Source organism: Glycine max, chromosome 3 (assembly GCF_000004515.6).
Source record: "Glycine max cultivar Williams 82 chromosome 3, Glycine_max_v4.0, whole genome shotgun sequence".
Classification (NCBI taxonomy): domain Eukaryota; kingdom Viridiplantae; phylum Streptophyta; class Magnoliopsida; order Fabales; family Fabaceae; genus Glycine; species Glycine max.
In genome coordinates, this window is record NC_016090.4 from 45,028,976 (window position 1) to 45,594,901 (window position 565,926).

Below are 565,926 nucleotides of genomic sequence, written 5' to 3' on the forward strand. Positions count from 1 at the left end.
CATAATCTAAGAAACAAAAACCCATTTTGTAAACTATTAGTCTGTTATTTTTTTAAAATCAGGAAAATAGTCTGATAATTTGACCCATCTCTAAAAATGTAACTACTCAAAGTGGATCTATTCGGCCCAACTGAATATGACAAGCGTTTTCCTTTCGGGCTAACTTGTGACTCAGCCCAAACTATTAGGTTTGCCCAACTTAATGTCTAAAACTTACACTTTACGCTGGAAGCTTAAATATTTTATCGAATGAATTCTATGCCTAAGGCTAGTATTTCACCGGAAAGAGGTTAAATCACACTTTCTTCCCAATTTAATAAATACAAAATACTTATAAATTTAGGTATGTTTTTCCTCTTCTATTGTTACCCTGTTAAAAAAATTTATTTTCGGATAATCACACTTTTGACTGATGATTAATAGAATAAAATAGAACAAATTTGAGTGTGTGATGAAAAAAATAGATCAACACAATAACAAATTCAATAATAGATTAATAGGTAGTAAGAATAAATTTTCTCAAACTTACAATAATTAACATCAATAAAATATAAAACGTAAAATAAAAATTAAGAAAAACAACATACAAGAGAAGGGCATGCCTAACATGTACAACAATGATACAAATGAATTGAAGGTCTTTATAAGCATGTCTAACACCCGTACCACCATGTCATCATATGCACAAGCCACGACCAAATTAACTGCAGATAATTTAATTAATATATAGTGCCAAACTAATATCTGGATAGTTACGATTAGTTAATGTAATTATGGTATATATCGATGTAGATTCATTTATTTTGAGTTTGAATCTATAATGTTTGAACTGTACGTATGCAGCCACGTCTGACTTTTCACTTACACGAACAATTTGCAGCTAGATATATAGAACCATTCAGAAATATATGCAACTTATATAGGAGTTGGTTCCCTAATTAACTTCCCTTAATTAGTTGATCTTCTTGTCATGACAATCACCAGAGTTTGGTTGGAACTTAAGAATATTGTTGATACTCCTAAGCAATACATATAATCTAACTCTGTATATATATATATATATATATATATATATTATTTTTTAATTTAAGTTAAATACCCTTAATTGAAGTTAATGTTTTCAGCGTCAACTTTATTATATGCATGGGACGCTAAAAAATAAACATGCAAGATAAATGAATGGACATGAATGTCGAAAAAGCGTCCTCTAGACCACTTCTATTTAGCTCCTATGCAATTTGGAATTTTGTTTAGGTTCAAAGCAATAATTATCATCATAATCGTGATAAGATATTAAGAAATAGAAATTACCTAAATTATGTTAGATTATTGGCAAATAAGGTGTCTAGATTTCAACCCATTGATTTATTTTGTCATTTCTTATTAGTTAAAAAACTTGATCCTCTATATAATAGTACTAGTTATTTTTTGATAAATTTATTTATTTTTGTATTGGGTGACAAAGTTTTGATTCACTCTGAATGATAATATATTTATTTAAATAACTTATAACAATTTTCAGATATTAATTATAAATAATGCTTTAATTTTTTAACTTCTATAGGTTGTAATAATTTGTCCTTTTTTTCACCGTTAAAATATTTATCATTTTTTTATTTTTTATTTTACATGCTTTATTATTAAAAATATTTTGATATTAAATAAGTTTAATAGCACACAAAAGTATTTTAAGATGTTATATAAGATTAATAGTATGAATGCGTGTATGCTCACACACACTCACATTATAAAAAACATATTATATGAGTATGATCTTTTTTAGTGATAATAAAAGTAATAAATAATTAATTATAACCACTAAACTAAAATGTTGTGTTAAATTATATTAAAATATTCAAAGAATTAAAGAAATTTAGATTTGGTGTAATCATCAAACCTTTAAAAGATTTACATACATAAAAAATTAATATGTAAAATATTTCATTCATCACATCCTATCAAATCTTAATTATATGTCACTCTTTATCAATATTTGCATTAGCTTATTATCGATTATGATCATTATTTATTATTATTATGATTATTATTATGTCTTTTTTCATCATTTTTTTTACAATTATTAGTATAAACATTCTTTTAATCGATATTGTCATCATTATATTGTCAACAATAATGATGATGATAAGATGAGATGTCATGCTAATTGTGGGATATGTAAAATCATGACATTGTTGCCAATGTCATCAGTTAATGGTGACTTTTAACTGAAGGAAACAAAAATGATAACCAACTAAAATATTAGAGACTAAAACTAGTTAGTTTTTTGTTCAAATAAAAATTTAAAAAGTTGAAAAACAAAAAATAATTGACCTATTTGAAAAAATGTATTATTTCTGGATGGTATAGTTCTCATATAATTTGAAACATGATGTGAATGATCAATCTCATTGTCAAACTCAGGGAAAGTGTGAACGTGTTTGTTTGTCTTGTTTGTCAGAAATCGGACGTGGAAACCACTTTCAACTTTGGGAAGGTGGTTTTTCATTGGGAGCCGTTGTTTTGATGGCTACTATACCCTTGCTGCGAGGGTGCTGTGTAGTACTGTAGTGTGATGTATGGTGCAGTTGCGTCACAGAGGAGACACATGTATGACCCAGATGAATCCTCATTTGGGTGCCATTCCAAATGCATCATGACAAATGTCCTTTATGTCCAATCCAACAGCCTAGAGGAATCGAAATCAGGTAAAGATATCTTTGTCCTCAATAAATGCTCAAACACTGCCACTAGCCCGAATACATACACACGTATGCATGTAAGTTGTAACCTTTGTTTAAATCGTGCTTGCATATTCTAGGGTTTTGGGTCTTTATGTTGCTTGGTTGTTTATCAATATTGTATATATCATCATGCACATATATGGGAAAATTTTACTTCTAAACACGACGGCGCACGTATGTAATATGGCACACACGGCAATAAATATATATTCATTAGCACAAATATAATTAAGATGGACAAGAGAAACTGTCGCCCTTGCTCACGTGGGTGTGTTCAATGAAGAATTATCTTAGTTTTTTTTTTTTTTTTTTTTTCCATTTGTGATTTCAATTTGTTCTCTTCCCTCTCTCAAATTTGGTCGACTTTTAGAACACACACACATTTATATAGTTCCCTATGTTTAGGTGAGGTAAGTGAAAACCAACAAAAAACTACCTACCAACAAGCTGTTTTTTTGTTTATGTGGCAACGTGTGCTCACAGTGTGATCGATATGGATCTTCATATAATGACAGAGCTTAATTAATTATAGTCTTAACACGAATTGACGATAATTCATTTATGAATAATTACGCCTTAGAAAACTGGAGAAAGGTTCCTTTCACCTGGAGATCACCAAAAAGGGCCTTGAGAAGAATTTGATTGGAGCTGAATGAACTTTCACTGTGAGAATCATAATAATTATGCAAAGGCATTTTGGATGGTGACGTAAAGAAGGGTAGGTGAGGATTGTGGGCGGTCCAAGAAATTGAAATGGATTTTGTTTCAACTACATTAGGCTATACATTTTTGGTAGAAGATTTTACCATTTGCTATTGATTTCCTCGCTGAATTGGCTTTTAAAATCGACTCTTGTGGCTCTGGTTCATTGGCAGCTGAACTCATGATTTATTTATTAATTTATCATATGTTTGTGAAACTGTGGGTTGAAAACAAACACACACATATAAACAGGAGCCAGCAAGTGATAAAAGAACAATGCCATGAATTCCCTTGGTAAAATTATATTATTATGAGTCTTAATTTGTGCTTTATATTATATTTTATTCGATCTATGCATTAATATTGACAGCCAGCTATAAGACAAAATGGAGTTGGCTTTAATACTCCACTGATTAACTAAATTACAAAGCAACATGGAAATTCAATTAATTAGGATAACAATACAATGCATGTCCGTGCTTCACTTGCATGTGCGTTCTTTATTATTTTAATTTGTTAAAACAGAGGCTAACGACGTTTATACAAGGGAGAATCACACTACAAAAAATGGCATAGTATATTTTAGCAACTTATAAATATTAAATTTGTTTTTATAGGTATAACTTTTGTTTAATAAAAGTTAAATTGTTTATTATATATAAACCTACACTAAGATAAGACATTTTTAAAACAGAATTTCATTCGTATACAAATTAATACTCTTAATATACATTTTTTTATCTCATATACATATCAGTACTAATGTATCATACTAGCTATTAATATAAATTTATAGTCAACAAAAACCGTTTAATTTCTATTAAATAAAATTATACTAGCTAATAGAGACATTTTTAATGCCTAACACTTCTTTTTTATTTATTACTATTATATATAACATTGTTTTGTAATGAAACATCTTCAGTTTATATGTTGGTTAATTCAAAAACTTATAAAATTATTTATTTTATTTTTAGTAAATTAAATATAATTTTAATAATCATGAAGTAGTTCCGTCCCTAAATAGAATAATACTATATACTAGTTACATGATTCATGACATCAATATTGTTTCAACTAGATCCTAAACTCTTGGAACATTTACTATATAAGCCTGTTGTTTGTAAAGTAATGATCGACTGAACTTATTATTATTTAGTTATAAAGACTTTTTGATATATTATGCGAAAGATTGATTAATGACTTAAGCGGTTATTATTACTAACCCAATATTATATGTCTATTTAGTCATACAGGTTTAACCCTACAAGTAAAGCTTTTCAATGACGATATTATTAGTTAATATAATTAATCTCACATGAAACATTCATGGAGATTCATATGAAAGTGAGCTGTTATACACTTGGGTAAACTTATATAGATCATTCACGATTCATGAACATGCATGTTAATTTGAATATCTATATGTATAGGATGTCATTCATAAGGGACAAGGCTGGTACTAGACCTGCTGGCTGCGTGTGTGTTTCGTCATTCTTGGGGCTACAACAAAATCTAAATCCTTGAAATTAAATTTGTTTCCGTCCCATATACGTAGCCGGATATTGACAATTTTTTTCTCTCGTTGTTGTCTTTAGCAACATAAGTAGATTAGTGAATTCATCAAACCACTCATCAAATTCGGTCTTCGATCAACTTTACCTATACGCGCTGAGACTTGACTTTAATCAACTAAGTCGGTCACTTTGATTATCTTACCGAATCCCTTTTTTCGAGATGCGGAGAATGGATTTGATATATTGTTAGTTTAAGAATAACGCATATTACATTACTCATACTAAGTTTTGATTATTTTTCAAATAAGTATAATTATATTATGCATAACAAAAAATAACTTCTTAATGAAGCCATGGTTTTAGCATTAGAACTGGCCAACATGCATAAGACGTCTATATCTATATACGTAAACCTAACTGGTTGCGCCTTACCAATATAATTAAGATATAATGATTATAATAAGTAATTAATCTTAATTATTAAATCTCAAAAAAATAAATGATAAAAAATGAAAAATAAGTCTAAAAGTGTTACTTTTCGACTAAGTGAATCCATCTTCTTAATTTATATTGCATGTCCACTCTATATATACATACTCCATGCTCTTAATTTTCTTCATACACGATAAATTATTACATTTTACAATGTAATGTCACTATCAGGAACGTTGCAAGCGGGTGCCGACCGGAGGTCTGGGCAGCTGGTCCACGGTGGTTTAGGCGCTGTTGGTTTGGCAGTTTCCCGCAACAATGAGATGTTGAAGAAGCGAAAAGAAGAAGAAAATTGACCTGTTAGTAATTAGATGATAGTGTGATTTTATTTATAAATATATATTATTGATCTTATTTGTATAATAAAAAAATAATGGTCAGATAATGCTATAAGATATTAGAAAAATAATGACTGTATGACGTTACTTTTTTTTTTTTTGGTTTTAAAAAAACTCTCTATTTAAGCAAAAAAATAAAAATTGTACATGTGTAAATATTCTCTTCATTATTGCGGGTTTGACTTCTGTAAATTATTCTTTTTTCACTGAGATGAACCAGCCGGCCTAATTCCAAAACAATGTGGTAGCCCTAATCACGTCCACTCCTAATTAATAATGATTGTAAATTGTGTGGCTTTACCTACTCAATATCTTAGGTATTTGAACGTCGCTGTTGGTTAGGCTTCACAGATCACAGCATTAGAAGAGAAATAAGGTGAATAAAAAAGAGAGTAAAAGTAGGTTCCAAAAATAGAATAGAAATTAAATATGTTTGATTAAACAGAAATATATATATATATATATATATATATATATAAAAAGAAGATGATGAGAAATAGAAATATGAGTGGACGTACATATATATGTGAAAAATAATACATACAATTGATCCTATCATTTTTAAATTATTTCTCCTCTTACGAAACAATCCAACTAATTTATATCTCTTCCCCTCCTCTCACTTTCTTCTCTACTAAACAAATCATTATTTTTGTTTTTCACATTTCTGCATATTAAGGTTAGGAGTGAAAAAAAAAGAATTATACCTACGAATATATACTTGCCGATAAAATAATTTCTCACAAATAGAAATCCGAATATCTAAATAGGTATCCACGGTAATTTAATCGAGTTTTTTCTCTACCTATTTATACTACTTGTACTTGTAGGTGTTTGCCATTCATTAATGTACATTTACTTGAATGTCTTATTTTAATAGAGGTGTGCCTGTAAAAAAATTATGCTGTAGAGTGTAGTTTTATTTGAATTAATACTTTCAAGAGAGTAATTTTTAGATAATTTAAATAATTTTATGTTTGTACAACATGACAAATCTCATACACTTATATTTCGGAAGAAAACAAACATAAAAAATGGTTAAAGTGATTTATTTTTTAAGAGGTAGTCATGGATATCCATAAATATCTGCGTACAAATGGATACTCAACAAATAACAAGACGGATACGAACCAGGTTTTTATTCGCATAGGCGGGTAGTAACTACCCGTGTCTATCTTGTTGCCATTCTTAATCATGTTTCATTGCACCTCATCTCCCTAAACAAACACTGAAATAAACATATAAACTATAACCTCATGTCTAACAGTTACAGCTCACAATATATAATTAGGAATTGAGGCGAAAGATTATCAAGGAAAACATTTGCAATGGTGAAACTTCGAAGAATTTAAACCCCTGCTAATTAGTCTGTTACTTCATAATTTAATTATACATAAATAGACTGTTCGACTAAGTGGTAAATTAGAGTAAGTGCTTTCATCCTTTAATTTAGACCCTAAGGAACTATAGACCATCTAAGTTACTAAACTACTAACGAAATTTTGTATGGTCAATCTACTAATGTTACCTTGTATGAACAATATCTATCCATGAATCAACATATCACCATTTTGTTCTTCACGTTATATATTGTGTATCTGGCACATAGAATCACAACAAAAACATCTCAGAGTTTGATTTTTTATTCTGCCCCATTGAGTTTTAATATGTTTTTTTCAGAGGCTATGACGAAGAGCAAGTTGGTGTCTTTGAATGAGAAGTTGAATGTGTCAAAGCGTAGGTTGGAATTGCTTGAAGTTCAAGTGGGAAATGCTTCGACCAACTCTTCTGTATTTGCAACTTTGGAGTAAGAAAATCCTATATGGCTCTTAAGCACAAGTTGTTGCAATGCAGAGTTTTATACCATGTTTGACAAATATCCACACTGCCCCTTTGATCATCTTCTCTAATTTTCCTTCAATTCTTTTTTTCTGCTTCTTTAAGATGAAATTCTGGAAACTAGAATCTGGGATGAAGAACACGTACGTCTGCAAATCGATTACAAATATCTCTAAAACGTATATGGAAACTGGAGTCGGGGATCTAGAAATTGGAAGCTGTCCTTACGTCGGTTCTAAAAAACTGATGTAGAAAGAAAAATTTTACCGATTTCAAATACAACTAATGTAGGAAAAAAAAAACATTTTTACAACGCGAGGATCTACGTCACTGAATAACTAATGTCAATTATAATTTTTAACTGTAATATATGTTTTACTTAGTGTAGTATTAGAGTTAGCATGGAACAGACTACTGTTAAATGCATCGATATTAAATTAATTACCGGCTAACATTAAATGTAAGCAAACACAAGTATTAATCTTTATTATTGTTGTCATTTAAACCTTTTACATTTTTTTTAAAGAAACATTTTAATTTACATAAAACCTAATTAACATCAACCTGATCCTCAAAAAAAAAATTAACATTAACCTAATATTAATATTGGTATCCACTTAACTGATGCAAAACACTACTCTACAACCATTTAGCGTTCACATTTTGGTGTTGATTTGGCTTAAAAAAATTATTTTGAAGTATAAAAATAATTTAATTGACATTATGTTTTTTATAAGCATTTAACTGACACTATGTTAACAAAAATAGTGACGATGGCATACTGATGCTAAATTTTACAATCATTTCACTACTTTCTTGTAATGTATATTACTCACTTCATCTCATTTTGTTTGACATTTAAGGTTTTGATACTAGAATTAAGAAATAAATTTAAAGTTTTATATTAACTTCATAAAAGTTATATCAAGCAAATTCGTAATATATTTCTTACCTTTCATATTAATTAGGTTAATTTTCTCATTAACATTTACGTTTTTCTTTTATTTTATCACTCCACAATAAATAGTTAGGACTACAATAAGAAAAAAATAATATTTCATCGATATTTTAAAAATGAGAATAACAATAAAACTTTCTTTTCGTTATAAAGTCAAAAAAATAAAATAGAGCAACTAAATGCTTAGATAATAGTCATAATATTCTCGGAACATAAGCACTAGCTCTCTCACGTGTAAATAAACACAAATACATGTATTTTTTACTGGTCAACTACGAATACTAAAAACAACAAAACTTTTCTTTCAAATAACACAACTGGAATTCCTTTTTTTTTTTAAAAAAAAAAACTATCACAACGGATTTCTAGGATTAATAGAACTCTGTTCCAATGAATATATATGAGTAATTTTTTAGAATTATGAGGAGTAATTTTTTAGAATTATTTTTTATCTCCACTGTTGATTTATTTAAGATTTAATACTTATAATAAATAATTAATCTTAATCGATTTCAAAAAAAAAGTAAATGATAAGGATGAGAAATAAATTTAAGAAAATTACTCTTAAAATAAATAAATCTTCTTTATATATATATATATATATATATATATATATATATATATATATACACGATAAGCCATGGAGTTCTAATTAATGATAGTTAATTATATCTGCCAATTAAAAGTAATTATCAAATGTACAATAAATTAAAAAGAGTAATGAAGAGGCCCCCACTTAAAATGACGAAGAGGACATGGGTTGCGTAATTTCTTGTTCTCTACAGCACCCAGTGTTAGAAGCATCTCGACTACATTATCAATATAATTATGATGATCGACATCTGACAAGATGCTTATACATATAATGTTAAATTATTGATGCAATAGTAATTACAATCATCATTGTATGGGACAATTCCTTTAGTTTATCCAATGAAATTAGTTGATAATCAGAAAGGCTTCTGTACAATGTATCTAACTCTGAATCATTCAATTGGGTACGTTCGAGTTGGGTCTAACAATTTTCTTATTGGTTCTATATGATGACCAATTATTAGGCTAATTAATTAACTCTCTCTTGAGGTAAAAATAAAATAAAAAATTAAGTCTCTCTTCCATTTTATTTTGAAAGAACTCTCTCTTACATTTTGAATGACGCGTTTTAGATAAGAAAAAGAAAAAAACGAAAAAAGTTGTTTTATTTTGATTGTTTCTGTATTTTACAATGTGAATTATTAAATTTTTTTATTATATTCTTATTTTTTATATTTATGACATTCACGTAAAATATTCACTAACTTGCTGATAATTCAACTCTATTGAAAAATCTTATATTTTTTTTATTATATCCTTGATCATTTATTTATTGTGAAGTGAGAAATTAATTAAAAAAGGAGTGCTGATAAGAAATAATCAAATTGATATAAAAAACAAGAAATATATTTAAAAATCATATAATTTCTTTAATGAAATTTAAAATATTATTTTTATTTCTTAAATTTTGTGGCATAATCTTAAAGATCAAGATATAATATAATGACTATAATTATGTTTAAGAAAATATTTGAGTTAATTTAAAAAAATATTAGTAACTGAAAAATATGTTTGACCATTTGATAAATAAGTTTTTTTTAGTAGTTTTTAACTTTTAATTTTTATATTTTATTTTGTTTTTATCCTTCAAATATTTATTAAATTTTTCTCATTAACATTTTTAAATAAAATATTATTTTTTAATAAAAATATCATATAAATATGTCATTTTTGGTATTTTATGTTTTTTAACTAGTTTAACACACAATTTTATCAAATATTTATAATTTAATAAGTTAGCTTAAAAGTTTTCATGACCAACTTTCATATACTAACTAATTTTAAAGTTAATTTTGTCAAACATTATCTATATATTATTCTATTATAATCAATTATTTAATGTATCATCCATCTTAAGTAAGTATATTTCTTATCCAACAAAGAGAAACTAGTTAAAAAATATAAAAGAGAATAGACTCTCTCTATATTATATATAAAGGGAGAGAGAAATTTGTGTTTAGATAGTATTATCTTACAGAAGCGTTATCAATATATTATCTAATACACTTTTTGACTATATTCTTCTTTATTTATTGAAAATCAATTTTTTTTTGAGTCTCACGTTATAGTTAATGAATATTTTTTCATAAATCTCAACCAATAAAAAAAAGTATATTCCTAACATTCCTCATTATATTATATAACATTGACATGCAAATTTAAAAGATATAGTTAAAATGCTAAAAATTAAAAAATTGTTATTCAAATGCTTTTAAAAAAAATATTTGAATAAAAATTGTAACCTTAAAAATCTGATATAATTTTTTTATTAATTTTATGAAAAGAAACTGCATAAATAAAAAAAATGTATAATTTAGTAAAAAATTAAATAAAATTATACTTATTATCTAGCGTGTATTAAACATTATAGGATTAAATTTGAGAAAATTCTATTCTTATCATGCTTTCATTTTGTCGGGTTTTGGATTCAAAGAAAGGCGCTAAAATGTACAAATTTTTGTTTCATTTGTCTAAGTGAAGAGGTGTTAAATTAGGGTTAAGAAATTAATTTTTGATTGAGAATTACAACCATTAGAGAGAAGATAGAAAATTCAACTCATGCACTCTCTTGACAACCATCATCCAATTGTAGCTAGAAATTGTATTTGGAACAACTGAAAGTGGAATAGTGAAAGTGAAACACCACTAAAACGAAAGTGGGTAACTATATTGTTTGGAATAGATGAAATAGAAATGAAAGTGGTTGGGATCCATTGAAAAAAAATTCACCTAAAAAATGAGGTGAAAGACAGCATAATTAATTAATAGTAATGACACTTTTTATTGTTGTTTTAAAAAAGTCCTTCCTTTCTTTTTTTATTGTCTCTCTCATGATAGCCTCAATGAGCTCTCGATTAATGCATGTATTTGAGAATGTCATATAAATCGATTATGGTGTGTGAAATTGATTATTAGCGTGTTTGGATTTACATCCACATAACTCAAACATGAATCATAAAAGCAACTTTTAATTGCTTTAGGTGCATCTTGACATTAAAATTTGATCAAAAATCAATCACGGATGCTAATCTAGACACGCACTATGTCAATTTCCTTGAGTCCAATTTGCATGTGTTTAGGCCAAGCATAATTGATTATACTTACATGCATAATAGATTATGCTTACAACTTACTTTTTAATTTCAGGATTGAGATAAAACAAAAATATTTTATTTTTTCTTATCTATCTAATCATTTTAATTTAAACGCTTCATCTTCTTTTAAGCCTTTTCATCTAAATCAAACAAATCTCACATTTAAGTTTCTATTATTTTTTATTTCCCTTCCCTCTGCTATATAGTTTGTTTGTTGACGTTAGTTTTGAAGGCAGGCAGGCACATGGATTCTCTGACGATGGAAGTGTGCTCTCTGGAAAGCTTTGCAAGAATCTCTCTCTTTCTCTTTTTGTCTTTCACATTCTTCCCATAAACTTGAGGCTCAAAAACGCTCTTTGACCAACACGCGCACCCTTTAATCATCTTCTATTGTTAGCCATCAGGACCAGATTAAATCAAAACCTATATTTTCTAAGGGAGGCATTAGAACCTACTACTTGCTTACTCACCCTCCATTCCCAGTTTCTTTCATTTCTTTTAATTAACTTTATCAATTCTTAATAATTCCATTTCTTTATCAACAACAACAACAAGAAAAGATAACGTGTGGTATAACAGTAGGGGAAAACCAATTGACTAATCATTAATATATAAACTTTTAACTAAATTTTACATTTATATGCATAATTATATATTTTAGGATTAATTTAATTAATTTGCATAATAGGATAAAATAATTCCACACTAATATTCATCATATTTATAATGTCTGAAAACTCGTTCATAATAAAATAATTATCATGATGTGAAAATTATAACTATTAACTTTTATATATCACATTTGGGATGTTATATAAAAATACACATGAAATATGAAATCAAACATGTTAATAATTAGATACAATTTTTCTGTTTAATTAGTGTTTCCTTTCATTTACTGTTTAGTTTTTTTAATATAAAAAACTTCAATTTTAAAATAGAAATATATTATACTGACAAAATTTATTCAAGAACTAGGATTTCATGCAGTGATAAATTTTTTTATAAAACTAAAAAAAAAAATAACTTCAAAATAAATTTATCCAAACAAACTAAGTTCATCGATTTATTTTTTAAAATACACATATATAAAAACAAACACGTGCTAAATTCATGAATTTCATTTTTTCTTTTTCTGTATAATATAATGATAGTTCACTCATATCAATCAATTGATAAATGGAGTTAATAGGATGATTATTATAATTTAACTAGATTCCCCCTTTAATTTGTTTTTTGTTTAGTGAAATAATTATAATCTTGCCATAAAATAACTAGATGTCTGTCTCTGTCCTGTTGGGGAGTCAATGCCCTGAATAGTAACAAGTAAGTATGCGGCGTTCTTGTGAACATTTTTCTACATTGGATTCTTGGATTCTAAATGCTAATTAAGACACATGAGTGTATTCTAAATTCTAATTTAGTTTTTCATTTGAACATAAAAAATCGACATCTACATAATTATCTCTTTTTTTTTTTTACTTACAATTAGAGAATTAGTTTTATATTATTTGTCTCTCATTTATTTTGATGTTTTGACAATTTGTTTTTCATTCTATTTTGATTGTCATTTTATAATATCAATAAAATGTTAAATATTTTTTCCTATTATATCTTTAGCCATTTATTATTAAGTAAGAAAAGTAAAGAAATATATATGATAAAATCCAATTAATATAAATAATAATAAAAGACTCAAGACATAAAAAAAACTTAATTATACATTTTCCTTCTTATTTTTTACAATTTTACGAATGCCATCTAATTATTTTACTAACACATTTTGTGACACATTTTAAAATTTTGTATATTTTTCATGTCATTAGTTGGTCGGCTAACGTGTTAAATTATTGTTGATGTTAACATAATAACTAATGGGATGCTTGATGTGACAAGAGAGTTAAATTACACATTTTGTTTTTTATGTTTATTTATTTTTTCATATTTTATCACCTAATTGTTTTCGCTCTTCTTCCCATTCACTTTCAAAATTCTACAAATGGTGCTATGTGTGTATCTAAACAAATGGTGAGAAAATTCACAAGTGTCAATTTGAGTTTTTCCGTGTATTTTTTTCATCAGTAAAAATTAAAGAGAGATAATTTTTTTACAATAATTCGCAGATCTTCCACAATCAATTAAGTTTGATCCTTATAGTTTTTTTTTTGTCATGAAGGCTAAATTAACATTGATATTGCAGTGCCCTTCGGGTTCCTCTCCAAGGTACCATGCAATGCTTTCACGATTTAAAATATGTTACTATTGAGTCTAACCCCCTAGAGCCTAGAAGCATTTGTTTTATGATACCGTGCGACTCGTGAGGAGCATCATTTTCGTCCCTGTAATTTGGACCATCCTTTTGGATAGAGAATTTAATTCATCAACGTTTTGTCTTTTTGGAAGAAAACTTATAAATAACTTGGTATAGAGAATTTAATTCATCAACTAATTGTCTTGCCAAAATGTGTTCAAATTGCATTGAGAAAATGAACAAAGGAGAAGTAATTTGGTATGTATTTATAAATAATAGGTGCTTTGACTGTTTCTTTTTTGTTACAATACCATTAAAAAGAATTGAATCTAAAATCTTATAAAAATTATTCAGGACTCTCTCACGTCTTTGACAACCCATTAATTAGTGTGTGATTTGTTGTATGCAAAAATTATTTTCAATATAGTGTGTGATCGGATGTCTAAACAATAACAGGTGTACATTTTAATGTTAAAAGAATCGAAGGATTAACGTTATATAAACAATTTTTTTTAATGTATATATCTTCATCTTGTAATCGGAGAGCAAATTTTCTGATATAATATAGGAGTCTTTGAACTCAAGTTGTATAAACTATAATCCTTATTGTTCTTATTCATCTTCATATTTGTTTGTTCCTGAATACATAAGGTAGGATGAGCATGGATGTTTGTTGTTTATACTTCAAAGTTAAAGTCCAACAAGGTTGATTTCGATGGTAAAAATAAGATTTATATCTCCCAAAGACATGAGTTCAAATTCTTTTGTTGATACGAGAATTTTTTTAATAGATATTTTATAAGTATTTTTATAAATGATTTTAAGTTTTAGAGCATGTTTGGTTCCTAGTCAATGATTCACATTTTATAACAAATTTAAGTCCAAATTTGACAAATAAGTAGAAGCCAGTATTTTTAGCTTCAAAGTTGATGCACACGTCAAGTGAATTGAACGTCTAATCAAATACTATATTTTTTTTAAAGTTAATGTAAGATCTATAAAGGATGTGTATGCATCTCAATTATATATGTTGGCACCCATACAAATCCACCAAGAGATTACATCAAATAACATAAAAAAGAGTAAAAAAGGATGAACAAATTAGAGGGAAGACTAGGTCAAAACCCAAGAACCAAACACGCTATTAAAGTTAATCCTAACCTTAGTAAATTCCAAATATTCAAACCATCTAAATTTTTTTTATAAAAATAAAATAAATTCAAAGCCAAAGAATTATTTATGCGTTCTCTTATTTTATTTCTTTTTTGTTTTTTTGGCTGCAATAAAATAAAATCCTAATACATACGTTCCACTTTAGTTCAGAGACTTTTACGAAAAGGATGCAAATTTTTTTTCAATTTTTTGATATGGGTCGATTTCAAATGATTATGGAAGATGGGATAAGTTTATTACAACAGTGATAAAATTTGTTATGACTTATTTTTTTATTTTTTTTAACTGAAGTCATATTCAGTTAAATTTTTTTTATTTACAATTTTAAAATTGTAGTTTTACTTTCAATTTTTTTAAAAAAATTTCAAATAATTTTATTTATTTAATTATTAAATAAATATTTTTAATTTTACTTGTTATGAATTTTATTTAATATCTTGTATATATTTTTATATGGTTTTATTTAATATGTAATATATATTTTAAATATTTTTTATTTAAAATATTTTATATAGTTTTTTAATATTATTTTATTTAATATATTTTGTTTATTTAAAATTTAGATAATTTTTAATAATATTATTGAATTTGATTTGTAAAAACTAACATAATGTTATTTAATATATTTTTTATTTTAAAAAGTAAAATTTTAAAAAAAATATTAAAATATTTTATTACTAGTATTAACTTATACTTTATGAAATAATATTATTTATTTTGTATAAAAGAATTTACAATTAATAATATCTAATAATTTAGTAATAAAATAGTTGTTAAATTAAAAATAACATAATACATTAATATAAAATGAAAAATACAAATTAAAGAGAAATATAAAAAGAAAAAACTATATTATATTTATTTAATAATTAAATAAATAAATTTATTTTCAATTTTAAAAAAAAATGAGCAAAACAAAAAAAATACAAATAAATAAAAAATTCTAAAACAAAAAAAATTTAAAGGTAAAAAAATAAATAAATTATTTACAATTTCAAAGTTGTAAGATAAAAAAAATATATAACTTTAATGTATTTACAATTTATAATTAAAAAAATAATAACACCTGTTAAAAAAATTATAATCATAAAAAAATTTACAATTTTAATTAAAAAAACGATAAATTGTAATAAATATTATAACTTGTGGCTCAAAAGTTATAACATCCATTACAACTAATTTTATTTTCAATAATAATTTAAAATTCAACCGAAATTAAATTTACACCTTTTTTTAAAATTCCCCCTATTTCACGTGCAAAGCACTGTCCATTTTGTATCTTCCTTCACCCCTCAAACTCAAAGGGCCTTTAAAAGCTCAAAAATACTCCTCAATAGCATGCAACTTGGCATTTTTCGGGGCACCCACATAAAAATATTTTGCATGTGTTTGCCTGAGGGAGAGAGAGGCATGGCACTAGAAGCAGTAGTGTATCCCCAACCACAGGACCCGTTTGGCCATGGAATCAAAGACCCTTCTTACAACTACAACAACTTGTTAGAAGGTGGTGGAGGCAATTGGGGCTATGCAGATTTCAACCTTGAAAAAGAAGACCGAACTTGTGTCCCTTTTCTTGCGAACCAAACAGAGAATTATCCTTATGGAGAATGGAACTGTTCTCCTTCTCCACCATCCATGTTGCCTCAATTGAATATTGCATCAAATCCTCAATCTTCAGAAACCAGCAACACACAGAACAACTTAGATAGTTCAGTTTCCACCCCTGCTCGTCCCAAAAGGCGCAGGACCAAAAGCAGAAAGAATAAGGAAGAGATTGAGAACCAGAGAATGACTCACATTGCTGTAGAGCGCAACAGAAGGAAGCAAATGAACGAGTATCTCTCTGTTCTTCGCTCTCTAATGCCTGAATCTTACGTCCAAAGGGTACTTCAATTTTACATTTCCTCCACCAAAACATGCTTCTAATTTCACTTTCTTCAAAGGGAAATCTGCAATTTAATGTCTTCGGGTTTCTATCATGTGTAATTTATTCATGTTGTGTAAAAAAAAATGCATATTTCACTCTCTAATGTTACTTAAAATAAGTAAAATTACTTTTCCATAACTAATTTGCAGCTAATTAGTTAAGAATTAGTCAAACAAATTAGGATCCAAATACCCCTCTTAAACATCATTGCTAAATTACATGTGGCACAAACTTGAAGCTACTAATTTGCATTATTTTTTACTTCTTGAAACGGGTTTAATTTTTCTAAAAAAAAAGAGAAAGAAACGGGTATAATTGATTGTTTTCTAATTTAATTCTTTGAGGAATGCAGGGTGATCAAGCATCTATAATTGGTGGTGCTATCAACTTTGTTAAGGAGCTTGAGCAGAGGCTGCAATTTCTTGGTGCTCAGAAAGAGAAAGAAGCGAAATCTGATGTCCTCTTTTCTGAGTTCTTCTCCTTTCCACAGTACTCAACAAGTGCCAGTGGTGGCTGTGACAATTCTACAGCCATGAGTGAGCAAAAGAGTGAGGCTCAGTCGGGCATTGCTGACATAGAAGTGACAATGGTTGAGAGCCATGCAAATCTCAAAATAAGATCCAAGAAACGGCCAAAGCAGCTCTTGAAAATTGTCTCCAGTTTGCATGGCATGCGTCTCACAATCTTGCACCTAAATGTTACCACAACAGGGGAAATTGTCCTCTATTCTCTTAGCGTTAAGGTTTGTGTTACCTTAACTTTCTCTTGTTCTTTTCTTTCCCCATATACATTAAGGTTTTAAATTGTGGTCGAGTTGCCTTTACAATTTTGATGCAATTCTTGATATCGTGAGAAATTACGACAAGATCAAAATAATTCTATAAACATTGATGTTATAATCAAAATCGTGATCGCCAACTGTTTTCTAAAACCTAAGTATAATACATGTCTTTGTAAGCAATGAAAAGTGTATATAGTTTGAAATTTTTCTTTTAGGTGGAAGAAGATTGCAAGCTAGGATCAGTGGATGAAATAGCTGCAGCGGTGTACCAAATTCTGGATAGGATTCAACAAGAGACAATCTCGAATTAAGATCTGAAGTTGAGCTAATTTGGCCCAATTTTTTTAACCTGATCAAGAAGACCTTATTATATTTCTTTCTCTTTTTTTCAAGTTGTACCTAATTATTGAAACGGCTGTGGATCCTGTTGTTATAATCTACTGAAGCGCCTTGATCGATGTGGGGGTCCTTGGAGGCAGTTTTTGGTTTATTCCTTCTTACATTGTCTTTCTAGCTACCTCTATTTTTTATCCCTCTCTCTCTCTCTCTCTCTGTACTTTGGGTGGAGAAGGTTGTAGTGTATATTGTATTGTGCTTGAGACACATTCAAGTGCTCTCAGCCAATTCTGTCTACCTTGCTTTAACAGTGGTAGGCCATTTCAATCTCAAACACTAGCCAATTTGTCAAGCCAAAATGCAGAATATCTCAAAGTCACTTTGAGTGAAAAAGATAGCCAAAGATATCAGGAGATTCACACATACTGTTAACTGTTTAGTCCATATTATTTTTCTCCCTTTTCTTTGGTTGTTACAAATTTTACTGCTAACCACTACCAGTTAAAATGAAAAAAAAATATATTACATAAAGAAAAACCGAATCTTATATTTGTTATTATCTCTTCATGGACAATAGCTGGAATAAGATAAACATCAATTAAGATTCATTAATAAGAGATCTGCTTCTCTTTTATTGCAAGGAATAAAATAGACATACGATTCCGATTTCTGAAGATTCTACAAAATTCCTAATGTTATCTAATTATAATCTGCTATGCGAAATGTTATCATTTATCAGAGTTTCTATTCTGAATTTATGATGATTTGACTCAAACATTATATTATATTGCTCTAGTAGATTCTGTAAAATTGATTAAATGAAAAACAATTGTGCATTGATTATATTATGGAGAAGAAAAACTGTTATGGACTTGCAGCGAAAGGAAGAAGACCCGTGTGCTCTACATGTGGAACTGTGTATTAGATGGGAACGTTACGTTGCGTTGCGGACCACAGGTTAAGAGCTAAATTTTCTCTGCATGCGTCGATTTTTTCATGTTTCACACTGAACGAAGAACGGTCCATCCTTATCATCATTAGGAAGCTGACTAAACTGATGAATCCAGGAATCTACAGATAAATTCATGCATCTATATTTCAATATTAAATAATTGAGATCAATTACATTTTATTTTTATTTGTTATATGTCTTTAAAATGTAGTATTATCCAAATAAAAGAAATAACTATTGTTGTTTTACTTTTGTTATATATAAGCAAAATATTTTCCTTTTATCATTTAAAGAATGTTAACCAAGAGTCTTTTAGGAAATTATTAAGAAATCAAACAGTTTTTTTTTTTTTTTTATAAAACATGTTTACCAATATAATTTTACGTTATTGAAATTATTTCAACTTACTGGTATTGAATTCTAACTTTAAAACATGTAACCGAGTTAAATGATCTTATTCATATTATGCAAAATTGTGCCTTGATACTTGTGAACTCGTATCAAAACAATATAATTTTACCTTAATTTTTAACCTATTATTTTTTATAATAGAATATCTTATATATATATATAATTATTGATTCCTTAATCTTTTATTTTTTTTATAATGACAACAAGATTAAAATCTAGAATATCTATATACTACCCAATCCTTACCATTAATTAAACTACCTAGTGGTTCAAATTTCAACTAATTAAACTACTTATATCATTTTTTAAGTAATATTCTCAGCACAATTAAATGGTGATTAGAAAGTGAGAGCAAAGTTATGACATCCGGTGTGGTGAGTGACTTAGTTGAGGTAGTAAGTTAGTAGTGTTATGAATTTTATAATTAATTAATATGAGTTATATATTATATTATAATATTTATATTAATTATTTATATTTAGATGAGTCTAATATAAAGTGATTTAATTCAATGAGTCTATTAGACTGCCAACAAAAAATTGATATGATTTTTATGAGTGAAAATCAGTTTGGCTCATTAGAGGATAATGAGAATCCCAATAGATTAAAACCTAAGGTATGATTATGGTCCCCAATACATCAAATCAATAAACAGTTTTTTCTCTCCCCGTATGAAGAAAAAAGAATGTCCCATAAGGAAGAAGGTGATTTGGTTGAGGAATGTCATTAAACCAATTGTTCGTGACCACTGTAAGATTCTGTTGCATGTTGATCACAAGCTCTATGGATCCAGGTATTCCTTAAAACCTCTTGATAATCTAACGTAATGTGTTTTTGTGTTCATTTGGTATTTTATAACGCTTATTAAAAATTTCAACAAGTGGTATCAGAACCACCATTACTGTTAGATTATTGGGATTTAAAGTTGTTTGATATGTATTATATCTGAATCGTTTTAGTTATATGAACCCTAATTTTATTTTGGGGAGAAACTATTTTGATCAATAAAATTGTAAAACCCGTAAATTTATGTGTTATGGTTGTAAAGTTTTCCTTTTTTTCAAATGAATAAAAGACCTCTGCATTGGATTTACGGGTTTGTACACAGTTTTGTTTGTGTCGCGTGTGCTTACATAATTTGGGATAAAGGTTCTACGTATCCGACATTGATTTTCTTAAACAATATATATTTCGTGAGCAACAATTTTTTTTTTCTTTATACATATAAGGTTTTTGAAAACTCTTTACGTCAAATACAAAGTTGGTATTTTGTACGTGTCCGGCGTTAGTATTTTATACGTGTTCGACGTTGGTATTTTGTATGTGACACAATTTCATGTATATATATATATATATATATATATATATATATATATATATATATATATCTTGTTTATATGAATCAGTAATAAGACAATGGTCTTTTGTCTTATATGAATAATTTATTATTTTTTTTGTCAACTGTTTTTTCTTCATGAATCAGTGATAGTCTGATAATTTATGATATTCATGTGGTTGATATAAATTTGTGATAGTACCATGATATGCTCATAATAGAATGATGTTTATCATTCTATTTTGAGCTTGTTTTGTGTGCAATATTTGTATTACACTTTGGATTGATCTTTATAGAGAATAAAATTTGGACTATTTGGAAATAAACATGATTAAAATCACATTGTATGCAATTTTCATGCCGCTTATCCATATTTGATCTATGTCATCGAGTATGAGTAACAGTGGTGATCATTATGACTTAGTCACACTGAATTGTGATAAAAACTGTAATGATTTCCTTTTGCTATATGAGATGGACCAAATTGTATAAAAGGAGTCTAAAAGTAAATAACATATTATTGCGCGCCTAAAGAATTTTGTGATATAAATGTCTAAGGTTAATATGAAGCCCAAGTAGGAGATTGTTATGAATTTTATAATTCCTAATTAATTAATATGGGCTACATATTATATTAGTTATTTACATTTAGATGAGTTCAATATAAAGTGATATAATTCAATGAACCCATTAGACTACCAACAGAAAATTGATATGGGCTTAATGAGCGGAAACCAGTTTGGCTCATTAGGGGATAATGAGAACCCTAATAGATTAAAACCTAAAGCATGGTTATGGTCCTCAATACATCAAATCAAGAAATAGTTTTTCCTCTCCCCATCTGAAGAGAAAACGAAGGTCCCATATGGAAGAAGGTGATTTGATTGAGGAAGGTCACTAAACTAATTGTTCGTGACTGCGGTAAGATTCTGCTGCGTGTTGATCACAAGTTCTATAGATCCAAATATTCCTTAAAACCTGTTGATAATATGATGTAATGTGTTTTGATACTCATTTGATATTTTATAAGGTTTATTAAAAATTCCAACAAGTAGGTCAGTGATCCAACTGGTGGGCCAGTAATTGGCCCAGAATATACTAAAAAAATTCAAAATTATATATGTATCTATTATATATAAGTATATAACTAACATTATTTAATTAAAAAAATTTATTCATACTTCAAAATTCAAAATAACAATTGAAGTATTAAAGTTGATAACACAAATCCACAAATAATAATTTAATAACATAACTACACAAGTCTCGGGTTTTTTTGGAGCATTTTTTCTATCTTTTTTACGCGAAACGAGTTTTAAAAATTGGTCCAGGTCGACGAATTTATCCCAAATCAGTCATGACCACATGCATGACCGGTCCAATAACTAAACTGATCCAGTTATACCACCTGATCCCGATTGGAACAATGTGATCTGGCCGGATCGGACCCGATTTTGGAACTATGAGTGAGCGTGTTGCTTCTTTATTTATTTTTAGGGTACATTATCAATAAGGATCGAGATTCAACTTAAGATCTCGTGCGTCTACTCTAACGTGATTAATAGGTTGTCTCAAATGGGATATTGTTCTTCTTTAAGCAATTTTTTTTATTGATAAATATTAATGGCTAATTTGTTAATTTTTATTAGTTGAATCTTTAAACAGCTAGTATGTTAAGTAGCTCAAAATTTTATATAAGGTATTTTTTTCTTATACCAACGTATATAAGGTAATGTTATTCATAATATATATATATATATATATATATATATATATATTGTAAATATTACTCTCACTTTTTTCTTTATTTCATTTCATGACATTACTTATACATTTCTCAATTTCTCTCTTCTATAAATTCACTATAAAAAATATTAATATTATATAAATGATATTCTCTCTATTTTTTTTTATAAAAAACAAATGATAGTGATTTACAAGAGAGTGCAACTCAAAATATTTGCAGGGATAGGAGTCTTCTTATTCTTGTTCACATAATTCTCAGAAGCAAAACATGATCATGACAGCTGTTGACGGGGAGGGCAAGAGAGAGTGAGAAAAGAAAAAGAAATAGGAGGGCAGTGATTAATGGTGGCTGTTGCGGAAAAGTAGGTGAGTTATATTATAGGGATCATTCTTCATTGTTTTTCTTTTTCACTTTCTGAGTCTACAATATTTTTAATAACTAATGAAAAATGCAAATGATTAGGGCATTGAAGGTAAAAACAAAATAATGGCCCCATCAAGTAGTACGATATTCGTAGTCGAATTCCTAGGCGAAAAAATAAAAGAAAGTTGTGTTGCGGTGGGGCCATCGAATATCTTCAAGAGCAGAATGAAAAGGATAAAGTTACAAATACATTTTAAACTATTGTTAAAAAGCGAGCGAAGACCTTTTTGTGGTTAATATTTTCATTGAGTGATTTGAGTTAGCACAAAGCAAATGTGATTTGAGTCAACAAAAACAGTAACTTGTCTAGGTAAAAGAGTTTTCCCTTCGTTGATTTCTTCCATTCAGTACTCAAAACCTTTTGCATGAATATATTGAAGGTTTGAGGTATGATTTGTTCTTGAATGTTGGACATGATTATTGGCTTCTTATTAAGAAATGGCCCTTCAACTATGATCTCCTTCTATTCGGTTTTTTCAATTTTAAGACCTTGTTCTATTCCTTCACTTGGTTAAGTGAGAATTCCCTTCTTCATTCAAATCCAAAATAATAATGACACACTACATTAATATTTCCAATTTTATTATAAGGATCTTGTAGTTCAACTACCTGTTTTTCCAATTTTATAAGAGGATGTTCTGGATCAAGTATCTGTCAGTGAGTCATCATGGTATAAGCTCCATTGCATAAACTCATCATGATAGTTCCATCCGACAGACTCAATTAGCATGATAACATCAGTACAAAAACGTAAAAATTCAACACCATGGACAAGTTACTTGCTTATATTCACTTTGAAGGATAAAATATTTTTACCATTAGAGAAAAATCAAAAGATTTTTTATTTTTATTTTTTTGAAAAGACTTAATTGGCACGCTGAGAACTCATTTGTACACCTTATTTAATTGAAACCAGGAAAAAGTCTATCACTTGTTCTTTATGTTTGTCAATAGCATTAAGATGCTATTAAGTTGAAATGAAGATAATAGATTATTTCTCATTACTGGTTGTCAAAATAAAAAAAAGTACAGGGAGCTATTTATAGCTTTACAAATCTATCTCATCAAACATTAATCTTCAAACAAGCTTCTTTACCTCCCAGAATCTTCAGAGCCTTCAAATTATAAAATAAACAATTGTTTGTTTTTTTTTTTTTATAGAATCAAGATATAGTAGTCAATTTCCCGTCACATGAAGTCTAATTCATTCACATTTGAACTTTGTGCATAAAGTAGTGTCAGATGAAAATGATTATTATTATCTTCATAGGAAAATTAAATAAAAAATAGTGATAAGTATAGCACGGTAAAAAGATAAGAGGATGATAGTGCGATTTATGTCCTTTGCAGATTTTACTGTCCTTTACAATATATGTTAGGTCCCGTCCCCTATTTTCAAATGTCAGATTCTAAATGTAAGGTACAAGGGCCTTAGCGTCTGTTTGTGAACTCCAGCAAAATATTTAATAATAATAATTCATTGGTTGTTGATGAAGCTCCAGGGTTGTCTTTTAGAAGATTCCAACTATAACACCCATTTGTCTGCATCTTCCTGTTCTCTTGCGCGGAACATTGCGTACATAGATTCCAACCCAAATTTCTCTCTTTCTCTCGTGCTATTTGAAGAGAAAATTTTAATTAACAATAAAGAAACTATGTAAAAAAAAGTGTGATGGAAATAACATTACTACAAGCGTTTCTCTTACTTGCAATGTGTTTGGTATTCTTGAAGCCAGAAAGAGTTATTTCTGCATATTTCAGCTCTCGGACATGGAGAGAGAGCGTCCGATCCGCACAAAATAATCGTTTCCAAACATGTACTTAAAAGTTTGTTCAAGGAAAATAAAGTAGATAAAGCAAAAGGGTTGTTAACTTTTTTTTTGCTTTGTTTTTATTTTGTGATCGATCGAAAAAGTGTTGTTAACTTAAGTACCGTTTATACCAAGACATAAGGAATAGGGTTGGGTTGCAGCTGGGAAATAGAAAACATACGAAAAGAAGAGATAGGTGCCTTGCAGCATAGAACAGTTGAATTGAAGTTAAGCTATAAAGAAATACTAGCACGGAGACACAAGATAGTGACTTTCTTGCTTTCTTTGATAGAAAAATATAATAAAGTAAAAAGACATAAAGCAATTTATTAGAACGATGACAATCACCCCATAACGGGAAAGGACATAAAAGTAGAGAAATAAACTAATAATTGAAGGGGACGAAGTGAATGCGATTCTACACTGAATTGGTCCACATGAAACAGTTGAATGGCTTTTGAGATTAATGTCGAAGTTGAATTCATCATGAAGTTGTTAACTATAGCAAAATAAAAGTGACCCCTTTTTCTTTGGAATTGAAACAATATGAAGAATAATCCATACCAATAATATAAAATACTAAAATGGACAAAGAGCAAGGGAACAGAAGATCGGGTCAAAGAGGAGTTGATTACTTAGTTCTGGCTAAATGCTGTGCAGGCATGACATACATCATCTCCTTCATTCCCATGACAATCAACGCCAAAAGAGAAAGAGAATCAAATTAACTGAGGCTGGCCCAAACACACCCTTTCTTGCTGTGTCATAATGAGGCTTTTCAGAAAAGTTCAATTATTGTAGCCCAAATTCTGTTGGGCCCAAAAGACGAATTCGCTGACGGGACAGCATTATTAAATGGATGAAAAACACTCCAATGGTGTACACCAAGAAAAAAACACACGATTACTAGTTGCTTCTCACTCAGTTAAGTTAGTGAAAATCAGAGTGGGATCATTTATAAGACACTGATGAAATTATAATTTTTAGTTACATACACAAGTTATTCATATCAATCTTAGCTTAATTTATTTAAATAATTTAACTTAAATCCAAAATATAAACCTATTTGTGAGGCTAAGAAAACTAACTTGATTAAACATTTAACAAATTAAACTGAAAATAATTTATGAATAACTTATTTCATTTAAACTCATACTCCTCACTCTATAAAGCTGCGAAGGACAAGGTTATAGGATTTTGTTCCTTTCATTTTGATCCTTGTACTATCGGCAGGCAATGCAGATAGAGCAATGCCTTTTCTACTTTATATATATTATATTATATATATATATATATATATATATATATATATATATATATATATTCTTTAACTTTATCTTATATTCAATATTAATTCTACATTAGATTATAGCAAGTTAATGAATATCATTAAAATACTTATCAATGATTTAAAATAAAAGGTATCAAATAAAACATTCTCCGGAGCAAACACTATTCTCCAGTTTATTTCTTAGAAAAGTAAAACCTGACCTAAGCTTAATATAAGTTAGGTCATTAACCATTGTGCAGGGCCGTCAGCATATCTCAAGTAATATAAGAAAAATGTCAAAATTTTCATACAACTTTCTCCACTATCAAATAAAGAAAGCGTTAAATTTGTATAAATTTTATGTGAGGAAGTTTTCAGAGTTTTTAAACATTCTAAGGATAAATAAATAATTTTAATATTCGAGGATAAAGGAACAAAAATCTTGTAAGTTCAAACATCAAATTTTTGAGTTTTCTTTTTCTTAAAAAGAAAAATTGAGTGAAAAAATTTACTGAAAATTCTTTAAAAATTAGTAATTTAAATTTTTTATAAAGGAAATGGAAAATCGATATTTTGAGTAAGATGGTTGATTTTTTAGAAAGAAAAAAAAAAGTTAACTTCTCTTCTCTCTGCCATGTTCTCCTCTTCCTCTTTGTTATTTCATTTCTCAAGAATCATTCCTTTTAAATTAAGAGAAATAGAGAATGTAAAATAATTTCTATTTTATTTTTAAATTTTAATTATAAAGTAACATTTAAGCAAAAAAGAAAAACAAACATAAATGAAATTGCATATAAAAAGAATTGTATATATTAATAAAATAATTTTTGCTACTAAACAATTCTTTTAATAGTATCAACATTATGTTGATTTGAATAAAATTGGGTTTGAATCCCTCAAAGGATGGAAAAATATTTTTTTCCTATCCACTACTCGTACAGTTTTAGAAATCGAACAGAATTCTCTATCATAATTCACAAGTCACAACACATATCCCCGTTATCTACTTTTCGCTTGCATCTCTGAAATACAGCGCATGAGAATTGATATTTATTGTCGAAAAGTTGCAAAACGTGAGACGATGATAAAATTTGTACTAAATTACATTTTTAAACTTGCAAATTGTACTATATTTATTTAGATATACCCCCTTCCCCCCAAAAAAACTGAGAGAAAAAGGTCTTCTTCACTATTTTATTAATTAATACGAGAGGGAAAAATGCTTCCATATATGTAGCTTTTAGTAATGTACAGCAGCAATTTCCTCTCACTTCCAACTGCAGTCTGGAAGAGATGAAAAGAAAATAGGTATTATGGAAAACATTAAGACCAAAAAAGTGTGGTGTGGTAAAGTCTAAAAATGTTTGCATTAGCTTAAAAGCAGAAGAGAAAATTGTTAGTGCTACCTTTCAAGTCTTAAGATAGGTTGGTATAGGTACACCAGACTGTTCTGTCAACTTTTTATAAGCAGCTTGCAACCTTCTAGTGACTGGTCCTACTTCTCCATTGCCAATTATGCGACCATCAACCTTCACTACCTAAATAGGATATCCAATGAAGTTTAATTTAATCTCATACCATCTAACTACTATTATCTAAAAGACACTATGCAGAGTTAGTCAGTTTAACCAATGTTCTTACTGCTTGTCCTATCCTTGCTAATTAATCTGCTCTTGCCAGTAACACAAATAAATCATAATCCAAGAGTTGATTGGACACAAAGTTGATAATCAACATCGTAGTAATATATAACAATCAACATTCTTTTCAGGTTTGACAATCATTTGATTATGAAAGGAATCAGCCCAACAGGTGAAGTATTCTAGATGCATACCCGGCAGCACATTCACACAATATATAATAAGATTCAATTGATAAGGTATAATAAGGCACTTACGGGGCTTAGTTCTCCCATTGTTCCAGTCGTCCATACCTTCAAGACAGGTCTTCTAGTTATAACAACATAAATTGGACCAAATATATAAGGAGAGATCAACTAACACTGCCATAAATTACACCAACCCGACTATGGACTATAACTATATAATACCTTGATTGTTTAAGAGTTCGTGTAACTTCAGTAAAAAAAAGTTAGTGTAACTTGTAACAGTGTGTGTGTGTGTATATATATATATATATATATATAGTGAGAGAGAGAGAAGATATATATTTGAAATTGTATATGTGAACCTCATCTGCAGTATGCACTTCTGACAAGCTGATTCGGCGCTCCTCTAAGATTAATTGTTCTTTCACCACAAGATCCATTACCTAAAATTGTGAAGCAGAAGAGTTCCATCAATCCTGGAGTACACTTCATTGATAAACATAATTTACAATATTAAGGAGGGAAAACTCTTTTGGCATTTATTTACTGAAATTATAAACCTAACCTTTTCTATTCATCTACTTCATTTCCAACAACAAAAATAACTTTTCTTTGCCAACACAATGACACTAGTATATAAAATAATAGTGTGTTAGGTTCCACATCCCAGACGAGAAAATAAGAAGCTAATAATTATAAATACCACATCCCAAATGTGATGTTTTTACTTCTCAACGGGTTTCCAAACACACTATAGGATGCTTCATAAAAGTACTACGTACAGATGAAATTGGCATTCAGGTTTTATCTTATAATTGCATTGCGTCTCAACATAAATGATAATGTATCTACAAAAATTGGTTTAAAAACAATTGGGTGAGTGTACACACTTACAGTTGCACGAGTAATGCCAGGAAGACAGTAATCAGCATGAGGGGTCAAAACACGGCCCTTTTTAACAACAAACTGCAGAAAGAAGGGCAATAAATAAGTTTAAGTAATTCAAATCATTCTATTCTGTACCATTCTATGCTGCAAGTGAACCTTGTTGCCAAAAGAATAGTGATCCTTCAGAAATAGGGAGACTTGCCAAGAGATGATTTCACATTTTTTTAGCCATGCATTATTGAGTTGGTTGTTTTGTCATCAGCTCAAAGTTATCCTTAATGAGTTGTTTTTTCTTTCAAAAAAAAAAAATAGTTGTTTATATCAGTTTTCCAGAGCTTGGACTCCAAGAAACATCTCCTGCTACCTAGAAAGCCCTAGCAGATAATCAGCAAAACAATAAAGACCCTCCTTACAGTTAGGGCAAATTTGAGGACATACAATGTTAGTTGCATTGGTTTCTGATAAATAACCATCTTGGTCGAGCATGATTGCATCATCTGCTTTTGCATTATTGCCTTCAATCTGCACTAGGCCAATAATAATATTTTAGTAATGTAGTAAGATATGTCATTGAGACTGGATATTAGCATGACAAAGGAGTGTTAACAACACACTCTTTTTTAACACATTCTCTACTATTAGTTAAAATTTATTAAAATCTACAAACTAAGGAGAGAGACTCTCTAAATAAGGAGGACTAAAAAATTTGTGATTTTAAATAAATTTCAACCAACAGTAGAAAAAGTATTCAAAAGAGTTATTGTATTGCTAGCATTTCTCTAGTAAGACAAGGTGCAATAAAATTATGAGTTCTATCATGCTTGTAACAGTCAATTGAATTATAATATGCTGTAACTGAAGCTGTGGCAATTAATTGTCCACTGTCTCTTTGCATACAATAAATCATAATAGCAGAGGTAAATAAACATAAACTGCATTTTCTTTTCCCAATACAATATTATTCACAATACTCTACATTGAAATTACTCGAAGGATTAGCCTGTCAAATTAACTCAACAACCATCACTGTTACAATAGAAATCATCCACTTCCAATCACAGTATTTAACACATTTTGGTTGATTAGTACACGTAAATATGTCGAGGAGAATAGGAAAATACCTTTGCAAGTATGTTATTGAGAAGGTTATTGTGATGAATCTTCGAATCCAAATTCTGGTAAAGAAAACAACAAAAGGGGATGGGACAAAGTCTATTGATCAAACTAAAGGTGCATGCCAATCAAATAGATACTTTGTTGGTTTGAACAAATCTCGTTCTTTTACTACTGTATGATAAGCTATCACTAGCAACTTTAAATTATTATTATAATGACAATAAGTTCTTCAACTAAATAGCATTAAATACTTTATAAATCTTTCTTTTGTCAACTCAAACCAGGACAGGACAATGAATTTGGTTATAGAATCATTACACCACTACACATCTTTATATTTTCTATTTGGTTTGAATTTCTTTCAGCCTCTTTCTGTACTCCTCCCATTTTCCATATGACTGACTATAACTTTTTTTAGGCACCTCTCTTTTTTACTCCCTATCTCCATTATCCATATGATTACAATTTATGGGGGAAAGAACAAACGCAAGTTGTTGCATATATGTTAAGATTCTGGTATCAAACTAACTGAAGGAAAAACCATGTCAATCAAATGCTTCCGAATGTATAAAATGCAAGAACATCAAGATAACTAGGAGCCTAATATGATGTTTGATTTGATATAGTCAAGAGACATTGACTTTCATCAAGTTTGACCATTGTATTCTGGAGATTTCAACTTCGCACCATTGCTAACTCAAATAATACCTTTCTTTCTTCTTTTATATATCCATACCCAAACTCTGATTCTAAAACAGTGATGCCACTTAAGGTGATAATAATAGAAAAGCTTGGATGTTTACTATTAGTTCATATTTAATATAGAACTAAAAAATTAGTAGTAACCCAAACATATACATATATTTTTTTTAAAAAGTATACAAATCAGAAACTTACATTTGGTGAATTACGGCGTGTTGTAGCAGTTACAAGAACTATACCACGTGTATTATCATATACTGGGGGCTTCCATTCAGCAAGCACTGCATATTGAAAGAAGAATCAATTTAGTATCAATTGTCTATCCATTTGAATATCAGTGATAATCAAGGTAACTTACACATTATGAAAACACATGAAAACGCCATCTTGTATTTCTCCACAAATGACACTCTTCCAGAACCACAATGTTTTCACATTATATAGGGTTAAGCAACCAAATTTTAGCTCATATGAATTATCGTGTCCAGTCCAATTAACAGATCAACATGTTAGCCCAAGGTATCCAACATGGAATTTCATCAACGGATGATTCCAAACATTTTAATATTCTTAGCACTACATGCTTTTGCTTGATCTTAGTTTAAAGACAAGTGTGAAAATTTATCAAAGATTAAAAGAACATATCAATTTTTGAAGATTAAAAATGAATACATTTTAACAACAGATATGCTAATTGTTACGAATGAAATTTCGTAAAATTCACATGAAATGTGATTTTGAAAAATTTCACCTTATGTATATATTTTTAAACTTTTTTAATCAACTGTGGTTCAAAAGAATTCTATCCGTCCATGTCCAGGTTCATGCAATTCATGTGGAAATTTTTCGTAACAAATAGCACTACTTATTTAATAATATTAGTGTGTCTCTATCAATATGGAAGTGTCAACTTAAATGATCTGACAAAAAATGATTTTTTAATTAGACACTTAATAAGAAATGTCAAACACATGTCAGACAAGTGTTGGTGTCGGAAACTTGTCTGACACTGACACTTCAAAATAGGATAGGTGGTCGTGCTTCATAGGTGGTCAGTTCATTGACCATTCTCCTATTCTTCTATCAGGGGTGGTGAAGCAGAGAGAAGCAGCCCTCGTCCCAAAGGAGCCTAAAGCAGAATAGAAGGCTAAGGAAAAATGAAAAGAAAGATGAAATGAAGAGATTCATTTGTGATTTTGTTGGATTTTTATTTGTAACTCTATAGTGAGCTTATATCCCCAAAATTATATCTAAACAAAAAGTAATTTCCTAGTTATGTCCACAAAATCACTGTCATCACAGATTTAATGCAACAGTAGGGTGGTGGTGTTTCTTCTTTTGATATCATTAAATATAGTCACGCGTGCAATCAATGTATGATCATTTCCAAGAAGAAACAGAAATCATATAACAAATCTTGCTGGGCCAATTTGAAAACTTCAATTGCTCAATAATGCCAAAATTGGTATACAAAAATTCTTATAGGAATATAACGACTTTGATACTAGCATGAATGTTACTTATTTGGAAAAGGGATAGGAAGTTACCAATTAATGTACACCCATAAAGATTGAAAGCTGGACTCATCCCAGAAGAAACCTAGAGAAACAGAATATTCCTTTACATTAGTTAAAACACAATTGCTCCATGGAATTACATATGTTTAATGGTTTCATAACTTCTTTTGCAAATGGTATAAAATAAAGCTACTACTCACGAAACAGACTTTAATTCAGTTTATTTCATATTTACACTAGGTTCATTGAATAATCAAACCAGCAGACCCCCTTTGCATCTTTCTATTATGATTGAGATTTCTGGTCAATATAATAATCAGGACACTGCATAATATCAAGAAGCAGGTTGAGAGTCCTTTTTGTGCATATAGTCTATAATATATTATTAAAACTATGAAGCAGCCACCATATAATGCTGAGCATTGTTATGTGACTGATAGATGGAACAGAATTTGATGAATTATTAGCTTTGGAGAAATTACTTAGCTGAAATGATAAATGAGAGAGAGAAAAACCTTTTTTCCTCGTGTTAGAGAAAGCCGGATGTGTGAATTGTCAAACATGCCATTCCTAATTAGAGTTCTGAAAATTGCTTCCTTAATCTGCAATTTTTTTTAACAACATTCATTATGATGATAGCCTAAACAAGACTGAAGACATTAGCATTTAGTACTTTGCTTTTTACTGAAAACAGTACCATATGACAAACAGCCTATTGGGATGACAAATGGTGTTTTAAGTGACACATGATAGATGAACTAAATGCATCTTAGACTCACCTCATCTTGAGTAGGAACATTTTCAAAAGCTAAAGCTTTTGCTGAATCAAATAACCTAATAAGAAGCAAAAAATGTAAGAGGGCATTAGGTCAACAACATTGATGATGAGCAGATGTTTTAGAAATAAAACACATTGATGATGAGCAGATGTTTTTTTTTCTTTCTTATAGTTGTCAGTTTCTTTCTCTTTTTTTTTGCCAAAATGTTATCTAAATTTAATATGAAAAACACAACACTGGCCAGCCATTAATATCACCGAAGCTCACCATACTGGTATCGCACTGTCTGGAAAAGATTGAGTGCTGCAGTTCCAACAATCATGGATAAGCAACTGTGGTTTTCAACACAAATTGATTTGGTGCAGTATGCTATTTCAGATGAAATAGCACTACTCATTGAAAAATGCAACCAAGCATATTTTTGGTACCTTGTGCAATGATTTATTGGAGATGACGCAAGATGTGTATGTGCCTTGTGAGATGATATGAAAGACTCACAGGAGTAAAAAGAAAAATAATATAATCACGATGTTAAAAGGTAAGGATGCTCTACGGGAAAAGAGAAGTAAATCCTGCAGGCATATCACATATTGCATGTCTAAAATGAATGTAGAAAAGACTGAGACTACACATGCAAATGAAGAAGAAACAAGAGTCTAACTTCAAATTGCAAAAGCTGGCAAATATCAGTGATACTTATAGCTTTATTGTAGTTCATGATTTACTTATGCTCATTTAATTTAATTTATTACATTACTAGTTCAATTTATGCATTTCAACTAATCAGCTAGACCATTATTGGAATAAAGTGACAGCATTACGCATAAACAATTCAACTTGTTAGTTTTTGAGACATCACCTGTCTAGATGCTCCTCAAGCTTAAATATCTTTCCATTATATACTCGAAGTCCTTCCCAAACTGAGTCACCTCCTTGGACAACAGAATCAAACACAGAAACCTGATAGATCACAGGGTAATAATTTCAAACCATGAGAATCTGTATAACTCTGAAGCTTTGTTATATCAAAGCATACAGAAGAATTTTAAGTGTCATACAATTAATTACCTTTGCACTATCACGTGTCACAATCTCATCACCAACCCAAGCAAGCAATTTCTCGTTTGCAGGAACAGGAAGATCAGGATTAGGTAAAGGAGGGCTCAGAAGAGATGACTTTTTCTTCACATGGCGTCGTAGCATATTATACAGGGGTAGACTTTGCTCCAACAAATCATAAAGAGAAAAAGGAAATGGCTGAAAACAAGAGAAATTTACAGTTTGACTTTAGTCAGATTTTTTGTCGCCTGTGTTTGGTATACCCCAAATTGTTATGTGAAGAGCAAACATGGGTTCATAACAATCACGCAATTTTGCATCCAATTGCTATTAGATCAAACAATAATAGTAATACCGTAATAAGCAATGGAGCAAATAATGTCAAAATACTATAATAACTCAAACAAAATAACAGCCTGGATTCTCCATAAAAGAAACTAAATTGGAACCATGCCATGATAAAAACAACCACTTACCTGGGGATACTTTCTTGGTTTCTCAAAACCAGTAGATTTATGTACAGACTTATACCACCAAGGGGCCCACAAGCCATCTATTGGCTTTGGACCTGCTTCCCACCTGGAAAGTCATTGAATTGTCAACTCATTATGTATGTTTGCAAAATAATTGTTGAAAATGTAGAAAATTAAGTCACTATTATTAACAGCACATTGGAGCATGAAAGCAAGGAAGACAAATTTTGATCATACATAGATCATCCATCTACAAGCATTGTGTTTTTCACTTTGTACAGGTGCACGAATTTTGCTTTAATAATAAACTCATTTTTGTTCCTCCCTCCCCTCTTTGTTTTTAATTGGGGTGGGGGAATTTCAACTTTGTAAAGGGACATAAAAAAATCTGCATACTTGAGCATTGCAGATTGAAAAGGAATCTCCAAATCATTACAGAGACTGCGTAGAGTAGCCTGCAAATCAACAAGATCATAATATTGATGCAAGATAATTAAAAAATTTATTTAAAGTGTTATTTTAAATTATTTTCACAATATTATTACTAGGTCGGGCTCAATACAAATATAATGACAATAATATCCATGATGAAGACAATGGCAGCAACTGTGGGGGTTGGGATGGAAGTGGGTTGGTGTTGGCCAGGAAGTTATGGCAGCAATGGAAGCAATATGGTGGTGGTAAGGTAAGTGTGAAACTGTGGAAGTGTGGATGCAACAGCAAGTAGTGGTGATGATAATGATGGTGCAAAGGTGATGGTGTGGATGAGGTGATAGAGGTATTTTTTTTAATTTCTATTAAATACAAGGGAAAATTGTAATTCAGATAACTATGGACATAATGGAATTATGATTCCCTCCATTTTGGAGGGAATGACCATTCCCTTTTCATAGTGACTGCCAAACAAACTTTCAGTTCATTCTATCTCGTCTTATTTCAACTAAACAAAAGTGATTTTGTATTTATGGTTTGTTCACTGATAATAATCAAGCTTACTCAAAAAGCCCCAGATAATACCTCAGGATCTTGTTGAAGTTCTGCGGCATCAATAACAGGTGGTGCCTTTCCAATTTCACGAAGCTCGTTGTATATACAAACCAGCTCTGCCAAACCCAACTCATAGAAAGATGGAGGGACAACCTTATCAAAGGATGGCTGGACATACACAATTAGGTGAGGTAGACAAGAATAATCAGGCAGTAACCAGAGAAATAGATAACCACCCAATATCACAAAAATTAATGAAATATTTGCAGCACCTTATATACATTACTTAAACATGATGCTCATAGGCTTTTCACAAGCCAACCTTTTTTGATGTAGATAGATGATAGATCTGTATGTTTTTGGACCAATACCACATGTGCAGATGTGAAACAACGTGCCAAACTGGCTTGTTGATTTAGTGACAGATAAACAATCAATGAAAGACATTTTACCAATATATCAAGAGGATTTCTTATCAGAATGAAGTGCTTTCCTTTCTTCATCAGATCATCTGTCAAACCTTGTAACCGTTGCTTTGATATATGCTGTAAACAGAAAAGTAATGATAAATAATGAAGTTAGAAGAAAACAAAGTTGGTTTTGATAACACATTGCAAAATCTCAAGATAAACTAATTAGTAGTAGTTTTTTTTTGGAACAGTTCAACGGTTTCCTTTTGCCTCCTCCTGGGTACCCCTGTGAAAATTACTTTGGGACCATGTCAGTGATGGGCCACTGTGCCCTTTCCTAGACCAAAAACAACTTCTAACCAGCTAAACTACTAGCATAATTTTGAAAAAAAACAGTATATGATGTTATTTTTGTGCCAATTGAAGCTTCTCACTTTAGTTTCTTTGGCTTACAGCAGAGCTACTGCATCACAAAATTAGCATGAGATAAACTGAATATAAACTTTTTTTACCTCTATGAAAAGTCAATGGTATAATATCTCCTGTCATTGAAGTAAATGCTCTTTTTTTTTATAGAAAAATGATCATAATGTTCCTCTATATATACATTATGTGAGAAAATGAATATCTCAATAGAGATTTCTTTACCTTACAGAATCTATATTTCTTCTTTCCTGGAGCAAAAATTATGTCATTAGTGACCTTATCTCCATCAGCTTCCTGTCACATTTAAAAAACCAACATTTTTCAATATGAAGCATAGGAAGAGGATACTACAATAGACAAGGACAATGTCTAGAACTTTCAAAAGACACAATCTTCAGAATTCTCTAGTAAAAAAGAATGGACCAGCCAGATTACTAAATCAATTGAAGAATTTTAAGAAAATACTGAATTTTCTGAGACATACCATTTTGGAGAGTAGCTCCTCCCTGTAGGGTCTATCAAGACCAGTTACTCTAAGGAAATTTGCATAGAGGGGCTCATCAAGCACTTCTATGTCATCCCTCTGTGTAGCACACGGATATAAGCATGGAAATGGAAACACCATTATCAGAAACAGGATTTTCAGGTAATCGCGTCAATAACAAAGCTCGATTTCAATTAATTGATGGATGGAATCATTAATTACTACTCTATCAGCTGAAGACTAGGTAATCATTTGTTGACCAAACTAACAATCATTACTCAAAGAATGCAATATTGTTAGTTCCTTGTGTTGCATGCAGCGCAAGAGAATACATTGGCATGAAAAAGATGAGGGTGAGAGGTACAATACCTGAGAAAAAGAATACATGAGACTAGTACTGAGGGATCTTGGAGCAGACCAAGAATGAATCACCTCCACTTCACTCTCCGCCATCTCTCACTCACTCACTGAGTTCACCACGCTAAGCTCTGATTCAGTTTGATTTCTAGAATATGGAATCGATTGGGATTGCCACTTTTCAAAGTGAGAATCCCAATAAAACAGAATATAAAAAGAAGGGTCAAAATCTCAAAACAGGAACCAACAAATCCCGAGGAATCTCAAAAGATTAAACAAGTTTTTTTTTTTTTTAAATCCTATGAAAGGCAACAGAAAGTCAGAAACATGGTAAGCCAGTAAGTAACTACTGAAGTACTACGGTCTAGTAATTAATTCAAAGTAAGTTAGATGATGATAACACGTGATGCATTTACAGTTTGCCTTTTTGTCTTGTAGTTGCAACCACTTATTAACACTTACAATTGCATAAACATAAACGGTGTTTTTGATTAAAAAAAGGACAGAGAATGGATCAAAGGGTTAATTAGGTGGTTAACAGTTAAGTAAGATGAAATTGGCTTATCTGCTTTTCCTTTTCAAATTATCCTGTGTTGTTTCTTTAAAATTATATAATTTTTATTATTTTTATAGAGTGAGTCCACAATCAAATATTAACCTAACCCAATGTTGTTTAGAACGAAAGTATAAGAACAACTGAAAAAGAGAAAACAGAAAAATTGAACCCTAATTAAGATAGAATGGTGAGAAAAGCTTTACTAATTACTAATTACTATTACGAGGCCTTCGTCTTCGTCGTGTGCTGGAACCATATCTTCTTGACAACTGTCACGTAGAATCCGATGTATTATCCAATTATTATTCTTGTAATGTAAAGTCTACAGCTATATATCTTCATAGAAGGCAATTCGCATTGAACAATTCTAAATCTTATCACAATGTCTTAAAGTTGGATAAGTGTTGAATGATTTTATGTTTTCCAATTCATCTTCTTAATTGCTTTATTCGGTAAGTATCAAGTGTGTTTCACCTAGTTTATCATTATTATTATTTAAAAAGAATCACTTCGTACCTTTATTAATATTATTTAATAATTAAAGAAAATAGTAATAATAATTTTCTTTAAAAGAAATGGCAACAGTTATATTTGAAGGTTCATAAAAAAATTACAATTTTATATTAAAGAATAGTTTAAAAATAAAAAAATATGTACACTGAAAATAATTATCTTTATTAATAGTTATAGATTAATAGTTATACATTATATTTTTTTAGTTTATCCTCTCTTTGAAAAAAAAAAACTTACTAAGTTAGGCTAAACACAGGTGGAACTTCTTGATTTTTTTCTTTAAAATTATATGTATAATTATTTAGTTTTTTTACATCATTTAGTTTCAGAAAGTATACATGAAAAGTAAATATTACCGTACAAGTATATATAAATAGTGCACATAAATCAACTAATATATAAAGATGTCAAAATGAACTCAAACTTGTACACCAATTTGAAATAATAAAAAAATTGAAGATTTTCAATAAAATAACTAAATGCTAAATTATTTTGGCTTATTTAATCCTATTTAACTATGAAGCAAAACAAATTACATTTAGGCATTGGAAAAAAATTAAGTTGCACATTAATTAAAAATAGTGCTTAAAAATATAAGTAAGGAGACAATCCTTACTATATAAATTAACTTTTAATTTTAAGTGTTAAAATCTAAATTTTAAGATGATAATTTTAGTATGGGATCACCACAATATTATCTATACATCAAACCTATAAAATAAGAAAGAATATAATATTAAGTAGAAGAGAAATATCAATGCTTATATGCTTTTACTCTAAATCAAAGAGGCTTGTCTTTCATAATCCTCATTTCCTAGTAGTTTACAAAATGACATTGTAAAGTAATGTAAATAGATTTTTAGGTCATATCAAACCTTTAAAATAGTTTCTTCTTGTTAATACAATTGTGACTTGTAATTTTAAAAAACATGCCATAATTTGTGTTTATATAAAACCTTTTAGAATTGACGAGAACTTCAAACATGACATACTAAATCTTAAAATTAGCTTGTAACAAGACAACAAACGACTAGCATGTTTCCATCCCAGAATGCTTATTTCATATTTAGTTTATATTAATATTTTTTTTTGGAAGATAGATGTAGTGTTTGGGATTTTGTGAAAAGGAATCCTCCTCCAAAAGTTGTGATAAGGAAATTGCCTTGACACATAGTTCATATTCAATTTTATAAAATTAATATCCGTTTAAATCAAACACTACTATTTCCCATTCAGAAAAATAAATAAACACTGCTATTTTTTGTTAATGATGCAAGGCACCAAACAATAAAATTTCCTTGCCACAACTTTTGGAGTACGATGTCTTTTCTCAAAATCACTACCTGTAAAGAAACGCACATCACTTAGTTCGTTGCGGACACGTGTTATCTACTGTCTGTGCCCAATTATCGTTCCCCAAACTTGTCCTTACCTTCTTTTAATTTTTATCAACAAATATCATTCAAATAGTCTTTAGTGAACATGTTAAAACGGAACAGAACATAAAAATTAAAAAAGTCATATAAATTCTATTTGTGTTCAGTGTTTTTTTTTATAAAAAAATCAAACGGAACAAAATATGAGGCTATAAAGTGATGCATTTTAATTCCACTACAAGTTATGAAAAAAAGGCACAACTTCCATTTTGTTCCGTCTGCTTACTATCACAGATAATATCATTCTAAAAACCCAATACAAATCCTGTACAGTAGTTACTATTGTCAAATGCTTTTACACTAATTGAGTATATAAGTAGTGCCAGAATATGCACACATCATAATTATTAGTCTTTATTATCAACCGAAAAAGAAACGCAAAAAAAAATATGAAAGGACACGCTTTACGATATATATATATATATATATATATATATATATATATATATATATAATAATGACACTCAAATTTAAACCTAATGCATATTATCTTAAGAGTGTTGTTAGATGCACCTAACATTATTGTTGATGCACCTAATATTCTTTGAAAATGGCCAAATTACCCCTACCTTCTTTCTCCCTTTACGGATCAACTTGATCCGTAAGAAACTTGTGGATCAAATTTATCCGTAAGTCTTTTATGGATCAACTTGATCCGTAAGTTTTAAATATCAACTTGCGGATCAACTTGATCCGTAAGTTAAAAGACTTACGAATCAACTTGATTCATAAGTCACTTGCGGATCATCAACTTAATTCGTAAGAAGCTTGCAGATCATCTATATCAACTGCGGATCAACTAAAACCTATGCAGATCAACTCATTGCATATGCGGATCAACCTGAATTAGCTGAGTGCACAAAAACATTTTAAAAATATACAAAGATATTTTTATCTTTTCACGTTAAGTGCTGGGTGCACCTAGCAACACCCTTATCTTAAATCCCTATCACTAAGCTATGCCGACCCTAGTAGTTGGCTTTTATGATATGCTAATACTTGAGTTTGTGCAATAAACTAAATAATGTTTATTTTTATATAATTAAAAATGCTTAATTTTTATATATTATCAGTGTGATAAAAATTTAGATTATCAATTAATGTAAAAAAGTGCATACACAATGATCTGCTAGTGTAAAAAAGCTTTCTATATGTTGTCAATATACTTAAATTAAATTCTGATTAAAATTTATAATAAATAAATATTTATGAATACATGAATTATATTTTAAATTTATAATTCATTGAAGAATTGATATAATATTATTTTTAACTAATGAGTTTTTTTTTTCACAATATAAAATTTAGTTTAGAGGTAATGATAAAAGATGGAAGAATGGAAAAGAGAAACAGTTAAAATAAAATCAAGTATATACATAAAGATAAAATGACGATAGTCTGAATTTGTTATGAGAGAATTTTTTTTAGCAAATATGTGAAATAATGTTGGAGTGGATAGGTTAAGAGCAAAACCAAAGTATAATTTAAAATCTTTAGTTTCCATCTTTAGCAAGTCTGACTAAATATTTATATCTAGGCATATATTTCTCTATCACTTCACCATATCTTAGGACCTTGCAAGTTAAAAAGGAAAAGATAACATGTGAAAGTAAGTCAAATGATCGTTATTGTATATTACTGCTGGTGATACGCAATAGTCTTACAGTGGCTTGATTGTATGATTTCATGCAGCAGAGGAGATTTACCGGCTTCAATGAATCAGTAAGGTCCCCAATATCAAGGTTAGCCTGTATGCCTAGGGAGAGAAAATAGTTGAAAGTTTCAATATTCCGGATAACATATGCAATATAAGCCACCGGTGCTTCCTTTGACAGGCTATTACTACCATCATTATAAATCGCTTTGCATCCACCATCAGATTTGTTAATAGCATCTTCATGATTATGTTCACCATTCTCATGTTCAATGTTTGGAGAGTGGCCCTTGCAACTTGCATGCTGTCTGCAGGAGCCCAAATTCGTCTGATTCATCAAAACCATGGCAAGTACTCTAACAAGATGTGGCAGGCAAACTGGATCATATATCACATCTGCACCTAAACTGAAAATAATAATATAATAAGAAATTAAGTCTCAGAGGTTAAATAAAAACTTAATTGAATTCTCACACAACATCTGGCATGATATCTTGTAGTTGACTTTCTGATGCAGATTCCCAAGGCAGATACAAGCATTTTACCTGAGAAACATGGATCAGTGCATAACACAGAACCTTAGCACATAGTGACATACAATGCAGTTTAGCAAAAAGCTCAGTATCATATGCAAAACCTGAGAGAAGAATGCAGAGGGGATTACATTATCCATATATGAAAGAAAAATCCAATGCACACAGTCTATGCAAATTCAGACTCACCGTGTTTGGATTTTTGTTTCTTTGCGGCATGTCATTGTCATCTTCAACGTTCAGGTGGTTCAACTCCAAATTAAACTACATGTTAGCTAAAGTTGATAGGTCACCATCACTTAAAATCACCTGTTGATAGACAGTAGCCAAAACTTCGAGTTGACTAAATTCAACTACAATAATATAACCTAAATTAGCTATTTTTTCTAGTTTAAATTTCACTTTGTTTTAACTAAAACATCATACTTCAGTAGAACAAATGTCATCATTGAAAATGTAAATGCATGAGTCATCAAGTATAGATGGTCATACCTTGGAAGCATTCACATGGGCTAACTAAGCCAACTCCTGAACCAATCTATTTCAAATTTTAAGTCAAGGCATAATAAGAACAGCTGAAAGATAATCTTAAAGCAAGAAATGAAATGACAAAAATTTATAAACAGCACACAAAAATTTCAAACATTGTAAGGGCACAAATATATCACGGAGCCTCTCTGATAAGTGAAGATGATCACAAAATTGTCACATGAAAGGTCACTTATGATAGGATAACATTAAAATTGCTCCTAGATTCAACAAACTCTTAAACATATAACTGACCTCGAAGCATGATTTATTTGAAAATAATTCTGGATGAGAAAGTATTAACTCAGATAGAAACAGACTTGATGGCCATACTGAGCACCTGCACAACCAAACCAATACCAACATTAAGAATTTAATGCAGGTTCCACATACACATGGCAAATTGAGGGAAGAAATATTAGACGCTGCAGAAAATTGATAGATCCAACAAATGCCCAAATCAGTGGAATTACTGAATTCAATACAAGTTGTATTCTCAAGGAGCAAAAGCAGCAAGAGTACGGTTATAATCGAGAAGCAACTGTTGTATGCAAGTTTAACTCACAACACCATATTAACAAGAACAATTCTAAATCACCCTACTATATTCTCCTACCAATCCTCCTACTTACTAATCCTTTGTATGGTAAGTACAAATGTGTTTTATATTTTCAAGACATTAAATGCAATTACTTTTTCATTTAATAACTTCTTACAAGGTATTAGGGGGAGGATTGGTAGGAGAACATAACATTATTCTATTGACAAACAACTAACAAGACTACCCACAGACCAAAGTCAGCATCAAGCCAACAAGGCATAACAACCTTGAAATGTTTTATTCTATATGCGGAGATTTTTGAGATATCAAACATGAGCATACCCAGTATCACCTTCAAGCATGTTCAGAGAACACTGCAACGAAAAGACCAGCACCCTCGAGTCCGGAGAACTTAGGAGTTCAGAACAACCTAGCCATACCAGTTTACCAACCAAAGGTAAGATAAATGAAACAACATAAAAATGAAAGGAGAAACATCACCAAAATAACGATTTAGCATCAGAAAAAAGAAACGAAATCCTTTTGCAGATTCTAGCATCTCTCTTCCCTGAACTATCATCCTAACAAACAAAAAAATAAGAAAAGAAAATCCTGAAAAAAAAAACTGAAACGAACTAGAAAAACAACGGAAGCATGGAGAAAGTTGTTGATAGAAGAAAACCTTAAATGATGTGATGTAGTGAGCATAGAGTTGGTACAAGTGATCCAACACACAGCCACCTTGGAACTCAACTTGAGAAAATTCTTCAAGTAAGGAGCATTTAGCATTCTATAGAATGAATGCAATCATAAGGGAGTGGAAAGGCAATGGTCGGAGATGAATCTACTTTGATCGAAACCTGGCGTGGGAGATTAAGTAGGGTGTTTGGTTTGGTTGTTTTCTGTTTTCATTTTCACTGAAAATAAAAAACGGTGATGAAAATGTGTTTGGTTGGATTTCTAAAAACATTTTCAGTAAAAATGAATATAGGAAACAACCAAAAAATGAAAATAATAAATTCTCGTTTTCAGTGTTTTCAGTCGAAAACAGAAACTCATTTCGAGTAAAATGAAATTGCGGTGATAATGAATGTAATTTTAAGCAAATATAAAAATTTAAAAAGACAAGAAGTCAATATATCATAAATTTTCAGTATTTTTCATAAAAACAGAAAACAAGAAGTCAAATCAAACATATTTTCAGAATTTTAATCTTTTGAAAATGAAAATAATTTTCAAAAAATAAAAACAGAAAATAGAAACAAAAAATAAAAATACAAACCAAACACATCCTAAGATTGCAGAAAGGACATATTGCTCTTGTTGCATGGACACATTCTGCCTTATGTCCTAACAAAAATATGGGCCTCACACCCCTAACTGGGCCATTGCTTCTTGCAACCCACAATTTACTTTCTGCACCGCCTAATCTTTTATATTTCCAACTTGCCCTTCCCTTTTTTTTGTAAGTTATAACCTCCTCTCTCACCTCCTTTCCACTGTCGAGGCACTCCTTCACCAATGCATATCTTCAATTTGTGAATTCCTCAACAAATTGAAACCACAAATCTTAAATATGTACCTGCATTAAATAAATTTATTATATATATAAAATTTTAAATTAATTATTATAAAGTTAATGAATTTATTATATATATATATATATATATATATATATATATATAGATTTTATCTAACTCAAACATGATTTTCTCACTTGTAGCTAAAATAAGGGTGAATTCTGTTTTTGCTCCCCAACTTTTCAACTTTTATAGTTTTGATCCTTTAATTTTTTTGGAGATTGATTTTCGTCCTGAAATTGTTTTCTCTTCCAACGGTATGGTTCTTTTCGTCCAATTTTCTTAACAATTTTAAAAGTTCCCAATTGAGAAGCCTAAATTCGTAATTTACTCCCCCACCAATTTTTCTTTTCATTAGAAAACCTATTTGTTAGGTTCTTTGGATAGTCTTTGCTTATGGCATAAACCTTCATCTACATCTGGTTGACTTTTACTCATTTTGAATGCATACAATCAACATGATTGAGACTCTGCAGGTTTGTAAGAGTATTTTCCATAAAAAGAATCTGTAATCAGTAGTAATCTAAGTCAATAAAAGTGAGTCCCTCAGGAGCCAGTCCTATCTTTTAAGGGGCATGAAACTACCAATTCCCTGATTAAGTATCTGGTTTGTGCAGTGTTGGCTACCGATGAGAAGTACAATGAAGCCATTTTTAGCACAGCCAAAAGGCTAGTTGCTGCCATTGATGGGCTTCCTGACCCTGGTGACCCAGGGAAGAGACAGATGAGAAGCGTGGACAATTCACTCTTGTAGTTGGATGCCTTTGTTGTTCCTATGGCACAATATTAGCAACACACTCTAACACAGCTTTTTGAACAACTCTTAGCTATTGGATGTAATTTATTAGAAAACACAAATTTGATGGGTCTCACTTCTTATTTAATGATCCTCTCTCTTTTTTATTTTGTAAATTTCAAAAAGTGTGTTAAAAAGATTGTGTTACTAGTATTCCTCTTATATAATTGGACTTGTCTTCGAAATCATCACTCTTTAAATTCTGATGTATAATGTGCAGTTATAACCGATGTCATGTTACAATTGAGCTTCAGAAAGTTGTAGAATAAGATCAGTGTTTTGGCCAGCCTGCAATTACAAATTTAATGCATTGGACTACCATATAAATTTCTGTGTATACTTGCTGCTTACATTCATTTCAGAGTGTTGCGTTATCATCATACTGCAATATTATTAGCATTAACCGTGTATAAAACTGAAATTTAAAAAAGAAAATGTAGAGCATATACCAAATGTATGTATCCCAAAAGGCCCTTTTATATAGTATATAGCATACAAATGAACCATGAAGTCTGAATGTGTTCAATTACCAATCCTTGAACATTATCACACAGACCATGTTACCATGTCAATGGGACCAATCTTTAAAACATATTCATTAGTAAGAGCTTGACTGTCATTCAAAGTTACAATCAGCTATAGCTTTCACGATACCATAAAGAATCAAATAATAGTAACAATAAATATAATGGGGTATTTAGAACTTGAGCTTAAGTAGGAATGGCATTTTGTCTGAGAAAGGAGGGTCCGAGTACTTTCCAGTGAGAATTTGTGATGCTACATATTGATTTGCAGTCTCAGTGTAATGAATCCCATCCCAACTTATGTACTCACTGGTATCATTACAAGCTTTTGCTGTAATTGTGGTCCCGTTAAAGGTCTTGGTTTCCCCACAGGAAACTCGACTGTCATAGTTTAGTGGTGGACCTCCGTATCCACAACAAGCCATAATAGGTTGTTCAAACCCTGCAAACATTTAATCACACAAATTAACTGCATTTCCTCCCCACAAATACTGTTATGATAGATCATATAATAGAACTAAATTGGTTATTATGGCTGATAGCCTGCTACAGAGTTCTTAATTAGCCAATAAATTGGACACGCTTCTAGCATTTCTTATTACTGTAAAGTATATTTGCTACAATCACAGGTGGAAAAGGTAGGAGGCTCGTAAGAAAAAAAAGCAACAGAGATCAACAAAGATAAATTTCCAGGAACAGTTATACAATATGCAAGGAAATCAGTCTTAGATATTGTTGCATTGTCAGATGATGAGTCATATGGACTGTGAAAAGTTAAGTTGTATCTATAAAACAGGCGTTGCACGATCCACATCACAAGTGACAATTGATGACAAAGCCATCTGAGATATTTTTAATTTACGGATTTTAACATCTAAAACTCTTGGAAACGGAAATTGTAACATAACAAATAAATAAAAATTAATCGAGATACTAACCGTATCTAGAAAAGTTTGAAATGAGGTTTGATTTTATAGTGAAGATATCAACGTATGTGACATTTGAATCTGGATATTGGCCCTGCAATTTAGTACAGAGAGCATGTAGCTGTAGGTTAAAGGTTTTAGCAGCTTGGTTGTGTGAACTAACACACCCTAGTTCGTCAAGCTTTGATGAATCAGTTCCAAATTTGGCAATATTCTGAGGCAAGCATCCGAGAGGACCTGTATTGTGTATCCAGAAATATCTAGCCCCCTGGTCATAGAGATTCTAGTGAACAAATAACAAAGAGTTAGAACTCACTATTGTTAATCTCAGTAAAACTGTGTATGTAACCTATGGAATTCATTAATTCAAGAAATTTTTGGAATAAAATTTCCCAAACGTAATATAAAAACAGAAGCAGATAATTTGACACCAACCTTAATTCCCTTTTCAAGCTCTAAAAGAATTGTGGGGATTGAGGCAAGTATTTGGTCTAATGTTTTGGAATAAAATGCTCCAGCAAGATCATTCTGGCCAATATCAAACATGTACAATCCCTTCTCAAAAACATTTTCATCAGGGACGTACTTATCAAATTTCCTGCCTGAAACATTGTGATAATTTTTTTGAACATGAATGAATGAGTCATGAGACAGACAGCAAACTAGTCCTCTGAAGTAGTAATGAGAGTTTGAAAACATTAATTAGATAGATTTAGCAGAATATAAAACTTAGATGCAGTTTCATAAGCTACTTTAATGTTGTTCTTCAATCAGAATTAGAATTGCATCTCACTAATCCGTATAATAAAGGTTTTCATTAAAGATCAACATAGATTAGGGAGGTGAAATTTCAATTCTAACGGAAGAAAAACACTATGGAACTGCATGTAATTTGGTCCTTAAGAAGAGACCTTTAGCGATCAATTCAAGGGCCCGAGCTTTGAATCGGAGGAACTGAGACACCTGAACCCCAAAGGAGAAGGGGCAGAGGGATGATGCAGTGGCTGGAAGTATAGTTGCAGCTGCTGCGGCAAAGTTGCATCCCTTCCTAAAATTTGGCAAACCTAACGAATCAAGATAGGCATTTAGGAATGGCAAGTCCATAGCATCCACTGCAATAAAAAAGCAAGAGGATATAAGTTCAAAGGTTGTTTATATGGGAGAGGGAGACATAATCATCTACGTGGGCAGTGACAAAAAGAGGTTATGGAGATTTATTACTAAGGAAATCGATGGTGAGACGGCCATCAGAGTATCTCCCTGATGGTTTTTGGAAGTAAGTTTGTCCATTTGGTGGGTAAAGGCTCTCAAAAGCAGCGGCAATAAGAGCACCAGTATCAGAATTTGAATCACCAAAGTTAAAAACTGCTGGAAAATCCAAGTGGAAGGATTTGGCACGAGGTATGCAGATGGCAATGACGGTAAGAATTCGAATGATACATGTGTTGGAGGCCATGGCTATCCACTATTACTGTTAGGAGGGGTTTTAAGCCTTCTGGGCTTTGCTTGTGTTTTAAACATCTGCAAATACTTAGTTTTCCATTTCGTTTGGTGCGTATAACTTGTAGTAGAAGTAAGTCATCCTTTTATTCAATCTAATAATAAATATCAGGTGGATGGTAAAAATACTGTAAAAAAAAAGGTGGAGGGTAAAAATATAACATTACTTAAAGAGTTTAATTTCAATACCCTGTCACGTTACCCAATTAAAAAATAATGTTAAATATAATATAATTTTTACCGTAACTATTATAAAATTAATAATTTTTAATTATATAACTTCATAATTACATACTGTATAATAATATAAAAAACTTTTATACTATCAATGTATTCTAATTAATTTTTAAATTAAATCCCTACGTAGCATTTTATTTCAATCAATAAAATGTGGATATTTTTCTTATAAACTTAACTCATTTTAAATAAATGCAGTAAAAAAAAACTCTGTTAAAATAAATAATTAATACATATTTTTTGCTTTAAGAGAGTCAAGTTTAACTCTTTTACACTACTATTTAATTTTGCATTGATATATTATTTAAACAATTAATTTCTCATATAATTATGAGAATGTGGCAGAAAATTGGAGAGGAAGCAGATGTTAAGATGAATCAATCCCCTAAAAGTATGATGCTACATGTTAGGAGTCTTCCTAATTTGTTCGCTATGAAAAATAAAGATGCCGGTAACTATTTATGCTCTAGCACTTTAGCTTGTTTCTTCTTAGCGCGTGATATTATAATTATTTTGCCTATTTATTTATATTTATATTCGTGCTTTAAAGTTTAAAGCTTGCTGAGTAATGATTATGGCAATAACTATTAATAATATAATTTCAAGGGATAATTAAAAATTACTTAGGAAGTCCACTATGAGACGGCCATCGCAGAACCTCCCAGAAGGAATTTTGAAGTAGTCCTGTCCATTAGGTGGAGCGACCAGAAAGCCCAACCCTGCAGCAAGTTCTCCTGTGTCCGAATTTGAATCACCAAAGTTGAAAACTGCGGGATATTTGAACTCGACCGAATTTGCCATAGCCAAACAGATGGTAAATAAGATAAATTGAAAAATTACATTCTTGGAAGCCATGCCACGTAGTTTTCACTTGTGTCCAATGGAACCAACTACCAACTAGGTAGGCTGATACCAATTATAGCTCCGGATACACTGTCATAATGGAAAATGATTCCGTGCCTTTTATATATGCACGCCCAATTGGTTGCTTCTAATAGCTAACGTGAAGTCTTACCTAAAAAACAATAAAACTCTTGCTTTAGATGGTGGAAAAGCAACTGAAAGCCAAAAGGAAAACGTCCCTTGAGTTTGAATTACCATGTTATTCTTATATTATTACTGTCAACCGCTATTATATTAACTGATTAACGCAAGCCGGTGAGTGCAAGTCCAAAGTACTTCCCTTTTTAGAGACCTAAACCCATACTAATCACTTGCCCCGGAAAGTTTTGTACTGAAAAAATAAAATAAAGATCTGTCCAGGAGAGGGAAAACGAAAGAAAAAGTCACGGAAACTTGAGAAAGCATTAATACAAAAGCAAGGAGATGGTTTATTCTTGACGGATTTCGCGCTTGTGGCTTGACTTGCATCTCCACGGGAGTGTGTTGCTTCACCTCGTAATCTTCTGGTACCCACCGTGAACATTAATGCCTAATGGCAGTTGTTTCCCTTCTGTTCAAACATTTCTGCATAGTTTATAACGCATATTACAGCGCCCGGATCCACCGCAGTCCAAATAACGAAGAACCTTAGATCTACATTTATCTATCGAAGGATCATGTTACACGTTATTGATTGAATGTTGTGTCTTATAACGAATCCAGTTTCAGATTACATTGCATATAGACTATAGTGCCACAAGTCACGGCCAGGGAATCCAGTGCCTCTCTCTTATCTTACGATTAAGCTGTACGGTTATTACGTAGGAAAGTAAAAATCAAGACGCATTAAAGTAGTCCAAATGGTTTGTGTCATGCTAAGCTATCCAGGCCTATTTTTTTAACTACTCGTGAATTTGTGGATCTAGTGCCAAAACGACGACATTGTGATCATGGTGGAATTAAATCATGCCAATTATTATTCATATAAAACTACAAGTAGAGCCTCACGAACTATTCTTTTGATTGTGATCAATGGCCCGAGTGCGTTAAGTTTAGAAATCAGCCTTGTCAGCATATATTATGCTATTAGCCAGCCCCAAAATGTCCCAACAATAAGTCAATTAGCCAGTCTTTTGATGGTATTTAAATGCCGGCAAGGCATGATACTTTTTTTAATCCTCAAGACAAGGCATGGACCGCATGGTATATGAATGAACAGTTACTGCAATTGTCTTGGAGAAGTGTAACCCAACCTGTTAAAGAAAGTCAGGATACCTGAAATCATATTTTGAAAAATCAATCTATTGTCTGCTCCCTTGTATAACAGAGACTCCGTGCAGGAATCAACTTTGGCCTTGAGAATGCTATTCTCCCTTTAGATTGATTTTAGTTTATTTTTGAGAAAAAATCATCTTCAACCTTAACCAGATTAATTCAATAAAGTTATCATTAGTTTACCTAAATTAATAATGTTTCGTCAATTTGACCTCAAATAGTCAAATGCTTTCACGGATGACATACCTGGAACCGAAACGAAGAGTGAACAGACTCTCGGATGCATTAAAAGCCCTGGGTGAGCAACAACAGAGCAATGCAGTTCTAGCATTTCCTCCATGCGAATAAGAAATACCACGTTTGGGATACCGATTTGGTGAACAATGGGTATGATCACGATAAGGGATATGGCTTGCTTTTCCTCGCAAACCACACGTAAGAGAATTTGTTACATTTCCCAGAGCAGACAAGGATTTGTTTATGGCCTTAGCTTCCTCTAGTACTCTCCCCTCAGCACCTGTTTTCTCTACTTTCTCTGACTGAGCCAAGTCTACTAGAATTAATTTAACGGACCTCATCCTGTTCAAAGTCTCGGTGTTTAAGAATGATGCATAAGTAGTACCACATATTTTGGAAGAAGCGTGACCTTTGTTGTCTCTGGAAAATTCTTGCTGAATTGTGAATACATAAATGCAGTGACTTCTGCTGCTGGCCGCGTTCATTTCTGCATGTTTTGTTTAGGATGGTTGCAGAAAGCAAGTGACCTTCCTAGCTCCTACCACTACTTTTCCTCCCTCAAGAAAACAGGGAATTTACCCAAATCTATTATGTAGTTTAACTATATAATAAAAATACTGAACGGTGGCCTACGGAGTCAAAGCAGGATACTGGTCTCACCAACTGCGCGGTTAGCTATCCCCCTCTACATATTTGAGATCAGAATTGGAAGCCAAAATACATTTTAAAATCAAACCAAAAATGCTATTCAACCAGTTTATTCTTACAGATAGGTTTTGCAATGCTTCAGCAGGGTCCAGTACAGTGATCTGAAGGAAAAACTCAAAAGGTCCTGTTAGTACTAAATGTCAATATCTGAATAAGATAAGAATCACCAATTTTATTTTTTTGGTGAAACAAATGTGAGACCTTACCTAATTTGACTTAAAGCACACGTGTATGCATGTACATAAGCTTATTCTACACCTACTATTGGATTGGCCAAGGCCCAAAAGTTATAACAGAAAGGGTACAACTTATTCTACACCTACACGTGTATGCATGTACTTAAGCTTATTCTACACCTACCAGTTTATTCTTAAATGTTTTCTAAAATAACATCAAGCTTAAAGGGGTTAAAAGCCAACACCTATATTTTTTAATGTCAGGATACAAGTTTCAAAACTAAAATTTTACATCTTATCTTAGTCTTGTAAAAAAAGACCATATATTTAATTCTGAACAGCAAAGTAACTTCAGATAGAAAAAGAATAATCGGAATGAAATGAGATATAAGGTTCTCATAAAAACAGCTCACCTCTGTAACACCAGGCAGCATTATTCCTCGTCATTTAATCTCCTTAATTTGTATATTATCTTTTGATAAATCAAATAGGTCCCTATATAAGAGGATAGAGTTATTTTGAAGACTTCAAAAATCCAAATTCAAAACTACTTTTTTCAAATTTTAACGTGTGAGGTAAAGTCTCACATCGTATAAGAATAAAAAGGCTAAATATTATATGAGTGAAGGAAAGACTCAAACTTGAATTTTAGGATTTTAGGGTTAAAATGTGGTGTCAAATTCACTTGTGTGGTTGCTTATAATTTATAGCTCATTGGTATAAATCTCCGTGGTGTTTACCATTGACAATTTAATTGAATATGTTTTCTCTTCATCCAAAGAATTTAAGAAATCAAAAAGTCCTTTTACAACTCTTGGAAGCAGCCCCTTCTTCTGTTCATCACATTCAAATATACCAGATCCCTGCTTCACAGAAGTAGTTATTTACATTGTTGTATTTTAAAGTTTTACAAGGTCATTTTAGGCTACTTTTAAGGTGATAATTTTCCACCTCCATACCATATGTCTTCCCAGCTCCAGTCTGCAATTGATAGGGGCATTTCTTAGCTAATGCTGAGGATCATATTCAGCGAAGCTCCTATGATGCAGTATCTCTTGTAATTTTTCAGTTTTCAAAACTCCCGACACACACGTAGCTGCATGTTTGAGGAGAAAAACCACATATGTCCTCGCATGCATGATTTGAAACTTTAACAAAAAGAAGCAAAAAGCGAATGGCAAGTTAGGGACACCTTATGATATCTTACCTGGCCATAAGTGATAATTGTCCCATTGATTGCATCAACAGCATCTGTTTCATTTATGGGAAGACATACATAAATGTAAAGCGAGATATCAATAAAAAGTAAATCTATAGTTAAGGCAAGTGCCATTTTCCCCATTTTCATTGTTAAGAAACATTCCAATTTTTTTGGAATTTGAATGTAGGACCGTGCAGTCGTGCAGACATGTATTAGCATTAAACAAACTATAAGGATAAAAAAATTCAATAACCGAAGTTGATGCACTATTTGGCAGCAATGAGGCTGCCATTTTATAAGGAAGCAAAAGCCATTCAAATTAAGGAAGATTTCAATCTTTGCATTGCATTATTGACTCATTGGCATATAAATTTGTAGTGAGAACTCTGTAGTTTGTACCTCTAATCAAGGGAAGAGCTAGGAACTGATAGACATCAGCTTACTCAGCCTGTTCGTAGAACACTCAATCGGAGCTAAACATGAATTCTTCATCCTTTTCGTCCTGACCAAAATTAATTCAAAATTATGAGGCTATTCATCGTAATGTGTGATGCACTCTTAGTTTTATAGTGACGAATTTCACAGCTCTAGAGTAAAAAATGAACAAAGAGAAGAACTAATAGACGCTTAATCTGACATATGAAAACCTTGAAAATGAAAGTTTCGGTGTCTATGCACCGAATGCAGAAAGAGTCATGGTCATTTTGCTTCTCTTTTGGGTTCAAAGGCCTAAAGCGCGCGCATACTGTAATATTTGACATGATGTTTGACCGCAAACAGTACTTCGCCGCAATTGCTAATTAAACCAGTCGATGGAAGAGATATTTATACATAAAATAAGAAACCGGAGGATGACTTAGAAGCTCGCTGAAAATTTGAAACAGATCTAAGTTGTTTTCTACATAACATCGATCTGATGTTAGATTTCTCGATTAGCTGAAGAAAAATGAAAATCAAGACGAGAAAATTTGAAGCCATCAAGTTTTCCAATAAACAAGAGTATCTACTCCATGAGTCGGTCATTTTTCATCAGGCATTTTTTCACATTTTCAATTCAAATTCATTGCATTAGAAGAGAGCACATGACCGTAGTGGAGTTTCTCGAAGCTTGCTAGTTCCTAAATAGCGTTTTCGGATGCAATCAGAAATAAATTTGAAAACACATTAACAGATAAAGTTGTTCGGAAGTTGAATAATCGCGGTTAAGCATGTGCATGAGGCAATCTTCTATCAAACGCAACGTCAATGATAATCTCGCATTGTTAGGCTTATAAGCTTTTTTCTTCTTGCACTTTCTCGGCAACAAAATAGCATACAGTAAGAAAATCGATTCGAAAGGAACAATGAACATCATTTATCGAAGGGAAAGGGACAGAGACCCGCCTTACCGAATGCGATAAAAGGAGAGCTTGCTCGTAGTGAAATGAAGTTTGCGTGATTTTGATGGCAGTCTGAGACTTGGAAGTGTAGGATAGAATTAATGGCACCCCAACTATGGCAGTTACTTTCTGCACCTCACAAATTGCTTTCTGCACCAACGCGTAAAAAGGGTGAAAGAAATCACTAATTTTGTGGAAATTTAGTTGGATGAAGTTGAGAAAAGAACCAATAACTATCTTTTTTTTTTATCCATATTTATTAGTTAATTGCAGATAACATGTCCCCCAAAAAATTATATTTAGAGCATTTAATATACTATTTGAATTTTTAACTATACAAATTATTAGTATGCCAAACTCTCGTGTTGTAATTCTCAATTTGATCCCTGTATAAAAATTATTAAATTAAATTTTATACGTGCAAATTTGGTTTGGTCCTATTGTTATAAAGTTGTTTCTAAAGATCTTATGTATTGATAATCTTTTACGTATTTTTTATTTGGTCCTTTATATATGTTGTGCATTCTTAATTTAGTCCATATCAAAATTAAGAATGTATCATAGTAAGGATAAGTGTCAATAAAAATTGATTTAGTTGATAAGGATTAAATTTATATCTTACAAGAGTGTCAGATTTGAATTTCATTTATTATGTGAGAATTTTATTGATCCATATATAAGTACATTTTTAAGGGGACATACCTTAATCTTAATGGGTCCTCAAAATTAAACTCAGTTAAACTTTTTAATTACTACTAACAAAACCATACTAAAATATAAATAAGGAATTAACTATTAAGGTAAGATTGTTAAAGACAAGTTACGATGACATGGACCAAATCAATACATATATAGGAAGTAGTTTGTCAAGATATTTACGTAATCGGAACGCAAGACTAAATCATGTGTTTATCCTTCTATGTAAACGGGATCACCCTTGGAAAGGTGTTTTTCGTATTTGAAACGCTTGCCCCTGCCACGCAATAGCATGGGGAGAGATGAAGACAATCTTACCAAGTAACGCCTCGCATTCTTGCGTTTAAGTTTCACATTAAAAATCGCCCAACTTTATAAAAAAGATTGCAAAATTTTGGGGCCAACATACATCCCTTGAAAGAAAAGCAAAGAATCTCTTCCAAAGGTTTCAGTACGAGTTTCGGTTACTTGCAAGTTAAAACTTGTGCATATTCTTAGCACAGGGGGACATTGATTAATCTATCTATATCCCTTCTACTCATTGGCACAAGACATTAGAAGATGGACCAAAGAGAACTTAATCTGGGCATCTGCTATAGGCTCTATAATTTCATCATGAAAACTTTGGCTTCGCAAGCGATGAAGACGGTAACTTTAGGGAGATCTTCACATTACAGTTCAAGCTCAACTGAGGTCGAGATTACACAAAGAGGGTTTGGAACTAATACAGAAAAAATGGTGCTGGCAGAGACACCATGTGAAGAGAAGAATATTCCATGCAGGAACAATAACATTGATGAGAAAGTGTTGATGGTGGGAGATTTACCTCATGCTCCAAAGAAAATGGTTAGCATCAATGACAACGTGGAGGAGATCATTTTACCAAGTAAGAAAAGGAGCAAGACCTTCCAAGAGTCTAACTCTCTGGATCAGCAAGAGCATCCGAAGCCTCTGCGATCAATTCTGAAAGTTGGTGCTAAGCTCAATTACAAAACAAACTGATTAACTGAATATGTTAATTAATTTCTTTTGAAAATGTTGATGTTATCAAACTAGTTTTTCTTTTATTGTTTGTATACATGTACATATACCTCTCGTTGTATTTTTTAAGTATACTTAAATGAGTGTACTAATTGCTTTGCAAGCTAGTAGTTTTATTGTTCTACCTAACCTAACAAACTTCTCTTCCTCCCCTTGCAACTAGATAGGCATGCAATGTTCTGAACTTGGTATCATCTCACTTCCTCAGCATCTCTACATGGAGGATTTTTAGCTTCCATTCAGGTCTCTCGATTTTTACTCTGCCTCCTCCCCTCCATTCCAAACAGACACGCTTTAATTAATGAATGAGTACCTTAACGGTTAAAACATTTTCAAATAAGTAGTGCCTGCATCTTCATCTGGAAATATCGGATTATATGTTGCTTAATTTAATGAATATTTTTTAAATATGTATTAACAGTAGTTTATGACAAAATACATAAAGGATAGATATTATATGTTATCATTTGTTAAATAATATTTTTTTAATAGTTTATAGTATTTTATAAAGGATTCTTAAAAATTGAAACATTAGTTTTTAATTTTTTATATTTTATTTTTTTATTCTTAAAATATTTATTTAATTTTTAAATATATTATTTATGTTATTTTAATTTTTTTTAACTATTTTAATGATTAATTTTATTAAATATTTATGATTTAATAAATCAAATTAAGAACTTTTTAACTACAAACTTTTAATTTTTTTTTCATTTTCAGTTAAGTCTATTCTCTCCGTATCTTTGACTTCTCTGAAAACTCATCATTGGATGTCAATCAATCTTTTTCCTCATGTTGAACTATTTTTAAGATGTCTTGTTCAAATGATCGAGGATCGAACTACATTATCAATCCAAATATTAATAACTATTTTTTTTTCACATTATATTTTGCTGACAAATAAATTATAACGGCACCGTGATGTAAGAGGTCACACCAAGTTCACATGGGTCACTATTTATTTAGTGAAAAAAAATGTTCAATCATTTTTTATATATAATTTTCTTAAATCATGCATCACGATAAAAATTAATATTTAATTCAGTATATAAAAAAACAACAAAATAACAGTAATATTTGACTCAAGAAAAAAAAAAACGCATGTTCGAGTGCATTGTTTGAATATGTCAAAACAGAAAGAAAAAAAATTCAGAGTGACAGAGTAAAGATGCAGGTTGGGAAATAATAACTGGCGGATTTAATCCATGTTAAAGCTGGAGCACTATGTGTGGCTGTATTGCTGATTGCAATATATAGTAATATATAATAAGAATGAAAATGGGTAGTAGATCTGGCGGCTTGGTTTGTTCTACTTGTTCTTACACTGGGATTAGGACGAGACGTTTCTACACTAACAATAATACCTTTCCCTCTTTCTCCTTTACCTTCCCCCACCAACCTCAATCATTCTCTTTCCCTAAACCTCTCAGACTCATGTCTCAGCCTTTGACCACCAACTCTGCTGATGGTGATTCCTCCGTCGCCGCACCTCCCATCCTCTTCGATTATCATCTTATCGACCAAAAACTTCTCCAAAACATAGTCTACGATGCTCTTGTCTGGAGCACCCTCAACTGCCTCCTTGTTGGTGACAAATCAGTTCAGGTTAAACTCTGTTACTATTCTCTGTATATATTCCTTTCGCTTTATTAAACTATCTCTCTTGTCGCTTATCACGACGCCCTAAACTCATCTAAACCTCCTGTACGCACTTTCCTTACTTTAACCTCTTTACTGTTTTAGTAGAATACAACTCATAAAGAGCAAATTATATTAACACTCTTACACGAACCCAATGCTTTTTTTTTTTTTTTCACCATGTTTGGGTACATGCATGTTGTAATGTGTATTATTTATAGAGAACGATACAATTTAGGGGCTGGTGCATGTAAAAAAGCGAGGAATATCAGACGGAATCTCACGAGACTTCTTGTTGAAGTGTGAGTGTGGTTACTCGATAATAAAAGTTAGTGGCTGAAAAATAAGTGTAATTATTTAGACAATATGACAAGGATTAGTTCCATGCTTCATTTAACATACTTTGTTCTTAATTTTTCTTTTTGAAAGGAAAAAAAATTACTCCTTGAAGCTAAATTTACTTCTAACCGAATTCTATTTTGGAGTAATACATGGAATTATATATGCGGAGTAGTTTAATCCTTAAAATTATAAAAAAATGTCTTTTTAATCTTGAAATCACTAAACATCAATCATTTTAATCTTTTATATTTATGAATACAAATAATAATCTTTATATTTATGGTTTTAAGAAGTGAAGTAATAATTTGGTAATTTTAGAAACTAAAATGATAATTTGTTGTTGATGATCAATGTTTCCAATCATAGAGATCAGGAACAGTTCCTGGTGTTGGCCTGGTGCATCTCCCGCTTTCTTTATTACCTGGGCCATTTCCTGAAAATCATTGGAAGCAAGCGTGCGAATTAGCTCCTATATTTAATGAACTTGTTGATCGGGTGAGTTTGGATGGGAAATTTCTCCAGGAATCTCTCTCCAGGTAATATTTTCGTGCTGTTATATTATTATGCATCAAGTGGGTCTGTTAAACATTGACTCTGTTACTTGTAGGACCAAATTTTATTGCCCACAAAGACCCATTTCTCTCAATAAGCTGTAATTGTTAACTTACATAACTTTTAGAGGCTCTTCACACGAGCACTGTGGGACTTGTTCCTTTTGAGATACTTCAGTGTAGTTTACTATAACTATTGGTTCTTGAATCCATTTTTCAACTTCAGCTTTCAACAATTGCTTGCATTTGATGCCATGAGCGCGTACACTTGCTTGGAATCTTTTGTTCTGTCATTTACATTTTTTAATTAACTATAACTGCCTAGATTTTTTCTTATTCAACTCAGTGTAGTTTATGCCTTTAATTAGATCCAATATTTCTATCTTCATCTCAATGCAGAACTAAGAATGCGGACGAATTTACCTCAAGACTTTTAGATATTCATTCTAAGATGCTACAGATTAACAAAAAAGAGGTAAGTGTATACTAGTAGGGCCATTTGTACCTCCAAGAGTAATAAGAGAGGATCAGCATTAGTGCCTACTCTAGTTGTTATTCGTTTTAAATATCATTTCATAAGGACTCTTTATGCTTGCATTTTAGTTGCGAGGGACAGAGTGGAAATATTTAAGAACATGACTTCATGTTTGTTTTTAGAGAAACATTACATAGAAAACAGAAATCCTATATAAAAAAAAAATCCTTATTCCAGAAAAAGATTGAGCATAAAGATTTAAAGTTTTCCATATCTTCATATTCTTCTTTTCTGATAAAGTGAGTCAAAGGAATTTTTACCGGTATTGATTTTTCTCTGGCCATAATTTTAATAGGACATACGCATGGGAATAGTTCGTTCAGATTATATGATTGATGAGAAGACTAAATCACTTTTGCAAATAGAGATGAACACGATTTCCACTTCATTTGCTTTGATTGGTTGCCTTATGACTGGACTTCATAAGTAAGTGCTGCAGTAAATTTCACATATTGTGCTGTCATCTCTAGTATCGTGATATTATTTGGTCCTTTTCAGGAGCTTACTTTCTCAATATGGAAAGTTCCTTGGACTAGATTCCAATAGGGTTCCTGCCAATAATGCTGTTGATCAGTCTGCAGAGGCCTTGGCTAAAGCTTGGAGTGAATATAACAATCCCAGGTTAGTTTGGGGGAAAAAGTTACCTTTTCATTTTCTTTTTCGGTTCTGCAACTACTTTTGGATCCATGCCATATTTCTGAATGGATCTGTACAGGGCTGCAATTCTGGTCGTGGTTCAGGTTGAAGAAAGAAACATGTACGAGCAGCATTATATTTCTGCACTTCTAAGAGAAAAATATCCTTTTCTTATTAGTTATAGTTATGATACAAAAGGAACAATCTAGCAGAGCAGACTCTGATTTGTATTATGAGGGCTATCCAACGTGACATCAAAGGATATAAAGGGATGTTTTTATGTAAGGAAAACTACTGTAGTTTTTATATTCAGTACATATTTGGGTTGAAAGAGTTATTATCCTCAGCTTTATAATACACATCATATTAGAAGCATACGCAAAACATTGACAGAAATAGATCAGGAAGGAGAAATTCTGCCAGATGGAACACTTTCTGTGTATGTAACCTCTATCTTGAAAATCTGACTTTCTCCTCTAGGTCGATAGCTTAATTACATTTTGTTTCTGACAGTAGAGAAATATAATTTGTTGGTACTTGCAGGGACGGACAAGAAATTTCAGTTGTTTACTTCCGGGCTGGCTACACACCAAAGGACTATCCTTCAGAATCAGTGAGCTACTTCAATTCAGTTTTTTTGCTGCTCATAAAAACTGACATTCCAACATAGAAACATCTCTTTTGTTCCTTTTGACTTAACTCCTTTTTGAAGTAAAGGCTAACCCACTGAACCCAGTATAACCTCTGTGCTTAAAGGAACATCTCACTACTGTTAGGAAATGGCATTGTATTGGCAACTAATATTTGATTCCCCTATCTGGTAACTAAACTTCTTTTAATATTCTGAAGAGAAGTAATATTGAATACTTGGGCCCTAAAATTTTGTGTTTTAAAAGCAAAATTCATTGAAGATTTGTGAGTATTAACATGGCTTTTTGTTTTCTTCATTACATCACTATCTATAGGCTCTCTCTATGTTTTAGTGTGTACATATAGCTCAACTATTTCTAAACCTTCAAGATCTGATTTACTTTTCTTCTTACCTACACTGTCCTTTCTATTCCATGGATTGTCATCTACCATGCCATTGTCTTCAACAATGATATGTTTCCTCTTAAGTTTCATTATTTTTTAATATTAATGAGCCTTCTATCTTGATAATGAGTTCTCATGGTTTGGGTATATCTTGCTCGATGTGTAGGAATGGAGAGCTAGGCTACTGATGGAACAATCTTCTGCTATCAAATGCCCTACTATATCTTATCATTTGGTTGGCACCAAAAAGATTCAACAGGAACTTGCAAAGCCTGGTGTTCTTGAGAGGTATCTTCTAACTAATATTCTTATATATTCGAAGTTTATTTCATTCTTTATGCTTCTAAGCAGTTGGTCAATTCAGAGATACTATGTCTAAAGGAAAAGTGTAAAATGGACAATTGTGAGTGAGTTATTGTGTTAAGATTTTATCCTTCAGGGTGCTCTCCAGTCCACGCCTTGCTTATTTGGTTAATCATGATATGATTGTACCCTCTAGGCCAATATGTTTTTGCTATACATGTGGTGGAACTCCATTCCTTAGTAAAGGGTTGGCCAATATTGACCAACTGAAAGAATGTTAGATTAATGATTAGGAATGAGATGTTTGTGAAAAAATCAAAGTTAGTTTAGGGGAATGTTGGGACTTGGAAAGCTTGGGATCATGGAGTATTTGTTATCAGAAGCTTGTGTTATCTAAAGGCATAAAAACTTCGTACCCCATTGCCCAGAGGCTCTTCGCTATGCGAAGGTATGGGGGAGGGATATTGTACGCAGCCTTACCCTTGCATATGCAAAGAGGCTGTTTCCGGATTCGAACCCATGACCAACAAGTCACCAAGGCACAACTTTACCGCTGCACCAGGGCTCGCCCTCCTTGTGTTATCTAAAGGCATAAGTCAATAAATTCCAGGAGGTATTGATTAAAGAGGAAACAGCTGCAATAAGTCATTGATTCAATTTGCCAAGGAAATAGATCTAAATTAAAAAAAGCTTTATTTAGTGGCTGTGAGAAACATTATATTTTGACCTGGGAGATTAAGTTAACAGAGGAAATTAGCATACAGATGTTTTAGTTTATGTGCTTTCATTGTTCTTTTTTTTTTTTACTTTTATGTTCAATTTTTTTAATGCCTCTTTAAGGATAATATCTTATCATCTGCTCTTGTACTTCTTTCATTTTTTCTTCATATAATATTCTTCTTTTATCCCTAATAAAAGGAGAGGACAAAAAGAATATAGGGTTGATGTCTCAGAAACAAAAAGTTCTGGATGGTGGATGAAAATGCATTATGTGCCCTCAGAATTACACTCATACTTTCTTTTTTGGTTTAAGTAAATAGAAGTTTATCATATGTACTAAAACACGATTGGAAGCAAAAGTATAACTAATCTCCCTTGCATTTTTATCTTAGGAAATAAGTTGTTGTATGACTAATTTCTTCATTTTCTCTAATCATAGTTTGTTTCTATGGTTGATATCTCTTCCTAAATCATTGATTCAAAACTGTAAACAGGTTTGTAGAAAACAAAGACCACATTGCCAAATTGCGTGCATGCTTTGCAGGATTGTGGAGTTTGGAAGACTCGGATATTGCTAAAAAAGCAATTGAAAATCCAGAGTTATTTGTGATGAAGCCTCAAAGAGAAGGAGGAGGTCTTATACCACTTAAAACTTTGACTCAACACTTTGTTGGAAAAAAAGTCTGGGAGAGAAACTTACACAATGAGCTGTAATTACTTTTCAGGAAACAATATTTATGGTGATGAGTTGAGGGAAACCCTCCTTAAATTACAGGAAGCAGGTTCTGAAGAAGATGCAGCATACATCCTTATGCAGAGGATATTTCCAGCCACTTCTCCAGCAATTTTGGTGCGTGATGGTAATTGGGATATGGGTCATGTCATTTCAGAAGCTGGAGTATTTGGTACTTATTTAAGGTACATTGCTTGGCTACACATCTGTCACAGTTACATGCTTAAATTTTCAATACCCTTGACATCCATGAACTGGAATTTGCAGGAATAAGGATAAGGTTATCATTAATAACGAAAGTGGCTATATGGTGCGTACAAAAATATCATCATCTTATGAAGGTGGAGTTTTGCCTGGTTTTGGAGTGGTAGATACTGTATACCTAACTTGATGGGAGCCAACCCCCAAGTTATCAAAGCAATTCAAAACATTATGTATGGTTTATATATTACCACTCAAGTCTCCTGACTCCTGATTTTGTTTGTATATCTCCGAAACCAGTGAAAGAAGAAAAGAGGCATTGTTGTTTCTTTTAATTGTTCCTATGGGATGGTGTCTGTACTCAACGACCTGTTTGATTCTAACCAATAAAAATTGATGAACTGTTCTTCTAACCTGTCCCCGTCAATGAGCTCTGTCTGTGCTCTCCCCCTTACTTCTTCCATCCCCACGCTGCACTTTTCTGCCTCTTTTTGGTAATGAGAAAAGGAATTGTTGTTTGAGATACCTATTTGGTTGCATTTTGTGTAAAATGTGATTGAGATTAATTTAGGCATATATTCACATTCAACAGATGTATTTATAAACAAACCCATTGAATCAGTAATCTCATGGAGTCATGGTACTGATGATTAACGAGTTTGTTGTGGATGGTACATTAATTTTTTGACAAGGATGGGTGAAGCAAAAAGAGCAATAAATAAGCTCTCGTTTTTTCAAGGCACGCCCAGGTCCACAACAAAATCAAACATGACTTTCCTTGTGGAAATTCCGGAGTTTCTTAATTCTTAATCATTAAATCCTTTTAACTATCAATAAGTTGTTGGTATAAATAGAACGGGGTTTAGTCTCCTTAAATAAAATCTCTATTCGAAACTTGTGTTAGAAAAATTGTGGTCGTAAGGAAAGACTAGATCATCTAGGATAACTAGTTATTGATAAAGATAGTAGAAATTTTATACTAATAAATATAAAAATATTTTTAACTCATGGCACTGATATTGAATGAGTTTTATTGAGAATCGGCGTTACCTTAAAAATTCTTTTGTTGTTTCTACATACGGAGGGATGTATGCTTTCAAGCTGATTTTGTGAAACGTTTCAATAATTAGAAATGTAAAAGAAATAAACTTATCAGCACAATATACCTAGTCTCTTAGTATCGAAATATATATATATATATATATATAGAGAGAGAGAGAGAGAGAGAGAGTCTCTTAGTACAACATAGTAGTTTTAATTTTGGAGTGATACTGATTTATTTAATTATCTATTTTTTAGGAATTTTAAACTAATTGTTATAAATTTTAACTCATCTGGTCTTCAAATAACTGAATTTTAGAATATTAGAACAGAAGATGTTATATGTTTTTTTTACTTACAAAAGGTGTTATGTGTTTCGTTTTTTAAAATTTTGATTAGGATTTTTCTCTCTCTTCTCTCTTCACCTCCAAACCAACTTTATAATGAGTTTCTTGTTAGTTTATAAGATGTAATAAAAAACACACACTATTTTTTTTTTCTTCTTACATAAAAGATATATATCATCCATGAATATATTGTGAGGAATACTGAAAAAGTGAGTTCACGATCTCGATGTGCAGTTTGCCATGTGAGATTCACTTTATCCAAAAATTCTTGTGAATGTAAAAAAAGAAATCACACTTTATTTTAAATGTAAAAACATTATATTGTTAATAAATTAAAAATCACCACAAATATGATTTTTGAAGCAAACATTCTAGAATTTAAATGATTTTAATTATATATTCCCCATGTTCCTTTATAATAATCGTTTGATGATTTTGCACTCCAACCAACAAAATCAATTGTTCTTATGTTTTCCTATTAAATTTGCAAGCATTTTTCCAACTGGGTCCTTCTTGCTTTGAAACAAATCACTTATCTTATTCTACATTGCTCTCTCCCTAATTAATTATCACTTTCTCTCTCTCTCTCTCTCCTGTAACTTACCTGATTTTCTTGGTTGACCTATTTCTATATCCCTAAAACAAAACACGCATTTTCCTATTGGTTGACTTGTTTCTCTCTCCAAGACAATTTTTTTATTTTATGTTCTCTATTGAAACATTTTTTTCCTTTATTATTCAATTTTATTAAAGTATGTAAAATAATTAATGAGAATAAGGATATAATAGATAGAAAAATTAAAATGATCTTAAACTTTAAAAACAACAGATACATTTGAACAAATTTTTATTAAAAATTTGACACTTAAAAAAGAGCAGAAAGAAAGAGTAACAGTTTATGATTAAATAATAATGTGAAAAAACTACATTATAAATGTATTTTAATTAAATTCTTTACACAAAAATTTAATTTTGGTAAAACTTTTTAGCTGTTAAATGAGTTTTTTAAGAGAGAGTTGTTAAATTACTTTTAAACTTTAAAGTGTTATAAAAGTCAACATTATTTTAACTACATACCAATCCATTATTAAAAAGCTTGAAATTGTCAGTATATATATCCTATTTAAATTCTTAGTTTGCTTTTAATACACTTCAAGATTCTTAATTATATTCTTACCCTAAAAAAAGATTCTTATATTCTTAACCAATTAAAAATTTTACTTTCAGTGTAATAATCTTAAGCTGTATTAAAAAATTATTAATATTAAGCATTTTTTTTTATTAGAAAAGAAGAAAAGAAATGGAGTTTGGCATCGATCCACATTCCACAACAAATTAACAAGAGGGTTTCAAGTGAAGTTGTAATGTGGACTTTATAAAATAGCTTTGCTTTCAATTTTGAAGAACCCTTGGGGCACCACAGGAACCAGCGTGAACGTGAAGACTGAGGAGTCTGAGAAATGCCAGTCACTAACCTCTGCATCTGCATAAAAGCCATTTCTTTCCTTTAAAACGAAAAAGAAAAGCAAGACATGTTCAATGCCGCTTATGTTTCTTTTTATTAAAATCCAAGTTATAAAAAACTGTAACTGATCAAGCTCGCGTATTCTATTTAAAATAAAAAATGTTATACGATATTGTATTTTTTTTCTTCACTTTTTTGGAAATGAGTTGCGTTTGATATGTATGAAATATGACCTGTCATCTTTTTCGTATTCCTAGCTCGTCTAGAACTTGGTATGTTCAGATAAATTTTTCCAAAAAGATAGAAGCACTTTTAGGAAAAAATATATATATAAAAAAATTCTCTGTAAGTTAAAATTTACTTAAGTATAGGTTCAAAATAAACTTTTGTGAAACTAATATGATTTTTTTTTATAAATTAATTTACACGTAAGTTAATTTTAATTTATAAAAAAAAATTCCTTCTTATTCTCTTTTCTTGTAAGTGTTTATGAAAAGTATATTAAAATATATGCTAGATCGCTAATATTTTTATTCTTGGTCAATTCAGGAATTTCTAAAACAAATTATAGGACTTAAAAGCCCAAGTACGAGGTTTACTTAAAACCATTTTACATTTATATTTAAGATTGTGACATTTATATGCTGCACTCTCATCTCCCATTATATTTTGATAAACTCGTTCCAAAATATAAATTTATATTTTAGAATGTACTTTCTCAATGCAATAACTAAGGTGTAGATACAATAACAGGGAGCTTTTGTTAGTCAGTCGTTATTGTGCAGATTCTTCACGTTTAGAAGGTGTCATCTTATGAATAAATATTTCACGAAAATACTTATTCAAAAAAAAGTCACCTAAATGAAAATGAAGCTTATAAATAAATAATTAAGGAGAGTTAAATGTAGGGCTGTGCAATGTATATGGTTTGATTCTTTTAAAAATCAAATCAAAGCAAATTAAACCACGTAGTGTATTGATTTTTAATCCAAATCAATTTATTATTAAGTAAATGTTCTGATCGTCTCCAAATAAATAAATGTTCTGGTTTATGGTGAATCGGTTCTAAACTGATCTGAAGCAGTTAAATGCAAAATGAATTTTGAAGCGGTTTAGGAATCAGAATTAATTTATTTATTAATTTTGTTGATGATTAATTTATGAAAATTTTGACTTGGTCAATCAATCATTTTTAGTATATATCTTTTTCCAATTACATTTTTTTCATTTACAAAATCAAGAGTCTAAAACTTTATTTAAAATTGAATCCAATTTCACTCAAACTGCACATTTAAGGTTGTCTAACATGCGTCAACCAGAAGCTAAAATTTGTAGGTTCCTGCATAGTTAAACTAGTTTAGACCACTTTTTCAATCTAGTTAAGCTTTTGGACTTTAAAAAACTCTCATCCCACGTAATATTAAATTGTTGTCTACACATTTAGACTTGGAGTTGGCTTTTGGCCTACATTAAACAACTGTTTTATTGTAGTGGCTACAATGCGACTAAAGTGGTTGACCTTGGACTTTAATTTGTTTATTTTTACCTACATAAGGTTATTTTCATTAAATTTAATAAATCGTATTTAATAAATATCATATTTATTATATTATAGGTCCAATTGATTGCCAATTAATAATATTAAATATAAATACTATAGCGGTAATCAAATATTATTGTAACACCTCAAACAAATATCCAAAATCTCACTAATATGTTAATTTAATTGATTGAGCGTGTGAGTTATTATAAAACACTGATTTTGATTTCCATGGATTAAAAAAAATCTCACCAGTATTATATAATCTATCTTTAAACATAATTTTGGAGTTTAATTATATATAAAAATAAATATATAGATAGATATCGCAACATAAAAAACCTTTAAACAAAGCAAACTAGCTCAAGTGAGTCGAATTGGAAATATTCAATTCACTTTTTCTATATATTTTTTAAGTTTATATAATTTTCCTTTATTTTTTATTTTTTTTCTTTCTATTTTTTGAAGTTTTGGTAAGCCAACATACTACTTGTATACTGTTCATAAATAGAACGAACTATTTTTTATCCACCTACACCTACCTACCCAAAGTAGACCAATCCTCTACCAACAATCGATCCCAATTTTTTCAACAACAGCCATATTGTGAGAAAAATTAGTTTATGATGCAGTGAATTAAAAGACACTTGCAATATTTGATCTAAAATATAAAAAAATCAATTTAATACTTAGAGAAATAAATAAATAGAAAAAATAGTGATAAATTTTTAGGGAGAATGATATAGAGAAGAAAAAAAAAGTATATCAAATATGTATTCATCGTAAAAAGAGTGTCCATGTATATCAGTTGCGAGCCAACGCAAAAATATACATACTGCGGACTGGAAAAATAGGGTATACTTTAGGTTATCTCATATTTGTGCTCAATTATTTGGCATAAATATGCTAGCTAACCTGCAATAATTTATTTTTAGTGTCCGAAAAGGTATTTAAAATATGTATTTGTGTATTATTGTTCATAAATTAAATATAGAGGGTGACTGAAAATCCTAACTCAATCTTATCTTTCTGTTTGCTAGCAACAAAATAAAGAAGAAGTTGAAAAGCTAAAGAAAAAAAGAAAGAAAGAAAAGAAAAGTGAGTATTTGGTATAATTAAAATAAAAAATACAAGGGATTTGTATCTTTATAATTACTTTTCGGTTGAATGATTAAATATTATGAATATAAAATATTTCATACCAACGATCAATCACACAAATTATTATTATTAGGACTTTCAAAATAATTATATAACTTTTTAAAAAAATATTATATATAATAATTTATAATTAAAAACATTTATTTTATAATTAAATGATAAAATACAAATTTATATTATTTATTTATTATTTTCAAAAAATGAAAATGAATATTAATACACTAGTTATATGTTTCATATGTAATATGTCTCACATATGGTGTCAAGCTAGAAATTGTTAAAATTAACATTTTCAAAACAGTGTGAGATGTATACAAAAACAATAAATTTGTTAAAAATCAATTGTATACAAAAAAAATTTATTCCTATTTGTTTTTGTTTTTTCTTTAAAACTAAACAGTAAAAAATCTATTATATTTCTAGCTTATTATTATTTTTCATCTATGGAATCAAATTGTTTCTCTTCCTTCAAGTTCCACCGTCACTCATGGCTCTCATTCTTCTCCTCTTCGCCATGGCTCTAAGCGAACCTCTCACCCTCACCCCCGTCCAAGACTCTCCCCTCTTCGATTGCCATCGCCTCGATCAACAATTCCTCCACACTCTCGCTTACGATGCCCTAGTTTGGAGCCCTCTCCACGGCCTCCTTGTCGGCGACAAATCCGTTCAGGTCACTCACTCTCCCATTTATTCACTGTATTGTTGCGTTCCCTTTCTTATTTTTTATTTATCACACCCTAAATTGGTGGCTAATGGTGATGATAATTTAAATTTGGTGTTGACGATGGATGGATGTATGTGTTTCGGATTGCAGAGATCGGGAAGCGTTCCTGGGGTTGGTTTGGTGCATGCGCCGCTTGCCTTGTTACCCACGCCATTTCCGGAAAAGCAGTGTAGAGAAGCGACTGAGTTGGATGCAAAGTTTCTGCAGGAATCGCTCTCAAGGTTAATTACCTGGTTGTTTCTCAATGCTGAACTAAAAACACGGATGAGTACAAAAGTAAGAGGTGAACTCATCCCCGTTCTTAATTTTGCATTGAGAAACAAATAGAAGCAAAAAAGAAGTTAGTGAAGTGTGTATTATTAGTCGGACTTTTGTAACGTAACACCAAGAGGATTAGTGTTTTTGTTTTAAATATTATTTCAAAAGAACTCTTTTATACTCATATTCTCGTTGCCAGAGATAAAGTGAGATTCTTTTAGAAATTAGAACATGACTACATGTTTGTTTGTGGCAAAATGTTATATAGAAAACAAAAATCTTACATATAGATCCAGTTAAAATAAAATTTTCTGTTAGTACTTATAACAGAAAGAAAAAATATACATATATATAAAGGGAAAATGAATTAAAGTTTTCTCATAAACTTATGTGTACTTTAACTTTCATAGAGGATATATGAATATATCTTCTAACTTCTCCAAAAACTGAAGCGTATAATAAGCAGATTTTAACTTGTAGAAATTTTTTTATTCATTTTACTTTTTATTTTCTTCTATGAATGCTTTATGAAAAAGTTTATCCAAAAGATTGAGGGTACGTATAGTAGGATGCAGATATGAAGTTTTCCTCCTCTTTTTTACTTTTCTTGATGATGTGAAACAAAGAGATTTACTGATATTATTTTTGCTCCACCAAAATTTTAATAGGAAATACGATTGGGGTTACATCGTTCAGATTATATGCTTGATGAAAAGACTAAATCACTTTTGCAAATAGAACTGAACACTATTTCCTCTTCATTTGCCGGTCTTAGTAGTCTTGTGACTGAACTTCATAGGTAAGTGGTGCTGCAAATTACACGTACTATGCTATCATCTAATGTTTTGACTTTTGAGAGGTCTTTGTTTCATTGCAGCAACGGGTTTGTTTAAGCTAAATACCTGAACTCTCATTATTGATATATACAGATGTTTATATCTTTTTTGGTACATTTGAGAGGACTTTCTTGTGCGTTTTCTTTTTTCTGAAAACATTAAGGGTTTGAAGCCCCGAACCTTTGTTTTGATCGAGCTCCTAACGTCCGATCCTCTGACCCACTGTTCATTGACGTCCTATGCTAACCTGTTCACCCATGCAGCTCATTATTGATTCTGTCCACTGTACAGTCAGAGGTCTTTCTTCCTTTTGTTTATGACTTAATTGTAACTTTCATCTCCTTAGTTTAATTAAAAACAAGTTTACTAACATTTCATTTGTCATTGGTCCGTGTAAAACTGATCTCGATTTGGTAGTGGAAAAAAAAACACTTCTAAAAGTGATAATAATTTTTTTTAATTAAAATTAATCATTAATTGATAAATACTATTCCTAATTTTTCTTATTTCTTGTTGTTTATATAAAATGATAAGATGTAGTTTTCTATCGCCAGAAAAAGAAATAAATTTGCATGATGTTCAAAACAAAATAAAAAAATGTATAGAGATAAAAGATAGAATATTGGAAAAAGAAAAAAAAATAGTCACTGAAGTAATATAAATAGACAATGACCCAAAAAAGTTACAAGCCATTCTAGTCAAGTTTTTTCACATTTAATTTTCTCGATTTTTAAAAGTAAGCAAACTGGGCCCTTTAATGATTTTATTCTACATAAAATCGTCAAATTCTTGTTTTTTATTCAAATGCATTGGGTTAATATAAATTTAAGATATGAAGTAATTTTAAAGTTATGAAGTCACGTTTAGTAAAATATTTTTGAAGGATTTTGTACCATGTGAGATCAAGGTTTGAATATGAAAAAAATCCGATTTTTATTTTGGGATAAATTTAATATTTTGGGTGGTTAGTTTAGAGCAAAACAAAGTCTAAAACACTTTAAGTTATTCAGTTTGCAAAATGATTTAAGTCAGGTCCCACTTTTTAATCTTCTCACTCCCATTTTTTATGTCAAATTCTTATTCTACCCCTCTTTACACCTCCCCTTCCCAGTCCCCTTCCAGGCACCCCTTTTTCTTTTGTGTATTGCTGATATGACACAAACTAGTTTTAATTATATGAAAGTACACAAGTGAGTGACAAAAATTTGTCAAGATACATAATAGAAATTAATTTCCGTCAAAGGTATTTTTTTCAAAAAATAAAAATAAAAAAGTGGGAGGTGGGAAGATCAAAAAGGGGAGAGATAATCATGGGCTCAGTATAATATGGATTCTCCATGAAATCACTATGTAAAGACTCTATCGTTTTACATTTTTTATGTATTTAGTTTTTTTTTTTTCTAAAAATAACAGTCCAATTTACTTATTCTCTTATCTACCTCCTTATTTCTATTCTATGGATAATTTACTACCGTAATATTGTTTCCTGCTACGCCTATATTCTCATGTAATATGATTGAGCCTTCTAGCTTGACTATGAGTTGATTGAGTTCTTATGGTTTTGGTATATATGTTGCTCAATGCGTAGGAATGGAGAGCTAGGCTACTAATGGAACAATCTTCTGCTGTCAAATGTCCTTCAATATCCTATCATTTGCTTGGCACCAAAATGATTCAACAGGAACTTGCAAAGCCTGGTGTTCTTGAGAGGTATCTTTTAATTCACAGATACTTTATATCTTCCAAGCTTATGCATTGAAAGTGGTTTTGATCAATTTCACAGATACTTTATTTAAAAGAAAAGCGTATGATGAACAATTTTGAGTTACAGTATCACGTAAACTAAGATTATCATTCAGGATCTGTTTTCTCATCCATGCCTTGCACAGTTGGTTGGTCATGACTCATGATATGATTGTACCTTTTAGGAATGATAGGTTTTTGATATAAATGGCCGGTAAGACTCCCTTAGTGAATTGAAAAAGTTATCTGATCCAGTGGCATCGTTCAGAATGTGTTTACAACCATTGGTTGCCAATGATGGCAAGAAATAACAATGCATGGTTAATGATTGGGATTTTTGGATGCTTGAAAGCTTACAATCATATTGAAGTTTGCAACTGTGAGGTTTTTTTTTATTAAGATGTAAGTGGATTGGATGGAGGGAGTATGCTATCAAAAGCTCAAATTGTCTATAGAGTAGGTCCTAATTCGAGGTTTTGATGAAAGAGTAGACTAGTTGGAAGAAGTCATGGATTCAGTTCTCTAATGATAGAGATGTAAATTCAAATTTTTTCCTAGAGTGACTGCAGGAAAGAGTATGGAATTTTCCATGACCTAATGTCCATCTTGAAACGAGTTGAGCTCATATTATTATGCAATTGGTTGCAAGGAAAATTAACATGATCAAATGCATTTGTAACTAAATTGCAAGCAACATGCTTTTTTAACATACTTTCTCTGTTGGAGGATACTTCTCATGTTGATCTTATTTAATAACCTGGGTCCATTCTTTATTAGTGGGACCAATATTAAATAAATTCATCAATAAAAAAAGGCAGTATTTCTAGTATCATTTTCGTGACTTTAAGGTGGCCAGTGAAGCATCCACCGACCCCCATAATACCTGAACTGAATGCAGTAAGCAATGCACTGTTTTTCACCAGTGAAGCATTGGCAATGTTGGTATTTAATTGCGCTTGTGTTATTAGTGGTCAATTTATTTAACAAAAGTGAGGTAGTGCCAGTAGTTTGGTTATAAAATGCGGCAAATGTATTAGGAAAACAGGGATCAATTCATTATGTGTGAAGTAGTGAAGCACAAAACTTGTTTCAATAGAATTGTTAACCTGGTTGAAATCATCACAAGAGATCTGTGTATTGGCTATAAAAGCTATGATACAATTAAGGGGTAACATAACATAATGTAGCAATGGTTAACTAAACTCCTTCAGTGTGTTCTTCAGTCATTCCACCCACCCATATTCACTTGCACGATTTTCCCATAATGTTGTCAGCTTGTGTTCTTCAATGAGCTCTGCCTCTGCCCTCTCCCTTGCTTCTTCACAAGTTTCCACCCCAATGTTGCACTTTTCTGCTTCCTTCTGGTAATGTGAAAAGGTTTTCCTGGCATCCATTATTAACTGTTTGGTGTGTTCCATGGTCTCGTTGGCCACAATTTTCTGCAAATTTAGCTCCTCAGATAGCATTGTCAGTAGACCCTTGTTCATTTCCTCATTCAAAATCGGATCATGTTTACCACAATCTGCACTTACAATACAAAGAAAAAAGTCTTTCCTGTCATGATTGCAAACAATTGGACAACATGCAGAAGAACTGTTATCAGCAGTTTCATCATGCGGATGAGCCAAGTCTGATATTAAAACTTAAACCCTTAATGCATCAAAATATAGAGCGAACTTACTGGAAATTGAGCTGTTGACCAGTCCTGCAAAATATGGTTGACAAATAAACCAATGAGTCAAAATATCATACACACTTATATAATATAGAGGACGGACAAGGTTTTGCAATTTGCAAATATGATTAGCTAAATAAACAAAACTATCAAATGCAAAGGTTTTAAAAGAAAAAAAAAATCCTCAATTTTATGTCAAGGACAGCTAAAACTGGAAACTAATCCTTATACTTGTAACCTTCTTAATCCCACCATGTCTAAAATATATGGCAACAAAATATACAGCCATCTCAGTTGGCTAAATATCAGGTAAAATGAATGCCCCGACTTCCCGTGAATTCTTCTGATTATTTTATTTTTCCAAAAAAGAAGACTACAAAGTGCAGAAGTCAATTACTCTGCAACTTGTTGCAGATGTGGCAAGTAGCGCAGCACAGGCAACAAATGCTAACTAATTGCGAGAACTCTTTTCTATGCACATACCATTATCCATTTTCAAGCACACAAAAGGGTTACTTTTGTCCTTTTCTTATCATCGCATCCAATCAAGCTTGTGTCTTTTTTTCACTTCAAGACCAAAAATGTTACTACATTGCAGAGAAACCAAAAAAAGAAACTTACCTAGAGGATCGAGGAGATATTCAGCTGAAGAGCAGAAACAATCACATGGAGGACAAGAAAGTTGAGAAGATACACTCTTCCTCACCCTCGAGCGAGACGGTGGACCAACCGTGAACACAAGAAAACAAACACTCATCCAAACCAAAACCCACCTCAAAACACCATTTGGACAAAGCTTTTGCTCTTGTGGGTGAACCCTCCACACCCTCATTTACAAAATAAACTAAAAACAGTTACTTGAACAATGTTTGATGGGTGACTCATGCAATGATGCTACAACACTCACATTTGAAGATCTGAGTCATTGAACAGAACAAGTAAGGAACACTTTGTTGGATGCTGAAGTAAATAAAGGGTGTGACTTGTGACTTGTGAGTGAGAAACCAACTTTAACAAGCGGAAATTTTTTTGAAATGAGATCTTAGACGCTGAATTTGACTGTAAAAGACAATGATTGAGGAAGAACACTTCAGTTTCACAGAACACAGACCACAAAGTTTCTCTCTCTCACTCTCTTTTTTGAAGTGAGTGGAAGACAATGTCTACTTTGTCTTGGGGAAAAATAAAAGGAGACACAGATCCCGGTAAAGTATAAAGATGATATGCCTTTATGGGGTTTGCAAATGAGAATTTGTTGCTGCAGAGTGGGGAAGAATTTGCATTATTATGAGAAAGAAAAAGAGTGATTGCTTGCGCTGCGGCTTTAGGATAATCAAGAAGGTTGCTTTAGTGATTGGGTGGGTTTGTTTATTGGTTTAAGTGAGAACGGTAATCTTTGACATTTTGCCGTAACATTGGGTTATGTTATGTCCCGTTTGGTTACTACTTATGACTTCAAAATTGTGTTACTATCATCTTCCGTGATTAAACAACAACAACAACAACAACCGTTTGTATGTGCCCTGTAATTTAGGAACGGTTCAACACAGAGAGAGATTCTTTGTTGCCACACAGATACCTTCCACATGGCCAATGGTGCACGTGCAGATGCTGCTGAATTTTCAGGGTGTTACGATAAAGACAAAAGCAAATGGAACGTTATTCGACAATACCATGTCTATTAGTGAATTAAACTTTGAAGGGATCATTATTAACATGGAATGGAGTAACGAAATTTGTATCTCGTGCATTACAATTTTTGAAAATTAAAAGTAAATAAAATAGTAAATGAAACATGTATAATTAATTTTGAAAGAAATAAAATATTGTGTAAAATATGTATAATCAACTTAAATGAATTTATCAAGATCAAAATACTTTTCTCGAACATGTAATTAAATATTGATTAAAAGGAATTTACTTATTACCGTAGTAGTACTAGTATTTAAGAGATCGACAATGAAACAACTAATCTGTTCATGTTCTTTATTATTCTGTCAAATAATCGACGCTCATTACTTCAAGATACCAACACTGGAACAACTAATTAATTTGTGTCCTTAAATTTAATAATGACTTGATTTAAGAATCAAATTTAATGGTAGATCGGGACACCCACATCAAGAAACCCATTTACTATGGGACACCGCTCATCATTTTTTCCAACCCCAATACATGTGAAGAGACGAGGCAATTAATTTTTACTTACTCTATTTGGAATTTCCATCGGAGTCAACCGGCCAAATTTATTTATTTAATTTTTTTAGTAAGTTTATTTAAATGTTACACTACTACTTTCTGTCTTTAGCATCAGTTTACTTTTAAAAGTAAATTCTATTTTCATGAAAAGTGTGATGTCCTTAGTGGAGATAGGTTGAGACGCTGAGGTCTTATAGTCTTCTGTGACTCGTTTGTTACCGTGGAAGTGGATCAAGTACAAGATAGAAAGAGTAGCTTTCTCATCATTTCTCATTTTGGACATGAAAAATACTAGTTAAGCGCTTATCAAAATTGAAATCAAAGACACACTTACTGCATGTTTGGTCACGCATCCATGATACTCTTTTTCACGTCCAACCTGAAAATTGAATAAGAAAGGATATTCTTAAATACAATGAATTAATGTTTTCTTAGCCCGAACGAAGTGATCAGTGGTGTACTGTAAAGGACACTAAATGAAATGGTAGTGTTTATGTTGTGCAAGTGTCACAAACTCACTCACTTGAATAGCTTTCTATCTCTCTCATCTCATGTTTGATTTGGAGGATGAAAATAGAGAGAATGAAAATAAAAGATAAATATTTGATTAAGTAGAATGTAAACGATGTGAAACTCACATAAAACCAACATTATTTCTCTCTTCCTCCCCTAAAACAAACACAGCTTTAGTCACACTATATACTTGTTGTACTTGCAATCCTCTGTTTTCTTGTCAAATAGCTTCTTGGTGTCTACCAAACATTTTCTATTTTTTACACCCCCCTTCTTCTCCACATCGTTTCTAGAGTATATCCAACATAAAAAAAGTACAAATTCAGAAGAAAATTCCACATCAATGATCTAGAATGAACTCCGATATTCACAAACATCAAGGATCACAAATCGAGTACAAACACGAGAAACACTCTGTATATTCGGGCTCTTCTAAATTCTGTCATGATGTAGGGTACAGGATGCATGAATTAAGCATCACACAAAGCACCCATTCCCTACAATTAAATTCCAATCTTATGATGATGAATGAATGGTTAGAACAGCTAACTAGCAAGGGACAACCTTTTATCACCTTATCCTTTTCCTTCCTTATTTTCCTCTGTTTAGGAAATGAAATTGTATTTTTTCAAAAAAGAAAGAAAGCAAGGAAAAAAAAACAACCTACTTTCTAGTAAATGTTAACTATGAATCCCAAACCCAGAAGCTAGCTTGACACACTATGAACATTCACTCAAAGAATCTGTCTCGTCATGTTTGTCCACATTCTCATCATCAGAGTCAGGAAGGTGATAAAAAAAAGCATCAAGGTACCAGGAATATTGATCATTCCAGTCACCCTTGCCGGCACTGGCTCGCCGTTTCTGATCAGCTACCATATCAGGAGAGAGCCCCCATTCAAGCAGTTCTTCGTCCGTGTGATGAACTGCCAAGCTGTATTCTCCAATCTCCACCACTCCCAACTGTATCACCCGGAACTCACCATTTCCAAAATTGTTCAGAAGCTCAAACTGTTCAACTGTCCACTTGAACCACTTCATAAGGAAAACACGAGATGCCAGCCCATGTGACACAATTATCAAATCCAGATCATCAGAAGGATGATGGTTAAGCCTGTTCATGTCAACGTCCCTCCACAGAGATTCAAGGAAACCTGCAAAACAAAACAAGACGTCTTAAATTAACAGCACAGAGATAAATAAAAATTTAACATAAATTAGTCAAATTTGCCAACATTAAATAAGCTAAAGCAGTGAAGAGAGAATCATTAGCAACACCAACTCATTCTATTAGCAATTCTAGCTAAAACCTCTGGTTTAATATTTTTGCTAGTTTAAACTCAAGTCCATTTGGTCAAGGATAGAAAGTAACTTTTCACAAGAGACATCCCTCTCCGAGTCAGACATATTACAGCATAATAAAGCTAAATGTTCTTGAGTTTTTTTCTTTTTAATACAGTGTTTGAACTTTGAACCAAAATTTTACTTAAGAAAATTTAGTCACAATCTGAACTAACAACACTATGTTAGTTTAAAATTTAATCTACAACAAATAAACATATAGCAGTCTTTTAAAATATGCATTATATTAGTAAAATTATTCAGTGAGTGAGGCACAACAACTCCAGACCAACTCATCTGTTACATTGTTTGGATTGATAAAATGGAGATGAAATACTTTCTTATTCCATTGTTTACCTTCAATTTTATTTTCCAATAATTTGAGTGCATCAAGAATATGATTCCATTTCATCTTAACAAAGAACTGAATTGGGTTATGTTCTAGGAGTAAATAGTCTATGTACTCAGAGTCTCAGACTGTCATCCAACATGGTTAAGTTAATAGACTTTTACATGCCTATCTTATAAGTCATACCTACCAACCATGATTTGATTTCTACACTAACGATTTACAGAAATTAAACTCATGTTCGTTCTATTCCAATCCATTTCATCTCTTTGAACACTAACTATTGCAATAATTGAAGGAAACGGAAAGAAAGCGCGTACTGGAAACGCGATCGAAGACGTCGGCGAAAGAAGAATCTTCCGAAGCGTTGGCGAGTTTCGTTGATGACCTGGAAATTGCACAAGTCCTGCTCTCGAATGCGGCACTCTTCCCTGACCCCAATTATCATAGCCAACTCAGGTGGGGTTTATCATATCATATTTATTAATTTATTATTATGCTTTGCTTTCCCACTCACATCTCTCTCTAATCTAATTACTAATTACTCATACATACGCAGAGCTGAGGCATCTTATTATATTGAACTCAATCAGAAATATTTTTGTATTCTGCATTCTGCAACTTCCCTCGAAGAAGAAGAAGAACTTATTCTACGAAGCAACAAAAATACTTAAGAAAAGTACAATCTTTAATATATTTGTTTTTACCAAGAGGCGGAGCCATATGGCCACTCTTGGCTTGGTGAAAAAATGAAAACTGGAGACGCGGGGAATCGAACCCCGTGCCTCTCGCATGCGAAGCGAGCGCTCTACCATATGAGCTACGTCCCCATGATGTTTGTGCTACGAAGATAACATATTACTATTTTAAATTATAAAGGCAGGATCTCAAACCCTACGACTGAGAGTATTTAGCTGTCAAAATTTTAAACCTTTTTTAATAATCAATCAAATTCGAAAAATATGGTTGAAACTAATTACTTATTATATTTTAAAACTTTACGTTTGCTTCAAGAAAGGTAAGTTATAAGAAGAATTTATAAGAAACTCTACACCAAAGAAAAATAAATAAGCACACGTTTCTTAGTTAACACATTTTATTCAGACTTAAGAATGAGTTTGATTGTGAAAAAATAGGAGAATAAGGAAGATAATTTTTAAAAAATATGTTACTTCCACACTTCTGTTACACTACTTTAATTTAAATAATTTTTCTCGTTTTATTATATTCTTTTCCATTCTACCAAATCAATTTTAAAAGTATTTTAAAACTGATTTTGATTTCGAATTCCTGAACATGTATTTACATTAAACAATTGAAGACAAAATTTAATTGTTATAATAAATTTATCTTTTTGAGCATAATTATCTTTAATAAAAATACACATGATCTCTAAAAAATAGTGTTTTGAAGTAATTTTACCTACAAGATATCTTTAGGTACACTTTCTAAGGCTCCTTTGTAAAATCCATGGCTTTAAAATTTATGCTCTCGATAAAAGCTTGTGGAAAATTGGTTTGAAGCTATAATAATCGATTATTTTATCTCATAATCAATTGTTTTGAACCAATCTGGTTTCTAGCATCCTCTGCCAAAGTTAATTTATCATTTTGTTGATAAAATATTCACCTGACTTTGAGTTAATCACGTTAACACAACTTGAAATTAAATTCATCTTGAACTTCAAACTTAACTAAATAATAATTAGTCGTTGAATCAAATTTTATTCATTTTCAATCCTAATAAACAATATTCTTGATAAAAAAAAGCTAAAAATTATTAAAAAACTTATTTATCGAATAGTTAAACAAAATTTTTAGTTATTAAAAAAACTAAAAATTACCTAAAACGACTTATCTAACATAAGTTTAGTCTCTTTTAAAATAAACAATAAGAATTAAAAGCAAATTATTCACATACTGTAAGAACAAAAATAAAAAATGAGTATATTATAATTAAAGATTAAACTAAAATAATAAGAAAAAAATAAATAAAAATAGAAATTTTACTAGAAATATTTTGGAAAAAAATTATAAGGACCCAAACAAAAAATGATAAATTTGAGTGATAAAAAATGCATTTAGGCCGTAAAATAAATTTAAAAAAAAAAGATAGATTAATATGTCATAACCCGCGAATTAAGTTATTCAGGTGCAGATAACCTGAAAAAAACGAGCCAACATTTTTATAACTTATCTAACTCGTGAGCCAAATTTGGCACAATCTAACTTGGAAAACAAATTTCTTGGAAGAAGGCAATTAGTGCGCAGACTATCTCTGTAAATTGGATCCTAATTTAGGAAGAATTAATACTCATTATCATGCAACATGTACATGATATTAGTGACTCATCCAAAAATTTTAGGTTGGATTTTTTTTCTTCCTTTATAATTATTCAAATATCTAATTTTTAATAAATAATAATTTTTTTAAATTATTATTTTTACACATAAAATTTAAACTAATTTTTATATTAAATGATAATAACCTTAATTGTTATTATACAAACACATAATTAATTTTAAGCTAATTATTACTTTAATAATTATAATAAAACAACAAACACCAAGGATCAACGATTTGGAAATGATGCCACAAACGCGTGCTTTGAAGCAATAAGTCGTGCGTAAATATTACTACACGAAAATCCTCTTATAGAAAGAAATATAAATAATTTTCTCAAGTGTAATGTATCTGACATATTTATTTTCGGAATTACACATCAGGCTAGCACATGGAATAATGAACTGGGCAAAACAGTTATATTTGAAGATGATTTTTTCAATATTTTCCCAGTGGACATTGAGATTAATATCATAAATAACAAGGTTTATGCTAATTTCGGTAATGGTATAAATAGTTTGAAGGCTTTCTACAACATTGAAGTTGCAGCAATGGTCCACTTAAAATACAGTGGAATAGGTACATTTAGAATGAAGTATAGAAATATATCTACTCCTCAAATGGCATTCAAGATTTTCCATTTTATCAAAATATCTAAAGAAGAACAAGTCTTTTACATTAAAGAAAATGCACCTTGATAATCACTCTTCAGTACGCTCTCTCTAAACACTCTTGATTAACTCCCAAACTCACATCCTAATATATTTGAAAATATAATAACAAACATTTTATGCTCAAGAAAACTCACTTTGACAATCATGTCCAGACACCTCTACCTATATCTGTCATATCAAACCTTCAACAGATCAATCACCCTTAAATACAAAGAAAAATTCATAAGCACTACTTGCACATGCTAATACTAGTAAAGTAAAAAAAAAATCATTAATAAAAAATTAATAATTAAAATTGTGATTATATATATTTATATCAATTATTAATTTTGTAAAAAGTTTATTTATGTTTAAATCTTAACTATTTCTTTTCTTGTAATATCTCAATCATTACTTTTTAAATTAATAATTGCAATTCTTTTTCTTCTAAAATGAACTCTTACTAAAACAAACAGAAAACCATAGTTATAACCGTGAACATGACAGAGATTATATAAAACAATTACTTACTTGACGTAAAAATAAATAATCACTTACGTTTTGCAAATGTATGCCACTAACTATAAGAAGACAATGAACAGCGGCCAATAGCACTATGCAGATTTTCAGTGGCCAAGGCTGAAGGGACACATTGGAGTAAACTGATTATAAATTTTAATTAATAAATGGAATGTAAATTTACCAACAAAGTCGATATGTCCGAGTGGTTAAGGAGACAGACTTGAAATCTGTTGGGCTTCGCCCGCGCAGGTTCGAACCCTGCTGTCGACGTTTTTACTGAAAACCACAAAGATTCTTCTTTTAATTTTTGCACTTTAATCGGGGATTGTGACGTTGTTGTTGTTGTTGTTGTTGTAAAAGAATAAAGCAATGTCTTGACATGCTTAATTCCTCAAGTTCTCGAAAATTTTCTTAGGTTGAGTCAGAGCGCACCCTTCTCTTGAAAAGATTTATAGTTACTGGAATCCCAATATCTTCTAATTGAGCAATCTATTAACTGATCCTTCATACTCATTTGATTTTTTTTTTCAGCTTTTCTTGCAAATGAAACAATTGATTCAACATTTCTTTTAAACATCTTTAGGGACAATCCTACAAGCTCCGACATCTTTGGTTGCAGTTGCAGACTCCAGCAACTTTGGTTGTTCCTGCCCTTTTCTTGTGAACATCCTCTCACAGTATTTAATTGCACTTGATTTTTCTTGCTTACCCATCAACTGAAACACGGTGTGTGTTTCCATGATACATCAATCACTTTTTTTCAACATTTTTAGGAATTTTAGGCGACGCATCCATTTGCTCCACTCATTGCACCTTCAGTTCCTGTTCTCCAATTGAAGCCATTTTTCTTCATATGAACATCAATCCGACACACGGTTGTGAGTGAACAATGCAAATTAGTCAAGTCAAAGAACAATCTAAATCGGAGATGAAAAAAATAAATAATCAATTCAAATCGTAGAGACTGAGAGGATTATGAGAAAACGTAGACTAGACTGAGAGGAGAGGTAAAGATTGGGAGTTTACAAATTAGAGAAGAGAACAACCTTTAGTTCACATGCATCGTCATCCCAAGATAGTAGTGGCAGTGCAACACGAAGGTTCAACGGTTGCAAATAAAGGAGAAATTATTAGTGAAAGGGAAGAAAAGATTTGCAACTGGAGAGACAAGTGTTTTTCGAACATGAAGAAAATAGGTCAAAAGGTTTCGGCCCGCTTTGTCGTGCTAGGGATTAATGATCTCATGATTGCGTGTGGAATATCGCTATTCAACTTCAATCTTAATTGGTAAGGATCCTAGGCAGACTTTGATTCATAGTATCATGATTCCACACGGTAAACCATGATCTTGATGATAATAATACTAGTATTAAGAGAATAAGAAAACTTTGAAAATATAAGATTGATGAAGTCCTTAATAGAAAAAAAAAGTGTGAGTTTGATCTCCATCTCATAAAAACTAACAAATTAATATTTAATTTTTATCCATAAAAAAATATTGAGAGAAATTTAGCTAATTTTAATAATCTTAAAAATTTGATGAAATCCAGGACATAGTAGTATATATAATATAATATGTTCTTGATGTCTAACGTAAAACTTCAAAACTTGGTAAATACAAATCTCTCATTCTTCACTTCCGCCGCACAACCTCTCTCTATCTAGCTCTCTATTCACACGTACTGCTTAAGAATACAAAAACGCAGTAAAATAGTTACATGTCGTTTTCCCGTAAGGAAACAACACCGCATGCAGCCATGCACGGTGGGTGCATGCAGTGCAGTGCAGCGCAGCGCAGCATCCTCAAACCTTTGTTCTGTTCTGTTCTGCCAAAATTAGCATTTGGCAGTGCAACATTTCACATTAGTTTCACACGTACGAATCCAGACAACAGAGAAGGCACAATTTTCCAACGTTGAAATCATTCATTCATGCATGTCCCTTTCCGTTCAAAACCTGGCCGCCACGTGTCCCTCCCACTCACACAATGCTAATTCCACACATTCGCAGGTTTCCATGAACATTATGATGGTGATGTTGCTTCACCATTTCGTGACACCTCTTTAACCCTTCACTCCCTCCCACACCACGCAACTTCCACTCCTCAACCCTCTTTTCTTCTTCTTCTTCTTCTACTTCTTCTTCTTCTTCTTCTTCTTCTTCTAGATCTGGCACCAGGTGCAATGTCAAGCGTCCGTTATGCCTCGAAGCATGCAGAATCTCTGATCGCTGTATTCTCACTTCCGTCAACTGTAACCTCCCGTCTCTCCTCACCGGCCGGAGATAAAAACTCGGTTTACCGTTCCGGTTCAACGACGACAGCGGCGGCGGAGGAAACGACTGCACTTTCCCTCTCCCCTCCGCCTTCATCGTCCTCCTCCGCCAAATCTCATCGTCGTAATTATCTTTCTGGTCGCTGCAATTATTATCGTTGTTGTTGTGAATTTCGTCGGAGCTTTCAAAGCCTAGACTCTCGGTGCAAGACGCCAACCCAGTAACGACGTTGTGGAGTGATCCAGTATTATTCACTCTCTTCCAGCTCGGTGGAGGAGTGTTGAGCCTCAACATGGCGGATTCCAGAACATTGGGAGGCCTACAGGCCTCCCTGGTGGCAAGGCCCAGGCCCAAGACGGGGTGGTGGTGGTAACGGTGGTGGTGACACTTGTCAGTGTTGGTGGTGTTCCTCTTGAACAATTTGATCATTGCAGGGAGGACTATTGAGAAAAGAAAAGGTTGATATAAAGAGAAGATGGTAGCTGTTGTGCTTGTCATGAAATAATAATAATTTTGAAAGGAAGAGAAGAAGAGAAGGGAAGGTATTTATGCGAGAGTGCCAACGAAACAAAAACCAAAAGGGGTTTGAGACTATGAGCTGGAGTCCCTCATGGAGCAAACGGTGCCGGGTCCCACGATGGACCCCGCTCAATTAGCTTTTTTATTTGTGGGTTTAATTTGCTTTCTTATATGCACAATGCTACCATGGCATGACTCCACATACTACAGTTTCAGGATCAAGATATTAATTATGCGTTGACCGGATATTATCAAATGGATAAACGTTGGTTTTAATGGGGATTTTTATCTTTTTCTTCTTCTTCATTCATTTGTTTCCCTATTTTTATGATCTTTAATTATCTACACGTTTTAATCAAATTTATTGAATTTTAAGAAATTCTTTTAAAATAGCAATAATAATTAAGAACACACATTTCATGATTCTTTCTCAATCAAAACCTCTTTCTATATTAATAAGATAATCTTAGTAGTTCTTCACATGCAAAAGATAAAAAATCAAATATAACGACTGAATATATTAGAGATTATAATCTATTTATAATTTGATAAACTAATAGGGTTCTCATTATCTTCTAATGTTAAATTCATATCATTTGATTTAAATATTTAATAAACTCACTTAATTTAATCACATAAAATAAAAACACACTAATGATAAATAACTAATATAATTATATTATAATATTAGTCCATGTTAAATCCATATCATTTGATTTAAATATCTAATAAACTCACTTAATTTAATCACATAAAATAAAAACACACTAATAATAAATAACTAATATAATTATATTATAATATTAGTCCACATTAATTATTAGAATATAAAATTCTAACAAAATTAAGATGGAATAGATGCTTGAAGATTTTGACCCGGGGTTAAAACAAAAATGAAAATGGAGTTTTATTTTGGATATTCTCGTGTCATTCTTTGACCATCCATAACAAAAATAGAGGGAAAAACTGATTTTCAAGTTGACCACAGTTTAATTTTAGAAATTAGTGGATGAGGTGCACTTATATTAAGCATGCCTCTTCCAATACATGTTTGCGCACGTTTTTCTTACTCCCAGTTCAGCGGAATGGATAAACAAGGAGGTAATTATAATTGATTAGTTTTACTTTTACAGGGGAAACGGAAAAGTTAGTAGTATTTTTTATTTTTTTAACAAAGTTATATTATTTCTACCCAAAAAGATGCTACGAGCAGAGACACCTGGATCCATTAAATAGTGTTTTATATATTTATTAAATAAGATAGATTATAAAAGTTTGATTAAATTTATAGTAGTCGTTATGCATTACAATCATTTCCATTTTCCAGCGCAGTTCTTATTTGAAAAAATAGTTTACAAATCACACTTATAAAAAAGATGTGATAACATGATATGTTCATCCGATGTATATAATAGAAAATGACTTAAATGATTGCATTATAATTCTGCCTTTATAATTATTCTGCACATCTAATACTATGCCTTTTATTGGGATTGCTTGTGCTGGAATTAAGATCGAGATATCGTGAATACTATAAAGAATGATTTTGAGAGGAATCAAGGAAAACTTTCAAAAAGGATGTATTTCTGCACGTAAGGGTAAAGGATGTGCCAACTAGCGCATTGCACACATGTATTGCTCTCGTGACGAAATTCATCGCTCACAAGCAATTTCTGGCAATTCAGTTTTTAATCAATATAAATTGTCCAAATTCCCCCTTCCAATTTAATTTATTTTTAGCAACTACATCAAGGAACTGATATTGAAATGCTCTTGAATGAGGGACCATAATGATCAAATCTAGGAGCACAGGTTCAACTAAACACATTCTGCATCATAAACGCGATCAATCTTGTTCCGTAAAATCTTTAATTCATCATCCATCATCTGGCACTTAGGAATTTGTTAATGGATTAATTATTCATGCAATTCTGCTACAGGATCATGCCAATTTCATGTCTTTGTTGAATATGGATTCAGAGATGCTTGAACTTCTTCTAGAGTTCGCCCCTTCGTCTCTGGTACTAGTTTTGCCACGAATAGAATGGTGAAGCCACATATGCTAGAGAATATGAAAAAGGTTCCTGGCCAAACATAAATGAATTTTTGTTTTCTTCATTTTTTGTCCTTTTTGCCTTCTTTTTTGAGGGAGGAGTAAGTATTATCACAAGGAGTTGAGACTTGAGAGTAAATGCGAACCTACCCGCGGAACTCCAACTCATGAGGAAGTTAAAAGCATATGATACAATCCAAGAACACAACCAGCTAACCAAAGTCACAAGACTTCCAGCAGAGCCCTTCACATTAATGGGAAATATCTGGGGGGAAAAAACCATAATTCAGTCAAACCAAGGACTTCTTATGATCCAATTTTTATTTCATATATATGTTCAGAAACTACCTCAGACATTATAACCCAGGGGATTCCCCCCATGCCAAGAGAGAATGATCCTGTATATACCTGATCGTCACAAAAACTGATGAAATTAGTTCTCAGATCAAACAGCTATATGTGATTTTTTTTTCAATATTTTGAATATTCTTCATTAAAAATATAATGCTAATTAGGAAGGAAAAAAAAATGTCATTAAGAGTATATGACAATTGACAGTGAAGGACTAAAGAACTAGATATAAATTTTATCCTTATCTCATTTGTATGTTAATTGGTTTGAATGACAACATGAATCAAATCTTATCATAAACCTTTTAACTTCATAGGCACCATGCAAATCCTAAAACCAAATCTATCTCATAAAAGTAAATATAAGTTTAATGAAGTGAAAAGATCAGATGTTCTAAAAAGAATTTAAGAACTTTGTTATCTACTCTAGAAGTACTTGATCTTCTGTGATCTTATTATTAACTAGGCAATTGAGGCAAAAAATAAGGTAATAGTTGACCATCCCTCTTTCGAATTCATAAAACAAAGTACTGAATTTGAATATATGTTTTGTTATTATCCAATTAAATGCACATGATTGCACTCTGTAGTCAAAGATTCAAATAATGGTGCATTATTGCATAAGCATTGCCATTGCAAAATCGTTACCAGTACACCAGCAAGCGCGAGAATGGGACTTCCTTCCTTCCATTTATGTAGGTCCTGCATAAGGCAAGCTCAATTAATTGATTAATTAGAAATAACTAATGTGAAAGAAAAAATCCGTAGTGGAGCAGATTTTGTTATGCAAAGAACCTGTAAGGTGAATGATAGGGCTGCAAGGAAGCATCCTAAGCATGTTCCCGATGCAGAGATCTGCATAAAAGTGAACATTTTGGATTCAGATTTTATTGAACAGCACAAGAAAGAAGAAGCAAAAGCTTAACCTTTTTACCAGCAGAAGTGGTCGTCTCCCAGATTTATCCATCAAAAGTACTCCCAAAGCTGTCATTGGGATCTATAAAGACAGAAATGACTGAATAGAAGTGAAGAGAAGACTCGCCAAAAAAAGTGGCATCTATCTCATTTTATACAACATTAAGAAGACGGAAGCAAATAAATTGTATGAAGAACCTGAACAGCAACCATTGCTATCATTCCAATACTTCCCGAAAACCCTGTGATGGATAAGAATTTTTTGCCTCTAAGACAATCGTGTTATAAATTTAACATTCAGGTAGTCATCTTCCTTATGTGCCATATGTTAAAAGCATAAAAAAATCTGCATGTACCAGCAGAGATGAATATAGAACTTGCATAAAAAGCAATGCCGTTAACCCCTCCAAACTGTTGTAGTATCATCAGACCAACTCCTACCTAACAAAGTAATTAAATACCATAAGAATCTGTCAAAGAATATTATAGGCTGCATGAAAGGGGATATCTTAGAAAGCTCACAGTAAGTGACTTCAAATACTGCAATTGAAATAAGCCAATAATGCTTTCTGTTTCCCTCTGAAGGGCTTCTGTAAAATCCTAAAAAAAAAGTACAACATAAAATACAGATTCACTCCTTTCCACAAGTTAACCTTCTAATGAAAAAACTATATATATATACTCTAATTTCAGTGGCCTCTTGAGAAACATCAGCATTTTTTCCTCTAAGGCGCTGTAATACAGATTCACTCCTTTCCCAGTGACCAAATTTTGCCTGCAGAAGATTGCCACTATCACTTGTGATATGTTTGTCTAATGACATGTCTTGATTCCAATTATTTGAAAAAAGTGATGAAAAATCTCAGTTGCTTGTGTGAATTGTGTCCAACAGACCAACACAAAATATCCCAAAAAATAAACCTACAGCAGCCATGGACAACTCACCAGCCACCTAGGAGACTCAGGAATGAAGAATAGACCCAAAAGTTGCACAATACATGGAATAATTCCTGTGATAAAAAAAAAAAGACGTGAGTGACGCAACTTTCTTTTAATTTCATTTTGTTTGGAGAATACCCGAAAGAAGAACATTACCTAATAGAGCCAAAATCCGCCAATTCAAGAATGCTCCAACAAGATAAGTTAATGATACCCCGCAACAAATCATTAACTGTCAAAGTAAACTCCAAATAGGGATTTAAAATGAACCTATTCGTGAAATATGTAAATCGACATAAGTGGTACATGCAATGAGAGTAAAACGATACTCAGAACACATCATTGGTTTACCTGATGAACCGTGGTGAATCCCCCTCGAAGATTCTTGGGTGTTATTTCAGCTATATAAATAGGTACCTATTATGGAATTAAAGAGAAGACAACTAGGCATTTGTATTTCTTTCGAGTGACTGAATATCTTTGGAACTACAATTATAAGAAACTAAGAATCACAGCAATTACCACATAGGATAGAAGGCCCATCCCACATCCCACAAACAATCTTCCAACATAAAGCCACCAACCAACCTTCAATTCAAACAAGCACCAAGTGTCAAATATCAGCTACTAAACTCCATTCAGTCGAAGAAGTAGTAAACCTTTGCGAATGCTATGGCAAGCCATCCCAAGATGCAGAATACTTCAGAGAACCCCATAGCCTGCTTTCCAAAATGCACCATAATCGAAGATTGAAATAATAAGAAAGGAAATTTTCATTTCAAAATACACAAAATTGGATAAACTTACTGTTCGTCGACCTGCATAATCCGCTATTCTACCACTTATAATGGCACCTATCATTGCTCCAATTGTCAGTATTGATCCAAAAAGTGAATACTGCATAAAACAAGGCCAATAGAAAAGCCTCAAATGCTTCTCTCATTAGTTCAATGTTTAATACATGACAAAGGTTGTGTTTCAAAGTTCAAACCTCGGCCACACCAACATTGAGATCATCCATGATTCCAGTCTGAGCAGGAGATGAATATCCCACCTGCAAAAATCACACAGTTCTAGTGGTGATTCTGAATTCTGATAAACAAATATGCTAGCAACACACTATCTAACACAATCTTTATTATTAGTCGAAATTTATTAGAAATCACAAAAAAGTTTAGATCTCACTTCTTATTTAATGAGTCTCACTTATGATTTTGTAGTTTCTAATAAATTTTAACTAATAATAGAGTGAGTTAGAAGAAGTGTATTATAGAGTGTTTTGTTGGAACATCTAAACCAAAACATGTGAGAACTTACAGCCGACCCAAAAACGTAAGAACCAGAGACAGCAACAAGAGTGGTAAGTATAAGAATAGGTGGTACCGACCAAGTTTCTTTCTGCCTCTTTTCCTCATAGTCATTGCCATGGTTGCCACCATACCCTTGTGCTCCTATGGGAAGCAGAGGACTTGAAAATTCACTTGGTTCTGTGCTTTTAGTTTCGTCCATGATTACCCCGCAAGTAGAACAAGGAGCCACACAGTTTTTTAAGATTGTGTATGAGAGTTAATGGATCTATAAAGAGTATTGCGATGTGTTGTACAAATATGACAAGTGAGGACGATAGTGTTGGAGACAAGTCATGTGTCTTGCTGACTTTAGATACTGAGTTTGTTGTTTTGAACTTGGATTCAATGAAGATACCGTGAGATGGTTTTTGTTACTGGGTGGGCATGCGTAATCTGAAACGATTGGCATAAATTTTTTTAGGATGTGTCATCATAAGCTTGCACAAAAGGCCAAGAGCTCCAACCTGTGGCAGTGGCATCATGAAGGGTGGACAACGACAACTTGGCACTTGGCAGTATTATACGTTTTCTTGCATGTGATGAATGATGAAGTAACTTAGGATATTTTTGTCTATACCACTGGAATTCTCCAATGGAGATAAACCCGATTAATTCATGTATAATGGACGGCAAAACTCTTCTTTTAAGTATTTAAGAACTCCAATCAAAACCTTTAGTTAAGTTAACAATCTCAAATCTCACCTCAGTTGATCTAGATACTTGATAGTTGTGTGGTGCTATTTAATTATTTTCAACCCAATGTACCATTGCATTATTTCTTTTCCACGGTATTAAAATGTTACTTTAATTCTATTTCTACTATTGTATAATTTTTTTGTTGAACCCGAAAGAGAGAGTCAAGGACTAATCTTTCCTAACATATTTTCATACACTTAAATATGGAAATGAAACTCTTAACCACATACTTAAAACAAGATTATTTATTAATTACACCAAGTTATTATACTATTATAAATAATTAATACAATACATTTCATAATATATCAAAAAAAATCTAAAAAGCACTTTATGATTGAGAAATCATATTCAATAAGATTGTACAATTTTTATTGCAATCATCGAAATAGGAAGAAAGTATAAGAGAAATGTAAAGATAAGATGAGAGATAAATAAAATAATGTTGTAAAAATGTAAAAAAATAATATATATATATATATATATATATATATATATATATATATATATATATATATATACCATTCTTATGCATACAATTAGGGGTGAGAATAGGCTAGACCGGCCTATAGGGACCTACGACCTGGTCTACATAAAGTCTGGCATGGCCTGGCTTATTTAATTAAAAGGCTAGGCTCAGACTTTTTTAAAAGCCTATTAAATTAAATAGGTAAGATGAGAGATAAATAAAATAATGTTGTAAAAATGTAAAAAAATAATATATATATATATATATATATATATATATATATATATATATATATATATATATATATATTATTTTTTGGGTATAATTAATATTATTTTTTAAAAAAAACTAGCAGATTCCATTCCTATAATTAAGTAAAATTTTAGTTACAAGGTGTGAGTCTCTTTATATTTCTCATTATTTTTATTAGTTTTCTTATTTCTGTTAATAATTCATTTTTCTATTCCTATTAGGTTTCCTTTTTCTTTTATTACGTTACTATATTCTAGAGCAAATAAAAATCATATCCTACGTTCCTATACAAAAATCATATCTTATCATATCCTATTACGTACCTATACAAAAATCATATCTTATCTTATCCTATTACGTTCATATACAAAAATCATATCCTATCATATCTTATCTTATGGTGAATATGGAGAAGCTAATGATGAAATGACGTTACTATTAATTTTATTGCTAGATATTTTATGCACTGATCAAATAGAATGAAGATGTAGGCTTTATTTTTTTGTTGTAATAATTAATATGTTGGTTTCATAGACTTGGATGATACTACCTCAAGTATGAGGTTTTCTTTTGTTTTAGATTATTTTATATCATTTGGTGATTTCTGTTTATATTATTAATATATTTTTAGGATTACCAACTAAATTAACGTTAGATTAAAAATTAAGGCAAATTATATATTAAGGCCTTGTTTAGCCTATTATAGAAGGTGTGTTATTTTTTTTTGGTAAAAATAACTAGGAATATTAAAGATTTAATGTGAAGAAGATTTTTAAATAGGTTACCAGGCCAAGCTAGACTTTTAAAAAGGTCAAGCCGAGCCAAAATAAAAGCCTTTGATAGGTTATAGGCTAGGCTCAGGCCTCAAAAATTAATCGTAGGCTAGACTCAGGCCTATTCCCACCACTACATACAATACAATAACTACTGTTGCTTGTTGATTGTTATTTCCTTTCAGATTTGCGTATTCGAAGCACGCCCTTGTTCTGAATAACTGGGTTAGGCTTTAAAAGATCTGAGCTTAGCCTACAATGAATTTTTGAGACTTGAGTCTGTCTTATAACCTATCAAAGGTTTTTATTATAGTTTGGTGTCACCTTTTTAAAAGTCTGCATGATCGTCTTTTTAAAAGCCTTCGACATATGACTCACACCTAAATTATAATTAAAGTCTTACAGGAATGGAAGTTATGGAGCAGAAATGTGTAATCAAAGTCTTAGTTTAAAAAAAATAATTAATTGTAACCAAAAAATAATATAAGTATATATTGGTACCAAAAAATAATATAATTATATATACATATATAGGCCGGTCTATCAGGCTTATAAGACTTATTAATAAGCCTAAGCCTGATCTATTTAATTCAATAGACTTTTAAAAAAGTCTGAGTCTAACATTTTAATTAAATAGGTTAGTCCAGGTCAGACTTTATGTAGATCAGGTCGTAGGCTCCTGTAGGCCGACTTGACCTATTCTCACCCCTATCAACAACGGAACAAGACCTTAAAGATCTGAGGGATAATTATTGAGAGAAGTTTTATTGTTTTAAGTAGAAGGAACTAGGGGTAACTATGAGTAGGTCTTGGTGGAGTATTCTCCGTACCTAAATTTGAAGAAAAAAAAAATACTTGTATCTGGTTGTCAACTTCAATACTCATTCATGTATTTACTTAAACTTTAAATCAATAAAATGTAGTATTAATTAAAAAATTACAACAACTAAATAACTAAAAAATTATCCAAACATCACCTTATAACATTAGTAATATAATCATTCTTAAAGTTGTTGAGTATATATATGTGTGTTTTAATTAATTAAGGAATTTGTTAATTTATATTCACTTATTTTTTATAATAAGTAAATTATTAAATCATAATTATAAATTTTCTTAAAATATACTTAATGTGATTTATTTCTTCTAAAAAATAAGGTGTATGTTAGCAAGTATATATAGAGTTTGTTAACTTACATCTATTTAATTCGTACAAAGAGTAAGTTAACGAGTTATAATAATAAATTTTCTTAAAATATATTATGGTATAACTTATTATTTAAAGATGAGTGAGTGTAACTTTAATAAACTCTTTTAATTAGACAATTATATATATATGCCTCTATGAGACAAGGTGAGTACTTATTCAAGGGGATTTGGCACCATCAAATGTGGTGGACACATGAGGTGGTTGAGTGATCCAATGCAAGCAACAAAACCTAAAAATATAAGTAAAAACACTCCAATGCTTAAGGTAAAAAGCATAGGAAACGAATAATGAGGCTTAGAAATGTACATGTAGGCATGAAATGCATTACATAACAATAAATGACTAGTAAGGCATTAAGTAGTTACTGACGGGCCCTGCCATGTGGTCAGACCGAGTTATAATAATAAATTTTCTTAAAATATATTATGGTATAACTTATTATTTAAAGATGAGTGAGTGTAACTTTAATAAACTCTTTTAATTAGACAATTATATATATATGCCTCTATGAGACAAGGTGAGTACTTATTCAAGGGGATTTGGCACCATCAAATGTGGTGGACACATGAGGTGGTTGAGTGATCCAATGCAAGCAACAAAACCTAAAAATATAAGTAAAAACACTCCAATGCTTAAGGTAAAAAGCATAGGAAACGAATAATGAGGCTTAGAAATGTACATGTAGGCATGAAATGCATTACATAACAATAAATGGCTAGTAAGGCATTAAGTAGTTACTGACGGGCCCTGCCATGTGGTCAGACCGAAAATGGTCAAGAATAGTTGCCCCAAAAGTTGGTGACTGGTGTTAATATGAACACCGGCTAGTTACTAAATCAGTTTGGAGATGTTCAAAATGTTGTCGCAGTTGATATCCATTACCAAGTTTGAGTTGTCCACCTGTGATACGTTAGTTAAAAAGTAAAACAATACAGGCCAATGTCACTGACAAGGCTCGTGAATGTATAATCCCAAAACAATGTTTCTTGTTGAACCTCAGATGACAGAGTGCCTCTAGAGTGAGAGAACGTTAGACGCTCAACGAGCCAGGTCGAGCAAAAGACACTCAAGCATACTCTAATTTCTTTTGTTAGCATTTTTTAGTAAAATAATAATAATCAAGATCGTTAATATTGAACTGATGCCCTTTAAAATCCAATTTTTTTTTTGCATCAATAAACTTTTGATCATCTATAGATTAATACACTTTTTTATTTAATCCTCTCTTTTAAAAAAATATTATTGAATTTCAAATAAAAAAGTCAAAAGTGATTTTATATTCTAAAATATGTTCAAAAGAAAATAAATTGACTTAATATATGTATGCCAAATAATTAAAACAAAAATAATTATATTTTTGTAAGAATCAAAAGAGATAATCTTCAACTGAATGGGTGATTTATCAATGACTATTTTAATATGATATAATTCCAAATACATGTGACATCATCAATATTTAACATTGTTTTACCATATAAATGGTTTATCGTAAATTTAAAGTATATTTTTTTGTTTAAAAATACTTTTTACTATAAAATCCAGTTTATAAAAATAAACATTTATATAGTATATTTTAGAAACTAAAATACTAATGATTTAGATTTGTTATAAATTTATTTATAATATAGTTTTTATAGTAAAATTTTAATTATTATTAAATTTCTATCTTATCAATTAAACTATTACAAATACTAAAAGTCTAAAATACTAATATTTATATTTTTGGTTATATTAGAGACCAAGTCCGTGCCTACTCACCAGTGAGCCCAAGCCCAACTCTAATAGTATAACTTGAAAATTAGACGAAGAAAAAAAAAGGGTAAAATCTGGGGTCGTTGTGCATATATATTTCAGTAAATAAAAAAGGTTTAGGGTTAACTATGTAAATTTCAGTTCACCACTCTGCAAAACCCTAATCCCACCTGGTAGATATAAAAACGAAACGGTGCCGCCATTCCTCACTCTGCAGCAGCAACTTTAAACGCCGAAGAAAGTTCATCCAATCTCCGAAGCCCTTCACCGCATTGCAACCATGGTACGTAGATCTTCGTAAAATCAATCAAATAGACTTTTCCCTTTTCACTCGAACCCTAGAATTTTCTGACTCGGTGGTGTGTGTTTGAGAACGCAAGAGGGCAATTCTGATAGGGTTTTTGTTTTGTTGTTGTTGTGCAGTCGAGAAGAAAGGTTAGAGAGCCAAAAGAAGAAAACGTGACTCTGGGCCCAGCTGTTAGAGATGGCGAACATGTCTTTGGCGTCGCTCGCATCTTTGCCTCCTTCAATGATACCTTCATTGTAAGTATTTGCATTTCTTTTATTTCTCACTTTCAATTATCAATTGCTGAAGTTTCGTGGTTGATTTTTATGATTGCAGCATGTCACTGATCTGTCCGGGAGGGAAACACTTGTACGCATCACAGGTATGATTGCTTCTCTTCTTATTACAGAAAATGCTGATTATTCTTTAGCTGCTACTATGTTTTCTTCTTCTTCCTCTTCCAGTTTTTAGTAAATTCTCACATGTTATATAATATTGATATTGATATTGAAATAGCCAATATCTAATTTCAGTGTATTTTATTGTATTGGCTTCTTGTTAATTTATATCCTCCTTGTGAGATCCTTATGTTGGCACATAGGTACCCATGTGATTGGGCCTACTCTTTTTAAAATGTTTGTTTTGCTTTGTCTATATACAGAACATTGGGTCCATTTTGTGTATTACCAAGCTAACATTTTTCACCATTAAATAAATTTTGGTTTAGTCTTTTCCACTTTGGTTATATAGGAAAACTGCTGTGATTTACCTATGCCATTGTTTTCTAACTTCAGGTGGAATGAAGGTTAAGGCTGACAGGGATGAATCGTCTCCCTATGCTGCTATGCTTGCTGCACAGGACGTTGCTGCCAGATGCAAGGTCAGTGGTCTTCTCATTAACATAGCTATTTTTCTGTTAACCATATTAAGTTTTGATATTTTCATATGCTCTGCTTTCTTCTTTATGAATTTGATAAGATACTGATTTGATCATCCTATTTGTTAACCAGTATCACTGGTCAATTGTTCTGATTAGCTGTTTCAGTGATTTTGTTCAGGTCATGCTATGTGAAATCATTGTAGTATATGTTGTTATTTTCTGTGAAGTTGTCAAGCTTAATGCACTGTTTCAAATTATTGTGGAGCAGGAACTGGGCATAACTGCTCTTCATATCAAGCTCCGTGCGACGGGTGGAAACAAGACAAAAACACCTGGTCCTGGTGCTCAATCAGCTCTTCGTGCCCTTGCTCGCTCTGGAATGAAAATTGGCCGCATAGGTATCTGCCTTTTTAAGAAAACCATAATTCAATTTTTTTGCCTCTTACTCAAATGCCTTGTTATTCTCCTTTTATTTTGTGTTTATATACATCCATTTTTTTGCCTCTTACACATTATAGTGTGTTGTTTATCTTGTTTACTCTGAATGGCTGTTTTATTTCTATATTCGTTGTATTTCCCCGTTTTGTTTTCTTATTGATTTCATTTGTATGTTTATTGCTAAATGTTAATTATTGTTTCTTGATTTTTCAGAGGATGTGACCCCCATTCCTTCCGATAGCACACGTAGAAAGAGTGGTAGAAGGGGTAGAAGGCTTTAAGGTTCTCGTGGTATTTTAATTTCCATGTCAAACAGAATTGTGGCATTTTGAAATTTTGCTTAAGTTAATATAAGAACTTCTATTGTATTTCTTGAGGTTTTGAACAGAATTTAGTTGGTACATTTAGGCATTATTGTCAGAGATTGTTGAAAGTTTTGCATGTTGCTTCGTGGCTTGGAAAGGATTGGAGTACTTGATAGAATGTTTTTCTTTGGAGATAAGTCAACAAGACACATGTTGGAGATAAGTCACGTGTCTTGTTGACTTGAGATAAGGTGTTTTATTATTTTAAAATTCGATTACCGTGAGATATTTTTGTTACTGGCCATGCGTAACTGTAGCGATTGGCAAAAATTTTGTTTAGAATGTGTCATCATAAAGAGTTCCAATCTGTTGCATTATGAAGTGTTCAACGACATCGACGTCTAAGTTGGTAAGTATCAAACGTTTTCTTGCATGTGATGAATGATGAAGTACTAACTTAAGATATTTGGGTGCGGCTATTTTTTTTCAACCCAACACATACCATTGCATTATTTTTTCACAATGGTATTTATTTCCACACTATGATATTTGTACAGTTTTTTTTATTACTAAATAGTAACAGAAAATTAAATGAGAAATGTAAGATGAGACATAAAATAATATTGAAAAAAAAACATACAATACAATAACTACTGTTACTTGCTGAATATTATTTCCCTTCAGACCTGCGAATGCGAAGCACTCCTTTGTTTTGAATAACTGGGTGTGTTTATTATGCATGAATTCTGTAGCTGGGGAATACCAAATTCATCTCTTAATACGAATTCAAAGAAGCTTGAATTCTTTTTAGATTGTACGGAATGTATTGCTTATAGAGGGAACCAGGGATTAAGAGTATGCTTACCTTCCGAACTCCAACTCACGAGAAAGTTAAAAGCATATGAAACAATCCAAGAGCACGACCAGTTAACCAAGGTTACTAAACTTCAAGCAGAGCCCTTCGCATTAATGGAAAATATCTGAAAAATAAAATATAACAATTCATCCTGTTGAGAACTTATTATATTTCAATTTTTATTTCATGATTTAAATCACAGTTGGACAAAGCTACCTCAGACATTATTACCCACGGAATTCCTGCCAAGCCTAGCGAGAAAGATCCCATATACACCTGCTCATTAACAAATTTATAAGCCGAATTGCTTCTTTTTTTTTCTATCAATCATACAATCCTTAAGTAAATCAGTCTCTATGCAACATGAACTGAATTTTTATCATTTCTTAAACTCAATTCTACTACTATTCACTAAGACAACATACAAGGCCAACAAAAAATGAGAGAAAATGGGGAACATCATAAAAATTCGAGCAAGAAATCAAGAACTTACGTGCAAGAAATACTAATCTACGAAATTTTACTCTTAATTGTGATAAAGATGCACAAAAGATTATTAGGTAAGATTTTGACATAACTCTTTTATGGTCACAAACCAGAGAAATGATTGAATCCATTTAAGTTAGATACCTAGAGCTAAAATTTAAGTTTAAGAGATTTCATGGCATAGTCGAAGATACATGTACGTGCATAATCATATAAGCATTACCACTACACCAACAAGCGCCATAATGGGACTGATTCCATTCCATTTATGTAAATCCTGTATCAGGCAAGCCTAATTATTCTTGGAAATAATTCAAATACAACTTATTAAGAAAAGATCTTCTATTAAAACTAAAAGAACCTTTAAGAAGAATGATAGAGCTGTGAGGAAGCTTCCTAAGCATGTTCCAATTGCAGACGCCCGTGTTAAGAGTCAAAAATCAAAATTTTCCAATCAGAAATAAAAGTACATGGAAAAAATAAATTTTTTAATAAAACCTCAACCATTTTACCAGTAAAAGTGGCCGTCTTCCACATTTATCCATCAAAAGCACTCCTAAAGTTGTCAATGGGACCTATAAATACAAATAATGGGACTGAGTGTGAAGAGAAGACTCAGGATTGAAAGGTACAACGTACACACATAAAAAATGGCACCAAACTCATCTTATATAGAATTAAGCAAATAGAAATGATGAAATTGTGTAAACAGAATTAAGAACCTTAACAGCAACCGTTGCTATCGTTCCAAGACTATCCCAAAAGCCTGTCATAGAGAAGAATTTTTGCTTTCTTATGAATCTGACACAAATCTAATATTCTCACATTTGTTTTTTCTTATGTATGCATTATACGACAGAAGCTCAGAAAAGGACCTTCACATACCTGCGGAGATAAATATGGAATTTGTATAGAAAAGAAAGCCACTAACCCCTCCAAATTGTTGCAGTATCATCAAGCCTACTCCAACCTAACCAAGTAACTAATTTCCATAAGAGCCTGCAAAAGGTTAAGATAGGCTGCACGAATGGGGTTAATTTAGAAATTAGAATGCTCACAGTAAGTGTTTTTAAATACTGTGATTGAAATAAGCCAATAATGCTAGCTTCTGTCTGGTGCTGAAGGGCTTCTGTATAATCCTACAAATGAAGTTACAGTATAAGAAATGATAGATATCAAGGGATCATAAGATTCATAATCAAAGTATAAAATTCTAATAAACATAAACTTGTTATATACTTTGATTTCAGTGGCCTCTTGATAAATCAGCATGCTTTCCTCTGAGTTACTGTAAAGCATAATCACTCTCTTTCAAGCGACCAACCTTAGCCAGCAGAAGATTACATTTATCACTTGTGCTAGGTTTATCTAATGAGATGTGCTGACTCTAATCATTTGACCAAAGTGAGGAAAAAATTCAGTTGCTTGTATGATCTGTGTCCAGCATGCATATAGTTCCCAAACAACAAAATTCCAGAAGCTATGAACAACTCTCATACTCACCAGCCACCTGGGAGAATCAGGGATAAAGGGGAGAGTCAGAAGCTGAAAAAGACACGAGATAGTTCCCGAGATAAATACAAAAAATGATGTGAGTTACACGGAACCCTTTTTAAGTTTGTTTTGTGAAAAGAGCGACAAAAAGAATAATATTACCAATCAAAGCCAAAATCCTCCAATTCAAAAATGCTCCAATAAGGTAACTTAATGACAACCCACAACAACCCATGAACTGTCAAAACCCAAAACAGTATCAAATAGACATTTGAAATAAGCCTTTAGCTGATACGTATAAAACATAAGTGGCATGATACACAAAATAAGGCTAAAATGATATCAAGAATATCATGCATTATCATTATATAATATATATTGCTTTACCTGATGAACTTCAGTAAATGCTCCTAGAAAAATCTTGGGTGCTTATTTCTGCTATATAGACTGGAATCTAATATGCAAAGGGAACTATTAATTTGTATTTCTTGATTGACTGAATAACATTAATTTGAACTGCAGTCATAACATTAAACGTCAAAGCAATTACCTCATAAGAAATCAGGCCAATCCCACACCCTATCAACAGTCTTCCAATGTAAAGCCATCAAGCATCCTTCAAACACGAAATGTTTGATATCAAAGACTGAATTTAAGGAAATTAACCCCAAAATTAACAAATTAACGCTATACTGTAGTTACTAAAAAGTTAATTAACCACATTTAATTGTACTGATCTCAATTAAAAACTAAAATTTTCCAAACTTACCCTTCATTAGATCCTCATATCAGAGATAAAAAAAAAAAAATCTCAATTAAATGAAGGATATTTTAGAGATAATAGCATTAAATGTGATAGAATTAGTTAAAAATTTTCAAGAATTTTATTTTTTTTCTTTTTTATATTTGAGACCGAAGAGAAAAATATTTTTCTTTGTCTGATAACAAGCCTCATATATAGTTAATTCCTTGACATGCCTGCAATTCAAGCAAGAGAAATCTGGGAAGAAATTAATGGCAAACCTCTGAGAAACCCATGGTCTGCACATCAGAATGCAAAGTAACCAATGGTAAACAACAGAAACATTGAAATTAAAATTAAGTGTAGCCTGGCTTTAACTTACAACTCGGCGACCTGCATAATCTGCTATTTTACCGCTTACAATGGAGCCGGTCATTGCCCCAACGGTCACTATTGAACCAAAAGTTGAGTACTATAAAAGTGCAAAGAGTTTAACTTAATTATAAGGATGTGAACACGGTCAAATAAACTATAAGGTGTAAATGATAGGTGAAAACTTAATGCAGTTTCTTGGGTGTTTCTTTGGTGCTATTTTCTAATCAGGATCAGAGTTTCATCTGAGAAAACTATGTCTGAAATTTAATATAAACATTTATTATGCAAATTATCGAAATAAATTTCCAATTCTAATTAGAAAAGAACACATAAAATACTTAATTAACTGCATCTAAGTTTTATAAGGAGTATTTCCAATCATATTCTACTATTGCTACCAATGTGAGACATTTTAAGAGAGGTTGAAAAAAAAGGTTGTGAGTTGTGACTGGAGGTTGAAACCAGGGCGAGAGAGAGATGGAGATCATGCATGATTCCAGTTTGAGCAGAGGATGAATATCCGATCTGCAATATGAATTGTTATTGTTATGTGACAGCACAGTGATGAACATGAACCAAAATGTGAAAAGGATATTTTTTTTCCCCACATGTCTTTGGTATCCGATCGGCGACACTAAATGTGTAAAGGATAATTAACTTACCGCAAAACCCACCACCGTAAGAACCAAAAACAGCAGTAAGGGTGCTGAGGATGAGAGTAAGTGATATTGGAGAAGCTTCACGTTGCCTATTTCCCTGGAAGTCAACGCCACCATTGTTTGTGGAAAGCAAAGGAGTTGAAAATTCACTGCCTTTGGTGTCCATGAATGAACGGTTTGTGAAAACTACTCTCTCAATGAGTCATTTAATTGTTTATGCTGACAGAACAAGAGAGCTTGGAAGATCAATGGTGGTGTCAACCCAACAAAACCAAAAGTTGGAGGGTCGGACACTGCATGAGATTGCGAGGGATATGGATGCTCATTTTTGAAAAATATATTTTATACTTTTTATTATGTCTATTTAATTCTCCTGTGTACCACTCCGATCATACACTCATACTAATTTCAACTAAATAAAATGTATTTCTACAAAGTTCAATACTTTCTCACTAATTAAATCAGGTGCTGAAACATTTTTTATAATCAATGTGTCACACATGTTAAATATGTGGGGTAAATATTTATTAAATAAATAAAATGACCCATTTGGTCCTTTGTCATTCTGAAATGAAGAAAAACTTAAATAAGTCTTAAAATTAACCCATTTCTCTTATTTTGATCTCTGTCCAGGACTTAATCGCTAAGAATAAAATGAGGAAAAAAAATAATTTCAAGGACTTAATGAAGTTTTAAAATATTTTAAATATATATTTTAATTTTTCTTAGTTTTAAAGACTAGACCATGAGATATAAATTTAGGATTAAATTGATAATTTATTTTTATTAAATATCATGATAATTTTTATAGACTTAATATTTTTTTTGTAACTATAAAATTGGAGTGTTTTGATTTTGGTCCCTCTTAAAGCAATATTTTTTTATCTTTATTTTCATACTTAATTTTCTTAATCATTTATATCTTTCAATATATGATTTTAATCTTAATTTTTAAATTGAATTTTAATATTTTTATAACAAAATATTAATAGTTAAAAACAGATTTTAATACAACTTTAGTTCCTTTATAGTGTATTTGGTTTAGAAAATAAATATAAAAAAGATAAAAAAAAGAAAAAGAATTTTTCTAAATTAAAGTAGAGCAGAAGAGTGTAAGAATCATATAATTTTTTTTTCTCTATTTCTCTCCTTTCTTCCTCAACCAAACACCTTTAAATTCAAATTTTTTTATTGAATCGGATTTAATTTTAAAAATCAATCAAATCCTATTCAAGCTGCTGAATTTGTATATTAGTTCACAAATTTATAATATCACTCATATTTTTATTTTTATTTATTATATATTTATAAAATCCATATATTTTATATTGATTTATAAAAAATATATTTAATTAGATATTTTTTTTATTAATTATTTCACTTAAGATGCATAGTATATTATTATTAGTTGTATAATGACATTTAAATGAAATATTTGATATTTTAAGTTATTTTTTATTATAATTATTATATATCTTACCTTTGAGTTGATATTTTCTAAAAAAAATGAAATGAAAAGATTAAAATCAATTTACATCAAGTGGAATTAAAATTCTAGACTAAATTGATTAGACGATAAACTAATAAAACCAAAATAATTGGATCATATTTTTTTTTCCCTCTTTAAAATCAGACTGAAAGTTCAGTAAATAAAAAAATTGAGGGGTAACATTGCAAATTCCAGTTTTTCACTCTGCAAAACCCTAGTCTGACTTAGATATAAAAACGAAACAAACGGTGCCTCCATTCTTCAGTTTGCAGAATCAGCTTTGAACGCCGAAGAAGGTTCATCCAATCCCCGAAGCCCTTCACCGCATTGCAACCATGGTGCGTAGATCTTCGTAAAATCAATCTAATAGACTTTTCCATTTTCACTCGAACCCTAGCTAGCTTTTCAGACTCAGCGGTGTGTTTGGGAGCGCAAGAGGGCAATACTGATAGGGTTTTGTTGTTGTTGTTGTTGTTGTTACGCAGTCGAGGAGAAAGGTCAGAGAGCCAAAGGAAGAAAACGTGACTCTGGGCCCAGCTGTTAGAGATGGTGAACATGTCTTTGGCGTCGCTCGCATCTTTGCCTCCTTCAATGATACCTTCATTGTAAGTATTTGCATTTCTTTTATTTCTCACTTTTAATTATCAATTTCTGAAGTTTCGTGGTTGATTTTTATGATTGCAGCATGTCACTGATTTGTCTGGGAGGGAAACGCTTGTCCGCATCACTGGTATATGACTGGTTCTCTTTACAATACGTAAAATTACTTACTATTATGGCATGAATTAAATGTTAGTTGTTATTTAGCTTTAATCGTTTCCAATTTCAGTGGATTTTATTGGGTTAGATAGAGTTAATTTGTATACTCTTTGTAAGATCCTTGTGTTGGCACTTAGGTATACCCATATCCCATGATGAAGGGAGCTTTGTTATTAAATTTTCACTTATATTTTGTAATATTGATATTGATACTGAAATAGCCTATATTTCAGTGGATTTAATTGTGTTAGAGTCAATATATGTTCTTTTTTCTTATCCCCTGTTCCCTGTTAGCTTTTCTGTAATTTATAGTTTTTATGTTCTTTGTGAGATTCTTATGTTGGAACTTAGGTATCCCCATACCCCATGATGGAGCGAGCTTAGTGATTGGGCTTGCCCTTTTGTAAAATTTTGTTTTGCTTTATCTTAATGGTTTATTTTTTTTTCTATTCACAGAACTTGGGATCTATTTGCGTATCACCAAGCTAACATTGTCATTAGATAAATTTTGGTTGTCTTTTTTCCTTTTTAGTAGATATAGGAAAACTGATGTGATTTCCTTATGTATTTGGTTTCTAACTTAAGGTGGAATGAAGGTTAAGGCTGACAGAGATGAATCATCTCCTTATGCTGCTATGCTTGCAGCTCAGGATGTTGCTGCCAGATGCAAGGTCAGTGGGCTTTTCTCTTTAGCTAGTGATTTTTGTTATTATCATATGCTGCTTTCTTCTTTATAAATTTGATAGAATTCCGATTTGATCATCCTGTTTGTTAGCCAATATCGCTGGTCAATGTTCTGTTTAGCTGTTTCAGTGATTTTGTTCCGGTCATGCTCTGAAATCACTGTTAGTATAGGATGTAATTTTCTGTGAAGCTGTCAAGTTTAATGCACTGTTTAAAATTACTGTGGAGCAGGAACTTGGCATAACTGCTCTTCATATCAAGCTCCGTGCCACTGGTGGAAACAAGACAAAGACACCTGGTCCTGGTGCTCAATCAGCTCTTCGTGCCCTTGCTCGTTCAGGAATGAAAATTGGTCGTATAGGTACTTGCCTTCACTTTATTTTTCCCCTTGTTCAAATGTCTTGTCATTTTTTTGTGTTGTCTATATATTTTCCAAAGTGTGTACTCTGAACTCTGATGGGTTGAGGCATTAATTTCTTTGTTTACTCTGAAGGGTTATCTTTTTTATGTTTATTTTCATTGTATTAGCCAGTTTTGTTTTATGATTGATTTCTTTTGTATGGCATTTACTGTTAAATACTAATTAATGTTTCTTGATTTTCCAGAGGATGTGACTCCCATTCCTTCGGATAGCACTCGTAGAAAGAGTGGTAGAAGGGGTAGAAGGCTTTAAACTTCTTGTGGTATGTGTCTGGAGTTGCTATATTTTAATTTCCATGCTAGACAGAATTGTGGCATTTTGAAATTTTGCTTAATTTAATATCCGAACTTCTATTGTATTTCTTGAGGTTTTTAACAGAATTTAGTTGAGACATTTAGACATCATTGTTAAAAGAGATTGTTGAAAGTTTTGCATGTTGCTTCGTGGCTTGCAAAGTTGCTAATCATCTACTTTTGATAAAATGTGCCTAGGTTTAGTTTCATTGATGTTTTGTTTTTATAGTTCGTTCTCCCTTTCGACTTCTATCTTCTTTTTAAGCGTGGAAACAAGAAGGGATTGGAAATCAAATTATTTTTCGACAATGAATTGCAATATTTTACCCAGCAAATAATCTCTAATTCTTTCGGTCTAAAGTTGGTCCGATACTTTTCTTTCTTGCCTTGCCCTTCTCTTTGTTGTGTTCTTCCCTAGTATCCGACAGAAGACTCCTCTGAAGAATGTGGTATCTGCAAAAGGTACTTTGATGATTAAGTTAGTTAGGTTTTGGCACAAAAAATAATTAGGGTATTAAATAAGAGTGGATAAAATAATGTGTTATTTTGAGAATCTAATCTTTTATACATATTTATTTGTCTCAAGGTTTTAATTAAGGAAATATAATTTAAGATAACCTTACAATCTTAATAATATTAAGACAAGTTAAATTCTTTTATCTTCACAAGTAATGGTTGAGAGGGTACTTAGTTGTGATTGAGGGAAATACTTAAGGTTTCTTCTTGCCAAAAATGGTTGGAGGTATTAGGTCTAGTTGATTATTCCAGGTTTCACCTTTTGTCAAATAAGGTCCAAAGTATTCTGGAATTCGGCCTAGCATGGTTTTTTTTTTTTTTTTTGTGGATGGGGTATTAGTTCGAGGTTGAGAGGATAATGTGTTGTACTAGTATGTCTGTTAAATTTATTGTATTTGTTTTATGTCTTATCATTAGCTTGAAAACTACTAAATTGCAAAAAAAGATGCTTTCATTGTGATGGATGTTAAATTCTTTTTGAGCGCCCGTAAGCTTTGATGACCTCATCCACCACTCTTGCAATTCTCTTCATAACCCAAATCATGAACAGGTATAGCCAATGGATCTTTGGCATCTTCAGCCTTAGCCTTTTTTATAATCTCAAGCGTGCACTCGCTTCCCTGTCCTCTTGCCCCCTTCACGTAGGTGAAAATGACAGTAGCACCCTCTAAAGTTGCACACGGCTGTTGTATTCTGAGGAAGAAACCTGTATTCAGTGGAAGCCATTTTTCGTAAACAAATTAACTAAGAGTGAAAGTGATGGTTTTAATTAATTTGAATGGAAATGCAAATGAGTTGAGGAGACGTCGTGAATTGGCAGAAGGAGCTGCTGCGTATGGTGTCGATCGGTTTCTTGTACCGGACGCCTTCCGTAGGAAATGAAATGAGACACCAGTGCTGGTTGACAACTCCAGAGATCAGAGATGAGAGAAAATAAAAACAAATATATGTATGATAGGTGATAAATTTGATAAGAAAAGAAAGATAAAGAAAAAATAAAAATATCAACCAATTGTTTTATATTTGTGGGTGTAAAAAAGTTTTAAGATTCTTTATTTTGGGACATGAAAAAAAAAGTAATTTTAGTTGTTTTTGTTTTTGTTTTTATCTATTTTAGTTGTTTTCCACATCTACGTTATGATTGATTATGTTTTCCTTTTCATTTCATTGTGCTTGATTGGGTTTGGGCGGTTTCCTCCTAGTTTAGGACATGGTTACATTAATTTTTGCACAACGTGTTAGGTTGTTTATTTGGAAAGTTTTTTTTTCCCTTGAGAGTGACATATTTGGGAAGTTATTCTTTAAAACATATTTATACGCATGAATCATGATTAATCCGGTTAGATATAATTCATTTTAAAATAACATTTAGTGCATTTTTATTTTTTTTACAGTCATCTAGTGTATACTTAGCAAGTATTTCAGTTAATTTTTAGTTTTTTTTTTTATAAATTAAAAGATTTATTTGATTTATTAATGATGTTTGATAAATAATTTTTTAATAGCTTGTATTATTTTTTGAAATAATAAATTAAATAACATTAATGCTAACTTTTAGCTTATTTTTTAATTCTTAAATATTTATTAATTTTTTATTTCTCTTTTTCACACACACATATAATAGCTAGGATTTCATTATTTTTACCCCTCCTCTTCTTACCCTATTTATTTTAGTTATTACACTACTATTTATATTATTTTAACATTATTTTTAAGTATTATACTAATTAACATAACTAAAATATGACAAGAGTTTAAATTTAATTAAAAAACCAAAATTATAATTACTTTAAAAAATATTTTTTCAACATAATTTTCAGCTCTTCAATTCAGAATTCACGTGAGAATGAAAAGGAAGATGGAAAATTTAAAGCATGGACCAAAAATTAACAATAAAAGTCATGGTTTCACACATGAAATTAAACAACCATAACCATTTGTCAATAACTTGTGCACTTCTTCAATTCCTTGTGAAACTCGGTCGCATATGCCTTCAATTAACTTAAGTGAAAGACTGGTATAGTTGCTAAAAACATTTCGCATGATCTTCACCAATGTAATACAGAAACTCAACCACATACATAAATTAAGAAAGTTAATTAATACGCCCGGCCATATTTGTGCCACAAACATAACCAAGGTGAAAGTAAGTAATGATCACCATGACTATATGGAAAACTAACCTTGGATTTATAAGGTAGAAATCGTGCAGCCTTCTTCTGAACGCCATGACAATTTACGTGAAAGAAACCATGGGAGAAAAACAACTAATCTAAACAAACTAATTAAGGTAAAAGTAACTTGGGTTAACTACCAAAATTCTATTAATTATAAATACATAATTTCTAATGGAAATCGTGCAAATCATCTTCTGAAAACCCCCTGCCCATTCACGTGAAAGGAACCATTGGAGAAAAACAAGGATTTGAGCAAACTAATTACGGTAATTAAAAGTAAGTAACTTAGGTTAACTACCAAAATTCTATTAAAAATACATAGTTAATTTCTTCACCTTCTCCTCCTTAATTTGTTTTCTACACCAACCTCCAGCTCCGTAATTAAAATTTTGTTCTTATTTCAATTCCTTTAATCCAAAATAACCAAGGTGGGAGAAAGTCTTTTATCATATGTAGAGAAGAAAAAAAATATAATTTTGAGTGCGTCCGGTGATCCTTATCATATCTTGCTTGATTTATGCCCGTTTACCATTTTTTGAACTTTTATTTCTTGATTTCTTAACCACTTTTCAACAATTTTATTTTCTTATTTCCAATTAATTATACTAGAATACTAACTATTATTAAGGTCATCTTCAGTGCCAATACTAATTATATTATAATACTAACTATTATTATTGCCAATTTTATTTTATTACTAAGAGTACTTCAAGTTAAACAATTTACTATGGAACACATGATTTTGCATTGTTTATATAAGCAACGTTTCTTAAAAATTTGTTAAAAAAAATGTTTTTTATGCTTTAATTTGTATGTTTTGAAGGAGAGGAAATGCATTTGATGGTGATGATATTACTTCTCAAATCAATTTTCCCTGTTTCGTGAGGTTAATTGAATTTTACATTATTCTTACACTTATGACATGGGGATGACCACGTGAGATACATTATAGATGTTATTTTGCTTCAATAACATGGAAAAATCTGTCTTTTTGATTAACACTTGTGTATATTTAATAATTTGGAGCAAAGAGTAAGTTTGGGTGGATAACTAATTAAAGATAATTATATTGAGAGAAAAAGGTTATACAGTGACATCGTAAAAAAGTTTTATACACTAAAAGAAGTTTTACAATATTATTTAATTATAACTCATCATATATGTTATGTTTATTAATTTTTATGATAACTATTTAAAAAATTACATTAAAACAATGATATGTGATTATTGGATAAAAATATAAAAGTATTTTACCTATAAACCATTAAACTCTTATATTAATAACAAAATTAGATTTCTATAAAATAAAGAAAAATACTATAAAAGATACAATTACAATTGTTAATTAGAAATAAGTGAAATTGTAATCAAATACATAAACACGCGTAATATTGAAAGTTCAAGTATCAAATTTTTATTTAATATTAATGGTTATAACGTACTACACAGGTCGATCTAATGCTTCGAACGAGCATACAAACAAAGCAGTAAGTTGAGCCGGCGATCGATCAGTCTCACCAGATATCAAGTTCTCTATATAACCATTTAACCACACTTAATTTTGGTACATACAGATACTTTATTTTGAATCCCAGTGACGGTGACTAATTTGCATGGCAACCGCCTCAAACTGTGATTGAGGGCTTACAAATATATGTTACTATTACTATGCATACATATGTATTTTATTAGGTTAATTTATACCATACGTTTGAAAGCAATACACATGCTTGCCTTCAACCTCGATTATTATTCATCCATACTTTGCGTAGACACAAGAACCACAATGACATTACGTACATATATATCAGTCTATCATTTATCCTTCAATTCATCAAGCATTCACAATGATTCCACCTGGAAAAAAAAAAAGAATAAGTAAGAGTCAGAAAACCCCAACAAGGAAAAACTTATGAGTTATGATTGAGGAGTAAAATAGTATGAATGTATATATATATATGTATGTATGACCGTTAGGGTGGAGGACTTGGCCAGTTACGTAAGAGGAGCATTGGTTGCTTGCAAGAAAGACATAAGAGGGAGCAACCTCAATAGGCTGCCCAGCTCTCTTCATTGGCGTCACATCCGAACCAAATCGAACAATTTCTTCCTCCCTAAAGCTTGCTACTTGTAATGGAGTCCAGATGGGTCCAGGTGCAACCCCGTTCACTCTTATTCCCTTGCTCACCAGCTGAAGTGCTAGGGACCGAGTAAACCCCAATATGGCACCTTTTGTCGATGCGTAGTCCACCAGTGTTGCATAACCCTTATATGCAGTCACTGATGTTGTGTTGATAATGCTGCTTCCTTCCTTCATGTGCTTCAAGCCATGCCTATATATATCAAAACTCACTTAAAATTATGTTTTTAGTTAATATTATTGGTCTAAAATGATTAATAAATACTGAAGAATTATTTTTAGTGAAATCTTTCTTCTCAATTATGTCCAATTTTTCCATCTATAAAAATTGAATTCAATGCCTCATTAAAGATTTGAACCAGTTAGTCACACCAACACAAAGTTGGTAATATAATTAAACATATAAACTTATATTTAAATCAATGGATCAACATAAGTGTCTACTTTAATGTTATGAAAAAAGATCAAAATAAATGATGTTTGATGTATTGAGATGCGGTTATAGGAAAAGGTTTACGTTTAAGTGTAGTGTTACTTAATTACTTGGTCATGAAGAAATAGGAGAAGATATTAGTTCGGAACACCATTTGAAGTGTTGCATCATCAATCTCTTCCAGGGAATCACTCTCGTACTGCACGGCTGCATTGTTGACCAGAATGTCAATGCGTCCATAAGCCTTGATGACCTCATCCACCACTCTCTTCATAACCCAAATCAGCAGGTATAGCCTTTTTTATAATCTGAAGCGTGTCACTCGCGTCCCTATCCTCTTGCCCCTTCACGTAGGTGAAAACAAGTCGCTCACGGCTCTTCCAATTCCAGAATCACCCCCTACAAAATATATATATAACCGATTAATTAGATACTGAAGGAAATATAAAATAAGTACTTATATATGGATAATGGGAGGTAATTAATAATTAAATATTATGTATACTTGAAGTTGATTTGATGGGTTGTAATCGGGGCTGCTGTATTGGGGTGGTGGATTCATGAGATACTCTTTGCCTGGTTGTGTGTCTTGCTTCTGAGGGGGAAACTGGTTTTCACCGGAAGTCATTCTCGTGAACAAGCTTTTGGAATCACTAAAATGTGATTTTGGTTAGTATAGGCTTGAGTTGGTTTTTAATGAGAAGTAAGATATGGAGGTGCTTTATAACGGGTTGCGTCTTAATCTTATAAGATATGATTGGTTTAGGGAGAATGAATATGGCACGGTCACGGTGGACATTTATTTTGGGACATATATGATCAATTGGTATGCTATCTTTTTTATTTGGTTATCTATATCCTTTATTGGGCTTGGGTCGCTTCCTTCTTAGTTTTAGACATGGTTATAATTAATTTTGGGACACGTATCGCACTATTCTTCCTTGGGTTGCGTTTTTTACTTGTTCTTTTTTTTATTATTATTATTTGGAAAGCTATTCTTAAAAAATATGATTTGGTACAATTAAATTTTAAAATAATATTTTAGAAAGAGTAAAATCATCGTGTCATTTGTGTGCTTAGTAGAGGGAGAAGAATAGAAAAACTAAAAATAGGAAAGAAAAATTAGGGTGAATGGAAATATATTTAAATATAATATGTAACAAAAAATATGAGAAATACAGTAATTTTTTAGAGAATTTGTTTTGAAATAAATGGTAAAAAGAGAAATATAGGAAGAAAAAAAATATAGATAATTAATATTTTTTAAAATTGGTTATTTCTCTTATGATATATGTTTTTGTCAGTTTAAACCGCCAAAAATGTCAACTTCTAATTGTTTTTAGCTGTCACATAATGCCATTTATATAGTTGAGTGTATTGTTTACTTTTACGTAATTTTGTGAAGAAATAAAAAAGAAATGTGGTGTTTCACCTTTTTATTTAACTTCTTTCGTTATTTTCACTCTACGAAACAATCCACATTTATTATCTCTTTTTTATTTTTTCTGACCCTTTCATATTTCTACTCTATCTACTAAACGGATTGCAAGTCCATGAAATAATTTAAAATATGTGGTTTGCTCATACTTGTGAATTTCTGATCCGATTTTTCATATTCCTCCTCTATTTAGTTTGGATTAAAGTAGTTTTCTCTACTTTATAGAAATGAGACCAGATTTTGGGATGTAAATCCTCACTATAACAATCCAAAAATCAAGCAGTAAAAATTACTTGGAAAATAATAAAAATAATAATTTGAATTGTTATCTAATTCTTCTTAGAGTTTAGACAAATTGCTAATTAATCTCTAGCTAAATTTAGAAAGAAAAAAAAAACCATTTGATCTCTGTAAATTGCAATTCGACTCTTCCTAAAAACTTTAAAATTTCCAATTAGTTCCTATAAATTGAAGCCCATCTGTTGTCCCGATTATGGCCGGCCGAAGTGCATTTGTATATAATTATATGACTCATTTATAATTATCAATAGAGAACAATTCTTATTTTAAGAATATTTAATTACTAATTTAGTAGTTATGAAAACTTTCTACTTTAGTCCCTTATTTAAAAACATTCCTGTTTACTCCCTACCCATACTATTTTTAATCTATTTTAATCTTTAGATATATAATTGAAAAAAGAAGAAGTAAAAGACAGTAATATATTAGATAGATAATATGATTAAAAGATTGGGAAGAATGTAATGTGAAAAAATGAAAGGATTTTTGTAAAATACATTAACTTGCAATTTCATTTACGGAGCGAAACATGTCCCATGGCTATGACATTTGAGTTTAAAATCAAATATTCAACTCTACATAATGACACTCAAAAAAATATACAAAATAAATCTACATATTAAGTATCTATCTATAATATAGACAATTAATTGTAAGAATATGTGTACATCACGAGTCTCGATAAAACTTTTGTGATGATTGCTGAATGTAATTTTCTTAATTCAGAATCTCTATCTCTTAGAAGAAAATGAGTTCAAAGAAGCTTGAATTTCTTCTAGTGTACGCCCCTTGGTCTCTGGTACTAGTTTTGCTACGAATAGCACAGTGAAGCCACATATGCTAGAGAACATTAAGAAAGTTCCTGCCCAAACATAACATAAAATAAATTTTATTCCATATGTAAAATAAGGACTCCTTACGTTTCTATTTTTCTTCCCTAGTTTCTTAAAAATTCTTAACTTTTTATTTTTATTTTTACCCTCAGGACCAAGATTAAATGATAACATACCTGCTGAACTCCAACTCATGAGGAAGTTAAAAGAATATGATATAATCCAAGAACACAGCCAGCTAACCAAAGTCACAAGGCTTCCAGCAGAACCCTTCACGTTGATGGGAAATATCTGGAAAATAAAATATAACCATTCATCATGCTGATATTTTTTGTGTTTGAATTTTTTTATTTTCCAAGTTTAGGTATAGTTTGACGAAGCTACCTCTGACATTATAACCCACGGAATTGCTCCCATACCTATAGAGTAAGATCCCACGTATACCTGGCCATTAAAAATAATTAATAAGACAATCACTTTTGGCGTGTTTGGAAGAAGTCATGTTTGGAAAGTAGAAGTTATAACTGTTAGTTTCTTAAAATCACATATGAAATGTGGAAAATCACTTTCTCAAGATGTGGAACCGAATGTTGGACTCAATACATAACAGAAATTGAATTCTTATTGTGAGACTTTAGAGGCATCATTCAAATGCTGAAACCAATTCTATGTCACTAAGACAAAATACAAGGCCAATGAAAAAATGAAAGAGCATGAGGCACATCATAAAAGTTTAGCAAGAATTCAAAGACTCCACTAAATATGCCAGAAATACTAATCTATGAAATTTTACTCAGTTGTGCTATTGTTACATAACAGATTATTAGCTAGGAGTTTCACATGACTCTTTCAGGGTCATAAAATATAGTAACGATCACAATCCATTTAAGTTAAATTTATGAGATTTCACGCTACAGTGTATAAGTGCAAGAACATTACCAGTACACCCACTAGTGCCAAAATTGGACTAACTCCTTTCCACTTATGTAAGTCCTGCATCAGACAATCCTAATTATTCTTAGAAATTCATGTGAAAAACAACTTACTAGATCAGATTCTGTTATTAAAAGAACCTGCAAAATGAATGACAAGGCTGCCAGGAAGCATCCTACGCATGTTCCCACTGCAGACACCTGCATGAGTATCAAAAAATTTTAGACTCAACTTGTAAAACACTGCAAAATAGTAGAGTAGGAACAATAGTTCAAACTTTTTTACCAGCAAAAGTGGTCGTCTTCCAGATTTATCCATTAAAAGTACTCCTATAGTTGTCATTGGAATCTATAAAGACAAATCACGGAATAGTATGAAAAACAAGAATGAAAGGTACACTCATCAAAGCATCCATCTTATTATACAGAATTAAGCACAGAGAAATGATGCAATCATGTGAAGAGAATTAAGAACCTTAACGGCAACGATTGCTATTGTTCCGATACTTTCTGAAAACCCTGTCATGGATAAGAGTTTTTGTTTTTGTGTGAAATCTGATATTCTCATATTCATTTTATTACTTGTCATACAATGGATGAAAGCATAGAAAAGGAGCTGCACATACCAGAAGAGATAAATATAGAGTTTGCATAAAAAACAATGGCATTAATCCCTCCAAACTGTTGCAGTATCATCAAGCCGACCCCTACCTGACCAACCAAGTAACTAAATACCATAAGAGCCCTGCAAAAGGTTAAGATGGGCAATATGAACAGGGATAATTTAGAATGCTCACGGTAAGTGACTTCAAATATTGTATTTGAAATAAGCCAATGATGCTAGCTTCTGTTTGCTTCTGAAAGGCTTCTGTATAATCCTACAAATAAAGGTACAATGCAAAATATGATAGATTAAACTCTAAGGTATCTTCCTTTTTTCTCTTCATTTGCATCTGAGTAAGATTGTAACTCAAGTGTTACACCTAACGAACAAAAACTAGTTACATACTCTGATTTCAGTGGCCTCTTGATAAAAATCGGCATTCTTCCCCCTGAGGCGCTGTAAAGCAGAATCACTCTCTTTCAAGCGACCAACCTTAGCCTGCAGAAAATTGCAAGTATCACTCGTGATATTTTGTCTAATGGCATGTCTTGACTCCAATCATTTGATAAAAGTGATGAAAAAGATCAAATCCTAGTGTGAGCAGTGTCCAACATGAGCAGCCCATACAATAAAATTACCAACGCTATGAACAACTCACCAGCCACCTAGGAGAATCAGGGATGAAGGGAAGACTCAGAAGTTGCACAAGACACGGAATAATTCCTGAGACAAAGACAAAAAAAACATGAGAGTTACATGGAGCCCTTTTGTTTTTTTAATTTGCTTTATGAAAAGAACACAAGAAAGAAGAATATTACCTATTGTAGCCAAGATCCGCCAATTCACATATGCTCCAATAAGATAAGTCAATGACATCCCACAACAAATCATTAACTGTCAAAATAAGATCATTTAGGGATTTAAAATAAGCCTATACATGACATAGAAAAATATAAGTGGTATGGTATATATAATAAGAGAAAAAATGACACTAAAGATTGAATCATGATAGTATTGCTTTACCTGATGAACTGCAGTGAATGCCCCTCGAAGATTCTTGGGTGTTATTTCTGCTACATAAACTGGTACCTAATACACAAAGGAAGCTATGTATTTGTATTTCTTGAGTGGCTGAATATCATTCGAACTGCAATCATAACATATAGCACAGTCACATAGTTACCACATAAGATAGAAGGCCAATCCCACATCCTACCAACAGTCTTCCAACATAAAGCCACCAAGCAACCTTCAAAAAGAACCAAATTTTAGATATCAACAACTGCACTTGAGGAAAACCCATGGGACGAAGACATTCAACTAATAGAATCATAGTGATTCAGTCGCTCAGAGTCCTCTGTCCTTACTCCTTGCTCTATCCATCTACTTCATTTTGCGTATAAAAACAGCAACTCAACAGAAATTTTGTTAGCAAGGATTACTAATGTCTAATACTCTTTTGAATAAGCTTCAAAGTTAATACCATGGCAGGATTATATACTTTTTTAATCCCTCCAAATATATCAGTTTTTCACTTTTAATTCTTATAATTCTTGTTTTTTGTTTATCATCCATGTAATGTCCAAACCTTTTGTTTTTAATCATTCCCATAAAAAAGGCATTTAAGCCTACCAAGGCATGTACTTCAAGTACTCAATAGTAATAATGCATTCTTTCCATGAATGTCTTTCTCCCCTACCTTGAAATATAGTTAAGCATTTTTCTCTTTAGGAAAGGTTACCAACACTTCATGATTACTACTAGTTTTCGGACATATTCCGCTATTACAAAGCGCGCAACTAGATAAATTTGGGGATGAAGAGGAAGAAATTCATGGGAAACCTTTGAGAATGTTATGGCAAGCCATCCCAAGATGCAGAAAACCTGGGAGAATCCCATGGCCTGCACAGCAAAACGCAAAATAACCAAAGGTGAACAACAACAACAACAAGAACATTGAAAGCAGAATTAATGCAGCGAGGCTATGACTTACAACTCGACGACCAGCATAATCTGCTATTCTACCACTCACAACGGCACCAATCATCGCTCCAATCGTCAATATTGAACCAAAAATTGAGTACTACAAAAGTGCAAATAGTTTGAGTGTTTGACCATCAAGGAACACGGTCAAACAAAAGTGATGACAAATAATAAATAACAAAAAAAGTTGTAATAAATGTTCCAGAAATGTCTGCGATCGAGTAAATAGCTCCACGAACAAATACATCGTATCCAATTGGAAAGAAAAAAAAAAAAGGTTGAAACCTGGGCGACTCCGAGATTGAGGTCAAGCATGATTCTAGATTGAGTAGGTGATGAATACCCAATCTGCAAAAATTAAAATGATATTCAAGTTACAACGGTCATTTTGAGTTAGAGTTAAATTTCTTTTACACATTTTACATTATCAAACAATGAGAAATGTTTGAAGATAAGAAAATAGAAACTCACAGCGGAGCCAAAAACGTAAGAACCAAAAACAGCGACGAGGGTAGTGAGTATAAGAGTAGTTGGTATGGAAGAAAAAGAAGAAGAAGAAGAAGGTCCGGTATGGCCTTTCCCCTGAGAGTCAACGGGACCGTAGCTTGTGGGGAGAAGAGGAGTTGAAAAATCGGTTTTGTTGTCCATGCTTTGCGCTCTATGAAAAGCAGACGAAGGAAGAGAGAGATTCATTCATTCAGATCAGAGGCTTTATAAATTAAAACATGAGATATGAGATTTAGATGACAAACTTTCCCTGTCGTGTTTTCAACAACTTCGCACTTCGCAGTCGTCTACGTTGCCCCAACACATCTTCAATCCTTTTTCTCTTTTCTATTTTCTGGCGTGCGGGTTCAATTTTAAATTATAAATAAATATATGCTATACTGTCACGTGCTTACTAACTTCTTATAGAAATTAAATTTTTTAATAAAACATAAAAATCTAAGTATTTCTATTTTAGTTTTATACTAATAATCAATTCAAAGTTTTAGTTAAAACATTTTCAAAAAGGGACAGCGGGAAAGTTTATCAACTTTGATATTAATGTTAGAAACCATTCATTAATTACAGTTTTTTTTAGAAGAAGAGTTCTCAACTTGAAGATAAGGAATTAAAAAAAAGGCACAACAGGAAAAAATACAATATCAACTTGCAAAGGTGAGGAAATAAAATAAGGGAGAACGTTAAAAACTTAGAAATCATGAATTAAAAAACTTTGAAATCATGCTGGATACGCGTGTCATGCTTAGCCAAAACTTTAAAAATATTTATGCTAATTTAATTTAATAAACGACGCAAGTCCATGTAATGACATGTGCCGCGTCCTTAAACTTGTGTTGTGACGTTATTGCCATTGTTATTACATTAAAAAAAAATTAATATATAAAATACTATTATAAAAATTGCTCCAAATAAGTAGCATGTTTTATATTTATTTTTTTGAATTTATCCTATTCTAATTCTAGCCTAACAGCCGCCAACATGGCGGCGATACTAATTTTCTAATTTCTACACATTGTTTGACATGATTTTGGAGAGAGACGAATGAGAAAAAAATAAAATATTGTGTCTTAATTAATATTTAAAAAAAAAACTTGTTCTGATGTATATTTTTAAAAAAATATGTTTTCGTTGTTTTTTCATTTTCAAGATTAACTTGGTTCAAAGAATTTGAAAAGGTTGGAGTGGACTTAAGAAAAAAGTGAGGTTGGAATAACAATGTTATCATTTTTTTTTTTGTATTGTATTTAACAATAATGTAATTATTAAAAAAATTAAAATGTTTGAATAAAATCTAAATAATATAAACCAACTATTTTAATAGGTAGGATATGAGGAGGGATAAATTTAGTATCCAATTTTACTATTTATTTTATTAAAATGTAATGATTAAAAACATACGCATAAACACATAATCATTATGACATGTAAATTTTAATTATATTATTGATTAAAATATTAAAAACTAAATTATTATTATCATTAAAATATTTATTTTAAAAAATCTTGTATAATTTTTTTATAGATTAAATCAAAATAACTACATATATAAAATATAATTTTTTATAATTTAATTAAAATTATATTTTTTGTAATTTTCATAATGTGTAAAAACTAAAAGTTAATTTTTAAAAATTATATATAATTTTAAGGAATCAAAAATTTGTCATTTAAATATTTTTTATATTATATTTTATTATTATCTGATTTGTTATTTGATGTACACTAAATATTCAATATGTTTTTATCCTTCTCTTGTATCGATCTTAAATACCAAACAAACCCTGGGTGTTTATAGTGGAAGGAGTTAGAGTGATGGCAATTGAATCAAGAATCATAGCTAATAAGGGGTGGAAAAAAAGTTTTTATTTTTATTTGGGTAAACGATCATTTTGGTTTCTAAAAGTCTAATTCAGTAAAAAAAATTATAATTTAATCTTTTGAATGTGTAAAAAGTAAGACAATGTTGTATTGTTATTAAGTTTATAAAATTATTTTATCATTAAAATATAATATTTGAAAATTAATTTAATTTTAAAGTTATAAAATTTAAGGATTAATTTATTATTAAATTATACATAATATATAATTATCACATTTTCATATATTCAATGATTAAATTAGAATTTTTATTGTTTATGAACTAAATTTTCACCGAATTATACTACGATAGACTAAAATGATTCCTTTTTTATATTTTTAGATTCAGTTGATATTTTTTGATTGGGAGACGGGAAATAAGATATGATAGAAATGTTTAGAGAGAGACAAAAAATTTATACTACAGTCCAGAGTATTCTTTTTCTCCTATTATGTTTGTTCTCCGTAATTGTGTTTAGCTCATTGCCTCCACTTCCTCAAAATCCTAAGATTGTATCATAGTTTTTTATCCATCAATAGTGAATTGTGAAAGCTTAAACTCTATTGCCATAAAGTGAAAGAGCATGGAGAAAAAGAGTAAATCATTGAGTTGATAAAGCCAGCAGTGGTGCTTAGGAGTTAGGATTACTATCACCATAGCTAGAGCAAAGATGGAGCAACAATCTATGTAGATGAAGAGACAACAAAGTTGCAACAAGTTATTAACACTCCTGCTCTGTGCTCATTTCCATTTGATATGATATAAAGACATTTCTTGAGGTACAAATTACATATCTTTTTATTGCTTTACGAGTGTATTCTTTCTAGAGGGAATCAAAATGTGTACACTCACAAATATTATTGGGGTTGCAACTGCCTTGTACATGGACTTTGTCAATTTAGAATGGAAATCATATCTTAGGTTGTTCAATTGGATGCTATCAGAACCTGAACTTCTTCACCATGCTGGATTGGACTCTATTGTTAATTTTCTTGAGGAGTGGAGGTAGGAAATTTATATTTTCATTGGTTTTGGGCTTATTTACGTGATTTAGCTGTCATCTTCCTTTTTAACCTCTGTAATTCTTTATTGAAATATCATATTTATTTAAAAATAACATCAACAATTTGTGATTAATTAACAACATTAAACTTTCAGGTATTTAAATAAATGATTATGAACGTAGATAAATTTAATGTATATGATATTATGTTAGTATATGATAATGTACGACTCCCTGGATAAGTATCCATTTTTTTGTTTATTAAATACATCATCTTTTCTATATACTAAACAATTCTAATATTTTTATATCATAGAAATATTCAATTTATATGAAAAATATATATTTAATTATGTATCTATATTTTTGTGCTCTGTTTTTCATTTTTTAGGAAGTTTATTACTAATTTTACAATTAAATTCTTAAAAATGAAATCACATTTCATAATTTATTATGACCCAGTAAACTTATTTTTTTTTTCTTACAGATTAAATTATATTTTTATATGCTACAATCATTTAAATTTTTAAAATATTCAATATATATAAATTTATAATAGAAAATAACTAAAAAAATGTAAAATCCTAGTTATCTACAAAATATTAAATGTGAAGAAGAGTTTAATCTTTTGGTGAAAATTGAAATTGTTATTTTAATGCTTCGATAAGTTGAAGAAAACAAGAAGACAACGTTGAAGCATAATCACCAAAAAAAAATTATTAAAGGTTTGTAAATTCTTTTTTGGGATCCTCTTCAACCATGGGCCCGGCCCAGGATCGTCACCCCCTTAGGTTCGGCCCTAGATTTTGTGGGCATTTATACTATGCACTCGCAGTATTACATCGGATACCTCCTATTACATTTTAGAATGAATTTTTTGGAATGTAAATTTACTTTTTAAAATGGATTTTTTTAAATGTAATGAGAGATACATGATGTAATAATGGGAGTGCAGAATACAATAGCCAATTTTGTATTATTGCACAAATTCTTTGCTTTTTTAAATATTTACAATAACTTTTCTTATAATGATATCGTGTAGCGTTTTATAAACAACTAATGTAACATTTTTCAAACAAATTAGTGTAGGAGTAGAAAAAATAGGAGGATTCTGTGCAATTCAATGAAACCTTAATAAATGAGATGACTGTGTAATTTATTTCAATAATTAATATATTAATTATTTAAAAACATATACAACAACAATAACAAAGTCTTATTTTACTATGTGAAATCGATTAAAATACATAAATAAATTAAATTTTAAAAAAGTGAGATGAGTTCCCACGATTATTTCTAAATTGACAAATGAGTTGAGTGTAATTTATTTGTATTTCCAATATCCATGCTCTCCTAATTTGACCCTGAATCCATGCTGCCTTTTGTGGGATTTGGGACAGTGAGCCAAATTTGTCCTTGAGCCTACCCGCTGTCTTCCATATTATCAAGAGGAGACATGAGTAAGGAATCCCTAAATGCTGTCAATGTTGTGCCAAAAGTTGTTTTTGTCTCTGATGTCATGCTACACACAAAAATCAAAATACAAATTGCACCTTATTCTTACATGGGCTCTCAGTGTTTGTAGTGGAGGGAGTTAGACTAGTGGTAATTGAATCAAGAACCGCAGCTAAATCATTGGATTGGATTTCAAAGAATAAGATATTTACCAAAAATGCTAATACGGAGAATGGGATAGTAGAAATGTTTAGATATTTTCTCCTATTATGTTTCTTCCCCCTTATTTTTTTGGTACTCCACTTCCTCAAAATCCCAAGGTGGTTTAATAAATTTTTGATCCGTCAACTATGAATTGTGAAAGCTTAGATTCTATTGCCAGGAAGTGAAAGTGCAAAGCACGGCAAATCATTGAATCGATGAGCCATTAGTGGAGCTTAAGATTATTGTCGACAACACCACTACCAATTTGGAATAGCAGAGTGGTCTATCATTGCCACCAATCCATAAAGCTTCGATAATCGACAGTGAGACCATGAAGTACTGCATGTGATGGAAACACAATCTAGTAAGCATTCTTGGTGATCCTACAATCTATTGTTCCCAGTACCTAGGGAAGGGTCTTGGTGCACACACCACGTTTTTGGTCGCAATAGCTGGAGCAACAATCTACGTAGAGGAAGATGCAACAAGGTATTAACACTCCTGCATCGTCGATCAATTACGAAAAAAAGAAACCCGCTAAGAAATCAGGAACTATCGATGCCTTTATTTTTTGGTGTATTATTTATTAGACTAAGGACACATTTGTCTTAAAGGAAACAAATCAATTGTGAGACCAAAGCAGTTACACCGGTGATTATTGTGTTGCAAGTTGAGTGATGATGGCAAAAACAAAGTAAAGCACATCGAAACAAACTATATAAATTCAAGTATAAATTGTCATGACGGATTCATGCAATTCCTTCCCTTGGTCTCTGCTCATCAAACTCTGGACATTTTTACTGAGGTTTAACTTCCTACTTTGTTCCATAAGTTGATTTTCAAGTTAGGGATAATCGACATTTGTCATCCTCAACTTTCGTGGGGGTGACTACTCTATGATCATAAAGCTTGATTAGTTTGGGTAGTTACAATTGCATTGCCTTAGTTTATTAATTGTACCATATTTAGTTCCCATGAGGCACTTCTCTCGTATGGGATTCGAATCTTGTGACTTGTGAATGAGACATTAATTTCTTCTACTGAAATCAAATTATTTATAATTTTACAACAAAAGAATATGAAAATAACATTAATTAATTATTAATTAATGTGGAATTCAAACCAATTATGTTGTGAGCTAGGAAGCACAAACACATTTGGTGAAGGCGATGTCTGACATGTGTTCCATACTGATACTGACACGCGACAAACACGGTGTCAGACATGTTTTTACTTTGTCTAATCTTTTTTTTTTTTGACTTGAATATGTCATGGACACGGCCCAAACAGTTCAACACGCTTCGAACACTTCTCTTGACATGCAGTGGATACTCCTCTGAAATTTTTATCAAAATTTTTCTTGTATAAAGGAAGGGATTACTTGATCCATTTTCATATCGATCATGATATATATATAATAATTCGAACACCCATAGGGTTATGAAAATTCTCGAGAAACAACCGGTCGTATTGTTTGTGTCAATTGTCATTTAGCTAATAAGTCCGGGGATATTGAGGTTCCACAAGTGGTACTTCCTGATAGTGTATTTGAATAAAAATCAGCCTAAAAGATTAGATTATAAAAATTCCTTTTTAAAATTAGCCTATTTTGATAACCTCTCACGAAACGTTCTACTTTCTTCTCTTTTATTCACGTTTGTGGCTTGCTCCTTTTGCACAACATCGTCCGTTCACGTTATCGAGTATGCCGTTGTCACTAGTTATTTTTTGTTTGCTATTGCCTTGATGGCATTTGGTCGTCTTGTTTGGCTGACTTCGTGTTCGTCATTCGCCTTGTTTCTCTTTTTTGTTCTCTGACTTTCCTCTTCTCCGTGCATTTCCGGTACATCCTTTGTTTCTCTTCTATTCATGTTGTGTTCCGAATTCCATGTTGTGTCCTTGTTTGAGATTGTGTTTCATAAGTTGTGAGAGATTAACTTCTTTTCATCATAAAAAAATTAACTTCTTCCATGCATTAAATTTTACTTGCTTATAGAAAAAAAAAGGAAAATAATATTAATAATCATTAATGATACATTAATAATATTAATAATCATTAATGATACATTAATAATTATTAATATTATTTTTCTTTTCTCTTTTTTTTTCTATAAGCAAGTAGAATTTAATGCATGGAAGAAGTTAATTTTTTTATGACGGAAGAAGTCTCCACTCTCTTTTATAAGTTATAACTGAAACGTTCTTATGTCACACTCCCAGTGGGGGTTAAGTCTACGAGCACAACTAGTTGCGGAGGCTTTACCACAACTCCACAACCAGATGACATAAGCAAAGACTGTTTACATATACTCATGGAAGAGAGATAAAATGGGTGTGAGAGTGAAATGTGAATTGTGAACTATGAAATGAATCAAAATTCGTTCCCCAATTAGCTTCTGGGTTTTTAATGTCACTTTTGTAACTGAAGAGCACTCGGTGGCTTATTGAAGAGTAGAAGGATTTTTCTTAACAAGGCCTTTCTGAAGGCATCAACTAGCATGCTTTGGTTCTGTCACCTTTAATTGCCAATAGCGGAGACCAGAGAGATTATTGTTTAACGTATTTCTGCGTTTTAACATCTGGGTATGTTTGTTTTTTCTTTTTCTCTAGCTTACTTGATTCTTCTTTCTGGGTAGTTCATGTTCCATGTTCCCCTTACATGTCTTGTGTATCAGCCATTCCGTTGGTTGCTGAACGTGTTTTTTTGCCAGTGATCGGTAATTTCGGAATCGTTCTTTTGTTCTGTCTACCAAATAAATTTGTTGTTATTATTTATTGATTATTAAAAGCTGTGTCAGTTATTTTTATGGTTCCATGTCAAATGAGACCAAGTCGCTTATTAAAAATGCTTCCATTTCTGTTTTCTACATGCACATACCGAAGTTCAGTCAAAGCTAACGGTTATTATTTTATTAACTTTTTATGCTTCCCTATGTTTTTTCTTGGCTGCTTCTGCTTCCTGTTTCTAACTTAATTGTTGATTCACTCTCTCTATATATTTGTAACTCTTCTTTTTTCCATTCATCTGCTTTTTCGTATCATAGACGGACAGTGAAGAGAAATTCCGGCAAACAGATCAAAGATGGTCCCAATTGACCCCGCTTTCAACGACAAGCACAAAAAACGAGGCATTGTGTATACTTGCCCTGCTTCTGTTTCTGCCCAAGGTTCCTTCCATTACACTTTTCTTGTGGTTTCAGGATCTGTTTGCTTGTGGTGGAAGGAAACTAAGAGGAAATAAAATTTTGAAATTGAATTGAAGAGAAAATGAAAGAAATGAAAATTTTGAATTTTCATTGTTAGTAATTAACCTTCCTCTCTCTTTTCCTTTTATTTTTTTTTCAATCAAGCCGAAGGAAATATACAGTTATTTGTATCTTTTTCCCCCTTTGTTAACTATCTTTCCAACCAAACATACCAATTATTTCTCCCATCATTATAATGTTCATTTTTATTTTGCTCTTCCAGATTTGGGAGAATTTGATTTGGAGAAAGAGAAAAGTGTGGTAACTCTAAAAGAACTTTTAGAAGACTGCATTAGAGATACTGACAACTCTCAACAACTATCTGAATTGGCTGTTAGTTGTCCAAGCTTAAGGACACAGTTTTATTGGAGCAAGTTTTTGAAACTATGGAAAAGAAGATCTTTTAAGCACCTACCATCTTTTCCTCCGAGTTGTGTGCCAAACATAACAAAGACTAAAAACAGAACCATTCAAGAAATTTCTGTTGTATGTAATTCATACTGTTCCAGAACTTTGATGAATTTTAGTCTCGATAACCTGAGAAATGCAACCAACAATTTTAGCAATGGTTTGTAGTCTAGCCCTGTTTTTCAGACCAATTGTATTTCTAGTATTTTAGTAAATTATAATATAGTTTGATTAGGATTAGGATTAGAGAACATACCAAACAAGATAGAATCATAATTAGTGGTTTAACATCTCAGATTCACATCTACAAGTAAATTCAAGTCAAAATTGTGACAATAATGTAGAAGCAAGTATTATATGTTTTCAAATTGACATGCGTCAAGAGCTTTTAACGTCCAACCAAACGCATGGATAGTGTTGCATTGCGTGAGTGGATATACTAGACAAGATTAGATTAAAAAAAATGAATGCACTAGAGAAAAAAGTTAAGATAGCAACTATTGTTAAAAAGATCTCAGAACTCACTTTAGATTTGTTTAGGCATGTATGGACAAGACTTGTAAAAGGCCCCATAGGGTAGTCCAATTGCTCGAGGCAGAGAAAAACTATAGGCAATCCATTAGGAAATGTTTGGAAGTCAATAATGTGTTTATAGACATGAATTATATCAAAAGATATGCTATCATTTAATCCATTTTGCCGATCCCACCTAGTGAACAAAGGCTGGTAGTTGCTATGTAGTTTGGTTGTGAATTCATTTTTGCTATGTGTGGATGCTGCTACAGGGAGTATTGCTGTGCATGATTCATATTTTTGTTATAAACGGTATAGGGATAATTTTGTAAGCTTGTACTATAATCTATATATACAGGTTGCAATTCTATTTCTGTTTAATAAGAAATATACATTTGTCCTGCTCCCGAGTTAATCCTTTCGTGTGCTTTCTGTTTTCTGTTCTTTACTTTAAAATACTGTTCCTAATTTCTCAACAAGTATATTTTGCTTTCTGATAAATGGCATCAATTTACTTGTATAGAGAATATGATTGGAAGAGGTGGCTTTGCTGATGTTTACAAGGGTAGCCTCCAAGATGGACAACTAATAGCAGTTAAGCGACTGAATAAAGGGACTCCAGAAAACAGAACATCAAGCTTTCTGTCTGAGCTAGGCATTCTTGCTCATGTTGATCATCCTAACACTGCCAAACTTATTGGATGTGGAGTAGAAGGAGGAATGCACCTTGTCTTCGAACTATCTCCACTGGGAAATTTAGGGTCTCTTCTTCATGGTGTGCACTTGGTTCCAAGTATTCCACTATTCTCCTATGTGAAAGCTTTCTAATTGGCTTTGCTGGTATATAACAATCTAATTGGCCATTTTTTGTTATATACCAGACTCAAATATGAGACCTTGTTTTAGAAAGCTTTCTTTTTAAATGTATTTACTGATTACGTTTTAACCTTTCATGAAATATTCAGGTCCAAATAAAAATAAATTAGATTGGAGTAAAAGGCATAAAATTATTATGGGGATAGCGGATGGCCTTCTTTATCTTCATGAGATTTGTCAAAGGCGAATCATTCATAGAGACATTAAAGGAGAGAATATTTTGCTCACAGAGAATTTTGAGCCACAGGTATTTATTATTGTGATTAGAGAGAATTACTTCATAAAAAAAAGTGCATTGACTTGTCAAACTTGGAAACATATTTACTTTGAGTTTTTCAATTTTCATATTCAATAATTCTTATAAAAATGCTGTTTTATTTTTATTTTATTCCTTACTTTCAAAGATCGATAAAATAAATAGTAAAAACAACTTGTACAATTATAAACAATGAGACTTCTTTGTAATTACTAGTAAAACACAAGGTTTTAAATTGTAGTCACTTCGCAATTTCATCACAAACTTGATATTGTGAGAAATTGAAGACAAATGCTGCCAATGCACATTGTGATCGTGAATAACTCAAACCTTGAAGTTACAGATGAAACTATGGTCACATACCGTTATTTAAAACCTTGGTAAAAGGAAAAATTGAAGATAGAAACATTTTCTCAAGTAAAACGGCATTTAGGCTCCCTGAATGTGTATTATGTGGTTGTGTTGATGTAATGAAGTTACTGCTTTCTTCTTCTTCATTTCTTCTCATTTTCTGATACACGTGCATAGTTATCACTCTAGGACCATGCCCTGCTAAAAAAACAATCTACAATAAGGACTAACGACATATTGGATGGCCAATTAGCTATGCTTTGGTCTGTGTGAACAATCCTCTCACAGAACAACATCATCAAGCTAGTTATTATATGATCCATACTATCTACATCCAGCTTAGAATTTTGAATATAAATCATATTCTCCGAAAATCTTACAAGCTTCACCAAGAGATGATTATATAAATTGTGCCGTGGCACTGTGTGTGTGTGTTGAATGTTCTCTTTCATACCTTGTTATTACATATTCTGCTGGTGAAAGAAGCTGAAACCTAGTGATGTGGATTTTAAAGCTTTGCTTCTGGATCCCCTGCTAATAGAGTATAAGTTCGAGACTTATATTTCATCTGATATATCACCATTTTACTAATTGAGAATTTCTCCAGATTTGTGATTTTGGGCTTGCAAAATGGTTACCAGAACTGTGTACTCACCGTAATGTATCAAAATTTGAAGGCACAATGGGGTAAGCAAATATATATACATATGATAAACTACTAAAACTATAGTTAGAGAATTGTTTGTTCTCATGATCTAATGTTTACCCATGATCATTTAATTGACAGGTATTTAGCTCCTGAATATTTTATGCACGGCATAGTAAGCGAGAAAACTGATATTTATTCCTTTGGGGTCTTGCTTTTGGAGATTATAACCGGGCGTCATGCTTTGGATCATCTGAAGCAAAGTATTGTGTTATGGGTAAGTCAATCTCCAAAGTGTTGAAATGTCATATATCATCCAAGTATTACTATTACTACCTTAGAGGCCTTAGCACATTGTGATTTCTTGTGTTGTAGGCCAAGCCTTTATTTGAAGCCAATAACATTAAGGACCTTGTTGATCCTTCTCTGGGTGATGATTATGACCGGGAACAAATGGATCGTGTTGTTTTGACTGCATCTCTGTGTGTTGAGCAGTATCCTATCTTACGCCCCAGCATGAGTCAGGCAAGTATGCAGCCTAAGACGTTGCATTACTGCAATCATCATGAAAAATAAACTAAGATATTGTTAGTTACTGTACCTATTTATGTTTTTCAGTTAACTTTGGTTTAAATTAAATATCATAGAGGATTACAATGTGTTACCTTTTTTTATTATGCTGACTTTTTTGTAGAATCTTCACCTTTAAAGAGGAGATTGATCACATTTTCATTATTGGCTGCAGGTTGCAATACTGCTAAGAGGTGATGACTTTGTGCTGGAACATAGGAGTCACTAGATGCTAAATAACACAACTCAAGAAACTATCTAAGTGATCTCAGTCGAGGTAAGCAGGATGCCTTAGGTTCTTGAGAACTAAGGAAACCATATTCAAAATCTTAAGTTGTGTTACATGGCTAAATAGTATTTGATTGTAGGATAGGATATGCGAGAGAAGATGAGGAGTTAAAGTCCTCTCCCTCCAATTTTTGTTTCGCTTTTAATATTAGGGAATTATCCTTTCCTTCTTTCTTCCCTAGAATCAAAGACTCCAATAATGTCCATCTTATAGCATTTGAAAGTCAATAGAAATAACCTCTCTTGGACTTATTGATTTAAAGGAAGAGAAAAAACGGGATGATAGGCTTGCATTAAGTTCTTTGTTATCGAAATTTTAAATTAAATTATGAAAAGTTGATGTTGTAATATATTTTTACAAGAAGAAATTAATTTTTACCAAAAGTAATTTTTATAGAGTTATTCTTTATTCTCATACTTCATATCTTTTTTTGAATCGAACAAATAAGATTAATGACTTGTTACAATCATCAAATTATAAGAAAATAAATTATCAAGTAATATTAAAATAGTTACTTTTTATGTTAACGTCTATCCTATTTCTAGAGAACTATTAACATGAATTCTTTGTTATTCTCTTTATAATCTCTCCAACTCTTTCCTTTTTATAAATGTTAAAATGAAAAAATATTCAACTTAGTTTAGTTGACCCTTATCTCATTAAAGAATAAAATTGATCGGGTTAAACTCATTTTAAAATTGAGTTATAAATTTTAACTTAATTCAACTTTGTTAAAAATTGAGTTTACCCATTAAAATTTAAAAAATATCTCAAAAATAGATAACTCACAAGTTGACCTATGAAATAAATAAAAATATATAAATCATTCAAACATAAACATCAGTTGAGACAAATGTTTTTTAGAAGTTATTAGATAATAGTCAACAAAATATTATGTCAAAAAAATAATATTTGAACACGCAATAAACATTAAAAAAAAAAACTCAATTTGGTGAGTCAACTCAAAGTAACTTGTCCTTCATCCATTAGGTTGATAAAATTATATGGGTCAAGTTATGCAAGTTGGAGGGTTGAATTATATAATTCAACTTAACTCGTGTTTTTCTTCTCTCTAATCTACGCATATACACTCCGATCGCCTCCCACAACATTCCCATGTTCAGATGTTATTAATTTCTTCTCTTGCACTCACGTTTTTTTGTTTTGTATATCCTTTTTTTCCATTAAAATTGTATTGTCCAACGTGCAAAGCATAAAGATAGTTCTAGTTCTATATATTCTTCTTAAGTAAGACTTTTAACAAATAATTTTATACAAGGAAAAAAAATAATTGAAAAGACTAATCATGTTATGATGTAAATCTTTTTAATTTAAATAAAATTATTTCTTAAAAATATATGTGATACTGGAAAAGAAAATATTAATTTCAAAATTCTTTAAAATTATTAAAATAAATTTGTTCAGTTTTTTTACATACATGATTAAATGGTATAAGTATGTAAGATGTGTGTTTTTATTGGACTCTTTGATTTTAGGGAAGAAAGAGGGAAAAATAAATTTCCTAATATTAAAAACAAGACTAAAATGGGAGGGAGGAAACTTCAATCCCTCATTTTTCCTCATATTTCATATCATCCAATCAAAGAGTATATAGGCATGTAACACAATCAAAGATTTTGAGTATGATGTCCTTAGTTCTAAAAAAACCGAAGGTAACGTGCTTATGTCGAGTGGGATTATTGAGATAATTTGTTGAGTGGTATTATTAAGTATCTTATTACTTTTCCGAGTATATGTTCCAACACAAAATCATCACCTCCTAGTAGTATTGTATCTCTAGAAAAAATAATAATAAGACTCTAAAAAAAATGAGGTAGGTGAAAAACCATGTGTAAGCACCATAACTTAATTAAGAAATGATTTCTTAACAATAAAAAAGTAAATTTTTGAAATCTAAAAGCAAATGAAGATTGAAAAAATTATAAATTTCAAAGATATTAAAACCACAATACTTAACGATACAAAATTCAACAAATTGAAAATTTTCTAAGTGAAAAACTATAAACATGTTGGATTTTAATATTTATTTTAGTATTATTTTTTTATGCAAGAGCCAAACAACTCATAGATGCATATCCTAAAATAATTCATCAAAAGTTCTAAGATTTATGACATGCTTCATTATTATTAAATATTAAAATAAATAGCTGAATCTATTGTTGATTTTTGTTCTAGGTGTTATACAAACCTAGAATCGCACATGCAAACCTAGAAATTGAGAAGTAACATATTGGAAAATTAAAAGCCATCCAGCAAATCAAAATTCAAACTGAGAAAGTCATAAAGTGAAAAATCACCAGATTAGGAGGAGCTGAAAGAGAGAGTGAATCAGGGGGGGAGGTGAGACGGAGAAAAGTATTATGGGTAGGCATCAACTTTCATAAAATTTATAAGAAAAAGGTGTCGGTTCTAAGCGTTATACCGTAATAGTCATGTTTTTAATAGTGAATTGAATTTAAAGCTTTTAATGAGATAAAATTTATTATATGCATCAACTTGAGAAAAATGTTATGGGTAGACCTCAACTTTCATAAAATTTATGAGAAAAGAGTGTCGGTTCTAAGCGTTATACCGTGATAGTCGAATTTTTAATAGTGAAATGAATTTAAATCCTTTAATGAGATAAAATTGATGATATGCATCAACTTTTATGGGTAGGCATAAACTTTCATAAAATTTAAGAAAAAAAGGTGTATGTTCTAAGTGTTATATCGTGATAGTCATATTTTAATAGTGAATTGAATTTAAAGCTTTTGATGGGATAATATTTATGTTAGGCGTCAATTTGAAGGGAATGGAGGGAGAGGGTGAAATTGAACTTGAGTGAAAAAAATGTCATGGAATAGACATCAACTTTCATAAAATTTATGAGAAAAGGACGTTATATTTTTAATAGTGAATTGAATTTAAAACTTTAAACGGACAGAATTTAAAATATGGGAAAAACTAAACGGTGAAGCAACGCCTTTAAGTATTTATTGTTTTGAAATTAAAAAGACTATGACTAAGATCATGTGGTTTATGGTGGACAAGCAATCTCTAGCCATTGAATTTATTAATAAAATATTTACCTGTGAACATATGTTATGAATTAATAATTTTTCAAAGGTTGTATATCAGAATCGGGAATGAGAATGCATGTTTTCAAGTTCTCTTTCACAAAATAAATAGCTTTACAAACCTTGAAACAATATTTTCTTAATTAAAAGTTAGAAATTAAAATGTAAAACACAATTGACTACGTGTAGATTTCTCTGCATTTGTGTTGGCTCTATAGTCTCACGATCACGAAGACTAAGGCAATTTTCGCCTTTCTAATCTTATTTGTTATCAAGATTAAGATCTTAGCTTAATTAATCTTTTTTCCAACTTTACATGACATTGAAAATGTTCCATTCCTAGAAAGAAGCCACCGGCAAATTGACATTCTTCGTTGGCCCATGTTTGAAAATTTTCTCATAAAGCAAAAATATGTGACCGATTTGATGCCTAAATTTGAATTTGTAGCCCACTATTGATTTGTTTGCACTTTGTAGTTCTAGTCAATTTCAATAATCAATAACCATAATCTTAAAGAAAGAGGGATGGCCCAGGCCATAATAATACTCTTATCTATGGAAATAGGATCTTTTTCTTTCTTGGTATACTTTTGGGCAGGGCAATGTCACGTGAATACAAAATTGTAATTGTGTTTGTGATCCACAATTTTTGTTAATGGCTTGTATTTAATTTAGATACGAAAAAGATGTTATTTAGAAATGTTACATCCTTCCAATAATATTTCAGATTTCTTTAATTAAAAAATAATACATATTTCTTTATATTTCTTTATTCGGATAAAATATATTTAAGGTCTCTCTAAAATTTGAAAAATATTAATATTGTTCTCATAAATTCTTATATTAATTTGGTTCCTATAAAATAAAAATATTTTTATTAGTGATAACTCTATTAGAATTTCCTAAAATAAATTAAACATTTTTTTACAATTAAACGCCTCCAAAAATTATCGTGCACTTCTTAATGAAATTAGGGTGGAAGAGTGAATTCTAGTGCCTTTGGAAGTTTATTTGAGAAGATAAAGGGAAAAAATAATTAAGTCCATGAATTACTTTAGGAGAACAACTAATGAAGTTATGAGTCAGGACCAATAAAAATATTTTTTATTTTTATAGGATCAAATAAATACAAAAAAATTTATAAAAATAAAATTAATATTTTTCAAATTTTACATAAATCTCAAACATATTTTATAATTTTTAGTTTTACACGTAACCTTTTATATGTATGATAAGTTTGTCCATTATTAAACTAATTAATTCAATTAAAAATTATATAAAAAAAGATAATTTATAATTGAATAAAAGAGTATGATAGTTTACACTGTTAATGTATAATTATTAAATTTATATTTAATTAAATTTATTTAGAAATTCCAGGGTCTGGATATTGATTGAGGGACGTATCTTTGTTGTTTTCTTGGGTCTTCCCGTGGCAAGGTGCTGTAATAATGTTTTCTTAGCTGAATATCTATCAAATAATGGTTCCACTGGCATGGATTGGCATGAAGAACAAGAGGTTGATTTGAAGTCCAAGAAAGGGGGTGGTCCCTTTGGAAGTGTTAAAAATCTCCAATTATTGACTAACATGATCGATGTTGTACAGCTTTTATTCCATTTCTGCAGCTACCTCCAAATCCAATTTGGAATAGTAGTAGTTGTATGAGAAAATAGATCCACAAGGTACAGCTTTGTACCGTCGCATGAATACCTCGTCTAAAACTTGGGACCCAACACCAAATTAAGAACCATGTTCTTCTGCTTCTGTTCACTAGTCAGCGACCACATTTTTGTATTTGATTTTACTCCTAGTTGTATTCACTTTTTGATTATGAATGATATAATACAGATTAGAAAACTTCATAAAATAAAAATTGAGTTATGTGAATAGGCATGTTGGACTGTCAATAGCCTCCCCAACAACATGTATCATAAAATTAGCCATGCTTCGCAACAACTTCACCACCCACTCTACTCACTACATAAAACATTTTATACGCTGATTAGAGCATTTTTCTGTTACATCTTCTATAATTAATTAATGGTGTTTTAATTAGATGTTGTATTTAAATTTCTACAATATATATTGAATACAAGTTATTTATTATTTCTAAAAAAAGCATCCGCAGACAATATCACTTAAACAGATAACTTAATAAAAATATATATTAAAAATCATCTAAGTTTCATCCAAACCAAAATATCTTTAAGAAACCCTGTGTAGCAGTAGTTCATATTGCCATCCAGTTATCTGTCTTTGAGTCTAAATTTTCTTTGCCATTTTTTGCATGTCCGGAAAAAATGAACATTGCCCCTTATAGTTGATGACATGATGTCTCCACGTGGTGAGCTAATAGTGGAGTTTTATTTTATAGAAAGTCTTTGATAGACACTACTCACTCTGTTACTTCTTATATATGTATTTCATTTAAGAGAACCTGTATAATAAATTTTATAATTAAGAAAGAAAACGAAAGAAGTTTGAAATATAATAAATGGTGTCATACAAAGAGATACACATAAAAAAAAATTATTTATAAATTTCTTCATTTAATAATTAACGTGTATAATTTTTTTTGTTGAAAAATGTACATTTTTTTTTTACATATCTAACCCTCATGTACTCCCATAACTGCAATGACCATTTCGTTGGTATGTTTTCTAGAAACGTATTTTTAAATTTTAAAATATTTTAAAAATAATAATAATTAAATATTTGCAAATAACAAAATATGAAAAAGCGTGTTATTATTTTCCAGAAATTAAAAATAATTAACCTTCGTCTAACAGCTTAAAAAATAATTATAAATAGCAAGATATGCTTTATTTTTAAAAAGAATTTACAGGTTGGTAGGAAGTGAGAGGTCCACAGTTTGAAATGCCACTACCCCAACAGACAAGATAGCACCTTGGGTCTAGGTAAAGAATTAAAAATTAAAACTAATTTTAAACAAAATAATAAAGGGAGGCGATATCAATTTAGAGAAGGGAATGAAAGGTGAGACAAGCAATAATTCCTCAATGAAAAATATGGAAAGACCGAATGGATCATTTGTGTTGGATATCGAATGGAAAGGTGTTGTTAATGAGGGTATTGGTTTTAAAAACATACTAGTAATAAATTAAAAATTATTCAAATTATGATGGAAAAAAAAGGTCTGGTGATAATATTAAATATCATATTTTAATTTTTAATTTCTTAATATATTTTTTTTCTACTTAGGAATCGAAAATATATAACAAATCATTCATCCGGTTCAATCAATAAGTTAGACCTCCTCCTTTAATATCAGATTTTTTTGTTTTTATCATCAGCATTCTCTTAAAAAGATAGTATACGTTACTAGATGGAAAAGTAAATCTCTTTGTAATTTATGGTCGATTTATTTTGGTGCAGGGAATGCATTAATATATGGTTGGAGTTATTGGCGCACTATACCTATTATTTATGTTTTTTTTTTAATAAAAGTCAAAGTGTAATATATCTATTTGTACTTTATTTTTTAATGATATTTGTACTTTATTATTATTACTATATTTATATTTGAAACTTTCCATTATTTTTTCAAGAGCACGCATGTTTAATAAATGACTATTTATATTACAAAAAATAAATTGAGAAAAAAATTTATTAATATATTAAATGTAATATATTAAACTATTAAATATAAAAATAACATAATATTTATAACTTTGAAATTTAGAGAATATGCTAACAAAGAGAATATTTCATTTTTTAAAAACATTATTTGGTATTAACAAAAAAAAGTCGTTTAATTTAAACCAGAGTCTAAATTAGAGTAAATGTATTTTGTGAGGAAATCCCATTTTGAGGACTCAAGTTTAGTTTATTCTAATCTAATCATAAATCATTGGTTGATGGGGAAGCCAAGAACAGAAACACACTAGGTGACTGACAACGGTTTCTTTAATTCTTTATATAAAAAAACAACCACACCGAGTTCCCGAAGCAGTGATAAGAGAGTTCTCCACATATTTTGACATAACCAAATCTCTATGCAAGCATTAGTGATTTTCCAGTTGAGAACAGAGAGTAAATTATATAAACTTGGTAGCAGAAGGGAGACGAAATAATTACTTGAGATCTTGAGAGGTTGGTTAAAACTTGAGTCGAGAGAACAACAATGTATGGTGTGTCTCAGTTGCAGAGACAGTTGGCTCAATACACTTCTTCCCTGTTTGAAGAGGTAAATATGTCATACAATTACCAATATATGCATTAAGTGAAGCAGAAAATAAAGCCTCATGCATAAGCTATGTATCTTACTTTCTTGTGCTACCCGAACACAACATCTATTTTTTTTCTTCTGCTTTCTCTCGATCTATTTCTCACTGTGTGTGTGGACTGATATCTTTGAAAAGGGTTTCCTAGATGATCAATTTAACCAGCTTCAGCAACTTCAAGATGAAAGCAACCCAGAGTTTGTGGTTGAAGTTGTGACTCTTTTCTTTGAGGATGCAGAGAGGCTTCTTAATGAGCTGGCAAAGGCACTGTAAGGCCACACCAATTAGTTCCTTGTTTGTTTTATTTTATTTTATTTATTCGGTCCCATAGAATGAATGTGTCCTTGGGAATCTCTTTCTAAAATCTAAACTCACTCCCAAACAGAGGCCAGGAAAACATTGATTTTAAAAGGGTGGAAGCTCATGTTCGCCAATTGAAAGGTAGCAGCTCCAGGTAATAATATTTCTTTACCACTAGTTTCTCCATTCTTAAAAGCTCAGCAAAAAAAAAAAAAAAAGTGTAAAAAATTGTATGGATTATTGAGGTGAAACACTCTGTAGAATAGTACTAAAAGCATTTTAAAAAGTTGTCATAAAAAATAGAGGGGAAGAATGATCATCAAGAGCGTCTAAGCTTAGTCAAATAGCATGTACAACTTGGGGTGGTGGTGTTGTTTCTTAAGTTGGTGGAAGAAGTTTAAACTATCAAGTATCTATCTGCTGCACCTTTTTTAGCAAGTGACGTCCTTGCTTCACCGTAGTTGCACTCTAGTAGTGTGTTACTGTTGCAATTTGCAAGGATTGGATAGCTTAGTTCCGTTGCAAAAACACCAGCTCCCACATAACTAACAAAGGAGTGACAAATTTTTCACCCCAACGAGAGGGAATCACATAAGATCCAAGATTGAGTCACCTTTCCTTGTAGTTAAAGGGAAAGAGAGAAATCACGACAAGAAAGAGAAATTATTATATGATTTAGAACAATTATATGTCCATGGTCTTGATCAATTCCTGCATGACACGCAACTAAATATTATTAATTCTTTCTTGTAAATTGAAAAATTGGCCGGCTATGTCTCACGTAGAAATTGACAGGAAATTATAGACATGTGGTCCTCCTAAACCACACAATATTTATATTATAATTTCTCTACTAAAGGACACATTTTCCTCCTCCTTCCTTCTCCAGCTAGCATGATTTTGATAATATCCGTTATGTTATTTGAATGTCAGATGATTGACATTCTATATGATACTGAATGCAATTATCTTATATCTAGCTTACTTTTTAATTTTTTCCGTATACACTTGTTTAAAAAATACTCATACTAAGAGATGAACACTAAAGTTGTACAAGAAAAAAAGTGTTTTGATAAGGTTATTGAATTGTTGGGAAATACAGCATTGGCGCACAAAGAGTTCAGAAAGTTTGCATTGCCTTCCGAAACTACTGTGAGGAGAAAAATGTTGAAGGGTAAGCTTCGAAACTATTGAACAACTGTAAGGTTATTGAAATGTTGAAGGGTAAGTTTTCATATACTATGGATATGGAACTTTTCAAAATACCATGTCTAGTCATCTTTTAAGCTTTGGAAAATTATTTACTATTTTAAAATTGGATATGCTAATGAGAAAATAAGGGTTGGTTTTCAGGTGCCTTAAAAGTTTACAGGAAATAAAACAGGAGTGTTCCTTGGTGAAAAGCAAGTTTGAAACTCTCTTCAAGGTAAGGGGATGAAGGTCTAGTACGTCTTAATCAACTTATTAGTATATAACAAAGGTCGGCCCAACAGTGTGTCCTAAAGCAAATTATATCTAAAATATTTTTTAATTTGTTGAATGTAAAAAGTTTTTACTCTAACAAAATATGAAAATTAAACTCTAACAAGAAACTTTTTATGTCTCCCTTGAAGTTCTTATATAAATTTCTACTTATGTGATTCTAGATGGAGCAGCAGCTTTTTGCCGCAGGGGGGTCGGTTACTAGGTAGTGAGTGATACGGGGCAGGGATGTTCCATGCAATTTGCAATAACCCTAAGAAAGCATTTTTCACGTCCACTTTGCTGTAATTTTCTGTTTTTTGTTTTTCTGAATGGGAGAAGGAAAAACTGGTTTCTAAATTTGAACTCATTACCAACCAATATCAAAACACAATTGTTTATGACTTTGTCCACTCTACTTGTGCAATATTAATCTGTCTTTATCTTTGCCAACGAAGCAAGAAAATGTCACCAAGCATAATGGTGCAATTACCGTGAGGAAAAAACTAGGGAAACCCCACTTCGGTGGATGTTTTAAAGTGCACACAAGTTAACTATGAGCAATGACGATATAGATCTTTAGGGAGTGCTTGTTTCATGACATGTTATTGAATTTTCATAAATATGAAAATAGAAATATATATTTTTATATTTGTTAGAAGGTAATAAAAAAATATTAAGTATCTTTTATTCTCATGAAAATGAGATTTCAATGTTTATACTGATTTTATATTCATTTTATTCTTATGGATCGAGCGGAGAATGAGAATGTGAATTTCTTTGCGGTGAGAAACATAATTATTGTATAAAGATTTTTTTATACTCTCATTACTATTACACACTATCCCACTATATCTATCTACCGTTGTTTGTATCGGTGGTAAGTTCTAAATAATACCCGCCTTATTTTTTTCATAGTTCTTTGAAACCGCGGTGGATAGTTAAGGATTTATTCGTACCGTTTGTAAGACTTGTTTTTTGGAATTGATATTGGAATCAGTCACATTATAGTATTGGATGTTGGTTTCAATTGTAAATAACAGAGGATTAACAATAACTTTTTTTAAAACAAAGAGAACTATTTCATTTCATTAGCATTATGATGGGAAATACAATCCGGAGCATAATCAAACTGGTGGATACAATTTAAAAACCTAGAAGCCTTTGCTAGGCAATGAATTTGTAAAATAAATCAGCTTGGCTCTACACTTTGCTACAATAGTGTGAAATTCAATAAAACCCAAAGTAGCAGAACATGTTGTATCAATAAGGACTTGACAATCAAATTCGAAAATGACGTGAGTTGCATTGGTCTCTTGAGCCCATGTAATTGCTTGAAGAAGATCCCAAGCTTCTGCCTCCCTTGATTCTGGACATCCCGGAGAAAGTTGTGTTCGTGCTTTAACAAATGCTCCCTTGTCATCTCATACAAATTCCTACTCAAATATTCTATTTAAAATTCTCCTCAAATTTATTTGTTGTCATTTTTTTTAATGAGTTGTGCTTATTTTGCCCCAACCTTTTTGGTTATTTATGGCTATGCGTGACATATATTTATTCTTTGAATTGAGTTATTCATATGCGAGAAGCAAAGACATGTAAAGTTACAATTGTGTCCCCGTTGTACGTACTTAAGCATTGGTCATTGTGCCTATGCTATAACTTATAACAAAAAAAAAAAAAAAAGAATGATAGATTGATGATTAGTATCTCTCATCTTACATGGTCATGTGTATAACATTGTTATAGAGAAAAAAAAGCTAGTTGTGGGATCCATACTTTTTAAACTTATTTACACGTTGAATCATTCTCACTAAATGATAAACACTTGTTTTTGTTGTCACAAAGTTATTTTTGTTGTTTATAGTTTATGCCGAACACAGCCCAAGAGAGACTTATTGAAGGTTGAAATCATTTTGAACCCCTTTCCCCGATTCCTATTTGGACTGTACATTTTTTTCCGGCTAATCCAATGAATCTTTCTCTCATCAACATTGCAACTCCAAAAAAAACTTGACTATGAGGGCTTCAACGTCATTGCAAACTAACATAGGTAATCAGAAGCAGCCCACGACATAAGACGGTATAACTTCGACAACTGCTTTGATAAGAATCTCCTTTCCAGGTTGTGTAGTGTGTTTGTACAAAATCATGAAAAGATATATGTAATTATTTGTTACTTCCCCTTCACCATAAAAATTAATTATTTTTTCCTCACAGAATAATTTATTTCTAATACACTAGAAAACGACATATATTGTATGATTGCAAAACTTAGGGATGTTTGGTTTGTTTTGTTTTCTGTTTTTATTTTCATTGGAAATAGAAAATGATGATGAAAATGTGTTTGGTTGAATTTTTAAAAATATTTTCAGTTAAAATAAAAATAAAAAACAATCAAAAAATGAAAATAATAAAATTTTGTTTTTAGTATTTTTGATTGAAAACATGGATCTTATTTTGAATGAAATGAACATGAGATGACAATGAATATAATTTTAAATAAATTTAAAAATACAAAAAAATAAGAAGTCAATATATCATAAATTTTGAGTGTTTTTATTTCTTAAAAACAAAAAATAAGAAGTTAAATCAAATATATTTTTAAAATTTTAATCTTTTAAAAATGAAAACAATTTTTAAAAAATAAAGAAAAGAAAGAAAACAAAATAAAAATGCTGAGCAAATACATTGTGACGGGTTTTGTTCCAAAAATGCTCGAAAACGAAAAAGCAGTTTCCCGCGAATCTTAGTGAGGATGCCACGTTGGCAATCCGCGTCTCACCTTCTCGACCAATCAGCGCGGATTATCGGGCCCTATATAATTCCATTCCACTCACAACCCTTTCGTCTGCGCCTGATTTCTCAGTTCTCTCACACACTCATTCGGTGCTCCGAATCTCAGATTCTAGGGTTAGGGTTCCCAATTTCTCCACCGATCAGAAAATGAGTTCAACTGGTGGTTCTACCAAGGGCGGAAGGGGCAAGCCCAAAGCCTCCAAATCCGTTTCAAGATCGCAGAAAGCTGGTCTCCAATTCCCCGTTGGAAGAATCGCTCGATTCCTTAAGGCTGGGAAATACGCCGAGCGTGTTGGTGCTGGTGCTCCTGTGTACCTCTCTGCAGTGCTCGAATATCTCGCTGCTGAGGTTTGTTTTGGGTTTCCGATTAGGTTTAGATTTGATTAGTCATCGTGTTTTTTGTCAATCTGTTTTTTCTTGTTTTAATTTTTGTTTTAAGGGTCTGATTTTTAATTGTGTTCTGATTGACCTAATTTATTTTTGAATCAATTGTTGATGATGTGTGTTTTTTTATTTTTTAGGTTTTGGAATTGGCTGGGAATGCTGCTAGGGATAACAAGAAGAATCGTATTGTTCCTAGGCACATTCAGCTTGCTGTGAGGAACGATGAGGAACTGAGCAAGCTTTTGGGGTCTGTTACCATTGCCAACGGAGGTGTCTTGCCGAACATTCACCAGACTCTGCTTCCCAAGAAGGCTGGAAAGGGGAAGGGCGAAATTGGATCTGCCTCTCAAGAGTTTTAGGGTTTTTGTTTTACCCATTTGGACTATAGTTTTGATTTTATTGCGTTTGTAACATACATGTTTCGGTTATTTTCTACATGTCTTCTCTGAGAAATTAGGTGCTTCTCAGTCTGATGAACTGGATGGTGTATTATCACTTTTGAATCAGATGTGAATGTGAAGTGCTATTTGGATTATCTGTCGAATTAATTTATTTTATAACGATAGTGTTTCATAAGCTGGCGCACATTGCTTTTTGAACTTTGAACAGTCAATTGATTATTCTATATCTCCTAAATATATGGTCGATTTTTAGCTTCTTAATACGAGTGTGACTGTGCTGAAAACTGTAGTTGCACTTTTGGTGGCATGTTGCACGAATTGGCAGTCTTGGTATGTGCCTATGCTTATAAGTTCTAACCCTTTGTATCAGACGGGTTTTTTAGACTGAGTTGTCCTTCCTGTCAAATGCGTACTGTGCTAGGGATTAATCCTTACCTGTTATGCTTGTAGGCAGGTTCATCTCTAAATGTCCTTAGTGACCAATTTCTGTTCATTGGACTTTTTCTTTTCCTCTTAGTCAGTGCCCTTTTGTACAGTGTTATTTACTTTTTCTGTTCAAGGCTGTTGTTATTTCGTGTCGTCTTTTTAAATTAAGCACTCGTCGAATTAACCAATGGTGCTTTCAAAATGTTTTAGAATAACTGAGATCAGAGTCTCTCTCTCTCATTGTGTCACTCAAAGTTGCAAATTTCATGATTTGGCTAGACTAATTCTTTGCGCTCAGTAGGTTACGTATGAAAACAATTTGTCAAGTGCTTTTCGAAATTTCATAGCACGTTTCCAAAGTTAAAGTATTTGTGGTCTTTAAATTTGAAATTAAAAGAAAATAAAAATTGGATGGCTAATGCTAACCGATCATAGGTCGTTTTTCTATGTTCTTGTGATGACTGCTAGTGATTGCATCATAGTTTTTGAACAATTAACTGGAAGCTCATCATGGGTTTAGGAGTCTTCGACAAGGTATGATTTAACCAGCAGTGAAACTGCGAAAATGCATAGTTAAAATTGGTCTTTACTTTTTACGAAGTAAAGTAACGCAAGCGTAGTTAAAAAGCGAGTGGGTCTAAATCGTGTCTTGTTAAAAGCCGTCGATATCATTATGTCAGAAACGGCGTCCTCAAATGGCCAGTAGTCGTTTCTCCAAGCAACGTATATTTTGTTTGGTTATTTTATAATTTATCCTAATTGTATAAACAGTAACTCTGGGTTAAACGGGGTTAGACTCGGGACGGAAACTTTTTGTTTTTGATTTGAAAATTGTTTATCTTGTATTTATGTGGTGAAGAACGCATGCAATGAAAAATGCAACACTAGCCTTGAAAAGCCTGGTCCGTGGAAAACAATAGGTAATAATTTCATTTCATGAACCCAAAATAGTTTGAATTAAATGGTCGGTTTGGCTTTGATGCAGCATGTGGGTGTGGCCCTGACATCATGCCCTGGACAACTGAAACCGGTAACATGTGAATTTAGGGTCAGAATCCGATGCTCCTCCAATGTTGGTGTTTCTAGGCAACAAGTTCTGGAGAAATTGGACAAGGAGCTAGCAAAGGGAGATGATAGAGCTGCGCTCGCACTTGTCAAGGATTTGCAGGGTAAGCCTGATGGCCTTCGGTGTTTTGGTGCAGCCAGACAGGTTAGTAGTCTTGTGCCCTCTTGCTTCTTCTTGTAAATATTTTAGATTAATTTTTCTTCTATGCCTATTACGTAGGTGCCTCAAAGGCTTTACACCTTGGATGAATTGAGGCTTAATGGGATTGAAACTTTGTCTCTTCTTTCGCCCGTGGACACAACTCTTGGTTCAATTGAGAGAAACCTCCAGATTGCTGCTATTGTAGGAGGCCTTGCTGCATGGAATGCCTTTGCTATTTCCCCACAGCAAATCTTCTATATTTCACTTGGGTTGCTCTTTCTATGGACATTGGACGCGGTACTTACTTAATTCATTTCATTTCACCACATAAGTGAAGTGAAGTTTTTCTACAAGACCCATCTGTTGTATGCTTCTATGCATGTTCTGCTGCAGCCCAACATAACCATTTGTGATAAATAAGAAATTTTACTTGCATATTTAGGGATCTTATTCTCTTTTCTCTTGCTTTGTCCGTCTATACCTTCTTAGAAATGCAATTTCCATGTTTGCTTTGCTTCCAATATGAACGAACGATTTTATTTCCAATATCCCAATTGCCACCTAATAACATCGCTGAAATTTGGGTATTTAAGTGAGCCGAATAACGTCGCGAGAATCAAGTAGTTAACCGTACCTAGTGGAATAAAGCTTTGTGGTTACTGTATCCTAATTGCCACATCTGTCTATAACAGACTTTATAACTGCTGTATAAGTATTAAGGATTGAAGGTTCATTACATTGTAAAATTCAGGATCAAGTTTGTTTATCAACCTTTATCATGAAAATCTGTGTTTGTTCATTGACATGCTACTTGATTGCTTACTGTAAAAGATTTTCTCGAGGATGCTCATCCAACTGATTGTTTGCAGGTCTCTTTTGGTGGAGGTATTGGTGGCTTGGTTGTTGATACAATTGGTCACAGCTTCAGTCAAAAATACCACAATAGGGTTATTCAAGTCAGATTCATGCCTTTCTCTTATTGTCCACTAAAAATAATTTTATTTCTAATAAATAATTTACATCTTCTTAATGACAGTTATGTAACCATAACAAAATTTAATTACGCAGCATGAAGCTGGTCACTTTTTAATTGCCTATCTGGTAGGAATACTTCCTAGAGGATATACTATTTCTAGTTTGGATGCTCTGCAGAAGGTGGGATCTCTGAATATTCAAGCGGGCACAGCCTTTGTAGATTTTGAGTTTCAAGAAGAAGTAGGTTGCTTTATTTTCCCCCCTTGTATTTTAATGCAACTCAATTTACTTTAATGTAACACATAGAATGAGAGAATAACAACTAGGGATGTGTCTTTGTATCACTGTTTGTCCTAGCAATCTGGCTTTGACCTTTGTCACAATTTCCTTGTATGACAAAGTTTTTGTGTAGCAGTTTAGGTTGAGTGACTCCATTATCAATAATCTAATTGATTGAATACATGTTTTTAGCTCATTAAACTGCTTGATTATCTTGAGTTTCACGTGAACCGCATATTGTTTACAACTATATCTGTTGATTGTTAACACCTTTCACTTCCTGCAGGTTAATTCTGGAAAAGTATCAGCTACAGTATGTTGCTATCTTACTGACATTTAATTTACACTGCTTATAAGTTTGCTTTAATCAACGTTCTGCACATGAAATTTTAGTTATGTGACAACCTTTTTTGTTTTGTTATTAGACATTGAACAAATTTTCATGTATAGCATTGGCTGGGGTGTCTACTGAATATCTTATATATGGATTTTCTGAAGGAGGTCTGGATGACATAAGAAAGGTTTAAGCAACTTTTTACTTACTTTCTAAGTGACAACATTTGGAAAGCTCACATGGCATTGACATTACTAATTGTAATTTTCTTAATTGTAAACAGTTGGATTTATTGCTCAAGGGCCTAGGCTTCACACAGAAGAAGACAGATTCTCAGGTTAGATGGTCTTTGCTAAACACGGTCTTGCTCTTGCGGAGGCATGAAGCAGCTCGAGGGAAGGTTGCCGAGGCCTTATCAATGGGAAAATCTGTAGGATCCTGCATTGACATTATAGAGAATTCTATCGATGTTTCAGATCTCTAACTGAAGCTTTGACCCCCTTGATTATTCCCTTCTGTTACTCTAAACTCTGCTCTCAGATATGTTGATTAATATTTCCATAAATTTTCATATGGTATTATTACCTTGCTCATAAATTTTCATATGATTATACCGTATTGTTGTACAGTGGAAAGAAGTAATTCAATATAGTTTCTTGGTTCTTTTGGCTAGCACTTTCGTAGGCTTTGTGAAAGATTAATTGCGATGAGAGAAAAGGACAAGTGGCATAACGGGCAAAGTAGGTTTAATTTACAACGATGGACTTGTATTTTATAGAGTAATTTACAACGAAGGACAAGTATAATTTTTTTTATTGTATTTATTCTATCCCTTGCCGTGGAAGAAAAGAATTTGATTATAGAAAATTCCTTGGTATAAAATATTAATGTTTTATTACGATTTGAAGAGGTTTTTCCGTAAGTATAGGCAAAGCCTAAAGGCCACATTTAGTTAGAATAAAAATAAAACAAAAAAAAAGTCAATAACTCATTAAGTGCCTTAAGGCACCGGCACAAGAAGAAAATACCATGCTATTACTTTTTTCCTTTTCTTTTTAGTTTGTGGCATATGATTTTCTTTAAAAAAAATTAGCAGATTAAACTTCGGGTGACTTGTGGAATATTGTTGAATAAATCAAATGTATATGGAGAGTATTTCAACATCAACATTTTTTTTTTCTTCAAAGCTCAGTATTATTATTTCTAAAGATGTATTTATTGACGATTGATCATATTTAATGAACTTAATTTAGGTAAGTGAAATATTTGCCAAGTGGCTGAGGTAAAAAAATACTTAAGCTTTTACTATTTTAGTGATGGAAATGGATCTCCAATAGAAAAGAATCTGAGGTAGTCAAATGTCACACCGTTTATTTTTTATTACAGTAATAAATTTTAGGCAAATATCTTTCATTAAAAAACTAAAAGGATAATTTTGTATTGAGATATATAAAATTATGTTATTCATGTTTTTTTTTTATATTTTCCTATAATTTTTATAATAATATTTTTTTCTCTTTTAATTTAGGGCATCGGTTAATAAGGCTCTAAATTTACTGGATTAAAGAATTAATGGTTTATGACAATTATTGTATCTCAATTGAGATGAAATAAAGTTTACTACAAGTAGTAGTTAATTAAAAAAATTGCATGGAGTTAAGAGAAGATTGGATCCGTTTGATGTGGAATGGGCATAGGCAGTAATGGGCGTAGAGTGGTTATTGGTGTGCCATGGCTTGGTCACTGCGGTGGTCGTTGTCTCTTTCCTCTGCGGTCGATGGCCAATCTTTGAAGGCACTTTCATTCAACGCATTCACTACTTCCTCACTTTCGGCGCCTACGATTACTTCCTGTATCTCTCTCTCTCTCTCTTCTCCATTTTTGCTTCTTCAATTTCAATTACTTCATCTCTCTCTTTTGCAGGCGTTTCGTTGGCGCTGTTTTCGGTCCTAAGTGTACGGATTCGGTTCTCTCCGTCGAATATTACTGCTGCGATCGTCCCAATCCTCTTCTGCAGGTATTATAATATATTATTATTTCGATCCATTGCTCCAACTTGTGCTATCAATTTTAATGTACTGAAACTCTTCTTCCTATTTCGATGCTTTAACTTATCAGCGCTCAGCATTGTCTTTTGTGAATTGTGACCTGCAACTAGCATGACAATGGAATCTATAAGCAAATTTCATTAGATAAATTGCTTCGTCTAATTCATTACGGAAATAACCTTTTTATGTTATTTAGGTCACGATTTGGTTATTTCTGACATCTGAATACTGCATGTGGCCTTTTTTTTTTTGTGTAATACTATTAATGAATAGGTAGGGTGCGAGTGCCTTCAGTTGGGACATTTTTTTTTGTGAAAGGATAATGATAATAATATCCTTGTCTGGCATTATATTGCAAAGGTTAAACTGTTCACTGGTCCTCATAGTTGTCCCTTTTTTAAGTTTTAGTTCCTACATGAGAAAACTGAAAGTTTCAGTTTCTACACATGCATACAAGATTAAGTTTAGGTCCCTATTGATAATATCAGAAAACTTTAGGTGTAACTTTGCTACAAAAACTTTCTGGTGGTGATCAACTGCTACAAAAAATTGTGTAAGGACTAAAACTTATATAATTTTCTTGTATAACGGGGACAGCTATAGGAATCAAATGAATAATTTGACTTATTGCAAATCGTCCTAGGTATGTGATGATACTTTTTTTTCTCTCGGGAAGTTTTGACTTCTGTTGTTATGTTCTCCATTGGTTTGATGGTTAAAATTCTGTTTATTGCAGATTATATATATTGTGATAATTGGTGTAACATATTATTTCGTTGCGAAGTCTTGCTTTGCCTATATCCCTGGATACTATCTAAGTGGAATTCACAGGTAGTGTACTTCAGGGCCAACACCCAACGTTGTACTCTATTTTTGCTTAATGGTTTCTTCAGCATTATTCTATCCTGAATTTTGTTAGACCTTATATTTTTGTTTAGGTACACAAGCTTCTTGGCAGTTGCTGTTGGAATTCTGCTCTTTCTTTTGACCAGCTTTTCTGATCCGGGGACAATAAACACTGAGAATGTTTCTCACTATATTAATGCTTATCCCTATGATAATATTATTTATTCAGAGAAAGAATGTTCAACTTGCAAAATTCCAAAGTGAGTTTGCTACTATTGCAGAATTTTGTTGAAATATTGGTTAAATCTATTTATAAAACTGTCTTAATTTTTTTATGCAGACCTGCTAGGTCAAAACACTGCAGCATTTGTGATCGCTGTGTTGCACGATTTGATCATCACTGTGGATGGATGGTTAGTAATCTTTGAAATTCTCCCTCTTTATTTGTGTTGTTCTCATTTAATATATATCATGTGTTTTTTTGGAGTTCTACTAAAAGTTGCTTTACTCACAGAACAACTGCATAGGGGAGAAAAACACCCAGTATTTCATGGCTTTTCTATTATGGTGAGTTCTATATTCTTACATGAGTATCATTTCATGGAATCTAATATAACTCCTTTACAAAAGGAACCCCAAAAAGTATGACGCATTAGAAGACTAAGTTAAGATTTAGGAATTTTCCTTTCGTTAGATAAAATTATTGAACTGAGGTTCACAAAGAAATATGTCAAATTGTGTTGAATCGTAGATTTGAATCGCGAATCGTAAAATTCTAATAACTATTCTTTGTACCTTCTTTTCTCTTTTAAGAAATCTTGTTTCTATTATGGAAAGATAACTTCAGTACGTACATGTTACTCAAAATGTTTCTGTACCTATTCACTGTTCCACTATCTCTGAAGTATTAAACTTGTTCAATATATTGTGAACATGTGCTTTTCAATATGCTATTTTGGTATCATTCAATGCTCTTCAATCTTTTTCCCTTCCTATAAGATGTAGTATAAATACTAGAATATCATAGTGATAAACATTTTAGTTATTGATTTCAACTTTACCATAGATTTGCAATGAGTTATACATTCTTCATCTCTGGTTCTATTTGTATTTGTGATTCTTTCTCATCTTGTAGGCATTTCCTTATATGCTTGTATGGAACAGTTGCCATTGTCTTGGTTCTTGCTGGAAGACTAAGAGAATTAAGAGTTGTTGATATTCTAACCGGTAATATAGATTTGCAACTAGTATCTATGTTTAGATTAAGTTGTTTCTTTTACTAATTTTGATACTTCTCTATCCTTATCATAACTCTGCAGTTTATTATGGAATAGAAAATTCTTTTCTGGATTTAGCTCCTAATGTTGTGCAGGTGAGGGATTTATTGTGTGTCTCTATGTGTTGATTGTCATGCATTTCTATTTTGATTCCCTATTTTCCATTTTAGTGGTTAGTGATGTTTTGTAATCATACAGTGGTTGTTGGGATCTTACAACACCCAGATACTTCTTATGGTGTTCCTTGCAATCGTTGGGATGCTGTTAGCTGGTTTCTTTGGTTACCATGCAAAGCTTTGCCTTACCAACACTACCACTAATGAGGTACCTTCTACCTCTAACCTTCAAATATATTATTTAATTTTGTTGTAAATTGTAAAAAAGCCAGGAAGTGACAAGGAATCTTTTATCTTTTTTTCATATGAACAAAAATCCCCATAAATAGAGAGGGACCAGAATACTATGCATTTAAATAGTTGAATTAGAGATGTATAGAATATTGATACCTTGTGTCCATGTCCGTTATGTTACAAGAAAATGCTACCCAGAATACCTAATTTGGTAATTGGTATGGTTGTGGGATCTATAAAATAAGTCTCTCTTGGACTAAAAAAAAAAACAACAATAGCAGAATCCTTGTGTTGACAAGCCTGCACAAACTGGACGGTTGCTTTATCGTCTGAATTTACAAGAAAATAATTCAGGTCTGGTGACTTTGATTCTGATGGAGTCACCTGTACAGTTTCTGCTGATTTGTGAATGCAGAATTGTCAAAGTTCAATTGCTCCATGGTTGTTTATCATTATCCAATCTTGGTGATCTATTTAGCCAGAAAACTGTATGCTTATGAGAGTTGCTAATCTCAATGAAACTAAAGGTTTCTATGTGAATCACAGACTTTTAAGTGGCAAGATTACATGGACTGGCAAAGGAAGCTAAAAGAAGCAAAGGTCAGTGCTGAAGCCCTGAAACAAAGTATCGGTGGAATGAGCGGTGAGAAACAGCCCTTGTTGAGCAAATGCAGAGCCTTCTTTCGAAAATCACCTCTAGAAGATGTGGTAGTAGTTAAGAATAATGTTTACGATAAAGGTTTCTTCCTCAATATTCAGGAGGTTATTTCCCCTTTCTCTACAAGGCGGTCCTTTACACAAAACAAATTGAAGTCCAGCTGAGTATGCTCCTATCATACGTGTCTTTTTGGTTATTGAAGATCTTGGTGGCTAGTTGCACATAAATTGAGTGGGTAGTATGTCTGTGCATTTCTTTATATTACCCAATAAAACATTGTGAAAATCAGAAACGTGATATATTAAATTCGATTTTTCTATTAGAGTTCTAGACTGCTCGCCAAAAGAAAATTCTAGAGTTTTAGACTAGATGTAGAGTGAGAATTGATTGTTTGTTAGCCCCCCTGTGCCTTTTTTTTTTGGTTGGTTGTGATGTACTATTTCCTATTAGCATAAACAAAAAGATATCAGTACTTAGCACATGTATTTTATTTTAGATTTTTGCTCCAGCTGTTCATTTATTATTAAAGGAAACTTGAGACTTTTTGAGAAAACGTTTACGGGATCCCAATTTCTTGTCTAGAAGAAATGTGAGATTCCAAATATGAAACAAATGCCATACAGCAACGGTAAGGGATGAGTGCGATGCCAGGTAGTTGTAAACAATGTGATAAACCAAAATAATGAAGAAATCAAAACTCTTATGTTGTGTGCAGCAAATGCCCATGCTAGAAGGTGATTGATAATAGTCTAAATTCATCGGTGATGGAATATTTGACAATTTCGTAAAGTTAACAAAACCATGTTATCTATGAAATATCCAAATGTACGGGAGAGGAACCAGGAGTATATCACCCAAGATATATTTTCTTTGCAATTTTATCCCCAAGCAAAGCAATATACCCTTCACACTAATATACGTCCGAGATTCATCATGCTTCTATTTACAATTCATATCAACAAGAAAAGCAAATATGAAACCATGCCAACTTCTTTAGCAGATAATTATTTTGGTCATTGATTGCCTGCTACGAACCAAACAACATCTTCACTAATCCTTCTTCCTGACGTGCCCGAGTTTGAAAATCTATTGCATGGTGGAAGTGGATGCTTTTGGGAAATGGGAAGGCAATGGGCTAATGCCCCTACTTCGCATAAAAGACAAAAACTGATCAGGTAGTTCTTCCAAAAGAACTTGCACAACGGATATCTGCCCACCTGTCAAAAACACAGGAGGGTGCGTTTAACTTCAAATGGAATGAAATGAAATGAGTACAAAAATTTGAGGGGCCAGATAAGGCTAACGAATTGAAAGACAAACAAGTTAACTTGAATAGCAACTGGTACTTACTTTGTACTTCTCTCATAGGGACAAATTGTACCATATCTCTTGTAGCTACACGACCAGTAGAACTCTCCAACTGACGCCCATTATCAGCATCCAGCACCTGCAATCCACAAGTATATATATTCATTCTCCCTAACAACAAAGCATTTTCATGATACTAAATAATTAATGGGGCCTAAGGAAAAAAACTTGGACAAGGATTAGTAGGACCTCCATGCTCGTGAAATCAGCACTTCCCACTCCAACTATAAGAATCGACAGGGGAAGGTCAGATGCTTTAACCAGAGCATTTATTGTTTCTTGAAGATCCGTAACAACTCCATCCTATGAGAAAATGAACCATTGGATTGTTTATTCTGTTCATAATCATTCCAACAAAAACAGTATCGCCAATTCATTATCTTCTTACCGTTATGATAAGCAACACATAATACTTAGTGCTGTTAACTGATGTAAGGGACTGTGCAGCCGTTTGTGCAGCCATGTTGATAACTGGGCCAAATAAAGTGGGTCCTGAGAGAGTGACACTGCTTAAAGCACTGACATAAGCATCCATTATGCCTTCAACTCCTACAACCTAAACATGAAAGAAAACTAACTGTTAATGTTAAATTGATAGAACACCAACAATACAATTGACGAATTTCTTACCTCAGATGCACCTGGATTCCCATTTAGATTAAAACAGTGGGATACAGTACCACCAGGTATCTTTCCTCCAAATCCCCAAGCAGGAAACTGCCTATCAGAATCATAAAACTGAATAACTTCTCCAACCTCCATTATAGCCTACAGATAAATACTGTGTTGGTTAGGCAAAACAATGGATCAGACAATGCCACCCCGTTATTGAATTTAGTCAGTAACATAATGAAGTAAAAGGATACATCATCTTGATTTTATACAAATATCAAACATAATACTGGATCATAAACTGTAAAAAACTTTTGGCGTGATCGATCTATAGCATTTCACATGTTAATGATTGAAAAGTTCAGAATCATTCATTTTTTTTTTTGCTCGGCAGAATCATTCATTGACAAGAAGTAGATATCAAGCTTACCTTTTGGTATGAATTTAACCGACCATATGCATCAATATAATGCAAAGAATCTGAATGCTGAGGATTTCCATTTGAAGCTGGAAATTTTTTGAAGAGGTTAACAAACAAGAAAGATGAAATTCATAATCACCGTTGCTAATAGAAGAACAATTGTTACTTACCAGTGAAATCTACAGCAACCATGAAGTTCAGTTCAAAACCACTAGATATGTAGTCAATAAAACTGAATTGTTCCTTTTCGCAATATTGATCCACAAATAGTTGACCCTTCAGAACCTACATGGAAGAAATTCCACAAAGTGAGGTTAAGCAAAGGAGTAGAGCAAAAATGTAATTCTATTGCGTAGGTAACCAACACCTTCTCCTGTCTGTGGCGTGTGGATGGTATGACAAAATTTACGCCTGTTCTTTCTCTGTATAGTTTTTCTAGGTCTGCTACTGACTTCTGCACTTTACTGATTGCAATGAATTTTGATATCAATGTATTTTGCATCCATGCCCAACAAAAATATAAGCCAGTTTCTAATAATTGCATTATTACCCAATAAGTACATGATCGCCGCTGCTATTGAAATCAAAACACTCGATCACTAATGGATTATCCTGCAGAGAAGTTAAAAATATTCAAAGCTAGATAAATACTATCTTGTAGCATTAAATGTTAAGCCCAAAGATGGTAGGCTTACTTTACTTCCAAACTTGTGGGCACCAAGACAAACTGATTTCCATTTTGGATTTAAATTGTCGTCGATAACTTCAGTCTTGCATATAGGAATATAACCTCCACTCTCAACCATTCTTGATATTCTTAGAAAAGGGTCCTACAAGAAAAACATATATGAGAGATTTTTCGAATGACAAACAAAAAAAAATGTATTTAATTAAATAGGGGACATTAATATGGGATATAGAATACGTACACTTTTAGAAAAGACATCCTTGTTATCCAAGTGAGAACAACGCAAGACCATCTCAACTGCACTCTTTGAAGCAACAGTCTCTTCAGCATGAACAGTAATTTCCCCTAGGTTTCTTATTAAACCACCATGCCCGCTTTTGTTTTGGAGCCTTAACGATAAGCTTTTACTTGGTTTAGTCGCAATCTGACGCACACACAGTTCACACCAGCGTCACTCAGTGGCCACAATCTCAATTCTCAATCCAACAGTATTAATAAGCAGCACAATGAAAATGATCTGAATACAATGATACTGACCTCTGATAAAGTGCAACTGGTCATTCCAAGGAATTCTTGATCTCCCAGTTTTAGCGTCTGCAGGAACAAGAGACGAAAAAATTTCTTGGTTTTCAAATATAAACTTCATAAGTCGTCATTACCATTCCCTAATATATTTGGCAAGAGAAAGCAAGAATAATAAATTCGTAAAATACTATTACAATGCAAAATGAATGTTAATTATAGAAATCTACCATAAATTAAGGTCATTAATAACACAAGTTGATATAAAATTGAAGAGAGCTCTCAAAAGGATTTATTTTCAAATCTAACCTAAAGTCCGTTCAGGTAAATAATTTAAATTAAGAGTTTATTAAATAAATATTTCATATATAAACATTTATGTATAAATTGATTCTATAATAATAAAAAAAATCAAATAAGATATAAGCTGTTTTTACAAGTTATTTTAAATAATTCATTGAAATAAGTTTAAAAAAATCTTATGAACATATTATACAAAAATTCTTTCTAATACTTCAACAAATGTTTATATCATAAGATAAGATTAAATAAATTGTAAGTAGATTCTAATAAATTAAATAATTTGTCCCCTGGTTGGAAAAAGGTAAATTTTCCTATGGAAATAGATTGCTGTTTGCAATTGGCATGATGACAAGGATATTAATCTTTTCAATTGTAAAATCACTGAATAAAGTAGTGAAATGATTTACAACTTACTACATAAAAATTAAAGAATAATAACACCGAAGGCTTTAAGTTGTATATTGTCAACAAAAGTCCTTGTCTGTAGTCAAATACTTTAAGTTGTCTATTATTAACTAATTTTAAGGATTTAACTACTTACTCTTAATCTCTTGTCCAGTGTATGATTTAGGGAATGTATAGTTCAAAATGAGGGGAGGGATTTTGATTAGACATCATGTTTAATTGAGAGGACAACAGGAAAAATAATTAATGTTTTGTTTGATTTACAATGAGAAGAGAAGAGTTTTAAAGATTAATTTACTTTTTGTATCTTTATAATTTTTAATTTTAAAACGTAAATAAGAATATTTTAATTATTAGAGTTAAAATATTTAAATCATCTTTCCCTCTCCGCCAAATCCTCTAATATCGGAGAAGAGCAAAAATTTCATTCGTCTTCCCACTTCTCTTAAAAATTGAACCAAAAAAATCCTCCCTTTCCCTCCCCTCTGACCAAACACTATATTATAGTGATTTTTGTGACGCCATTACATATATATGTTAAAATATGTTTCTTTAGAAAAATTTAGCAAGCTACGAGTTGGCACTGCTTTAACTCAATCGAAAAGTATCACTGTAAAATCCTTACTGAGAAAACAATGCAGGGTTCTTTTAGAGGGCAGAGTTATTATGGTTTACAAACCGTGGTGGGAACGCTGTGATATTTTGTATCAACATCATATACATGAAATCTGGAAGAAAAGTAAAATGAGTTAGAGGGAATTATAAGTCCTTATTGCAATACAGAGCACACAATTTATAGCTTGGAATAGGCGCAAGACAGATGAAGGATAACTTACTCAAGTGGTTGCACAATTTCAAAGTGAAATGCAACACTAATTTTCTCTATCCACTCTGGATTCAAACAATTCAGAATGACTTCAGTGCGACCTAATTCTTCCAATTTACCATCTCTTTTCTTTGCATAAACTACCACCATGGGATCACTCTGAAATAAAAAAATCAGTTAAATTATGCTCACAAAGGCCTATTTTGATCAACGTGCAAGTACCAAATTATACTTCCACGAAGATATTTGAAACTTTCTCATAAAAGATAATTATTGTATTTTTATGTTTACAAAAAACAAATATTTTGTAAATAAAGTCGTTAATCTTGATATTTACTGTGACTGCTAATAAAATTTTACATACTAGTTTCTAAAGTCTTAAAAATAATAACAAAAGCATTTGCATGATTAGCATCACTAGATTAAGAGTGTGAATGAAAAATAATACATGCTATGTACTTATTGAAAAATAGTACTACTAACATTTAAGAAACTTTATTTATACAAAATATTTTGAAGGCTTAATTGTAAATTTTACCTTTAAATTTTAATTATTTTGTGAATTTTATTACTCTAATTTTATTTTGACAAATTTTATCATTCAACTTTTATACAGATTTTATTGGCACAAGTTTTTTTTTGACAAAATTTTATCATCTAACATTTAATATTTTGAAAAATTTATCATTCAATTTTTTATATATTTTTATGTGTTTTATCATCATCTTGATGATAACAAAATGATCCTTATGTTGTCTTTTAACTATTTTTTTTTTTACATGTCAGCCATGAAATAAGTAAAAATTAAAAATTAAAGTGATAAAATTTGCAAAAAATAAAACTTGGGTGGTAAAATGCTTAGAATAATAAAAGTTGATTGAGAAAATTTATAATTAAAAGTTTATTTTCAAATTGTGATTGATTTGCCTAGCATAAACAGCTGTAAGGATATTAAAGCAAATTCAAAGGCATTTCAGGGAGAAAAATAACGGTCACACGTAAATAATCATGAAATATCGGGAAATAAAAGAAAATGAGAATCATTTCAAATCTTTGTATAACATTTGCACCCTTATCTAAAAGAAAATGTACCTTTGATGCAATGTCCCGATCAAGTAAGTTAGATGCTGAAAGAGATAACTGCATCAAAAAAATAGAAGACCATAAACATTTGTCCACCAAATGTCCAGGTTCCAAAAATAACAAATAGTACATTTGAATAAACAAAAAAACAAAAATGAACAGAAAAAAATAGAAAACAAACAAATACTCGTAAAAAACCTAAGGATGCTTTATGATATTAAAAAAAATCGTAAAAATAATACTCGAAAACATTCATTTTGGTGGGCGGATTTACTCAGGGTAGCAAGACATTTGCTGGTTAGCTTTTCTAGAACTTATGTTTTAGAATCCAATTATCAAAAATAAAAGCTTGACAGCATGAAACTTGAATTTGCGAAATTCTAAATACCCTTTGTTTAATCAATATTTGGCAGTTTATCACATACCTGAACATAAACTTCTTCCTGTAAAAAAAAAACATAAACTTCTATATATATGGTTTTCCAATAAACAGCTAGCTGTCTTATAAAATATATTATCTTCACAAAAGTTTATCTGGCAAATTAATTAACAACATTGATTTCTACCACTAAATGATATCCGAATTTAACATCATCTTTTTTTTTGTTTGGCGTTGGGGAGACCGAGGAGGGAACTCACAAATGTGATTTTACATTGTATTGAGAATTTTATCTTGATTTTGCTTTCAAACACACAATAAATTTAACAGTGTTTAGTTGGGATGGAAAAGGAAAGAAAAATAATACTTATAAACCTTTTATTTGACTGAAAGATATAGGATAAAATATTTGTTTTAGAAAATGCGTAGAGCAAAATTTCTTTACACACAATCTATGGATTAACTTAACTTAATAATTTTTTTAGTTTAATTTACTCAATTTATTAGAAAAAATTTATGATATAATTTTTAAAATAATTAATATAAAATCAATAGTTTTTTATATATAATATATGATAATAAAATTTTGTTAATCTGCACATATTGTTTATTCATAATTAATATAAAATCAGTATTTTTAACATATAATATAATAATATTAAAAAAAAGTCTCTTGACAAATTCTTTGGCTCTCTCCTTCAATTCCTTAATTTTTTATATTAAAATGTTTCCCCTATTTACGGCATTTTGTTTGACCGGATTATAGTTATTAAACTCGTCTGGGAAGAACTATCGGATTGATTCACTGGTATGAGAACTGAACATGTTTCACACGACCTGATCCGACTCAACACATTCGATTTAAAATTGAAGGCCTGGTTGATTTGACCGATCATATCTTTTTTAATTATTTTATATCACTCATATAAAAAAATTAATTTATATCTTCTATTATTTATAGATTTGTTTATATTTTTTATCAAAAATATTATTACATCTTAAAATTTAAGATAATAAACTTGTTATCATTTTTAATTATTCTTTAACTAATTTATATGTTATATTTGTTATCGTAGAATAATAATATATATTTTAAATTATAACTTAAGATGGTTTATATATCTCAAATTCTTAAAAAATATGTTAGATGCTTAAAATTTTAAACAAATTCCTAACTATATTTTTAAATATGTTGCATTTTATTAAAATTTAAATTTACATGTTATTAAAAATATAGATAGAATGATTCAAATTACATGATGAATCATTGGATTGATCCTTCACCTAATCCAACATGATAACACCGGACGGGAAGAAAGTATACAATCGACCTCATGTGCTCGGAAGAAAAAGCGTATAAAGCACAACAACAAGAAAAGTATAGCTCAACTTTTTCAGAAAACAAACTCATTGTGATGATAATGAATAGGTTGAGTGGACGCATTGTGTGATGATGACATTAATTAGGGATTAAGCGGTTAAGAAAGAAAAGTACCTCAACTTGTGTGAACAATTGTTGAAACCCTTGCGTCTTGTAAAAGAGATCGACGGCGTCGTTTTGGCCTCCATTGTTGTTCGTGGCAGTGCCTGCATTGATGTTCCCTCCCACCGCTTGCTTCCCTCCTTTCATGTCTGAAAAACACGTTCCCATTCTCTCTTTTTCTGCTAATCGATCTGTTCCTAATTTCTATATCGCCAATGAAACAGTGAGCGAGCGAGTGAACGATTAGATTAGGGTTTTTTTGGTTTCTAAATTTCTATTTGTTTTTTTTGGCTATACAGAGCATGGTGTTGAGTTGGCCTTCTTCCTTACCTTTTATAACTCATAACGTAAACGCGTATGCTGATTTTTGGTTCCTGTTACCTTTTATATATTGATCATTTCAATGTTAATCAACAAATATTTAAATATACTCGCGGAACAATCAAGAGATTTTGTATTTGTAGCATGTCATTATCTTGTGGTTCCAATGTCACCCCAGCATAATTTAAAAATTAACAAATATTCAATTATACTGTTCTATCTTTTTTTCGGAAATAAAGGCTGAAGAGCTGTCAAAACATGAGGAATGTCTTGCTCATTTCTGCTGTGATTTCCATGTAGAAGCAGGTAGAGATTCCCTGAGAGTATTTATTTTCAATAACTTCAAATCTTATGCATCTTTCTCATCTTTTAAATAGTCTTCCGACTTATTTTATATAGTAAATATTCAATGTTTTATATACGTTTTTTAGAATATTAAAAAGATTTGGAGGAAGTTTTATAAGAAGATATAACATTTTTTATTTTTTAATGAAATATTTAAAGCATATTCATCTCTATTTAAAGAGTATAATATATCTCAAATAATTAAAAGAGTTACTGTAAAGGTAAAAGAAAAATGACAAGTGTCCAGACAAATTTGACGAATTTTCAGAAATATCAATATAATTTACTCTATTTAAAGAGGACTCAAGCTCTCCCTGACGTGTTAACAAGGGTAGTTGAACACGAGAAATAACACCTGAAATTGAATTGAAAAGGTTGGGTTTTTGCTACACCACTTCCAATGGGCAGGTCTGAATTATGACTTTATTCATGATACTTATTCAACATCTATGTATATATAGCTTACCTGTCAAGTGATAGAACCAATATATTTAATTATATTAAAATTAATGATGTAGATTTTTTTTTGTTACAAGAGGTGTAAATAAAGGAAAGCAACCGAACCCTTAAGTTGGTTGAGTATTACACACTTCTTTTAATTCTTATGAATAAAAAATTAAAGCAACAACTAACAACAGTTAAGCACGGGGATGTTGCAGAGAACCAGTAATTGATCTGTGGAGCTAGAGGCAGAAGTTTAAGGTTGCCCATGGGTGATTTGATTTCATGGAAGGAGTTTGGTGTGGTCCATGGTGGTTTAAATGAGTTATGGTTGCTTCTGTGAGGCTCATTTTTGTGAAAGGATTGTGGTGGGATTTTTGGCTCAAGAAAGCACAAAGTATAATTAATAGTCTTTGTTGTTTTCATATTTTCATGAATTTTCATTCCTTTCTCATTTTCATTTTTGTTTTAAGTTCAATTGCCTAATTTTTTTTTTATTTTAAAAGTATAATTGAATTAAACTTCAGACAAATGAATTATCTCAATTGAAAATTTTACTTAATAAAAATATAAAAACTCACTGGAGTCGGAACAAACTTCAAAACACAAAAAATATTTACAAATATATTTATATATTACTCTCAAAAAATACTTACAAAAATACTACTATATAACATTGATTAATATTTCTCTTTTCAAAACTATCATCATGAATAAAACATTAATGGTATCTCTCACTTTTACATAATTAATGGAATTTCTCATTAATAGTTTTTTAAAAACATTAACTGATATTATGTTTATGTCACTATTATATTATTTCTATAACTGATTTTAGTGAATAGTATCTTTTTCAAAGAAAAAAAATTTTAAATTAATAGATTGAACCTTATAAAAACTATAATATTAGAGCATCACCAAAACAAAAAAAAAAAAAAACACATATTGTATTTATATATACTCAAGAACGACCGAAGGTAGCTAGTAATAACTCGTGTATTACACAGGAAAAATAAAACTTACACAACTCGAATAAAGTTCCTAACTTCGTAACGAAATTTGAAACTCACGTGATTGGAATTTGGAAGATACGAGTTTTATTCTTATCAGCATTACCAACCATTGTTGACTTCTAATTGCCTTATAATCTCTACTAATATAGACGTTGCAGTGGGTGCAACAAGTGAACCTGCAAACTGGGAAATAAAATAACATAAATCAACTCTCTAATTTTATTTTTTACCTATCTTAACTAAAAAATAAAACAAATGACAATTTAAATAAAATTAAGTGTTTATGTTATTACACATAGCAATAATATTATATAAAAATACTGATAATATATTCTAACGCATTCTTTTGGATCACTCTTTATCATTAACCGATTTTAAAAAAAAAATCATGATTTTTTATGAGTTTCAACTTCTTATTTAATAATTCTTAAAAAAAAAACTTATATATTATTGATATGTAACGTGATAAACTTGGTACGAAATTCCCAAGCTGACTGACTCTCAAAAGAGGTTAGTCTACGGAATGTAGAAGAATATAATATTCAATAAGTTTGCAGCAGAAAAAGGGTTTGCTTCGGGTTTGCATGCTAACACCCATATATCAAAGTATTCCACCAAACAGAACGCATGCATGATGATGCTCTTAGTTGATGCAATGTGGGTGACGTAACCAAAATTGTTATTTTCTTCTGGGACTCGGATTCAGAAATATAACAAAGAAGGACCAGCACAATTATTTAAATATCTAATTTATAATAAATAGTTTTTTCATAAAATAATAAATTTTACAAAAATATTTATTACTGATTTTATGTGTAAAATTAAAGATAAGATCTGATCTACTGTAAGAAGAAAATTAAACGAACATAAAATATTTTCTCTGCAATATTGGTACCAAAGCAAACCATTATGCGTACCCTTTTACACTTATATACTTCCAATTCACGTTTCTATTTACATTTCATTTCAAGAAAAAAACGCAAATTGAAAAAGATGCAAACTAGTTTAGCTAATAGAGTTTTTTTGGCCTGCCACGGACCAAATAACATTCTTTCACTCATCAAGTCATCCTCCTTCCCTATGTGCACGAGTTAAAAAATGAAATCCCTTGAAATTGAACGGGTTGTGTGGACCACCAACTATAGAAGAAAATAAACATGCACATCTTGTTTGTTGGTAAAATCTATTTCACAGTGGATGATGATGCTTGAGGGAAATCGGAACAAGGTAGTGGCTTGACGTCCCTGCTTCGCATAAAAGACAAAAATTGATCAGGTAGTTCTTCCAAAAGAGCTTGCACAACAGATATCTGCCCACCTGTCAAAATAACAAATGATACGGTCTATTTAAATGGAATCAAATGAATCAAGACAATGAAAGTAAGAGAAATGGCTAGTGTTAATAATGTGTTTGACATGAATCTTTTTAGATATAAAGTTATAAATGTTTTTTGAAAGTTTTTCTAATAGAAAAGTTCTTAAGAACACGTATAACTTTATCCAAACAAGATTCGAAAAGACGAACAAAGACTGATTGGTACTTACTCTGTACTTCTCTCATAGGGATAAATTGCACTATATCTCGTGTAGCCACGCGACCGGTGGGACTCTCTAACCGACGCCCATTATCAGCATCCAGCACCTGCAAGTGCAAGCAACCGGAGTGAGTATATTCATTTTCTCATGCTACCAAGTAATTTAATTAATGGGACCTAAGGTAAAAACTTGGACAAGGATGAATAGTAATTAAACCTCCATGCTTTTGAAATCAGCATTTCCAACTCCAACTATAAGAATTGACAGGGGAAGATCAGATGCTTTAACCACAGCATTTATTGTTTCTTGAAGATCCGTAACAACCCCATCCTATGAGAAGGAAGATGGACATTTGATAGGTTATTCATAGATAATCTTAGCACACAAAAAAGAAAGCAAGCATTGCCAATTCATTATCTCCTTACCGTTATGATAAGCAATACATAATACTTGGTGTTGTTATGTGATGTGATGGACTGGACAGCCATTTGTGCAGCCATGTTGATAACTGGACCAAATAAAGTGGGTCCTGAGAGAGTGACGCTGCGTAAAGCACTGGCATAAGCATCCATTATGCCTTCAACTCCTACAACCTAAACAGAAAACAAAACTAATTGTTAATGTTAAATTGATAGAACACCAACAATGCAATTGCTATCCCAGGGATAAAGAAGAAGGAGAAGAATTTCTCACCTCAGAGGCACCAGGATTCCCATTTAGATTAAAACAGTGGGATACAGTACCACCAGGTAGCTTCCCTCCAAAACCCCAAGCAGGAAACTGCCTATCAGAATCATAAAACTGAATAACTTCTCCAACCTCCATTACAGCCTACAAATAAATATTGTGTTAATTAGGCAAAAACAATGGATCAGATAATGCCACCCCCACTATTGAAGTTAGTCAGGACCTTATTGTGTTTCATAAGTTAATGATTGAAAAGCTCAGAATCATATATCATTCATTGACAAGTAGTAGATATCAAGGTTACCTTTTGGTATGAATTTAACCGGCCATATGCATCAATGTAATGCAACGAATCTGAATGGTGAGGATTTCCATTTGAAGCTGGACAAATTTTAAGTGCTTAACAATCCATAAAGATGAAATCAATAATCATCATTGCTAATAGAACAATTGTTACATACCCGTGAGATCTATAGCAACCATGAAGTTCAGCTCAAAACCACTAGATATGTAGTCAATAAAACTGATTTGCTCTTTTACGCAATATTGATCCACAAACAGTTGACCCTTCAGAACCTACATGGAAGAAATCCCCAAAAGTGAGGTTAAGCAAAGGTGTAAAGCAAAAATGTCATTCTATTGCATGGGTCGACCAAAACACCTTCTCTTGTCTGTGGCGTGTGGATGGTATGACAAAATTTGCGCCTGTTCTCTCTTTGTACAGCTTTTCAAGGTCTGCTACTGACTTCTGCATTTTACTGATGGCAATAAATTTGACATCAATACGCTTTGCATCCTTGAACTAGAAAAGCATAGGCCCAACAAAAACATTAACCAATTTTCAGTAATTGAATTATCATTACCCAATAAGTACATGATTGCCGCTGCTATTGAAATCAAAACACTCGATCAATAATGGATTATCCTGCACAGAAGTTAAAACTTTTAAAAGCTTGATAAATATCTTGTTACTTGAGAAAGTAATTAGAATTATTATAATTAATAATCCATGATGGTAACATCAAATGATAAGCCCAAAGATGACAGGCTTACTTTATTTCCAAATTTCTGGACACTAAGACAAAGTGGTTTCCATTTTGGATTTAAATTGTCGTCGATAACTTCAGTCTTGCATATAGGAACATAACCTCCAGTCTCAACCATTCTTGATATTCTTAGAAAAGGGTCCTGCAAGAAAAACGAATATGAGAGATTTTTCCAAAAGGCCAATCAAATAAAAAACAAACATGCACTTAAATAGGCAACATGTGGGAATAGAATGCATACACTTTTAGAGAAAAAGTCCTTGTTATCCAAGTGAGTACAACGTAAGACCATCTCAACTGCACTCCTTGAAGCAACGGTCTCTTCAGCATGAACAGTAATTTCCCCTAGGTTTCTCAAAACATCATGCCTACTTTTGTTTTTGAGCCTTAATGATAAGCTCCTACTTGGTTTAGTCACAATCTGCCGCACACACAGTTCACACCAGCGTCACTCAGTGTCCACAATCTAAAATTCTCAATTCTCAATGCAATAGTATTAATAGCACATGAAAAACCGAAAAAGTAATGTTATACACATAAAATCTCACTCTTTTACGACGGGCATTAATATTGAACTGCCAAAAGTTTCAATTTTCCTTGGTATGCAATTATTTCAACTTTGCTTTTTGTAAAAAACTTTCTCAAATTTTGTTTGAAGACTTTTTATATCAAAACAAGTTAGTTCAAAAGCGATCTCGAGTTTCATAAATTTGTTTACTTTTATAAAACATTTTATCCTTCTGTTTCTTCTTTTAAACTTTTTTTTGTTTCTTTATTTTCAACCTATGTGTACACACATAAATGAATTGTACTTTTATCAGAATCCATTACCAAATAACCACCAAATTGAAGGCATGATGACAATCTCTCCATGTAAAGTGTGAATTAATTTGATTTTTTATATAAAAAATGGAAATTAAATAATTAATGGATATATGATACCCAAATAGCACGGTTGTCATTGCAAATGAATACAATGAGACTGACCTCTGATAACGTGCAACTGGCCATTCCAAGGAAGTCTTGATCTCCCAGTTTTAGTGTCTGCAATCAAGAGCAGATGAAATATTTTCTTAGTTTTCAAATATCAACTTCATAAGTTATAACTATTCACTAATTAGTCAAGAGAAAACGAAAAATAAATTTGGATGCAAAAGCTCATATCTAAACTTTTCACGTCTCGTTTCATTTTACTTCACATCACCTTGATAAGCTTTTTTATAATGCAAAAAATAAAATAATTTTTTTATTGAGTTATAAGCTGTTTTTACAGGTTATTTTAAAGAGTTTATATATTGATATAAGCTGGAAATAACCTATAGGCATATCATAAGTCATTTTCATAAATATAACATAAATTTGTTTATCTAAGATAAATTTAAATGAGTTGCAGATATGCTCTTATCACTTGTATAATTTATTCAGTTCCCTTGTTGTAAAAACAGATTATCTCATATAAAAAAATAATTTTCTATTTCCATGCATGGCGACAGGCATTTTAACATTTTCATTTGTAAAATCACTGAATAAATAGTTAACTGATTTACAAATTACAACATAAAAAATTCAAAAATAATAACGTCGAAGGCTTTAAGTTAATTGTATATTGTCGTCAACTCTAGTCCTTGACTGCTATCAATTACTTAAAGTTGTCTATTATTAACTAACTCTAACTTTCCAAGTGATTTGACTACTTATGATTTAGTGATTTTTGTGAAGCCATTACATAGTTCTAACTAGGAAACCATAAATATAGCAACATATTTTTCCAAAATTTTGGCAAACAGCAACGAGTTGGAACTGCTTTTTTTTAATAAAAAAAAAACCTCAAAAAGTATCATTGTTATATCCTTATTGAGCAAACAATGCAGAAAGAACTCTTGCTTCAGTTAAGCATAAAATTTTAGAGGGCAGAGTTATTATGGTTTACAAACCGTGGTGGGAACGCTATGATATTTTGTATCAACATCATACACATGAAATCTGGAAGAAAAGTAAAATGAGTAAGAGGGAATTATAAGTCATTATTGCAATAAAGAGCACACAATTTATAGCTTGGAATAGGCGCAAGACAGATGAAGGATAACTTACTCAAGTGGTTGCACAATTTCAAAGTGAAAAGCAACACTAATTTTCTCAATCCACTCTGGATTTAAACAATTCAGAATGACTTCAGTGCGACCTATTTCTTCCATTTTACCATCTCTTTTCTTTGCATACACTACAACCATGGGATCACTCTGAAATAGAATAAGGAAAAAAAAAACAGCTAAATTATGCTCACAAAGGCAAATTTTGGTGAATGTGCACGTACCAAATTATACTTCCACGAAGATATTGAAACTTCCACAAATGTTGCCACCGGCAAAAAGATAATTATTATATTTTTTATGTTTGCAAAAACAAATATTTTGTAAACAAAGTCGTTACTCTTGACATTTACATGAATTGTTGGAGTAACTGTGGCTCTACTCATAAAATCTTACTTACTAGTTTCCACGGTGTAAGAAATAACTACAAAGTATTTGCTTGATTGGGATCAAATAATTAAGAGTCCGAATGAAAAGGCATCTAAGATGAATGAAAAATAATATATGCGAATAATGCGATTGCTTTCCCTGGCATAAAAAGCATTAAGGATATTAAAATAAGCAAGAAACATCGAGAAATAAAAGACCATTTCGAATCTTTGTGTAACATTTGCACCCTTGAATAAATTATAATATACCTTTGATGTAATGTCTCGATCAAGTAAGTTGGATGCTGAAAGAGATAACTGCAGGAAAAAGATTACAAGATCAAATACATTTGTCCACACCTTGTTCAGGTTCCAACAATAACAAAAAGTACATTGGAAAGGAACAAAAGAAAAATGAACAGCAAATAAATTAGAAGACAAGAAAACACTCATAAAATATCTAAACATGCTTTATGATGTTAAATAAACAACCATAAAAACAACACTCGAAACCATTAATTTTGATAGACAAATTTGCTCATGGTAGCAAGACATTTGCTGATTAATTTTTCTAAAACTTATGTTTTAGAATCACTCATTATCAAAATTTAAAAGCTTGACGACATGAAACTTGAATTTGCGAAATTTGAATCCCTTTTTTTTTATCAATATTTGGCTATTTATCATGGCTATCTACTTGAAATACTAATCCCATAATTTCTTGTGTCTTTGGATTTTAGTTGGAATTCTCAAAATCATAATTTAGAGACAAGCTTTATTCCAATAATGATTTGGATCTCAACTTGATTTCAAACATAGAAGGTTAATTATCATTTTATACATCTTTTTAAATGTATAGAGAAGATTGAAGAGAGAACAATGTATATAGTAAATTTATCTAAACATGATTACTCTAGAGATGGCAACGGGGACAAATCTGCCTATCCCATTTCCATTCTCACAAAAGTGGAATGAATTTGAATTCAAGTTTATAAGATAGAAGGTGAAACAATGAAATCCAATCTCATTCTTATTCGATTTGAGAAACTCATATCACATTTAAAAAATAAGGTATTTATTCATATACTTTAAATAAATCATAAATTAAATTATTAACTACATTTTAATTCAATCAATATACATAACTTAATAAAAAATAAATAATGTAAACATATTTAAGAATTAAATTTTAATTAAATGTGTAATTTTTAATTTTGTTATAATTAGTATTATAATTATAATATTATTTATTTAACTTTTAAAATAATTATTCTATATTTTAATAATTAAAAGAAAGTTAAATTATATAATTGACAATTATATATAATAATAGAATTACATGTAAATTATGATATTATTAATAATTATAAAAATATAACTAATCAGAGATGAGTGTGGGAGTGGAACCGAAACTGATCCTAATCACACCTCTCAAAGTCAAGAAAAACTCTCATCAAAATGAGCTTTTCCCTATCAAACTCAACACAAATTCAAATGAGTACCCACGAATTTGATTTTTATTGTGCACCTAAACTACTAAATAAGTTTCTAGGTGACAAAGAATATTTGTCTCAAAAGAGTTATCTACCAAACAAGATTCTAATAACATAAGAAAAAAAATCAAAATTACATCTAAGGAGAGAATTGACCATAAACTCCAAATTAATCACCTGTATCAATCCACAATCACGGTAAAAGGGTGACATCTAATGATCTAAATATAAATGAATAACACATTTTGTTTGATCAAATAGGATAAAAAACCAATTTTCACAGGGAAAAAAATGTAAAGCAAAATTTCTTTTCCTTTAATTTTTGCTCTCCAATATTGAAGAATATAAATAAATTATATTAATTAGAACAAATTATTATCAACAAAAAGTTTAATTTATTATTTTAAATGTATACCTAAATTTTTTTATATTGTAATTTTTTTTTACTAAGCAAACAAGAGTTTATTTCTTTTGCGTTGAAAATCCTCTTTCTGGTTCTTTCCCTTTATGTGGAAGTCTTTTCCATACCGTTTTCCCTGTTTAGTACCGCGTTTGGTTTGATCAGAAGATATATACAATAAAAAAAAAATGAACATTGCTTGTTCGCATTCACAGGGCAAAGGATAAAGGAAATTAATTAATAAAAAGGAAGAAAAGTTTAGCTAAAATTTTCCTTGATCATTTTTTTTGCAGAGAACAAATTTAAGAAGAAGTCAAACTCAAATTATACCCAGTCAAGTGAGCGAAAAAAAGGAAATGGCTGCGATAGTGACCATGATAGGTATGCGATAGAAAAGTAAAGTACCTCAAGTTGTGTGAACATTTGATGAGACTTGTAAAACAAATCCAGGGCGTCGTTGTGGGCTCCATTCCCTCCCACTCCCACCGCTTGCTTCCCTCCTTTCACATCAGAAAAACACCCTCCCATTCCTATGAAACAGTGATTAGGGCTTTTCTGATTTCTATTTATTACTTTATTATTTACTTGTTTATGTCTTCACAAACTGCAAAAGTCGCTCGCTATTAGCTCTATATGCCTACCAATTAACGTTTCATGTTGCCTGCCATTCGTTGGCTTTTATAAAACCAACCATACGCGTCTTATTTACTCCAAGGAATATACTCCGAAGCTGTGTTTTTTTCAGATAATTACTCGGAGGCTGCGTAATAGAATTATTCTCAATATATGTGCAGATTCAAGGGATTGTCCTCATCATCTCATTGTCATGATGATTATGATTATAATTTTAATAAAATACAAATAATGTCACGTGAGCATAAATAAAAGAGTAATTAATCATTTTTTGTATTAAAAGTCTAAATGCTATTAGATTCCTGACTAAAACATTAAAAATTAAAATTTAATTTTTAAATATATAAAAATTATGATAAATTTATTTTACCGATAAATTTTCTTTATTAATCTAATATTCATGCTTACATGACAACTTAGATTTCACTCTTTTAAAAGAATGTCATCTGGGATTGATATAATTAATTTCTCAGCATATTATTGATAGACTTAAATAATAAGTTGGTAAGTTTAATGACACACTTAAAAACCCTAACAATATAATAAATTTGTCATATTTTTTATATAATCAAAAATAAAATTTTAATTTTTTATCTTTTAATATCAATTTATAGTTGTGTTACATTTTCAACAACTAAAATAGATATTTATATAAATATATGTTAGTTGATATGTATATAAATATTTTTAAAACAATATATCTATATCAAAATATTTTAGACTTATCGTAACTAATTAAAAATATATTACATAATCTTTGTCAAAAAACATTTTTTAACGAAATCATATAATATAGGATACATATTTGCTTTGTCAAAAAAGAAAAAAGGATACATATTTGTTACAGTTAAAAAAAATATTTAACAACTATTTCTTTAAAAAAGTAAAAATCTTTAATTGAGCATATCAAAATCTCTTTATTTAATATTTTTAAAATATTATTTATTAAAGTCTTATTATATATAACATAACTACATAAGAAAATGAAGCAGAAACTAAGAAGTAATATCATCGTCGTGTACCTCCATATATATTCAAAGTGCAGGATATACTTTTCTTTTTTGCATTCAATTATGAATTATTATACTACAATTTGTTTTCTTCACGTAATCTAAACAAAGATGCATGGAGTACGGGCTCAGCTACAAATAATAAAAACAAATTACTTTAGACAAATCTTTTATCCAAAGACTAACTTGGATCAAATGGATTTAAACTTGAGTTGCTTCACCAAAGGAATTTGTGATTGTGAAGACGTGAAGTTTTCGAATTCCTTGTTCAAATATATACTATTATAATAGTTTTTGCAGCATATGCATGGTCCAACACCATGCTTTCAACTCTTGGACTCGTCCGTCTAATATCGTGTACCAAGAAACATAGTGCAGCTTCCTATCATTGAGTAGTGATACGCGTTGATGTTTAGATATTCTATATTAAAATTTAGGATAAATAGAATATGTAATTCACTCACAAATATATTTATAAAAGATGTAAATATAAAGTTTAGTACTCGAAAATATTAAAAGAACGATAAATATATCTGATCGTCAACTTTCGTCCATTACTATTAAAGAGTTGTATGTGGCATAGAAGAATAAATTGGTAATAAAATTGATTGTCAATATGATTATACTGTCTAGATTGGATGAAATTATCAATAAGATATTATGTTTAAACATAAATATAAGTAATATTTTATTAGACGAAAATATTAATATTTTTTTTCTTGGAGGAAATTGTCACTAATTTTTTTTTACCTAGATGTCCTTATGTTCCGATAGACCAAAATATCAATAAGTTATTAATTTTGGACAAAAATATCGATAATTTCATTTTTTAAAGATAAAATATAATTTTATGATAAATTTTCGTCATGTTTATCATTATATATATAATGTTACAATAATCACTTAAAAAAATATTTTGTCAAACATAATTTAAAATAAATATAATAATATCAATAATATTGATTATGAATTATAATTTATCTGTCAAATATAAATTGTCCAAAATAAATATTACCAAAGTAAGTACCAAAATATAAATCTTGTATTTTGCAACTTGAACTTGTTGCATGTCCTTGCTAATTTTCTTTGTTTTACAAACCTCCATGTCTTAGGGAAGTACAGGCTCTTTGTACTTTCCTCCAACTGTATACCAGTAGAAACTTTTAGAAAGACATATCTTGCAGTAAGGAGAAAGGGGGTCACTTGGTAATCTTCTAACATTGATATTTTTTTCACTATCTTTTTCTTCTTTATTTCTCTTTTCCATAAGTATCATCCTTCCTGCTTTGTTGCTACATTGCTTCTCTGAGAGCTTGGAATGAATAGATCCTTCAACAACTCATCAATAAATACTTATTGGCTATTACCCTATAATGCTTGATTGCAAGGAATATGCATACATATTAACTATAATCTTAACCTTTGAGATTTATTGAAGAAGAAGTGAGAGGTCTTTTTCAAAAGTGTGAAGAAGAAGAACAACCAACCTTTGGGAAAGGAAGCAATGGAAGTGCACCAGAACAAGAACTACAACTAGCATTACAAAAAGGAAGCACCTTAGGGAAGGAAACCAAAAGAAGAAAAAGAAAAAACGTTTGGGAAAGAAAGCAAAAAAAAATAAAAGAGGGGTAAACAAGTGTGAACAATGAATTTTTATTTGAAATTATTAATGTCACAAATATCCCTATTCCCAAAGTGTGAGAATATCAAAAGTCAATAAAAAATTAGGTTTCTATGTTGACAATTAGAAATGAAGTAATATTTTTTGTGACAAATTGGTCTTTTGTGTCATGTAGATAACTTTTTTAATGGCGACGGACGGACGAAAGTTGACGGTCAAATATATTTTTTGTACTTTTACACTTTTGATAATTAAATTTTATATTTACATCTTTTAGGGACACATTTGTCAGGAAATTACACATTTTGGGATAAAATTAATTATTTATCCTAAAATTTATCTTTTGTTTCTCTTTTTTTCTATAAAATCATATCACTTATTCAAATTGATATCCTATAAGAATGTTTGGATAAGTACTTGTACCCAAAACATATTTGGATAATTTTTTCATAAATATTTATAAAAAAATTGAGAAAAAAATCTCCATAAACTAATATTAATTTATACATAAGCTACTTTGTTGAAGTTTCTTATATTGACTTCTCTAAAAATTATTTTTTGTTTATTTTAATTCATGCATAAGATAATTTTAGTTATAGATTTAAGTAGAATTAAATTTAATTTAATTTTCTTAAGTAACATCTCAATCTCAGTTTTTTTTAATATTAAATTCAAATCTTAAATAAAAGAAACATGTTTAAGAGGAGAGATTTCACTTAAACAACTTACTAGTATATCCACTGTTTAATAGAAGGAAACTAAGAAAGCATGGAAACAATGAAAACTGAAGTGTGCTCAACGGTTTTGATGCACTGAGCTTTGTCTCAACTTTTGTCTTTTTGAGCCTCTAAATTTTTCCTTTTTTCAAATAAGCAAGATTAATTGTTGCAACTTGCATATGCTACAACGTTTTAGTGTATGTTTGGAGAACCTCAATTTTTTCATTCTTAAAACAATAATTTATTTCACACTAATAATAATAACATAATTGCATAAAAATAATAAAGGATGCAAACTATCAGTGTATTACATTCCATGCTTGTTTCTCTCTCTCTAATTTATTTTTAACCCAAGTCAACTCGAAATTAAAAAAAGTGTGCATGTTACATATATAAATTATACAAAAGAAAAAGTTTGCAAATAAAAATACTAGCAGTTCACTATATAATACATTTTTAGCACACTCTTTATTATTAACATTATTATTTTGTAAGTCTTGTTTTTAATGTAATAAATATCACTATTAAATGATTTTATAATTTCTAATAAATTTTGATATATAATAAAGAATATATTAGAAAACAAACATATCGGAGAGTGTTTTATTAACCATCTCCGTTTGTAAAATAAACCACATTATGTGATAGCATTATAATTATTTTATGTTAAATAAAATATGTTTTTTAATTTTTTTTCAACAATCACAATTCAAGTATTTTATTAAACTAATTGAAATAAATATTATTTTCAATCAAATTGTATTGTTTTTATTATTAAATTAAATATATAATTGATTATGATTGTGAGAAGAAAATGTCCAGTGTAATATTATCGGGTAATTTTAGTTATATTTAACAATTTGATAAATTTGCTTAGAAACTCCCAAGCTGACTCCTCTAAAAGGTTAGTCTATGAAATATTGAAGAATATAATATTCAATTGGCTTGGAAAAACGGTATGTCTCCTATTGACCGCACACGATCCTAATGTTATTTTATTTATTTGAGACATGATCCTAATGTTAGTAATATAATAAGAAAAAAAGACAAAAATAAATAGAGGAGAATATATGAGGATAAAAATTATTTTCCAATGCCATATACACAATTATATCAAAGTATTTCTACCAAAAACAAAGTGGAGGCAAAAAGAATCCACTCTATGCTGAGATGGTACAGTTGATGCAACGCGGGTGACGTAGTTACTTATTTATATAAGCTTCGTTGCTTAGCTATTTGTTATCATCAATCATCAATAATCATAAAAATTACTCACAAACGAACATTTGTGGAGAGAGCAACATTTGTATTTGTGGGGAGAGGAGTTGCTTTCAGCAAAAAAAAAAAAAAATTCAATAATGATAAAAAGAAAGGTACTTTGACCGAACACGATGCTAAAGCCATTCAAGCACAAACTATATCAAAAGCAATGTATTCCACCCAACAAAGTCAAGGCAAAAACTGAAACAACGAACTCGCTATGCTGAGATGGTGTAGATGATGTGATGCGGATGACGCAATAAATTTATTATTTTCTTCTAGGAAATTTTCAAACCAGTCAACTGTCAACATGTTTAGTAAAAACAATTGTACGTTGATTAAACGTAGAAATTGTTTTTGAACATAGTTACATATTACTGGCCACTGTTCAATACATTGCCTTCTACTAACCTGCAATAGTAGTCAACACACGTCTTGACTTGAATTATACCAATAATCGAAACTAAAAAAACATATTTACTTTAAAATGACTTAAATTTTGTTTTATCTTCTTTCAAATAATTGTATATCTTTTTTTTAATTATAATAATTAAAAATTATGTCTTTTGATTATCTAGTTTGCTTATCCTTATTTTAAAATTTAACCTTCAATTGTAACATGCATTACCTTGCCCCCAAGTGCCCAATAAAGCAGACAATGTTGTTCCCGGTAACAAGCTGCTAAGAACAGTTGGCCAAGCATCGCAGGTAACGATATAGAATTACCAAATTATGATGTCCTATCACTTTTTTTCTTCTGGCTGAGTGGGCATAGTAAAATTACCAAATTGAGGTGAACTCGGGACATCCTAGCAAACAGGATCATAGACACAGTTAAGGAATGCCCAAGTCCCAACACAAGATAAGGCGTCCTGCGTATCAGCACGCCCCAATGAGAGAGAAAAAAAATATAGCCAGAATGTGATAACTGATCAAGAAACATAGAATGATTGAGGAAATCTCTTGAACATATTTCCATACATTGCTGCTTCACAGAATAGCTGGTTAAATCATATAAGAAAACATAGGTTCACTACCACGAACTAAGAGGACAAGGGGGTCTAAAAATGCTATACTTCAGTCTATTGGTATGAAAGAACCAGGAACTGATGAAGGATCAAGCTCCCAACACCCTCTGAGATGAACATTGTCGCTGTGCTGAAAAGCAGGAATCTGATGTGAAAATCTGCCAACCTCTTTTCTTAATATTTCAATTACACCAGTTTTAGATCTCTGGATTCTAGGAGCCTTGAAAATTGTCCCAGAGTTGCCATGCGGCACTAGAACAACAACTTGGATACTCTGGTAACTATCAGCTAATACTTCTACTATATGACATTCACCTCTGCCCTGATTTGAAGAAGTCAGTTCATAGTTCTGGTCCTTGTATAGAGCCCAAATCTCACATTTTCTAGGATAAATTTCATATCTATTATTTGCCACAAGTTCAGCTTTTAATTGATGAGAGAATGCAGAGAGAGAAAGCATCCGTAATTTGGCTTCTTTAACTGAAAAGGTGCCACAAGATATTGTTCTTTTTAAGTCATTTGGTGGTGGGCAGGGTTCAAGCATGTACACCTGCAATCTAAAATTAGGAGTGCATTCAATCATCCTAATTTGAGCATAAGTATCAGGCATATGATCCCTATCACCATATATTGCCCATATCTGACCACACTGAAACATCTCTTCAGATTTTTCCTTCTTAAAGCCATAACATGATGCTCCCACTGACTGAGGAATATTGCTGACCTTCACATTTTTGCTGTTGCTTGAATGGTTATCAGTCTTCTTGCCTGCTGTCCATTCACCTGCATCTCCTTGAGCATTTTTCTTGCTTAAATCTCTAGGTGACTTTCGGGCTTTCAATGCCTCTCCTTCATAATTATTTTTCTCATGTTTCTGAGGTGTCTTGACCTTCCTCTTAATAGTCTGAAATGCAGCAGTGTTTCCCTCTGGTGGACTGTCATCCCTGTGGCCAATGTTTATGTCATCCTTTCTGACTGTATATTGACTAGTGTTTGCTTGACCATTGTCCATACTTTTTTGACTTGACCTTGGTGATCTTCTGAGGATTTGTGCTACTCTTTCAGAACCAATACTCTCTCGCAACTTTGCTTTGTGAATACTATCATTAGACATTGCCTCTTCAACTTTACACTTCGAGTATTCATGGTGCGAACAATTGACTCCATCCATCTTCACAACACCAGGATCACCAACTTCAGAAAGACTATTAGGCAGACCAGCAGGATCAAGTTCAAAAGATCCTCTTGGAACATCTTGCCTTTCAGCACCTGTCATCTTATATGAAGGAATCCGGTGAGAGAACTTATAAAGCTCATTAGGTAAAATACAAAATAAGCTAATTCTGTTTAGCACAGTTCGCTGGAAGAGACTAACAAACCCTTTCAGTTTGCTAAGATAAGCAACTTTAATGCCGGCATTTTCATCAAAATCAGATAGAACTTCCACATATTCAAATTGATACTCCGAATGCTTTTCTGGATCAGAACTCCATCCAAGATCCCAATGTCTGAAAATTGCCCAAGTTTCTCCCTTCTTTGGATATACCAGATAAGTACCACTGTCACTTCCTTTTATGCAATGCACCTGATGAGAGAACATAAAGCGGTCTGAAGTTCTCTGAGACTGACCAAGTTTGAACTTACCACAAGCAACAGGCAAGCCTGCTTCATGCCAGTCAATCTCACCTTGGTCATCTGAGTCAGGTTCCAGCCAAGTAATCCGCAACTTGAAAGGGAAGTACACTTTCTTGACGAGAGCATAGAATCTTGGCATACTATCAGTATTATCAAAAATGGCCCATAATTGATTAACAGCAAAACAACCCTCTGCCTTATCTCTCTCAAAATCACTGAAGTCTGGATCAGGACAGCAAATCTCTGAACTGGGAGGTAAATTTGACTTCAGTGGAGAACAATTGTCAGCTTTTGACTTTCTATCATTAAGATCTGAGTTGGATGCCTCCTTTCTTAGCACATTTGTCTGCTCAACTTTGGTCTTATTCCTTAAAACAGTTTCTTCAGGCGGTGCACTTGCTTTATTTCTTATCTTTCCATTCTGACCACCCACACCGTCAGTAAAAGAGGCTGGATTGTTGTTACTGGATTCATGGTGCCTTGGCCTTTTGGAAGAATTCCCAAAATCACCATCTTTATCATTTTCTGTGTACGAAACATGCTGTTTTTTCCTTGAAGATCTCCTATTAGGATCAACCCTATTTTTTTGAACCTTAGCATCTTTCACGCCTTTACCATTTGCAGCTTTGTTATCATCATCTGATGTTGACTGCCTTGCTCTCTTATGTCCAACCTTTGTTGAGGCTTGCGATTCCTTGGCTTTGGTATTAGTGGGATTGGACATCCCAACACCAGCCTTTGTCACTCCTGCAGCCGCATGACTATCTCTTCTCTTTGCAACTTTAGAATGGGTACCAATACCAGCAGAGCATTTTGACATGGATACACCCTCCTGTTCTCTACCAGAAGACTTTCCACCATTGCTTTTTGAAGCTTCTTTTGACGATGCATGTTTTGGAGGCTCTTTCTGGTTATTAAATGGTGACCAATATCCTGGTGACACGTTGTGGTTCCCCATATCATGAGCTGTAAAGGATTTAGAACAATGTTGACAGCGTATGGTATGATTTAAAATGGTTATGACATATTGATATCTAGTATTACAATGAGGGCAACATGTCCAGAATGTCTGATTATCAGTCCGATGATATGAATTCCAAGCTTGGTATTGTGAAGAAAAACTGTTCTGATAATTTCTTGCAGTGCCATCACATCCCATCCCGGAAGCATTTCCATTTGGGTGACGAGGTGGAACCTTAGCTGCTGTATTTCCCACAGGAACTCCAAACTTTAAGTCATACAAAGCACGCTTTGTTTGGTCACTCAACACTCTGTTAGCTTCACCAATCAACTTGAAAGCAGCCTCTGCACCATCAGATTTATTTTTGTCAGGATGAAGTAGCAGTGCAAGCTTCCTATACTGTTTCTTTATGGTTGCTTCATCGGCGGACTTTTCAATCTTAAGAATTCCATACCAGTCCATGTCAGACCCAGAGTGTTTCTTCTGTGCAGCACAGTGAACCTCACAAACAGCAAGGATCTGAAGAATGTTCTGAATCTCAGGAAACAGCCTTTGGGCTTTCGTAGCAAATTTCAGCCCCCCTTCAAAGTCACCAGCTTGCATCTTATTTTCAGCAATCTGCCTAGCCCTTATAGCCTCATCCTTGTTGCACTCCATCAGTGAGTTGAAATCAAAACCTAATCACAGCAGATCTCTCAATCTCGTGACAATACATAGACAGGGAAACAACTCCTGCCTATTCAGAAGTCCACCACCCAAAGGCAGTGCAACATTTTCACCTGATCAACACAAGCCGAACCACCAATGAACCACTTAACAAGAACTTCATATATCACTTGCATAAGTAAATATAGACATGCTTGACATGTTCAGGTAACTATTTATCTCTGGAACCAGTAAATTGTGTTGATGTACTCTTAAAAAAGTAAATCCAGGAAGCATTAAATTTTCATTTCAACTCTAATACTACAAAATTCACAAAGTTCCACAAAAGTAATGCCTGTTTTGGATAAACTTCTCAATAAGCACTTATAGAAGAAGATAAAATAGGAAGGAAAAATGAGTTAGGGCCTTTTTGAATAAATTTCTCCATAAACACTGAGAATAAAATAAGAAGGAAAAATAAAATAAGCTTCTCCATAAGCAAAAAAAATAACTTTCATAAAAGTTAAAAATCAACTTTTTGAGAAGCTATTTGAGAAAATTTCTACAAACTAACTTATGCATAAGCCAATTATAACTATGAAAAAACTTATTTCATTTTTACTTCTTATTTTCTCCTCCAATAAGTGTGAATGGAGAAGTCTATCCAAATAGATCCTTAACCTTCTTCTTCCATAAGCTAAAATTAACTTATGCATAAGTTAAAATCAGCTTTTGAAGAAACTAAATGACAGAGCTTTTACAAAGTTAAGCATAAGCTAGTTTGAGTTTATGGGAAAAGTGTAATTCATTTTTCCTTCTTATTTTCTTCCTCCATAAGCAATAATCGAGGAGATTATCCATTCAAGACCTAAGAGAGAAAAAATGTGTTTCCGTAAAATATAGAGAGAAACAGATCAGATGTGAAAAGTGAAATAAAAATATAACAAAAATGTCAGGACTGGACAGGAAATGGAAGTAGGGAAGGTGAGAAACAGCATGACCTAAACCCTAAGTTTAGAAAAGAGCGATCGAAATAGAGAGAAAAGGAGCATAGCAAAGAGTTTCGTTTCAACTAAAACCCTAAGGAAGAGCCAGATCGAAAAAATCGTTGAGGGAACTTACTTGCACGGCGACTACGACATGGGAACGAAGCAGAGGGTAGGGTGTTGTGTTTGAAAGGGTTGGGCGTACACACACACTCCCTCCCTGTTGTAAAGAGAGAGAGAAGAAAGCGGGAAGCCAAAAATTGAGAGTGTGGAGTGAAGTGAATAGAGAAATTTTGATGGAAGGGATGCTTGATTGAAGGAAGCCCCTCAAATTAACTTTTACAAAACATTTGGGTCGGCTTCAGTTGACCGGAATTATTATTATATACAACACTTAGTTTATTCATAATTAATTTTTTCCATTAAAATAATTAAATAAAATTCAATACAAAATTAAAATTATCATTAATCAAAATAAATTCATATTTATTTTTTTGTTAAAATCAATCATGATTAATATGAAGGACGAAATAAAAACAATTAAAAATTTGGAAACGTAAAATTCAATCATGGACAAACTCATTTAATATTTTTTTAAAAAAATTCATTTTATACCAAACATTTTAGTAGAAACCCTGATTTAAAAAAAAATCTTTTATACTCACTTATAATAATATATCTTCTAATTTAATATTTTTTTAAATAGTATTAAGGACAAACTCATTTACTTTAAAAAAATATTGATATGATTTATTTGCTCAAATCTACAATGATATATTAATTGATTTAAGTCATTGACATATTAAAATAGTAATTAAGATAATTAATATTCAAATATGTAATTAACGTGTATATATATATATATATATATATATATATATATATATATATATATATATATATATATATATATATATATATATAATACTATCATCTACGCTTAAATTACACTCATCCCATGTGTTTTTCACAAATTTTGTCTAACTTTCCTCCTTAAAACCCACATAAAACACCTTAAATGTTCAAAATTCATTAGACTGTCACGCTCTAATCCTATGATAGTGTTCTGTTAATCCCAGGAGGTCATGTGCCATTCACATACATTTTAATGAATTTTTCTATCTAAATTCCCCTTGTCTACTGCATGGGGACGGATTAAAAAGTAGCATCGTTTGCACAAAAATTTTGCTGCGGAAACATTTAACCGTGAAGAATAATGGTTCTTATTTGTTGTTGTTGAGCTTGGAGGTGAATACAACTAGTTTAATTTTTCACAAATCAAATGTTATCGGTAACAGAATCTTGTTAGTATAATAGCTTTAGTATCTTCATTGGTTAAAGATGGAAATAATAGAAAAACTCGAATTAAAATTTATTCATCAATCCACATGTTCATCTTCATTGTCGATTGATTGGTGAGTTTTTAATTTTCAAGAACATCCTGAGATGGCTTTTAGCTTTTAGGATTGGTAGTTATCCAAAAACACTAATGGTTGCCAAAACAAAACAACATCAATGAAGCGTGAAAAATAATGCCTAAGAAGCATATGTTTGAACTGAAAAAAAACATTGAAATAAGCACTTTTTATGAGATTTTTTTAAGAAGCATATAGGATTTATTTTTTAAAATAAGTAGAAAATTATTATTTTTAAACATAAGCAATTTAGACAAATAACTAAGAAAACAGAAAGTTGTTTATTTATTAAAATAAACATTATTTTATACAAATAACTTTAAATAAATTAGCCTAAAGTTCTGATGCAATGAAATCGGTCAGTGAATGTTAGCTATTTGAAGAACTCTACTATCATAGGATGTGTTGTTATCAATGTTCTCAAAACTAGACCAAATCAGTCACTTAACCGATGAAGACACTGGTTTGGGATTCAACTGGTTCAATAAAATATTCTTTTTTACTTTTTAATATAATATACTAAACAATATTAAACAAAAAATAACATATGCATAAGTTTATAATTTAAAAAATAAACATCACTTAAAAGTGTCATAAAATCATAACATAACAAAAATAAGTTATATATAAAAACAAATCTAATACATCAAAATATTTTTAAGTTCAACAACAACAAATAGAATTCATTAGCAACTACACGTCTCTTAAAAAATCAACTACAACTAAACGTAATTGATATAACTAGTAATCCCTGTATGTGTGTGACTGCGACAAAGTAAAAGGGAAAAAAGAAAGCTAAAACAACATCATTTAACCAATTTTTGTTAAAAAAAATAATGAAAAATTAGAGATTCTACTAAACCGGTTAAACCCTTCCAACCGCTGGTTTTTAGCGGTTTCAGCGATTCATGACTAATTCTTACGGTGGTCCGATCCAGTTTGATAACCATGGTTGTTATCAATGTTTTTCATTATTTTTAAAAAACCAAACCAAAAATTTAGCTTCCCTACTAATCCAACTCCCTCTTCATTTTCTTCTTCTTCCCTTTTTCTTTTGCCTTGCATAAATTCACGTACGCCTACTTCTCAGTCCATACACACAAATCCAAGGTTTTTTTTTTCATTGTTCCATGCTAATTCCCCAATCGGGTGGGTCATCTGATTTCCCAACAATATCGTGCTAATTAATCCAACCCTAATTATTTGAAGTTAATCCCAACTTCCCATATTTTTATCCATTTTTTTTTATCAAAATTCTCAACCTATGTTATGAATATTTGATAGATGAAAGTTAAGTGACGAAAATATTCTTCCTTTTTTTCCTCAAACATCTCTTCCCTTTGGCAACTAAAATCATCTTTGTTGTCCATAGTTTTTTCCTTCTGTTTTTGCCCTTTTGTATAAGACTCGCATAAATTATTCATATGAATTAAGAAAATTTATTGATTGTGTTAGTGGTGTTAATTTTTAAAAAAATGTATTATTTTTTCAACTTACAGTAAAAACAAAAAATAACTTTTATTTCCTCTTACATCTCCTCATTTTCAAGAAATTAATTTATAATAGAAAAATATTAATTTACATCATTTAAATTAAAAAAAAATAGGATAATAAATAACTTACAAGCACTAAAAGAAAAAATAATAAAAAGGAAAATTAGAAAAACTTACCTTAAGGGTGACAAATTTCCACATGCCAATCCTTGTGTGGACTTAGATTATCCCTTAAAATTTGTTATTTTTTTAAAGTAAGACAACATAAGCTTTATTTTGAGCTCGAGTATCTTGTATTCCTTTGTATGCTAAAACATATAAATGACAACATTTTATATAGGAAAAAGGGAGGTTGAAAGTTTGATTTATTCAATATGGAACTTGAAGGTTGTGGCATTCTTGATTAGGTTGGGAATGACACCATGACATTATCTTATTTGCAAAATATGTTACCCGAAGCGATTTTAATTACTCAAAGTAGCATATGTGTAATTTTTTCTTGCGATAATCAGATCATTTGCACATACTAACATCATAGCTAACTTACCATCTCAATTTTTACGAACAAACTTGAGTCTGTTAGTGTCACTAGATATCCATTTTGTACAAAGAACTCAATAGTTTTTATCATATCATGCTCTTAGTTTTTGCTTCAACTCATGCAATACTTTCTTTAACATGCACACATAACTTGGGTGAGTTTTGTGTTCAATACCCTTCGATTGCTTTATGTATATTTCTTAATCTAACTTTCCAAAAGTGAATTCTAGTGTTATAAAAATCAAATTGAACTCCCAATATTCAATCGTTTGGATAAAAAATTAGAACCATGGTTGACTTGATTTAAGATTTGGATCGTTAACGCATTTAACCTAATGTGAAGTAGTTAACTCGGTATTAAACCAGTAAAAGGTCAATGTTGACTTGATGGTTCAACTGATTATACGTTTTTGTCTCCACATTTGTTAACATCAAATACTTTGATTGTGCCTTTTCTGTTTCTATTTCATACAATAGTAACTCCTGTGTGATTTTCTACTATGATTTCCTGTTGTGTCGTTCGCAATCACAGAGTGATGTGATTCCACATTTTTGTTTTACAGTTGAAACATTTTCATGGTTTGCTGCACACAGTATGACATCTTTATTATTGAAAGTTAAAAACAACACAACTATTTGAAATCAATTTGTTCAAATATGAATTGTGAAATTAGAAAGTGTTGTCCATAAGATTGACTTGTTTTGACAACTATAATTGTATCATTGATTTTTTCTTTTCAAGTCCAATATTGCAATTTCATTGCAAATGGACTTTACTTTGGGGAAATATTGGCTTACTATTATGTCTCATTTTTTAGCGAGCATAACTCATCCTTTATGGTGACAAATAATGCATACAAAACCTTTTTTGTTTTAATCTCGTGCTAATTAAAACTATATTGGTCATTTCAACCAATTAGACCCGAAACCAATTGGTCATTCGATTAAAAAATCTTATAAAATTGTTCACAAAAAAATTGGCCTCAAACCAGTAAAAACGATCTTAAATCATGTAAACCAATGATTCACTAAATTAAATTGGTTTGTTATAAATAAATAAAAAAACTTTTCACATAGGTCTATGCTTTCATATCACATTTTCGTACTTTTTTTTTTTGCAAGGCCAAAAAAGAGTGCATTATATTAATGGTTATAGTAATTACAACATATGACTACAATCCTCACAAGTAGTGAATGAGGTTGTATCTAACTTTCTAATAGGCCCTGCATAAGCATATACAAGTATCACCCCCTACAAACATTAGTATTGCATTAGTTAATGTCAAAAAAGAAAAGAAACATTCTCATCGAAGGGGGAGTTCACCCAACTCCACCCGAGAAAAGAATGTTGCTTGAATTAGAAAATAAACACTATACACAACATTGGATTCACGATCCAATCATGAAATGAAAAATATTGTTGTCTTTTCCTTTGCCTTAACCCAACTCCACACCTTAAACACATATTTTTCATGCAATTCCTCCATTGATATAAATTTGTAAAAGATCATTTTCTTTTATACCACGAGTATTCTAAGGTTGTTCAACACGCTACCGATGTGGGCTTGATATTCAAGTTATGAATAGATGAATTCAACACTTTAAAAACCTTCGATCAACACTCCAATTTTTTGGGTTTGCCTATAAACATTTAATCAAGTGCTCATACTCTAGTATCCAATTATTGCTCCCCTTTGTCCTTTTCATGAACAAAATACGATCATTAGTGTTGTATCATTCCTATAAATTTTTGTTGATTAAACTTCTTACTTGAAGTTGGATAAAAAGCCAGAGAATTGTGTGGTTTTCTTAAAGTTCCCATAGACTCATTATCTTCTTTGGGATATACCAAATAACCAATAGAAACCAAACCTCATGCTTATATGAGCAAATTTATTATGGAAAGTGGTGGTTGGAGATCATAGCTTGAAGATAGAGATGCATTTGATGGGAGACACAAAATGAAAATCATGCGTAACTCAAGGAATGATATCTACATGCATGTTGAGATAAAATCATGTGGCTAGAGATAGAAAATAAGAATCAAACTTTGTGTGAAAAAGATGCATGCTACTTTGATTTTGAAAGGGAAGAAAATAAAGACATGTAAAGTGTTGACTTGCAAATGACGCATGAAATGAAGACAAAGACATGTTCAAACAAAAGGGTATGTTGCCCTTTCATTATTGGGTAAAAAATTGGAGCTCAATATTTTTTTTGGCATATTGATAGTTACAAGATAATTTAAATTATAAATTATTTTTATGCATAAATCCAACAAAAAATATATGCTTAAGTTTAATTTTAAGAGTTAATTATGTTTTTGGTCCTTAATTTTTTTTGTGAATTTGAGTTTTAGTCTACTTTTTTAGCATTTTTGGTCCTTGTATTTTTTCTAGCAAATTTAGTTTTTATTGTCAAGTAACAATGTTAACTAATGATGTAAATGTCACATTGGTGGCTTAGTGACTTGCCACATCACCAAGTAGTATGATTTGGACAACCACATGTAATTTTTTTATGAATTATATTTTTTAATCTTTCATTTGTTGAGATCAATTTGATGACATTAGACTAATGCAAAGGAGACATGACACTTATGGCTTAGTCATGGTGGTGGATGACAAGCATGTGAAGAATGATAAAGACTAAAGTAATGGAACATAAAGTGTTACCAAATCAAGTTGGGTCTTGGGTTTGAATTGTTGAACACATCACCTAAATTGATCAGTTCAAGTTAGCTATTTAACAATATAAATTGATATGTGAACTTGCTCAAACTAATTTTGTTCTTTTTGAGTTAGGTTGAATCAACCGAATTAGTAAGCTTTGCTTGACTTTTGTTCAACCTCATGTGAGATGAGGTGAAACAAATGTTTTTAAAACTAAATTGGTCATTGAACCAACCAAAACATTGGTTCAAGGTTTAATAAGGGATATTCATAAATCAATACAATACAAAAAATAAAAATAAAAAATCCAAAAATAAATAAATAAAAACCAAACAGATAAAAAGGTTGTAAAAAAATATTTTATTGGATTGAATCTCAAGTTTGATTTTAAAAATCAATCTAATCTAATCCAATCCAATCCAATCCAATCCAAAGTGATTCGTGTCCTATCTGCTATAGTCATGATCTTTGGTAAGACTAGAATATCAAGCAACACCTCTTTAGCTTGCATGAATTCCTCAATTTTTTAGTTTATTATTAGGAAACAACTTGGAATTTCAGGTCATCCTAGAAGAGTGGAGCATATATTTTTTGTCTTCTAGAAGAAGCCATTAAGAGAATGAGTTAAATGCAACACAGATGACTCGACTAAGGGCAATCATGACATTGCAAATTGAGATGGGATATTTAGAGATAATTCGACACTATTTCTAGGGTGTTTTTCTCAAAATTTAAGCATAAATAACTCTATATTGGTTGAGCTAACAAGTGTCATTTTAACTACTGAGATAGCTTTCAAAACTACAAACAAATATTTTGGGAATAACCTAGTAAATTGCTTATATCTCCAAATCACCCTTTGCCTGATGTAATACACCATTTGATATATAATTATTTTATACATTATATACAAGTTATATGGTTATTGAGTTATTTCATTTTATTTTTAATATGTATGTGTTACACTAAAGGAGATTATATGATAATATTTGTATATACACTTGGTACAATGTTTTTTATTAATAATAAAATTCTTCCCATATTTTTTATTGACTAATTTACTCACGTGATCTTTTAAATTTTATTTTAGGTTGTAATTTGGTTTCTTATATATTAAAAGTTGTAAGATGATCTCTTATGATAACACTAATAAATTTTTTTATTGAGGTACAATTTCAAATCTTTTTTGATTGATTCAAGACATTAAACTTATCCTATTAAACTAACCTACATAAAGGGACACACACAAAGTAAAAGTTGCATGAAAAATGTGTTTCAGAAGCACACGAGAAATCTCTAAAAATCAAGCAAAAATTTGATCATAATATTTAATTTTGTCAGAACATTAATTAAGTTTTATAATTTTCATGTCGGTGAATCTAAAGGAATAGATTCCACGTCTTGAATCATTAAAAAAATTAAAATTATGTCCCAAAATTGAAAATAAGAAGTATTTCGAAAATAATGAATGTTGTAAAAGATATTATTTAAGGGATCATTTTAAAAATTTTAATAAATAAATGATCAAATTATAGCTTAAAATAAAGTTAAGAGATCATGTGAATAATTTAGTTTTATTTATTTATCGAGAATATAGTAAGCGGGAAATAACTTAAGTGGGAGGTTGAAATAAAATAGTGGCGTGGTTTGTGGTAGCACTTGAAATATAAATATTATTGTAAATTATAGATAAAATTATAAAAAAACAATTTATATATATTATAAATTTTAGATAAAATCATAAAAAAAAACAAAATAATTGTAGATCATAAATAGAAAAAAATGTGAATGGCACACACAACAACCATATAACAACATTTTTTTGTGTAAGGCCCAAGTTAATATTACCTATGAAGCTATGACAACATTTTTTTCTTCTTCAGAGAATCACAACATTTTTATTCCTAAAACCACAAATTAAGTTGAACCATGTCTTTCAGCTGCGCCCACAACAACTTTTGCTATTTTGCCTATTATTTCAATTTATTATGTTGCATTATAGTTGTCGTCCCAACTAAAAATAAGGGATTTTTTTTAAAGAAAAATGTTATGCAATGTGATACAAGAATTTCTTGATAGGTGCAGGCATGCAGCCTCCTTCAAGTTGTAGGATCAATTTATGAAAGCGGCGCCTTCAAAATTTGGATAAAACAATTTCCCGCATAAATTCTTCAGGTGCTGCACAGAAAGGAAACTGGAGTAAGGCAACTTAATTGAATTGTTGCAGGGTAACCAATACACCGATTTTTTATTTTTTTGAGTAACCAAGAAAAACAAGGTGTATTTATTTTCTCATAGCTTTTAGTCTTGGCATATAACTTTCGCAGTTAAGCATATAACTGCATAAGTACGTTAACGTTTAAACAATAACTTGTTTTTGGTGCCTTTGTAGGTTTTAAAATTAGTATGTTATTTTGGCCACTGAAGATTTATCTCTTATTAATTTAGTCTTTTTGCAGAATAACTGTGTGTTTGTTCCTTTAAAAGCAACTGGTTTGCATCATCATTTTATGTGCTTGAATGTGTTTGGATACACGTTCATAAAATTAATTTTAAAATAATGTGATTTATGTTTGAATATTTTTATTATAAAATCAAATTAAGAGTAAAATTTTAGATCTAACACAAAAACTATTTAAAGTTATTTTGATCTAAAATCAATTTTAAATCATTTTTTAATGTACAATCAAATATGTGAAAATATATCTAAAATTAATTATGAACCAATAATCAATTTCCAAACAAGAAACCAATCACACACTAAATTAATAACTTAATACAAACTGAATTAATTAAAAAATGATATACTTGAAGAATTAAAAGAAAAGTTTGATGATACAAAGGTGAAAGGTGAAAGCAGAAAGTGAAGATTGTACCTTCTAGGCCAGTGAAAAGATTGAACTGACCAATGGCCTGCCTTAGGAACATTTCTACCCCAGCCACAGTTATTGCTCCTGCAGCATCCGCTTCGTTCAACAATCTGGTTCTTCTTGGAGTATACACAGCATCAAAGACTAACCGGTAGTCTTCCAAAGTAGCCTTCAAGAAGAGATCAGCATTAATAATTAAACTCACATTAAACATTTTTTATAGACAAAACTTAGATGGAATTCCTTAAAAGCCTGTGGTGCATTTCTTTTAATTAGAATTAAAGTTTCACTTGGATAACTTATGTTAACCTTTAATACAAACTTTTACTATACAGATTATTACTAAAGATGATACTTCAATTTTAAATAGAGAACAACATTAAAAATATCCGAAGAACTAGATCCAAATTTTGTACTTATTTTACTTGAATAAAGGGTGTAGAACCTCTGCCACAGGAATTCTGTCTGTATTGGGATGCATTCCTACAGGTGTTGCATTCGCAAGAATTGCCCCTTTCTCTGGCTGAAAGTTGACCAACTCTTTGAAAGGCTGAGCTTCACCAAATACAGCACAAGCAAGAGATTTTGCTCTATCTTTTTGAACACAAGAGAATAAGAAAACATGTCAATGCAACATAATCTCTAGATATAGAGCAGTTTTTGTATAACAGTGAAATTCGTGAAAAACTATAATATGCTACATCAAGGTATTAAACTTGACGTAACAAAAAAAAAGGTAGTATTAAACTTGATTGATCAAAGTTATGCAGATTGAGTTAAGGGTGTTTCTGTAATTCCACCCACCCCACCTACCCTTTGTGGCACTTTTTGGGGAAAGTAATTGGAAGGTGTGACAGGTATGTTGATGTTGGTAAAACTTCAACTCTATCACGAGAGAGAATCAAAGGAAAATTAAATTTTATAGTAGACAACATATGTGCCTTTGTTTTATACCAAAATCAATGTCAAAGATGACTAGACGAGCTCCTCTGCTTTTAGCACCAAATGCCAGTGCTTTCCCTGCACCTCCCGCACCAACTAGCACAAACAATCGTCCAGCAAGGGGTGAACCTAAAGATGCTTCACCATCATTGCAACCATGCTCTGACAATTAATTCATGGGAATTAATTAGTATTATTAAGAATCACACCAATTGTAAATTGAGATTGCAAAGAAAGAAGGCATAGTTGATCAAAGAAAAATAGGACAAAACCTATATCAAGCTATTTATATCCTTGTTAACAAGTTCTCAAATCAAACAATGACATGGAATTTTCTCCAACCATAAATAGTCTCCACTAAGAGTAAGTTGTAGAATTTTAGAAAACATCCATATGTCATTGTTCAAAATGAGAACTTGATATGGCAATGACATAAGGAACTAGATCTATATCTCTTGGTGTGCTGCAGATGAATGATAGCGTGTGGGGTGCCAACCTGGTTGGGATCACTTGCACTATTGTGAGGCTTCAGCGTGCCTTTGGTTTTAAGAAAGAAAAGATCCAAGTTTTGTAAAAAAAAAAAAAATACATTGAAATTTCAAAAAATACATTAGAAACGAAGCTATTAGAGAGAGGGTTGGAGTAGCGCCTATTGTAGAGAAGATGGTGGAAAATAGACTTAGGTGGTTTGGGCATGTAGAGAGAAGACCGGTAGACTCTGTAGTGAGGAGAGTAGACCAGATGGAGCGAAGGCAAACAATTCGAGGCAGAGGAAGACTCAAAAAGACTATAAGAGAGGTTATAAAAAAAGATCTCGAACTTAATGACTTGGATAGAAGTATGGTACTTGATAGAACATTATGGCGGAAGTTGATCCATGTAGCCGACCCCACCTAGTGGGATAAGGCGTTGTTGTTGTTGTTTTTGTTCAAGAAAGAGGATAAGTTGGAGTCCTTCAGTATCAAGAAAAAGTGAAACATGCTCAGTAGTCAGTAATTACTGTTAAAAGATGTAAACCACTCTTGGGTAGGCCCCTAACAATTCAAGCTTTTAAGAAAGTTGGTCGTTAATGTTTTTTCGCAACCTCCTTGGCCAAATGATAAAGAGTTTGACTTTTCACCTTTATGCATTCATGTAATAGCTTTGACTTTTAGGTTGTTGATGTTTAAAAAATATATTTTTTTGGCAAGCTCAAGGGAATTAAAATAAGCACAACAGTGAGGGAGTATTACCAATGAGTGCATCCTCAATTGCAGTAATTGCAGCCTCACAATCTGTATTATAACCAACAAGTTTTCCATCTCTTGGTCTCCTTATTATAGTATTAACTGCTCCTATAGACTGGCGGAACATGAAGTGAAACAAATTGATTACTAAAAATCATTTCCTGGAAGAACAACCGCATCTTAAGTTCATTTTAATAGATCACTATTGTCATCAAGCAACTACATGCCTTACTGCATTAATTTCCCTTGGAAATTATTTTGGACAGACTGATGTTCAACTTCTGAATTCAGTTTCATTTCAAATGATCAAAGAAAGATATCGTGAACAACTCTAAAGAGAAAGTGATTTAGGGCAACCTTTTTCAATTTATATCTTAGCAGAAAGAAGAACTATTATAGAAGTACAGATTGAGCCATGATGTTGGTAAAAAGAAAACCACTACTAAAAACTTGCAAATGTTGCATGGAAGAATAAGCCAACCTGAGCAAGTGGATGGACTTCATCGCAAAACCTTAGCACTTCTTCCTTATATGGAATCCCAACACTGCAGTACAAAAGAAGTAGATGAGAATTTTCCAAATAAGAAAGAAATGCAAAAACTTAATTGTTGAAGTGATAACTAATAAAACACCATCATTCATGCAAACCACAAAATTAAATAGTTAATGAGAAAATATGATTCCAACTTGCAAGTGGATTCATAACAACATGTGACCTACCTAAAACCACTAAAATCAGGGCTTGGATAGGTACTAAAGAACTTTTTAAGATCATCAACAAACATGGGGACATAGATTCCATTATAGTTTACATCTTTGAAGGAAGGATTATGCAATATAGGGCCTCTGCTGTGGCTAACTGGTTTTGAGATGAGCCCAAAAACTTTAGTATCTGCATTTACATGTTCCAATTTATAGGCTTCTTGGATACTGTCAAGAGAAGGCAAACCAGGGATTGGATTTCCTGCCAATGATCCATAGACAAAGAACCCGCCAAATTTTGGACTCAGAAGCTGGCTTATTAATCCTCTTTCTCCAACAGAATAAGCAATCAACGGTACCTGCAAATTGTTACCAGAGCAGGAAAACATTAGAAAGAATGAGAAAATTAATTCTGATATAACAATATATTAAAAAGATCTGAACAGAAAGCAAGTGTTTGTCAGATTTCCATCCTTGTACATTAGAAATAATCCAACATTTTGTAAATCATTTGACATTTCCCTACTGAATCAAACCCAAGAAAACAAGATTTCCCCTCTTGGCTATAACTTGTGCCTGAATTATTATTGCAATAGTACAATTTATATTGGAAATATGATTATTCAGCAGATGTAAGCTTGAAAAAGGAAAAAAGAAAAAAAGCCATGCCTGGCAATAGAGAAACAAGCTAAAAATTCTTTTAATTTCGGTTATATCAGCTGCAAGTGTGACAAGTTTGATGATATCTGCTCCAGTAGCTTGCATTAGTTCAACAAGTTGAAGTAGTACTTCATGCGGAGGGGTGGTGCCATCCACATAGCAGGAAACAATGATTTTGCCATGACTATTATGATTTCTCATATGTTCCACCAAGGTTGGAAGACAAGAAGCTGCCTGAATAACTATACAATGTAAGTAAAGGAGAAAATATATGTATACATTATGGCCATTCTAAGAAAGCATCATTCAGTGGTAGATTAGGGAAATAAAACAAACTATACATTGGATGCAATGAACAAAGTGACACTTTCCCAAAGAAACAAATTTTCAAATGCTAAAGAAGTTATACCTTCAGCTCAACGTCTATGAAATCAGCACTCAATTCCACAGCAAGCTGTAATGCTTCCAACCGCTTGTTCTCATCGCCCTCGTACAAACCACCTTCCCATTTTGGTCTTTTAAAAAGTAAACAAAACAAATACAGTACATTGAATGCAAATGATTTTAGAGAGCATCTCTATAAACAACTTAATTAAGTACTTATTCGATAAGCCCTGATCAAATGAAAGCATAATTATTTAAAATAGTTAAATGACTTGCATAATTTAATCTTGTCAATTCATAACATGATCCAATGATGTAACACTTACGATCCCTCCAACATATTAGATACAAAGAGTAAGATTGAATAACAGGATAAGTTTGTTGACGTTATATGGATTACCGGTTAACAATAAGCACGGGTAGTGGCTTATTTTGGAGAATGATTTTGAGGTCATGGTGAGAGTGGAAATTGGTGATGCAGTCAAGCCTAAGCTCCACTATATCAGCTCCTTCTGCCTTTGCCTGATGCATGCCATTCACAATCTGCTCAGCAGATACATATTGGTGTGTTGTGATTGCAGCACAAACCATAACAGAATGTTTCCACACCTGGTTACTACCCATTTGATTCACAGAAACAGTCCAAAAACTATTTAAGAGATCAAGAGAAGCAAATAATTAACAAGGTCCCTCACGTGAGTCGTTATCCATAGCTGACACAGCTCCAGCAAAGCATTGGAAATTTGGAATACACACTAAATAACAAGCTTTGCTATAATTAATTTTTTGGATTAAATATTGTCATTTTTTAAGGGAACGGATTAAATAATGTCTTAATACTTGTAAACAGGCTAATGTTTGTCTTTAGTTCCTCAAAAATAAATAATTTCCTTTTGTCCCTTATTTATAAAAAATGTGTCGGATGCAATCGTTATTTTTTTTATGACCACATACCTACATTTCTATAAATCAAAGACTAAAGAAAGACAATCTATTTTGGAGTGATTATAAAAGAACATTACCCTTGCAAGAACTATTTTCATATTTTTTTTTTCCTTTTAGCATTTGCAATATTCTTAAACATATGAGAATCTTCTCTTAACCATTAACATTTTATGAAATTTTATTGCTCTCAACATTTTCATATTTTTCAAGACTTTACACTTTTAGTTTTTCATATATTTAAACTTTTTTTTTAAATTTTCAATAATTTTAAACACTACTTTTATACATTTTAAAAATTTTCAAACAATTATATTTTTAAATTTTTATTGTTTTAACCTTTTCATTTGTTTTAAGTCATTACATTTTTACTTTTACATATTTTTAAACATTAGTTTATACATGTAAATCTTTTTTTTAAACAATCATTTTAAAAAAAATTGCATCCACCATTTTCAAACTTTTAAGGCATTACTTTTTTAAATTTTCATATTTTTTTTTTTAAAACTAATCCTTTCAAATTTTGCAATATTCTTAAGCATTACCTTTACACTTCTAAATCTTTTTTTTTAACATGATCGTTTTTAAACTTTTTGTGCTCCAAACATTTTAATATTTTTAAAACATTATTCTTTTTATTTTTCATATTTTTTAAATTTTATTCTTTTCAACTTTTTTAAGCATCATTATCTTATGAACTTTTATAGTTTTCAACTTTTTAATATTTTTTTATTAAAATATATTTTTCATTCATATAAAATTGATAAAATTAGAATTTAATACTCACAAAATTTTTAGATCATTTTTCGTCATTTGTGAGCACCTCCTCAAACACCATAACCCAACAATCATCAACCATGTTACCACCGCACCTCCTCAAACACCATAACCACTGCAACTCCAGCCAAACAGACACAACTCCAAATCTAAAATCCCTATACTAAATAATTTCATCAAACACCGTCTCTACTGAGCACAAGTCACCACATTTGGCATATGCAGCAATCATGAGTTGGCCACAAATACATCAACATGAGAACCAATTTGAATCCCAAAGAACAGAACTGCACCCAAAAATTTAAAACCCATCATTCCCCCTTGAATTTTTAACAGAGACCAAGTAGAATAAAAAAAAAAAAGAGAGATTTGAAGAAACCCTCATTCTGCAGGTTAAAAAAAGTTCCCAGATTTGAAGAAACCCACAATGTCCAAAATAACATCGTGGTGGTCGCGGTGGCCAGTTGGGTCTTGCAGTCGAAGCAGGCCTTATGTGTGGGGTCGGAGAATACGTGCCACGCATCGCACACGCCCATGAGGGCCTCGTCGCGGGCTTGGAGAACCAACGCAGCGCCGTGGCAAATGGACTTGGAAGGCGTCGGAGAGAGTTCCTCGCCGTCGTGCGCCTCCACCAGCTACAACAATTACGACCGCTGGATCAGTGTCTACAACCGCTTAGATGAAACCGGCCACGACCAACCCATTTCCAACCCCGAGTTCCGCGAACAGTTGGAGATTCACATGAATCACTTGCCTCACACGTGGATCAGAGGAAGAACACAATGTTCTCAAGATCCCTTTAGTGGTCACCGTGGATTTGCGTGGAAGAGAGAACAAAGTTGCCAGCCACACAAACTTTTAGTGGACAGATATTAGTGTTCAGATATAACCCTACCTAACTCCGGACCAAGAAATCACGCATTGATTTTTACGAGAACGAATTTTTACAAGAATTAAAAATTCGAATTTTACCAATTTTACGGATAAAAAAATATATTTTAACTTATTTTTTAAGTCAGTACTATTAGACAATTATATATTTTGCATAATTTTATTTTTTTCAACATTTTCAATTTTTTTAAAAAATATTTTTATCATCTAAATCTTCTTTTTTTTTTTAAAAAAAAAAAGAACATTTTTGAACACTTGATTCTTAAAAAAAAACGTGTTTCCTACGAGTTATTGTCTTAAATGATTACTAGCGAAAACTTCTTAACGGAATACCATATGAAGAAAATATAATTTAAATATGTAAATTTAAGTCAGTCTTATAAAAAAAGCCAGCCTCCTGCAAATTGGCAATCGAATAAGTGGTACATGTTTTAAAAGGTTCCATACAAGAGCAACAATATTACAATGATTGGAATTCTCCGTCTTTCCACAGTCCAATAATTCGATGTTATCGTACTCCATAGAATCTGCGCCTGAAAGAACCAAATCCTCACTTATCAAAATACTACCTCAGGAGCCCTTCCTACACATTCCAGTCAATAACATTTAATATAATAGTTTATATCTCGTAAAGAAACATTCCCCACTCGAGCATTTTACGACAAAAGAGCTCACAGACATCAAAGCATTGTTTTGAACAATATTAATGCTTCCCCTTCCATCATCAGTATTACAACTATGAACTCTTCAAGCTTTTATACGGACCACAAATGAACCTGCTCAATGATGTAAAAAAGGAGATTGATCAGAGAAACTCAGGCAAAGAAGACAATTTTTTATACACAAACAGAATTAGGGAATGCTTGTTATTTAAGATAGTGTGTTTCATATGTTATGCAAGATATCCATGTGTATAGGTTTAGGTTCTAAACAGACTTGGTGTAAGACTATCTCCTAGACTGATGTTAATTGAGTGCAACTTCCTAAACTTGTGATCCATAAACCTACTATTTCCTAAGTACCTAGAGTATTTCTAAGCTTTTAGTGCATTTTATTTCAAACACACATAGTGCTCACTAGTTCACAACTCACAGAAAGATGACACCAAAACAAAAGAATTTACATGCTGCAATGATGATAGTTTGTAATAATTAGAGTGAAAGAATCCTAATTTATAAGACAATGGCATCATCATTTATCCCAGATTAAGACTGATTACAGGAAATGACGTTGAAATTTCAGATCAAGCTAAATCCTAATCATTATCCCAAGATAGTCCACCTGCAACAGTGATATCATGTTCAAGGCTTCTAAATACAGAGCTGGATAATGAGATACTTTATTACATACATGGAAAACAAAGACAATTAACCTTGAAATGTTTGTATTCTACATGTATGGGGACACACAATCTTGTTTAAATTGTCCTAAATTAACAAACACAGATTAAGAAAACTAGAGATTAACATAATTTTTCTTGAAAAAAATGCATAAATTAAACTTCCTAAACTGAAGCAATAACTGCAGGGGCTATTGGAATTGAAGTATTCCACAACAGAAAGGTCTACAGATCACAATAATTTCAAAATAAATGACATGATTATCCTCAATCAGGACCTTAATAAACTAAAACGTTAAACCTTGGATTTTGCTGTAGCTGGAGGGTGAGCCTCGATACAACAGTAAAGATGTAGGGTTATGACCTAGTGACAACAAAATTCAGACTTGATTTTTGCTGTAGCTGCAGGGTGTGCCTTGGTACAACAGTAAAGCTGTAGGGTTATGACCTAGTGACTTGCAGGTCCTAATCATAGAAACAGGTTCATGTAGCCCCCTTTGTTTATGAGGGGTAACACTCAATACATGTAGCCCCCTTTGTTTGAGCTTTTTTTTTTTTTTTTTAAAAAAGTCCTTTATAAACTAAAAAGATATGTTTAAAATATTGTAATAATAATTTCTTTGAAGCTGCATCACTATAGAATTGTGATTACACACGATTGAGAACTATGGATAATCATTACGGCTTTACCTTACAGAAGGATAAATAACTTGTGCATCCAGAAAACATTCATAATGAAAAGGTTTCTCTATCCCTAAAAAGTCTTCTCTAAATTGTGTGAGAGAGAGAGATACACACATGCAGGAAGGTTTGATATATCCGCAGAAACTGCACAAGGAATTCCCAAGTTGGAAAGAGCTCCTCTAATGATCCCACATGGGAAGTAAAGATGCATGCTCATTGCTTGTGCTGCCTTGCTTTCAGCTGTAGGTGAAGTAATATCTTCAACTGGACTAACATTTTCAGTGGATGGATCAATTGACATCCGTGCAAGCCAGCGAAATTTATTATCTTGCAATACAAATGTACCCTGAAACATAACCAAATACACCCCAATCAAAAACTATATATTATATAATAAAAAAAATAATTAAATATATATACCACCTATAGGGATCAGCTCTGAACTCACCCTATGGTTTGTCTTCAAGTTGTCAATCTGCTTCTTAAAGAGCTCAGACCAGAAATCCTTGCAGATGAACTTGATGGCCTCCAGATGATCCGTGAACCGAGGCCGATCCATGGTATACCTAATAACAAACCACATTTTTACTAATTCACTCAAATTTCATGACAATTCCTCTCAGACAGCCATAAGCATTACAACCCTAAGCATGCGAGATAAGCCTAAAGTTTATCTAAATCCACTGTAATTACATCTTAGTTAATTTGGCTTTAGTTTGATTTTGGGGCTTATTAGTATAATTGCACAAACTATCTAAATCCACTGTAACTACATCGTTGTTTTTTCAGCACAGATCTACATAAAGGAATTGAATAAAAAAAAAGGTACAGTGATCGAAATATCGCTGACGAAATTAGGGGGTTGGAAACAACCTTTCAGAGAGCTGGTGACCGACCTGATATCCAATGGCCTCGATCCGGCGTGCGGCGAGTTCAGGCTTGTTTGCGTAGAATCGGTTGCAATAGCACGCCACCATCTCCGTCAATAAGCTATCAATGCAACTCTCTGATACTTCCCGAACCATTCTCTCTCTCTCTCTCTCTCTCCCTCCCTCGCTCGATTGCTTGCTAATCTATGGAAAATGAAAGAATCAGAATCACTATACACTCTGAATCTGATTACTCATACTATACTCATCGTCCTTGCTTCCCTTGCCTCACCCCGATCTAGACCAATGTATCAGAATTGAAATTACTGGACTTTAAAATTGGCTTAACTGTGCAATATAGTTTGGGCCTATAATCTATGACCCAAGGGGTTCTATTTGCATCCCTTTATCCTCTCCTCACCTGCTGTTCATTTTTTATTTTTTTTATCTTATAAAAATATTATTCTCAGGATTAATTTTTGTAATATAATTTTGGAAAGTTGTGATATTCTAATATTAAGTAAGGATGGAAATAAGCCAGATTCTTCAACAAGAACCTATCACTTAGCCTACATAAAATCGAGGCCTTTACAACAATTTCAACTTATTTCCTATAAAGTCTAACATACTTATCTTCACCTAGTGTTAAACTGTCATAAAGTAAGACTTTATACAAGCTTGTAGGCCATGCCTTTAAAAAATACCTTTGATAGGTAAAAAAAGTCAAGCTCAGATGATGTATTTTTAATCAAAGTTGGATTCAGACCTAATAATGACTAGCCTGACATACTTTATTTTTACTTCTAATATCAAGGAAATTATATTACATAATGTATAAAAAATAACCAAATTAAAAAAAAATAGTTTTCAAAATATATTAAAAATAACTACCATACGAAAACTACTTTACATGTTTTAGTTTTTACATTATTTTTTTTGTATAGGATTTTCTACTTGAGGTAATTTTATTTGTGTTGGGTAAATATATTGGACCATCTTGTTAAAAAAAATTTAAAAAATAGAATAAGTGTTTTTTAGAAAAATAAATTTTAATAAACAGATAAGATTGGTTTATTAAAATAAACAATAAATTATTTTTTAATAGAAACAGTTTAGACAATTACATTAAAATTACAAAAAATTATTTATTTTATTAAAATAAATATTTTTTAATCAATAAGTTTAACTAAACTGACCATACGTGACAAAATTTTCCCTATATGTAATTATATATTCAAGATTGAAAGTTGAAATATGTATTAATTGGTGTACCTGACTTAGTGTTTGGCGATATTTTAAAATAGTAGTGATGTGAAGGAAATAGAAGAGGGGTGTGAAAAGAAAGAAGCATGTGTAAAGGCCAGCCCAAATGAAAGGGTAGTGGAGATTCGGAATCGAAAGAGAGGACTCTTTCCAGCCGCCAACAATCACGGGGGCTGCTATATATACTCTCCCCTCACGCACTTGGTGTTCTCCGCCACCCTCTCTCCTCCTTTCTCCATTTTTCCTCTGCGCCTTTGCATTTCAGCAGCACACCACAATGGCCACCAATGCATTCACTGGCACATCTCTCTCCATGCGATCTGTCATTCCTCAAACACAGGTATCGTTTTCCCTTCCTCTTTTCATCAAATCATAACCACTACTATGCGCTTTGCTCTGCCTCTTGATTTGTTCATTACTTCGCCGCACCTTTTCACTCCTCACGACCAAGCTCTCGATGCGTTTATTACATGTTTCATTTTCTCTTTCTAGGACATGATTTAGATGTATTTCCTCCGTGATGTATCTTTTTTTTTCACTTTTACTATTTCTACTCTACTTTTCCATTTCCTGTCTAATTTTTTTTGTAAAATGTTTTAAAAGAACAAATTTGGGCTTTTACTAGTGCGTAGACATGCCAATAGTCGAGCAAGTTTCTATATTTTCCCCCTGTTTTTAAGTAATACCCACTAGTTTGTTAGTGATGAATGATCAGACATGGACAGAAACTGAAAATTTTGGACAACAATATGTTCTACTTTCTGCACACATTAATGGTGTTCTTTTAAAAGTTTTCACTTGAGAAAACTTTAATTTCTTACAAAGTTACAATTGTTTATTATTGTTTTATTTTTGTATTGATGAGCTTTGTATGGATCAAATTGTTTGAGCAGGCATTTGCCTCAATTTCTGGCCCGACATCTGCTTCAATTTCCAGCTTTGGGAGAAAGAATGTTTCTTTTAGCTTGCAGCCACGCTTAATTCGCCTTAAAATTTCCTGTGCTGTAAGTAGCCAATGCAATATATGATTTTTCATATTTTTTGTGATTGATTTTTGCTTGCATGGTTATCAAATCACTGGATGTTAGATTTCTTGAGCTTATAGCTAAAAGGATTTTTCTCGAGTGGATTGTTCTTCATGAAGTCACTCTGTTTGAGGCAATCTGAGAAATGATTGAGAAAAATTGTGACGTGAAAAGTGAAATGGTTTGCATAGTTTATCACATGAGGTCACACATCCTTATTTTAGTAAATTAGGGTGCTCGTTGGCCTCAATTAACCCTTGGTTCTGCACACAATAATATAGTGACCTGCATAAATTCCATGCTTTGTGAGATAAAGAAATGGTTTTAACTGAAGAAACACCGATTATAACTTATAAGAACTAACATAAACTACTTTTTGTTTGCCGTTATGTGGATATTGCTGCAAAGGCTTTTAACCAAACTATTATAATGTGTAAATTAGATCTTGTTCGGGATTTTTTAATTTTGTGTTTTATAAGACAAATTATATGTTTGTCTAATTATGTCCACGCATTGAATTAATCCATATTTTAACAAATCGACTCTCACTAATCACAAGCTGAAAAATGCGATGCTATTTGTGAAAGTATCTTTTGCTCCCGTCTGCACCAATGTAAATAGATCCAGTAATGCTTCGTTTGTTTAAGATTTAGGAGCAGTGTAAACAACCATTTGATGAAAGTAAATTTTTTTGGCTATGACTAGAAGTTCTGGAAGGCAATTTTTCCTGTATGTGGTGATCATAATTTAAGAAAAAGTGCCATAAATAATAAATTACCATCACCTGGACTTGCCTTCTCTTTCTTTTTGTGGGTATATTTGCTTTTTCCATGCTTATGTAAACAAACACCTTTGAGCAGGCCGCTAAACCAGAGACAGTAGAGAAGGTGTGCAAAATAGTAAAGAAGCAGCTGGCTATGCCTGAAACTGATGTGGTGACTGGGGAGTCAAAATTTGCAACTCTTGGTGCTGATTCCCTTGACACGGTAATCAGAAACATCATGCCCACACATAACATATTTCCGTTTAATGTTCATTTCCTATATCTAACATCTTACATGTGCCATGACACTTGATCGAACGATTGTGGATTTCCTTTAAATACCATGCCTTGTAGGTTGAGATCGTGATGGCACTTGAGGAAGCATTTGGTATTGCCATTGAAGAGGACAGTGCACAGAGCATCGCTACGGTTCAGGATGCTGCAGATCTTATTGAAGAAATCGTTCAGAAGAAGAGTTCTTAGAGTAAACATGTACCAGAAGGTTTGTGTAAAACATGAACTCATCATAGTCTCCATGCCGATCAATATTTATGGTGTGGGGCAATTCTGAGTCTCGAGTGTTTTAGTTGTGAACTCTGTTGCGTGATTAAAACAAGTCTGAGAAGAAAAACAAATTAGTCCAACCTTTTGTTTGTTTCTGGAAGTTAGTTATATCAAGTTGTGTTTTTGCATTAAGGGGTTTTTGTCAATGATATGCTAATTTTAATAGATGTAGATTTATGTCAATGATATTGTATGTTAATTTTATTCAGTCTCGTATCTAGCTGAATAATTAAGAATTATACTACGTCATGCCTATAACACTTGAGGTGCTTAAAAATAAACATCTTTTTAATAATATTCCGATCTGCTAACATGGTTATTTTATTTACATATGTCCTGATCGGGGTTCCCTGCGATGACTATACTGAGGCAATGTCAATTTATAGCTGATACATCATCACTCCCAGTCCGTGTCAAAGAAACCTGCATCTTTCATCTCGGAATAATACACATTTTCCAAATGGAAATTTTCCTCCTGAAATGAAAAAAAACAGTAGTCAGACCAGTGCATGGAAAGTTGTCTCTAAACAATTATAAAAGTTCAAAAAATAAACGACATTAACCTGAAAAAAGTCTGCTAGGAATGTTGTATACAAAAAAGGAAGATAAAATGCATGGTAGAAGACAACCGTGACACGATACAGCCTGTGAACAAAAAGTAAACAAGGCTTTAGAAAAAGATGCCAAAGAAAAACAACTCATAATGGATGTTTTCTTCTCAGTTATATAAGAATCTAACCAGAAAGCAAACGCAGCACCAGTTCCAGCAAGGCCACAAGCAAGTGTCGCAATCGCATTAAAAATGAACATAATTGCAACATACTTGTAAAAGGCAATTTTTGCTGCATGAAAGAAGAGGAAATTAGGTAATCACAAACATCGTGTAATAATCCCGTCAATTAACTCACCAGGCAACGTTTCTTTCCATCCGGAATGGTATATAAACATTATGAAGCCATAAACAGCAGTGAGCAACAGCTTGTGGACAACCCACAAGTTCCACTTCCCATGAGTATGTTCATTGCTGTCGACGAATAATGGAATCCCAAATACAAATAGATATATTGCCTAACAAGAAAAAAAAGGTGCAATTATTCTTCTGGATGCAGTGCCAAAGTAAAGCACAATTCCAATGAGAAAATTGAAACCCGCAATCAGCTTTTCATTGGCTAAGCAGAAATCCATATTCATCCCGCAGTATATTTGGCATGAAAAAAAAAAGTTAATTTGGCTAGTGAGAGAAGAGAGCACTAATGTATTTTCTTCTCTCCACCTAGCGTTATGATAACATGATTTAAACAAGGACAAGCAGACTTGCAGTTGTAGTAAAAACAAAGAATACCTTCAACAGTATATCCAAGCCAACAACGAGCGTTGAGATACCAAAAGTTCGTTTCATTGCATCTAAGCCGCCTGCATTATTTCCTTGAAATAAAAAAGCCAGCAAGCTCACTTCCAAAAACAGCATTCCGGAAGTAGTGAACAAGGATAACAGGTTCCATGTCAACTTTCTCCCAGACGTGCACTCCCATGCCTGAGTCACCAAAAATCAAATAAAGCATATATTCACTCACCACTCTAGCTCAAGTCAAGGTATAGAAAATCCTAGTAAACTAGATACGAGCATTAGAAAAAATCAAAATGCAATGCATACATAAACTAGGTCCTATTTGAATAAACTTTTCCGGTCTAATTACTTATTTGTTTCCTATATTTACACTATTTTTACGTTTTGGTTCCTATACCTAAAAATTATCCGTTGTAGCCCCTACATGCATTTTTTATAGCGTTTAAGTCCCTTTGTCAAGTGTGTATGGTAAAACACCACAAAATGGAAATTGACGGCGTAAAACTGCCATAAACTATCTGGCGGATAAAATCGCCACAAATTTTAAGCATTTTTTTAATTTATGAGACCAATTTGTGGCTGTTTACTAACCGCCAAAATGTTTATGGTGGTTTTACACAGCCAATTTCCATTTTATGGCAATTTTACCTTACAAAATTAAGACACTTACCTATTAAAACTATCAAAAGTGAATCTGTAAGGACTAAAGTAGGTATTCTAGGTACTAATTCCAAAGCATAAAGATGGTGCTAGTATAGAAAACAAATGAATAATTAAGCCAAATTTTTAAAGAGCACTTACCAGATAGAGAAAAAAAAGTTAAAATGAATCAAACGTTTTCATAAATTAAAATTAGCTTATACACAAATAAGGTGGCTTCTCCAAAAGTTGGAGTTTAACTTATATATAAGCTAATTTTAAAGCTTAATTCACTCTCTCTCTCTCTCTCTCTTCATGTAAATGTTTATTGAAAAGTTTATTCAAGCAAGATCCTGCTACAGAATAAGAGCAATAAATAGTAAAGAAAAAAAAAATACTCGCTTCCTATGAAAAAGTTTGATGGCAAATGGCACAGAAATGAGCAATTTACTTCAATGGTAGTGAACTAAACCGAGTAATTATACAAGAACGAAAACGAACCTGGAGAAAGCACCAAGCGAGATTGAGCAGAGTAATGAGCCAGAGGCAAAGGTTATATGAAATGATTATATAGGAGCGCGCAAGGGAGAGTTTGAGTAAGCTGTGCCTGGCTTGAAGTGCCAAGTAGAAGACGAAGAGGAACGAGGGGATGTTGAGAGTGGCATTGTGCCAGAACCCGTGACATTCGAACAACCAATCGTAGAATCCGTGGCCAGAAGAAACGTTTGATATCGCATTCACGCCACTTGAATCGGAGACTTGCGTTATCACTGACTGTGGAACCATCTTCCAAAAGGGGGAATTGCAGTTGCAGGGGAGAAGGAAAACCCTAATGCCCTGATTTCGACATGTGAGTGGAGCTTCGCCTTGAATTACGTGTTGGCCCACTAGTTCTAACTTCTATATCCACTGAATCTCTCCATCCGTATCTATCTCCTTAATTAACTTTTTTTTGTTTTAGAATTTACTAATTCAAATGTAATTATAAATCCAATTGTTGATTTTTACAATACTTATGATTTATTAAAAATTCATACATTTTACAAATACTGCAGAGATATGGGAGGTCACGGACTGGATCTGAAAAAGCTTGGAGCAAGAGGTTTCAGATTAAACATAAATAAAACTTGTAATAACGGTTGATTACTTTATATTTAATTTTTTTTAATAATTTTAATAAAATTATATATTAATTGGTACCTTAACCTTCTACTATAGGTAAAATAACATAATCCACCGGTGGATCACTTATCAACTTCTTCATCCTACACAATTCCAATAAAAGAGTTTCAAAAAAATGTAAAGACCAAGAATGATATCACCTTTCTTGGTTGATTCCATGAAAATCATGCCATGATAAATATGTTGATTTCATATTTAATTTGAAAAAATGATTAGGAAATATTACAAATTAAACAAACGAGGATAAACATGACAAAATTTCTAATTTTTCTTACCCAAAAATCATGAAATAACTTTTTGTTATAAATATAATGTATTAAAAAGATACATTTATTTTTACTTTTATCTATTTAATAACAGAAAAATAGTAATTGACTTACATAATCATTTTAAAAAGAAAATACTATATTTTTTTATTCAAATATCTCTCTCTCACTTTTATTTTGGTAAATATATTGAATTTGATATAAATTGTGTTAAAGATAAAATATTAAAAGAGTATTTTAGTAAATTTTATATGATTTTACTTTTATTGTTCATTATTCATCAAACTTTGTAAAAGATAAAAAACATTGTTGTGTAACTTATGTTTTTGTCCAATATTATTATTCTTGTTGTATCTTATACCATGATTTTAACAAATCAAATAAACCTTTTATAATTGATATAAGATAGATAGATAGATGAGGTTAGATAATGCACTAGTAGGATGAATTCTTATTATTATTTTATCTACCAAAGTCAAACTTAAATATTAAAACATTATATTATCGGGAAAAAAATATCAAAGCATTAACATCACATATTATTTAGCTAATTGAGTGAGACCTCCTTCATTAGAATTCTTGTTAGTCGTCATGTAAAAAATTTACACCAAAGTTTCGTATATGTGTCTCTAAACGTAACTTATTGATATTAGTTTTATATAAATTAAATTCGTATAAAAATGTGCTATGCATTTCTAATGCTCCTTTTGGTTTTTCTAATTAAGTAGAGAAGGGTGATATCTTGACATTTAAAATTTTCAAATAATTCACCAATAACTTATATTTCTCTTAATATTTCTCTTTGTGTCACATTATATTTTCAATCATATCAATTACTTGAGTGTCCTTTCTTGTTATCTTTGTTCAGCACTTATATTTTTTTGGTGTCAAAATATTTTTTTTTCTTATAACACCCCAACGAATCACAACAAAAAGAGAGATTCAATGACTGTGTGAGTATGAAATTGTACAATTGAAAGATACTTAAAGAAATTAATTGGTACTACTTAAAATAATAAGATGTGTCTATTTTTCGGTAGATTGTCATATAAAAATTACATAGTTAAACGTGTCTAGCTCGGAGTACTTATGTGATGCTTGGTCTTTTGGGAAATTTCTTAGGAAAAAAACATGTAAGTAAAGATAAAACACGTTGAAAAGTCTCGTGTTGATTTGTAGTGTAAGTCATTGATCTTGAAAGCATACATAATTGATTTTTGATTTCTTGAAAGTGATTACCTACATAGAATTGTGATAGGTGAAGGATTTTGGCCAATAAGGATGTTGAGTGAAGTATTACCATGTAAAGTGTCGTTGTGTGAGAGCTGTCGAAAACTTGACAATCAAGAATGCTACAAATGGTGTTAGAGCACACCTCTACAAGTGTGGTTCGAGAATGAACCAAATGAAAGTTAGTGTTCATGTAACACCCAAACGAATCATACAAAAAATAAAATTGAGGAAGACTAAAAATAATTAATTGGTACTACTTATATTAACAAGATATATCTACTTTTGAATATCCTCATATAAAAAATCTATAATTAAGTGTGTTTAACTTAAAATAATTATGAGATGAGTTACTTTTAAAGATATTACATTCCTTAACTACAAAATTATTAAATCATAGAAAAAAAATTGATGAATGACATGATCGTCACTAAATTATGTGAGGTCTAAGATAAATTTTATGTCAAACACATTCTTTAATATATTTTATTATTTTATATTTTATTCTTCTATTTTTTAATTGGAAATTGTTATTTAAAATTTTGTAACTAAATAATTTGAACATTTCGCTCTATTGAATTTGGAAAATTTTCTTTTCACAATATAATATTCTACAACAATTTTTTGGTGAGTCCAATATTCCATGACATTAAATACAATTAAAAAGAATCAATTTTAAATATAATTTAATAGATGTAATAGTGCTTTAATTTCTTTTGTCAGTATATATACACACATTTTCAAGATTGTTTAAAAGAGCGGTGAATAGAAAAGTTAAAGACATAATTTTTTATAACAAAAAGACATAATTTTTTATAACAAACTACCATTTTTTATCAAAAAAAAATTATGAATCATATTCAATTATAATGTTTTAATTCAAAATAAATACAAACTACTTTTTCCCATTACTTTTTAAATGAGTAATAAAACTTTTCAAATAATTTATATCAATATATGTACGTGTATCTTTTTTTTTAAGTTGTATAACAATACTAAAAAATAAACTATAAATAATATACATAATTTAATAATTTAAAATTGAAAATTTTCTTCAAAATATATGTATAAGAAAAAAAAAATTAACAAGGGCTAAAAGACGAAGGCCTTAATGGCCGTTCCTTAGACATGACTTTGATGAATGATGATATTTTAACACGTACGAAGGTATGATATTATTTATGTTATAATAAGAGAAAAGGATAAAAAATAAATAAAAAGTATTGATAAAGTATTTAAAATAATTAAATATTTCTGTATGATTACTTTTGTATTATTTATTCTACATTTTTTACGATATTATTTATAAGTCAATATTTTTTTCATATTTCCTTCTTATCTTCTCCTTTATTGTTAAAATTTTGTATTAATAATTGTAAATAAGTAATACAAAATTTTCGTTACAGGAAGTTCGGAGTCGGTTAGAAAATGGAAGCATTCAGGGCTGCATCCACGTCACAGCTCCCAGCGTCTAACGTGTGCATCTGTTTATGAACGGATCGCCAAGTCTCTCCTTCACAATAGCAGGATACCACTCCAACACCTTTCCACTCCTCATTTCATGATTTTCTTCTGTCTCGCTTCTTTTGTAACGATAAATGCCTCTCTAATAGAAGAAATAAAAATGCGAATGATTGATATAGGTGTTAGGCCAAAGAGAGATCCATGAATTTGGACACCAATATTTTCTGGATTCTTCCTATTTTGAAATAACTTCTCTTCTAGGAGATATAATTACCACTCACTCACAGACAAAGCAAGTTTCACCAAAACTTTATGATCCATATGCATGACAATGTGAATGAGCTTGTTTATAATCATGGATTCATCATAATGTATTTTTTTTTTGTAGATGGATCGCCGGAGAATATACGATAGGCAGAACAGCTCTTCAGGGACGCCGTCGTCGCCGTCTTCGCCGGTGAATATGATATCGCCCCTGCACCGCCACGCGCGTGCGGGTTCGACCGGCTCCGCCATGACCAACGTCCGGAGAGCTCAGAACAACGCCACCAAAGCCGCCGCGCAGAGACTCGCACAGGTTATGTCGCATACCGACGACGATGACGAAGACGAGGACGACGTTCCTCTCGACTATTCCGCAATCGCCGGCGGCGGAGGCATTGGCCTCGGCGGCGGAAGACCAATGCCAGCTCGCTCTCCCATGGTAACTTTATATTTAACCGCATTTCTTAATTGCTTGCTTGTATTTATATTCCGGCTTTTGAATTGTACGTGCTTCGAATTCGGTATTGTTGTTGTTGCTGTTCTTATTAGGCAGTTCGGAGCGTTCAGGATGCTGCATCTGCAAGGTCTCGGTCACCATTGGTAATTTCGTTTCTCAGCTAGCCTTTGAATTATATATCAGATCAAGAACACAGTGCTGCTTTGTTTGAAAATTTGTTTCCGACTTTCCGTGTTGTTTCTATTAGCCAGCTGTTCGCTCTGTTCAAGAACAACCATCTGCGAGATCACGTTCCCCCGCGGTAACTCCATTTTTCATTGCAAGTTGAATGCTGCTTAATTTGAATAACAAGTTGATGAAAACTTTTTATTTTTATTTTGTTTCTATTAGTCAGTTCGCTCCGTTCAAGAACAACCGCCATCTGCTAGATCGCGTTCCCCTGCGGTAATTACCTTCTTTTTTTTTTTTTTTTGGAATGATCATGTATATTTTCACAATATTAATTTAATACACTCTCATTCTCTTTCTTAACAACTTATACCTTTAAATCATCTTATTATGCATATAGGATTCTCTACTATTTCCTGAAATGTTTGAAGATCACAAAATTATGTCATCTCATTGGATAAGAGTGTGAAAATTGCATTTACCTTGTAGATTCATTCTAATTAAATCTAGGAATTTAGATTGTTACTAGGATACCTTAAAGAATCTACTAATTTTGGTAGTTATTTTTTAGGCTAATAGTTGAATGAGTTTGAACGGGAAAGAGTTTTTCAATGTACCAAAACCCTTAAATTTCATATGATAGCATATATATATATATATATATATACATATATATGTATTATTTTTATTTTTATATTTATACATTTACTGATTAATGTTGAATGATTATTAATTGGAACAAGTTGATGAGACTTTGATTTTATTGATTTGTATTAGTCAGTTCGCATGGGTCAAGAACCTCCACAATCTGTGAGAGGCATGCCGAGTGTTCGATCATCTGCCTCTTCAAATGCTCTAGCTGAGCAACCTCCACCTCGAACACCCACTCTAACGAATAACGCAGAGCAACAACCGCCTTCTGCTCGTTTAACGCCAGGAAACCGAACCCTGGAATTGTCTCCTTCCGCTCGCACTATTATAATTACACGGTCGCCTCAACCCAGCAGTGCCAACAATGATCAGCCTCCCTCTGCTCGCTCAACCTCGGGCCGTCCCAGTGGACTTTCTAAGGTGGTTCCCATGGTGCCACCTAGTGTACCTATTACACTCAGACCGGTCTCCTCTGTTGGTGTTCCTCCCTCTGAGCCTCTTCTTGATATTAGAAAAGACAGAAGGCATGCTGCTGCTACTGTTCTTATTTGCTTTTACATTTCCTTTCCAAGAAATTATTAGACACTATGGATTCATATGCTTCCTCTTCTTGGTTCTTTTCTGCATTTATGTTATATGGCTTATTTACTCTGTTTCAATTCCAATTAATGTATAGGAGAAATGTTAGCCCACTTCTTACACTCTTTTTAGTTTTTACAACTCATTGGGTAAATTTTCATGTTAATTAGACTATGTGGTTCTAGCCGTGTCAACGTGACATGTAATCATATTTTTCATCATGAAAAAGAGATAATAATGGTCACATGTAGATTGGTGAGGAGCATACCATATAATAATTTCTCCACTAATAGAGAGATATCTTAGGTTTACTAAGACCAACGTGAGATTTTTAACAATAAAAGGCAAAATCAGACAATGAATCATGCATATCACATAATTTTCTAACCATAGGTTCAAAATGCATGCCATAAATGAAGTTAGGGATCACATTGAGATCCAAAATTTACTTTCTAACGCATATCATATATGTAATGCTATGTGCTTTTTATGACCATGTAGATTGTCACTTGATCTGGGTAGTATGAAGGTAAGGGAAAATGCCAATCAGCAGCAGCGTCCTACCAGTGAGCTTGAGGACGAGGTAGTACACGGGTCCATGTTGGACACTCGATCTAATTATTATGTTCATGCATGCCTTTTAAGTCCTTTTTTCATAGATGATTTGTTTCAGTGTCACTAGTCAAGCTACCGACTCTGTATTTTTACTTGTTCCTTCCTCCCTTTCACCCCCTTTAACTTAACCGCACTTGAATTTCTTAATTTTCAACAGCCTCGGCCGTGCATGGCTGCTGTCTCTTTTCAGGAATCTACTAATGAGATGTGAATTTTAATGCAGCTTGATATGTTACAAGAAGAAAACGACAATTTGGTTGATAAGGTGATAAAATACATCAGTTTGAGTAATATGTTTTCCTTATACATCTAAGTTTTGAGATTCTAGCAGGGTGCCTGTAAAAGAAAGAATCGTGTGTGGCCTCTGTTTTCTTGATTTCATCTGTAGGAACACTCAGTTCATATTTTGATATTGATACAATTAGCTTCTTTTTAGTTTCAGATATAATTTGGGCTAAATTAGATGTAACTTAATTAGCACTGTCATGTGAATACTATACTGCTGCTGTCTTTTAAAAATAATAATATTTCTGAAGGCTGATAACATGAAGTTTTTCATAATGAAAATTAATTTTGTTTTAATATATACACCATTTTTTTGGCACACCATTCTGATATGTGTATCCACAGCTTCGACTTGCAGAAGAGAAGTGTGAAGAAGCTGAATCAAGAGTTAGGCAACTAGAACAACAGGTAATGCATGGCAATGTTTGTCAGTTTATTGCTCTATTGCACAAGTGAATCACTAGGAATGTGCTAGTATAACAATTTGGATGTGATTATAGGTTTAAACACTAGTACCATGGTTGCCCCAAAAAAAAAAAAAAAAAAATCTAGTGCACAAGCATACAATAATACAATATACATGTGATGTTCATATCAGCCGGGGACACATAATCTAAGGTTGTGGAACAGAAAGATGAAAAATGAAATTTGTCTATGTTGGTAATTTTTATGGTTTATTTTTACTTTTTTAAATGTAAAATTATAATGTTATTAGTACCCCTGTTGGCCAATAAATATTATTAGGTGGTCAAGAATTATAAGGTCCCTAATTAATCATCACAAGACATGTAATAAAGTGATATTTTTTTTGTAAATTAAAAATTTTAAATATATATCAAGTAGATATTGATTAAGACTACAAACACTTACTTACCGGTCTTGAACTATCTAATATTTTTTTAAAGTGTCCACTGTTCTTGATCTTTGGATTAGTAATTTAAGTATATATTTTGACTTCAATTTGAATGCTTGATTAGATTAGTGTAATTTTATGACATTTAAAACACTAATTTTTTTTAAGGTTGGCATACCATTCCACAATTTTGAATTGCATGGGGGGATACATTACCATTAGTAAGAAAAGAGTCTCTCACGTTGTCATTATCTCATTTTTCTTTCTCTGTCTCGTTGTATGGTTCTGCTGGTCGGAGAGGATCCGTATCTACTAATTATCCGTAATTTTTCATATATACTTTCGTATAGGTTGCTACCCTTGGAGAAGGTGTAACTTTGGAGGCTCGCCTTTTAACCAGGCAAGTTTAGCATTGAGACGAGTTGTATGATGCAAGCCCCCCTCCCAAACAAATGACTCACTTACAACAAAAATTTGGATTTCTTCCCAAGTACCACGATACTGTCATGTTAATAGAGAAAAAGATAATTAAGTAAAATTAATGGACCCTACTCAAATAATGATGAATCTTGTTATAATTGTTTGGTATCTTAATCAGAACTAACATGAGAGCATCTTGATCCCTTCAGGCTTCAACACTCGTGGTTTGGCTTAAATTTAACTCCACTTACCACTTAGATATGGCTTAAATACTCTTTTATGTTCATTAATCATTTTAGTTATTTATTCTATGATTCTTTTCCTAGATTAAGCTTAATCTGCGCAAATTATTTGTTAGATTTATTTCCAACATTATTGAATCCATTTCAATGCATATGTTTAAATTTTGAAGGAAATCCATCTACAATTTGATCTGAGTGTTTTTCAAGAAAATTATCTACTGCAGCAGACAAATTAGATAACATAAACAAGAAATTAAGACAATAGAAAAGCCAAGTTATTTATTTTAATGGTTAATGTATGCAACACCACAAGTGGTGACCGGGTAAGTTCTGTTTCTTCCCTAAACCTTTTTGTATCCTGACATGTCTTATTCGTTTTGTTCTTCAGAAAAGAGGCAGCACTGCAGCAAAGAGAGGTTTATCTTCTTTTCCTTTCCCTAGCTAACTCTCGCCTTTTCTTTATGCATTACATAGCCCTACCCTACTCTACTAGGACTAGGAGGATTCTATTCCTCGTAGTTGTGCATCTATTACTGGCATATTTATTCATCAAAGAAACAGCAAACCGACCGGTATAATTTTTCACGTTTCTCATAAAAGTGAGATTAGGAAGTCGAATGATTAATATTTCCACTCTCAGGCTGCTCTGAGAAATGCATCAAAGAATCATGGAGGTTTTCAAACAGCGCTTCAGGCGGATGCTGAGGTATCCAGCAACTTACCTTGTACGTTTCATAAAACTGTTTTCAAATTCTGCAATTCTAATGTACGAAAAAATTATATGTTTATAGAATTCAATTTAAATTTCTCATATTTTGTAATAGACTGCAAGGGAGGAGACCGCGTCTGCTTTCGAAAAACTACGGCTTATGACTCAACGAATGATACTCACCCCGGAAGAAATGGTTAGGGTTTAATGTTAATCTTAATGTTTTCATTTTAAATAATCTTCTGCATGGGTATGTGATTTTCCGTTTTGTCCTTTAGGAAGAGGTTGTTTTAAAGAGGTGTTGGCTAGCTCGGTATTGGGGTTTATGCGTTCGACATGGTAAAGTCATATTTGTTTGTTGCTTGTTCAATTATAACATTAATTGTATATCATTTGCTTTTGTTTAAAGTTATAATGGATCTAAAATAGATAATTCATTTTTGAGAGGGATAAAATAAATAGTTTCAGACAATTTTTTATTTATTTGTAGAAATTAAAGATAATGTTAGATCCTTTTGATTAATTTTAAAAATTATTTAAAACACACAAAATAATTTTAGAAATATGACACTAACAAAAAAAAATTAAAATTTTAAATTTTGGCAATCTGAAGCTAACTTTCATCACTTGGTTTTAAAAAATAAAATTTTTAAAACAAACAAAACAAAGATCAATGCAGTATAAACAGAATAAAAAACAAAATATTATTTTAATCCCGCTGAAATTGGGCAACTTTCTTTTTTCAAAAATAGTACTTAGCTGTTAAATTTATATATTTTATATGTTATATGCAAAATCAAATGCAATTATTTCATCTCTATGAACTTACTTTTTTTTTTTTGGTTCATAAGAGAAAATTAAAACCGAAAAACACAAACAAAAATGCTAAACAACATGAACTAAATCATAGCCAGATGCATGCTGCTAGAATATTACCAAGACAGACCTTTTGAAGCAATTGCTTAGAAATTATACTTTTATTTAAGATTAAATTATTCATTTGGTCTCACTATTATGATTTTTATTTTTTTAATTCTTATAATTTATTTTTTAATTCTTTTTTAGTTCATATAATTTAAAAATGATAAGAACTAAAAAAATAAGAATTATGAAATTATAGAAACTAAAAAATCACTTTTAGAAACTAAGAAAATTAAAATATAAATTATAGGAATTAAAACATCACTTTTAAATCATAAAGACTAAAAAATAAAAATCATGAAACTATAGAGAATAAATGAGTAATTTAATCTTTATTTAAAGAAAAAGAGAAAAATCTCATTACAAATAGCTCTGAAATATATGACAGGTATTCATGCTGATATTGCTGAAGCAAAATACAAATACTGGTCTATGTTCGCCCCGAATCCGATTGAAGTTGTATTAGCAGCAGCAAAGAAAGCTAAAGAGGAAAAAGGTAACATTACTTACTTTTGAATTTATTTTATTTTCTTGTTTTAGTTCTTTGCTTCTTTTTTTTTTTTTTTTTTTTTCCGGTCGGTTTCTTACGTATCTCTTGAAAATAAGTTGGGGTGATTGACTATCCTCCATTTTTGTGCTACACGGTAGACCTCGATGTAGAGGATACAGAGGGTCAACTTGACCTGAAGGAACTTTCTGGAGAGGGAAATATTGAAAACATGCTTTTTGTTGAGCAAGGTTTGCGGCAATTGGCTTCACTAAAGGTTTCTATTATATCCTTTTTTTTTAAAAAAAAAAAAAAGTGAAGGCATGCCCTTTATTGCTTCAAATGATAGTAGATACTCAAATCTGTTTTTCACTTTTAAATATAATATTATGAATGTAATGTATATTACATTTCTTAAGAAGAATTTCTTCTTGTCTTATTTAACAAGATGTCAACTCATTGATAATGAAAAGTTGAAACCCATTAGAATATATGGACTAGAAAATTGGGAAATTTGCATGAAGCTATACATTAATGAAAACCCATTGATAATGAAAAGTTCAAATCTCATTGTTACTAATGTAAAAAAAAACATTAATAACGTGTATGGGATGATGTTGAAAATACATCTATAAATTATTTTTTTGTTCAATCAATAAAAAAAATGTAGAAACTATACAAATTAAAGTAATATTTTTTTATCTGACATGAATCTAATTTAAACCTGTGAAAATGCGTAACGAAAGATGTATTGAATTTGAACCTACGAAAATGTGTATACTGATAGAGTGTGCTTCTCTAAATGGGATTACATGAGAATATGAGATGCTATAAACACATGCCAAAATAGGTAACACTAAGCTTATTTTAATTCCTCCAATTTTTTCTATCTGTTCAAGCTATGACTACATTCTTCTCTGTTTGTTTTAAAGGTAGAAGAAGCATTGGCGGTTGCATTGGCTCAACATAGGCGACCAAATATGTTGAAAGCTGGTTTTTCAGGTGCCAAGTTCAATAATAAATACACTATTTTTTTAGTTGAACAACAAATTTTGATAATCGTATTTGATATCATATACATTATTCATTTGATTTTTTTTAATCTTTTTTATATCTACACATGTAACAAATAGTTCATATAAATCAAAGGGACATCAAATGTTATTCCAAATTCGTTGTAGAAAAAACATTACTTCTTTTTTTGGTGTCCGATATATTTACTCTTGTCTTTATTTTTTTGGTGTAGATGACCTAAAATTACCAATTGAAGGGCAGTGTGATGCATTTGGTAAGTTTTTCTGTTTCCTAAATCATGTGTTAAAAAGGTTGAGATGATTTAGTGGAGTTATAATATAATATGATAGTATTTGACAACTTGAATTTATTACAAATTTTAAATACAAGGTAAGAATTGTTTTTTATCTCTCTAAATTATTATTTTTATTTTAGTTTCTCAAATTTTGAAATGCACCCCTTTTAGTCTTCAACATAATATTTAACAATGCTTATAAAAATGTTATTTAAATTAAAACTAATCAAAAAAATTTAGAAAGACAAATTAAATTTTAATTTTTTTAGAGAAACTAAAAACATACTATACTCTAAACATATTTGATATAAAGTGTATTAGGGGAGAATGAAAAAAGGTAAGAGGGATAGTCTTGACCATTTAATCTTATGCTGCATATGATTTGTCTTCCTCTTGAGTATGATCCTCACAACTTTGCTGGTCAGTAACTTGATTCACATTAACACCGTCATACCACCTGAAATCGCACATAAAATAATTATATTCTTCGGTTTGATTGATGTTACATGCTTCATTTAAAGATAAGTCTTTTACTTTCAGAATTGAGTCAGGAGGAGGCTGAAGATGTATCTTTTAAACAGGTACATGTAACAATATTTTCATTGTTTTTCTTTTTCATTATTTTGCTCCTTTAAATTTTTTGATAATATCCTCCTTAGTCACCCCATCCTCCTCCTTGTTATACTTCTTGAAAAAAAATTAAATGAAAAATATATTTGTGGTCACTTAATTAGGTCTTTCATTTTTATTTCGGTGATATGGAAAGTTTAACTTGCAATAACTAAATATAGTAGGCTTACAGCCAACAAACTTGATTCATTTTGTTTCCAAGCGGTTAAGAATAGAACAAAGACTTTGAATGTATAAAATAGTAACATCTGTGTCTTAGAACAAGATTATTTTATATATGACTTTTATCTGCTGAAGCTCGATCAGGTAACTTGGTCAAAGTGAAGGGGTCGATAAATATTGAAAATGTGTTTCCAAATAATTACTTGGGAGAATACTGGAGAAAATATCTAGAAATTTAGGAGGCGTTTTGTTTAACAAAATATTTTTCATTTTTTCACTTCTAATTACAAAAATATCACTTTTATTTTCAGTTTGTTTTCTTTTTGAAATTTTTTATACATATATAGTGAAAATATCTTTTTTCTTATTTTCTTTTCTTTTGGGGGTTAATTTATTATAAGAAGGTTTCATATTTTAAATATATGGAATTTTCTTTAGCTTAATATAGAAATTTCTTTCCCAAGCATGATCACATCAATTGCGTTGCATATTCTTGTCTATCATGTTCGTCTAGGCTTGGCTTGCTTACATTTGGAAGAGAGCAAAAAGGCATGAGATAGAACCTGACATAGCAAATGAGCGTTTCCAGCACTGGATCAATCACAACTCAATGACTCCTACCTCACAAGACGCAGTTGATGGTATTGCCCACCCCTTTCCTCCCATCCATTGTAATTTACTTGCATAAATAAAACTTAATTTTCACTTCTAATTACGAAATACTCACTTTACTATTATGTTGTGGTTAGCGAATTAATAACCTTCCCTTGCAAATATATATATGTTAATGCTTCTAGTTCGAACATAATCTTTAGACTTTATCCCTTTTGCAGTTGAACGTGGACTTGTAGAAATCAAAAGGTTGGATATTGAAACGCAACTATGGGATGAATCTCGAAGAGAATTGGAGCAAGAGATTGGCAATTCAAACATACCCGGTCGTTCTGACTTTTGATATAGTCCAAGTAGATTATATTGTTCCAAAATTTATTCTTTTCACAAACTTTTTTTAAATTTATTTTGTAATTTAGTTAATCAAAAGAGTTGGAGTAAAATAGGATATATTTCCAGTGTATCATATTTTATAAAACAATGTTATCAACTGTTATGATAATGTAAAAAAATTAATATCAATAATAATATATTGGATTTATATTTTTATTGTGGTGCTTGTGCTTGGTTAAAACGTTGTCAATATTTTGTTTGTTTTCTAATATTTTAATAATACATATAAGAATATTAATACATGATTTTAAAAATAATTATTTCTATCTTTGATTATAATTATTATTTTGGTTTAAATTAATGTATCAATTATATTTTTTTGGGATATAATGTATATGTTAAATTCATTGATTTTTGTTTATATGATTTTTATTTCATTTAACGAAGTGAAGTTAAGAATAGTGTTAAAAGTAGATTTTTCCACATTCAACAAAAAAGCAAGAAAGATGTAGCTTTGACGTAAATTTCACTTTAAGTGAAAATCATGTTCAACTCAATTGGAAAAATTATATGGCAAACACGCAGGTATAACTTTTCATGAAAAATAAAACTTAGTTTGAGTGTTCAAACGTTAAACCTAATACACTTTTAATTGGAGGGAAGAATGAAGCTCAGGCTTGGAGTGATCGACTAATGATACATGCACGTTGAGGAATGGCTAGGAGTAGAGGAGGTGATACAGATTCGTGTTTCGAAATTTATATGGAGTCTGCATGTAATGGTTTTCTGGAGGAGGTTTAGTTTTTTAATTTCTTTATTCCTTATGTGCTGATATCTCGGGTTGTTTACTGATGGAAGCATTTCTTATGCTTTGACCATTGACGAATTGCAACTCTTGTATTCCATTACTCCTTTTATATTTAATATTATTTGGCCTATCAAAAAAAAAAATCCTTAGTTGTCAAAATATTTTCCTACAAAACACTTCTAAAGCTACTCAAGATACCGGTAGCAACCAACATCAACTTTACCATCTTGAAACAGTGTAATAGTTCTTAGCATTCACATTATTAACAACATATGGCGAATTTGACCCCTTCACTTATGATGTGTTTAATAAAGGTGAAATTGAGTGGAAACATAGGATATTTTTTTTTAAAAAAAAATTAGGATGAATTTCATACTTCTAACACACTACTTTAATTCAAAAAAAAAAAAAAAAACCTCAATTTCATTTCATTCTATTTTTTTCAGCTCTATCAAACACATTATTAGGCACCTAGACCTAGAGTGTGCAAACATTCTTGAACCACCCGTCGAAATAAAAAGAATATTGAGAATCTTACTGTATCCTTTTACATATATTACACAGTCAATAAAGATTAAAACAATAGGTATAACAATGATGAAAGAAATTAAAAGAATTAAAAATCGATAAAAGTATTAAAACTGAAAGAATGATTTTTTAAAACAGAAAGTTAACGTGTTTGCGTACAAAAGGTTAGAATTAATGTAATAAGCAGAAATCTTAAGGAAAATCTTTTTATTTTACTTTTAAAAAATACCCTAAATTGTTTCCTTAGCTCATTAGTTAAAGAATTAAAAAAAATTATATAAAAATCATAGAAGAATGCAAAAAAAAATAAATTATAAACAACAAAATTTTTCGTCTTTTAATAAATAATTTTTTTTTCAAATTCCTTAAAAAGTACCTGGTTAGCCTTTGTCTTAAACTTATATATTATCCATCCTATTTATAATTAATAAATTTTTATATCAATTATTATTCTTTCTATTTCTAATTATAACACTTTTTTAGAAATTTGTTTATACATTTTTTTTCTAATTTATAGATATATTAATTATTTTTTCATTACATATTCTTAAAAATATTATAATTATAAATAAATTTAATACTAGTAATTAAATTCATTAACTTTTCTAGTAAACATAAATTAATCAACTATTCACTCGGTTCCTATATATAAGACCTTTCAACTAATTTATCCCCTTAAAAAAATTAATTATTCACATTAAATTTATCAATATATTATACTATTCTTTTATGATTATTCTTCATTTTTTTTCCACTTAATTAATTAATGTAACTTTTTCTATTCTACAATCTCAAGAGAGATAATGTAATCAAAGATATTATAAAAAAATAATTAATACACAAAAAAATTAAAATAAAATCTAATAAAAAGGAACAAACAATAAAATAAAAATGATCTTATATATAAGAATAAAGAAAATATATCTTGTAATTAGAGACAAATATTTTCTAAAATTATTTTTACTATTGATATTTGTCTCTCTTTTAATTATTTATCAATATATTTTTCCTCTTCTTTTAATTAGAAATATTATAATCTAAAATAATGAGTATAAAAAATTATAAATTAAATGTAGTTACTGATAATGCAGACATTAAAAACGCTATGAGGTGGCAAATGGTTAGGTGAGGGGGTAAGTGCTAGATAGATAGAATGGTAATAGTGGTCGAGGATCTCGAGGCGTGCTAACACGCCTCACTCGCTATAAATAAATAACAATAAACCCACTCTGCTTCCATCCATCTTTTTCTTCTTACTCTAGACTCTTCCTTTTCTCTTCTCTGTCTAAGGGGTGCCCTGAGGTATTATGCTAAGCTCCTCTTTTTTCTTTGATTAGTTTTCATTTTCGTTTCTTCAGTTTCCCCTCTGATGTTTATCGATTTCGTTTCGTTTTCATTTTTCCTCCGAAATCTCCATTTTCGTTTTTTTCTTCGATCATCCGCAGATCGCATCTTTATTTTTCCTTCTGTTACTTTGTTTTTCTTCTTCTTAGAAATAGAAATAGATTTTATTTTAATTTTTTTGCTTATTCATTTATTTTGTTGAACTCATGCTATTATGCATGTGGAATTTGGAAGAATTTGATTCAGTAGTGGATTTTTCAAGTTCCGTTTGGTGTTATTAGACTGATCTACTGAATAGCCAGCTAGTTTGTGTAATTTCGAATTTGAGGTTTTGCTTTTTGACATGATAATCTGTGTTTACTTACGGTCAGCTCAATCGGTTCCTTCTCTTATTTTGGATTAACATCAGAAACTCAATCAATTGGACATAATTACACATGGATACCGAAAGTTTTAGAGTTTGTAAGATCTTTTTTGTGTTTGGATTGCCTTCTAACTCAATTGACTCGGTTACCTGTGGTCACATCACTACCTAAAAAAAAGTCATCGACATTTATCTTTTAATCTTGACTATTTAAGTATGATTCAATGGTCTATATTCACCGTTCTTATTTATTATAATATCCACGATTTCTTACCTGATACTATGTATGTCACGTCACGCGTCAGTATTTTACTCTTAGATGTTTTGTTTTAAATGGCTGTTTTCTTGTTCAGATCACATTGAACAATGGTGAAGGCTGTGGCCGTTCTTGGCAGCAGTGAGGGTGTCACTGGAACTATTCACTTCGTTCAGGAGGGAAGTGGTAAGTTTCTATTCTTTATTGGTAAACTTTTCAATAAGCACTTATAGGTGAAAAAATAAGAAGCCATAATGAATTAAACTTCTATTCTATCCAAGAAGTTAAATGAAATAACTTTTATAAAATATGAAGTGCGTAAGTTGATTTTAACTTGTGAAATAAATTTAATTTATTTTACCTTTTTTTTTTGTTACTAAAAGTGCTTATCGAGAAATTTATTCAAACATGCCTTTGATTTTGATTTTCATACTGTACTGACTACTGAGTCAAATCAAATGACATAATTGTCCAGGTCCAACCACCGTAACTGGATCTCTTGCTGGTCTTAAGCCTGGTCTCCATGGTTTCCATGTCCATGCCTTGGGGGACACTACCAATGGTTGCCTCTCAACTGGTATATAGTCTTTAGACAATAACCCGAATCATTTTTTGATACTATGAAGCGTTAATGAGCTGGAACTAATTGTATACTCTCGCTTTGCTTTCATGAAAACAAATGAACATTTGTGTGAGAGATTGATTCTTCAAAGTTCCAAGCAATAAAATCTGTTGTAAAGCAGCTGGATTATGAAATCCTGTCATTAAGTAATATATTACAAGGCTCAGTTTTTTATTTTATTTTCTTTCCATTTCTTACAGGATCACATTTCAATCCTAATAACAAGGAGCATGGTGCCCCTGAGGATGAGAATCGTCATGCTGGTGATCTTGGGAATGTTAATGTCGGTGATGATGGTATGTCTGATTTTTTTTTTCTTTTTCTGTTTCATCTATTTGATTTGTGGTGATTCCAATCAATCTGAAAAGATCAAATAGCAAGTATTTATTTGATTCCAAATTTCAAATTTCTGATTATTTATACAATCCCAGTGTTAAAAGTAATATATATTTTTGGGTAAGTTATAAAAGTAATAGTGATCTTTTTAGCATTACAAAGAAGTATTTGATAGGTAACAGATAATCTGGAGGTTCTACAAGAAACTTTTCCATATTTTGAAACAATGGTTGGAAATTGAGATTACTTGCTTTCTATTTTGGTGATAATTCATCTTTGAAAGAACTTGTCTATTTTGCCTATCATACCACATGCTTGTTTGGTCTTTAATTTAAAATGGTTTTCTCTCAATTGTGTAACTTAGGTACTGTCAGCTTCACTATTACTGACAGCCAGGTATGTTATTCATCCCCTAATCAAAATCTCTGATGAATTCTGCTAGGTTGACAGTTGACACCAAGACATAGAAGTTTCAATCTTTAACAAGTTTTTAAAATGTGCACAGATTCCTCTCACTGGACCAAACAACATCATAGGAAGGGCGGTTGTTGTCCATGCTGATCCTGATGATCTTGGGAAAGGTATCCACTAATCTGTTTTTATTCCTTGGTATCTGAGTCATTGATCACTCATTTATGATATTCTGTCATAATTCTGTTTGGATTTGGATCTTTTCATGTTAGTAAAGAACAAGATATTGCCACTTAAGGAGAGAAAATTGTAGTATCTCACCATGATTTACGTAGGGCCCATTAACTTAAATGTGTCTTTCTCTCGTTCATTTTGCTTGCTACCATAAAAGGATCTTGATCTATTGTATTTTTCCTTCTTTGCATTACATATCACAGCTATTCATTATTTTATGTTAAAAGTTTTCATTGTTTTTCAGCTCATTGCATGTTATTTTTCTTCCTTATCTTGTGTAGGTGGTCATGAGCTTAGCAAAACTACTGGAAATGCTGGTGGCAGAGTAGCTTGTGGTAAGTATAGACTGCAATATTAAATGCTGTCTTTTTTGACATTCCTTATTACCCTGCAAAATCAATTTTTGACGTGGTTGTGATGCCACAATTAACCTTACAAAGATCTTTATAGAGATTATCAAGTATCAACTAACCATTAGTGTCAGGGTATACTTTTTTGATGGGTTTGTGGTAACCTTGTACCCAATTAATATATATTAATTTGCCGATTAAAAAAAACTCTCTAGTTCTTTCAATTCCTTCATGGTCGAGATTTTATTGTTGCTTATGTTGACAGTGTATTGATATCCTCTTTTTTCCGTTTGTTGGTGTAGGTATCATTGGTCTGCAAGGATAAACTAATCACATGAAGTTGGAAACGTGCTTTAGATTTGTGGAATAAAGTAGCACCCATTTAAACCCGTTTGGTTAGGTCCGGTCTGTACTGCTGAATTCTGTGTTTTGCTTGTATTGTATCGACACTTGATGCTTAATCAAATTGTTACATTGCTTGAAGTATGTGTTGGTGGTTATCCTTATTTCTTGTATCAATTTGTGCTTGAAGTATGATGATACTCGAGAAATGTGAGATTTTCAATTGGAAAATAATGACATGGAATGGAATACAAGTGTCATTTTATTGTTTGGATATTTTATGATAGAACCAAACAAAGATTAGTTGGGGGGGGGGGGGGGGAATTTGGGGGTAAGTAACAGCATAAAAAAGGGCATGATTATTTTTTTTCACTTTCCATTCTTAAATCCAAACAATGGAATAACTTTTCCTATTTCATCTCTCTACAACATTCCACTCTCCAATCTATATCTGTAAAATTAGTCTTTCCTAGGCTGCATACGATCCCAGTGCTTGTAAAGTAATAAGTAATTCTCAATAATCTTAGCTTATATTCCCTCCGACCTTATTTATAATATCCTTTTAATTAACGTACTTTTCTTAAAGAAAAGTAGTTAGTTAGTTTAATTATATTAAATTTGTCAATTAATTGAATTATTATTTTAATTTTTTATTTATTTTCTATTCACTTAATTATTTTTCATTAATCTTTGGAGAGAAAATAATTAAATAAGAGAAAATAATTAAATAAGAGTATGTAGAAAAAATAATTAATATATCTAAAAATTAGAAAATATTTTTGTAAAAAGGAACAAATAAATTTCTAAATTGATTTTATAGTTAAGAACGGATGGACTAAAAAAAGAAAGAAAATGAGTTCATAACTGAAAATTTACAATTCTCGCACTAGTCACTTGTACAGGATGATAAAACTCATGGCACAAAGATTTCTCACTACCCAAAAAACTCTACCAAACTTAACGTGTTTTTTATACATGCGTTGCTTGATCTTCACAAAATTTTCAGTTTACAATAATATACAGTTTCTGGGCACTCTTCTTAATGCCATTGTTGATTAATGGTGCGAGCGGTTGTTGAGGTAGGAACTACAGGAACAAATCCCCTACCACCAAAAACTGGACGCATAAATGAATTATCAAAATTACGCCATAGTTGATGAACGGTATGTGTTGGAGTTGTTAGTAAGGCACGAATACTGCTTGGACGTTGATTTTCACTGCCATCAAATTCGTTTTCAGAATCTTGGGAGCCTCCAAGAAAGGGCATAGTGATTGATTTGGGGGAATTATTAAATGAACCTATATCTGACATGCTGTTTTTGCGTTTAGGAGGGGGGTTAATAGGCAGCAAAAACCTTATGAGTGGCTTAGTCATCAAACCAAACACCTGACAAGTAGTAATCAAATTGTGTCAGCACCACCTCTAGAGATTTTTCTTGTGAAGCTAATGAGGTATAGCATATTATATATGTGACCTATAACAATTATCAAATGGTTAACCTACGCTAGGAGTAATCATGAACGAAGCAAAAAGCAAAATCTCCTTATTAACAAAACCATGAAATTTCAAACAAATTTACAAGAAGCATTCGTCATGCGTCTTACCATTGTGCTGACAAGCACAACAGTAATGGTGCTGGTGATCATGATGGCATTGGTTCGCAGTTCAGTGTGACCGGACAAGGTGAACTGCATTTTACAAAGTGTCATTTTTAGAAACATCAAACCTTAAGATTGTATCCGAGGTTTTAAACAGCCCCCACATGTTGCTCTTACCTGATTGTAGGCAAGTGCCATTGAAACAGCACCTCTCATAAGACCAGCCCACCAAATTATCACCTAAAGTGAGAAAACTTGTCAACATAACCTGACAATCCAAGAAATCCTGAGAGAAAATACTTATTGACAGAAATGTAGCCATACCTGCTCCCTGAAACTTATTTTTTCACTTTGCGTCTTTTTAGTGAGGTTGGATAAGAAGGATAGGGGAAAAACAAAGGCTGCTCTTCCAGCAAGCACTAGACCCAATAAAACTGAACTCACAGCAACAGATGTTTTAGGCCTGCAGAAGAAATCGAGTGAGTCACACATTGTTTTTCTACAGTAAGTATAAGGAGACACATGATTCAACAATCTTTCGTGAGTAAAAAAGGGCAAGGTTTTAATGATTATTTTCACTAGTCTGAGAGAATACAAGACTTACCTATCACTAACAAACCTCCACTTTTCAATGTCCAAGGCATCCATACCAACATAAAGGAAGATAAAGGTTTCAAGAACAAATGAGAGAGTTGCAAAAGCATGTCTGTAACAGCAAGTAGTTTAATATATCAAATTAGACAGTGTTACTACCCCAAATAGATCCATATATAGCTTAGCTTGAAGAAATTTGTTTAGAGGATATACTTGGTAGTTATTCTCGAGCTCTCAGTCACATTATGCCAAGTATAATGAGACATAACAATCCCACAGAAGAATACAGTGAGAATGCCACTCAGATACCATAACTGCAGAATATATCAGAACCCGTTAATGATTAATGAATGTACCACAACAAAAAATAGATATAGAGCTCAAAAAAGACATACTGTACAGAACATTTCTGAAGTTCTTTAAAACTTACTTCAGCCAGAATGTAGGAAAGGTATGCCATTAGCATCATAAGAGCAACCTCACGATCTGTAGAGTGCCTGCAATGAGTGAGCAATTTGTTGAACATCTAAAAAATTATCACAATTTTTTTATGGTAGATTACGAAGACCCCAGTTAATAAGTGATTCCACTGAAGTGAACTAAGTTAATTTATTTTCCTTACGAAAAAAATAATATCATAGGAACTGCATATATAGAATATAGAATATAAAACAATAGAATACTATCATAGTAACTGCTGAACGACAATAGCGATGGTGAAAACAATTCTCTCAATATGATACCTGCCAATATACAGCGTTTTAATAATGTAAGCGCTAAGTAGACCAGCCTGCAAGGTGATATAGACATATTAGACCCCATGACGCACAAATGCGATACATATCTGATACGATGTTCTAAAAATATGTATAACATCCAAATTCAGAACATAACTAGTGGACATTACTAAAAATTCAGTAAGAATTATAAACCATTGTCATCATGAATCACTTCTTGACATCATACATAAAGAGGACAATTTCCATCAAGGGACTATGCTTTAATGTTTCTATATTATACATGTTTATATGTATCATATGTAGCCATATTAGTTTCTCAATTTTTTTAAGGTTCTATACTTCACAGTTATGTTTCGGTGAAATGTCCAGAAATATCAGTATCAAATACATTAAGTAAATGAAAGTATCAGTACTTTATAGATTATACCAAGACCATATGCATTATCAATGTGAATGCATGTGCTAAGTGATAACTGTTGACTTAGATCTTGCTATCGTGTGTGCGATGTCTACACTTCAGAATTAGAAGGAGCAAGGTAGTTTACCAAGACCCCAAGCAAGGTGCTTGTGGTAAACAGATACAAGAAGTTGCCAAAAAAATGCAAACCAATTCTGTGGTCAATTTTGTTGAGGTCAAAACTTTTGATTGCATTGAAAAGCACCACAGATGTAGCATCATTCACAACACCCTCGCCAAATACAAGACTGTACAGTAAAGGTGTCTCATCCTGGTTTAGCACCTGCAACATCATTTATAAGTTCAGTACTAAGCATTGACACCTTGGTTGCTGCAACGTTGCGGAAAAAGGCACATATTGTTCCAAACCTGCAATGTGCAGACAGAATCTGTTGCAGCAAATATTGCACCAATTGCTGAAAAAAATTGAAAAATTGAGTCACAAAACAGATTGACAATTGATAAGTTGCCAAATAGATGAGTTTGAATAATATAATACCTAGATAATCCCCCATATCCAGTGATTTACCAACACCCATTCTCTTAAAAATTTGCGTGACACCTGAAACAATGCTTCAAAAGTTTAAGTAAGATAAGAAATAAGCAATTTCCATTTTTTTTGTGTGCACAATGCTTAACAAATTAACTATAATCTGAGAAACCATTTTTTTTGTCTATGTTAAATTTTATGAACAACATAAAAAATCCATGTAAAGGAGAAAAGACATACCAAAAGTTATGATGCTACAACTTATTAATGTACCAACAGCTCCAAACAGGGTAATGGTAATGAAGTTAACAAAAAACTGTTTCTTTTTAACCTGAAACCTGCAATAATTATGTAACATCACTTATGTATACCTTGCTCTAAGTACAAAATAACTTTCATTGGGTTGCAACTAATTAGACAATGATAAATACAGCGTCAAACATTTTATCCTCATTATCATTAGACAACTAGTTGGTGCTAAAAACTTTACCCGGCATTAAATATGATAGGTGGCAGAAGGTATATAAAGAAAAGATCTTCACTGAAAACTAGAAGATGCGAGCTTTTACCGCGACTCAACAACAAAATGACTACCCCAGTGCAAATACCCTGAAAATAGCAATTAATAAATTAACTCAGCCATTTATATTATAATAGTTTACATACATGAGCAAAGTCACGGTTCGGACGGAGATTATTCATCGCCAAACTGGTGGATATTCACACCAATAACATAACAAAAAAAAAATGTATATGTATGTAAATACATACCAATTTGTTTATAGTATTTATATTAATTTATAAAGGGATGATGACTTACTATCAAAAGGGCAGTGATAGACTCATTCAGCCACCGATTCTCCTCAAGAAGATGGCCAATGACAATGCAAGCACAAAGCAGAGCCACGAAAATGTTCATGGACACAACGGAGGCATGATCTGAAGTTAGCATTTCCATTTTTGAAAGCACGTAACTTAATTCACCACCCATTTTGTCACCCTCTATCACAGAACCAGTTTGCAACGAAATTCAGCTTTTCTTTCTTGAGTTATACAACGTGCAATGCCACTTTACAATCCAAGCCCATATTCATATATCTATCTATCTATATATATATATAGTTTTTGGAGCTGTACTCATTTCAAGAGCCTCCTTAATTTCAATCTTATAAATTGCAACAACTAATTAAAGTCTCTCTGCAATGAGAACAGGAAAGTAAGATGCATGTAAGGCTAATAACATTAGAAAACACGTAAAGATAATTTTTCTAACCATGAGTTCAGCATTAATTCACGTGACATAATGAACATGCAAACGTTTTACGTGGAAAGAGCACCTAATATTAATTTTGTGGTGAAAAGAGAAACCAAAGGAACCAAACTCTCGTTCGAGTTCTTAGCAGATTGCAATGTGAAATTTTCAGTTTTTCAGTTTTAAGCTGCGTGCAATGATTCCAAGGAGGGTGCAAAAACGAAATGAGGAAGAGAAACAAAGAGAATAATGAATGAGTTGAGAGAATGTTGCAGATATTTGTTTGGTTGCAGCAGAAGAGAAAAACTCGGAGAAAAATAGAAGACAATCGTTGAGAAAAGAAGAGACAAAGGAAAAGCGTGCAATGCGGGGAATCACAAACAGAGCCAGATAAGACAAATCATAATACAAGCCGTTGATATTTATTTATTGGTACCCCTTCAGATTTAAGGCCTTGTTCAATTCCTGTGGTGTGGGAATCTATATACTTTTGAGTTAAATTTATAAGTTTTGCTAAGATCTTACTTATCATATATAATAATTTCATATGGAGGGCGAGGGCGTGGTTCAACTGAAGTTGGTTGTTTTAGTTTAATTAAATGTTCCAGAGTTTGAGTCTTGATACACAATTATTTGCATTAAGAGAGTTATCCGACTCTTATTTATAAAATACCTGCGGTCTATGTTACAAAAACTAGGTTTTATAATTGGTTTTAAGTGTAATTAAATCTTTAACGGATGATCGCATAACTGATTCAAAAGAATGGATTGGAGCTTGTGAAGTTCCACCAGGGATATTCTAAAGCCCCGTGGTTACCAAAAAGGTTATATCATGGAAACCAATTTATGTAATTATATTAATGAAATTAAAATAGTATTTTATTAAGAAAAATTAAGTGGGCGGTGTGAGGAGTAGTAAAAATAGGTGTAAGTAGGATGAGCTTATATTCTATACTTGAGCCCAAGATTCAAAGGCCTTTGGGACTATTAAAAAAACAAAAAAGAACAGAATGTAGTTTGGCACGACGGCTCCATTCTGTGACTCTGTAAATTGTAGTGTGGCGGAATAGAATCAAACCAAACACGGAATAAATCCATACACTCGGTTGTCTCTAGTGACTGCAAACTTGTGTTGAGTTGAGTCTTGAGCTTATATTCCCGATAGCAGTTCTCTCGAATTGTTTGCTTGCGCGGGGATAAGAAAACAATATCAGGAAATCAAAATGGGCGCACAGAAAAAAAGCGGTGCTAGGGTTTCAGAGGACCCCGACGAACTGGTTCGGGTTCCGTTGCAGGCCGTTCTCTTGGCCGATAGTTTCACCACCAAGTTCAGACCTATCACGCTCGAACGCCCCAAAGTAAACCTTCCTTTACTACAACGCTCTTCAATCTCCCCCCTCCATAACCTGCATTTTCTATTTGCTTATTTTTTTTCGTGGTTTTGAAGGTGCTGCTGCCGCTCGTGAATGTTCCGATGATAAATTACACGCTCACTTGGCTCGAATCCGCTGGCGTCGAAGAGGTTTTCGTTTTCTGCTGTTCTCATTCAAAGCAGGTCATTAGCTACCTCGAGAAATCTGAGTGGCTCTCTCAACCTAATTTTACGGTAACGACTGTAGAGTCGCAGAACTCTGTCAGCGCCGGAGATGCGCTACGTGTAATTTATGAGCGCAATGTGGTATGTCTTTCTTTTCGACTCCGGTTTTAATTTGTGCAGGCACTTGTTTGGATACAATAAAGACACTGCGTTGCAAGGCTTAAATAGTTGATATTATAATTGTTATTAAACCATGTCTCTTCTTACGCAGAATTGGTTTTCAGAAGGAGTAAATTCCAATCATAAATTGTCATCATATATATATATATATATATATATGATAAGTTTGTTGACTTTTACTATAATTACCTTAAAAAATCACTCCAACCATGATTTCTGATTGGTTGAGAGTGTAAAATATTTTACACTGAATAGAATAGTTAAGAGGTATCTTCTAGTACCTTGTAAAGACCGCTAACTAGCTCGTAGAGTAGAATAGTTATGGTTATTGTAATCTTACAGTTTGGTTCATTTTTATCATAAACAGACTTTAGTCTTTTAAAGCATAATGATCCATTATCACCTCTTTTGTCATTTAAAATTATTTTTAGAATTATAGCTTTATGATGAAAATTTCTGCATGTGCTGTTTCAGTTAGGTTCTTTAAAAGGAAAATTTTAGAATCTCACAAATCAGCCGCTGCCAGTCTATAGTAATTACTATTAGGATTTACTGCATTTTTAAAAAATATTTTTGCTATTTTCAAAACATGCTGCTGTTTGTCACTGTCCGAGTAGTGATCCTTAATTGTTGTATACTAACACTTTTGAATTGTTTTTTACGTTGAAGATACATGGAGACTTTGTCCTTATCAGTGGAGATACTGTAAGCAATATGTCGCTTACTCAGGCACTTCTAGAGCATAAAGAGAGGAAGAAGAAAGATAGTAATGCTGTAATGACTATGGTCATTAAACGGTCAAAACCTAATCCAGCTATCCATCAGTCTCGACTTGGTACTGATGAACTTTTCATGGCCATTGATCCTAATACCAAGCAACTTCTGTATTATGAGGATAGGGCAGATCAATCGAAAGGAACACTACATCTTGACAAGTCATTGCTTGCTGATAATCCTTCACTCTCTCTGCATCATGACAAGCAGGTTGAACCGTTATCTTCAGATATTTCTGCTTAACTTTCAATTTAACTTCTTGCAAAAAATGAATTTGATTGCTGGTACTTATTTGTAAAAAACAGGTATAACTAATTCCTGGACAAAATTATGAATTTAAATTCATGCCCATGAAAACTTTTACTGTTTAGGGACAATTAATGAGTTCCAATGATGTTTATCTCACAATTGGGTGCCCAAAAATGATCTATTGATTCTCAATTGAATGTGTTACCCATCTAATTTTAATTTCAGTTAGTTAATGAACTATTTACTGTTGTTATTATTTCTTTGCTAGTTTTTTGTAGAGACATATCTCTGGCTTGAGACAACCTTATTACAAATTTTGAGCTCATTGGGTTATCTTTTCTGCAGGATTGTTACATTGACATCTGCTCACCTGAAGTCCTTAGCCTATTTACAGACAATTTTGACTACCAGCATCTACGGCGTCATTTTGTCAAGGGATTGCTTCTTGATGATGTAATTCTCTTCCTTGTGTTTTGGTAATTGGTACTATGGATTCTGCAATTCTTTCTGAAGTTCTTCCCAAAGTCCTTCTTGGAAGGAAAAACTTATCCTTTTGATTTTTTTATATATTCATTTTACCAAAAGAATAAACTTAAATTTTATCTCGTATGAACCTTTGACGTTCCTTCAGAGGTGTCATGTTGATGAGCACATATAAAACACTGTTTTTTTGTAGTGATCATGTGTTTGCATGTGTTGGAACTTGAATAATCTCCTACTTCCATACTAGGACATTTTTCCAATAACTTTTGGACATGCATTGGACTTATGAACAACTAACCAGTCTTATAGCTTATGCATTTCCTGTCTTCAAATGTTTTGGTATACAAGCTCATCATCTGTGCTGCTTTTATATTTTTCTATTGGACATATTCTTTAAATTATTGCATTATGTATACACCACATCAATGTTGACCATATGTTTCTTTCAGATAATGGGGTACAAAATTTTTGTTCATGAAATCCACTCAGACTATGCTGCAAGGATTGATAATTTCCGAAGCTACGACACTGTCAGCAAGGATATAATTCATCGATGGACATATCCACTGGTGCCAGATGTAATGAATTTTGGCGACACAGCTACTAAACTTGAACGACAAGGAATATACCGTGCTTCGGGTATGGATGAAAATTTTGTAGTGTATATTGGGAATGCTGGTGAATTGTTTAGTATTACATGATAGTATGGTGTGCTCATATACTAGGTCTAGTCTCGATCAATGATTAAGTTTGTCTGTTTGCTTGATATACCACAGTCATTTTCAACAAGCTTAAGCTCTTGATTTATTTAATTATCAAGTATTTATCATATTACGGCTCTTACTTGTAGGTTGTTAACTATTTTTCACCAATTTTATCTATTTTAATGCATTTAATGTATTCTATTTTGACAAATTATTTTTTCTCCTTTCAGAAATATCACAATCACAGTCTGCTGTTATTGGCCCTTTCACTGTCATAGGATCTGGCACCAAAATTGGGCATAACACTAAAATTTTAAATTCTGTTATTGGTGAAGGATGTAAAATTGGGTCAAATGTTATCATAGAGGGATGCTATATATGGGATAACATCAGCATAGAAGATGGCTGTAAACTCCAGCATGCAATTGTATGTGATGGGGTGATTATAAAGTCAGGGGCTGTTCTGGAACCTGGTGTTATTTTGTCTTTTAAGGTTTGTGTCCTTGTACTATCTATACCATGCTAATAGCCATCATTTCTTCCTTCTTGTTTCTCATTTGTTTTGACTTGCTTCAAAACTGTTCGTGCTTCACCACAATAGTTGTGTTAATAAATTAGAGCATCAAGATCTTTCAAACTAAATACTTTATTTGATGTGCTGAAACTTGGTGTCGCAAGGAGCTTGGTTTCTCTTATGTAAGGTCGTGGGTTCAAGTTTTTTTGAATGAAGAAAATAAGCATACTGGCATGTGGAATTTTTCTCCCATGAGTGGGTCCACCTATCTCAGATTACTCAAGTCCCAAAGTGGCTTTCGGAAACAGAGGGTTCAGACAAAAAGAAAGGGTTGAGAATAATTGAAATCATAGTGTTATAATATTAATCATTACTGGTATCTTAGCTTGTGTAATGCACAGATAAGTGTTTATTTTTATATAATAAAAATTTATAATAAATAAATAATTTTAATATATAAGTTATATTGTAAATATTCAAATTAACAAAATGTATTTAAATATATAAATTATATTTTGGATTTGTCATGAATAGTTTAAATTGTGATGCAAAGTTATTTTTAACTATCGGCAATTTCTTTTAAAATTGCCTTTTGAAATTCTATTTTGATATTGTGATAAGAGTAAATTTGCTATTATTTTTTTTGCTTATGGTGTATAAATATGAATCTAATGATTTACTTTCATTTTCTTGACCGAGTTAGTGTATCTAATAAGTGTTTGAAATTCACTTTGCTTCTTGTCTATTTAATTATTTCAATTGATCATCCTGAGATGGAAATATAGAGACTGTCTTTTGTCAATAATTTATTATGTATACAGCTTTTGATGCATCCAGGAATTTTTTGCTTTCAGGTCGTAGTTGGGCCTGAGTTTGTTGTTCCTCCATATTCAAATGTATCTCTGTTACAGCAGCCGATTGAGGAAGACAGTGACGAGGAGCTTGAATATGCTGATAGTACTAGTGGTATTGTTTATTCTCCTGTTGTTAAATTAAATAATTAGCTTTGCAAAATGTGATACTGATAGCATATGAAATATTGCCTAGAGTTAACAAAATCAGAGAGACAAAAAATTTAGGTTCTTAAGCAAAACTATAACCACTGATAAATTTGTACACTGTAATTCAAATTTGTTGCATTCAATGCTTCAAACAAGTATGTTGACCTTGTTAGCTGTTATATTAAAACTATGGGTTGATTTATTTGATTCCAGTAATCTTGCAATTAAAATTCTTGTGGTGCACTGTAGTGTACTGGAAATTGAATATAAATAAATGTTTGGACGGGAATGTATTTTTTTATGTCTGCCTAAAGATTTCTTTCTTGTAAGGCATTGTTTGTATGTGTGTTTGGATAAAACTGCTGTTGATCGAGGGGTAAGTCCTTATTGTTTTTCTTGGTTTGATAGGCCAATATATTAAGATAGTAGAATGGCCAAAACCTTTTCTCACTAGATAGGGTTGGTCACATGAATCAACTGACACTATTATGTTTTGTTGAAAACCAAATTAAGATACCATTTACATCTAATTCTATATCCTTTTTAATGATTTCACTTACTTTTATTGGTTTTCATCTATAATTATTGGGAGAAGAGTGTTGTAGAAAGACCACAACTTTATTGTGATAACCAATTAAGGACCTTATCTATAATTGAAAAAAATTAGGACATACATGCTATATGCATTTTGTTCGTATTATTATTTTCATCTACTGAGTTAGATGATTTTGTCTTTTCATCAGTTCATTAATAAAAATACATTTTAATAAAGTTGGGGTTCTTAATTGGTAAGAATAATAGTTGAATCTCGTAATTTATTTTCCATAAAAAGTTTAGGTCCTGGAGGAATACTAAACTCAATTATTGGGTTGTCCTCCATTTGATCAACTATTCTAATTGTAGCTTCTATATTTGATTAAATTATAAAAAAAATTCTTTTGCTTTATGCTCTCTATTGATTAATAGAATAAATACATATGCTAAACCTTTCAATCACTTTTTTCATGTATACAGTCATAGGCAGCCAAGTGGATAAATCAGATGTAGAGATTGCTTCCAAAGTATTGGAGACACATTTTAGTCCTGCCTCGGAGGTTAGTTCCATAAGGCTTTTAGATTTATGATTTTCAGTTTTTCACCATTATTTCAGTATGTCTTGTTCTTGGTATATCATGAAGATTAAGCTTATATTCATTTTTTTAAAAATAAATTACTAAATTATTTAACAAGGACCACTTTGAAAAATAATTACCACTAAATTATTTTTATTTTGTTTTCAAAACATTATTGCATTTGCAACATTTTTAACGCTAAATTGCAAATTTTCATGGAAACACGTCACTTCAATCTTCACTACTATATTGCCAGCTAGCATCTCTGCAATCTGTCTCTTCCGGTAAACACTGGCTAATATTATTGCCTCAACTCTGTTCATGGTCTCCACTTCCCTGACTGTCATGCCATATTCCGTGTCAATAAAAAGTAAAATTATTTAGTTTTCTTTTGCTTTGTCACTTGCTTACCAACTTTCATCTCTCTTTTTACACTACCTGCAATAAAAAAATAAGTGGCTAATATTGATTATAAAAAATGCAATATCAAAATAAGTGGCTAATATTGTTTATAAAATTGCAATATCATACTCCTTTTTTTGGAGGGACTACAAAAATAAACCCTGAGATTCGGATAGGAAATTTATTGTTTCTCAGTACACTTTCTTTTGTTGACCAGTTGGGTATGGGTGGGGCTGGTCATGTGTGGTCAACATGTGAAGGAAGCCATGAAGAAGAGTGGAGGCATTCGGTGGCGCCTATTCCTAAAGATAAAGTTATGGAGGCAATTAAAACTATGAAAGATGATCTGGAGAATGATGATAGTTTTCTTCCACCTTCTGGAGAACTGAAACCTAATTCTAATTATTCAGATGATGATGATCATGAAGATTCTAGAGATGACTCTTACTACTTTGAGAAAGAGGTTAGGATTTTCACCTTTAAACTCATGTCAGATGCATTGTGTGGATATCAGATTTTTAAATACTCCATCATTTGCAGGTTGAAGCAACCTTTCTCAGGGCTGTGCATGAAAACATACAAGAAAGCCATTTGATCTTAGAAATCAATTCTTTGAAGTAAGTAATATACTTATATGTATTCTTTAAAGTTGAATGTAGACCCATACCATCTCATCTGATTTTCACACACACACACACACACACACACACACACACACGGAGGAATGGATTCTCTCGTTAAAAGTTCACAAGTTTTTGTCATGTGAAAAATTTGTATTTATTTCTCTCTTCATGGATGACATTAAGGTTGTGTTTGGGTAGATTACTTAAGCCTAAATAAGCTCATGACATGAGAGCTTATATCATAAACTTATCATGAAGCTTACAGTCAGTGATTGTAGCATAGAATTTCTTGAATTTTGATGCATTCAGTGGGCATGAATTTATAGTAACATTGGCTTTATTTATTTGGTAGGTTGTCATACAATAAGCTAGCTGCTGATTGTGCTGGAGCTGTATTTTCTGCCATGATGAAGTATGCTTTAGACACCCCCCATAGTTCAGCTGGTGAGCTTTCGCTTCTTTAAATATAATCTTTTTTATCTTTTCCATTTGTTTTCTTTATATGGAATTCCTTTCTTATTAAATTAAAATAACTTCTAGAATTTATTTTAGAACTTGAACATACTTGTAAAACTTGGCATCTTGACCTTGTCAGAGAAACTGAATAACAAAATATACAGAATGGTTGGATAAATTAATCAACTGGCGGCTCTAGTGAGAAAAGTGAGTCAAATGGAAGAGTGTTTAAAAGGGGTAAAGGAAGACCTAAGAAAATATTAAGAGGAATCGTGGAAAAACAATTTACTCTAAATTGTTATTAAAAATAAAAACTCTAGATTGTTTTGATAGTCTGATGGTGTGATTTGATCCATGGAGCTGACTTCTCCTATTGGAGTCTGTTGCTCATCTGATTTTACTTTTTATCACTTTGTACAGGGGATTGACTGTAAATATGTTACTCATTTTTAGTTGTTTTTTTGGCTATTTTTTATGTATTAATGTTTGCTTATTGATTTTATTATTGCTTGGGATGAATATGTTTCAGATGTTTTGCTTCAAAATGTTCAGGCTGTATTTACAAAATGGAAAAAGGCTCTTACATCCTATCTGACTGACATAGATGAGCAGGTGCATCTGTCAATTCTCTCCCCTTTACTTAATTTAAGATATTCATGTTTGCTTGTGTACTAGCAATTTTTATTATAATATTGACTGATTATCTTGTAAGTATTTTTCTTTATTTATTTCTAAAGCATTCTGTAGAACATATATATTCATTCTCATTATTTCAGGATACAACTTTCTTTCACAAAATTGCAAAATTAAACATGCAATGCTGCATGTTGGCTGGAGTACTCGAGTGTTGTTGCCTTTTCTCATACTGATTAAATATCTACATTGGCATGCATGGTATTTTTTGTTCTTGACATGATTTTTTAACTTGTTTTAGAGTATATAAACTGTTAGTTTTTTCTGCTGCTAAATTTAGGATTTCTCTGGCAGTATCAAATAAAATCACTTTTAGATTCTCTGCTGAGCGATCTTTGAGCTTGGTTATTATTTCATCTAATAGTTACATTGTGGTTGTCTTTAAAATTACTTATCGGTTAAAGAAAGAGAAAAGGCAAAAAGATCTTTAATTGTGTGAAACATGGTAGCACTTCATTAGTTTAATGAACTTTGAGTTGTTAAAAAAGATCTATCTTTTTGAATTATTTTTGTGAATTGTCTAATGTTTTTGTCAATAGTAGAATTTTGCTCAACCTGAATACAGTATGGCAGTTTATTTGCCACTTCCCTATTTGATTTCCATTACATAATGGCCAGCCCCTCTGCTTACCTGTTTTCAGTTTTTTTTCTTACTCCAGATCGAAGTAATACTTAAATTTGAAGAAATATGTGAGGAATCTGCTAAGGAATTTGCTCCATTGTTCACAAGGGTATGCTTATCTTCTGCAAGTTATTAGGCTTATTGATATGTCTCATTCTGTTAGTGTGAACATCTGAAAGATGCATTGAACTATAAACGTGGGTGTGTATCTTTCATAGTTGTCAAATGGATTTTTATATCTTGCATAAGTTAGGCTTGTTAATGTGTGGTGTTTTAATGCTATTCTGTCTAAAGTCAATTTTAAATAATGTTATATCCTTTTGGTCAAATAGAAATTACTTCAATATCAATCATAACTTATGTATTGCTGTTGTCTAAAGTCATCAGTTAACAATGTTATGAAATGAATTTTAAGGCGAAAGAAAGGTTTCAGAAACTTCTCATACTCTCATTCTTCTGTATCAAAGTACTTCTGTGATATTTAGGTTGACATTTTTAACTGTAATGTCGTTGGAGTGTGTTTTATATTCTTACAAGTCACTCCACTTTCGGCTTTCCCCCCATCTCATGACTTCTTAATTGCTTTCAGATTTTGCACTACTTGTACAATGAAGATGTTGTAGAAGAAGATGCTATTTTGAGTTGGGAAGCCGAGTTAAAAGATGCTGACGAGGCAGATAAAGTTTTTGTTAAGCAGGCCCAAAAGTTAATTCAAGTAAGCATGATTGTCTATTTTTTCACACTTATAGAACTTGGTTATGTTATCTGCGTTTTCACTACTATCCTATAAGATGCATTACTTTCTTATGTAAGCCATCTATCGTTTCTTTTTGTAGTGGCTAAAAGAGGCACCTGAAGAAGACGATGATGACGAGGAATAGAAAGGATTTTTTTAAGGTGCTTCATCTCAGCCAAAGCTTAAAAGGGGCTTCAGTGCATTCATCTACCCTGTAATTCAAATAGGTAGTTATTTTGACATGTATTTGTGCATATGATGTGGGGGAATTAGTTAAGGAAAATTTGAAAACGCTAAAAGAACGTATCCCTCGAGTTTCTTAAAGCACTACTAAAGTCTCTTTACACTGATAGTTTATGAGCATTTTTTTATATATAATTTATGTACTAAAATTTTAACTACAATTTAATTTAAATAATACAAAATATAAGAATTTAATAGGTAATTATAAGTATTTTTTATCTGAGAATTGAAGATAATGTCAATCGGTTAAGAATTTTACAATAATTTACACATTGTTCAATCACCTAAGCTATACTTCCTGAACAAATATTGGTAGTTTAAGTTTACATTGTTAATCTTTTAAAAAAAAATCACCTTTAGTATAATTTTTTAAGATAATTAGTATAAAAACTAAAACTTATATATGACAATTCGTAATTGGATTTTATAGTTTAAACTGACAGTGCATGTATTATCTACTCAGAAAATAATAAATGACATGAATCTAAAAAATAATAAATTAAAACATACACAAAGGAACTAAATCGCCTTTTAAAAAAAAGGAACTAAATTATTTTGAGGGGTTGCAAAAATGGTATTTTTGTCGAATTGAAAAAGTACAGGCTGATAATATACATCTAATTTTTGAGTGGGTGTAAATTAATAGATATTCACACGATTAGATTTAATTCTCAAATAAATATGATGTGAGATAAAGAACACGAGGAATATTGCAAATAAGTGATATAAGAAATAACTGTAGAAATATCATGATTTTTTTTCTGCATTAATTTCACACGTCAACTCATAAAATCAAACAGTTATGCATTTTACATTCAGTTTCAGTTCAGCCTAAAGAAAACACTGATATTTAAATAAGACGAAATACTCAGGGAAACAAAAGAACAGGCCTCAGACAACAGAACATAATACAATCCCTTATTAACAGCATTAAAACAAATGTAACAGAAACTAAAGGGGTTGCCACTAGCCACAACAACCATCACACTCAGCACAGATTCATGTTTTTTTATTTCCTCGATTCATCCTGGAATAGATCAGAAACCTGGACCAGGGGGCCCAGGAGGAGGAGGTCCACCAAACATTGGGCCGCAACAACTCTCCAGGAGACAGCAGCAACACAGACAATACAAACTGCCATCACATAATGAGTATCACCATCGACCATAAATAAACAAGACATACCCACAATTTTGTTTAGTAAAAAGGATTAGTAGCATGTTTCCAAGGGCAATAAAAATAATAATGAATTGATTTTCAAAAACTATTTTAAAATCAATAGAAATGATAAGATGAACTAAACGGGGTGTTCACAATTCAATTGTGCAGTGAAAACTGAAATGAACTATAAAATAATTTTTTAAAATTGAACTGAACTACTTAAATTTTGTATTGAACGGGAACATTTTTAACAAAAAACAGTTCAATTAACTAGTTTTATACTGAAAAACTGATCTGAACTATTAAAAGATCACTTAACTAGTATTTTTTTCTTTCTTCTGAATCAAACCGTTTTACTCATGAACTATTTTGATTATACGGCTATTTCAGAAATAGGATGAACATAGAGATTTTACTTTTTCAATTATACGACTATTTCAGGATTTGGAAGCTTATATCTCAATTAGATATTAACATAACCTGCAAACAATAATCATACTTATATACTCCCTAGACTACAGTCCTATTCCTCTTTTTGATTCCATGTTCTGAAAATTTAACTCAGTAGTATTGTTTATATTTATATTCTATCCTCTTATCTATCAAATGATATCCATATTAGTGCATGGTTTGTCAACATTGACAAGAAAGTAAGAAGCGTTACTTAGAAGCCTATTCCCGCGTGTTCAAATCAAACATACATGATATATCTATCAGAAATTTCAAATTTTAGCTAATCCACAACATAATAATCAAATGATTTCTCTGAATTAAAAAATTCAAAGTAAATTAACTGATAAAACTGAACCAAAAATAGGATGAGAGCATACAGATTTTATTGCAGAAACAGTTCAAAACAGTTCCCAACTGAACTGTTCTAACAGTTCAGCTTATAAACTTAACCAAGAAAATAGTTTAGTTTTAGTTTTCACAAAAATAGTTTAGTTCTATACAGTTAAGTTTCAGTTCAATTCTAATTCAATTCAGTTAAAAATAGTTATTTGAACACGGTGCAATATGTAATAGAACAATGTACATCTCCAAATTAAAAAAGTCTTAAAAGAATCACAAAAGCATATTAGTGGTAGTATATAGAGAGAAAGTAGAACTGACCAAGAACATACAAGGTTACATATACAGCTGCAGATACCGCCGGAAGGCCCTGCCGGTGGACCCCAAGGTGGCGCCATATCTCTCCTTATTTTCTAATTTCTTTCTTCACTTTTTTATTTTATTTGCTTCCCTTCACTTTTAATATAATTGCAGACCTATCTTTCCGACATTTATAAGAATTGTTCTCCTCATGGTTAAGGAAGCGAGCCAGATAGATCAGTACGTAACTAAGTAATTAACTCTCCAACACCTAAGTAAAAATTTTGTTGGTAGACACGTTTCTACTGAACTACCTTTCTTCTTCGCTCTAAGAGTCAAACAACAGAAAACTTAAACTAAACAGTTTGGATATTTATGAATACCATTGGCTCTATCAATTGTTTGACTATTATGTACTTATGTATCTTAAGGCTTATTTAGGACGGCTAGTAGTGATCCTGTACTTTCTTTTTTTTCTTTCTGGTTTCCTTGTTTAATTGTACATTGTACTCTTATTATAACCCAAGAAAAAGGATGGCAATACTCATGAGACGAGACACTAATGATAACTAGGGAAATTACACTCCCCTAGGCCCTAGCTATCACAATCAAGTTAAGATGAGATAAAACAAATTAAAGGAGTGATTCATGGCCAGTAGAAGTCATTAATTAGAGGATGATATTGATTGGATACTGTCATACAATTTCTCTTAGCCATTTAAGACAACTATAAAATAATCTTCGAATTCTATATGATATTTATCTTTATGACGTGGGATAAAAATATATTATGTAAAATTAAAGGAGATTTCCGTTTCAGTCACATTCAATTCAACGATTGATCAAAAGAGAATTTAAAAAATAACATTTAGATCATCTAAATTCTAATATTTTTATGAAACAATAATTAAATCTAATGAATTTATTTTGATTGATTGTATCCATATAAGCTAATAATAAAAGGGGGGAGAACTTAAAAAAACATGATAACAAAGTAAAAGTGCGAGGCGTCAAACTGTATAGGTGATGTAAAGGGAAAAAAATTGTAAAATCATTTGATAATATAATATTACTCTTCTTGATTTATTATTTCATTAGCATGTGGTATATGTATAGTTTTTCAGTTTAAATAAAATTTTAAAAATACCATAAGAGAAAGAATAATTTTTAATATAAAAACAGATATATAGAAAGAATTGATTTGATTATAAGCAAATGTGAAAAGTCAATTTTTAAAGTAAATTCATGTGATTTCACAAGCAAGAGTAGGCAAATGATTACTTTGTTAGCCAAACATATAATTTGGTGATAATTTAGTCATTAAAAAAACATAAATACAGATTTAATTATAAAATGTGTAAAAAATATGATAATTAAATCTTTTTATTTTTTTTTCTCACTTGAGAAAAAGTAGTTATTTGAAATATTCAGCACCAAAGCCAAATATAATATCACCTTTTATGTAAATAATCATTTTGGTCATGTATAAAAACAAAGACAATATTGTCTCAGTTTCAATTTATAAGACATGATTTTTTATCCCTTATTATAAGACTTCATTTCATTTTTTTGCATTGATTATTTTTATACTTTTATTTATTCTTTTTCTCTCATGGAGATCAAAGAAGATGAATAGATTTTTAATAAAATTTAAAAAAATTGAAAAAAATATCTATAATTATAGATAAATTTAATGTTAATAATTAAGTTAATTAATTTTTCTTAATAAATACAAATTAGTCAATTATGTGATTGAGAGTATTAAAAAAAATAGATTGAATATAAATAAGATCCAAACAAATGGATTTAGCAACTACTGCTCAATCGGATAACTGGTTGCTTACAGAGTTGATCTTCAAATAGAGCATAGGTTGGCCATATAATTAGCGAGCGAACAAACTTGATCCCAAGACATTATAGTTTCTTTACGTGAATTATAAATTCTGTTGTCTTTCGGTCTTTCTCCAATATCGTAATTTAGATTGCCTACTTATTTTTGTATTTCACTTTGGATTCATATATTTGGTTAAAATCCATGCAAAATATTATGCATATCTTTTTTTAGACTCAGTATTGGCTTACTGCGATTAATAAATGAAATCATTTTTATACGTATTTCGAGTTGTGCGGATGGTATATACGATTTATTTTCTGATATTCCCAATCGAAGTTTGTTTAATCCTGTGATTAATTAGTTATTGTAATGCAATGTAAAAATATTCTGCTAGAGAAAAAGATATTGGATCAATATCCAGATCGAACTCGTAGAAACTTCCATCGTTACACCTGCATTTGGATCAAACTTTAAAACCATTCACAGTCATCTGAGGTTCAAATGCTTACTTAGGTAATGGTGACAAACATGAGTCCAAAAGTTAAACAAAAGTTGCAAGGATCGTGGTATATTTGCTTTGCAAGTTGATAAGGAAAATGCATTCTTCAAACAGAAATGTATTCATAGAGCAGATCTCTGACTGATAATTACATAACATAGCGTGAAGTAAATCTTTTTTCTTCTTCTTTTGGAACTCACAAAGCAAACTCAATCCAATCTGGGTACGAGGTAATCATAGAATATAAACATTCCAAACAATGGTGATTTAGGAACTCATGGAGGCCCAGGTGGGCCGGATGGGCCCCCAGGAGGACCAGGTTCCCCCAAAGCAATCTTGTAGTAACCAGCAGCAGCACAAAAAGTTGAGGCTGTTCAATATCAATGGGAATGAAAACAAAAATAAAAAATTAGCTTTAACAAGTGGTACTAATTAAAAGGGAAAAATTCACATCTTTCACGTATTTTTTTCTCTATTTAACCACTCTCACTACTTTCTTTATCATTCGTTTTATTTTATTTGTTCCTTTTCGATTTCGAAAAAGATAAATAATATTTTTTGCGTTTCATGCATCCATTTTTACTGGTCAATAGGAACAAAGTAATAGTTTTGAGTTATCCTTCTCAAATAGTGTAAATACTCTCTATAACTCGATAACAAGGTCTAAGTTTACTTACCAAATACAAAGTGCTAGGGATATCGCAAAAACCACCGAAAAATCCTGGGCCTGGTGGACCCCAACCAGGAGGGCCTCCTGGGCCGGACCTCCAGGTCCCATTCTAAGCTACGACTTTCTCTCGTCAAAGAAAACCCTCTTTTTCTTTTTCTGAACTGAACCTTTGAGAAAGGAATACTCGGTTCCTTGGAAATTTATAGGACAGTACATGAATTAACATAGACTAGAAGCATCTATATATATATATATATATATATATATATATATATATATATATATATATATATATATATATATATATACTTGTTCACCTTCTCCCAACTAATTTTCCAATTCATTTCAACCTAACTATCAAACCAGCTTCTGTAAGTAAACCCCTTGCCATTAATTCACATATTTGAATTTGATTATATAGGTTCTCTAAACTACATACTAAAATGTATGTAAATATTTACTCGTGAAATAACTTCAGTTATATAATCAAATATATACTACAATGATTTTTTTAGTGTTACACTGTTATATACACACCAATGACACCATGTAGCTATAGAATTTGTTACATGATTTTCGAATTTTAACTTTATTTAAACAAAATGTAGTCAATTTACAGACATAAAACTAAATATAAATTTTTAATTTAAAACAAAAGCATCGTAAAGTTGCTTTAACTAAATTAATTTTGAATTAAAAATTATTTCTTCAATATAAAACCAAACATGTAGATATCAATCTAAAATTACATAACTTAGTTTATCGTGATTCTAGATCATTTAAGGTGAATGCAAACACTTAGTAGTTAGAAAATCATTATAAATTACATATATTTAAATATTTCTATTGTAAAAATTAATAGTAAAATTCAATAAACACAATTTATATAAAATTGCTTTAATTCGACCAATTTCTCAACGGAAAATTAAATTAGGTTATTGGATATTCTAACACGATTCTGAACCAAACACCCTGCTGAAATGTATATAGATCCCATCAAATGAAGTGGATCTCATCCTACATCTAGTGGGGTTTACCACATCTACATGAATTTCAACTAATAACAAATAAATATGTGAAGTTACTTAAAATAACGAAATTTTAATCTGATCGCAGCCGGACTTTGAATTCTGGAAAAAACTAAATACAAAAGTCTGAACTGCCAGGTGTGGTTCTGTTATGCTGAAGAGATATACTGCAAATCAAGTAAATTGTGCATAGTGTAAACCTGATTCACAAGTTGCTATGAATAAAGAGGAAGGGCATAAAATTTTTGTACTCCCACCAAATTTGCTTGTTAATGTTGTGAAGGGGAAGGAAATGTTTTCTCACCCTTTGTTAGTAAATAATGAAAAGCCAAAATCTTCTCAATACGAGCTCACTCCTGTACACAAAACCTTCCGTGAGCTCAAAACAAATATCACATGATGGCTGCCAACCCCACAACATCACCATCATCAACTTTGGACTCAGGAGCATTGGCTGGGCGCGGTCTTGCTGAAAAGCATAATTATTAAGAGGTTAAAAAATTTATACTATTACCAGCAACATAGATATATTTTAATTTTAATAACATACAATTGAGAAGCATAGCAGTCCAGGAAAAACAGCCCCACTCAAGTCTTATGTTATCACAATTACAATTACTACCAAACATTGAGAAGCTCTACAAGTTTACAGCATTACATCAATTTATTAACTAACTATTCATGTGCCAAACTGTATTTTTCCACAAGTTGGAGAAGTAAAATACGAACAAGCAATAGAAGTCATTGCTTACTTGAAACATTTGTAATGATATTCACGGTTTTCTGTGCTGCAAGTGCTTTCAATTTGTTACCAGTTGCTAATTGAAACAAGCTTCTCGTAAGCTGCTTTTGTTCCTTTGGACTGAATGTTTTCGTTAAAGATTCCTCAAAGGCAACTAAATCATGAGTGGTAATATTGGGGAGAGACATCAAAACCTAGAAAAGAGTAACAAAATACATCACTCAATAACTAATGTTTTAGCATCCTCTTCTTTGCAAGAGAATTCCAAATACCAAATGCAGTCAAGAGAAAAGAAAAAATACAGTAGCCAGCAAAACAAGACACATACTAACCTGCCTGGGAGCTGGGTGTCTATCACAAAGGTAAACAAATATTTCACGACAAATGCCAACTAGATCAGCACTGATTATTGCATTTGATTCAAGGGCTAAACCTTTAATAATGGATGTAAAAAGATCTCTAGAAACATATTCAATGAGTTCTGCGTGATTTGTTACTATCGCAAGAACTACCAATGCAGAGCAATATGAAGAAATTTTAGTCACAGCTTCACCGTCTGTCCATGTAAAAGCTTCCAAACACATTCGTAGTGTTGGAAGGGCCAGACCTTCATGCTTTAGAAGGAAACTGTCATATAAAAATTGTGAGAAATAAAGATCACAAACTAAAGTTACAAAATATGAAAGAACTATAATAGATGAAACATATTTCGTAACAGGTGGAAAGCATACCCAACCATGGAGCATGATGCAACTGTATCCAAGTTTTTTAGAGAAGACATATCTAATCGACTAACATGCCCAGATTGTTCCAAAGAAGGGATTCCAGTATTAAGGGGAGGAGAAGCAATGACAGAGAGGAGTGAACACATCTCACGTGTGAGATCCCTCAGAATTGTTTCCTCCATCACTTCCACTTTCAAGTCTGATCCACTAAGAATGTCATGAACATCTGGAACCTTTGCTCTACCATCTTGTAGAAGACTAGACCATGAACAGCTAAGTGCCTGCTGAGCATGGACAAACAATGGGTGTAGAAGCTTTTCCAGCCAAATCTCCCACATATCCAAAGGACAATTTTTAACCAAAGGAATCAAAGTGGAATGAACAAGCTGCCTTATATGCCTGAACTCCATTGACTGTATATTCTCCATTAGTGCAACAGCAACAGAGTGCACATCCAAATATTTGAAAAAAGAATCCCCAACGGTTGTTGACAAACCCAATACATTATATCTATTCATATAAAAAAATAGGATTTAGTAAAAAAATTGAAATGTGCATAAAGAACAATAAAAATGTCATAGATACAGAATTATCTTTTTACAAGGAACTTTATTATCTTTTTTAGAGATTTGGTGCAAAAACAATATTGAAGGGGAAGATCAATCATATTTGGACAAAGATAATAAATTATAAATGGAAAATAGAAATAAGATATGCACACTTACCCACTGTCTCTGATGCCTTTAAACCAGTTTCGTATATCTGATTCATTGGGTTCAGCATATCCTTCTTTATTCATGTCAACCTTAGATCCATCTGTGACACCCTTTGGTAATTTAGAGTTCCCTTCTCCAAGAAGACTGAACCTCTCAACATCACCCATGACCATTGCAGCTCTGACCTCACCAGGTAAAGCTTGACTTACAGATGGAGACCAAAGGGAATGTATACAGCGCAGTAGCTGGATAATAAGAACATGCTACACTTATTAATACAAAATACTTAGAGAGCAAGATTAAAAGCACAGTGATCCTTTTGTTGCAAAATACTACAGGAAACAAAGCACGGCCAGCCTCTTAATGGCAGTATACATACTTTCAAGAGAGGAGTCACCATCCATGATATGTGAGAGGCCATTGGATTTAAAGGAGTTGAGTTTGGTGTTGAGCTGTTTTCTGAATTCCAATTGGCTTTCTTCAATCCACTCCTCTTAAGTGCCCTCTCAAAGAATGTCAATGTATGAAAAATTGACCACATAACAGGCGCATCTGAGCACAACTGAACCAAACCGTGTGGACCTGACAAATATTTATCCTGCCACTCCGATTGTGTCCACTGAATGCTCAAAGGTTCTAGTAACCACCTTAAAACATCTTGTTGCTGTTGGATCCTGAGCCATTTATAGCAATAACAAGAAAAGGTTACTTACAATCAACAGAGTATCAAACAAAAATTAACAGAATTATCTCTTTTTTGATCCTTACCCAGCAGAAGAAGCCATAACAAGAAAAGCTTCACCTAAAAGATTATGCTCTCCCTGAAGCAAACGACCCTCCCTTTGCAAACATCCCATTGTATCAGCAATACCCTACATATAAAATTGATAAATTAAATAAACACTATCTCCTTCCAAACTACATTGTAGGCAGTGGGGCAAATTTTCTCTAGAGCATATATGAAGTGTCCAATAATGATTAAAGGAATCAAGAATGAATATTGATTTATTAACAGTACATAACTGTTCATCTTCAGACAGAGATCAAAATTAATGCACTATCGATGCCTCCTGAAAGACATCTATTGTGGGCTTATACTAACATCTAAATACTACTAACAGTATAGCACCATAGGCCAAACCTTGGAGATGCATTTTTGGTAAGAATTTTGAGCATCATCTGTATTCTACATACATAATGGACAGGAAAACCTTGTCAGATAAAACATTAACTTTTCTTTTGTCTTATCTACTCTGGCATATTAAACAAATAACAAAGTCCCAAACCTTTACACATGTTATTTCAAATAAGCTCCAAGAATTTGAGCTTAGGGCCAAACTCAACCCCATGAAACCAGCTTATATGGTGAGGATCGCCCAAGCTTTATAAACTCTATTTAAGCCATATCTCTAATTGATTTAGGACTAAATACACCCCCTTCAACGCTACAATTAAGGTAGTCCAAAGAAGCCATAACTCTAAGGCAAACCAAGGTGCCCGCTTTTAAGGTAGCTTTTCAACCCCACCCCCAAATGCCCAGGGCTACAAGCCTAGTGGGTGGCCCAACAATGGATCTAGAATAGGCTCTAATAGCACCTTAAAATTTGTCCAAGCACTATAAGGTCTATGTAAGCCATATCTCTAGTCATGTGGATCTAAATGCCCCCCCCCCCCCCCCCCCTTCAATGCTGCTGCAATTAAGGCAGCCCAAAGAAGCCACAACTGAGGCAGGCCATGGGTGGCTGTAATTAAAGCGACTTTCCAACATAAGCACATTTATGCAATGTCAATATGAAAAATATGATATTATTTTTATTCACATGTCTTAGACAGAAAGAGGACTAAAGTATGAAAACAAGATGAGAATGGACAGAAGACAACACAGTACATGGAAACTGATTTCAATAACAATTTTACCATAACAGCTAACAAATCAAACTATAATTCAATCTTGAAGATATTCATACCAAAATTGCAAAGAACCAAAAAAGAAATGACAAGGATACTTGGTTTGCATAGACTAGACTAATTCATAAATAGATCAAGGTTGCTTGAATTGCATAACAAGCTTTCTCCTCCACACCCCTCCTCTATAATTTCATATATAAATGCGTCCCTCTATATATAATAGTCTCATTCAGGTAAAACAAGAGATCGTTTCCATTTATTTGGCACAACCAGCTAATTATAATTTTCCAACAATTGGTGTTTAACGAATGCACCTTCATATGAGGCAAGATGCTTTTGTCAGCAGTTTTTGCTATCCGAATAAATGATGTACAGGTCTGCAGCCTTGCATGCCGTGCATTATGCATTGACATATCCTATCAAGAAACATATAGTTATAAACTTGCCACAAAATTTCTCAATGGTTGAAACTAACATGAAAAGGAGTTGTTGCGGGAACCTTGATTACAAGGGGAATAGATGTTAAAAGTTCAAATAATTTATTGATAACACTGCCAACTGCATCTGGGAAATACTTCAAAAAGGGGCCCATAGCATCCAAATAGTGAACAAGTACTTCAACAAGTGCAGGCTCCGTCCATTTTAAGGAAATAAATTGTTGAAGTAAACCTACAAGACACCATAATCATAATTATTACAGAGGTTTAACAAAAAATCTAAAACAGCATAATATGGAAAATTAACAAAAATAACCTTCAAACGTTCTACATAATGCTAACTGAACTTCAGCATTTGCCTTGGTAAAGTCATTTGATCCATCAAAAGCTGCATTTACAACATTCTCTAAAGCCAACTGCATGCTTTCCATCACAGCTAAGTCCTACAGTGAGCAAAGCAGAAACCACACCAGATAATTACATATAAGCTAGAAATGAAGGTGAGGAGCTCAGATGACAATTTTAGAGATCAAAATATCAACAATATAACAGTATATTAAAATTGGAAAAGAAGGTATTTAAACCTGAGTTGGTGCTGATGAAAGCAAGAGACCTTTGATGATTGTATCAATTTTTTCAGAAACTTTAGTAGCAGCTATCAGGGGTTTGTAAAAGGAAACAAACCTAATCAACTCCAACTGTTTTAAGAAACCATTTGTCAGTCAAAAATATTCTGAAAAGGTTAATTTGAATTGAAGCATAAAGGACAATAGATGTAGATTTGGAACAAAAATATACAATTAAAATACCAATGCAGAATATTTGAGCATATTCACTGTGTTGATACTAGACCTACATGTGTCTTACTCATAAGCAAAACTTTTAAACTAATATCTGTCTGCTCTCTGTATTTTTCACCTTTCTGGGTTGTGCAAATTGGTCTGGGATTAAAAAGTCAAAATGATCGGTCGCACAATTTTCTTTCTTTGTATCTTTTCACATTTAAATGTCGAAGTATAAGGAATATTGCAAAACCACAAGTGTTTCAATAACTCATGCAATAGGAGACTCCTCAAACCCATGCTGTACTTGAGGTTTACATAAAGTCAATGGAAACATTGCAAGCAATAAACCACTACTTCCAAGTACTATCTTAGAACTTCAATATGAAAATATTCAGTAACATAATAAGTTAATAACTTTCTTACAATACATTCCATAACAGAAATTTTTCCTGTAAACAGAAGGGAAAGAAATTGTATATGATGGAAAATATTATCTGACTTCACATATGCATGTGAGACATACCAGTCTAGAACGATACTGGCTGAAAGTTCCCTTGCCCTCAAAATCGTCACTCCACAACTCTAATGCCCCTAAAGAAATGGCAGTCTCATGCAGAATTTTCTCTCTCTTGAGCATGCGAGGGAAAGATGTATCTAAAATTGCACCACAAAAATCATCACTCACAAAGCTTAGAGTCTTTTTCTTAGCATTTTCAACTTCTCCAGAACCTGTGCTACTCACAGCTGAACTGTCAGCAGCTGAATGTGTGGAATTTTTTGGCTTTGACATCAAATCCCTCATTAGCACCTACAAGTAAACATTTGAGGAAAGAAATGAGTGATATGACCATTTGATACACAGTATTAACTATTGACTAAAAATCATGGAACACCACCAGACAATACTTATGTGCAGTATTCCAACATACCAGCCAGAAGTGCATGGATTGAAAATGAATACCAAACTTGAAATGTTGGAAAAATCCCAGCATCTGGAGAGAAACAAGAGAAATTAAAATGAAAGGATAAAGTAAAATTCAAGAAAATGCATGTTCCTGTAAAATAGTAGTAAGATGAAGTAGAAAACTTTCACTTCATGCATAGCAACATAGTGCATAGTTATCCCAGATAATGGCATGGAGCAGCCGATCCCAAAACCGCTATAGCAAGATAGCAGGATGACTGCTATAATGAAATTTCAAGATATAAATTAAAGGTTTAAATATGCTTATCATACCTAGAAAATAGGTCGTTTTCAATTTACTACCTAAAATTCACTTTTGGTCATCTACGTACCCGACATTTTTTTATGTTTCAATTTACTACCTGTCGTTAGTCCCATTTTGTTAAGTGATGACGTGACAAACAAAGTGTCACGTCATCAAGCCAAATCACTAACATATTAGTACCACATCAGTGCCTAATCACTAACGTCATCCAGGTTCTTCCCCTTCTCCAACGGAAAACAACCCCGCACCACCACCACCACCGTAGGACTGGTTTCTTTGAAAAGCATGGCCTAGGTCAAAAGCCCATTTCATATTATCCAGTTCCATTCTAGATCGAGCGAACCAATTGATCTTTCACTGGGGGGAAAGCTACAGGAACTGCAAAACGGAGAGATCAGAAAAGGAAAGGGTTGTCAATGAAAAGAGCTTGGCTTGGCCGGCCAGGAAGAACCCCGCGCCACCATCGCCGTCCAACAAAATGGGTTAGTGACTAGTCATGCAAGAACCAATGATGTTGTTCCCTGCGTGAGGTGTTGCAAGATGCGAGAATGGAGGAATCAAGAGTAAGGAATAGCTTCCCGTGATGCCAAAGCTGAAATCGAAACCCATATCTCCAAAGCAAACCCTTGCACACCGTCGTGTTCATTTGTGAAACCCTTCCATCAATCATGGGGGAGAAGAACAAAGATGGGGAGGGGATGGAGAGTTCGTGAGCAAAAAGGGAGAGGGACGAGGAGTGAGCGGCAGCAAGTGAATCAGGGACGGAGAAGAGGTTAAGGATTTGTTGGGTCTTGAAGGGGAAGAACCTTGATGACGTTAATGATTAAGCACTGATGTGACACTAATATGTTAGTGATTCGGCTTGAAGACGTAGCACTTCATTTGCCATGTTATCACTTAACAGAATGGGACTAACGGCAAGTACTAAATTGAAACATAAAATAATGTTGGGTACGTAGATGACCAAAAGTGAATTTTAGATGGTAAATTGAAAACAGTCTATTTTCCAGGTTTGATAAACATATTTAAGCCTAAATTAAATAGTGTGTATTACATATATGTATATGCCCAAAAATGAATTACCCATAATTGAAGGCATATATTCATAGTTAATAATTAAGTCATAATTTTAAGCAAAGTACAGAAGTCAATAACAACAAAAACCAAGTAATAATATAAAATAAAACAAGAACAACATAAGTTTACTCGTCTGAACCAGTATTGTAAAAACCGGGCCGGACCGGCCAGTCCAACCCAGTGCCTTGTCCGGGATACTAATTGGATCAGTCACATAGTGGTCAGGATTAAACCGGTGTGACCCAGCCGGTTTTGGTAAAAACAGGTGACCAGCTCATATTTTGTGACCCGGGGCAGATTTAGCTTTTTTTATTCCAAAATTGACCTTAGGGGCCCAAAAAATGCAATACAGTTTGTTTGTGTCTGTTCGTTTTTGGTTTCCTTCATTGCTGCTGTGCGTTCTCACAGGAGCAGTGAGCCCTAGCCTTTATCCATTCATAGCTGATGTGCCTGTTTGAATCTCGTCGCACAGCCGGTGAGGCAGAGTTTTTCGTCCAATGTCCAACGGAGACGCACCATCATGGAGGCAGAGCTGTTGCTCCACTGCTGCATCCAAAGTCTGAACTTGCATCACTTCTTTCCTTTCAGGTAAATAATACAATCTCCCTCGTCAGATAAGAATTGTTCCTACCACATGGACTTAAATCTGAAACTCAATAACAGTAGAGGTGTTCCACTGTCGAATAACTACTATGAATCAATGAATCACTCAGCAGTAAGCAAGTCATCATTTTTCTGTTTTCTGTTTCAATAACTACTGTACTGATTGTGGATGTTTATGTTTTGTTTTTCTATGGCACGTATCATTGTCACTTATGTACTCCTATCTTTGCAACTTCTGTGTAAAACTTTCAAACAGGTTCCTGGAAATTGCTGAACATAGAGATGTGTTTAGTTGTTTACACTTTATAGCTAATTAACCTTTGTTATCATTAGTTGTTAAATTGTCTGTAAAGACTAAAGAGGAGAATAACAATAGGAGCTACTTCTCACATATCTATGATTTTTGTTATATTGGTGCATATGGTACGTGTACCTTAATCCCCTCTGATATCTTATTTTTTATGCAGAACATTGCTCAACACTTCAACATATATCATCCCTTATCAGTTTAGCTGATAAATTTGTATAATTTTATTTGTTATATACAACTTTGAAGTTTAGAACATATGGTGTGTTTCTTAAAATCTAAATGCAGGGAGCTATTACCCCAATGTAAACAGCTGTAAACTAACTGCATATGGTACGTTTCATATAAAATTGGTAGTTATTAATGAATTAGTAGTAATCTAACTTTAACTAGTTATTTTGGATATTAGGCACTTTATCATGACAATGTTCTTACACTTAGTATGGAATTGTGTTGTTATCAACTTTATTTGTTATCTGGGATATTAGGTACTTTATCATGACAATATGATTTTAAATTTGGATTGAACAAATTATGTTAGCTATTTTTTTCTTTAAAATATATATATATATATATATATGCATACCAGGTCAATCAGTGACCTGCCAATTCAACCTGACCTACTGACCCAGTGTCTCGAGCAGGTCAGTTTTCACAACACTGGTCAGAACACAACCGTGAAAGAAAGAGAAAACAAAACAAAACATAGACATATTAAAATGCATAATTAAAAATAACAAAAGAAAAAACAATTAGAAAACACCAATTAAAAATATAAATAGAATTTAAAAAAATAATTAAAAATTTGATTAGAATTAAAAAAACAATTAAAAAACAGAATTAGAAAATATAATTAAAAATATAACAGAATTTAAAAAACAATATTAAAAATAAAAAATAATAGAATTAAAGCTAAATAAAATGAGTAACAGTTATTAAAAAATAACAATTAAAAATAAAATTATTTTATAAATAAAAAATCAAAAATTAAAAAGCAGAATCTTTTGAGTACAAAAAAGTCAAGAACAAGACAGAACAGAAAAGTTGAACGAGAAGACACCCTCTGAACAGACAAAAAGGATGTGAACATAGTAGAGAGGCACGTAGTGTGCAATAAGGTACAGGTCTGTAGAACACGGCCGGAGCAAGGCTAGGGCTTTGGCACAAAGAAGGTGACCCAGGAATGAACAAAACAACTTGGATGAAAAGGGTCTAGTATTTTACAAGTTTGCCCCTCCAAAAGGCATGAAACAATATTGATTCAAGGGTGAAAGAGTTGTCAGACCCATCCGCCCAATAGTGTTCGTGATGCTCACGAAGTGTCGTGATCTCAACTGTGAATCACGCCACTCCAGCCATGGCCTGACCTAACAAAATGGAGAAGAGAGGAGCAGCATCACCCTGCTACACAACAGCACAATAGTGCCTATCCTGTGCTATTAACTACTCTGCACGAGTGTGAGCAAAATAATAACTTGCCATTTGGCAAACAAGTTATGTAGAAAATTTAGCAAGAGGTATTATTAAGACAAGATATTCTGTTATCTGTAATTGTGATGTTGAATTCAAAACAAAAATATATGACAAATTTTCCAAAGAGAAACCAAAACCATAACTAATATATGTCATTTTAAGCAAAGTTTTCCCTTCCCCAAGCTGCTTCATGTTACAACATTACTATATAACTCATACCTGTTCAAGGTAAAGTGGAAGTATGGTGCTATCACCAGCAATACTTTGCAAGTTATAAGAACCCAGCGACACCATACTTTCACATATAAATTCAGCAAATTCATATTCGCCCTCATCCATGGACCCAGGACCTGAACCAGATCTATACAAAAATTCTCTAGATACATTCATCAATATTTGAAAGATGCTGCTCATAGCTTGGTCAAATTCAGAAGCAGATGCATCAATAGGCCTCTTCCTACAATCACAGTTCAGAGTGACCAATGGTATTATAAATCAATGAAATATGTATAAAACAATTAAAGAACAAGAACACCAACCTTGGAGAGACAAGTTTGAAAAACTCCGAAGCATGAAGACGAAAATCCGGTGCAGATAGTAGTACACCACAACTGCAGGAAGTTAACAGAAACAAGGTGGGCAGAAAGCGAAAATCAGAGCAAGGTTATACACCAAGAATACTGCATGGTTCAAGATAATAGAGGAAAGAAACATACCCATGAATGATGCCAGACTTAGCAAAATCTGACAATGGAGCCCACTCAGCATATGCATTCACAGCATTTAGAGTAGCTGTTACAGTGGCAGCATGCTGTTTGGCAATATCCATCTGTTTCCTACCAGCTTCATTCATTGCAGCTGTAAAGTGCCTTTCTAGTAACTGCATCAAGCATCACAAGTCACAACATAAACAATGCTTAACAACGAGCATGTAACAAGGTTTAGGGCTGAGATGTACAGTGTATAATAGGGGCAAAATTTCAGGCAATGATTGAGTTAGCCCACGCAAAAGTAGCCTTCGCCGGTCACCTGAATACATCAACATGACAAGTTAAGAATAACATGTAACATATCATATACAGAGAAGTCACTCAAGATCAAATACACATACAGCATTTATGAGTGTTAAAAAAGTCAGCATGTTAGGAGTGTTGGATGTTTCCTATTTCATTTGTAAGAAACCTAGTTTATTAGCAATGTTGTTAAACTGCCATTATAGCACTATTGTGTAGTGGAATTCCTCAGATCCAGAACCGCTACTTTGTCTGCTATTGCAGCAGCTACAGGTGTTGTGGTTACAGCATGTGTCCTGCATCCTCGTCATCTTTGGTGAGTCTATGCTAATTGAATTTGAGTTAATATTATGCCATTTTTATGCACTTTATACAAATATAATTTATATATATCATATATTTCAACCACTATGGGACTTCCGCTATTGGCACACAACAATATCCACTATCTGATATTGCAGATCATTAACTTTCTGCCATTTTCCACAATCCGCAATTGATAACAGTTTATTAGTATAATATGCACACAGGGATCCTAACAATTACAAAATTAGCGCATCCCATTACATACAACAATCATTTTCCTCTTTTTACATACTCTACCCCTCTCTCTCCAATCACACTCTGACACACATTTTTGAACTTTTTCCTCCATGGTATCAGATGATGACGTAATATTGACTGAGATGAAAAACATTTCTAGGAGAAGTGTAATAAACAAGACATCCCAAAAGGTTCCTTTAATTTTCTTATTTACGGAGAAACTTACGAAAATTGGTGTCCACTTGAATAACTCATATTGCTTCATTGCAAAGTCAAATAGATTTACACAGTTGGAGAAAATTCAATTCTTATACTCAATTTGTGTACATGAGTGCCACTCATTACAAACCTTCTAAGTCTTCATTGTGAACTGTAATATCTTCAGGAAGCCACCGCAGCATCATTGCAACCAACTCCGCCTGATACATATTTGTGAATCATAAAAACAATATACAGTAAGTATATTGAAATAGAATAAATTTGAAAAAAGATGCAAGTAGGGAAGCTTGAAATTTACTTCTATTGGACCCTTGCTGGATAGAGAAACCAAAGATGGAAGCATTTCTTGCCATAAATTAAGACCCTCTCTTCTAACTACCTGTGAAAGAACCGTCAAACCAAATATAGTTTATGTAAAGCAAATATGCAACTGTGACAGTAAGAAGCAATGTGAATGAAAATGAAGTGTGTTGCGATGAAAACCTCAGCAACAAGGGCAGCTGTCTGGCTTTTGAGAGCCCAATTTTCACAAGGATCAGCAATCTCAGACATCAAATCAACAGAAAGATTTGCAAAGTTCTTGTGCTCTGCAGGTCTTAATTCCTCCCAACGTAAGCGCACCAAATGCTGTATACAGATATGGTTTCACATAAGGCACAGGGATAAACGACTAAACAGACTAATCATTGAAAAGCACGTGAACTTGAACCTGCAGCATTTTAAAGGCATGTAACCGGATTTCAGATGACCAGCTCTTTTTCACCAGAAGGAATGATGTGTTTGCTAATACCCGTACATCGCCGTTTTTTATCTGGAGAAATTTTACACAAATCAATTAGTCTCCAGCACGTGTCAAGCATTAAAGCATGGAAGTTAATCACCACAAAGTAGCAATGCTCATACATTATTAAATTATTCTCGGACAACACTCATAAACCAATAGTAATCCTAGCAGCAATTAAAATGATGCAGCAGCAACAGCACAAGCTTCATCCAGAAACAAACAATTGCTAAAAGACATGCGCAGAAACTTCACTCCACGGTTTATCCTTCACTATATTTTAAAGTGCAAAAACTATATAAATTTAATTGGTTTTTAAAAAATACAAATGAAGCAGCAACTTCACAGCACAATTGAGGATAGCATGAAAGCAACCTATTATGAAAGACAAGTCGTTTCTTTAAATTGACACTGCACGATCAATCTATGATAACTATTGAGATAAATATATCCAAAGAGTGCATAGAGACATATATATGAGCGATGAGTTGTGTGCTTTATGCTCATTAGGGCTTTGCATAAAAGAAGATCGCAGTTATTTGTAAAAACAAGCAGAGTATACGAAAATTGACAAAAATGGGCTCTGATGAGATGCATGAAGGGATTGATAAAAGTAAAACATGTTATTGCCCTACGGAACGGAGAAAATGGAAAGAGAGGAAGAAAGTACGGAATCGAGAAAAGCGACGGCGTTTTGTCTCGCGTTGGGAGTAGAGGCCCAATCAAGGGCGGTGTGTATAGCTTGCGCCACATTGGTGGCATTCATGTTGCTGCTACTAACACTATCCTCCATTCTTAACTTCAACTGCAACTGTTCTGTGTAATTTCCTTGCACTTTTCCTTCTATTGTTAATGTTCAGACTTGAGAGAGATTCGGTTTTATGTCAACACAAAGTCTCGTTTCGTTTGGGTTTTGGGTTCACTCCACCTCACACGGACCCCTTCGGTTTTTATGTGTGAGCGAGCGTGACTCTTCTCGCCTTGTTCTTTTTCTTTGCTCTCAAGTTTTCTTTTTCATTTTTTTTATTTTTTTTCTCTGTTAGAAAAAGTTTATGCCACTTAAATTCCAAAATTCATAATAAAAGTCAGAGTACACATGGTTTTATTACTACTCCAATAGATGCATAATCTTTCATAGACCAAGATAAAAAGAAAATCTGACAATTAGTGCACTTAAAAATAATCCTATATTTTTTATAAGTAGGAGAAAAATATATTCTCTTTGTTTTCTTATATAAAGTATAAGGTAGTATTATATAAGTTAATTTCTATATAAAAAAAGAGTTAATTCCTTTTTTAGATATTTATTTAATGTTAAATTTGGTTTATGTTAATATTAAAAGATTAAACTTTTATAAATATTATAATTTTAAAATAAATTATATGAATTAGTGATGTGGTAAAAAAATTGACAAATAAAATGGATAAAAATGTGAAATACAAAACTTATTGTGTGAAAATATATTAAATAATAAATTATATATTTTGTTTATTAAAGTTTTTACACTATTTTTAGTCCCCTGATCAAATAGTGTAAGGAGGAAAAAAAAACCCTATTATTCCCCTTTCTTTCTTTTGAAGTTATTTCTTAGGTATCTTTTCTTCATGTAATTTGTAGAATATTTTTTAAAAATGAATTAATTCCAATAGTAATGTATATTATAACATAGTGTTTATGATATAACTTAAGTCAATGAATTGGTTTAGTGACGAAGGAAAAAGAAAGAGTTCTACTTGGCATCTAGTCCAAAATTGAGAATTTAAAAATGAAAAAAAATGAAATTGTGAATTGAAAATTATTGGGGGACAAAAATAAAATTTAGCCAAACTTTTTTTTTGTCTTACAAGCGGTAATTAAAACAAAAAGATAGATTTATGTTGGAAGGAATAAAAATCATTGAATAAACAATACATGCCTCTTTAAAAAAACATGTAAAAGTTTCATTTAAGTAAAAATCTTTATATAAATTAATCAATTTTTAATGTTTATATTATTAATGCACATTTATTAAACTTAAAAACATTTAATGTGTAATTTAAAATTAATTTGAAATGTTTAATCAAGCATATTTAATGTTTCTTATATAATACATATATTATTAACAAATTATCACATTCATCTTTAAAAAAAAATACCATGTTTAGATAATGATTAAAAATAAAAAAATGTACTTATATTGGTTGCTGTTCAAAAAGTAATTTGTACATATATTTTAATCTTTGATGTATATGAAGGAAAACAAGGAGAAATATAAATTTTTTAAATTAAAATTATGAAAAAAAAGCAGAAGAAAATATTTTGTATTTTATTTTTAAAAGTCAACTTTTATTTTCCTTTTCTTTTTCATTCTCTGAAACAAAATAGAAGGAAATGTATCATTGATAATATCTTTTTTTTCTTGTCAAAACATTGCCTATTTTTAGTGTTAGTATTTTTTCTCTCATCAAAATATTAGTTTATCTATTTTTTTTTGGAAAAAATATTAGTTTATCTTAATATAAAAGTAGAAGAACTTTCGAGAGTTTTACTATTTTTTTTTAAAAAAAAATCTCTCTTTTTAATAGCAAGACCTTTAAAAGTTCTTTATGTGCTTGTTAAAACTATTTTGATGATTTTAGATACATGAAAAGTAATTTTGAAATATGACGGAAGACTCCTATGATAGAATCTTATTATCAAATTATTATAAAGTTCATTAAAAACACTTGCTATACAAGGTACAAATATGCTTAAGAAAATCAAGAGTTCAAAATCAAAGATGATGTGTGGAATCAAACAAACTATCCACTTAACCTGCAAATTAAGTATGTTAGGTCAAGTTAAAATATTTATTAAGTTAAAAAGTATAAAATAAATTACACTAATTATCCTGGAAATTTTATAAAATTACATAAATCTCTCAAGCTTTTATCTACTCTTACATTAGTTCCTATTAGTTTTTGAAAAATATACTTTATTGTAATAGTTTAAAAAAATTGTACAATTTTATAAAATTTCAAGATAATTAACATAATTTACTCAAAAATACAATATTTATTTTTCTTTCTTCTCATTTTCTCTCATACCAAACAACCTACTAATAATCTCATTTTCTGTTCTCTTTCCCTTTCCTTTCACTTTCTTTCAAATCAATGCATACAAGACAACTGGGCCCCACTTGACCTTTTATATTTCTTTCCTTATCTAATTAAAACCAAACGGAGCACATTGGATCCTGTACTATTTTCTCTCCGCTCACTTTAGTTCGGCCGAGTTTCGTGGGTTTCAAACACAGCCTACAAGATGGATTTAATTTTGATGTGCTGTGTAAGAGGATTACAAGATACGTTGCTGCTTCATCCCCCAAGAGACTTTCCATCCATACCTATCTAGAAATGAGAACACCAAAATAGCTAAGAAAATGTATTACAATTCTCAAAAAATTAAACACAATTCAGATATTAAAACGGGACTCCTTTAAAAAATAAATCACGATGTACAAAGTAGTAATTCTCTCATCATACTAACAGATTTAACAGAAAAGAAAATTTCCACTTTAATAAAACCAAGAAATAAAAAATTGAAAAAGAAATTGAAGGTGTAAAGATGGGGAAAAATGATTTTTATCCCTTGCTGACCAACTGAGAAGCTATTATACTTTTACTCAGAAAGTGGGCAAGCAGCACGACATTTTCAAAAGTGCATCATTGCGCAGAGCAGTTGGTCAGCACCCAAAAATGAGGCAGCAGAGGCAGATTCTTAATTGACTCTATAAGAATGTACTAATATGATCTAAGCTATACTTTTCTTTCCTTTAACCTTATCCTTGAGGGCATCTTTCTGTGGTTTAGATAAGTCCAATGCATCAGCTGCAGTGTGTTTCTTCCGCTTTGGCACTCCAATGTCAGCCGCATTACCAATGGGACCAGACCAAGCTTGGAATGGTTCCTTTGAATAAGTATAGGAGGTTGAAGTAAAAGAGACATCAGTAGGAACGGTATCTGGATCAATGTGATGTGAAGATCCCAAAGGAAAACCAACTTGTCCATCTTGATGTGGTGGAGGGAACTTTTCACTCTTGCTCTTGGCATTTGCATGAGTGATTAGACGTCTTCTCTGTTACAGAAGAAATCATAGTAACAAATTTAATCTTTACTTTTGAGTTTTGACTGGATGCATTATCATGCAGATACTTTGTATTGTAAAATAAATCAGTTTATTACAACGAAACTAGCAATACTAAGAAATGGAGGATAAAATTAAAATCCTTAAACAAAGGACAAAAAACAAAAGCAGCAGAAAAAACAAAAATATATTAACACAGGAGAGATCTTTGATCCCTCTGCATGTGTATCCTAAAACAAACATTTGTTGAAAATACCAAGCTGAAGTCATTATCAAAACCAATGAACCTAATAAAAAGAAATTGCCCCCCCTAAACATGCAGATATCTAAGCAGTAAGCTCTCATGGATGGAAAAGATATAAGCCCAAGCTGTTTCAAAAATTATGATGCACGCAACCGTTTAAGCTCATTCAGAAATAAGATAACTGTAAGCTTAAACGTAAGTCAAATTACTAAAGACAAATTCAAATGCCTTAAAGCAACACATTAATCATCTACCATATACTTGAATATAGGGGCTAGCCGAAGTGCACTGGTACTTCTTGAAACAAATTGAGCACTAAATCTTAGGAATCTACTTGTTGAAAATGGTATTATTGGTACTTTGGCAGATACTTGTGTCAGCCAGAGACAGAAAAGGGTTATGTTGCCAAATCCTGGTTGTCCTCTCTACTTACTCTCAATCATTTCATTTTATTAAGCATTCTTGAAAGATATAATAATCTCAAAGCACATCCATTCAGTGGTTTTATAAACCAAACCAAAGCATCTCTAGTATACTTGTGATTATTAATATAAGTACCCCTTTTGAACGTACATCAATATTGGATTGAAGCTCAGCATTGGCTTCAGGAGCAGGAAAAGCTTTTGCAGCACGATTACGTGTTCGATGCTTCTTTGGACCATCAGCCTGAGCTTTGCCTGCAGCTCTTACTCTGAACATTCATATAGACAAAGTGTCTTAGACATAGTCAAATACAGTAGGATGGCTGAATTATAACTAGCAAACATTAACCAAAAAGACAAAAGGAAAATTTTTCACTCTGATAATCTCTATAGATATCAGTGTGTTTTTTTTTTTTTGCACAGCTATAGATATCAGTGTGTAGACTGGAGTTTACGTTTTGTGTATGATTGTGTTTGTGTGTTTTGTTGGAAGAGTAACCTTGTTAAATAATCTGAAGAAAATAAAATAGAATTGTTTAGGTAATATCAGGGTCAACACCCTACATTTACTCATCACAGTCCTTATATAAATATGCAAATACTAGCGGTATGCAGAAAGGAAACTTTAAAGCAGAAATACCTTCTCATTTCATCATCCCGTCGTTTAGCATCCATTTCCTTGCTTGGGGGATATTTTGGGAGACTAGAAGGATCACAAGCATAAGGTTCTGTGGTAAAGAACTACAAAATGTAGAAGAGAAGCAAGGTAAATGTATATGGGTTTGATTTTAAAAAGATTGTCAAAACTCAACAATAACACCTAAATAAGATTCAAGGTAGTTTCACTTTATCAATTCTTACACAGATATACATATATTACATTGATTTTAGACCATCTACATACTTCATCGTGAAAGATTAAGACAAGTCATCCTTTCCATGTAGGAATTTAATTTAATTTTAATTCCAAAAGAAAATACGATAAAGTTGTTGAAGTTCAAGTGTGAAGGTGAAGTCCCACATTGGGTAAGAATGGACAAGTTGAGCAACATATAAGTAGAAAAACCTGCAAACATAATGCCTTAAGGTTTTGGGTTGAAGGTGGTGTTAAGTTCATTTATGTGGTGTGCTTGTGACTCATTGGTGAAAATCTCCCCATTGTTTAACTACCCCAGCTTATTCATACACCTAACAAAAAAGACCTTCAAGTATGTATGACTATGAAATAGATCAGTCAAAGTGGTATGACTATGAAATAATAAAACCAATAAAAAGGCAGTACAAAATCTTAAAGCATCACACCAGCATTTTAATGACAAGAAGATCTGGAATTTTGAAAATCCCACCTCACTTCTTAGAGCATCTGAGGCAGTTTTCCGTTCTACTGGATCAATTGCAAGAAGTGTATCAATGAGGGGTAGAGCAGAAGGTGGAAAATCTTTAAATGTCTCTCTTATGTGTCTCTTGTATGGATCTCGTGGTTTAAACGAGGTAGCATTAGGCAACTTTGACTTCTTCCAATACTCATCTGAAGGTGAACCACATAGTTTGTATATCTTGTGCAATTGTTCCACCTATGCGAGTGAAGACTTAGAAAAAATCTAATTGTGTTTTCTTATAATCATCAAATAAATGCAATTTGATATATCTTAAATTCAAACTATACCATGCAAATTTGAAATTTCCACAAACTATGCAAGAGATATTAGAACTAAACGTAAGATCTAGTGGTAGTATACCAATTAAAAAGGGGCATTTTCTATAAACAGAGTATTTATACATTGTAGACAATGCAACTTGGTAGTTATTGATCCACATCTCATAGAGATAACTGAAGCGAAATTACTATTAACACCCTTCCAATAACTAGCACCTCTGTACAACCAGATTTACAGAATTACCTTAGATACTTGTGACACAGAAAATCAGGAAAACAAAGAAAAATCCTATAAGCCAACAAGATGAGATATGTGAATTGTTACCTCTGTACGACCAGGCATGATTGGCTTCCCAGCCAATAACTCTCCTAAAATACATCCGGCACTCCAGAGGTCTACACCCACACTATAATCTGTGGCACCAAGAAGCAACTCAGGAGGTCGATACCAAAGGGTTACTACACGACTAGTCATGGGATGCTTATGGTTTGGATCAAAAATAGAAGCCAGTCCAAAGTCAGCAATCTTAAGTGTTCCTTCATTGTCAATAAGAAGATTTGATCCTTTAATATCACGGTGAAGTACATGACGGTTATGACAGTGCTCAAGTCCTGATAACAGCTGATGCATGTAACATTTAACCTGCAATGAAGGCACAGTATTAGGGGACATCAAATCCTACTCCTTGAAAAGAAAATGTACCAATTACCAAATGATACAAGTAATTTTAAGGCAAACCTGATCTAACCTGAGGCTCTGTGAACCTGATTCCTGGGCTAGCAGCAAGTCCAGCCAAATCATGCTCCATGTAATCAAACACCAAATACAAACTACAGGACATCCTTGATGTAACTAAACCTTGCAACTTTACAACATTGGGATGATCCAATCTTCGCAAAATAAGAATCTCTCTCGCCATGAATTTTACACTCTCAGGTTCCAAATTGTCAAATCGAACCTTCTTTAGGGCAACAATTTTACCTGTCATCATGTCTTTAGCTTTGTACACATTACTATAAGTTCCTTGCCCAATCTAGAAAGAAAAACAAGGAAACCAAGAGAAGAGAATGAAATATAGTCAGAAGCAAACACCAGATTCTACACTACACAAACACAAGTTCATTTCATCCTACTAAACAATGCACTGATTCAATTCCAGTTAACTCTACCACCAACGAATTACAAACAGACCAATAGTCAATCATGAGTTTTACTTTTGTCAACACTGGGTATATTGGATAATCTGCAGCAATGAACTTCAAACAAACCATATGAGAACATCCAGATAAGGAATGATCCAAAATTATGAAATGCTTTTCCATTTTCAAATTAAACACAAGGCAATGCACACACCCAAATTAGAAACAAAGCCACCCACCTTATCAATTTTCTCAAAGGTGTCGGCCTTTCGCGGAATCCAGCCGCTGAGTGCTTCCCCACACACTGCAGTGAGCCACGGCGGCCACCCAGCTGCAACCTGCTCCCCCCTCAAATGCTTCGGGGGATTGCTCAGCCTCGGATTCGCCTTCGATCTTCTCCTTTCGCCACAAGACCGCTGCACCCCCTCACCACCCTTCTCCTTCTCACCATTCTGAACCTCCACTACCTCACCTTTGCTCCCTGACACTCCACCAACCTTCCTCTTACTCTCACCACTCAAACCCTTCTCCTCCTTCACCTCAGAGATTATCCCCTTCGACACTTCCCTGCTAATCACACACCCCATTCCTCAAATCTAAGCTCCACCCATCCACATTCTATCCGATTCCCGATTACCTAAACAACCATCAACACGTTAGTTAATCCAATCGAAAAAGAAGAAAAAAAAACACGATAATAAGATAAATAAACCTAAGCTTCACTTTAAGACAGAGAACGATTTCAATTCGAAATTGAAATTGAAATCGAAATCAGAAGCAAACCTGATAATATTCACGATTTTCGAGCACTGCGAAAACCACAAACGTTACTCAGTACTACAACCGAGATTCAGTGATCTGGTTGAAAAAGGAAAGTGAAATGAAAATTTATGAATGGGGTGCTCTCAATTTGGGGGGGAAATTAAAAGAAGTAAAAAATCAAAAAGAAAAAAATTTATTGTGTGCTGCAAAGTGCAAAGACGTTACGGTAATAATAATAAGAAGAGTGAAAATTGGTGGTGTGGTCTGAAATCAGAAAGAGAGTGTGTGTTTGTTTGGCGCTGTTTGGACTTTTGGTCTCAGACAAGAAGAAAAGGATGAGATCTTCTTCCCATCCTGATTCTCACAAGTCAAATCCCAAACACAGCTCACAACACAAAAACAAACCCGTTTTTGTAATCGTAGATGTATGCATACTCATATGATACAAATACTATTACTGTCTCTATTATGTTATGTTTTGTTATGTCCACCTTGCTTTGCTTTCCTCTATTAATGCTCTGTTTGTTTTTTTATTAAGATATTGATATAAAATAATAATTAATTTTTGTTTTTTCTTTTAATGTCAACTATTTCATATTTAAAGTGAAAATTTGAATCATAAATTATTTAATTAAAAACCACAAGTCACTCACACTCATGTTTGTTATGTCGTACTTCCTAACGGGTATTTACTGACTTCCTAGCTGTTTCGTAACTCCTAAGGCACGCCCAATTAATCCGCAATTCATAATCTTTTATGAATTTTTACTTACTTTATTTATTGCGTTAGGAGGAGGAGGACACGGCTTTGCTTTTTCGTGTCTTCTTTAACAAAACTAGAAAATTTATACATCAACTGTTTAATGGTAGCACATTCAAATGAGTGGATGTGTGGGCTATGCTGGGTGTTACGGATAAGCCAACCCATGTGCTAATTATTGTTTTATTAAAGGAAACTCATAAATAGATCCAAACATTTTTCACAAAAATATATGTGAAACTAGTTTCTTTTTTTTCTTTGATAAAAAATCTCTTACCAAAATAGTAATATTTTTGTGCATTGAAATAAGAAGTTGGAGTTTGGCGTTTCTCTAATTTTTCTTCTATTTCCTCTTGTTTAAGTGTGGATATTTTTTTTTTTCTGTTCAATGATTAAATTGTTGATGTTGTAAAATTTAAACTTAAATTTTAAAGAATATCGATACATAGTGTAAATGAAAAGTTTGGTATATTATAACAAATAGTGTAATTTCTAACGTAGCCGACGGGAGAGTGGGAAAACCAGATTAATAAAACTACCCTGAGTTTAGCATTGTTTTTTCAGTTTGATGTTGTTGGAACTTGAAAATTAGAATATAAAGAGTATTACGGAAGTGACCTAAGTGAAGAAACCCCGACACATGTGACTACTCCCCATATAGTTTCGAGGAGGTTTGGGTAACGATAGGTAGACACGCCTCACATGTGACTGATGGCTAATAATTGATCTCCAATTGTTACAAGAAATGAAATTTGATATAAGTAGTTAATATTTTTATTGTTATAAATACAAGTAATTGCTAATAAGTAAGCTAAAGAAAGAAAAAAAAAGGAACGATCATAAGTAAATTATTGAGTAAATAATTTAGTTAATGAAAGTTATACAAGTTTATGTGTGTAATTATATATAGATTTATTTATTCATATTTAGCAGGAATCTCATGTTATCAAAGCTCTATTGGTAGGAGCCAGAAACACGTAAGAATAACATGATTTTTTTCTTTCTCCTTTTGTTGTAAGACTGTAAGAGTAGTAAGATTTGATCCTTACAAATAATGTTCGACATCACAACTTTTTTCCACATGCTATTGTTGTTTTTTTTTTTAATTTGATTATTATCCAATGAAAACATCATATTAAACTATAATCACAAATAATTTGCTTATTTCATGCAACACTTTTTTATATAAAATGTTTTTAATACAATGCTTTTATATAAAAAAAAATTGTATGTATTGTCACTGTAAGAAATTTTATGCTATCAAATAATGAGAAATTATTGGTAGTATTGTAAAAATCAATAAATTTATGGTAGATGACGTGTTATAACTAACTAGAATACAATATAAAAGTGTTTTGTACTATTAATGTATACACTACTTACTCAATACTCATTCATATAATATTCTCTTTTTTTTAATTTCTCTTTGTACAGAAATTCAATTGGTTATCCCGGAACAGATGGTTAACTCTGTAACCCAGTGTTCTTACTGAATCATCCTCCGGCCTAATTTGAATCCATTCAATAAATTTTGATGACATATTTATATATATATTATATGTATTTCAAATTTATTGCTTCACATAAAATTATCAAGGAGATGCCTATTTTTACAGTAAATACCTGCAAAGGCACCATATTATTTGGAAAGAACTACTAGACTTGTTGATCTCTAACATGTATACTCACTCATATTCTAAGATGGCCAAGCTCAGAGCTAGTTCTTGGCACCTCTTTGTCTTCAGGTTTTAAATCTTCTTTTTCCTTGCTTTGGGACACCTCTGCCATGGATCTCCTTGGAGGAGCTGAGCAGACTGGAACTACTGATCTGATTCTCACAGCTGGTGCCATGAATAGAGGGGTAGGAGCTCTTATCATGCCAAACCTTTCATAGATAGGAATGCCCGGACTACGTGGAGTTCCGGTTCTCAACCTTGGTGCAACATGTTGTGGCCTTGAACCCACAAATGAAGTAGGGCACATGGTTCTCACAATGGAGGATGATGAAGCAGCTGGTGGTCTAAAACTTCTGTTGGAACTTGCTTGTGAGTGTGCTCTGAGAACAGATGAGTCAATACTGGATGGGTTTTGCAGCTCAGGATTAACGGGTCTGTGTACAGATCCCGTTCCCCAATGAGAATCACATTCAGATTTCTCACAATGTTCTCCTCCCAGCTCAGCATTTATACTTCTGCTTCCAGAGCCACCATGCCTCTGACTCTCATCCTCTGTAGCTGGTGTTAGGACTCTAGTTTCATTGCTAAAAGAGCAAACTGGGGGATCTTCTATTTTTTCTTCTTGTATCTCTTTGATGGTTAGTGTTGACCTGCCCGTGTTTAACTCTGGACCAATTTGGTTTGAAGAATAAAATGAAGGGCTCGATGAAGGAATTGATAATTTTGGTCCTACAGGAACTGATGCCAACTCTCTAGCTGGAAAATAAAGGCAGTGGTCTGGCTGGAACACGGATTGCATTAACGGATAAATCTGTGAAGTAGATGGAATAATTGGTTGAATGGTTAGTGCCAATAGACGATTTTGTTGCTGCATAATTTGTTGTTGCTGCCAAATCTGATATAGAGCCACCTCTGGTGAGAAACTAGAGATTCCAAAATGCTGGCAATGCATAGGATACAAGTCTGTAGTTGGCTGAGTTGACACCAAAGAGGTTGTAGTGGACTTTTGCCATCCAAGTTGAATATCACTTTTGGAAAAGTTCTTTGAACCAGATGGGTGTAAACTTGCAAGGACCCGAGCAATGATTACTTGTTCCTGTTCTTCATTGCCTTTAGACTCTAGCGAAAATGAGGATGAAGTTGAAGAAGATAGATGATGCTCCGACACTAGAATGAAATTTAAAACAAATAGATTATAAGTTGTTAAGTCCTGGCAGGAAAGGCAGAAACATGTTAAAAAAGAAGGAATAAAAAGGTATGTTGAAGAGAAGATAAATTGAGGCAGACACCAAAAAAATGTGCATATAAAGAATATATGACCACAGAAGCAAAATGCTCACATTTTCTCAATGCAGACCAAGCAGCCATGGCAGCATTTTTCTGAGCCTGTTTCTTGGTCCTAGATGGGTCTCCAGTAAAATGCATTCCTGCAATCTCAACGGTACATGAGAAGTTAGGACCATGACCTGGTCCAGAACGAATGGTTGTATAAACAGGAAGATTCAGTCCAGCTCTATGAGCAGTTTCCTGGAGCAAATTCTTGTATACTCCTGTTTCATCCTGCCAATATCCAAATAAAAAAGAGTATATTAAAAAAGTTAAATTTAATGAATTAAACATCCTCTACATCCTTGGGAGGAAAAAGTATAATACTACAAAAGAAGATAAAAAAAGGGAACTACAAAATTAGAACACATTTGTATTGCACTTTTCATCAACAACAGGATTGGGAAATGCAGTGAAGACCTAAATGGCAAGGTATGTTTGGCCCTGATGTTGGTTGGTTAGCATGTTTGCCCTTCAAAGATAGAGGCACAAGTTGATATTTAACCCATGATGAGTGTTACAGGGAGAAAGCTAAACTTGGAAATTCAGCTAACCAATATTGATGAATGATCTAGACAACAATGATAAGTTAGGTTAGGAGGACCAGGTAGGTATTGGTTCTTAAAAACTGGGAACTGAACACATATATATTAGTCATAAAAGTGATAAAACCATGAAGAAGTTAACTAACTTTACATATTTGATGCAGTGATGCCACCAATACAAAAGGGTCAAGCAAAGGAGTGCCACGAGGGCACTGATTAAAAACATTAAATAACCTTATTAAATGCTTCTAATTACCTCAAAAAGTAAGTGTTCAATGATTTTTACATTTTTTATACAATAAATGCTTCCTTTTCCAACATAAATTTGCTACTTTTGTTTCTTAAGGGCACTAGTTAACATTTGCCCAGACTTAATATTACAATATTGAATATTCTTATAGGAAGAATTGTTTTTCCAATAATTGACCCAAAAAGTGGGAGCATATGATAATTTGTTCCAATATTTCAAGGTCAGAAGAGTGACACTTCAAATGACAATGGATAAGCCATGATGCACTTAACAAGTCAACCAAGTGATTACAATTTTGAAGAAAGAAAGAAACATAACTGAAATCTAGGAAGGGGTTTGACGAAAAATTCCCATTTGCCTACCAGAACTCTTGCTGCCAAAGCTCTAGAGGGACCTCTTTTTGCAAGAGTGTTAAGAGCCACTTCAGCTGCTGCATGTTCTGCCTGTCTAAGAGTAGAGCAGAATGTAGGGCTTTCAAAGGTCTCTCCATTAAAGTTGACAGTTGCTTTAAAACGAGGAGCATGATCTGGCCCTTCGCGAATGCATGAATAGGCCGGCAAATTAAAACAGCTTCTTTGAGCCAATTCTTGCAACCGATTCTTATACATGTCTGCAAACAAATAAAAAGTTAAAAAGGAATTCAATTTTTTATAATTTAAGGTGGAGGAGTAAAGGGAAGAAGAAAGAAAACTTCAGCTATTCTAGCAAAAAGTTCTGCGTATGAATAGTTTACCCCCACAACAGTTACATAATAAATAAACATCATAACAATACTATGTGAGAACGTGATAAGAAATTCATCACATAATATGGGTGAGTAACATACTACTATATAATATTACCACTACATCTTGCTCTCTTCTATTTAATAACAAAAACTCATATCAGCATAACATCCTATGCTTAGATCTCTTCACTCTTTAAAGACAAAAAACAAAGAAGCCTCTTCAACTAGACGAGCTAGAAATTTTTAAAATTTTAATAGTTTAAAAAGGGAAGGCAAACAACATCAGTAACATCTCCATTTCTCTTAAATTGCCTGCCATTAAACCAAAGATCAATCACATTCTTCATCCACTTAACACCAACCACGCACTTGATTACTGTGCATATGTCAACACCAGAAATGCTAGCAACAGACTCTAACGTATTCTCTTGAACACACTTTCTACCATTAGTTGAAATTTATTGGAAATCACAAAAAATCATGAGTCTCACTAATGGTTTTCAATCTTGGGTAGAGAATATATTTGAAAGAGTGTATTAAATAGTGTGTTTCTAGCACTCTGTGTCAACACACTCTTGGATAGGCGATCTAAGGATTAATTCCACAAAGTAACAAAAACTGATTGATAAACTTAACTAAACAACAACAAAAATATCTTAACATACACTAATCGAATTCATTTCTATATAAATTCGATAATATTAACAGTACAATAATTTCAGTTGTTTTTTGTACATTCCAACAAACTTTTCCAGGAATAATTTACACAGACAAAAGAAGAATCATCATTTTATTCAACCTCGTTCCAAATAAATGTGAAACGTAAAATCACAGTGACACGAAGAAACTCTCGAAACCCCTAACAGTAAGTAGCTAAACAGTTGAAGAATGAAACAGAACCGCTTGTCTTATATAACTCAGCATCTACCAAACAACCCAGTTGAGCAATATTCACCACGATCAAACCCATTAACGGCAAATTCATAAGAAAACAGCTCAGAAATTGCATTGATAAAACTAAAAGAAAGGTTATAGAAAATAAGCAAAGAAAGCATGGAGCACCGAATGAATCGGACCTTTTTTTTCTTTCGAGGGTAGTGTGAAAAGAAAGGATCTGAGGCAGAAAATGAAGTTTAAAAGTAATAGAGAGCGTCCAAATCTTTTGAGTGTTCCATTGGAGAAAAAAAGTGAAGAAGGAGACAGAATAATAAAAGTAACAGTAAATGGGATTTATTAGCTACAGAACAGAACAGAACAACGATGTTGTATTTGCGTGCCGGTTTTCTGCTTAGGAAAGCAAAAGCAAAAGCTGTATTTATGGTTAAGCTAGCATTCATTCATGGTAACTGCTTATCCTGGTTTTAAGGTAAATTTAAGTCATCAATACTTTGAAATTAAAAAGAAATATTCATGAGGATTTTTTTCTTCTTCTCGGTATAGAGAAAGTTTGTGCAATTGGATCTTTCAGATGATCAACATATCATACTTATAAATTATTCATCAATAATATTTATTATAATAAAATATTCTTACAAAATAATCATTATAGTTCTATATAATCTTATTCAAATATTTACAAAATAATTATTAATGTTTTTTTCTAATAAAAAATATTTTAAAATATTTTTTTATTTTTTTTATACCTTTTGGTTAACATTTTTAAATGTATTGTAGTTCCATCCTCTAAATTTATACCGCAACGACACGTAGTATTTTAGAAAAGAAAATCTTTTTTTAGTAAATAAATAATTATGAAATAGAGAATAACGCAAGAGAATTTGAAGATTTTGGGAATTCTACCTCTTTGGGGGCTAATTTTAATTTCCTTGCTTTTAGGTAATAAAAATATCCGATGAAATCATCTGTAAATTTTAAAATTCTTTGTAAAAAAATCCTAATATAGCATTTCAGTGTGGACCATTTTAATCTGTCAAAAAAAAAGTGTGGAACATTTTAAATTCTTTTAAAAAATACATTACTTTCTTAAAATTTTACATCCAAACACGCAATAACTGTATTTCTCTTAATTGATAGTAACCATGTCAAGTTTAGTATTTTATGGACCTAAGGGAGATGTACAGTTCAATTTTTACAGGAACAATTAATTTGAGTAAAGCTTCCCATGTTACATGCACAATTTAGCGGTACAGTACATTAATCATTGTCATTTGGTAAGATAGTTGTAATTGATTAATACTTTGGCACTGCTCTTACATATAACAAACCACTAAATTTGTAACAATTAAGGTTTTGAATTTGATATAGAAGTACAGTTTTACTGTAATTTATTTTTTTCTTACAGGAAGCCCATGAGAAATATATATTAAAAAAGAATGCAAGGCATCAGTACATTACTAATGGGGCTTCCTGTTGGGGAACATGTTTGAGACACTTCCTTAGGTTGGAAACAGTTCACGCTTCTATCACATTGGTGCCATGGATCATGATAAGAAGAGGGACCAAGGAGATATCATAAAATGTAAAGGGACCGAGAATTTTATGAAAGCAAGTTAATCTCTTACTTTATCGTGGTGTTAATTGTAAAAATTATATTTATTCCGGGAAAGAAAAATATTTTTAAGATAATAACAAAATTTTAAGGAATAATTTTATTAATAAATAAATATTTAAAAGTAAGACATAAAATTTATTTTTGATTTGAGTTCTTTTCAGTCAAATAAGTATATTCATAATTTTAACTTAATAAAAAATTATTTAATATTTAATACAAATTTCAATAAATATATTCATTTTAGTTATAATAAGATTATGATTTATATGATAATAAAATAACTTTTGATAAAATTGTTTTCGATTTATTGATTAATTTTTAAATAATTTCGATAATAATAAAAAATAAAGTTTGAAAAAGTTAAGTTTTGAGAATAAAGGATAATTGAAAAAAAAAAATTAAAAATGTGCAATGTATATAATAATATTTATAAATACAATAATCTAATATTAGTAACGATCTTCGTATAACTTCTATGTAACCATATGAACTTATACTTGATTTATCAAAAAATACTTTACTTCCCAATCCCGCATGTGAATGAAGTTAACAAAAACAACATTCTTGCTTTTTTTTTTTGTATTTTGTTTGTTTTTAAAGGATTTCCTTCATTAGTCTTCAAGCAATTACATCAAAATTTAATTTCCTTGACGTAATTAAATTCTACACAGCAGAGATAACAAGTGGAAAAATTTTTGAAAAATGAAAACAGAATTAACAATAATAAAATTTAGATAACAACCTCATATTATAAAACGTGCTTGTATTACCATAAAAGCAGAAAACCTTTTATTTTTTAATAAAATAAACAATTTATTATTTTTTTAAAAGAAGCGGATCGCGTTTGTTTCTTAAAAAAACATTTTTAATTTTTTTTTAAAAAAATTAAACAAACTAGTCTATTATTAATTCTGAAATTAAACTTACGTTAAAAACAAAATTAAAATAAAGTGATATTTTATTAGAATAATGGCCATGTACATGTACCTGTTTAAGAATAATTATGATTACATAAAAAGAGTATTATATATCAAAAACATTTTTCAGGGCTTAAATGATGGCGTTGGATCAGTTTCGTGAGGATAAAATATCTGATACATTTTCCTATCGACGAAGTTCCTGTATGGATCCTCCTCCCTCTTCTTGATCAAGTAATTTAAATTGTGTTCAACTTCTGACTTAATCTCAAGGTACATTTGGTTGGCACTTTCTCTGTCTTTTAGAATCTTATCCATGCCTTTTGTTTTTATGGGCTTCCCAAATAGAAAGTAAAAGCGACCTGGTATCTTTGGTAGAAGCACTGGAAAAGTGAGATTTTGGTTTGCCACCTCGCCACTTGTTTCATCTCTGGATATCAACAAAACACACGAGTTTGGGGATATATCAGCTATATATCTTATTTATTCCATTGTTTTAAGAGTAAACTATCACCAATCCCTAAAAATGTAACGTGCTGTCATAATCTTTGAAACTAAAGAAATAAACATTACTGAGATGGAGAATAATTACCTAAACTTAACTGAGTCACGATTCATATTTCTTATACGATCGTTGACTATGGGGATCTTCATTAAGTCGTTGTAGTCAAGAACTAACTGTAAAATTCAAGGGAAGTCCAATTAAAAGGCAAGTACAATTAATCGAAGCTCAAGCATTGCAAGGGAAAAAAAGGTCTTGTTAACCGGTGCTTGTTAAAGGGTTAAAAAGAGAAAATTGGAAATCATATGGGAGCACGTTTCTACACATCCCAACAACAACAAAAAAAGTTTTTACTTCTTTAACCAGTGCCCCTAGGATAACAACTATTTTCTTCTCATTCCTCTCCCACCCAGCTATTTTCATTATTCAACTTAATACTTCTCGGAACGTTAATTGAGACATTTCATATAATGAACATTCCTAAAAGGCTTATAAAAAAATATCTTTTGATGAAAGAGGTCTAATACCATTTACAATGCCACTAACTCCACTGTTAACATTAAACGTTATCACACTCCCCCTCCACAAATGTCTACCAAAACAAGCAAGCCTACTAGATTATACCATGCTAGATTTTAGCTTAAAACCAATTGATACTAAGTGACCATCACTTGACCAAGCAGAATGGACAGGCTCCACTGTTAACATCACTTGACCAAGCAGAATGGACAGGCTAAATTATGGATGTGGCTCCTCTAAATTGTGCAACTTACTTTAAAGGACAAAGTAATAAATCTGAGTTGTTAATAAGAAAATCAACTATGGATAAGATGTGCACATGCATAACAAATCATGAGTGTATTGGAATATTAATCATTAATTTTCTCTTCAATAACTGAAATTACTTTACTAATATTTACTTTAGAGGAGCCAAAACCCTAAACTATTATGGTTAAAAAAGTAAAAGTCTGTAGCCGAAAGGGAAAAAAGAGACTTGGAGAAGAGAAATAAGAAACCTACTTCAGCTAAATCATCTTCACCTACAGCTCCAAATGGCACAATTGTGGCACCAAATCGTGCTGCCATTCTCACAAATTCTGGGTGATCAGGCCAAGTCAACTTGTATGCTTCCCCCTAGCAATTAGAGCATGGTCGGTCAGTTTTAAGAAGGTAGAACCATCATCACATAACAGTCAGTGCTGATCCCAAAGATTGACAAGCATGATAAATCAACAAAAACAAAAATAGTGCAAACTTGACGTGTATAGTCTGAACTTGTTTTTTCATATAGTGGCAAAAATCACCAAGTATATCAAAAAAAGGTTTTGGTAGAGGCCCATAATCCATTATACTGTATGTTATATGCATGTCATGATTCTTTCTGAAAAATGAAATGAAATTAACTTAATTGCTATTTTATATCTTGACTTCCTTATCAATTTCCCTCTGCTATTACCTTCCCCTCTGTTCTTATAATGTATGATCAATTATGGTTTAATAATGTGAGAGCATTAAATAACTAAATCATAAATACTGCACAAGAAAACCTGAATATTTCTTTTTTTGTTGGAAAGAATCCTAGATGAAACAATAAAACTCAATGTACCTTATAATGGAGAGCCTCACGCGCACCACCAGGATATAGGAGAACATGTGACTTTGTTGAAAGCAATTTGAAAATATTGCTTGCTGAAACAGGCACCCCACCAAATATCTTCACCCAATCAATCATAGAAAACTCAGAAGACCAAGACTCAACTTTAGGCCTGAACAGCTCGGGATGGGCTATTCCACGAAGCACAATACCCTTCTCACTTAAAAATCCATCTGTGAGTGAGATAAGCTCTAACCCCAACAACATGTGATAACCAACATATAAGACAGGACCTTCATCTGGAACACCAGAGAGACCTTTTGTAATCTTTCCATCCTCCAATGTTGAGAAAAATACAGATCCAGTAACAGAACGAAATGATCTGCCATACATCAGTAGCATATCAGCTTTAAACTTTGGGAACACGAGCTAATTAAATTGTTAAAGAAGATTATTGAAGTAAGGCAGACATAAATTGCATGCGTGAGCCAAACAGAATAAGGATTTAAGTCCGAGGTTTCACATTTACTTAATATACATACAGATACACATCTGTACACCGCTTTCTTCTTTTAGGTACATTGCATTAAACCATTACTATAGAGATAAATATAACCAAAAAACTAAAATGGTCACTTTCAAAACTAAGGATTCTATATTGTTAGAAGGAATAAATTAAAGAGATTAATTGTTTGAAATTGAGGAATAAATCATGGAAATAAATTATTTGAAGTTAGACACATAAGCTGTATGTCAATCAATTCAATATGGTCTGTCGAAATTCAAATTGATTAAATTTAAGTGATAGTATTCTTGATGCAGGAAGGGTCGTGTTCCTTACAAAGACAGTAGATCCTCCAAGTCCTTTCATTCAAGAGTGAGTATTCAAATTTATTATATAAGGGTTGATAGATAACAAAAGGCACATTGACTGGCACAATGGTGGGATTGTAACATCCCAATTTTTCGTAAATAAATTTAAAAAGCTTTTTAGTAAAAAAATAAATAAATAAATATAGAGCAAATAATAGGCTGAGTACCCTAGGTATAAATAGTTATATTAAGTCAGCTGCCTCCTTTTGGCCTCATTTTCGTTTTTCCCCTTCTCCTCTCAAAACCCTTTCTTTTTCCCGCAGCCCATCAAACCAGTCTCAGAAAAATAACGATCTCGAACCCGTTCACCGTTGGATCGTCGTGAAATTTGAGTATCATGTTCGAAACAGAATTCCGAGCATTCTCACCGTTGGGAATTTTGATATCATGTCTGAACTGAGAGAAACACCCTTCGCATTGTAGCCTTTTTCTTTCCCGCAGAAACCCAGAGCTGTCTTGGTAAAACTACGATCCCGGTTTCTTTAACCGTTGGATTATTGTGAAATTTGGATATGTTGTTCGAAATTCAATTCCGCACGCTTCCACCGTTGGGATTTGCGAGATAATATTCGTGGAGGGAGAAAAAGGAATCGCATGAAGACAGTATAAGTGGAGGTTTCAATCTCTTCTCCGTCTCTCTGACGTTTGGGAATTCTATCGGAGCAGTCGGAGGAATAACTGAAAGAATTTCAGGGAACCGCTAAAGATGTTGCTATCCCTGGCTGAAGACACGTGAGTCCGCTCAGAGGTAAGGGATGAGTTATTCACAGTTGGGGATTAGTGAGAACATGTGTAGGGATCCTTAGAGAATTAAATTGGGGTTTTATTTTGAGATGTTTATTAAATTGCAATTTTTCCTTTATGATTATAAATAAAATATTGATGTCCTAATGAAAATTGCTTGATAAATTGTGTTCTTGATATTTGTATATTTCGACCGATGATTTTGATATAATTGTGTAATATTAGTTAAGGGGTTTTAGTCCTAATGTTGTGATAGTGTTTTATATAAATTGTTATATTGAGGATATGAAATGATGATTCAAATTGTGAGTATGTGATGAATTGTAGAAGAATATGTTGCTTTGAGATTATAATATTGTTATTGAGATTGAGTATAAGTGTAAAGTTTAACATGTGTTAATTTGTGAGATACGTGTAAACATGTGATGGTGGATTGTCACACTATGAGAAGTGAAATTGTGAATGAGTTCTAGTTGTGGATAAGTGTGTAGTTAACACTTGATGTGAAATTACTTGTGTTGTAAGCTATGAATTGTACAATAACCCGACCAGTGTTATCTTGAGAAAAGCGTTGATGCGCAGTGTTAAAGAGAAAATGTAGGTTTCCTATTTAGGAGCCAGTGTTAAATCATAGTGCGATTGTGTTGAACGTGTTTAAAACACGAGTGTAAGGTCGTGGGTATTGTATAATTCATGAGCAGTGTCTGCATGCAAAAAAAATTATTTTAGGGGTTGGACCTGAATCAGGAGGGAGAGGCCCTGACGGACTCTTCGGAGTGTAGGCCTTGGGGGTCACCGGGTTTGAGTGCTCCTTTAAGCCTATGCTGATCTCATATGGTTGGAGCATTCTCGCAAAACATCGTGACCCTGATTGGTCTCCCTGTGATCTTACTTAGTGAGAGTGACCTGACAAACCCATTGTGTGGTGTGTCTTGTTATGTACTCCTAAGCGCCCCAGGGTGGTTTTTCACTGACATGGTACCACATTGCATATAGGATTGAGTCTTAGCATAACTATTGCATATGCTTGCTAATTGATGTGTTATTATATCTTGATCGAAGTGTGGGATTCTTGTGTAATGTGATTGATAATTGAAAAGTGAATTTTGAATGATGAAGTGGTGAAGTTACGTGAGCTATGTTTAAGCAAGTGGTATCTCATTTATATAATATGTATATTTAATTATCTTGTTTCTCTATTAGCTAGGAATGTGATAACTCACTCCCTGTGTGTTGTTGTGTTTGGATCCTGTGATGATCTTGAACTTGTGTTCGGGGGAGCAGATGAATAGGTGGATGACTAAGAAGAACCTCATGCTAGAGGACACGGGAACACCACGCTCTGATAGGATGTGACATTAGGATATAGGTTCTATATTAATTGTATGAGACTTATATGATTTTCTTTGAGTCGAGATGACTTTATTATTTATTTGGACAAATTTGAATATGATGTAGAAGAAAGTGAATGTGAGCCTTTTATCCATTTGAAAAGCTTGTATTTAAAAATGTTTTAAAAATACTTTTAATTAATATTTGAATTTTTATTCCTTTATTAATATATATGTGAGGGGTAGAGGGTGTCACATTTAGTGGTATCAGAGCAGGTCGAACCTTTCGGCCAGTGTGTTATGTGCTTATCATATTCTGGTGTGCACTCTGTGTGGTTACTTATGAGTACTTTTGTTGAGCATGCTTGAATTTTTATTTGTATTTTCTCCTACATGATTAAATAAGACTTAATAATAATGCTTGTATGTGCCTTGCATCCTTAATGTTTGCTATACCATAAATTCACTGTTGAGTCATGAGTTATGAGACTGGCCATCTCTATAATTTGCGAAGTGCGGTTGGACATTATGGCAAGCCATTGGATGATGCAAGTAGTCTTGATATTGATTGATAATGTGCTAACGAACCTCTATCATCCTGTGTGTATGTTGTTAGTTAGCTTATTTCTCCTTTGATGCGTGGATTAGTGTTGCAAGAACCTTTTGGACCATATATATATCTTGGATGAGTGTGTCTTTCTTGATGTGTAAACGCATGACTACTTAACTCCCTTATTTTGTGTGTAGTCGTGAATGTAGTTATTGAAGCTTGTGATTCCTCAATACATCCTTATTAATTGTTTAATTCTTACTTCTTAAATGTACGTTATATACTTGTTATAGGAACCTTATAATTCTAAGTATATATAGTTGTAGTATGGTGTTCTTCCTTAATTGCATAGGTAGTATGGTTGTTTCTGATTTCTTGTTTTTAGTGATGCTAATACTCTATAGTTGGATGACTCATATCAAGTTATATTTCATAAGGAATACTCTTTTGATCGTACCTTCTAATTCTAGTGCAACCTTTTTTTTTGTGTTGCGTGCTTAAGTCAAATAAATTGATTTCACTTGAAAGCCTAAGTATAATTAATTCTTTGTGTTATGAGACTACATCAAACAATTGGATTACTGATGTTTCTATCACAATCAAGTGATTGTTAATGTCTTCATATGAGTGTACATTGTGGTCATGTTTTTGTTGCTAGAATTCATTGAAATATTGTTGTTGATTCCGAATAAGTGATCATTTTTTTATTCAAAATTATTATCTCCTAATCAATCGAGTGTTCATCTTGTTATTAGTTGCTCATCTTCCAATCATGTCTAGTTAAACTATTTGATAATCTTTCTTGTTGTTACTTCTATTACGAATAAAGAGAGACTTCGTCCTTGACAATCACGTTAAGATGTTTGAGAGGAAACACTTGAGTATGCATTATCCTTGTTACCCATAGACGAAAGTCAAACTTAGTAAGTCATGTATTTGTGTTCCTTGAGGATATGCTTAGTTACCACCTAAGTGCAAGATTGAGAATCTTATAAGTGTAGTACCCATAGAAACTTGTAATCGTAGTTCGTGAGAAATATCTAGTATAGAGTTGTTTGAGAACATAGGGTAGTTGGAAAAGTTATGAAGTATAGCTAAGAGGTTTAATGTGGAACCTTAAGAAGAGTGTAAGGTAGTTAGTAAGACATTAATTGTTAAGCATAGAAGGATTCAAGAGTGAGTGTTCTTGCGTAAGGTAGGTGACCTAAAAGATTATTGATGATAGTTGTATGATTAGCGAGATAAATCTTAATTCTTTTTACCTTAATTTGGAAAAGTTTGTGGATGCTTCAAGGAATACCTTAGTACCTATTGTGGCCTCTATGTGTACCTGGTCATGACCACTATGTGTTCGTGGAATGTGTGACAGGATCTCCTACCCTGAGTGTTGTGGTTTCAATGAATAGTGTTTAGTATGTTTCCAGTTAAGTTGAATTATGGGGTATACCTTAAGGTTGTTATAGACCCTTGGGAATCATGTTCGTACTAAGAATTTCGTATGCATTTTAGTTAGATGATGTTGACCCTTAGAGTATGTTATTTTTTAGGTGAGAGATAGCTTTAAATCCTTCTTGGGTAGAAGTTGTTTTGAGATTGAATGAAACCTAAGATTAAGATAAAATTTCCTTAACCAGTAGTCGAACCAAAAGTTATTTTAGCATTCCTTGAATTAACCTTAATTCTAGTTGGAGATGACTCAAGTAAGTTTAAGTTTTCGGATGAGATCCTTGTAAGGAGTAAGTCATAAGTCCATAGAAAAGTCGGTCACTGTAAACCGTTGAGTGATATCTTGGCCGCGTAGATCCTTATTGGAGTAGTAAAATAATTGAAATAATTTTAAGTTTAGAGGAGTGCTTGTAGAAGGACAAATAGTGATAAATGTTTCTTGACAACTTAAGACTTATGAAAAGATTTATCCTATATGTGATTTAGAATAGGTAACCATGGTGTTCACCATAATATTTTGGGAGACATTACCGTTAGTTTGATACATTGTGAGGATCTTTGGAGTTGAACCCGGAATAAAAGAGATGGATAAAATTCTCAAGAATCTTGTTGTGAGTTTATTTTTTTAAACGTTAGAACTAGATTAGTAGTTAGAGCTTGAATAGGAAACCGATGATATGACTAGTGTCCTAGTTATAGAGTTAGATATTGTAAACAACAATCAAAACCTCAAGTTCAAGTGCAAAGTTATAGGGTGACATGAGTATATATGTGTGAAGATTACCTCAAGGTGAACAAACTTACAGAAGTAGGGAGTAATCTGTATTACTTATCTAATTAGCACCCAGTTAGTATCAAGTAGACAACCTTAGAGTTGAATCGTTACAATTCTTGAACCTAAGTGAGAGTTATGAGTCAAGTATACGAAAGTGAGAAAGATCATGTTGAAGGAAGAGGCTTAGACTCAAGGGTAGGCAAATCATGTATTCTCGATAGTCAATGTGAACTAGGATTGGTAGAGTGTGAGAGTCTCGAAACTCATTATCTTTCTTGAACCGTCCGATGTTCAAAAAAGAGTCGACCATGTGATCAGTCACGTCTCCTTGTGTTTGTTTGTTCTTTTCAATTTGTCATTAGTGTCTCCTATGATATTATTCTACTCCAAATAGTATGTCATTCACATTCTATTATAGTTGAGATGTCACTCTCGTGAGAAGACTTACTTATGTAATACTATCATTGAGTAAACGAGGATCATCGGATTTAATAGTTAAGTGCAGAGGAGTCTTGTGATCGGAGTAACAAAAAAAAGAGTTTCAACTAGACACACAACTTGATATTGAGAATCATATGCGTGATATCTTTTTCTCGATCTTTCGGCAAGTTTCGGGGACGAAACTTCTTTTAAGAGGGGTGGAATTGTAACATCCCAATTTTTCGTAAATAAATTTAAAAAGCTTTTTAGTAAAAAAATAAATAAATAAATATAGAGCAAATAATAGGCTGAGTACCCTAGGTATAAATAGTTATATTAAGTCAGCTGCCTCCTTTTGGCCTCATTTTCGTTTTTCCCCTTCTCCTCTCAAAACCCTTTCTTTTTCCCGCAGCCCATCAAACCAGTCTCAGAAAAACAACGATCTCGAACCCGTTCACCGTTGGATCGTCGTGAAATTTGAGTATCATGTTCGAAACAGAATTCCGAGCATTCTCACCGTTGGGAATTTTGATATCATGTCTGAACTGAGAGAAACACCCTTCGCATTGTAGCATTTTTCTTTCCCGCAGAAACCCAGAGCTGTCTTGGTAAAACTACGATCCCGGTTTCGTTAACCGTTGGATTATTGTGAAATTTGGATATGTTGTTCGAAATTCAATTCCGCACGCTTCCACCGTTGGGATTTGCGAGATAATATTCGTGGAGGGAGAAAAAGGAATCGCATGAAGACAGTATAAGTGGAGGTTTCAATCTCTTCTCCGTCTCTCTGACGTTTGGGAATTCTATCGGAGCAGTCGGAGGAATAACTGAAAGAATTTCAGGGAACCGCTAAAGATGTTGCTATCCCTGGCTGAAGACACGTGAGTCCGCTCAGAGGTAAGGGATGAGTTATTCACAGTTGGGGATTAGTGAGAACATGTGTAGGGATCCTTAGAGAATTAAATTGGGGTTTTATTTTGAGATGTTTATTAAATTGCAATTTTTCCTTTATGATTATAAATAAAATATTGATGTCCTAATGAAAATTGCTTGATAAATTGTGTTCTTGATATTTGTATATTTCGACCGATGATTTTGATATAATTGTGTAATATTAGTTAAGGGGTTTTAGTCCTAATGTTGTGATAGTGTTTTATATAAATTGTTATATTGAGGATATGAAATGATGATTCAAATTGTGAGTATGTGATGAATTGTAGAAGAATATGTTGCTTTGAGATTATAATATTGTTATTGAGATTGAGTATAAGTGTAAAGTTTAACATGTGTTAATTTGTGAGATACGTGTAAACATGTGATGGTGGATTGTCACACTATGAGAAGTGAAATTGTGAATGAGTTCTAGTTGTGGATAAGTGTGTAGTTAACACTTGATGTGAAATTACTTGTGTTGTAAGCTATGAATTGTACAATAACCCGACCAGTGTTATCTTGAGAAAAGCGTTGATGCGCAGTGTTAAAGAGAAAATGTAGGTTTCCTATTTAGGAGCCAGTGTTAAATCATAGTGCGATTGTGTTGAACGTGTTTAAAACACGAGTGTAAGGTCGTGGGTATTGTATAATTCATGAGCAGTGTCTGCATGCAAAAAAAATTATTTTAGGGGTTGGACCTGAATCAGGAGGGAGAGGCCCTGACGGACTCTTCGGAGTGTAGGCCTTGGGGGTCACCGGGTTTGAGTGCTCCTTTAAGCCTATGCTGATCTCATATGGTTGGAGCATTCTCGCAAAACATCGTGACCCTGACTGGTCTCCCTGTGATCTTACTTAGTGAGAGTGACCTGACAAACCCATTGTGTGGTGTGTCTTGTTATGTACTCCTAAGCGCCCCAGGGTGGTTTTTCACTGACATGGTACCACATTGCATATAGGATTGAGTCTTAGCATAACTATTGCATATGCTTGCTAATTGATGTGTTATTATATCTTGATCGAAGTGTGGGATTCTTGTGTAATGTGATTGATAATTGAAAAGTGAATTTTGAATGATGAAGTGGTGAAGTTACGTGAGCTATGTTTAAGCAAGTGGTATCTCATTTATATAATATGTATATTTAATTATCTTGTTTCTCTATTAGCTAGGAATGTGATAACTCACTCCCTGTGTGTTGTTGTGTTTGGATCCTGTGATGATCTTGAACTTGTGTTCGGGGGAGCAGATGAATAGGTGGATGACTAAGAAGAACCTCATGCTAGAGGACACGGGAACACCACGCTCTGATAGGATGTGACATTAGGATATAGGTTCTATATTAATTGTATGAGACTTATATGATTTTCTTTGAGTCGAGATGACTTTATTATTTATTTGGACAAATTTGAATATGATGTAGAAGAAAGTGAATGTGAGCCTTTTATCCATTTGAAAAGCTTGTATTTAAAAATGTTTTAAAAATACTTTTAATTAATATTTGAATTTTTATTCCTTTATTAATATATATGTGAGGGGTAGAGGGTGTCACAGGGATGCTTGAGTCCTCTTTCAAGAAGCAGCCTCCAACTTCAAACCCCACTAATGTCAACTTTGAAGTTTATAATCGAGAAAAGGTATGACAACTGGTTCAACAAGGATCTGTTCTTGTTTACGTGAAAATGCTAAGAGTATGAGTCGCACCCCTTCCCCCACCCATCAATGCAACAATGACATTAACAGATTTCTAACAAGAACCATATACAATGAGAATAATATTGCCAAATCAAATTACCCAACTACTTGATCCATTGCATATCTGAATTCTGTCATACTGGGAGGTATGAAATCCCTGACCAAATCATGCCTCCTTGAGCGACGGTACATGCAAGTTCCCTTGATGATTGTCAGCAGACCAATACCATCTTCCTGCACTACCATGTAAAATACAATTAATCAACTAAGATAGAGCTGAGTTGTACTTGTTATCACAGCTTAAAATAAAAAACACATCCGTAGTAGATATTATGCAAAAAGTAACAGCTTAAAATAAAAAAATACATTCTTTTGTTGGCCTATTAGTCCGTGGAAGAGTACCAGAATTTAAAATGTTCTTTACAGTATCTGTCATTACAATATTTTTTTTTTAATTGAAAGTAATAAACATAGATAATTTCATAAAAATTGAAAAATAAATCACAGTATAAGATAAACTTTATTTTTTTCAAACCAATGTAAAATAAGCTTTACAAAAGCAATTAAAGTGTATGTTAAACCCTCAATTTGGTCCTCCAAAGTTACATGCGCCCCCACATTAGATGGTCGAATTTAGAAGTTACAAGTTCACTGGAAAATATCCCACGACTTTATTAATGATAGTAGCAAGTAGTCTCACTTGACACACCCGTTATACAGGGGTTATCAAGTGAGAGCATTATCTTATTATAAAAGGTGGAAGGGACTAATTTTGATCATTCAATCTCAAATGGATAGTCAAAATTATAAGTTACATACATATTCGCTTGAAAATATCCTACAACTTTTTTTATGATAGTTGCAAGTATATATATTCATTTCACATACCAGGAGAAGTGTGTGTCCACTGTCCTTAAAGACACGAACTTTGCAGTTTTGCAATAATCCCATGAGTCTTTGAGCTTCGTTTATGCTGGGAAGCATGTTATCCTTGCCACTAGAATGGAAACTTTGTTGATGTCAATTCTCAACTCTCAATTGAAAATATTAACTAGAAAGTAACTTGTACACTTTAATTAATATGAACATGAGAGTCTCAAAATTGGAGTAAAAAAAGGTAAAGTCATACACAGAACATCATTGACACAGTTTATATATATATATATATATATATATATATATATATAGGGAGTGTATGAAGTGACAACAGTTCTCATTTTAAAAATTATGACAACTATAAATCTGGGTGACACAACCATACATGGTCTGTATTTGTAGCTCTCATTTCTCACAAAAAAGAGAGTTCTCATCTGACACTATATATAGAGGGTGTATCAAGTGAAAACAATTTTCATTTTACGAATGCGAGAACTAAAAATCTAGACCCTACAACCATTAATGGATGATCGTGATGATATTGTGGCATAATTCTTGTGTTATATTACAATATTTAGATTTGTGAGGCAATTAGAAGAACCTTTTTCAAGTATGATGAAAAGAAAAATTGTACACAAATTATTATCATGAGAGGTGTCAAGTCTAGAGAGAGTAAAACCTAGCAAGTACAAGAACTTCAGCTTTAACAGCATGAATACGTGAATTAGCATATGCAGCAGCTGATTTGAGAAGTTTCAGCTTCCAAAGAAGAGTATCCCTTGGTATAATATCAGCCAGCTCCTGACAATAGATAATACAGTAAAATACAGATTGACAGCTCAATATAATCCCATATTATATGAACTTTAAGAATTTGTCTAGAAAATAGAACAAGGAAAAGGGATAGAGGAAAAAGACATGACAGATACTACTACAATCTAGAAAATAAGAGGGATACTTAAACAACCATAAGGTTTACCAACAAGGCGAAAAAGAAAGGTTCATAATTGCGTATGTGTTAGTGTGTTACAAAAATTTAGGAGCTAAATCCATGCCGAGAGCTTGTTATTGTTGTCAATTAACTAAAATTAGATACAATATAGCCAATAGCCCTTAACATCAAGTAAAAGAACAGAGAGACAGAGAGACCAAAGGACAGAATATCAAAAGCTTCTTACAGGAAGACACGGCAGCAATGCAGTAAGGTTGTATGACAATTGTTCAATTTTTTTGGCAGGAGGAAGCTTATTGTCAATATTGACTGATGCCATCTTCACTGGATCACCTGATGTTGTTAAATATTACAACGTATATGAATTAATAACAGATATAGATCTGGAAAATTTGTTATGATACTGATATTAACTTATCTTTTGTGAGCACTCATTCAGTTGTACCAGAACATAGAGATTAGGCCTTTTTGTTTTCCATTTGGTTGTTATCCGCCTAGTAATGTGATACACTAGTGTATATATATGTATCATTACATGTACTCTGATATCTTGAAATTCCTTTTTTAATGTTCTTAGAATTGGATTAAAGATATCTATAGTATTTGCAAATGAATTATATCTTCATAAAAATGTAAATGTAACAACTAGAATCTTAAGAAACAGATTATTTACCCATGATAAAACTAAGAAGAAAGGGAACAGCAACATGCAGTTCGTCAGGCAAAGCTTCCATGAAAGGAAACAAAGGTTGCAACTGAGATTGGCCGAAGGATGTAGCTATGATTGAAAGGCATATTGTCAGATTACACTTGAAAATTGACAAGACATCACCAGCAAAATACATTAACAAATTTGACAAAAAGGAAAAAGCATTGATAGACTCACCTGGATTGGCTAATATCAGTACTAGGTCAACTGTTGGATTGCGAGCAGCAACAGCAAGTGCTAAACTTCCACCAAAAGAATCACCTACCAGATAGATTGGTTTATTTGGAGACAAAGCACATTCGAGCTTGACAGCTTCTCCAACAAGTTTCACCAGCCCTTCAAAAATTTGAAAATAAAAAAAGGAAAACTCTCAGTTTAAGTTTAGATAATGGCACCAGACAGTCATGGCTTGCATGTTTTTTTATTCATTTCTAAAATTTTACAAAGCATTTTAGGTTTGCTTAATTTTTAGGGGGGGGGGGGGGAATTCTTTTTATTCAGAAACCTCAAAGGAAGGTTTGATTATAGACACAAAATAAGCTAATCTAAACACACACCAAATGATCTGCCAACTATTATACAACAATAATTAGAAGAACTAGTGACATGTTAGAATAGAAGCCTATCTTATCTTCCAATTATTATACAACAATCTAACAAGAAAATTGAAATCCAAATTCAAAAGTAATTTTCAAAAGAAACTTGTTGATTCCTGACATAACAAAAACATAATGTAAAGGCTTAAATATATTGAAGATTCCTGATAAATGACTGATTTTTGTTTTGGGTCCCTAATAAAAAAAGTTATTGCATTAGATCCCTGATATATTAAAACTTTTATTTTGACTCACTTTCGTCAATTAAGTGGTGACATGAAACCATCTCAACCATTGATATATATTGGAAAGATATGTTCGCAAGGTGTCACGTCATCACTTAACTGACGGCAGGAAATAGTTATAAGTTACTGTCATTTAAATGCATCAACGGCAACACAAGAACCTTCAAAAGTTGACAAAAGCATACGTTAAAAATCAAAGACCTTCAAATGGTGTTCGATCATGAACTGGAATATGCAAGCAACGAACTTCAAAAGCCCTGTAATGTAAAAAGTAGAGATCCAAAGAGTAAGCAAAATAAAATTGCATGAACCTACACAGAATAATTTTTCTAAACAATACAACAAGCATATCTCATCAAGAAGCTTAAATATTTCCATTAACCTTCAATCAGAACTGTCTATGACAGAAACAATCAGACCATTTTAAACCTGAGTAATGCCTCAGACATTCAATTTTAAAATGCCCATTCTAATCCTGCAGACTTATGTGTGCTAAACAAATGCCATTTTATGAAAAAAATTCCAGTAGCTATTCAAGCACAAAAAATACAACATACTTCCCAAGGGCTTGATGGTGCAAAGTGAGACCCAATCCTGTGCCATCCATCCCTGCATAAGTAAAACTAAAGAAATTTTAACACTGCATAGTTAATTTTAGCATTCAATATAATAGCATTGAGTTAGTACACAATTTCAAGTTGGTGCCTGAAAGTAGCAATTTCTGCCACACTGTCACCTAAAACTAAAAGTGTTAATCTATACAAATCGGTGTTTTAGGATGAAACTTTTTTTAAGTTAAACACCCATTCACACTTTTACGGTCAAATTTACATAGACCTGCATTCTGAGGGAACCAAGTAACACAAGTTGCAACTTGCAGCTTTCAACCAAATTGTAGATTAATCTAAGATTGAAAACAATCAACCACAACCGCAAAGTTGAATAGAAGTAGAACCAACATCAAAAGAAAATCATTCAGTCCACTCAAAGAATAGCATGAAGAAAAGAAAAGAAATAAAAAAGAAAAGGTGCTAGCAAGTAGCAACGCACTCCTTATAAGTTACTGACTTATCCTCTCTTATTGGTTAGTTTTATATTAAAAAAACAAAAAACAAAAAAACTTATGAATCAAAAGTGAGGTTCATTAAACAATGAGATGACCTCTACAGTCTTGTGATTTCTAATGAATTTTAGCTAATAACGAAGAGTGTGTCTGAAAGAATGAGTTGCTAACTTTCTCCACAAGAAAAACAACTCCATCATCCCCAAAAGTCTCATACACATACAATTCACAGAAAGAGAGAGAGAGTAGCAATTAAAATCTGCAAGACATTAAATGCATGGATTGCAGCAGAAGCGTAAGTTTTTACCAGGTAAAAACAGGAGAGTGGGAGAATCCTTGAAAGGAGGCCCACATTCAAGTGGGCAAAACCATCGAGGTGGGCCTCCATCGGATTTGCACATCTCCTTAGCTGCAGCAAAGTAATCTTCCACACTCCTTCTTCCATACCCATCATCCCAAAGTGCTGCCAAACCTTCTTCTTCTTCTTCTCCCCTCTTATTCTTCTTCTCTTCAACTCGCAAGAAAGGCACCTTCTTTTCCTCCTTCAGTAGCAAGGAACCATTCCGCGAAGAAGATCCGTTCACAGCTGCCACTGTTTCAGATTCAGATGACGACACCGCCCGAACTCCAATTCCAACTTCAAACCGGTGGTGCCTTACAGCACCGACATGTGAGGCTAGAAAACCCGTCACCAAGGCCATCATTCACAACGGGAACGGAAGCTACTTTACTGTTAAACTTACGTTACATGCTAGTTTGCATGTTAAAGTAAAAATGAATGAAGCAAGAAATGAGTTTTCTGTTCTGTGAGGAAGGTCACGTGTTTTGTGTTTAGCGGAAAATGAAATGTAACGGTGAATGAGTGAGTGATAGAAGCAAAATTGCAGCGAAACACACGAATGGAAAAGAAAGGAGGTAGCCACACACCAAAATGCAAACGCTGGAACTCATTGTGCCAGACACACAAGATAACAAACATTCCGGTTGCGACAAATGGCAATAAAAGAAATGTGGGATTTCATTTTGTAAAGCATTTTTAGTTGGCACTTAAAATAAATGAAAATGATCTGAACCGGGAAAATAAATAAATAGTAAGGCAAAAAAAAAAGGTAACTGACTTTTTTCTTTCTGTAAAGGTAGTATTATTACTATATTCAATAAATTAAACAAAATATTTAACATTTTAAAAAAAAAAAAGTAACCAATAATATATTTCAAATGTTTTTAATATAGAAAATATTCATAAAAATGTTGACTTGGTCAAACATAAAATTATTTAATATTTTTTTTAAAGATTGAATAAGATCACTAATTAAACTGGAAAAATCTAATATTATCAATTTATTCAGGCACTCAGTAGTAATACTTTGCTTTAGAATTTTCTGCATTTTTGCCTTACAAGAACTTTTACAAGTTGAAAAAACTTACTCTTTGTGGAAAATTGCTAATCAAAGGTGTTTGTTGGTCCGTAACGTAAGAAACACTTTAGAAAAGTTGAACAGAACACGAGCGGAACAATTGAAACTTGAAAGGGAACAGAACACGTGTTTTTTTTTTCTTTTGTCTCTTCAATTGTTTGGTATCATCTGAGAGAAGGAAATCAAGGAATATAGGTTAGGCTTAACTTAACTCTATAAAAAAAATTAAGATTAAACATCTGTGGATAGCGAATGAATGTTACTAAAACATTTAATAATTTCTTTTACCTCCATAAAAAAATAGATATTATTTCAATAAGATAATTTTTTAAAAAAATTATAAGACAAAAAGAGAATAAATCAATACTGACTTTAACACTTTATCCTTCTAAAATTGTAAAAAGAGAACAAGTTGAGTATGTAATATAGGTCTTATTTTAAAAAAAAAAAAAAGTGAATACACTTGATAACTTGGCGTTATCAATTCCTAAACATATCCCGGTTTAACATGATACTTGGATTAGTTACCAACCAGTTTATTAGTTCGCCAGTCAGACCCATTCACTGGTTCTACATTTCAATTCTCTTAAACATTAAAAAATGAAAGATAAAAAGGCCCCTTGCACCTGTATCAATGCAGTATGACTTGCCTGCTACCAATGCTAGCTTGAAGATGAATTTGAATATAACAAGAACCAATAGATAATAAATATCGCAGGATGGCAAAAGTACCATCCATTATGTACATATGCAGTTTCCATAATACATAAAATAAAAGCGGAAAACGCTATGGTTATCAGTTACAACATTTTGAGAATGAAGTCGAAACAAAAACCACAAAGCAAATGATCCTACTAGCTACAATTAAAATCGTCACAGTTTCAAGTAATGCTAATTCCTTTTAACGTTGCCTTTCAGAATTGCATATTGAATAAAGTCAAATATGCATACACAGGCATCACAGGACCCAAACACAGTGCTAGCTGAGAACTAGCACTGGATATCCAATGACGAATTTGAACAAATGAGATTAATATTATTAGCAATTAACAATTAACAAAATTTTATGATGTAAATATGCACCTGGACAACATAATTTCTATGGCCAGATATTTAACGCACAATTCAAATTTACAATGTTATTGTTGTCATCTCTAAATCAACTACCTGATTCCTGAAAAACACCCCACTATGCCAGTATGATTCCCACTAATTCTCAACACAGTCAATTAAGAACCTTCATCATCATGCCAGATGCAGACGATTCCGCCATGTCCGCAGAAGTATGCATGCCAGCTAGATACAGTTCAAAATTTACAGTAACAGCTCTCCACTAAAGAAAAAACTATCCAAGCAGGTTTGGAGAATGTCACTAAATTTGGTAATAAATGACGGCTCAGAATTTACAAATTCCTATAATTCCACCGATCAATGCAGGCAACACAAGAAGAATCGGCGCTCAGAAGTATTTTACATAATCACAAGAAAACCTGCAAGTATAAATAATAATTCATAATGAAGTCTGCAATCCTAGATGAGACAGCATACATCAAGGTTTTTTTTCACACCCAAGAAGAACGAAGCATGAAAAAAAGGGAGTAAATTCAGTATGGAAACAACAAAACATTATCCCACTAGGGGATGCTTGTACTGGAAACAACAAAATTTCAGTATGAAAAGTGATTTCAAAAAACAAATCCTGCTAACTTTTTTCTTCTATTGAAAAACATGATGCAAAGGGTAAAAAAGCAAAAGAAATGGTTATGTAATGCATCAAAATCATTTAAAAGTTACTTGTGATACCAATAATGATCATTCAGACATGGTTAAAGCTCACTTCTGTTCAATCTGAAAGAGAACAAATTATTAATAAAGATTAGGCTTTATCTCCTAAGATCACTTTTATCAACATTCACATCAGTTAAAAAAGAAGTATTGTCCTAAAATAACTATTTCCCCTTTCTAGTTGGCAGTAAATTACATTTACAAAATAAGAGAAATACAGGAATGAAAATCCATAAAAGCATTAAATATTGTAAGCTCAGAAAAGCCAAGCAAGGCTCAATAACTCACCTCTGATGCATATGCAATTTGTAGTCACCTGCTTTGAAGTAGTTGGTAATTTAAAACCAAGTCATCTGATTTCTTCCATATATAAGCTCGCACAGTGGCTAAGCTCATTTCAGGAGACAGCACCTGGAAATAAACCAAACAGCTGGCTAAATGCACATTACTTAAATGAAAAATAGTATCACACAAAGCAAAGTCAATTGTGAATCAAATAAAACATGCAATCAATTTGGGCCAAACAATATTAAAAAACAATTGATGTTATCCTCAAACCAATTAAAGGCATATGTTCAATAACTTGATTAAAAACATATGAAATTGAAAACAAAGTTGGTAAAACACAAGAACAGTTAAAACTACAGATCAAATACAGGTACTACGATCTATTTTAAGACTTAAATACAATAGTCAAAAGGCTCAATTAGGAGAGTCTAATAACTGAAATTGAATTTTATAATTACGGGCCTACCACTACCAGTGGGTTAAGAATTTAAGGATGAAGACAGTCTTTTCAAACCTCATTATCAGTTCATCTTGTGATATCCAGTGAACATAAAATCTAACAGGACGAATAAAGCCACTGCTTAAAGAAATCCCAGGTATAAAAGCCTATAAGGAAAATATCTAATCAATTCATCCTGAATCATGGACACCGGAAGTCAGTCAACGTTGTAACTTTGCAAATGCAAATTTAGAAATCAACATGCACAGTACAGAATTCTAAGATGTGATTTCTTCAATGACTTCCAGAAAACACCATAATGGAAAACTAAATGGCAGTCAGGTTAGCAAATAGATTCTAGAATGCATACAAAGAAATTGAAAAGTAAGCCAACTATAGAAAAATAAAGCATGAACTTGCTCAACATCAGCATCTAGAAAACCATGCTATATGCACTGTCATAAGATTGCATATAAGACAAGTAGACAACAGACTACTTGCCTGGTTGTTGCACAATATTTCAATAGAAGGTCTAAGCTTTTGCCAAGGCTTAAATCCAGATCGAAAAGATCCATCCCCAACTGCTTGAAGCTGTGACTGTGATCCAGTAAGTCCAGGGGCAAAACTACCATCACCACTTAAACTATCCAAAGGTTTGTCAAGCACCATCTTCTCTATTACATAATTAATAACCTAAACCAACCCAAAAAAGGGAATTTAAATTGATCTTCAAAAATGCATAATCTACCTGTGAGAAAAATGTTTACAGAATCCACACACATGCACACTCAAACTAAAAACTAAATTCAAAACAAGTAATACTTTCGGAAAACATGATCAAAGCCAACTTAACAACACATGCATAGATTATTAATGCAATTATTAATACCAATTGTCAAGTAATATAAAAACATACTTTGTGAACTCTTAATATACGTGGGGCACTTAGCTTCCCTTGTGTGAGGATCTGGACTGAAGAGCCTTCACATGGTTGCAAATAGAAACTGCATCTGCAGTAGTTATCACAAATATATATATATATCAAAAAGAGAATTATATAACTAGTCTGAGATTGCAATCATACTAAAACAATCAAATTCATAGACAATTTCCATGGCAATAACCATTAAAAGTACAAAAAAGGTTCAAAGATACCGTGTTCAGTAGATAGATGATATCAAGCAACATATACCAAAGAATTAATAAGAGATTTTGACAACTTCTTAACCATATATCAATTTATGTCATTTACAAAAGTCATGTTAAGTACCACCATATGTTTTGGATGTGATAAATAGATATAATCATCAGAGTTAGGCAATTATGCTACATTAACAAAATATACAAACTGTCACAACTCACAAGCATGGTTTACTCCTTTCAACTACAACCATGTGACTTAATGCAACTATTTAGGGAAGAAAAAGTAAAAAGGAAGACAAAATTACTTAGTATTTTCTCTGGGAGGTAACCGATTATTCAAAACACAGTCCAGGCACCACCAGGGGAAGTCTTTCTCATCCTTGGTTCCATTTAAATCAGTAATTTTTTTTCTCCACGGACCTCCATGAGTGCCCTCAGTAATAATGGAAGGAGGGGAAGTAACTGAGAATTCAAACGGAGGATAAACCATAGCATCATTCTCAGAACTACCATCAACCTCAATTCTAGAATGGGCAAGACTCCTAGAAGAAATATCCTTTCCAGATAATAACTCCCCATTAGCTGGAGCTGGGGATCCCATTCTTTGCTTTCGTTTTCTCAACCAATGAGCCAGTAGCCCTTTAAGGGTTTCTCGAGCCAAATTAATCTGCAGAATAAAAGGCATTGATTTAGATTGTTGACAACAAACTACTGAAAACATTCTCATTATGTCATTGTATGCATGAATCACATATTTCTTGAAACTAACTCAGCCAATGTCAGTTTAACAGAAATTAAAAAAAAAAAAAGAAGCCTTAAATACTTTCATGTCCATTATACTAGGAACCATGGTTATGTGCCACTAACTGAATTGGATCCCATGAAGATGAATTGATTAACAATTGTAAAAAATTGACATAAATTATAGCCAAAAACTAGGAGCAAATTAATATAATTAGGAATTTAAGATAAGGGTGAGTACATATCATGACAATGAAGCCATTACCTTATCATCTTCAGGCTTGCCTACAACGTTAAGATCTGCCGAATACATCTCCGCAGAGAAACATTGGGGAGTGTCCAAATGGACTGACAAGCTTCCAAGCCTGGTATCCACTGTGAACCATGCAGGAATGCTAACCTAAAGCAGCAATGCAGCATTGGAAGAAAATTAAAAGCCAGCTTGAACAAATAAACTACTGGAAATCATCATGTTTCCTTGCAAAGAAAAAAAAAAATATTTTAAAATGAAATCAATGATGTAAATCAGTAATCATACCATCTCAAATAGCTCTTCCTTTTTCTCCTCAAATAAAACCTAGATAGTCCACAGGTAAAGCATGAGCTACTATGAACCCACAAATGAGTCCCCTATCATCTATAGTTTAAATTTGTAAATAACATCCATCACAGACAGACAATCTACTTCACTAGCAAACAAGATTGTCATACAAATTACAAAATGGAAATGCAAGCAGTCGTCACCTTTCCGTAATCTTCAATCACAACGCCTTTCGTAATCTCCCACAGCTTCACTGAACCAGATGCATCCTTTATCGATAGTTATTAATCAGTTAAGAAAACAACAGAAAAAGGTTATGCCAATATACATGGCATAATGAAATAACAAGAAAACACCATGGTTACCTTCGTCAGCACATGTCTCTTATTATTCAAAACTTCATGTTGTACTATTGCAGGTGTACCCAAGATAGTTAAGATAGGTTCTTTATATACAGGAACCTATTAACATTAGTAATTTTGACAACAAAAGAAATTATTAGTTCTGCCGGATGGAAAGAACCAAAAGAAAAAAAAAAAAAATTATATATATATATATATATATATATTCAACAAAAACTTGTTCAGAAAACAAACTCCGTCATATTCACCAACAGAAGTACTAATAAAAAATATGTAAACTAACATGCTTCATCTATACATGTACATAGCAACTGGAATTATGAGAACGAAGAGCAACATAAATAATTGAAGATATAATAATAGGAAAGTAATATAGTGATTTTTTTTTCAGAAATAAACATAACATACAGGGGTAGATCCTTCTATTGACACTCTTGCTCTTGAAAAGGACAAGTTTCCAGCTAAAAAAGAATTGCCTCTCTGGAAAATCTTTTGTGGGTCGTATCCTTCAGCTGGCCATCTATGAACTGAAGAGTCTGTTGATGCAATCCATATGCTATCATCATGCAAAGCCAACTGAAGAATAGGGTGCTCGCCTGTGCAAAGCAAACTGCTCTCTCTAGTTTGCAAATCTGTCAAGTATAACTTAGGGTATAAAAGAATACAACATTAGAAGATGAGGTTCACAAGTTAAACAAGAAAAGGAGATGTTATGTGACATAAATTCAAGATGTAATAACAAAAAAATAGTTTGATGTTAAATTTAATAGAAGGTCGCACTCACTGAAAAGTCTCTCCCTCCACTATAAACATGACTAAATGTTGGGGTGCTGGCAAGTGCCCAAACAGAATCTGTATGAACTGCATAAGAATGCACACATCTCTGCTGACCTATATCCCAAAGCCTATGAGGAAAGATGGACAGATTATTAGTCAAACACAAAACAAAACAAACAGAAATGGTAATAACTCCATATGTGTGCATTACCTTATCATAGAGTCTGAAGATCCTGATAAACAATATCTGCAATAATGAACATTAAAAACATCACAGTGGTTTTGTTGGGGGAAAACAAAGCGTACTACTGAATTTGAACTTAACAAATTTGTCAAATGAAAAGATGCATGGTTGCATAAAATGAAAAGAAAACCCAACAGCATTTCATTCATTGTATGATTGACTATTAAATAGGTCCACCATATTATATCCAATGAAAGTATTATGTTTTTCATGTGTAGTTAACTTGTTATCTATATTTGTGGGAAGACATAGAAATGTCAAATGGGAAATATCAATGCAGAGAGAGAGAATTTATGATAATAAAGGAATTATAAATAAATAGGAGAAAAAGCAAGTTACCAACTTTAAAATATAATTGTAAACTGAAAAATTGCAACTAAAATTAGATATCCACTCCACAAACCTGCCACTAGAATCCAGAAGCAGAGCCCTGATGTTATCTGTATGTCCTCTAAGCTTTAGAGTCTTTGATCCTGACCTTGCATCCCAGACACGCACAACCTAGTGAACCCCAAAAAAAATGAAGAAGTAAACCATGGTCAGAGACAACATCCCAAAAAATTCAAGCTACTACAGTGCAAGCAAACCATCTCTACTGCTTCAAATGTAAAGAAGCCTCAAGAATTGTTTCACTTTCATTCATATGCCATATTGTACCTTTTCTGTGCCACCGGAGACAAGAATTGTTCCACTTTCATTCATAGCCAATGCATAAACAGAATCTTTATGGCCTTTGGCAGCAATTGGAATGTATCCCTGAGTTTGAGTAGTGTGCATGGACATATTGTTGCTCGAGTTAATAGGACGCAAGCTTGTCAATGGTAGTACGTTGCCAGAACCATTGATACCATTTGAAGATTCATCAACTGTAGCATCATTGCACTTAGAGACTGGAGTGAGGGCAGCCTCGATATCCCATATAAAAACCTCCCCGCCAAGGCCACCAGAGGCAACAATATTGCTCTAAAATGCATGACACTATTAAACGATCAAATAATGGATTTGACAGTTGATACTGATAATTCAACCAAAGTATCTATCTGACTCAATGTGGAACGTATAAAAACAATAAAATGAACTTTTTCTTGATGCACTTAATAAGAAGCATAAGATGATTGAAGTACATTACATTTTTTCCTGCTGCTGCAAGGCAAGTAACATAGTCAGAGTGTTGTCGGAGTGTCCTAGTACAGGTTCCAAAGGACAAGGCATTCCATGTCTAACAAATTTAAAAAGGTGTAAATAACTGTGTAAGTACTGTATTATTGATGAAGAGCAAGGATTGATTGGAACAAAAAACAGCTAGCAATCAACAAACCTTAAGGGTTGTATCTGAAGAACAAGAAACAAGTGTACTATCACCTACAACAACAGCATCATTAACCTGCAAGAACAAAATAACACTTACATACTCAGCTGTTGCAAGGGTTATAGATTGTGCAGGATTCCTAACAGGGTATAACTTAAATGCTAATGAAACAGGGTTTTGGACTTTAGGGGAAAAAGTAAAAGTTGAATAATGATCATAAGTTCTGGCACATTGACATGTTGAAAAAAAATTGCATAAATTTTGAGTAACATAATTAGACAAAAGGGGATGTTTTAAAGAAAAAAATGTCCAAGAGGAACTTAAGGATATTATGAATTTTACGATACAAGAGAAAGAAATAAGACAAAAAAGACAGCCTAAAAACAAAGTTCAAGAATGCAGTGATAACTTTATCTCACACAATACAATACTCAAATTCAGTTGCAAAGTTACAGTTGCAGTTTTAGGATTTTTTGAACATGACAATCCAATGGGTTTTTATTGCCTTTTCTTTTTCAACCATACCTTTTCTATTAGAGTTAAGCTCATTAAACTTCAACACAAAAAGAAAACAACAAATCAATATCAAATTCAGACCATTACAGACCTATTTTTGCAGAAGAAAACACAAAACTCATCCTAATCAAACAGGCCCCACATAATCAAAACCAAGATGGCAAAATCGCAAGAATGAGATTGTTTTGCACATAGCATGGTAAATGGCTTTCCCACGTTGCAATATCATATACTTTCTTACACCTTTTTTACCTCACCACAGAGATTGGGCATAATTGAAAAATAAAAAATAAAAACATTACATGAAGCTTCATCAAGTAACCATGGTAAAAATAATAATGTTATGTACCACGAGTTACAAAATTAGAAGTCAACTAACAAATCGAAAAGGGAAGAAAAATAAAAAAGGACTACCCAATCAACATGAGATTCAAAGGTAGCCGAGCATGTTGCTCTATCCACAGCTAGTGCCCATCGTTTTAACCTGCCATCACGGCTCCCAGTGAAGAGATAATCAGACCCATCAGATGCAGCAGATGTAAGTAGAGCCAGACAATTTATGCCTGCACAATGCTGCAGAAAAGAGCCAACTTACAAATGATTCCAGACTGTGCAACTAAGAAAACTATCAAAATTGAATTCAACCAAAATAAAAAATATTGATGAAAAAATAAAAATCTATGACATAACACCATGCAAAGCAAAATGATAAGTACCTGGAATTAAAGAGCCAAGTACTATATGAACTATTAATGAAGTTTTGATTGATTAGAAAGTAAAATATTAGGTAAATAATTAAAAAGAAAAGGTCGAAATATGCCTACCATCAAATGGGTCTATAAAAAGATAAAATAATATCAAAATTTAGGGTAAACCTCCATTTTTATCTTTGTAAGACCTTTGGAACACCAATTTGGTCCTCAAAAGGTTATCACACCCATATGATCCTCAAATGACAGGTTTTAACATCAAATTAGTGCAAATATTGTTTAATAGGACCCAATTGATGTCAGTCATAAATAACCAAAATTCTCAATAGAGTACAATTTGTTGTCACTAATCTTTTTAGGAGAAAATCAAGTTAAGAAAATCTTGCAAGGACCAAATTGGGGATTCACTGTATAATTTAAATAATATTTTCATCCAAGTAAGAAATGCATGTGTTAATTAAAAACAATCAAGGCTATCAATGGCAGATGGCAGAATATGGCTGAAGGCAAAAATTCCGCCAAATAAACACATCATTGCAGCCTATGGCGCTGCCATAGCGGGCCTCTCTACACAAATTGCCTATGGTGGAGGGGTCAGAAAACGCCACAGTATAGCATTATGGCAGCACTACAACGGTTATTTAACAACATTGAAAACAACCCAATCAGGTTCAACTAGTTAACACATTTGGAAGCAAAGGAAAAATTTATAGCATAAAGATGCAACTACTAGAGGCAAGCATGAAACTTGTCTGTTTCCATGGAACAGATAACATAAATAAATAATGAGTTTACCTTTGTGTCGTCAGAATCATTCAACACGTAGGTTATTCTCTTCTCCTTGCGAGAGCGAGTTGAATTGTTTCCGTTACTCGCGCTACCCACGCGGTGCATTGCCGAAACTGTGAAGTACATAAATCACATAGTGTAATTAATAACCCCAGGAGTAAATTGAGAAAACAATTCAATATCAGGAACTCTACTAAGGAGCATTAGCAACGGCATTAAAAATAAAATAAAATAAATAGTTTGTGGATTATGACCATTTATTTAACAAAAGAAAGTTTGCAGTGCAGAAAAACTCTCTCAGGGGCACAGTTAAAGACGGACACATCCAAACACTTCTACTCCCACAGAAACCACATACAGAAAAGCATTAGGCATAACCGCATAACGGTATAACCCGGGAGCTCCTAGAAATCTAAATTAAGAATTCTCTGTAACAGTAGCTAATTATTATCAAATATCTTCTGCCATTATATGAGATGAACCTTACTCTTCTCAATATGCCAAACACTGATACTAAAATCTACAACTCTAGAAGTGTTTTTCACATTTACCAAGAAGCTAATAGTTATAGCTCCCGCGTCCTAGACTTGATTTCGCAATTCTCAGTTGGATTTCAAACACGCTACATCGTTTCTTATAATAATTCAATGTTAACCTCCGAATCCAGGCGAAGTTCAAACTCATTATTTCCATACTGTCCGAACCACCAGTCAAAGCATAATCGCATATCAAACGCACCGAAGACTCAATGCGATTCAAATCAAAACGCAGAGCTACGAAATCAATAGCCAAACGCACACCTAAAAGCCATGGCAGACCTTACCCGCAGAAGCTATCGAATATTCCAAATCATCGACACAAATAACGCAAACGAAGGGAAAGAGAAAAATAAGAGGTCAGAAAACGAAAACATAACCCTTTGCACAAATTGAGTGGCACGATCATAAGGCAGAGCACTTTACAACGAAGTATGAGCTAAAACAGATTGATTATACGATGCGATAAATTGTTTCGTAGAATCGGAAGCAGAAAATAATCGAACAAAAGGAAATCGAGCTGGAGAAGGAGAAGATGGAACAGTTGAAGGAACAAACCGTGATCAGTGACGAACTCGAAGCACTTTGAGTGCTTGTTTTGTTGCAGTGACGAAGTTTCAACTTTAGAGAGAGAAAGTGTTTGGGAGAGAGAGAAAGAGAATGGTGACGGCAGCGAACGTGAGTGTGCAAAATATGGGCGTCCAGATTTATTTCCGGTAGATCCTTTGACCCGTTTTGTGCGTTTTAATTGAGGGCAAGATGGTCTTTTAACTTGGAGGAAGGATAAACCAAAGCTAAATAGAGAGAGGACATACGCAGCTTTGGCCGCTGATTAACGCTCGCTCGCGTTTGATCAAAGGCAGTTCCCTCTTTTTTTTTTTTTTCTTTTCAGAATAAGTACGTAGTAATTCTTATAAATGAAAAAAAAATAAGGAAATAAGAAATGAAAAGTTGAAATACAGAATGCTAGACTGTTTTATGCTAACAGTCAATTGAATCTCTCTATTATGTTATATCAGATCATATTATTTAATTAAATTAAAAAAACGACTAAAAAATATTATTTGCACATTCTTATGCTACGCACTTTATTTTGCGCCCTCTATGATAGTGTAAATACACTACAACTTGTTAGGAAGATGTTCAGGCGCACAAAACATCCGAGTGAGATGCTCACCAAGGTGAGATAGATAGGCAAATTTCTTGATATAACTCCTTTTTGAAACTAATTTCTGATATGGGTCTCTTTTTAAACTATTTCTTGTATGGTGTCATTTTTTACATAAAAAGTATGTAACTCGCAAAAGCTATTGGCGAGTTTGGCCGGCCTTTGACACGTGACATTGGTCTCGCCAATGTCACTGGCGATTTGAGCTCCACGGGACTCGCCAGTTTGACTGACGAATTGAGCTAGGTGGTAGCTTTTTCAGGTTGGGAATTGCCAGTGGGACTGACGAGTTGTACTTTATTTGGAACTATCAATAGTACTGGCGATTTGCTCATTGATTAGCTGAGAACGGAGCCGTATGACGCGAGAGTCTCATTGATACCACCACCTATCAGGCCCGACTTCGCACAACAAATTCACTTTGAAATCCATCTACCTAGCTCAACTTGCCAGTCAAACTGGCGAGTCCCGTGTAGCTCAAATCGCCAGTGGCACTGGTAAGACCAGTGCCACGTGTCAAAGACTGGTCAAACTCGTCAATGACTTCTACAAGTTGCATGCTTTTTACATAAAAAACGATATCATACAAAAAATTATTTAAAAAAGGACTGATATCGAAAATTAATTTCGAAAAAAACCTATATCGGGAAATTTGCCGAGATAGATAGGCAGAAATCCTAGTTGGATGGGGGAGGAGGCTTGAGATGATCTTTTTTACTATTGGACAAGTACAACGTTTTAAAATATATTGACCCCAAATAGGACCAGTATGGCTTTGGTGTAAGGCATACTAATTGAAACCTGAGATTGTAAGACATATATAGACGTGGCATTGAAGATGGTAAATACATGTGTCGTATTTGCTCTCAATTTCATTGTCATGGTTTAATTTGATACATTGGTAAACATATTTATCCCTTTTCTTTGTAGGCACGACGACTTGGGGTGCATGGCTCGAATGACGTTTATAATATGTAATGGGAGTTACGTTTTCAATGCACTTAAAGTTAGTTTAATTATTTGATAAATAATTTTTTGAATAGGTTTTAACGTATTTTTTTAGTAAGTTCTAATAATTTTTTGAAATGTTATTCGAAAAAATGTTTTTAAAAGCATTAGTTTCTAGTTTTTTTATTTTTTATTTTTAAAATATTTATTTAATTTTTTATTACTATTTTTAAATATGTCATTTATATTCTTTTATATCTTCCAATTAATTTAACAATTTATTTTATCAAACACTTATAATTTAATAAAATAATTATTTCAATTTTCAAATATCAGGTAGTAATTAACTTTTCAACTTTCAATTAATTTTTCAACTAATTTTATCAAATATAATCATAATGAATTCTATAACTTTTTCCTCTCAATAATGTTAAGCCAACAAATCAAATGAACTTTGTAATATGTTCATAACTAGGGATCCATTTATAATTCCAAAATCTAATGAGGTACTCATTTCTTATGCACCACTCTCTCTAATCTCAAATATAAGGGGAAAAAATATGACACACTAATTAAAAAAGTTAAATCACATTTAATTGTATAATTTTAATTAAAACGTATTTTTTTCAACTTGTAAACTTAGTATCAAGAATAGCAAAGAGTCATTTGAATGATTAAATAATCATTTTTGTTCTTAAATGTGTAATTCGTTAAGTGTAAAAAGTATAACAAATATATCTAATCCTTAACTTTCATTTTAATAAAATAGTCAAAATTCGAATAAGTGAAATATGATATATTTATCTTTTAGGGTAATTTGAAAAAATTTGTAATGATTGGTACACTATTACAAGTTTTATTTTGGTAAACTGATACAATGTTTATTTTGAATAATTTATATTATGACACAAAAATTATGGCTGATAATCAATATTATCGTTATTATTATATTTATTTTAAATTATGTTTACCAATATATTTTTTAAGTGATTATTGTAATGTTATGCTTATAACGATAAAAAAATGACAAAATTTATCCTAAAATTATATTTTACCCTTAAATAAAATAAAATTTTGGATTTAACAAATTAGTCTAATAGAAACATACTGACATTTAAATTCAATAAAAAATTATTGACATTTTCGTTCAATAATGATAACTTATTAATATTTTTGATCCAATGAAACGTATTGACATTTAGGTAAAAAAAAATTACTCATATTTTTCTTCAATAAAAAAATGTTGACATTTTCGTCTAACAAAAAAAATTCTGATATTTATATTCAAAAGTTATATAAGTTAAGTTACCCAATAAATATATAACCTATATTTTAAGGAGTCCAATAATTACTTCTTTACTGTCATAGTATATGTAATGCCACTTTGTGGCTCCTTTGTAAATAACTTTTATCATTTCTCTCCCAATTTCTGAAACTCTTCCCATGTTTCCCTCATAACTATCCTTCCTCTATCTCTGTTTGAATCCGAATTCAAATTCTTGCATATTCTGTTGACACAATTGTTTACAATTACGTTTTACAAATTTAAAGGTACATCACCCTATGACTATAAGGGAGCTGATTCAGATAATCACACAGCCCGACCTTGTCCCAGTGAGCTCCTCGTCGAGGAGCACCACAGTAACTATGGTGAACCTTGGGCAGGTGGAAGAGATGTGTTTGAATTTCTTGTGCAGGTAATGCCATGGTACATGGATTTTTGAAAGGGACCTGTTATTCTGTTAAAAGTGATGCTCTTGCTCGCTACCAGATTCTGCAAAAGGTATAATATAGCATTCATTTAATAAGCATCTAAGTTCTAGTTTCCCTAATCTTATTTTCTCTCTACTTCCCTAATTGTAGATATTTAGTCTTGGCAATGGGATGGATGGACCTGGGTGTTTGCTTAACCTTGCACCCTTATGAATTCAACACTAAAAAAAACTTTGCAAAATATTAGCCTTAATTGTACCTTTTATTCCAATTTTTTTTTTTAATTTTACTCCAAACATTTTAATTTGATCGATTTTCCTTTAACTTTTAAAAAAATTTATGGATTTTATCCTCTATTATTTATTCATTAATAAATATAAAAGTTGAAGATAAAAATTGCCAAAAAAAAAATTAGGAATAAAATTTGTCAAAAAAATTTAAAAAGTTGGGGGAGGGAGGGAGAGTTAAAATTTGGCCAAAAAAAAAGTTAGGGATAAAAAATGGAATTATGTAAGAAGTAAAATGACGAAGAATAAAAATGATAAGATTTTTAAAAGTTTAATTAAAATGCACTAAATTAAAAAGTTGTGATAAAATTTGCCAGAAATTAAGAAGGGAGTAAAAAGAATAATTAAACCAAAATATTAACTGGCATTTTCCTTTAGTCATCGTTTTGCAGGCGTGATTTCTTAAATTAGAAGTATACTCCTTTGTTAATCAAAATCTTATAAATAATTTAATGTCTCTTACCATTAATAAATAACGAGGAAAGATCTTAATTCTTTAAACAGGAGCATTCGTAAAAAGTTATTTTAATTCTTTGTCATTCATTAAATTAAACATTTCACTGTATAAGAGGAAGGAAAAAGTTACTTTTCTTTCTTTTCATTTTTTCCCTCACAAATAATCTAAAAATATCTCATTTTTTCTCATTTTTTCCTTTCTTCCCTAAAGTAAGGAGGAATGATATTTTTAAATATCAAGTTTTTATTATTGCTCTTAAATTAAGGTGCTCATTTTAGAAACAAAATGTAAAAGTTTTTTCGGTTTTATTTATTAATAAATTTATTTTTCAAAACAAATTTTTGGAGTTTGATTTTGTTTTCTTTATTAATTTTAGGGTAAATAGTTAATTTTGTACATGAATGTGTAATTCGCTATAAATGTATCCTTGAAAAATTAAAATATAAAATTTAGTCTCCGAAAATGTAAAAAGTGTGACAAATATATCTTGCCGTTAACTTTAGTCAGTCATTAATGAAATGTCAACGTTATAATCTCTAATTGTTAGCATAAAGACATATTTATTATATAATATTTTTCTAACTTTTCATCTTCCCATCACAAATGTGTCTCCGAAATATGAAAATACAAATTTTAGTTACAAGTGTAAAAAATGCGATAAATATATCCGGACGTCAATATTAAATTGAGAATAATTATTATAATTTGAAAAAAATTATAATGATTACAATAAAATTTTGGAAAAACTATATCACACTGGTAAGTGTCTGTTTCTATTATATAATTTTTAAGTTTAATCAACGGTTGATACATGCATAAAATATTATCAATGAAAGTGAATTTTTATTGGTTTGGTAAATTCTTCTTACTTTTCTTCAACTACAAAAAAAATAATCCTTTGGTTGCTAACTCTTAAATAAATGCTATCAATACATAGAAAAGAGATTTTTTTTATGGTAAAAGATAAGAAAATCATTATTTTTGTTTAATCAAACACTATTTATTTAATGTTTTATAATTTTTTCATAACAAATATGAATGTCTATTAGTATATATAACTAAATCAAATTATATATTATAATAAAAGTTTATTGATTTTAAAATTAATTTTTTTAAATCATACACAATTATTTTTTATCAACTAGTCATTTAAAAATCATAACCTCAAAAAAATAATTCCAAAGAAGGTGGGTATTTTTTACAAATTAAAAGTGTTATTGAAACTACAATTTTCCTTAAAAATTATTCATGAATCTAATTTAACTATAATATTTTACAATAAACATTTTTTTACTTAACCTTCCATCAAACATGTATAAAAAATTATTTACGAGTTTATAAAATGAGTATTTTTTTAGGCTCAATTTAATTTACGAGTTTATTAAAAAAATTGTCAACATCATTATAAATTTTTTCAAATTATAATAATTAGTCAAAATCTACTATTATCGTCCGGATATATTTATCGCAATTTTTATACTTTTTGAAAATTAAATTTTATATTTTTATATTTAAGGACACATTTGTGTAGAGTGGAAAGTACGAGAAGTAAAAAAAAATTATATAACAAATATGTTCCTATGCTGACAATTAGAGATAATATCATCATTTCAATGACAAATTATTTATCAGATTATTTATTTTATATTTTTATATTTGAATAACCCATTTGTTAACGAATTAATGAAAAAAGTGACTCTTTACCCTTAATTAAAAAAATATTTAAAATACACTCAATTTCCTAGCATATGAACGACGTCGGTTTGAGCCTGACGTAGCATTTCGACTTGGAGGGCAATTCTAACATCGTTCCGTTCGTGCTGAGTTTCAGGCAATCTTCATGCTTGCAGCAGCCATCCCCATAGGAGTGTAGGAGTTGGAGAGTGATCGACATCAACACAAGGATTCGATTCGATGCCTTCTCTTCGCATCCTAAACAAAATTTGTTATTCGATAAACCAAAATTGCAAGTACAAGTACCGAACAATCTCCTCCACGGCACAGTTGCAGGGTTCATGGATGGAGAAGGTCAAAAACGTCATCACGGGCCAAAAGAGCACGCCCCAGTCCCAGGGAGACGCTTCCCAAGTCACCTCCGATTCATTCACTTTGCTCCGTCAGTTCCTTTTAATTCCAATTTCGTCCTCGCTTCTTCCTTCTCCTTGCTTACATCGTTATTAATAATAATGATATTATTGCTCACACTCACAGGTTTTGCGGACGAAATGAAGAATGCAAAGAGAATAGGCGCGTTTAAGGAGTTCATGGCTGGGCGAAGCAGCGAAGCCACTTTTTCCTCCGCCTTCGACAAATACGAAGCCATAATTCGATCTCTCGGTGCTTTGGACCCCACTGGAGAGGTTGGTTTCTACATAAATTCATTCTTCACAATGTTTATTTATATATCAGGAAAATGATGTCTCATGTTTTTATCTTGTTATATTCAGAATCTCCCGACAGCTCAGAAACAAGAAGCGGCAAAACATTGTAATTGCACGATTGCTGATGTGGAGGATGCACTTGCCAAGTTTACTTGGGCCAAGGAAGCACAGAAGAAGATACAGAAGCTAAAAGAAGAAGGAAAACCAATGCCCAAAAGCTTTGCTGAAGTAATGCTTCTCATTGTTACTTTAATTCCTAACTACCTAGTTGGGTTCAATTTATCATCTTGTGAAGACATTTTAGTTTGCTGAATGCTTCATTAAAAGGTTACCTCTTTTTTTTTTTTATCTTTCTTTTGTACTAGTTCTAGTAAAAAATAGGTATTGATTGAGCAATTTTATCTTGACATTTGGGGTTTTGGTTTTAAGTACCATAATTTGGGTCCTTTAGCCTAGCCAGGTGCTGAGCCTTGGATGGGATAGCAGAATTTCAGAATTATACTGTATGTAGATCCATCGGAACTGCTTCCTTGATTTTGGCTTATGTTGCTAGCAGTGTGTTGTATAGCATCATGCTCCAAATCAAAATGTTGATGTCTTTGTCAATGTGTTTTATATTTTTCTCTTGTCTTTTGTTATTGGTATGGATATTTAATTAGAATTTCTTTAAAACTTGCCTGATTTGGATGTGTATATTTAATACAAATGAAGTCATTGACATCTTTGATGACTATGATTTGTGTGAGTAGTACATGCAGCAAGATAAGAACTTTACTTTACAATGTCAAATAATTTAGTGTAAATGCTTTTTGGGGTGCTTGTATGGGGTGCTGAATTTGAGTTTAACCAGCTGTGTTTTATATTTCATGTTCTCTAGGTCCAAAAGCTAGTTGGTTCAACTCCATTGGATCTTGCAAGGTCTAATTTGGCCCAAGCTGGACTAATTAGCAGGAACGCACTTTGTCCATGTGGTTCAAAGAAGAGATACAAAAGGTTATTTTTCTCCCCTGATCTTTTTACTAAAAATTCTTAGGCACGAAACTGATTCCTGATTGTTTTTCTGTCTTGTGGTATTTGCTTGTTCTTCAATTAAACAAGTAAAATGTTACTGTCTGACAATACTTGCTGTAGTTCTTGGATTTTCTTTGCATACTTTTACATAGTAGCCGAGGTATTGAACTTAACAATAATATCTATACGCGGCTAAAATAATTGTTTCCAAAACTCCCTACTCCCTAGTCCATATCCTTCCTCACCCTATAGTTTGCTACTTTTCTATTATTTCGTTAGATATTATACTTATAGTGCTTTGCTGCTAATGCCATCTATTTCTTACATTTCTATCAGTTCTAGACTTCCAGGGAAACTAAATCTTACTCAATTGTTTATTACTTTAGAATTTAAACTCGATTTGGTGTTTTAATATGTATTATAGTGTGAAGACTATTGTGTGTGTATTTGTAAATTGCAAACTATTTTATTTTTCTCTTTCTTTTCTCATTCTTTTCTATCAAAATAGTAAATGTTTTTTTATCCTCCCCACCCCCCAAATGTTATGAATTTAATATTTTATACAAGAAATCCAGAATCTTTATGAAAATATTTTCGAAATTAATCACCTTATGCTACTCCATATTTATTTATGAAGGTGCTGCGGAAATGACTGAAGGAATTCAGAGATTAAATGTTAAACTGCAAGGAAGCCTGATCTATTATGGTGGTTCCATACCTACGCATATGCACATAGCTGAATTGATCTGCAGTCGTACCTTGTTTTATTCAGTTCAGATCAAGTTGGCCTATGCACTAGACTGCAAGCATGCCCCTAAGCTGATTTTAGGATGAGATATTTTGCCGAACAGCTGCGTGATTTTCTTTAGCTTTCTAATTTTTGAGGTGGTCATAGGCAGAACCAAACAAAATATTTTTGTTTTGAAAAGTAGTTAGTTCTCTTCTTTCTCTTGCTCCTGTCTAAATAGGCAAGAGAATAAGAAATAATTGTAGTCTCATTATTAAAGTCAAAATGCTTCAACTCATTTTTTTTACTGATTTATATCATCATCATCATGGTATTCGAGTTGCATTTGTAGATTTGGGGTTGAGGTATAGGTAATGGTGAAAAGGAGACTTGATGTGGAATATGTTCTTCAAGCATAGCAGTCAAGTTCAGTGGCGAGGCGAGACGAGTATTTTTTTTTATGTGGGAATGATAATAAAAAATATGGTATCTTATAATTTGCATAAGTGTCATCCCCGCTACTAATGACCATAACCTTTTACTTGCTAATCTCAAGGAAACTTTTGCAGTGCATTGTGGTTGTGCAAGAATTTATTTATTTTTGTTAATTATTCCAATACAAAAATCCTTAAGAATCACAATTTATGCGTGAACATAATATCTATAAGTATAATCAATTAAGTTAAAGATAATACTATTAAATAATTTTAACATGGACTTCAGCTTGAATTAAGTACTGTGCCAATGCAAGAATTGCTTTTCTAAGAATGCTTGTAGCACAAATCACACATGTTAACACAATTTCTACTTTTTAGTACAAATTTGTACATCCTAATAGTAATGGGTACATAAGAACAGCAATTTATCTTGCTCCTAGTTCACAGCAATCAAAATGAAGGACAAAAAGTTTAATTAGCGAAGGCCGATTATTATATATAGAAGAAACATAAGTTATTTAGGGAAACAGATCTTGTCAAGTTAGATGTTGACATGATAAATTTTGATAAAATTTTATTTATTCAACAGATTACATCTTCGCAAGATATTATCATGTAACATAAGGCAATCTATTATGAAGCAACAGAAGAGTAGAAACATGATTGTTAAGAAAATCAACATTTGAAGAATAAAAGTTGGAGTGCTGTCTTATCTCTCTCACACACACCTTCAGAGAGGTAAATAGGTGTGCGGACTAGCTGGAAAACTGGAGGTTATAGGAAGAACATCGTATCCATGTTTTCTCCTGCTCATCATCCACTGTCTATGGTGAACCTTTTATGCCTATTATTCTCTTTTATGAACTAGTGGACCACAGATTGGAGAGTCAGTAATAATACTTTATTATGGAGTCATTATTATTACAGCAGCCTGCACTATTTAAACCAGTTAAAACTTAAAATGTTCGTGATCAAAGTGTTCATCGTTTTCATGTTATTTAGTTTGTAGTGAGTGTATACCTTTCACCATGTGATGTGATAAGAGTTCTAAGACTAGGAAGTGTTAGCTTGTTTGGATTAGTTTAAAATCTCAGAGAGAGATGCAGGGATGCTGTGCAATTGTTGAGATAACTATGGTTTGAATTTAAATTAAATCCGAGGATAACTATGGTTTCCAGTGTAAGATTAAACAGAATTTTCTGTATTTTGAATAATATTAGAGAAAACTAGCGTAGCATTCCTGTAGTTAGGCAATCTACAGAGCAAAAAGAACAAGAAAGTTGAAGCAAAACGTTAGTCCCACACCGGAAAGGAACATGCTAACTCATGACTCACGAGGCAGCATAAATAAGGAGTAACCAGCAACCTTGAGACATACTTACCTGGGTGGGGTCAATGGACGATCGTGAATGTCCATGGCCTAGGTTGGTGACCTCCATTGCACTTTGGAGGGGTGCCCACCTAAGGTCTCCCCAAGTGGGAGAGCCTACATCATAATTTGTGGTAGTGGGGGCTTGCGTTCGCGCAGCCCCTTTCTGATTAAGTTCAATGTTGTATTTTGCATGCTTCACCTATGGAATTTATTGGAAGTGTTACATATATGCAGTGTGTTTAAGTTTATCCAATTTATCAACTCTGCAGCTAATTTGGGTATCCATACCAGCTCTCGGCTCCTACACCTTGTGACAACGTTAGGAGAAATCAAGTTTTCCCCCATGGTCATCTCTGGAATATACACAGATCCATTGTGTAGAAAATGTTCCCTGAACCTATCAAAAGCATGCACCACAACAATAAAAGGGAAAAAACTCATTTTAACTTGAAACATAATCAAATTTTGAAATGTAATATAGTATAAATTAAATACAATTAGAGTTTTGTTCTGTCTCATGCATAAATTATTTCATTATGAATTTAAGGGACGGAGGGTAGCCTTGATGTATGGCTTCATCTTTAGTTCAATATTGGATATGGGCAAGAAGTCAAAATAAAAATAACTAGCAATGAGCATTAAATAAATGCCAACGGTTTTTTCTTTGGAACTTTTGAAGGTTTAACTATTTTTTGAGAAGTGGAACTATGATTTTTCTCTTTCCCGCAGAGAAAGAATGTCCACTCTCAATCACTGAGTTAATGTTTCCTTTTTAATTCACTCATTTTTCAGAATTATCAGTATTATACAGAAACTAGCTTGAAACATTTGTGCTCATTGTCAAAGACTCCGTCCATGACTAAAAGCTCCATCGAAGTTACACCGTGATTAAGTCCCATATAAAATTGACATTTTGAAATTATTATCTTCATAACTTTCTCGGCCTTTGGGCTAAAGATCAAGTGTAGTACCTGTTTTTCAGTTTAATATCTGATATGTGGTTCATTGGTCCACACGATATTAAATTACATTTTTGTAGGGAGGGTCTACTACAGTAGCTTGCTATTGGCACTCTCAAATGTCACTCGTGCATTGTATTGTAGCATGAGCGTGGCACACCCTACTATTAAGAGAAAGTTTCGTGAAAAACCATCATAGCCTAATGGAATGGTTTCATTAATTTTGTTCCAAATTGTAAAGATGCATATCTCCCCTATTCAATTTTATAAGCATCATTTTATCTATTAATAATGTCCAACTACTGATTCTTGTATTTTTTTTCTGTTTTGGTAGTTGCTGCCCGCTTACTCTTCAATTTAACAATTTGTATCGTCATTTTAAATTTTAATATTGGATTCAGCACTTTGCATTAGTAGATTCAGGTTTAAGCTATTTGGTGAAGGTGAAAAGGAGACTAGGTGACAAATACATGGCTCAAGGATGGCAGCCAAGTAAATTGGAAAGGGAGGTCAAGATGACCTCACACCCAGTCATATATAGGAATTTGGAAGTGCTACAATTAGTTAGCAAACTGGGAAGAAAATAGTAGCACATGGATGCCTCATGCCGGAAGTATTTGCTCAAAATGGTTAAAGTTACAAGGTTGGACTACTAAAACTTACATTTCTAAAAATGCTTCAGCCACAAATCACAAATAGTAACTCAACTTTTAGTGCAAAGTTGTACTTCTAATTGGTTTACATACGATCCTACATTTACTTTGCTCATACTAGGCAACAAACAAAAAGGAAAAATTTATGAATACAAGTTCAACCACAAATCCGAAAGCTTAGGATAAGATATTGAAATAAGTTTGTTAGCTTTCTACTTGTATTGCTGTTATACCTAGTTGTAAATTAGTTTAATACAATATTACAATAGGCAGTTTGGGTTTCTTAACAGCAGTTTTTTTATAGGAATCTGACCTGAACCAGTTTTATGTTCTATCTAAGGAGAACTAATTTAATAGTAAAAAATACCACACCATAACATTTTTGCAACTTTTCAGAAACAGAACGTAAGCATTTTCAGATGCTGAAAAGATCAAGTAATGCAAAAAAACTATAAAGTAGAAACCAAGATTGACTTTGGCTTTCACAACGATTATTGTTACGATGGAGAATGGGTATCCTCTAACACAAGACTAAAAATAGCAACATCCTTAACGATTCCACTGCCATTACTAAAGACTGTTCATCTTCAAATTACTTCCGTTATGGCTTTACCCTTTGTAAGGAAAAACAAGATGAATGAGCGTGGTCAGTATGCAGTTCACGCATATATTCTATAAAGTCTGCATATTCTTTCTTGTTGAATCCTTGTAGGCTGCATTCTACTAATGTGCTGGATCATGATTGCTATTTGTTCAAGTCTTTCTGGAAGTGTAATGTGCCAAGTAAAATTCGTTTTTTCTTGGAAATTAATTCTGAATTGGATGCCAGCAAGAAACAATTTGCTTAGGAGAAACATAGCTAGTGATGGACTGGGTGCCGATTGTGTTTTCTTTGGTGATTTGTAGGAATTTTCTAACCATGTTTGTGGTAAAAGGTCTTGGCAAATGGTATAACATTCTATGGTTTGGAGCTTTTGGCTAATGCAGAATAATATTGTTTTTGATGGCTGTAATTTTGGTTTTGTATATGTTATGAATTTGATAAAGGTTAGGTCATAGACTTGGTTTTTAGCTAGAAAAGGTGCCTCTTTAGTTTTGTTTTCAGATTGAATAATTTAGAATGTATTAAGTTCTACTGTTAATTTTCAGGGGATGTTCTGTATTTTGTATTGAGTTGGAGTCCCCTTGTACTTCCATATTTCTGTTGCTCATCCTCTGTCTATGATTGGTCTTGTTATTATTACGGTTCGAAGTTAAACTTAAAGAAGTTTGTGAGTGAAGTGCACATTGTTTTCTATTGATATAGTAATGCCTGTTCGTTAGCACATTATTACTGAATTTGGACAATCAGATGGAGAAAATACCAAAATCTTAGTCCCACACCAGCGAGGAATATACTTGCGTACGGTCTCAGGTAGTTTAAATAAGGACCAACTAACCACATTGAAACATACTTACCTGGACGGGGTCAATGGGTGTTCAAGAAGGCCTATGGCCTAGGTTTGGTGACCTCCATTGCACTTTGGAGGGGTGTCTACCTAAGGTCTCCTCAAGTAGGAGAGTCTACGTCATAATTTGTGGTAGTGGGGGCCTGCGTTCGCGCGGCCCCTTCTAATTCGACTCAAACTTTTCCATTATCTTAGGTCCCCTCCAAATCCAATAAACGTTCTCGATGGCTTCCTCGACAGTCTCCTTGGATATCATCCATGGTCTTTATACGATTGTCTAGTACTCTCTCACCTAACATTTTCAATAGCAAAATTTTTCGGTTTTGATTCGATGGAAATGATTCTCAGAATTGTTTTCAAGCCCCACGTCTTACGTTTTAATAAAATAGTGTTTCTAGCATATTCCGGTTAAATTTGCTTCTAGGTAAGTGGCTCCAGTTTCAAGCCCCCAGTTTCATTGGTAAAATAATACACATTTGCGAGTTATTCAAGCCCCCAGTTTCATTTAGTGTGGTGGGGGATATTTGATCCCGGCCTTAGAAAAGAAACTAATGCATATTTGACCAAAGATGGCAAGGGTGGATCTCTCTCCAGGGTTAGTCTCCGACCATTGAAGATGAGTGACGTTGATGATTTCTTGTTATGGGCCGGTGATGATCAAGTGACTCGAAACCTCCGATGGGAAACATGCCGTACAAGGGAAGAGGCTAGGCTCTGAACTTCATAAGGGATGTCTGCATACCTCACCCTTGGATTCTCAGAGAGTGTTTGAAAAGGCTGGGTTCCTTAGAGAGGGTGTCCTCAGAAAGTACACTTTTCTCAAGGGGGGTTGTTAAGGATTTGCTAGTTTATAGTTTTTTGTCAACGGATGAAATTACTCCTGACTGACTAGTTTAATCTGTAGTAACATTTGGCCTTGTTTCGGTGCAAATAATGTAAAATTCACTGTAATGATATATCTGCACCTATCTACTTGTTATGGGATGTGCTTGTTTCTGGCGTCCTTTTATTTTTTCAGGGACTGGCAAATTTTCATCTCTAGAGGTTTCCAATGAACATTGAGAATATAGAGTTGGATTTAACATGTTCAGTTTTGGAACCCAAAGCTATGGCTTGGGAAAAACTTGTTTGTCCTTGCCAGCTCCATGATGCAGTTGCACACTTAGAAAACAATCCATTAATAATACACAAAGAGTGTTTACTCTAATCCTTTCCATGAAATCAGACCAATTATACTCGTCTGAGACTGATTCCTCCATCTGATGTTGTTGTGATGTTTAACTTGAATCCATTATAAACACAATTTTCCGCAAAATTGCGTTTCTCTTGATCATATGGTTTACTGTTGTGCATGTGGGAACCATCACAATCATGGATCATGGAAGTAGTATGCGTATGCACTTCCCCAATAGTTTTTGAATTTTACCCACTGATTTTAATACATTGATGTCTTCTCTGCAATTGACACTTGACAGTCACTTGGTACTATTTTGATATTGACAGGGCTCTGTTAATCCACAGATACAAAGACGGGAAGGAAAGATATCTTGGACTTTGCTGGGTGAATTCTTTGGCCCGAGCTTGCTCAAAAAAAGCTGCTTACGAGAGTCTGACCGAATTTGAGCAAGTGAAGCTTTAGCAAATAAAATAATAATTCGATTTTAAAAAAGATTCCCTCTTTTATAATTTAATTACAAGATTGTATAAACATGTTTACTCTACTTAATTACAAGATTCCCTCTTTTGGCCAAACTCTTATAAATGTTTAATTTATAGATATTTCTTGAAACTATTACTTGTATTGAGATATGTATTTACATCCATCTGTTGAATAAAAATCGATGAGCTACATATTTAATATAAATGATCAGAAATAGTACGAAGTTTGTTGTCTAAAACATACGAGAAAAACACATGGTATGACAATGAACTTGTCACAAATCACCCAGCGACCATTCAAATTGAGCGATGTAGATGATTTCACACTCGATGGAACACTTTTGTTTCGAGGGAGCAAGCGTTGACTGTCATTCGAGATCTGTGCATGCCTCATCCATGGACTCGTTCCATATGCGTTGACGATGTAACCATTGGGTTTGTGTCTGTGTCTCCTGGAACAGGTGATGACAGGTGCAGGGCTGAGATTGACTATGTCATAGTTGCCAAGTACTGGGGCCAAGGGATTTCCACCAAAGCAGTGAAGATTGCTGTCACAAGTCTTCAAGGATGTGCCTGATTTGGTAAGGTTACAAGCTTTTGTTGCTATAGAGAACAAAGCATCCCAAAGGGTGTTGGAAAAAACAGGAAGGATGTTGCTATTTTTAGTCTTGTGTTAGAGGATATTCATCATCCTCCATTGTAACAATTAATCATTGGTATGAGGAGTGGTACTTTTGGTAATTCGTGAAAGCCAAAGTCAGTCTTTGTTTCTAGTCTTTTTTTCATTAGTTGATTACTTGATCTTTGCAGCATCTGAAAAATGCTACATTCTGTTTCTGAAAGGTTGCAAAATGCTATAGTGTGGTATTCTTGACTATTAAATTAGTTCTTCTTAGATAGAATAGAACACAAATTAACCTGGTTCAGGTCATATTCCCTTAAAATATTGCTGTTGAAGTTGGTTCACGTTAAGTATTAAACCAATTTAGAACTAGGTGTAACAGCAATACGAGCAGAAAACTGACAAACTTATTTCAATATCTTATCCCAAGCTTTCAGATTTATGGTGGAACTTGTATTCATAAATTTTTGCTTACTGTCTTACCCTTCTAAATTGATTAATGTGCCCTGTCTTTGCTCTAGAGTATAAAATGCTTGATTAAACAAATATTTAAATACACAAGGTGTGCCAGATTGTAAAGTCCCACATTCACATTGAGTGACTAACATAACATGTGTTAGCTAGCCTGAGTAATAAACAATACAGTGCATCTTCGTGCGTGTGATAATGGTTTAAGCTTGAGCTCACACTCTTGTTGAGGTGAGTTGATGCACTTGTCCCATTTGTCGTTCATCACTAAATAAAGTAAAACACACTGAGCAAGATCACAAGAAAAGGCGCATAGGATAAAGATCGAGTCTGGAGTTGGCCCAATACAATAAATGGAGTATGTTATACATATTATCTCCAGATTATAATTTTAAATTTACTTTATATTATTATATTTTAATTTTGTATATTTTTTAACATATATAGTATTAAAGTTTCAAAAAGTTATATATTCTTTAAAAAAAAATATAAGTTCAATTTACCATTTATATATGTAACTCGAAGTGTCGAGCATAGATTAGATGTATAGATCACTTTGAATTAAAATTTTAATTTGACTAATAACTTGTACACCATAGTTACGACTTCACTTATGTTTAAAAAATTATACTAATTGAGTAATTTTGAAAGCAAATTATGCCAATTCGGTATAACATCCCAAATAAATAGAGTAGTGCATTTCTTTTATTTGACAATTAATTTAATATTTAGTAAGGATATGTTTAGGTGTGAGATTTTAGAGGAAACGAAGGAAAAAACACCTTTTAATTGTTCAAGACGAAATGAACTAGTATGGGATTGGAAGGACCATCCATGATTGCAATGTACACGCTGCCATTTTTCCAGAATTTAGAGACTCAACGGGTCAATTCATCAGAACTAGAAGCAACTGGTACCAAGGTAGAGGCCGCGTCACTACTTGCAGCTATATCCTGGGCTTCTCTGAAATACACCTCCAAAACATCATTTTCGAAACTGACTGCAAAGCAAATGCGGATGTGTTGAATTTGAAAAATTTCACCAACTCAGAAGCAGGTTATGCTGTGTAAGAAAATTATCTCATCTCAGAAACTATAGTGTTTAGTTTATCAATAGACAAATCAATCAAGTTCTTCATTGCTTAGCAAGAACATCTAGATCGTTTTCCTGTTCACATGGTTTTTTTTTTTTTTTAGTTCAACTTGTAATGAGCCTTATATTCTTTGTAAAATAACATAAGTTTGTTCCCTTCAAAAAATTAAGACAATAAATTTATATTAATATATCATTTTATTTTATTTTCATTTTAAAATATTATCAAATTATAATTAGTAAAAGTTAATCTCTAAAACTTAAGGTTATTAGGAAGTCATTTTAATTAGTTTTTAATTTTTTTATTAACAAAAAACTTGTTTGTATGTTTGGTAAATAAATTTTCTTAAATAATTTTAATATTTTTTAAAATGCTATTTGAATTAATGTTTTTAAAACGTTAGTTTTTATTTTCTAATTTTTTATATTTTATTTATTTTTTATCCTTAAAATAATTATTTAATTTTTTTAAACATATTATTTATATCATTTTATATTTTTTTAATTATTTCAACCATTAATTTTATTAAATATTTATAATTTAATAAACAGTTTAAAAGTTTCTGGCCATCAGTTTAATTTTAACTACTACCATTCTTTTCAACTTTTAATATATTTTTAACCAATTTTGTGAAACATACTTGAGAAACCCCAAATTAGTACAGAACATATTGGTCGAAATACATACAAATCATGATTTCTTTCTTGGTTTACATTGTCATTAACTCATCATGATTGACCTGATTAACCTGCTCTAACAAATTCCTCTGTTACATCTATGTTATTAACACCCATATTGAACCAAATGTGCAACTACCCATAATCTCCGTTACATATTACATCACTTGCACCCACGAACCCCAACTTGGCACACCCTTGTGCACCACAAACAAAAGGTAGTACCCCGGCGGTGCTATCTCCGCCGTGGAAGGCCCCATCACGGTGGCGTAATATGCCTCCCCGGCCAGATATGTAACTGCACTCAACTTCAACACCACCATCCTCTGATTCTGTCCAAAAGAGTGAGTAGTAAACGACGGTGCCACGATCCTAATCGAAACCTCACTCACCGAAGCATAATTAGGCACTGTGAATGTGACATAACAAAAAACCCTATACCCCAACACATTGTTGTTAGTAATATACCTAATTACTGGTCGCACCGGAGCGAAATCCGGCGCTAAATACGGCGGAGAAAACGCTTCCAAGCTAAGATCAGTGGGGTACTCAACCCCAGTGAAATTGTAAAAAACGTGTGGGTTGCTACCACCAACTAAAACTCTTCCATCTCTCAACAACACCGCTGAAGAGTGATACAACCTAGGTCTTGACGCCGGTGCCATCACACTAAACTGATTCACCGTCTCCGATGGCCGGAATATCACCGGCGACAACACCGGGTCATGGCCGTGTTCCCACCCGGCGGTCCCTGCTCCTGCGCCGTTAATTATAACAACGTCGCCGTTGGGGAGAAGAAGCATGTCTCCCATTGCTCTCGGCATCGGCATGTTCTGCATCACCCAATTAGGGTTAGAGTCAGTGACTTTAATCCTCCCGCACGTGCCAAGGGCTTGCACGAAGTTCCCACGTGCGGCATTCTCGAACGAGCCACGTGGAGCTCCGCCGCACACCACCACTTCAGGTTCGAGGGAATCTAGGTTTTCGTCTAGTGGGAGAAGAACCGAAGATCCGGAGCTAGGGTAGTTACGAGGATCGCCACCTGGGATTGGAGGAAACTCTCTGATCACACTGTTTTGTTTGTAGTCGAATAACACGGATTTCGTGTTGGCGAAGATGAATAGGTTTCCGTCGGGTAAAAGGTGCACAAAAGGGTATAAATTATTTTCACTTCTATCGCTAGTTTGTTGGAGAAAATTAAGTGGAATAGATGAGGGAGAACTGTTAGGACTAGGTGTTTTAGGTAAGAATTCATAGTTGAATTGTCTTCTACCTCCAACAACAATGACACGAGCATCTGGGAGTATTTGGTTCGTTGCATACCATCTTCTTTGTGACAACAAACCTGGGAATTCGACCCAATCGCAGGTTTCACCGAAGCATGGGGTGAACATGCGAATGCTACGTTCACCGTCGTTGTAGCCACCGGTTTGGACCAATGTACCGTTGGGGAGAACCGAGCCCGAGGAACACCACGTGTCTGTTTGTATCATTAAGGGTCGAAAAGTGTTTGTGGCTACATCGTATAGTACTGAGTGAGCGGAACAATCAACTTTTAGGGCAATCTCGTTGGGATCCATGCGGCAACGGCCATTAGAAAGAGGGAGGTATGAATGACCAAAATCGGTTCGGTCGAACATGATGATCTTGTCGTTATGGAGAAGTTGCATGTGCATTGGGGATATGCCAATGCTTGGTTGCAGGAGATTCCATTGACCTTGGTTGGCGAAGGCTGATGATAGAGGCTGAGCTTGAAAAAAGGGAAATAATGAAGCTAGTATAAAGGGTATTAGGATCATGATGGTGCTCATAGTGGGTAAGGAGAAGTATTGGGAGAGTGTGGTTCAGTTTATTGGTGAAGAGTTGGTGGGGTTGGGGATTTGATTTAGTGATAGTAGGAAACGGAATTTAATTTATATTTGCACAGAGTAAAAGCATGCGTTGATATATACTATATGATAAGGACTATGGCGATCGATATAAAGGAGGGTATCTTTGAAAGGAATGGTTCATTCGGCAGCTACAGGGGCGAAACTCAAGGAATGCAGTTTCAAGCCAAGAAATATGATTACCAAATTACCTACACATCTTCTGTTGATCTTAAATCATATTGTTCACATGTTCAGAAAATATAGGGTACGGTACCGATTTCAGGTTAAGTTTTGAATGTGCACCCCCGGCGATTTCAACTAGCTAATAGGATAAAACTTAAACGAGAAATGGGAGTAGCTATTTTTAATACATTCTTTATTTGACTCAATTTATAATTCTTTTTATTTAATGATTGTCATTTATGATGGTTGTTTTTAATAAATTTTAATTATATATAATGTATTAAAAACATGTTTAGAAAAGTATCTTAAAGAGTGTGTTATATTGAGAAATCATTTGGTGGTTACTAGACTATTATACACCTATGGTGTCTACTCATCTTTATGTGACGTATATTAAATTTTTTAATTTATAATCAAGAATTACTAATAATTGATTAAGTGCTATACGATCAGTTAGCAACATGATAATCCTCCCAACCCACTTAATATTTTCTTAATATTATTAACACTCTTTAAACAAATAAATAAAAGCATCTTTATATATATATAAGCTTTAAAAATACTGATTAATTTTCACTTTAATGGTAGAACTAGAGTTCTTAAGTTATGTTTAGTGGATCTCATTTTATTTCTCCACTCACAGAATTAAGAATCCTTATTTTGACTAAAAAAATGTTTTTTTAATAGTTAAATAACCTTGATTATAGTTGTTTATAAAAGTTCTATGAAAACTCATTTGCTCTGATGGTATTCTCAAGATGCTTAACTTTAAGAACTAATATAATAAGTTACTACGTTGGAGTTGTTCTAACTTAAATATTGTTGATTTATATAGAAATATTATAGTAACACACTGTTTATATTTTTATTATTGACTGAAATATATAGAGAATCATAAAATTTTGCAGGTTTAACTTCTTAAAAGTCCCATGTCACTACAAAAAAAAACAAAAATACCATATAGTGACACACACTCTATAGTGATACAAGACTTGAGTCACTAAAAGTTACTTTTATCTATATTTTTGTTGAACTATCACTATATGATTGTGTTTTAGCTTTATTTTTATTTTGCGTCACTATAGCCTTGGTAATATTTTTTCTAGTTAAAATCAAGTAATACTTTATTTCTATAAGCAGCTTTACCAAAACCAAAATAAGCAATATCGCTGTTCCGTTTCACTCTATGATCTCGTTCTCTTAGGTCTCTCATGTCTCTAATTCGCATTCTCTCTTCAATTTACTTTGATACACGCTTTCTCTCTCTATGAATGTGAGCTTCGATCTCTTCAAGATTGGATCTGAATCTTTTGTACTTTTTTCGAGTTTAGATTCGAACGATTATGATTCAAATCACAGGTTTTGTTTTTCATTTACCGGTGATTTCAATTTCGTATCATTAACATTCACTGTAATTAGTGAAATGACTTAACAGTTTAGATGATGGTGGTTTTGTAAGGGTTTATATCTTCGGAATTTAGTACCTGTCATGTTAGAGTCAACACTATGACTAAATGCATCAGAAAAAAGGAATCCATATATATTTGCAGATTAAAAATCATAGAAGAAAAAGAATGTAATTATTAAATATTTTAATTTTAATCATATCATTTTTTTTTCAGCAATCATATCATTTGTGCCTCTTATAAATAAATTCTAATACAATTATTAATTATTGTAATTTGTAAACCACACTCACATAAAAGTTCTATGCATCGCACATAAGAGGACTGATTTTAAAAGCAAAGTTCAATTTTTATGGAAAAATAAGTAAATATGAGTAGTGTGTTTCAATGACACAGAAGAATTAATTTTATTTCACAAAATTATGATGACATCATAAAAAAATAAAAAAAACTATTTATTATTTTGTTTATATAAAAAATTAATTAATATTTTCTTATTATAAATATAATCGAAACACATTAAAAAATATATTATTGTTTTTCTTGTAGGGTATGTATTGTCGGCTGTAGACATGACAAGATATGCTTGGTCACAATCACAATCACAATCTGAATGCGAAGAATAATCTGCTGGTTCATTCGAACCACATACTCAACGTCCCACACTAGAACAGTATGCAATTAGCTACGCAGTCCATTCAAGCCCTCACCTCAATTCAAATAATGCATGAGGGATCCCAGTATCAGGGGTCTCACCTTTTACACGTCTCTGCGTTTGAGTGTCGCTCGCTGCTAAGATTTTTCAGTCGTTACTTTGGTATAATTATATATTATTCAATCATGGCATATCATATAATTTATATTATTACATTAGATATTTTATTTTTTTTTAATTAAAGTCAAATAATCTTTTTATAAGTTTGATATTTTTTTTTAATTTAATGTTTTATTAAAAAATATTTTTATCTGTAATTAATTTGTATTTTTCTTGATTCTAAATTTAGTCATTCTTTTTTTATGTATAATTTTTTTCATTGTCGTCAACAATAGAATATTTTCCATGCGTCCTTGCCGCGTTGCTTATTACGTCGTGCCTCCTGCTTGACCATCAACCCTTGACGACGATTATATCTGGTCTCTGTATTTTCTATGCAAAAACTGAGTGTTATTAATATATATATATATATATATATATATATATATATATAATTTTTTGCCTTGAAAAAGAATACTCTAATTACATCTAAGATATTAATCTCACAATTATCTTTTATCCAACATTATAATAAATATCTTTTATCCAAGATTAGCAAAAATATATCTAATAACATTTTGAAATATATATTTTTTCATCTTTATCTTGATTTTCTTTATAGTAAACAAGTTAGAGAAAAAATATTTATAATTTTTCCCGTCAAATGCATATATAATATTTTCCTCTCTAATTTACTATAAAGAAAATCAAGATAAAGATAAAAAATATATATTTTAAAATTTTATTAGATATATTTATTCTAATGTTGAATAAAAGATAAGTTTGTTCTAATGTTAAATAAAAGATAATTTCGAGATTAATTTATTAGATATAATTAGAATCTTTTATTTTTTTAAAAGACAAAAGAAAAATATATTAATAACACTCTATTTTTGCACAAGAAATGTGGAGACGAGAACTCTTATATAGCTGTGGTTGGTAGTCTCGATGGTCAATGGCCAGATAGGAAGCATGACATAGGTAGTGGCGCACTAAAAGTACTCTATTGTTGATGATGGTGAAAAAATTATAAATAAGAAAGGAAAGACTAGGTCTAAAATCATGAATAATAAGAATTAATTAGGGATAAAAATATCTTTTAATAAAATACTAAATTAAAAATAAAAAATAAAATATCAAATTTACAAAAAAAATCTTTAAACTTTAATTATAAGAATAAAATTAAAATATCTAATGTGATAACATGTCATTACATAATTGGATAATATATAAGTCTCATTCATGTAATATGATAATATAATTTATCAATTTCCATTTTAAGTTTCAACAATCAAGTTTTAAATCCTTATAATGTTAATATATATTTATTTATTTTGAAATGAGATTGGTACAAATACAATTAATAAATGTTACTATAACTAACGAAATTAGTTTGTTTAATCATAATTTTTTTCAGCAGGGATATTTAATTATGTATATTTTAAACTGACTCTATATATATCATTGCTTGAGTATAATGGTATATAAACACCCATACAATACATACTCCTGATTATCACTCTAATATTTTATTTTATTCCTCTCTTCTCATCACATTATATTATATATTTCTTAATTAACACCTAGGACATATATATGTCTACACCAAACATATAGCTACAATAATTTCTCACAGAAAAGACATTAATCCTTGATGAGCTCCCATTATTGGTTGGCTGGCGTGTCTTAGCATCCCCTCCAACTCTGTAGCAAACCTCTCCATGGCTTTGGCTGGCAAGCTAATTGGTACCACTATCACATGCTCTCCTTTGTGGTTCTTACATGACACGTACACGCTTGTCATTTGAGGAAAACTTGTGATTCCACCCGTGGCAGGCCCACCATAAATGGGCTTGCCCCACCCAAAATCAACCTCATCAAGCCCAATACGTGTAGTATTCGAAACAAGGTAGGACCTCGTAGTTGCTTGATGGGGTCTTCCTTTCACCACAATTAAATCTGAGGTAGAGCGCACATACTCCTCATCCACGTTGGATTTTGCATTTTTTACCAATTCCAAAGCATACCCAAATGGATTCTCGCATAACCTTCGTGATGTGGTTACCGCTGCCGAGAGCACAAATCCATTACCGTAATAACCCTTAGGTAATGGAGGATTCACCTTGGCATTAATGTTAATAGTGTAAATGAAGCGAACATCATCCTCTGGGTCAAGTTGCAATGCTCTTATGCGGCATCTCCACATGCATGCAGTGATGACCTCAAATGTTGTGCATCTACCAAGATGTTTGGGAACCAAACTACGGAGAGAAGCTACCTCTCTAGGTCCGAAGAAGAAACAACGTTGCACCACGTCGTTTAATGGGATCATCATAGTTCCTTTGGCTTTGTTTTCCACCTCGTATTCGTGATGGGTGCGTGAAATTCGAGGTGGGTTTCTTGCATTCAAGAGCTCCCTACACCACACTGGAGTGAGGGAAGGTTCCGTTGCGCCACAGGCGATTTCGGCTAAGGCTTTCATGAATTTCGCTATGCCGAATCCGTCGCTCATGCTGTGATTCAATCGGAGGGCGAAAATGAAACCGCCACACTTGAGCCGCGTTACCTATCATTTGCATTCATAGATTAGTGTAACTTGAAACAGAAATTACTCTCACCACCCTCTGTGTACTTTGAAAAAGGATCAACTATATTTTTGTCACTCCTCTTGCGTTGATTTCTGTTTCTAGATCTTTATAATTTTTTTTTAATTTTTAATTTCTCATAAATTCTTCGGTTTTGTTTTTAGTCTCACGTGTTAATTTCAACTAATTGCTTGCAAATTTTCTGGCTGATACCAAATTTTTGTTGTACTCATCTTGAAATAACCAGAAATGTTATAAAAATAAACACTTAGACTATAAGATAATTTGTAGTTGTCAGAAACTTAAATAAAAATTTCACAAAGTTTATGTTTATCGTATGATCAGTTAAAAAGTTGAAATTAACTTTAAGGACAAAAAAATGAAACAATTTATGAGGGACTAAAAAAAATTAACACTTAAAACAGAAATCAAAATTAAACAACGGACAAAAAATATATTTTGCTCGTTGAAAAATATTACTCAAGGGGTAGATAAAAGTGGAAAATACCAAGAGCTAGCTACATCCATTTTCGATACAAATAACGTTGATTTCAAATTTTTGACAAATATAAATAAAATAAAACATTTTATAGGGATTAAAATCGAAATTCACACTTTTTTTCTATAAAAATTAAAATAATGAATTCAAATTTTAGAAAAAAATAATATTTTTATGCATTATATTTAATATTTATTACACAGAGAAAGAATTTAAGAAAATTAATGAAATAATAATCATAAAAAAGGAATTAATTGAAAGAAATGGTATGGTATTTTAGAATTATAAAATAAGAATATATAAAAAGAAATCACTATATAAATAAGAAGATAGTATATATATATAATGAGAAAGACCTGGATTAGGAGGAGGGGACAGTTGGTGACTCCACGTGAACCGGGAACATCGTGCAGAAGCTCCTCCAAGCAAGGAAACGGTGGATGAAGAAGATAACTGGGACCGAATTGGTGCAGCGTGACGTCAGCGTCTGCCTCGATGAAAAGAACGCCTTCACCATTGCAATCCACCATGAGTTTGCGGCCAGGACCTTCCCTAAGCCTACCCGCAAAGGGGTAGTAAAATACTAGAGTTTTTGTAAGTGCCTTTCTTATCACTTCAACAGGGTCTTTCATGGAGGACTCTTTATTATTACCATAGAATTGTATGAAGGGGATTTGGAAACGAAGCCCTTCTTGGTCATCAATGTCCGATAGTTTCTTAACTTCACGAGGCGTCGGCTTAGCCGGCGCTATTAGCTCCGCTTGCCTCCTTCGTACTGTAAACACTAGGGTGGGAGACGAGTGACAAGAAGCCATGGAATGAAATATTAATGAAGATGATCACAAATTTAAAATATATAGACTAGCTTAATTACTTCCTTCGTCTGAGCCTTGTGACTTGGTGAAATAATAAGAAATATATAATGGATCATTCGTACGAATTAGTGACATGGTGTTTTTTTATTTGATCACAGTGTTCGGCTCTGTAATTGACAATTGAGTTTGATGTGCTGTTTGTTTTGATCATGCGTACAGTGCTAGCGGTAGGGATCATTAATTAATGACTCATTATATATACATTCATTGTTTTATTTTTCATTCACATAGTGCAAAACATTTTAAAGAAACAAATTAAACTTAGTTTTACTCAAACCAATAATTATTTTTGGTTTTATGCTTTAAGATATTAATATTCATAAATGATAAGTTTTTTTAATTTAATATTAATTTTTTTAGTCAAATTAATTATTTATTTAAACATTACTCTATTTGCGTTATTTATTATTATTATTATTATTTTTAATATTTTACTTAAAGATATTTTAACCATAACATTAATTAATTTAATGAAAGTGTGATTTATATTTAAAATTTATATTTTAGTTTATTTTTTACATTTGATCGAAAATATTCTAGGATATAGTATAAGATGAATAGTAAAAATATAACATGTTTAGTAAATTATTTAAAAATTAAAAATTTAATTTAAATAATATAAGTTTATTTAACTAAATTACGAGAAAAAAGTTATACACTGATAAAGTAAAAAAAAATTACATAATTATCTAGTCACAATCTATTATATATGATAAATTTATTAATTTTTAAAATAATTATTTTAAAATAATTTAAATGATAATTTATTATTAAATAATAATATAAAATTATTTTATATTATGCATATGTATTAAACTCTTAAATTATATTATACAGTCCTAATTGAAGCGTGTCACTTTTATATGGCGAAGAATAGATAAGAGGATAGTCCCATTGATGATTGGTTGGGTGAATTTTCGGTTATGTTGACGATAACATCTATTTTATCCAAAACGTAGTTTAGCACATTCTAGCAGGAAAATCACGTTGGAATATAATTTCATTATGAAAAATGTTTCTTAAGTAATTTTGAGTTGTTTGCAATTTAAAATAAAAAGAAAAAGAAAAAAAAGTTACTGATTCTTTTAAGTGAAATAAATAATTGATCATATAATTTAATAAAAAAGATAAAAAAAAACAAGAATTATCAATAGAATGTTTAAAATTTATTGTTATCAAAATATAATTCCTCCTTTGATTTTACTAACTACTATTGTGAACGTAATATAGTGACGACAATGGATAGAGGACGAGTGGTCTTAGACAGTACAACGCACGTCGTCAGCGGGCTCTAATCCTATTTGATGTTTAATTGTTTATAGATATCATCAATGCCTGTTTACATTTATCGTATAATGTAAAGCTTGGTTTGGTAGAGGGGATATAATCGTGGGTAGGTTTATCGATCTAGCTACAAAAATTTAGAGGAGAATTTATTTAGAAATTTTAATATGAAAATCTATTTTTAGATAACTTAATTAATTTTAATCGTGGGTAGGTTTATCTGGCCGTTAACTTTCAGATATATCTGTTGCACTCTTTACATCTTCATAGAGTAAATCTTGTATTTTTATCTTTCATAAACGCATTTGTCAGCAGTAACTTACACGTCAAGAGATAAAAATGATTATTTATCTTTTTTAATTTAGTTCCTACATATATAATTTTTAATCATTTTAAACTTAGATTATATATATATATATATATATATAGACTAAAATGTAATATTTTTAAGTATAAAATTAAAAGGTAAAGTTTTTATGATAAGTATAAGAACCCATGAGTAATTAAACTTAAAAAGCATAAGTTTTAATAAACAAATGTATCGAAATAGATAAGATAAATCACTTTCTAACTAAAGAAATTGAAAATTAAAAATCATTTCAATTGAAAATATATACTTTAGATTAAGTTGAATTAGTTCTAAATTTAGAAATAAAATAATTCTACAATAAAATTAAAATACAATTATGTCAAATAGTTTTTCTTCTTAAAACCAATACAATTAAAATTACAATTATCTCTGCCAATGCGCCAGGCCAATACAAATCCTATTAATTTGCAAACATCTTTGCCAATATAATCGAAATTGTAAGTGCCCAAAGCATCTCTCTCTCTCTCAGGTAAGATTGGATATTTAAAGGTGCTTATTACTTTTGCTTTCCCAAGTAATTGGCATTAATTCGATTGAATAATAAGTTCATGATGAGCATATGCACTATTAATTTCAAATTAATAGCATCGCAGGTATGTACACTTCTATCACCCCAACTATTTGAATATCAATAATTATTATATAAACAGAAGATACACGTAAGAAAACTTAAAGTCCTTCAAATACTTAGAAAACACAGACATTCTACAAACTACAAAGGTAGACAAGTTATGATATTGAATCTCAATTTTTTCAAACACTCACCATTTCTCTCCTTCTTATTAATTATATTATATTATTTATAATACTTATATATATTTTTTTCTCTCTTGTATCTCTCTCACTGGGTGCCAATCAACTTTTTGGGTGTCCACTTAATATTTTCCAAGGTAGACGCGTAAAAAATTGGATGTGGATCCGTAGGTTGGTTTTGGTTCCCAATTAGCATGTGATCTAACTCGTTTGCAAACTTGTCCATAGCTTTGGCGGGCAACCAAATTGGTAATAATATGCCTTCTTCTCCTTTTGCATTCTTATGTGCCATCAGATAGAATACTGCAGGAAAGGGTCCAGCCCCACCTTTGGCCACTCCACCATATAATGCCCTACCCCACCCAAAATCAATTTGTTTGAAACCAAAATGTCTCAAATCTGACACAATAAAAGATCTCACGGTGGTAAACAAGCATCTTCCATTAGTCACCATTAGATCTGCCACAGAATGCATGTATTCTTCTGTCACCTCACCTTTCAGTTTATTTATTAACTCCACTGCATACCCAAATGGATTTTCACAAAGCTTCCCTGCGGTGGTAACTGCCGCGGGGTATGCAAAGGCATTGCCGTAGTAACCAGCAGGTAACGGAGGATTAAACCTAGCACGTGCGTTGACTATGACCATCATGCGAACATCCTCGTCTGCATCTATCTCCAATGCTTTTGTGCGACAGCGCCAGAAGCATGCCGTGATGAGATCGAAACTGGTGCATTTTCTAAGGTAGTGGGGAACCAAGCGACGTAGGGCAGCTATGTCGGAGGCTCCAAAGAAGAAAGATCGAAGAACCATCTTGTTCTCGTATGAAGGGATGATCCCTTCCATGTTGTTTGGGATTTGCTCGTATTCACGATGGTTGCATGTGATGTGAGGTGGATCTCTTGCCTGTAGAAGCTCCCGGCGCCACACAGGTGGAACGGAAGGTTCAGTTGCTCCCTGAGCCATTTCAGCTAATGTGTTCATGAATAGTGCTATGCCGGCTCCGTCGCTCATAGTGTGGTTCAAGCGAACGGCTAGGGCAAAACCACCACACTTGAAACGTGTCACCTATCATTTGAAACCCAATTTCAGCAAAGAAAAAATATATTTGAGCACCTAAATGCTAGTTGACCTAGAGAGAAAAGAAAAGAAAAAGGTTGAAAAATATAAGTAAATAGGTGATAAATAATATGATAGGAAGACATAAATAATAATAAAAATAAGGAATGTGAATAAAGTGTCCAAAATAGTAAGTGTCTAAATATCATGACTCTTTCAACAAATTATGCTTTGGAGGGATTTTCAAAAGAGTGATAATATTTAAACATTCTCATATTTTAGCATCTTATATAAGTTTTTTTTTCTTACACATCAAATATCTATTACATTTATTATTTGTACACACATTTTTAAACATTGTACGTATTCTTATAATACAGTAAGTATGATGCACATTTTTATATAATTAAATTTATAATAAATTAATATATTTTATTAAATTTTAATTATTTATAATTCAAATTTATGATGAACACATATTTTTATCATATAGATGATATTTTAAATATAATAAATAGTTTATATTTTGATAAAATATTTTTTTAATTATTAATCATTTTTTAAAATATTGAAATTAATACAAAGATAAATATGAAAAGGAAAAATGGAAAGAGATAAGAGATTAATTAAGAAAATATCTAAAAAAAATCAATAAAAAACTCCTAAAAACACGTTTCTTAAAGATTGATCCTTAAAATTACTTCAGATCAAAATGTTTATTCTATTTTATATAAAGAGAGGATTATGAAATTTTATTATAATATAATTATATATTCAAAAGTATTTATTTATTGTAAATTTAAGTTATATAAAATAAATAGTTACCATATGCATGGCATAGGCTAATAATTGAAATACTAGTATGCTAGTATATATTCAAATACAAATAAAATGAGTGTTTTGAGATAGTCGAGAAATTGTTTTTAGCTAATTGTTAAATCAAATTAAATTGAAAATTAAAATTAACAAATCTAATTAAAAAATAAAACTAAATGATTAATATAAGACATTAAGAGAAAACATGTGTCTCAATTAGACTGATAATAATTTCTATAAATTAATACTCTTGTTTAAGAAAAAAAAATCCTAAATGCTTGTTTCAAGAACAATCTCAAAAAATATTTCTCTAGGCTTTATCAACGTTATATTTGAAGTTGATAGCAAAGGAGTGCCCGACAAAATAAGGAGCTCAACTGTTGATCTTGCTGGCACTACAAGAATATAAGTGAATTGAATCATCAATGGCAAGTGTATTATAACTATTGGACCTGAAAGAGCATTAGGGGACAGTCAATAACTCCCTCCGAGCCTGGAACATCATAAAGGAGTTGTTCGAAGCATGGGAATGGAGGTTGAAGTGTGTCACCCAATTGATCAAGTGTTGCATCTGCATCAGCCTCAATGAACATGAGACCCTCTCCAGTACAATCCACCACCAATTTTCTACCAGGTCCCTCCCTAATCCTACCCGCAAAAGGGTAGTAAAAAACAAGAGTTTGCGCAAGTGCCTCTCTAATGACCTTAGCAGGGTCTTTCCCTGCCATTGATGGTTCATTACCATAGAATAGTATGAATGGAATTTGGAAACGCAAGCCCTGTTGGTCATCTATGTCGGAGAGGGGTTTAACTTCGCGAGGAGTGGGTTTAGCAGGAGCCACCAGCTCCGGTTGACACCTCTGTACGGTGAACACTAGAGAGGGAGATGATAAAGCCATTTTCTCTGAAATATGGAACACTGGTGATGATAAAGAAAGAAGGAACGGAAGAGTTAATTGAGTGAAGTGAGTCACTGACGCTAGGGTGCTAGCTTTTATAATAGGATTATTTTTTAGGTTTTCCACGGATCTTCTTCTTCAATGTCAATCATATTCAAGATATGGTTAGAAAATTTAAATATTAATTCAGCATTTTATGAGATATTAATCTTCTTTGGTTAGACTCAATGTCCCTTGGTTTATAATTGGATTGTTTGAAAAGGATCCCTCAACAGATCATTGCCATAATTAAAAATAAATAAATTGTAAACGTAACTTCAGATCATCTAGGACCCAGGAGTTCGCCTGCTATTAAACCCGAGTCTTTATCTTGGTAGTTGGTAGCAAGCAGTGTGCACCACGAATTTATTGTCTGTTGGGTAAATGTTCTTGTGTTCACATATTCATTTTCTTATTTATGAGTATGGATACATAAAATCCCATAGCAGGAATGAAAATCATATGAATGCTCATCATGTTCACACAGTATTGGTCGCCTATCAATTTATGCCACCAAATTAATGCAATGTTTTTTTTTTAATCATGTAATTCGTACAACAATTTGTATAATATATCATACAGTATAATGTTTTTTTTTCTATTTCTTTTTATCAGATCGTCAGTTACATATTATACTTTTCTTTATCTTTTCTTAATGTTGCAAAATTTATTGTACAAGAAGAATTTATTTGTTAGATATGGTTTTAATTCCTATAAATGGAAAAATATTTATTTTGAGTCTTTAAAAAATAAATTATCTCATCTTAGTATTTTATAGACTTCTACTGATTTTTTTCCTCACATTGATGAAAATTCATTACTTGATTCTTATTTCTATAAATGGACGATGATAAAAAAAATTTTTTTGTTGAAAATCATCTTAGAAATTAGATATTTTAAGAAAAATAGTCTCAAAATTTATTTTTTCTAAGATGGTTTTTTTGATAAATATAATTGTTTTCAAATCCTTAATTTTTTTAGTTTAAAAAAAATACATTCTAAGATAATTTCTAAAATAATCAATGTAGAAATTGAAATTTTAAAATGATTTAAAAATCATGACAAAAAATTAACATTTTCTATCATAACAGATTCAAATACGATTTAAAATTGTCTAAAATAATATAAAATAATTGTCTTGAAAAATCTTTTTTATAGTTGTGGGTCTATCATGTGCGTGATTTGTGGATATTGATGAGTTAAAAATATAATTTTTATGTGAGTGATTATATACCAGGATTATTATAGTACACTACCATGTGTATGAAGATAAATTCCTAATTATGAAAGCATTTACATTAATGTTGTGCGTGATTCAAGTTTTCAGAGAACGTGCAATTAACGTACAAGCAATATTTCTCATGTTAATTGTTGATTTGAAATGTTATTTATATACCAAAAATTTGAAAATGCTGTAAAAAAGAAAGACTATTTGGAATATTCGAGCTTTTACAGTATTATTTTATTTTATTTTACTTTTTGGTGTTTTTACTTATTTTAATCTTGTCAATTGAATGGATATATATTAAAGTTCTCTTGATATTCCAGTAAAAAAAAAAACTCTCCTGATATAAGTTAGAATTCTTTTCCCTGTGAGGAGGACACGCGTTAATTAATTGTTAAATGTGGTCCAATATCTTAAATTCCTATTAACGTTACTGTGATCGTTCTGAAGGAAATACAGCTGAGCCTTCAATTATTGTTCTTTTTTTTATCAGTAAACAAAATTCATGTATTGAAAAAGACACAAGGATATCCTAATTCCTAACCCATTACAAGCCACAGATCCATTAAAACCTACAAAATACAGGGAGCCTTCAATTATTGTATAACAGCATTTGTACTCGTTCTATATATGTCGTCATTTTAGTCTCAAAAAAAAAGAAAAAATGTTGTCATTAATTTAGTGGCCGGCATGCCCAACAGAAAGAAAAAGAAAATGAAAAAACATTAATTAATTAGTATGAGACAAAAGTTGATGCTAAATGGGAAAAATCAACACTACTACTCTAAATACTAATCTAGTGTTAATTACCACCAAAAAAAGATTAAACGAATTAGTTTAATAGACAAAACTCGTTTTGCCACCCGGGTCTAAAATCAATGAATGTGATTAGGTATTCTTTTGATATTATGAGAGTTGTCCTCTTTATTTGGATATTTTGAAGTCTACTGTTCTTGATAGTGTTGTTGGCTTTCTACTATCTAAAACCATGCACTGACATTTTTTTCTTTTAAATTCCTGTTAACCACTTATTTGATAATTAAAAGGTTTGATTTATTAATGTCTTAATTAAGATTGTTTCTGCTTGTTGATAAAATACTAATGGTTTATGCAAGAAACTAGGTTCCTCTGTGCTGAAGTTTGGTTCTTCCTTATTTTCTTTGTAATGTTCGAGTGATTTTACTTATCATAGAGGTTAAGTTTTGCTGCACATTACTATGCTCTAATACATCGATCTATTCGAAACAGTAACTTAATTTTGAGAATTGAATTTACTAACTTTTATTCATGTAATTATTTTTTGAAATTCAGAAGTATCTATATGAAAAACTTATTTATCTTTAATTAATAAAGGTATTGGGGATTCAGTTAGTCCGTTAATATGGCTATTATAAGTTAGTTAGTTGCTATATTTTTCCTTCATTCAAGTTTCTATATAAGCTTCTTTGTTCATTTAGTTCAATATTCATTTAGATAGTGCAGTACAATACTCAATGCAGTATCAGTTAAAATTATTCTCTCTTTTGGTTCAAGTCAGTGGTGGATCCAAAACCCTAAATTAGTGAAGACAAATTATAAAAAATAAAATCAATGAGTTCAATTATATAAATGTATATGGAATAAAATATAAAAATATAATATTTTATTTATAATTTTTAATTTAAAAAGAAAATTTATTAATGAATTTTAAAAAATGAGGGAGTGCAAGTGCACACCCTCACCATAGTGTAGATCCACCACTGATTCAAGCATTTTGTTTTTTGTTATAAGTTTTTTTGAGTTCTTTATTTGGTTCTTCCATAACTTTTATGGATGATTCTAACCTTTTTCTCTCGCCCATCCCATAATTTGGGTTCTATATATCTTGGTTTCTCATCCTCTCAATTGGAGTCAATTACAATTCTTGGAAGAAAGCTATAAAAATGACACTTCTTCTTAAGAAGAACAAGTTTAATTTTGTTGATGGCACCATTCTTAAACCACCTCGGTCCAAATGATAATGTTTCTTGGCAATATGGCAACACAACAATGTTGTTGTTTCTTGGATCTTGTAAGACAGTATTGTTCTACAGCTATATATGATGATTTAGAACGATCTCAAAGAATGATTTGCACAGCAAAATGGACCTTTCATTTTCTAAATAAAAATTAATTTGATGACTTTGTAACAAGGATCCTTTTCGATTAATAATTATTATTATACCAAGCTCGAATCTCTCTGGGAGTCTTTTGCAAAACTCAAAACTACTCATCCTGCACATGTATGTGGTGGAATTCGTTCTTGGTCTAACTACAATCAAATGAAGTATGTTATGCATTTCCTAATGGGACTCAGCGATTCTTTCTCTTTTATTCAAGGGTGACTTTGTAGCAAGGGTCTTTTTCTATTAATAATTACTCATTGTTTACCTTAGGAGTTGGTCTGTGTCTCGTGGGGTTATTTTCTTGGCTTACAATTAAATTGTCAAGTCTACAACAGGGGTTTCTCCTTCCCCAACATAAAAACACATTGGCTCTCCTTAAACACTTGAAACTCAATGCTTCATATGGTGATCTTTCACCTGGCCATTCTCTCTAACGAAGAATGGTTCATGTATTTGACCATTTGTAGGCCTGATATGAACTGCCATGTTCATAAATTAAGATAGTATATGTAGGCTCTTTGCACTCCTTATCTTCACGACATAAATCATTTGTTACAATATCTAAAGGATACTCTAAGATGTCTGTTGATTCTTATTGCGGAAATTGTTTGAATACAAGTAGACAACCATTGCTTTTTGTGTGTTTCTTAGTAACACTTTTGTGTGTTTAGTCATCTTGTAGCTTATAACAAAATAATTAATCATATCTTAGTTAAATTTTAAAATAATTTTAATTTAATATCATTTTGGAAAAATTAATTAGTTTTCAAAAATATTTTGTGCTTAAATTATTTACTTAAAAGAATATTTGATAATAAAATAAAATATATGGACCAAGCTCTCAACATACAAGTGTAAAAAAAAAAAAAAATAGCCTGTGGACGTGGGAATAGATGGTGGAGAAGTTCCTGATCTGTTATGTATTTTTTTTTATTTTATCTTCATTGTTTATTTATTCTATTATGGATTTTACTTTTATTTTATACTTATATCTCTTCATGTATTTATGTTCTATCTATAATTTTATAACACCCTAAAACCCCAAAGAAACAATAGAGCAGTCAAACGTTTGCTATCCAACTAGCCCAACCTGCATGGCCCAAAACGAAAGAAAACGAATGCTGAATTGCCGATGAATAACAAGGCTCATTTTCTGTGTAGGAATAAGACCGATGCTAGAGGTTTGGTTCAGGGTGTTGTTAGGTGCATTCAAAAAAACACAATTTAAAAAAAAATATATAGATTAAATAATCCGTATAATTTATATTTAAATTAATTATTATAAAATTTAATATATAATAAATTTTGTAATAATAAAAAAAATTTAATATACAAATAAGTAATTTAACATATTAATAATTAAAAAAGTAAATATTAAATTTAATATATATATGCTATTACAAAATTTAATGTATATTAAATTTTGTAATAGTAAATATTTTTTATTTTTAAAATAATATACGGATTAAATAATCCGTATGATTTATATCAAAATTAATTGTTACAAAATTTATTATTTAAATTTTCATGCGTATTAAATATACATTAGAAATTTTAATGTTATGTATAACATTATTTATTTTACAACGTAATTGGTTCATTAGTTCAGTTGGTTAGAGCGTTAAGCTGATAATTTGAAAGTCACACGTTCGAGTCTTATTTGTCATTAATTTTAAATTAATTCGTCACAATGTTTCTAAAAAAAAGTTAAAAAAAAGCTCTTACGGAATAAATTCTTCTCAAGAGGACGAACTTCTAACGGAAGAAGTTTTTCCATAAATGACGTCCGAGTTGAATAAGACCAAGTTGAATCTAAAGAAGTTTTTCCGGGCAAAATTGGCAATATGATAAAATTTGGGTGTACCTAGCAACTTCCTTCGGTTTATCAGAATAAGACCGAGTTGAATCTAAATGACGGCCCAAACTTTTTAGCCCAATTAAACATGAGTGGCAGCGGTTTCCTGAGCAAATAGGAAGAAAAGCGGGCCCATGAGTCTGTAACAATTCATTTGTAAAAAGATATTATTATAATTTTATTTTTTATGTTATAATAATATTTTGTTATAATCTATTATTTTATAACGAACATTTATTTCTAATTTTTAATTATGTTCATACTATAATGCTATTATTTCTTAAATTTATTTTTCCAATTTAAATGGTCATAATAATATTACATTACATTACAAATTTTTTAATTTTATTTTATTATAATTGGTCATTTTTGTTATATTAATTTATTTATATGTTATATATTTTTAAAAAAATTTAAATAAATTGACAATAGTTGGACGGACACTTTTCAAATAAATTATATTTGTATCATTTCATTGATTAATTGGCTTTCCTGTTAATTTCATTTCCTTGTGTTTGACAATGCATTTTTTATTTTTGGTTAATATGGAGTGGTGAAATTTTGGATCATTTTGAGCAAGGGTATCTAGCAAGGTGACCCTTTTATCATCATACCTATTTATCCTCTACATAGGACATTTGTCTCGATTTATTAACTTGGCAAAGGAACATCACTTTTGGACATTCATCAAGCTCTTAAAAAATGCACCTTAAATCTCACATCAAGCACAAATCATTGTTACTTAAATATTTTCTATAAGTGTTTTAAAAAACAAAAAGAAAAAAAAAACTCAAGTACTTTTTTCTTTAAAGAATGTAATTAGCAGATACATAGCAAATTAATGATACAATTAATTGTCAAAACAATGAAGGAATATAAAAAAATATCTAACAAGGCATTTGGTAGAAAAGAAGTTTTAATATTTGGTATTAGTTTTTAAAAAATAAGATTCCTAAGAAATAATACTTTTTCATTGTGTTTTTTAATATTTTTCACGAAATTTTTTTGATTGAGAGGTAGAAATTTTAATTTCTCGAGTTAATTTTTTTATTATAATAAAAATATTATATTATTCTTATTAACGTGATAATTAATTAAAATAACTAATAAAAATACTATATAATTCTTCAATTCTTATAAAACTTATTTACATGTCTTTGAATGTAAACTAAATAAATTTTACTTGTTTCTAAAATAAATATAATTCTCATAATTCATTATCTTTTAATATGAGAAAATTTATCTCCTATCAAATGTCTCTTAAGTGTCTCACACCTAACCACAAAAATTATATTTTATTTCAAATATATTTATTAAAACATCTGATTATTCTTTTAAAGTAAATTATAATTTTATGTTATTTTATACTATTGTGTCACTCTAACAATTAGATAATAAATATTTATATTTTATTAAGTTAACTTTTCACCTTTTGAGAAAAACTTTTTCAGCCTTGAGATCCTTCCTTCAGGTGTAAGGACCATCTTGCCCTCAATAGGAGGCACAAAACGGGTCAAAGGATTTACCGGAATAAATCTGGACGCCCATATTTACACACTCGTTCGCTGCCCTCACCATTCTCTCTCTCTCCCGAACACTTTCTCTCTCTAAAGCTGAAACTTGGACACTGCAACAAGACAAGCACTCAAAGTGCTTCGAATTCGTCACTGATCACGGTTTGTTCCTCCCACTGTTCCATCTTCTCCTTCTCCAGCTGGATTTCGCTTTGTTCGATTATTTTCTCCTCTCGATTCTACGAAACAATTTATTGCATCTTATAATTAGTCTGTTTTAGCTCATAGTTCAAAGCGCTTAACCTTATGATCGCCCTAGTTAATTTGTGTAAAGGGCCATGCTTTCGTTTTCTGACTTTCTTATGTTCTCTTTTCCTTCATTTGCGTAACTTGTGTCGATGATTTGGGATATTCGATAGCTTCAGCCTGCTATGAGCCTATGGTTTATAGGTGTGTCTGTATGTTTTATAGGCACATAATATATTATATATAAAAACTATACTTATCACAAGATGTAACAAGTTGGCTAACAGTACATCTCACCAAACGTTCGAAAATAGGTGTGTTTGATTATTGATTTTGTAGCTTTGGTTTTTAATTTGATTCACATTGAGTCTTTGGTGCATTTGATATGCGCTTATGCTTTGACTGGTGTTTCAGACTGTTTGGAAAGAATGAGTTTGAACTTCGTCTGGATTCCGAGGTTAGCATGGAATTGTTGCAAAAATGATGTAGCATGTTCTGGAAACCCGTTGAGAAGTACTAAATCATGTATGGGACGTGGAAGTTATAACTATTAGCTTCTTGAAGCTTTAACTACTAGCTTCTTAGTAAATGTGAAAAGTCTCGTCTGGAGGTCTATATAATATTATCAGCATTTGGGATATTGAGAAGACTAAGGTCCACCTCATAAAGCTACATAGAATTCTTAATGCTAGTTTCTAGGAGCTCCTGGGATATATGGTTGGGTTAAATGGTTATACCTAACGGTAACGCCTGATGCTTTTCTGTATGTGATTTATGTGGAAGTGTTTGGATGTGTCTGTTTTTAACTGTGTATGCAAACGTTCTTTTGTTAAATAAATGGTCATAATACATAAACTACTTCATCAGATATTTATTTTAATGCTGTTGGCGCAATGGTAAAGTTGCACCTTGGTGACTGGTTGGTCATGGTTTCAAATCCGAAAACTGCCCTTTTGCATATGCAAGGGTAAGGCTGTGTACAATAACCCTCTCCCATACATTTGCATAGCGAGGAGGCTTATGGCTCACGGATATGTTAGCTTTTTTTTTAAAATCCTGTTGCTAATGCTGCTAAGTAGAATTTCTGATATGGAATTATTTTCTCAATTTTCTCCTGGGGTTATTGTTTAAGTTATTTGATTTATGTACTAAACAGTTTCTGCAATGCACCGCGTGGGTAGTGCAAGTAATGGAAACAATTCAACTCGCCCTCGTAAGGAGAAGAGATTAACCTACGTGTTGAATGATTCTGATGACATAAAGGTGAACTCATTATTTTATTTCTTCCACTGAAACAGACAAGTTTCTGGCTTGCTTCTAGTAGTTGCATCTTTATCCATACAAATTTTTTCTTTGACATCGTGTTTCCAAATATGTTAACTAGTTGAACCTGATTGGGTTGTTTTTGATAAACACATGCATTTCTTACATAGATGAAAATATTATTTAAATTATACAGTGAATTCCCAATTTGGTCCTTGAAAAAAAATTAACTTAATTTTCTCCTCAAAACATTAGTGGCATCAAATTGTGCTCCAATGAGAATATTTGGCTGTTGACTGACATCAATTGGGTCCTAGTAAAAAGTATTTGCCCGAATTAGATGTTAAAACCTGTTGTTTGAGGATCAAATGGATGTGATAACCTTTTGAGGATCAAATTGGTGTTCCAAAGATCCAAATGGAGGTTTACCCTAAATTTTAATATTATTTTCTCTTTTTACATTGACTTATACCCATTTGGTGGTTTGCATATTTCAGCCTTTTCTTTTTAATATTTACCCAATATTTTACTTTCTTATCAATCAAAGCTGCATGAATAGTTCATACTTAGCATTTTGATTTTCATGGTGTTATGTCATCGATTTTATTTTCATCAATATTTCTTATGTTGCTTGATTTCAATTTTGATAGTTTTCTTAGTTGCACAGTCTAGAATCGTTTGTAAGTTGGCTCTTTTCTGCAGCATTGTGCAGGCATAAATTGTCTGGCTCTACTTACGTCTGCGGCATCTGATGGGTCTGATTATCTCTTCACCGGCAGCCGTGATGGCAGGTTAAAACGATGGGCACTAGGTGTGGATAGAGCAACATGCTTGGCTACTTTTGAATCTCATGTCGATTGGGTAATCCTTATGTTCATTTTTTTCTTTTTCTTTTTCTTCCCTTCCAGTTGCTAGTTTACTTCTAAGTTAGTAACTTCTGGTACATAGCAATGTTTTTTTAACCATGGTCACTTAATGAAGCTTCCTGAACTTATAATCATTCTTTCATCTTTTATGTTTTCCCCAAAAGGCCAAAGCCCTGTTTCATTAGCATTTAAGTTATAACCCACAAAACATGACACCTTAACAATCCATAACACATGCATAACAGCATAAGTACAATCGAATATGTAAATGCTATTTTATTCTTGCAGGTTAATGATGCTGTTCTTGTTGGTGATAGTACACTTGTTTCTTGTTCTTCAGATACAACCCTTAAGGTTTGTTGATTGCTAGCTGTTTTTTTATTCCTATCAATACTTGGTTCTTCTAAATAATACCAGTACTTACATAATTATTTACACCTTCTTTTTATGTGTTAGACATGGAATGCCTTGTCCTTTGGAACCTGCACTAGGACTCTCCGGCAACACTCTGACTATGTTACTTGCCTCGCAGCAGCAGAAAAAAATGTAATGTACTTCAAAGTTCAAACATGTTATGCTTCTTATTATGTGCCTTAAGAAAAAGTTCATTTTATTGTTTCTATATGCTCCACATTAAACAGATAGCTACTTTGGTTGAATTATCAATGTCAAATCCATTCTTTGATCCTTTAATAGTGTCTTGCTTTTTAGAACAATATTGTTGCCTCTGGTGGCCTTGGTGGGGAGGTTTTTATATGGGATATCGAGGCTGCCCTCGCTCCAGTCTCTAAGTGTAATGATGATACAGTTGATGAATCTTCAAATGGTATCAATGGTTCTGGCAACTTACTACCATTGACATCCTTGCGTACTATTAACTCAAGCGACAATATGTCCATGCACACCACTCAAACTCAGGGATACATTCCAATTGCTGCCAAAGGCCATAAAGATTCTGTTTATGCACTGGCTATGAATGAAAGTGGAACAATTCTTGTCTCTGGTGGCACAGAAAAGGTACAATATGGCATTTGCTCTGACTTGTCGAGGCTTCTTTACCTTTGAAACATTAGATATGGTTTGTTTGCGCTTTAGTAGCTTGAATTTTATGGGATGTTGTCTCTTACCATGGTTTATTTCTTCAATTTATTTGGGGTTCACTAGGTTGTGCGTGTCTGGGACACAAGATCAGGATCAAAGACTCTAAAGCTAAGAGGGCATACAGATAACATCAGGGCTCTGCTTCTGGATTCTAGTGGCAGGTTTGTGGAGTGGATATCTAAGTTTAGTTGCAAATTTTCAGTTTACAATTATATTTTAAAGTTGTAACTTGCTTTTCCTCCTATTTATTTATTATCATAACTCTCTCTCCTTCTCTCTGTTTGCATTGATCTTTCCCATTTGAAATTTCTATGTTTTCCCACAACATATAGATAACAAATTAACAATGCACATGAATAACCTAATATTTTCATTGGCTATGTTATAGTGGACTTATTTAATAGTCAATCATACAGTGAATGAAATGCTGTTGGCTTTTCTTTTCATTGTATGCAGCCAGGCATCTTTTCATTGGATAAATTTGTTAAGTTCAAATTAGGTAATATGTTTTTTTTCCAACAAGTCAGCTATGATGTTTTTAATGTTCATAATTGCAGATATTGTTTATCAGGATCTTCAGACTCTATGATAAGGTAATGCACACGTATGGAGTTATAAGCATTTCTATTTGTTTTGTTTTGTTTTTGTGGTTGACTAATTATCTGTACATCTTTACGCTTAGGCTTTGGGATATAGGTCAGCAGAGATGTGTGCATTCTTATGCAGTTCATACAGATTCTGTTTGGGCACTCGCCAGCACCCCAGCATTTAGTCATGTTTATAGTGGCGGGAGAGACTTTTCAGTGAGTGAAACCTTCTATTAAAATTAACATCAAACTATATTTTTTTATTATTACTACATCTTGAACTTATGTGACATCATATCTCCTTTTCCTGTTTAACTTGTGAACCTCATCTTCTAATGCCGTATTCTTTTATACCTTAAGTTATACTTGACAGATTTGCAAACTAGAGAGAGTAGTTTGCTTTGCACAGGCGAGCACCCTATTCTTCAATTGGCTTTGCATGATGATAGCATATGGGTTGCAACAACAGACTCTTCAGTTCATAGATGGCCAGCTGAAGGATGCAACCCTCAAAAGATTTTCCTGAGAGGCAATTCTTTTTTAGCTGGAAACTTATCCTTTTCAAGAGCAAGAGTGTCACTAGAAGGATCTACTCCTGTATGTTATATTTATGTCTGAAAAAAATTGCTATATTACTTTTCTGTTATTATATCTTAAATTTTTTATGTTCCTCTTGGTATTGATATCTTTTATTAGTGTTTCCTGTTGGTTTATTTTTCATATGTTCATGTATAGATGAAGCATGTTAGTTTACATATCTTTTATTAGTATTTTCTGTTGGTGAATAGATGGAGTTTGTTTTCTGAACAAGTTTTTGTTGAAAATATTTTTTTTTCTTTTGGTTCTTTCTATCCTGCAAAACTAATAATCATCCTTTTGTTGTCAAAACTACTAATGTTTATAGGTTCCTGTATATAAAGAACCTACCTTAACTATCTTGGGTACACCTGCAATAGTACAGCATGAAGTCTTGAATAATAAGAGGCATGTGCTGACGAAGGTAACCATGGTGTTTTCTGGTAATTTTATTATGCCATGCATATTGACATGACCTTTTTCTGTTATTTTCTTAACTGATGAATAACTTTGGGTAAAGGATGTGTCTGGTTCTGTGAAGCTGTGGGAGATTACCAAAGGTGTTGTGATTGAAGATTATGGAAAGGTGACAACTGGTTGCATTTTCATTTTGTAATTTGTCTGACAATCTTGTTTGCTAGGGAAGTAGATTGTCCATAATGGATGATATTTACAAATTAAACTACAGCTGATAGGACTCATTTATGGGTTCATAATAGCTCATGCTTTACTTGTGGACTGTCTAGGTTTCATTTGAGGAGAAAAAGGAAGAGCTATTTGAGATGGTATGATAACTGATTTACGTCATGGATTCCATTTTTAATAATTATGCTTTAATTATTTTTTACTTGGTAAGAAAACATGATGATTTACAGTTGTTTATTTGTTCAAGCTGGCTTTTAATTTTCTTCCAATACCGCATTGCTGCTTTAGGTTAGCATTTCTGCATGGTTCACAGTGGATACCAGGCTTGGAAGCTTGTCAGTCCATTTGGACACTCCCCAATGTTTTTCAGCAGAGATGTATTCAGCTGATCTTAACATTGTAGGCAAGCCTGAAGATGATAAGGTAATGGCTTCATTGTCATGAACAATTTACCTGGCCTTATCTTAAATTCCTAATTATATTAATATTAAGTTTGCTCCTAGTTTTTGGTATGCTGTAACTATTAATTTCAACTTTTATGCAACTATTTTTGTTAGTTGTTACTATTGGCTTATTGATGTCATGTCTATATACATTTGTCAACCAATTCATCTTCATGAGATCCATTTCAGCTAGTCGCACATAACCATCAATCCTGTCTTTTAGTCCGTATTCTTGCTCAATCTGAAGGCTATGTTTTGATTATTGGTAGAAAATGGAATAGAATCAGATGGATTAGAATGGAATAAAAATGTTATTCCATTCTTTGGAAATTTTATAATGGAACAGAACAAATATTTCATTCCATTATTTGGAAGTTAGAACAAAGTTATGACTTTTTAATTCCCACACTATCTTTGTTTTAAATATATGGTCCTTACGAGGCTAATTAGATTAAAATTTACAAGGATAAAATATTTATTTTATAATCTAAAAGTTTTGTTCTATCAAGTGCTCCCCAAATTTAGGGGGAGAAAATTAGATTAATGGACATGGAAGAATTTAAGTTTTGTTAATGACTGTTGAATGTTGGCTGTGTTCTGTAATGCACTTTCTATAGTTTCAATTTTCAAGAAATATGTGATCCATGCATACAATGACATAATGAGAATGTTTTCAGTAGTTTGCTGTCAACAATCTAAATCAATGCCTGTTATTCTGCAGGTTAATTTGGCTCGAGAAACCCTTAAAGGGCTACTGGCTCATTGGTTGAGAAAACGAAAGCAAAGAATGGGATCCCCAGCTCCAGCTAATGGAGAATTATTATCTGGAAAGGATATTTCTTCTAGAAGTAGTACCCATTCAAGAATTGAGGCTGATGGTAGTTCTGAGAATGATGCTATGGTTTATCCTCCATTTCAATTCTCAGTTACTTCCCCTCCTTCCATTATTACTGAGGGCTCTCATGGAGGTCCATGGAGAAAAAAAATTACTGATTTAGATGGAACCAAGGATGAGAAAGACTTTCCCTGGTGGTGTCTGGACTGCGTTTTGAATAATCGGTTACCTCCCAGAGAAAATACTAAGTAATTTTGCCTTCCTCATTTCCCCCCTCCTTAAATAGTTGCATTAAAACACATGGTTGTAGTTGAAAGGAATAAACCATGCTTGTGACTTTGTATATTTTGTTAATGTAGCATAATTGCCTAACCCTGATGATTTATATCTATTAATCACTTCCTAAAAATATGGTTGTACTTGGCTTTTGTAAATGACATCAATTGCTATATGGTCAAGATTCTTAGGAAGTCATAGGAATCTATCTTCCTATTAGTTCTGTGGTATTTGTTGCTTGGTATTATCTATCTACTGAACAGTATCGCTGAACATTTTTTGTACTTTTAATGGTTATTGCCATGAAAATATTGAATTCTTTCTCTTACTTTAATAGATATAGATTAGCAATGGCCATGTCTATGAATTTGATTGTCTGAGTATGATGGCAATCTCAGACTAGTTACATAATGCTCTCTTTGATATATATTCTTTTGTGATAACCACTGCAGATGCAGTTTCTATTTGCAACCATGTGAAGGCTCTTCAGTCCAGATCCTCACACAAGGGAAGCTAAGTGCCCCACGTATTTTAAGAATTCACAAAGTAAGTTTTTATATTTATATTAATTGACAATTGTTATTAATAATTGCATTATTAATCTTTACACATGTTGTTAAGCTGGCTTTGGTCATGCTTTCCAAAAGTATTACTTTTTTTTAGTTTAATTTAGTTTAGTTTTTTGTGTGTGCATGTGTGTGGATTCTGTAAACAGTAGATGATGTATTTTTGAACTATCAACTTAACTTTCCTTTCTTTTGATTGGTTTAGGTTGTTAATTATGTAATAGAGAAGATGTTGCTTGACAAACCTTTGGATAGCTTAAGTGCTGAAGGTAGTATTGCCCCTGGTCTTACTGGGTCACAGTCACAGCATCAAGCAGTTGGGGATGGATCTTTTCGATCTGGATTTCAACCATCGCAAAAGCTTAAACCTTCTATTGAAATATTGTGCAACAACCAGGCAAGCAATATGTTGTCTTGTATGCGGTCTTATGAGTTATGACAGTGTATACAGTATGGTTTTCTAGATGCTGAGATTGAGCAAGTTCATGCTTTATTTTTCTATTCCTTTGTATGCCTTTTATAATCTATTTTTTAAGCTGATTGAAATTTTTTGTTTTTAATTATGGTGTTTTCTTGAGGTTATTGAAAAACCATCTCGTTAGAATTATGTAATGTGCATGTTGGTTTTAAATTGCATTTACAAAGTTATAACTTTGACTGTCTTCTAGAGTCCATGATGCAGGATGAATTGACAAAATATGGTTTAAGTATTCTTGGTTTGATTATCCCAAAAATCAGTGCAATGTTTCCTTATACCTAGGATTTCTTTTAGAAGTGGCATTATTTGTTGAGTTAGATGTTAACTTCACTGGATATCATAAAATGAACTGATATTGAGATTTGAAAAGACTGTCTTCATTCTTAAATTCTTAACGTACTGGTAGGCTATTAATTATAAAATTCAATTTCAGATATTAGACACTCCTAATTGACCCTTGACTATTGTATTTGAAGTCTTAAAATAGATCGTAGTACTTGTATTTGATCTGTAGTTTCAACTGTTCTTGTTTGTTTTCAATGTCATGTTTTAATCAAGTTTTTGAACTTATTATGCCTTTGATTGGTTTGAGAATGGCAGCAATTTCTTTAAAGATTTTTTCATTGAATGTTGTTTTATTTGATTCACAGTTGATTTTACTTTGTATGATACTATTTTTCATTAAAGTAATGTGCTTTTAGCCAGCTGTTCGGTTTATTTCCAGGTGCTGTCTCCTGAAATGAGCTTAGCCACAGTGCGAGCTTATATATGGAAGAAATCAGATGACTTGGTTCTAAATTACAGACTAGTTCAAGGCAGTTGACTACAAATTGCATATGCATCAGAGGTGGGCGGTATTTCTTTTTTAACTGATGTGAATGTTGATAAAAGTGATCATAGGTTATTAATAATTTATTCTCTTTCAGATTGGAGGAAAGTGAGCTTTAACCATGTCAGAATGGTCATTATTGGTATCACAAGTAACTTTTGAATGATTTTGATGCATTGAATATAACCATTTCTTTTGCTTTCTTACCCTTTACTTCAAGTTTTATCACCAGAAGAAAAATAATTAGAAGGAAAAATATTTTTTTATCATTTTCCATACTGAGTTCTGTTGTTTCCAGTAGGTTTTTGTTGTTGTTTCCATTCTGAATTTACACCCTTTTTGTCATGCTTCGTATTTCTTGAGTGTGAAAAAAAAAATATTTTATTTATGGTGTCTCACCAAGGATTGCAGAATTTATAATGAATTATGATCAATATTTGCAGGTTTTCTTGTGATTATGTAAAAATACTTATCAACACCAATTCTTCTTGGGTTGCCTGCATTGATCGGTGGTATTATAGAAATTTGTAAATTCTGAGCCGTCATTTATCACCAAATTTAGTGACATTCTCCAAACCTGCTTGGATAGTTTTTTCTTTAGTGGAAAGCTGTTACTGTAAATTTTGAACTATATCTTGCTGGCGTGCATACTTCTGCTGGATATGGCGAAATCTTCTGCATCTGGCATGATGATGAAGGTTTTTAATTGACTCTGCTGAGAATTAGGGGGAATCATACTGGCATGGTGGGGTGTTTTTCAGGAAGCAGGTAGTTGATTTAGAGATGACAACGAAAACATTGTAAATTTAAATTGTGCGTTAAATATCTCGGCATAGAAATTATGATGTCCAGGTGCATATTTACATCATAAAATTTTGTTAATTGTTAATTGCTAATAATATTATTCTCATTTATTCAAATTAGTCATTTGACATCCAGTCATGTTTATCAGTGTATGCATATTTGAGTGTATTCAATTTGCAATTCTGAAAATTAGGCAATAAATAGGCATTATCATTACTGTGACGGTATTAATTGTAGCTATGGCATCATTTGCTTTGTAGTTTATATTTCAGATTCATTCTCAAAATGTTGTAACTGATAATCATAGCTTTTTATACTTTAATTTTATGTATTATGGAAACTGCATATGTACATAATGGATGGTACTTTTGTCATCCTGCGATATTTATTATCTATTGGTGCTTGCTATATTCAAATTCATCTTCAAGCCAGCATTGGTAGCAGGCAAGTCATATTGCATTGATACAGTTGCAAGGGGCCTTTTTATCTTTCATTTTTTAATGTTTAAGAGAATTGAAATGTAAAACCAGTGAATGGGTCTGACTGGCGAACTAATACACCGGTTGGTAACTACTCCAATTTCCAAGTATCATGTTACACCGGATATGTTTAGGAATTGATAAAGCCAAGTTATCAAGTGTTTTCAGTTAACTTCAATTTATTTTTATGTAAAACCTATACTACATACCTATTTCATACTAGTGTGACTTTTATGATGTGTTTGGTTACATCCTAGTGTTGTCTATCGTGTTTGGTTTAGATAAAAAAGTGAAAGGAAAGAAAGATAAAATTTTCGTTTCTCTTGTTTGGATATATGAAAGGTGAATATATATAACAAATAAGAATATTTTTGTAATTTTGTGTAAAGAAAAACTTGTATTTTTCACAAATTTGATGGAACAAAAATTCTGATGAGATTTATATATTTTTCACAAATTTGATGGAACAAAAATTCTGATGAGATTTATATATATTGGAGTCTATTGGACAATTTAGTGGACAACATAGTGGCAGATCCAAGAATTTCCTGTAACAAGAACAAAAAATAGTTCATAATATTTAAAAATAATTAAAATTTTCCAAAATACATTATCATAAAAAATTCAAAATACCTAAGCTTTTATGAAGGTTAACATTACATAAGTCTTTTGTTCTCTCTAAAATGTCCGAGATTCAATTTTTTCAAAATTTTTGGTCTATTTCTTAGTTTCTCTGATTTAAAAATATAATGTACCACTTTTAGTCTGAAAGGCGTTATCTAATAACATTTAAAATAATAATGCTTATAAAACGTTATTTAAACTACTTTAATTTGATGACTAAAAGTTGTGCATTTTAAAATTAGAGAAACGAAAAATGGATACAAAATTTAGTAAGACTAAAATTAAACTTGTTCTCTTTTTATAATTTTAGAAGGATAAAGTGCTAAAGTCAACATTAATTTATTTTCTCTTTATCTCTTATAATTTGTTAATTTTTTTTTGAAAAAAATATCCTTTGGGAGTAACACCTATTTCTTTATGGGACAAAAGAAAATTATGAAATATGTTTTAAGTAAAAAAAAATCTTGTAAAAACAAATACCCAAAGCCTTAGCGTGCATCCGCTAATAAGATCATTGAGAGATATCCAATCTCAATTTTATAGGATTGAGGAAGGCCTAAGATACGTAAAGATTTCATTAATTCCACTGAACCTAATAAGGTGTAAGGCAGTAAATGTAATTGCTGACGCAATTGGAAGCATGGTCGCAGGAAGCATCTCAACTTCTCAAGCAAGATAAGGACAAGAAGTTAATTTTTTTTTTGCCAAATCACAACCATAACCATTAAGAAGTAAAAATGCTTTTAGCGTGTGGCTTGCAATACATAATTGTTAATAAGAAATTAATAAATATAAATATCATTAAAAATATAGTAAAGTATAATAAAATTACGATAATAATAAATTTTATGAAAATGTTTATTTCCTAATTGATATTTTAAAAATATTTATTCGAATTTTATTTAATTATTTTAACCAGTAACTTAAAATTGACTAAAATTGAATTAAAAATGGTAACTATATATATATATATATACTCACTATTAAGTGTTACAAAGAAAGAAAAAAATGTATTATGTGGCTTTATGATAAACATATGGGTTCAGGGGCAGCTGTGCAGACTGCAGACGTTCAATAATTTCTTTATAGCAACACACTCATATCGAATATCGATGTACCAAATTTTAAATATTATCAAGATTTTCTTTCACACAGTTCGTACGGGTTGGTCTCAGACGGTGAAAACTTCTCAGAATCGAACCCGCGTACGTAACCTGTTAGTACTTTAAATTACTCCAATGCCCATAATAATATTTTTATTATTATTTAGTTAGCAAATTGAAAAGAGATTTTTTTTATATTAAAATATGTAAAATTATGTTATTTTCTAATTTTTATAATAAATAATTTATTTTTCAAAATCCTTAGCCTATATTTGAAGGGCATTGTTTAACAATTTTTTTTTATTTGAATTGATTTGTTCGGATTTGGAGCTTCTGATTTATGTCCAGCCTAGTAGGAGCTGGTCTTTCTGTTGCTGGCAGCATTGTCATTATTTTCTGTGAACTGCTCCATGCCTCCACTGAATTACGTACACCTTTCTTTTCTTGTTATGGCAATCAATTACTGTTTGTTGAATGTTGACAGTTGGATTGATCCTATCTAAATATTCCCACTTATAAATGCTAGTAGCTCTCTTTATAAAGGCTACCAGTGTTGGCAAAATACTACATTGCTTAATATCTTTTGTTCTGAATTTCTTAGTCAGCTCTGATATTTAACATGGCCTCATCATCTCCCTCTCCCTCTCCCTCTCCAATGTTCACAGTGCGAAGGTTGCAACCCGAGTTGGTGGCTCCTGCCATCCCCACTCCCCATGAACTTAAACCATTATCCGACATAGATGATCAAGAAGGTCTTCGTTTCCACATTCCTATGATACAAGTTTATCGTAACCAACCATCAATGGCAGAGAAAGACCCAGTTCAAGTGATTCGGAAAGCACTGGCAAAAACACTTGTGTTCTATTACCCTTTTGCGGGTAGGCTTAGGGAGAGGCCTGACCACAAGTTAATGGTGGATTGTACTGGAGAGGGCGTCTTGTTCATTGAGGCTGATGCTGACGTAACACTTGATCAGCTTGGTGATGCTCTCCAACCTCCATTCCCATGCTTCGAACAACTGCTATATAATGTTCCAGATTCTGAAGAAATTACTGACACTCCCCTTCTACTCATACAGGTATAACAAGCATGTTAATATTATTCACAAATCACTATTATATAACGTTCACTTGTCTTGATGTTGTATATGTAACAGGTGACACGACTCAAGTGTGGTGGTTTCATCCAGGCCCTCCGCTTGAACCACACCATGAGCGATGCAGCTGGTCTTGTACAATTCTTGAACGCATGGGCTGAAATGGCTGGAGGTGCAAAGAGTCCTTCCATTGCACCCGTGTGGCGTAGGGAGCTTCTAATGGCAAGAGATCCTCCTCGCATCACATGCAAGCATCACGAATACATGGAATTCGTAGACACCGAGATCGAGGAAGGAAGCCTTACTTTGCATGATGACGACATGGTTCTTCGATCATTCTTCTTTGGACCTTCCCAAATAGCTTCCCTTCGTCGCTTGGTTCCCCATTACTGTGCCACGTTTGATCTCATCACAGCATGCTTATGGCGTTGTCACACAAAAGCATTGAAGATAGATGCAGATAAGGATGTTCGAATGATGGTCGCCGTCAACGCACGTGCTAAGTTCAATCCTCCTTTACCTGTTGGTTATTACGGTAATGCCATTGCATACCCAGCAGCAGTCACCACAGCAGGGAAGCTTTGTGGAAATCCATTTGGGTATGCAGTGGAATTAATAAATAAAGTGAAAGGTAAGGCCACACAAGAGTATATGCATTCTGTGGCAGATCTATTGGCTATTAAGGGACGATACATACCAAGAATGGTGAGGTCTCTTACTGTGTCAGATTTGAGAGGTTTTGATCCCAGACAAATTGATTTTGGGTGGGGCCATGCTCTCTATGCTGGACCAGCTCAAGGAGGCCTTGGACCCTTTCCAGGAGTAACGTTTATCACTCCTTTTAAGAATGCAAAAGGAGAAGATGGTTTAGTATTGCCGATTTGGTTGCCCACAGAGGCTATGAATAGGTTTTCCAAAGAGTTGGATGGCATGTTTGGTTTCATTTGTAGCTCATTATGAAAATATTCCTTTTTCTTTTTTGGAATGGAAACAAATTAGAAAAGATCAATGTAACAAACCAAACACTTCCTTTATCATGTTACTAAATTATTAAATACTACTTTGTGTATATAATTGGTGCAATAACCCATGCTACACATGTGACACTGATCAATGACCGTATTTTTCATTTGATAACTTAACTGTTCAATATAATAGGAATATATTTAAAAGTGGAGATTTAAACCTAAATGGATAAAGATATAAAAGTAGGAATCAATAATTGACATTATGTTAATGAATTACCGCAATAATTATATGATGTTTTTTATTCTCACGAATAAAAAAAAAATTCACACACATAACTTCAACAATCCCACATTGAATGATAACTTCCTTCAACAATCCCACATTTTGAATAATTGAATTAATAATATTTTAAAATAAGTCTTCTAAAATAATGATATTTTTACAATCGTATAATTAAATTATTAATTATTTCTATGATATTATATAAGAATTTTAAAAATATATACATAATTTATTTTTAATGACTTTTTATTTTTGAAGTTACATGAGTACATCGTTATTCAAATTATTTTCAACTAGCCACGTATAAAAGATGAACTTCCACGGTGAATTAGTTGATGTCACCTTTTCTCTTAGTTTATTAGTTAATAGTAGTATTAGATTATATAATGATAAAACAATATACTCACTATTAAGTGTTACAAAGAAAAGAAAATGTATTATGTGGCATTGTGATAAACATATGGGTTCAGGGGCAGCTATGCAGACTGCAGACTGCAAACGTTCAATAATCAGCTGCCTTTTTATGGCAACACACTCATATCGAATATCGATGTACCAAATTTTAAATGTTATCTCACACAGTTCGTACGGGTTGGTCTCAGACGGTGAAAATCTTTCAGAATCGAACCCGCGTACGTAACCTGTTAGTACTGTAAATTACTCCAATGCCCTTAATAATGTAATTTTTTATTGGCAAACGTTTATAAGTGTTTGGTTAAGAAAAGAAATTTTTTTAATTGAAATATGAAAAATTATATTATTTATAAATTTTTTATATTTTCTTATAATTTTCATTATAAATATTTTATTTTTCAAAACCCTTAACCTATATTTGAAGGGCATTGTACTCTTTTTTTATTTATTTGATTTGATTTGTTCGGATTTGGAGCTTCTGATATAGGTCCACTGAATTACGTAGAGCTTTCCCTTCTTGTCATAGCAATCAATTATTGTTTGTTGAATGTTGACGGTTGGATTGATACTTTCTAAATGCTAGTAGCTCCCTTTATAAAGGCTACCAGTGCTTGCAAAATACTCCCTCTCCAATGTTCACGGTGCGGAGGTGCCAACCCCAGTTTATAATTTTACATCTTATTAAATATCTTTTTCTAATGATTTTGTAATTTTTAATAAATTTTTTTTTTACAAACATCTAATATGTTACTCCCTTGGTTTCAATTTGTATGACACTTTAGAGAAAAAAATCATTTCGAAATATGTCGTTTTAAAAATTTAATGTTGCATTAAGTATTTTTTTCTAAAATGATCCTTAACCAATATTACTCCATGCATTACTGATATTTTTCTCAATTTTTAGAATCTATCTTTTCATTTTAGGAATCAAGTAAGCTTCAATCCCGCTTTATTCAAGTTTATTGTCTAAATTTAGTGAAGTTTATTGGGAGTACATGTATAACAAACTAAATCGACGACCAACAAGGTTTAAAGTACTAAAGAAGAAAGTGTGCAACATGAACATTTATTATGAGAATCTGTGACACTTAATGAGAGTATTGTGCAGTAGTATGAGTAGTTATTAGAAAGATAAATAATATATTAAGAAATTGTCTAATATTTTCTATGAAATTCAAAAAATTAATTATATTCTTTAATACATGTATCATAATCTTAAAATCATATAAACTAGAATAGGGGAGTATATATCATACATTTAAAAAGAAAAAAAAATATAAATATGATAAGATTTACGATGTAATAGGAAAAATAAATAGAAAAAAATGAAAAATATTGATGGGATGATTAAAATAAAAGGTTTTTTTTTGTCTATCATTACTTTTTTAATAAATTTTACCCAACACTTAAAATGTATTTTAAAAGAAATGTTTTAAAAAATATGTCATTAACACTTAATTATACAATAATTTTAAAACATGCGTAAAAACTAATCATATGAATTAATAGTAATTAGTAGTTAGTAGTAGTTTAAGTATAAATCAAAACGAATGCAGGTGATGTCATTTCATTATATTCCATATGAAGAAGAAAACAAGTTTCCCTTAAATGTGACACGAATGTTTAACCAAAATAAAAAATAAAAAAATGTTGCATAGTTTGCTCCTACAAGATAAGGTGTAGTTTCAATTTTCAAACACGCACCTCAAGGCTTAAAAGGGACTACTTCATCTTGTTGACTTTAAATACAGGCCTTTAAATACCAATTAATCATTATTGCATAGTGTAAGCTTTCCAAATGAAACTTTAATTTTAATTGAAAAGTAACATTTAAAAATTTAAGAAACTATCCTAAATCTATGGCAACTATACTAAATTTTGAACATATTTTAAAAGTTATTACAACTTTCTTTGGCAATTATTAACTGTTGACAGTTGAACGGATCCTTTTCAAATAAAGAAATACTTAATGGTACGAATAAATTAGGCATGAATTTGACAAAAACAGTTTATGTCTTATGATAACATATATAGCATGATATCCGTCAAATTCAATTTTATTTCACATTTTTAATTTAAATTTAAATTTATTCAACCAAATGTAATTATGTAAACACGTTTTTTTCATGCATAGTTAGTACGTACTGGTGCTCTTTCAAATATCATATCGTGTACTTAATAGTTAATATGAGTAATGATACTTATACTCCTTCGTTTTAAATATTCTATAATTTCTCTTTTATTTATTATTATTATTTTTTTAGCATCACAAATTTTATAATAATTATATTTTTTTTTTCTCTTTCTTACTATGCGTATAATAACACGTGTGATATTCATTTATCTTTCTCCTTAAATACGACTATATTCACACTGTTTAGCGGCTGGTGGTCTTATGAATATCCCAACTCATAGATGACACCTCCTTTATAAAGGCTAGCAGCTCTTGCTCCACTGACATGTTTTTCATTGGTGAATTGCTCCATGCCACCATTGGCTTAATTATCAACACTTTAAAAGATCTAACAAACCATAATTTTTTAAAGTTATTACAACTTTCTTGTTATGGCAATCAATCATTAATGTTGTTGACAGTTGCGTTGATGCTTCCTGAATAATATTCTCACTTATATTTAATAAAAAAAAAACTCCACTTATAAGTGCTAGCGCCCTTTATAAATGCTAACAGCCCTAGCTCCATTGATTCACTCAAGCAGCATACATTGCTTAATATCTTTTGTACTTTCTTACTCAGCAAGCCCGTTCTCTGATAATTAACATGGCCTCGTCTTCTTCCTTTCCCTCTCTAATGTTTGCAGTGCGGAGATGCCAACCTGAGTTGGTGGCTCCTGCTATACCCAGTACTCCCCATGAACTTAAACCACCATTATCCGACATAGATGATCAAGAAGGTCTTCGTTTCCTCGTTCCAATGATTCAGATTTATCGAAACGAGCCATCGATGGCAGAGAAAGACCCAGCTAAAGTCATTCGACAAGCACTCGCAAAAACACTTGTGTTTTATCACCCATTTGAAGGTAGGCTTAGGGAGGAGCCTGACCGAAAATTGATGGTGGATTGTGCTGGGGATGGTGCCTTGTTCATCGAAGCTCATGTTGACATAACACTTGATCAGATTGGTGATGCACTCCAACCTCCATTGACCATTCCCATGCTTCCAAGAATTTATATTGTTTGAATATTAGAGGATTTTATAAAATACCAATATAACCACCAGGAACACATTATGTTATATTATCAAGAAGAGTTTTAGGAATATCTAGTTCACAATGATTGATCAAACAAACGCAACGAAACCTGAATTCGTAGATGATTTCTGATCTATATACCCTTCTTAAGATCTGTTACGGAACGGATAGTTAACTAACATTGTAACCAGTGACTTCATAATTCTTCCTCAACCGGAATCTTTTTATTCCTTAATAAGACTTTCGTAACTCTTCAAATGAGGAGAAGAGAAACTATATGTGACAGCTCGGTATATTGGGGATTAACCTTATAGGGTTCTCATTATCCCCTAATGGGTCAACACTGACATCTGTTCATTTAAGTTCATATCATCTGATTTAGTTGTCTAATGGACTCACTTAATTTGATCATATAAAATAAAATCCACTAATGATAAATAACTAATATAATTGACTTATAATATTAGCACAAATTAGTTATTGAAATAGAAAATTCCAACAATCTCCCACTTGGACTGGACTACATATTATAACATTTATATAAAAAATCATTAATAATAAAATCTCATGTATTAATAATAAAATCATTGTAGTTTTCGTCACTACAACAAATATAACTAGATCTCAATGACCACCACATCAGTCCACTCAATGACATATGTCAATATGGATAAGCAACATGGAAATTACATGTAATGTGATCTTAGTCATGTCTATTTTCAACTGATCCAAAATTTATTATTTATAGGGATCTATCCAAACACAACATAAATATTGCAAACAAAACAAACTGATCATGAAATGATAAATTTCAACTTTATTTTTGCAGAAAATCCAAACAACAAAATGTTTATAAATCATAAGATATAGAATATAAGTAAGACTCCCACTAAACTAAGTGACTATAAAAAATTACACGCGTATGAGTAGTGTGCTCATGAAAAACTTTAAGTGTTATACCTTTAGTGAGTGGATCAACAACTAGCGTAGAATGAGTCCCTACATGTTCTATACAAATCTATATTTTTTTAATTCTTTATTTAACAACCAACTACTTTATGTCAAGAAATTTTTACTTGGTTGAATCCTTAATAAGATCTTTAAGATATTGTCCCAATAAACACCCAATGGCTACTTAATGTTGGTAACAACAGGTAAGTTAGTTACAATAATTTAGCAATGGTTGATTCTAGTATGATGTCTCATAGCAGAATAATAACTCCACCAACATGGTTAAATGTGGATCCTTATGTGGAGCGATTGCTATTAAGACATTCCAAAAAAATCAAAGTCAGAATACCTAATGATCACTAAATTTCTAGACTTTCTATATGAAAACATGTAGTTTCTTGTTTTTTTTTTTTTCAATTAACGCATAATGCGTTTTACTACTTTCTAGTGTTGCATACCAAAATTACTTATATATCACCTTAGGACTCCCACAAAAAATTATTTCAGGCCAATAAAAAATAAACTTAAGAATACATGATAAATTACAATATAACTGTTTTGTAACAATAAACCATATGATGCTAGTAGGATATCATCAACATATAACACCAAAATAATAAATTTACTCTCACTGAAATTTTAGCACACACAATCATCAATCAAATTTACCTCAACACTATAAGAGATAATCTTGATGAATTTTGTAATACCATAGATGAGAGACTTGTTTAAAAGCATAAATGGATTTCTTTAGTTTGCATACCATAGACTTTAAATAATCTTAAACAAGGCTGTCTAATTAGACCGTATAAAGTGTTTTATTAATGTTTCTATTTAGAAACGTAATCTTTATATTTATCTATGCAAAACAATTATAAAAAATTGTCTACAATATCAATATAGTCCTAAAAAAGTATTTCTAAGAAATTAGAGAAAAAGTCCCTTTGTGAATGCCTTGAATCACACTTCCCTTTTCTCTCTCATCATTGTCGCCACCCGTGGAGATCATGTTTCAGGGAGACTTAGTAAGAAAGTATTGATGGAGATAGTGCATCATTAGATTGTCTGGTATAATGATAACTTTTGAATTAAGTATTTTAAAATTTTAAAATTAATGAAACACTAACTTTTTAATGAAAAACGAAAAAAAAATCAAAATAATTTTTTTCAAAAACAATTAAATTATCAAAATAAAAACTTTAAAACTTAATATATCAAAATAAAAAATATTAAACCATAAAAAACTAAAATTATCATTTATCGAATAGTTTATTTACTAGAAATGAGATGCCTATATTATTAAAAAAAAGTAGTGTTTGTTTCACGTCATTTTTTTTAATTTTGTTTCAGAAATATATGTTAGAAGGTTATGAGAATTTATTCTCGGATATATATGCTGTATTCCTAAGAATATTATATTTTCATGTTTCAATCATACTCTATTTCCATATAAGGGGACGGGTGTATGATAGTTTTCATGAAAATAGAAATTATTTTCTACAATAACTATCTATTCCCATTACATTCTACTATATTTATTTGTTTACTTTATTTTTTAATTAAGTAAATTTAAAAAATTTCTACAATTGCACTAAAGGTCAACCAAACATGTCCATGAAAATAACATTCTTAATTATAATATAAGTTTTACCATGAAACAAATGTACGTAAGAGTGATTCTTTTAAACTTATCCCACATCATGTAGTTAATTTGTTGGGAGAATCCCACATCAAGAGAATTTATCGTGTTTTATCCTCAACAAATCATTTATGCAAGGCCCCACATCGTAGAGTTTATATAGTGGAAGAGCTACTGACGTGCAAAGTCTCACATCGAGGAATTGTGCAAAAGGATTACTTTTCAGTACTGTATGAAATTAATTTATTTTTGCTTATAATATATGGGCAGGAGAGAGTAATTCTTTTAAAAAAAAAAAAAACAATTAGTGTGAGCCGCATGCTCACGCTATGGCCAGTTTTATAATTTAGCATCCGCATAGCATTAACTAAGCCTAAGCCTATGCTTTTTTTTTTTAAAAAAAAACATCTTTATGGTCAACACTAGTAAATTTAAATTTTGATAATATCAGGCATAGCGTCAATCAAACCCGCGGTAAATTTAAATTTTGAAAATAATTTTTTATTATTAGCCTCAACACTATCCTATTCAAGCTTTGTCTAGTTTGATTTGAGAGTTCATTCCATATATTTGAGAAAAAATAATATAAAATAAGAAAAATAAATGAAATAAAGCAAATATTTAAAGATAAAAAATGAAATAAATAAGCAACATTTTTGTAAAAGAAAATGACAACATTGCTTTCCTAAACCAATTAGGCATCTAGTTTTTATAGGAAACGGTAGTATAACGAATGAGACTTGTGGACAAATCTTTGCATGATTAATTTCAAACACGTGCACCGCGTTGATGTCTATGCAAGCAATTGAAAAGGGAAAATGGCTATGATGAATGTCATAATGAAACGAAACTGGAATAGAAATTCTAATGAAAAGATCAATTCGAACCACCATAGGAATCTTAAAAAAATAAATATGAAAACATCAAGTCTCATTTAATATCCATTAACACCTTGAAGAGTCCTGTTGGAACCCATTTCATATCCATTTAAAATTCTGTTTCATTTCACATTGAGTCAGCTACCATGAACCTTCAGCGCCCACTGTTGGATTCTTGAAGGCAGCGAACTCCCAGTACGTTTTCAACGAGAATGGTGGGAAAACAGTGGCACCTTCATCTGTAATTTTAGATATCTGCAAACAGTGGCACGTTAGACTAAATATCATAAATTCATAATGCAATAGGATAAACCTTCAATTCAACTGAAGATTATATTAAAAATGCTAACAATATAAACTCTTTCTAATGCACACTTTAGACTAGTTAAATTTTTTTGGAAACTATAAATCATGAATGAGGCTCGTTGGATAAGTGAGAGACTGCAGAATTTGTGATTTCCAATCAATAATATGTAAGAAAGTGTTGTTGCTAACATTTTTCATAATAAAAATCCAATAACAAATGGAGGAAGTCAGGAAGCGAAGTCATTTTAGTTCTGATCCAATCCTCATATAAACATTATAGAAAGGGTGCAATAATGGTTCACTTCACCCCTGATTTAACATCTTCCACATATATACATTTTAGAATTCAAGAACGGTAACATAAGCAGCGGTGATTGACTGTCATAAACTCGTAATAATGACCACCAACACTCTACAGAATGGGCACAGAAAAGAAATTGAAACTTTTACATAGATGATATCCTTCAAAACAAGATCGGCATGCACAACTATCAGGTAATAGCAAGCAAGCATGTTCTTTCACACAAGTACAATACAGCAAATTCCAATTTTCTGTCTAAGAAACCTACTAATTTTTCCTATCCCATGTGCTAAAAGTGGAGTTAGACCCCATAAACATGCAACATCAGGTATAAGAGCAGAAAGAGATCTACGGAGCATGTGAGCTATTGCTTACAGCTAAAATCCTACTAATAAACTTTCTCACAAATATGATCAGTAAAACTTGTAACCAAAATATCAATCTGTCTTTCTAAACAATGGCAGGAATGTAGAAAAATTATGAGAACTACAGACAAAATCACCATTCAATTTCAATTGCTTCCCTTACAATTCCATGCATAATTCCTAGGGTACAGAGTACAGACTGTGAATGTTCACTCTCAGTAATACAATTCAATCTTTCTCTTCAACCTCTAAACCAAATTCTAACTATGTTTTGATAAATGGAAAATAGAGAGGGGGGGAGGGGGGGAGCAGAGTGAGGCAGATTATTAGAGTAGAGCAAAACAAGAAAAGGAAACAGTGTAAAACCTGAATTTTGTTGACAGCAGACCTATCACGGTATAAAAGCACACGCATGCATTTTTCCAGTAATTTGACGCCCTCTTCAAAGGTCAAGTTTTCATGCCACTCGTCACGGAGAATTGGCCTAGCAAGATGATTTCCAAGCCCGGTTGCTACATGGTTGTCCTCAAAATTAATGCCAATCATGTTAACCTGGATAAGATACAAAGATTTAATTATTAAAAGAAAAGAAAAACTTCCAGGTAAATGTTTTATAACAAACAAAAAAACAAAGACAAAGACATACCATGCCAAGGTACTTCTGCCCATTTTTCACCCCACCAAGTACAAGTGCATTCCACAATGGATTGAACTTGTTACGTCTATTATACATCACACGGGTTAAATAATTATGCACCTCCTTCGGCCCTAGAGAATTCCCATCCTCCCACATGTTGTCATAAAGGCTGCACAATCAAAACTCAAAAACCAAACAGTTAGATGGGAATTTTGAAGTTGTAGACTTGTAGTATTGAAAAGGTTTAAGGGGAAAAAAAATACACAAATGGAGTTTTTTACTGTATTTGAAACAAAATAACTAAACAAGCCAAGCAAGGATAACAAAGCAGACACAGACCATTTAACTCATCACACCGTTCTGCCCTAAACTTATAAAAGAAAAAGGTACTCACATAAGCTCGTCAAGGTAGCGCAAAATTTCCTGAAAGTCACTTATCTCCCCGCTAGCACCAAGAAGAGAATGCTTTCCAATAGGCTTGATACGCTCAACACTCTTATACCGCAGGGTAGATCCATACGAACCTATCAATATATCCCCAATATACATGATAAGCAAAGTGATTTCGATACTTAAAAACGCCATCATTCTATGACGAAATTTACAGAGATGCCACATTTAAGAATAAGAATTCAACAATTAAAACCAGCGCCAGTGATGAATAAAAAACACAAAAGACTATGGGAAAGCAATTTCCAGATTAATCAGATTAAGAGCATTTTGAAACCGACTTAAATATCAGACCTCCCATGTCAGCGGCCATTAGAATCCCATCTTTGTATTTGATAGCGACTACAGAGGATCCAGTCACGTATGGGTACCTAAGGGTTAAAACAAAAATTAGGGCAAAGAAATGTGCATTTTAAAAGTAAAATCAAACTATTCAGTGTGAAAACCCTAAAATCGAAAAAAAGAGCATCATCAAATAAGGAAAGGAATGGAGTAAGAGGGAGAGAGTGTACATACAGAGTTCGCTCGGATTCAGCTACAAGTTCCATCGCAACGAGTGTCTATCACTTGGATCGTCGTCGCAATCTTGAAGAAGAAGAGAAGAAGAAGAAGAAAGAAAGAAAACGGAGAGAAAGAAAGTGGGATAATAGTGTGCCTAAATATGTTTCACCGTAAAAAACGACGTCGGTTCCAGAGTGCAATTTCGTAAGCCCCAATCCAAACCAGATACTGTCCTGTGCGAAAATAAATACTTTTAACATAATTCTTTTAAATTACTTTTCTTAATAATTATAATTATAATCATTATAAATTGATATTTAAATACAAATTTTATGTCCTCCTAAAAAGATACATTTTTTATCGAAAACATATAAATTATTGCTGATAAAATTATCTAACGTGAGATAAATAATTTATTTTCCTTAGGTCCTGAGCAATCACTATGCCGGATAAATAAAGATTTGTACTAACAATAGCATAGTACAAGTTATTTATTTATTTTTATATATTTCCACTAACACCTTAATTTTTTGCAATAACATTAATAATGTTTCAACTAATGTTAGATTATTTCAACTTAATCAATAACTTTGAATACTGTCAAAAACGTACCTGGCCCAATATATCATACTAGACTATAAAAAACATGGCCTAAGTAGAATTATATTGCTTTGATTCGACTGGTTTATCCCATCGTGCTTGTGTTTGATTTTAAATCTTTAATCATTTTTTTTAATTGAATAGGGGCCGAAAAGGCCACTTCTTAAACCATTTGACCCATGTCCTTAGAAAATAGGCAAATTCCAGTGACAATTTCTGAAAAATCAAAAGAAAGAAGTCTTAGAACACCAGATTTAATCATATAAATGCAAAACAGATTTAAAGGTACTGTCACAGTAATACACACAATTTTACATGTATAATTGGAAGCCGAGGATGTTTTGCATTTCACCTTGAAAGATGGATCAACAAGACAAAAAGGAGATGTGTACCTTCAGTATAACAAAGTTTAACTTTCACTAAATCAACTCCCATTCAATGAAACAAACTTTAAAAGTCTCCTTCATGACAGTTAAACTCCATCTTATACACAAACAATCACAACTTCTTGCCGAGCAATGTTTAGAGACTAATATTATCTTAATTTTTGTGTATTATTATTAATTACTAACACTAGTTATTAATTTACTATATTTTTTGGGCACTGTCATAAATGTGTCATTCTTATCAAATACTCAAATCGCATTAGTTCAGCCTCAGGCCTGAATCCTGGTTAACTCAAATCAAGAACAGATGAAGATAGGTTATGCTCTTCAAGGCTGGGGGAATAACACTTGCAAAACAACTACAACTTACCATTTTGTTTGCTATATGCAGAAATTTCATACAAATTGAAGTGTCTAGAAGAATGAAATCTCAAGTTCGTGTTGAAGGGAGACCCGACAATCAATAAGTATACTTCCAAACCATGCTTTGGACGGAGTCATATAAGTAATACCATGAATCTGATAAAATGTTACACCCAAAAAGAGAGCAAATGCAGTATGTTTGAGTATGATGAGGGTTGGAACATTTGATCACAGTACTAGTATGGCTGTATGGGCCTTTGCCGAGTCAAAAACTGTGATTTTCAACTGTTTATTCGGAAAGCATTCAAATGCTCTTCGTTCTTATGGGCAATAAAAAGACACATTTAAGCAAGGCTATACCTCTTTTGATGTAAGTATATAGCATGTGCTCCAATTCAACTTTCTTGATATATAATAAGATTGACCTTTGGTTGGGAAGATCCAATATTTTTGCCCATATGCAATTTTGCGGGTAAAGTCATTTCATTTTTTACTTCTTTAATGAATACATGGCGCGAGGAGGGAAATGAAAAGAGGAATTTGCTTTTCTTTGGTTCAGCTTCATAGGAACAAGGACAATTGATAATTATTTTTTTTAAGCATTTCTTTGCATGGCTATTTAAAACAATCCTAGTATGTAATAATAACGTAGCATAAATAAACAACAGAGACTATTGACCATGATCCTATTCTGATATGGATGATGTAGGCTTGAATGCTTGATGGGTAAACCCAACGGGCAAGAATTCACTTTATGCTGATATGCTCACATGTAAGTCATTTAATGGAATACACACTTTTCCCTTGGACTCCACCTGATTTCGAAATTCTGTATTAGTTCCTTCAATAAGAATTCATTTCAAATTTCTGGTGTGTGATTGGCGAAACAGGTTTTTTCTGAGTTGTTCCACATTAGAGATGAAAAATATAAACCGCAGCAAAATAGTCTCACAAGTCACAGGCCAAGTTAGTCCCACATCGATGAACTTATAAGCATACAAGTTGACAACATTGTTTAAATAAGGACCAACTGGCTACTTAGAAACATACTTACCTGGATGGGGTCAATGGGTGATCATTTGGGCCCATGGCCTAGGCTGGTGACTTCCATTGCACACAGGAAGGGTGTCAGTCTAAGGTCTCCCCAAGTGGGAGAGCCTACATCATAATTTGTGGTAGTGGGGACTTGCGTTCGCGCAGCCCCTTCAGTACTAGTCTAAGTTTATATCCCTTAAATTATTTTCTTCTGTTCAGTCTACATTGTGGTTTGTTTATTTTGAATTTTGTCTTACTATAAATTTGAAGAACTTGAATGAAGCTGCATTCTATTAAGGGTATACGTGGTATTGAAAAACGAAAATTAATCATTGCAGCACAATCATCCTCTCTTTATTTATGCTACTCCTATAATCCAATCATATAATTATGATTCCTGTTTCATGTTTAACTATTTGGAACATCCTCTTAATTACTCCTCTATCATTATGCCTGAATAATACTGTTAAGTTATTTTTTGGCTGTAATTTTACTTTCGAAGGTTAGGTGGGTAATCTGGGTGGGGCGTCATCCTTGTGCTTTGATGGGTTTTTGCAGATTGTTTATAGTGTTCGGGTGGTGTAGATCAAGGAACATTTGTGCTTTTATCTGGACCACTTGGGTTCAATAAAGTTTTTATTTTTGCCTTCCGAAAACATTGATACAAAATTCATTCCAAAAGCATGTATCTTTAGGCTCCAACAACTATTGAAGTTCTATTAAGAAAAAGAAAAACTATCGAAGTTACCAGGAGCGCAAACCCAATGCCAAGGTTCATACATCAACTCGCGAGAATTGATACATCATTAAAGACGGACCTCAAATGAAAAGTTGACCAAGGAAAAATTATTTAATCAAATTAAATGGTAACTTCTAAAAAACAATTACAAGCACTAACTCGGTTTGGAAAAACACAAGACAAAACTAAAACCCAAATTTTAGAATAATGATTAAATCCAACAACTAATATATTTGTATGGATTAAATTATATTTTTCACCAAAATAATGGATTAAAATATATTTATGCCTTTGGGAAAAAAAAGTATGGCACATGTTATTAGTGTTTTCTCCATTACAAGTTTTAAGAAGCAAACATTCAAGCACCAGGATTTTAACTAGTACAAGCATGAGTTCATGGCATCATGATCTGTAAATAATCAACAATTATAAGAGAGTTTGAACATTCCAGCAAACATCTTATATTTTTTATTAAATCGTAGTCAATTAACAACCAAACATAAACCATTTTTTATTTTTCAGATCCATAAGAGAAAAAATAGATACACAACCCAAGGAGAGAATGCAACTTGAAAAGCAGCAAATGGCTCGTATAACTTCATATTCAAGGCTCGAAGACCATGCTCTCTGCTTCTCGCTTCACGGATTCAAAGAGCACAGATGATAAATAACGCTCTCCAAAGCTTGGGAAGACCGCCTACTCAGGTTTTCAGTGGGCTTATCAGTGATGGAATATATATAGTAAATATAATAAGAACAAGTGCATCTAACTATAACAACCAAAAAAATCCACATAACTAATGCTAGAAGTTTCTGCCAATGATCAGCACTTAAAGTGCAACGATTCTGAAAATGTTTGAGCACATTGATACTGATATCGAATCTAAAGCAGTAACTAACAATGGCATTCACGGAAGAAAATTGATACCAGATGAACAGCAGACAAACTTACAATAATGAGTTTTCCAGCATTTTCTGGCCTCTTTGCTATCTTAATTGCAGCAGCTGCAGCTGCACCAGATGATATTCCCACCTGCGATATATTTATAATGCAAACAGAATAGCATTAAAAATGCTGCCTCCTCCCAACCACACCCATGGTGTCTCCAAAGTACAGTTCAAATCATGCAACTAAAAAAAAAGATGATGCACATAAACAAAGCCAAGTCACGAGAAGAGGTAGCCCATTGACAAACCCATAATTTCTTTTCAGGTGAACTTACCAGCAAACCTTCTTTCAAAGCAAGAAGTTTAGCAGTTTCAATGGCTTCTTCACTTGAAATCTAAAATCACAAACAAACATAAGAGAACTTTTAGAATGCATGGATAAATTATCATGATTCTTGGTTAGTGATGTCTCCTCCCATAAAAGTGATTTAATAAACTTCTAGCCTTCAAGTTCAAGTTCCATTACAACAAGTAGAGAGAGGAAAGTGATAATAGAACAGATTGCATACTCAAGCTAATAAAAATTAATTTCTCCTTAAAATAATTCAAAATTTATTCACAGCAGTTTAGATGACACTTAATAGTGCACTAGAATTGAAATTTTGATTTTTTTATACAGTCTAGATTACATGTTTTGCATGCGTGCAAAGTACAGAATTGGATTTTTTAAAGAATGAATACATTAGGTGCACGAATGGAGGCACACCATATTATCATACAAACCAAAAAATAATCTCTTTATTTAAGCACAAATAAACTTATCAAAAAGTTTTGTGGCTTACTTGAACAACTTCATCAAGTAAATCGACATCCAGAACACCAGGGATGAAGCCAGCACCAATTCCTTGGATCTTATGAGGGCCTTATATCCATTTAACAACCATGCATTTGTCAGGAGAAAGGTACACAACAGGAGGCAGGCATTTGATAAACGTACACAAAAGCACACACGAATTCTCATTAAGAACGTGCAGGAATAATATCACCAGTGCAATAATGGTAAATGACAAAGCACATATTCCTTAAAATACAGGAAATTGAATTCAACAACAGTTTCCGTAAGTATGAGAAACCAAATGATCTTGTAAAATGAATTTTATATACCCTTGAATAATACCAACTTTGTTTTATATCATTGGATTCTCCAAGAAAATTTCAGAGCATGGAGAAAGAGGAGAGACAACAAACTTGACAGACAATGGGAGATCTGATGGCAGCGCCTTCAAGGTAAAAAGATGTTCAGATGTGGGTAGATCTGACACCCTGTTAGGATCCAATTGCAAGGTATGAGACTTAAGTCTTGCATTGAAAATATAATATTCTAGTATGAGGTTTATAAAGCTTTGGGCTTTCCAATTACAACAGATAGCTTTTGTGGTGTGGTTATCCACTTATCCCAAGGTTATTATCTATAGGTATCAGAGTTTTCCATCATGTCTCTCAGCAGCAAACAAGTGGCGTGGCAGTGACGTCAACATTGTAGTGTTCACCAAGACTAGTCAAAGGACTAGTGCACAGCCAACTCGCATGGGTGTCAGGACTGCAGAGTGTGGTGGAATTTTAGGATCCAATTGCAAGGTACAATACTTGAGTCTCACATTGGAAGTATGGGCAAGTGTGGGGGAGTTTTTAAGGTCTTAGGTTCTCCAACTACGACGGCTAACTTTTGAGATGTGGTTCTCTCAAGTTTATTATCCCATCCACATTTGCAAAAGACGGAGAAAGTAATGATAGTATTGAGTTTCAGTAGCTGAAATTTGTGCACGACAAGGAAGCAAAGAATCATGGAATTAAAACATCACTACATATATGGTGAGTAATAATGTATAACAAAATACAAAGAACTATCCCCTGTTTGTACTAGTATTAGACTCTAAATCCTAATTAAACAAGCAAACAAATCATGAAATATGGAAGTTGGAAACCACTCATAAGATATCATCTAAGTTAATTTAAAATATTCTAGGATACAACAATAAGATTACGAGATATTTTCTAGTTATTCTAACAGGTGTAATAATCAGAGACAGTTGCCCTGAAAACACAAAAAAATCAATACTCACCAGGTTTTCCTCCAGACAGTATTGGACTTTCTACTGGTTCAATGCCATATAGCTAAGTTAAAAAAAAGAAAGAAAAAATCATAAAGAATGCAGGGAGAAGATTAGAAAGATTAACACACCATGAGGAAATTAAAAGCCTAACCTTTATATCAGGGTTCTGATCTTTCAGATATTTTCCAGCACCTGTTATTGTACCTCCAGTCCCAATCCCAGAGACAAGAGCATCAACCTTCCCACTAGAGCCCTTCCAGATCTCCGGTCCAGTGGTTTCATAATGGATCTAAGAATAGGAGGAAGGAGAAAATGTCTGAATACTCTCAACCAACCGAATTTCCAAACAAAGCACATTGACACAATACCTTTGGGTTGGCAGGATTTTCAAATTGCTGAAGAATATAAGAATTTGGAGTCTTATCCCGAATCTCTTCTGCCTTCTGAACAGCTCCTTTCATACCTTTGGCGGGATCAGTGAGGACTAACTCAGCTCCAAAAGCCCGAAGAATGGTTCGTCTTTCGAGACTCATCGAAGAAGGCATGGTTATAATAAGTTTATAACCCTTAGCAGCTGCCATGAATGCCAAACCTATGCCCGTGTTTCCACTAGTAGGCTCAATGAGGACACTCTAATAACATGAACAACAGTAAACCGTATTAATACCCTAGTACACAGTAATAAGTTTGCTTGAAAGATAAATATGCAATGATGATGAATTGGTTAAGTGTCTTATAGAACCACTCCCATCTCATGTTCACATTTTAAAATCAAAAGCAAGATGGTGTCAATATCACTAAGCATTAAACAACTGCTCATACAATACAGCCACAGAATAAATAGAATGAAACTTTGATGCAATATGAAAGACTGGTGCATTCAACATGAATTCAAATATGCAAGGAAAGGAAAATCTAAAGCAAGAACTAACTTCACCCGGTGTGATGAATCCTTTCTCCTCAGCATCTACAATCATGCTATACCCTATCCTGTAGGAAGATAAACAATTATGCTTATTACATAAGATTTTTGAATGCATATTATTGCATGGCATAAGAGAATCGGGCATCGATCATACAACGTCTTGGCGAAAAACTATATCAATCTAAGCACTTTAAAAAGGGTGTTGTGAGCAAAAACAGGCAAGCATCAAACCAAAAGTAAATGGTTAGATGGAGTTTCACCCGCTCACATTCCAATACAAGAATGAAGAAATCTACATACCTGTCTTTGACACTGGAGCAAGGTTCCATCATTTCTAGCTTCGCAGCAACTTTGGCAACACAGCCATCCACGATGCGGTTGAGATATACCAATGGAGTTTTGCCAATTAACTGCACATTTTAAAAATGAATTCATATGTACTGTGAGTTAAATTGCTTCGTCATGGAGACAAAAAGGAAAGCGTTGAACATGACTTACTTCAGTCACATCTTTTGCAATGCTCAACTTCTCAACCGCCATATTAAGCAAAGTACTGCAAAATCATAAAAAGGGTTAAAAGATTCTGGTAATTACAAACAGAAAGACATAACATCATCATCATAAATCAATTTATCTGGACTTGTATTGGTTGATTTGACTTATCCTGTGACGACAAACAGATCAAGAATTTGCAATATTCCATTTAGAATGCATTGCATTTGCATTGATATTTTCTTTCTTCCCGTAAATACAAATACTAAAGACACCAAAACTGACCAATTAAGAAACAGAACATGACCTCTATAGTAAAAGGGTGGGGAATCAGATAGAAAAATAAAACAAAATAGTTCAAGCCTCAGATTGACCTGTGAAACTTATAGTACTCATGTTTCAAAATTATTACTAGTTGAAAAACAGGAATTCTTGTTCGTGTGTCATGAATCGATCTACTAAGGGGAAAGAAGAAAAAAAATATGTAGCAAGAATAAGAAAAATAGATGAACTCCTGAAGCGAAGTTCAAACTTCAAAATCAAAGCTCAACAGAGTTAAAAACACTTTATCATCAATTAAATAATCCACGAGAAAGGTACATAAAAATCGGCTATCTAACTATCTAAGCGATAATGATTTTGAGACAGAGAATACGAAAATAACAGAGAAAAAGCATACATAAAGAAAAAGGAGTTCACAGTTACAGAGATACAAAGCAGAGGCAGAAGCAAAAGCGGAAGAGAGAAATTCAGAAAGATAAAAAAAAAAAAAAAAAAAGAAGAATGGTGACTACAATACAACTGAAAAGATTGAGAGTAGTAAGTAATAAGAAAATGGAATTGGAAGGCTCACCGAGTGAATCACCGCAGCACAACCTTATCCGAGCAACACGCGTTTATGATAAGAGAAGACTTATGTAGGAAGAGGACGAGAATTTCTATGAGCTCTTTGCCTGTTTCTGCCTTCGTTTGGTTGGTTCGATGATCTGATATTTCCAATAGCCAGAGGAGCAATAGTGATTTTACGTTCTCTCGCGTCTTTTTTTTTTTTGGTTTTGTTTGTTTTTGTCTGCTTTGCATTTTCTGTTCCTTATTTGGAATTTACAACCACATATTTGGAAAATAAAAGTACAAAACAAAAATCACAATCCACTGCGTTTAAATGTCAACCTAAAGAAAATAATTTCATTTTTTCCAATTATTGTAATAATAAAGGCAATTTATAAATTCTGAAATTCATTACTATACACAAAAGAAACTGACACCTGCAACTCCCTACAATAAAAACAAACACGTTAATTCGTGTCTTTGACGTAATTACACCATTTTTTAGTTTTATAATTATAATATAATAATAACAATTAGAATAACAGCTCAAATTCACCGTATTTCTTCAATGACGTATATCATGAACTAATGCCTTAACACAGTGTGGAAATAAATTGAAGTCATAATTTTGAAATCAGCACCAAATTAACGAACTATTTCTCGAGGTTAAGCTTTCCTGCACCGAATTAATGATTTTGTGTACATCAATTGCATGCAATTTGATATTGATGAATGTTGACATTTTTAATCTGTGGGCAATGGGGCATGGTTTGCTGGTCGATAAGATTCAATCGAGCGTGACAGATGCTGAAGGGATTCGCCAAAAACAACAAAATCCATAGTAAAGTTATTATGACTCTCTAATTAGTGATGGGTATGCACATTATGCTCGTATAATAATTACTAGATATAATAATGTTTAATTGAATAAGCCCCTTAACAGCTAACAATAAGTATTTAAAAACGATATTCCAAAAAAAAAGTATTTAAAAACAATAAACGTGTCGCAGGCGCTCCGTCGATTGTTTTCACCTCGTTGCTGTCCATTGTCTAACAAGACGCTACAAACATAACAATAATTATTGGGAAAAAAAATCGCAAATTCTATATTCTATCTACGATTAGAACAAAAGAGACGGCACATTGAGACATTGGTGAGCAACCCATGCTTAGCACGTTATTAGATGAGAAATAAGACCATTAAATTAATACATTATAATAAAGTTTATTCAGAGGATGTTGCAAAGACTATTCTTAGCATTCTTGTACATATTATGTATAGACAACACCTTTTAGGCCTATTATTAGTAAACTTAAGCAAGGGCTTTTTGTATAATAAAAAAAGGCCTAATTACGACATTTGTATAGGGATTTCTTTTTTTTTTTTTTAGAATAAGCCAATTATTTGTACATAATGTTGGATATACAACACGATGTTGTACACAACATGTTGGAATCTTGACGAAAATAGCTATTTTATATCCAATCTGTGGGTGTCGTTGTTTGATAATTGTTTTGCATAATTTCATAGCAAAATGGCAATTCGATGTTCCAAGCCAGAATTTAATACGTCATCTTTTAAAAAATGGGATTCACATAATATAGTTTGTTTAAAATTTAAGGAAAAAATATTATAGAAAAAGTATTTAAAAAAACAAATAAAAGGTGCTTCTTGATAATTGCCATCTATGCGTACTTTTAGAATACTTTAAGTGTAATTATTTGACATTTCTTGTGTTTTTGGACTTTAATTATGCTAAAATTAGGTCAGTTTTGAATAAATGTTTCTTTTAATATAAGTTTCAATTTTTATTGCTTTTTCCACTTGATCTGCTTCTATTTGTTTTTTGTTAGTTTTTAAAGGAATTTGTTGAAGAATCAATTTGGAGAGAAGTTCAAAGTAATGTTAGTAACATGGATGATATTTGAATTTGGATAAAAATATCAATAAAATATTATTTTTAAATTTAAATGTTAATAATTTTTTGTTGTATAAATATATTAATATTTTTTTATTGAAGAAAAATATCAGGAATTTTTTTACTTAAATGTCAGTCCCTTTTATTGGATTTAAATTATTTTAATTACAAAAATATTTTATTGTACCTAAATATCAATATGTTTCTATTGAACTAATTTGTTAGATTCCAAATTTTATTTTATTTAAGAGTAAAATATAATATTAAGATAAATTTTTATCATTTTTTTTATCGTTGCAAGTATAACATTACAATAATCACTTAAAAAAATATATTAACAAATATAATTTAAAACAAATATAATAATAAAGATAATATTGATTAACAATATAATTTGTTTGTCATAATAGAAATTATAAAAAAATACATTATACTAATTTATCAAAATAAACATTATATCAGCGTACCAATCATTACAAAATTATTCAAATTATAATAATTATTCACAAGTGTAACCATTTTGTAGCGTTAATTTTATAGTTAAAAATCACCGAAATTTTTTTTGTGAAAATATATAGGACTATTAAACAATTTCTGCAGGTTTCAATTTCAGGGTTAGGACTTTGGGGTGTGAAATTTGGAAATCAGAGAGATTGGGTGTAGGGGAGCAGGAATTGGTGTAGACTGGAATCAGAGGTTTGGTAATCATGTTTGCCATGGCCACCACTTGCTTTGCACTCCGGCATTGTGACATTTTCACAAATACTTTACGGGCAGGTGCGTAAAGTGAATCAATGTTCTAAAGGATAGCATAGGATTGTGTGGCAACAGGGGTTTTCAACAAGGAAACAAACAATAAGTAAAGATGTGTGCGTGAGAGGGAGGTTGGAACGTTGCATATACACAATTGGGCATCGGTAGCAACAATGCTTGTTGTATTTGTTGCTATTTTGCTCTTGCTTGATACATATGCGAGAAGAGGAAGAGGCATCTAAGGATGATTTTTTATTTAAAACTATTAATGTCGATATTCCTATTTTCAGGATGTGAAAAAATAAAAAATCAAAAAAATATTATATGACAAATTTATTTAAAGGTTAACAATTAAAGATAATTATATTAATAATTATTTTAATAACAAAAAATTCGTCACTTTGTGTCACTTAAATAATTATATAAATGATAATAAATAAAAGTTAACCATTGAATAAATTTATCATATTTTTTATACTGAATTTTTTATTTTCATATTTTAAAAACAAATTTATCACTGAATTACACATTTGAAAATAAAAATGACTATTTAATCTATTTTTTATCTATGATTAACTTGATCAAACTAATTACATTATTCTATTTATTCAATTATAATTTGAAAAAACGAATTGAATTGTGAACAGAAGAGATCACCAAAAAAGTTTATGTGTACGGATAAGGCAAAAATGATTGGTATCATTAAAATCCTTTTCAATAAATAGTTTTTTTTTATTAATATGTTTGTCAGAACTATTTTTTGTTTTTAAGAAAAGAAAATCCCAAAGTTGAGTGGGAACGAGAAATGTGCTTTTTAACTTCATTTTTTCTAGAAGTTGAAATCAACTTTCCTCTCTTTCTACCTACCTACTTGTGTTTGTTTAAATTTATTTGTTAAAAAATATTTTTTAAAATAAGTAATTTTCATTTTTTTAATGTTTTTTAAACTGTTTTGTTTTTTGCTTAAAAAGGCATAAAAATCCCTTTCTTTTTAGAAAAAAACACTTTTTTCTTAATTTTAAACAAACTGACGCTATCTACTTCGTAAAAAAAAGTTTTTTTTTAAAAAAAAATTCTTAAGTTTAAACAAAAGGTTCCATAATTATATATAATTAAATTCCTTAATGAAAAATTAGTTTTGAACATATAAGTTGTATTTTTATTTAGATAGACAACTTATAGTGTGATATAAGAATGTTTTTAATTATTGATATTTTTTTATAAAGTATTGAAGTTGGATTAAAAAATACTAACAAAAATAACATATTAAAAGGATAAGAAGTTAAGAAAATCAAGTATATAAATAAAGATAAAAAAAAAAGTGATTTGAGATGACTAAGAAATGATTTTTTAAACTAATTGTTAAATTAACTTAAATTTGAAATAAGAATTAAAAAGTATATTTGTAAAGAATAAAAAATTTAAAATAAAATAAATGCTCAGCGTATAAGATATGTAATCCAATAAGAATGAGAATAACTTATAAAAACATTCTCATTTGAGAAAATTTAAAACACCAATATTTAAGACTAAAATTTAAAAATGCTTTCATTAAAAAATAAAAAGTCAAAGAGTGCATAGGATAAAACTAACATGTGGAATGTACATAAAAAAAACATTAAAAATATTTAATTAAAAGGATAACTATATATTATATATAGTTATATAGATACATATAAGATTTTCTTACGAGTAGATAGATACGTATAAGATAATAGGTTTGCCCAATAAAATGACTATATGTGGTCTGTAAAAAATAAAGGAAGAATGTATATTTTTGGTATTCAATCTTTCGGCTCAAACATAATTTTCATCTTTATATTTTTAAATTCATGAATTTAATCCTCGTAACTTTAAAAAATATGTGAATTTAATGTCTCTTTAATTTTAACATGACAAATTTTTTTACGGTTACAAAGTTAAAAAAGAGACTAAATTCATATATTTTTAAAAATTAGTTAATTAAATTAATAAATATATACAAAAATTAAAACTAATTTTGACTGAAAGTTTGAGTACTAAAAAAATATCTGTCTTTTATTTTTAAAAAATATATATTTTGGTCCTTTATTTTTTTTAAAAATCATTTAAAATAATTCTTCCGTCAATTTAAAGTTAGCACCATTAATATTACTTTGATTTTGTCTTTTTTTAACCTCTACAAAATATTATTGTTTTTATATCGTGTGGGTTGGACTGTAATTCAATTATTATAACTTAGTCTTTATATACTTTATGCTTGAGGTTCTAGGGTTATGTCTCTAGGTTTGATTAATTCGACCCTTATGATTTAGTCTTCATGCATTTCATGCTTGAGACTTGAGGGTTATGTACCCTTTTCGAGTCGGATTGTAATCCAACCCTTATAATATATCTCCCACCAAATCGGACCTTGAGTTGATCTAATTGTGTTTAACGGATTTGTATCTAATCCAATTATCTTTAGAGGATTAAGCACATTATAAGGTTGTCATATACATAATCGCATAGCGAGATTTTCGGGATATGGTGTCAAATTTTGGTACACCATAATGTCTTGACCTATGAATATTGGAGATGATACGCGCAGTAGACTATGATAAATGACCCTCACTTTGACCCAGAGAGACAAATTAAATAATATACTTCACTTGAGTGTTATGCATCGAGTTGCCTCCATCAACAAAGAAACTTTTTTTTCTAGAACATTCTCAAATCTCCTTCTTCCACATCCACTTCTTATGCCTTTGGCATTTTTGATCCCTGTAGTGGCAAATTCTTCCCTTTCTACATGTGAAAAAGACTTTGACGTTACATTATAATGAACATGTATCATAATAGCTTGTGAGAAGCCACAACTAACGATTTATTCAAAGTTGGGGTTTGTAAATCTAGGTCTGTGTATCCAATATCACCCTTATGTGTTTCATGACAGTTAAAAGTTGCCAGTATCTAAATACGAATTAACGATGTTAACTTTAAACTAACAAAAACTATTTTAAATCATTTTTTTTATTTCAACCTTTTTGTTTATCAGGAGAAAGAAATTTAAATTAATGTAGAAGTTAATCTGAAGATAAGTAAAGTATAATTAAAAATTATTTTCATTAATATTTTGAATCATTTAAAAAGATAAAAGACCAAAAATATCATTTTGTCTTTTTCAAAAAAAATACAAATAAGAGAGTTTAGGATTTGATTTTGAATCGATTTACTATAAAAACCGAACCAGAAAAAAAAAACCGAGCTGATGTTTAGTACCGGTTCGGCGAGGGCGCACTTAAACGGGGCATTATGGTCTCATGAAATAAGGCGGCCACCGCAGCCGCCCGTACATTAAACGGCAACACAGATCTCCTCTCCATCTCTTTTTTATTTTTGTTTTATTTTTTCCCACTCTTTCTCCTCGTTTCCGAACCGGACCGAACCGAGCCGGAAACATGGGAGTTCCAGCGTTCTACCGGTGGCTCGCGGATCGGTACCCACTCTCGATCGCCGACGTCGTGGAGGAGGAGCCATCTGTCGGCTCCGGCGCCGTTGATGTGTCTAAACCTAATCCAAATGGCATGGAGTTCGACAACTTGTACTTGGACATGAACGGCATCATTCACCCCTGTTTTCACCCTGATGGCAAGGTAACCATATGCTTCGCTTCACCTCACTTTCATTCTATTCACTTTTTTCTCGTGACTCAGAATATTGCAACCGGTTAACCTATTATTCTGTTAATAGTATCAACATTTTCTTCGTTGTTTGAGAAAAAAGCCATTATGTACAATCTAATAGAAATAAGTAAAGAGAGCGGAAAATAATGACAGTGAACTTCTGATATTTCTGCTTCAACTTCTCATTTCGAGTATTTGTATGGATTTCTTTATTGGATTTAGATATATTGAGATCGTATGTTCCTGAATTGGTTGTCGAAAACTCGTTCTAGAATTTGTTGCATTGTTAAACTGAGTTCCTGGTGCTTTTTGAAGAAATGGCATCATACACGATTATGTGAGTAGTGTGAAACCTTATACAAAGCTGACTAGACTGTGGCAATTGGGATCTGTAATTTCTTTATTTTGCGTCTAAAAGGAAGTGATTTTTTGTAAATTTACATTTCTATTCTGCTAAGTGCTTGTTGTTGATTAATCTTTAAAATGCAGTCAGCACCTACTACCTACGAAGATGTATTCAAATCAATCTTTGACTATATTGACCATATATTTTCATTGGTTCGCCCAAGGAAGCTTCTTTATCTTGCAATTGGTATGTTGCTTTTTCTTGTTATTGTATCTCTCGTCTATGGAACACCAAGCATTTCCCAATACTTTATCTTACTTGTAGATGATGCTCATGGAAGAAATAAGATTGACACCATTCCTCTTTGTGAGCAATAAGCAGAAAATTAGGATGGCAATGATTTATAATTTCTATTTTGTTTTTAGTAATGTCCCAAAAGCATGTTCATTGTTTGGATTTGAGAAATGCATGAATCATATCCTATATATTTTAAGAGTAGTCATAATGCCATACCAGATACATATCATATTTGTGCGTCATAGTTTCTCATCGTGGAGGATTTGCCCAACTGCTCCTTTAAGTTATAAATCCATTTGGTTCCTAACTTCTCATTATGCCTTCTGTTTTTTTTCGATGATTAGTAACTTTTGGCACACTCCTGTATGGTTGTACATTCAAAATTTAGTGCAAATATTTTCAAGTAAAAGACTCAGATAAATGTTTGTAAAACAGAATAGCCAGTAAGGAAAGTTAGAACTTTTAAATATCCAATTTTTGGAAGCCTGTAATTTTTTTGTCTGTAATGTTATGTTATTGTATGTTTGATTTAACTTTGAATCGCTTCCTCATTCCTACCATTTCTTTCCATATGTACTTTTCTCGCCCCTTAAGACGGTGTTGCACCAAGAGCCAAAATGAATCAGCAACGTTCACGGCGTTTTCGAGCCGCAAAAGATGCAGCTGAGAAAGACGCAGCTGAGGCTGTAAGAATATGAACATGCTCCTGTTTACAATGATCTCCTGCTATTTCTGTTACAAAGTTTGAATACAATGTGATGTTGTAGGAAGCTGAAATTGAAAGACTTAGGGAAGAATTTGAGGGTGAGATGAAACTCTTGTCTTCTAAAGTCAAGCCAGAGACTTATGACTCAAATGTCATTACCCCTGGCACTCCATTTATGGGAGTGCTGTCAGTGGCTCTTCAGTATTATATACAGACTAGATTGAACTACAACCCTGGCTGGCGGAATACAAAGGTTGACCTTATCCTATTTATTCTTTGCCCCCTTGATCCATTCAATATTGGATATTCCTTACTTGTGGAGTAATCCTGTTTATTTTCTGTTCCCATATTGTACATATATCTGGTTTTCAGAATATTTTGTCTCTATATATTTATTTATGGAGCTGCATTTGGTATTTTTTGAAGGTTATACTTTCTGATTCAAATGTTCCTGGTGAGGGAGAACATAAAATAATGGATTACATACGATTACAGCGTAACCTTCCTGGGTTTAATCCAAATACTCGTCACTGTTTGTATGGATTGGTGAGTTTTTGTCTGATTTTGAAATTTTCAATTTATCCGAGGTTGGTGTATTTAATTATATATCTTTTCCTTGATTTTTATATGGTGTGATAACATTGATGTGATCTTTAATTCAGGATGCTGATTTGATTATGTTGTCCTTAGCCACACATGAGGTTCATTTCTCAATATTGAGGGAGGTTAGGTTCTATTTTATGAATAGTCATGGTGATTTTAGTTCATTTTCAAAGAGAAAGATATCAAATATCTGAAGTTCCTTTTTATATATTATATGGATGATCCGATCCGTAAGGACCATGATTGGGAATTTTTTTTATCATCTTTCTCCAAGAAAGAGGCGAAACATAATCAAATGTCAGAAAACTTGGAGAAAATGACAAATATTTTTTAGTTTTAACTCTATGGTATAGAAGAAATAGAAAAGGATCATATAAAAGTTTTTTAAATTTAAAACGGATCAGTACACCTGGTCTACGAATATATTCTAATCCCAATAGATTGACCTGATGATTAATTACATGTATGAACAGGTAATCACTTTCCCTGGACAACAGGAGAAGTGTTTTCAGTGTGGCCAAGTTGGCCATTTTGCAGCTGAATGTCGTGGTAAGCCAGGTGAGAAAGCTGAGGACTGGAATCCAGTTGATGATACCCCAATTCACAAGAAGAAATATCAGGTTGGATATTGGAATCCAGCATGTTAGGCTGAATATTCATTTTCTTCTGTTACTTTTTAATTTCAAACTAAAACCTTGCATGTACAGTTTCTTAACATCTGGGTGCTGCGTGAATATTTGCAATATGAAATGGAGATTCCCAACCCTCCTTTTGAGATTGACTTTGAACGCATTGTGGATGATTTTGTATTTCTATGCTTCTTTGTTGGCAATGACTTTCTTCCACATATGCCAACATTAGAGATCCGTGAGGTAAGCATCTGGGAGGCACCATGTTATAAATGTCAATGTTGTCCTCTATGATAAACTTTTTACTGTTTCAGGGGGCTGTAAATTTATTGATGCATATTTATAGAAAAGAATTCACCGCCATGGGTGGTTATCTTACTGAAGCGGGTGAGGTAAATTTCTTTTTTTTCTTTCTTAAATTCAATTAAGTTGTGTGTGTGCCTTTTTGTATGTTTTTGTAAATCTGTGATGTGTTCTGGTATGTGACTGAATCTTTTTTAGCAATCATCTTCCTTCAATTTGCTTGTCTCATCTCTCAAGTCACCCATCTGGAATTTTGTTTCTTCAATGACTGTTGTAATATGTTGAACACTCTAGGTTTTCTTAGAGAGAGTAGAACATTTTATTCAGTCTGTTGCTGTTCATGAAGATCAAATATTTCTGAAACGAGTTCGGATTCAACAGGTATTGTGATTTCTGTGTTTTGACTATCCCTCTTTGGAACAAATAATTATCATTATTCCTTCAACTTCTGAACCCTCTGGAGTTTTGCACCAATCATATTCAATAATCGTCAGAGTTCTACTTATCTTCATGGTTCTGTATTTAGAGATGGGATATCTTGCTTAATGCATTGTAAGAAAGTTCTTCTGTCAATATTGATGTGGAAAAATCTTCAATTCATTCCATTCTGTTTTGCATTCTGTGTATTTTGGCCCATTGTTTCTGTTGAAAATTTATAACTGAAGCATCACAACTTTATTCCCTCATCCATGATTTGTGCTTCCTATTTGAACTTTGGAATTAAGTGATTTTGTAAGAAGACTTGAAACGACACTGTTTCGTATCATTTAAAGTCATATTGAGCATGTATGGAGGAACTAAATTGGCTTTGGCTACTCCACAGATTAAATAATTATAAAAGGGGTATAAACTGTAGCTGAGGCATGAATTTGATATGGCTGTATCATACTTAATTTGGGAGTGGAGTTCTCCTCTAATGTTCCGGTGAATAAAGGAAATGACTTGTAAGTAGACTTCAGTGGTTAGGCAAATTTTGGTCAGCATGTACAGAATTATCGAGGATCTTTATCCAATGAAGTTCCAGAGGACAATTCCTTAATCCTTGTTCCACTGTACTAGGGTTTAAGTATAGTGTCTCCCTCTAATACGTAACTCTCAACTTTGGTGGTTACCTGTTACTGACGTGCAAGTTCCCAAGCCAACACCAACATGATACTATTGTATTTGTTACCATTTGTTTTCTTTTCTCTCATATGCACTGTTCTGAAACAAATTCTGATGTGGATGTATTGTGACATTAGACTTTACATCCGGGAGATGTCATTCACAAGTCCGTCTAATTAGTTTCATGAACTGATATGATTGAGCTATATATTTCTTTAATATAGTTTTAAACTTTATTTCCTGATATGCAATACTTGTGATTTGATTGTTTTTCAGGCTACAGAAATTAATGAAGAGATGAAAGCTAGGGCAAGAGGAGAGATGCCTGGAGAACCACGGGCATCAGTTTTGGACAAGGTTTGGTAACAAGATTTTTTGCCCAAATGTTTTAATCATTTCGCTTGAATTTAGTATTTTCTGCTTAATTTTATTGGACCCTAAACCATAGTAATTCTAGTGGCTTCCCAAACATACATTGAGGGCAGCATGTCTGTGAGTTTTTGTGCTCTGCTGGTCTGTGGGTGATCAGTGATGCGGTTCCCACTTCCTGCCACTTAATTTCAGTTTTTCTCATATTAAAATTGTTGTCAGGAAGCCTTGTAAAGCTTGTAGTAACTTTAAAAACTTACGTCTGTTATGTATTTTGAGAAGATACTTCAATAGTAGTTGTGCGTGTTATTTTGTTGTTACTATTCTTTGTTTCATTTTTGTATGTATACATATATTATATTATTCTATATAATTTTATATATAACAGGTAAACTCTACCTCCCTTGTCTGATCCTAGGTGGGATCTATTGTTTTGGCTACCTTTGGAAGTAAGGCCGCAGAGCTCTTGATGTTACTTATAGTTTGCCTTGTTGCATTTATGGCTAACCAGTTATGGGGCAATCTGATAATTTTTAGTAGCCATGTTGAAGGGTTTATACTTGTACTTCTGTTTTATCCCCCATTGTTATATAAAACATGAACTGCATGGGCAGTGCTGGTGCCGGAACCAACTTCATCATCTGCCTACACAAAAAGAGTTTGTGTCAGTGTGTGTCTGTTGATATCAATTTGAAGTTAATTGCTCCCTAATTTAACTGTTTGGATGCATGAAGAAAATGTTTTCTTTGTCTCTCTTCTGAAACAACTTGGTTACACTTTTACTTTTCTCATGTGTTTTCTTTTAGTGGGAACAACTGATGATAACTCTGACTTTCCCAACTAGAATTTGTCTTTCTAAAATTAAATGTTCCTTTTGTCAGTTGAAAGTAGCTAAAAGATCCTGGGTTAGAAGGATTCATAATTTTTTTGGTTAGATACAATTCATGTAAGAGTGATCCCTGAATAGGGACACTTGGCCAATGTCAGACCACATGAAATCCAATAGTGAGAAAATTTATAAACTACATATTGTTTGTGATTTTTTCAGGTTAAGTTAGGAGAGCCTGGATACAAGGAAAGGTATTATGCTGAAAAATTTGGTGCATTGGATCTGGAGAAGATTGAAAAAATCAAGAAAGATACAGTATGTCCTGTCAGTATTCTTGGAATTGTTTACTGTCACCTTCCTTTCTATACACATTCATGGCTTAAAATGGAAACAATTTCAAAAGTACAAATTCATTGCTAAGTTTTTCAATACTAAAAGTCAAGTGTCGTATTATCAGTGAAAATGATTGTATACAGGGCCTGTTTACTTTGTGAAAATGTTTTCTATTTTCACTTTCAATTACAAGAATGTTGCCTTATTTTCACATGGTTTCCTGTTTTCAAAAGTTTTTTTTTCACTATTTCTTATATAAACTTTTTAAAACAGGAAACATTGTACAAAAAGGTGACATTTTTGTAATTAAAAGTGAAAGCAGAAAACAATTTTCTCAAACCAAAGAACCCTTTTCTTTTTAAATGATGTTAGACACATGCTGTTAGTCTGTCTTGAACTCTTGATCTTACTATCTGACTGTTACACAAGAGGGAGTGTGCTCGTATAGTTCCTCAATCTGTTATGCTCATGAGAGAATAAAGACCTCACACTGGTTGAAAATTTATGTTATGTTTGGCTCACGAATTGATAGGTGGTTTGTTGGATTTTATTTGTTTTTTCCTTCTTGTGGATGACTATTGTAGCCAACTTCAATAATCTATGGCTTTCATATTCATATATATTGCATTAGAAGATAGCTGATAGTCTTGGTTTTCCTTGTAGGTCTTAAAATATGTAGAAGGCCTTTGTTGGGTTTGTCGGTACTACTACCAGGGTGTCTGCTCATGGCAATGGTTTGTCGTGCTTTTACTAGTTAATAGATTACATTTGAACCCATTCCTGCTATTTTCTGTTACTGGATTGATAAGCTGGTACATTTATGTTGGAAGTTGCCTTAGTTGTGGCCACCCTTAGCCTGCCTTAATTGCAGCCTCAAGGTGGTGTTTAGTTCCATGTTGACTAGATATATAATTAAATATAGCTTATATATATAGGCTTGGGTAATTGTCATCTTACAAGCCATTTTTGTGGGGTTTGAGTTAGGCCTTTTTTTTTTTGCTCAGCAAAAATAATATATTATAAAATAGTACCAGAGGTACTAAATAATACAGCTATAGGGACATGTCATACGAAGTTAGGATACAGAAATACAAAACACAAACTGAAAAACCCACAGTACAATAATTGAGCAAGAAACTAGACTATATTCCTATGCTGGTGTCCTAAGAAATGCAGCTTTGAGGTTTGAGGACCACTGATTGAAATGCAAAGAGAAGTCTTTTTCCAAGCATCTTAGCCATGTCCACATAAGAAACACTGCATCTTCCATTAATTTATGAGCGTCAAAAGTAGCATTAGAGAAGATGATGCTATTCCTATGCTTCCAAATAGAAAAAGTCAGTGCTAACCACCACCACAGCCATCTGATTTCCTGCATTCCTTCAACAACCCCATGGACATGCTGAATAAAGTGCTGACCCGGGTGATATGGGAAAACCCCCACCATATTTACCCAAGATTGAGACTCCCACCAAAGAGGATTAATTTTACTGCAGTGAAAGAATAAATGACTCGCGGTTTGAGTTAGGCCTTAAGCCCCAAATTCTAAGAATTTACATGCATGATACTATAATGTAACCAGTTTAGGTGAAAAATGCACTTTTAAACTTATGCTGTGAAAATATCCCCACTTTTGGTCCCTCAAAGGATCAATTGTCTGGAACTATGGATGCTTAGTTGACTTCATGTGATTGTTAACCTGATAATATCCTAGGGCAATGGGTGTTTTGAAAAATAGATTTACTATGTCTGTTGAATTTAGAGAGGAGACTTTAGAGAAAAAAAGAGAACTTAGAATGAAACAACTTATTTAGTAGATTGTGTAGTACATAGGTTCTGCATATCATCCATAATATAGTTTCTTAATAGACTTAGTGGAGAGTATTTCCTAGGCTACTATTAATTAAGTGCAACTTCCTAGACACTAATACCCTTGGGTTCTAAATGCATTTTATCATGCGATACATGAACATACAATTTCCTAAGTAATTAAATAACATTATTTCCAACAACGGGATTAGTAAAGTTTTGTCGGTTAACTAAACATTCAATTATAGTGTGCCAAAAGCAATGGGTACAAGTGGCTTTTCATAGTAGAATGGGTACAAGTGACTTTTCATCATTTTGTCGCTTGAGTATGACAGTTATTCCTCATTTGTGAATAACACTTTCTTGTGTTCCTTCTCCACATTGTGGTATGATGATCCAAAAAATTTATGATACTTTGCATGAAGGGTGATAAGACAAATAAAATATAAAGGGTTGATTATTTTCTTTCAAGATTATCTTGCTCCACATATGTTCTTTTAGCAAGTTTCTCCTGTGCCTTCATATTCTCTTTGAATATTGAGCTTTCATTAAATTCTGTTATTATTCCAAAGATGGTTGCAAGCAGGAACTTCTAATCATGATTTTATAAGGAGTGTAACAAGATATAATATGGACTGGATGCCTTGAGGGCTGGGATACAGGCTTTGATGTTTGAGTGGCTTTAAGATGATTGACATAAAATTCTGAGACTATTCTTCATTTTGGTGGAGTCTATCACTTATGACTATTCAATTTTTTCATTATTGTTTGTTCATTCAGGTACTACCCATACCATTATGCTCCTTTTGCTTCTGATCTTAAAGATCTAGCTGATCTGGAGATAACTTTTTTTTTGGGAGAACCATTTAAACCATTTGATCAGCTAATGGGGACCCTACCCGCTTCAAGGTTTTTTCATCTCTCCTGTCCTCAGATCTATTATATCATGCATCCTGTGCTGATGCTGGTTAAGTTCTTGTTACAGTTCAAGTGCACTTCCTGAAAAATATAGGGATTTGATGATTGATCCTTCATCACCTATTCTTCAATTCTACCCTGCTGGTGAGATCACTTGTCTGTTATTGACATATTTTGCTATATCTTATAGAGTTTCTAGAATTACTTGTATCACTTTTTGACAGATTTTGAGATTGATATGAATGGAAAACGATTTGCATGGCAGGTAATATAGTTTTTGTATTGTGGTTTGTGTGTGTGTTTTAATGTTTTATTAACACTTTATAATGAAGGGGGATTAAGGTTACTGTTGGAAATCTTTCAGGGTGTTGCCAAGTTGCCATTCATTGATGAGAAGAAATTGCTTTCTGCCACAAGCAAGCTTGAAGCCACATTAACGGTCTGGAAATGTTTCTTATTTTTACTTTTCTGGGGGAGGGGTGTTGGTTTTTACGATATTTAGTTCTGGTCTATTACACTGGTGACTAACTATATAAGATTAGTGGTCCAAAATTGTTGGCCTTCAAATTGCATCAAAGAATAATTTGTCAAAGAAGTTTACTGCTATGGTTTATCAAAATAGAAGTTGTTGAATAGATCTGTTGAGTGATACCCCTCTGTTAATGCTGTTTCTTTTTGCACAATTATCCCCAACTCTTTGCTGTGCAATTGCTGGAATTTTTATTTTTATTTTGGTTTGAGCTGGAAATATTTTTAGTCCACTAGAAGTTTACAGCAGTTAATTTGAATAATATTTTTGCATCTGGGTGCTCAATTTCATTCACATTTGTTATGTGCAGGAGGAAGAACAGCTCCGAAATAGCAAGATGCTTGATTTGCTTTATGTCAGCAGTGCGCATAATTTGGCTCCACATATCTTATCATATCATCAATATTCTTGTCAATTGCCTCTACATGAAAGACCTGCTCTACCAATTGACCCAAGAGCTAGGTTAGTGAATATGTTTGGTAATGGTCACCAGTCGTTATCATAAATATGTTTGGTAATTGTCATCAGTCATGTGTGCCTTCTTTTCTTTGTTAGCAGTGATGGTATGAATGGATATCTCTGGTTGTACGAAAGGAATGTGCTCAGAACCACTGTATCTTCTCCCATCAAGGGATTGCAAGACATTGAGTTTAATCAAGTTTTGTAAGTTTTGTTCTTTAGACTTGCCTAATATTTTAAAATCATTGAATGAACTCATGTTGAGTGTTTCAAATTTCAGAAATATTACTTATCTCAATCCTCGTAAACATAGACATATTCCAAAACCTCCGGATGGTGTACTAATGCCAAAAAAGGTTGGTATAGACTTCTCTTAGCATTTGACATTATCAATGGATACATCCTGTAGAAGGAGCTTCATGATTCATTTGTTTAGGCTTAAGGGGGGCATTTGAAAGAGTTAATGTGGAGTTGATTTAGACCATGAAAATAGCTTGACTCCCGTAAATTCTTTTTAGCTTATTTCAATAAGCTTTTTAGTCTAGCTTATCAAAATAAGCTCTTTTTAGCTTATTCCCATAAGTTTCATGGGCAAATTTATGGCATAAGCTTTTATGTGATAGGAGCTTATTAAACAAACACCTAATTAAGCTTTACCTAAGCACACCCTAACATGTGTTTAAGCCCATCCCGATAGTTTTGATCCATTAAGTGGTGAGATCATTGCCACATGGCATAACCTGATATGCCACATCATCACTTAACAGAATACAACTACCAGCATGGACTACAAACTTGCATTTCCATGAAATCAATGATCTAATATATTTTTTTAGGGACCAAAAATGAAAATTGGCTAATTTTTCAGGGATGAAAAATTTACTTAACCCCATTTATTTATGTTTAGAATCAGATTCTCGCGTCAATAACATAGCTCAGATAGTTGCCATGACTTTATTCATTTAATCAAATATTATACTTTCGTTTTAGTTTTTTCAAAGAAAAATTATACTCCTTGTTTTCTTCTATGGATAGATCTCATTTACTTTTGACATTGGTTATGTTTGCAGATATTAAAAGCCATTGACATTAAACCTTTTCCTGTGTTATGGCACGAAGACAATAGTGGTCGGCGACAAGGCAGGGAAAGGTGAGAATCTATTCCTGAGGTTGCTATATTGGTGTAGTATAATTTTCATGTTCTTTCTGTCTGGTATACAATCCACAACTGTTTAAATTTAATGTTCAATGTGGTAGTGGTACTGTTATTACTCACCACCTTATGTGGACAAATTTTTTTTGAGGAAATTGTCAATATTAAGTAATTGTCCTGTGGTGAATGTAGAGAATTCCATGTTGAGTGGGTTGATAAGTTCTCAATGTCTTTCAAATTTAGCACATGAAGTTTTTTATGCATGGAATCTGGTATTTATGTGAGTGATAAGACATATACTTTAAAAGAGCTCTTACCTTTCTTGTGTGATGCATGTGACAGACAACAAGTACATGGAGCAATGGCTGGCCCTCAACTGGGAGAAGCAGCACATCGTCTTGTCAAGAACTCCCTTAATATTAAATCAAATAACATGCCGTATGGATCACCGGAGCAGTTTCCAGGCCATCATGCAATGAACCGGCTCAGATCAGCTGGACCTTCTGGATCTGGGAAATATTATGGTGAGGACACAAGCGGTTATTACGGACAACATTACAATCACCAGGGGATAATAACTAGGCCTAGATATCCAGTCTCATCTAATGGTGGACATAATGACAAACAGAATTTTAGGATACAGGATAGGTCATATCATCATGATCAATACTACAACGGGACAACTGGGTTTTATACCATGGCAATGGAGGAAGGTGCAAGAGCTAGGCCATATGCAGTGCCTTTGCCAAGGACACCTGCAGTGACGTTATCGAGGCCTCCCAATTCAGGGTCAACAACTAATGGACAACACCAATTTGTGCAGAACATGGGTCCTCCTATACCACCTCCAAATTGGATTACTAGAGTACCGGATACGAATGGAATATATGCTGGGCATCAAGAAACTGCATTGGGGGGAACTTATGATAAGCAGAACATGAAGGTGTACCAAGTTAAAACTCGTCAACCCCAAGATATGCCAGAGTACGGGAATCAATGATGACTGTTGTGGATTTTATTCGCCTTGTGACGAAGTGCCCTCTTCCATTCCTCGGGCTGTTTCTCAAATCGGAGCCCATCCAAGTTCTACAATGGAGTATGAGGGGGCAACAATTGTGTGATACCGTAAGGCAATAGGCTGACAAATGCTTATTGAAGCTATGGATGACACTAATCTGTAGTGAAGGTGCTGCTAAGAATCACGATCTGCCTTCACTAGACATGGGCACTTCCTTGATAGTTAGTTGTCCAGGCTATACCAATTGGAAACGTGGGAGAGCTATATATTATATATTCACAATATTATTGCTTTTCAAGTTCTAAACAAACTCATAAAATATCGTAAAAACTTGTAATTGTTGATTTTGCTGTCCGCGGCATGAGTAGGGTATAGCATGTATAAAATCCCGCTGCGCTCAGTGACACTTGTATTATCATATGTACCATATTGGACTTGAATGGACAATCTTAATTTTGTAGTAAAAAAGACGTTTTGTTTCATTTGTTTTTCATTTCCAAACTTAACCCTGAATGTTAATTTTTTATTCAAACCTCATATTTCTCTTTTCTAATTTGATGTGTATAATCCTTCAAATTTTTTAATAAATTTTGCCACACCAAGCTGTATTTTTTTTACTTAAATATTGTTCATTGGTAATTTTTAAGGCTGATTTCAAGTATTATTTGGAGTTGAGAGATGTCTTAAAAAACACTAAAAATGTTTATCTTATTGTTTATAAAAATTGTTATTTTAAATATTTAAAATCAATTCTTAAGATTGATTTTAACAAAATTATTTAAACTTATCTGAGATTTTATTATTCTAATAACCTTTCCCTGATTGTGATGTGGACTAGGAAGCATAAAAAGAATATGCTAGTCCTTTCTAGTGGCCTTATATAATGAGATAAATGTTATATAGAAGAATTATTGAAGACAATTGATAATTGTATCGAATTATTAAATTGAATATGATTCACAGAAAATTGATATGATTTATGGATTTAAAGATGAGTTAAATATTACTAAAGTAGATGACATTAATTTACCGAAAAAATATATAGCTTTCTTGATATATCATAACCCTGAAATACTGGCTACAAGTGATCCTCTTTAGCTAGTGTTTTTGAGAAATTGTAACTATGCAATAATTTTTTATATAATAAAGAAACAAAATGAAATAAAAAAATAAAAAAGTAATGAAAAGTGATAAGAAAATAACTTGGAATGGGAAATGGGAGACCCTAGTGAGACGTGACTCCTAAGCTTGCACCACCATCTAAGAATTACTAATAATTAACACAAACTTAATTATAAAAATTGATACAAAAACTGATATGAAAATGCTCTTCTTTTATAATTAAAAAAATTGCATAATTGAACATTTTACTCTCAAATCTCAATGGAGACAACATTGTAGGGATGATCTATAACGAGAAATTGCTTTTTATTCAACAAATTCCACCAATATTTTTACAATCACAAGAGATACAAAAAGATAACAGTAAAGGTAAGAAAAACATAGGGAAAAAAAAGGAGAGAGAGAGAGATAAGAAATATTAAGATTTGTATAACTCATCCATGATTTAGCAAAGCAAGAAAAGCTTCGGCTAGCCTAGTTTCCACTTTCAACAACCAGAGGCATCTTCCAGGTTTCTTGGGATGACTAGTGACTACGTAGATACATAGCAACAAATAAAGCATTGAAAGTAGAACTTGCAGATACATAGAATAGAATAGGTTACCTAATAGGATGAATAGTTAGAAACAGACTATTGGAGGAAGTAGCCACTCAAAAAGAGCGCAAAGAAGAGCAACAAAGTGCCGTATATAAGAATAGTCTTCTGACCCGAAGTGAGAGAATTGCCACCAAGCCCATATTGCTGGTTCTGAGCAAACCCAGCGATCTGAACGCTCTTGCTCTGGAAGAAACTCTGGGCGGCCCCACAAGTGGGGCAGCGCCAATCATCCGGAAGCTTCTCGAACTGATAGCCGGGCGGTAAGGGATAGGAAGGGTCGCCCACTGCCTCGTCGTATTTATAGCCGCAGGAGCGGCACTCGTAGATTCCAGTGTTCAGAACCGCGAACTTCTCCTCCAGCCGCCGCGGCCCCAAGTTCTCCAGCTCCGATTCGGGTTTCACGGGCGTGTCTTCTTTGGAGATGTCCACGGAGTTCACGCTGAGTTTTCGAGGTTTGGAGAGGGAGAGAGTGGGGAAATCATGGAGTTTTTTAGGTTTGAGACTAGGGTGGAGTTGGGAGAAAGGGGTTGAGAGATGCAGGGACAATGCTGAAGCCATTCTCATTTCTGACCAGCCAGCCCTCACGGTGTGTGGAGGAGAAGAAGGACAACCATAGTATATGCCCATGGATCACAATTCAACTTGGATAAGGTACGCATATCTAGTTTTTTTTTTTTTAATTATCTTCTAATTTTGGTCATGAATTTCTCTTTATTATTCATTACACTTATATTGCTAGGACTGGGCTTCTCTTCTGTTGGGTTTCGTTTGGGTCTGTGTGGTTCAGCCCGTAATGAATTGTAGGAACTAGAACTAGCGTTTCAAAATGTTTTGAGATTAAAACCTCAACATCCAAAATATTTTTAAACAAAAATCTACCCCTTTGGCCCTTTTGTTGGACATATGTCTTGATGAAATTGCTATTTTATTAGTTGATCACTTTTTAAAAAAAGAAAAGACAAGTTCTATTAATTTGTGGCGATGTTCCAAGAACTGATCAACAAATCAACATTAAAATATAAATACTTGTTTTTATATATAATCGAGGGTAATTTTTTTAATATTAAAATCGTTACTAGGTTGTTTTTTAAAGGATTCACCAGCAATTCATGTTGATAATATTTTACCATTTTTTTTAATATTTTCCCTTTTGCCACATGATTGGCAGTTTCACACTATCGTTATATTTACTGGTTGAAAGAGAAACATTCATCCGTATTTTTAAAATTAAAATAAAAAAGAAAGAGCAATTGAAAAAAATAGTGATTGCAATTACATTTTGAAGGTTTATAAAAATAATAAAAACAGTTATATATTAAAAGATAATTTAAAAATAAGAAATGTATATATCAAATAAAATCTTTATTAATAGTTATAGATCATTTGATGAAATAAAATCCTAGAATTAAATTAAGACTATGCCCAAATGAAATAGTGGATGAGAGATAAATTAATCATTGCATGAATCTAAGCAAACAACCTCTTTTAACCCTTTTCCCTCCCTACTCTCCGTCCTGCCCCTTTTTTCTTTTCACCTCGTTTTCTGAAAAAAGATGGATGCGCTTCATCGTAATCTTACCACTTCCAAACATGCTAATAAGTAAATTAAGGACATTAGTTAATGAATTACTAGTAAAGATCTATCAAAAATCGCATTATGGTGTAGTTACATTAAGATTTAAAAACACCTTCTCACCAATTGCTTTTAGGACAATGGTTAGCAATTATTAATATTCCGATAAACTCTAAAAAAAAACTTATTTCAAATGTTTAATTATTCATTTAGTTTTTATAGTTTTTAATTTTTTTTAATTTTTATAGTTAATAAATAAATTTTTTAGTTATTGAATCTTAATAACTGAATTTTTTGATCTTTAAAATTTATATTTTAATCTCAAAATAAAATTTCGTTAAATTTTTTTTAACTCTGTTAGTTAAAATTTTATAATGAGAGAGATTTTTTGAAGATTAAAAAGTAATTTTTACGGATTAAAAAATTCACTTATTAACTATATAAATTAAAATGAATAAGTCTGAAAATTATAGAAATTAAATGAATAATTAAACTTGAAAAATTAATTTCTAAAATTAGCTTTACTTTGATTCCTAGTATTATTAAAAGAAAATTAACTTTAATATCTAAAATCTATCCTACTAATTGATTTATCCCTAACATTAACTAATTGACAACTATCAATTAATTCAACTGATGTTAAAAATATTAAAGAGTCCAAAGAATATGATTCATGAGTATTAAAAGTTTCTTGGTATTACTAAAAAAAAAAAAGTTGATGTTAAAAGATCAAATTAATTAGTGCTCACCAAATCCAAGGATTAATAGTTGTCTCAACTCAAGGATCAGTTATTCACAGAAAAAAAACTCAACGATCAGTTTGACGGGATTATTTAATTGATCACAACAATCAATTTCGAATAATACTAAATTGACAAATCGAGGGATTGACCTTAAAAAAAAAAAAAAAAACCTGAAATTCAATAACTACAGAACGAGCAGTAAGAGCAAGTGATCTGAGACACGAACTGAGACAGGTTAAGCATTCAAAATTCCAAGAGCTTCAAGCCCCAATCACTTGTATTGTAGCATATATGAATATAGACCCATTCCACTCAACGTGAATTCGAGGTAGTCTTCGACTACCCCTGGTTTACAGCATACATTGTTTCGTTATTCAACAATTTTTTTGACACAGCATCGCAGAATCTCTCAGATAAGAAAATGCCATCTTTAACAATCAATTGAATCATAAAAATACGAAAGATATACTTTTAAGAACAAAGTGCTCAGGAAGAACGTTGCACAATTGAGAACCCACTACTTTCGCATCTTTTACAACATATATATAATGGTACAAAGCCATCACTCCGCACCAATTATTTCAATCTGTTCTGTACATGTATGAGACCATTGAAATTTAAAGGAACATAAAAACGGCTAAAATATAAAATAAAACATTTTTATTTTAATGGACAAGTGCTCTACCGAATCAGCGAAAGCTAAAACCGAAAAGAAAAACACTAGTTACCACTTACAAGTTACTACGACTAGCTAACTTCTAAGCTATGAGTATGAACCAACCATTGATGGATAAATTACCAAGCAAATCCGTATGATGAAGTGAACACGAAGAGCAAGAAGAACTCCAATCACTCGCTACAAAACCAAAAACAAACTATAATCCTCCTCCTCCATGTGACCGCAACTCCTCCATAGCTGCCTTGATCTGATCCTGCACCAGTTCCAACCGCTTCGAATACACTTCCAACTCCAATATCTGTTGCTTCCTCCATTTCTCATCCACCATTTCCCCACCGCCAAAACTCAAATTCATAAAAGGCATAGGGTTCAAGTTCAACGAAAACCCTCTCCCTCCAAACGCTCCTCCTCCCATGGCCCCTGCCATCAATTCCTTCAACACCGGCGACAAACAACTCTTCACCGTCTCCTCAATCAAACTCGGTATGTTATTTCCATAACCACTGTTACAGTTATTATTGTTAGTACCAGCAGCAGCAGCAGCAGTAGTGTTAGTAGCAGCAGCAGTAGCAGTAGGTGTAGTATTGCTAATACAATTATGATCTCTGTTCGACGCGGATCCGTCATTTGGCTCGATTTTCACCGCCGATCGAGGCCGAGAGCGTTTCGGTGTTTTCTTCTCCGTGGAATTCCTGAAAATCGTTTCATTCTTAAGAATTACAGGGCTAAAATTAAGGTTAGGGTTGGGGCTACGGCTAGGGTTGATTTCGTCGTCGTCCAATGAATTGTCGCCGACTGGAGTCACGTTGCTCCAGATCTTGCGCGAGATTTCGAAGGTGGCTTGATCGTGAGCGCTCTTGAAGGAGAATTCCTTGCCGGAGCAAATCTTGTTGAGGACGTTCCGGTACTTCTTCTTCAGCCTTCGGATCTTCTCCACGAGCTGATTCTTGTTGAAATCGAGTTGGAGCTTCGACTTGATTTGGTCGTAGAACAAAGCGGTGTCGTTGTGGTGCGAGGATCCTCGCTGCGATGTGTAGTCGAGGAACCCTTGCAAGAGCTCGATCTCATCCTCATCGGTCCACAGCCGCTGAAACAGCCGCCGCGAGTCATCCAGCGGCGGCGGCGGCTTTTTCTCCTCGATTAGCTCCAGGCGACGCCGCTTCGGATCGGATGAGTCGGCGAGGACGATGGTGGCGGTGGTGGCGGTGGCGGTGGGCTTCGAAATTGGAGAGCCACCGCCGCCGTTGGAGACGGCGGAACCGGGGACGGCGACGGTGACAGCGAGAGCGGTGGAGGGAGAGGGCACGTTTTCTTCGTCGTCGTCTTCTTCGTACTCTTCGTCCTCCTGAGACTCGTCGTCGTCGTCGTCCATGTCTTCTTCGCGGAAAACGGCGTCGTGTTGCTCCGAAGCCATTGAGAGAGCTTTGGTTTGGTTAGCGGTTAGGCCAAGCAAAGCAAGAGTGGGCTGAGTCACGGGTTTTTAGTTATTGTTGGACTGACTCAATCAAACTCACCTCTACTTCGCTGCTGGTAATGGGGGAATCCCAAGGCTGGTTTTGGGTTTTGGTTTTTAGTTTAGTTTAGGTAGCCTAGTGGACCAACCAAACCCCCCGTATTATTTTTATTTTACAAGGAATGTACCTCTTCTTTCGCCACAAACGCAACGCTGCACTTACATTTTTTATTTTTTTTATCGTATTAAAAACTATCCTCTACATTTTCAAATACTTAATAATGTTATTTAGAGAACAAAAATATTCTAAGTTAAATTAATCTCCTGATTCTTTATAAATTTTTAATTAGCTCCTCAATTTTTTTTAAAAAATTGTAATTTAGTATTTCATCTTGTAAATTTTTTTTAATTGATTTCCTAGATTTTTAAAACAACTACAAATTATCTGGCTTATAAACTATCTTCAGGGACTCAACTACAAAAAATTACAAAATCAAGACCCCAATCACAACTTTTTTTTTTCAATTTAGGAACTTAATTAAAAATTCTAAAATAGTTTAGAGACATAATGATAATTTAACAAAATTTGCAACATTTTATTATATTTAATGTTAACTGAAGGAACTTAAATGAAAGCAAAAAAAGTACTTTGATTAAATAACTAATTAAGATGAACAAAATATTCATTTGAAATGTTATTTTTCGCTGAAGGGGAAAGAAAACAAGCGACAAACAAAATGCTAATTTAATTTTTTTATTGTGAACATGCTATTAGCATAAATTAGCTTCCGTAATAATAGATGATTAATTTTTATCAGAATATATACAAAATAAATATTCTCTTTTACATATAATTTATTCTATACTTAAGAGTTAATCATGATTTGATTTTTAGAGTCATAATTAAAAAACACGAGTAATTATCACTTTTGTTCATTGACGTTATTTTAATTTTAATAACAACGGAATCTTATAAAACATTACTTTTAAAATATATAAAATTTTATCATGAATTTTTTTCATGTGAGACAAAAAGAACATAGAAGATAAGGATTTTATGTTTCACTTTCAGATCAACTTGACCACTGCTGCAGCATAGTAAAATGTGTATATTTGATCTATATTCAGCTGGTAGTTGAGACCTCCAAACTAACAGATTTCATTCATTTCACGTTTGTTTTCAATTGACAATTACTAACTGAAGAGTGAATACGTTGACGTATTCCATTTGCATTACCAAGTCCTGTTTTGTTTTCTTTGTCATGCTTTTTTTTTTTTCTCTTCTGAATATGAAAAAGAAAGTGTATCATACAACATCGTGAGGGCACATTAGAAAAATTGTATTCATTTCATTTTAATTTTTTATATTTTATTTTTAAAAAAGCAATAATTAGTCGAATAGTTTTAGAATAGCAGTCTGAAAAATAAAAACTATTGTTTATATTTAAAATATTTTTAAAAAAATATATTCAATAATAGATTAAACACGCTTTAATAAATATATTTAGAACATTTGCATTAAAATTATTTTATTATTAAATAATTTTTATGTGTCTTATATTTTTATTGTGTTGGTTAATTTTAAAAAAAATATTTTTGGAAATTTTATCATAAAAATAACGTGATAATAAATTGATTTACACATAACAGGAAACAAAAATTCTTGAGTAATTTAATTAAAATATTATATTGTTTTATAAAAACATATATAGCATGTAGTACTGTGAAACTTTGTAGGTTGTTAAATTACAAATAAAATACTAATTAAATTTTAGTCATGAGAGAATCATTGAAAACATTGGCCTTAAAATATATTTAAAAAATTAATAAAATTTTCATTTAATATAAAAATAGATTCTTTATGTTAATTATTTTGTTGTGGAAACTTGGTAGAACATAGACATACTTTTCAGTCAATAAACAAAACACAGAGATACTTCCTATATAATTGGACAGAGTTAATTAATATTAAAAAATTTCACAACAAATTTGTGTCTAAATTTTGTATGGCTTCTTCTTGATAGTTATTGAATGAGTGGATCCTACATAATACTACTTTTCAAAGAGAGATATGGACATAAAACTGCTATGCGTATGAGAATATCCTTTTTCCATTTTGACAACTCACTACTTTACATAGTATAGTGGGCTAATTCTACTGTATACCTAGAAACTTTTGGTGCTTGCCACCCATCTATATTAATTTTTACTATTTCAAATATAAACGCATAAGATTATGATATATTCTTCTTCATTTTTTATTTATTATAAAGAACATGTTATATATTCTTAAATCCGATAAACTTGCCTGATTTGTTTAACTTCCCCCACCTTATTCTCTCTATTTTGTTTATTAATATTTTTAATGTTGAAATATATTCTAAGTATAATACGACAATATATCTTTTTTTAGATGTTCGCTTATAAATTTTTTAATTCCTTTAAAAAAATCAAGATACACAGAAACAGAACGTACGACTTGAGCCAATATAATCCAAGTTTTGTTGAATTAGTTTGGGTCAAGTTAAACAACTTTGAGAGGTGTAATTCAACCCAACTCAATAAATATAATTGGTTTAGATTTTTTTTTCTCTAACAATATTTGACAAGCTTAATTCAACTCAACTCCATCCAATTGATTCAGATTTTATTTGAGTTTGTTAAAAAATGTTAATCAAAAAAGGATTTTATTTTTGCTCAAACTCGTTCCAAACTAACCTCTGTTTCAGAAAACTTCCAAGAGAGGAATGACTATGGCTGATGCTTCGCAAATGAATCATGGAACTGAAAGAGACAGGCATGATAGGAAATATGTGAGAAGAAGGATGAAGCATATTGATCGTTCGACGCAAGGGAGCTGAGAACAGAAAACATTGGAGCCCAACACAAACAATAAGACGATAATAAAGTGAGAGGAAACGTGCAAGAAGGACGTTAGAGAGCTGAAATCTAAAAGTGAGTCGTAATAAAGTGAGAGACCAACACAAACAATAAGACGATAATTCCTGGTTTTGAATTGGATTTGACATACTAACGCCAACATATTTTTATTTACTTAAGCTGTTATTTTGACTAAATCGAAATGACCATGATGAGAAACAACGATAGAGACTGAACAATTTACGATAACATACGACCGTTCTTATTTCACATGCAAGGCGAAAAAGATAGCAAGTGGCACTTAGTTCTGATTTTAATAAAATGCCTGTACAACTTATCTCCAATATGGCAATATCGGAAATTGAGAGAATGAAATCACACTAATGAGGCATAAGGTAGGGAGAAGTTTTAAGTTTTGTGAGAATGTTAGGATTAGTTTTGAGTATCAAAATTTTAAAAATAATAACAAATTTTTAGTTTTACTTTAAAAAAATTAAATTAAATTTTAAAAATATTTAATTTCAAATAAACTCAGTATATTAAAATTAATTTAAGACTATGATAATAATATTAATAATTTTAATGTCATGACAAATGATGACAATAACGAAGATAACGGTAACAACAAAAAATATCGTTATCAAATGTAAAAAAAATTTATTTTATTACAAAAATCAAATTTGCAGGTTTTTTTTTCTTAATGTTGAAAATAAGTGTAAACATTTCAAAAAAATATTTAAGAACTATTTTAATTCTTTTTTTTTAATTCAAAAACTCAACCATCCCAAAAAGGCCTATCGATTTATTTTTTAAAATAAAAAATTCATGTTACCCGAGAAATTTTTCTTATTAAATTTTTCACAAAAACTTTAACATGAAAGGAGTTGGGAATCATAATCCATTCGAGATTAATTTTTCTTTTACTATAAAAATATCACGCCACTCTTCAATTAAATAATTATTAAAAATATCACATTGCGTGTTTCTGTGCTTTTCTGTTTCCAATTTAGGCAAGGCCAGAGGCTGAAATGCAAATCAGGCTGTATCGAAAAGTATAATTCGAATTGATAAAAACACTTAAATATACCCATTGCATTAAAAGTACACTATAATGGTTATTCTACCAACTAAACTCTGAGCAATTCCATATAAATCAAATAAATGCATCTGCGTTTGGGCCCAATTTACGCACCTCGAACCTACCAGGTATTAGAAAGCAAGGAAAATAAAACACGAGTTCTCAATTGTTCAATGTACTCAACATCTGAAGTTATAAGCGATCGAACATAAATTAAAACAAGGATCAACACTTGCGCCAAGACATCTCATTCTATAAATCTAGCATAAGATAAAAATAACTATTACAAAGCACCAAAACCAATTTAACCTTAGGAGTAACAGGGTGTCTCAAAACTTATTTCTTTTTTCCAGCCTTGGCAGCATCGGAAGCCTTGGTCTGCACAAACCATACATGTCATATGTTATAATTTTAATGAAACAAGGATCGCATAAGAGGTAAGGAAAATTATTGATGGCTACAAAATTACCTTCTTTACTCCGCGAATCTTCTTAGCTCTATTCTTTCTCTCCTTCATTTGCTTCCTTGACTTTTCTACCTTAGTGTCAAGGCCGTTCTGATATAATAGATAGATATTTTAATTCGCTTGCACAAAATGATGTAATTATGGCTAAGACAGACCTTACCAAAAGATATTATAATTCTCAAAGACCAGATAACATAAAGATAGATAAAGAGATGTTAAATGATGATAATATTAAGCTTCACACTGAAACAGAATTTAGAAGTCGTTAAAAAACACACTGACAACAGCAATTGCAGCAATAAGCCTCCACTGAAAGGAAAAGTGACATAACAAAAAAGGAAAACAATATTGCAAAAAACAGTAACAATATTGCAAGGAATGCAGCACTGTAAAAATCAAAGTACCATAAAACAGAAGTGATTTCAGATTATAAACAAAAATTTAAAAGCAGAGGTTGTAATAATTGTTGACTCACCCTGATAAGCCTGTATTTGGGCTCATACTTTTTAGCATTTTCCATTGTGTCATAAATCAAACCAAATCCAGTGGATTTGCCACCTCCAAAATGTGTTCGGAATTTGAAGACAAATACAGTATTAGGGTCTTTCACATCATACATCCTAGCTAGCTTCTCCTTAAGTTCAGCCTATATTCCGATATTCACATAAAACAAATCAATATCGTTTTCATAATATGATTTTCAATGAATAACTACTTAAGAGCTAACATTCAATTGATAACTGGAGATATTAATATAATTCTCAATAAATAACTACTTAATTTAAATTGAAAAAAATCATAAACAAAATACCTTGGAAACATTTGCCCTCCCTGGATGAAGAACATCAACGACCTGCAACACAACAAAGTTTATAATAGAAATATTAGGAGAGCCAACGCTAGGAATCTCTGACACTACAATTAGGGAAGAAACCTTCAAATTTCATATAACAACTAAGAAAACAGAAACATCTGTTGGCCAGTGAAAATCAGACAATTCCTATCAAATTTTCAGATCCAAATAATTCTAATAACAACAACAACAGTTGCATCGATCCTCTTAAAAAACAGAACTCAGTTCGCCCAAGTGAGATTCAAGAACAACTCATAAGGGAGAATGCATAACACTCGCTAAGGATACGCGAATTAAAAAACAAAGCAGAAAAATAATCAAATATGACTGGGAAAGTGATATTTCAAGTTATTAGGTGGAGATTTGTAGAGAAAAAAGGGAAACTCACAAACTGCTTCCTGGAAAGAAGCCTGTTGGTCATGAACTTTCGGGTTCGGATTGTAACAGCCTTGTCCGCCATACTTACCGTTCAGTGTGTGTGAGCTGTACCGCGAAAAACAACGCAAATTTCCCCAGACACAGCTCCGACGCACAACGCAGGAAGAGACATCAAGAAACCCTACCCGTTTTTATAATACTAGGGTTTACACTACAAACGGGCTGGGCCCAAAACCTTTTTTAGTTCTAGGCCTGACAACCTTAAAATATGGGTTTTGCTATTAACCCCGACCATATTGCTATGGATTCCATTGAGTAAAAAGGAATGCAAATAAATTATACAAGAAAAACAAACATGATTACAATGTGTATTTTCTCGACAAAATCATGTTTCTTATAATAATTAATTAAATTATTTTTATAAATGTTAATTTTGTATCCAATTAATTTAATTTTAATTAATAAAGATACTGAGTAGTATTAAAAATGATAGATTATATTACGGTTGATTTAATTACTTCAAAAAAGTAACCTGGATTTATAATTAATAAAAAAAATTGACAAGGAAAATATGTTTCCATTTTCTAAAAGATGTAAAAAATTATACATCAAAACAGGATTTTGTTAACAACATGTATTGTGTGATTTTTTTTAACCCTTTTACATCAAAAAAGAAAGAAGAACTGAGGATCACATCAGTCATAATCCAGAGAAGAAGGGTTCTAGTCAACAATTCATCATCATCATTTGCATACAGTTTTTCATCATGATTTTAAGTATGAAAACATAAAGGAGTCTATTTATTTATACTTTCTATCTACATCAATAAAAATCATGTGATTAGGATTGATCATTATCTATTAGAATTAAAATTAGGCTGATTGATTGAATCCTTATATTTGGAATTAAATCCCAACATATCTATGTTAGGGTTTGGCAGTGGCTGCAAGTGGCTGCAGTAGATTTTAAACACGTTTATATTGGTCCTGCTGTAGATTTTAAACTTCATAGTTGGTGCTGCTTCTAGTTTCTTTATTATCTCAGTGGGTTTCATCACCTTTTGGTTTCTAGGTATGGTCTCAGGGAAGTGTGCTTGCCGCCACTGATAAAAACACCATCTCAATCTTCAAGGGTGGTCAAGTTTTTCACATAAATACCAGTGCCTCCCTTCTTAGTTTCTTTCGTGATTGATTTCTGGCATTATTTTAAAGCCATAGACTACTTTTGCTTCATGTGCTTCCAATAAATTGTTAGAAGTTAGAACTGTTGTTTATCTGAAGTTATGCATCACTACCATGTTTTTTTCTCACTAATGCATATATTGTTCGTTTAGATTTATACTTTAAAGGTTCTGGTGCCAAGATGTGTTGCCATTTTAATTGCGTTTAAAAGACTTCTTTGCAGTGTCTTGTTAGCTATCATTTTACTGCACAATCTTTGTCATTTTATTCATGATTCTTAAATCTTTGGTGAATATCAAATTTTCAAAGGAGGTGTTGTTCTTTTAGGTTGGATGGTTGGGGATGGGTCGCACACTTCAAAGGGATCTGAATAGGATTGCAGCAGTTGCGGATACATCACCTTCAGAAGGTCTGCATTATGTATTGACAGGTAAAGTTCCTAAATAGTGGCGTTTTAGTCACTTGTTTATTTACTATTTTTTATCACACGTGTTTTTTCTTGTAAGGTTTACCAAACATGTGAACGTGTTTATCATTTTCAAATTTACTATTTTGTATAATGATCAATGAAGGGTTAAGGAATTATTTAAATAAAAATTAGTGATTTATGATGTTTGTGTTCTAAGGGCTTCAAATTATAAACATTGCTTAGTCCTGATCAAAAAGAAAAAGATTAAGATAAAGAAAATCCTGGAGAATAATGTCAGATGCATTGAAAACTACACTTTAATATGAGGATAGTTCTAAGCCTCAAGGTTTATATAGCACAGTAATTTTCAGTTTCAAGCATTGCATGTATTGTATTGTATTCATCAATTAATATGTAAATACTGTACAGTTTTGTTCAAACTTAAGAATAAAGCTTCTTGATTTAATTTAATATAGTCACTTTTGTGAACGTAGTGTGTATACATCTAACTAATGATATGTAAGTTGAACCTATTGTTGAGGAAACATAGAAATTCTTGAAAAGGAATATTTACATTAAATATCAAATTATGTCTTATGATTGTTATATGATGTAGCTTAAAGCAACTTGTCTGTATAATCTACTTTCTTTTCTAATTTACTTTGTTACTTGACTTTCTGTTGCAGAGACAACCCTAGCTTTGCTTCGGCATCCTGATTACTGTATCTCAGCGTATTCATCTGTAAGTGACTTTAATCTCAAATCTTCTTGGATTTCAAGATGTTATTGCAGACGGCACAGCTTAGTGCTATTGTGCTGCTAATAATGTTACTTTTTGTTAATTGTTGACAACTTAGTACTAATGCATAATACTTTCTTCCAACTTCTGACAAAAGTATCACCCTCATTATTGTGGGGAATCCACAATGCCAGCACCTTGTGTACCATACCCACTAAAAGAAATAATCTGAGATTTGGGAAACAAATTAGGGGCTAGAAGTCAGCCCCTTTTTTCTTGATACTCAGCAGTCTTATCAGTGAGTTGGGCTTGACTCATTAAATCCAGAAAATAATTGTCCTTTATAGCATCCCAATTCCCTTTACTAATTTGGCTTAGTCCATTAGGGTAAAAAACTGACCTGTTCCATAAACTTCCCATCTTGTCCATGCTCCCTTCTCCTCATTGGTTTTGCTTTGACCCTGAAATTGTGGAACGACAACTTGTCTTGCTTTCATCTCCATTGCTGGAGTAGCCTTAGCCACCACACCTGCACCACAGTCCAGTGGTTCAGGTAGAAGCAGCTAGGCTGTTTCGCTTGAGACGCAAAACTTCATCACATCTGTTGACCCACCCTGCTTTGCTTTGTGGGAGAATCCTCTAGCTTTGTTTCCTCTTTGCAACCCAGAAAACTGAAAAGATCCATCTGTGTTGTCTCTGTCGCTATGATTCTTGATCTCTAGAACTTCATTTTTGCTTCTGCTTTTGTGCAGATAATTGTTGGGTTGCTTTTGTTAAATTTCTTCGAAATCTTGCAGTTTTCTTGCCCTTGAGTTGCTAGTTCTGTTCTCTCCGAACCTTCATCCTCGCTTCTATTTCTTGACTCCCCATGCTCTTGCACATCTTCCCATGCTCACACTGGATAATCAAAATAATACTCTGGTTGGAATCTTTTGACCAGTGCCTTCACTAATGTCCACCAGGTTGCATTCAGGTTGTGTTTCCATGTTGGCCACCAGTTGAGAGATCACCTCTTAGTCTCTTAGAGCCTTTGCTATCTTTGATAGCCTCTCTTCCTCACACATTCCAATGGATGCAAAGTACAGTTCAAGCTGGATCAACCACCAATAAGCCTTGTCTCCATCGTTGGAGTCATCTTCAAGATTCAACACTCACAGCTCCAAAATAAGAGCTCTGATACAAGTCCATAGAAACCTGGTATTGTATTAGGAAGAAATAGGGATAAAACCAAATTATAAGACTGAAAATTGCAGAATTTCAAGGGTCTACTACTCCTTCCAAACCCCTAAGGCCTCAATTTTATCACAAAATGACAATATGATCTCCATTTATCTCTTCTGTGCTATTTATACATGTGAATATGTGATACCCTTTACTAATTGTAACTAATTAACTAAAAAATGATTGTTACTGACTAACTAATGGGTAATCTAACATTGACCCTTTTGTAGGTGGACATAAAGCAGGGTATTTAAGATGGGGAGAAACGTTTCAATCAACTTTCAATTGAAGAGCGGGGCAAGTTTGATGAAGAGACACTAGTCAATGTTAATAACATAAAGAGACAAAGCACAAGAAGCCAGAGAGCGAATGGGTTCAGCAATGAATACATAGTGGTAATATTGTTTTCTAATAACTTCCTTATTTTGTGTTTTTAATATGTTGTATTCCTGCATGCATTTGTTTTATCATCAAGAAAAAACTATGACTATGACTACATTTTAGGCACCTCTTACCTGTTCTAACATCTAGGTTTAATATCACTATTGACATCTATATCTAGAAAAGATCTTTTTCCAATGAAAATAAATAAATAAATGAAAAGATGTGGAAAATATTTGGTCTATGGAGTTCTGAGTAAGACCAAAGATTATAAAATCAATCTGAACCAATTGAGAATCTTTCTCTTCTTTGTTGCTATTCCGAAACCTATGGTTCTATTATGATGGTTGTTGGACATTAGCACAATTGAGTCTGATCACCTTTGTCTTGAAATAAATTGTTTTAATTGGTTCTTGTTGGAAGTGATATATTCTGAATGGATTTGGATTTTGATACATTTTCTTTGCCTTTTTTTTTGTTTCTCTTGATGTTGTCTGATTGTAACAATTTTGGTTTGTGTCACATAGAGGTAGATTCTTGCTTGCTCCATAACTCTGATGCTTCTTCTTTCTAAAACGTAGGTCAATATGTATTTACCTGCATCCGTTACTCTAGCAAGCATATATCATCAATAATCCTAAATTCAATATGTGTAACTGGAGTGATCTTTTGTTTAGCTTTAAAAAGTTTGAATTTAAGCCCTGTGAATCTGTTCAGTGGAAAGGGAAATGGAAGGCACAGACAATTTGTTTCTTGTAGATTTTATAATTTTGTATGTAATTTAAGTTTTCTTTATTTCCAACTTGTTCGTTTGCCCCTTGTTGCTCAGAAGGGTAAAAAACTGGAGTTCCATGAGGACATTTCATAAATCTTTCTTTTAATTCTCGTTCTTATTATATATCAGATAACAATCTTGGCTGCTGCCGAAGGAGACCATAAACTTCCAAGCATCAATGGAAGTGGAGACTTGAAGCAAGCTTTACAGAAACTTGGTTCCATTCCGTCAAGCAGATTATTGGTAAGATCAATGTTACTTGGTTAGTCATTTTGCGAATGTTGATGGTTCATTTTTTTGAAATGATATCACTATGAGCTTGAATTACTTGCAGGCAGTTGAGGTGTTATGGACACCACAGAATGAGAACGATACTCTCTCAGAACGGGAGTTACTTGAAGATTACCCGCTTTTACGGCCTTTGTAAGTGGTGATGGTATGCTTGCGTTCTGCTTCTAGCCTCTTCTAGAGCTATGAACTGAAATTGGGTTGTGATTGCACAGTTAAGGATCATCTCCAGTAGTACTTGAATAATATCGTTAAAACTATTGAGATTGTCCTGCTACTCAATTTTCAGCTGCGGCCAATGTCACTAATGACGTTTTATCACTTACAAAGGTTCAATATTAAATATTGATGGCATTAGTTGTAAAAATTACCAGTAGGATCAACTCTAAAGAATATGTACAATATTATAGACAATCATTTTATCATTGAAATAGGTGTCCTTTCTGTTTAGAAATTGCTCTGCTGTATTCGGTGAACTTTTCCAGATTTTATTTGTGCATAATGCATTCTTTAAAATCTTTTTTTAAGCTTGGAAAGTTATGATCATAAAATAAAATAAAGGTTCAATGTTTAATATTTAATTATTATTATTTTGGTATTGGTTTAGACGGAATCCAATATGGCATTATTTAGTTGTAGGAATTATTACTGTTTGATCTCAGTCGCTGACTTAAGCTTCATTTGGTAACTACCAAGTAGGTTCAATTGTATAATCGATTTCAGTCATGCCCGACATAGGCTCTCTCTCAATCATAAACGTGGAGACATTTATTGACGCCATGCCAACTTAAAAAAGGTCATCAATCAACATCTCATAAAATAAGAGTTTAATTTTATTATTCTCCTAATAAAATATTTTTTTTATTATTAATCCATTAAACATCTCATTAAATAAGAGTTTAATTTTATTATTCTCTTAATAAAAGATTTTATATTATTAATCCATTAAAATCTACATGATGTTTACAGTATTTATAAATTTATACCGTGCCTTGTTTTCCAAAACTGTCCGCAGCACTTACTCCTTCCTCTTACTGCAGATGCGCAACGAGTAGCAACAGTTAGGAGAGTTTCTTTTTCAGCTTTTGTTTCTATTTTCCCATTGATAAAAAATAAGTGGGCAATGTAATGTTTTTACAGTTAGTACGCTGTAATTAAACTTTATAAGAATTTAGTTATGATATAGTCAGTGTAAATGTTTTTATATAATGAATAAATTGAATAGCACTTTATACATAACTCTTAAAGTAATTATTAAAAAATTAACAATTTTATCATAAAATGTGGATTCAAGATTGAATGAGAAAAGCACGTTTCAATTAAATTCCATAATTTAGTCTGATTCAGAACAGTTCACTTAAGTTTGATTTAGTTCCAAACAAATTAACTTTTTTTATATCTATTATTGTTATTGTTAACATTGTCTTAAGGATGAAGCTTGATGCAGAAAGATAAAAATTAATATTAGTGATGAAATAATTTATATTAAAAAACTTAAAAACATTCCTTATAAAAATTGTCGTGATTTCAGTATTAATGATTGTCACTAATACATTTTTTTGTTATGACTAAACATGTTTATTTAAAATTCAAATGAAACAAATTAAATTTTAAACAAAGTTAAAATTATGGTTTTTATTCGGAAAGGCCTAATCACTCTTCTCAAATGTTAGATGATATCTTTTTTTATCAGTTTTAAATTAATCTTATTTTTTATTTAAAACACGAAAGTTATACGATAAATAGAAAAAAATCTTCTTAATCTAAAACTATAAAAAAAATGCTAAAATAATACTGTAACACATAATTTAGAAAATATGATCAAAACAATAAATTAGCATAGTAATCTCATAAATAATAAATATAATTAGGTTAATTATTTTATAAAAAAACTATAAATGTGTGGAAAAGAGTTTCATTCTAATGATCAAAAGATAAGTAAAGTTTGATAAAGATTTATTTTCATTAAAGATCGAACTTGAATAATATTTAAATGATTAAACCTTAACTTTAACATATTAATCATTTATGTCAAATTATTTAAATTCCCTATAATTCATCACTTCACCGGTTATATAAACACACTCAAATTAGTATGATCAAGACCAAACACTACAACAGTTCATTTAACTTTTTTTTTCGAGAGGAAGTTCATTTAACTTTAAAAACTGGCTTTTCAAATAATCAATGTAAACATCGCTTATATCGGTTCGAAAGAGAATGAAACGGGTATAATATGTTCTGATCGGTTTGCTGATTATTTTTTTAATTTAAAATTCAATATGATGATTATTGATAACTATTGTAATTATATTTATTCAGTTTTTAATTATACTGACTGTAAAATATTGGTGATATTGGACTTAAATACTATGATATATTTGATTTATTTAATTTTAAACATTATATATTATTTATAAATTAAACTTTTAATATTATAGAATTAGAAATAGAATATTGTTTTTGGTTTAATATTTTTAATAATTTATATTAAATTAAAAGTTGCAGTATATTATTTAATCATATCTATTAATAATGGCCAAGCTAATTTTAATAAGACCGTAAATTCCAATGGAAGAAAGTCAGCATGAATGAGGTCGCTGGGTAAAAAGTAAAAGCGGTCGCTAAATGTAGTTCTATAAGCATAAACCAAATAGCAAAGCTGAAATAGAATATCCCTATACAGTTTCTTTCTTTCTTTCTTGGGTCAAATTAATTGATTTTCTTTTGAAATCAAGCGCATCATTCATGATTGAAAAGAAATAAAGCTAATGGGCAAAGCAAAAAAGTTCATAAGCCATCTCAAATTCTCATTGGCCAACTCCCAGTCGGAACTGACACGCCAAATAATAGTATATGTGAACAAAACTCTTAAAAATATTAATAAATAATTGATTGCATTGTCATTTGCCAACGTGTATTCATCCCCTTCACTTCCCATGCACATGAAAATTCAACAATGTTTCCCCCTTTGAATCATAATTTTAGAACAAATGTATAACGCAGCGGAATTGAGCAATTTCAACGAGGCAACAGTGTGTACCAGCGTAACAACTCATTTAGTTGATTTTGTTTGGAATTTGCTCGTTGTTTCGGAAGGATCATAAAAGGGTAATTGACTAACATAAAATGGACAGACACTATTTGGGTTGGAATCACCACGGGCATTAAGTTTAAGGGCGAATTTGACCCAGTTGGCACAGCACACTCAATTATTGTAGTTCTATTTTGAAAAAAAAGCATACATGCAACCGTGACACGTTTTCTCCTTCCTAGTAATTCCAATACAATTTGTTTTCCAAAAAAGACTTGGACAAAATTGCACATAGATTTGACCGATTGTTAAACTAAGTACTACTATTACACAAGCCACGTTCACGAACCATGATTGATCACCGCCCCCTCACCAAAAAATAAAAATCTGTTTATTCTAAGTATATGACACTATTGATACTTTTGTACGGAAAGGATTTTGTATCTTTGTGGGGAAATTGAAATTCCAAGAAGAAAAAAAGGTGGGGTGTAGAAATCAGATAGCCTCTAGGACAGTATGTACATAATGCACAAAAGAATGCAACCAGTGTGTCATAAAACTAAACATCCACAGCATCAACAGGAAGGGAAACTGTCCTGTGTAGAGTGTCTCTAAGCGAGCCTGTGTAAAAACTCTTCTCAGTAACCATACCTTCTTTGTGAGAACACATCACCTCACAATTTTGGGCCCTTTGGGTGTCCAAATTGGGGTGGTTCTTTTGGACTTGAGAACGGCAACTGGATTCATAATTCCAGATATTACCTAAGGGTTTCAAGTGAATCCCATTGTGCACACCGTTTGCTGTCTGTGGCAGTGGTGGCATAATGCATTGTTCAGTTTTGTGCTCTCTATTACTAGTATGTGAAGATTCAGTTGCTATACCAAACCGTTTATCTCCAAGTTCCCTTGACTCCCTATTGTGTTTTGCTTTGATCCATCTCATTTCTTGTCGAACCTCTTTCTCATATTCAATCTCAGGGCCACAACACAAAAAACGGATAGCAGAGAAATAATTTCCTGATAAACTTCGTGGGGGATTTCCTGGATCATGTGCGAACTTGTTTTCCCAAATGCCTTTTTTTCCTTTGTCTTCTGCTAATACTGGTTTATCAAATTGCTCACCAGAATGACTTTCATCAGACTCTACTGGACTCAGTTCACAACTTTCATGATGATTCCATGATTCCTGACGCTGCAAGCAGTCTGATTGGCTTGATTTGATAGGTGCATCCCCTCTAACATGATTGTCACACTCGGATGGGAAGGTAATCTCCTCAAAACGCCCATGCATTGAAGTACATCCATGCCTACAGCATTGAGGAAGTTGCGAGTTCTTTCCACATTGATTATGTGAAAGAAATTCCATAACATTGCCACCCGAAGTATGAATAGACACACAATTGTGACAAAAAAAATTATTTAAATGATGGTTGGTTTCTTCAATTCCTGGTCCCGGCTTCCATTCAGGTACCAAGGAAGCAATTTCCCCATCTATCATATCTGCAATACTGGTAACATCCTGATCAGTAATGTCGAGTTCTGCAACCATTTCAGTTGCTACACTTAATGCTGTGTCCGTCCCTATGTCAAATGGAAAATAAATATTCCGAATATGGCCTGCCACATAAATAAGTCAAATTATCAATCTTAAATTCCATCCTGCAATATACAAGTCATGGCTATAGAGTACCAAAACAACAAAAGTAATTTTCCAACCTTCTTTGTCTGCAATTCTTAGTCTCAAAAAGATGCCACCGTCATCTTTCCTCTTGCCTCTGATGCTTATGTCAACATCTTCAGAGGCTTCCTCATCATGGCACTCGAAAAGTTCAATTCCACTAGGTTCAATATCAGCTGGATGAGAATACCAGTCTCCATATTCGAAGCCATTTGAGTATTCAGTACTCATGTTACTAAAACTCTGGTGGAGATCAAAGAATGGCTGATGGGTAAGAGGACCCAAGTCATCAAATGCTCCACTGTCCACGGGTCCCAAATCATACTCATAATCATCAATCTGAAGAAAAGGATCATCTAGAAGCTCCCTAGCAGAGAGCCTTAGAGACACCGTTGCCAGGCATTTCTCAACAAATTGTCGTACTTCTGGATCCTTCACTTTATACAAGGCATCCGGTTTCTTCCCCTGGAAATGTAAAATGCGATTGATATCTTGCCACTCCTGAAAAAAAACACTTCTTCAATAGAAAAGGGAAAGAAAGCAATCTTACTGAAATAACTTTCTTGTAGATTTGTGCTGGATGGCTACATTCGCTATAAGGATATTCAAACGTGACCATCTCTAATACACACATCCCAAAGGAATATATGTCAACTAATTCATTATATGACTCTTCATAAACTTCTGGTGCCATGAACTCAGGCGTCCCTGTAGAAATACAAATGTAACAAATAAAACTCGAATCAGAATTACCAATCCTTGTTCAAATCAATCCTCTAATTATGTTAACAACGCCAACCATGCAGTACACATCACACAGTTTCATATGTTACTGCCAAATCATTTTCAAAAGGCAACGAACTGAACTAATTCCTATCTGGTGTTAGAATTGGCTAGGTTTTTTCTTGATACCTTACACAATATGAAAGAGACATACCTACACAATGAGCAGCATGGGACTTGCGGAGAATTGCTGCCAACCCAAGATCCCCAATCTTAACTTCCCCTTGGTTTCCATTGATAAAAATATTATCACATTTAAGATCTCTATGGATCACAGGTGGGTCATGGCTATGAAGATAGAGAAGCCCTCTCAGGATCTGTCTACACCAATGCTTCACTGCCCTAATGTTAACTCTCTTGTGCTTTTGCCTATACCTATTGTGATAATTAAAACAAATAAATAAAAGAAGAAAAAAATAAAACAACTTCTCAAAAGCTCAAAATGGATAATGATCATATATAATAAGGATGAAAATGGAGGGAACTCACTGTCTAAGGGTGCCAGAAGTGAACATTTCAGTCACAAAGTTGATATTTCTATTTGCTGTATCAACCCAAGATGTGTAAAATTTCATTATGTTTCTGTGCTTCAACGTCTTGAGGAGGTGAATTTCACAGTAAAGCCTCTCGAGATCTTCAGGGCTCTGCAGAAAATCATACAATTTGACCTGATTCCAAGCAACTTCAATCCCTTGGTACTCATCAAATGCTCTATATCTGAATCAATCCAAAATAAATAAATAAATAAAATATCAAATGCCCATTTCTACAAACACAGAAAAAATTAAAAATTAAAAATAAAGAGGACCCTCGGCTTTGTATAAGCAGTGGTGGGGCCAGTAACGTAATCAACCAGAACAAACCAAACATCATCAACAACAACAACAACAACAGCAAAAAAACGGAAAATTGAGAAAGATAAGGAATGGGGAGTTTATCTGAAATATTCATACACTGTCTTGGAAGCTCCTTTGCCGAGGATTTCATTGTACTGCAACAACAAGAAAAATGACAAAACTGAGACCGGATACAAGCACGGATAAGAAGAAAGAAAGAGGGTATAATAGTATAGTTACCCTGCCGTATCTGCCAGTTGGATCAACTTCAACAAACTCAGATGCAGAGGAATCTGTTGTTTCAAGCTCATTCATCCTCTTTTTCCTTTCTCTTTTTCTCTCTTATGATTAGATTTCTCCTCTTGTCCCGTTCTTCCTCATACAAATACACATCAGAAACCCAAAAAAAAATTTCAACGATTTTATCTCTCTCTTTCTCTCTATATAATACGTTGGCTCTGTTTCAAAGAAGTGAAAATATAAGAAAAGAAAATTGAAAAGAAAAACAATAAGCACAACAATATATTTTTCTTTGTTTGACGGGAGAGAAAATATAAGGAAATGAAATAAAAAATCGAGCTCTAAAAACAAAAATTTAAAATTTTCTTTTTTTACTTTTCATTTAATTTAAATTTCAATTTTTTTTTCTCTTTACCAAAGAAGTAATATATTTATTCCTTAACAGGGATTTAATAACAATTGACAAAAGGGAGAACAGAAGAAAGAGAGAGACAGGAGAGCAACTTTACAGTACCATAATTTTGACGGTTTGGATTACGGAGCCACCCACCACGACGGGACGTTATTTATAAATAACCATATTTTTGTTTTTATTTTGTAGTGTTTTTTAAAGAGTAAATTACAATGAGCAATTATGTGATTTACGGGTACACTTATTTTTTTTTACTTTATAAGAATATATTAATGGTTGGTTTTTTATTTCACTGGTTGTTTTTTATATGTTTTTTTAAATTATTTGATATTTTAGATATGAGAAACATAAGTTTAAGATAATCGCATGAGAAATATATGATTTTTTAATAATTTTTTTATCTAACATATTTTTATTTATTTCTTTTAACTCATAATTATTTTATGTTAAAATGATTGTCGGAGGAATATATATGTGTAAAATAATTTATCTTATATTTTAACCAACTGAATCAAGATTTAAAATTTATATTAAAGAAAATAAAAAAATTACATATAATTAAATACTAAGATAATAATCTATTAAAAAATTTAATGTCACTGTTTAAATATCATTTTTTGTCTTTATTTTTCCTTTCATAAGTGAATGTCTTTTTTTCTTTCATTAAATTTATTAAAGCAAATTTAACGGAATTAATAAATGATATTAAAAATAATATAAAAAAGAAAAATATGACAAATATAATAAAAGTAAATCACAGTCATTGTAATTAACTATTTTATAAAAGGCATTGCATAATTAAGATTGTCCTGTATTTTGTATGCTGATTAATCACCTTAATCCATGATAATATATTGATTTGCCACATCATGTTTCACAAGTATTTTTGAAACAAATGTTAACCATTACATTTAAGATGTTGTTAAAAAAATAAAAAATTTTCTTATTGAAACGTATAAAATTATATTATTCATTTTTTATATTTTTTAATTTTTATAATAAATATTTTTTCATTGATTAACAAGACTTTTTCTTAATGGCTTATCATCTAATTTAATATTATTAGCTATTTTTAACAGATAAAAATTTAAAAATGTAGTTTTTTAAAAAATAATTACGTGTATCATGTTAAATCCTCTAATGACATGATAAAATATCCGCTTTTAATGTTATTATTTGATAACATGAACTAAAATAAAATATAAAAAAACTTTAAATAACTACAATAAAACGAAAACTTTTAAAAAGTTAGAATAAAAAATCCTTATTCAATAGAAATAAAAGATTATATAAGCTAAGATTTAATTATGTATAGCAAAATATCATATATTATCAGTTGAGAAATGAGAATTTTCTTTTAAAACAGTTTTAAATTTAATGACTTTTATATGCGTGTGTGGTAAAAATGGATTATGCTCATTTTGTAGAATCCTTTCTGGTGCATGGGATGAATAAAGAGATAAATTTGATAAATAATATATTAAAAAAATAATATATATATATATATATATATAGAACATTTTACCTATTTAATAAGTTTCATTTTCCAGTGTTTCTTGTTCACATTATTGGTGTTAGTTGATTATAGAATTATTAAAAATGGTTAAATATCTTTAATTATTTGTAAATGATTCAGTGATTGTAACAACGTATCACTGTTTAGTAGTTTTCTTAATTTGAAATGTTAAGAAAATTAAATCTTAAAAAATAACATTTTGATCAGTATGTTTTTTAAACATCTGATAAACTGAAATAAAACTATTTACTAAATTAATCAATAACTAAAAAGGAAAGCAGAGTAACTATAGAAAAAGTTTTGTATTAGTGGTTTGACATTGTTTTATCTTATATTTATATAATTTTTAAAGAAAATTAAGCTATTAATACAGAAATGCAGATTTATATTAATAATATAGTATACTATCATATATTGATATAATTTATATATTGTAAATTATTCATTATATTATAAACCAAAAATATAATGTATATACTAAAATATATTCATTTGTTATAATTTTTAATTATAATATAATTTTTATGTTAAAAATTATTTGTTATACACTTTAATTATAAAAAAATAATCATGTTTTATGCATATAATCAAATATTAGTTGTAGTTAATGCAGTTTATTTTTTTAGGCATAATAATCATGTTAAGGCAGTTTCATTTTTTTAGGCATAATAATCATGTTAATGCAGTTTCTTATGTTCTAAAACAAACCAAACCAAACCCATATGTGGACAACTACAAATGGTTGATACAAGTGACACCCGCTTATGTGTCAAGTGGTCTAAATTGAAATTTTAATTGATTTTTAGATTTGAAATAAATTAAGTTAGGAGGTAAATATTCATCATTTTATATGTATCGAGGGTTCTTAACAAAAAATAATCATTATTTTTTATAAAAATTATTATTTCATGTCAATATCATGATAAAAAATAAAACATATGCAGAAAAAATAGTTTATGTTATATAATTTCTACACCGAATGTACAACCGACAACTAATTTTGTTAAAAAGAATTTATTAATTTTTATTTAGATTTTTGTGACATTATGTTTGGTTCATGCATGTATGAATGGATTCAGGGTAGAAGACTAGAAATCATATAACCCTAACAACAGTCAGCAAAAAAAATATAACCTTATAACTTCGAATCAAGATAAAAGAAAGAGATATATTATGTAGAAGATCTTCTTTAATATTTTATTCACCTTTATTAAAAGTTTTTTAGAAATACTTGTAAATCCTCCTTTCACACGTTCACGTACTCTTTCATTTAGAGTGTTCAGCAGGAGTATTTCAATAATAATAGTTAACGATGATACAAGACGATAAGTCAAAACCATTCACAACTCACGAAACACGAGAAAAACATTATCAAAGTTTGCGGAGCAAAAATATGTTTTTGACGAGCATGCATGCATGATGACGAATGTTGAAGAAGATGAAGTTTATAAATTTTAATTGAAGAAAAAGTTATTAGTAAGCAATTTCAGATATATAGGATATTATTTTCTTCGTTGATTGCTATGATGGTGTATTGTTAACTATGGAAACAAATAATACTCGTATGGAGCAGTTAAAAGATACATAGAGTTTTTCATTTGTGTTATATTAATTTTCATTTTAAAAAAGGTAAAAACTTTATTTTTTTATACACTTCTGACAAAAAAAACAATGTTAGAGACCAATAAAAGTTGAAAGAATAAATTAATATAACTTTCGAGGGTGAGTTATTTTAAAAGATTTTTTTTAAGTCTTCAACTATTCATGTTTTAATAAATGTGAAAAGTTAACTTGTGTATAAAAAGATAAATATATAAATTAGGTTTTAAATAACTTTTGAATATGTTTTTTGTATGAGATGGTTGACTACAAGTATTTATTTTATTGATATTATGATATATAGTTTTTATGTAATTAATATGATTGATAATTGAAGGTGAATAAGTTATTTGTCTTTTTAAATATGTTAGGAAATTTTTATTTGTTATCTATTAGGTATAATTTTTTTATAAGATGAGTTTCAATGTTAGGTGGATAAAATTTATAATTTTTTAGCAATAATTTTATTTTATTTTCAAAAAATTCAGTGTCCTATAAAATATTAAAAAGTTATTATATTTTTTTAAATCTTATGAATTAATAACTATTAAATTATATTTAAAAATAATTTTAAATATTTTACACCATCATGACTATTAAATTATTTTATAAATTTATTAAAATTTGAACTATAAAATCTTAATCATAAAAGTCTTTTAAAATTCATAAGATTTTTTACGTTAAAATAATCTTTTAAAATTCTAATTTAATATCCTCCTTAATTTCTCTTGAAGTCAAATATTTAAAAATAATTAAATATATAATTAAATTATTATGCTTAAATTACACATTATTCCTATTAAAATTATTATTATACATAAATCCAAGAAACTAATTTATGAATGCGAGATAAATTGTATAGTAAACAGCTGAATTTCATTGGTGCTGGTATGAATGTTTACTGCTACTCTAGTAGTTGTACAAAAAAAAAGTCATTATATTCATGCCTACTTTTTTTTTATTTTCTTATTATATTATTAATCACATTTTCTACTTCTTTTTTTGTCTCTTACCTGCGCAAGAATGAGATGGATATTGAAATATTCAACAAAAAACTCACAAAGTACCTGTCTTCTCGTATAGTACAGTTTTTTTTTTTTCACACAAAAGTCAAAAGAAAATTTGACCCAATCGATCGGCCAAAAATAACAATGTGCCTGGTATTGCATGTGACATTTCTTTATGAGTATTGAAAGTCACAAGCAAAGGTAATAATGTCTATGCTTGGACGTTAGGATGCCATTTAATTTAAAGTTGTTAGCTTTTAAGAAAATGAAAAATTAATTAGTATACTTATTAGAAAACCTCCATATATATATATATATATAATTTAATATTTATACATTAATAGTGTAAAATAGATTTTTATTGTCATTTAATTATAATTTATTTTTAAATTACTTTAAAATAATTATTCTAAAAATAAAAAAAAATTATTATATATGATGAGTTGTAATAGAATGATTATGTAAAAAAATTATTATTAATTAATGTGTAGCTTTCTTTTTCCTTTCTATATAAATGTCTAAGATTAATTTATCACTTATTAGGTTAAAGGATATTATAGAAGCAAGAAAATATGTATATAAAAGTTATATAATTTTAACCTTTTCACTACATGTATTTGGGATTTGTATCGAAGGGCAAAGAGTAGAAGAGGGATATTTTTAATTTCTTTTTATCTGTATCACTGTACTTTGTGGTTTTTTTTAATAAGAATAGATAAAAAAAATTATCCAAAAGATATAATATGGAAATAATTTATATGATAATTTTTTTTTCACGTAAAATGTGTTGTAACAAAAGATACCACTCATTTTTCATTATTTTTCATTGACGCTTATATTATAATCAATATAGAAGATGTTTTTAACATGGATTACACATGTAATTAATGTAAAAAAAACTTTAAATCAATATATTAAGCTTGAAAATGATATAGATGTGACGGATTCTATTATGAACAGTACTAACGTTTTCATATAATTTATGGTGCACCATCTCTAACAGCTTTTAAATTAGTCTATAATGTACACTCTTACCATATAGATACAATACATCTAATCCGAATTCCCTTTGGCGTTGCCACCAACATCCAATAAGAAGTCCTGAACTGATGAGGTTAGTTAACGAGAAACCAAATGCTAGCAACCAATAGCAACATCAACCAAGTAGTTTGCACGGCTCATATTATTGTCACGAACCAAAACTAATGTGAGTATGTGACAATCTGTCAATTTCGTATAAATCAAACGCTTTTTTTTTAAGGAGTATAAACCAAACGCTATCAACACATAAGAAAAATATTATTTTTTTTAGTGTGTCTATGATAATGGCTCTATATCTGTACGTACGAATTATCTCAAACGTAAATTGGACATGTGTTCTGTTTGGAGGTTAGGGTGCATTCATTGCCAGCTAAAGCACATGCACACACAAGTGGGATCGTATGCACCTTTCATCAGAACTTTCTCTATATCTACTCTGTCAAAATATATATATATATATATATATATATATATATATATATATATATATATATATATATATATATATATATATAATTAAACAACCAATCAACAATAATAATAATTCTAATCAAAATATTAATAATAATAATAATTATAATAGATACAAGTTATTTTTCTTTTTTAAAACTTTTATTTAAATTTTATGGATCAATTTAATTTTGGTTTTCTTTTTTTTTTTTAAATACGTAATTTTGACTCATCTATTTTATAATAAAGATATTTAATCTTCACCGTTTAAAATCTCCAATTTAGTTCAAATAGAGACATAAGACACTTTTTTTTTCTTGAAAAAAATTATATATATATATATATATATATATATATATATTTATATATATAGATATATATATATATATAGATATATATATATATATCATGTAGGAAAGCCAAAAAGAGGTCAAACGAAACAGAGATCAGTTGTTTAGGTACAAATAAAGAGGATTAATAGACCAAGAAGAGTAAAGGAGAAGAAAGTTGTTTTTCTTCTTATATAGGAACCATTGCCGGGAGATTTTTATTTTTATTTTTTATCAAACTCAAAATTCCCCCAGCATCAAAAGATCCCCCAGAGACATAAGACATTTAGCATTTCAATTTTACAATTTTGGTAATTTTAATCATTTCAAAATATTAATGGATAAAAAATTAATTTGATGTGATTTAAATTTACTAAAATGATACATAAAATTATTTATTTAATATATGTCATATAGTCAATAACGTTAATATTTTAATGCTAACACAACACTACATGAATTTTTTCATATTTTTATTAATCAAGATGTTAAAAATACCTGTTTACTATCTTATAAAAAAAAACCCTGTACGTGTTACTATTAACTTGATAAAGATGCCGTAAAAAAAAAAACCTTCATAATTTTATGTGATTCATGTAACAGATTTCATGTCAGAGGATGAGACCTATTATATTATATTATTATTATTAACACCACAACGATTTTCTTACACTTCCCTTTCTTCTTTTCTTATCATCGTATATAAATTTGTTGTAAAGAAATCATTTCTCTTTTAACTTTCGTGATTTAAGCAAACACGTACAGGAATTCGTGGAAGTCCAGCAACTGCATCCTATTTCGAAAAAAGTACAAGATAATAAAAAGCTTATGAATTATATATATATATATTATATATATATATATATATATATATATATATATATATATATATATATACACACACACACACGAAAAGGGTACGCAATAGATATGCCTTTACAAATCAGCCAAAGTGCCGAAACACGCCCCCCACTCAAAGATTACATGGCCTAAAAGATCAGAGATGAGAATCACGATGCATGCTGCCACATGCATGTGCATGTTTATAAAAAAAAAAAGTAAATTACACTTGTATTTTTTAAGGTCAGTGCTTATTATATTTATATATATATTTAAAAAAAAATCATTTTTTTATTTTTCTTGAAATGGCGTTAATTTTTTTATAGAATGCTGTAAGAACTCATATCACTTTTGCGTAAATCTGTTTCCCTATCTAAGTTCAGGCTAGATTTTACCTACGGAAATATGGTTAGCTTGCTTCTCACCTCCTCGTCAATCCTATGACCTTTGTTAACCACAACAATTTCATCATCCCTGACTCCTCCGACGTCCTTTATAGTCTCTTCTAATGTCGTGGTGACCTCACTAACAACCAATGTTCTCGTTGCATGTCACGTGCGATCACTCGGCTTGGACAACCTTTGCTTCAGCTCCTATAGACTGTGTTGCAGCTCAATAGTTGTTTGGTCAAGTACAACAATACCACCTTGGGGTCGAGAATGTAATGACGTTGCCACTAAATTCTCACTTCTTTATCTTTTTTTCTTGTTATCCTTGATAGCATTAGTGAGTCCTAGAGTCAAAATGCAATGAATTATAAAAAATCAAGAAAATTTTGTGTAAGATAAAAAAAAAATTGAATATAATAATTATTAATATATGATGATGCGATGATGCCAGTGTAACATGCTCTTGTCTAAAAGCTTGTGGTACACTTGCATGAGTTGCATCAACTCACTCAGTCACAAATTCTCAAAGGCATGCGTGCATTAAAACGTTGCCTGCTGCATTCCCAGCTGTGTATTGTGTACGTACGTTTTTGTTTTCTCCACTCCAGAAGCACAGTAATTTTTAATTCCCTGTTTGGCTGTGACAAAAACAAATTGGGGTCCCCAAAAAGATGGGGTGGGCATCATCTAGTGTTAACGACAGCGACAGATGGAAATAAATAAACTCAACCAGCTAAGTTTGCCTTTTAATGTTTTGGGCACATTATTTTTATTCGGTGCTTAAGATTGTGGAACGCCCAATACGTATCGTATTTCACGAATTTTTGTCAAAAGGTTTTGGGTGGGCTATACTGGCTACCTTTTTAATGACTAAAGATAAGGATGCTAGTTTTTTTTTTTCTCTCCACTCATGGATATACTATATCTTTTGGATATAGTGCCTTTATCATTCCACGTAAAAACTTACCCTTTTTCGTATTCAACGCAAGTACCTTCTTTTAATCAGTGATGTATCATAGCTGCCAAGAAAGTCGTACGTCTTCAATTGAAAGATTTCCACCAATCTCTTAATTTGGTGTACTCACAGAAAGCTTACGTGGAGTTTTAAAAGAATATTATTTTATTCCTAACAAAGAAAGTGCACCAATTTCTTGTAAGTCCCCGAAATTAGTTTTGTTTTTAATATTAGTATTGAGAAGTTGTGAAAACCATCAAAAGGTTTTTTTATTCTTCAAAAGTTCCATGTGATGGAATTATATATTCTTCGAAAGTTTCCACAAGGAAAAGAAAAAAAGACTGCGATCTCTGCTCATAGAGGTTCCAAATAAGACCATCACCAATTAAAAGTTCAATATGATAAAATAGTAATAGTGGTTCCAAATACTAAGATCTTTGAAAATGAATGCATTCGTTAGCTATAGATATAGAAAGAAGATAGATAGTAATATATGGCATGAATCCACACCAAAACAAATAAATAAATCAATAGAGACACTAAGCAAGGAACTTATCTTTCTCCAACATGTAATTCCTACTTTAGCTTTCATGTTCATTCATTTTTTTTTTCTTCTTCTGAGAATCATTTTGTTAATTTCGAACATTGAAAACTTCTAAATAAAGGACAATTTACGGTAGTCAAAAACTAAATGCTATAAATGGATCGCGTTGATGGAAATCCATCCATCCATTGTTTTTTTAGAAACGATGCAGCAGCTAGCCAGCCAAAGCAAGATTTTGTTCGTGGGGGGATCAAGTATGCTTTGATTTGATTAGCATCTACGTTAAGTGCGATATACTTTCTGGGTTTTTTATTTTTTTTTAATTAGCACCTTCATTACGTACGCAACTTTCTGGGTTTTATTACTTTCTTTTGTTTATCTAAATGGAATAAGAATTGTATCCTAGGAGTACTTCTCCTGCCGCCGCCGCCGTAAAAGTAAACAACGATTGACAAGCCATATATTCTATCATTTTCGTGTTATTGTTGCTTGAGTTCATGCCCATTTGAAATGATTAAAAAGTTAAGATAAACATCGATTAAGATTAGTATTAAGATATTGTTTATTTGACTAATGGATGGAGTACTCTGTTATATTCACAGAAAGTGGTGTTATTTTCCACAGTCGGACTCAAACTTCATCACATCACACGAATATACAAACTACAAAGGCTCATACCTATATATAAATTATAAAGTTAGGAATTAGCAACGGGGGATTTGCCTACTACGTAGTACGTACCGGGTTGTTCTGAAATCGAACTTGACTTTGAAAGTGCAGAATTAGACTAATCGTATGAGCCAATATCCCTTATGGAAAATAATTAATAACAATAACTGCTCAACGAGGATTTTTTATTTATAGAGTATTCCCTAAAAAAAAAGTAGAATGTTGGAATATTTTTCATTATATTTCATTTATTTCACCTTATTTTAGACAATTTAAATGATGACAACTAATATTCATTTAGTTTCACTTCATTTTACATTGATTTCGTGAAATTTTATCTTTCAAAAATTTCATTCTCTCAAACTTTTTAGGAAGACCTTTATTTTCTTATTTTTTTAATTTTAATGTCCTTTATATAATAATTAATATAATCCGGAGCCTCTTGAGGAGTCTATCACATATTGGAGCAACAAAATTGAGAAATGCAAACCCGTGTGCATATCAATCAATCAACATACGGGCTCATGGCCAAGAATAACATATTGGGCTTCTTGTTTACATGCCTGTTTTTCGAGACCAAACAACGTGGATTGTGTGCCTGAGCTCGATATAGTCATTGCATTTATTTATTTATTTATTTTGCTGAATTGGGGTTATACTATAGCCATTACATATTCGTTGTATTTTATTTTATTTTATTTTATTTTTTATGTTTTCTATTGTTTTTTTTTATACAGAATTTATGTTTTTTTATTGTTATCAGGTAGAATTTGTTAGGGGAAGTTTTAATGTTATAATTAACTGATAATCCTTTCACACGTATATTTTTTTAATAATAAAACTGGTTTTCAAACACTCTTGTAGACATTCGATTAATTTAGATCTAATTGAGTAAGACTGTTATTAGCGAATTAATGAGAGCAGGGGACTATAAAAGGAAATGGATTTTTTTTGCTTGCGCTTGTAATTTAAAAGGTCTGTAGTGTGTTGAGAGGGCAGCTTAAGCTTTCCTTGAGTTAACTTGAGAATATACGATTACATATCGTCCAAAGTACGGTTATAATTCCAAAGATGAAACTTTAAAATATTTAAGCTTTTGCTATCCGAATTAGTGATGGTAGTCTAAATATTCCGTGGAAGGGAAAAAATATACATGTTATTGCTGCATGCCATTGGTGATGTTAAATTTCCAGTTATGATCGGTAATCATATTTTTGGGTGGAGGGATCTAAAATTGAGCGAGGATTGACACATTCAATTTAAGCAATATTGTTGAACTTGTTTGTAATTCACTTAGTTAATTAAGCCTAATTCCTTATGAATAGCGTTTTTAGCAGTTTCAATATCCTCGTCGTAATACTTAACCCTATGCACATCCCCTGGCGGAGTGAACAAGTAATCCCCAACCGTAAGATCGTACCTCTGTTCCTTGGTCAGATTCCAAACACTCTTCTTCCCTTCGATCACAACCAAGTCGTGTCCAAACGTATGGTGATGCGAGGAGGATATGCTGAAAGAAGATAACTAATTTTTACTCACATACTTTTTTATGTACTCACTCCATAGTCAATAAAAGAGTTCATATACACAGAGAAGGAGAGAGACAAATCAGAGCAAGAGATATAGATCCTGGTAACAACATTAAGTATTAAATATTTGATATATTTACAATATATATCAAATTTCTGTATCAACTAAATTATCTTTTAATGTAATATATTATTCTATAATACGCACTGCCCATATTAATTACTTAATTTTCTTTAGACAACCAATAAAACTAATTCAATGCCTTACTATATAATATTTTCTTACCATTAAAAATGTAACATTTTTTTGCTAATATCTTCATTGATATAAAAATTGATAGATGAGACTGATTTAGAGGACCAGTAACCTCTGGAGAAGAAGATATAGAAGAAGAAGATAACTTGGAGTAATTTTTATTGTCCAGCCTTATTACATGGATTGATTATTTATAATGTATAAAAAATAACTAACTTTATCTTTTTGTTCTAGCATAATCCTAAGGGAATTACACCATCAAGGGGAAAAGGTAGAAAGGTAGACAGGCTAAGGCACTGGAAGAGATTCTGATGCTGGAAAGAAAGATTCGGATGCATTCAGCCAAATCTCAGATAAAATCCTTCAGTAAGCTGGTGTAGTACTGTTCTTCTTGGGCCTGCTTCTTGCTATGTGTACCTCCTGTTGGCTAACTTCTGGTTGCACCCCTGGATTGCTATTAGTTGTTCTCCCCTCTTTAAACATACACTTCTAACCAAGACTGATAGTTAATAGAACAATGAAATATTTTTTGACTTATCAATATTTGATTGAGAAACAACATTATAATAAATGGCACAAAAGATTCATCAAAGGAGACATTTATTTCTGAATTGGCAGGAGCAATATTGTACAAGAAGGTGAAAGAAAGATGAGTATAGAGATAGATACATATATATGAACAAAATAATTGCTTGCAATCCAGTAAAAGAAATAATATGAAGAAAGAAGAAATAAAAGGAATGAATTAATTAATGGTCCAAGCATAGAGCAAGAAAGAGAAGCCGGTGGCGTTGGTCCCAGAAGTCCTCCCACAGTCACAAGTGTCCTCTGGCCATTGCAAGACGCTAGAAGCGGACACGCTCTTGTTCATTAATTTCTTCTCCGCACCCACCATTTCTGGCCACACCGTTCCGTCTCCCACTTGGAACACAAAAACGCCGTGCCCGTTCCCTTTGTTGCTGTTAACCACCCAACTCAGCACGTCCCAATAGAACTCCACTTGGACGCCGTTGATGAATATCTTCTCGTAGCCTCTGAACTTCCACGCCAACCTTTTCACCACCAACCGCGTCTCACCGTCCACTTTCACTCCTAGCACACCCCCTCCGCACTCGATCTCTATCACGTGCTTCGACCCCATGAACACCGCACGTGACACGTAACACCTTCTTCCGAACACGTGCTCTCTCCTCGACAGCAGAACCGGGTCAACAACGTTGTTAGCCTCAACGTCGACCCTTTTGTTGCGCCGATTCAAATCTCGGAGAAGGTCTCCGAGAAAGAATTGGAGTTTGTCATTGTGTGAGATTGCAAGGTAGAAGCGTGACTCTGGCTCTGCGGAGTTTTGAATGAACTCTGCGCGGGTGAAGTTCCAGTGGAGCTTGATTTTGCGCTTGTTGATTGATTTTGAGCCCTGGCGTCTTCTGAAGAAGGAGAAGGTTGAGGAGTTCAGAGAAATTGTGATGGAAAATATGTCTGTAGCTGAAATGGTTAGGGAGTGCGAGAAAAGGGTTTTGGACCAGCTGAGAGTGAGATAAGTGGGGGAATTACATAGTTGAGTTTTGTATATGCATGTTATCAGATTCTGTGGCACTTGGGAGCTGCTGCTGCTGCTGCTGCTGGATGAAGGAGTGTTGGGTTGGCTGAAACAACCTGCGATCATGTTGTTCAATTCCTTCTACACTGATAGAACCATGTGTTGTTAATGAGAGATGAGGTATAATAGACTATAGAGAGGAGCGTAAGCTGGGGGGTTAAATTTTGGCCTTATGGTGTACTACTAGTAAATGTTTAATTTTGTGGATGTTTTGGTAGTGGGTGTCTATGGTTTTTTTTAGGTGAGAAGTTGGAAAAAGTGTAGTGCTTAGCGTGCTTTTAATGATGAGAACAACACAAGGCTTCCGTCGTTACAATGATCAACGGCAGTTGCAGACACTTTTGATTGGTTTCCTTGATTTGCGCCTTTGACAAGGCTATCATGTGCCGGTGAGCTGTGCTGCACTCAGACTTTCCAAGTAGGAGGGGAGACTAATTGGTGATTTTCTTGCATCACAAAGAACTGGCCCTTTTCTAAATTCAATCATCTCATAAGGGAATTGAGCATGGGCCCTGAACAAAGGGTCTGCTACTCTTTCTCCTAGCCAAAACACGCTTTCTTTCTATGGTGTACAAGTTTTTAAGCCAAAGCTACTCATTAGTATGTATCATGGTTTTAAACTGTGGTTACAAACACATTGAGGCGAGCAAGAAAATCTTTCCATCGTTGACAATTGCGAAAATATACAATTGTAGAATATCAAATTATCTTCACATTAGACCGTAATTTAAAACCATAGTATGTATACATATTTCTTAAAATTTAATGATATTCTCACACAGATAAATCACTACTGAGCAATTTGTATACATGATTATATTATTTTTTTTGTATTTTTAAATTGTTAATTGGTTCTATAAATTACATTGTTTTGGAAATAATTTAAATTTTACCTATATTTTTTAGTAAAAACTATAGTATAACTATCATTTCTTTTCTTGTTTTCTCCTATAAGTTTTCAACCGCTTAGAATTAAATGCGATAATTGCAAGCTTAAAGCGAAACAAACAAAAGAATGCATCAAGTGATCTTGGACTTATTGTAGTCTAACATTGACAGTCAGTCAGTGTGATTATGTGAATTTTTAACGCTATCTAATAAGTTAACAGTGGATTTAGGTCTGGTGCTGCTAGGAGAAGGTGCTGTTGGTGAAGTGGAGAAAATGTGCATCATTAACCCATCTGTCAACGGTTAAGATTGAGACACATAGGTGAGATGAGAGTGTACAATTCTCAGCTATTGCATCCGTATCTTCCATTGCATTTCGAATTTTCAGAATGCAATAAGAGATGTCAGATGCAATAATAACAGTACAGAAAATAAATGTCCAATTCTCAATTACAACACAATCTCAGTCATTGAACGAAAATCTAACAATTCAAATAAATGGATAACTCAAGAAAGAAAGCCCCACCATCCTCACAGTGAAGCTATTTACTACACCATTTTACCAATTCTAGTTTATGCAATGAAATTAAGATAAGTGTTTGAATTTTGTGGTGGTAATCCACGGAAAGTCTGTTTTTTACTTTTTGTTTTCTTCAGGAAAGAAATTTTAAAGCATGATTTGAGTAAAAATTATGAGGTATGATTTCTTGGTTTGAAATATTTTCCAAGTAAAACCAAACATGCACTTGCTAGCAAGCTAGATGATCCTCCATCCTCAGGTTTGACGTTGAACACTCGAACGGTGGAACCTCGAGTGGCTGGCAATGTTGTGAGAAGACATGACAAAGTGTTTAGTGTTTTCCAATTACCAAAATAGTCTCTTAACTAACTTAAGAACAATTATGTGTATTAATCCAAGCAAACTGAGTACATTAAAACACTATATTGGGCCTTTAAACACGCAGTAGCTACATATTTTCACCATAATTGGAACATTTAAATGCACTAATGGATGTCCAAATGAGCACTACTCAACCAGCTTATCTTCGACAGCCTCTTTTCTAAACAAAATAAAAATCTCTTTAATTCATCCCCAAGACTTTTGAGGTGAAAACCCCTTTTTTTACTAAAGGTGAAAACCTAATCAAACATATGCGAATGTATCAATTATGTACTAGACATGAAACATATTTACATTATTACATAGCAAAGTTTATCAAGCATTTGCACATATATTTTTTAGAAGAGTAGTCCTCCATTTGCACAAATATAAAAGTCATATGCCAGAATATCTATAATCTGATCCTTCAATTTGTATGGTGCGAATGGCATTAGAAAAAGTTTGGACATAAGATTAGAAGTGCTCTTGAGAGGTTTTCTCCTTGCAAAAGCTTTATATATATTTCCGGTAGAAAAATTCTCAAAAGCACAAAAAGACCCTTAGTTGGCTGCTAAGAGAAGAACCAGAACGTCTATAAGCGATAGTACGAAGTAGTCTAGTACAGCAAACCTTCCATAGAAAAATCTTTCAAATAAAACAATGGTTGAATTTGAATCTGCTAACACACAAAACAGAATCAACTAATTAAGTGAATGGAAGACCGAGTGGAGCTTTGCAGAGATGCCATGTTAATACACACATTAGTATATACCAAAAATTGAAGTACTGACATACCCGACTTCTGTTTGCATCATCTGATTGCCATGAGAGAAAACAAGGGGATCACACACCACTATAGCCTTTAAAACCATACAAAAAATTGATTTCAAGGTTTATAATTTCTAAACTACAGTTACGTGGTTTTCAATAGATCTATAAATGAATACAGGGAGACACAGTACAGGTAAATTATAACAACGTAACCTGATCCCATAGCTACATGGATCAATCGATGTTGTAGAATTCTATCAGAAAAACCAATTTTTCAGCAAAACCATTTGAAACATAAGATGCCATTGAACACCTTAAATCTATTTCAAGAGAATGACAGAAATTGAACTCTAAATCAATCCTAGCATCCCTGATTGAAACAGGTTAGTTTGATTTTTCAGACAATGTATATGCATTTGATTTTTCAGATGTTTCAGATATACAGGACCTCCATTCAGAAACAGTATTTAGAATTCAATGATAAGGGTTAAGGCTATTATTTGCTGACTCACAAAATGTGTAAAGCCATATGAAGGACGTGTTTCCTTCCAAAATTGTACTTTGATATTAAATAATAGAGGAATGATACATAAATATTCAGTGCTCACGTTGCATTCATTGCTCCTAGTTTCAGAGCCATTTCTTGGCCTGAACAGAAGTGCAAATACTAATGCCGACCAAAAAAAAAAAAAAATACTAAAAATTGAACCTATTCCCTCCTATCAAACAAATAAAAATAAAACATGTCAGCCTAACGAAGAAAAGAAACGTTAATTAATTACGCTTAATTCCATTAATTTTTTTTAACTTATTTTTTTATTGAAACTTGATATTAAGAATAAGAAATAATAAAATTTAACAAGATTAGTTAAAAAAATTTAATATTTGAGAAAAAAATATTTTTTTCTTATGTTTAAGACCAAAGATAATATATATATATATATATATATATATATATATATATATATATATAAAAGAAATAATTATTTAAAGATTTAATTACCCATTTAATCTTTAGTGTTTTTAAACTTATCAGACTTAATCCTTATAGTTAATAAGTAAATTTTTTTAGTTCCTTAACTTTAATAAATAAATTTTTTAGTCCTCAAATTTATATTTTAATTTCTAAAAGGTTTATGTCATTATAATTTCTTAACTTCATGAATTAAAATTTTTTAACAACAAGAACCTTTTGGGAATTAAAAATCCACTTATTAATTATATGAACTATAATTGATAAATTTTTAAACTATACGAATTAAATAGATAATTAAACCTTATTTAAAACATAAACTAATATTTTAAGAGTTTAATTGATATACACCGTTATGCCAAAGCTATATATATATATAAACATGATCAATAAGTTTTTTATACAATCTAATTGATAGCACAAATGAATAATATATATATATATATATATATATATATATATTATAAATAAATTAGCTTTAAGTTGAATTATGACTAAATATACTAAATGTATGGTAGTATAATATTAAGTATAAATAAATAACGATTAACATAAGTGATGATGACTTATATTTCTTAATTAAGTGATATAAGTTTAAATCTTGGTTGACTCTTGAATATGAAATAACTCATGTTGGGGAAAAATATTGGTGTTCAAGATCTTTTATAAAGATTCATTATTGCTTTTGACGGAAATTATTTTGTACCAATATCATGGTAAGAAAAAAAATAATATAAAGTGTGACTTCTAAATTAAAAGTAATATATATATATATCACGCAATCCCTAAATCATTTCAAAGAAAAAATAATGAATTTAATTTAAGCATACTAATGGTATAAAAGATATATTTTTTTAAATCACAAGTCCTATAAATAGGAGAGTGAAATGATTTAGTCTTATATTAAAATATACAACCTGAAGAGTGAGATTCTAGCTTTTTTTTATTATTATAATTGATTATATATAGTAAGGCCATTTTGAATTTTTTAGTATTTTTTTTAAAATTTACATTTATGATAAGTTTTGATAATTGATGGGAATTAAATTAAAAAAATCAGTTTATTTCTTCTTTTAAATTTTTTAAAAGTTCTTTTTTTATTTTATCATTATTTATTGGTATAATGATTGACTAAAAAAAGGCGAATGATATTTTTAACAAATGGAAGAATAATTTGGTAAAATAGATTTATACTTTTAATAAAAAAAATTAATATATTATTTAAAAGTGTTAGTAAAAAATATTATTTTTTTTAAAAAAAAGATTTTAAAACAACCGATATCGTTGATTCCTATGACACACAAGGCATGTTAAGCACGTAATCCTTATTCCAATGCGTGCGTGAGATAGTGCTTGGCATTTAGCCATTTCCACGAGCTTATGGGGTCCACGTCCTAGGAACCGTTTGTGACCGAAAAACCTTTATTGTGATTCTTTTGGCCTTTTGCATAATACACGTAATAAACAGAGAAATAAAAAAAAGTGTTAAAATAGATTATGTGATAGGAAAAAAAAATTAATGTTACAAAAGTAGTATTAAAAAATTTAATATAATCAAAATACTTTAATAGTTGAAAAAAACTCACCCATGAATTACATTAGTTTATATAATTTAAAAAGCTATATCAAACATAATTTTTTATTATTTAGTTATAATAGAAAATAATGCAATGGAAAGACTTTTTTTTACTGAAGGAATGGAAAGGCCTCGAATATTAATAGAGTTAATGATATATATTGGAACTGCTCCAATAAAAAAATAACTATAATTTTTAAAAATATAAATTTTATACTTAACTAAAAATTAAACTACAAAATATTTTCTATATATAGCCTTTTTTATTTTCTATTTCTCATTTTAAAAAAAAAAATCTATTTCTCACATTAAACTCTATATAATAATACAAATAAAAAGTAAAAAAAAAAAAGAAGAAGAAGATATAAATAGACGCGAGATGGAAAAACAAGGGAATTAATTGAGTGGTATTTACGTGTATAGTACATATGAACAGTGTCTCATTGGATTTTTTGACGAAGGACGCAGCAGCACGCGAACAAAAGGCTCTCTTGTTCGTGTCAGGTAAAAACTTGGTCTCGCTGGAGAAGGAAAAAAAGAAAAAAGTAAAACACACACCACAGTATAAAAAAGTAAAACCTTTTTTTGTTTTCACATTTCGTCATGAGTAGTAACATCCATTCGCCGGTCACCACAATACCCAGTTTCCGTTTTCTTCCGTAGTATAGTGTCCCCTTTTCTCCATTCTCTTCACTTCCGTTATTTTTTGCGTCGCCATCGTAAGGTTCTTTTCATTTTATGTTATATTCTGTTGTGCCAATTTTATTTTTTTTTGGCTTTGGGGTATTTCTTTTTTCCCTTAAAAAACTTCAATCGTTAGTAACGTAGAGACATTGACAGTGAAAGAAGTGTGCTTTTTTGTCTGTTTCTCTCTGGGTTTTACTCTCCACATTCTCTATATTTGTCTTGAACCCCCCAACACACACACTTCTCTCAATTTGGATTCATGGGTTCTAACTCCATATTCAAAATCATTCTTTGATGGGTTTTCTGATCAATCAAGTTAAGGTAAGTGTCTGTCCCAACTTGTTTTTTGTGAGTTTCACCTTGTCACTGAGTGAGTGTTTTTGTCCACTTCAAAACTGGATCCCATCTGTTTGTTGAAAAACCGCAAAGGGAAAAAGCTCGGTAGTTGAATTGAATTGCAGCCGAAAATGAAGGATTTTCCTTCTTGTTTTGGCGAAAATGGAGTTCAAGTGGCGGATTCTTCGTCTTCAAGCACTAATAAAAGTGCGCAGAATGTGGTTACTTGTGTTTATCAATGCAGGGTTGGTGGTAGTTCCCGCCTGATTACTGTCACATGGAGTAAGAATTTGATGGGGCAAGGCCTTGGCGTTGGTATCGACGATTCATCAAGCCAGAGTCTCTGTAAGGTGGATATCAAACCGTGGGGGTTCTCCAAGAGGAGAGGTTGTAAGAGTCTAGAGGTTCATTCTTGTAAAGTTGATGTGTATTGGGACCTTTCTTCGGCTAAATTTGGTTCTGGGCCGGAACCGTTGGGGGGATTTTATGTGGGAGCTGTTGTGGATGGACAAATGGTACTTCTTCTGGGGGATTTGAGGAAAGAAGCTTTCAAGAAGACCAATGCCAATCCACTACCCCACAATGCAGCTTTGGTTGCCAAGAAAGAGCATGTTTTTGGTAAGAAGTTGTATGGTACCAAGGCTGTGTTTTGTGACAATGGCCAAATTCATGATCTTGTCATTGAGTGTGGCACTGCAAGTGTTGGTGATCCGAGCCTTGTAATTCGCATTGACAGCAAAACTGTGATGCAAGTGAAGCGGTTGAGATGGAAGTTCAGGGGGAATCATACTATCCTGGTAGATGGCCTTGCAGTGGAAGTTTTCTGGGATGTTCATAATTGGCTCTTTGGTACATCCCTTGGAAATGCCGTCTTTATGTTCAGGACATGCCTCTCCGCGGCGGACAAGTTGTGGGCTAGCCAACCACCTTCTGATTTGGCGTGGTCTTTCTCTGAGAGATTTCCTGAGACCAAATTGCAGGGTCTTAGTTTCTCTCTTGTTTTGTATGCTTGGAAGAACCAGTAGATATGCTAAAATCCATCACATATTGAGTACTAACAGACCTGTCAGTGAGTTTTGATTTATCAACAATGTGATTGAAACACAGTTGAGTAAAAATGAGTACTTTTGTTTCTCTCATTCCCCTTGTTAAATTCATATCCTCAATGCTATTTGAACAAATCAGAGACTTTTCCCCCCAAATGGCTGTACATTTGTCTTCAAGTGTTAACTTTATGGTCCATATTACTTGAAATACAAAGTTTACAGTATGTTTATCCAATTGCGTCTTTATTCTCTTTTAATTAATAAGCATATACCTACTATTACCTGTTCTGGGTTGTCATGTATTTTTAACTTTTAGCGTTGAGGATTCATTTCATCAAACATGTAAGGCTGTTATTCCAAATGGGTAATTCCCAATTACTAGGAAGGCGCAACAAATATTTTTGTCCAAAACATGTAATAACCAATAAGCTTATTGGAGCTGAAGTTGAAGAAGGTAGTGAGTGAGTGGAAGATCACCAAATTATAAATGTCAATACTCTTTTTTTAGCAACCACCAATTAGAGACTGTCTTCTATACTTCAGGTTTTAATTATGTGCTATGCATGGGGCATGAATATGAAATTTTTTTGCCTTAATAGAATTGCCTACTTTGATATGTCTGATAATAATTGGTAAATTTGATGAGATTGTGGCCAAATATATTTATATGCTGGTAGGCCAAATATCATTTTAGTTTACTCTCCGAAGACAATTGCTAGCCTGCCATGGCTTGTGAATCATTATTGTCAAAACAAAATCCTGATGAGATATTATATAAATATCATTTTTTTAGCTTGTAGTCTGTCGTATGATCCTTTAATCCAAACTCTGCACAGGATTAGACTTGATAGTTATTAACAATGGCAATGTCTTCTTAAGACTTTAAGTCTGCAATTTCAGTTTCAAATCTCATATGAAAGAAGTTTTTGAACTATGCACGTTAAACAAAATCTCTTGCTTAGTTCAATTCATTTTACCATTCTTGGCATAATATGTTGTTTGTCAAAAACAATAGCACCATCACCGTGGTAGTCATTCTTCAGTCTCTAGCACAAGCTATAGCCCTCAGTTCTGTTGATCCTTAGGCATGTTATTATTATTTTTTTAGCACTACAGAGTCTTTTTTATACTGTTATTAATCTTAGTCATCGTTCTGACTACCTTATTCCTTAGATCACGAATAAATGCTAACACGCATACGTGCACACATGTACTCATGCTAAGGCTTGTCATCCACATCCATATCTTTTTCGATCATTTTTAGCCATCACCAAGTTTTAATACCTTTTAACACCCTTTTCAATAAATACCTGCTGCCAGCACATAACATTGTCAATCATCGAGCCCGGTATTTCCTGTTAATTCCCTTGATCAGTTTGTTATTCAGTATTCATAGTTAAGTTCTTGGTAACTTGGAATATAATTTAATGTATTTATATCTTCTATTTTTAATCCTTCATTTAGCATGAAGTGATTGCACACATTAGAGGTATATCATTTCAGAAAGCATCATATCCACTTACCCATGCATTAACAGCACAGCTCCCAAGGATGTTGATAACCCCTGTCTCAGCTACGCATCAATAAGGATGGCTGCAAGGTAATGAGATGGAGCAATGTAAAATCACTGCATCAGATTAGTCTGAGCAAAAACCCGGTGATAACATTGGAAGTTTGTTGCAGATGTTCTGGCTTGTCAAATAGTGCTTTTTTTCTTTTTGTGAACAACTTGCATATATCGTTGAACTTAAGCCTCATCAATTAATTGTCCAGTATATTAAGCATATGGGATTTAACAAGAGAAATCCACGGTGATCAAAGCAAATGGAGGTTCTTCTTAAGATTTGATCACGAGAAGCCATATTTAGTTCCCGTCTTATAGTCAATTTAGATTTCTTAAGATAAACGTAAAATGAATTAAGGTAGTAAATGAATATACAATTCTCGTATACTCCAATTTTTTAGAAACTTTCTTGTCTAGCCCTTTGATAAACATTTATAGACTCACCAGAATTCACTGCCCTTAATTACATAAAAGACTTAACGGAATTCTACGTATTTTTGTCTAGGAAAAGTCTTAATTAACAGTAGGCTATTAATTGACCGAAAAAAATAGGCTATGTTAATGAAGTTATTACAGGTTGCTTGCTTTACTTTTCCATTTCAATGACAAGAAGAATCCATATGATGATAAGGGATTTTTTTTTTTTTTTGAAAAAAAGGCAGAGATTACCCCATTTCCAGATAGGGAGGGATATATTTGACACGAAGTGTATTGAATGAATAAGATTAGGAGCACACAGTTGTTTGGCACAAAGTGCTAATATAATGTTGTCGACGAATGCATAATATTTTGAATATGTTCTACGACTACGAGGGCAAAGAATATAAATTGTACACAAGGGGGAATTAATTGCAACGGAAATGAGGGAATCTGTAAATTGACGTGACAGTTATGAAGTCATTTTCATTGGAATTGACATCATGAAGAATAATGTGGTACTTTTGGGAATCTATTTCAGGGTTGTTTGTCGTATAAGACGTGCATTAGTCACGACCTCACATTTCCATCCTCGGCTACCTATGACACTGTAGCTCAGTAGCTGTATTAAACACTAACTTCACTCCTGTTTTAGTTTGAGCTAGAAAACAATTAACCTGACTATAGTTGAGCTTCCATTTATTAGTTTATATTTAGGTGAATGCTGATAAAACTAATTGAGAATGGAATTAGTTTTGAAAGTTTGATTTTGAAGTAATATAATTTATGTTTGGACATTTTAAAACTAAATTAGTAGTGAGTTTTAGTATTATTATATTTTATTTAACTTAAAAGTTATCTAAATTTGCTTCATTATTTAAATTCAATTCTAGATGTAAAATAAATTTGTCAACACAACTAAATGTATGGAAATTTAGTTAAAATCGTGTTAACTTATACTTCAGTATGAAATACTTATAATTTTTGCATACATTTCAGAGTGTGTTTGGAAAGTTATTTGCACCATTTTAAATGTAAATTCTCATTTTTCAATGTAGCAAATATAGAAGGAAATGATTAATATTTACAACCCAGCATGATGTTTATATTATTAGACACTTACCAGTGATGCTATAACAATCAGATACTAGGTTGTTAGAATAAATTCTTATACCATTTTAAAATTTAAGTTTGGTATAATTTAACTCCATAAAATTAATTTGTGAAATAAAAATCATCTCTCACTTATATATATTATTTTGATTATATCATTATTCAATATGAATATATATTTTATTTTGATAAATTTTTATATATAGACATTTAATAAATAAAAACTACTTTACTATACTGTCATGTTATTTATTAATATAATGTATAAATAGAATGGTTTGTTTTTTATTAGATACCATGATGAAAGTACATATACATTGAACTATAAATAATAATTTCAGTGCAAGATTTGGTTTTCACTTTTTAGCCGAAGAGCAAGAGAAGGGTCATTTTAGAATTATACGTAATAGATGAATCTCTATTTGATAATTGATGATAGTATGTTGATGAAAATGATTACAAGTTACCTGAAATGGAATTGACAAGAGGAACAGTTGACCAAAAGTAATGGCATTTTTGAGTAAAGAGAAGGACGGTTCTGCCTCTGCACTGTACCTAACATAAATTTAACATAAACATAACAGCGTCTGGTATGGTTGCATGCCCCATGGAATTGGGATAGGAGACCATCAAAAGCTGCAATTAGTACTCTTCAAAGTTCAACCAGAACATAACATTTATAGCAGTAGCAGAGTAGCAGGTGCCCATTTTTTTTAACATAATATTGCATATGATATGACAATGTCCCTCCTTGTGTCGTTAACGTTTCCGACAAATTCACCATGCCCACCACCATGACGTGTCCTGTGCCTTCTCAAGTTCTCAACTATGGCTAAGCATTACTTGAGTTTGTGTTGTGACATTGTTTCACCTGCTCTTCCAGAGATTCAAATCCAATCACTCCTGCATTTTAAACAATCACTTCCATTTTATTTCATTGTGTCTAGCTACAGTTTTTTTTTAATAACAGCAACATAGATATAGTGGTGCAATTTATTTTTTGAGCTTTTTTTTTTCAATTAAACATTCTTGAAAGAAAGAAAAAAAGAGCAGCTATATCTTTAACACAAGTTGGGTGAATGAACAACTCTTTTTCTTTTTCTCATATAGAGATGGCAAGGGGAGTCAAAGATGGATTTGACCTTCTCCGTTTCATCTCCATGAAAAGCAGGTGGTCATGGGTATAAAAAAAGTGGGTTTAAAATTTTAATACCAGACTCCATCTCTGTTGGATTTTATCCGATTTGAGTATACCCGCGGGTAATTCATCACACTCTTTTTATAATTCAGGTAATATACATATCTACACCATCCGATCATAATGAGTATTTTCCATTAAAGTCGGAACATATTCAGACGATACCCACCGTCATAAGGGTATTTGTCATCCCTCTCACTTTGTCTTATCCATGCTCGTTGTTTACTAGTTTTCTTGTCCATCTTGTCCACTCTTTTTCTCCTTGTTTTCTTGTTTCTGTTTTTGCTCTCCCTAGCTCTTTCTCTCCAGTGTAAATATTATCTAATCGACAGTTAAAGGCTATGTACCCCCCCAAAAAAAAAACAAAGACATCTAAAAAGCTATCTACTAGAAAACTACAAAGACTACCATCAAGAAAGGGAAAGACAAGATAAATAAACATTCATATTTGTTGGTTGATGCTTTAATACAGTATAACCCAACGTTAAAAAACAACTTAATATATGACAGTTCTATAGGTGTTATCATCTAATTTTTTGGAAGTTAAAATAAAACTAAATAATATTAAAAAATACTTTAGGTCCCTATTCTAAATTTTTTAAGCCGTTTAATTTTCTTTTTTTATGCTTTCAATCCAATCTATATGTATCAAAAAACTATTTTTTTAAAAAAAAATTATAAACTTTAACTTTCAAACTAAAAAAAAATTAATTACCAAAAATTACTTATTTAAATAATTTTAATGATAAAATTATCAACATATGGTTACTGAATTAAACGATCATCAAATAAACATCTTTATTAAGCTATTTACTCTGATGTACCATAAACTTTTTTAAAAAAAATGTTTTTTCAAGAACTATATCAAGAAATTATAAAAACAAATCTTCAAAACAAGTTAATCCAAGCGAGCACGCCTTGAAGGAACAAATATTTGATGCTAAAAACAGGGTCGAATCGAGTAATCGGCATGCGACTTTCTGCTATGCCAAAGAGTGCAAATTCTGCAGCCCCAGTCCGCATGGCAGGGATCCATTTATTTATACTACAACGGGCCACATCATCAAAGCATAATATTACCATCTATGCTAAACGAAACCCTGAAGAAAATTATTAAAAACCGGGACGGGGTAATCTTCCAACTTAATTTGTATAGCCAATGAAAAAAAATGGCAAAAGGATGTCAAAAACAAATTATGCCCCGTCCTATGCATTAGGAAAGCTATGACAATATTTTTAGATCTACAGTACAGGGCTATCTGAAACTTTATGTCTTTCAATAAATATTCATTATCGAAGCTAAAATGCAGAACAATATGAATTTTCATTCTAATATTGGGGAAAAAATGATTGAGGAAATCTAAATATGTTGATTAAAGCTCGCAACAATCTGATAAAATGTCAAAAGTAACTAAATAATAATCTTTAAGAGATGCTGCATCATGATGACAATGTTAAACTCTTCAAGGCAGTTGTAAGTTGAGGAAGCTTGTCGGGAGCTCTCTGCTTGTAATCTTTCTCTAATACTTTGGCTGCTAGAGATTGTAACTGGGACCCTTCTTTGTCCTCCTTGCTTTTCCCTTTCGTAAGCTGTGTAACAGCAGAGGTGCACTGCATAACAGGAGCAAAACTAAATTTCAGGCATATAAATGAATAGTTTTGAAAAGAAGAATCCATGGATCCTAAGTTGTTAAGGAGAACATCAAAATCAATGAAGGAAAAACTGTAATTTACCAAAGTAAAAATAAATTATGACTTTCATTGTAAGTTTGCAACAAAAAAAACCTAGGTTCAACCAACTTCCAAATTAAAACAGCCATAGTTTAGTCAGTTCATACGCATTAACTTGCAGTTGCAGAGGACCACATAAAATGAAAACCTGTATGGAAGATCTTACCAAGCATATACCAAAGAGTGCTCTGGTATTTTTGCCTCCGGTCAAGTCAATAGTAGATGAGTAGTATTTCTTGGCAGTTTGGAGGTTTTCTAATCCACCAAGCGTATAAAGTACCTGGCAATGCCATAATTAAGTCAAGAATTTTGCTAGATTACTACTTACTCACATACACCTCTAGCATGCAATTTATTTTGAGCCTTGCTAGTTGTTACTATTGGAACAAAGAAATGAGAGAAGAATTTGATTTGACCAAAATAAAGTAATCACATTTCATAAAGAAGTTACTTACATCAGCATATGCTAAGTGGTAGAGTGGAACAGTAGGCTGAGATAATATCAACTCCTCGTAGCAAAACGCTGCTTGTTTATACCTAACGGGAGGACGGAATGGCAGAAAATAAAGGCAGCTTAATAATTAGGAAATAGCAATATAATTGTCACACTTATAGAGGGGAAGATAAACAGTAGAATAAAATCTAACATTTGCAGGGAGATGTATATTTCAGCCAATTCTCTCCATGCATCATGATCTGCCATGAATCTGTTAAATTGAGAAAAAGAATTCAGATACATGCTCTATTTTCTGATGAAATCAGAGACTATTTATTTTTAATCTTGGAAGAAAACAAAAACTTTTTAATGTTTGTCTCACGTTTCCAGATATTTATTAAGCCAATCAATAGCCACAGAAATTTTGCCTTGTGCCTTTGCCATTGCCACCCTCCTCTTATGGATGGCCTGCACAACATCAAAACAACCAAAAAGATAAACACTTTAGCTTTTGGTTTTCTTTACTCAAGCAGCCTAGCCTATTTAATGTAAAACTGAAAGGTTATAAATCAAATCAAAGTAACAAAACACAAAAGAAAAATTAAAAATTATAAGATTTTTGTTTCATCACATAAGAGTAACTGAGCAACTAACAGTTCCCCTTTTTGGGTTTCCCCATAAGGTTAAGTGAGTTTACTTGATCAAGAGGATTGTCCTCTAAAAGGCTTGTGTAAGCCTTTTCTGCCAATTCCCAGGATCCTTTTGCTTCAAGCAACATTGCCTCCAGCCTACCTGTAATAATTAGTCAATTCGGTTAAAAAAAAATCTAGAGGGAATAGGTGCATGAGCATCCATATGCACAGACAAATTTGGATTTCTGTGTAATGTAGTTAGTTTTATTACATAGCATCCCTCCTGAAAGAATGGAATGCAAATCATCCAAGTCAGTCATCCACCAGTCTAAATGTTTGTTCCAAGAGAACAAGAACTGGGCATCAACAATCAGAGTAGGGCAAGCAATTACTTGTGTTATGGAACAAGTAAACATTACAGTTACTGTTTTTGGAAATTATCATACAGCTCAAGCAATAAATGTAAGGGAACAAGACAGGAAAAATATGTAGCCAGATCAATCAACTCAAAATAAGAAATAGTTTATTAGCCCATTAGTGACCTATGTATAAGAGCACAGATACATCACTGGGCAATTAAAAGGCATGTGTAACATCTGCACCTAAACAGAACTGTACAAGTGAACTGTGCAGTATCTGAGTTCAGGTGGTACAACTGCAACTGAATCCCCCCACACATCCACAAACCCCCGCCCCCCCCACCACAACAAGCTTATACAGAGTTAGGTGTAGGTCAGTCACACACAGCAAGAGTTGTGTACACAGTGCTATTTAGCTAACTAATTCAAATCCAAACTTGGGTAGAAGGCATACACAATTTAACTTACCAACTCTTTTACTCTCTGGGAATCTCTTCTGAAGAACCTTTGTACAGTCCTGATAAAGAAGTAAAATATTAATAAGATCTCAAACTAGATTGTTTCTCGTAGCATATGAAGGAGACAAATGCAGCAAATGCTCAATTTTGGCAACATAAAGAACATGATGGACAACATAAAAGTTCAGCAGCATATTACTTTCCAGGCTCACAAATTACAAAAGCAAACAAGATCAAACATCTTGCCACAAAATTTTAACAAGAATGAATGAATGATACCCTACATTGTGAAACAATAATGGCATAGTCAGATCAGAAAACCTTTTTTACCCATCCACCACCAACAGAGAATAAAGGACCAAAAAAGGCTTAATCTTAAAACAAATACACTACCCAGAAAACAAAGAGCAACCAAAGAAAGTGCATGATAGCCTTACAAGTTAAGTAATGAAATACAAGTATTATGGAACCCTAAAACAAAATGCATGAAGACTCAAGCAAGTTTATAATCCCCTGCAGAAACTCGTGATCAACCATCTCAGGTGCATCAGCAGCATCTCCACAACACAAGTGACAAGAGACGAGATTCAAGGAATAATCCAATAAGGTTAACTTTCAACTACTTCAAACAAGCAAGCGAATTTCATACCAGCAGCTATGTTTCTCCAAAAGGAGGCTAAGATTTTGCAATTTGCTGTACTGTATCCATTACAATTTACAATATTTGAAAGAAATTAATAGAAAAACACTAAACCAAATTAGAGTGAACCTTGGCAACGTCGAGACATTGGCAATCCATAGCAGCAACTGCAACCTGCTCATACAAGGTCCATTCTGCACAGCGAAACAAACGTTAGTCAAAAGTCAAATTGAATAAAAAAGTGGACCTGCAACTAAAACATGGAGTGAAATTGAAATTTCCAAAAATCACAAAAAATAAGAATCACATAATTGAAGCAAAATAAGAAAAATTAGGTCAGTAGCGTAAGAGGAGGGACCATCGGAGCCGAGAGAGGATCGGTGTTTGGGGTCGTTAAGGATAGAGAGACCATGCTTCAGAACTTTCTCCGACCGCCGAACTTTCAGCTTTCGCACGAGGCAGAGGTACTCCCACGCGCCGCCGCCGCCGTTATCGACCTGATTTTCTAGCCTGCTCAGTTGAGTTTCCTCTGATTTGGTAACCATTTTCTTTCGCCCAATTCACTCGCAGATCCAACAGATCGATGAACAGCTTTTCGGTCTGTTCTTGAAAATATCGATCCCGGAGGGAGTGAGTAGAGAGGAAATACACTAACACTGGGATCGCACTTCTACTCCAGGTTCCGATAAACAATAAGTAAATAAAATACTACTACTTTATCATAGTTTAATTAACAAAATTATATATACTGGTATAAAATTTAATACTTTAAATAATCATGTGATTTTTTATTATCTAATTAGTATTTTAATAGTTTCATTATATATTGGTGAAAAATTAAAATATCAAATATTTCATTTATACGTTATTATAATAATATAATATTTTAAATATACACTATATTAAAAATAAATTTATACAACTTGATAATTATTACATTTATGTATCTTAATTAAAATAATTAGTAAAAGAATAAATTTAAATTAAATATTTTTAATAAATAGAAAGTTGTGTGATAACTTTTTTTATAGTGTAAGAAAAAAGGCAAATCAAACAAAAAAATTACACCCTTAGGATCGAGACACTTAGAGCATCAGTAACAAGCAAGTCCAACGAGAGACGATCAACCCTAGAAATGATCATGCCATAATTTAGCCCAAACTTAACAAGGTAATTAGTACTCCTATTGCCTTCTCTCGATGAATGCACAAATTGAACACTCAAATCTTCCTTCACAAAGTCACGAATGCTTTTCACAATTGTGCATAACAATGATACACTTGTGGCGGATGAATTCCAGACACAGAATATTAACATACTCCAACTCCCAAGCAATTCTTAAGCCATGCAACAGTGTCAATAACTCAGCCTTAACAATATTTGTTGAACCAATATCACCATAGAAACCATATATCTAAGACCCATTAATGTTACGAAGCAGCCCACCAAATCTTGCATGCCCAAGATTCCCTTAGCAACTTCCATCCACAAGTTATGAAACACTGACATGTATACGGACATTGGACATGACACGGACACGTAGATATCTGTAATGTTCAAAATATAGAACGTAGTATAGGTGTTGTATCAGTGTCAGACACTAACATGGATGCGTATCAGACACCGAACACGGTAAGGGACTGGAGTATCCGTGCTTCATAGTCCACAAGCAAGGATGATTCAAGAATTTAAGAAACTTAAAGTAAAATTATTTTTTGACATATATTAGTATTAAAAATTTTTATTGAGGTATATTAGTACTAATTTTTTTTTATTAAAATTTATTTTTAAACATAATTTTATAATAAATTTTTTTGGAGATATATTAGTACTTAAAAGAAATTAGATCTTTTTTTTGGGGGGTTTAAAGTCCTTGCTGCTTGGACCTTAAGCCGTCCACAAGCAATGCAATCTGGTTGCCAGTAGCTTGAATACACTAGACCCATGTTGGTGGCTTGCAAGTCGTATTATCAGTGTTCCTGCTTCCTTCAAAAGTTTGAACGATATTATTATAAAGAGAAAGAGTGTTGTGGATAATCTAATGAGGCTGGACCACGTTATTCTCAAGATCTAAGCATTCCATATACCCCATTGAAAGATATGAAGAATTATGTCACCATGCTCCAAGTGCTTATTAAGCTACTCCAGCTAACTAGTATTTGAATCAGGCCTCACAACATGTACTTTCAAGGTGTCCCAAACGCGCCAAACATTACCACAGTGCCAAAAAGATGTGAAAGAGTTCCTCATCGGCAACCCCACAACGATTACAATTCGCATTAGGAAGGACATGAATCATTTTCATGAAACTCTTGGTGGGAAGAACATTGTGATCTATCTGCCATAAGAAAAATTCACGTTCTCAAGAAGATGAATAAATATATAACAAATAAAAATATAATAATATCAAGTTATAAATAAAATTTCTATCCCTCATGTTTACTCGCAAGTGGGGTAAATGTGAAATTTTTGTTTTTTTTTTTTACAATATTTTTTGTTTCCTTTTTTAATCGTCTTAAAAAGTCAGCCGGTTTTCCTATATGTAAAAATGAACTGATCCAACGGCTAGTATAACTCTCCCACGGTTGGACATGTGATGGTCTCTCACCCTAGCCACCGTCCCGTTACATAGCCCACAATAGCTGAAGTCCGTCAGAAAACTTACAAAAGCGGTGCGTTTCAAGGGATACAAGACATGCAGCAGCCGTTGCTCTAAACCCTAAACTAAACTAAAACCCTAGCCAGTTGTCGGTGATCACCATTTGTGTAAAACCGTCATGGCGATGAAAACTGCAGAAGAACACGAAGTGGGTATCTCCTGCTTCATTTCCGACCTTCCTGGCTTCCGCGGAATTTTAAAGCAAAGGTCTCTTCATTTTCTACATTAAAAATCATTATTACCTTCCTCACTGCACCTCCTTTGTTTAATGATGAAGTGCATTATTCAACAGTGTCTTGTTAGTGCTGATTCAATTGAATATGATTCAGGTATTCTGATTTTATCGTGAATGAAGTGGACAGAGATGGAACAGTTGTTCAATTGTCCTCGCTTGATGCCCCTCAAGAGGAGCCAGAGGTCTAATTATCCGTGATCATTGATAAATTGATTTGTGCTGTTTTTGTTTTTTAGTATCTAACTTTTTTTGGGCTTATTTCAGAGTTCTCAGGAAAATGGAACCAACACATCCGACAATGTTGTAAGTTATGCCTCTCAGATTGAATCTTTCAAGTCTCTTGCTGGGGACTCTGATGCTGTTCTTTTGGAAGAATTTATTAATAAAATTAATGCCGGTGGAGAAGATGGTGTTTCGCCCATTGTTCTTTCTCCAGATTCTGATAAATCTCATCGAAAGGTTAGTATGAGCTTCGGGGCTTATTTTGATCATTTTTTTTTAATCTTTGTTAGATTCAGGAAACATTTGTCTATATTGGCTAGAACTTTGATACTGGGTCAAAGTGGGTGTCTCATTACATTGGGTTGAAATTTTTGTGGAAGTTATATGGTTTTTTGATTAACAAACCAAGTATCAAATTGAATGCTTTTGATTCACACTTCATTCGTTTATTTAGCTTTTTTTTAAAACTTTTTTTCTTTTTCATATTCTATCGTATTTTATAGTATAGGGAACTGAAAAAATGGCAGAAAATTAGAAAAATGATATATATATATATATATATATATATATATATATATATATATATATATATATATTATATTTATATATCAACAGATAAAAATGCGGAAAGTTCAGTGCCCAGCCACTTTAGTTTGCTTTTACATTTAATTGAATTCAGAAAGAGGAGACTGGTTTGATTGTGCTTTTGTGGCATCTGGCATGCATAATAATTTCGTTTTGTAGTTGTTTTTGCCAATTCGAAACATCTTACATTTAATTCTGCTTTAACATTTTATGCTTCTCAAATCTATCAGGCAATGCATAACTTCTTTAAGGAAAACTTTAAGTTCCTGGTCACTGATGTGGTTGATGGACCCGATGCTTCATCAAAATGTATCCGTGTGAGATTGAATTCTGCTGAACCAAACAACAAAGGCAAAAACTCCAAGAAACGCAAAGAAAGAGGTGATAAGCCCTTTGACAGCCGAGGTTCAGAAAATTGGCCTAAAAATGTTGGCAAGTTCCTTAGGTAATATTGCTCAGGCATTTTGTTTTATAAAATATAAATCAAGCAATGCTCACTGTCTTCCGTTTCAGTGCAGTCAACAAGACCACTTTCTTAATTAGCTGTACTATTATTATGTTGAAGAAGTAACCACTTGTTGAATGTCAATGTCCAAAACCATTGGACTTTATGAAGACTTTTGGCTGTATTAAATTATATTTCATTCAAAAATTGTCAGAAAGCAGTAGCCAGTCATTTTTGCATTTTTTATTTGGTCATGTCATTTTCCTGTTTTTTATATTGTATTTGTTTGTCAACTGAATGTTTCTGCCAATGTAATTTCTAGGTTTCATCTTTACAAGGAGAACAAAGATACCCACGAAGCCTTGGGGGTTATTGGAAATATGCTCAGTGTCCAGGTCTGTCTTGTTCATTGTTGGATATGTTCTGTAGGCTTTCTGATGGACCGAAAGTGAAGTTTTGTTTGCTGATGATTCATTCAGTTCTTGTATATGAGGATTTCCTTTTTCCCGCTTATCAATATGCATTCTGGAACTGAAACGTGTGTGATATGATAATTGGATCTATTTGCCATTTTTTTTGAATTTATGAATGTATTATGTATTATGCCTATGTTCATCTTTTTTTTTTTTTCAACCTGGAGATTTAGGAATTTTGCATAATTATTGTTTATACCTCCAATCTCCATGAATTTTTATGATTGATGTAAAATATTATGGGGTTTCAGTAAGATACACTTTTTTATAGTCAAGTATCCAAGTTTATGCATTTTCCATTTGGCAAGTACATGTATATTTATATTATAATTTATTCCCCATTTATGTTTTGCCTGCTCCTGAGCTCCCCACCCTCAAGAAAAATAAATATATGCAATCTGCTAAAATTATTATTGATTTATGGATAAGCTTGTTGAGTTCTTTCACTTTTCTGTTTTAAATGATTGATAATTAACTGACAGCCAAAATCATTTGGATTTGCGGGTACAAAGGACAAGCGTGCTGTCACGACCCAAAGGGTGATAAATTTTCACTTTCATTGTTATTTTACATTAAACATTCATTCCTTTCTTCATTTTCCAGAATTGGTATCGGTGCTCATTTAGTAATAAATACTTCAATTGGTTTATTACTTGTTTTGTTTCTAGGTTACTGTTTACAAGCAGCGAGCAAGTCGGCTAGCTTCCCTTAACAAGCGCTTGTTTGGTATTAAATTGGGTGATTTCTGGTAATGTGATTGAATTTTGAATGGTTGACGTTCTTACCTATCAGTTATTCAGTTTTTTGGGGAATGATAGCTATAAATGTACTATTGTCCAGTTATGTTAAGGAAGGACTTTGTCTTGGCCAGCTCTTGGGAAATCGATTTACAATCACATTGCGGTGAGGACTTTATCTTTGCATGAAATTCAATTTTCCTATGTGAAACTAGTATCCATAGCGGTTAGGGTTATTTAATTGTTGATGTAACTGCAGCTTTATATTTGTATCCATAGCATTGACATATTTTCTCAGAGGTATTGTTGCAGATTCTGAAGATATCATAAAAGCATCTGCAGATGCCTTAGGAAGGCACGGCTTCATTAACTACTTTGGTCTCCAGGTACCTTCTAAGTCAACTTACACTCTCTTCCCCGCTTTGTGTGTGTCTTTTTCCTGGTTTTGTTGCGATAACATGCGATTGGATAGCTACCTTGGGTTGTGCTACTTTAGAGGCTATGAACAAGCCTGGGGGGGGGGGGGGGGTTCTCTAGTGACATGTAGCGTGTCCTGTATACTATTTTGCACTGACATATGCAGTAGGATGCCTGCATATTTATCATTTTCCCATTCTCCTGTTATATTTACAAGAGTTAGCAAAAATTACCTCTTGGATGCTAGCATATTCCTTTTTCAAATTATATTTGAAAAGCAATCTCTGGAAGTTTCATTGTGTCTACCATTTGCCAGCCTTGTGTATTTGTAATACAAACTTTTGTTTTGTTGTATTTTTTGAGATGACATACATACTTTGTTGTAAAAATTATTATTACATTGCTTAAATTAAAGACATAAGAAGCTTAAACATGTTGGAAAAGTATACCCATCTTCATATTCCCCATTTCTTGATGAGAAAGTTTTTCTATTAAAATTCTTTGCAAGTCCAAAACTTGCATTAAAATGTAAACTCTTGTTTTATATTTTGTCTTTTCATGGTTTTGCTTAGTGTTGAAGCATTTGACAAAGTAACAACATGGTGTTTTAGGCCATGTTAAGATGTCACACATTGGACTGGAATATATGGCTATAATACTCCTTATAAGACTTTGCAATCCTTTTCCCTTGAACTAGCTTTTGTGAGTGAGTTAGGTCTTGCCCGTTTCTACCCAGTCTTAATATTGAGTCACACGTAGATGTCTAGTCATGCATACTTCACAGTTCACAGTCTAGATGCCCAATCCTGAGCGTGAGAGGTGTGTATTGAGATGCCCCAGATTGGCTAGGAATATGGTCAGGTTAGAGTTGGCAATCCTTATCTCTTGAGAGTGAATCAGGCCTAATTCATTTCTAATAGACTGATTATTTTAACATTTTTTTTTCATTTTTGCTTTATGAGCAACTAATTTGTATGTGCTCAGCGTTTTGGAAGTGGTTCTTTGCCAACTCACCTTATTGGAGCTGCATTACTCCAAGGGGAATGGAAACTTGCTGTAGACATGATCCTTGATCCAAGAGATGGAGATATCCTTTTCATTGTTTCTATTATATATAATGGATAATGTCTTGATTGATTAATTGCATGCTGATAGTTAAAAAATAGCAAATTGATTACCGTTGTTCTTCATAACAATGTTATTTAGATACAGAAAAGTGCAATAGCCAAGGCACGCAAGTACTATAAAGAAAGTAGTGATGTTGTTGGGACACTTAAGCAGTTGCCTCGATATTTAGTTGCTGAAAGGGCTGTGGTAAGCTTCAAATGAAAATGATTTTTGCATTAGACACTTGGTGTTGGAGTGAAGCTAATTTTTTTGTTTACCCACTATATTTATCCATGTATGATCTATGAAGTCATAACCATGTTTTTGTCACCAAATCTTCTGCAGCTGCAAACTTTAAAAACGTCTCCTGGAAATTATTTGCAGGCTTTGAAAAGTATTCCAAGGACTCTGAGAATGTTGTGAGTTATAATTATCTGATGATATTGACATGTTTTGAATGTTTTGGCTAAAGCGGTGTTAGTCTGTTATTGCTAGCGATTTTTCTTAGATGTAGTACCAAATTTCATTTTTATCACTCATCTTCTATCATCATCAGGTGTTACAGAATTTCATGAATCTCTTTTCTTTGGATACTACATATGCTTATATTTTAATTGCTCTTGCTTGAAGAATAAAAATGTTTTCTTTGTTATATTTAACTTTCCTTTTATTGCCGTTGCTAATTTTATGCTGAGATGTATATCTGTTTTGCTCTCCTCCCTAGCACTTGTAGACACTAGTCAGTTCTATACATCCATGCCAGCTCATCAGCCATTCAGTTTTATTTTGATGGGAAAAAACTCCGGCTAATAGGCTGCTGTATATGTGAAACAGAGTTGACAAATGCATGTATTTTTAATCTTGTTGGTATGCTTCATTATTAAAAAATAAAATTGGCTGTTTTAAGTACTAAGGGCACGTTTGTTACAGTAAAAATCAATTTTTTAAATAATCACCTTTAAACTTTTTTCATGCGGTTGTTTCAGCTTTTCAAAATAATCAGAAGTTGAAAAAAATTCTAAAATTTAATCAAAACGATTCTCATAAAAATCAGCTGTTTTTTTAAGTGATTTTCATGATTCTAAACAAACCTAAATTAGCTTATGCTTTTTTAAAAAATATCTAAATAATAATCACTAGATGATTTTACATCCAAATAACTTTTTTAATCTGTAACAAGCGTGTCCTAAATCTCTGCTTTTGACACACTACTGCTAAGGGGGAAATGTTTTAATGTATAGACAAAACTGTGAAGTTAACACAAACACAAATGAATAGCATTTGAAAGCTAGAAAGAGACAAGAAATTCTTGCAGAAGCTCTAAAGTGGGTTATTTATGCTGTCTATCTGATGATGTTTTCTTCTGTTTCATTTGCAAAGACAAGTCTGCTCAGAACACAAATAAAGTTGTAATATATTATTCAAGATCATTTATTTGAAGGATTATATTGGTATTCATTATATAGTTCCACTGCTTTTTTTTAGGTATGTTCATAGTTACCAAAGCTATTTGTGGAACCATGCTGCAAGTAAGAGGGTGCAAAAATATGGTAAGTTGTGATTTGTAATAAACTTCTAGATTTGTCTTACTTTCTCAGGCAATGAACTTCTAATGTCACACCTGATTTCCTGAATGCATTTGATACTTAATCCATACAATCCTTACCATGAATTATCATTATTATGATACTTGAAGTCAAAATATTCATTTATTAAATCGAAAGTGATTCTACTGTGTGGCAGGAACTGAAAATGTAGTATTAGGGGACTTGGTATATTGTAAAGAAAATTCTACTGGAAAGGTTACAGAGTCTGTTGGATCTGAATATGCTGAAGACTGCAGTGGTAGGTATGATTCTAATAACGAAGATGAAATCTCTGGAGAGATTCATGAAGAAATAGATAGTGTCAAGGTTAGACTTTTGGTTTTGGCCCATTGCAGAGGTCTGCTAGTACTCAACTGATATGTAGGTTTAGAAATATGTCACAACATATCTTTCTCATCTATCTATTTAGAGTCTAGTGTGCACACATGACACAATGTGTAGTCTTGAAGGTACATCTATGCACAGATATTTGGTCACTTTTTTTTAGTCATTTTATTGTTTATACATTGTAATTATTCTGAAAATGAAAGTTCAAGAAGATTGTATTAAATTGAATTTATTTTTCATATAAGAATTTAGATGAAAAGAAGATGATTACAAAGAATTAGGAGGATAAGAAATCCATCTTAAAAAAAAAGAAAGAAAAACAAAAGTACATAAGAAAGAAAGCATCAATGAAGCTGTTAGAAGATATTAGGAATTAGTCTTGTAGGTTGTTAGCATTGGACTTGGGCTTATACCAGTAATATTTGCACTTGACCTATTTTGTGGTATAAATAGGTACACTAGGTTATTGTATTTCAGGAACATCATACTATCAATCACATAATACATTGCTATCTATCATTCTGTCTTTTTATTTGTAGGGTTTTTATCTTCAGGAAGTTATTTCAGATTTGTTCTTAAGGATTAAGATTCTAATATATATGAAGGGCTACTGCTTCATGTTATGCATCACATTGTAATACATCACATCATATCAAGTTAATATTAAACTCAAAGTATTTGGTCTCTATTCTCTCCTTTTCCTCCATCTATACCAAAAACCCTATAATTTAACATTTTCTATCTGGATTCCTAATTATTATTAATTATGAAAATGGTAAGTGACGTAGTGAGCCTTTAATGAAATTTTAAAAATGAAATCAATAATCTATCAAGCAATTTTGTATCAAGTTTCATGATTTAAACACTATGGTCAATGGTGAACCATTTTTCCTCAAATGAACAGATTAATTCCATGGACATAATTCTATGTCTAGGAACTTGATGTCTACCTTCATTAGCTGGTGGTAAAGTGTCAAATCTATTCTTTTTTTTAAATACAAAAAGATTTTCGTTTAGGAGAAATGAGGGGAAGTACAACTAAGGGAAGGATAATTTATCAATTGGAACAAAAAAGTATTACTCAACAAGTACAACAGTAGCTGTGTGAATAAAATAAGCTTGACAATTTAAAGTGGGTTTACTTCATATGACAGGTTGTCGATGTTGAAGATCTTAATTCAGGATATTACACAATTGATGATGTAATCCTTCCCATGCCAGGGTAAGCATGAATAGCTAATACTGCTCAGATTCTTTGATTCAGATAACTCGGATCCTCTGCCAATGTTTTAGTTTCCATTGTCTTATTTTTTATTTTGGGGTAGGGATGAATGGCGTTTATGTATTTCTTATCCTGCAGTTCAAGGATAAAATATCCAACCAATCATATTGCCAATGTTTATGAAGATTTAGCGAAAAAAGTACGTATCAGTTTGGCCCTTGTACTCTCAAGTCTCAATATCCTGAATTTTTATGCATTTAATTAGGAGTGGTATCTGAGAAGCTGAGGCTGGATGTCATGTTAAATATTTTACTTAGAGAGTTAGAGTAGTGATACATACAACAAATTCTTAGAATACTTTTAATAATTCATTTTTTCTTTCTATCATTCTATCAAATCTGTAAACCACCCATATTATCCCACTCTTCCTATCTCTCTCTTACATTGTAAGAATTGTTGTAAAAAACTTGTGTAGGAGTAGATTTATCCCTTTACTTATAAACAATAATTCAAGGTTATATTAATTGTTATGCATTTGAGGGTACTTGAGCAAGTATTATATTTCATGACGGGGGAAATCAAAAAGTTGTTCCTCAAATTCATTTTATTGTATCGAGCAAAACAGTCCTTTGGTGATGAAATAAAGAATGCTCTTAAATTTGAAATAAGTTAACTTTTCAAGTTAGTTATGCCTTGAAGGCTATAGGTTCTGATCCGGATATTCTGTGAAACACCAACCTGAAGAGCTGCTGTATGTATGCAATCAAGATTAATTGACAATTGATATTGTTACTTAGTAGTTGACAATTGATATTGATTCTTGGAACTTCAATTTAGTGGAGATATTATTATTATGCGTGGACAAGCCCATCCACTGCTTCTCTTTTTCTCCCTCCTCCTTCTGTTACTTTACTTCTAGAAGTATGATCAGCTATTTCTTACATATACATTTTGGTTGCTGTCCTAGGTTTCTGCAACCTTATTTACTGTTATTGTTCCATGGGTTGTTATTTCCCCTCTCTAAACATTCACCTTTTGTACTGGTCAGGATGGAATCAGTTTAACTGAAAGCGTGCATAATGTGGAGTATGTAATAAGAATCTCTGCTCAATTCTTGATGAGTCCCTTTCTACATTCATTCTTTATCTTCTTTTTTTCTCCTGCCTTGACAGTTCTCTTACCCTGGTTTATTCCTACTTTTTATTAGGGATTTCTCAATAACTAGTATCACTGGATGCTACAGGAGGGTTTTTCAGAAGCCAATTAACTTTGAATGGTATTTACCTAAGTTAACCCTCCACATTGCATAGAGTCTTACTTTTTACTCGTTTTTGTTTGAGTGTAGTTCACTTATTGACTCATTCCTTTGATGTCTGCAATTGCAGGGAATTACTTACATATAGTGATAGTAATAAACAATTGGTAGAGACAGATTTAGACAAAGTTAACAAGTCTAAGCCTATGGGCACTGTCAAACAAATGGGTGCAGCAAATGGGAAAAATGAAGAAGCCTTTGATTGCATTAGAGAATTAGAGAGCTCCAATGATGTTGTAAAGGTTGAGAATTATAGTGAGATTGCAGGTGAGGAAATAAAATTACCACACGACGAATCTCTCAGTGGCTCCAGCTCTCAAGATTCCCAAATCGCTCTAAAATTGAGCTTTACTCTTCCTGCTTCATGTTATGCAACAATGGCCATAAGGGAGCTGCTGAAGACTTCAACATCTGTAAGCACCCCCAATTTGAAAAGTCTTGTGTCTGTTACTACAGGTGCTCTAATTAATCATGATTGGGAAAAACTTTTAGCATTGGGAATATGCACATAAATAATAGAGTTGTAAAAACATAAAATGGGACAAAGCTTGGTCCTGGCTTCGCTCAAACTGTGGTCAGATATATTTATTATTCTTTAAACCCTACTGAATTATTTTGGCATGGTTGAAACTGGCTGGGTAAAGGTGTATCAGTTAATCTCCTAGCATGTCCTCTGCATATTTCCTTCACTCACAGTTGTATGTATATATAAATTCTTTTATTTTAATGCTGTTGCAGGTTGCATATCACAAGACATTAAACCAATAGTATGCACACACCTACCCAATTTAGCAATGTTTTCTGGAAGAGAAAGTGATTTATAGAACAGGGAGAACACTGCAAAGAGAAGTTTCAGCTCGTGTTACTAATTTTGTATTGTTATAATACTTGTCGGTAGAGAGCAAAAATGTAATATCCTCTCTCAGGTACTCTCTGTATCTTGTATACTTGTTGAAGAACCGTGAAATTTAACACTAATAACAACTAGTACTGCTGAAAATTTAAATTTCAATCTTCGTTTTTGTATGAGAAGATTTCCATGTGTTGGATTTTAGTACCTTGTTGTGCTGTCCTATTTGTTCATTTTAGCAGTAACATACCATCTCGTTGTTTTCCTGTTGTGTATTTTTAGCTGACACATGTCATTCCTATGCTTTCCTAGACAAATGATGTAGTGATCAGTTTGGCTAAAGTTTAGGGTAATGCCTTAATGGATGGTTTGGAAATTGAACATCTGCTCTCCTTGTCAATAGTCGATTTGGTGCCTTGTACTTGTGAAGTGAGAGCACGCATGCCGAAGGTTTTGTTGTACTCAGTCTCAGACCAATTTGATCTTTTTGCTTGTGCTTCCGTCTTGTTTATGTTGTACATTTGAGTGCACATTTGTCGTAAGTATATGTTATGTTAGCATTAAATACGTTTCCAGCTTCTTATCAAGGAGTTAAATCATGAAGCGAATTTGACGTATATTTATAGATGGAATGAGTTGCAAAAGCCACGTATTTATATGTGGGATATATAATTATTTTAAAAATTTAAGGATATATTTGGGAATTGAGATTTAGAGGGAGTGGGGTAAAGAAGTTTTATTTTTTAATAAATGTTCTCTAATTACTGTTTTTTAAAATAAAAATAAACTGATAGATTGATATAGATTTATGGTCTTAATACTTTGGTTTTATTAACATTATAGAATTTTCTTAATTTACTATTTTATTTTAATTCTCACTTTCAGTTACATCTTAGGGAGTGGGTAATAGTGTCTTGTCAATAAGTTGTTTTCTTCATTTTATCTAATATAGATTTATTGATCTTAGTTTTGGACGTCGGGTTGAGTGGAGCAAGTTAAGCAAGCCCACACAGGTTATAAAATCCAACTCATCTTACCAAAATTGACAGGTTACGAGTGTTATCTCGTCCTAGTTTTGTTTACATAAAACTCATCCAGAGCTTTGACAACTGGAATCAATAAGCAATGCTCTTTAACAGACCCAGCATAGAACACTACAGAACTCGATACAAACTCACATATAGAGGATAACAAAACAAAAAAAAAGAAGCAGCAACAGATAATCACACAAGCAATTCTGACAAACCCCTACACTACACAACACTTCCTTTACTCAAGGCCTGTTAACAGAAAAACCATCAACCAAATATACATGGTATGTTTCTTCTCAAGCACAGTCTCCAAAGCGAAGAACAATACCCATTTTCATTTTCACTGCCTCCGCAAAACTAGAGGCATAGTGGGAGCAGCACGGTTCCACAATTCCACATAAAAATGTATATTTTTTATTAAAAAAAAATTCAAAATTAAATAGTCCGTACTGAATTCTTAGCTAGCCTAATGTAATGTTAATGTCTTAGGTTAGCTAATTGCGAGCTAGTAGTAATTTACAACTTGTACACGAATTCAATATATTATAGTGACAACACACGAGATGCATATGGTGCAATGTTTATGTGAGGAGAGAAGGTCCCGCATTGTCTTTTAGTATATGAGGCTCCTTTAGGCCCCTACTCTTCTGTGGCCAGACACTGTCTCAAACAGACATCTCTTCATGCATGCATGTTTCATTTAATTAATTTTCTCATTATTTTCAGTGTTTTAATTTAACTCATATAATGCTATATCTTTACATCCATTTCCCCCACATAACTTACATAATTTCAACCTAGAAGGATTGATAGAAGAGAAGAAGATAGAGTCTCACATACGACAAATTCGTTTTCTTAGGGTGAGAAAGATGTAAATATGTATATCTTTATAAATACTATTTGAGTCGAGAGAATTCTTTTTCTTGGATTGAAACATCATCTTCTCCCCCTAAATTTAGATATTTTGAAGAAAAAAAACTTACATGAGTATAATTAACACTATTTTCCCCTTCTTTATATCAAAATGAGTAAGTAGTTCATAAGGTGTTACATGATAGAAAAGCATGCAAAACAAACATTTATGCTTATACACAATAATAAGCTTCTCACGTCCATGTGCTCTTGGCTCTTGCTCTGTGTCTGTGACTGTGTGCAAGCGTCCACTACACAGTAAGCGCTTGCACGTGCTGGCTGCTGTTCCTGTACGACAGCACTGTATTCCTTTGTACCAAGTGAAGATTCCCATCCTTAAATCATTGGTCCCACTCTCTGCTTCTTTTCACGTGTCCTGCCACTATGCCGTTAATTACACCATCATCACCGTCAGCTACTCTATGCCACCCCACACATTTTTTTTTCTACCCAACCCCTCCTCTAATTAACCACACTCTCACTCCCATCGCGCGTCTACATCAACCCCCACATCATATCTTATCCATCACACCTCACATATACACAAATATAAAATAAGGTAAATGTAACATGTCATTATATCTTTAAATAATTTAACTTGTGTACTAATTTAACTATAGAATTGAGAATTTTCAAGTAATTTATTGAACTTCATACTTTATTTGAAAAAAATTGCTAATTTTTAGTGAAATGGTAATGGTTTGCCGAAGTTCGAATTTTGGGTTACGGATAAATTAAGCAATTACTTAGGATCCCTTGTGAATCACAATTTGCCTTTTAGAATCCCTGGTAATCACAAGTTGATATTGTGGGAGTGTGAGTAAGCCAGCTGACTAAAATAGTAGTATTCTTGATATAGCGGGTGAGTGTGTTTAATTTAATGGGATGATAAAGATGAGTTTGGATTTTGTTTGAAAAGAGAAAAAGGGTTGGCCAAGTTTGAAATGAATTGAATATACCTTGAATAGCAACGTGGTTGGATTGACTTGTCTAAGGTCACACAATATTTAATTGCGTAAAATACTATCGTTTAGGGGAGGTGGCCGGTGAGTTCACTTTCTCCTAAAAGGTGTCGGGGGCTATCAGCTATCTTTTCCTTTTCCTGCAAGGACAATCTCCTTGATAAACGCGAAGAAGAGAGAGAGAGAGAGAAAAGGAGTTAAGTTAAGCGTTTATGAATACTTGCTTATAGCATTGTGGTGATTTATTTTTCCGTCGGAGAAAGGAAGAGGTAGTAAAGCACTACTCCAACACAACACAAACATGTTCGATGGAGCACCGGACCAGTTCCACCAATTCATAGCACCAACAAGGACCACTCTTCCTCTTCACATGTCCTTCCCTCTCCACCATCATGCCTCTTCAACCCCTCCTCCAAATACCTTCCTACCCTTTGATCCATATAACCCTTCTTCTCATCATCATCACTTGCCATCACTCCAAACAAATCATCTCTTGCACCCATTGCACCCCCCTACTACTATTATTTCTCCCACTCCCACCCACAAACATGAACAAGACAAGGTTGCTCCAATCAACAACAACAACGACGTTGAGATTCAAAGAGATCAAAGGCAATTACCAGATCAGCTAACCGATTCCTGGACCAACGATGAAGTGCTTGCACTTTTTAGAATCAGATCTAGCATGGAAAATTGGTTCCCGGAGCTCACATGGGACCATGTCTCAAGGTACATATACTATATACTAACATCACATTAATCATATACTACATATATGCTTTCAATTAAACCTCACTTTTATGTTTAAATTAACTCATATTCCTTTGAGCAAGTGAGTGAATTAATTAAATTGATGAGTGATCATATCATCTGGGGAGAATGAAATGAATGAGAAATTAATTAATGTGCTAGCTAGTTAAACTATAGTATTCGATTAAGTATCTTGGGGTTGATAAATTAACACACACGTGCACCAACGCGCTATCTATAGTACTTTTAGCTCGCACGCTGACACAGCAAGACACAAACCCCGAGAGCAAGATATAGTAAGGCTGATTAAGTTGAAGGGAAGCCATTAAAATTTGAAGTCATGAAGGGAACAGTATATACGTGCTAATACTTGTGCGATGCAAATAATTAACATAAAAATGCTTATGTTGGTTGGTTTTGGATTTTTATATTTATGATGTGTGCAGAAAGCTAGCAGAGGTTGGGTTTAAGAAGAGTGCTGAGAAGTGCAAGGAGAAGTTCGAAGATGAGAGTAGATATTTCGACAACATTAATAATAACTACGGAAAGAACAATTTCCGGTTCCTTATTAGCGAGCTGGAGGAGCTTTGTCAAAACCCTGATCCTGGTGGTGGTGGTGATAATCATAATGGGGTTGAAAAGACTCACCCCCTGGGAGGAGACAACATGGGCCACCACGCATTGGAAGAAAATAAAAGAGACATTGAAATAACTACAGCGACCAAACAATGTGATGACATTGTGGTGGAGAAGTCAAATATTTCAAAGGTGCGCAAGAGGAAGAGGCGTGATAGGTTCGAAATGTTCAAGGGTTTTTGCGAGAGTGTCGTCAACAAGATGATGGCTCAGCAAGAAGAGATTCACAACAGGCTCCTCGAGGACATGCTCAAAAGGGACCAAGAGAAGTTCGCCAGAGAGGAGGCGTGGAAGAAGCAAGAGTTGGATAGGATGAACAAGGAGCTTGAGATTATGGCACAAGAGCAAGCCATTGCCGGGGGTAGACATGCCACCATAATTGAATTCTTAAAGAAATGCGCAACAACAACAACTTCATTATCATCCCCTCCAAGCCAAAATGCCAAGTACTACAAAACAAATGGTTCAAATCTTCCAAATTGTGCATTGCACCCGCAAAACCCTAATGATCCTTCCAATGAAGACAACAATCTTGAGCCAACACCTTCTCCTAAAATGATTCAAAATCATGATCAAGCTACGTTATTGGGAGCAGAAAACCCTAGCGCAAGTGACACATTACTACAAGTTCCTTCTTCCTCCAACTCTTCCCCAACACCCGGCCACAACCCTAGTTCTTCACTCAATAGCCACAATAACATTATCCCATTAGACTCAAATTCAGTTTCAACATATAAGCCCACCTCAACAACCCCTATGGCCAGTACCAGTGAGAATTCGAAAGATGATATTGGGAGAAGATGGCCAAGAGATGAAGTGTTAGCACTGATAAACCTGAGGTGCACAAGTCTAAGCAGCAGCAACAACAACAACAACAACAATGAAGAGAAAGAAGGAAACAATAAGGGTCCTCTGTGGGAGAGAATCTCGCAAGGGATGTCAGAGCTGGGATACAAGAGAAGTGCAAAGAGGTGCAAAGAGAAATGGGAGAACATAAACAAGTACTTCAGAAAAACCAAGGATAATGTTAATAAGAAAAGGTCCCTTAACTCTAGGACATGTCCTTATTTCCATCAACTGAGTTGCTTGTATGGTCAGGGAAAAATCGTGCCACAGTCTGATGAAAGGGAAGGGAAAAACTACTTGAATCCAACCGCGAATTCCGGTGATCAAGTGCCACCGGATCATGATCAAGTCCAAGCTGATGAGTCTTATCAAGTGGGGTCTGCTGCTTTGGTTCAGTATGCATGTTGATCATTCGTGCAGGTGAGAAAGCTCTGAAATTAAGTAATACCCTTCTTTGGATTGCCATTAGTTAGTTTCAAATTCATTAATTTTGTCCATTTTATATGGCGTAATAAGTTCCACTATTTTCCGTTTTCTTTTGGTTTTGGTGGTGGTGGGAGGAGGACTTTTCTTTTATATATATATAGCATAAAGTAATAATTGAATATGTATATTTGATTTTTGTGACCACCGAACAGCTTGAGGAATTAGAACAATGTTTCTGTTTTGTGGATGATTTTATAATGCCAATGCAATTTACATATTTATTTTCTTTGTGAAATTGATGTTTCATATATACATATATTGGCTAATGTCCATTAATTGGGAACACACTGTCCCAGGGAAGAGATGAGACATTCTTCCGGAATACTTTTTTTTTTTGTACAACAATTAATTTTGAAAAAATATTTATTATCCTTTGGTTTTTGTAAAATATTTTAATATATATAGATAATAAATAATAAATACAATTAAATATGTATAATACCAAATATGATCTTCAAAATTTATTGCTGAAATTATATAAACTCTTGAGTCTTGGTCATTTTAAAATCTACTGGGATGGGAATTAATTCTAAAAAATAAAAAGCAAAAGGAATTATCAGTGTCTTCTTCCAAATATATAGGGAAGAAAAGTTATAAATTATTGCTAGCAAGCTTGCATGATGATCAATCAATAGCATGCTTAAGGATACGAAATTTATGTGTACAAAAAATAATTATACAAATTAACAGAGATGTTGATTTTGTTTTGTTTGATTAAAAAACCCCTAATTTTATTTCTGCAGTTGTGCATGGTTGGAGGAGAACACTAGAAGATGGAATCCGCGTTACTTTTTTTTATTATTATTAAAATATAGAAAGTTATAATACATTTTTAGAATAAGAACAAAGAATAATTGAAATATATGATAATTTAATTTCTGTTAACTATAATGATATATATTATCTTATTTGAAAAACTCAAATAACGAAGTTATATAAAATACAAAATTTACTCTCTATTTTCTTCGTTTCTAAATTTCTCCATTCAAACATGTACAGTAAGATATTTAAGTGTAGCATTTTGGTCGATCTTAACATAAGATCATCGAAGAATTTATACCGAGGTGCATTTAGATATTTGTGTTTCTGATGCTGTGGGTGCTCTTGAATACTATTGACTATTGAATCACCCTCCCCCTTTTAAAATTCTTGTTAAGTTTTAAGGTAACACTTCACTATAGAATAAAATAATAGTGGCATCGTAGAAAGATTTTTTTAATTTAATTTTCTTAAATCAAATAGTATATATTTTATTAATAATATGTATTATGCAATATTACATAAGGAAAAGATAAAAAAAATATAAGACTTTAAAATTGAGAAAAAAAATATAAATAAACGTAAAAAAATTATGGCGCACCATCTTTATTGGTATATATGTATCAAAATTTTAAGATGAAATTTAAATTAATATAATTAATATTATAATAATATTAAAACTATGTTTATTTAAAGGGTTATTGATTTAATCCGAAGGATTAGGTTGAGTGTAGCAAGACAATTTCTCATTTGACATATTAAATTATCTTTGTAAGCATTTTCTTTAGTCTGAAAGATTTTCTCCTTACTTTAATCATTTTTTTTCCTAAATTTTTTCAATAAAAAAGAAATATCATTGATTTGCTAAAGTGTATAAAGATTCAAAATTTATTTATTTTTAATAAATTGTGTTAAATTAAATTAAAGATAACATATATGAAAGAAATAAACATTTTAAATAAAAAATAAATGTTCAATGACAGAGAAATTACATGATTTTATGGAGATGTGAATATATGATTATTAAACATGTATTCATTTAATAATAAATAAACTCAAATTTATAATATATGGATTAATATTTGTTTTCTTTTTTTATATTCTGTTAATAAAACCAAATTGTAAAATTCTTTAATTTTGTACAATCCTTTTGATAAAAAAAAAACATCAAATATCAAACAGAATTCATAGGTTATGTTTTGTCATTAAAACCCAAATCCTAGCCGGAGGTCTCTATCTCCTCTCTCTCTCTCTATATATATATATATTACAAATATTTTAACGGTCGAATAGATAAAATAGGAAACAAATTAAGTAGAACATAAAATAGCAATCATCGTTGAACGAGGGCTTATGCTTAATCCACAGTCATTATTGCTAGGTTCCCAAGCTCGTTTGGAAAGGTAATCGGATTTTGATCTGTGAACGTAACTTATGTCATCCTCTTGTGTTTAATAATTTATTTTTGGAGCTCCATCAATTGTTTTTATTTCTGCTTAATCCACAGTCATTATTGCTAGGTTCCCAAGTTCCTTATTTTTGCATGTGTATGAAACCGGAATGTTAAAATAAATCTTTAAGTACTAGTCTTCAATAGATTTACATTAAATCACATCCTAATCTAAAATCTTAAAAATTAAATTTATGAATTTTTTTTCACTTATATAATATTTAACTCTTCTATTCATATTCAATGTGTGACTTCATATCTCATTTAGTATTTTGTTTATCGATATTACTGTATATAAGAATGATACAAGAGCTGTTACTAAAAAATAAAAAATAACTGAATTACTACTTCTATAAACACCTGACAAAAATATTTATAAAAATTTTTTAAAGAAAATAAGATAAAATCCATAACTTGCAATTTATGTTTATGTTTTGAATTTATATAATCATGCAATACAATAAATTAAATTACATAATAATACACGAATACTAGCTTATTACAAACACATATACCATATTTAACTTAAAAATCTCAGATAAGGGGAGCTAGCTAGCTCCAAGGCTCCGGGTATGTTTGTTGAAGAGTCATAAGCTGGGTTTTAAGGTAAGGGATGTGTATCAGGTGGATCGTAGGATAAAGCTCAGCAGAAAAAACGCATCAATCCTAGACAATTTAACAGTAAGATCATTCTTATTAATACAGATGAAATAATAATTTTAAATATATATATATATATATATATATATATGAAATAATATATAGTTCAAGTACATATATTTTCATTATCCTGTTTAATAGACAAACATCATACTTATTAATATATATGATTAAAATCACTCAATTACGATACTAATGTACTAAATGCAATTAAGTTTATATAATTTGAAATCATTGATTGATAGAAGTAATATCATACAAATTAAATTACTTGCTCAATGCTAAATTTATAAATCATTAATATTTTTTATGACGTTTGAAAAAAAGTGTCAAATAACAGGAAATTACATATTTACATTTAATATAATTATATTGCTTTTAATATTTGAATAAAAAAAACAATACAGTATATATAATAAATGTTAAAGTTGAATCATTATTTTCCAATTAAGTAGTAGAATGCGTACTTTTTACTGAATAGCTTAAATCGATTTACGTGAGAGTGAGTGTGTGAGCCGGGAGAGACTACAGAGACACAATAAACTGTGAGAAATATTGAAATAACAGTATTAATGTTGAGAGGGTCCCATATGGTGTTTTTCTTTTTGCAGTGGGCAGTAGCAAAGTATATCTCATATCATAACAGGCTCCTTCTGGCCCCACACTTCTCTGCACAAACACAGACCCATTCATCTTTCTCTGTCACACACATCATGCCCATGTGCTCTTCTGTTTCTCTATTAACAACTGCTTACACCTGCATGCGCACAAGTCTCAGACACTACATTATTTGACTTTTAACCTCAAAAGTCAACGTAATTAAGCCATTTTGTTTTTTGGTCAAATAGCCTTTCATATAGCCTCCCGGCCTGGGAAATAGCATTTGGGCCCATAATTGTATTTACTCGCACAGGCCCACCACTCATGAACCCAAGAAACAAGTTTGAAGTTTAACATTTGGTCTTGATAAAAAAATAAAGTTTCAAATTTGGTGACGCCTACATACTGATCATTTGATTGTTAAGTTATACGGCAATTTATCAAACTAAGAACCAAAATTCCTATTAAATAAATATTTTATAACCAAATTTTTTATAAAAATAATAATATGAGACCAAACAAAAGAAATTGTGATATTCATGGGTAGAGAAAGGAATCCACTTATTCCAAGTTAGTCTTACACTTATTTTTCTTAACATCAACTTACATATGATACATTGGACAAACATAATATATGTTTAGGGTGCAATGTGGCTTTCTGGTGAGTAGGAATGGGTTATATTGATTTTGGTAGTCAATAGTATATGATATGTGATATCTGATTATGGGAAAGACATTCAGATTCCCACCCTTAGCCGCGTAGATCGTTGTCCCACCAATCCCACCGTCTTTAGATTTTGTTTGTTTATTTATTTTTGCAATGTTCCAAAGTGTTTCTCTTTTCCTTGATACGTCTCCTGCTTGCTTGGCATATGTCTATAGTGTCTCTAGTTTCAACATAGTATAGTTTATTATTGTGCTCCCTACATGTCCATACAAGTTGGGGTTAACTGGGATGTTGCACAGATGTAGCTGTATATGTAAAGGGTTAGTTGGTTTAAACTTAAAAACATACATTAATTATGTATTTTTCTGGATTTTTATAGAAAATTTAATTTCAGTTTGAAAAATAACTACACAAATATTTTTAAAACATAATTCTTAGCTAAAAAGTTTATTAAAAAATTTGAAGAACGAGTTTTAAATTAAATTTTTTTTTAAGAATAACTTCATTTCATCAACTATTTTTCTTGAAGTTAATAATATCATTTCTTAAATTATAATATTGAATTTGGCTTCAATTATAAATATTGATTTTCACTTATTTCTTTTCTTTCTATTCTATTTCTCCTTCACCAAACAGACCTTAAAAAGTATATTTTAGAAAATGAAGTGTAAAATTAAAACAAGCAATTAAAAATAATTATTTTAATTGCATGTAATAAACACTAAATTGTGATGTTAAATACTTAATTGTAGTTTTAATAAAAAAAAAATACAATTCCATACTATTTATGCCTCTTATTTTTTTTAAAAAAAAAACAATCAAGTCTCCCAACAAAATTCGATGCTTAAATTTTGTTGACTCAAAGTGGGCGACTTTAGATGGGATGAACTAGCATGTGGGTCAATTTATTTATTTTGATTTTTTTTTTGTAATTGATAAAATCTTAAATGATAAATTTTGTAGTATATATGTTGCTAATGTTCATTTTAAGGTTAATCATCTATTTTATATTAATTGAGCTTTTTTTTTTTTTTTACTTATTCTCGTTGTGATTGATTCACTTTATTTCACTTCTATTTGTGTGCATTATATGATTTTATTTTATAGTGCAAATGACAATTTTTTTTTAGTTTATGATGATTATGCAACATTTGATTAACTTTATGTACACAACCCTCCAATCTATATGTACACAACATTTGATTAACTTCCTATATTTATGAAACATTCATAAAACAAACATTAAAACATTAAAAGACATTCATTTTATTATATCCATTATTATCATTATTAGCCTATTTCGTGTTGTTACAATTTCTATTATATTGACGAGTATCATAACAGTAGTTAAAGTTAGGAGAAAAGGATGACATCTCACTGAAAAACAATAACTTTTATTTGAGTTTAAAAGTACTTATAAAAGAGTTTACATTTATCTTAACTTGAAGAGATGAGCAAGGACTTGAATGTGTAACCAATCAGGTATGAGAACTTATCTTGCCGCACTCATCTCAACGAATAGGGTAGAGTTTTGTTGTTGTATTGTTTGAATGTTTCTTATATATAACATCTATCAATCAATTTTTTTTCCAGGCATGTGTGTGCAAGATTGTAAAATAGATGTGACTAATTTAAAGAGATATAAAATAAATATGTATACAAATATTTTTTTATAAAGTTCCTTGTTATGTTTTGAAAAGAAAAAAATATACAAAAATAACAGTAGTTAACTTTTAAAAATTGTGATAATGATCTAGATAAACTTTAAAGGATTTCCAAGTCCAGTTGGGTTTGTAAATCGAACCTATTGGTGAATAAGGTGAAGATTCAAAGCAACGTCAAAAGGTATTATATAAAACACTTGCAAAAACAGTCTGATGTATAAATTAATAAATGAACCAGTGGAGAAATAGTATATGGTAAATAAATATATTTGGCAACAATAACAATTGAGTGAGCTTTATTTATAATTATAATGCTAGGATGGAGATGAGTCACAATCTTGACATTCAAATAAAACTATGGTGTAATCTTAATAAAGCGAAGTCTGTTTAACCATTAAATAGTTATAATAATATTCTGTTATTTACAAATTCCAATCAAAGGAATGAAAGCATGCAGTGCAATGATAATGAACTTTTAGTCGGAAGTCACGGCAGTAGCAAGTGGTAACTCTAAATCTTAAGTTTGACAATTTTAATTTTAATAACGGTGTCAAAATAAATTGGCGTCATATTTTGCGCCGGATGATAAGGTGGTGAATTGAGGAGAGGAGGTAGCTAAGAAATAAAAAATTGAGTTGGTACAATAAGGAAAACACTGCTGCGTGTGTCTCACTATGATTTCCCCTCTCCACTTCCCACCATATATGAATATGAGGAGATTAGACAATCAAAATACATAACTATTAGCTAGATATATTCTATTTTGAATAATTGTTGTGTTTTTGTTCTGGTTTCTACTTCTTTTTTTTTTTTAATTGAAGCTATGGAGCCTACAAATACAATAGTCCATAACATATAATTTGACTACAACAACAACACTCCTTAGGGAGACCTTAGGCATAAATTAATTCAAAGAGAGGTCTGCGACTAGTTTTCCTTAGGCTCTAGTGTATCTGTTTTTGGCCATAGTTTATTAAAAGAATCTTTCTTTTATTAACTTTTTCTACGGATTTATTAGAATTTAAAATTCATGTTTACTAAGGGTCTTGGATTTGCTTTATAATAAACTGAATATAATGATAAAATGTTTTATATTAGTTTAGAATCATGCTCTCTCTCTTCTGTCTTGGGCTTTAAATTCTGATGTATCAAAAAAAGTTTAGAATCATGCTATAGTGTCCACTTTAATTCAGAGTAGGTAAATCCTTCCTTAGAACTTTAATGTTAAACCATTTTTAAAATTTTATTAATACTACTAACTAACTAGCAAAAAATCTTGACCCAGATTTTAATTTCTGTCATGGGTTGACGAATGAGATCTGAAGCGCATTAATGATCAATTGTTTTATTGTTAATCAATCACTGTAATGTTGACCCTTGGATCATTTTCCCTTACTCTCATGAACTTCAACTCTCCCCTCTTACTTTGATAATTTGCAATGTAAATTGTCATTTTCTTTCTTCCAAACCAACCACAATGGCGCAAGAGCTTCTTCTTCTGTTGCTGCTGTTCCAATAACGGTGTCGTTTTTCACTTTCTCTGCCAATGTCGAACCTCCCATTCTCAGATTCGTCTCTTCCCTCTCCCTTTTGAGTCCCTTCTATCTCCTCAACTTCTTCTTTCCCCGTCTCAGGTACACTTTGCTTTGCCTTTCTATTTTTTAACCTCAAGTGTTTTATTTCGTTTTCTCGTTTTTTCGTATTTTTTGAATTTCTCCACATTTTCCGCGCTTTCATTTTCGGCGTTTACTTCCATTTTACTTTTTCCTTCCTATGTAGTATGTACTCCGCTTCGCAAAATTCTTGCCCTCCAGAGTTCGTCAATGCTATACTGTTTATAAAAATAAAAAACTATTGCTCGCAATTTCTATTTCTTTAGGTTTCTCGCTAAGAATTACTCTACCATACCTAATTCTTCAACCTTCGTTCATAAGTTAATGTATTCCAAACTTACTTGTTGCTATTGTGCACATTATTACAATGCTGTATCCTTATTGTTTATCTACAATGTGTAATATAGAAAGAGACGAAGTTTTTACCTACATATGTGTACTTTCTGAGCAACTGCCGCTGACATTTTAGTTAACTTCCTTCTGATGTTTTAGTATTTGTATTTTTAACTTTGAAATTTGAGTTATGGTTTATATTTGTCCTTTTTCCTTTGTAATTTATTTGAAAGAAGCAAACACGCTTGTCCTTTGTACACAGGAGAGGAAAATCTCTTCCTAATTGATGATATGGAGCAGTATGAAATACTTGAGCAAATTGGAAAAGGTGCTTTTGGTTCTGCTCTTCTTGTGAAGCATAAGCATGAGAAGAAAAAGTGAGAATTGAACTTATGTTACCTTCTTGTTTTCCCTTTTGGCTTCTATTTCTATTCATTTGAGCCTTTCAACTTGTGAATTATATAGATATGTGCTGAAGAAGATCCGCCTTGCCCGCCAAACAGAGCGCTCTCGTAGGTCTGCACACCTGGAGGTTTGTGCTTAATTGCATTAAAAAAAAATTGACTAACTGAACATCTTGTGTTGTTTTCTTTAATCTCGCTTTCTGTGCTTGTGTTCTGCTACATGGTTCCTGCCTTCGGGCTGCACTTTTTTTGTGCATGTGTGTTCTAGAGGAATTTCATTTTCTAATTGGCTGAAAGAAGTTTCAAACCTCTATGAATTAGGCTGTAAACCTCTGTTTCTCAAAACATTTGATATGAAATATTTTGGTGTATGATTCAGTATATTATTCATTTCTTCTTCTTCTTTTGATCTGTTTAGATGGAGCTCCTCTCCAAATTAAGAAATCCATTTATTGTGGAGTATAAAGATTCATGGGTAGAAAAGGTATGTGACTCTTGAGTTCTACTTCTCTTCACCTCCTCAGTTAATTTCAAGAAGTCAAGATAAGCTTCTATTGGATGATTGCTTTTAAGTCTCTCTACATTTGCACTATAAAATATTTCAAGAAGTTTTAACTCTTGGACTTGATCTTAAGCGATGCTAATATTAGTATATTATTTCATTTGGCTTCATTTGCCTTAATGATATTAAATTGGTGTCACCGATGATGGGTTAGTTTGTATCTTCAATTAATAACATGCACAGTAATTTTGACTAAAGACCAAGTAATATAACTTTGTTATTAGTTAAGATTTAAGTTTATTCTCTATTTTGGATAATTACTTTGGTTATTTCTTTTTATTATTACAGTTTTTCTTTATTGTTGATGGATGACATATTAACCTAACTTCCTTCTCAGGGTTGCTATGTGTGCATTATTATAGGTTATTGTAAAGGTGGAGACATGTAAGTTTCTTTTCTCAGGTTTTTACTAGTTTACTCTCTATGGTTCTGTATTCTTTCACTTGGTTATTTTAATAAATTGGGTTGTTAATATTGTTTTAAATATATCATTGATGAAACATAGGGCGGAAGCTATAAAGAAAGCTAGTGGTGTTATGTTTCCTGAGGAGGTTATGCCTGATTTTTTTTCCTTGCAGAAATTATAAATTTTTATGTCTGATTTCCCCTTTCAGACATGAATATTCTTCTTTGAATAAAGAAGATAACATTTATTTTGGATATTTAAAATCTAATATGGTTATCTGTCTGCAGAAACTATGTAAATGGCTTGTTCAACTTCTTATGGCACTTGATTACTTGCATGTGAACCATATTCTTCATCGCGATGTCAAGGTTAGCTACAGAATCTTCTTTGTGCTTAGTGACGACATTCCTATTTCTATCTAATTTCCTTCAAGCAAAATATATTAATGAGAATTACATGATTCTATCAGTGTTCAAATATATTCTTGACAAAAAATCATGACATACGCCTCGGTAAGTTATTCAATTGTTTCTTTAAATAAAGCATAGTTGCATAGATGGTTAAAATTTAGCTTATGAGTGATCAATGATGAATCAGGTGATTTTGGACTTGCCAAAATGTTGACTTCAGATGATCTAACTTCCTCTGTAAGAAATATTTAATCTAAGAACTGAGTTTGCCTTCCGAATTCTAACTTTTTGAAGATCATCATCAATAATGTCTTGTAACTTAGGTTGTGGGAACTCCTAGCTACATGTGCCCTGAGCTTCTTGCTGATATACCTTATGGCTCTAAATCGGATATTTGGTCCTTGGGTAAGTACTCATATATTATGGTTATTTTTGCAATCTTGCTTGATAAGTTTTTTCCATTATCTAGTTGATTGTGTATTCGTGATCTCTGAAATTGGTTGTTCAGGATGTTGTATATACGAAATGACCTCACTTAAGCCTGCATTCAAAGCATTTGTAAGTTTTCTTCTATAATCAGAAGTTTTTTTTTTCTTTTGTATCTCATCTTTGAAAAGATTTAATACTTTCATTGCTGTTGTCATATTACCGATTTTCTGTTTATTATCAATCAGATAAGTAAATTTTATCAACTGTATAGTTTGTTATGCATGTTCATGTATGCTGTATGCACATTATAAGTATTAAGTTGTTTAAATATGTTAGATTTCATCTTAAAACCAATTGACATTAAGTGAAGTTGTCCGAAAAATATATAAGCTGCACTTCAAGAATTGAGGTAGGCGATGTGGAACCTTCCAACAAAATTTACTCTATTAATTTTTAAATCAGTGGTTATAACTCTGCATTTTATTTTCTAAATTCTGTTCGCACTATAGCAGCCTAATCCTGTTATATTACCTATATTTTTTTAACATGTTTTTGTGTTTTATGGACTGACCAATACATTCAAATCCTAAAGATTTTCTGTCTGATTTGATATATTTTGAACTTGTGTCTTTTTTTTTGTTATGACTTTCTTAATTGATAATCAGCTGCACTTGTCTAGCTGCATGGCTATACATAATTACATATATTATCTCTCAAAGGCTTGAAAACTACTTGCATTTACTGCTTTTATATATTTTCGACAAACATTGCTTTTTATTAAATTATATTTGTCTTTCAATTTTTTCAAACAGGATATACAAGCCCTGATTAACAAGATCAATAAGTCCATAGTGGCCCCATTGCCAACAAAATATTCTGGGTCATTGTAAGTCCTTGTTCTTTTGTCACGTAGTTACTTTGGCTTATATATTTAGTTATTAGTTGCTTTTTCATGTCTTAATGCTGTTAAGTTTGGAATTTTTATTGGCCTAATGCCTAAAATAGTCCTAATTAACAGCTTTAGTCAAGGCAAAGCTCATTGAAAGTGGGATTTCTTGTAAATTTATGGCAATAAATTAGTTATATTATGAACTGTATGATTGCTCTAATAATTTTTTATTTCACTTTTGGCAGTCGAGGTCTTGTTAAAAGCATGCTGCGGAAAAATCCAGAGCTTAGACCTAGTGTATGTATAAAAATTCTCTTCTGACCTGGAATAATTCTATGCAATTTAATGGTGCAGCATCTAGTACCGTGTATCATTTTGGAGATGGGTTGGGTTGATGATGGATTCTACATTAAACATTAATGAAAATTTTATTTTATATGTTAACTAGAATTTTACCTATTCTCCATTCATGTGAACATATCTTCCACTGTGCAAAAGAATAATTCTAATTTCTTCATTAAATCAATAAAAAACATGTCACTTACATGGGCAGATAGGCATCTTGATGAGTAAAGAAGTGCTTAAACGTTTGTAATATTTTAAACAAGTCTGCGGAAATTTAATAAACTTTGTAATAAGTAATTCTACATTATGAGAATTAGATTTAATTTGTTTGGATAGATTTACTGAGTGACAGAAATTGGGAAAAAACTGGTCAGGTGCCCAGTTCATTCAACCTAGAAGACCAAATGGCCACAGCACTAGTCAAATTGATCTAAAACCAGTGTAGAACATTTTTTTTTTTTTGTATTTTAGAAATATTTTTAATTAAAAAATTATGTTTTCAGCAAAATAGAACCTCACACATGAAGTCCATATATAGATTGTTACTACCTCCGGTCCTATTACAAATCATCAAGACTAAGGAAAGTGGTGGTTACATTTAATACTACCATAAATTTAAATTTTATTTCAAAAATGTCCTTAAGTTTAAATGTTGTAAGTGATTGTCTCATTTAATGTTAATACTCATAGTCCAATGAGTGAGTGTCTAGTAAATAGAGTTAGCAATAAATTAAGGGTATAAAAGACATTTAACTCTGAATAAGTTTGAAAACTGATCATTGTTGCTTATAATTAGGACCAAAGAAAAATACCATCTGTTGCTTATATATAGAACTTGAGGTAGTATTATTTAGTCTCACATGAGGCAAACACAGATGGTTATTACTATTTTTTATTTTTTTTGTAGGATTTGATTCGATCATTTTACGCTAATTTAAATTTTGTTTGCTAACTTGGTTTCTCATAATTTTATATTTATTTGTTATATAATATGTTTTAAATATTAAATATATATACTTAATTAAAGTTAGACTTAGACCAATGAATCATGAATTAGGTACTATCTTTGTCTCTTCAATGACCGATCTGGCTTTTAAACGATGCCTTGTGAGTTTGGAGACATATTATAAAATGACATTAGTTGTGTGAAGGGGTCCTCTGTAACCATGCTATCTTTCTTATTTCTTTCATGTACTTCTGGATGCAGGCTGCAGAGCTACTTGGGCACCATCATCTTCAGCCTTATGTTCTTAAGGTCCATCTCAAAATCAATAGCCCAAGGCGAAGTACATTGCCAGAATCCAACTACATGAAGAAAACTAGATTTTTGAAGTCTGAAGATGATCATGTTTCCCTCTCTGGGAATAAGTGGCATTCTTTTAGCTATGATCGGACTTTAAATCCTAGTGTATCAGGAGCAGAGCAAGATTCTCTATGCTCTACGCTAGAGATTGATTGTACTCCTGATAATTTAAATCAAAGATTTGCTGAACTTTCTGTTGGAGACAACCCCGATGTAAAGTCACTCCATAAGCCAGCTGTTTCCAGAACTTCTATTAATGCCAAGACTCCTAGATTAGCTGCATCAAAAGCTTCTGCCACCCCCAAGAAATCAATGGTATTCTCAAAGAATCATAAGACGGTAAGCCAAGCTGGAATCAATCAATTTTTAATGTTTGCCACATGGTAATGAACAAACTTAAGCATGTGACCTCTGTTGAGTGGGTTTCTTTACAACTCTTGCAGGTTTAATGGTATTATTCAATTAAGAATTTTTTATGTCTGACTTTCTGAAGTCCATGGTTGCAGCTTCCTGTTTCATACAATACGAAAGAACCTGTCCATACAACTCGCAGAGCATCATTGCCATTCCCAAGAAGTTGTGCCATACAGCAGCCTCCTCGCAGGCCCAGTATTGGTTTACTTGACCATGTAAATTCACCAAATATTTCAGTTAACTCTCCCCGTATTGATAGGATAGCAGAATTCCCATTAGCATCATATGAAGATCAATTGTTTCCCATCAATAGATCTTCTCCAAACTCGGCACAGGGTTCCGCAGGCTCTCCTTGTGGCAATGATTCAACTTTGATAGACAAATGCACAATCAAGGTATGTGACACATCCTATGTTAGGCCAGGATGTACGGATGCTTGGCAGGGAATCAAGCGCAGCAGGTTCAAGAAAAATGATGAGGATAAAAGTGGCTCATCTGATCAAAATGCAACTACTGGAGCATCAAGCCACAACTCTTCAGACTTGCGCCGCCGACAGTTTGATACATCGTCATTCCGACAAAGGGCTGAGGCCTTAGAAGGCTTGCTTGAATTTAGTGCAAGATTACTACAGCAGGAAAGGTATGGAGAACTAGGAGTTTTATTAAAACCGTTTGGGCCAGGGAAAGCTTCCCCGAGGGAAACTGCCATTTGGTTGAGCAAGAGTTTAAAGGAGAACACTTTTTCAGCAGGGAACAATTCACCTAAACTGCTGTAATATCTCATATAGTCATGTTTGTAGAGTTCGGTGTTTCTTCTCACACTTACATTTAGAAAGCTGATTTTTATAGGTAACTACGTTTTTCCATTTACCCACCTCTTTACTGAACAATGATATAACTCACTTTAAATCAGATGAATGAGAAAGACGATAGATCTTTTCACTGACTTGATAACATTACTTATCTGACCAGAGTAATTAACTTAAATGATATATTTTTATAAGACACCGATGTAATGTTTGCTATCTAATAAGAATTAGAGTTTTACGTTGGTAATCCATAAAATAATTTTTTTTACGAAAGATGAGCATAAGTTGCCAAAGTATAACTCGAATTTTGTACTAAGTTTTAACCTTTAATAAATGATTATCGATCTAGCATCCCACCATGCACAACGGTTTTGCTGCGAAGTACAGGTAGATGGGTGATGCAATTGCGTTGCTCAAACTCAGAAGGGTTACAAGGCATTTTATAGTAATACATGACTTATGCATTAGGTTCAAAATTGAATTACTAGCTTGTTCTGTAACCCATAAGGAGAACTCAATAATAGGAATCAGTAGTAACCGAGCTGCTGCCAAAGGAATTGCGCCTGCTGTCGTTCGTTGACCCATGAAAATTGATAACCCAATGGTCCATGCTTCCATGATCGAAGCGTAACGAGTTTGAGAACAGATTTTGTCTTGGACCATTCAATGGTGATTCCACAGACTTGCCTTTGTGCCTTGTTCCCCGTATTGGTCGTTGTCTTGGTTCACTCTGCGACCTTGCTTTAGCCCTTGAAGATTCTGTCTTGTTCATGTAATTTGGTGACAGTGATTGGCCGTGAGGCACTGAATGGCGCTGAGAAGTTGACAAGGCAATTGTCGTTGGGTTAAATTCAGACATGGATCGGTAGTTTTCTAGGCTGTTTGGTTCTATGATTAGAGTTTTCTTGTATTGGTTTTCTCGTTTAGAAACAACCGGCACATGCTTGGAATAGTATGTCATGGAATCACGCTCTCTGCCCTTAACATATGAACCATCTAGTGGGCCACTTCTGCTTTTCAAAACCTCCAACATTTCTTCCACACTCATATGGTTTGAATCCTATACACAATAGCTATATTATAGGCATTATCAAGAATGCAGGATAACTGAAAATTAACCAAAATTTCAATAGGATTTACTAGTTCTAAAATGAACATAATGGTTTTATTACTTGAATAAGCATGTTATGTCAATCTTCAGATGATAAAATAGAGATATTTTGGAGAGTCTAAATCTTACTTTATTTTCTTCTGTTATGAGATCAGTGGAGTATGGAACTTGTCTATGTTGCGGAGGCGATTGTTGTCGGAGGAGGTTTGCTTCCTCTGCCATCTGAACTCTGTGAATTCGGGCTCTAACTTGTATGGCCATCAACGCATGCATTCCACGCAGTGTAGCAGTTGTTTGTTTCCTTACAAGGTGACCCCTCACTAGTGCCTGTAACTTGACTAATCCCCTTAAAGCATGCAATGCTCTCCTTGCCTGAAAATTTACATGTAGAGCTCCAAATGTTTTGAGTCCAGGACTATTTAAATGTAAGGATACAACATTATGATTATCAAAGGAGAAACCATAAAGTATTTGAAAAAAGAAATTCATACCAAATAAGAGCGAAAGCTAGCCTGAATCTTTGTAGCGGCTTTGTTTTTATCTTTAGAAGGCTTTGCTAATGGTTTTGGAAGACGCCTTGGAGTCTTGGTTTCCAACAAGGCTTGTATTTGAAGTTTTGCAGAGTCAGCTGAGTCAAATGATCTGGAAAATTTATGCCCTGCTCCTGTTAGTTTTCCGAAGCTCCATCTGCGCTTCACTTTGGGACTCACAATCAGACTCCCTGTGTTGCCACTCTTATCCTCGCTGCAGAATGCATCGATCTTCTTTATTTTATCTTCTTTTTTCCCTAGTAGGAAGTTTCTGATCCATTTGCTGGCCTTCCCCATTTCTTGTTTTCTTCAATAACACCACTTAATGAATATATTAGTTTCAATCTCATCTCACTTCACACACGTGGATTATATACCCTGCATTCTTCTACTGTTCTACTTGTTCACCATAACCCTTTCTGTTCTGGGTGCTTCTGCTTCTATTTAACTAGTCATTGCTGGCTTTGGCCTGCAAAGTTTTCTCTGTTAAAGCCATTTGGCACTTGCCACCCTCCTGGAGCTTCCCAAATATCATTCAACATTGCCTCAGCCTGATCGTCAAGAGCTGTAAATTTTTCTGACTTCAGTAATATTTAGGGGACCATGCAGTGAAAATTAAAAAAAAAAAATCTTTTTCTTTTTTTTTTAATCAGGATCAACTAGCTGATTAGCGGAGTACATTCATATATTCAATGACAGTGCCTCTCTATAGAAATAAGAAGGTAGAAACGTCACTGGTTTTATAACATTTTTTTTGCTCCTTTGAGGCTTAATCCGGGATTCAAGGGCCATGAATGGCTTGCACGCAAGTGTCAAGGCTACAAAGATCTTAAGAAAAACAATTAATATGATAGTAATTTTTATTTTATCAATGTCTATCCATGGAGAAATTATTGTATGGTTTGGACCATTATATTTTAACAGAATTTCTCTGACATGATCGAATTTTATTATCTCTTTGTAAATTAAAAATTTCAGCAATGTATCATTCAAAGAGTGACCAGAATCATACATGCATGGTGGTTTTAAAACATATAATAACTTCTCCAATCCGTGATAAATGATAAATTTGAGAAAGGTGATCAACCATCAGAAGTTAATGTTGAAGATAAATAAATTAACACAAATTACTTAATAGTGTGTTTGGAAAACAATGAGAACCGATTCTTATCAAAATAATGGTGTCAGCATAAAAAAATAAAAGCATATATTTGTTCTTTTGCTTTAAACGTGTTCCACTGAATAATTTTTTTTTACAATGCTCTACTCCCCCAAACACGCAATAAGTAGGTGTGTGTTGACTTTGAATTCATCTCTAGTAACTCATGTGTGGTATTTGAAACCTCTTTCTAGTTATATTGTAAATCTTTTAAATAAATCTCTAAAGGAATTAAAAAGTCAAAGTATTGGAATGTGTGATTTGATAAAAAAAATTATTGTACAGATTTCGAATGAGAAACTCTCATTTCTTTTCATTTAATTAGGATGACCCGACATGTCTCTTAGAATGAGTAACATAAAACTTAGAATTATGGAAATTAGAATATTTCAAGAGCCTTTCACTTCAACTGATTATAAGAAATAGAGTTAATATTTAGTTAATACAACGTGGATGAAGAAAAGAAAGACATTAGAAAAAGAGTAAGCAAATAACGCACTCGATTTGTTATCTAATTAGTATGCTGTTGTACCTTTCCTTTTCGTTTTTTTATTTCCGGTTCTCTGTATCCTCTTTCTCAACTAATTCTGACATCCATATCACCAAAAAAACAATAGTTCGAGTTATTTTTTATATCTTTGTCATCCAGTTCAACATTCAACATGTGGATGTCCTTTTCCATAATATACATTTTTCATTAAATATGTGTTACAGAATTTTGAATAAATATTTACATGTCATCATTTAATTAGGAAACTTGACAGCGAGAATATATGTAAGAAATTTGTTCTTAAAATAATAATAATAATAAAACAAGTAGTCCTTGGCTAGTTGGCTTACTTTTCATGTTTTAAGGAAACAAGTTGAGGAAGGGAAAAAATGTTGATACTACTACTCGTACGTGTTTAAAATTTAGATTATGGATGTTTTATTTTATTTTTTTAAATGAAAATATTTTTTATAAGATAAGAAATTTTTTGCAACTTATGATTAATTTATAATAACTTTTTTAAAAAAATTATTCTAAATTAATTATTTTAAATACACATAAAAAATCACGAACCGTTTTGGACTCTTCGGACAATTTTAGGCTCAGGACGGGCTTAAAAAACTCTAAAGCCGATCTTAGATCCAAGTAAATTAAATTAAAAACAAGTTAAGCAAAAGTTTATGCATTTGTACATCGCAGTTCTTTTGATAAGGACTTGATCTAAGATCAATCAAGTCTATCATAGGGTAAGTGTGGGTTTGGATCAACATTCAAAATACATGTAATCGAACAAATTTACGTCAATATGAGTAAATTGCGCAAAAATAATATGCAATGCTTAAATCCTATTCCTTACTTAAAGAAGAATGTACTAAATGAATTACTATAAATATAATATAAGATATGGTTTAACTTTTAACACAGAAAAAAGCATGTTTTATATTAGACTAGTAGTTAAAAAAATAATTTTTGACTCAAAATGCATTAAATTACATATTATTAGAATTACATTTCTATTTTTTAAATCATCATTACTATTATTATTTTAATAATAAATCCAATGACCCAATCTCATTGAATTGTTTCAGATCAAACTACATATTTAAACAAGGACAAATTCAATTCAAATCGAATGAATTAAAATTGATCGGATCAAATGAAAAAATTACTGATTCAATTCAATTCGACTTGTGTTGACTCCTACTTTTACATAAATGATTATCCTGCTCATTATAATGAGAGCTTTGATTACATTTTTGTTCTAACTATATATATATATATATATATATATATATTTTTTTTTTTTTTTTTTTTTGTGGAAAAAACGAATGAAATGTTATAGCTTGATATTGGGTGTATTGTATGGATGGTGCCTGAAGCGAGAAAACACATAATGCTGCTCAATTTCTGTGAATGTAAAAAATATAAAAAAGTATACTTTTCTTATTAGTTAACAAAATGTGGCTGTAGTTTAGTGGTGAGAATTCCACGTTGTGGCCGTGGAGACCTGGGCTCGAATCCCAGCAGCCACAATGACATCTTTTTAAACTTCAAACATTTTTTATTTATTTTTAATCTTGGCACATAGTAGTATATAACTCCTATATTTTTATCATTAAACAAATTTTTATCAGGACACAACTATAAACAGCACAACAGTGCGAAATATGAATAGTGATGAAATAGAATTTGTTTAGATTGGACTTGCTACCTCGATTGTTTTCAAGCTTTGAACTAAATTAAATGGACACAGTCCTTATGCTCATAAAATATTAATACTTAGAAAGCAGAAAAACAAGTTAAATTGACTTAATTTTTTTCTCCATCCACATTTTTGTGTAAAAATAAGTTTCATTACTCACCGGCGGAGATGAGTGTATTGTGCATAATGTAGTAGTGTATAGATATAGACCATAGAAATTGCAAAATCCAAATAACGCAATAATTATTATTATTCCACTGAAAACAAAAATAATACAGAGACAAGAATGAGAAGAAGAAGAAGAAACGAATTACTTCAGAGTCTCACTTGGCCTTGACTTCAACGCCAGATTTGCCAGCGATGATGACAGAAGTGGCCATGTTGAGGAACAAGCCATGCTCGACGACGCCTTCCAGAGCGGAAATTTCAGCGCCTGCGGCCAATGCATCCCTAATTGGAGTCTTGAAGTACAAATCCACGATGTAATTGGAATTATCGGTGACGTAGGGTTTCCCACTCTCCTCCAATCTCAATTTTGCTTCCACACCTTCTTCCTTGAAAAGCTCCTGAAGCCGATCCAGATTGTACTTCCAGCAGAACTGGACCACCTCCACCGGCATGGCCAGCCCGCTTCCGCCGAGGCCGTCCACGAGCTTGGTGTCGTCGACGACCACGACGAACTTGTCGGAGGCGGCCTCGACCATCTTCTCGCGGAGGAGGGCGCCGCCGCGGCCTTTGACGAGGTTGAGGTCGGGGTCGACCTCGTCGGCGCCGTCGATGGCGAGATCGAGGCGGGGGTTGTCGTCGAGGACGGAGAGGGGGATGCCGAGGGAGCGGGCCTGCTCCTCCGTGCGTTTGGAGGTGGGGACACCGACGATGTCGGAGAGTTGGCCGGAGGCGAGAAGGGCGCCAAGCTTGGCGACGACGAAGGCAGCAGTGGAGCCGGTGCCCAGGCCGAGGACCATGCCGCTCTTGACGGACTCCACGGCCTTGTCGGCGGCGAGTCTCTTGAGGTCGTCCTGGGTGAGGGTGATGGCGCGGATGGCGGGGAGGGAGTGGGGTGGAGTGCGCAGTTTAAGGGAGTTAGGGGTGCGTAGAATAAGGCGCGTGGAGGCGTTGTGGTGTGCGGAAGAGAGAGATGGGGGAGAGGAGAGGGATAAGGAAGCCATTGATGATTATGGTAAGAGAAAACAGTAGAGCCACACCCCACCCAGGTTTGATGCTTTATGTTTGGCCCTTTTTTATTACTTTATCTCTTTGCTTTCAACACAAAGTTGGGTGGATATTCCTTTTCCATCCTCCTCATTCATTCACCTACTTATTTTTCTTCTTTTCTCCTCTTATCCTTAAATAGGAACAAATTTAACTTTTCTTTTTTTTATAAAAAAAACTCCTCCATTAATTGTTCATTCTTTGTTATTAATAAAAAAATTCATTAAGTAACTAAAAGATAAAAAATTAAGTTAAAAACTAATCTTCATCTCTTTATCTCATCAAGTCCGTGATTTTAATCTCTTATTTTTTAACGGAGACATCTAATCTCTCACTTTTAAAAAATCCATAATTTTAGTCTTTATTTATTAATTTTAGACTTGATTATGTATTTTTTTATTCTTTTCTTAATAAATTAAATTTATTTTTAATAAATTATGTATTAAAAAAAACTCCTCCATTAATTTTTCATTCTTTTTTATTAATAAAAAAATCCATTAAGTAACTAAAAGATAAAAAAGTAATCTTCATCTCCTTATTTCATTAAATCAGCATTGATTTTAGTCTCTTATTTTTTAATGGAGACATCTAATCTCTCACTTTTAAAAAATCTATAATTTTAATCTATATTTATCAATTTCAGACTTGATTATGTATTTTTTTTATTCTTTTCTTAATAAATTAATTTTTTCATCAATTAAATAATTTAAAAATAAACTTTTATCATGTAGATAATAAATAAATACATGTTATTTAATGTTTATAAAATACATAGATCAACGTTTAAAATTAGACAAAATGAATAAAATTATAAATTTTAAAAAAATGAGAGACGAAATATCTCAATTAAAAATTAAGGATTAAAATTGTGAATTTTGTAAAAATGGAAAAAAAATGTCTATATTAAAAATAAGGAGGCTAAAATAAAAAATTTCAGAAAATAAGGAGAGAGAAATTGTAATTTAAAAAGTTGATAAAAACATAAAAAAAAGGTTTAATTAACCATTTAGTCCATATAGTTTCGAAACTTATCTAATTTAGTCCCTATAGTTAATAAGTGACTTTTTTAGTCCATTTAGTTTACCATTTAATTCCCGATAGATTTTTGCCGTTAAATTAGTGTTGCCGATCGTCCTTACCCGGAGCTCCCTCTCTTCTGGGAGGCCTCCGCCTTGCAACGGGTACTTCTACCCCCACCCTGCCGTCGACCTCTCCGACACATGCAAAGGTGAGAAATGAAGAGAAAGGTTTTGATGGCACGGTGTTCGGCGGAATTTTTTATTTGAGACAGCACTCAATGATGATGACAAATATTTTGTTTCTTTTCATCCCCATGGCTGCTCCCCTCCATCTCATTTTCACCATAGATCTATTTGTTGTTGTTGGAATCAAATAAGGACTCGAGGTTTATACGTGGTTGAGGGGTGGTTGCAACCATTTGTTGACGGCGTTGAAAGAATAGATCTATGGTGAAAATGAGATGGAGGGGAGCGATGACGGAGATGAAAAGAAACAAAAACGTTTGTCATCATCGTTGAGTGTTATGTCTCAAACAGAAAACTTCGTCGTACACTGTGTCGTCAAAACCTTCCTCTCCATTTCTCTCCTTTGCATGTGTCGGAGAGGTTGACGACAATGCCGATTTTGCAGCGAGCGCTCGCAGTGAGGGTGGGGTGGAAGTGCAGTATCCGTCACAAGGCGGGGACCTCTCGAAAGAGAGGGAGCTCCGGGAAGAACGATCGATAATGACAATTTAACGATGTTAAACAATTTTAACGATAGAGACTTATTGAAAATTAAATGGTAAACAATAGGAACTAAAAAAAACACTTATTAACTATAAGGATTAAATTGAATAAGTCTGACAACTATAGGGATTAAATGGGTAATTAAACCTAAAAAAATATCTATTCCAATAACTTTTTTTATAATTCTTTAACCAATGCTGTAGGTAGCGTGACTACCGGTTAACATTTAATAAAAACTAAAAAGTCGCGCACTAATGGTGGTATTCTATTTTTTACATAATTTTTATTAAGATTACGATTTTTTTTAACATTAGTTAATTTTATAATTTTTATCTAAATCTAATATTTTATGTCTTGAATTAGTTGGAAAAATATTTCAAAATTGAAAATAATAGTTATTTCGAATAGAAAATATTGACCCAAATTTTAAAGATAAAAGATGATAATGAATGTTTTAAAAGATTAATAAAAAATTAAAACAAATTTTCTTAAAAAGATAAAAAATATATATATATATATTTTAGCTTTTTTTAAAATGTAAATTATGCATCTATATTGTACGCTGTATAAATTAAAATATTAGTTATAAAATAATTTGTTACATATTCAATGTTACTATATCATTATTTTTTTTACTGAGCTATATCATTATTTATAAACTATGTTATCATGCTATTCTTATATTGTATTATAATAATAGAATACAGTTAAGGAAACATAATTTAATAAATTAATAGTCAAAATAAAAATTAAAATATTGACTATTAATTTAGTATGTGTGTTATCATATCATGAAACTATATAATCCAAATCAAATAAGATATATCTAAATGATTATTTAGTACGTACACATGAAAAAAAAATTAAACAAAGTACACAAATTATCATATAATATAGAAATTTATCATACTCTTATCTTACATTTATTTAATTTTTATATTTTATTGAGCATTTATTTTTTTTAATCCAATAATATTTAATTTCTTAGAATATTTTAAAATCTTTATATATATTTAAAGTAATCACAAATCTTGTGGATAGCTTATCTAAACGGTAACGTAATCTTCTAAGAAAAGAAAGTTATTATAGATAGTGATTATCAATGTCTTTATGTTAATAAATATTTGACGCAGCTGCTTCTTGCTGCACATCACACATGGAGAGCGCACTGCCCAGTCATGGAGACAAATCACTACAAGAATTCTTCAAAGTTTTCCTGCTCAGGACAGGTTCTACCAAGTTGGTATACTCTCATTTCCTTCTCTTGCTTTTAATTCTTGCACCGTCTTTTGTTATTTATTCATTCCGTCTTTCTCTAGCGTATCCATTAGGGTTGCCATAGTGTTGGAGGGTTTGGATAGTTTGTATCGTGTCGTAAGTTTAAATCCCCCTACCGTAATTGTATATGAAAAAAGGTCTTTCTTTAGTGTCAAAGAATCATGAAAAGTGAAAACTAACATTTAAAATATATTTTGTGCTTAGCAAATGTCAATTGTGTATAATTGACGGTTATGAAACACGGCTATTCCTAAAATCATGAATGGTTCCATTTTTTTTAAAATAATACTTAATTTGGTACCTATTGGATCCGTACCTAAGTTCAATAACTAAAAATATGATCTTTTTAAAAAGTTAGGTTTTTCAGTAGTTTTTTTTTAGTATTTTTTCTCATTCACAACTCTTTTGACATCACATAAAGCCTATAAAACTAAGTTTAATGTCACAATAAAGGAGAAATAAAGATCTCCAGAGTGAAAAATAGTTTCTTTTATAAGAATCTTGCTCTAGACATCTAAAAAAAATTAAAAAACTTCAAAAAAGATAATCGCGGAAAGAAGAAGGTCTATGAAGAAAAAAAAAACCAAGAGAAGAGGCTCCATCTCCTGTTGCATGACACACGATAACTGATAGGTCTTCCAATCATTAACGTTTTAGTTTATTGCCCATTAGAACTTAGACAATTTGTTGTATTGCGATTTGTCGTAGTGACTTTAATCTTTTTTTATGTTATAAATTATGCTTATTTATATTTCTTTTATCATTTATAAAATGTAGTCATGTTTATATTAAGTACTATTATTTATATATACATACTTTTTAAAAAATTGTATTAACGTACCCGTGTTCTAGATTTTTGGAAAATCGCATATCTCGTATCCGTATCCATGATCATAGATTGACTGTGATACTCACCGGGGACTTGTTCTTGTTTCAGCAAATACCAACATCTTTCACCAAGTTCTTCAATGGAGTCTTACCATTGAAGGTCACTCTTGTAGATCACGATAGAAAATCTTGGGATGTTTACTTGGAGAAAACCGAGGGTTGCTTGGTTTTTAAAGATGGGTGGCAGCAATTTGCCAAGGAGAAAGTTTTAGAAGATGGGGATTTCTTGGTTTTTCAGTATGATGGCAGGTCTACGTTTAATGTGAAGATATTTTCGAAAACTGGGTGCAGGAAAGTAGCTGCCCCTGCAAGTAGTGCAAAAATTGAACCCACTGTGATTTTGGATGAAGATTCTGATCAGCGTTGTAGTAAAGAAATCCAGTGCGGTCGTAAACGGAAACAGTCACCGCCTAGTCTCAAAACAAATGAGGAATCAGTGTTAGAAGGTCAGTTGTTTTAAGTGTTTATTTGTATTGCATAATCTCATTATTATTATATATCATAAAGCTAAACGCAACTCTACGTGCTTTCTGCGCATATATATAGGTCCATGTCCATCCGAAGGAGCTCGGTTCAAATCAAAAAGAGTTTATGAAGAAAAGGATGACCACAATGAGAAGAAACCCGATCCAACAAAGTGTGTTCCATTACAGAATTCTCATCATTTTCAGATATATTTTAATGCTCCCTGGAGACTGAAAAAAGTGGTCAGTTAGTTTACTCTTACATGTACTATACAATTTAGGTAGTTACTCAGGTCTGATTTAAATGTATGTGTTTGTTTGAGTAATTGGCACTGAATTGTATTTTTCAGAATAGTGCATTTTATGTGAAGAAATTACTTTTCCTTACTATTTATGGAGATGGTGTAAAACATATTATAAGAATAAGAATGTCAGACAAATAACATTAAGTGTGTGTTTGATGTAACTAGCAGAAAAACTGACTGTAGGTTAAAAGTTATCTAATTAGTTAAATTAGGCGTTAAACTAACTGATATATAAAATGACTTAAAATAAAGAATTAAGATAGTGAGAATAAAATGAAAAAAAAAAGAGGCTAAGAGCTTATAAGCTCAAATGTTGCATAGCACTTAAAAAAACACTACTAAAATACAAGTTGCTAAAATAATCTGATTTATCAAACAAGTTTAATTTGCTCAAATAAGTTTCTCGGCTCAATTTGTTTTCTGTTATAAAATAGTTTGGTGAGCTAGATTGAATTATATAATTGGTGTTGGTGGGTTGCAGGAAATTCCTAGAAGTGTGCTGAGGAAAACGAATATCAAGCTAATGTCGAAGATAAGTCTGAGAGATGAGAATGGCAAATTATGGCCCGCGTCGATCATATCCATAAAGAAAGAATATCGTCATTTTTTGGGAGGTGGATGGAATGATTTCCGGCGGAGTTACAATATTCAAGAAGGGGACCGATGTGATTTTGAGTTTGTTGTTGATAAAGCAAACGCAGCCCAAGAACTGCTAGTTCGCGTACGTTCAAAATGTTCATTTGGTTGGGTGGACTGCAAATAATTTAGGGCATGGCTGCATATATATTTTGTAATATTAGGTCCGGGCAATGGCTTTTCAAATTTTTAAAGAATGTTATAATTTGTTTACCTTATAATTAAAATTAAGTTTAGTCTCCCTCTCACCTAGTAGTATATACGTGCGTTATCCTAATGCGTTTGCCTAGTTAACAGGGTTACAGAGATGATAGCTAGCATCTGCAGAGAGATGCGGGTGAGAGGCTTTTGCCTTATATTCCTTTTACTTGTACAAGTCGTTAAGTTCTTGAACTTGTATACACTTTTAGCACAATTTACTGAATTAGTGTTCCTGAAATTTTCTGATACGGGTAAATCCCCAGTACACGCAGAACATAATCGGTCCCAGAAATCTACATTTTCCACAGGGTGGGCGCATATATGTTTAGGAAACTATTGCTTAAATATGAACGAAAGTTACATGGGTTATGAACCATCCCATTGTAGAGTAGGTACTATAGCAGGCATTAGCGATAATCAACAAAAATCAATCAAATTCGTTCTAATATAAACGTTTAAACGTGCAGGAAAAATAAATCCATAGAACACACTACCCACCCCGCAAAATCCAAATGCTTAAAAACGACATTTCAGACCAATTGAACTTAATCATTCCCACAAGTTTCCATAGACTGCCAAAAAACTAAGTAAAACCTCTAGCCTTATAAGGCATGCCAATAAAATAATTTAAAAAATCAAAGCGGTCACAGCTTTTTTTTTAATAAAACATTGACCGGTATAAATAATATTACTGTTATGTATGGCGTTTAACTATACACCCAAGCCAAGGAAGTTTTGGTTTGCCTCCTCATTTCATCCACCGTGATAGGCTTCCTTTTACGGTATAGACAAATTTAATCTTCCTTTTCTTATTCTTATATTAATAAGACATATAGACAGGAATTTGCTCAATTATGCTCGCAATTTACCTATAGATTTCGCATAGAGGTCAATGCTACCAATTTGCAGCCGGGAATTAGACTGAATATCTCTGACTGCCAGAAACCTAAATCTGCATTGACATAATTTAATTAAGAAACAATCATAAATCACTCAATCTAGACCATGTATCAACCCACGTAAATGCAATCAATACATGTGCCTTTCAAGTCTTAACCGTCATCTCACATATTCATTAGGATTCAATTAGGTATGTGATAATTTTGGTATGTGATAATTTTGATGATATAAGTTACCTAATTTGTGATTTCCTTTTAGTATCTGAAGGTTGTTTCATGTTTATTAAAAAAAATAATTGATAAAAATGAAATTAATCAATTTAGCCTTGTGAAGCTATATGGTTTCGACAAACGGACAAAGTGTAAAAACATGATAAAGTTAATAATTATTTTCTAATTTTGTGAGCCCAGCATAACTAGACTGACACAAATCAGAAAAATCAAAATATAAATAAAACAATAAGAATATCTGAAATAAAAGTCTTCACTCTTAAAGTTTAACTTTTAAACATAAAAAACATATTCATTTGTCCAAATGTTTCAAAACTATTAAAGAATAGCTGTTTATAATGGGTTTAAAATATAAGCATATGCATTCTTTATCAAAATATCATAATTGTTTTAATAAAAAAATGTTTAAGGAATACATTCACCTGGATTACCTATCATCACCACTCCCAAATTTTTTGCTAAAATTTCTTCACCGTGTTAAGGTAAATTACCTGAAAACATTACATGGAAAATTTGCAGAACTGATTGTGTATGTTCTACGCTGGAAACGGTCTTCAAAGAACTGAGAGGTTTGCTTGTCCAAAACTTGCCAGCTGATCCCGTCATCACTGCTCCCTTCAAGAATCCTGGGAAAGTAACATATCCGCAAGATCATGAATACACAGCACTTGCTTTACTAACTGAAGCTTATGCATGACAACTCATTACAAAGCAAAGAAAAGGTTACCAGAACCTTTTTAGGAAAATCGAGCTAGTCAACGGACATAATAGTTAACCAAGGGGAAATGAGGAGACTTCAACAGCATATGCATATGGTAGCTGACAGGCAGAGCAAAAGCAGGGTACACACACACTTCACACGATTTGCTTGGCTTGGCTTCCATGTTATTTTAGGATTTGATTAAAATAAGAAGATGGCATAAGTTTTATACTACTAACAAACTATATTATGTTTGAAAAACATTTGAAATTCTTTTTGAAAGGTAAAATAAAGTTACTACAATCAAGTAAGTTTTAAATTGAGTACAAATTAAATTTAGACTAAATTTTCACGGTTAATCAAATCCAGAGAGAGTAGTTACATTACTTTAATTAGGAGCAATTGAGCTTATTAGGAATACAGAAGACTATAAGGTAAGACAGAGTAACTCAACTACTCATTGAATAATTAATAATAATAGACTTAATTATGTTTTTGATTCCTGATATATATTCGAATTTTGCGTTTGATCCCTGATAAATTTTTCCTTCGCATATGTTCCATGATATTTGAAAAGTTTTATTACCTGCCATTAGTTATGTGATGACGTGTCGAAATGGGTTGTTTTTTTTATCCTGATTTGAGAAATTCAAGATCTGCAAAAGAGAGTGAGAGTCGTTATCGTTGTCGTCGGCGTTGCAGTAGTTAAGGTAATTTCTTTTGTGTTTCTTCTTCTTCTTGATTCGTGAAAGAAGAACCGAAACCATGAAGCTCTCCTTCTCCGTCCTTTCAACGAAACCCCACACTCTAAGCCCAAACCCGCTCCCGCCTTCACCCCCAAAACCCTAATCCCCCAATCCAAAACCAATGGCAACCCTTCAAGAAGATGAAGAATCTCCACCTCCCCACCACCGCCGACGCCGAACCCCTCACCTTCGAACTCCACACCAACAGGGACCAACCCGAATCCGACATCTCCTACAGCCTCAATCTCCGTGCTGACAAAAAACTAGAATGAAACAACAAAGATGACAGTGATGGTGCCGTGTCGCAACATTGCATTCTGCTGGAGGCCACGGCGTTGCAGAAGCTGAAAAGTGATCTGGAGAGGCTGCTGGGTTGAAGGGTAATGTTGTGTCTAGGATTGGGGATGATTATCTTGTTTTGGAGCATTCGAGGAGTGGAGAGAAGTGAAGGTCAAGGTTGGTGATGTTGCTGAATTGGGTTCTAAGGAGGAAAAGAGGTGTTTGAGGAAATTGAAGGAGTTGAAGACTTAGTGCGAGGATAAAGTGTGAAGGGTGCTTGATTTATTTATTTTTTACTTTAATTGATTCTGGCGGTTAAAAACCGCCAGAAAATTTAAATTTGATTTTGAAACAAATACAAACTGTTTTTGAGCCGCCACAAATTGTGTTATCAAATATTTAACGGGCACGTTATCACTTAACTGCTGGCGACACGGATCTAAAACAAAACTTTTCAAATATCAGAGAGCAGATGCGAAGAAAAAATTTACCAGGAATCAAACACAAAATCCGGGTATATATCAAGGATCAAAAACATATTTAAGCTATGATAATAATAGCAACAAAGAAAAAAATCAGGCATATTTCAGCGTACATCCCAAAGTCCATACCAGTCCATTGGATCCCTTTCTGGTGCATCATTGGCTGACATCAACTCATATGCTACAAGCTCAAACATCTCGTTACCAAATGTTCTATACACGACCCAACAACCTACGAAGTCAGATATATAACAAAATTTTTATATCAGCATCAAGAGAGCAGCAGTGTCTGCACCTTTAGAATGGGGTGGACATAGAAATCAAATGGAATTATACTTTTGGCACTAGCATCTAAACTGGCACTAGTATTTTGATAGGGAATGAAAATCTCTAAATATTATTTATCAAACAAAAAGGGAGCATAGCTCCTTAGAACAGAGGAAAGTCCTCTGGAAAACAAATATTCAGTAACAGAAAGATGGAAAAGGAAAAAGAAAAACATACCAAGAGATTGCAATAAGTGTGAAAATATTCAGTAAATCTCTTCCATGGCCAAATGGCCACCAACTTTACCCAAAATTGTCCTCCTCCTCTCACAACCCCCCAGTAAAGCATTCAGCATTCTCCCTCCAGTGTCCTTTTCATTGACACACTGCCAGATGTCTATCTATTCTGTTATGCTTAGGGTCCACTTAGTCAATTTGGGCACACTAAATATTTTTTCATTGCTTCCTCCTTCACATCCCTTCTCTGCCCCTTATTTCTTTCAATTAGACTATAGCTTCAGTGCCTAACACTTTTCATAGTTATGAATTCTTTTTCATTAATATTAAATTTCTGTCTTGAAGAAAGAAAACCAACAAAGCAAAACTCCTAAGAATGAGAATTTTAACAAGGAATCACATAACAGTGCAGAGAAACCAACTAGAAGTCAATTTACTAACATTTGACTATTAGTAGCTTAACACAATAATTTGTAAGTGGTTGGTTTACAATCTATTACAATGAGAAGATTGAGGTACTAGGGAAAAATACTTGCAAAGAAAAATACCAAGCCAAGTAGTCAACATATGATTTACAATGGTTGGTTTGATGTAGTTGGCATAAAAACCATCCACTATGAGTTACAATAAAGAAAAAGTCCCAATACAATCTCATTAATATATACAATTTATTAAGAATGGCAATTAGTATATATAGTATAACCATATGGTAGGTGACATATAGCAAGTTGTTCTTTTCTAATGGGAGATTTATCAATTCTATAGAACTCTGTTTAAGTTTAAACCATAATCTGATGTTGTAAGTTATTTATTTGGTTAACTATACCTCTTGCTCCGTTTGGTTCTTCCCATTTAGAAATTCGGGTGCCATCAAATGCTGATGTTATCTGAAATTTTATAAAACAGGGACAACTTTATGGGTGCTATAAGGCACAAGTATGGTAAACACATAAAATAGCCAGCTATAAACAAACTTACAATCCCAAAAGGCAACTCCTCTGAACTTGCAATGGCTGAACCAGAATGTATTCTATTTAATTTTAAAAATGGCAACAGAAACATATCTTTCCCATAGTTTTCACACTTGTTAAGAATGTAAATCATGTCATCCAGAGCATCTAACGCAACAGGCAATGCTAAAGAAGTTACTACAGGGTCACCAACCAAACAAAATTCAACTCTCCCATCTGTATTCACCTTTTTCTCCAGTGAAAGAGCACCAAGTAAGTCATCAAAAGATGGCAATAGTTTCTGAAATTTTGGGTTATCTAGAACTGAGTCAATGGAGGTCCTTCTTGTTTTATAGGGGGACTTGCTAAGATCCAAAAGAATTCCTTTAGTAATCCTGAGTACTTCAACAGCTTCCGACTTTGTTAATTCTTCCCCAACAAATTGATAAAGGATAGGACGGAATGCATTATAAATCCTTGTCACGTGCTCATCTACGCACAAACGAACTGGGCAAGCAGAGGAACTTAGCTTATCAGAACCCATTTCTAATCTAGATTTGCGCCATTCCTCATTCCCACTTCTTCTTCCAGGTAATGAGAGTGACTCGTCATCTTCAGCATGTAAACTCCTCTCAAGTTCTTTGTTTTCCTCCATATCACGGACTTCAATAATTGAAAGTAGTTGAGATGCAAAACCTCTTCGACTTTCTTTTGTTATATTAGAGAGTAAAGATGACAAAGAAGGCTCTGTAATGATAGTACGTCGAGATAGGACCTCAATTTTGAAAAAGATACAAAAATTCGTCATAAATTATCAGGAAATCAGGATCCTCATGCTTGTGAAAGAAAGAGCATAAATTGTAAAACCTACCTCATGCCACTTCCTTGTGTATCGTTTGGTGACATCATAAACTCCATCTTTTGCTATGGCTATTACATAATTTAATTTTTTCCCCCACCTATGCCACAGATTTTAAAAAAATAATAATAAGGAAACATGAAAGAAAGATGTAAATTACTAATGAGGACAAGAACAACTATTTTCTCACTATCAATTAGATGGATGATAGCAATGAATACAGTAAGTGGAAGTACTGCATAAATGAATAATACCCTTTTTCATATAATAATGGCTTGTCATAGATTCCTTCACATGGGTCAAGATGCATCCATCTGTAAGATCGTAGGTCTTCAGAAACAAGTACATCTGACCAGAGATAGTTTAAGGGCAGATTATGATCGCCAACAACTTCTAGATAAATTATACCTTCCCAAGAATTGAGAGAAGCACTCTGTCCAAACATGATCTGTAAAGTCCAAGATCTGGAGATCAACCAAAATCGGTGTCAGGAAACCCATTCTTCACAAGATAAACAAGCACATTTATACCCTAGGTTGAAAATTCACTGGCAAAACTGTAAGGACATCAATACTCAGTGCCCGTTTTCCCTAGTTGGTGAAAAATAATCATTCCATATAAATCAACTGTAAAGAGCAAAGGGTTCCTGAGAAGAATGCAAGCTAAATTCAAGAATTGAATTTAGACTTACAAGTCTATACCACAGCTATCTTTTGATTCTTTTCCATACAGACAACAATTTAATTTAGAATATCAAACATGACTTTTTTCCCCTATGAATATGAGAACAGAGCATACATTTCAAGCAAGTAAAACTAAAATTAAATCAGTTACCAAAACACAAGATTTTGTCATGTAGATGTTTGACACAAGACATTTGGCACTGCATTTGTAATTTCAGAATCATCATGTGCCATGCCACAAAATAAGTAGTTCAAATCAAAGATTCAAAACCAGGTCTACACCATACGTCCTAGCAATTGATGATACAGAAAACTAATGCATTGTCTACCCAATTGCAGCATAAAAACCAAGAAAAACCAACATATTGAAAAGGCTGAATTTCATCCAGTTACAAACCAGACGTGACTCATAGCCAAAAGCTCGACAATAGAACGTAAAGCAATTGGCCCATTCCCCGCAGCGGCCCTCTCTTGTTTCCACAAGCTGCAAATTTAACAAGGGAGTTTCAGTATATAACATAAATGTGATTGGCAGTTGGCCAAATATAAATTATTACAACTTGACATGAGTTGAATACCTTCATTGGATCATTGTACCGAGGGAAGCGAGTTAGTTGGGAGCAAACAGTACAGCTGGGTTGTGAAAAGATAAATGTGAATAACGGGAAAAATGAAAGTCAGGCAAAAAATAGAAGCTAAAAAGTTAGTGAACATAAGCAGAAACCATCAAAAATGGTTTATAAGCAAAAGGACAGAATCCAAGTAACAATAACAATACTAGATTCTTATCACCAGATCTCCCAACTGTAAATAGATATGTACTATGTAATGGATGAATAATTCCGTTCATAATAAAATAGGATTTGCTTGTGAAGACCTGTTCTAAATAAAATTAAACAGGAAACAGTTTGTTGATCTAGAAAACTAGGATATTTTCAACTTTAAAGAAACTATTAAGCTGATTATAGTAAAAATATATTGCAGACAGATCGGTTGATTAATTATAGCTAAAAGAAAGTATACAATTAGTTCAAATGCATGATGTCACCAGAGCCACTTTCATTATCTAAGTACAAGGAAAACAGAGTAACTTCACATTAAAGCGTACATTCAATGGTCATACCGATAGAGTTCAACCCTAGAAGCCCCATAAAGAGTCTCGGAAGGAAGTGGAGGAGCCATGCCCTGGCCTACAGTTTCGTTGCCACAATCATGACAAGATGGTGAATTCACCCATCTATTAGACAAAAACAAGAAAGAAAGAAGAAACGAATAAGATGCAATTGGAAAAAAGAGAACACATATGCAGGTTAATTGATTTCTTTCATGGTGACAAACATTGCAAGAATCATATTTGAGTTATATAACAAATATGCCAGCAACTTTATGAAGCATGGGATCTATGATCTACTCTATTCAGTCCTTATGGAGTTATTGACCATTGAAACATTTGGTTCATTTGGCATTAATTAAAAGCAGAATAGACAATATAATAACCAGTTTAAACCTGAAGGATCGTTTGAACCAGAAAAGCAGCTGCAGCAGGAAAGCATGATCTTGTTCTATTTTTGATGGCTTGAAGTTCCCCTCCTGGAAAATATTATCAGGCTTACTGATTACAAAAACAATAAAAGCATAATAGCAAAGGATATGCTTATAAAATGGCAACAGCATCTCAATCCACATACAGTGCTTGTCAAAATGAAGAAAAAGACAATTCCAGGCTGAATGGATTTTTATAGTAGTCGTACAGAGTGTTACCGTAAACGAGTTGGTTTTACTTGAACGCAAAATTAACATCCTCTAAAATGAAACAATATATCTGTCCAGTGAATTAAGATGTTCTCTTGAAAGAGAAATATAAATGTTCTTACCTTGGCCAAAGAGACCAAAGCTTTCTCCTCGAGCTCTTCCATAGGAACGGACTTCCGAGCAGCCTCCTGCCGCGTTGCATCCTCATACTGCAATATATCGAAACAAATCAACATACGGAATGATAGAATCAACTGTGATATAACAATATTCATAACGACAACACGGTAGCCCGTTCACTGTAAAACTAATTCTCGTCTTCACATGTTATGCAACTTCATGAACCTAATATCTTGCTCTCCTCACTCAAAACAAAGATAAAATTGTTTGTAAGTCAATACCATGCGGACTTGACTAACGTGGGGCCGTACTCTACTATCAAATTCTCGAGGATTTTCGCTCGCCACATACTGCTGCAACATAAGCGCTTCCTCCTCTGCCTGTACAGATATAACAACGTTGAAAATAAAAATAAAGTTGAAACTATAAATAAATACAGAAATTCTCTCTCCATTTCCAAAATCGATTATACTGAACGCAAATTCTTAGGTGAAACCTGCAAGAGTCGGGCCAATTCCTCATCGGATTTCAACAAATCGGCAGCGCTTGGTTCGGGTTCGGAGTCGTTGACCGAGACGAGTCGTAGTTTGTCAGAAATGGCGACGAGATCAGAGTCATTGACCACAGGAGTATCTTGTTCGGCTCCGAAAATCTATGCAAAATTTAAGAAGAGAATCAGAGTCTAGGAAATAAGTATATGGAAATTTAGGAGAGGAATTGAAACCTTTTGTTGATGAGGTGGAACGGAAGTGAGGGAATAAAGCTGGAATTGAAAGACCTGCAACAATAGTGGAAGAATGAATGAATGAATTGGATATATATATATATATATATATATATATATATATATATATATATATAGAGAGAGAGAGAGAGAGAGAGAGAGAGAGAGAGAGAGAGAGAGAGAGAGAGAGAGAGTGAGTGAGAAAGAGGCGCACTTCGAAGCCGTCGTCTGTGTCGTAATGTAGATCAAAGTCAGAGTCGTCGTGGACCACCAGAAACCTGCGCGCCACCATCTTCTTTCTCTCTACTCAGCTCAACTCCCACCATGGAAGAATGGAACTAAGTCACTCCTTAATAAGGACTACAATTCTATTTTCTCTTCTAAATTACACAAATTAAATTTTTAATCAAATAAATCAGAGCAAATTAGAGTAATACTCCTTTAGCTTTTATCAAATTATATATAACTCAATTCTCTTTTATTTTCCTACTCTAACAACTTTTAAGTTTAAGAATATGGCACAACAACTTTATGTTTAAGAATATTACGCTGTCATTTTCTTCATATTTTTTCAAATCTTATACTAACATCTTTTACAAAAGATGAATTTAATATTCGTTTCTAAAAGATAAATAATTGTAATTAATAATAATCTATTCGATGTCTTTCATTTTACTTCTGGTAGTAACGTAAACAAGACATGGCATCTTTATTCTAGCATTTTTTTTTTTAGAATGCATTCTTGTATCTCTTTATCTTTTATGCTGTTTAAGTGGATCACTTCAGCACTAATTACATTTTTTTTACCTGTTATAACTTAATTGATTTTTCTTTTCAATATAGTAATTTTTAAAATTTTATTAGTTTTATATAATAACAAAATAAAGATAAAAATAAGTCGTTAGAAAATAAAAGAAGAAAATAGAACTAAGTCATTAAGCATATTACTAAAACTCTCCATCAATTTTTTTGAAAATTACTAAACAAGTCTCGTAAATAGCTTTTTATTTATATTAATTATTATAATTTTTTTATAATGACTATTTTATTAAAAGTACATTATTAAACCCATTTGCCAAACAAAACAAGACATTATTGAACCCACAGTAAAATATAGAACCGATACTTGAACAAACTCCCAATAGGTCACAAGTTAAACTACACTGCATAAGACAAATTTGTACTTAGTAAGAACATTCCCAATAAGCACCTCCATAGAGGTGCTCTAATAATACTTGTTAGTAAATTTTAAAATAAGAGATGTATATTATATTAGATAATGTATATGAGCGTTAGTTTTAATTTTGAGTAAATTGTATTTCATTATTCTAAAAAAGTTTATTTAAGTGACAGTAGATTTAGAAGTTGACTTTAAATGCAATTAACCATATTTCGTAACATTGAGTTAATCCTCCAATTTTAACATAGACCACTTAATCACTGGTTCATCGTGGTCTATTTTTTCAAATATTAGATGCATCTATGTTCTATAATTTTATCATATAGACATTCTCCACCAAATCAACCATCTTTCCCTTATCTAACTACCCCTTCTTCCGTTAGGTTCTTGTGGTGGCACCATATTTTTGCCGTCACATTCATGTTGACATCACTTTTGTTGCAACTGAACCCATTACATCGTCGCTCAACGGGTTCCGAAGAGATTCGAACCACAAAAAAATTGATACATATATTTTTCATTTTGAATTTAATTGGGCTTAAATATATTTTTATTTATTTATACTTTTACTCCCTATATGATATAGAATAATATTTTATATAATCAGTTGTAGTTGTGTTGACTTCATATTTGTAGTACCAAAAAAGAAAAAAATCCCTAAAAACAACTTGCGTTAAGTTGTTCCAAATTCGTTGTTATGAGATGAAATCTTTAAGGTGATGGCAATGAAAGAAGTGTAGAAGATCCAGTGTAATAACAACAACAACAACAACAACGCCTTATCCCACTAGGTGGGGTCGGCTACATGGATCAACTTCCGCCATAATGTAAAATCTAGTACCATACTTCTATCCAAATCATTAAGTTCGAGATCCTTTTTTATAATCTCTCTTATAGTCTTTTTGGGTCTTCCTCTGCCTCGAATTGTTTGCCTTCTCTCCATCTGGTCTACTCTCCTCACTACAGAGTCTACCGGTCTTCTCTCTACATGTCCAAACCACCTAAGTCTATTTTCCACCATCTTCTCTACAATAGGCGCTACTCCAACCCTCTCTCTAATAGCTTCGTTTCTAATTTTATCCTGTCGAGTCTTGCCACACATCCACCGCAACATCTTCATCTCCGCTACACCTACTTTATTCTCATGTTGGCTCTTGACCGCCCAACATTCTGTTCCGTACAAAATCGCCGGTCTTACCGCAGTCCGATAAAACTTTCCCTTTAGCTTGATCGGTACCTTTGCATCACATAACACCCCCGATGCTTTTCTCCATTTCATCCATCCTGCTTGAATGCGATGATTCACATCCCCTTCAATTTCTCCATCATCCTGTATTACAGACCCAAGATATTGAAACCGTGTGACTTGAGGGATAATATGGTCTCCTATTTTCACCTCTGAGTTAGAAACCCTCCTTCTTTTGTTGAACTTACATTCCATATACTCCGATTTGCTTCTGCTTAGGCGAAAGCCATGTGTTTCTAGAGCTCGTCTCCAAGTTTTCAACCTCTCATTCAACTCCTCCCTCGATTCTCCAAGGAGGACTATGTCATCTGCAAAAAGCATGCATCTCGGCGCTATCTCTTGGATTTGTTCCGTGAGGACATCCAGAATTAAGGTAAAAAGGTAGGAGCTAAGGGTTGACCCTTGATGCAAACCAATTGTGATGGGAAAATCGTCTGACTCTCCACCCTGTGTCCTAGCACTAGTCGATACCCTATCATACATATCTTGGATAGCTCGAATATATGCAACCCTAACCCCTTTCTTCTCTAGAGCTTTCCACAAAATCTCTCTAGGCACTTTATCATACGCTTTCTCCACGTCAATAAAAATCAAGTGCAAGTCTTGTTGGTCCATGCGATATTGCTCCATCACCCGCCGTAATAAATAAATCGCTTCCATGGTCGACCTTCCCGGCATGAAACCAAATTGATTCTCAGTAACTTGAGTCTCCTTTCTTAATCTCCGTTCGATCACTCTTTCCCATAATTTCATGGTATGACTCATGAGCTTGATTCCCCTATAATTTGCACAATTTTGTATATCCCCCTTGTTCTTATAGATTGGCACTAACGTGCTTCTCCTCCATTCCTCCGGCATGCGTTTTAACCTCATAATTTCATTAAAGAGTTTGGTGAGCCACTCAAGACCTCTATCTCCAAGAGTTTTCCACACTTCAATAGGTATGTTGTCTGGCCCCACCGCCTTACCGTTACTCATTCTTTTCAACGCTTCCTTTACTTCCTTTTTCTGAATCCGACGATAGTACTTATAGTTCCGGTCCTCTTCTCTTGTGTCTAGACTGCTAGAGTCATATCCATATCCATCATTAAATAAGTTGTGGAAATACGCCTTCCACTTTTCCTTGATATCTTTTTCATGCACTAAGATTTTGCCTTCTTCATCCTTAACACACTTTACTTGATCCAAATCTCTAGTCTTCCTCTCTCTACCCTTAGCAAGCCTATATATAGATCTTTCTCCGTCCCTGGTGCCTAGAGCTTGGTATAGTCCGTCAAAAGCTTGGGCTCTTGCCTCACTCACCATCTTTTTGGTTTCATTTCTAGCTATCTTATACTTATCCCAAGTTTCAGAATTTCTACACCTAGACCACTCCTTGAAACACTCCTTTTTTACTCTAACTTTGCTCTGAACACTTTCATTCCACCACCACGATTCTTTACCCCTAGGTCCAAAACCTCTAGATTCACCCATCGTCTCTTTAGCCACTTTAATAATCTCTTGGGACATCTTGTTCCACATATCATTTGCACTTCCTTGTGATTGTCCACACCATCCCTCCCATATCTTTTGTTGGAAGATTCCTTGTTTCTCACCCTTCGAGTGCCACCATTTGATCCTTGGTGCTACCATAGTACTTCTTCTCTTTGCCCTATCTCTAATTCTTACATCCATAACCAAAACTCTATGTTGGGTAGTCAAGCTCTCTCCCGGGATAACTTTAGAGTTCAAGCAATACTTCCTATCAGACTTCCTGATAAGGAAGAAATCTATCTGGTCTAAAATCTAGTAACTAATGTAAAATAATTTTGTCAATTTTTTTTTATCAACAATTAACAATATATTAGATGAACCGGAGGTGTTAGAAAAAAAAAACAAAATACAAAATTGTCAAGTGATAGGCAAAGAAGACATAGTTTTCTTGCTGTAAAAAAAGGTAAAGAAAATGTCTCTTGATTCAAATAATTTTCTTTTCTCTTTAATTCCAATACTCTTGTAATATCTTTAATCCATTTCTATCTAATAGAATTGAATTCTCGATCATTATTAACGATTAATATATCTTCTATATAGTAGTATTTTCTTTGGTCCTATTAAACAAGCCTTTTAAGGATATTTTTAAAAAATTATAAATACAAAGTTATTCAAAATCATGATACAAGTGCATGGAAAACCTCTTTATTTTTAATTTTTCAACTAATGTCCTTAATATATTTCTTTATTAAGATTAATATAATATTACCAGCATTAATTTAAGATATTGTCTTTTTTACTTCTTTAAAAACTTAAATCCAAAATATATTCTTACGTACAATTTAGGGAAAAAAAGTTAGTACTAGCTAGTATTAGCGTGTGAGCCAAAAGAACTGAAGCATTTGAATATAATTAAGCTTGGCATTACGGTAGTTGCTATGAACATTTGAGAAACACATTTGAATATAATTAAGCTTGGCATTAGGGTAGTTGCTATGAACATTTGAGAAACAATTATGTCACTGACATTAATAAAACCACCAACTATCACCGTCCTCTTTAATTCTCAACTGTCCACGCATAAGTTCAACCGTCTTCATTCCTTTATGTTAACGGCTGTGTACTTATATATATACACATATATAGTATGCCGATATTAACTACTTTCACCAAAGCAAAGCATACCCACAACACACTGTTTTTGTTTTTGTTTTTCTGTGTCACTGTTCTCACATAATCTGGTTTGGCGGTGCTAAGCACAAACATGTCCAACTCGAGGGTAGCTGTGAACTCAAAACTAACGGTTGTGTCGAGCAGACCCGTTAGTGCTTCGGGTAAGGGTAAGGCTCATGCGCTATCCGCGCTTGACAGTGCCATGGGTTCACACACAGTGCATGTTATATACTACTACAAGAACGAGGAGAAGTGGTTTGAGTCGTTTGATTTGTTGGACCCTTTGAGGGAATCGTTGTCTGAGGTTCTGACTCTCTACCCTACTGTGACGGGTCGGTTGGGAAAAAGAGGAGTGGATGGTGGGTGGGAAGTGAAGTGTAATGATGCGGGCGTTAGGGTCATAAAAGCCAGCGTGGATGCTACACTTGATCAATGGCTCAAATCTGCCTCTGGCTCCGAAGAGAACCTTCTGGTTGCTTGGGATCATATGCCTGATGATCCTACCACATGGTCTCCCTTTCGAATTCAGGTATCATTTACAATCAAGTATCTCGACATGAGAACAATTTTATATAGCTTATACTGTATATTCTACATCTCAAATCTCAATAATGCTTGGTTGAGCAAACAGTTTTATTTTGCTTTTATCTTTTATATGTTTAAAGTCATATTTAACTTTATTTTTTATTAATTATCATCTAGTATGTGAATTAACTGGCACAAAATTATTTTAGTTTAATTAGTGTATATGTTTATTGGAATACAAATATAAGAGTGAAATAACACAATATTATATATAAATAAAAAAGTTAAATATCATATAAATAATAAGATCCACAAATTGAATGTTTTAAGTTTTGAATTAAAATGTGATATAAATTTACTCATGTGATGTGGAGTGTTTGAAGTGTATTGGTGATTGTTATAGATGATTTTGTATAGAATACGATAGAACATAGAAGTGATTGTTGGATGTTGGTTGTTGCAGGTAAACAGATTCGAAGGAGGAGGTGTTGCAATAGGAATAAGTTGTAGTCACATGGTGGCAGATCTAACTTTCTTAGCATCATTTTTCAAATCATGGACGGAAGTTCACCGCCACTTGGCCATTACCCACCCTCCCTTCGTCGCTCCACTTCCAAATCACGCCGATGATGATGCAGAGTCTCTCCCTCGCCATGCAAAAACACACTCTCCGAGAAACATGGCTACAGCCACCTTCAAGTTTTCAAGTTCAATCATCAACCGATGCCTCTCCAAAGTCCATGGCACGTGCCCCAACGCCACCCCATTTGACTTCCTCGCCGCTCTGTTTTGGAATCGCATCGCTCGGGTCAAACCTCCAAAAAATCACCACCAAACACACTGTCTTTGCATTTGCACCGACTTTAGGAATCTCATAAAAGCGTCCCTCCCTATTGGGTACTTCGGAAATGCCTTGCACTTTTCAATGCTCTCGCAGAAAGTGGAAGACATGCAATTAGGAGGCATAGTCAGTGCAGTGCATAGCCACCTGAAAGGGCTTTCAGAGGAAGAAATATGGTCTACGAATAATGAAGGGAATTATTATTGCATGTATGGGACTGAGTTAACTTGTGTTTGCATGGAGCACTTGGTGTTTGAGGAAGAAAATGAGTCGTTGCTATATGCTGCAATGTTTGGGAATAACGAGAAGCCAATTCAAGTTTCATGTCGCGTGGGGAATGTGGATTATGGTGAAGGTTTGATCACGGTGATGCCTTCTGAAGAAGGAGGACTTTCGAGAACAGTGATGGTGATGCTTCCTGAGGAAGAACTCGCTGAACTAAGCAAAGATGAAGCAATATTGGAGTTGGAGCCAGCGATGCTTCTTGCTGGTTCTGTGGTCAGTGGTGGACCATTGACTTAATGCAAAATTTAATTTTTCGACTTCTTGTCTCTCTCTAATGCTGCCAACCAATACTTACACGTGGAGTACGTGAGAATCTCAGACACTTTTTTTTTATATTTTTATTCATGTGATTGATTAAAATTTGTTTAAAATTATCAATTTTATTATATTTTATTTTTTATTTAATATAAATTAAGAGAAAAAATATTAATTAAAAATTAAAATTTATGAAAATAGATAATTTTTAATAAATTATAATCAATCAAAGAAAAAAATCTAAAAAAAATTATCAAAATGAATAAGAAAGTTTTTGCCAAACGTGATAGAACCGGCTCAAATTTGGAGTATGTGTGTCAGTGTGTATGTACGTTTAACTCATGAATCATGACTATGACTACCTTGCATGAGTAAATTGTTTGACTTTTGTTTATTTATTCATTTTTCACTAAATAAATTTGTCCGTTTAAATCTTGTGGTAATTTTATTTTCCGTTCAGTTCTTAAGGAGTGTACAGAGATATTAGTTAAGGAATTTTTTTTTATTAAATACTTTCAATTATTTAAAACATAATACCAACTTTTTTTAATTTAATAATCTTTAGAGTGATATCATCTAGTGTCTTTCAGAAAGATTTATTGCATAAAAATATAAAAACATAATAATTTTTTTATAAATAACTATTTATTTAAAACTATTAAAGTTTAAAGATAATGTATATAAATTGAGATTTTTTTAATGAATGTGAAATATTGTTTTACTTTGACTAAAAAGGTATTCTTAAAGAATCAATAAACAAAGTATTTTCATAATAGTACAATAGAAATGATGGTGAAATTATATTAATAAAAAAAACTTTTAATTCCTTAATTAATGTTCAAAAAGCATTGGTTTTTTTTTTGTTGGGATATTCCAAAATGCATTGGCTGACATTTAGTTAACTAATTTTTTAAAATGTAAAATATTTTATATTATCAACCAATTAAAAGTTATTCATATGATTATTAAGACAATTATGATAAAAATAAACAAATATAATAGTTTATAATTAGATGAATGTAAGATATTTTATACGGTAAATGCATATACCATTTATTCTTACTAAAATAATTTCATCGTTATTTACATAATTAATTTATTAAAAGTTATTATTGAAATAACTTTTAAATAATTATTATTATAAAAATCAATAAATTTATTATAAATAATAATTTAGGATTAAATAATAATGAAAAAGTCTTTCCGTCGGTCCTATTTACTCTACCTAAAAGATTTTAATAGCTATCCATAATCATGTTCTTACTTTAGACTATTTATTGGCATTCTAGCTACTTACGCACAGCAGGCAGCACCAACAATAAACCAAACCAATCTTCACCAACAGAAAATTTGTCTCTAAAAAATAATCAGTAAAACATTCAATGGAACCATGATTCGACACAAAGATGGATATCTTGGCTTCAGATGAGTCTCACTCTCTCATTATTTAATAAGATGTGCATAATTAAGCATACAACATAAGTTTTGTGAGTTGTCCGTATAGGACCAATGGCAATTAGTTTTATTGAGAGCGGATTAAATTTTGGAGCACGCAAGGAGATACGAAACTAGATGAAAAGAAAGATCTGAGATCTAAGGTGCATAAGTGCATAACTGGTATATATAGTTATGCTTTTGGTGGAGTATTAGCAAACTTCCATGAACATCTAACAAATGCATCAGTGGTCCGATCCCCTGCCACCTCAGATATTGGTACAGCATCTGTAATCTCCTTTAAATCATCTTTGCTGAGTTTCACTTCACATGAACCGATATTACTATCAAGATTTTTTATCTTAGTTGTTCCTGCAATACATGAGAGGCTCCAGAAATGTTAATTCTCTGGCAAAAACAATTCACAATTAAATGCTGACATGACGTCACGATATAGTATTATGAGCCCATGATCAAGGGGGTTCGTGCATGATTCAATTTAGCCTCTGATATTGTAAAAATGCTAACTTAGTCTATGACTTCCATACGTGTCATTCAATTTAGTTCCTGAATTTAGTAACCATTGTCAAATTGACTATCATAAATTGATTTGATCGCTAGTGTTAGAGATCAAATTGACTGACACACAACAAAGTCAAGAATTAGATCAAATGTTGCGTACCAAAGTCAGGAAAATCACTCACCAGGGATGGGTACCACATCGTCTCCTTGATGAAGAATCCATGCAAGAGCAAGTTGCGAAGATGTACATCCATACTTCTCTGCCAATTTTTCTATCCTAGAATATAAGATTTTGTTCTTGTCAAAGTTCTCCCCTCGTAACCTTGGTTGAAATGCCTGGTGGAAAGAGATGTTAGTGAACAATGAACAAGGGCAAGTGTTGTCAGAAAGAAAGGTTTAAGTCCATACCAGAAAACTGTTTGCAGGTATACTTTCTACGACAGCCTTGCCACCAAAAAATCCACGGCCAAGGGGGCTGTATGGTACTATTCCAATTCCAAGTTCCCTGAAGTGTTGCTTCCAAAGTCATTAATGAAGATTCACGAAGGACATGGAAAAGCACTAGGTCAGGAAAACAAAGAACTTGGTCGTGTATACACAAATAAAAACGTTCCAATTCAAGATAGTAAAACTACTTGATCGAAAGTTTATCTCTAGAAATTAAACAACTTTCTTCGCTTGAAAGAAATTGGATCCTGACCATTATTTTTTTAATACATGGATAATTTAAAAATAAAGATTATATTATAATAATTTGAATGGCTTGATAATGAACTGAACACAATGCAGTTAAACTGAAGAGGACCCTTGTCCAAAGATATCACAGAAAAAACAATGGTATGTAGACATTTGCAGGAGATATAAGGTTGGTTGTGTGGTTAACAAGGAGGAAAAGGAGGGAAAGGTCACAGTTTTGATCTCTTCGGCTAACAAACTAGCAATTAAACATTTTTCAATAAAAAAAAAAAAGCTTCCATTTCCATAGAGATATATAACCATCAACCCAAAGATTCAAGGAACTATTTTCAGTTTGTCTCAAAAATTATAAATAATTGCAAAAGAGACAGACCAAAAAGAAGGCTGTAGAAACCAGATAGGTAACCCCAATTACAAAAGTAGAATAATTAGAATTAGTTAGTTGGGGGCTGAGATAATTAGAGGAACAAAGCATGTTGCCTAATAAGAAAGGGTTGAGAGGGAGATTTTATCTTGTGATTTGAGAGGGTCCAGGCGGAATCCAGATTGGGAGAGTCCAGGCCTCTCAAAAGTCCTGGGAATCATTTGCACACTTTTCTGTTAATAGGAGCTTTTCTCTCTATAAATCTGATCTAGTTTCTATCAGTTTGAATCAGAAACTTGAGTGTCACAGTGGAAGTATAAGGCCTTGGGCTCTCTAACTACAACAACTAGCTTCTCGCAAAGTTCTTATCAAAATCATCAATAAACGAAATATACACCTTAAATGTTTGATTTCCTGTAAGATACATAAGAGGAATCCAACTTCAGCTATGAAATTGCATAGAAGAGTGATGTCATTTCCTGAAGAAATGCTTATGACCCTTACAATAGGAGCCCCTTCAAAACAAAAACTGACAACTTAACATTGACTTTCTTTTTTGGTGAAATAATTGTTAAAACCTTTATACATAATTGTTCACAATCATAAATAATCCACAAGTTCCACTTGTAAGGTAGAGCTTCATGCTATCTAAACTTATAAACTCAATTATGACTGGGAAGCAGGAAACAAATCAGCAAATTCTCCACAGAAACAACATTTTACATTATGGACACCCTCTTTATGTACCTGCAAAGTGGAACAATATCTTGCTCAATTTCACGAGTCCAAAGGGACCACTCCAGTTGCACAGCAGTAATGGGATGAACAGCATGTGCCCTCCTAATTGTGTCAGGGCTAGCTTCCGACAATCCTATGTACCTTATTTTTCCCTCTTGGACCAGCCTTTTAAGCTCTCCCATCTGTCATTCAAAGAAAACCGAACAAACATATCAAACACAGAGCCACCAAATAAATAATCCTCACATGAAAAAGAGAAGTAATTGATGGCAGCACTCACGGTGTCTTCAATGGGTACAGTTGTGTCAACACGGTGCTGATAATAGAGATCAATGTAGCTGACACCAAGGCGTTGGAGGCTACCCTCGCAACAGGACCGAACATATTCAGGGGAACCGTTCACTATCACATTACCATTTTCCATTTTGACAATCCCAAACTTTGTGGCAATCTGAAATTGATCTCGAGGAAAGTCCCTGAGAGCCTGAGAGTTAACTAAAATGTTATGTTACTTACATCCATTGTTGATTGTTATTTGTTAAAATGAAACAGATCTGTTAAAAGGTAGTTAACCTTTCCGACCAAAACTTCATTGGCACGTGCTCCATAAAAATCTGCAGAATCAAAGAAAGTGACCCCTTTGGTGAATGCGTGTTTGATCAAAGAGATGCCAACCTCTTCGGGAACAGGATCGTTGTACACTCCACTTAGGCCCATACAACCAAATCCTAACTTGGAAACCTTACAAAACAAAAGCAACAACCAAAAATGGTTCACACAAGACAAGGAAGATACCAACTCAATTCAGAAACATTATTCGAATGAAGAATTTCAAATCAATCCAAAAAAAAAAAAAAAACTAACCTCCAGGCCTTGGCTTCCAAGCTTCACCCGAGGAATATCTGCCATTTTTTGTGTTCCTAAACGAATTTTCCAATTAGCTTTCTTTCTTCTATTCGTCTTCAAATATGTGTTATTAGTGCTATGAGGTTGGTACACCTAACTCTTTGGGCGCCACCTGCTTAATCTCTCTCTTCCAATTTTTTTGTTATCATGACTTTTTTAATTTTTATTCCGGGCTTATTTGACTTCTCAACCGCCATAGTGTTACTAAATACTAACGGATGTGTCTGGTTCATCTCGCTTCACCTTCAAGTTAACCCTACTGACGCCATTACTCAAAAAAATTATAAAAAAAAAATTGATTTTTGTGTGAACAAATATATATTTCGCAAATAGTCGAAAACTAATTATTCAGCTATCTATAACTACGCTGAATCTTATTGTCTATTATCGGTACAGAAAAATCACGGTAAACATGCATAATTTTTCCTTTTTGAAGAAACCCTTAATTTGTTCTCTACATTTAACTAGCATTCTTACTTCAGTAGATGAATTTATTATTTACCGACATGAAAATATAGTTTTAAAATTTGTAATTTGTCACCATGTTTGTCTAATCTTTACTCGTTTGTTTACTTTAATTCTTCCCCACACATAAGAAATCCAATAGAGGCCTTTGGATCTTTTCACGCGCATGATAGAAGACTATTGTCAAAATTAGGTTCTAAACTAGTTCTAACTAATAAACCCACGTCGATTTATTTAAGCTAGGTGATATTACTAGACAATGAAGGTTGTTGTTTACCCTTAGACAATTATGGATCTATAACCCAAACTAATTTTACAAAATGTCATAATTTGGACAAAGGGCATTTTGCTCTTAAAAAAAAGTATTTGTTTCTTTGTGGGGAAATCCAGTTCTAATGACAACGAAAGCGCCCAGCCGCCCACTGGCATTCTACTTACGCGCTACAACAAACCAATCTTCATTGGCAGAAAAATTCTGACGAGTTTGAAACTATTGATTCTATTGAACTCCGGTTAAACATTGATTGAATTGAACCATGATTCGGCAGAACTATGGATATATATTGGCTTCAGATCACACTGTATGTCTCATCATTTAATATCACGTGATTAATTAAGCATACAACATAACTGCTATATATAGGACCAAAATGATTGTATTTTGGAGCATGCAAGGAGACAAGAAACTTGATTAAAAGAAAGATCGGAGCTAGCTCAAAGGTCCATAACTGCTATATATAGTTATGCTTTTGGTGGAGTATTAGCATACTTCCATCAACATCTAACAAATGTATCACTAGTCCAATCCCCTGCCACCTCAGATATTGGTAGAGCATCTGTAATCTCCTTTAAATCATCTTTGCTGAGTTTCACTTCACATGAACCGATATTATTATCAAGATTTTTTTATCTTAGTTGTTCCTACAATACACATGAGAGGTTGCAGAAATGTTAATTTACTTTTTAAAAAAAATCATAATTAAAAATGTCTGATGATTGTTAGGGACTAAAATGACCGGTAATTATAATTTCAGGACTAATTAGATGATTAACTCAATTTATCCAAGCGAGACGAATGTGAAGAAATTTCTATAAATAATATATTTTCAGAAAATATACTCATCTTAACTCATACAAAAAATTTGATGCAAGAGCAAGTTGTGAAGGTGTACATTTATGCTTCTCTGCCAACTTTTCTATCCTAGAATATAAGATTTTGTTCTTGTCAAAGTTGTCCCCATGTAACCTTGGTTGAATTGCCTGGTGGAAAAAGATGTCGATGAACAATATTGCAATTCCAACTTAAAAATCCACGGTCAAGGGGACTGTAAGGTACTATTGCAATTCCAAGTTCCTTGTAAGTGTTGCCACCAAAGTCATTTAATGAAGATTCATGAAAGACATCGAAAAGCACTAACTCAGGAAATGAAAGAAATTAACTAAACGTGTATACACAAATTAAAAAGGTTCCAATTCAAGCAAGTAAAACTATTTGATTAAATTAAAGTGTTATGTCTACAAAATTAAAAAAAAAAGGGCTAAAATACACTCGTGATTCATGATCATTCCCTAAGTCTAAAAAGTTCCATTTTGTTTTCTTAGAGTCTCTTTGTAATACCAAGTTGATCTTTGGATGACATGGCAAGATGTTAACAAATTCAACAAGGTAGAGCTTTAAGCTATCTAAACTTGCAAACTTAATTGATCAAAGAGATGCCAACCTTTTCAGGAACAGGATTATTGTACACTCTGGTCAGGCCCATGCACCCGAATCCCAACTTGGAAACCTTACAACACCAAAAGCAACAACCCAAAATGATTGACACAAGCCAAGGAAGATACCAACTCAAAGCCATGATATGAATGAAGAATATAAAATCAATCCAACAACATAAAATATATGCCATTTTTTGTGTGCTCCTCTGCAAATTTTCCAACTGTCTCTCTCTTCTGTTTCTCTTCAAATATGTGTTAGTGCTATGGATCGGTGGATTTGACTCTTTTTTTATTGCGACGCTTAACCACGATAGTCTAGCAAACAATGTTTTTTAACAGGATATTCCTGAAAAATCTGACAAGAAATAACACACGAACGTTTTAAGAAAGAATTATAAAACGAGACGTATGCAGTTAATTTTACCTTTTTAATGTTGATACATTTTTAACACATTACTTTAACATATTTTTTATTATTAAATGAATTCATATAAATTTCCTTGGTACATAGTTGTCCCAGTAATAAATCTTTGTCCGGGTGGACATAAGGTATATTCTTCTTTTAATATTTTTTTCGAGAATTCAAATCTTAGAACATTTAATTAAAAAATACAATTTTTTTATTATCACTCATATAAATCATTACTGGTATATAAATCTCATTAGAAAATTATTGTTTTCTCCAATTCATAAATTAGCTTAAATTTAATGTATTAATGAATAATAAAAACTCACTCATTTTATGGGGAGTAAATATATTTAAGGCAATTATATTTTTTATAAAACAATTAAGCGCCTAATAAAGATGAAAAAATAATAAAGGAACCGTGATATGTGTTTCTCTGTCATAATACTTATTAGCATTTTGGTTTCTATAAGTTAGCGCTTCTATCATTTCTTGTCCTTTATAAGCTTATTTTTTAAATTTTAGTTTTAAGTTTGTGCCTTTTGCAATTTTAATTCTATAAGATATTTTATTTATTTTTAGTCCTTTTAAGTATGTGTTTTTTCAATTTTAATCATCATTAGCGTGAATTTAGAGGATTATAAATGAAAAAAAATAGAATCTTATGAACAATCTCTTTTATTAAATCAAGGATAATCAACTAACAAAAAAAAAATCTAAACTATTTATTTTAAATCTCAATCATTTATTATTTATTTACTTATTAATTAGTTTTTCAAACATTAGAATATTCTAAATTTAAAATTCAAAAATCAAGTTAATAAAGAATTTTTTTTATCGTTTTATATTTTTTTTTTCAAATTCATATCTTTATTATATTTTAATATATGATCAAATGAATTGTTATAAAAGAAGAAAAACATTAGGGAATGATCCACATTATTTAAGATATTTCACAGTAACTTGATAGAAAGAGCTTTTTTTTTTAAAAAAAAAAGATAACTTTAGAAATCAATTTGAATGAAATTAAAGTTCAAGGTGATTATTTATAAAAAAAAAATATTTTTTAAGGATCAATTGAAACAAAAATAAAGTTTATGAAGTCTATCTTTAAATATGATAAAATTTATGGTTAATTAAGATAAAATTAAAGTTTGGTGTTATTTGTGATGAGTGTGTTAATTTGCACACATTTCAATGAACTGCTCTCCGTACACATTTTTTTTCTTATAAATAAAAACAACTCCAGGTATTCTATTTTTGTTTCTCTTAAAATTAGTTTGAAAATATAATAATTAAATAATTAATTCTTGACCTCAAAGAAAAACTTGTACATGCATGGAAAACTTTACGGACTACCATCCATTACAATGAATTCATCCCCGAATTCTTAAGGGGGAAAAATGAAACTCCAGAAAAGAAGGTAAAAGAAAAGAAAACAGGAAGCTCAAAACCATGTTAATAATGATCCAATATTTTTATCTAAGGAATGCTACTCATGCAATACTAATACTCTAATAGTGTGTTTGATTTCTTTGTCAGCTTTAATAACTAGTAATAGTTAGCTACTTCCTAACAAATATTGACTCTTTCCAATAGAAAACCGAACATACTTGTTGTCACATAAATATTAGTTGAAAGCTAAGATTAGCTAAATACTCATAATAATTTAGAATCAATATAATTGACACTCATGATACCTTTTTCAACAGTAGATTTCTGGACTAGTTCAAAGAGTGCCTAGTATTAAAAGTTGAACAAATTTAATTAAAATTACACAAATTAAGTCTTATTTATATCACTAACTTGCCTCTATTTATGACACTTTTAACAACTTGATAGTTGTTCCAAACATGACTTATTGTAAAAAAAATTGGTGTTGAAGTTCGACGCTTCCCTTTAAATAAATAAAAAAAGGTGAAATAAATGTTATAAATTAACTGTGGAATTGTATAATATATATATATATATATATATCAAGTTAACATCTATCATATAAATCATAAATTATGATGACAAAAGATTCAATATATTACCATAAATTAAAAAGATGGCACATTTCAAGATATATATCAACAAGTATTTCATTAGTTGAAATGCATGAACTTACCTCTTGAATAAAAGGTTAATGAGAAATTTATTAACATGTTTGGATTTGTGTTTTCTAATCACATCTAACACCAAATTCACAAGAGTAAGCCAAACTAACGTGGAAGCTATATAAGAATTTGTTTTAACAGCATGTGGATCACACCAGCATACATTATGTTAATGCATTACATCCTTAATCTAACGTGACGCTCGTTTACTTGTAGTTTAGGATGACTTTATATAGTTCTATCACTCAGAAATTTTCCTCTTGTTAATTTTATTTATTTTACAAAAAGCCTTTTATGCTAGCTTTGTGAACGTGATCACTTATTGGTATGCAATAAAATTTGAAATAAATGCCCAATTTTAGAATAATTTGATAAAGATTGTGTTACAGCTATAGAGATCGTATAAGGATGTGATGTGTATAGTATGCTAGTTTCCTACATCCGTACGTCCAGGAATAATATACTAACCAAACATTAAAATTATACCAATATACATACATTTAATTAAGCTTGTATATATTTTTTATTAAACAGCCAACATCATCCTCACGAACTCTTCATAATCAACGAGCCCGTCACCATCTAAATCAGCCTCTTTGACCATCTGTTCCACTTCTTCGTCGGTCACCTTCTCTCCAATGGTTCTCATCACAGACCTCAACTGCACGAATACACATGTGATGTGGCATGTCCATTATATGGTTCATATGAACTCATGCAATGTTGTTGAACAAATTAAATTAAGATTTACAATTCTCACATGGTAATTGACAAACTCTACCTTCCGTGTAAAATAAAAATTAAAAAAAAAAAAAAGCATTGTACCTCACTGGGCGATATATAACCATCATGATCTTTGTCAAACACCCTGAAAGCTTCCTTCAATTCCTCTTCTGCTTCCGTTTCCTTTTGGATCAAAATACATAAATAATTAACAACATCAACTTTTAATATTACAACTCTCATTGATAATCAAACTAATTTTTCATGGTCTTCTTGTTTGTGTAGCATTCATTAATTTTAATTAATTCTTCGCACATGCACACATTTTTAAATATAAAACTTGTAGATGAAATTAACTAATTTGCATAGCCATCTAAATCATGGTCAACACACTTCAAAATCTATTACATCAAAATAAATTTTATTGAACTTTAGAATAAAAAAAATGAACATGTAATTTCTTTTTATGCACCTTCATTTTTCTAGCCATGAGATTCAAGAATTCCCCGAATTCTATGGTTCCGTTGCCATCCATATCCACTTCGTTCATCATAATTTGCAACTCCTCCACCGTTGGATTTTCATCTAGTGATCTGATTGCAGTGCTTAATTCTTCAATGGTTATGCAGCCTTTTCTCCGATACATATATATAAAACAACAAAAAAGATCACATGCAATCAAGTATATAATTAAGAAATTAAAGAGATTAAATTAAGGGGCAAATTAATTCAGCAAGCATACAAAAACGGAAACAGAGGGGGGGAAATCTAAGTCTAACCAAAGAAAATAAGTTCAAATAATGGAGGATCAATTGAGAGTATTATGAGTAACTGGTTTTAATTAAATGCATAATTAACAAGCCTAACGTACCATCTCCATCTTTGTCAAAAAGACAGAAGGCCTCCAAAAATTCACCAATTTGCTCTTCCCTCAAGGCTTCCTTCATGCTCGATCCCTTTATACAAATAATACACTAACTTACTTTCAGCTCAACACAAGCTCATTCTACGCAGATACGGGAGGGAGAACCAGGGATAGAGCACTCATGCTCATATATATTCACTCAATCACTCCTCGATTTATAATTGCATAGCAAAATTCTAAACGTGCAACTTTTTAAAAAAAAAATAATACCATAATATAAATTATTTATCATAAATTGAATGTATAATACGCGTTTTAAAAAAATTATTATAAATTTTAGTTATATAAAATAAATATCCACATGCTAACTAATATAATAACTCACTTGAATATGGAGACTGGTTGCTTTGACCAAGTACAGTCTACATATTTGTACTTTACAATCGAATTAGGCAAATTAGGTGTCTATACGAAAGACGGTAAGGAATGTACGTACTTAGGTTTGAAAACTAAAAATTAATTGCACATACGTGGTATAAGTGTCCAATATTATAATAAAAATATATTTATTTTTTAAATATTTTTATATATGTTAAACAATAACTTAAATATATAAAATATAATAGATTGTGTATAATTAATATATTTCTTTTACACCTTGTTTGTTTATATAATGTTCTTTTAATTTAGAATTCGATAAAATTAATTTTAAACCACTTAATTTGATTAAGAGGTATAATTAAATTAATTTGAATTATATGTTTACATTAAAATATATTTTCATTTAAAATGTGAAAATTAATTTTCCTACTTTTAAACGAAAAAAGATAAATTTATAGTTGAAAAAAAAAAGTAAAATGAAATTGAAGTGGAGTGGAGAAATCTGAGTTGTACCATTTGGAAATTAACACCAGAATTGGGAGGCAAAGAGGAAAAAAGAATACTAAGTTCCACGAAAAAATCAATCCCGTATTCCCAACGACAATAATAGTTTTCAACTTTCAAGAGTCTATGCACGTATATACAGTAAGGAAAATTAATCATTTCCCATTTCTCATTTCTCTCATGTTACTATTTCAGATAATATCATGAAAATATTATACTTCTAAGCAAAACCAATCCAAGAATAAAATAACTAAAGTGTATATTTTAGATCCATAAAAAAACTTTTGTTCTTAATTTTTATAAAAAAAATATCACATATGTTGATAAAAAAATCTAACATATAGATCTTTCCTTTAAAGTTATTTTTTTTTTAATTATTTCTTACCGTTGAAGCAATCTTGACCCAAAAAAATTAGTCCGAATAAAATAAGATCTCATATCTAACAAGTCACAAGTTAAAACTCTGGCTTGTTTCTTTATAATAATGTAAATCTAAGTATCTTATAAAAATTCTTAAGATAATTTTTATAAAAAATAATAAATTTATCTTACATGTTCAAGCTCTAGGTAGGACGAGCATGAATGATAAATCTCTCCGTCCAATATTTGAGAATAGTGTTTTTGAAATAAGACTTTTACATTTGAGAAAATGATCAAGAAATAATAACCTTCCTTTAAAAAAAATAATAGTCTTTTTGAAATTTATTGGATTTACTGATAAATAACTTTTGGCAAAAAATTATATATTTATATATATGAGAATAATTAATTTTTAATGAATATTTTGCAGAAAAATCTGAGAATTCAACAGAAATATGAAGATTCAAGATCTACTTCAAAAGTCATGTAGAAGGGAAAGGGAAAGGGGGAAAGAAGGTTGTACGGATGCATGTGGTGCTTAATTTTCCCGAAACAGTGCAAGTTTTCGTCGTTCGTGCTTTCCATCAATTTGACTTTGCTTCGCCCGCTAATGGACGTCACTTCGTTCTAGTAAATACTAGTACGCCCTTTTGAAAAATATGATTTCTTATTCTTGTCCTGAAATATTCAGTCAAACTTGGAAAAAAAAAAGATTTCGAATTAAAAATTTAAAATATCTTTTATTCTCTATTTTTTCTTATTTTTATTCTTTTTAATAAAAATGTATAAATTTAAATATTTTATTTCCTTATTTTCTATCTAAATAATAGATAATTGTTCATATAAGTCTATAGTATAAGATAATAAATAAATTAGTGTATTTAAAGTATAACTGTTTTGACGAAAGTTTTATTGTTTTCTGAATATTCATTTCACATTAATTTGAACTTTTTTTAAAAAAATGACATTGATAAATGTCAAATGAAAACGATTCATTTTTAAATTTGAAAGTTGTTTTTTTTATGAATATAAAATTAATGTTAAGTTGATAATTTAATTAATAATTTAGAACCCAAACCCGTCTAATTCAACTTAGGGTTGGATCATGTTAGTGGACTGGGTTGGATCATACTCACTTCTAAATTCCGAGTTTGAAAAATCGGTCATTATTAATGCAGACTTTTAAAAAAGACTATAAATAAAGAATAGTGTTATTTATCACGAACAAATTATTATGAAAGGAAACACGAACAATGGATAATAACTGATCATACAAGGTGGGATCCTTGTAAAATTCTATTTTTACGCTATCTTGTATCTCTCTCTTTTTTACTTTTCAACCAAAAATATTCATTTGTGCTGTTTATACAAAAAAAAAAAAAAAAAGTGTGCGTACCAAAAAGTATTTCTCAAAAATAAAATACGGCCTGCCTGCAAACTTGTCGTACGTTGATATTAGATTGCAAGAGATGCATGGAATCAAACGATACTATCTAAGCTTCACCAAATGCAACAAAGGAACAAATTGTTTTACGTGTTTTGAATTTCTCTTTTATTCATGATACTTAATCTCATGATTATATTATATTTGTGGATTTGGCTTTTTTATGATAAAATAAAGTAACTTTAGTTGGTGAGAAAATTAATTAACTATTAATATTTTAATTTACCTTGGATTTGTTATGTATAAGGATATACTATATAATATCCGTTGATTCTTTTATATATGTCAACAATTAAGTTCATCCACTTTACCTTTTAAACTGAGTTATTGTTCACTTCGAATTCAGAATCCAATGTTAGTAATATAACCATCTTTTTCACATGAGGTGATTGAAATTTGAACCACTTAGTCTTATACTATAAATTGAGATCTCCGGTCCTTCTTATAAAAATTAAGTATTACTTAATTATTAGTTTTATATTATATTATATATATTATTTTATTATTTTGAATGTCAGTTCTATTTTATATATATATATATACACACACACGGGGTAATTGATCTGGAATTCTTGACATTGATTACTGTCAGAAAAGAGGCACATGATCGATGACTCTAATTTAAGGCGGGGGAGTGGATCGAGTTTGAGATCTTCAAAGGAATCCTCTGGCAGCTTATGTCTCTAGTTCTGATTTTAGATTAGCAGAGTCTGCAATTGAATCATGTTCAGAAGCTTTTAGGAATAGATGACCGAATCGTATAGTTATAACTAAATCTTCCAGCTGTGGTTTATCACATTTATAGGAAAGACAATGCCTGTGCAGATACGTTTGCCTCTAGAGCTACTTCTGTCATTGGGTTCTACTGATGAGATTTCATCCCATCTTTTTTGGTAGCAGAGCTCAATAGAAACAAGATAGGCTTACCTAGTTACAAATTTTCTTAGGTTTGTTCATGGGTGTTTGGTTTTTATGCCCCCATGTTTTTAGTTATGTTGTTCTTGTTCCTTTTCTGTTGTTAATTAATGAATTTCCTGGTTTGTTTTAGGAGTCTTTTACTTATTGGATGTCAACCTAATTGGAATCGCAGTCACTTTGACACGAATGATATTCTTTGACTTATTTATAAATAAAAAAAATGTTTAGAAGCTTTCATAAGTATTCACTATAGTAATACATATTTCAAATTATTAAGGAAAATACAAACATAGGTTTGTTGTGCAATAATTGTGATTTATCCGAATGCATTTATAAAAAAAAAATTATAATTCAATAACAATTAATTATAATTAATCATAATAATTGTCGTAAAATATTTAACTTTGTGCTCACAGAAACAATGTATACAAGCCTGCATTGTAGGATCACAAAAGGCAGTACGTATGTATAAAGGAAATTATATTTACCTTAATCTGAAGAAATGAGTAAAAACTTGAACTTATGGCATGTTAGATTAAGATAATATCCATTATTCGACCAATGGTTATTTGAAAATGGAAGAAGCATATTACCTTATTAGGGAAAATATGAAGCAAAAACAAATGGTCTACTTGGACAGAGTTCACGTCATAGAATACATAGAACACTTGTCAAATTCGCTTTACATACAGTATGGTAATTGTCCAAATTTTTACGACCGATTTGTCAGGTACATCATTTAATGCATGGCAACATACATGATAAGATGAATCAATAAATACATTCCAGCTTCCACGTACGTACGTCTGCCAACATAGCCGGCCTCATAATGTCTCATCCAAGTAAATAAAACGACAAAATGATTGATTGTATAAACCTGCTGCAAATAACTCAGTATCATAAAACCTTGGCCTTGAACACCCTCACTCGAGTTTTCAGCCAATTAACCAAATCACACTGAAACACTGAAGTACTAGTTATTCAACTACTAGTAATAAGCATAATTAAATATAGAGGAGCCGAAGACGAAGCAAGCCCAGAAAGGTTGAACAAAGGAGACAACGCATGGCAGTTAATGGCAGCCACAGTGGTGGGTCTGGTGATTCTCTATGGAAGCCTAGAGTGAAAAAGACATGGGCCATTAACTATCGCCTTCGCGGCCGTTCTTCTTTGCAGGGTGGCGTGGGGATTCAGCATGTCATTCGGCGAGAAAATGGTGTTCTTCTGGGGAAAGCTTTTCTGGGGTTCTTTCCCACCGCGACGATGGTGTTTTTTCAGGGCTTGTTTGCGGGGATTACTTTGATCTTGATAGCTGGGGCGTTACTTGGGAGGATGAACTTTCGTGCTTGCAGATGCTGTTTGTGCCGCTTTGGGTTACTTTTTCCTACACTGTCACTGCCTTTTGTAATAAGAATTTTCATGTATAAACCAGAATATAAATAATATGCGTGATATTATTTTTTAAAATATACATAATTATGGTACGTAGTATTATCAAACAACTTTTGAAATAAGATTTATTTATACGTACAAATATATAATGAATACTCAAGACAAAGGGATACTAACATTGTTGCGTGATATTTGCAAATTGCAATGCATGTGATGGACTGATGGTAGTTGAATACAGAGAAATGTTTCCATCAAACAACATGATTTGGTAAGCCCACTGTGTTTGGGGCCGTACAGGGATGATCACTGGTCTCGTTTCATCATATCACACCTGCCGCAGCTACAAACATCTTTTTTCATACACCTTTTTCAATGCTTTGTTCGTTCAAACTTGGACAAAAAAATAAAATATCTAGATAATGATATTATTTTTATTTAATTGAAAAGAAAATGAAATTTTATTTTTTAATTCAATCTTTTTAAAGCATTTTATTTTAAAACAAATAAAGGACAACTTTTTAATCTATCATTTCTTATATTTCTTTGCATTTAAATATAAAAGAAAATAAAGAGAAACATTTTATGAAAGTTGCATTACTAAAGAGATAATAAAATAAATGAATTTAAAAAAATAATTTTATTTCCTATTTCAATTGAAATTCTAATTTTTCTCTTTTATTTTTTCCCTCATTCAAATAAATAACAAAAATGCTTTTTATTGATCATTTTTCTTGAGTTATATATACACACGTACGTCCAATTAGGCGTCCTTTCCAATGTCGCCTGCTTTTGCATAACTTCTCCCTTTTTCATCCTTTACTATACACCAGTTAATACATTTTACAAAACATGCATGAAAGATAAGGGTAAGACCAAATTACCTTATAGGAGTTTTTTTGAAAGGCAAAAGTGAAATATATAATTAATAGCAACTATATAGTTTTAGCACAAGCGGTGCCAACCTTATAGGAGATTCCACTGTAAACGAATTTCTTTTAGATCCTACATGATTTTCTATTTTTGTTTATAGTAATTATAGGAGTATCCAATTAATGTAAATGAATTTCTTAAATAATATATATTAGTAAGTGATATGAGTATAATGCATAGAAAAAATCCAAACAATAAAAAAGAATTAGTATAGAAGTAAAAAATACAAGAGCATCGGCAGAAATTTGACGAATGTATCTTGAGATAACATGAAAATAGTTTCCATTCCGTTAATTAATCCATCTAAATTCTAAACACAGCACTTCATTAAAAAAAAAAAAAGATATATATGCAAGTAAGTAAGATTTGTGAAGTGAACAGGAGTTGTGCAAGGGTGGGGTGTGATCTCAGGAAGCATTCCTTGGTACACGATGATGATCCTCCATAACAAACCCATGCCGTCTCTTCTAGATCGTGAAAAATACATTGGGCTCGCCCTATGGCATCCAGAACGGTGCAACTCGATCATGCGGGTTTAAGACAAATGGCCATAGTTTTCGTTATTATCTTCAACTTTGTTACGACCAGCGCTCTTGATTTGCTTGCTCGTGGGGTCCATAGTACCACTAAGGATTGACACCAATGAGTTGCAAATGGGTGACATGGTAATGCATGGAGAAGAGGCTTTCTCTTTGTATGATGAGCCTGCAGCAAATTCATAAAGTTTATGATGCTCAAGACTTTTCGTTCGTTACGCCAACTTCAAATGGTATAAGTAATTCAATTACTAGTACTCAACACAGAGAAAAATGTTAACTGATGTTTTGTTTCATCTTTCAATGCATGATCTCGGATAGCGCATGCAGTGATCTTCCTACATATCCAGAATTCTCCGCCGGCTAACGAAAGGAATTTAAAAGTCTATCCTACCTTGTTAATTTGGTTCCATGTCCTGCTGTCCAAATTCATGCATGTTTACAAATTTAAATTCGCGTTTAATATTAATGAATGAGGTTTGTTAAATGCTGAGAAAATTTTAAGGTTATTTTGACTTCTAACTATAGGAAATTTTGATTAATTAATGATGTGCGTATCTTCACTTGTTGATTTTAAATCTTAGTTTTCGTTCTGTGTACTCTTCTATATATGGTTTGCCTTATGCGTGCTTTCATTAATTTTTTATGCACAAAGTCTACATGTCTTTAGTCACATTTATTGAAACATATGACTTTTGTGACAAGAAAACTATGAATATTTTAACTATAAATAATATTATCTGTAAAACAAAAACTATAAATAATGTTATTTGTTCACATTTTCTCTATGATAATTTATACACGTTTATTTTTCTTTTATCTTTCTCTATCATTTACTTATTCTATCACACAATTCTCCCTTGTCTTTTTATTTCTCTCTTTTTTTGTATAAAAATTATATAAAATTTAGTACAAATACAGATACTCATTCTTTATCATTTTAAAAACTTTTATTGTGAAATGCAAAGCATTTAAATACAGTTTTTTTTTTATTTCAAGAATGTTTTTAATTAAAAAAAAAATTTAGAACTAAGCTTACAAATACCAAAATCATTATTTTTTATTTTTTTTTAATTGACTAAAACCATTTTTTTATATTTAACTTTAATATTTACATGTTCTTTCAATTATTAATTACAATTTTTTTATTCTAATAGTTATAATACTATCGTGAATATCATTATAATTTATAATATAAATATTTATAGTAAAGTAATATAGATTGTGCATTATTGAGATAAAGCTCCACTTCTAATTAAAAAAACAATATTATAAAATATATTTATAAAACTGCGTTTAAGTTTTGTACTTTATCCAATACCACTAATTCTTAGTACGTAATTTTGGGATAGACTAGATAGACAAGGTAGGTTTCAATTCCCTCACTGTACGGGAAAACTGAATAATTATGATAATTAATTGCATATGTATGATTCAATGTTCTCTACACAGAGGATTGCCGATTGCGTATTTGTATTGATTAAGATTCATCAGGATCTAACTCAATTCAGTTGATTGCCGATTTTCAATTACTACATATAAAAAAATTCAGATTTCACTTCGGTCAATAAATAAATAAATCAGATTTCAGATTTATATTACGTAATTGAAATGATTTGATTTAGAAAGAACTCTGAAATATTCATGAAAAAAAAGAACTCTGAAATTGAGAAATAAACACAATTCCTACATTAAAAGAATTTAGCTTAATTGATAAACAGAATATATAAATATTATAAACTTCTGCATGATTTTTAATTAGTAATTTAATTCTTACGAATAAAAAAGGAAAACACAATTCGTACATCACTGCTTTAATTAAGAAATTAGCTATGGACGTTGTCCAGCTGCTTTAATTAACATTTCATATATTATCAATATATAATATTATTAAATTTATACAGCCCTCCATCTCAAAATACTCGTGTCACCATTTTATTCGATCTACCTTACGTATTTTTTCTCTATCTTTACATTCTGCTTTCTTGTTTTTAACACACCGTGTTTTGCACGGGAGCTATTCTAGTAAGTATTATAAGTACTACTAATTTTTTGGCAGAAAAGTACTATTAAATAAAAAAAAAATGTAAGAATAGTTTTAATATTTTTCATTATTCTAAAACGTATAAAACGTTTAATATTTTTCATTTAATAATATTAATATAAAAATGAAAAATAGTTTTAAGACATCCATATATGATAACAATAAATTGATGGACTGTAGTGGAATTTGAAAGAAATATTGAAAACTCAAATTGTTAAGTAAATGTTTTATTTTTTCACACCTCGTTTGGTTTTTAATAATTATTTTCTATTTAATCTATTATTTATTACATAACTTATTATATTTAAGAAAATACTAATCCATTAACCAAAAATAAAGTGGATTTAGGTACAAGAAAAAGCGAGATAAGAAAAAAATTGTAAACAGAGAAAATAATAAATATAAGCGATCCTCCACCCTTTATGGGATTTTTTTTTTTTATTTTACCTCTCTAGGAGGTATTTTCTCAACTATAGGGTAATAAAAAAATTGTAAACAGAAAAAATTGTATTTTCCTTTTCACCCTACCACCACCACTTCTCTTCTTCATTGGCCATTGCCCTTTTTTTCATCATTTTCTTCCCGTCACCTCTTTGATGATCTCCTTTCTTTTCTTATCTTGGTCATCTCTTTATTTTCTCTATCTTTTGGTGCCCTCCTCGATCATCACTTCTAGCCATTTTCCATCGTATTTCTTCAATTCAACTAAACTTAATTGTTAGAGTCAACCTTTGCAATAATACCCAAACCACTAGAGTTTATTTAGGTAACTCTATTCTACTCAAGTTTTTGGGTTCATGCAAGCTCTTTAAACAACACTGACTTACCAAACTTGTTGTGATGACTACTAGGATGTTATTTTGGGTTGTCTCAAATGGAGTTATTGTTAGGCACGTGCTAATCTGGAAGGAATGAAAAAAAGGGAAAGAAAAATTTGTAGACAAGCTAAGACTCTATTAAAGTTTTTTTTTTTTTTAACAAGATCTGATTCCTTGCTTCTTTTTTTTGTGATGGTAGGTTTAGGTTACTAACATGTTTAGCTTATTAGACTAGGATGGATGAGTCTCTTTCTTATTTTTTTTCCTTCTCATTTCTTTTGATGTTTAAGGTTATTACATATGATTAAGAATTTTTTAATGAAACTAAAATATTATTACATCTGGACTAAAATATTCTTATTTCATATATTAGTATTTTATGCTTACACATAATGATTATTAAATAAGGTATATTTGAGAGAAAAAACATTAATTAAATTTTAAAATATTAATTGTTTTGAGAAAAAAAATAGAAGGATAAAACATCAAAAGAAAATATTATACACTAATGTGATGCTCTTTCGTTAACATCCTATATTTTTGTAAGTATTATTAAACATTTTAAAAATAAAGAAAATAAAAAAGAAAAATATGTATTAGAAATGAGAAGAAATAAAAAAAATAAGTATATATTTATAATAACTTAACTCTCTTTCATTTGATGAAGTCACTATTTTAATTCCTAAAAATATATAACACTGTTACATGATTTTCTTAAACTAAAATTTTAATTAAGTCTCCGAAAATACAAAATAATAATTACATTAATCCAAAATTTTAAAAATGTTACTTAAGCAATAACATTAGTATATATTCAGATATCAAAACAACAGTAAATAGTAATTAAGTTTAAAACTTAGATAAAAAATTTAAAAAATGATTTTTATTTTAAAAAATTAACGTGAAAGTGTATTACAAAATATTAAAATATTAAATAATTACTTTTTCCAAGTGTTGTTAGGTGGAAAAGGCCTCTAGTATTATTTGATTGAATTTGATTTCGGACAAAGAGACAGTCACGCGTAGCAACAGAACAAGAGTGGAAGTATTCTTCACTAAAAAAAAAAAGAGTCGAAAATGTCAGACGGAACATTGCAGGTACTGGACGGAACGCACCTGAGAGGCGTCGATCTGTCCTTAGGCGACGACGGTCCATTCACCGGAGCTAAAATACTCGACATTGCCCATTCCCGCGCCTCTTCTTCCCTCTTCGGTCTCTCATTACCCGATTCCCTCAAAGTCTCTGCTCTCACGCGCCTCCGCACACCCGACACCGATGCTTTCCGCTCCGCCTATTACTCCGCCGACAAGGCCTCCGAGATTCTTCGAGACTACATCTCCGCCATCGCCGATGAACTCAAAGGTTTATTATCTTCTTCTTCTGATCATCACGCAAAGCACTGTAGGTCAACTTGTGCGTGCGTGTGGTCAACCTAACCTCCTCAGTCACGCTGAAAATAATAAGCGCACAATTATTTTAAGGTTTACCGATTTCTCTCAGGATACAGGGAAGTTACATAGTCCCTGCACTAGTAGATGATCGATTAAGTGCTCGTAATTTTTAGTATTAAAATATGCGTTCTCTAATCTCGATTTCTCGATCCGTGACTCTGATGCCTATCCTCTTTTTAAATTCGTATGAAATAAGTCTAAATTGATTTTACTATTTCTCTCAGTTCAAATTGCAAAGAGTCTTGTTATTTTTTTCACTAATTCTCGTCTCGATTGTGTAGATCTAGGCTCCTTTTCTTGCTATAATTTTCAGTTGCCGGTTGCTCAAAATACTGAAATAGGTCGATTGTAGAGAAAGTAATTCCTTAAAGCACAAAATTCTTGAGTTCCCTGTTTGATCGAATTTGACTGAAACGTGTCTTGGATGATAATATCGTTACATTGTAGAACTTGTGGATTTGTTTTCGTGTTTTTGTCCATGCGTGTTATTCTTTTACGGGCAAATAATTGGTTCTTGGATTTTTTACAAGAAAATTGATACTGCTTTACATTTGTGTGTCTCTGTAGATAATCCTCTTGTTGTATCAATCTTGGATGGAAGTACTCTCCGGTTGTTATCAGAGGATGAGGATGACTTCGCCATGTTAGCAGAAAATCTATTCACTGACTTAGATGCCGAAGACAAGGGGAAAATCAGCAAGAGTGAAATTCGGAATGCTCTTGTCCAGATGGGAGTTGAGATGGGCGTTCCTCCTTTCTCAGGTTCATTTTTCTTTTTTAGTTTGAAGATTTTATTTGTTTTGCTCTTTATTCTGTTTTTTTATTTCTGGTAAGTTGACTATGGATAACTTATAATTATTTTGCAGCTGCAATTTTGTCTGTCAGTATTCATTATTTGTTTCTATGACCCTCAACTGTAAGATGTAAAGCATGGGACAGTTCACTGGTTCCTATTTCATCTTTTAATATGTACTTAGGCCTTTTCAGTTTTTTCTTTTGATCCAGAGAATTATTATGGTCAAATTTATGTTAGATTGATTGAGCCAAGTAATATAATTGTATAATCTGCAATCAACAATTGTATTCTTGTTTTTTGGTTTCTTTTTGTGGATTTGTAGTGTGAGAATGGTTTTCTCCAATTTTAAGATGGAAATGCTCTAACTGGTATCAGGTTCCAAAAATACCACATCTAGGAAAAGACGAAAGATTTTAGTTTGCCCTCTTAGGTATATATAATTTTTCTATTTCTGCTTAGAACTGATTGAGTTCATTGTTTCTAGAGTTTGCATCACAGTAACAAAGTTTTAGGAGACTGAATGTAATGAATTCTTGAAGTGAATTAAAATTGTGCTGGATCTTACTATAACTATCATGCCTTCCAAAAAAAATGTTCATTCCTATCACATTGTGGATAAGGCAACTGCCAAAGTGTACAGCTGAACAAGGACACCAAATATAAAAAAAATGGTTGATCCTCTTTGGATTGCCTTGAGGATATTTATAATTGGGCATGGGCTTCTACAGTTCTAATTTTGGCCCTCAAAATTAATGAGACTTTCACCTCCTCACAAGTCACAAGCCATGTGTTATACAACATGGCTGTAACCTTGTGTACTTGTGCTGATTATTCATCAATCTGTTTTTATGTCTTATCTGCCACTTGCCAATGTAGCATTTGGGTTGATTGACAGTATATATATCTTTCTGTATTGATAGCATTTATGGCCTATGTTCTTTGGCTTTTGAAATTTTATTAGATTATGATTCTATCCATCATAGATAATGTGTTGAAATGCATAAATTTAATCTATATAAAGGAAATTATGAAGTATATTTTCCATTGTTTGAAACTGACCGTAATATGTGCCTTTTATGAATGAATCTATGATATCTATGATTAATCTGTTTGTCAGCACTATACATGTCCAGTTTCTCAGTCTGATAAAACTGACTTTTTTTAGCATGAATGAGCAGAATTTCCTCAGCTAAATGACTTGTTGAAAAAACATGGGGTGGATGGAGAAGAAAAGTTGGGCCAGGCACAGTTTGCACAGCTTCTGCAGTCTGTACTGCAAGATCTAGAAGAGGAACTTTCTAAAAAGAATGTTGTTTCCATCCAGAATATTCGAATCATTAATGGCTCTAAGCTAAGACGGGTATTTTTCATATTTTATTTAGAAATACCGTGTTCCCATCTTATATGATTTTCGTATATCCATAGATTCTATGCTATACCATCATTTTATTTAGTTTATAAAAAATACATCATTATTGAAAGAAAAAAAAACCATTAAAGCTCGTGTCTGTTCCCACTATCCAGCAAACTCTTGTTTATCAACTATCCATAGACGAATTTAGAAGTTAATAAAATTAATTTATTGGTTGTTATTTTTGTGACATCTTGAAGACTTCAGTCCAGCAAACTCTTGTTTGTCAACTTATAGTTATATTGTGGACAATGCTGCAGCTATTGGCCAATGAACAGGAATTAAACACCGTTGTGAAGAAGGCATTGCAGGAAAAACGGGAAGCAAAGGATGGACTAGGGAGCACAGAAATAATAAGGAGCTTCCTTGAGAGAAACGCAAAGGAATTGGGTTTACCGCTAGCTCAAGCTGATGAAGCAGTTGTTCTTCTTTATGACGCTGTTTTTGCTGAAATAACACAAGAAAAAGATGGTGCCGAATTAGATAAAGAAGAGCTGGCAAAACTTGTGAAGAATATCCTCGAGAAATTCGCAGATCAGCTTGAGGTTAGTCCTGTGTATCAGGACTTAGCTTGAGGACGATGAGTAAATCGGACACATTTCATGTTATGTTTGAAACTTTGCATCATTACAGAGTATTTGGAATTCGCACCCCCTCTCACCCAAACATCAACAATATGTATACTGTATAATGAATTTTACTTATGTGGATTGTGGAGGTGCCTTAAATAGCATGGGACTTGGGTAATTTTGTTTTAAAATTATGAGATTTTTTTTTTTTTTTTTGCCGGGGTTAGAGTTAGAAATCATGTGTATTTTTCAACTCACTTGTCAGATATTAACTCTGCTTATGTTGTGTGATTGTTGTTGACTGAAGATTTTGCATTCACAATTTGAGTTATCTTGTTAAATAAATTGTTTTTCAACATGTGAACGGTGTGAAATCTTACATTATGGTATCAATCTTTTGGTTGTAAAATTAAGGAATTGGTACAAAATTTGAATAAATTTTTAAAATAAATTAAGCTATGATTATGGATTGTAACGTGAGTTTCAAATATAAAAAATGCATGACCCAAGGAAAAATAATAAAATAAATGACTTTGTGTATAAATTAACTATTTTAATGAACAGGGTGTAAATAAATTAAATAATTTATGAATTGTATTTTATTGTTCAATAAACTTATTTTAACCATAAAAAAAATCAGTTCAAGCATAACTTTATGAGCTAAGTTCAAGTTTTATAGGTATGGTATTAACACATTATTTAGTTAAAAGGAGAGAATGACGGAAAATGATTTTTCTTCTTGGGTTTAATTAAAGAGCAGGGTCCCTTTTTTGGTTTGTATGGAGGGAAAGAAAAGTTTTAAAAAAATTACTGTATACTTTTATCTCTTCATAAATATTAATGGGAGAGAGGGATGGGGAATTAAATTCTACTATATTTTCTTATTCTCATATTAAAGGGAAGATAAAAATGACAGAAATAAAATTTTTGACTCTCTTCATTTTTCTCTCTCCTCTCTTCTATTTTTTTTTTAGCAAATAAACAAAAAATACAAAAACTTCTTCCTTCCCCCCATCCCTACCCCTAGGCCCTATCCCAATTAGAATGATATTATCTGTAGTCCTATATATAAAAAATAAATATTTAATTTATTAAAAATAACAAAAATTGTTAAGTTGATTAAATTAAATTAATAACTTTATAAGTTTTAACTTTATTCTAAAAATATTCATAGAATAAAATAATTTAAGTGTTAGTCATATTTAATGATATTATTCGTAATTCAAGTGATATGTTTTTCAACTAATGAATATGTTTTATGTTGTTAATAACTCAATAAATACATTTAGTTTCACGAAAGATTAATAAATATCTCAAAAATAGATTTTGCAATACATTAAAAATATAAAAAGTTAACAATTCATTAATATATTAAAAAATTTTCTATATTTCTTATAATTATGAGGGAAAGTTTTTCTCCTGTTTCTTATATAAAAGGTTGTAGTATCACGTATCCAAATAGTAAAAGTGTTCTTTGGATTCGAATGATGAACTCTAATTTAATTGAATTGTTTCACTTTAAATTCATACCAAATCATTTAATATTGGTTTAGTTCTTGGATTTCCCCCCCAATTCAAACCAACCTAATAACACAATCAACACACTTTCAACTTTTACATCAATGCATCTTAGACTTTAATAATTCATTTTTTTCTTCTTCTTTTATCTTTCATCCAATCTAATGTTTTCAAGTATCTTAATTTAGTTATGGTTATGATGTAATTTTTCATATATCTTGTATCAATATAAAAATTAAAATTTAAAATAGACAATAAGTGAAGACTAAAAATTGAAAAAAAATCATTTTATTAAAATTCGATAGTATGAATCAAACTAATCGGATTGGTCGAAAAAATCTCAATCACAAATCTAACCAATTCAATTAAATATAATCTGTTTGCATTTAATTTTATGGTAAATTTAATTAATCCAACCTATGGAAAAACTCCTACAGATAGCTATAAATTTTACCCGATGAATTGCCATTGGCAAAGTCATTTTCTTGTGAAAAAAACACACGGTTAGCACTTTACCAATCAAGTGGGGGGGTCCCAACAAATTTATAGCTAGGAAGGACAAAACGAAAACTGAAAAGTCATTTTAGCCTTCTTCTGCTCCACGTTACAATGCTCACGGCTAACCTTCACCTTGACCACAACATACGTAAATGTTGACCCCATTCCAAAGTTAGAAAGATATAAAGACAACGGCCGAACTAACCAAAGAAAACCAAAAGCCCATTGCTACGCGTATCCCACATAATTGCTGGTATACCCAGCATGATTCTCCTTTTTATCAATATGTGACTTTTACCTTATTAACATGACGTGACATTTTAACCAATTAAATTAATAAATCAATTATGTTATAAAATTTTTAATTAATCTGTATTGTCTGACCCAATCCTAGGTCCATCACTTTTTTAAAAAATCACTGACGTCATTTTAATTGAAAAATCTATACTTCAACTAAAGAAAACCCATGAAATTCTTAACACCACAAAATGAAAGACGAAATTGAAGTGCTTTTAATATCAATGTTTGATTAAAAATTAAAATTTGATATCAATCTTTATTATCATCTTTATTATCAACTTTGATTGCACAAAATTATCAAAATAAAGTTTATTTTTTAAGGGAAAACAGTAAATGCAACTAAGAGTTGACATCTAAATTTTGTTTAACAAAACCAGAAATTCATGCAGAAGATTTTGTTTATTAGTATTATTAATCAATAATGTAGACTTGAAACACAATTTAAAATTTGTCAAGCACTAAGAACATTTTCAATGAAAGTGCTTATATAAGTTGCTTAACTTTAAGCAACATTCCTTATGTGAATTTCATGTAATGTTTAAATTTATGTGAAATTATAAAATCCCACAAAATTATAATAAACAAGGCATTGTAAATGCTCTAACATGACCTTAAGCAGCAGTTATTATTACCTCAAATAAAACAAAGACATAACACCATCCGTTTCAAATACATGAAAAAGTTCCAAAACTAACTTCAATAACTAATGTGTAACCAAAGACCTCTAACAAATAGCAACATAAAAGCCAGCCCTTCGTTTGGTAATGCATTATTCACCCTTATTATTTGCTATCTGCAGCAACTGCCCGAACTAGAGGCTTCATTCTTTGCCATCTGCAGCCCGAAGGGAACCAAGTTGAACTGGGGCTTGAGTCTGAACCACTTTGGATGATCCATAGCCTGATAAATCAACACCTTCTGCCTTCTCTTTCTCAAGCTGCTCTTTGATCCAAAAGTATGTAATTCTCAGCCCATCCTACAATATGAGAATTGAGATGCTATGAGTGTGTGTGTGTGTGTTTGGTTAACAGTTAGAATGGTACAAACAGACATTCACATCAATGACACAAAATCCTTGTTTCCTAATTTTATGCTTTAAAAAGTGTGAACGGGTTTCCAAATACACCCAAAAACATACAATCCTTTTGATCGAGAAAAAGATCATAAAAACAAAAGAGGGGGGAACCAGAAGTAACCCCATAGAAGATAAGAACAACTGCAAAAATCAGACATTGAACTGAAGTAAAAAAATGAACACTTAAAAAATGTATGATAGGAAAATACTACTATAATGTAGGCAATATACTCATTCCGTTACTCTTTTCTTGAAGTTGATAGATCAAATTTGGTAGGAAATTCTTTATTCGGATAATAAAAGGAAAATTAGTTAATTTTACACAACCACATTAAAACGAATACTGTGATGGAATAATGACTGTTAAAAAACCTTTCATCTGAAGTAGGAAATAGGGATAAATTGTATAAAGAGAAAACAAGGTGATTTTAACCCCATTAAAATAACAATAATACCTTCAACTTCATAGTTGGAGCCCAGCCAAGTTTCTCTTTGATTAATGTATTGTCTGAATTACGACCCCGAACACCTTCAGGGCCAGGAATATGGTATATTGGTATATTCTTATCCTCAAAGCTAAGAACAATCTCAGCCATCTCATTCATGCTGACCATTTCATCACTTCCAATATTCACCGGCTCCCGGAAGTCTGATTTAGTCAATCTAAACACAAAAAATGGACCAGGACTGTAATGTTAAATCTTGTCAAGGAATTAGAACTAACTGACAAAACACATAAAAGAAGCTAACATGTGCTTAACTTGTTAAACACTAGACCTGCATTGCTTTATAGAACCAAATAGGGCAAATCTTAATATTTTTATAGTCACTTTTGTTTCCACTTAATTCAGTAGAACTTGATTCAGATAACAATAATGTTTCTGCCCAATTTGCAAAACTGGAATTCCCAAAGAAACCTACTTATGAAAATTTCAAGTTGAGAATTCTTGGATTATCTTAAAATCTTCAGAACTAGCAATTTCAGAATAGAGATTTTACAATTATTTACATTTATGATTGAGCATGAATGTAACCTATTAATGGCACTCTACTGGATCATTTTCAGCATTCATAAAAACACATATCCATAATTTAAATTTTAAAATGAGAAATCCTGGAAATAAGTCATTAATTTAGATGTAATAATAGTCATTAGCCACAAAATCTGCAAGGAATACCTCAGTACACCTTCAACACACTCATCAATGAAGGTGAAGGATCTTGTTTGCAATCCATCTCCCCACATCTCAAATCGGTCTTTGGAAGTAAGTGTCTTGCGACAAAAAGCAGCAGGAGCCTTCTCCCTCCCACCTATATGACAAAACACAAAGCAACAAACTTGTTAAATCCAAAAGGCTACAAAAGAATGCCCACAAGTCTACTGACTTAAATACAACAACCGCAAAAACTTGCAATGCAGTCAAGAACATACCCTTCCATGTCCCATAAGGACCATATATGTTATGGAATCTCCCAATGCGGCACTCAATTCCAAAATCCTTGTTATAATGCTTGCATAACTCTTCTGTTGCAAGCTTCTCCAGCCCATATGCATCTTGTGGCTATAAAAGTCAAAAATTAAATATATCCCTGCTAGCCTAAGTATTTTTAAGTGAATAACCAGAATAACTTGAACAAGTAATTCAAAGAATCAGCAACATACCTCAGCAGGCCAGGCATCAGACTCCTTCAAACTCACATTTGTCTCCAACTGCTTGAATTCAGGATAGATACAAGCACTAGAGGCATAAAAAAACCTAAAAAAAATAAACCAAAAAACAAGGATCACTATGACGGCGACATAAAGACTATATCATGCAATTGAAAGTGACATAATAACACATGTTTGTTCAAAATGAATGACCTCTTAACACCATTGATCCTGGCAGCCTCAATCATGTTGAAGCTAATCATGGTGTTGTTGTACATAATGACCGAGTGGTTGGACTGGATGAAACCCATCCCACCCATATCAGCAGCAAGATTGAAAACATGGTCCACACCCTTGGTAACTGTCAAGCAGTTATCCATGACCCTAAGGTCAACAAGATGGAATTCATGGCAGAACATGCCCTCAGTCATGTGCTCATTCTTCTTCCAATCAGAAGCAATGATGTAATGTCCCTCCGTCTTGAGGCGGCGAGCAATGTGTGAGGCAATGAAACCACCAGCCCCAGTGATGGAAATTCTGAGCTTTTCTGAGGGCCAGTAGGGTTCCCTCTCAAGGTTTTGGTATGTGAATGATCCATAGTCTGTTGTTCCAGAAATTCCCATGCTGCACATCCCTCATGAATGAATTAGTCCGAAACGCATAAAATATAACCAGAAACAACAATTCCATCATGCAAGTTACTGTTTTTAAGGAAGAACCAGACAGAAAAACACATACAGAATCTTGGGGTTTTTTTCGGTGAATACCCTATCTCTCCTATTTTTTCCCAAACTACACCACTTTAAAATTTAATTCTCAATCTACGTTACTTTGTACTTTATGTTTTGATTCATAGCATTTGTAAATAAACGTGTGCCCAAAGACATCAATAAACTAATCAACGTGAATACATTCTCTCTCTTTCTTGTTTTTTTTATTTAAAATATTATAAAATATAAATATTATATTATATAATTTTTTTAATTGGTTTTAAAATTACTTATTTATTAAATAAATTAAATTTTATAAAATCATTAATCTTCTAATCTAGACAGAAGAAGACATATATCCTCGTTTACAGAAGAAGACATACATCTTGCCTAAGAGAATGAAATTTAATTTAACAAATAAATAATTTTAAAACTAATTAAAAAAATTATATAATATAATATTTATATTTTATAATATTTTAAATTAATAAAAAAACAAAAAAGAGGGAGAGAGTACTTACGTTCATTTATTTATTTGAGTTTATAGCACAAAGATCCTTTTCATCATGTTCATTTGCAAAATGATGTGAATGAAAGCAAAAGATCCAAAATAGTGTGGATTGAAAACTAAAATAGTGTATATTGAGAGAAAACAGGAGAAAGAGTATATTCAGAGAAAAAACCAATCTTGCGAGATGAAAACCAACCGACAGAGATTACAAGAAGCACTACATGCATACCCCATACGAGGGCACATGGAGTGGAACAACATTATAAAAATGCAATAAAATAAACTAAAGGGTGCATATGAAAAATATTAACTCGCCGATACAAATTTAGCAAAAATATTTAGTACCGAAATAGGTGGCAGTGGCAGGTAATCAGGTATTAAGATTAAAGAAAAGCAAAGTAGGAAAACATGAAGCACGACTGAGAAAGCAGTGAGACATTGCAACTTAAAAAGGTTGAACAAAAGAGTGAAAAGAGAGGGGATACCTGAGAACTGAAAGTGAAAAAGGATTAGGATTTAGGAGAAGAATGGAGGGTACAGTTGGGTCTGGAATGCATGTGTGGTGGATGCCACTGCTATATATAGAATAGAGTGCCGAAGTGCCAAGGTAGAGCCACTCATTTATTGCTTCTTATGTGAATGTCACCGTTATTTTGATAATTTCATTCGAAACTTCTCATCTTTTTTTATCGTGTTATTGTGATAATATTTTAAGAAAAAAATACCTACTAATATCATAAAATAATTATTTTTTATTATCATTGTTTGAATGTCATGTTATTTTGAACATCTCATTTGAAACTTTTCTTTTATATATATATATATATATATATTCTATCATATCATAATCGTTTCATTTTTTTTATCTTTTTTCTATCATATCATAACTGTTGTGATAATATTTAAGAAAAAAGATTATATCCTAATATTATTTTATATTTATACTTTTACATTATCAAATGATTATAATTAAATTATAAAATTATTCACATGTACTCTTTAATATTTTTTAAATATACCGTTTAAGTTTGAACTACATTTATTAATGTTTCGACTTTTTTAAAAACTATTCATATTTTATAATTTAAAATTTCATTAATTTCTTTTCTATAAATACCTTTGACTGATAATTACTGAAACAGAAACATTTCAAATAGTACTACTAGTTTCATTAACATTATTAATTAATGTAACTCGTTTTTTTAGAAAATAAACAATATTAGTTGTTCTATATAAAACATGTTATTAATAAGTACATTAAATGTGTTAATTAAAGAATAAATAAATTAAAAATGTTTATTGAAAGTGGTTTTATTATTACATTATCAATGTAAAATGATGACCCTATATTGTTAATGTACATGTAGGAGCAAATAACACATGTGGGTTAAATTGTGTTTTTAGAAATTTAAAATATTTATAAAGGTTGAAAGATATGTTTATTGTTTGATGAAAGTATCAAGAGAATGAAAAGAAGGAAAAAAAGATATAAGATTTGAAAACAAATTTAAAATCATTTGTCAATTAAACAACGAGAAACCATACAAAGAAATTATATGGGTTTGTCTCAACTTCAAGACTAGGTTCACTTTTTAACAACTATTAAGTTTTTGTTAACTTATAAAATTTACAAGTGTTGTTCAGTATTGTCATTGACTCTTACATTTATACTTACAAGTTCTATTCTAACTTTGACTGAAATTTAATATTTTTTGTCCTACCATTGTTGGTTCTAAACAAATCAAATAGATTTGTTGGAAGATTGCATACTAACTAAAAAAATTTGATCGTCTTACATACGGATATATCACTTAATACTTTTAGTTTTTTCTCTCAAGTTATACAAGTTGTTTGGAGAGCTTTGTATCTTTGCAATAATTTACATAAAACTTTACAAGAAAAAAAAAATGAAAGAATGATTCACATAGGTAATTTGTATCTTGTTTATTCAAAACTTATTTTATATATAATTTTCTTCTCCAAGTATTTGTTATCTCTCAATGGTTAGATTCTTGACTTTGTTATTCATCTGAAGTCTAGAGTCCATTGAAGCATTTAATACTTGCATAAAATGCATGTCCCTTCTTGATGCAAAATTCATGTTGGTTTAATAACTTGACTTATACTTCAACAAGAAAGTTACTTTTATCATCATAGCATGTCTACAATAGTAGAGCGTGCCTTTTGATGATCATCATCATTTTTCAAACTATAGACTTCATTTTTTCTTCATGGGACTTTGAGAGTTTCTAGGAAAATGTTTTGTGCATAAAAGAATGTTAGACATAAAGTGTTAAACTAAGGCCTTAAATGCATTATTTAAATGTAATATCAAATCGTCTTATGAGTGTGTCATTTTATAAAGTATTTTATATTATTAATATTTGATCATTAAATGCTTATACTTTTACATTTTGAAGCATTCTAATTAAATTATAAAAATATTCACACGTACTGTTTAATACTTTTAAAATATATGGTTTAAGTTTGAACTATATTTATTAATGTTTTGATTATTATAAAATTATTCATATTTTATAATTTTAAGTACTTTAAGGATGAAAAATAAAACAAATATATTTTGTAAGGATTAAAATAATTTTTTTTGTAAGAACAAAAAATTTAAAAAAATGCTAAATTACAATGACAAAAAATATATTTAAACATATTAAAAATAATTGATATTTTATAATTTAAATTTTCATTTTTTTATATAAATGCCTTTGACCGGTAATAATTACTAAATCAGTTATTTCAAACAATACTAGTTGTTAGTGCACTTAAATTACATATCAATTATTTAATTTATTCTCTTATGATGCTTCTTTTGACTTACAAATATATGAATTTAGATTCTTTTGAGTTTTTATCTTAAGAATGCAAAAATTAGTCATTTTTAAAGTGTTTTGTTATATTTTGTAGAGTTTTCGGATACATTAATAGAAGAATGGAAGATGTATGAGCAGTGCACTCAAACACTCAGATATCCTACTCAACCAACTTACCTAAACCCCCTTGGTATTAATATTATTAATTAAAGATGTAATTCTATTTTTTTTTTCTAAAATGTCAAATGACCTATTTAGTCATTTATCTTTTTTTTTTGTCCATTTTGGTCCTTTATCTTTTAAAAAGTTCATTTTGATTCTTTATCTTTTTAAATTAATTCTGAATGGTCTTTTCGTCAGTTTGAAGTTAACGTTGCTAACGATATTCAAATACATCACTTAAAACCACCACAAAATAAAAAATGAGAAAAGCACTCAAAACACACTCATGATAAATTATTTTCATCATTCACCACCCTAACCCTCTTTTGGATTAAAAATCCCATTGACTGTACATGCAAATCATAAATCATAATCAAATTTTAGTGAATGATACAAGGGATCTAAGGATTTGGTGATCCCATCAAAGGAGGTAATCTTGTCATGCACGACATGGAGGCCATTGCACACGATGGCGATGAGGGTGAAAGGGAAATCACAAATTTGATGCAGGAAGGAAAGGAAGTTGATGAAGAGGGATTAGATGTTGAAAGTTGTGGTCTTTGAGAGAATACTAACGGTAATAAGAAAAGAGAAAGAACTAGAATAGTTTGAGGATTAGGGTTTTTTTTATTGTTGTGGTTTTTAATCGATAGTAGTTGAACATCATAACAGCGTTAACTTTAAACCGACGAAAGAATCATTTTCAACCAATTTTTTTAAAAAATAATCAAAATGAATTTTCTAAAAGATAAATGACAAAAAAAAGATAAAAGATCAAATATGTCATTTGACATTTTAAAAAATATTAGTTGTTCTTTATAAAAATGTTACTAATAAGAACATTACATTAATTAAAGAATAAATGAATTAAAAGTATTTTCCACAAAACATTCATATAATCCTATCAACTCAAGTAAAATTGTTTTTATTAGAGAATAACTATTATGAAAATATCACTGATACTAAAATATTAAATAAGAATATATTTAGGTTATAAAATTGACTTGATTATTGTTGAAAAAAATTTCAAGAATTGAAGGAAATAAAGAGAACAGATAGTAAGTTTGAATGTCTTACTAATATTTTTACAAAAACTAACTATAAATAAAAAAACATTATTTTAAAAAAAAAGTGGCTAAAGCATATTAAGTTTGAATATCTTACCAAACACGCAATTAGCTGCTCTAACTCATAATACTAAACTGAAAAGTGAAAATACATCCAGGTTTAAAACAAAATCGGAACTTGACTGGTTTTTGGTGAACCGGGGCGATGATGATGAGCCCGAATTTTTTATAGCACATATTATTATTTTTATATGTTAATAGTTTATAACATTATCAATATAAATTCGTAATGTGTACATCAATAGTTTTAAAGGAATCCTTTTTATTTATTTATCACAGGTATTTCTTTTATCACTCTGTACGCCATGTTATTTTTTGGTCAATATTAATCTTTATTTTTCTTTTGTCAGTGTCAATATTCGTCAATAAGAGTATAAGACTAACATATTCAATTGGAGATGGCTTAGTAGATTCAAAGCGAGGCCCAAATAAGTGCCCAAAATATTGATAGCTACCTTTGGACCCAAAAATATAGTAATGGGACGGCTGCGGATAATTTCTTGCCCAACCAGACTTATTCCTTCCTTATAGTAGTATATACTATTATACTAATAGAATATATATAAAAGAATAAAAAATAAGTCGTAAAATAATTATTATTTTAATATAATATTAATTATAATTATATTTATATTTTATAATATCAATAGACAACAAAAATTTAAAAAATGTGTTATTTTCAAAATAATTATCACAAAAATAAATAAAATTATCATACATAATAATTTTTGGTGAAATAATAATATAAAATTATTTTATATTCTCATTATATAATATTTTTTTCTTATTTATCTTTTATTTGATCAATTTCATCTATTATATCTTCTAAGTAATCTTTTTATTTATTTAATGATAGATAGTAAATGTGTTTTAACTTTTATGTTTCCAATTTTTTTTATCATTATGACATTCACATAAAGTATCTATTAAATTTTTAATGACTAATGTCACTTGAAAATTTTAACTAACCATTTTAAGTGAGATCTAGATGAAACTTAGTCTGGCACTAATTAACCACATGTTAATTACGTTTCTAACTTCACGACACTAACTATATTTAATTTGTTTATTTAATATATTCTTGATTAAAAAAAGAAAATCTAAAGGAAGATAAGGAAAGGAGAACGTGGATCCCACCTAAGATTTCCCGAACGAGACAGCCAGCAGTCGTGTCTATCCAGACTGACTCACTCACAACTCACCACAAAATCCTAAGCCGCATCTCGCGCCAACCCCTCGTTATGTGAACGGAAACATGTGTTTTAAGGTATGCATATCGAGGAATTAAAAAAAAAATACTATTGTTCCTTATCAATTCGATTTTAAGGTATGCATATCAAGGAATTAAAAAAAAATACTATTGTTCTTTATAAGATTAAAAACTAAAATAACTTAAGCTTAACAAATTTTTGAATTAAAATAACACTTTTATAATTTGTAAAATTAAGACACGGGATTGAATTCTTGTGGAGTATTTTTGGTAAAGTTAGCTTATAAGATAGTTGAAGTTAAAATAATCTAATCAAAGAAAATTAATTAAGTGTCAAATAATTTTTTTAAGGATAATATATATAATTTGAATTTTAATGTGATTGAAAGGATGTGATGCATATTAAATTATAATTGGAATAAGTAATGTATATAGATTGGTTCCAAAAGTGGAAACTAGGAACAAGTTGGTTGAATGAAAGCGAAGGATGGTGGGCGTGAAACAGGATAAGGATGCACAAGAGAAAACCAAACCAACCAAAATGGATGAGGCTGCAATGCCACGTCAGAAATTAATTAAAAAAATAAGACCAAATATTAAAACGTGAGGGGAAGGTAGGAGAATATCACATGTCCATTCATTCAATCATAAGATTATTGTTTGTTTGCGGTTGCAGAGATGAGTGGATGAATTAATTGATGAATGAAATTCAAATACTAATTGTTGCTATCACAATTCACAAGAGATTGGATTTTGGAATGGAAAGGGTGTTGTCAGTAGATGAGATATCGGAGCAATACTGGGTGGCTGCATCATCTTCTTCATCATCATCATCATCATCGTTCAAGTCAAAGATGAACCGGAGCGAATCCGAATGGGCCTTTCAGCAGTTCCTACAGCAGGAAGCTGCTTCTTCTTCATCTAATTCTGATCATGATGATGATCATCATCATGCTAAACTCAAAAAGGAATCCAACACCAACATCCCTGTTACTCTACATGTTGATTCCCAAGACTACCATGCTATTCTTAAGACCAAGCTTAATCTCGCATGCGCTGCTGTTGCTATGACTCGGGTATGTTCATTTTTCGGAACAACCCCATGTTTTTTTTTTTTTAGTTAGCTCTTGGAATTGTTTCATTTTATATTTGAAACAATTTTTATTTATTTATTTTTTCTAAAAGAAAGCCAACAAGTCTCTGAGTCTCACACATCATAAATCACACAGATATTACCTATTTATGATTTTTTCTCCTTCCCTTAAACTCAGTTGCAAAATGAAAGTTTGTTCTTTCGACCAATAGGTAGAAGAGAAGCAGAATAATGCTTCCGCGTAGAAGGTCTACAGTGGCTCTCAAGGAAAATTCCACATACACTCTGGAAAATATAGGATGGTGATATTAGAAATTAAAGGGCACGTTTGGATGGATGACTTTGAAGGGGGAAATGGGACTACAATCTTTTTTTCCCATGTAAATGTATCATCCCCGCTCCCCAAGATTGTTTGTTAAAATGAGAGGCATAAAATTAAAGATTATTCTTTGCTTCTTTTCCTCTACACTTATTTTATATTCTTCATCATCAACATACGTTCTTTAATAGAACTAAAGTAATTAAGGTGAAAGTACAATTCTTTCTCCCTCTCAAAGAGAATTACAAGGGTTTTTGTCTATGAATTTTTCTCTCTTTTCTGAGAGCCTTTCTTCTCCCTTTACTAAGAAGCTTCTCTCTTTCTCGTGAAGGTTTGTCAAGCTCTCAAATGATCAGTACCATTTGAGATGTCTCTCTTGTCTAGTGTCATGCTCTCTTTTGAGGTGTCTCTCAAACCATACACACAATTTATAAGTTATAACAATGAATTAAAAAAGTACTGAAATTATAATAAAGTATAATTGTATGCATTTTCTTCTACATTTTCTTAAAGCTTTATAAAACAAATATCTGTGTAAGATAAATTTACAACAATTGCTGAGTATGTCATAATATTTTTTTTTTTGTATTATTTAGATCATGGTTATGTATGAAATTCTCAATGACATTGTTTCAGTACATGAATTTAGTTAAGGACTAGTTAAAAGTATAAAAAAAATGAATTATTTAAATTAATGATAAAATATTTTAACAATGACATTGCTCCGGCGTGGCATATTGCATCTAATGTCAATTCTATCAAGAGGTTCCGCACAGTTAAACTTGATGGTTCTAGACCTGTGGTTAACTTCTTTAATTAACCTTCTAGCTGTGGTTCTTACGGAAATCTTTCCCATTTTTTTTCCCGAATTGAATTTTTGCATTAATTCCATTCTTTCCATATGCACTGAAAAATATTGAAGTAGTTTTCATTTATGCTATGCCTGCATGCACTCCACCTACCTTATATTTTAGAAGGCTTTTCTGTTTCTCAATCTTAGTAGTATTCTTCAAAGTTGGATTTATGCTTGATCTAAAACTTCCCGGTCCCCCATTTCTATCACCTCTTTCTCATTGGAAATTGAACCAGTATCTAATGTTTTCTTCTGCTCATGGCAATAGGGATCTTTGGTCAAATCTCAAAACCCTGACAGTGGACCACAGGCATCTAATTTTTCTGAAGTTGGATCGCATGCTACCTTAAAAGGTTTGAACTAGTATGTTATTTTGGCAACTAGAAGCTGCATGAATAGGGTGAATGAAAAATCGGTGTACAATTTTGTTTAATTTAGAATGCTTTAGACGTTTAGTTTTTTCTCTCCTAATATGGTCAAGATACACTGAACTATAGATTTACATCTTAATTTGTATTTTCTATGTAGGATCTGGCCCTTTTGGAAATGATGATCCCTCTAAATTACAAAATAAAGATATCAAAGCACAAATTGGGATTCCTTCCTCACCTTCCATGCAAAACAAATCCGCTGTCGTCGCAATGAGGCCAACAATAAGTGGATCATCAGGAGAACAATCAGATGATGAGGAAGCGGAAGGAGAGATTAATATGACTGGAAACATGACTCCTGTTGATGCAAAACGAGTAAGGAGGTAACGATAGTCTCAGCATTGACTATGTTTATCATAGAAAACCTTAATGCTTCTAGTCTCACGGAGTTGATTTGATTGTACTATCATGTCCTGAAAAATAGACCAAATGTTTTGCCTGCCAGACAAACTGCTTATAATATTAAATTTTTGAAGTGAAATAATGGGTGACTTACACTACTATTTTCATAAATTATGCACAAACTTTTGATGTAGCTGCATGGACTTTCAGTTCAAGTAGACTTACTTGAAATCTTTTATGTCAAACTCGGATGCAATAACTTTTAAAGCGATTATACCCCTCATTTTATCCAATAACTTTTGTTTTAGTAGTTGAGCTAAATGAATCTGGATTTTGTTGTTTCTTTCTAAACAGATTCTTTCTTTATTTTCCTTTATCGTAAGACATTAATTTTCTTCAGTTCAGGTACAAATTCTGGCTTGTTTAATTTAAAGCCTAACAAATTTGTCTTTCAGGATGCTTTCTAATAGGGAGTCAGCCAGACGCTCAAGAAGAAGAAAGCAGGCTCATTTAACTGAGCTGGAGACACAGGTGTGCATATTTTCTTTTCCCGTCTCCATAATAATTCCCTCAAAGAATTGTATATTTTCTTACCTAATATTCTATCTTAGGTCTCCCAATTAAGAAGCGAAAATTCTTCTTTGTTAAAGCGCTTCACGGATGTGAGCCAGAAATACAGTAATGCTGCAGTTGACAACAGAGTACTGAAAGCTGATGTTGAAACATTAAGAGCAAAGGTAAATCCTTGCCTTTAGTATATAGGCCTTAAGTAAAACCTGTTACATAGGAGACCTACTGACTCTTGCTAAGCAGTTCCCTAGGTTTGGAGAAATTATCAGATAGTCTTGGACCACCACATATTTATAATTCCAACCAATCTCTACATAACGAATCTAGTTTTTTTTTTTTTTAATTTACGAGAAAGAACTAATAACAGTCTAACTATGTGTTATGTTGAGATTAATTGAGACTATGACAGTCCCGGATTATGTAATAATTTCTCCAAGGTTTGCTTTTGGTGGCTAACTGAGGATTGGAGCCCATCAAGGTCTCAATTTTCTAAAGTTCAGAGAAACTAATTGTATTGGTTTATGTGTATTGACAATGATCATTTCCTTCCATGTTGTTTTTCTTTTTTAGGTGAAGATGGCTGAAGAGACAGTGAAAAGAATTACTGGGTTGAGCCCAATGCTCCATGCCATGACTGAGATGTCATCACTGGGAATGCCATTGTTTGATGAAAGTCCTTCTGAGACATCAGCTGATGCTGCTGTTCCAGTGCAAGAAGACCCAAATCATCACCTTTGTCAACCCACTTCTAATAATGGGTTGGGAGGCATTTCTTCAATTGAAACTGTGCAGCAGAATGTTGCAGCAGTGGTAGGTGGCAACAAAATGGGGAGAACAACTTCCCTGCATAGAGTGGCTAGCCTGGAACATCTTCAGAAGCGGATTCGTGGTGGTGCAGATTCACGTGGAACTCCTTCTAATTGAGAACAATAACATAATAGCTAAATTTACATTATGCTTTCCATGAGGGAATTATTCCAAAACTCTTGTTTCTGCTAGTTGTAAGTAAGAGCAAATTCTTGTTGACTTGTTGTAAATCAATTTGATGTATGTGAATCTTATTGAGCATATTCTGCTGGATAATCCTATTTTTCAATTTTTTTTTTTTTTTGTGTGGACCCTCCCAAATCTTAATACATGGCTGATGTGTAACCTATATTAGTTAGATAGATATGATGGGGACAAGTGGAGTTCGCCTTATCTAAATTGGATATTGTTTGCTTAAGTTATTTGAGTTCTTGTCACGCTTAGCAGAATCTAAATTGGATATTATTTGCTTCCAATTGAATTATCAATTGGTATCTAGCATGCAATTGACTTGCTAATGCCCAGTAGAATCAGTCACGTACTAACTCTGAGGGAACGCGTTAGTTATGCATCCCTTTTTAACATTGTGTGATTAATGTGTCCAATACAATCCACTCGTTCAACAATGCAATCATAATGTATAGTATATTTCACGTTTTGGATGTGTTATTTATTTATTTATATATTTGGGATTTGATTTTCAAGAGTTAATAGTTATAATTTTCACTTAACTTGATTCTTTCAATCTCAATGAGTTTTCAAACACACTATACTTACTATACTTAGTGCACATATGATAAATGATAATGTAAATCTTTCCACGTAAGAGGATAAACTTGATGATCGTCAAACCTTTTATATGTTTTTAACTAATTCATTCGAATAGAATTATCTTGCTACCCAGAAACTTTGAAGGTTAAAATATATTAATTTTCTTAATCTCTCAAATAAGTTTAGTTGCTTATAAGACATGAATGGTGAATGTGCAAGTTTGAAAGTGGTCTTCTCTTTCCTTATTCTTATCCAACAATGAAAATTATGAAGGCATTTATAATCTTATTATAAAGACAATGGCAAATGTAAGATACCAAATGGAACTGGATTATTGAATAAAATAATGAAGACGTTCATGATCATAGAAAGTATAATGATAGATGTATGGTATAAAATAATTGAAAATTTTAAATTGTTAAAGAGGTTAAATAATAGAATACTTCCATAAGAATGAAATTAAATGACCTTTCGAAATAAGATGAAAACTTTTATCTATTTGAATACAAAAAAAAAAATGTTTACCATAGTTTCAGAGTACACAAAAACATACTCAAAATCCTCATACTAGAAAAGTTATATTATTTCAAATATATATCAAAAGTTGAGTTTTATTATCCTTGCAAGATTCTTCTAACACATTATAAACACGTTTTTTTTAAGGAACGCACTATAAACACTTTATCTATATGTTATGATTAATTTACTTGAACTATGTTTTGAATTTTTTTATAAAAAAAAATAGAAAGTTTTTTTTTGCTTATCTTATCACTCTTAATAATGTAAAAAATAATTATTATTTCATGTATGTCACTCTTAGACTCACACAACAATTAGATACATCCTCAATAATACTCATGACTAGTTTGTCAATCACAATTAACACATAGTTCGTCGCCCCCGTTTCACCCTTTAATGCACTTTTTTTTTGTTTAAAAATCATATTATTAAGACAATTATTCAAAATTAAAAAAATGGTTTAAACAATATAATCATATTTATCATAAAAACAATATAAGCATATTAAATTAAATTATATTTTTTTTAAAGAAGGAAACGTAAACTTAAACAGTTCATGTGTAATGTTTCATTGAGTTCACATGATCAATTTAGTGAAAAAAATTGTATTTAATTTTCACCATACACAAAATTTTCTTGGACTAAGACTTACAAATTGCATATGCACTTACTTTTTGTTTGTTTGATAGGCTGATCCGAAATGGATATGTTTCTATTACACTTTTCTTTTGAGAGAATAGTCCCAATGAGGAAGAATTAAGATTGTAGAGCTGGTCAATATAAGTATGAACCATAAATGATATTAGTCTTTGACTTAATTGATTGAGGAAAATCTGCATGTAATCTTTGATCCAGGATAAAGGAAGTGGAAGGAAGTATATCATAATTTTTTTTTAAACAAAACAAGGATGAACATCCTTCTAATATAAAGTCATCAACTCTTCACCATTCTTTTATAAAATACAATCTAAAAATTATTGTCAAATTTGTAGAAATAAATTCTCATAACCTTATTCATTTCTTTAACCTATTTTGGATTAGTTGTTTAAAATTTAATTTTCGTAGTTAACGATGAAAAATCTAGATTTTTTAAAACTTTTTAGTTAAAAATACAAAAAAAAAAACTCAAAAAGGAAAAACAAGTAAACATTTTTTTTACGTAGTAACTAAATTAAAATTAAGATTAAGGAACTAAAAGGTCTCTTAACCGATTTATAGAACTCCATGGAAACAGACAAAAGATATCTCTCTCAAATATTTACCATATGGTTTGTAGTAGTTTGTACCAAAAAATTACTAATATTAGGGCTGTCCCAAAAAAATGAGTAGGTTAGTGACTTAATTTATTGATCATTATACTCCGTCTATCTATCTATCTATGACTACTACATTTCCGTAGATGGACATGGTCAATATTGTTGGCGGGGGGTGAAGTTAGGTAGCACATGTAGTATTCTTTTCACATGTAATCTATACTATTCAGTATTCGTCTTTTACTTTTACTTTGTTTTTTTATTTTATTTTTGGGGCTAAAGCCTTAAAGGTGTTAGGTTATAAAAAAAAAAAATCTTAGCCACAGACGCAGAGGAGGAGATGGAGACGATGATGATGATGAGCTGCGTTTCGATTTCGAGTTCAGTGACAAGAGGCGCTATTAGCGTGGGTTCCTCTTCATCTTTGTGTTTCGGCACACCCAAGTTGTTCAATTCAGCAAGGGTAGCGGTGAATGGTCGGCGAAGAAACAAAGGTTTGAGTTGCAACGCCATGTTCGGTCTGGGGGTGCCCGAACTGGTCGTTATTGCCGGCGTGGCCGCCCTGGTTTTTGGGCCCAAGAAATTGCCTGAAGTCGGCCGTAGCATCGGCAAGACTGTAAAGAGCTTCCAACAGGTAACCCAAATTATAACAACTGTGAGGGGAAAACTAAAATGAAATGGGAGGATGGTTATTTGTTGGATTTTGGCATTCACTTTTGCACATTATTGCTTTTAAGGATGGTTATTATTATTATTTTTGGCAAACCAATGGTGTAGGCTGCAAAGGAGTTTGAGTCGGAGCTTAAGAAGGAACCTGATTCCACCCAAGGGGACTCATCCGAGAAACCTATTGTTACAGTCACTGAGCAGCAGCAGGAGGACAATGAGGTGTCTACTTCTAAGGAGACTGTATGATATTTTCGCCATGAAATAAACTATTCTGTTAGTTTAGTATTTTTGGCTGTCTGAGATTTCGTTATTTAAATCAAGACCAAGCTTTCAAATAAAATAAAAAATTAATTGCTACTGCTGGTACTAGTGAAGAAATTGATCATTTTTCTTCACTTTCCATCGCTCAAATTTGTTTTCACTTTATTTTTAACTATTATTAAACTCACTTTGCTCGTTGAAAATATCGTTTTGGTGTCCATTGTCAAACTCAAGACCAAGACTCCCACCCACCGTGCTCCAAAATAATGCACCAGATACTCGTTAATGGTCACAGTCATGGCGCATTGGTGCATGAAATGACAACTGTAGATTGAAATTATAAATATAAGCGGTTGCGATTGACGTGAAGAATGTTTCGATTGGGTGCATCACATATGTTGATCCCTATTCTTCCATCAGCACGACAATGGTTGGTTTGTTGCATACCATTTCAAATTCTACTTCCAATCTGACAAAAATGGTTTATCATTACTCTTTGGGTATTTAGATATTTTAATTTATTTTTTAAACAATTTTACATAGACCAAACGTATTTTAAGCTCTATTTCAACTGAACCAAACACATTATGTTACATAGACCAAACGTATTTTAGGCAGAGAATGAAGCAAGAGAAAATAGGACAAATACACGATAAAAAGGTCTTTACTTAGTTTGGCACTTCTGATAAATTAAAAATAGGAAAAGAATATTACTTTCTTCTTTATTTTATCTTCTCTTTTTTCATTATTCTCACCCAAACAACTTATAAATCTATATTCCTATTTTCGTAGGGTAGCAATACGTTTCCACTGGAAATTTTTGTTTTTTGCTCTACCCAACCCTCGCAGGAGTTCTTCAAATTGAGATATTATTTCCAAATAAGGCCAAAATAGTATTTATGAACAGTAAAAACTAGCTGAGTCCAAATAACCAATAAATCCTGCAGCTGTTTCAATGATCAGAAAACGATACACGTTACACAATTAAGAAGCTGCTGCCAAAATGAGGTTATTACAGATAACATAAAAGCAACCGGGGTTGAGACAGAGCATGCCAAGAACAAGATGAATTCAGAATTAAATACGCAGCAAGGTCTTTATCTATTGTCGATAGAGATCGAGCGTAACAAATTTCCTTTACTAATCTATTCATTTGATGTCATCTGTACAATAACAATAGCCACCAGCCAAGTAGTTATACCATAATACTACACTATCAGCAAAGATATTGTACAACCTAGTTAATGATCTGAGAGAAACGTCGAATACTCGTTTTATATATTTGGTTAGTAATCTAAAATTGGTGCCCGCAAATCTAAGCTAGGCTATCAAAAGTAATTTAATCAAAATTGTCTGTAATCACCTGTGCACTCTCTCCATTACAGCAAAGCTCATCTCCAATAGAACTGCATAAGCATAACCTATGAGCAGAAGAGACATGCTAGGATGGTGGGGGCATGCTTAAACTCAGTATGGCACCATTTCATATCATGGTAAACTAAAACGCAATATTGACAACACTAACCCAAAATATCTAGATAGATAGATAGATATGATTGCTGCTATTAACAAAATCACGCAGCTCCAGAGCTGGTTGTGACCCCACTACCATCTCTTAGCCCTTGAATGCACATATGCAGATTTCTTTGCACACTATCTGCAATTAATTTCAGCCTACCTTGACTTACATCTGCTGCTGAGTTCCCATTAACCTCCACTGTTCGTGCCACCCTCTGTTTGCATTTTTCCCAATCATCAACACGTAACCAACATGCCCTACCACCATGGCTACCATTCATGCCAATAAATGATACATTGGGACTTTCACCAAATGAATATCTCAATCTTACCGAAACACAGTATGGCAACCATGCAGCACCACCAGCAGCATTGACATGAGGGATGTGAGCAGAATCAAGAACAACAGTAAGCGCAAAATCAACAGAATTATGCAGGCGATCATAATGGATGTTGCTTCTGAATGCAGATGAGCTCTCAGAGTTCTCATCCATATTCAACCCAGAATGATTTTCAAGACATAACTCAATCCGTGGCTTTTGAGCTGAAACAACATCTCCAACTTGTGCCTGCGATAATCCCTTTTTCCAAGCAATTAATTTCAAGAATTCTCTCAGTACTGCCACAGGTAAAGTGAGCATAGTTATGAATGATGCAACACGAGAAGCATCATAGGGTTCTGATGCCACTCGACGGCTGAAGTAGTCGCATATTTCACTTATTTCAGATTGACTTAATTCCTCTGGTGCGGGATTTGAATTTTGCTGCTGTTGCTGTTGCTGTTGGTGAAAGCGTTTTACACTTAATACCTGAAGAAGAAGCTGAACTCTGTGGACACTAACAGCAAATACATATCCTCTGCAGAAGGATGAAAAGACAGCATTTCAGTTTAGTGTGTCTAATAACTGGAATAAGAATGGCAAATATTTAAGAAGAGACTGAGAAGACACCAGCTGTTTCCTTTTTTAAGCTTAGTTACAATTTTAGTCCTAGTTTCACCAAAAATGACTTTGGTTCCTCTAGTTCCAATTGCTACATTACCCTGTAGTTTCTGTATGTAAGCAATCAAGACTCGTCACACTGCTTTTGCTCACATGGCTTTAAATTTGATTTCTTACTCTTGTAATATTAAATGTGTAGCACCTTGGTTATGTGAGTCATCACTGTCTCCCACTCTAAATACATTAAAGCTACACCTGATATGGTACAGTTGATGGTACAAAGAAAGTGAAACCCTAGGGAAGTACCAATCAGTTTCTAGTTTTGATGATGCAGAGTCCATGTGCCAAAAATGACCCATTAGCAAAAATAGCCACTTCGAACAGATTATGGGCAGGGAAGCATAATTTTGCATCAACTTATAAACCCAGGAGATAACATTCCAAATTAAATTAAGGGGGCTAAATTTGAACGCTCCTAACACTGGAGATCAAAATGCAATAAACTTTTTTCTTACTTTTTGCCAACTATAGCTAATAAGTCATAAAGTATCAATATGCATAACATTCATTCACATATAAAAATCAATTTGATGTATCATGCTCATAAAGAAATTAAAAAAAAAATTGATTAAAGACATTTTGTTTAACATCCTAATCCAAAATTCAATAATTGAAAATTATTGTTGCAAGAACTCTCCAGGCTAAATCACCCAAGGGAACAAAGAAATGAAACAAACAATGAAGTAAGAAACATGCTGAAAAAGTTAGTAGATGAATAAGAAAAGGAATGTAAAAATTGCCAATATCACAACTGCAATTATTCCCCTTTAAGCAGGAAGGGTAAAGATATAGCAAAAGTCCATGTATCAAGAAGGAATGTAAAAATTACAGCAGAGTGGTGCTTAAATAAAAGAATTCTAGAAACATAAGAAGTGAAGTACCACAGAAGGGGGGGAAATAAGATACTTACCCAACAAAAAAACGTAAGGCAGGCTGCTCAGGGTCCAAATTCAAAAGTGCGCCTTCATTTTCCTTCAAAATAGATCCTAGGATCTCTTTCAAAAGTTCAGGTAACTGGGCAAAAAGCCATAACACTCCAAGATACTTGAGAATACCTCTCAAAACCTTCTTAAGAGCAACAAGAGGAACCCAACCACCTCCATATCCTCCATCATCACCAAGACCAATAATGGCTGTGTTCAGCTCGCCTCTGACATGTGCAGGGACAACCGTTCCAGGTGGCCTCCGTAGAGAGACAGCTGATGTCATCAAAGCTAAGTTTGAAGAGCCTGCTAAAGCATTTCCAACACGGTTTAAACTAGCTACTTGGTTTCCTGTCCTAGGCATTGCAGCAGAAATTGGCAAATTTATTCTATTTCCATTTGCAGCCATCATCTGGGATCCTGAACCAGGGTTTGGATTATTTGAATTTGCCATCCCACCTGCCTGTTGTCCAGTAAAACTAGGATCCAATCCATTCAATTCCTGGGCAACATGTTCCATGATAAAAGGCCGAAACTGGGGGCAAGGCAGTGAACCTCCAGAAAGACGGCCCTCTTTAGGCGGTGTTGCAGGCTGCAACCACACCTGATCTCCTGCAAAGCAACGCATGTCAACAGCAAATTGTTTCCTGTACATGATCCGTATCCAATATGGACCGCGGAGCACAACAGAAACATCAATGGGCAAAAGTGAACTTGGAACAATGCCTGGGCCACCACGTCCAGAAGCAGCTAACATTGAAAGTGTTTGGCTAGTGAGACCACTAGCAGTAGGCATGACAGTGTTTGCCCCAGGTCCAGATGTTGGCAGACCAACATTAGTAGTTGAATTACTAAGCAGAAGACCGTGTGAGGATATATAACTACCATTCTGTTTAGGAATAGAAGATAAGGCAGCTGCAACCCCTGGAACAGGACCAGCTCTTGCTGGCCGGGTTGCAGCTGCCAGAGCATGCAAGGGCCCTGCAGTCAGCCGAATGCAATCCAACAGCGGTGAAACTTCACCTCCATTTATGAAATCTTCCAGAAACTGTACAGAATAGAAGCATCTAATTTAGTAAATACATAGGGAGGAATTTATCTTGGGAACAGATCCAGGACAAAATATTAGATACATCTATACAAAAGACAACTTAAAATTAAGGAATTGGTTTCTTATCAACACTGAAATATCAAAGGAAAAAAATGGTATCAAGCATTACGGACCATCATACATCAGCAGAAATAACCATAACAATTAAATTAATGCAATGCATTTTCAGGTCTATGTTTTTACAAAGTCGGCTGAACAAGCAAAAGAAAGATGCTCCATAGTAATTTCACCCAAAAGATAGCATAAATAATCAGGGTAAATATGCAATGTACCAGCTAAAGTCAAAGGAGAACAATACCTTGGCAGGATCATGTGTATTATTTCTCATGAAAAGGGGGGAAGTCCAAAAACATTACAATGGAGGAAATAACGAACATGATGAACCAAGAAAACAGATCAAAGCCAACAATCATGACTGGATAATATGGCATGCATATATTGTTTTAGTTTCCAATAATTATCAAAATTTTGAAGCACAACAGAAAAATATGCATCTATCACTGATGCCAAAACGAACACAATGGAAAAAGAAAAGCAAATAAAAATCAGTTGAAGAGGGGAATTAACAACCTTGGTATGAGGCCAAAGTTGATCAGGAGATACATGCATAGTGCAACCCTCTTTACCAGACTCCCATTCAACAACAAAACGAGCAAGGACACCTGAACCAAAGCTAAACCACAAGCTCATCAGTCCAACTGCCTCAATTCTAAACGCCCTTCTCATCTGTTCAGTTAGTTTGTCTGCAGTATCCAGAGCAACCTTGGTACTGGGTGTTTTGGTGTCAGAACTTGTAACTAGCTCTTCTGACTTCTCCTCTGCTCTTACGCCAAGCAATTTCCTCATGCCAAGGGCAAATGTTCTTGCATTGGCAAGCCTTTGGATATCAGCCACCAATTTCTTTATACTATCTACTTCAACAGATTGATAACTCAAAACAACACCATCTGGATCATAATGTATATGTGAATCTATGTCAGATGTATTAGCAATTCGTACACCTGAACCCCATGGTGTATTATTGATCCCTTTCTGAAGCTCCCATAAATCCCTGAAGTGCTGATCATTTATTTTAACATCCCAGTACATGCAACCAGGTCTGCCCAGTCGCAAACATATATGTTGCCATGAGTCACCTCTAGCAAGTGGAAGTCGAAACCAAATGTTAGATGATCCACTTCTCAAACCCACTTCTTCAACATATGAGATGTCTAATGCATCCATCTGGCTGGTTAGTCTAGCATGCTTAATGCAAAGTGAACAATGCCTGACCACATGAAGAAGAGCCGCAACATAAATGCTAGATGGAACATTCCCTTTATTTGCTTCTGCGATTAAACTTCCATAACTGTATCCTTCTGTTCTGGGTATTATTTCAGCGGACATGACACCTTGTGGCAAAGACAGTTGACAGCCAGCTGAATCAGAAATTTTTCTTTTCTTGCAGATTCCCGAGTTGCTTTCAACACCTTGAAGAGATGGAATCAAGGTCAACATATCCGAAGCTGTTCGTTTTCCAGATTTCCTATCATTTTTGGAGGTAACATCTTCACCTGTGTTATAGCTAACCGTTGATTCCAGTGTTTGGGCTGCAAAGATCCATTTTTCCAGTCATATATTACTTAAAGAAAGATAAAATAAATAACTGCATGAATAAACTCAACATGATAAACATGAAGATGCAAAGAAAGTATCTTACATACGGGAGTTGTAGCACATGAACCAGATCCAGCAGCCTTAAACGATTCAACTTGAGGTCCATTAGGTCTGGAATTAGGTATGGACATTCGAGAGCCAGTTGGCCGTGGAGGAGATAAAAGTCGAGATGACCGACTTCCAGCTAAAGCATCGTTGGAATTATCACTGAACACTCTTAGCTGTTCTTCATCCATTGCAGCAGAGGAACTAGAGTCAACTGAATGCAGAGATTTAAGAGAAGCCAAATCCTGTTCAGACTTGGAAGCAGATAGCTTTGTTCCAGCAGAGTTCCTTCCTTGTCCAGTTGGTATTGAGCCAACAGAACTGGACTGAACTGGGCCCTTCACACTGCCTGATGAGAACAAGGAACCACTATAGTGGTTAGTAGCACTAGAAGCTTTTGTTACATTACTAACCAGTGGCATCTGCATTCCTACTTCCCACTTTGGCGAAGGGCTTCCAGCCTTTAAACTATGGAGAGTCATAGGGACAGAGCCATATTGGGAAGGAAGGGATGTATTCACAGATGAAGAAAGATTTTTAACAGAGAATGGAGGCGTTGAAGACCCTTTCTCAAGTCCAAACACTTCATCAACAAGTGATGAAAAACCTGAAGGATGACCTCTTGCAATCTGTATGGAATTCTCAAGGCGAATATCAGAAAAAAACTCATGTCCAGATGTTTGATTTGGACAAACAGCATTGGGCAAAACAGAGCGTAATTTTCCCCAGTCAACCAGGCTTAAATTCATTTCATCTTCATGAACTTGCATTTGTCCTATATCAATTTCCTTGATCCGCAGCACCTGATTAAGCTCACCAGATAAATTATCTTTTACAGATGGGTTGGGCTGAGTCTCTAACAACTTAAACAAGGGTTTGAAATCCTTATCAAGTTGCATCAGCAGGAAGTAAGAACTTCCACAGTCGGGAAATCCCATCAATAGCATAGCTGAACCATTTGAAACATTCTTGGGTATTTTAACTGTATTGAATTCATGCTCATATACCTGCAAGAATGCCCCATAATCCATAGGTCTTAGACTGTCAGGTAAGCCAGTAATCCAAATAATAAGCTCGAAGACAGTCCAAAGGAGAGAAAACAGGTAAATATACCTCAAGGCCTAAAACCCTTCCAATAGATGCAAATAAGTGCAATAGACTTTTGCTTCTCAGGCTTATGAAGACCTCAGCTGCAGTCATAGATCCCTGATTCAAAGCTTCTTCACATTCTAATAAAGCGGAAGAAACCACTATGTTTTGAGAAGATTGAAGAAGAAAACGGCCATTCCTGAATAGCAAAACAAAGGAATGGGTTTGAAAAAATCCCCCAAATTAAAATGCAATAGATTAGAAAAATGCAAGTAAAGTTAGGTACCTTATATTAATTCCAAGAGTGAAAAAAGAAGAGCCATAGGCACGCACACACAAAACCTCATGGCCCTCAGAGTCCTTGCTGCAGCACTTATCATCCTTCTACAGACAGAGGCAGATCTCAAATTCAAAACCCCAAGCAAGATTGAATGGAAGAAGGTAGGGCATCAGATTACACGCATAATATTGATGGGAAGGTATCAAGATTCAAGAATGAATCTATAAAATTGCAACAGTTTGTATGATGTAAGGATGAAGAGTCTTTCAATAGAAAACACGTGCATATCAACATAGAGGGATGTTGAGATCTCACATTGACTAGAGATATGGCTAATGTAGTCCTTATAGTCTTGTGCAATCCTCATCTTACAAACCGATTTTGTGGGGTTGAGGACTGTTGAAGCCTTGTAAGGACTAGATTTGTCATGTCTTTGGTCGATGTGGTATCTCAACAATAGTAAACCCCAAATCTTTGGCAGATAACGCAGAAATAAGATGACTATAATTTTGACCAGAACTTCAAAATTATCTATCTTAACCTACATAAAGCATTATTAGCCAAAATTGATTGTTCAGCAACAAATGTACATCGGGCCTAGTACTTCGATAATCCAGGATTTAAAAAAAAAAGTTGAATATCCAGGATCTGAGAATCTATTTTCTGAAACTAAAAGAATGTAAGCAAAGTCAAACCCCAAAAGGACAGACACCAAACAAGCACATAAAATAAAACCCCAAAATAATCATCCAAATTTAATCCTTACAAACCTACTAAAGTCCAATGCAATGCAACACGCCAATTTGACACTCCAAACTCCCAATAAGAGAAAACTTTTCCCAATAAATGTAAACCAACCTGTTTATATTCAATATCAAGTTCACCCATTTGAGACTGGAGCACAACATCATCTGCGGTTCTACAGACCTGAACATTTTTTACCAGCTCTCTTTTAATTTCCAATAGACGGGTATATTTGTTGCAACAAATAGCTCTCAACAGCAACCTCTCAACATCGATACAACTCTGGTCCAAAACAAACTCTGCCTCCTTGCCCATCAAGGGATCTATGACAAAGCTGCTGTGGAGACACTTTATCTGAAGATCTGACCCTGGTTCAATTTTGAGAAATGGGCATGTGCCCGATTCAGACGCACCAGCATTCTTATCAAAATCCAACCAGTACACAATTTTCAACCCTGGAGTTCGCATGGCAGACGAATCAGATTCCCCATCAGGGTTCAGCGCAGAGCTAGAACTCGCTCCATGCCCCTCAGATATGAGCTCAAACCGAATTGCATCCTTCCACCTTCCCTGTCGAAGAACCTGCACTTGCCTTATGACCGTGTCCATGACAAGTGCAACACACAGCTCATGGAGAACAGAGTACAACACCGAAAATGGATTTTCTGCCGCTGCCATTCGCCTCTCCAAATCATCCCCAAGCAAGTGACGTCGTGTTGCCTCCAATTTCACAGGCTTATCCTTCTCACCAACAAGCAGCTCCAAATGCAAAATCCTCCACAAAGACAAGTGCCCTCTATACCCAAGCGTTATCAAAACCTTAAACTCCCCATCTAACCTAAGCATTGCGGTACCATCAGAAACCATAATATTGGAAAACTCTTTGGGAATAGAAACCTGAAGCAATTTGGACCGAACAAGCGTGTCCAGCTTCTTCAAAGCAGGTTTCTGCTGTTCCTCGGTCAAAGCATACTGAGTCCCCACATCCTCTATACATTTGGGCAAACGCTGGTAACTTCCGGTGAGAAGAATATCAATGGCGGAAGGTACATCGTAAACGGGGGCACGCGCCTGTTGAAGCCCCTCGTGCATAAAGAATAACGAATCAGCAGCTTGCGTGAAACACATGTCGTGATTTGAAACAGTCGAAGCCAGTTGCTGACAGTGGTGTATTAAAGGAACCTGCAAGCAAAAAAAAAAAAAAAAACGAATCAATTATAAGGAAATTCGATCAAAAATAATAATGGAATAGCATGAAATTGGAATTGAAGAATAGAAGGGGGAGCGAATTGAATTGCCTGTTGGCACCACTTGGAGAGGACATTGAGGCGGATCATGCGCTGCTGAGTCTTGCTGAGGAATTTGAGGATGCTAATCTTCTTGTCCGTGTCGGATAATTCAGAGGACTTGCATTTATCGACGAGTTCTTTGAGAGAGGCATAGGAATCATTAGCTGCGCGTGTAACGAGGGTGGAGAGCTCCACCGTCTGTTGCCCTAACTCGGCAGTCATTGGTTTCTTGTTTGGTTAGGTTTTTACCGATGAATTGTGTTGTGTCAGAGAAGCAACATTAAAATTAGGGTTTTAAGGAAACGAAATAGGGAGAATTTTTATTTGGAGAAGAACAAGAAGACCAAAAATGAAATGAAATGAAAACGACCACGCCCTCTCCCTCTCCCGATTCCTCTTTCTCTCTCTAACACACTTTTAACTAGTCTCACTCAGGTTAGTTGATTCTCTCTCCTCAGTATGTATAATGTTGGTTGTGAAATGCTCTTACTCACAAAAATGCTTTATTCTTTCTTGAAAAGCCTTTTTGACTCTCACAGCAGCCACCAATTTGGGATTTGTTTCATCCAATTTGCAAACTCTCTCACTCTCACCAATGAATATTGTGCTCTTGTCTTCGCTTTCATTTATATTTTCCTACCAACCATAGCATGATTCGGAAATTATTTCTCTGGTAAAATGTATTTTTTTTAATAAATTATTTAGGTGATAATTTTAAAATAATCAATATTTGAGTTTTTTACTTATAAATGAATAATATATTTTTACGATAAAGGGATATAATCATGTGTTTTGGAAAAAATAAAGAACAATCTAATACGATTCTACTTTTAAAATTGCATTTTCTTTAACGTTTTAGCTTCTTGCCTTTTTTTTTCATTATTGACTTTTGATTTTTCTCATTTATACCTTTCCTGACTCTTCATATTTCTAATCTTTCAATTTCAGTTTTTCATAATTTTTTCTATATATACCAAACAAAATTATTCTTTTCTAAATTTTATAAAAGAACAACACATTAAAATACATTAACTTTAATAAATTATATATATATATATATATATATATATATATATATATATGTTACTGTATATATTGTGTTAATTAGCAAAAATTGAAAATGTACATTATTAACATAATTCTTATTATTAAGTATTATTTTTATTTAATTATAGATACTATTATCTTTTGATATTATCCTTACAAGTTTTAGTAAAAATAACATTTCTCTATATAACTTATTTTTATATATTTTGTCAATAATATGTTTAATTTTATTTATACCAATAATACTGTCATATGATACATTAAGTTTTTTATTTAATTTTTTTATAGAAGTTGAATTGTTTTAACAGATAAAGTTATAGTAGTATTTTAATAAAACAACTAAAATGCAATGAAATTTGAGCGTTACCAACTTATTAAAGCAACCATCATGGATATTTCAAAGTTTATCTAACTCCCAAAGTTTGACTCGTATTGATATTATTTTTTTTACATTTTTAATTGTTGCCTTCATTATAATTGATAAAAAAATGTATTTTTTACTCTCTTAAATGACACGGTCCTATTAAACAAACAATTATAACAAATATGAGTTAGAAACTAGAATTGAGGCACTCAATGTCGCAACCATAATTTTGATTTTAATAGTAATAATAAGTTAATAGAATGATATAATTGATAACAACGAATAATTTTCTGAACTAATAGAATAAAATATATTTCAAAAGTTTTATATGAGAATATGAAAAGAATAAGATAAAAAAATATATTAATAATATAAAACAATTTTACACTATAAATTTGAACAATGTCTTCCTCATAACAAACATCATATTTGTTATTCTTCAATTCCTCGAAGAAAAAAATAACTAAAACGAGATTGTGCACAGATAAGGCCTTTTTTTCTTTTCTTTTTATTCTTGCATTATTTCTTTATGTAGTTTAGTTTAATTGTTATCATTATTTATTCTATTAGTTGTTATTGTTTCTTTGTCTTTGTTTATTGTATTTATGGTGAATTAGGAATGTGACTGTTCTGTATTGGATTTGAAGCTAGAGCGAAAATAAATAAATTATAAGCAAATAAATTTTATTGAAAATAATCGTCCCAGCAACATAAGATTTGTTGCATGCTGAGTTACAAAAGGTACATGAGTAACCAAAATAAGTTTACACAATGTGCACTTGAATATTCAAATCTCTAACTTTTTTGTTTTCACATTTGCTACTCCTGAATCTGAATGTCACCTTGAACCAATTAACCAACAGAAGAATAAAACCAACAATCCTTATTTCCAATCTTGTTCCTCCATAGTTACCATTCGCTTAGACCTTCATCTTCTCACTTTTATTTCCCCTTCTTCATCCACCTTTCACCACCTTTTTATTCATCGTGCTTTCTTCAAATTGTAAGTGCCCCCAATTCTATTCCTTATCTAAAAAATCCCAAGCCATGTATTGTAATTTAACCTCCAACACGATAGTGAATATATAAATCCTTCATTGCCTTATTTCACTCCTAACAACAGAGTTTTACCATTTATACCATATCTTCTATTTCTTTCCCTGTTGCTATAAATGTTAGCGAATTCCATGTAAATCAAATTGTCCACACTACTAAATTTGCAAACCAAACCACTAACCACCTTGGTTTGGTGCACCCTTCATTGTTTATAAACCTTCTCCATTGGAGACAATTCTTTGTTACTTCATTATATTATACATAATTAAACCCTCCATCTCAACACTTCATTTCATACCTGATGTGATATTTTTGCACTCAAATGAAAGGTATTTTCTATCTTCTCTTTATTCTATGCATTCCTCATATGCGTCTATTATATTTTTATGTACAAGATTTTCAAGATAAGGTATCCTATCTTACATTGTCATCTAAACAAATAACTGTACTTTTGAAGGTGGATCCGCATCTTTCACTCCCCTTTTGTTGGCCATGATTGTCTTATATGTTGTTTTAACTAAGTATTGGCTAGAATTTCCTCCCTTCCACACCCATTTATCTACCTCCTTTTTTGTCATTGTTGTTTTACTCACTACTCCTTCCAACTCCTCCAACTTTAGTTGAAACAAAAGTCTTTTCCATTCCTAAATCCAAGTCTACTTCCCACCCTGCCTACTACATTTGTCACCTTGAGCCATTTATCTTTTGCAATTTGCAATAATATATATTTTTTGGAAAATTTCACTTAGCAGTCCACCCTCCGCCATCATTGTGTCAAATAGCATTTACTCCTCCCTCCCATCTTCCTATGAAATATATCTAATAACTAGTTGGAAATTATGGTATTACTGCAATGAGTTTAAGTTTGTCCACTAATTAGAGCATCTACAATTTGGCTGGAGCAATTATCTATTTTTTTCTTCACCACAAAGTATCTTGAAGGAAAAATCTGGCTAGAGAGTGGGACGAGCCACACAAGTATTTCTCTAGGTTTATACACGCAAATATAATACTCATTCAAGGAGAGTACTTTGATATTAGAAGGAAAAAAGTACTTTGAAACTTTGAACATCTTATTTTATTATATTTTATTTTGATGATATTTATTTATTTAAGAGACATCAATTTTTAGGTTTATTTGCATATATCGTATATGCCTATTAAAATTTTGGTCGTCATTAATGTTTTTTAATCCATTAAGTATTTTGAACTCCTTGGCTCGATAAGTTATTTTTCTGGTCATCCTCTTTATGCTTATACTAGGGAAGAAAACAATTTCAGTGTCTGAAATCAGTTATTAATGTAGTTAAGAGTATAAATGTTCAAAGAAATGTCATGAAAAAAAGAAAAATATAAATCAAAAAGAGACTATCGCTATCATATATTACATTATAAATCATATATTATAATTTATAAATTATAGATATCATGTATGCCTATTAATTTTTTTTATCATCATTAATATTTCTATATTGTAGTTTTTTTTCCCCTTAGATTTAATAGATATACTGTCAACCTTAACATATATCGTGCATTGTGTGAATTACTACACTAGTTAGTAAGTTAGTATATAAGGTATCGTATAAGTTTTTTTTTCTTATTTTGTTTGATTAAATTTTCTTTTATTTATCATACTCAAAAGGGACAAAGTGAAAGTTCTCGACATAAGCCTGGATGATTTAAAAGTTTTTTCTACGTATGAAACACATTAGCCATTATATAAGAAATATACACAACTTTTAAATTGACAACTTGAGATAATTTCATCTTATTTTTTAATAAAGTTTAACATCACCTATACTTCTTAAATCTTTCATTAATAGTTATAGAACAATATAACAAGAATATAAGACAATGAACAAGAATCTTTCATTAATAGTTATAGAACAATATAAGACTACCTTGTATTCCATTGCATATATAATCCTTAAATCTAGTACTTTAAATACATAAATTTGGTGTGGTGCTTTTGGTTTAACTTGTTATGTACCTTTTAACTAGACCACAAATTCATTGTAACGAAGAGCAATATTATTTACACTAGCTGACATCAATATATGTAAATACAGTGAGCAACATTACTTAGTGGGAAACCATTACTTATTCTAATTCCATAATCTCTTACCTAAAAGAAATTCGTAATCATTGGTTGCTTGTTGGAAAAAATCTAAAAAGGGATTGCAAGATTATTATATCTAAATCAACGAAGAATATATTCAAATTTAATGAAAAAAATAGTAAGTAGATAAAAAAACATCATAAAAGGTAAAATATTACCATATTAGCTCTATAAAGCGAAGTTAGTTAGGTAATACGATAGAAAATAATGTGATAACAATTAGCAATAGAGAACCAACCCTAAAGCTTTATAAGATATCTTCTAAAAAAATTACCAGTAAAGAAAATGTGAATGTAGATAAACTCTGTGTCAATTCCCATAGTAACAGAAGAAAACCACTTTAATTTTTAGTGGGATGCCAAAGTTAAAAAAAAAATAAAAATTGTGACTAGTAAGTTTAATATTTTTCGCCATTCTAAATGTTAATCAATTAACCCATTTAAGAGTCCATACACTGATACAAGTCAAAAAGTAATTTTGTTATATACTGGTTGATTTGGTAACACAATAGATTTAAAATAGATCATATGATAAGAATAAAAAACATTTCAAATAACTGTAACAAAAAAAACATTTCAGATAAAAGATTTCCACATTTAAAACTGTACGTGGATCTATTCAATACAACTAAAATAAAAGTACAACTTAAATAAAAAATAATACCAAATCACATGATATTTGTCAATTTAAATAAAAGTACTAACTTCATTGACATATTGTATTATACTCAAATAAAAGTACAACTTAAATCAAAGTACTAACTTCATCGAATAACATATATGTCAATTTCTTAAACCGTGAAAACCATCGACAAAAGAATTAGGATTCGATTGGACTTCCCTTCATAAATCGTGAAAACCATCAACAAAAGAAGTAGGATTCAATGACATATTGTATTATATAGTTAGTATTTTTTATATATATCTTTAAATAAAGAATTAGGATTAAATAAAAAAATAAAAGTTAGTCCGTCTATCCCCTTTTGTGAACTTCCCAAACAAATGGATTTGATTGGAAAAGTATACTAGCAGAACATTTATATCCTGCATTCTCATTATTGTATCGAACACTTCTTATTACATCTGAAAAGTTGATTCCAGATTACAAATTTATATTTTAAAGCAGCTTACAGAAATGTAATGAAAGTTAAAGAATGTAATAATGAGTGCAGGGTACAATACCCTAGCAGTTACTTTTTGGGCTCCATCATCCAACGTTAGCCCACGATTAGTCAAATATAAGGAAATATGTTGGGCCTGCAACTGCCCCATTGCCTTTGCTTCTTCAAAGTGATTTTGGGATGCAATAGTAGATAGAAGTCATGGAGCAGTTCCAGCAAACAAACATCTTTTAGTTGGCCTGGCAAGTGGCACTGGGTGATTTCCTCTCGCTCTTTAGATCTTTAATTCCCATGCTTGTAATTCAAGACAAATCCAGATTGTATAGGCAAATATAAATCATTCAACACGTTAATACATTAGGTTCAAATTTTTTATCAGTCTGAAACAAAAAGTACAAGAGCAATAGGCTTAGGGAAAGAAACGCCCAAGCCATCGGCTAATACAACTGCACTAATATCGGTTGGGCAAGAGTCCTATATTACAAAAGGTTATTGTGATGTTGAGTCGAATATGGTAAACTAGTATGCACATATGTTGTTGCCTTCTTCTAAGGTACTAGTATATTTGAAGATATATATATTACTTATTTGTATGTTTGGATTAACTTTCAATTCTATCCAAATAGTCGAAGCTCAAAACAACAAATAGTTACTTTAACTTTTTCAATTTTCTATCATGGTTTTGAGGCCAAAGTAACAATAAGATATTTGTAGTTAAAATAAGATGTTAAACAAGTTGTTGCTCTCACTGAATTTATTTTCCTTAAACAAATTTTATATTTAAATTTTGTGAATAGAAAAAATACGATTGAAAATAAAAATTTCACTAAAAATTGTCGATTAATTAGAATTTTTAACGAAGACTGATCATTAACAAAATTCAAAAATACTTCATATTAATAATATATATAATTTATTAAAATGTAATAATAAATTGACAAATTTAAATATATATTTTTTAGGTTGATAATATGATCAAATTATATTATATAAATAGAAAAGATAAATAAAATAAAAGGACATCAACATTCTACGAAAAATCAACATCAGTTATCAATGGGTCTTGGATCCAAAATCTCTTACAAAATATTAAACCAAAGTTTGACTTCGTACTATAAAAGGTGTTCATCTGTGATCACGTTCGAAGAAGATTGTGTATAAAGGATGAGAATGGTGGGAAACTAAAAAAAAAAAATATCAACATCAACTCATAAATGTCACACGTGTGGTGTCATAAAAGAGTTTGAATACACTTTTGGATCGTAAGAGGTGCCAGCCAAGAATGATTGCACACGTGTGGGACCTGAGACTTGGACAAGAGAGACAGGGATGTAGTAGATGTGGGGCCATAGCCACACGAGGGGTCCTGACTTAATAAATCAGCCCATTGGGTTTGGGCCTCAGTCTGGTAGCTGCTTCCGCCTTCACTCACCTACACTTTTCTTGCATGGCCCTCATGCCCACGGCTTCAACTGGGGAAGATATATATACCTATCCTCCATCCAAATTAATTAACCTCTTAATATATATGATCGATTAATGTTCTGGTGGCAGATATATATTTGAGAATAAAGTTAATATGCTGATCCAGCTCTAATAATTAAGATCAATAACTGGTCCTTAAACTTAATTAATATCCAAAACCTTCTGCTCTTATACCAACTTGACCATGCAGTCATGAACATCATAACTAGCTGTTAGCTAACGCTATAAGTAGGAATCATGAAATTCACCATCAAAGGTGTGTGAGCCGCACCCTCATCATGTAGTTTAAGGACTAAGATCACCACCTTTAAAGAATATTCATATACATAGGCCGTTGAGTCTTTAAGTATAGTCTCTACCTTTTATACGCTAGCTCATTCTTCTCCTATAGTAATTGAGAGACCTTATAGATATACCTACCAATGTTCAACTCGTGCGGACAATAAAAAATCTGATGTTCCCCTCTTTTGAACTGGTGTTGAATAGTTAATACATGTCATCAAATTATATTAACTAATGACTACAAATATTTCTTTATAGAAATATATTTAATATTTCTAATAATATACTCCTATTGTGATTAAAAATGTTCTATTTATTAATTTTTGAATAGTATTTTGGCACCGTTTTAAATTTGATTTAGTGAAGTCCTTGCTACTGGTGATAAGCACTACCAGTCTGTTTGGTAGAAAGGAAAAAATGAGTACAAATAGGAAAGAGAGAAAATAAATTTTAGGAGTGGCTAATTTAAAAGAATCAAGAAAGAGACAAATAGAGAAAAAAAAATCATTGTTAGTCGATTCATTGTTAGATACACTTATTTAAATCAAAATTTTAATTACATAATCCTTTATTCCACGAGTTATTAAAATGAAACTTTAATACTAATTAGAGTTCTAAGTATCTATATTTAAGTTTTGTCCTTAAAAAAGTACATTTATTAAGGTCCAAACGTTTTAAAAATTGCAATGTTCTCTCCTGATTTGAATGTTCATAAAATCAGTGCTTGAAATTGTTTTCAAACTTTTGCCCACTTCATATTAATATCTTCTATATGTAAGTAGAATCTCAAAAAAGCAATACTAGTAATTAATTTAGTGTAATATCTGAAAAGATAATATATCACAGTTTCTTTTTTTTGAAAAATATGAATCTACTATAATATTTTTATTATTGTATGTTTTACGCGAAATGATCATAAGTTGATTTGTCTAACGACGACAATAGTGGTCTAGAAGAGCATTTCATTGCGAAGAAGACCGAAACGGACGAGTTAAAAGAAGAAGAAAAACACTCTCCTATGATAATACTTGTTTAAATTGCACTTCTTTCTTTGAAATATATTTCTTATTTTCATATTTTAAAATTTAAGAAATAAAGACAATTACGGAAACACCTGAAATGCTATATCAGAAAAAAAGTCTTGGACTTTAAATTTATCTTAATTTATATATTCTTAAATCATACTATCTATATTATTCCAATTAATAGATGTTTCTATTAATTTCGAGTTAATTGTTAACTGTTAAACCATCCTGTCCGATGATTTTAGGCAAATCCACACTTTTAATTATTTGTCATTTTCAATGAAATAGTTATCTTATTACCTTTTTAAGTTTTCTTGAAATTGAAAAGAAAGTTAAGGAAAAAAAGACAAACAAGAAAGGAACGAAAAAAACATCTCAATGACGAGCAACGTGTTTCGCCCACAAAACTTTATCCGGTCCCCACTATTAAACATATAAGATCTACCATCCTAAAACTGAGAATTCAAAAAAGATTATCAATAAATAGCATATATAACTTCTTTGCTTTATTGAACAAAAATAGATTAATCGAAATGTTTAATATGCAGATTATTTTACAGTGCTCTGGTTCCAATTGTAGACTTGTGAACCATGTGGTCTCACGAGTCATTATCAGTTGCAACTCAAGTCTTATCAATTATCTGTTTCTTAAATATAAAATTTGTTAGGATAAAGCTCGCGAATTTTCTGTAAGGAGTCACTATTAATTAGTTGCAACTCAAGCTTATGGAAATTATAGTATGCAACTCAAGTCCGAGCCATAGATCAAAATAGGAACATAATTTACATTGTACGTAGGATCCCTATAAAATAAAAGCACAATATATATATATATATATATATATATATATATATATATATATAAATTCTATTCATTGCAATCATTATAAATGAGAAATCATGAATGCATATTGGTTCCTTTTGGTTGGGGACATTCATGACCGTGAACCATGGCTCTGAATTCTCTTCGTTAATTCTTGTTGGCGATGCTGGATATATATATATATATATATAGGTGCATATTACAAAAATTCATCAGATCCATTAGTTCGTTAATTAGATGCATCAATTACAAAAGTTTAAACAAAAACACATCGCGAGGGCAAAGCCTACTGGGATAATAAGTTAATTTTAAGATTAGATCGAATAAATTAAAAGTTTTAGATGTTTATTTAAAAAAAAACACACACACACAAAATTTAAAGCTTAGGAGTGCATCCGTGTATTTTTCTCTTAAAATATACATGGTCATTTTTAAGAAATATATATGTTAAACTTTAATTTATTTAAACCTAAACAAATATTTTAATAGTAATGAATAATAAATAATATATTATGTTCTTTTTGTACAAATTTTAATGTTAAAAGTAACTAATTTTATTGTTTTAGAAGGTAATTAATGATGTCTTTAATTTATTGCTAGAATTGGAATTCCATATAAGCATTTAATTTATATTTATCTACATGATTCAAAAAATTAAAACATTTATAAATGACTTTGTCAGTAATTTTAAAATTTTCTAATAATAATTTTTTTATTATTTTAAGATTCAATTTATCTTTTAATTTCCTTTTTTAACCATATTTATAGCTTTCTCTCCTTATTTCTCTATTATTACTTTTGAGGGGTATAAACTTAAAGGGTGTCACACTCACATGATTGTATTCCAGTGTGAAATAACCATTATTCCTTTCTTAAATAAGTGGTCCAAAAGTCTAAAATATAGTACGTAGTAAAGCAATATTATTTTTATATATAATGAAATATTTAATCACAGTAAAAACGAATTAACTGCGATCTTAGATAAGATTTATTTGCTACATATGTCGTAATCAAATCCTCCCAAAGTCATCATCATTATCTGAGAAAGAATTTTGGCAAATTTTCATCTCAATTTAAAACTTATTTACGTGAATAATTATCAAGAAAAACAAGATATATATAAACTCGCACTACCACAAGTGCCAAAAGCATTTTAAAGTTATTTATTTGATTGCAATCATGACCGCAGAATTATAAGCAAATAAAAACTTATCACTTTGTTGAACGTGAACTCGTGCTGTATGTGAAGTATAGTTTATAGTTTATTCTTGAATCTTGATATTAAAGTAGTATGTAATGTTTGAAAGCATGGTTGACAACAGTGAAACCTTTTCACCAGAACAGTGGTTGGCGTTGGACCCTCCGTAGGGGACCGCTTTAGATGGCGGCCACGCAAAGTGGACAAAGGATAACTATACAAAGATTGAAAAAGATTTTAGCTAGGCCCAACATGCTGCGGTTAAATTAATTTATTTGTTATCAATTCACGTTAAAAACTTGAAGTAAAGCATTAATTAATTAGTTGTATTGTCTGTTATTTTTGGTAGAGACTTTAACAATTTTCTACCAAAAACAATCATGTTTAATAAAGATAAAATTATATTTAACACATGTGTGTATATATGACTTAAATTCAATACTATTAATTAAGTTCAAATACATTATATCAAAACACTGAATTAACGACGAATCACAAGCAATAACGACGATCATCATATCTTCGCAATTAGCAACGACCTATTTGTCACTACCCTTGATTGTAAGCAATAACCTAATCGTCACTACAAAATATTTTTGAGATAAAATATTTAATTGTAAGTGATGACTTGGTTGTTGTTACTTTTTAATTGTCAGACTGAAATTTATCTCTTGCGCATTTGTTTGATCTCTCACTTTCTCCCTCACATTTTTTTTTTTAATTTAAGAGTATGCAATGGTTAGGCCATTTTTACAGCCAATGCTAATAAGTGACAATCAAGTTATCACTTAAATCCCTTTTTTTCTTCTCATTCTCCCTATTCCTTTGTTTACATTCTTTTATTGGATAGTTGTAGGTGGTTTGAAGTAGCATCGGTGACGGCCTGGGTGATAGCTCCCTCTCTCATTCTTCCTTTTCTTCTCTCTCACCCTCTCTCCTGTTTCTCCCATTATCTTGTGTATTGTGACAATATTTGTTCATGTTTTGGATATGATCGATTAATGTATTTATTAAGTGTTTATTTCATCATTTTTCTTTTAAAATAATTTTCCTCTGAAAAATTGAAAACTAATTCAATCCAACTCAATTTAAATTACACCAAATTTGAAAAAAAAAACACTAGTTTACAATAATTCGTCAAATGATGAAATGTCAAAAATACAATGATTGAATTAAGTTGTTTTTCTCATCAAAATTGACCCAATTTAAACCATAGACACTCATAACATTATTTACAAAAAATAGTAAATAATTTATGCGATGATAAAGTAAATGATTTATATATTGTAATATAATTATTATGTATGAAAGATATAAAAATTTTCAGATAACATCCCTCTCGAGTTTTTTTATCTCTCTTTTTTTCCTTCTTATTTCAACCTTATGCTCTCTCTCTTATTTTATTTTTCTGCTGAAAATGTACGTGAAGAGAGAGGAACCAAGTTAATATATGAAAAATTGGTTAACTTTTATATAAGGATTAAATTCTATATATCAAATTCTAGGCTTTTGTTGGTTATCATTCTTTTTTCTTTTCAAGATAGGAAAAATACTAAAGAACCGTAAAAGAAATAATAAAAAAACATATGTATAAATATTTATAAATAAAAAGATTACTAATCAAATAAATATATTATAATTATCCACGAATCCCTCTAATTTTAGGAGACATGAGGATTATAATTTTTTTAACTTCTAGAGATACAATAACATATCGATCATGAGATTTAATTAGAAAGAATTGATGGAAAAATTTTATGTTATATATAATAATTTTTTTAACACTCGAATTATATGAGAAATTTATATTCATTTTTTATAAATGATGATTTTTTTTTCTAACAATAGATATCTATTGTTACTATAAAAGTTTTACATTGAAATTAAACTCTTTAAGAAATGAAATTTTAAGCGATTACAAGTAATTTTTATAAGTAATACGAGTAACTCGTTTTATATCCAACTATCATCCTGGTCATCAGAAATGCTAGCTAGTTGAAGTTGTATATATTTTTCTTTTGTTACCCAATACACAGTAATTTACCGATTTATCAAAATGAGTTGTACCTTTATATATATATATATATGTTTAAAAACATATTACCAATCGTAAAAAGAAAAAGAAAAACATATTACGAATGAAAAGGACAAGTGGTGATGATTGTGTTGAAGAAATAGTAGTATTTTGCTTTACCAAGTTCAGTAAAATGGAATTAATAATTGGTGCGTGGAGCCTGCCCAGCAAACAAACTAGGAATTATTCCCCATTATTATGACATCATTCATGGCGTCATCTCCCGACAAGCAGCGTATGATCCAACCATCAGAATCTCTTACACGTGGGATCATATCCACCGCCCAATGTCCCTTCAACCCACCACACTCCAACATATATCACCAAAACTTTATTCCCAACTCACACCTCTTTCTCCTTCTCCCCAGTTCTCAAACCTTACCTAGTATTTTCGTTTCTGAACCCAATTAATT

At 32.1% G+C, this 565,926-nt stretch overlaps 67 protein-coding genes, 3 long non-coding RNA genes, 8 other non-coding genes and 4 pseudogenes across 117 annotated transcripts in view; 39 read left to right on the top strand and 43 right to left on the bottom strand.

The window, feature by feature from the left end:
- Nucleotides 1-16,518: 16,518 nt before the first annotated feature.
- Nucleotides 16,519-18,395, top strand: LOC100777413 (transcription factor bHLH94). Its single transcript, XM_006577188.4, has 3 exons — nt 16,519-17,083; nt 17,479-17,868; nt 18,123-18,395. The coding sequence occupies exons 1-3, from the start codon at nt 16,538-16,540 to the stop codon at nt 18,216-18,218; spliced, it is 1,032 nt and encodes a 343-aa protein (XP_006577251.1). The 5' UTR covers nt 16,519-16,537; the 3' UTR covers nt 18,219-18,395.
- An 8,819-nt stretch (nt 18,396-27,214) lies between these two features.
- LOC547725 (branched-chain-amino-acid aminotransferase-like protein 2) lies at nt 27,215-38,002 on the bottom strand. 2 transcript variants are annotated; one of them, XM_041014221.1, is made up of 21 exons: nt 37,986-38,002; nt 37,232-37,396; nt 36,863-36,961; nt 36,601-36,672; nt 35,995-36,087; nt 35,573-35,710; nt 34,952-35,010; nt 34,559-34,661; nt 34,092-34,280; nt 33,883-33,983; nt 33,024-33,078; nt 32,760-32,846; nt 32,275-32,326; nt 30,923-31,008; nt 30,031-30,084; nt 29,348-29,431; nt 28,916-28,987; nt 28,384-28,464; nt 28,091-28,126; nt 27,600-27,731; nt 27,215-27,477 (listed from the first exon to the last, which is right to left on the bottom strand). In XM_041014221.1, exons 2-20 carry the CDS (start codon nt 37,313-37,315, stop codon nt 27,603-27,605), a joined length of 1,674 nt encoding a protein of 557 aa, XP_040870155.1. In that variant the 5' UTR covers nt 37,316-37,396; nt 37,986-38,002; the 3' UTR covers nt 27,215-27,477; nt 27,600-27,602. The 2 variants fall into 2 exon arrangements, with proteins under 2 accessions (XP_040870155.1, XP_006577254.1); XM_006577191.4 differs by lacking the exon at nt 37,986-38,002 and having other exon boundaries at nt 37,232-37,616.
- A 3,332-nt stretch (nt 38,003-41,334) lies between these two features.
- Nucleotides 41,335-43,636, bottom strand: LOC102666028 (protein-lysine N-methyltransferase EEF2KMT). Its single transcript, XM_041014222.1, is given in 6 exon segments — nt 41,335-41,785; nt 41,853-41,923; nt 42,101-42,186; nt 42,404-42,449; nt 42,695-42,779; nt 43,323-43,636. Coding segments are annotated over 6 exon segments (744 nt in total). The 5' UTR covers nt 43,343-43,636; the 3' UTR covers nt 41,335-41,349.
- A 2,177-nt stretch (nt 43,637-45,813) lies between these two features.
- On the bottom strand, nt 45,814-49,479 carry LOC100784886 (GDSL esterase/lipase At1g54790). Of its 2 annotated transcripts, none has more exons than XM_006577193.3 (5): nt 49,167-49,479; nt 47,718-47,918; nt 47,242-47,408; nt 46,819-47,089; nt 45,814-46,322 (listed from the first exon to the last, which is right to left on the bottom strand). In XM_006577193.3, exons 1-5 carry the CDS (start codon nt 49,396-49,398, stop codon nt 46,054-46,056), a joined length of 1,140 nt encoding a protein of 379 aa, XP_006577256.1. In that variant the 5' UTR covers nt 49,399-49,479; the 3' UTR covers nt 45,814-46,053. The 2 variants fall into 2 exon arrangements, with proteins under 2 accessions (XP_006577256.1, XP_006577255.1); XM_006577192.4 differs by lacking the exon at nt 49,167-49,479 and adding an exon at nt 48,028-48,341.
- A 1,393-nt stretch (nt 49,480-50,872) lies between these two features.
- On the bottom strand, nt 50,873-54,466 carry LOC100785418 (uncharacterized). The gene is made up of 4 exons (XR_005890809.1): nt 54,411-54,466; nt 53,422-53,524; nt 53,029-53,072; nt 50,873-52,917 (listed from the first exon to the last, which is right to left on the bottom strand). It is a non-coding gene; the product is annotated as an uncharacterized lncRNA (long non-coding RNA).
- Nucleotides 54,467-55,498: 1,032 nt separating this feature from the next.
- LOC100777942 (uncharacterized) lies at nt 55,499-56,264 on the top strand. The gene has a single exon (XM_006577195.4). It carries the CDS (start codon nt 55,659-55,661, stop codon nt 56,097-56,099), a length of 441 nt encoding a protein of 146 aa, XP_006577258.1. The 5' UTR covers nt 55,499-55,658; the 3' UTR covers nt 56,100-56,264.
- Nucleotides 56,265-57,294: 1,030 nt separating this feature from the next.
- On the top strand, nt 57,295-63,245 carry LOC100778473 (glutathione synthetase, chloroplastic). Its single transcript, XM_003521671.2, has 12 exons — nt 57,295-57,743; nt 58,485-58,654; nt 59,069-59,144; nt 59,500-59,630; nt 59,703-59,825; nt 59,920-60,000; nt 60,199-60,279; nt 60,384-60,453; nt 61,042-61,163; nt 62,393-62,532; nt 62,624-62,816; nt 62,899-63,245. Exons 1-12 carry the CDS (start codon nt 57,411-57,413, stop codon nt 63,020-63,022), a joined length of 1,644 nt encoding a protein of 547 aa, XP_003521719.2. The 5' UTR covers nt 57,295-57,410; the 3' UTR covers nt 63,023-63,245.
- Nucleotides 63,246-68,845: 5,600 nt separating this feature from the next.
- Nucleotides 68,846-69,708, top strand: LOC102663288 (glutathione synthetase, chloroplastic). The gene is made up of 2 exons (XM_006577196.4): nt 68,846-69,056; nt 69,201-69,708. The coding sequence occupies exons 1-2, from the start codon at nt 68,874-68,876 to the stop codon at nt 69,435-69,437; spliced, it is 420 nt and encodes a 139-aa protein (XP_006577259.1). The 5' UTR covers nt 68,846-68,873; the 3' UTR covers nt 69,438-69,708.
- Nucleotides 69,709-73,018: 3,310 nt separating this feature from the next.
- On the bottom strand, nt 73,019-75,107 carry LOC100779008 (uncharacterized). The gene is made up of 3 exons (XM_006577197.4): nt 74,244-75,107; nt 73,629-73,652; nt 73,019-73,469 (listed from the first exon to the last, which is right to left on the bottom strand). The coding sequence occupies exons 1-3, from the start codon at nt 74,452-74,454 to the stop codon at nt 73,171-73,173; spliced, it is 534 nt and encodes a 177-aa protein (XP_006577260.1). The 5' UTR covers nt 74,455-75,107; the 3' UTR covers nt 73,019-73,170.
- Nucleotides 75,108-76,229: 1,122 nt separating this feature from the next.
- LOC100785950 (phosphoglycerate mutase-like protein AT74) lies at nt 76,230-78,668 on the bottom strand (annotated as a pseudogene).
- Nucleotides 78,669-78,780: 112 nt separating this feature from the next.
- Nucleotides 78,781-78,853, bottom strand: TRNAA-CGC (transfer RNA alanine (anticodon CGC)). The gene has a single exon. It is a non-coding gene; the product is annotated as a tRNA-Ala (tRNA).
- Nucleotides 78,854-81,729: 2,876 nt separating this feature from the next.
- Nucleotides 81,730-81,811, top strand: TRNAS-UGA (transfer RNA serine (anticodon UGA)). The gene has a single exon. It is a non-coding gene; the product is annotated as a tRNA-Ser (tRNA).
- Nucleotides 81,812-85,878: 4,067 nt separating this feature from the next.
- Nucleotides 85,879-90,363, bottom strand: LOC100786465 (sugar transporter ERD6-like 5). Of its 4 annotated transcripts, none has more exons than XM_003520773.5 (18): nt 89,909-90,356; nt 89,583-89,645; nt 89,399-89,488; nt 89,251-89,310; nt 89,114-89,179; nt 88,943-89,008; nt 88,748-88,823; nt 88,598-88,662; nt 88,335-88,427; nt 88,175-88,252; nt 88,009-88,093; nt 87,851-87,894; nt 87,672-87,734; nt 87,533-87,592; nt 87,386-87,439; nt 86,736-86,795; nt 86,538-86,652; nt 85,879-86,418 (listed from the first exon to the last, which is right to left on the bottom strand). In XM_003520773.5, the coding sequence occupies exons 1-18, from the start codon at nt 90,098-90,100 to the stop codon at nt 86,288-86,290; spliced, it is 1,461 nt and encodes a 486-aa protein (XP_003520821.1). In that variant the 5' UTR covers nt 90,101-90,356; the 3' UTR covers nt 85,879-86,287. The 4 variants fall into 4 exon arrangements, 3 of the variants coding, with proteins under 3 accessions (XP_003520821.1, XP_014629491.1, XP_014629490.1); XM_014774005.3 differs by having other exon boundaries at nt 89,979-90,037; XM_014774004.3 differs by lacking the exon at nt 89,251-89,310 and having other exon boundaries at nt 89,909-90,358.
- Nucleotides 90,364-95,213: 4,850 nt separating this feature from the next.
- On the top strand, nt 95,214-97,154 carry LOC100499665 (uncharacterized). Of its 2 annotated transcripts, none has more exons than XM_041013754.1 (6): nt 95,214-95,375; nt 95,516-95,635; nt 95,715-95,760; nt 96,173-96,258; nt 96,389-96,656; nt 96,910-97,064. In XM_041013754.1, the coding sequence occupies exons 1-6, from the start codon at nt 95,373-95,375 to the stop codon at nt 96,975-96,977; spliced, it is 591 nt and encodes a 196-aa protein (XP_040869688.1). In that variant the 5' UTR covers nt 95,214-95,372; the 3' UTR covers nt 96,978-97,064.
- On the bottom strand, nt 97,142-101,928 carry LOC100787004 (sugar transporter ERD6-like 5). Its single transcript, XM_026127954.2, has 14 exons — nt 101,617-101,928; nt 100,388-101,479; nt 100,225-100,291; nt 100,000-100,075; nt 99,847-99,888; nt 99,583-99,730; nt 99,402-99,482; nt 99,229-99,313; nt 99,066-99,109; nt 98,856-98,918; nt 98,567-98,620; nt 98,074-98,133; nt 97,867-97,981; nt 97,142-97,753 (listed from the first exon to the last, which is right to left on the bottom strand). The coding sequence occupies exons 6-13, from the start codon at nt 99,640-99,642 to the stop codon at nt 97,949-97,951; spliced, it is 480 nt and encodes a 159-aa protein (XP_025983739.1). The 5' UTR covers nt 99,643-99,730; nt 99,847-99,888; nt 100,000-100,075; nt 100,225-100,291; nt 100,388-101,479; nt 101,617-101,928; the 3' UTR covers nt 97,142-97,753; nt 97,867-97,948.
- Nucleotides 101,929-103,282: 1,354 nt separating this feature from the next.
- Nucleotides 103,283-105,324, top strand: LOC100780604 (40S ribosomal protein S14). Its single transcript, XM_003521675.5, has 6 exons — nt 103,283-103,440; nt 103,588-103,707; nt 103,787-103,832; nt 104,447-104,532; nt 104,777-104,906; nt 105,151-105,324. Exons 1-6 carry the CDS (start codon nt 103,438-103,440, stop codon nt 105,216-105,218), a joined length of 453 nt encoding a protein of 150 aa, XP_003521723.1. The 5' UTR covers nt 103,283-103,437; the 3' UTR covers nt 105,219-105,324.
- Nucleotides 105,325-109,343: 4,019 nt separating this feature from the next.
- Nucleotides 109,344-111,605, bottom strand: LOC100781146 (NADPH-dependent aldehyde reductase 1, chloroplastic-like; annotated as a pseudogene).
- A 1,141-nt stretch (nt 111,606-112,746) lies between these two features.
- On the bottom strand, nt 112,747-117,628 carry LOC100780074 (sugar transporter ERD6-like 5). 2 transcript variants are annotated; one of them, XM_003521674.4, is made up of 19 exons: nt 117,368-117,628; nt 117,087-117,273; nt 116,901-116,963; nt 116,626-116,715; nt 116,475-116,534; nt 115,816-115,881; nt 115,656-115,721; nt 115,451-115,526; nt 115,291-115,355; nt 115,038-115,130; nt 114,826-114,906; nt 114,655-114,739; nt 114,504-114,547; nt 114,315-114,377; nt 114,170-114,229; nt 114,036-114,089; nt 113,481-113,540; nt 113,273-113,387; nt 112,747-113,125 (listed from the first exon to the last, which is right to left on the bottom strand). In XM_003521674.4, the coding sequence occupies exons 2-19, from the start codon at nt 117,261-117,263 to the stop codon at nt 112,995-112,997; spliced, it is 1,449 nt and encodes a 482-aa protein (XP_003521722.1). In that variant the 5' UTR covers nt 117,264-117,273; nt 117,368-117,628; the 3' UTR covers nt 112,747-112,994. The 2 variants fall into 2 exon arrangements, with proteins under 2 accessions (XP_003521722.1, XP_006577261.1); XM_006577198.3 differs by having other exon boundaries at nt 117,087-117,628.
- A 5,414-nt stretch (nt 117,629-123,042) lies between these two features.
- LOC113001177 (receptor-like cytosolic serine/threonine-protein kinase RBK2) lies at nt 123,043-129,143 on the top strand. The gene is made up of 10 exons (XM_041014223.1): nt 123,043-123,485; nt 123,863-124,225; nt 124,687-124,809; nt 125,111-125,455; nt 126,332-126,583; nt 126,774-126,931; nt 127,899-127,978; nt 128,079-128,214; nt 128,313-128,462; nt 128,683-129,143. Exons 3-10 carry the CDS (start codon nt 124,725-124,727, stop codon nt 128,734-128,736), a joined length of 1,260 nt encoding a protein of 419 aa, XP_040870157.1. The 5' UTR covers nt 123,043-123,485; nt 123,863-124,225; nt 124,687-124,724; the 3' UTR covers nt 128,737-129,143.
- MIR9759 (microRNA MIR9759) lies at nt 123,579-123,809 on the top strand. Its single transcript, NR_126811.1, has one exon. It is a non-coding gene; the product is annotated as a microRNA MIR9759 (primary transcript).
- LOC121174620 (uncharacterized) lies at nt 127,409-127,864 on the bottom strand. The gene is made up of 2 exons (XR_005890810.1): nt 127,746-127,864; nt 127,409-127,489 (listed from the first exon to the last, which is right to left on the bottom strand). It is a non-coding gene; the product is annotated as an uncharacterized lncRNA (long non-coding RNA).
- A 6,610-nt stretch (nt 129,144-135,753) lies between the features above and the next one.
- LOC100787544 (histidine-containing phosphotransfer protein 1) lies at nt 135,754-138,295 on the top strand. The gene is made up of 6 exons (XM_003520775.4): nt 135,754-136,084; nt 136,260-136,390; nt 136,507-136,575; nt 137,524-137,595; nt 137,775-137,847; nt 138,068-138,295. The coding sequence occupies exons 1-6, from the start codon at nt 136,022-136,024 to the stop codon at nt 138,110-138,112; spliced, it is 453 nt and encodes a 150-aa protein (XP_003520823.1). The 5' UTR covers nt 135,754-136,021; the 3' UTR covers nt 138,113-138,295.
- A 2,308-nt stretch (nt 138,296-140,603) lies between these two features.
- Nucleotides 140,604-141,600, top strand: LOC106798115 (histone H2AX). The gene is made up of 2 exons (XM_041014224.1): nt 140,604-141,029; nt 141,203-141,600. The coding sequence occupies exons 1-2, from the start codon at nt 140,829-140,831 to the stop codon at nt 141,422-141,424; spliced, it is 423 nt and encodes a 140-aa protein (XP_040870158.1). The 5' UTR covers nt 140,604-140,828; the 3' UTR covers nt 141,425-141,600.
- Nucleotides 141,601-142,558: 958 nt separating this feature from the next.
- Nucleotides 142,559-145,350, top strand: LOC100500696 (uncharacterized). 2 transcript variants are annotated; one of them, XM_041013767.1, is made up of 8 exons: nt 142,559-142,794; nt 142,878-143,102; nt 143,178-143,396; nt 143,969-144,055; nt 144,168-144,314; nt 144,640-144,666; nt 144,779-144,874; nt 144,971-145,350. In XM_041013767.1, the coding sequence occupies exons 1-8, from the start codon at nt 142,762-142,764 to the stop codon at nt 145,169-145,171; spliced, it is 1,035 nt and encodes a 344-aa protein (XP_040869701.1). In that variant the 5' UTR covers nt 142,559-142,761; the 3' UTR covers nt 145,172-145,350. The 2 variants fall into 2 exon arrangements, with proteins under 2 accessions (XP_040869701.1, NP_001356139.1); NM_001369210.1 differs by lacking the exon at nt 142,559-142,794 and having other exon boundaries at nt 142,815-143,102.
- A 932-nt stretch (nt 145,351-146,282) lies between these two features.
- LOC100781693 (probable protein S-acyltransferase 17) lies at nt 146,283-150,363 on the top strand. The gene is made up of 10 exons (XM_003521677.5): nt 146,283-146,539; nt 146,611-146,704; nt 147,472-147,566; nt 147,674-147,841; nt 147,922-147,994; nt 148,096-148,148; nt 148,717-148,808; nt 148,901-148,953; nt 149,057-149,182; nt 149,755-150,363. Exons 1-10 carry the CDS (start codon nt 146,391-146,393, stop codon nt 150,028-150,030), a joined length of 1,179 nt encoding a protein of 392 aa, XP_003521725.1. The 5' UTR covers nt 146,283-146,390; the 3' UTR covers nt 150,031-150,363.
- A 241-nt stretch (nt 150,364-150,604) lies between these two features.
- Nucleotides 150,605-158,415, bottom strand: LOC100782229 (protein BONZAI 3). 2 transcript variants are annotated; one of them, XM_003521678.5, is made up of 16 exons: nt 157,969-158,414; nt 156,104-156,151; nt 155,022-155,170; nt 154,865-154,913; nt 153,493-153,549; nt 153,197-153,379; nt 152,963-153,097; nt 152,818-152,879; nt 152,635-152,731; nt 152,438-152,552; nt 152,277-152,353; nt 151,865-152,002; nt 151,623-151,790; nt 151,424-151,537; nt 151,217-151,313; nt 150,605-151,083 (listed from the first exon to the last, which is right to left on the bottom strand). In XM_003521678.5, the coding sequence occupies exons 1-16, from the start codon at nt 158,122-158,124 to the stop codon at nt 150,953-150,955; spliced, it is 1,776 nt and encodes a 591-aa protein (XP_003521726.1). In that variant the 5' UTR covers nt 158,125-158,414; the 3' UTR covers nt 150,605-150,952. The 2 variants fall into 2 exon arrangements, with proteins under 2 accessions (XP_003521726.1, XP_006577264.1); XM_006577201.4 differs by lacking the exon at nt 156,104-156,151 and having other exon boundaries at nt 157,969-158,415.
- Nucleotides 158,416-160,897: 2,482 nt separating this feature from the next.
- On the bottom strand, nt 160,898-168,451 carry LOC100788074 (protein BONZAI 3). Its single transcript, XM_003520776.5, has 16 exons — nt 168,101-168,451; nt 166,073-166,120; nt 165,436-165,584; nt 165,279-165,327; nt 164,332-164,388; nt 163,586-163,765; nt 163,352-163,486; nt 163,162-163,223; nt 162,960-163,056; nt 162,760-162,874; nt 162,603-162,679; nt 162,305-162,442; nt 162,037-162,204; nt 161,828-161,941; nt 161,621-161,717; nt 160,898-161,393 (listed from the first exon to the last, which is right to left on the bottom strand). Exons 1-16 carry the CDS (start codon nt 168,221-168,223, stop codon nt 161,260-161,262), a joined length of 1,743 nt encoding a protein of 580 aa, XP_003520824.1. The 5' UTR covers nt 168,224-168,451; the 3' UTR covers nt 160,898-161,259.
- A 5,434-nt stretch (nt 168,452-173,885) lies between these two features.
- Nucleotides 173,886-178,550, bottom strand: LOC100782762 (uncharacterized). The gene is made up of 2 exons (XM_006577202.4): nt 178,330-178,550; nt 173,886-177,341 (listed from the first exon to the last, which is right to left on the bottom strand). Exon 2 carries the CDS (start codon nt 177,217-177,219, stop codon nt 174,016-174,018), a length of 3,204 nt encoding a protein of 1,067 aa, XP_006577265.1. The 5' UTR covers nt 177,220-177,341; nt 178,330-178,550; the 3' UTR covers nt 173,886-174,015.
- A 7,630-nt stretch (nt 178,551-186,180) lies between these two features.
- Nucleotides 186,181-193,714, bottom strand: LOC100788604 (bifunctional 3-dehydroquinate dehydratase/shikimate dehydrogenase, chloroplastic). 11 transcript variants are annotated; one of them, XM_014774008.3, is made up of 12 exons: nt 193,243-193,705; nt 192,827-193,103; nt 191,498-191,746; nt 191,123-191,228; nt 190,723-190,947; nt 190,072-190,412; nt 189,833-189,896; nt 189,358-189,466; nt 188,138-188,287; nt 187,629-187,777; nt 187,190-187,352; nt 186,181-186,491 (listed from the first exon to the last, which is right to left on the bottom strand). In XM_014774008.3, the coding sequence occupies exons 2-12, from the start codon at nt 192,889-192,891 to the stop codon at nt 186,448-186,450; spliced, it is 1,665 nt and encodes a 554-aa protein (XP_014629494.1). In that variant the 5' UTR covers nt 192,892-193,103; nt 193,243-193,705; the 3' UTR covers nt 186,181-186,447. The 11 variants fall into 11 exon arrangements, 8 of the variants coding, with proteins under 8 accessions (XP_014629494.1, XP_014629493.1, XP_014629492.1 ...); XM_014774007.3 differs by having other exon boundaries at nt 193,196-193,705; XM_014774006.3 differs by having other exon boundaries at nt 192,827-193,705.
- Nucleotides 193,715-194,087: 373 nt separating this feature from the next.
- On the bottom strand, nt 194,088-196,922 carry LOC100783297 (trafficking protein particle complex subunit 6B). Of its 2 annotated transcripts, none has more exons than XR_001387610.3 (4): nt 196,604-196,916; nt 196,179-196,296; nt 195,737-196,076; nt 194,088-194,483 (listed from the first exon to the last, which is right to left on the bottom strand). XR_001387610.3 is itself a non-coding variant. In XM_003521680.4 (4 exons), exons 1-4 carry the CDS (start codon nt 196,753-196,755, stop codon nt 194,455-194,457), a joined length of 531 nt encoding a protein of 176 aa, XP_003521728.1. In that variant the 5' UTR covers nt 196,756-196,922; the 3' UTR covers nt 194,088-194,454. The 2 variants fall into 2 exon arrangements, 1 of the variants encoding a protein (XP_003521728.1); XM_003521680.4 differs by having other exon boundaries at nt 195,845-196,076; nt 196,604-196,922.
- A 1,106-nt stretch (nt 196,923-198,028) lies between these two features.
- Nucleotides 198,029-200,342, top strand: LOC100784363 (acyl carrier protein 1, chloroplastic-like). Its single transcript, NM_001254601.2, has 4 exons — nt 198,029-198,202; nt 198,756-198,866; nt 199,748-199,873; nt 200,005-200,342. Exons 1-4 carry the CDS (start codon nt 198,140-198,142, stop codon nt 200,131-200,133), a joined length of 429 nt encoding a protein of 142 aa, NP_001241530.1. The 5' UTR covers nt 198,029-198,139; the 3' UTR covers nt 200,134-200,342.
- A 37-nt stretch (nt 200,343-200,379) lies between these two features.
- LOC100783834 (uncharacterized) lies at nt 200,380-203,138 on the bottom strand. Of its 2 annotated transcripts, NM_001254509.2 has the most exons (6): nt 202,703-203,075; nt 201,557-201,748; nt 201,123-201,282; nt 200,954-201,056; nt 200,778-200,859; nt 200,380-200,689 (listed from the first exon to the last, which is right to left on the bottom strand). In NM_001254509.2, exons 1-6 carry the CDS (start codon nt 202,985-202,987, stop codon nt 200,612-200,614), a joined length of 900 nt encoding a protein of 299 aa, NP_001241438.1. In that variant the 5' UTR covers nt 202,988-203,075; the 3' UTR covers nt 200,380-200,611. The 2 variants fall into 2 exon arrangements, with proteins under 2 accessions (NP_001241438.1, XP_025983470.1); XM_026127685.2 differs by lacking the exons at nt 200,380-200,689; nt 201,123-201,282 and having other exon boundaries at nt 200,792-200,859; nt 202,703-203,138.
- A 3,246-nt stretch (nt 203,139-206,384) lies between these two features.
- On the top strand, nt 206,385-216,225 carry LOC102666442 (coiled-coil domain-containing protein SCD2). Its single transcript, XM_014774010.3, has 20 exons — nt 206,385-207,046; nt 207,157-207,207; nt 207,312-207,365; nt 207,455-207,508; nt 208,010-208,407; nt 208,964-209,045; nt 209,301-209,342; nt 209,708-209,770; nt 210,566-210,615; nt 211,266-211,293; nt 211,518-211,583; nt 211,702-211,782; nt 211,865-211,925; nt 212,896-213,003; nt 213,156-213,271; nt 213,927-213,996; nt 214,241-214,282; nt 214,844-214,884; nt 215,610-215,736; nt 215,929-216,225. Exons 1-20 carry the CDS (start codon nt 206,732-206,734, stop codon nt 216,048-216,050), a joined length of 1,971 nt encoding a protein of 656 aa, XP_014629496.1. The 5' UTR covers nt 206,385-206,731; the 3' UTR covers nt 216,051-216,225.
- A 2,386-nt stretch (nt 216,226-218,611) lies between these two features.
- LOC100305732 (superoxide dismutase [Cu-Zn]) lies at nt 218,612-221,904 on the top strand. The gene is made up of 8 exons (NM_001249007.3): nt 218,612-218,678; nt 219,438-219,526; nt 219,816-219,917; nt 220,163-220,258; nt 220,663-220,694; nt 220,804-220,879; nt 221,225-221,278; nt 221,596-221,904. The coding sequence occupies exons 2-8, from the start codon at nt 219,451-219,453 to the stop codon at nt 221,616-221,618; spliced, it is 459 nt and encodes a 152-aa protein (NP_001235936.2). The 5' UTR covers nt 218,612-218,678; nt 219,438-219,450; the 3' UTR covers nt 221,619-221,904.
- A 692-nt stretch (nt 221,905-222,596) lies between these two features.
- On the bottom strand, nt 222,597-226,563 carry LOC100789667 (sodium/hydrogen exchanger 1). Its single transcript, XM_003520779.5, has 14 exons — nt 226,336-226,563; nt 226,006-226,124; nt 225,756-225,853; nt 225,525-225,587; nt 225,395-225,441; nt 225,114-225,308; nt 224,572-224,618; nt 224,259-224,325; nt 224,042-224,142; nt 223,839-223,940; nt 223,559-223,697; nt 223,412-223,474; nt 223,241-223,324; nt 222,597-223,022 (listed from the first exon to the last, which is right to left on the bottom strand). The coding sequence occupies exons 1-14, from the start codon at nt 226,504-226,506 to the stop codon at nt 222,675-222,677; spliced, it is 1,644 nt and encodes a 547-aa protein (XP_003520827.1). The 5' UTR covers nt 226,507-226,563; the 3' UTR covers nt 222,597-222,674.
- Nucleotides 226,564-227,772: 1,209 nt separating this feature from the next.
- LOC100784894 (translation initiation factor eIF-2B subunit epsilon) lies at nt 227,773-237,205 on the top strand. Its single transcript, XM_003521683.5, has 15 exons — nt 227,773-228,125; nt 228,215-228,445; nt 229,154-229,468; nt 229,853-229,960; nt 230,440-230,629; nt 230,925-231,187; nt 232,063-232,174; nt 233,224-233,303; nt 233,941-234,186; nt 234,264-234,340; nt 234,699-234,790; nt 235,332-235,414; nt 236,155-236,226; nt 236,707-236,832; nt 236,954-237,205. Exons 1-15 carry the CDS (start codon nt 227,991-227,993, stop codon nt 236,996-236,998), a joined length of 2,175 nt encoding a protein of 724 aa, XP_003521731.1. The 5' UTR covers nt 227,773-227,990; the 3' UTR covers nt 236,999-237,205.
- A 617-nt stretch (nt 237,206-237,822) lies between these two features.
- LOC106798116 (uncharacterized) lies at nt 237,823-239,804 on the bottom strand. The gene is made up of 2 exons (XR_001387611.3): nt 239,371-239,804; nt 237,823-238,230 (listed from the first exon to the last, which is right to left on the bottom strand). It is a non-coding gene; the product is annotated as an uncharacterized lncRNA (long non-coding RNA).
- Nucleotides 239,805-241,724: 1,920 nt separating this feature from the next.
- Nucleotides 241,725-256,919, bottom strand: LOC100790207 (protein HASTY 1). 3 transcript variants are annotated; one of them, XR_005890814.1, is made up of 23 exons: nt 256,609-256,919; nt 255,867-255,968; nt 255,641-255,784; nt 255,456-255,536; nt 255,288-255,357; nt 254,341-254,411; nt 254,099-254,262; nt 253,922-253,993; nt 253,602-253,839; nt 249,623-249,685; nt 249,217-249,501; nt 248,493-248,606; nt 248,225-248,351; nt 247,971-248,140; nt 247,786-247,887; nt 246,332-246,435; nt 245,943-246,237; nt 245,573-245,808; nt 244,854-245,357; nt 244,455-244,749; nt 244,133-244,316; nt 243,685-243,849; nt 241,725-242,052 (listed from the first exon to the last, which is right to left on the bottom strand). XR_005890814.1 is itself a non-coding variant. In XM_003520780.5 (22 exons), the coding sequence occupies exons 1-22, from the start codon at nt 256,729-256,731 to the stop codon at nt 243,773-243,775; spliced, it is 3,621 nt and encodes a 1,206-aa protein (XP_003520828.1). In that variant the 5' UTR covers nt 256,732-256,919; the 3' UTR covers nt 243,269-243,772. The 3 variants fall into 3 exon arrangements, 1 of the variants encoding a protein (XP_003520828.1); XR_413704.4 differs by lacking the exon at nt 241,725-242,052 and adding an exon at nt 243,269-243,547; XM_003520780.5 differs by lacking the exon at nt 241,725-242,052 and having other exon boundaries at nt 243,269-243,849.
- A 2,177-nt stretch (nt 256,920-259,096) lies between these two features.
- LOC100786837 (probable serine/threonine-protein kinase At1g54610) lies at nt 259,097-264,767 on the bottom strand. Its single transcript, XM_003521687.5, has 8 exons — nt 264,290-264,767; nt 263,746-264,143; nt 263,116-263,400; nt 262,692-263,009; nt 262,056-262,283; nt 261,350-261,450; nt 260,861-260,978; nt 259,097-260,034 (listed from the first exon to the last, which is right to left on the bottom strand). Exons 2-8 carry the CDS (start codon nt 264,091-264,093, stop codon nt 259,711-259,713), a joined length of 1,722 nt encoding a protein of 573 aa, XP_003521735.1. The 5' UTR covers nt 264,094-264,143; nt 264,290-264,767; the 3' UTR covers nt 259,097-259,710.
- Nucleotides 264,768-266,557: 1,790 nt separating this feature from the next.
- Nucleotides 266,558-270,862, bottom strand: LOC100790730 (double-stranded RNA-binding protein 2). Its single transcript, XM_014774012.3, has 4 exons — nt 270,629-270,862; nt 269,188-269,435; nt 268,045-268,264; nt 266,558-267,871 (listed from the first exon to the last, which is right to left on the bottom strand). The coding sequence occupies exons 2-4, from the start codon at nt 269,431-269,433 to the stop codon at nt 266,718-266,720; spliced, it is 1,620 nt and encodes a 539-aa protein (XP_014629498.1). The 5' UTR covers nt 269,434-269,435; nt 270,629-270,862; the 3' UTR covers nt 266,558-266,717.
- Nucleotides 270,863-273,004: 2,142 nt separating this feature from the next.
- Nucleotides 273,005-289,263, bottom strand: LOC100791256 (acyltransferase-like protein At1g54570, chloroplastic). Its single transcript, XM_003520782.5, has 13 exons — nt 288,588-289,263; nt 287,775-287,826; nt 287,419-287,474; nt 286,554-286,712; nt 286,341-286,445; nt 285,894-286,000; nt 285,395-285,516; nt 284,728-284,836; nt 283,940-284,073; nt 275,090-275,459; nt 274,504-274,617; nt 273,574-273,659; nt 273,005-273,411 (listed from the first exon to the last, which is right to left on the bottom strand). The coding sequence occupies exons 1-13, from the start codon at nt 288,982-288,984 to the stop codon at nt 273,108-273,110; spliced, it is 2,115 nt and encodes a 704-aa protein (XP_003520830.2). The 5' UTR covers nt 288,985-289,263; the 3' UTR covers nt 273,005-273,107.
- Nucleotides 289,264-290,794: 1,531 nt separating this feature from the next.
- LOC100791786 (WD repeat-containing protein 48) lies at nt 290,795-300,590 on the bottom strand. 5 transcript variants are annotated; one of them, XR_413705.3, is made up of 19 exons: nt 299,349-299,468; nt 298,258-298,416; nt 297,337-297,402; nt 297,148-297,237; nt 296,676-296,981; nt 296,422-296,519; nt 295,986-296,021; nt 295,782-295,902; nt 295,406-295,642; nt 295,001-295,096; nt 294,839-294,904; nt 294,633-294,671; nt 294,360-294,494; nt 293,659-294,020; nt 293,127-293,220; nt 292,712-292,903; nt 291,772-291,894; nt 291,502-291,546; nt 290,795-291,188 (listed from the first exon to the last, which is right to left on the bottom strand). XR_413705.3 is itself a non-coding variant. In XM_006577206.3 (19 exons), exons 2-18 carry the CDS (start codon nt 299,445-299,447, stop codon nt 291,796-291,798), a joined length of 2,295 nt encoding a protein of 764 aa, XP_006577269.1. In that variant the 5' UTR covers nt 299,448-299,455; nt 300,437-300,590; the 3' UTR covers nt 290,795-291,188; nt 291,772-291,795. The 5 variants fall into 5 exon arrangements, 3 of the variants coding, with proteins under 3 accessions (XP_006577269.1, XP_006577268.1, XP_006577271.1); XM_006577206.3 differs by lacking the exon at nt 291,502-291,546 and adding an exon at nt 300,437-300,590 and having other exon boundaries at nt 299,349-299,455; XR_005890815.1 differs by lacking the exon at nt 292,712-292,903.
- A 5,615-nt stretch (nt 300,591-306,205) lies between these two features.
- Nucleotides 306,206-308,868, top strand: LOC100792311 (uncharacterized). Of its 2 annotated transcripts, XM_003520784.5 has the most exons (5): nt 306,206-306,567; nt 306,663-306,811; nt 306,899-307,060; nt 307,710-307,825; nt 308,481-308,868. In XM_003520784.5, exons 1-5 carry the CDS (start codon nt 306,366-306,368, stop codon nt 308,497-308,499), a joined length of 648 nt encoding a protein of 215 aa, XP_003520832.2. In that variant the 5' UTR covers nt 306,206-306,365; the 3' UTR covers nt 308,500-308,868. The 2 variants fall into 2 exon arrangements, with proteins under 2 accessions (XP_003520832.2, XP_040870164.1); XM_041014230.1 differs by lacking the exon at nt 308,481-308,868 and having other exon boundaries at nt 306,227-306,567; nt 306,899-307,159; nt 307,710-307,827.
- Nucleotides 308,869-310,381: 1,513 nt separating this feature from the next.
- LOC113001255 (U1 spliceosomal RNA) lies at nt 310,382-310,542 on the top strand. Its single transcript, XR_003266574.1, has one exon. It is a non-coding gene; the product is annotated as a U1 spliceosomal RNA (small nuclear RNA).
- A 767-nt stretch (nt 310,543-311,309) lies between these two features.
- Nucleotides 311,310-311,503, top strand: LOC113001283 (U2 spliceosomal RNA). The gene has a single exon (XR_003266602.1). It is a non-coding gene; the product is annotated as a U2 spliceosomal RNA (small nuclear RNA).
- A 990-nt stretch (nt 311,504-312,493) lies between these two features.
- LOC100792840 (uncharacterized) lies at nt 312,494-315,775 on the top strand (annotated as a pseudogene).
- Nucleotides 313,442-313,603, top strand: LOC113001325 (U1 spliceosomal RNA). Its single transcript, XR_003266644.1, has one exon. It is a non-coding gene; the product is annotated as a U1 spliceosomal RNA (small nuclear RNA).
- Nucleotides 315,776-318,076: 2,301 nt separating the features above from the next.
- Nucleotides 318,077-319,769, bottom strand: LOC102667503 (aldehyde oxidase GLOX). Its single transcript, XM_006577209.4, has one exon. The coding sequence runs from the start codon at nt 319,767-319,769 to the stop codon at nt 318,117-318,119; it is 1,653 nt and encodes a 550-aa protein (XP_006577272.1). The 3' UTR covers nt 318,077-318,116.
- A 3,842-nt stretch (nt 319,770-323,611) lies between these two features.
- LOC100787380 (benzyl alcohol O-benzoyltransferase) lies at nt 323,612-326,210 on the bottom strand. The gene is made up of 2 exons (XM_003521688.5): nt 325,613-326,210; nt 323,612-324,738 (listed from the first exon to the last, which is right to left on the bottom strand). Exons 1-2 carry the CDS (start codon nt 326,069-326,071, stop codon nt 323,803-323,805), a joined length of 1,395 nt encoding a protein of 464 aa, XP_003521736.1. The 5' UTR covers nt 326,072-326,210; the 3' UTR covers nt 323,612-323,802.
- A 2,193-nt stretch (nt 326,211-328,403) lies between these two features.
- LOC100787907 (benzyl alcohol O-benzoyltransferase) lies at nt 328,404-331,511 on the bottom strand. Its single transcript, XM_003521689.5, has 2 exons — nt 330,867-331,511; nt 328,404-329,607 (listed from the first exon to the last, which is right to left on the bottom strand). Exons 1-2 carry the CDS (start codon nt 331,311-331,313, stop codon nt 328,627-328,629), a joined length of 1,428 nt encoding a protein of 475 aa, XP_003521737.1. The 5' UTR covers nt 331,314-331,511; the 3' UTR covers nt 328,404-328,626.
- Nucleotides 331,512-338,123: 6,612 nt separating this feature from the next.
- LOC100788971 (WD repeat-containing protein 48) lies at nt 338,124-347,739 on the top strand. 6 transcript variants are annotated; one of them, XR_413707.4, is made up of 20 exons: nt 338,124-338,252; nt 339,493-339,599; nt 340,302-340,460; nt 340,754-340,819; nt 340,922-341,011; nt 341,177-341,482; nt 341,630-341,727; nt 342,124-342,159; nt 342,249-342,369; nt 342,514-342,750; nt 343,058-343,153; nt 343,250-343,315; nt 343,476-343,514; nt 343,663-343,797; nt 344,539-344,900; nt 345,381-345,474; nt 345,700-345,891; nt 346,697-346,819; nt 346,899-346,943; nt 347,245-347,739. XR_413707.4 is itself a non-coding variant. In XM_041014228.1 (19 exons), exons 2-18 carry the CDS (start codon nt 339,501-339,503, stop codon nt 346,793-346,795), a joined length of 2,295 nt encoding a protein of 764 aa, XP_040870162.1. In that variant the 5' UTR covers nt 338,124-338,252; nt 339,493-339,500; the 3' UTR covers nt 346,796-346,819; nt 346,899-347,739. The 6 variants fall into 6 exon arrangements, 4 of the variants coding, with proteins under 4 accessions (XP_040870162.1, XP_040870161.1, XP_025983747.1 ...); XR_005890816.1 differs by having other exon boundaries at nt 346,697-346,943; XM_041014228.1 differs by having other exon boundaries at nt 346,899-347,739.
- Nucleotides 347,740-350,226: 2,487 nt separating this feature from the next.
- Nucleotides 350,227-351,976, top strand: LOC100793362 (benzyl alcohol O-benzoyltransferase). The gene is made up of 2 exons (XM_003520785.5): nt 350,227-350,889; nt 350,968-351,976. The coding sequence occupies exons 1-2, from the start codon at nt 350,431-350,433 to the stop codon at nt 351,865-351,867; spliced, it is 1,359 nt and encodes a 452-aa protein (XP_003520833.1). The 5' UTR covers nt 350,227-350,430; the 3' UTR covers nt 351,868-351,976.
- A 3,374-nt stretch (nt 351,977-355,350) lies between these two features.
- LOC100793892 (benzyl alcohol O-benzoyltransferase-like) lies at nt 355,351-355,771 on the top strand. Its single transcript, XM_006577680.2, has one exon. It carries the CDS (start codon nt 355,352-355,354, stop codon nt 355,769-355,771), a length of 420 nt encoding a protein of 139 aa, XP_006577743.1. The 5' UTR covers nt 355,351.
- A 3,335-nt stretch (nt 355,772-359,106) lies between these two features.
- On the bottom strand, nt 359,107-361,996 carry LOC100499795 (20S proteasome beta subunit). The gene is made up of 6 exons (NM_001249226.2): nt 361,825-361,996; nt 361,603-361,679; nt 361,253-361,382; nt 360,868-361,027; nt 360,588-360,773; nt 359,107-359,504 (listed from the first exon to the last, which is right to left on the bottom strand). Exons 1-6 carry the CDS (start codon nt 361,854-361,856, stop codon nt 359,391-359,393), a joined length of 699 nt encoding a protein of 232 aa, NP_001236155.2. The 5' UTR covers nt 361,857-361,996; the 3' UTR covers nt 359,107-359,390.
- Nucleotides 361,997-364,204: 2,208 nt separating this feature from the next.
- Nucleotides 364,205-364,365, top strand: LOC113001336 (U1 spliceosomal RNA). Its single transcript, XR_003266653.1, has one exon. It is a non-coding gene; the product is annotated as a U1 spliceosomal RNA (small nuclear RNA).
- A 942-nt stretch (nt 364,366-365,307) lies between these two features.
- On the bottom strand, nt 365,308-370,483 carry OAS-TL1 (cysteine synthase). Of its 2 annotated transcripts, none has more exons than NM_001251463.2 (11): nt 370,205-370,483; nt 369,358-369,412; nt 369,160-369,269; nt 368,867-368,924; nt 368,303-368,566; nt 368,086-368,223; nt 367,944-367,995; nt 366,663-366,742; nt 366,156-366,215; nt 365,885-365,965; nt 365,308-365,629 (listed from the first exon to the last, which is right to left on the bottom strand). In NM_001251463.2, exons 2-11 carry the CDS (start codon nt 369,397-369,399, stop codon nt 365,537-365,539), a joined length of 978 nt encoding a protein of 325 aa, NP_001238392.2. In that variant the 5' UTR covers nt 369,400-369,412; nt 370,205-370,483; the 3' UTR covers nt 365,308-365,536. The 2 variants fall into 2 exon arrangements, with proteins under 2 accessions (NP_001238392.2, XP_006576133.1); XM_006576070.4 differs by lacking the exon at nt 370,205-370,483 and adding an exon at nt 370,031-370,196 and having other exon boundaries at nt 365,378-365,629.
- A 5,600-nt stretch (nt 370,484-376,083) lies between these two features.
- LOC100789497 (5'-3' exoribonuclease 4) lies at nt 376,084-388,182 on the top strand. Of its 2 annotated transcripts, XM_003521692.5 has the most exons (22): nt 376,084-376,465; nt 376,985-377,087; nt 377,733-377,824; nt 377,906-378,097; nt 378,271-378,390; nt 378,507-378,569; nt 378,921-379,067; nt 379,155-379,319; nt 379,391-379,468; nt 379,674-379,760; nt 380,760-380,840; nt 381,901-381,996; nt 382,678-382,748; nt 384,604-384,732; nt 384,809-384,885; nt 384,966-385,006; nt 385,106-385,180; nt 385,581-385,732; nt 385,829-385,933; nt 386,010-386,085; nt 386,800-386,879; nt 387,225-388,182. In XM_003521692.5, exons 1-22 carry the CDS (start codon nt 376,271-376,273, stop codon nt 387,880-387,882), a joined length of 2,883 nt encoding a protein of 960 aa, XP_003521740.1. In that variant the 5' UTR covers nt 376,084-376,270; the 3' UTR covers nt 387,883-388,182. The 2 variants fall into 2 exon arrangements, with proteins under 2 accessions (XP_003521740.1, XP_014629502.1); XM_014774016.3 differs by lacking the exon at nt 379,674-379,760.
- A 1,138-nt stretch (nt 388,183-389,320) lies between these two features.
- Nucleotides 389,321-390,275, bottom strand: LOC100306607 (rubredoxin domain-containing protein). The gene has a single exon (NM_001250521.3). It carries the CDS (start codon nt 390,245-390,247, stop codon nt 389,654-389,656), a length of 594 nt encoding a protein of 197 aa, NP_001237450.1. The 5' UTR covers nt 390,248-390,275; the 3' UTR covers nt 389,321-389,653.
- Nucleotides 390,276-392,811: 2,536 nt separating this feature from the next.
- On the bottom strand, nt 392,812-394,029 carry LOC100790030 (probable transcription factor At5g28040). The gene has a single exon (XM_003521693.4). It carries the CDS (start codon nt 394,027-394,029, stop codon nt 392,812-392,814), a length of 1,218 nt encoding a protein of 405 aa, XP_003521741.1.
- A 4,117-nt stretch (nt 394,030-398,146) lies between these two features.
- On the bottom strand, nt 398,147-399,841 carry LOC100499852 (uncharacterized). The gene is given in 5 exon segments (NM_001249988.1): nt 398,147-398,404; nt 398,496-398,582; nt 398,968-399,138; nt 399,304-399,345; nt 399,734-399,841. Coding segments are annotated over 5 exon segments (414 nt in total). The 5' UTR covers nt 399,806-399,841; the 3' UTR covers nt 398,147-398,362.
- A 150-nt stretch (nt 399,842-399,991) lies between these two features.
- On the top strand, nt 399,992-405,242 carry LOC100794407 (uncharacterized; annotated as a pseudogene).
- Nucleotides 405,243-408,217: 2,975 nt separating this feature from the next.
- Nucleotides 408,218-411,582, bottom strand: LOC100790554 (probable serine/threonine-protein kinase WNK9). The gene is made up of 7 exons (XM_006577214.3): nt 411,289-411,582; nt 411,166-411,203; nt 410,702-410,929; nt 410,367-410,587; nt 409,980-410,137; nt 409,468-409,894; nt 408,218-409,368 (listed from the first exon to the last, which is right to left on the bottom strand). Exons 1-7 carry the CDS (start codon nt 411,361-411,363, stop codon nt 408,311-408,313), a joined length of 2,205 nt encoding a protein of 734 aa, XP_006577277.1. The 5' UTR covers nt 411,364-411,582; the 3' UTR covers nt 408,218-408,310.
- Nucleotides 411,583-423,233: 11,651 nt separating this feature from the next.
- LOC100794933 (uncharacterized) lies at nt 423,234-425,126 on the bottom strand. Its single transcript, XM_003520786.5, has one exon. The coding sequence runs from the start codon at nt 424,485-424,487 to the stop codon at nt 423,570-423,572; it is 918 nt and encodes a 305-aa protein (XP_003520834.1). The 5' UTR covers nt 424,488-425,126; the 3' UTR covers nt 423,234-423,569.
- A 4,976-nt stretch (nt 425,127-430,102) lies between these two features.
- LOC100791607 (uncharacterized) lies at nt 430,103-431,708 on the top strand. The gene has a single exon (NM_001317475.2). The coding sequence runs from the start codon at nt 430,664-430,666 to the stop codon at nt 431,555-431,557; it is 894 nt and encodes a 297-aa protein (NP_001304404.2). The 5' UTR covers nt 430,103-430,663; the 3' UTR covers nt 431,558-431,708.
- Nucleotides 431,709-437,053: 5,345 nt separating this feature from the next.
- LOC100791078 (ER membrane protein complex subunit 2) lies at nt 437,054-440,844 on the bottom strand. The gene is made up of 9 exons (XM_003521694.4): nt 440,485-440,844; nt 440,256-440,320; nt 439,497-439,545; nt 438,735-438,829; nt 438,420-438,505; nt 438,249-438,308; nt 438,057-438,138; nt 437,768-437,881; nt 437,054-437,481 (listed from the first exon to the last, which is right to left on the bottom strand). The coding sequence occupies exons 1-9, from the start codon at nt 440,669-440,671 to the stop codon at nt 437,311-437,313; spliced, it is 909 nt and encodes a 302-aa protein (XP_003521742.1). The 5' UTR covers nt 440,672-440,844; the 3' UTR covers nt 437,054-437,310.
- Nucleotides 440,845-442,694: 1,850 nt separating this feature from the next.
- LOC100795469 (multisubstrate pseudouridine synthase 7) lies at nt 442,695-452,477 on the top strand. Its single transcript, XM_006577215.4, has 20 exons — nt 442,695-442,992; nt 443,115-443,202; nt 443,285-443,479; nt 444,058-444,272; nt 444,595-444,667; nt 445,228-445,284; nt 445,414-445,493; nt 445,586-445,648; nt 445,781-445,868; nt 446,884-446,986; nt 447,110-447,213; nt 447,352-447,425; nt 448,492-448,556; nt 448,750-448,919; nt 450,095-450,162; nt 450,301-450,361; nt 451,211-451,248; nt 451,370-451,438; nt 451,548-451,890; nt 452,216-452,477. Exons 1-20 carry the CDS (start codon nt 442,904-442,906, stop codon nt 452,243-452,245), a joined length of 2,073 nt encoding a protein of 690 aa, XP_006577278.1. The 5' UTR covers nt 442,695-442,903; the 3' UTR covers nt 452,246-452,477.
- A 2,728-nt stretch (nt 452,478-455,205) lies between these two features.
- Nucleotides 455,206-459,033, top strand: LOC100795995 (trihelix transcription factor GTL1). 2 transcript variants are annotated; one of them, XM_006577217.4, is made up of 3 exons: nt 455,206-455,961; nt 456,429-457,884; nt 458,694-459,033. In XM_006577217.4, exons 1-2 carry the CDS (start codon nt 455,534-455,536, stop codon nt 457,870-457,872), a joined length of 1,872 nt encoding a protein of 623 aa, XP_006577280.1. In that variant the 5' UTR covers nt 455,206-455,533; the 3' UTR covers nt 457,873-457,884; nt 458,694-459,033. The 2 variants fall into 2 exon arrangements, with proteins under 2 accessions (XP_006577280.1, XP_006577279.1); XM_006577216.4 differs by lacking the exon at nt 458,694-459,033 and having other exon boundaries at nt 455,208-455,961; nt 456,429-458,185.
- A 5,623-nt stretch (nt 459,034-464,656) lies between these two features.
- LOC100796515 (serine/threonine-protein kinase Nek2) lies at nt 464,657-471,804 on the top strand. Of its 2 annotated transcripts, none has more exons than XM_041014231.1 (15): nt 464,657-464,948; nt 465,959-466,073; nt 466,162-466,228; nt 466,519-466,584; nt 467,000-467,046; nt 467,168-467,213; nt 467,356-467,436; nt 467,538-467,580; nt 467,666-467,715; nt 467,802-467,883; nt 467,987-468,036; nt 468,720-468,793; nt 469,042-469,093; nt 470,349-470,783; nt 470,951-471,804. In XM_041014231.1, the coding sequence occupies exons 2-15, from the start codon at nt 465,988-465,990 to the stop codon at nt 471,632-471,634; spliced, it is 1,863 nt and encodes a 620-aa protein (XP_040870165.1). In that variant the 5' UTR covers nt 464,657-464,948; nt 465,959-465,987; the 3' UTR covers nt 471,635-471,804. The 2 variants fall into 2 exon arrangements, with proteins under 2 accessions (XP_040870165.1, XP_006577281.1); XM_006577218.4 differs by lacking the exon at nt 464,657-464,948 and adding an exon at nt 464,963-465,384.
- A 146-nt stretch (nt 471,805-471,950) lies between these two features.
- On the bottom strand, nt 471,951-473,992 carry IQD8 (protein IQ-DOMAIN 8). The gene is made up of 3 exons (XM_014774020.2): nt 473,270-473,992; nt 472,908-473,150; nt 471,951-472,727 (listed from the first exon to the last, which is right to left on the bottom strand). The coding sequence occupies exons 1-3, from the start codon at nt 473,603-473,605 to the stop codon at nt 472,182-472,184; spliced, it is 1,125 nt and encodes a 374-aa protein (XP_014629506.1). The 5' UTR covers nt 473,606-473,992; the 3' UTR covers nt 471,951-472,181.
- A 2,425-nt stretch (nt 473,993-476,417) lies between these two features.
- Nucleotides 476,418-476,489, top strand: TRNAH-GUG (transfer RNA histidin (anticodon GUG)). Its single transcript has one exon. It is a non-coding gene; the product is annotated as a tRNA-His (tRNA).
- A 349-nt stretch (nt 476,490-476,838) lies between these two features.
- Nucleotides 476,839-477,968, bottom strand: LOC100792666 (probable ribose-5-phosphate isomerase). Its single transcript, NM_001317524.2, has one exon. It carries the CDS (start codon nt 477,826-477,828, stop codon nt 476,983-476,985), a length of 846 nt encoding a protein of 281 aa, NP_001304453.2. The 5' UTR covers nt 477,829-477,968; the 3' UTR covers nt 476,839-476,982.
- A 2,708-nt stretch (nt 477,969-480,676) lies between these two features.
- On the top strand, nt 480,677-484,342 carry LOC102669908 (putative B3 domain-containing protein At5g66980). The gene is made up of 4 exons (XM_006577219.4): nt 480,677-480,862; nt 481,835-482,231; nt 482,332-482,492; nt 483,036-484,342. Exons 1-4 carry the CDS (start codon nt 480,776-480,778, stop codon nt 483,315-483,317), a joined length of 927 nt encoding a protein of 308 aa, XP_006577282.1. The 5' UTR covers nt 480,677-480,775; the 3' UTR covers nt 483,318-484,342.
- On the bottom strand, nt 483,815-492,771 carry LOC100792131 (peptide-N(4)-(N-acetyl-beta-glucosaminyl)asparagine amidase). 2 transcript variants are annotated; one of them, XM_003521696.5, is made up of 17 exons: nt 492,534-492,766; nt 492,320-492,373; nt 492,092-492,247; nt 491,877-491,975; nt 491,598-491,684; nt 491,231-491,313; nt 490,847-490,960; nt 490,302-490,356; nt 490,121-490,207; nt 489,449-489,504; nt 489,295-489,354; nt 489,053-489,140; nt 488,210-488,956; nt 488,058-488,118; nt 486,858-486,960; nt 485,013-485,147; nt 483,815-484,343 (listed from the first exon to the last, which is right to left on the bottom strand). In XM_003521696.5, exons 1-17 carry the CDS (start codon nt 492,609-492,611, stop codon nt 484,244-484,246), a joined length of 2,163 nt encoding a protein of 720 aa, XP_003521744.1. In that variant the 5' UTR covers nt 492,612-492,766; the 3' UTR covers nt 483,815-484,243. The 2 variants fall into 2 exon arrangements, with proteins under 2 accessions (XP_003521744.1, XP_014629507.1); XM_014774021.3 differs by lacking the exon at nt 486,858-486,960 and having other exon boundaries at nt 492,534-492,771.
- Nucleotides 492,772-497,354: 4,583 nt separating this feature from the next.
- LOC102670183 (protein ECERIFERUM 2) lies at nt 497,355-499,426 on the top strand. The gene is made up of 2 exons (XM_006577220.4): nt 497,355-497,920; nt 498,380-499,426. The coding sequence occupies exons 1-2, from the start codon at nt 497,483-497,485 to the stop codon at nt 499,277-499,279; spliced, it is 1,338 nt and encodes a 445-aa protein (XP_006577283.1). The 5' UTR covers nt 497,355-497,482; the 3' UTR covers nt 499,280-499,426.
- Nucleotides 499,427-500,712: 1,286 nt separating this feature from the next.
- On the bottom strand, nt 500,713-504,247 carry LOC102670317 (probable aldo-keto reductase 1). The gene is made up of 7 exons (XM_006577221.3): nt 503,916-504,247; nt 503,625-503,792; nt 503,332-503,535; nt 503,061-503,233; nt 501,662-501,758; nt 501,436-501,589; nt 500,713-501,103 (listed from the first exon to the last, which is right to left on the bottom strand). Exons 1-7 carry the CDS (start codon nt 503,958-503,960, stop codon nt 500,925-500,927), a joined length of 1,020 nt encoding a protein of 339 aa, XP_006577284.1. The 5' UTR covers nt 503,961-504,247; the 3' UTR covers nt 500,713-500,924.
- A 4,742-nt stretch (nt 504,248-508,989) lies between these two features.
- On the bottom strand, nt 508,990-510,443 carry LOC100500550 (uncharacterized). The gene is made up of 4 exons (NM_001249034.2): nt 510,238-510,443; nt 509,839-509,996; nt 509,469-509,549; nt 508,990-509,304 (listed from the first exon to the last, which is right to left on the bottom strand). The coding sequence occupies exons 1-4, from the start codon at nt 510,311-510,313 to the stop codon at nt 509,170-509,172; spliced, it is 450 nt and encodes a 149-aa protein (NP_001235963.1). The 5' UTR covers nt 510,314-510,443; the 3' UTR covers nt 508,990-509,169.
- A 10,129-nt stretch (nt 510,444-520,572) lies between these two features.
- LOC100794252 (uncharacterized) lies at nt 520,573-524,140 on the top strand. Its single transcript, NM_001255522.2, has 4 exons — nt 520,573-520,921; nt 521,578-521,772; nt 522,985-523,166; nt 523,478-524,140. The coding sequence occupies exons 1-4, from the start codon at nt 520,636-520,638 to the stop codon at nt 523,790-523,792; spliced, it is 978 nt and encodes a 325-aa protein (NP_001242451.2). The 5' UTR covers nt 520,573-520,635; the 3' UTR covers nt 523,793-524,140.
- A 2,568-nt stretch (nt 524,141-526,708) lies between these two features.
- Nucleotides 526,709-530,666, bottom strand: LOC100794772 (GDP-mannose 3,5-epimerase 2). 2 transcript variants are annotated; one of them, XM_003521701.5, is made up of 7 exons: nt 530,535-530,666; nt 529,042-529,452; nt 528,841-528,934; nt 528,610-528,739; nt 528,356-528,488; nt 527,633-527,840; nt 526,709-527,078 (listed from the first exon to the last, which is right to left on the bottom strand). In XM_003521701.5, the coding sequence occupies exons 2-7, from the start codon at nt 529,449-529,451 to the stop codon at nt 526,923-526,925; spliced, it is 1,131 nt and encodes a 376-aa protein (XP_003521749.1). In that variant the 5' UTR covers nt 529,452; nt 530,535-530,666; the 3' UTR covers nt 526,709-526,922. The 2 variants fall into 2 exon arrangements, with proteins under 2 accessions (XP_003521749.1, XP_040870166.1); XM_041014232.1 differs by lacking the exon at nt 530,535-530,666 and adding an exon at nt 529,567-529,655.
- A 5,337-nt stretch (nt 530,667-536,003) lies between these two features.
- Nucleotides 536,004-540,371, top strand: BZIP105 (bZIP transcription factor bZIP105). Its single transcript, NM_001250184.2, has 6 exons — nt 536,004-536,452; nt 537,910-537,994; nt 538,170-538,395; nt 538,870-538,945; nt 539,026-539,151; nt 539,555-540,371. The coding sequence occupies exons 1-6, from the start codon at nt 536,075-536,077 to the stop codon at nt 539,906-539,908; spliced, it is 1,245 nt and encodes a 414-aa protein (NP_001237113.2). The 5' UTR covers nt 536,004-536,074; the 3' UTR covers nt 539,909-540,371.
- A 2,042-nt stretch (nt 540,372-542,413) lies between these two features.
- Nucleotides 542,414-543,360, top strand: LOC100797959 (sec-independent protein translocase protein TATA, chloroplastic). Its single transcript, XM_003521707.5, has 2 exons — nt 542,414-542,968; nt 543,112-543,360. The coding sequence occupies exons 1-2, from the start codon at nt 542,675-542,677 to the stop codon at nt 543,247-543,249; spliced, it is 432 nt and encodes a 143-aa protein (XP_003521755.1). The 5' UTR covers nt 542,414-542,674; the 3' UTR covers nt 543,250-543,360.
- A 1,021-nt stretch (nt 543,361-544,381) lies between these two features.
- LOC100797588 (mediator of RNA polymerase II transcription subunit 14) lies at nt 544,382-553,504 on the bottom strand. Its single transcript, XM_006577222.3, has 8 exons — nt 552,930-553,504; nt 551,746-552,813; nt 550,894-550,991; nt 550,632-550,806; nt 549,517-550,525; nt 548,388-549,406; nt 546,694-547,754; nt 544,382-545,640 (listed from the first exon to the last, which is right to left on the bottom strand). The coding sequence occupies exons 1-8, from the start codon at nt 553,140-553,142 to the stop codon at nt 544,839-544,841; spliced, it is 5,445 nt and encodes a 1,814-aa protein (XP_006577285.1). The 5' UTR covers nt 553,143-553,504; the 3' UTR covers nt 544,382-544,838.
- A 12,316-nt stretch (nt 553,505-565,820) lies between these two features.
- LOC100796888 (auxin-responsive protein IAA16) overlaps nt 565,821-565,926 on the top strand; it is a 2,547-nt gene continuing 2,441 nt past the window's right edge. The window contains exon 1 of the mRNA XM_003521705.4: nt 565,821-565,926. This exon is cut by the window's right edge and continues 302 nt beyond it. The gene's annotated coding sequence lies outside the window, so the exon portion shown is untranslated.

Excerpts from the sequence above, each read along its gene's own strand:
- LOC100777413 (XM_006577188.4), top strand. The coding sequence starts at position 16,538 with ATGCAACTTGGCATTTTTCGGGGCACCCACATAAAAATATTTTGCATG. Across the intron at positions 17,084-17,478 it reads CTGAATCTTACGTCCAAAGG|GGTGATCAAGCATCTATAAT; the intron begins GTACTTCAATTT and ends TGAGGAATGCAG. Across the intron at positions 17,869-18,122 it reads TCTATTCTCTTAGCGTTAAG|GTGGAAGAAGATTGCAAGCT; the intron begins GTTTGTGTTACC and ends TTTTTCTTTTAG.
- LOC547725 (XM_041014221.1), bottom strand. The coding sequence starts at position 37,315 with ATGGCGGAGAGTGAAGTGGAGGTGATTCATTCTTGGTCTGCTCCAAGA. Across the intron at positions 34,662-34,951 it reads TTTCAATCTGCAATGCTCAA|GTGGGAAGCAGGTCCAAAGC; the intron begins GTATGCAGATTT and ends ATGACTTTCCAG. Across the intron at positions 33,079-33,882 it reads CTTGAGGAGCATCTAGACAG|GTTATTTGATTCAGCAAAAG; the intron begins GTGATGTCTCAA and ends GCTTCTTATTAG.
- LOC100784886 (XM_006577192.4), bottom strand. The coding sequence starts at position 48,262 with ATGGCCTCCAACACATGTATCATTCGAATTCTTACCGTCATTGCCATC. Across the intron at positions 47,919-48,027 it reads TCTCACCATCGATTTCCTTA|TGGATGCTATGGACTTGCCA; the intron begins GTAATAAATCTC and ends TTTTTATTGCAG. Across the intron at positions 47,409-47,717 it reads CCTTGAATTGATCGCTAAAG|GCAGGAAATTTGATAAGTAC; the intron begins GTCTCTTCTTAA and ends ACAATGTTTCAG.
- LOC100777942 (XM_006577195.4), top strand. The coding sequence starts at position 55,659 with ATGGACCAAAGAGAACTTAATCTGGGCATCTGCTATAGGCTCTATAAT.
- LOC100778473 (XM_003521671.2), top strand. The coding sequence starts at position 57,411 with ATGAAAATGGGTAGTAGATCTGGCGGCTTGGTTTGTTCTACTTGTTCT. Across the intron at positions 57,744-58,484 it reads TTGGTGACAAATCAGTTCAG|AGATCAGGAACAGTTCCTGG; the intron begins GTTAAACTCTGT and ends TTCCAATCATAG. Across the intron at positions 60,454-61,041 it reads AGGACTATCCTTCAGAATCA|GAATGGAGAGCTAGGCTACT; the intron begins GTGAGCTACTTC and ends CTCGATGTGTAG.
- LOC102663288 (XM_006577196.4), top strand. The coding sequence starts at position 68,874 with ATGGCTCTCATTCTTCTCCTCTTCGCCATGGCTCTAAGCGAACCTCTC. Across the intron at positions 69,057-69,200 it reads TCGGCGACAAATCCGTTCAG|AGATCGGGAAGCGTTCCTGG; the intron begins GTCACTCACTCT and ends TTCGGATTGCAG.
- LOC100779008 (XM_006577197.4), bottom strand. The coding sequence starts at position 74,454 with ATGAGGGTGTGGAGGGTTCACCCACAAGAGCAAAAGCTTTGTCCAAAT. Across the intron at positions 73,653-74,243 it reads ATATCTCCTCGATCCTCTAG|GACTGGTCAACAGCTCAATT; the intron begins GTAAGTTTCTTT and ends CATATTTTGCAG. Across the intron at positions 73,470-73,628 it reads GGTCAACAGCTCAATTTCCA|ATTGTGGTAAACATGATCCG; the intron begins GTAAGTTCGCTC and ends TTGTAAGTGCAG.
- LOC100786465 (XM_003520773.5), bottom strand. The coding sequence starts at position 90,100 with ATGGACGAAACTAAAAGCACAGAACCAAGTGAATTTTCAAGTCCTCTG. Across the intron at positions 88,428-88,597 it reads CTGAGTCTCCTAGGTGGCTG|GCAAAATTTGGTCACTGGGA; the intron begins GTGAGTTGTCCA and ends AATCTTCTGCAG. Across the intron at positions 87,735-87,850 it reads TAGCAATGGTTGCTGTTCAG|ATCCCAATGACAGCTTTGGG; the intron begins GTTCTTCATACA and ends CTGTCTTTATAG.
- LOC100499665 (XM_041013754.1), top strand. Across the intron at positions 95,761-96,172 it reads AACACTTGTACGCATCACAG|GTGGAATGAAGGTTAAGGCT; the intron begins GTATGATTGCTT and ends TTCTAACTTCAG. Across the intron at positions 96,657-96,909 it reads AATGAAAATTGGCCGCATAG|AGGATGTGACCCCCATTCCT; the intron begins GTATCTGCCTTT and ends TTGATTTTTCAG.
- LOC100787004 (XM_026127954.2), bottom strand. The coding sequence starts at position 99,642 with ATGCTTTACAGTAACTCAGAGGAAAGCATGCTGATTTATCAAGAGGCC. Across the intron at positions 99,110-99,228 it reads TTCCATATTTATCTCCGCAG|GCTTTTGGGATAGTCTTGGA; the intron begins GTATGTGAAGGT and ends TCTCTATGACAG. Across the intron at positions 98,134-98,566 it reads TGGCGCTTGTTGGTGTAGTG|GTGTATATGGGATCTTTCTC; the intron begins GTAATGCTTATA and ends GTTAATGAGCAG.
- LOC100780604 (XM_003521675.5), top strand. Across the intron at positions 103,833-104,446 it reads AACGCTTGTCCGCATCACTG|GTGGAATGAAGGTTAAGGCT; the intron begins GTATATGACTGG and ends TTCTAACTTAAG. Across the intron at positions 104,533-104,776 it reads ATGTTGCTGCCAGATGCAAG|GAACTTGGCATAACTGCTCT; the intron begins GTCAGTGGGCTT and ends ACTGTGGAGCAG.
- LOC100780074 (XM_006577198.3), bottom strand. The coding sequence starts at position 117,308 with ATGAATCTCTCTCTTCCTTCGTCTGCTTTTCATAGAGCGCAAAGCATG. Across the intron at positions 115,527-115,655 it reads CATTCACTGCAGTTCATCAG|TTAATGATTTGTTGTGGGAT; the intron begins GTAAAGCAATAC and ends TTATTTTGACAG. Across the intron at positions 114,740-114,825 it reads AATATTTGAAGTCACTTACC|GTAGGGGTCGGCTTGATGAT; the intron begins GTGAGCATTCTA and ends TTGGTTGGTCAG.
- LOC113001177 (XM_041014223.1), top strand. The coding sequence starts at position 124,725 with ATGGTCCCAATTGACCCCGCTTTCAACGACAAGCACAAAAAACGAGGC. Across the intron at positions 125,456-126,331 it reads AACCAACAATTTTAGCAATG|AGAATATGATTGGAAGAGGT; the intron begins GTTTGTAGTCTA and ends TTACTTGTATAG. Across the intron at positions 128,215-128,312 it reads AGCAAAGTATTGTGTTATGG|GCCAAGCCTTTATTTGAAGC; the intron begins GTAAGTCAATCT and ends CTTGTGTTGTAG.
- LOC100787544 (XM_003520775.4), top strand. The coding sequence starts at position 136,022 with ATGTATGGTGTGTCTCAGTTGCAGAGACAGTTGGCTCAATACACTTCT. Across the intron at positions 136,391-136,506 it reads AATGAGCTGGCAAAGGCACT|AGGCCAGGAAAACATTGATT; the intron begins GTAAGGCCACAC and ends ACTCCCAAACAG. Across the intron at positions 136,576-137,523 it reads TTGAAAGGTAGCAGCTCCAG|CATTGGCGCACAAAGAGTTC; the intron begins GTAATAATATTT and ends TGGGAAATACAG.
- LOC106798115 (XM_041014224.1), top strand. The coding sequence starts at position 140,829 with ATGAGTTCAACTGGTGGTTCTACCAAGGGCGGAAGGGGCAAGCCCAAA. Across the intron at positions 141,030-141,202 it reads TCGAATATCTCGCTGCTGAG|GTTTTGGAATTGGCTGGGAA; the intron begins GTTTGTTTTGGG and ends TTTATTTTTTAG.
- LOC100500696 (XM_041013767.1), top strand. The coding sequence starts at position 142,762 with ATGAAAAATGCAACACTAGCCTTGAAAAGCCTG. Across the intron at positions 144,056-144,167 it reads ACCACAATAGGGTTATTCAA|CATGAAGCTGGTCACTTTTT; the intron begins GTCAGATTCATG and ends TTAATTACGCAG. Across the intron at positions 144,315-144,639 it reads ATTTTGAGTTTCAAGAAGAA|GTTAATTCTGGAAAAGTATC; the intron begins GTAGGTTGCTTT and ends CACTTCCTGCAG.
- LOC100781693 (XM_003521677.5), top strand. The coding sequence starts at position 146,391 with ATGGGCGTAGAGTGGTTATTGGTGTGCCATGGCTTGGTCACTGCGGTG. Across the intron at positions 146,705-147,471 it reads GTCCCAATCCTCTTCTGCAG|ATTATATATATTGTGATAAT; the intron begins GTATTATAATAT and ends TGTTTATTGCAG. Across the intron at positions 148,149-148,716 it reads TTCATGGCTTTTCTATTATG|GCATTTCCTTATATGCTTGT; the intron begins GTGAGTTCTATA and ends CTCATCTTGTAG.
- LOC100782229 (XM_003521678.5), bottom strand. The coding sequence starts at position 158,124 with ATGGGAACGTGTTTTTCAGACATGAAAGGAGGGAAGCAAGCGGTGGGA. Across the intron at positions 155,171-156,103 it reads ATCGGGACATTGCATCAAAG|AGTGATCCCATGGTGGTAGT; the intron begins GTACATTTTCTT and ends TTTTTATTTCAG. Across the intron at positions 152,003-152,276 it reads GGTTAAATTCATACCAAAAG|GCTATAATGGAGGTTGGAGA; the intron begins GTAAGCTTGATA and ends ATTTATCTGTAG.
- LOC100788074 (XM_003520776.5), bottom strand. The coding sequence starts at position 168,223 with ATGGGAGGGTGTTTTTCTGATGTGAAAGGAGGGAAGCAAGCGGTGGGA. Across the intron at positions 166,121-168,100 it reads AAATGTTCACACAACTTGAG|TTATCTCTTTCAGCATCCAA; the intron begins GTACTTTACTTT and ends TTTTTCCTGCAG. Across the intron at positions 161,942-162,036 it reads ATGTATTGCTTATCATAACG|GATGGGGTTGTTACGGATCT; the intron begins GTAAGGAGATAA and ends TCCTTCTCATAG.
- LOC100782762 (XM_006577202.4), bottom strand. The coding sequence starts at position 177,219 with ATGGAGTGCAACAAGGATGAGGCTATAAGGGCTAGGCAGATTGCTGAA.
- LOC100788604 (XM_014774008.3), bottom strand. The coding sequence starts at position 192,891 with ATGATTGTTGGGTTATGGTGTTTGAGGAGGTGCTCACAAATGACGAAA. Across the intron at positions 190,413-190,722 it reads GCTTGTTTCTCTATTGCCAG|GTACCGTTGATTGCTTATTC; the intron begins GCATGGCTTTTT and ends AACAATTTGCAG. Across the intron at positions 187,778-188,137 it reads CATCTTTGACATTGATTTTG|ATAGAGCAAAATCTCTTGCT; the intron begins GTATAAAACAAA and ends GTGTTCAAAAAG.
- LOC100783297 (XM_003521680.4), bottom strand. The coding sequence starts at position 196,755 with ATGGTTCGGGAAGTATCAGAGAGTTGCATTGATAGCTTATTGACGGAG. Across the intron at positions 196,077-196,178 it reads ACTTGAAGACAAACCATAGG|GGTACATTTGTATTGCAAGA; the intron begins GTGAGTTCAGAG and ends GTTATGTTTCAG. Across the intron at positions 194,484-195,844 it reads TATATCAAACCTTCCTGCAT|GTTCATTTGTGGTCCGTATA; the intron begins GTGTGTATCTCT and ends ATCATTGAGCAG.
- LOC100784363 (NM_001254601.2), top strand. The coding sequence starts at position 198,140 with ATGGCCACCAATGCATTCACTGGCACATCTCTCTCCATGCGATCTGTC. Across the intron at positions 198,203-198,755 it reads CTGTCATTCCTCAAACACAG|GCATTTGCCTCAATTTCTGG; the intron begins GTATCGTTTTCC and ends TTGTTTGAGCAG. Across the intron at positions 199,874-200,004 it reads GTGCTGATTCCCTTGACACG|GTTGAGATCGTGATGGCACT; the intron begins GTAATCAGAAAC and ends CATGCCTTGTAG.
- LOC100783834 (NM_001254509.2), bottom strand. The coding sequence starts at position 202,987 with ATGGTTCCACAGTCAGTGATAACGCAAGTCTCCGATTCAAGTGGCGTG. Across the intron at positions 201,749-202,702 it reads TCGCTTGGTGCTTTCTCCAG|GCATGGGAGTGCACGTCTGG; the intron begins GTTCGTTTTCGT and ends TTGGTGACTCAG. Across the intron at positions 201,283-201,556 it reads GCTTGGATATACTGTTGAAG|GCAATATATCTATTTGTATT; the intron begins GTATTCTTTGTT and ends TTTTCTTGTTAG.
- LOC102666442 (XM_014774010.3), top strand. The coding sequence starts at position 206,732 with ATGGATCGCCGGAGAATATACGATAGGCAGAACAGCTCTTCAGGGACG. Across the intron at positions 207,208-207,311 it reads CAAGGTCTCGGTCACCATTG|CCAGCTGTTCGCTCTGTTCA; the intron begins GTAATTTCGTTT and ends TGTTTCTATTAG. Across the intron at positions 211,926-212,895 it reads GGGTTTATGCGTTCGACATG|GTATTCATGCTGATATTGCT; the intron begins GTAAAGTCATAT and ends AATATATGACAG.
- LOC100305732 (NM_001249007.3), top strand. The coding sequence starts at position 219,451 with ATGGTGAAGGCTGTGGCCGTTCTTGGCAGCAGTGAGGGTGTCACTGGA. Across the intron at positions 220,259-220,662 it reads TGTTAATGTCGGTGATGATG|GTACTGTCAGCTTCACTATT; the intron begins GTATGTCTGATT and ends TGTGTAACTTAG. Across the intron at positions 220,880-221,224 it reads TCCTGATGATCTTGGGAAAG|GTGGTCATGAGCTTAGCAAA; the intron begins GTATCCACTAAT and ends TATCTTGTGTAG.
- LOC100789667 (XM_003520779.5), bottom strand. The coding sequence starts at position 226,506 with ATGGGTGGTGAATTAAGTTACGTGCTTTCAAAAATGGAAATGCTAACT. Across the intron at positions 225,588-225,755 it reads TTGTAGCATCATAACTTTTG|GTGTCACGCAAATTTTTAAG; the intron begins GTATGTCTTTTC and ends GCATTGTTTCAG. Across the intron at positions 225,442-225,524 it reads GGATATGGGGGATTATCTAG|CAATTGGTGCAATATTTGCT; the intron begins GTATTATATTAT and ends AATTTTTTTCAG.
- LOC100784894 (XM_003521683.5), top strand. The coding sequence starts at position 227,991 with ATGGGCGCACAGAAAAAAAGCGGTGCTAGGGTTTCAGAGGACCCCGAC. Across the intron at positions 234,187-234,263 it reads CTTACTACTTTGAGAAAGAG|GTTGAAGCAACCTTTCTCAG; the intron begins GTTAGGATTTTC and ends CATCATTTGCAG. Across the intron at positions 235,415-236,154 it reads TGACTGACATAGATGAGCAG|ATCGAAGTAATACTTAAATT; the intron begins GTGCATCTGTCA and ends TTCTTACTCCAG.
- LOC100790207 (XM_003520780.5), bottom strand. The coding sequence starts at position 256,731 with ATGGAGGATAGTGTTAGTAGCAGCAACATGAATGCCACCAATGTGGCG. Across the intron at positions 248,141-248,224 it reads ATTATGTAGAACGTTTGAAG|GTTTACTTCAACAATTTATT; the intron begins GTTATTTTTGTT and ends GGTGTCTTGTAG. Across the intron at positions 244,317-244,454 it reads GACACCCAGCTCCCAGGCAG|GTTTTGATGTCTCTCCCCAA; the intron begins GTTAGTATGTGT and ends ACTCTTTTCTAG.
- LOC100786837 (XM_003521687.5), bottom strand. The coding sequence starts at position 264,093 with ATGGGGTGTGTGATTAGCAGGGAAGTGTCGAAGGGGATAATCTCTGAG. Across the intron at positions 263,401-263,745 it reads CCTTTGAGAAAATTGATAAG|ATTGGGCAAGGAACTTATAG; the intron begins GTGGGTGGCTTT and ends TTTTCTTTCTAG. Across the intron at positions 260,979-261,349 it reads CGGGATGATGAAATGAGAAG|AGTAAGAGCTGCAGGCAAAG; the intron begins GTATTTCTGCTT and ends ATGAATGTTCAG.
- LOC100790730 (XM_014774012.3), bottom strand. The coding sequence starts at position 269,433 with ATGTATAAGAATCGGTTGCAAGAATTGGCTCAAAGAAGCTGTTTTAAT. Across the intron at positions 268,265-269,187 it reads CTTTGGCAGCAAGAGTTCTG|GATGAAACAGGAGTATACAA; the intron begins GTAGGCAAATGG and ends GGATATTGGCAG. Across the intron at positions 267,872-268,044 it reads TTGGTCTGCATTGAGAAAAT|TGTCGGAGCATCATCTATCT; the intron begins GTGAGCATTTTG and ends ATTTCATTCTAG.
- LOC100791256 (XM_003520782.5), bottom strand. The coding sequence starts at position 288,984 with ATGATGGCCTTGGTGACGGGTTTTCTAGCCTCACATGTCGGTGCTGTA. Across the intron at positions 285,517-285,893 it reads CATTGCTGCCGTGTCTTCCT|GAGCTGGCTGATATTATACC; the intron begins GTAAGAAGCTTT and ends ATCTATTGTCAG. Across the intron at positions 273,412-273,573 it reads CGTGACTCAGTTAAGTTTAG|AGATGAAACAAGTGGCGAGG; the intron begins GTAATTATTCTC and ends GTTGATATCCAG.
- LOC100791786 (XM_006577205.3), bottom strand. The coding sequence starts at position 299,468 with ATGTACTTCACAGTTTCGGCAATGCACCGCGTGGGTAGCGCGAGTAAC. Across the intron at positions 296,520-296,675 it reads TCTCCGGTGGCACAGAAAAG|GTTGTGCGTGTCTGGGATGC; the intron begins GTACAATATGGC and ends GGGGTTCACTAG. Across the intron at positions 294,021-294,359 it reads GCAAGCCTGAAGATGATAAG|ATTAATTTGGCTCGAGAAAC; the intron begins GTAATGGCTTCA and ends TTTATTCTGCAG.
- LOC100792311 (XM_003520784.5), top strand. The coding sequence starts at position 306,366 with ATGCCTTCTCTTCGCATCCTAAACAAAATTTGTTATTCGATAAACCAA. Across the intron at positions 306,568-306,662 it reads CGATTCATTCACTTTGCTCC|GTTTTGCGGACGAAATGAAG; the intron begins GTCAGTTCCTTT and ends TCACACTCACAG. Across the intron at positions 307,061-307,709 it reads TGCCCAAAAGCTTTGCTGAA|GTCCAAAAGCTAGTTGGTTC; the intron begins GTAATGCTTCTC and ends CATGTTCTCTAG.
- LOC102667503 (XM_006577209.4), bottom strand. The coding sequence starts at position 319,769 with ATGAGCACCATCATGATCCTAATACCCTTTATACTAGCTTCATTATTT.
- LOC100787380 (XM_003521688.5), bottom strand. The coding sequence starts at position 326,071 with ATGGCTTCTTGTCACTCGTCTCCCACCCTAGTGTTTACAGTACGAAGG. Across the intron at positions 324,739-325,612 it reads GTCCCCTCCTCCTAATCCAG|GTAACGCGGCTCAAGTGTGG; the intron begins GTCTTTCTCATT and ends TGCAAATGATAG.
- LOC100787907 (XM_003521689.5), bottom strand. The coding sequence starts at position 331,313 with ATGGCTTTATCATCTCCCTCTCTAGTGTTCACCGTACAGAGGTGTCAA. Across the intron at positions 329,608-330,866 it reads GTCCCCTAATGCTCTTTCAG|GTGACACGTTTCAAGTGTGG; the intron begins GTCCAATAGTTA and ends TTCAAATGATAG.
- LOC100788971 (XM_041014228.1), top strand. The coding sequence starts at position 339,501 with ATGCACCGCGTGGGTAGTGCAAGTAATGGAAACAATTCAACTCGCCCT. Across the intron at positions 343,154-343,249 it reads AGAGGCATGTGCTGACGAAG|GATGTGTCTGGTTCTGTGAA; the intron begins GTAACCATGGTG and ends CTTTGGGTAAAG. Across the intron at positions 345,892-346,696 it reads AAATATTGTGCAACAACCAG|GTGCTGTCTCCTGAAATGAG; the intron begins GCAAGCAATATG and ends GTTTATTTCCAG.
- LOC100793362 (XM_003520785.5), top strand. The coding sequence starts at position 350,431 with ATGGCCTCATCATCTCCCTCTCCCTCTCCCTCTCCAATGTTCACAGTG. Across the intron at positions 350,890-350,967 it reads CTCCCCTTCTACTCATACAG|GTGACACGACTCAAGTGTGG; the intron begins GTATAACAAGCA and ends TATATGTAACAG.
- LOC100793892 (XM_006577680.2), top strand. The coding sequence starts at position 355,352 with ATGGCCTCGTCTTCTTCCTTTCCCTCTCTAATGTTTGCAGTGCGGAGA.
- LOC100499795 (NM_001249226.2), bottom strand. The coding sequence starts at position 361,856 with ATGGAACTTGTAGCTGAATCCGAGCGAACTCT. Across the intron at positions 361,383-361,602 it reads AATGGCCGCTGACATGGGAG|GTTCGTATGGATCTACCCTG; the intron begins GTCTGATATTTA and ends ATATATTGATAG. Across the intron at positions 359,505-360,587 it reads CTGCTGTCAACAAAATTCAG|ATATCTAAAATTACAGATGA; the intron begins GTTTTACACTGT and ends CACTGTTTGCAG.
- OAS-TL1 (NM_001251463.2), bottom strand. The coding sequence starts at position 369,399 with ATGGCGGTTGAGAAGTTGAGCATTGCAAAAGATGTGACTGAA. Across the intron at positions 367,996-368,085 it reads ATCAGAACCCTGATATAAAG|CTATATGGCATTGAACCAGT; the intron begins GTTAGGCTTTTA and ends TTTTTAACTTAG. Across the intron at positions 366,743-367,943 it reads ACTGTCTGGAGGAAAACCTG|GCCCTCATAAGATCCAAGGA; the intron begins GTGAGTATTGAT and ends AATGGATATAAG.
- LOC100789497 (XM_003521692.5), top strand. The coding sequence starts at position 376,271 with ATGGGAGTTCCAGCGTTCTACCGGTGGCTCGCGGATCGGTACCCACTC. Across the intron at positions 376,466-376,984 it reads GTTTTCACCCTGATGGCAAG|TCAGCACCTACTACCTACGA; the intron begins GTAACCATATGC and ends TTTAAAATGCAG. Across the intron at positions 381,997-382,677 it reads AAAAAATCAAGAAAGATACA|GTCTTAAAATATGTAGAAGG; the intron begins GTATGTCCTGTC and ends TTTTCCTTGTAG.
- LOC100306607 (NM_001250521.3), bottom strand. The coding sequence starts at position 390,247 with ATGGGCATATACTATGGTTGTCCTTCTTCTCCTCCACACACCGTGAGG.
- LOC100790030 (XM_003521693.4), bottom strand. The coding sequence starts at position 394,029 with ATGGCTTCGGAGCAACACGACGCCGTTTTCCGCGAAGAAGACATGGAC.
- LOC100790554 (XM_006577214.3), bottom strand. The coding sequence starts at position 411,363 with ATGAATGAGCTTGAAACAACAGATTCCTCTGCATCTGAGTTTGTTGAA. Across the intron at positions 409,895-409,979 it reads TCTACAAGAAAGTTATTTCA|GGGAAGAAACCGGATGCCTT; the intron begins GTAAGATTGCTT and ends TTACATTTCCAG. Across the intron at positions 409,369-409,467 it reads AAGAATTGCAGACAAAGAAG|GCCATATTCGGAATATTTAT; the intron begins GTTGGAAAATTA and ends TTTATGTGGCAG.
- LOC100794933 (XM_003520786.5), bottom strand. The coding sequence starts at position 424,487 with ATGATCGCAGGTTGTTTCAGCCAACCCAACACTCCTTCATCCAGCAGC.
- LOC100791607 (NM_001317475.2), top strand. The coding sequence starts at position 430,664 with ATGAAGGATTTTCCTTCTTGTTTTGGCGAAAATGGAGTTCAAGTGGCG.
- LOC100791078 (XM_003521694.4), bottom strand. The coding sequence starts at position 440,671 with ATGGTTACCAAATCAGAGGAAACTCAACTGAGCAGGCTAGAAAATCAG. Across the intron at positions 438,830-439,496 it reads CCCAGAGAGTAAAAGAGTTG|GTAGGCTGGAGGCAATGTTG; the intron begins GTAAGTTAAATT and ends TAATTATTACAG. Across the intron at positions 437,482-437,767 it reads CACTCTTTGGTATATGCTTG|TGCACCTCTGCTGTTACACA; the intron begins GTAAGATCTTCC and ends CCTGTTATGCAG.
- LOC100795469 (XM_006577215.4), top strand. The coding sequence starts at position 442,904 with ATGGCGATGAAAACTGCAGAAGAACACGAAGTGGGTATCTCCTGCTTC. Across the intron at positions 446,987-447,109 it reads CCTTGATCCAAGAGATGGAG|AGAAAAGTGCAATAGCCAAG; the intron begins ATATCCTTTTCA and ends TTATTTAGATAC. Across the intron at positions 450,163-450,300 it reads GTAATCCTTCCCATGCCAGG|TTCAAGGATAAAATATCCAA; the intron begins GTAAGCATGAAT and ends CTTATCCTGCAG.
- LOC100795995 (XM_006577217.4), top strand. The coding sequence starts at position 455,534 with ATGTTCGATGGAGCACCGGACCAGTTCCACCAATTCATAGCACCAACA. Across the intron at positions 455,962-456,428 it reads ACATGGGACCATGTCTCAAG|AAAGCTAGCAGAGGTTGGGT; the intron begins GTACATATACTA and ends TGATGTGTGCAG.
- LOC100796515 (XM_041014231.1), top strand. The coding sequence starts at position 465,988 with ATGGAGCAGTATGAAATACTTGAGCAAATTGGAAAAGGTGCTTTTGGT. Across the intron at positions 467,437-467,537 it reads TTCTTCATCGCGATGTCAAG|TGTTCAAATATATTCTTGAC; the intron begins GTTAGCTACAGA and ends TGATTCTATCAG. Across the intron at positions 467,581-467,665 it reads AAATCATGACATACGCCTCG|GTGATTTTGGACTTGCCAAA; the intron begins GTAAGTTATTCA and ends ATGATGAATCAG.
- IQD8 (XM_014774020.2), bottom strand. The coding sequence starts at position 473,605 with ATGGGGAAGGCCAGCAAATGGATCAGAAACTTCCTACTAGGGAAAAAA. Across the intron at positions 473,151-473,269 it reads CTAGCTTTCGCTCTTATTTG|GCAAGGAGAGCATTGCATGC; the intron begins GTATGAATTTCT and ends GTAAATTTTCAG. Across the intron at positions 472,728-472,907 it reads TCATAACAGAAGAAAATAAA|GATTCAAACCATATGAGTGT; the intron begins GTAAGATTTAGA and ends TATTGTGTATAG.
- LOC100792666 (NM_001317524.2), bottom strand. The coding sequence starts at position 477,828 with ATGGCTTCCTTATCCCTCTCCTCTCCCCCATCTCTCTCTTCCGCACAC.
- LOC102669908 (XM_006577219.4), top strand. The coding sequence starts at position 480,776 with ATGGAGAGCGCACTGCCCAGTCATGGAGACAAATCACTACAAGAATTC. Across the intron at positions 480,863-481,834 it reads GGACAGGTTCTACCAAGTTG|CAAATACCAACATCTTTCAC; the intron begins GTATACTCTCAT and ends TTCTTGTTTCAG. Across the intron at positions 482,493-483,035 it reads CCTGGAGACTGAAAAAAGTG|GAAATTCCTAGAAGTGTGCT; the intron begins GTCAGTTAGTTT and ends GGTGGGTTGCAG.
- LOC100792131 (XM_003521696.5), bottom strand. The coding sequence starts at position 492,611 with ATGGTGGCGCGCAGGTTTCTGGTGGTCCACGACGACTCTGACTTTGAT. Across the intron at positions 491,976-492,091 it reads AATTGGCCCGACTCTTGCAG|GCAGAGGAGGAAGCGCTTAT; the intron begins GTTTCACCTAAG and ends ATATCTGTACAG. Across the intron at positions 489,355-489,448 it reads TTCTCTCAATTCTTGGGAAG|ATGGATGCATCTTGACCCAT; the intron begins GTATAATTTATC and ends ACGATCTTACAG.
- LOC102670183 (XM_006577220.4), top strand. The coding sequence starts at position 497,483 with ATGTCCAACTCGAGGGTAGCTGTGAACTCAAAACTAACGGTTGTGTCG. Across the intron at positions 497,921-498,379 it reads GGTCTCCCTTTCGAATTCAG|GTAAACAGATTCGAAGGAGG; the intron begins GTATCATTTACA and ends TGGTTGTTGCAG.
- LOC102670317 (XM_006577221.3), bottom strand. The coding sequence starts at position 503,960 with ATGGCAGATATTCCTCGGGTGAAGCTTGGAAGCCAAGGCCTGGAG. Across the intron at positions 503,793-503,915 it reads TTGGAAGCCAAGGCCTGGAG|GTTTCCAAGTTAGGATTTGG; the intron begins GTTAGTTTTTTT and ends TTGTTTTGTAAG. Across the intron at positions 501,590-501,661 it reads TACCTGCAAACAGTTTTCTG|GCATTTCAACCAAGGTTACG; the intron begins GTATGGACTTAA and ends TCTTTCCACCAG.
- LOC100500550 (NM_001249034.2), bottom strand. The coding sequence starts at position 510,313 with ATGAAGGAAGCCTTGAGGGAAGAGCAAATTGGTGAATTTTTGGAGGCC. Across the intron at positions 509,997-510,237 it reads TTTTGACAAAGATGGAGATG|GCTGCATAACCATTGAAGAA; the intron begins GTACGTTAGGCT and ends ATCGGAGAAAAG. Across the intron at positions 509,305-509,468 it reads GTTATATATCGCCCAGTGAG|TTGAGGTCTGTGATGAGAAC; the intron begins GTACAATGCTTT and ends GTATTCGTGCAG.
- LOC100794252 (NM_001255522.2), top strand. The coding sequence starts at position 520,636 with ATGTCAGACGGAACATTGCAGGTACTGGACGGAACGCACCTGAGAGGC. Across the intron at positions 520,922-521,577 it reads CATCGCCGATGAACTCAAAG|ATAATCCTCTTGTTGTATCA; the intron begins GTTTATTATCTT and ends GTGTCTCTGTAG. Across the intron at positions 521,773-522,984 it reads GGGCGTTCCTCCTTTCTCAG|AATTTCCTCAGCTAAATGAC; the intron begins GTTCATTTTTCT and ends ATGAATGAGCAG.
- LOC100794772 (XM_003521701.5), bottom strand. The coding sequence starts at position 529,451 with ATGGGAATTTCTGGAACAACAGACTATGGATCATTCACATACCAAAAC. Across the intron at positions 528,740-528,840 it reads CTGATGCCTGGCCTGCTGAG|CCACAAGATGCATATGGGCT; the intron begins GTATGTTGCTGA and ends TGACTTTTATAG. Across the intron at positions 527,841-528,355 it reads TGTGTTGAAGGTGTACTGAG|ATTGACTAAATCAGACTTCC; the intron begins GTATTCCTTGCA and ends TTTTGTGTTTAG.
- BZIP105 (NM_001250184.2), top strand. The coding sequence starts at position 536,075 with ATGAATGAAATTCAAATACTAATTGTTGCTATCACAATTCACAAGAGA. Across the intron at positions 536,453-537,909 it reads CTGCTGTTGCTATGACTCGG|GGATCTTTGGTCAAATCTCA; the intron begins GTATGTTCATTT and ends TCATGGCAATAG. Across the intron at positions 539,152-539,554 it reads TTGAAACATTAAGAGCAAAG|GTGAAGATGGCTGAAGAGAC; the intron begins GTAAATCCTTGC and ends TTTCTTTTTTAG.
- LOC100797959 (XM_003521707.5), top strand. The coding sequence starts at position 542,675 with ATGGAGACGATGATGATGATGAGCTGCGTTTCGATTTCGAGTTCAGTG. Across the intron at positions 542,969-543,111 it reads CTGTAAAGAGCTTCCAACAG|GCTGCAAAGGAGTTTGAGTC; the intron begins GTAACCCAAATT and ends CCAATGGTGTAG.
- LOC100797588 (XM_006577222.3), bottom strand. The coding sequence starts at position 553,142 with ATGACTGCCGAGTTAGGGCAACAGACGGTGGAGCTCTCCACCCTCGTT. Across the intron at positions 550,807-550,893 it reads ACTCTTGGAATTAATATAAG|GAATGGCCGTTTTCTTCTTC; the intron begins GTACCTAACTTT and ends TTTGCTATTCAG. Across the intron at positions 550,526-550,631 it reads GAAGGGTTTTAGGCCTTGAG|GTATATGAGCATGAATTCAA; the intron begins GTATATTTACCT and ends GCATTCTTGCAG.